At 36.5% G+C, this 576,716-nt stretch overlaps 2 protein-coding genes across 4 annotated transcripts; one reads left to right on the top strand and one right to left on the bottom strand.

Annotated features, from left to right (window-relative positions):
• The first annotated feature begins 133,277 nt into the window (after positions 1–133,277).
• Positions 133,278–135,338, top strand: LOC149797496 (uncharacterized). The gene has a single exon (XM_089960425.1). The coding sequence runs from the start codon at positions 133,483–133,485 to the stop codon at positions 134,566–134,568; it is 1,086 nt and encodes a 361-aa protein (XP_089816551.1). The 5' UTR covers positions 133,278–133,482; the 3' UTR covers positions 134,569–135,338.
• Positions 135,339–174,155: 38,817 nt separating this feature from the next.
• LOC149797495 (uncharacterized) lies at positions 174,156–535,962 on the bottom strand. 3 transcript variants are annotated; one of them, XM_089962311.1, is made up of 23 exons: positions 535,632–535,961; positions 469,879–469,952; positions 443,604–443,673; positions 367,692–367,801; positions 297,767–297,809; positions 273,058–273,780; positions 260,829–260,977; positions 258,590–258,764; positions 251,745–252,272; positions 245,116–245,236; positions 233,868–234,032; positions 232,033–232,178; positions 227,302–227,409; positions 220,755–221,166; positions 219,037–219,518; positions 203,022–203,084; positions 201,230–201,322; positions 198,639–198,811; positions 196,695–196,753; positions 194,336–194,466; positions 187,100–188,180; positions 182,779–182,943; positions 174,156–180,129 (listed from the first exon to the last, which is right to left on the bottom strand). In XM_089962311.1, exons 1-23 carry the CDS (start codon positions 535,740–535,742, stop codon positions 180,104–180,106), a joined length of 5,208 nt encoding a protein of 1,735 aa, XP_089818437.1. In that variant the 5' UTR covers positions 535,743–535,961; the 3' UTR covers positions 174,156–180,103. The 3 variants fall into 3 exon arrangements, with proteins under 3 accessions (XP_089818437.1, XP_089818436.1, XP_089818438.1); XM_089962310.1 differs by lacking the exon at positions 174,156–180,129 and having other exon boundaries at positions 182,732–182,943; positions 535,632–535,962; XM_089962312.1 differs by lacking the exon at positions 174,156–180,129 and having other exon boundaries at positions 182,732–182,943; positions 232,033–232,148; positions 535,632–535,962.
• Positions 535,963–576,716: the final 40,754 nt, after the last annotated feature.

Raw genomic sequence — 576,716 nt, 5'->3', positions numbered from 1 at the left:
TAAATATTAATGGAACTCGATAAATGGGAATCGCTATGTATTAATATGTCTTGCCATTTATATGTTTGAACATACCATCATGCCCTTACCTTTAGGAAGAGATATCTCTGCCATCTCTTGCAGATCCATGTCATTGCCTTCCACTTCCTTGATTATTTCGTGGAAAACTGGCTCCTCATGATCCAGTATAACGAGAACGTTTTCGTCTAGTTTCCTGTTCGAATTGTCAAAAAACAAGTGCTCAACAAATATTTGGAAAATAGTTTAGCATTATGGAGAACAGTTCTCAGGTGAATTTCAGATTTTTAAAGACATGCTAGTTACAAGTCCAAACAATGAACGATTGTCATTAAACATAACCTAGAATAGAATATATATTATGCAAATTAATGCACGTATCTATTTCAGTATTTATTATGTATTTCTTTATACTGCCATATTTCTTAAGCCATTACCTTCGTTTTCTCCGCATCCGCAGCATGAGAAAAACTGTGATCACAGTTATTAACACGACTACCACAGGAACAACAACACTGATTGTAAGTCTGCTTTCTGACAATTGGAGTGGCATATTTATTTCTGAAAAAAATTGAAAAATTTAAGAATAAAGAAATCAAGTTTGCGTCAGCACGTGGCAAAGTTGGAAAATGTTTATATATGAGAGAAATATACATATTTTACTACAGCAAAACTACACTATAGAGGAATTAGCGTACGATATATATAATCTACATCACCATACTATTAATACTGAAAGACGTTGCGCGACCTCTTTCGGTTTAGTCTACTCTTGTTCAAAACATAATGTTTGACAAAACGACACAATACAGTAGTACCGAATTTCAGAATAGGAAATGGTAAGACTTTGATCGTCTTACCGGAAGCAAATCTGCTGTCTGTTAGATGGAAAAGCACAATTGCAATTCATCTGAAAGTATTTGCATCAAAAGGAAAAGAGGAGAAGACCGAAGAGGAAAAGGGATTGTTTATGGTACATGTATTCAAATAATTATAATCAGATGAGCTGAGGATGCTAATTTCACTGGAATATATCAAAGTTGTGATTATTTCATTGAAAGATACCAAAGGTTTGTTAATTTCATTGGAAAGATACCAAAAGTGTGTTTCACGAATTCTCGAACGATAAACGAATCGTAAGAATTTAATATCAGCCGCTGAGCAAGAAGACAGACTAAGCAAACATTTAGAGGAGGGTGAATTTTGTTACATTTTGTTAATGACAACAGGAGAAAAGTTTCCATGATATAACAAGCTATATGACTAGAAGAACACTTGAACTCATTCATGAGATGACAGTAAAATAACAACTGCATTCCCATTCCCTCGGATTCAAACCGAGGGTTGGTAGAATACATCTTGCGGTAAGTCATTGTAACATAAGACGTGGAAAGAAGCCACATCAGTTGGTGCAGGTTGATACCAGCATGGAATGATGACAATCCGTAGAGAATAGTGATTGGTAATGGTGAGAGATAATTGTATGATGAAATAGTTGTGTAAATACTTGGACAGATTATTCTGAAGCCTATCTATCTCAGAACGACGCAAGAGGATCCAACATTATTCACCCACACGGAAAGTTATCTGATGATTTGGAGAGGACTTACATATTAAAATCTCATCAACGTGCTTGAAAACCCTATAAAAGTTTAATTCATTCATAAAATGCATTTCACACTTTTTCATTATTTAAATGTACAAATCCCTCGATCGACAGCCACAAAGTTCATTAATTTTAACCTTCATGTAAATGGCATTTTCTAATGATAATTTAATTTCTCCAAGTATTTGATTCAACAATTATTTACTTTTCAATGATTTTAGCTACATATATGTTAGATTGAGTAATATTTGTACTCTAGCCGATTTACAAATCGTGTTATTCTACGAGGAAATGATCTCACGGTCAATGGTTCTGTCAAGGGATCTTCCATTTGCGTTGGATATATGAATAAAATTCACACACCCTCTACTTGATGACGCATGACCAAGCAAAGGCAGATATATAATATGTTACGATCACATTCATTTCGCCTAATTCATACGTAGATGAACAAATGACTAATAGACTCCATACTGGTGTTTGCACTGAGTCCAGGGGTTACATTTTTTGTCTCTCTATAACCACGCGAATGGGATTTCCTTGTCTCGGTGCAAACCCCAACTCAAATTGTTTTTCTCACCCAGTAATTTCCTTTGAAGTGAAAATACATCTTCACTTTTGCAATAGAATTCACGCGCAAATGTTTACTTTCAGAGCATTACTACAAATACGTTAATATGGGCTGTACACACTTACTACGCGTGACTAAAAACATTACAATTTATTTTCTCGATAGTATGAGGCATTATCACATTTAATATATGGATGTTGAATGAAACTAACAATGAATAATTACTATTTATTACAAGAAAATGTTTCATTTTCATCAATTACAATATAGAAAAGCTATATTTTAAATAATTAAACAATACTGGTGACATAGCTTTATATAGGCCATAACGAAAAGTTGCATTCAGTATGAGTGACCGTTACTGGGTTATTCATGAATAATTAGAGACCTTTGTCACTGTTGTCTATAACTCTCATTTTCTTTTGGAGGAGGAGAAACTGTTGGTGACATATTGGTGTTGTAAATAACATTGTTAAATTATCCTCGTGTATGAAACACCCTCCAAATACAAATTCTAGCCGAAAATCATGTACTGAATTTAACAAGTTCACGATTTCTTGGAAAATGTACATTTTTCCTTCTGAATGGTAAACGCATTATTGTTTGTTAATGGTTGCAGGTACATGCGTGATTTAACTGGGGCACACTTGGTGCAGATTTACGATTTTTTTTCTCCTTCCTTTAATAGTCAAGATGTTCCCTAGCTTGTAGACCATTTTCGTTTTGTTTTTATCTTTATCGTCTTTCTTTAATCTTATTTATGTAAGTTATTTGTTTCTCTCCTCCGAAATTTATTTTGGTGAATTTCTCTAAGTATCGGCATTTCTTTGATAGGTAAACAACTTCAAAGGCCAGACAGAAGACAACAATGCTTGCATCCCTTTAAAAAGTTGTTCTAAGCGCGTTGACACCATAATTGAGATGACCGATCTGAGACGACCATACTGAGACAGGAAAAATAAGGCTAGCAAAACAGATAAATTTCTATGTCGCATGGGTGAGAATAGCTGATATCTGTGTAGAACAGAGTCAACAACGGGAAATATTCAAATTCATACAAAAATATCTTCAGGAAGGTTGTTTCTTATGATTGTTTGACCGTGTAATCGATGTTTCCGTTGTCAAATTTTGGTACAAAATCAGCCGGCGTGCTGTATTTAGTTAATAACAAGTTCTTGGATCAATAATCATGTTTTCTAATTTTTATGAGGAGTAATTAGAAATTGAGAAATGCTTATTTAAACAAATAAGCTCTCACAGCTATTATCTATATTTCCAAATGTTGTTATGTTATTATAACTATTTTCACAAGATAAAATACCAATATCAAGTTCCCAGCTTAAAATGTGTAAAATTATATCCAGCCATATAATATTCATTAACAAAGCCAAGTATAAATGGACTTTCGGTGTGAGAGGCCATACCTATTATACATTTTGCGATATGACCTGGCATACCGAGACTACATTTTTTAATGTGACCTGGCATACCTAGTATACATTTTTCATCGTTCCATCCCGCCTGACAGCCGTCTATGCACGTTCCATTTATGGTGGAACAACTGTCGTTGCCGTGCAAACAAATACCACAGGTTTCATTGCATCCATAGCCATACGTTCCTTTTTCGCATTCTAAGAAAGTAAACGACAGGAAATAGTTTTAAAATATATTGCGTCGTAAAGATTTTTTTCATTAACGTAACCATAGAAATGGAAGGTATTACTGATTAAGGATACCACAACATCAATAGAGTATACGCTGTTATATTATTACATATTTTTTCTCACGATTGTTCGATCTTCTCCCTTTATCAAGAAAACTTTGGGCTCGCATAACGCCATCAATATCTCGAATGATTAGTGCTAATTACATTTTGACAACATTTGCAAAAGAAGAAAGCTAGTGCTTGTAATCCCTTTAAAACGTTTTCTTGCACGAAATGGATAGAATCTGCTGAAATAAACTTTACTGTAGGGCATTATAACCCAGATGACGATCTTGCTGCAGTAAATCACTAAACAAACTTTTAATTTCCAATTAATAACAACCCTGAAAATTAAAACGTGGGGATTCCATTAATATTATATTAATCTTTGGTACATAATTCATTTTACTGATTATAACTACCCAAGGTAACTAACTTATCTTATATATACAGCTAACGTACCGTGTTAAATTGAGTGAGGTTTAAATGTTGCAATACCTAAGGATTAATTTTGTCTGTAAAGGGGAAAGCCACGAGAATGAGAAAGTCGAGCTTCTACACACAACACTATTTGCTGTTGGCTTGTTACATTCTTAGCTTGCACGTTCTCCCTGGAAACTGCTTCACAACGGTCAGTGTACCGTTCGCATTTCGTTTAACAAACATTTCTTGTCGCCATTTAAACATATGCTACAATAGCAGAAATGTGTATATTAAACAATTCACAAAGTGGATCGACATCAGAATTCTCTATTCAACACGAATACTAAGGAATATAAAAATCCACTGATGACAATCTACAGTTTGGTTTCTCAAATATGTTTATACATTGTTTAAAGGAATGTGGCATACCTTGCTTGCATGTTTCTCCCCGCCTTCCAGCTTCACAACCGACCTTGCAATGTCCATTAGTCGTTGAACAGCTGTTGTTACCCCTAAAACACATGCCACAAGTTTGATTGCATCCGTAGCCGTATGTTCCTTTATTACAGCCTAAATGAAAAACAAATGCATAAGAGCGTTTATGATCAGTAAAGCTGTTTTAAGTCTCTTTGAAAGAAACGCTCTAGAACAATTGCACATCTCATCCTTATATATCATTTTCTGGTGGGAAAATACTAAAATTCTGACAATATCTCTGCTAAAAATAGCTGTAGCAATATAATTCATTTTTAGCATTATGCCGTAATTCACTACAGATTTACTTCAACAATGACAAATTACAGTTTGTTGGAAATGTGACATACCTTGTTTGCACGTTCTACCCCGCCATCCAGTTTCACAACCGACCTTGCATTGTCCATCAAAAATTGAACAGCTATTGTTGCCGTTCAAGCACATTCCACACGTTTCATTGCATCCGTAGCCGTATGTTCCTTTTTCGCAGCCTAATCAGACATAAAATACAAAACACCATTTTAGGATCAGCAGAATCATATAAATTGTGCGAATTATTATCCCTTCAAAAGAGTTTCTTCAGAGAAAAAGATGTATGCATTCTGGTAACCCGTAGAATTCGTTAACGATAGCAGCTTGATAAATACAACAACGCACGTACGGTATTCTACTAGAGATTTGTACAGAATTACTTTGATAATGACAAGTTATATTAAGTTATATATTATTCAAGACTATATCTCTATTTTCTAATAGAAAGTTAAATACTATGTTGACAAGTTTCTCCACTCCATCCTGCATCACACCCGGACTTGCATTTCCCGTCAATCGTTGAACAGCTGTCGTTGCCTGTAAAACACATGCCGCAGGTTTTGTTGCATCCGTAGCCGTATGTTCCTTTATTGCAGCCTAAAAGGAAACAAAGTATGTAATGTGTTCACGATAAACTTAATTCCTAAGTTTCTTTGAAAGAAACGGTGTACTTTATAATCCCTATAAACTATATTCCTGCGCGCACAATTATGTTTATGCTATGGAAACCAATTGTCTTTTATATCAGTAACGTTACAAAGATAATGGAATCACCGCATCATACCAATATTATGTGCAGATTTACTTAATAAAGGATAACATACAGATTGTTCGAAATTGCATTTGAATTTTCTAACGGAATGTGAAGTACCTAGCTTGCATGTTCCTCCCTGCCATCCAGCTTCACACCCGACCTTGCACTTTCCATCAATCGTTGAACAGCTGTTATTGCCGCTTAAACACATGCCACAAGTTTCATTACATCCGTAGCCGAATGTTCCTTTCTCGCAACCTAAAAGGAAACAAAATGCGTAACAGCATTTTAGGATCAACAGCAAGTTTAATTTTGCTCTGAAAGAGGGTGCTAGAAACATCGTACCTTCTCATCCCTATATAGTTTTCCTTGCTTAAGAAACACTTTGTTTCCAAAGATCCAGGCTTTGTTGAAGACACTTGATGAATTCAATGCTTGTATGTCAATAATTTAGTATTTTGTGTAGATTTCAACTGTAGATGCCAACTTATTTCTTGCACAAGATTGTATTTAATATGGCTGTTCGAATGTGACATACCATGTTTACACGTTTCTCCCCACCATCCAGCATCACAACCAAACATGCACTGTCCATCAATTGTTGAACAGCTGCTGTTGCCGCTGAAACACATGCCACAAGTTTCATTGCATCCGTAGCCATACGCACCTTTACTGCAGCCTAGAATGAAATGAGATACGCAACATCATTTTCACTATATGTAATTCCTATTTTTATGTGAACGAAAAGTTCTTCAACATTGTACCTTCTTATTCTGTAGACGATTTTCGTGCACGTAAATGTATGTATATTTTATAGAAACCCATGGTCTTAGAATCACAATCTTTAGAAAGATAATGAATTCACAGCATGATACTAGCATTATGTGCAGGTTTACTTCGATAATAACAAATAACAGATTGTTGGAAATTACAACATAATCTTATAAAAGAATTGTAATACTTTGTTTGCAAATTTCTCCCCGCCATCCAGCTTTGCAGCCGACGTTGCACTTTCCATCAATAATTGAACAGCTGTTGTTGCCGCTAAAACACATGCCACAAGATTCATTGCATCCGTAGCCGTATGTTCCCTTATCACAGACTGAAACAAAACAAACCGTGGGAGAGCTTTTTCTCGATAAGCAGAAGTCTTAATTTTCTTTGAAAACAAGGTTCTTAAAACATCATATCATCTCATCCTTTCATACCATATTCTTCCGAAAATACTTAAACTCTGAAAATCAAGACACATTATTGAAGGCAGCTGTACAAATATAAATCATATATGGTACGATATGAGTATTTTGAGCAAGTTTACTTTGTTAATGACAATTTAGCCATTGTTGAAAATTATGTCTGAGCATTCGAATGGAATGTGACATACCCTGTTTACAAGTCTTTCCCCGCCATCCAGCTTCACACCCGACAACGCACTGTCCATCAATCACTGAGCAGCTGTCGTTGCCTCTAAAACACATCCCGCATGTCTCATTACATCCATATCCGTATGCTCCTTTCTTACATCCTAAAAGGAAACTATATATATATATATATATATATATATATATATATATATATATATATATATATATATATATATATATATATATATATATATATGTTGGGGTTTGGACCGAGACAAGGAAATCTCAGTCAAGGGTTTATATAATATAAACCCGCGACTGGGATTTCCTTGTCTCGGTCCAAACCCCAACGTAGATTATTTTTCTCAACCAATATTTTCCTTTAAAATAAAACGAATTATGCACTAGTGTTCACGTACAATGTTTACATGATGCGCATGAATATAAATATGTTAATGGGGGCTGTGGTGTGACTGTTGCGTCCGAGGTACACAGTTTATACGCGTGAGCTTAGAAAAATAAACATCGCATAATAATGAGGTATTATCACTTTTAATATATGGATGCTATATGAAATTGACAATAAATAATTAATATTTATTTCAGGAAAATGTTTTATTTTCCTCAGTTCCAGTTTTGAGAAGTTATATTGTAAATAATTAAACGATATTGGCTATTAAGCTCTACTGTAGTTACACTTAGTACAAGCTGTAACGAAGAGTAACATCTTTCTTTATATTAGTCATGGGTAATTAGAGATCTGTGTCACTATCGTATATAACTATTCTTGGAGGAGGTGACACTGTGTGTGACATACTTGTGTTGTCCTTAATATTGTGTGGTCTAAGGATGACATTGCCCGGGGTAGGAGTGGGAGACAAGCGCCCCAATCCTCCAAAAATGCCCTATACGGCTTGCGTCTCTGACTGCCTCTGTCAACTAAAATCCAGCTCCTGGCCTTCGCGAGTGGCTTAGATTTGGAGCCCGGCAGACCATGTTTACTACTAACAGGAGAAGGGGTGAAGGCGGCCCACTGGCGCCTTAAAACCAGTTGATTGGTTAGATGGGACTCGTAAACCTTGGATGGTAGCTCATCTAGGAGAAGGAAAACTCCGATTCCAAACCTCTGCTGCATTGTGGCTATACCCACTCATGGGAAAGGCTAACGGAGTAAATCCCGACAGAAAATCCGGAGATGGAGTCCCTAAGACGGTCTGACATTGACTTCAACGTCATTCCGGCAACTCCTGCGACACAGTTGGTGCCAAGCTGTATCGGCATTCGTCGTTCCCTTGGGCACACCAGCTGCGTGGAGGGGGGGGATCTGCTGCATGGACAACAGCTGGTTGTCCATACCACCCTGCCCAGGCTTCATAGCTCCACTGGAGAGGAGACTCCAGCGTCGTCGTACGGCGTCGGCATAACACGAGAAGTAGTAGTTTACCGGTTCTAAGTCAAAGCTCGATTAGCGTAGAGCTTGGCGCCAGGGGTTACTTCTGACGGTGGGAGAGATCACCAGGTCTCACTGGACAGCTACCGCCCGCCTCAAGCTGGGCAGCCCCCAGTCAGTAAGGTGCTGCCCGCCATCGCCTACCTGTTTCACTGGGTGCGTGGAGCTTAGAGAACAATCTCGACAAGTGGGCCACAAAACTCCGCACCAGGAAAGACTAAAAGAAATAAGAAGACTCCAACTCTTCGTTTTGCAACCTGGAACATCAGGACCATGTGTCCTGGATTGACCGCTGACCTACAGCAGATCAACGATGCCGTCATTGACGAAGAACTCTCCCGACTGAACATCGACATTGCCTGCCTCCAGGAGACCCGACTGGCTGACAGCGGCACCATCAGGGAAGCCAATTACACGTTCTTTTGGCAGGGGAAGCCCTCGGATGAACCTAGGCAGCATGGTGTAGGCTTTGCAGTAAAGGACACGCTAATCGCCTTCATTGAACCTCCATCATCAGGTACTGAGAGAATCCTTGCCCTCCGGCTGTCAACATCCTTAGACCTGGTCAACATCTTCAGTGTGTACGCCCCAACGCTCTGCTCCACCTACGAGGAGAAAGACAAGTTTTATGAGGCTCTGTATCAGGCAATATCCAGTATCCCCAACAATGAAATCCTTTACTTACTAGGAGACTTCAATGCTAGAGTGGAAGCTGACCATGAGGCCTGGTACACCTGTCTCGGCTTTTACGGAAGGGGCAAGATCAATGAGAATGGTCAGCTACTGCTGGAGATGTGCTGCTCCCACAGCCTATGTGTGACAAACACTTTCTTCAAATGCAAGGAGATCCACCAGGTGTCGTGGAGACACCCACGTTCACGCCACTGGCACCAGCTAGACCTCGTCATCACCAGGCGTACAGAACTGGCCAGAGTCCTCCTCACCCGCAGCTACCACAGTGCCGATTGTGACACGGATCATTCACTCTTGGCCAACAAGGTGCGAATATTGCCCAAGAAGCTGCACCACGCCAAGAAGAAGGGTCACCCACGCATCAACACCTGCTGTGCAAGCAACCCATAGAAAACACAGCAGTTCATCAGCAAACTGAAGGAAGCCCTCACCAAAGTGACACCTGATGACACCATTGACTCCAAGTGGTCCTATATCCGTGACTGTACAATTCAGCCATCACAGCTTACGGGAAGAGGGAGCGAAAGAATGTCGACTGGTATGAGGCAAACTGGGAGGAGATGGAGCCCGTGACTGAGGCAAAGAGGAAAGCCCTCCTGGCATACAAGGCTGCACCTAGCCCCAGAACACTACAAGCCCTCAGGATTGCAAGGAACAACGCCCAGAAGACCGCACACCGCTGTGCCAACACCTACTGGCTGAACCTTTGCAACAGTATACAGACGGCTGCTGACACTGGGGATACAAGAGGAATGTATGAGGGTACAAGACCGCCCCCCTCAAGTCCAAGACGAGCTAAGTCATCACAGACCATGGGAAACTACTGCAGCGATGGGTTGAGCACTATCTCGAACTATATGCAACCCAAAACAATGTCACTGGAACTGCCCTGGACGCCATTCCAGACCTGCCTGTCATGGAGGAGCTAGACACACAGCTCACCCTGGAAGAGCTCAAAAAAGCCATCGATTGCCTTGCCTGTGGGAAGGCTCCTGGAAGCGACGGCATTCCGCCTGAAGTCCTCAAGAGCGGAAAACCAGCACTGATACAGCCCCTACACACACTCCTCTGCCTTTGCTGGGAACAGGGATACATCCCACAGGACATGCGTGACGCCAACATCGTCACTTTGTACAAAAACAAAGGAGACCGTAGCGACTGCAACAACTATCGGGTCATCTCCCTCCTCAGCATCGTCGGAAAGGCTTTCGCACGTGTTGCCTTGGTGCGCTTACAGACCCTAGCCTCCCGCGTCTACCTAGAGTCCCAGTGTGGATTTCGAGCCGGCAGGTCAACTGTAGACATGATCTTCTCACTACGTCAGCTGCAGGAGAGGTGTCGCGAGCAGCAGATGCCCCTCTACATTGCCTTCATAGACCTGACGAAGGCGTTTGACCTGGTTAGTCGGAGTGGACTCTTCAGACTCCTGCAGAAGATCGGCTGCCCCCCACGTCTGCTTCCTGTCATCATGTCGTTCCACGAGAACATGCACAGCACAGTGTGCTTCAATGGCGCAACATCTGAAGCATTCCAAGTCATCAGCGGAGTCAAACAAGGCTGTGTCCTTGCGCCGACGCTCTTTGCCATCTTCTTCTCCATGCTTCTCCAGTACGCATTCAAGGACTGCAGCGAGGGAGTGTACATCCATACCAGGGCTGACGGCAAGCTGTTCAACATGGCCCGTCTCCGTGCTAAGACTAAAGTCACAGAGGTACTCATCCGTGAATTGCTCTTCGCCGACGATGCAGCCTTGACATCACACACGGACGATGGACTGCAGCAGCTGGTATGCCGCCTCTCCCATGCTTGTAAGGAATTTGGACTGACCATCAGTTTGAAGAAAACGAACGTCATGGCGCAGGACGCAGACTCCCCTCCCTCTGTCACCATCGATGGGTACAACTTGGAAGTTGTCGAGAACTTCACATACCTCGGGTCTAACATCTCCAGCTCACTCTCCATTGATTCTGAGGTGAACGGCAGGATTGCCAAGGCAGCAGCAGTGATGGCCAGACTTAACCAGAGAGTCTGGAACAACCCCAACCTCACAGAGAAGATCAAACTACGTGTCTACTAAGCCTGCGTACTCAGCTCACTTCTCTACGGCAGCAAAACATGGACCACCTATGCAAAACACGAGAGGAAACTCAACAGCTTCCACCTGAGATGTCTGCGGCACATTCTGCACATCCAGTGGCAGGACAAAGTACCCAACACAGAGGTTCTAGAACGCGCCAACATGAACAGCATGTTCTCCATTCTCTGCGAGAGGCGCCTTCGCTGGCTTGGCCATGTTAAGACAATGACCCCAGATCGCATTCCCAAGGACCTGTTATATAGGGAGTTAGCAGAAGGTGCACGACCAACTGGACGACCACATCTGCGCTACAAAGATGTTTGCAAGAAGGATATGAAGACGGCAAACATCAATGTCAACGACTGGGAGAGCTGTGCAAACAACCGTTCCAGCTGGCGTCTAGCTGTCAGGCAGGGAGTTCAAAACGCAAAGGAAGAGAGAAGAATAAAACAAGCTGAAAAGAGAGCTAGAAAGAAGGATAAACAAAAGCTTACTTTGGAACTACGCCATCGTCTCCCGTAGACGGACGGATGCCAAGAAGAAAAATTACCCGCGTGTATAATAGACCCTCCAGAAAAGGACTCTAGCGGACAACCATGTGCTAAACTTTCAAGTTCACGGATTCTTTGAACATTTATTTTTCTGTCCTGGAAATATGGCAAGTGCTACAGTGAAATTTGCTTTTGGATTAATGTGTTGACGGATAAATGATTCCTTGTTGCTGGTAAGTGTTTTATTTGTCATTAAATATTGTAGGTAAATTTTTTTTTCAGCCGGGGCACAATGGATATGCTTAACAAAATTAGAAAAAAGCATGTTTTATATAACATTTTTCGGGCTGGTACTAACTTTTCCGTAATTGTTAAGAGAGTTAGGAGGCTATGAAGTGCATAGGTTTATAGCCTATATGTATGGATCAGAGTTTCCCGTTATATTGTTCAATTCACACAGCATTGAAAATTTTATCCTATCTGTAGCACAGTCATTTTCAGGTCAGCGTCATTAAATGTAGCTAACAGTGTATAATTTGTTTCACACGAAGTATTTATAACTAGTTAGGTAGCTTTAGCTACATTTAATGACGCTGATTTAAAAATGTACTGAGCTAGGCCTGCATATAGGATAAAATTGCTGTGTGGAACGAACAAGCACAATACCAAAAAACTCGACATCATATGCGTTTGTCTTTGCCTCTCTCGAAACGTTTTTGTAAGGCGTATTCTCAAAGAGGGATTTAACTTAAGTTATTATGTTCTTGTTATATATTTGTTGTTGTTGTTGTTGTTTGATTTTAGTACCACTACGTCAGGCACAGCAGAAGACAACAAGGGTTTCTTTTTATAAAGTTGTTCTGAGCGCGTGGACACCATGACTGAGACGACTCGTCTGAGATGACTAGACTGAGACAGGAAAAGTAAGGTTAGCAAAACGAGTAAATTTCTCTCTCGCATGGGTGAGAAATATATATATATATATATATATATATATATATATATATATATATATATATATATATATATATATATATATATATATATATATATATATATATACGTGTGTGTGTGTGAGTATAAGTGTGTGTGTGTGTGTGTGAGTATGAGTGTGTGTGTGTGTGTGTGTGTAACGATAAGTCTAGTTCCCTATTTTCTTTGAGAGGAAAGCTTACGGAACATTGCATGTTCTTATCCTTCTAGACTATTTCTCGAGGATAAAATTATATTTATATTCTGTAAACCAGCTGCCTTATGTATCAGTAGCTTTGGCAGGATTATATTCGTATTATGTGCAGATATCATTTGATGAAAACTTTCAGACTGTCCTAAATTATACCTGAAGTTTCTAATGGAATCAAACATACCCTGTTTACACGTTTCTCCCAGCCATCCAGCTTCACAGCCGATCTTGCATAGCCCATCAATCTTTGAACAGCTATTGTTGCCTTTAAAGCACATGCCACACGTTTCGTTACATCCGTACCCGTATGTTCCTTCATTACAGCCTGACAGAAAACAATACGCAACCGCATATGAGGATAAGCACAATGTAACATTTTCTTTGAAAAACAACTTTTAAAAACATTGTACCTTCTCGTTACAGCAAAATATTTCGTTGTAGAACTGTTACTGACATTCTGTAAAGTAAAACCAGTTCTTAAAAGCTGCCGACAAAATAGTTTGCATTTCTGACATTATACTAATATTAGCTGCAGATTTACTTGAACAATAGATAATTGTAATTTGATGGAAATGATTTTAGCATTTTGCGATGGAATAGGTCACACCTTGCTTGCAAGTTCCTCCCCGCCATCCAGCATAACAACCGAACTTGCACTGTCCATCAATCGTTGAACAGCTGTTGTTTCCGTTAAAGCACATGCCACAAGTTGCGTTGCATCCGTAGCCGTATGTTCCTTTGCTGCAGCCTAAAAGGAAACAAAATTTTAACACCATTGTAAGTCAAGTTCATTTCTTAATTTTCTTTCAAAGATACACTCTGTAAACATTGCACTTTGTGATCGAATCATGCATTGGCTTGTGCTGAAATTGTGTATTCATTTATAAAAAAGCTTTACACAAAGATAAGTTACTCTGCACATTGTATTAGTATTTTGTGCATATATTCATTGGTAATGACATTTGATGTATTTTCGAGATTATATCTGACTTTTGTAATAGAATGTGTCCTACCCTGTTTACAAGTTTCTCCCAGCCATCCAGCATCACACCCGAAATTGCACTTGCCGTCAATTGGTGAACAGCTATTGTTGCCGCTAACGCACATACCACACGTTTCATTGCATCTGTAGCCGTACGTTCCATTTTTGCAGCCTAAAAATAAATTAAATGTCTAACAGCATTTTAGGATGATGAGAAGTTATATTTCTTTTGCGTGAAAATATATTTTATTTATATTCTTGTTACCATTTTCTTTTTGTCAGAAGCTTAACACAGATACAGCATTTTCGGCCATTACACTAATATTTTCTGAAAATTTACCGCTATAGTGATTACGTACAGATTGTTGAAAATTAAATCCGAATTTTCAAAAAGAATGCTACATACCCTGTTTACATGTTTCTCCCACCCATCCAGCCTCACAGCCATCCTTGCACTGTCCGTCAATGATTGAACAGCTATTGCTCCCGTTAAAGCACATGCCACATGTTCCGTTACATCCGTACCCATATGTTCCTTTATTGCATGCTAAAATGAATCGAAATACGAACCAGCATTTTAGGACGAGTATAATTCTTAATTTTCCTTGCACTAAATCTTCAAGAAACATTGTAATTCCTCGTCGTTGTATATTATTATGTTGGAGATGAAATATTTCAGGTCTGAAAATCAAAACACTTTGTTGTAAGTGGCCGAAGAAATATAATGCATGTCTGGCAATATGCTAACATTTTCTATAGCTTAATTTAACAGTGACACACTACAATTTCTTAAGAGTGAGTTCAGAATTTTCCGATGGAATCTGACATACCTTGTTTACAAGTTCCTCCCTGCCATCCAGGTTCACAACCGGCCTTGCAATGTCCATCAATCGTTGAACAGCTGTTGTTTCCGTTAAAGCACATGCCACAAGTTTCATTGCATCCGTAGCCGTATGTGCCTGTATTGCAGACTGTAAGAACACAAATTGCATAAAAAGCATTTACAATAAGCGCAATTATTAATTCTCTTTGGAAGACGAAATATAGAAACATTGTTCCTTCTCATCGCATCATACTTTCTTTTCCTGGCCAATGTTGGAATGTGACAAAGCTTGCCAGTAGCTTCTCGTGGGCAGGTGGTTCTTTCCGGGGTTTTCTCGGGTTCTTTCTCCACCATTTATACTGGCCGCCATATATAGCCTATCTTGTGCTGAAAAATGGCGTTAAGCCCTACAACAACAAGAACATTGTTTTTGCGGGTAAACAGTTGATAAAATTCTCTAAAACCAATAATTTTATTAACAATAACTTTACAAAGATACAGTATTTTCGGCATTCAACTAGTATTATGTGCAGATTTACTTTCTAAACCACATACCCTGTTTGCAAGTTTCTCCCATCCAGCCAGCTTCGCATCCGGCCTTACACCGTCCATCAACAACTGAACAGCTGTCGTTGCCGCTAAAACACATGCCACAAGTTTCATTGCATCCGTAGCCGTATGTTCCTTTATTACAGCCTATTATAAAATAAAATACGTAAAAATATGTTACGATAAGCACAATGCTTAACTGGCTTTAGAACAAACTCTAGAAACAGAATACCTTCTCATCTCTTTATGCTATGTTCTTGTGGGAAGAAATAAGTTCTGAACATCAGGCCACTTTATGGAACTTTTTCTGTACCAATATAACGTATTTCTGCTTTAAACTAGTACTATATGCAGATGCACTTTAATAGCTTACAATTTGTTGGAAATGATATCAGTAATTTCCATGGAATGTGAAATACCTCGTTTACATAGTTCTCCACTCCATCCAGCTACACAGCCGATCTTGCAATGCCCATCATTTGTTGAGCAACTGCTGTTGCCGCTGAAACACATGCCACAAGTTTCATTGCATCCGTAGCCGTAATTGCCTTCATGGCAGCCTAAAAGAAAACAAATTACATAACAGGATAGTTTGATGAGAGAAATTCGTAAATTTATTTGAAAGGATGGCTCTAGAAACTTTGTAACTTCTCATCCCGAAATTTTTTTAAAAATTAAACTCTAAAAATCAAAACACTTTTTGAAAGCAGCTGTACAGAAACACATAATGCTTGCATTATATCAGTATTTTGTGCAGAATTACTTTGATAATGGCTACTTATCGATCGTTCAAAATTATATCTGAATCCTTGAATGGAATATAACATACTCTGTTTACAAGTCTCCCCCCGCCATCCAGCTTCACACCCGACACTGCACTGTCCATCAATCGTTGAACAGCTTTCATTGCCTCTGAAACACATGCCGCAGGTTTCATTACATCCATAGCCGTATGTTCCTTTATTACAACCTAAAATGAAACAAACTGCTAAAAGCATTTTGCGATAAACACAATTCTTATTCCTCTTTGAAAAACATACTATATACAATTATAACTTCTCATCCCTCACACTTTCTTTCTTGGGTGAATCTATGTTTAAATACTAAAGACGTGACGGTTATGTTATAAATATCATTGCACTGATACTACCTTCCATGCATCATAAAAAATAATCTTATAATGACAGCTTATACGTTGATTGAAATTATGTTAGAAATTTCGAACGGAATGTAACATACCTTGTTTGCAAGTTTCTCCCGTCCATCCAGCTTCACAGGCGATCTTGCACTTTCCATCAATCGTCGAACAGCTGTTGTTGCCTCCAAAACACATGCCACAAGTTTCATTGCATCCATAGCCATATGTTCCTTTACTACAGCCTAATATGAAATAAAATACGTAAAAAGTATTAATGATAAAAGCAAAACTTAATTTCCTTTACAAAAAAAGCTCTAGATACATTGTACCTTCTCATCCCTGTACGATATTGTTTTCAGGATGAAATACATAAGTTCTAAGCATGAAGACACTTTGTTAAAAGTAACTGTTCTGAATATAACGCATTTGTTTTGTTATACTGGTCGTAAGTGTAGAATTAATTTAACAACTTACAATTTATTGGAAATTATATCAACAATTTCTTATGGAATATGACATACCTCGTTTACAATTTTCCCCCATCCATCCAGCCTCACAACCAACCATGCACTTTCCATCTAAAGTTGAACAGCTGTTGCTGCCGCCGAAACACATGCCACAAGTTTCATTGCATACTGAACCGTGTGTTCCTTTATCACAGGCTAAAAGGAAATAAAATGCGTAACAACATTTTAGGATCAAAATAAATCTTAATTTTCCTTGGAAAGAGGGCTTAAGAAAAATTGAATCTTCTCATCTCAGTAGACCTTTTTCGCAAAAGAAGTATATATGCTCTGAACCTCATGACGCTTTGTTGAAAGCACCTGTACATATACGATGAATATGTCTCATTATATTAGTTTATTTTCAGATTAACTCTCATAATGACAACTTTTATATTGTGAAAGTTTATCTCTCAATTTTCAAATCAAATTTCTCATACCCTGTTTACAAGTTTCTCCCCGCCATCCACCTGCACATCCAGCCTTGCACCGTCCATCAATCGTTGAACAGCTGTTATTGCCGCTAAAACACATCCCACAAGTTTCATTGCATTCGTAACCGTATGTTCCTTTACTACAGCCTAATAGAAAAGAAAATGTTATGATAAGCGCAATGTTTAATTGTCTTTGAAAGAAATGCTTCAAACACTTTGTACCTTTTCATCCCTGCACATATTTTTCTTGTGAATGAAATGCTTAAGTTCTGAATATGAAGACAATGTGTTTCAAGCATGCATATTTCCTTTAACACCTAACAGTGTTTGGAGATTATATCGGCAATTACCAATTCAAAGTGACCTACCTTGCTTGCACGTTTTTCCCTGCCATCCAGCTTCACAGCCGACCGTACACTGTCCATCAATCGTTGAACAGCTTTGGCTTTGGCTTAAACACATGCCACAAGTTTCGTTGCATCCATAGCCATATGTTCCTTTATTACAGCCTAGAAGGATAGAAAATGCGTAACAGCTTTGTTTGATAGGCAAACGTCTTAATTTTCTATGAATAAAAGGTTCTAGAAATAGTGTAGCTTCTCATCCCTTTAGGCCATATTCTTTCGGGAAAAGCATAAGCTCTGAAATTTAAGAGACTGTGTTGACGGCCGCTATACAATGACAACGCATGTATAGTATTTTGTGCTGATTTTCTTTGATAAAGACAACTTATAGATTGTTAAAGAGCCTATCTCAAATTTTGAATAAAATATGACATACCCAGCTTACAAGTTTCTCCCCTCCATCCAGCCTCACATCCGAGCGTACATTGTCCATCAATTGCTGAACAACTGTCGTTGCCACTGAAACACATGCCACAAGATTCATTGCATCCGTAGCCGTATGTTCCTTTGCTACAGCCTAAAAGGGGAGAAAATAGATAATATTTTTGGATAAACAAGTCTTATTATTCTTTGAAAGGAAGGTTGTAAAGTCATTGTACCGTATCTTCATCTTAAACTACTTTCTTTCCCAAAAAATATTTAAGCTCTGAAAATTATGACACTTTCTTGAAAGCAACTGTACAAAGATAAAGCATTATCGCATTATGTTAGTATTTGTGTACGGATTTACATTGAAAAGACATTTTATATCTTGTTCAAGATTGTATCTGACCTTTCTAATGTATTGTGACATACCCTGTTTACATGTTTCTCCCAGCCATCCAGCTTCACATCCGAGTATGCACTGTCCATCAGTCGGGGAACAGCTGTCGTTGCCGCTAACACACATACCACAAGTGCTATTGCATCCGTCGCCGTATGTTCCCTTATTGCAGACTGAAATGAAAGAAAATGTGTAAAAGCAGCTGACGATAAGGGCAATTCTTATTTCTCTTTGAAAGACATATTCTGTAAACAAAATTGTAAATATTCTCATGGCTGCATTATATTTGATTGTCATAAAAAGTATGCTAAAATTCTGGAAACACGACACTTTTGTTATTAATAGCTTTAAAAAGATAATTAATCCCAGACGTATCGCTTTTGACTGAAACACCTGTCACAAATTTCATTGCATCCATAGCCGTATCTTCCTTTATTACAGCCCAGACGGAGACAAACATTCAGTATTTTACGATAATCATAATTTGTAATTTCTTTCAAAAGAAGGCTGTATGAATATTATAATTTTGGATCCAAGTCTCGTATTTTCTTTCAGTCAGCCCCTCTCCCATTCTGAAACCACAGATATTATGTTGAAGCCAGCTTTTCGTTTATTGTCGGGGGTATACTAGCATGGTGCGCATATTACCTTTAAGGAAGGGGTTTCGTACAGTACAGTATCGATACATTGAAATACCTCAATTTTTTACTAACTTACTTAGCAACATATACCCAGTGAGGTCCATCTTCGTGTAGAGCTTAATCGTTGTAACACAGTACACATATTTTAAATACGTAGGAAGAGTTGTGTTTTTCTTTTCTCATCTACATAATTTGACAGATTATAGTTTGCCATCAATCTTACTAATATTAGAATATAATGCTATAAGTGTCATGGGATTTAACGAAACCTTTTCACACCGATATCAAGGCAAGAATGATGATTAAGTGTTCCAGTAAAATGCCTGGAAATAAATTAAAAGTAAGAAAATTACAACTTGTATGAATGTTTCTAGATATATTCGCAGATTGGAATGTGATGTACAGCCGTAGTGGTATTTTTGATCTATATTAATCAACTGTTGTCACTCAAATACATGTCAGAGACTTCATTGCATCCATAGTCGAATGCCCCATCATCACACTCTAATAAAGTGATTTCCTTGTGCATCTGAGATACGTTATATGTTCCTTTAACAATTTATCTGTTTATGCATGGATTAGAAAAAGCTTTTAATAACATTTCGAATACATAATACAATTTAGTAAGGTCTGTTGAAAAAAAAAATCCATCTGCAATTAATAGTTTGAGACGTCGTTGAGTTTAAATACTTTTCCTTGCATAATTTTAAAAATGCCTTTTAAATGCAAATTTTAATTTAGCAAATAAATTTGAACCAATTCATAGACTTTAAGTGTAGCCATTTTCGACATAACATGTGAAGGTTTCTTTACTGTATTTCTTTCGGGAACCGTATACAATTGTTTTAATACGGACAAAATAGATATATTAAATATGGATCGGTTGGAAATCATTTAATTTAATATGTACTTCCTGCAGCTTAGTAGAAAGGTAATAGGATAAAAGAAGATCAAATTAGTCCTTTTTGCAAAGTATGCAAGTGGTTGTTTACATTCTTAAAGGTCACTGAAAAATCATTGCCACAGTATCTAATTCCTAACACTTTTTTCATAAACATACCTGGTAATGTTTTTTTCAACTTTGATGTGCATTTATAATAGTAGTTCCACTTACGTGCATCTTTATGGGTTTTCCACTATTGCATTTCATATATCATTGACTTTTAATGTGTTTAAAACACTTTGTAATGACCGTTTTGTGCAGAGAAAACAAATCATCTTTAAAGCGATAACATAGACGTATAAATGCTTAATGTCTTGCTTTTTACAAATACGATTGTTAAAGGTATCTTGCCCATGCCCTGTCTTATTTTTCTAGTACATGTTGGGCCTTTAGGCTAATTAGAAGCAGCATGCCTATCATGCTCCAGAAACACATACCCTCTTCACACGTTGCACCCTGCCATCCTGCTTGGCACCCGTCCATGCATTGACCATTTCTTGTGTTACAGCTACTGTTGCCGGAGAAACAATTGCCACAGGTTGCATTACATTCATCGCCATATTTTCCTTCGGGGCACTCTGACAAAAAGGGTTTTTATAAAATTATATTCAGATACTAACGTATAAACAGCATTTGTTATTATTTGATGAAATTTGTAAAGCTTATTCTATGCTAAGACATCATTCAACTGATTTCCAGTGTTCCTCTCTGAAAACAGTCGTTGAACTTTATAATTTATGTAGTTCTATATTTCTAACATCTTTATAATGGAGAGTTGGTTGCATCAAGTTACATTTTAAACGATTATATATACAATTGTGAATAGACCCTTGTATGATTTATTCGACATATTTATGAACATCAAGAATCTTCATCTTGAAAACAATTACTTACAACAAAACCATAATCTTCGTCGAACATTGTTTAGCCCGAGTATCACGTCCAGTTTCTAAGTACACAGCATTATATGGAATATTTAATCTCATTCTAAACTGACCATAACTTGATATCATTGCAATCGATCCCGTGTGATATTGATATATTATCAGAACCAGAAGGAACATTGGCATACACGTGCAGAAATATTTATCTTGTTTAGAACATAATATACGACAATTTAAATGACACTTTCTACGACTCTATGTTCTTAAGCAAAGTAAATGAAAGGAACGAAAACTAACACGTTTTGTAAAATTAAACAATTTATTTCCTAGCATACAAAATAAAAATGTAAAAGAATAACTCACGGCATTGCGAATTAAATCTCAAATGAATATAGAATTTCTAGCACAAGCCATGATGACTGAAGGGTTGAAGAAACTTTAGCAGTACTCCGAAAATAAATCCAACGCTGAAAATGTTGCTGTGCCTTTAATGGCCTGGATAGTAATGATGTGCCAACACTATTTTATTGAATTGCAATAATTTTATTATCCGAGAATATACCCCTATTTGAATTTCAATACATATATCCAAGTCTCTATTTCCAAAAAAAATATTTTTGAGAACATTGTATTTCCAGAGAAGAATCACTTGAACTAAATAATTTGAATAACAACATTCCAATATAAATGAAATACTGGACACAAAAGTAAGGCAACTGATTCTGCTCAGATCTTACAACACTAACGCATAATTTCTACATAAATAAGATTATATTGTCCTCTACTTTACCTCAGGTCACAATTAGCATTGTCCAAAAATGCGACTAAGTAGAGGCAACATATTTGCCGTGGGTTGCGTCACGTGTTGGGGGAGGAAAGGTTGCTGGTAGTTGAGCAGATGCTGTCCAGTACAATTCACTACTTTGCCCTATACATCTTCAAGACGGGTGGTCGAGAGGGCATGGTCTCGACAAAACGGCTGGTCACGCCGAGCAATAGGTAATCTTAATTTCTTCGCTCGCTTTCTCTATCTTTGCCCATCTATCTATTTTGAGACCACAGTTGTCGACCCCTTTATTTTTCCTTTCTCCAGCTCTCAGAAGACTTCCTAGAAGGCGGTGTCTTAACGGGTCGATTGGGAGATATCTTGACTTGATAATTATGCTACCAATGTGTCCCCGGAACAAGAAAAGTGTCCCCTTTTTGAACTTCTCGGCGGGTGGATGAATATCAGTGATGAATATAAATCAAGATCTAATGGAAAACAACAACAAAACTAACTAAAACGATCTTAACCTTTGACAAACTTAGATGACGTGCCGTGTAGCGTGGAATCGTTCGTACACTTCATGCTTATTCAGTCAAAAGACTCAACAAAACCGATTGCTACGCTGTCACCATTTATAGTCGAAATGACTAGAAAAGGAGATCCAGAGTGTAAAATGTAAGTCCAACATCCACTTCCCAGAATCCAGAAAGGTGATCGAATCTCGAACCAATCTACATGGCCCAATCTGCTCAACTGTTTCAAAAACCAGTTTAAAAACAACTAAGGATGAACAAACTCAAACGGATCTACCCGATACAACGGCAACTACTAATATTCCACACTACAAGGCACAAACAAACACAATCTCCACGCAGACAACTTTCAACAACCCTCCTTGACCTATATTCCCCAAACATAGAGAGAAACAACAAGCAAGCAGGCAGAAAAAGGGTTCTGATGACCACATTAAGCTGCGTAATAGGTTTTGCGACTTTGATGATATGGATGAAGAAGAAACTGCTCCATGTTCTCAGTGGCTCCAAATGTACAACCAAAATATTGAACCCGATACTTCCTCCATAAACATAACCATACGGATTGTTCCCGCAAACGGTCTAAACTAGCTCCATAATATCCACTTTAAACTTATAATGAAGAACAAGATCATGCAATGGAACTGTTGAGGACTTAAAACCAATTAGAATGATATTCTTCTGCTTCTAAATGAACTTTCTATCCTGCAGTACTATGCCTGCAGGAAACATTCTTGAAACATACGGACAATATCACACATAAACTAATCCCATTTTAATATCTACTTTAGAAATGTTGACAGGGCCTCATGAAGAGTTTCTGTTGTTGTGAACAATAGGGCTCCTCATAACGTCATCCCTTTAAACGCAAATATGCAAACCATTGATTTAAGTGTCATTCGACACCGAGTGATTACAATTTGTTCTATTTATATACCACCAAACACCAACCTAGTACCAAACGAATTAGGCAATCTTGTTCAACAACTTCCAGTGCCATTATTTTTACTCGGGTATTTTAATGCGTATAACATTTTATGGGGATCAAATTGCATAAGTGACAGAGACCACAAAGTAGAAGACTTCATTTCAAGACACGATTGGACTCTATATAACACAAAATCTCCGTCGTCCTTGCACTCAGCAACGGGTTCATGCACGTGTATCGATTTGACAATTTGTTCTCCTTCGCCACTTTTGGACTGGAAGGTCACTGATGACCTTCACAGCAGTGATCACTTTCTAATCTTCCTTGAAAATATTAACTCTACAATTGATGACGCAATTCCAAAATGGATATAAAGAAGGCCGACTGGGACAAATTTGAGACACTCTGTAAAACTAGGCTGAATGAGAGCACCCTTTTCAGCGTTAATGATTATATTCATTATTTTACTTCTCTTGAAATAGAGATTGCAGAAAATATTTTTCCAAGTCCTCGCCGAACTGTACAAGAACCCGAAAACCCTCGGTCACTAAAGAATGTAAAGAAGCTATTAGACAACGTCGAGTAGCACTGAGAAAATTTAAAAACCGTCGAACGCACGAAACTTTAAGTAAGTACCGTATTCTCCGGGCCAAAGCTGGCCGCACGATGAAAGAAAGCAAGCTAGCATCATGGAAAAAATGTTTCTTCTTTAAACTCTCGTTCCTCTATTAAGAAAGTTTGGGACACTATCTGCCAAATAAATGGAAAGAGAAAACACAATTCTTTCCGACATCTGAAATTGAACAACAGCTTTAGTTCAAAACGTGACATAGCAAATATTCTTGCTGATAGTTTCTCGAAACATTCATCATCATCTAATTATTCAGAAGCCTTCCGAAGATTATAAAATCAACACAAAATAATGTCGTTTTAAAATTCACATCCACCAGCTCGGAAATTTTTGACCAACTGTTCTCACTATTGGAGCTTATGGAGGCTTTAAACAAGGCCGAAGATACATACGCTGGGCCTGCCGAAATATATTAACAATTTTTGAAATACCTTTGAGAATCATCTTTAAAATCTTTGATGATTTGTAGATTACAGCTAATGTACCTATGATCTGGAAAGATCCTACGAACTATCACCCTATTGCACTGACGAGTTGTGTGTGCAAACGAATGGAACGAATGATCAATTCTAAGCTTGCATGGTACTTGGAGACTAATAATTTGATATCACCTTTTCAAAGTTGCTTTCCATGCGGCTGCAACTCCTTCCTTTGGCATTAGAATATCATCCAGCCTTGACAAAATAAAATCTGATCTTTCTAAAATTCAGAAAACATCCATCTCTGAAACACCTCTCTGGACACTTAAGCAACCGAAAGTACTGATCTGATACAAATCCTTCCAACTTCCACAAGTATAATCATGAGATCCTCGCCATGGTTAAAAGCTACACAAGAATTTATACTGATGGATCAAAGGATGACGTAAAGGCTGCTGTAGAACAACGAAAGTTCCCTTAGCAAATAGTACATCAATATTTTTAGCCGAAATCAGAGGTCTGCAATATATCGAAAGCAAACGTATTTTAAAGAGCATCATCTTCTCCTGCTCACTATCAGTACCACAGTCACTACACAATAGAAAATCCGCCCCGGTGGCCTAGTGGTTAAAGCGTCCACCTCGACTGTGGGAGGTCGTGGGTTCGAACCCCCGCTGAGTCATACCAAAGACTTACAAATATGGTACTAACAGCTACCTCGATTGGCGCTCAGCTTTAAGAGGTTAGTGTTAGGACTGGTCGGCCCGGTATCAGGATAATATGACGGGGTTGGACATCATACTACATGTCTGCGGCATGATGCCCCAGTGCTAGACATCACTATAAACTGCCACAAAGAGACATTGTAGCGATATGACTGAAAAATTGTTAAAGCTACGTTAAAAAATCTGAATCACATCACACACAATAGAAAACTGGAAAATCCATTATTAACCAATATTCTCATCAAACATACTTAGCTGAGTACCTCCCACAATATAGTATAATGTTGGTCACCCAGCCATAATGTATTAAAGTTAATGATAAAGCAGATCGCGCTTCTAAAATGACCCTATCTGATCTTAAAATAGCGTACCCTGATTTTAAAGCTAGTGCCAACGAGTCGTTATGTCAGATGTGGCAGTTATCATGGAATTATGCAGTGGATAAGAAACTTCATGCAAACAAGCCAACCCTACCAGAATGGGCTCCTTCCTGCAGAACCATCCGTAGGGAGGAGGTAGTCATTGCAAGAATTCGAATTATATATACTTATGTAACCCACTCTCACACGCTAAAGGGCGAAAACACACCAGAGTGCAGGTCTTGCAACGAACCATTCACTGTCGAGCACTTTATTATAGAGTGTTTCGACCTAGAAATTATGCGCAATCAGTATTAGAATGTGCAGGACATGAAGGAACTTTTTGATGCAATAAACGTCTCTTGTATTTTAAAATTCCTGAAAGACCTAAACATTTATTCTAAGCTGTAACTTTTATGCTATCATTTTGAGAAATTTTATGTAATGTATATACCGTCATTCATTTTCAATACCCTTTTATCTAAATCCTCATGAACATACAACATTTACATCCCCCATTGATCGGGAAGCTTTATATATTGCTCTTATCATCCATCTTATCGTTTTACTTTTAACTGTTTGGTTTTTTTTGTCGCTGGTTGATACGAAACCTTTCATCACTTTTAATGATCCAACATATATCCTTTTGTGTGGCGCTAAATAGAATAACAATGATGGTGCGCCGTAAAAATACAGTCAATCAATCAATCCTATAGAAAAATGTTACATAATGGAATATTTAATTATGGATGGTTCCAAACATTTATAAGATAAACTCGTATTAATGATTAGAAGGTCCGTTACTAAAATTATAAAATAAAATGTGGTAGACAACAGGTAGACCGTGAATTTCATGGAAAATATCCAATGATCTGGAATCATATTAAGATAAACATGTTGTTTGCAAAACTAAACTTAGTGATTCATGAATGAATTTTGATTTTGAACAAGGTCAGGTCCAAAACGCAGTTTGTCATAGTATATAATGACTGTAAATTTAAAATAATACAAATTAAACACGCACATACACACACACACACACACACGCACGCACGCACGCACACACACACACACACACACACACATATATATACACACACATATATATATATATATATATATATATATATATATATATATATATATATATATATATATATATATATATGGAACCATTTAGCAATGCAATTTAAACATGACATTATTTAATGTAATTCAAAAGTGGTAACCTTGAAGACAAATACTGTTCTTTGATTATCCACATCAAGATTCTTAGAAATTGTATTTATTCCAAATTCTGAATATTAAAAATATCAGTATGAATATGAAAACATGACGATGCATTAGCAATCATAGGAAGAGTAAAGTATCTGAGTTTGTGACAATGATAGTTTGGAACACGGGAGTAATATTCAATTGTTCTTAAGCTACTCCTGCACAGTCTTGAATCTAGCAAATTAAATCAGTTTTCGATCCAAGAGCTTAGATAAACTAAGTTTTGATTGACACTGATTACTAGAACAGAGAGAAACATATAGTCTGTTATAGACAGATCATAATTAGTTCTTGTGTATAAAGGTATGAAAATATAATTACCTCCATCGACCACTACCTCACAGATAGTCAGAATGTAACTGTTTTGTCGTATCACTGATACAAACCGGGCTAATGAACCATGAGCTTTAAATAGGTGTTGAATGGTTCCTGGCTGTTCTTGTACAAGCGGTTGATTCACAGTCCATGGCCTTGTAATATTGCCGATGAACACTTGAAAACCCGAAAGTTGATCAGCTAAAGTAGAAACAGTATTTATAAAATACTTATTCGAATGTTGTTCAATATATCTGGTTACATTAGAACTACTGTACATACACATTTATTGCCGATTAAATGAGACAAGTTTTAGTGTTTAGAGAATTGCGTAATGCATGCAGGAACTTTTTATGTGTTTGATTTCATCTTTTGAGGCTCAGTGTTTTCTTTGTTAAAGCGCTGTTAAAATAGTTATTGAACAAGAAAAGAGGTACATGAATTGTAATAGCTGCAGAAACTTACTTCCATCACTTCTTCCATAAACTGTGATTGTCTGTACACTAATCATGAAGCCAATATCAACCTCCCAGGTATGGTTATCAAAGCGTACAGTTGTTGCACTACAGGTCCTTGACGCATCAGGATTCCTTCCATCAGTATTCCCATCTACGGCCTTATCAGCGGTCCAGTCGAAATTGTTATAATTTATTACTGAGGACTGATAAGCACGTTTGTTCAAAGCGAAATCCTGAACACCTATAACACAAATAATAACAGAACAATTGCTATTCATGTGAAAGAGGAGTCAATAAATGGTTCACATACATGAACGTACAGCCACACCCACATTTAACCCCCCCCACTCCACCACCACCACCCGCCGCACACATACATACATACATACATACATACATCCACACACACACACACACACACACACACACACACACACACATACATACATACATACATACATACATACATACATTTTCTATGTTTAATGTTGCTCTTAAGTCCCTGACCATAGGTGTCACCTCTTATATTTGTCTTGGTCCAATGAAGAATATATTTTTTGGATCGGTACATGATCGAGTTGCTTTTCGTCCAAGTGTCACATTAAGAATGTAAAAAATTGTTTTGGATAAGCGAAAAGGTTAATTAGGTTTTGTGTTTGCACATATAAGGCAGACTGGCACTAACATTTTTCTTTGTTGAATGGCATTATTATCTTTGCTGGAAATGAAAGTAACACAACTGACACTAACTGTAATGACTCGGATTATTGAAATGGAGTGTGCTATATAACGATATATAATTGGTTTTGCTGCTACTCTAGTTAGTGTTCTTGTATCAGAAGCAGAATTAGCAACAGAACAACGGGCAGTAGAGATGAAACCAAAGCTGTGTTTGTAAATAATGATCTCACATTGGATGGCCAGATTCTTTACAAATTAATGTAACCAATAATGTCCTTGAATTTATAAATTGTGTCATGTGCGTTAATTGTATAATTACATTATTTGACATTTTTGTCATCTGCCTGCCCTGATTTGTATGCCTGTCCCAATTCAGATTATACTTCGCTTTATATTATTTCTGAAAATTATGGTAGAAGCTGGTTCCATCGCTAAATGGGTACATACTATAAGGCCTGTTTTTGCCCAAAAATTCACACATTTTCAAAAATGTTGTTGATCTAATAATACCATGGCAAAACTTGTATCAACAATCGAAAAACTTAAAATTGCAATTGACTGTTTAAAAAATTAATATCACCTCACAGGCACGTGCTTATAACGTGACACTTGCTATAAAACGGTCATTTTGTTTTAAAAGTTCAGTTATTTTTCAAACATTAAGGCGGTCCTCATGGGCAACCAAATGGATATTTTTTATCAAATTAAAGGTGTGTGTCAACAACATTTTAGTTGAATATCATTGTGGTTGCTGCACGTGGACATTGTGAAAAACGATCAAATCTGAGTGTATCAGCGTTCATTGCTACCTTGCATCTCTTCATTGCTACCTTGCATCTCTACAACGATCAAGTATGAAGTACACCTAATATGACGTTTCTGCTTCAATGAACGCATACAATAATGCTGACATTTAGCCAAATTACTATATGTTGACTGTAACATCATTATAATACATACTGTGTAGTGAAACCAAGAAATAAATATTTAAATTGTTTTGTTGTCAAATTTCGCCACGGTGCTAAACGTTGCTGTTGATATTCTGTATCGCAACTGTATGGTAAAGATGAGTCAATAGAAATTGTATTGTCAAGCTTATCACTGACAAATTGAACTTCGTCATCGAATTCAGAAACAGGACATTGATACATTCTTCAGCTTCATCTATCTACTTATGAATAGTTAGCTTAGTGTAAAGTCAAATCCTCTCAGCCTTACGGTGCTCTGTTTGAGCAGTGCGAAGCTGGTCCATAACACAATTGAACTGATACTATGTACGTAGATGCTGGGGTATGATTGTCAAGAAATACACATAGGCATTTGTCAAGCTGTACTGCTGTAGGACGTAACGAAATTATTAGGTCTGCTCGGATGTCGTGCATTAGTTGGGTTCTACTGATCATACAGAGGTTACTCTTAGTATCAAACAGACTGAGTTAGGGACTGATACCTTGAGATAGCATTTGAGGCATATATCCTTGAACTTATCTTTGGTAAAGCAACTGAAATGCATTCGGTACAACCAGGTTCGAATCTCAAAACGTTATTTATTTTACTTATTTGTGATTGTCAAAAATATTACTTCTTTATAATAGCTGTCAATGTGCTTTTTTCTTGTTTGTTTTCCTTTTCTTGTTTCTGAGGGAAACTTTAAACACATTATTGGCTACATAGAACCCTTGCTGCTTGCACAGGCGACATCGAGTTTACTGCTGGGTTGTGTCTCTGTGAAGTGATTTTGACTTCTATATCCTTTATTACATCAAGAACGCTTTTCCTGGCATGACGCCACCGTCTTTAATAGGATATATACGCACTTCTGCCTGGATACAATAGGTATATTTATTAAAAAATAGGTTTTAGATCTTTACACCAGGCAAGAAAAACTCCGACATTTGTTATAATTCATAACTAAATTTCATACCCATCTAATCCGAGAAGCGCCATTCTTTTTGTCCACACACACACACACACACACAGTAAAACAAAGGTGATCTGTGCTTTTTAACACCACCAAATTTGCCATTTTGAACAAAGCATAGTGAAGCAAAATCAACTTCTAAATTCTAAATATAGATAATAACAAAAAGCCTGATTTGCGTTCTGATTATATATGTACGTTTTTAACAGTATTTTAAAAGTCAATTAATTTATTTCAACTTCTAAACATCATTTTAACTTAACGGTAAAAATATCAATTTATACTACTAATAAAGTTGCTGATGACGTCATTCGGGAACTATCTATAAAGGTTTAATCATGTTGTCAAAAACTAAGACGACGATTATTTTACTGGACAAGTTCTAAAGCTTCGTCCGCACAGTTAAGAATTTTGTAGCATGAAATGTTGGTGGGTTTGATAATATGTAAAAAATGTTTTGTACAAGGAAGATGAAATAAATCCAAACGATTCAACCCAGTCATACTCGTTCAAACGCTTATGCTTTATGTCAGGCACCCTGTTTGTCTGTAAAATATTGTTAGCACAACATCTCTGAATTTCAGGAACAAGGGAATATCAATATCTTCGTTGTAATGAAGAGCCTCTAGAATGGCCCCAACCAATAACATTAAACAGTCTTTCGAACGTGCACTGGTTCTGATTTTACCAGTGACTGCATTATGTTTGCAACAAAACTTATTACGGTTTCGTGTTCACGTGTAAGTTAAAATTATTCCTCATGGGTATTAGGGTTTATTTATGGTCCTATTCTTGCAACAAAGTAAAACCTTATGTTATTTAACTTTCTGAGATAACAAAAAAATATAGAATATCATTTTGCATTTAGTGAATAGCTCATAGTTAGACTGAAACAATGAGGAACACGTAGGAAAATGGCAAATTTGCGTTTTTATGTTTCTTCTTAACAAAATGTTTCCATAGCAACCAGCATATGAACACAAAAAGTATGTCAGAAACTAAATTAAATCAACACTTTATACATGTAATATACATCATACGAAGAAAATAAAGTGGGGCAGAAAACGGGTTATATTTCAATATAGTACGTTGACCACAAGTATTAATTGCCAGATACGAGTCAGATTGCAATTATTAATTACTGACCTGTACCCACAAATGACGTTCCAACGTAAAATATGCATGGATCTATATTATGTTTTTGCTCACGTCGATCACATGACGTGACTTACACTCAGGTCATGCATTAAACGACTACATTCTCAGAAGTACTAGTGAAAATTGTTATAATTAATTGTGTAATGTTAAGGGAGTCTACATGAGTTTGGAAATGGTTGAAGACGCGTTCATTGTAGCTATCAAGAAAACAACAAAGACTCATTGTATTTATCCATCTTTATTCATACTGATTACATGCGGTTTATGGAGTTTCACCTCACAAATAAAACTTCCTGAGCAGCATCCTCCAATGTAGTCATCATCATCTTTATTTCCCTCCATGGAAGATTACATGATATAAGAATAAATCATCTGAATACAATCAATAAATATTTAAAAATAAATGTTCTATATTAGACTACAAATTCTTACACAATATCAATCAACAAAGTGTTCGTCAACTCATAAGTTGCAAGTTTCAGTACCTTATTTACAGAAGATAGCTGCACACTGCATGACAAAGTATGCTGCATACAGGACGAATAGCTTGGAGTTTTCTTTGTCGATTACTCCTGATGGTAACCTTTTACCTAAAAGATATTGTAGTTGCAGCTCATCTTCTGCATTAAATAACGTAATGTGCAGGCTCAGGGGAAATTTATCAGTAAAGAAATCCCAGAAAGAATTTCGAAAGTTCGACATATAAGGACAACTAACACAACAATGAAGTATTAAGTCTGTATAAACATTTCCACATCTAATGCACATATCAAGCTGTGTTTGTGGAACAGCAGCCCATAGTTTAGTTACATATGTAAATACCTTAGTGTGTTGTCTGGTTTTAGCCGACTGCCACACTGAGGCAGGTCGTAAGTATTCGTGTATCGAAGAGAACCTATCAAAATCTGCTTGATTAGACATACGAACTCTCCAGAGGCTATTTTCAAGACCAACAATTTTTGACCTTACAATTTCTTTCCAATTATGTTTATCTGGAATTTCAGAATGATGTAAATAATCAGTTAAATACCCGAGCAAGTCAAACTTCTTTGAGGTATAATATAAATTTGAAATTAACCCTCAGCTTGACATGCATCCGCTCAGAATGAAGTGAAATAACGCAACGTTAAACACACGTTTAGTATGTACATTGTTAGGCATCAAACACAATCTGTGTAAAAACATCAATTTTCTTCTATCAATTTCGGACTGCGCTGATGTCTATCCTAGCATTCCCAGGGCAATGTCTGATCTTGTATGTATTGGAAAACCTTGTAAATGTTTGGCAAAATACCTCAGAGTTTTATCCAATAAAGCGAGGTCACTTTTTGAAATGTTACACCATAATTCACTTCCATAAAACATTGAAGGGAAAATTACCTTTTTAATTACATTTGCAGCAACCAAAGGGTTTAAACCATTCGGTTTAATGCCAATACCAAACAGACCGTGAAAAGATTTTTTCCTTTTCTTGCATGCATCGAGTATTGCGTCATGCGACGTCAGCTTTGAGTTAATCCGGTGACCCAGGTGTGTTGCCGAATCGGTAACCGGCAAACATGACGGGCCAAGATACCATTTCATATTGATATAATTCTTGTATTGGGGTCCGAAAATGATAATGTATGACTTTATAACACTAAGCTCGAATCGCCACTTATTACTGTAGTCGTATGCTATATCTAACAGCTTTTGTAGATTGCTAGGATATATAGCCAAAAGTGAAATATCATCAGCTAGGGTTGGATTTCCCACAGCTAAGGATCCAATCTTTGCTCCAAATCCACTATTTTCTAACTGTAGCAGCAAGTCATTTATAAATATTGTGTACATCAAGGTTGACAAAACACCTCCTTGTCTCACTCCTTGGCTAATTGAGAACCAATCTGAAAATTGCCTATTTACAAGAACTTTACTCTGTAAATTTGTATACATGTTAGAAAATATCAAAAGGGATTTACCCGTAATTCCCAACGTGAATAATTTAAAAAGCAGTCCTTCGTGCCACACGGTATCAAATGCCTTTTTTGTATCAAGAAAAGCAGCAAAAACCCGTGAACCCATGTTTACATTATATTGTACTGATTGCAACAGCACAAAACTCGCTGTTGTGCAGCCTAAACCTTTTTGGTAACCATGTTGTTGTGAACTGGGTATACTAGAATTAATATCTTCGAGATAAGTTACCAAACGTTCATGAATAATTTTCTCAAAGGTTTTGTAGATAACAGGCAGTAAAGTAACAGGCCTGTAACTTTCGAGGGAGTTCTTTGATTTTCTGTTACCTTTGTACAGTGGTATTACTAACCCTTTTTTGCAATCTACAGGTATGTAAGATTGATCAATCATCCGAGTAAATAAAATTGTCATACACTCGATGAGGTAGTCGCTGCCATAGATCAAATGTTCGTTGCAAATTTGATCATGGCCCGATGCTTTTGATTTCTTTAGACCTTTAATGATTTCTCTTACTTCGTTTAAACTGATACTGGTCTGTAAGGCCTCGATATGGCTTACTTCGTCCTGTAGACCCCGATTTAATTCTCTCTCTATAAATTCATAAAAGTTTCCGTCAAAACTATGGTTTAAATTCGGCGTGTGAATGTCCTCATAGTATCTAACAAAGCCATTTGCGATGGAATCATCATCACGGACACAAACTGCATCAGTTGATAGTTCCTGACAAAAATTTATATTGTTCCCTCTCTTAATGTTGATCGTTTTCCAACATATATTTTTCCACAGCCAGTTTTTGAACGTTTCTAAAGTCTCTCTTCTTATCTTTATATTCTCTGTAAGAATTAAATTGACTACCCCTCGGTCTTCCCTCATTCATCCAAGTATACCTAGCTTGTCTTTGAAGTTTATGTGCTTCTTTGAGTTCATTTGACCAGTATGGTTTGGCATGATAATTGAATTTAGACTTTGGAAGCGCGATGTCGCTTGACTGCTGTATTGCATTAACAATGTGCCGGTAAAAGCTATCAACATTGTCCGAAATAGTATCTATATCTAAAGTTTTCAGGCGAAGGTCAAACTCATATTGATAATTTTTCAAGATATCAGCGTTTAATTTATTCCAGGCTATGTTGTTTCTCTTCATAGACTGTCTGAAGTCTCTCCCACAGGTCACTGTACGAAGGGAAGTAAGGATAGGGAGGTGGTCAGATATCACGTGCTCTTCGTGATCTGAAACAATGTGTACACTTCGTAATCTACCTATGCTTTGATCCGACAGTACAAAATGATCAATCATCGTTCTTGCTGGGGTGAACGTATAACGGGAACCAGTGCATATTATTAAATGTCCAGCACTCACTAGATTATTATATCGCAATAACTCATGAAATACTCTATCTTTGTAATCTCTGAAAGTGTCTGGTTCAGCTACTGCATTGAAATCACCAGTAAAATACACGTCCCCAGCTGTGAGTACTGATCATAGAGATTTTGAATCAACTCAATTTGCGCTTTGTAACAATCTATGCCATATAATAGGGTCGGCATATATACACAAAAAATATATACATTTTGCATATCGGGAAATTTGAATTCTATGCCAACAACTCTGTCACTATTAACTTCATCTATAAAGTTAGCATATCTCATGAGAGAAGTTTTGCAGAAGATTGCAACTCCTCCTTTACCAAATTTTATTAACGTGCTATTAGATGAAATATCCTCTGCCTTAGCAGTGCATTTATAATCAGAACGAATAGTATCGCAAAATGGAAGTATGTGCTGTAATAGTTTATGTTCAGTTACGCAAGCTACGTCAACATTATATTTATCCAGCATTGCACTAAAGCTAAGAGCAGAGGACATAATTCCTCTAACATTCCAGGTCAGTATATTAAGATTCATATTAACTTGCAATAGAGGCATATTAATACTTATGCATCGTGAAAGCAGGACTAAAATGACAAAGATGACAAAACACATTAACTTACGACAGAACCTAATGGCAAATTTATGAACAATTAACTGTCACCCTAGTCACGGAATATCGCATCCTGCACCTTCATTTGCCTCCTGATCGCGATTGCTAAACCTGTCTCACCAAGATTGATTCCCATACCACCTTCTTACATAAACACCTTTTGACCATGTTACATCATTTTCAACAGTGTTGCAGTCTGAATTATATACAGTCAGCTTGGCCGATAGACAATTACGTCTACTGTGGATAAACTTTATGGATAACGGATCTATATCGTATTCTTTCAAGAATTTACCGAGGCCTTCAGCAGTAGATTTGACGCCAATGCCACCCACATAAAAGCGCCTTGTTCTACGTCTAACTACACCTTCAAATACAACATTCTCATTATTGTCATCAACATCCTCATGTCCAACAATACTCTCTGAACCTATTTCTAAACCTGATTTACCAAATGATCTAGGTCTTTCTACCTGACCCCCAATAACGGTAGGTATCTTGCTAGGAGGGGTTTTCAAGTCAATACCTTTCACATTACTGTTGCTAGTAATCGGATGCCTAACGTTCTCTATCCTGGTCGAAGTCGAAGTTAACAGTTTATTTTGATTCCGAATGGGTGTGCGTACAACATTTGTCACATCAGGATGAACATCGGCTTTATAAATCTGTGGGATATTTCCATCGAAGGGGGCGATATGTCTTCTATCGAAAGTCTATGAAATTATATCCGAACTTTTTGAAACCAGAGTTTGCAGAGCACTGACCCCACTCTTTTCCAAAGTTGGTTGGGCCGTTACGCCGGTTCGTGACTCCACTGCCGTTGTACCTGGTGTAGAGTCGTCAGCCTCAACCAACACGGAAGACAAACAGTTGGACACTGCAGTTCTGTTCTGAGATTCACTTGATAGGCAGCAGCGTGTATCGCAACCAGCTTTGTTAGAGTCGATCAAGACGGAAGATGAACAGTTAGACACATGAGTCTTGTTCTGAGCAGCAACTGATGGAGAGCGTTGATCACCACATCCATTGGGACTACATGATAGGTTACTTACAGCTGGACTATTCGTGCGAACGACATCCGCATAAGACATGGGTTTACTCAAAGATTTCATCAGCTCAACTCTAAGTTGCTCTGTGATGGTGTGGAGAGTTTCATTTTCTTTAATCAACACGCTTTGAGTAATTTTCAGTGACTTAATCTCATTACGGAGCAGTTCTATTGTTTGAGATTGTGCCTGTACCTTATTGTTTACATCAGCACGGAATGCATTAAGGTCATTCATAGTCACCAATGTGATTTGGGTTGCCTTCAGAGATATAATCTCTTCTCTGAGCGAAACAACAGTTTGTTGTAGATGACCGCAATCACTCTTGATTTCCGCTAGCGAGAGTCTTGCTGAATTAATCACTAGTTCTGCTTGCCCTGAGCTATGTTCATCGTCATGTTCACAATGTTCAGCTTGTACATTAGGGTTTGATTTCTTCTTGCTAAAAATAGAATCGATCTCGCAAGGATCCCCATTTATAAATATAGCTAAAGAATAACAATCCCTTGCATATTTTATTAAACTACTTACACCATTTTTGTTCTTTCTAACAACCAAATACCCAGACGGACAGCCAGGAAAACCTCGTGCTCTACTAAATAAAACTGACCTATACCAGGTTACAATATCTTCACTGTCGTGTGAAACCTCTAGCAATTTCTCAATATACATGTCTCTGGGTAGATTATCTAGTTCCTGATCAAGTCTTCTAATATAGTCCTGATTGGGAACCTGAGATGTGACATCTTGATATGTTGGGTTGTTACAACGGTGACTCGAATCTTGGGCATCTCTGTCAAAACATGTATTATCAACATTCTGTGTACTCGTGTACTGAGGTTGCGAGCATAGATCTGCCTTGTTTGCATTGTCAGGCTCATCACTTACCAAATCTGCATCATAAAAAGCATTTAAACCACAATTCCCATGTACAGTACAATCACCTTCATTTTCTGTTTCCAGTTCAGTATATTTCTTCCTGGAACGAGTCTCATAAACAGAATTATCCATGATTTGCACATAAGCACTGCAACGTCCATCTGAACAGTCTGCCATCTTGTTATTGTCCTCTTCTTGGTATTATTTCTTTGCTCTTTTTTTTCCTGTTCCTTTATTCTATTTTAATTGGTGATGGTGGTGGCCGCACTCAGTAGAACTTTTAAAATTATACACCAAGCCGGTTTTACACAGTAAACAAATCAAGCAAATTGAGAGATAGTTTTCAAACTTGACGTTAAATTATAAAATAAACAACACCAACATGTAGAATGTGTGACCGGTTTCGCTTTAATGCTTCATCAGACTCATGGTTTATGGAGTTTCACCTCACAAATATAACTTCCTGAGCAGCATCCTCCAATGTAGTCACGATCAGCTTTTAGGGCATTGTCTCTCGTTCTTTCAGATGGTGATCATTGATATAGATTTTGGCATTCGTATTACTGATTTAAATGCAAATTGCTTTATTATTTTGAATGTGAGTATTTTGGTTCAAGCGCACATACTAATCAGAGGAGGAGTGAAATCTGTAATTGATGTAACGATACTATTTTTCCAGTTCAGTCTCTCCAATAAAGTCGGACAATTGATGACAACAATTTCGCTGTACGTTTCTCTAAGAAGATACTTTTAATGACATATTATTAGTTTTTGACACACAGGAAAGTACAGAAATTACATAGATAAATTTATATATGGAAACAATTTGCACATTGAATACAAGAGGTGCACATCAAGGGAAGCTTGTTATACAAGTAGGTTGCTTTATCGAACAAGATGTAGATACACCCTTTCCTACTTAGTGCATCAAGCTTGGTGTATCGTGCCTCTCCTGCTTTAGAAAAACAATTTACATGAACGAATAACTATTTAAAATATAACCAAATAGTTACGATCCGAATTAATCAATGATTCATTCATCAGGTATCGCTACCTGTAAAAATTGCACAGGTAAGCGATAGTCAGTCTTAAATATAATAAGCCATTTTGTTTCTTTTATTGTCCAAATCTTACATTGAATATTCCTAGTATAAGCTTTCAGCCTAGTGAGTGACTGAAATGTTCAGCCTAGTGAGTGACTGAAATGTTCAGCCTTCGTGACATTCAGATCTATTTGGACTGGTCTTAAGCTTGACCACATGCTCTGAATATGGAAAGCATTTACTACGACTTCATGAACGTAATATGTAGTTGTTTTTTTTTTCGTTTTTTATGCTGAACCGGTACCCCGGTAGTTTGCGTCAGTAAGGAATATGCAGAAATTCCCAAATAATCTTGTAATGAATCAATGATATTAAAAACGTGTTTCATTTTTCATAACAAAGCAATTCAAGATATCATTCATGTTTTTACAAAATAGTACTTGTCACAAATTAATGTCGATTATTACAATATAATTATATTCATGAACATTTGCTTCTATGTTTGACATATGTCACGAATACCAACATGGTGGTCGAATTGTATATCATGAAATATATTTGGGTCAAACCCAACTTTTGGAAACGTTTCTGATAAAAGAAACGAAACAAAATATGTAATTGTTTAAATACTTTATGAACGTGTGTTAATGTGCTAAGTACATCGATTCGATTCCTTGGTAATACCGATTATCATCTTACGATTTTAATAATAGAAGTTGTTTCTGTGTGACTTTTCAAAATTTCTATAGTTCACTTAATATGTTCTCCATTTGTTGTGTGTGTGTGTGTGTGTGTGTGTGTGTGTGTGTGATAATAATTTATTAAATTTTAGTTTATGCATAACTTGATGATCTCGATTAATTTTACGTACACATTGCCCGTTTTGCAATGGGCTGCCTCTGATAATGACTATTAAGGGAGGAACTGTTGGTGTGGTAAGCTGATGTAATGTCGAATTAATAAAAGGCTTCGTCATTGATTAGCAATTGTATAGGGGCGTTTAACATGTACCTTGTCTTGAAATTGAGAGTCAGACAGGGAATGATGCAAGATACTATTATTAGCCTCTTACTTGCTGACTTCATGGGGGTTTTATGAGGATCTCGTGAGGTGGGCATAATCAGAACTTTTCCTATGGGTTAGCATTGGCAGCTGAATTCAAAGAGCCAACTGTTACAGATAATCTTACATAACATTGCACGAGCATGTAGAGTACCACGTGATTTGTCACTTCTCTGGCTTTCCCAAGGTCCAGACAATGGATTTAGTGTCTCTGCATCAAACCATACTTATAGATTTGTGATAGCCCGCTACCACCCCAGTCAGCACCGATTGATGCCTCCATGGTGGATTGTGCACTAAAATTATTCATGTCTTTGGTTTCAGTACTTTCTCATGGGGCTGCCATGGGTTTAGGGTGCGGTATTTTCCCCCAATCACATAGTCATATTCCACACTAATAACGTTATTGCTGTGATCAGTCTAGCTCTTTCCCAAAAACGTGGTATCAACCCAAAATACGCTCTTATGTGGAGATCAGACTAGCATAGATTTAGTTAGATGGAATCAGTCCAGAATACACTAGTATTCTAGGATCAGCCTAGTACATAGTCTCCTTAAGTTGGGATCAGCCCAGAATACACTTGAATTCTGGGATCAGCCTAGCACAGATTTTACTTATACTGGTATCAACCTAGAACAGTCTACGGAAGCTGTGATCAGCCCAGAATACATTTTAATGCTGGGATCAGCCTAGCCTCACTCTATTACACTATTCGGGGATCAGTCCAAATGCATATGCTATACTGATAACGTAAAGGTCATGAGAGTTAAATACATTTCTTTTACAGTTTTAAATATAAAATATATTTAAAAATACTTCTTCATGCTTCGATCAGCATAGCTCTATTCCACTAATCTGGGATCAACACATACTACACTGTAATGCAGAGATCAGCCTAGCATAGATTTAGTTAAGATTGGATAAGCCCAGAGTATACTAGTATCCTGGGATCAGCCTAGCACATAGTCTACTTAACCTGGGATCAGTCCAGAATACACGCAGGCATTTACCCCCAAACGGTTACTCATATACTATACTAAGAACGTAAAGGCCATGTCCGTTTAATACATTTATTTTGCAACTTTAGATAGAAAAAATAAGAATATTTTCTTCATCCTGGGATCAGCCTAGCTCTCATCCACTACTCTGCGATCAACCCAGAATACACACTAATGCGGGGATCAGCCTTGCATAGGGTTAGTTGATATGGGATCAGCCCATAATACACACTAGCATGCTGTGGTCAGCATAGTACATAGTCTACTTAAGCTTAGATCAGTCTATCACAGTCTAAATACATCACAGAATACCCTTTAATGCTGGGATCAACCTATCATATATTTACTTTAAGAGTGGATCAGCCCACCAGAATATACTATTATGCTGAGATATGCTATACGAAGAACTTAAAGGTCATGCCAGTTTAATGCATTTTCCCCCAGTCGGTTACACATATGCTATACTAAGAACCTAAAGGTCATGCCCGTCTAATATATTTCGTTTATATAAGAAAAAATTGCATATACTCGTGTATCCTATATTTCCTTACAATGCATGTATTAAATGTTTCTTCTTACAGTTCGGTATTTTTAGCTGTGCATATAGTTAATATTTATTGGCTCTCTCTGATTTATATCTTGCCCTGATGTTGACATCTCACTCCAGGTTCCCATGCCTATTATATCAGAAATATAGCTAATAAACTATATGATTCAAGCTAAATACTCCTGATTTTATCCACAAGCTATGTAATGTCAGAACAATTACCCTTTCAGGTTGCCTGTTTAGTGTAAGCACAGTCATTCCACTTTTATTACAGTTACACATAACAAATTAATCTGCTAATAGGTAATTATAATTTAATTTTATGGGGGCTGCAAGTTTCATTCTAGCTAGTGTATGTTCCTTTGTCTCAATGTAATTGTTGTTTCTAATAATATGGACATAATTTTGTGTTAGTTTTTTTCTAAAATCAGAGCATATTGTTCACCCATGTGAGAGGCAGACATTTTAAAAATAATCATTAGATCCCTAACCTGGAAAATTAAATTGTGTGGCTCTAATAAATTCCGCTATGCTCTGAAATACTGTAGTATACCGCAGTTCAAAATGTTTCGTGGTACCCAGTTCCATTTCAGCCAATTCGATTTGTAGCGTAGGCTTTTTCTGCGGATCATAGTAGGAAATAAAGGGATTAGCTTTGTATTTATAAACCTTTGAACTTTTGTTCCCATGCGTGACACATGTCACTATACTAACGTTGTACCCTAATGGGAGGTAATGTGTGTTATTCAGTACAAATCCAAATTTAAAATTAAAAAAAAAAACATTTCACATAAAAATAAAAGAAACAAGAATGGGCAAAAACATTGTCTAGTTATTGCTCTCTTGTAAGCATTTTGCCCCGGTGTTGACATCCCTCTTGCCTATTAAATCAATGGTGTAGTTAGAAAACTGTATGCTTTGGGATCAACACTTCTTGAGTTTACTAACAAATTGTGTCAGCTTTAGCGTATGCTCAATCATCTCACTTTAATTAGGTTTTTTTATATCACTGTGTATACAACAATTAACATACATAGTTAATTCATCTTGTATAAGTTACTGATTAATTGACTCCGTGAGGGTAATTAGCATGCGATATTTTTTCGCCCAACTATTATATTTTTCTTTATCTCAACGTTTTTATTTCATCTAATAATATCAATATAATTAGATCTAAGTTCGCTATAAATCTGAGCATGCTATATTTCCCAGCTATTCGAAGCCGGAAATAAACGAAAATCCTGTACCAAGCCCCAGACAACAAAATTACAGGTCCCTAATATAATATCTTCAGCACCTATATTTCATATCTACAATCAATGGTTCAGACATTACGAGAAAAGACATTATACTTACAGTTAATGATGTGGCAATGAACAATCAGGATAAAAGTGATGAATGCTATCCACATCATGAAGTGCATTCTTGAATACTGACCCAACGAGAGCAAACGATATACTCTCTGGTTTACCCGTATTTAATGTCAGACTTGAATTACACCTGGACAATCAGAGCTTAAAAAGGTCACGTGAGGGAAACCTCCTTGGTAGAAATGCCGCAAAACGTTCACGGTGTCTAACTCAAAATTAGCCACACCTCCATGACCTCAAGTAAACTCCAGACAGATTTTACCATATTCTCCAACATTAATGATTGGCCTGTCCTGTTCACATTGAAATAGATATGTCACTTCCATTCTACACGGGGCCCCGAGTGGCCGAGTGGTCTAAAGCGCTCTCCGTTACGGATCACTGCCATCTCACCTCTGTCTGCGTGGGTTCGAGTCTCGGATTCGGCTAATGTGGGTATGTGAGAAAGCCTGCCAGTAGCTTCTCGTGGGTCGGTGGTTCTTTCCGGGGTTTTCCCGGGTTCTTCCTCCACCATTAATACTGGCCGCCATGTATAGCCAATCGCGTGCTGAAAAATGGCGTTAAGCCCTACAACAACAACAAATCCATTCTACACACAACAAAATACATCGATACAATATTGGACAGCACTTTTTCTGTTAAGGAAACGTATCCTAAATTCATTTTTTGCTTTGGACATGAAATGTATTGACTGTGTAAAAACATTTAATGGAGCAAGATTGTACAAAAATACTAGAAATATGAATCAATAAAACAGGCACCCCCGAGCATCCCAGTTTGGACCTCCATCCCACAATTTAATCTTCTAGAATAAGTATACGGTGGGAGGGATGGCAACAAGGAAAATAATTTGTTGAGTGCAAGCGTTTGTTAGTGCTGTTATGTAAATTTGATTTAATTTATATTTGATTTAATTTAATTATTAGTTTGTTAGTTTAAATTTCTATTCCATCACATGTTATAGTAATGTAATTTTGTTTACTGGAATTTGACATTTTTCAGAAATTAGTTTGACCTGACTTTTTTTTCGTAAACACCTAATAATAGAACTTTGTATATTTATGCTGACCTTTATACAGAATTGGTAGTGTTGGAGTAAACAGTCTCTTTTATTCATTCTTAGTTTGGATATATAGGGTGGAATCAAGCCTGTACTGGGTGTACGTGACCTTACACATGTGAATAGCCCCTATTTCGAAATTCTGGTTTTACCGGAATTGAGCAGTAGTCAGGTTTACTACCGATGTTTGAGGAGAATTACTCTCAGTTGGGCTTTTAAACACTTAGATATCAAAGTGTTTTTATATTTGTTGTGACCAGTTGGAGTGATATTTTAATTTTTCTTCCAATTATTTGGATTCTAAGAGATTAATTCTTTTCCCTGGGAATATTTAAGTGCTCATACAGAATTATTGGACACAAACATTTATTGAAATTTTATTCCGAATTCAAACATCGGAATATTATTTTCTGTGGTACAACAAAGAACTGTTGACACGTCAGTGCTTTACTGACTACAGTATACGTCATCGCCTTCCATTTTGGATTTTCATCAGGACACGAACTCAAATTCAGTAGAACATTTTTAGCTATGACTTCTAATTTTTAATTCTTGGATTATGGAAATAAATTATTTATTAAATTTGTCAAAGCTTGTTGTCTTCACTTTTTTCTTGTTACTGTTTATGAGAACAAAAACGAGTAACAGTGTGTACATGAGATTTCAATAATTTATATTCTTTGCTCCAGGACCTTCGTCTCTTTCGGGATAAAGATGGACACCGTAACCTATTTCATTTGTTTTTATATAAATAAATCTGTCTTTTAGTGTCCAGCAATCTTATATATGATTATAGGATTAGGAGCCGAAATCTTTCCAATTTATAAACCAATTGTAGGGATTAACCTCTTAATCAATGCCCAGTAAGTGGGCATACAGTATAGAGTCTGTATCTCATTATTTTTCATTATGAACCAGGGTCTAAGTCATTGTGCATACGGATCGACCCAAAAGGCAATGACATTTTCATGTATACATTTGCAATGGCTCCAGTAAGTCTAGGTCTTTTTGTTAGAAAGCGCGAATCTCGATAGATTGCAGGTTAAAACCTAGGGAATAAGGCCTTGGAATTAGGTAACGTCCCGACGCATGTTCCTTAAGTCTCTGGTCTAATTCGTTTGACACTTTGGTCAGGCAAACCTATAAAATAAACAATCATGGAGTTATTTGAAATTTATATAAAATCTCTGTCGATCACTTGCTTCCTCGTTTCATCCAGAGACGATATCAAAAATGTTGCCACATTCAATGACATATGTAATTAGCCTTTGCATGGAGGAAGAGTTCAGTGTCATTACACACAAACAGTGTCATTCCCCACCAAAACAGTGTCATTACATACAAACAGTGTCAGTACACGCAAGTAGATAGATGCATTGACTGTATAACATTTCCGTCCTTTGAAAACTAGGGTTTAACAATTAAATATCTTGATCATTTTCTGAGTATATGGTCTTTATTGGTCAGTTATTCTACGATTTAATGCCATCACGGTAAAAGTCAATTCATTTCAGTTAGATTAACTTTTCTATTCCAGTGTAATTTTGAAATAGCAAGAATAGAATTTATTTTATAATGATTCCAATTTTTATAAATGAAATGAATTTTCTGCAATACGATTGTCTGTAATCGGTCACGTGATACTGATCTGAATTTTTTTACATATCGATAAATTCTGGTACTACTATAGGTTTTTGTACTCTCTGCAATATAAATAAACATTGCAGACATGTCATTGTAAAACTTTTTTTCATCTTTAAAAAATTGTAGTCAGCAAATAAATATAAAGTATACCCATTTATACTTTTTCAAATATTCTATGATTGAAATGTATAATTTACAATTTTCGTTCGTCTGCTCCATAGTCGCTCAAAATGGCCGATTACTGTGATTTTTCAATGCAATTTTCAGATTTTTCTAATAATTAGATGGCAATGAGTTAAAAGAAATAAAAGCAGCGATTGAAGCAGATGAAGATGGATTTGACTATAATGTGATGGATGTCACAAACGCTGGAAATGAAACAGAACAACAGAGATTGATAAATTCCCTCACACAGTACCCCATGACCTCAGTCACCCTAGCCATACACAACAACAATAATAATAGCGTGGGAACTGGGCCAGTCAATTTTGAGGCCGCTGATTCGAGAAATTATCTGAGGAGGACTTAAAAGCTATTGAAATAAATTAATACTCAGATGCTACTAAACAAAACACAAAATGGGGTAATGGCGTTGAAATTGTAATTTTTTTTATTTTTTTTATTTTAATTTTGTTTGCTTATTTAAAAACGTGTGTGTATGTTGGTAGTTTGGTGATTATGACCACTTACACAAAGATAAACGGTAGTACTTATGAGACCAGTATTTAAAGACTGAATAAAGTTTTTAAAAGTTAAAACTACCATCTCTACCAATGAGACTTAACACCATTGGAAACTTTATATAATAAGCCATAAAGGTGATTGTTTTGCTAATTTAAATTATTTGGATGTGTAGCTATTAATTCTTTCCAGCACTCAACTATGCAATCAAACAAAACATACGGCCGATTTTGCGAGCAGCTCTACATTTAACAACTGCATATTTAATTTCAGATTAGAAAACTGAAAGGATCTTGTTAAGATATTCACGCTGATGAAAAAGATATAAAATGTTATTCCCGTATAGGACATACTAAAATTAAAAAAAGAATGTTATTTTTTTATATGAAAATAAATGTGCTGACACCGCGGGTAGCCATTGCCTGAAATGTAAAGTATGAATTTGCCGAATTAACGTAACTGTGGCGGTAGGCCTTAGTTACATTTCGTTTGACATTAGATCACTGAACGGGTCTTCACAAGTATTAACGCTGTTGAGAATGATATAAAATGTTGTTTCTGTACACAATTTATATAAATGTTACCTTTACGTGAGTAAGGGATATCATCATCTTGTTCATATTTCCATTTGTTCATTGATAAAATCCATTATGATTTAAGGTTTGATTGGAAATTTAATCTAGTACACTTGTTCATTCCGTATCAACTGTTATTATGTAAGGTCATGGTCATCTTACGTTGAAGATGGGACTGACTAAAATTGAACAAGAATGTTGTAAATGAACTAAATGTGTTGAAACCATCGGTAGCATTGCCTAAGATGTAAAGTTTGAAGTTTCTGAATAAACGTAACTGTGACAATAGTCAATATGGTTGTGTTATTCTGTACAGGTTATTTATTATGGGTCGTTGTGAAGCGGCGAATGAAAGGAAAGTACGCGCTACTTAAATTGGAATGCATTGTTGATGGAATAAGTTGATTTGACGAAGAATGGATGAAATTGGAATTTTAAGGATTAAATGATCATGGTTGGTTATTTATCAATATGTCAATTTTACATGATCACTCACTAACTTAACATGGAGTCATTCCGACTTTATTTACTTTGTGAGTGATTAGGTAAAATTTACAGATCGATAAATACCCATCCGTGATCACTTAACTGTATACTGTGACAGGAAACAATGTATTTTTTTTGGCTATCTCTATTACAAGTGAGGTTGATATTTGTTTGCTCGTTTCTCTTATATCGCATAATAGTTGGGTAGTCGTCATTCTAAATTGCGAGAACTTGTTACCCGATCCCATGTATCAACATTTATGGCAAAGTTCATAAAGAGATGTTTGTATAAAGATTTTGTGACGTTGCTAATCGTAGTTTGTAAACGGACTTGCACTGTTTCACATGAACCTTCTGTTAACAAATCTATATATGAGTGAAGCCTAATGTTGACCGCTTGCAATGCTGCTAAACCTCTGGAGTTAAACATCAAATGACCGAATTCAAACATTTAACAAGTATGGTGAGATATGTTTCCAGCATACACAACGGAGACTGCATACACAATGTATGGTACAACACTGTTATCTTTATGTGATGAAATAAATGACAAATAGAGCAATCGTGAAATGAATTGAATTTGAGCTTTGTTGTTTCGACACGATTCCTTTATCAGATTAAAAATAAATATATTCTTTTATTATATAGTAACATAATTAGTATTTTGTTTTATGATAATATGCTATTACTGTTATTATTATTATTATTATTATTACAGTCTGATGTAAGTTGATTCATGACAAATTAATACAAAATTATAAGTGGAAAATAATATGCTTCCTTACTGAGATTAGGTGAGAGAAAAAAAAAACCTGATTTATAGTGTAGTGTTTAATTGCACATGAGGCAATTGAGTCAGTTGCCCTGCCAAATCACACACACCGCTCCTGATGCGGGAGGTCGTGGGTTAGATCCTCGGCCGAGTCATGCCAAAGACTCGGCATTAAGAGGCTAGTGTTATGACTGGTCAGCCTGGTGTCAGGGTAATGTGAATGGGTGGGACATCATGCTACATGTCTGCGGCATGATGCCCCAGTGTTAGACATCACAATAAACTGCCACACTCCAGACATCGTAGCGATATGACTGAATTTTTTTTAAAGCTACGTTAAAAATCCAAATCGCACACTCCCAATCGCACGTTACTGATTGAACTTAAAATGCATAAGCTACAGCCTACGGTGGTAAGGGAAAGTTTCGTAAATTGGCCATTGTCAAATTTCTCAACTTAAGACTATGATGTGACTTTTTTTTAGCTATTTGTGAACTAGCTGTTTCGGGCTTCTGTTGTACTTGAAATAGATGTCATATTTGTACATTTTCCGTAGTTAGTCTGCAGTATGTATATTGTGAAATACCAACAGTTGGCTAAGAAGAAGAGCTAGCCTCCCATATCGATAAACACGTGGGTACGGGGAAAGTAGAATATCTATATATGAAAAAACGGCTTGGATGACAACTATTTTCACTTGCATAAACCTATTTAGTACAGATTGTGTTGCAGAATTATCATCTACAAAAGGGGCTTGTGTTTGCACTATGAGCATGATATGGTGTCAAGAATGATCTTTTGGACGTGAAATTTGCAGAAATAAATTTTGGGCTGGGGTGCATATATTTATTTTGCTATTAACTGCCATTGACTTCTCTGGTCTAGTGGATGATATGTTTATGCTTTGTTTCAATATTGGTATCCAAGAAAGTGAACTTTTTTTTACCCCACTTGTGTATTTTTTTCTTTTTTATAATATTTTATTCCAGGCGGGTGAATGCTGCATTAAATTTGTACATAAAAACTTTTTCCTGCCACCCTAATATTTAATATCTACCAGCAAAAAAAACCCCATTATTTTCTGGAGGAGATTATAGTTTATACTACTGTGAGATGTAACACAATGCTTGTAGTAACGAAAGAAATGGCTGCTGAAATCGATAAATATGTACTATTGAGACCTTCTGCTAGCAGCACCATATTTCAGAAGGTAATGTAATGTGCTTTTATATTTAACATGTTAACTGACTCAGTGAAACACGCATGTTCCAACAAAACAGCACGGTAACTTTATAACACGTAAGTTTCCTTTCCATTGTTGGCAAGAGGATGTATTTAAGCTGAATGAATCCATTGAACTTGATCACAAACATTGTGGAATATGTCGGCAGTAGTACTTTTCCTTTGATGCTTGTTTTGATAACTTGAACACGTAATACAAAGCTGTTGAGAATCCTGACAATAGTTGTCGCTGTTGCTGTGGTTTTTGCTCCATTTTTCAACACACAATAGGCTATATTTGGTGGCCAGTGTATCTGGTGGAGGAAGAACTAAGAAAAAACTATGAGAAGAAGCACCAACCTATGTGAAGCTACTGTCAAACTTTCTCTCATGCCTACGTTGTCCTAGAATTTGACTCAGACCCACGCGGACAGAGATGACGTGTCAGTTATCCGTAAAGACGATTGCCTTAAACGACTAGGTCTGACAATAGGTTTCGCATTGATGTGGGTGAAGTTGATGTGAATTGCACCTGAAACGACATAAACGATCATGTAACGTTTTAGATGATCATTTATGGAACATGAGATTTATGAAGATACAGACTGTCATAGGAAGGTCTTTGATTCTGTAAATTTCATATGTAACGATATAACACAATGAGTAGATAAACTAATATAAATTGAAAGTTTAACTATTATACCCAATTAAGATTATGAACTTCTGGATGACATATGCACAAAGTTACATTTCTTGTAACAAAAGCTGTTTGCTAATAATAGTGAAATTTGAGGATGGATTTACGAAACAAAGGTTTCTTGCGAAAGCTTTCCAGATGTGCGTGAAAGAGGGAAGACACGTTGAGAGCACTGGGAAAGTCTATTGTGAATTCAGCAGTTTGTGTGGAAGCACAGTGCCGGAAAGAAACATGGAAGATAGTACCGGAAGACACTTCTGGAAGGACGTATCCATAAGTGCCAGGAGAGCATGTAGTCAAGAGTACCGGATGTACCAAAGGAGAAACAAGAGGCGGACAGATGAAAAACATAATCAACACAGAAGGGAAACACTCTCACCTAGGACTGTAATTTCATATGATGATAGTAATTGGCAACTGTGAAAAAGTCATTGCTTGTAGTTGTTCGAAAGAAATCGTGATTGAGAATTTTCTCAGTAAAATCGTTTAATAAATTTGAATTATCTTATTAAAATGATATGCCTTTTACCTTGAGTTATATATTCACCTAGACCGTCGGCATTGCTGACTGGGGGCTCGGTGCTATTTAAATTTTAATTATGCACCTTTTCTGGTGTTCGAAAGTATACCGTATGAGGCACGTGACACACATAATTGCATGTTTGCTTTAGTCAAAATATCATTTCTTAAATCAATATAATTTACTTAATTTATTTCTGTACATAATCTAACATATCACATTGCGCATAAAACGATTACTAATTATGTTTCAGAAATTCTTTCTCGCTTTTTGTTCTCTTCTAGCTGAAAGGAAATAGGATATTTAAATCGTTAAATATCGAAACCGAAAGGTGCGTTGCTGATTTTGTTCAAATCTTTGTTCCTATATACTTGGAAATGAAATGCGTCTTCTATCATTTAAATGAAATGTGTTCAATTATTAATACATTATGAATGGCCCGTGTTCTAACGTATTTGGCAAGACATCCATACTGGTAATAATCCTTCTTTGGGTTTTTTCTTCTCATCTAGCTAAAAGGAAATAAGATATTTCTTCTCTTCTATCCCCCTGCAGATCTGGGGTTGTAGAATTGGCCCGAAGTGTCCTCACTACGTGTCGTAAGAGGCGACTAAGTAGGTGCAACCTGTTTGCCGTGGGTGGGGTCCCTTGTCCGGGGTGGAAAGGATCCTTGTAGTTGAGTAGAGGCTTTCCAATGCAATACACTACTTTGGCCTCTGCTCCTTGTAGACGGGTGGTCGGGAGGGCACAGTCTCGACAAATCGGCTGGTCACAGCAAGTCCTGGGAGGTCTTAATTTGGAAAACAAAAACGAAAACCAACTAAAACGATCGAAACCTTTAACTGACTCAGATGACGAACCATGTAACGTGAAATCGTTTCCACGCTTCATGGTTATTCAGTCAACAGATTCAAAAAAACCGATTGCATCGCTGTAATCGTTTATAATCGAAAATACTATAATTGGCCTAGTCAGCCCAAAAGTGTGAAGTAACTCAAATCGGGTAGCTTGCTCGTTGAATGTGAGTGCAAATTGCAAACAGAAAATATGAAGGAAATTCGGACTTTTAGGATATTCCAGTTACTTCTTTCGCTTATTCGACAATTAACTCATCCAAAGTTGTCATTCGCTGCCGTCATCTCACAGGGTTCAGCGACACTGAAATCGTCAAGGGAATTAGGAATCAATAACATAAAATAACATATAATGATATGATTACAAATAAACAAACACCATGAAATTAGAAAACATAAAAATCATGCTAAAATATTTCAGTTAGGAAACATTATTAGGTCTTTAAGTTTGTAGTCATCATTACCAACCACGTTTAGATAATATACATGTTTTGATAAAATCACATCATGTATGATGGTTAAAGAATTTCTCTCACGTTCCAGGTTTCAGAGCAGGTTTCACGGGTTGAGTCTGCCAAAGCGTCAGTAGCAAGGCATTTGTAAACAAAAACATACTGCTCCTGAATTTGGTATATACAATAATTAAATATAGCAGGTATATACTAAATGCATCATACGTCTAATGTTGTATAGCGCTTAGAGCTTCTTAAGATTATGCGCTATACAAACTCCTCATTATTATTATTATTATCATTATTATCAATACTAGTAGTACTATTTGTGGTCGTTGTAGCAGTAACAATAGTAGTAACAGCAGCTATAGTTTTTGAAAGTGTATCAATAATAATAATAATAATAATAATTAGAGCTTCACAGACAAATTATCTACCGTTATTTATGATTTACCTTAGAATTAGGACTGTTGATTATATAGATAACACAAATGTAAACAGTTAAACTGATATATAAATTTACTTCTCACAGGCATTGTTTTGGTCGACTATTTAGCTATCTTGAACATTTGCCTAGTCAAATATTTAGAGATTCTTTCACGTGTTGGTAGTGCACGGCTCCTTGCTAACATATCTCCACTTGTTCGCAAGATGTGAATTTCTCCGTCTGTACGAATTCTGTCTTTTACATTCAGCAAGATGTACATGAGGCCGCACATATTCACCTGCCGTCTAGGGTACAAATTAGCAACAAATCAGTTAGAGTATATTAGCCGAAACGTAGAGTTTCGACAATTATTTATCTGTAATTATTCCTAATTGTTTTAATAAGACTCAAAGTTTCTAACTTAGATGCATTTATATCCGAATCTAGAGCATTATCATTGATATGTAGACATCCAATTTGGCAAGAAAAAATTATTATGACTAAGGCGAAAGAACAATTACATTTACGAGCAAGTAAGAAAACAATCCATTATGACAGAATTCACTTCATTCCTGAATATACATTTTAAAAAATGTCCATGTAATATTAAGGAGTGAAGCAACTTGAATAAAATAATTAAAACTCTATCCAAAAAGAGAATTGTAATTCCAAAATAATCTTCGAAAGCAAATGCTGTATTACTAACAGCTATCGGTAGCGATAAGATTTTTTTGGCATTGGACTGATTATATGTAGTGCTTTGCTTCAACTACATTGTCGGAACTGTATGTACGCCAGAATTCAACTCAGGGCCACTTCGATAGTCCAGTTCTTTAGTTTAAGAAAATAAGAACGTAGACAATGCTGTTTTTTATATTAGATCTCAACATGTGGGTGATACATGACAGTACGATATGATAGCACATTGTAAATATGCTGTACGGTGGAGACTATGTGATGAAAATAAGGTAAGCTCGCCTTTATAAAGCTATGATATTGCAACTAGATGCACGTTAAGAATAGACTTCTTTCCCATTTATGTTTCGTTTGGGTGACCAAGAATCTAAAGCGCAATGAGGTAAACGAAACTGATAAGATGCGTATAGTACTGGAGTCAAGTCTTCGAGTACAATTAATCTAAAAACACAGGAGACCTTGTATTTATTGATATATAAATATTGTGGGGATATATGCAATTACAGATAGACTTCAGGCCCTGTAAGTTTATTTTGGATGGCCAAGACGCTGAAGCATAATACGCTAAACAAAACAAATAAACAATATATAGTATCGGTTCAAGTCTACTAGTCCAACTAAATTAAATAAACACACGAGCCCATACATTTAATGAAATGGTTAGCTATTGCACTAGAATTCAATAATTGTGGACAAATATTGATGACGATTTATGCAACTGAGAAGAAATGTATATAACTATGTTTATGAGATAGCTACACCTTTGTATACACACCTGGAGTAGAGATGGATAAGACTTACAAGCACTCGGACTTGGATGCCACTGCCGACGTCCTCATTTAGTGACAGAAAAAGGTTCTAATCGGAAGGTACCGCAAGCGATTTTTCAAAAGGTTTTCACCAAGAACACGATCAGATTGAGGGACTCTGAATTTATAACAAAGATTTCTCTCATATTTTTCTATTTGCGATGATCGAATATTCGTGAAAAGAAAATAGTCGGATAAGACATGCAACACATGACGTATTATATTACAAGTTCAAAGATACCCCCTCTGAAAAACGTTCCATTTCTCAAAGCACACCTTTAATTTGTATATTTGATGAAACCAATAGTTCAATGCTCAGACAAATATAACCAGCAACACGACGATTTTACGGTTATTTTCATCTTGTATATCATGCCTTATTGAAATTAGATTTTTACTAGTAGATCCTTTTTATATTGAAATTAATGCGAACTTTCTCCTTCGTATTTAGCATTATATGATGAAGGAACGCTGTAATTTTGTATATGAATACATGATGTCAATACAATCATTACCTTACCAGTTCTAATTCAATATACATGATTTTCAGGAGGTGGCATCAGCTCTGTTCCCTTTCTTAATTCAAGAATACTATATTTCTGTTCACACTAGTCTCTGTATCGTTACAAAGTCCATTGTATCATCTGGTACTGACAAGGCCATATTATATTAGAAACTCCCCCTTATCCTTGAAAAAAGACTACAATTCTTCAATCATTATTGCAATTACGATAACAATTTGTTAAGGTAAATTAGTTGAATTGACTCATTGTTTCATCGCTTAGTGTCTCAAATGTCATACGTTTTCATAATTTATGATAGAAAACTGTTTTCTTTCTAAAGCTCCGATGTCTTCTTTTTCCTTACATGTTATTTTCAAGCCTGCAACAGTTATGGACTGGTTGACTATAACGGAAACCAAGACATCTATTGGCTAGGAATAGAAACACCAATACTTAGACACGCTGTATGTAACCATGTAGACGTGACAATTAAACCGTTTTATGACATTCCGTTTTGTCTTAAAGTGACACATAATATGTATTTCTCATCCGTAAAAACAATTGCTTAAGAAAAGCTTTATCTATCATATTCAATACAGTGATATTAAATAAAGAAGTATCTGAAATGGCGGTGTTCAAAATGTTAACACAAGCTTTGTGCCAAACTAAGAGCACTTATATTTTTGCCATAGATCCTTTTCTGCCTATTATATGGCAAGTCATTCCTAAGCTAAAGCTAATATTACCGTGTACTTCTTTCTGGGGTGTTCACTTTTTATTCCATTAACACGTGAGAATGTTCAAATAACAGAATGCAGATAGAATAGTATTTCTTTTAAATCTAGTTTGTCCCTACACTGAAATTCTAAACTAAAAATGAACGCCGAGTCTGTGGGCTGGCCATAACCTTTAGCCTGTCAAGTACTATGAGTTGTTTTTTAACAGTTCATAACATTCACAAAGTTAGTATCTGATATTGTAAGGGTCGGATTGAATGTTTTTGACAAAGTCTCACTAAAATGCAGAACATATTGGTATTGACAATTATATCAATAAAAAATAATATTTTTATGTATATTTGATAGGCATTGTTAGTTATTTGCATTTATTATATCTTCTTGGTTATATAAAATTGTATCTTGTAGCTGACCCTGTCCAAAATCAAATTTTTCTTTTACTTTAGCAGAATCATTTACTTTTTAATTCTATAATAGCTAATATATTCTATACTAGTATGCATTTATTATTAGGATCATTATCAATAAAAGTAAACATATTTATATTAGTCCACTTCAAAGACATTGTGTCACCATGTTCTTTATTATAATTTTAGTAATAGATTTTTATCTTGTAAACATCTGAATCTTCTTGAATGAAACTTCCCATTATGTAATAATTTTTATATAGAAAATGTGAATTATGACCTAGGTCAGGTAGAAGGCTTTATAATTTTGTTCACTGGGAAATTTATTTATTCTTAAAGGCCTTAAAGTAGAATCATTGCTGTGTTCAATTTACTTCAAATTATTCGTCTCTGGAAATCGAAAGTCATCTATAATATTCTTGGAAAGATGCATTACTGGGAATTATAGTAAATTCGAAAATGGAAACCTTGGATTATATTACTGTTATTTAACAAAAGAATGTTGGCACGTCGTCACAATTTTGGATATTGGTAAATTACTACATTACAGACTACAAGCCATTACAGGCACATCAACACCTTTAGCGTTGGATTTTATTTGGAATACCACTAAAGATTATTCAGAACTGTATTAATTGGGATTTTGTATTAGTCATTCTAGATTGTTCTGGACTCTAATTCGCAATACCGTATCCTAGAAAAATGTAGTATTTGTTGAATTTTACAAAACGTATTGGTTTTCGCTCTTTTCTGTAACTGTGTTTAAGACAACAGAGTCGCAGCAATATCAAAGCGTGGAATATCACGCAATTTCACGAATGGAACATACTGGTAAGTATTATACATATGTATATGTTGGTTCGCTATGGAAGTCTTACAGTCATCCAAGACGTGTCAAGTTAGCAGAAGTTCAAAACGTGTTATAAACATGAAATGAAAAAACACTGCCAATTGTGCATCTATCAGTAATTGTACATAATTCCTCCCAAATAATGAAGGGCAATTAATGATACAGCATTTTCACCCATTTGAAACACTTAAAATACATTGACTCCATATAACTGTATAGTCACTGAAAGATTTGAGACTAACATGTTTACAATTTAACCATTCTATGTCAAACAGCATTTTCTAACAAGCGAAGAATATGTCGAAGACGTGTTCATAGCGTCTGTAACTAGTCATATCTTATTATTTTTTGTTACGCCTGTCGTTCACATATACGATTTATTTCTCATTTTCAAAAAGAGAAATAAATGAATATAGTTGTTGTGTATTAGGTGCATGTATTGTGTAATTACACTTATGCTATCTAAAATGGTCAAGCATTTGATACTGCTCTGTCGAATGATGGCGAGCGGTATTTCTTCTGCAACTCATTTCAGTGCAATGTAAGCATCTCGTCCCCACAAATTCTGCAAAAGAGACTTTTTCGGTGATAAATAAACCAAAATAAAGTTTATCCTTGAACATAAGACCATATATATGGATGCTGAAAAGTCTAAATTGAGAGGCGATCTGGTTTCAGAGATAATGATTTCAGTTTCGATAAATGGTCTGATTTGGTTATTATTTTATGATGATTTGATTTCTAAAGTTGTCGGAAGAAAAGGTTTTGTATATCAAAATATGTTCCATGCAAGACACTTGATACCATCTATTATCCATGTCTTTATATACCGCTACAGTCGCTATTATATGGAACAAGAAAAAACCCACCGGAAACCTCCAAATAAATAGGCTGAAAGAGGTATAAATCTCTCTGAATCATATTTCATATCGCCTCCTTTTGGGAATTAAATAACATTGTGGAAATGATATCATCAAACGAACCTTCAAAAAGCCAACTGACAAAGACATGTTCGCAGCAACATAAATTTCTCCCCTTTCACATGCCTATTTGTAGATGGTATCCAGCGCAATTTATGTCCCTGTTCTTTCGACGCCATCACTGAATATGGATTTTGCTGTTTTGGATAATAGTATCATGGAAAGAACAGTATGTATTTACGAAATTGGATTCATTTATAAGGATATTTGCAATTTTTGTTTCCGGCAGTTATTTGCTAGTCTCTTTTGATAAAAGAATCATTTAGTAGAATTTTAACAGTCACTTCTCCATACATATCTTCATCTTCATCTGGCCAGTACTGGATACAATTTTCCTAAAAATTAAAGATGAATGTTGATATGTGCAATACTCTTGAATAGATTGATGTTCCAACAGTCTTGATGTATCACAAATATATAATCCAGAATGTCTTTGAATGAATATACAATTATTCCAAGCAACGTTGTAGTCTAAAAAGTCAACGAGCAATTTGTAATGCCAATGAATAATTTCAATAAATAATGCCTATCATAATATATCTGAACACAACAGTATATGATTTAGCATACTGATCTTAAGATAGAAATTTATAATTTTACCATGACCTTTTTAAACATTTAAGACAATAGAATGCTAAGGACATAGGTCACATGTTCGCTTTAAGAATATTAGAAGTTTGTATAAAGGAACGCCAGACCTTTAACTCAAATATCAGTATAAAAACAACATATTTATAAGTTATAAGAATGACAAAAGACAGGTGCACACATAACTCTCTTCAATCATGGACAAAGGTCATGCCACAATATAAATTAAATATGTATAGCACTGGTTAGTAACTCGTTTTATAAAACAGACGGTTCCTCATCATTTACTTCAGAACAGGATCTGAAACAAATTTTCACAACAACGAAACATGAGATGCGATGTTGCGACTTTATTGTCTCGAAATATGGTTACACAATAAAAACCTAATTGCTTGCACAGTATTATTAAAGATACAGATAAATAATTTATGACAAACCACTGATCTTCCGTTCTTAATGTATGCTATACCTGTATTATCTGATTGTGTTTTATAAGGTTAATGTACATCAGCTGGTTGTTATTGATCTCAGCATGATGATATTAAACAGTCAAAACATTATAATTCATTTACAGATTTAATAGCATTTATATTGATCATACTAGTTACCAGCATGAAAAATGTTATTTTTATCCTAAATATCAGTTAAGGATATCTATTACTGTTTTCCTTTTTGGTGCCAGAAAATTGTCTAACTAGTATCATTATTGCTGTGCTCTCCTTGTTTAATAGCGTGTGTCTATTATTACAGTACACGTTACAAGTAACTCCAGATTTAGTATCTCAGATTCCTGCCCGTAAGGGTTTTCCTTATCACGTATCCAAGAAATTGCTGATTTCAGTGTGGTTTGTTCTCCTAAATGTTTAAGAACTAACATGGTATAAAACCATCGAAAGAGTCAATTTTATCAATTAAAAACTTGTATACATTGATATATATTTTTGCATCTAAATTCACATATGCATATTCGTCATAAGGTAGACGTCCTGAAGCTCCCTACTCTTAAAACTTGCTCTCCACGGTTTAAATTTTATTTACCACGCAAACCCCTAAAACATACAAGAGCTGAAAACAAATGTTTACCACCAATCTTTAATTTGACTAAAGTTCGTCTCACCATTCCAATTTCACTAAAACTTGTCAACATGACTATGCATTCGGTTTCTTCTTGATATATCACCCACCAGAAGTCGTCTTCATTTTGATTTATTTGACCTGTGTACAGCTAGTTTACTTATCCCACTCAAACCAACGCCCATTATTTATTCACGTCATACGACTTTGGTCTTTTCTGACACCATAAAGGGTTATTGAAAATATTTAATATTAATCTAACAGATAATGCACTTAATCTAGAAGACGCATGCTCATGTGATAATGAGGCTGTCAAGTCCATTCGGATATCACGCTCATATTCACCTCATACGACGTTCGCCTAAAATGATATCATGATGTCCTTTGCGACATCATCGGATTTTAATGTACGCGTTAAATATCAAAATAAGAGATCAATTAATTGATGTAAATGTTTCAAATGTCGTGTAATGATAAGTACTGTGCATTTATGCCCCTGATTTTAAAGTAAAACGATTTCTTACACAGCTAAAGAGTTTAGCCTACAATGAACGCAGAATATATACTGGCGGTATTAAAAACATGACAAAGTCTCATTTCCAATACCTCGTATAAAATCCAAAACCCAATTTATCTTGTTGAATGAATAATCAATTTCATCGTAATGAAAGCCATAACATAATGTACGTTCAGTCGTGCTTGTATGATCTATCCATAAAAAATATCTGTAACGTTTCCATCACAACATGAGCACATTTCGAATTACTCCTTTTGTTCAATTCTCATACCTCTTACCACATGCTACTAATATTTACAATTATTTGTCATTGATCCATCAACTCTTATTGGAATGTATACATACCTTGTGCAGAAATGTAGCATTTTCTGACCTCAAAATCTTGGGGGAAAAAGTAGCATATTATGGAAATATATACCTTTCCTCGCGATCTTTATTTCTGATTCAATACTTTTTAATTTAAAATCACTAGTTTCCAACATAATGGATGCAAGTATTATAGCTACACCACTATACAGTGTACGTGTGTTACATCCTAGAAGAAACTACTGATAATGTGTTGAAATGGTTTTCTGGGATAACCTTTGTAAACCGGAATTTCATCAAGTCAAAATCATTCAAAGCGGCAGCAAAATTGAATTTCTTTCACGTGTTTTTACCGCAAAATTTTTAATTCAATATTGTCATGGTACCTTTTAGGGCATTTGCCTTTGATAAAAGAAAATTAATCCTTGACTAAACATAACTTCCTTTTAATTTCTAAGATTATCATGCCAAGGTTAATTCGGTGTTGTCTTTTACACGAAAATAACGATTGTGACTAAACTAACCCCCTAGGGGTACATTTTCGCTCTTTTATCATGATAATCATAATCGTCATCACCATCATCATCTGCTACTTTTATGAAAATTAAATCATTATTATTAGTATTAGTATTTAATATCTCCAGTTGTATCATATACCTTTATATGGTGGGCGTTCACATGGCGCGATTCGAACTCACGTTCTGAATTCCGAGTCGAAATCCTTTACAGCACTATCCTGTTAAAGACAAGATATATTAGCATTAAACACACGAGACAAGATATACTGATATTAAACACACGAGACAAGATATACTGGTATTAAACAGAGTTAGATTATATTCCATACGAAACTGATTCAGTATGTTCTCTATTATATTTAGTTTATATGGAAGAAAGAAACTTACTAAATTAATATAAATCAACTTTAATAACCCGCTTATAATAACGCATGCATGTACCTTTTGTCTTTTTTTCGACAAAATTAAATATTAAATTTATTTTTCATGGATGTTTATGGCATGCATGAAATATAAAATTACAACCAATTACGAGGTTAATATTTCTTTGAAGACGTCAATATGTGTTTCTCGCACAAACTTAGATAAAGAAGCATGCTATATGCATTCAGTGTATACAGGATGACACACGTGTGCTCATTGTTTGGCCCATGTCATATGGAAAGCAGTCTGCTAAGGTTTTGATTCAAATTGTCCATTTGCATACATTTCATAAACCACTCGACAGATTTTCATCATATTTACACATAATAACTATGCATCAAATGCAATCAATCGTATTACATGTGTTGTCACCCATTTTATATTGGGGTCAAGGTCATGGACATGGAATATTGGCTTTAAGGTAGTGGTTACAGTGCTATTTATGTGTGTATATTTTCGAAACCCTTTGCTTGAATTTGTTCACACGTTTGGATCAATAATTTTGAAATAAAGGCAATTCATTCTAACATATGCTCGCTCATCCTTTTGACCTAGGAGTTAAGATCGCACGTTTTACGGCAATATTTTGATTTTAGACTCTACACGCATGTTCTTTCCTTGTATCAATCACAACTGTAAGATCTAGCAATCACATGTACATTGCAAATTGCATTTATCATAAGAACGCTAACGAGGAATGTGCGACAACTTTGAAGTACATTTGGATACCTCTTCGATGCAACCTTTTGCATTAGTTGAAGTTCTCTCACTTAATTTTTACAAGTGAAATAAAACAAAAAAATTAACTTAATTTAAGAACTGTATCAATAATATTACGTAATAATCCTTGGTTTCGGATTCTAATAATATTACAATGTTACTCACTTGGAACTCCAATTCACATTTTTCCTCTTTACTTTCTTCTTCTCAACGTGACTCAAAAATGAGACGAATGGTATGCACTGAGTGAGGACTTCTGTATTTCTCGTTGAAGTTTGATACGCATGCTCTGGAAAATAATTCTGTATTATTTTAGCTAATTACTTTGAGAGGTTTCTTTTCACCGAAAATGAGCTAAACTGTTTGGTCACAAATTGTGAGGAAGCAGTTTCTTATCAAGAAGTGGTAAACACTGACCCATCAGTTTTGTATTTCTCTTTGTATTTTGAGAAACTCGCTTTGAACATGAACTTTGTCTCATTACTAAGTGACTACTTCCATATGTTTCTTTTACACAGATTGAGCTTGAACGTTTAGACAAAAATATCACGAAATAATTTCTTATCGTGACGCAGGGCATTGGTAATTAACTGATATTAATATGTGTTTCGTATGGTGATGTAGCCCATGCTATCGAAGTGATATTAATATTTGCTTTTAGTGTGATGTAGCTCATAATATCGAGGTGACGTTAGTATATCGTTCTTATCGCGATGCAGCCCATTGTATAGAAGTGACCTTAGTATATTTGTTTCTCTTTGCAATGTAGCACATTGCTATGGAAATGATCTAAATATGTGTTTCTTATTATGATGTAGCCAATGGTTTCGAAGCTGTATTTGTGTTTCTTAAGGTTCTTTTCACATATTGTCCTTTAGATTTTATCATTCTAAATATGTTATTACGTGTGCATATACTATTTTACGTGAGCTACTATTTTTCGTACATTCTATGGTTTCGACTAGCCACAACTTCAATGACCACTAATCTCTCTGTGCAAATGATAGGACACTTTCGGAATCACTGAAAATATCTATTCTCGCAAGACCCTGAAAATCCATGTATAGTTTCTTTATTTCGCTGTATTTTTGTCCAGTTCAAGAAATCTACTTAGAAACTATTTACGGAAGGTGACACATGTAATCTGCTTGGTATGCGATAACCCACTGATATTTATGAACATACGACCATAAACTTACCTTTCGTAAAATCCATGTATTCGATCTTTTGTAGCTCACGGTATGGCTTTCCACTTCCATGATCATCCCGCAGTAGTTATTTTGCTCCTGATTCGGCACAGAAGAAACGTCCTCCAGTGTACTATTTGAGCCACCAAAAATACCAGTTTTCAACAAATGTTTGGAACTTTTAGTAGCATCGAGAATTATTGTCAGACAAATTTGACATTTTCTAAGATATGACAGTTATAAATCCAAGAAATGAACGGTTGTCATTGAACACAGCCTAGCAAATATAGCATGCAAATTAACGTACAATATCTACTTCAGTATTTAGTGAGTATGTCTTCACACTTCCATATTACTTCTGTTATTACTTTCGTTTTCTTCTCATTTTCAGGGAAGAAAAACAGTGATCTAACGTTATGAGAACGATTACCACAAGAACAACAACACCGATTGTAATTATGTTGTCTGTCGTTCAGGGTGCATTACACATTTCTGAAAACAATGAGAATTAAAGAATAAATTAATAAAATAAATTTGTGTCAGCATTTAATAATCTTCGAAAACTATTAAAGTAATTAGGTGAAATTTTTCAAATTTAAATATTTTGTATTACCTTTATGATAATATAAGGATGAGTTAACATACAACATTGCTATATCTACGGAATAAAGTAACACTACCTCATTGAGTTTGTTTTGATACATGCTGTTCAAAACACGTTTCTAACAAACTGACACAATACAGTGAAATAAAATTACAGAAAGAGCAATTTGGATTAGTGCTTCATCATCTTATAGAAAGAAAAATATGCTGTCTCAAACTGTTGGCTTCTGAAAGAAAAGAAGTAACAACCAAACAAAACCTGGATTGGATATAGTGCCTGGAATTAAAAACATTTCAACCGATAGACGTGTCTTATTGCTACTTTCTTTGAAAGCGGTTAAATATGTGTTGCACGTATTCTCAATCGAGTAAATGAATCGTAGAAATTTAAAAGCGTCAGCTGGGGAAGGGGACTGAGAAAATTAACATTTGAATGTGTCTGAAGTTTGTTGAATGTTTCTAATAACAACAGGAGATCACGTTTTGAAAATCTTACTAACCGTATAACTGCAGGGACACTTGAACTCGTTCGTGATGGGACAGTACAGCAGCACTTGCATTCTCTAGGATTCAAACCGGTTATGGTTATGGTTATGGTTAGAATTCGTCAGCCATTAAGACAATGTAACATAAGAGGAAAAATAACATTAGCTGGTGTGGTTCGATGTCAACATATAATGTTGAATATCAGTAGGAAATAGTGATTTGTAAAGGTGATAGTTAGCTACATGATGAGATAATCGTGGCAATATTTTGACACATTCCACTAAAACCTATCTACCTCAGAACCATGCAACAGACTCCAACATTGTTCGTCCTCAGTTAAACGTGTATCTGATGTTTTGGAGGTGAGTTACATATTAACGAGTCGGAAACATTGTGGCTGTGATTTGAAATATGAACAAAGAGTTTCATTTTTCTATTATAGAAGAAAATTATTTTCCAGTAAATGCAAAAAGTTTCAGAAGACGACTGGAGTTTTTTCTCAAGGCGACGGTGTCTCGTAGTACGAGTCTCACCCGTCAAACAATTAAAAACATCGAACTGAATTAAATGTTAGTCATTGACATCACATATAATAAAACATATTAGGTACTTAAGAAAAATAACACTACACAGACAATTGTGAACAATGATGAACTCGTTGCTGCCAATAGCCACTGGACCTATACTTTACCTCAAAACCTAAATTCCAGTGAATAATTCATTAACAATTCAGTAACACAGGGACACAATCTCTTGGGATAATAATCATAACAAAGTACTGGCAAGTTTAATTACTGAGATGTATATAAATTTTGTTATACTGACACATGCTTCTTTATGTGTATAACGTCGCGTAATTTCATACAGTATGTGAGTCCCGGAGCTCTAAATGCATTTCTTTACGGATTAAAAATTAATTCAAGTATTATTTATCTTTAAGGTATGCGACATTAGTATTGATATATTGTTTAAAGTGGTATCTTTTTCAAAGCATTTAATCAGTCCCGTTTGAAAAACTGAATCATGTTTTGTTTAAAACTTTTCTTCCTCAATTAATTAACAAACCTGTTGAAGTTTCATTTCATAATTCGATGTGTAAGATAATTTCCACAATTTTTCATTATTCAAATACATTTGGTCGTTGGGGTTTAATAATGGACAGGAACAGTACGGAATAAACCAGGCTGGAAGTGTAGAAGTACACTAATTCTTTCAAATATATGACTATTTCTTGTTTCATGCTTGAGAGTGGAATGGCTCAAGGCCTTGTCTGTACAAAGATAACAGGTATGCCCAAAGCGTTTGTAAGTTTCACGGGGAATTGATGTTAGCGAGCCATCATGCACTGCAGTCCATGTTATTATAATTATTTTCATGAGATTGAAACACAAATACCAACATAACATGTATTCCAACTAAAATATGAATGAACTAATATCATGGCATATAGTATCCATTAACAATGCAAATGCCAAGCCATATAGTTATCCATAAATGCACTTTCGTTGTGGCACGACATACCTGATATACATTTCTAAATGTGACGTGGCATACTTCGTATCCCTCATGGCATACATAGTATATATTTTTAATATGACACCCCATACCTAGTATACATGTCTAGCATTGAGGCATTATGCCGCAGACATGTAGCATGATGTCCCACCCAGTCACATTATCCTGACGCCAGGCCAACCAGTCCTAACACTAATCTCTTAATGCTGAGCGCCAAGCGAGGCAGCTCTTAGTACCATTTTGATAAGTCTTTGGCATGACTCGGCCGGGGATCGAATCCACAACCTCCCGCATCCGAGGCGGACGCTCTAACCACTTGGCCACCGGAGCGGTCCATTTTTGAATGTGACTTGCCATACCTAATGTACATGTTTCATTCTTCCATCCCGCTTGACAACAATCTATGCACGTCCCATTTATGGTGGAACAAATGTCGTTGCCGTGCATATACATATCACAGGTTTCATTGCCTCTAAAACCATACTTTCTTTTTCGTATTCTTAGAAAGTTGTTGTTGTTGTTGTTCTTGTGGGGTTTAACGCCATTTTTCAGCACATAATAGGCTATACAAAAAAAGTAAAAGTCAGGTAAAAAAATTAAAATATATCGCGTCGTAGAGATTATTTTCAATAACTTAACCAATAATAACTTTCAGATGCATTTTTGTTTGACAAATATAGTTTGAATGTGTAATACTTTTGACAGTGTTTACATCAGAGAATAAATGTATGCAATTTTATACTGTTAGCAAATGTCCAGCACGGAGAAAAATAATATGATTAGGAAATATTGTTATAACCTAATGGAAACATTAAACAAATATTATTTCCGCTGAATCATTTATATATTTTATATTCCATTAGCCTTACTCTGATCATCCGTAATATGCCTGATGTAATTTTCATCATCAACATTCAAACACTCCATTGTTTACCTGTGGAATGATCCCTCAGGTTTCCATTTTGTTCATAAGAACTGAAGGTATAACTGATTGAGCATACTTCCGCACACCGATCTTGTATAAAATTTCATATTACGATATATTTTCTCGCGATTGTTTGATCTCCTGCCTTGGTCAAGAAAAAGCTGGATTCGTATGACGCCTGCAATTTACCTCCGCATGCTTTGTGTCGGCTATATTTTGCGAACACTTGCAAAAGAAGAACGGTCACACTCACTGTCACCTCAAAACACTTTTAATCGCTTTGAAACGTTTTCACGAAAATCGAAGCGAATAAATTCTGCTAAAATAACGAGGAGTAGTAGAACAAAAATGACGATTTTCATCTTGAAGAAACTAAATACAAACTATAAAATATTTTACTAGAAACTATTTTAGGTTGAGTATAACATATCGTTTCCAAGTTCGCAGTTTCGTACAGAATATTTAATCTGACTTTAAACTGTTGGTAAATTGCTACCATTGTATTAAAGTCCTGAATCGATCCCTCGAGATAATCCATATCATCAGAACCAGAAGGAATGTTAGCAAACATATACCAAAATATTAACCGTGTTATTCAGAAAACGAAGTACAATTTAAATGGCACTTTGAAACATTACAATATGATTCCTTAATATTTCCTTCATCGATGATGATCAAAAGAAACTAAAACCCATTAGTTTTAGTCGACCTTGCATATTTTTCCTAACGAACACACACACACACACACACACACACACATGTATATATATATATATATATATATATATATATATATATATATATATATATATATATATATATATATATATATATATATATACAGAACAGAAAGTGCTATCACTGCATATATATATATACAGAACAGAAAGTGCTATCACTGCATTTTGCTGGAGAATGCTTTATACTACTAACAGAATTTGTTTAAATTCGAATAAATAGCGTTATCATACGGGTTAGAGAATTTTAATTTTAATGAAATATATCTATTTCTCAAGAATGCGTAGCACATAGATATCTAAATTCAAAGAAGAAAACAGCAGATGTTCATCACATTTTCTAGAAGATATGAACACTCTCACTTTCAATAAATTTACTTTCCAGAATAGTATTAATATCAACGTCATTGCCAAGCCAAGTCAACAATAATCAGTTTACATCATTGCTTTTCCACAAGCCCTTTGGAACAAAGGGCACATATTAATTCCTTTGGGACCACGGTGCTTTTATGTTGTTCATCGTTAGCATAACCACAGATAAAACAAAAGAGTTTCAGTCACAAGACAGCACTATTATTTTTAAATAGGACGAAAACAGGAGCCTTCAAAATGAAGTCAATAATGACGTAAGCATCGGACAAGCTACCCAGTAAATAACTGATGTCTCATGACAACTGAGAGTTTTGCAATAGGTTTTGGACTGGTAAAATTCAATACAAAATATGACGATTAATGTAACCTGTATAAATATGAATATGATTTTGGATCGTGAGAATCAGACCAATATACAGCATTGATTTAATGCAGAAATGGCGATGAAAACCTTATGCTGGCTCAAATAAGTCACAATATATTCATGTAAGTTACAATCTATTTAAGTAGGTCACAATATATTCAAGTAGATTACAAGCAGAATATTGTTGTTACCACTATCAGTCGTAAATTACATGCATTACGATTTTGTCTTTAAAATGCATTATTTTCGCATGCTCTACAGTTCACAAATTAATACAAACTCGTGGCATTTGGAGAAAGGTTGCTGATAGGTCTTTTGCCAAATGTGGGACATTTAGCATGTAAGGGGGTTTCACGGTTAGTATCTCCCCTTGAAAACACCGGAGGGCATATCGGTGCAACTCACTTCCGGATAGTTCAATCAAATAAGATGGCAGATGAAGATCAATAAAATGTGACAGACCGCTCACAGCTTTCAAATAAACAGTATCTGCCCATTTCAGAACTTCATTATTTTTCCATTACTACCTTATGCTCTAGTTTGTATTATTTGATTGTGCGAAAGCTTATCGCTGCGTAAAAAGTTCTTGCAATTTATCTCGCTTGAAGAATAATGAAAATATGTTTATTTTGTACAGATTCAATCATAGCAGTTAATGGAGGTTGAACAACAACGAAACAAAAATTCTAACTTCTTAAGGGTTTTTTTATTATTGATTTAGACTGGTGTTTTTCTATTAATGTTCATTATATTATTCATGAAATAACTTGAGTTTTTTCAAAATGCACAAATGTCAACCACGCTTGAACAGACAGGCGCACATACGAGTCTCTTTGATGATTATTTTAATTTTATTTCCTTGAACGGTTGGAAATTGTAGAGTATACAATTTGGAGAAATATCGAAGTTAGACACACTATGCATGTATAGGACATTTGTGGCTCTCACCTATCTGTCTGTCTCTATGTATGTCTGTCTTCTTTCATCTGGTGCTTGGGTATGTATATCCTCGAATGAATGTGTGTTCGCATACGTATATTACATAGACATACTTCTGGTTAAAAACGAGTATAAAATGATGCTAAGTTAGAAAGAGTGACTGATAGATAAAGACAACAAATATGAATATTTGTGAGTATTCATTTATTATTGACTTGTACAGTATGTTCTTACAAGCAGTCTCTTTTTTAAATCATACTGTTTGCAATTTTACATCCAGTCACGTGGATCAATATTGATTTTAAAGGCGAACCAAAGTAATATGACGGAATCTGTGAAATAATTGGATCTTCAAAACTTGCATATTTGATGCAAGGAAAGTTAAACAGAATTAAACTAATTTTAAGAAGGCTGTTCTAGATGAATTTGCTGGTGGCAATCAAAAATGTTTTCTAAAGACCCCAGCAAATTTGAGGGTTATTACGTGTCAGCATAATCAAAGAAAAATCAAGATCAAAGTTATTGCATGTACCGTCCGATATTTGATGTTTCAAAAGTCAAAAAGACAATGAAACAACAAAGAAACGTCATTGGGCATGTTATTTAATCTGAATATTGTACGATATTTACACCCAAATATGAATAAATATTCCGTCTGCATTAATTACACTCATTTATCGTTATGATAGCTAATGTAATTATTGCTTTGTTAAGTTCCTCTGAATACATTAAAATACTGTGTTTCATTTTTTTTTAAACTTTTCTGGTTTAAATTATTCAGCATTACAAATCAGCTGATGTATCGAATTCGTGTTATAATTTTCTTATCGATCTTGTGTTATAACTTTCTTAACACGTGATATAAACGAACTATTAGCCTTGCGAAAATAACTGAGTAAGAAGGATATATCTACATATGAAAAATGCAATTTGTTGAAATTGTTTTCGTTAAAGTTATATAACCAAAAATGTGCAATAAAATCGGACAGCAGAGTGAAATGTTCCTACAAATGTATCTGAAATTATGGAGAATGAATTTATAGTATCAGGTATGGACAGTGTATTTAATTTAATTATTTGATATCATTTAAGTATGGAAAGTAAATATTATTTAATTATCTGATATAATGTAAGTATGGACACTGAATCTAATTATCTGATTTAATGTCTATAATTATTCTCCAAGTATGGACAAAAGATGTTTGGCATATATATAATTGATTCATTCGTTTAACCATAATGATCTAAGCTAAGTTACCTTCCTTTGTTGACTGTTTCGCTAACCAAGTGTAGAACGATGAACTATCCGGAACTGGAATTTTTTTGTGGCATGCGCATTGGAGGTAAGGGAGGTAATTTTAGGTGCTACGATCAGTAACTCTGTTGCAACCGTGAAACCCCCATACCTTCAGTGTGTATGATTAGAAAGTCTTTTGGTTTCTGCTATAGACAAAGTGCATCTTATTAATAAAATATAGTCTCGGTATGCCCGCTTTTACCTCATGTTACTCTAGACCCAAGAATAAATCAGAATTTCACAGTTGTTTTCTAACTGATCAGATACCTTGCTTCTATCTTGTAGATCAGGTACCTTACTTCTAGCTTGTAAATTTATATTACATAAAATTATGCTTTTGAATGATTGTTGTTGGGTTTAACGCCATTTTTTCAGCACACGATATGCTATACATGGCGGCCAGTTTTAATGGTGGAGGAAGAACCTGGGAAAACCCCGTAAAAAACATCCGTCCCACGAGAAGCTACTGGCAAGCTTTCTCACATACCCACATTGGCCGAACCCGAGACTCGAACCCACGCAGACAGAGGTGAGATGGCAATGATCCGTAACGGAGAGCGCTTTTGACCACTCGGGGCCCCGCTTTTGAATGAAATGGATTATTCTAACCACGAGGAAAAAAGTGCAGTGCATTAATCATCCAGTTAGTCTATTATTGAGAAAGATTAGCATTTAGTACTTTTGTACAAATGTATGAAAATACACTCACCTCCATAGACCACAACCTCACACTCAGGATGTATATGTTCTGTTGTATCACGGATACAAACCGGGCTAATGAAACATAAGTTCTAAATAGGTGTGGAATGGTTCCTGGCTGTGCTTCTACAAGCGGCTGATTCACAGTCCATGGCCTAGTAGTATTGCCGATGAACACTTGAAAACTGGAAAGTTGATCGGCTAAAGTAGAAACAGCCTTTATGGAATACGTATTACATGTTTTGCCATGTATCTGGTTACTTTTATAATATAGACAAACTTATTGCCTATTAAATAAGACAAATTAGTGTTTCGAATGTCGCGTAGTGCATGTAGGACGTTAATTTGTCTTGGACTTCTTTTGAGGCTTAATATTGTCTATGTTAAAACGTTGATAACATAGTTATGCAATAAGCAAATAGGCACATGCATCGTCATAACTATAGAAACTACTTCCATCATTTCTTTCATAAACAGTGATGGTTGTCATACTAATCAGGAAGCCAGTCTCGACCTCCCATGTATAGTTATCAAAGCGTACCATTGTTACACTACAGGTCCTGGACGCATCAGGATCCTTTCCATTTGTGTTGCAATCTACAGCCTTATCAGCCGTCCAGTTGAAATTGTTCCAAGTTAATAGTGACGACTGATAAGCAAATCCTCGCAAAAGAGCAGGCAGAGGAAAGAAAGACAAGTGGCCAATTGGAGAAGAAATTTGGCAAAGTGGGTTCTTGCACAGAGAGATAGCCAACGTGCGGTTTCAACGGTAGACATAAAGCTCAGGGTTCGATGTATTGCTATGGAGAAAGATAGAGTTGCTCTCAATGGCGGCTCGGGAACTAAGTTTACAAATTTATTAGACGGAACAATCTTTCCGTTCGAGCACGGACAATTGTTGGGCAACGGTTTCTTGACGAACAGGAGAAGATTGGTGATTTCAAATAGTTTGTCCGTACCTAAATGAACTTGCTGGGCCTGAATCCAGATGACGTCATTAACATGGACGCGGTGTTTCGATATGCCCACAACTCTGTCTTGCTTCAACTGGAGTGAAGACAGTCGATGTAATAACCCCAGATCATGAACATACATATATATATATATATATATATATATATATATATATATATATATATATATATATATATATATATATATATATATATATATGTATTTATGTATGTATGTATATATGTATGTATATATATATATATATATATATATATATATATATATATATATATATATATATATATATATATATATATATATATGTGTGTGTGTGTGTGTGTGTGTGTGTGTGTGTATATATATATGTGTGTATATATATATATATATATATATATATATATATATATATATATATATATATATATATATGTATATATATATATATATATATATATATATATATATATATATATATATATATATATATATATATATATATATATATAATTAAGTGAGAAATATGAAGACTTATTCGACGAAATAAATATCATTTTTTCTTTCCTATATTTCCGCATGTGAAAAATATATCCTTATATTTTTATATTTCACATGTGAAAAATATATCCTGACATTTCAAATGCGAAACATAGATCCTGATATTTCACATGAAAATATATGATTTCCCAATAATGCCATGCGACACATGTTTGCGTAAGTGAATTAAATCCCCCTCAAATCAAAGAAGCGCAGTTATCTCTCTCTCTCTCTCTCTCAAAAGTAGACAGCTAGCATAACTTACTGGACAATGAATCTATGTTATTTAATTCATTAGAATGTTTAGATGTTATGCTTTGTGTAGATGAAGGTGTGTGGGTGTGGTCACGAAGTTAAGGAAACATGTTGTATAAAGAGCATCATTCATTCCAGGAAGAAGGGGACGAGGATCTATTTTTTCCATGGATTAACAGCTATGAAGCCTCTAGAGCGACGTCATGATCAATCCTTGCAGCTAACCATGTTTAAGAACCTGTTACTTAGATTTTTAATTCTTGTTAATGTTTTAAAAGTAAATTGATTTTTATTTTGAATACGAGTATTATACTGTTACTTTAAGTATGTTTATTGGTTTGAGAACACATTGAGTAATCAGATCCGTGTGTGAAATCTGTAAATCATGTTTTATGAGAGTATTGTTTCTCAAAAACTCTCAGCAATGCTCTTTTCCATGGCCGGGAGGAGGGGGGAGGGGAGAATTCAGACTCTCTTAACAAAAGGTGTCACACATAATGGTGAAGACATGTCTATATCTTGGAAAATGGCCGAACGAGAGGTAACGCCGGGTTCGCTGTAATAATGCAAGTTGTCTTGGATTTCTGACGAAACGGACAAATTTTGACAAGCAAATCCTCTCGCTTCGTCTACACAGTTTATTAGGACACGGCCAAATATGGTCATACGTCTTAGTTCTTGGGTTTCGGCAGAAAGGAATTTGCCTATTCAGTACTGCTGCTGCAGAGTTCTAAATTTGCCAACTTAAGTATTATACAATCTGTAGGATTTCACATAGAAAAGCGCAATCTTTATTGAAATAGTATACATTTATATTACAAGAATAACATTGTTTTTAATACAATTTACTGAAAAATTCCATCCTTACACATGTAACGATACTTATTTCCCCAGTTCGGTCTCTCCAATAAAGGTGGGATAAATTAGGACAATAACTTCGCTGTATGCTTATCTAGGAATATGATTCTGATTACATTTTATTAGTTTTTAGCAAACAAGAAAATACAGAATTTACAAACAAATAAAGATATTATATATGGAAAATAATTGCATATTGGTACAAGAGACTCACATCAGGGAAAGTGTTTTACACAAGTAGGTTTGTTTCTTTAGTTAACAAGAGTCGATCTTTATTATTTAATGTATCAAGATTAGTGAACCTGTCATGATACTATCGCGTCTCTCCTGCTTTAGAAATACACTTTACACGAGTGAATAACAATTTAACACTAATAAAGAGCTGAGTGAACTAAAGAGCCCTTGATTAAGTATCACTGCCTGCAAAAGTGACACTAAAATGCAATAGTCAGTCTTAAATAAAATTAACCATTTATAACTCTTTATGTAATCCAGTTTGTTTAATGAATATGCGTTGTATAAACTGTCCACGAAATGAGTGAATGAAGTGCTGAGATTTCGTGTGATTTAAATATATTTTGACTGGTATTTTGTTTTACCATATGCTCTGAATGTGTAATGTATCGACTAAGACCTTATTACCGTTATTTTTTTCGATGGCACGTGCCAAGGTACTTATTGACTCAACTGGTACCCCTCGGTAGTTTCCGTCAGTAAGGAGTGTACTAAATTTTCCTATTTATCTTTTTACTAATTAATTATATTAAAAGCGTGTGTTCATTTTCTTAACAATGTTCGAAAAGGTATTCATGTTTTTACAAAATAGCATTTGTCACATTCATTTTCGAATATAACAAATATAATTATATTTATAAACCATTGCTCCAATGTTTGAAACATGTCACGTATACGAACATGGCAATTGAATGGGGTAGTTTGAAAGATAATCGGGTAAAATCCAACATTTGGAAACGTTTCAGATTAAAATAAAGTAACAAAAATATGATTTATCTTTTAGTCATTTACTAGCATATGTTATGTACAAAGTACGCGTATTCCTTTATAAGACAGGTAATCATCCTAATATTTTCAGGAGAGCAGTTGCTGTCGGTGTGAGTTTATATAAATCTCTTGTTCACTCGTTTGTTGAGTCGGTGTGTTTTATGTTTACTGGCCTTCTCTGATAAATATCTTGGCCTGGTGTTGACATTCCACTCCTAGTTCCCATACCTGTTATATATATAGTACAGCTCGTAAACTCTATGATTCAGGGTCGATAATTCCTGTTTTAATCAACAAACTCAGTGATGTCAAAATAATGACTTTTTCAGGATGTCAAGTCTAAGATCAATCATCCGACTTCAGCAACAGTTGTAAATGACATCCTATACAACAATAGCATACATAAATTAAACGGATATATTATATGGTAATGACCATTTAATTCATTTTGGGGGATGTGATTTTATTTCTAGCCAAACTTTTATTTTCATTTGTCTCAAGATAATTTTTTCTAATTAGACGGTTATACGATGGTGTTAATTTTCTATAAATCGATGTATTTTTCCACCTACGTGACAGCCAGAACTTAAAACAAAATACCCATGTCCGCTGCCCGATAAAATGATTTTGTTGGATCCCCAATGTAATTGCGCTAAAACGTAGCACTATCGTGGTATATACAGAAATACTGAGGTATACCGCAGTTCAAAATGTTTCGTGGTACTCGGTTCTATTTCAGCTTTATATTGGGAGAATATTGATAGGTGGAAGATTAGACACTCAGATTCTATGCGTGACTGGAATTTTTTAACGTATCTTTAACAGCTTTTTAGTCACATCGCTACGAAATTTATAGTGATGTCTAGCACTAGGGAATCATTCAGCAGATTTGTAGCATGATGTTCTACCCAGTCAAATTATCTTGAAAACAAGCCAACCAGACTTAACATTAACCACTTAATGCTGAATGCCTAACGAGGCAGCTCTATGTACAATTTTTATAAGTCTTTGATATGACTCGGATGGGTCGGAACCCGCAACCTACCGCATCCGAAACGGACTCTATAATCCCTAGGCTGTACAATCAGACTCTTCGAGCGTCGCGTTTGCTCAGCTCCAGTTCCTAAGTCGTGTATAAATTAAAGTATTATTACAAGCCATGGTTTGATGTCTAAACATTGCCGCAGGCTAGAGTCAATCTCTTATGCAAGGTTACCGTGACCAGAGAGAAGATCCGGTATCTTGAATCGGTATAGGCGTTGGATAGCGCGAATTCCCACCTATGTTACAGCTTAGTCCTAAGATCAGAGGAACCCGCGAGGGAAACGGTGCGTATTCTAAATCCATCCCCACGTGGACAGACAGCAAGAAGGACATTGTCCGCTAAGTTTGATTGGATCGGGTCAAAGCCACACCCGATAAGAACTGAAATAGAGGTTGTGATAACAATTTTGATCCGAATAATAAGTTCTAACTAGCAAGCGAAGATTTAGTCTCGCCTATGAAGAATGCTCAGCAATTTAGGGTTACTCCAAGGAAGCCACTCGTAATTTGGCGGTAAAACGTAGAGAGATGAGATGAGATTCTAAAGAAAGACAAAGCTTCGTAAAGGTCAGTAAGTTATTTGCTCTATTTTTGCAGAATATTACGGTATTGTAATTGTAATCATGTGTGGTAGGTATACTCAATTAATAGGATCGTTTAGTACGTAGAATTACCTTTGTAGTGTTTACTTTACATGCGTATTTCAGAAATGAGCTTTAGTATTATGTAGAGAATTGTGTAGATTGTTAGCTTGTGGTCAGAATTAATTATTTAATTCGCTATCAGTTTACTTCGTAGTAAGCTAGTGCATTTATTCATGTGATATGTTAGAATTTACACATGCTTGAATTGTGAATTTGGAAAATGGTGGAAGTGTGTAAGATTCGTTAATATGGATGTATGGATATATCAGAGCATGGACACTTGAATATTAATGTACTTTGTATCAGTTGTAATGTAACGAAATGCGTCTGATTGCTGTGATATTGTTTAGTATATAATGGGGTTAGGAATATGTACTGATGCAACGCAAATTATTGATGTATGTATGAGAAGTACTCGATACCGTGCTTCTATAACGACGCTGATTTACCATACAAGAACGTACTAGTATTTCAATGTGAATGAATGCGGGACCGAAGAAATTTAATAGCCGTTATCTGATGATTGGCTGGGTGTAGTACGAGATGAGAGGGCTATGGAAAATATTATACCGTCCTTGTGTTTTCACAGGAAGCTTTTTCGGGGACAAAACTTCCGGTTCAGTTGAGTCCGGAGTCTCTAAGAGGGGAGACGGAAGTGAGACTAGCAGAGCAGTCGGAGTCGACAAGTCTAGTCTGGGGAGAGGGTCGAGGAGGAGGAGGAAATGGAGTCGAGGAGAAGAAAGTGGAGAACGATGAGAATTATAGATTGGTCATGGAGGAGAAGGAATTAGGATAAAGTTGGGAGGAAGAGGAGAAGGAATTGGAGGAATACGAGAGAAGAATACATGGATGGGTAGAATACAAGGACAGGTGGAAAACTATCTCACTATCAATCAAATGATGCAATAGGCTATCACATGATCGAGAGGACGCAGAGTACTTGGGAAATTTGATGCCCTTGAGTAATGAATTATTATTAAATTGTTATTTGTTGAATTTCTTTTTTTTGTATATACTTTATATACTGAGCTTTACAAATATCTTTCACTAATTTAACTTCCAGCCAAAATCGAGCCTGGGTGGGACTTCTATAATAATTTTAAAAAATATTAGGAGCACCCCACCCCAACCATAGCATATCACACCTACCACAGTGGCGACATAACAACCGTCACGTCACATCTATGTTATTGTATTGGACTGAATTTTAGACTGGTGATCCAAATTAAGGAAACGTTTCAAATAAAAATTAAAGAAAAGAAAATGTAGCTTGTTAAGTTATCACTGTCTCGGAAATATTTTGCCCGGGTATTGACATCCCATTAAAATGTTCGCTGCTTATTATATCAATACTGTAGTTAGAAATCTGTACCGTTCATGATCATACTTCCTTTTTTACATAACCGCTCCGGTGGCCTAGTGGTTACTGCGTCGGCCTCGGATGCGGGAGGTCGTGGGTTCGATCCCCGGCCGAGTCATACCAAAGACTTACAAAAATGGTACTAACAGCTGCCTCGCTTGGCGCTCAGCATTAAGAGGTTAGTGTTAGGACTGGTCGGCATGCTGTCAGGATAATGTGACTTGGTGGGACATCATCCTAAATGTCTCCGGCATGATGCCCCAGTGCTAGACATCACTATAAACTGTAACACTGCAGCCATCGTAGCGATATGACTGAAAAATTGTTAAAGCTACGTTAAAAATCCAAACCACACACACACCTTTTTTTTACCAAGAAGCTCTGTGTCACTTTTAATATATGTTCAATCATCGCACTTTAATTACAGTTTTTGAATTACACCTTATACAGCAATAAACATACACACAGCAATTTCTCTGCTACAAGGTACTGGCCATTTGAATCTGTGTGCGTGTTGTTTTTTGGGGTGTGGGGTCTATTTCTTGCCCATCATCTCATGAATTTTTATTTCTAATAATATGGATGTATAGAGGATCTCACATGGGTAATGATTTAATATTGAATTTATGAAACGAGTTGAATAATATCCAGTTTTTGCGAACCTTGGTGAGCAAAAGCTGAACATTATTGAACGAGTTATATAAATTCAATATTAAATCATTACCCGTTTCAGATTACTTTTATCACAGTTTTTATTTCAGTGGAAATTATTTAGATAGAAAGAACAAATGATTTCGTTCATTCCGACAGACGTTGACCCTTTCATTTGTTGTGCGCCAAAACTAGCATTAACGTTTAAAAGTAGATTATACTTTCCTTACAAACTATAAGTCAAAGAGCAATCGTCCTTCAGAATAAACAATTTAACTCAGACAAAATCATTTATCAACACTGAATGTCCTATGCGTGTGATGTCTCATTGTTTGTTTTAGTTAGAGTACGGTAGACGATCCGTGTTTACCTAACCTTAAGTGTCACTTTCACAACTAAACATTACATTGTTGCGATAATCACGTGAAAGAAGGTTTACTGAATGCATTTGTGACCGGATATTTGCAGAACTTGATTTGTAACAGAAGACTGCAGAATATGTAAACAAATTTCATTTTAAGATTTTCAGTCCGAATTGTTTCATATTTACCGAGAAAATATGCAGTTGTTTGATAAACTTCGATCAGTTTGGAGACCGGTTCATGTCCACATTCTTCTGTAAACAAAGAGGTTTTCTTTTTTTAGTTTCCGTAAGTTAACATTTAAGCCACGCTTGTATATAGGGTGGATTCCATGCTACAGGTATACCGCCAACCTCCAATCCCGCCCCCACCCCACATCCTCTCTATCAACTGAGCAATACTCTTAGTTTTACTTGTTATCGTTCGTTCTTGTCTTGGGGTTTTAGCCATTTTTATATAATAATATGTTATACATGACATTACAAGACCCTGTTGTGGTAAATTTGCCATTTTCAGACAGACTGGACAAGTTTTTCCTCAATTCCTCTTGTGACTCGAATTGAAAAATGGCCGCCGCCAAAATGTTTATTTAAAACAAAAATTTGGGTGAAAGAAGTTTATCCACGATCGCAGCCAGTGAGCAAAAAGAATACTGCACAATCATTTCATGGGCTTATTTGGACTAATCAGACGCACAATGAGTGATGTGATATGTTTGCATGTTATAATATCAGAAATAGTAAACTTCACACTATATGCAAAGTTTACCGACTATGTGATAAAATATGCTGTTAGCTTGCTATAAATCAGAGCACAGTATATTTCTAGGTATCTGAAGCCGGATATTAAAGAATATCAAAGTACCATGCCCCAGAAAACTAAAATGTAGATCCCTAATAAAATGGTGCTATTCCGTTGTACGTATCTCGGTATGTTCAGAAATACTGCAGAATACCGCTATTCCAAGTTTCTTGGGGTACCCATATCTAAGTTTAACTGATTAACCACCGTAGTGTTGTTAGAAGAAATGGAAAGACTTACAGTTATCTAAACGTTTTCCCAAAATCTCTGACATATTTCACGTCTGCAACCAATGGTTCTAACATTATGATATGAGCAATTATACTTAAAGCTAGTGATGTGGCAATGAGCAATCAGGGTAAAAAATAATGAATGATATCCATGTCACAAAGTGCATCGTGGACACTGATACAATGAGAGCAGACGATATGTTCTCCGATTTACCCGGATTCATGTGAGACCTAAATCATGCTTTGACCACCAGAGCGTTAAAAAGGTCACGTGTGAAAACGTCTTGCGGTCGAAATGACATGTACAAGAAAATAATTCACACTGCCTAAACCAACATCAGCCACAACTCTATTACCTCAAATAAATCATGCAGTCCTACACACACACACATTCATACTATTCATCTGGATTATGAAAGCATAAGCGTATCTGCAAGATATAAATATAATCCATGGCCTATCTCATATAAGTTTCCACTATTAAGGATTGGCCAGTTCACATTTAAATTCCTGTCACATCAATTCTATTCACAAGCAACAAAATACATCGTTGAAATGTTTGACGGCGCTTCTTTTCTGAAATTATCTTTATAATCAAATATTTAATTTTTAAATTGACTGCACGTAAAACATTGCATATTGCTAACCACTAATTTGCTTTTTCTTCAAGCATATATTATAAACGTTATTATTGTTATTATTATTATTATTATTATTATTATATAAAGATTCTTTAAATACGGTGTTTCTCTTTATAACAGAGGCTAACAGTGAACAAAATTTTCGCAGGGAAACAATGGCAGATTATTTTGTGTAAGAAGTGAAAGAAAAAAAAACACTTAATTAACAGCTGGAAATTAATGTTTTTGCAACTTATTTTTTTTTTATATTTCTTTGCAAAATCCCATTCACTACACTTTGACCAATACAATTATTTTTTCTAAAGTTGCCAAATTTGATGCATTATTTTGAGTTAGAGTTTGCCAGCTGTTAGATTTGTGATAATGCCATGAGTCGACACGACAATGCAAGAAAGTTTATATGTTTCAATCTAGTATTATGGAACTGGTTTCCAGAAATATTTTTTTTCTTCAAATCTCTCCATGCATAAGTTTGCATTTGACAGACAGAACAGTTATTGTCCACTGCCGTACTAGTCATTTCGAGATAATGCCGGTCATTAAACATTATGTTGTTCATCTTCGAAACAGAAGCTTGATAAAGTAAGTACCAGGTACAGGCGATGTGATGGAACCGCTGCCATACGCTTCCTCGTATGGATGATTCTATTCATTTGTAGATAACCCATTTCGATTTACATGCTATGTCGATTTGTTACTTGTTTTTAAGACTTTTCATTTTTGTTGTGTCGGAGAGGGTAGAGTAGGGAGGGTAAATGACAAGTATGCTGTGTTAGCCTAGGTTGCTCGGATTCTAATAAAAGAGCTTCAAAGGCCATGCCTGTATTCATATGTGGCTGACCGGTCTACAGGCCGTTTTGTTCATTTTATTTAAATTTCTGTCGGGTCAATATTTCTACCTTTTCTAATGGAACTGAATTCTTGAATTCAAATCTTTCGAACACATTAATTTAGAACAATGCTTGTTCTAAAGACATGAATGTGTTATGCTTGTTTGTAATAATATACGGACGTATGCAATGAGATCTGATGTGCATGTGCATTGTTTGTATGCATGCGTAGATTAATTGATTAGATTTTTGTGATTTATGGGCGGGGTTACAGATCTAGTCCCCCCCCCCATTTATTAGTGTATGCATCAACATTTATAATATTGGTAGCTTTTGTAAACAGTCATCTCACCAAATTTTCATACGATAAAATAGCAATGGAAGATAGGATAAAAATATAAGGAGAAAGCATGCTAGCTATTTTCGGCATCTGAAATAGTACATACTAGTAGTGAATGGGGATGGTATAGGGTCTATGGGACTTATCATTAAAAATACCCTTGGGAACATATAGGGTCTATGTAAATTTAACATGGAGAAAAATCGTGGGAACATATAGGGTCTATGGGAATTAACATGGCCAAAAACCCTGGGACAATATAGGGTCTATGTAAATTTAACATGGCCTAAAAAACCCTGGGACTGTATAGGGTCTATGTAAAATTGAAATAGGGAGGGTCTCTATTTTTTTTTTTAAAAAAAAATAAAAAATAAAATAAAAAATAAAATAAAAAAGGGGTAGGCAATTCAAAGGCTATCTCTTTTCGAGAAATATGGGGGCCCTGAAAAGGGCCTTTGGTTTATGTTAATATGCCCTTAACATAAAGGGCATTTGCGACATCTTCTTGTCCTCAAACTTCGTCTTACAGCAGGGCCATACATCAGAGTCCTCTTGAGGCAACCTTGTCTCTCTATATAGACTCTTCTTATCCACAGGCTGCTGCTGGTCCTGTGGACAACGGTCCACTTGGATCGGACATACATCAGCATGTCCGTCCTGAACATCATTGTTGACACAAGGGTTGAAGATTCAACGTCGGTCCACATGTTGAGGCTCCGAGAATAGGTGAATCAATGCATTGAACGGCGCTTATTTATAGGTACAGGAAGGATTGAAACGGATTGAGTTAATTTACCAATCCGAACACGCGTTACAGAATTCAGTCAGCTCGCATCCAATCCGAAGATAGCAGTCTGTGACGTCACGTAGTCTATATAGATTCGCTAGCGCTTGTGTGCAGTCAATCTATGCGACAGTGATTCAACATGACGGAAACTCAGAAAACGATCCATTGGGGTGCACCAGCAGGGGAGACTGCCCAAGGGAACTCGGACTTACTTTCAGAAGAGGTGAATTGGGATTTTGTGGATTTTCTCTCCTCGCAAGAATTTGTTCCGGAACCTTCGTTACCTTCTTCATTACCGCAAGTGGAGAATTTTAGACAGAGACAGAAAGAAGAATTGGAGAAATTTATACAACGACAAAAGGAAGCGGAACAGGCTTTTCTCCTACAGCAACAGCAACAAGAAGAAGAGGTAAGAAAAAAACAACAGCAACAACAGCAAGAAGAAGTAGCAGCAAAGAAACAAGAGGGTGAAAATCAAACGGTCACGGTACTGTTGCACATTTTAGCGGAGTTAAGAAGTCTGAAACAAATGTATCAGACTTCTTTATCACGACCGAAGAGAATACGACCTTCCCGAGCTAAACACGTCAACCCTGTGACTAAGCCTACCGTACCACCCTTAGTGATTTCAACCCAATCATTATCATCATCATCATCAACATTACGCAGTCCAGAAGTAGGCCTTGGCCGTGGCAAAGGCATAAGGCAGTTAAAGTTGATTGCTTAAACTCACCCCTACATCATAAAGAGAAAAAGGCCCTTTTCAGGGCCACCCACATTTCTCGAAAAGAAATACAATTTCAATTTGCCAATAACTCAAAAATAAACCCCACCCATTTTACCCTTATAGTACGTGTCTGTGTATGAGTGCGTGAGTGTACGTTCTTATTTTAAAATCAAAACTCAAAGACACTTACCTTATATCATTAATTTATTCTTTTATCCATTTTTTACAATCCAATTCACAATTCACAACACAACACTTTAATAAAAAGTTCATTGACTTCTTCTTTCTCCTTGTTTAGTCTCTCTGTTTTTTGAATTTCTTCACCGTCTTTTCCTCATTTTCTTCCCTTCTTCTTTTCTTCTTCTCCTGTTTCTTTGCCTCTTGTAAATAGAATTGTCTTTTTTCTTCCTCTTCTTCCTCTGAAGAATCCCTCTCTTCTTCCGAAGAATCCCTCTCTTCTTCTGAAGAATCCTTCTTTTCTTCTGACTCCTCTTGTTTCTTTTTTGGGCAATCTGGAGACCAATGTCCTTTTTCTTGACAATAATAACAGGTATCTTGACTTTTGTCTTTTTTAGTCCCTGTTTTTGTTCTTTTTTGACGGTCTGGACACTCTGAAGACCAATGCCCTTTCTTCTGACAGATATAGCAAGTATCTTGACTTTTATCTCTAAAGGAAGGAGAGTAGTCCGTAGGCTGGTCTGAAGAGAATTTTCTAATGACCCCTCGCAAAGCTCTGACGAAACGTTCCATCTGGTTAGTCTCTTCCATCGTTGTACTCGGCTTGAGAGTGAAATGAATAGTGAAAGGATAAGACACACACCCTTTTATATACGCTGGTCTGCTATGACTATAAAGTAGCTCATGGTGTTTGAACTTGAGTCATTTGACTTTTTGCTTTCAAGATGAAACGATCCCATTCATTCGAGAAGAAAGAAGAAGAAGAAAGTAAGAGGCAGAAACGTGATCTATCGCCTCGAACCAGGGCTGAAATCTTGGCACAAATTCATGCCAGTGATTTTGAAGAGGACATGAGTGAACCAGAATTTGAAACCTCTAAACCAAGTTCACCACCCTTAGTCAACCCTGAAAAATACTATTCCATTCGAGAGACGGAAAAGCGCTCCTCTAGAAAATTTAGAACCACGGCTTACAAATACACGGTGAAGTTTAAAGATTTCAAGTCCGAAGTACCGTTAGAGAAAGCAGAAGGGTTCATCACCGGAGTGTGGGTTTCTCTGCTCACTGCACTCAAGTGACAATGTCAACCCAAAGAAGACGATCGCTTGAGACTTTCCATACAACACGACGGTTTGAAATCCCCTGTTTGGATCGAGTTTAGCACCCCTGCAGAATTGACCGCTTCCAAAGTCATGGACAAGATTCAACACGTGCAACAATCTAATGACCAGTTTGACATCACCGATGGAAAAGCCACATTGGACATGACCCACGTCTCTCCTCCTCAAGGGACCGGACGCAAAAAGATGTTATTGGTGAACGACCTTCGCAGCATTAAGCGTAGCCTTGTCCGAATTCACAATCCTCATGACCAGATGTGTTTAGCCCGTGCCATCGTGGTGGGACGAACCTATGCCAACAAGAAAGACACGGTAGAATGGAAAAGAGACTGGGAGAACATTCGACAATCGGACCGAGCCAAACAACGAGGTGAAGCAGAACTCCTGTTACGACAAGCTGGACTGTCCAAAGACACACCCTGTGGCATTCCTGAGATGCAAAAATTGCAAGATGCCCTAGCTTCACGATACACCTTGAAAGTGCACCCTCAAGAAGTGCGCGGGTCTTTGTTGTTTCGAGGGCAAGACTTTAAGGACGGAAAATACATTCATGTTTATCATCACGATGAACATTTCGATACCATTACCAATATCACTGGATTCCTGGGATACGGTTATTACTGTGAGAAATGTGACTATGGTTATAATAATCGAGAGCAACACAAGCATTGTGGATGGAAATGCTCAGGATGTTTGGCCTCTCCACCCTGTCTGAGCGAAGAACCAGTGCCTTGTTCAACTTGTCTGCGCACGTTTGTCAGCCCTACCTGTTACCAACAACATCTGAAAACGCAAGGTTCACAGAAGAAATGTGCTTGTCAACTCCTGAGATTGTGCCCTACGTGTGAACAAGTCATACGTACCAATAGTACCAAGGCACACGTATGTCGAGGAAAGAAAAAATGTCACATTTGTCACCACATCGTGGACTTGGAACACCAATGTTACGTGCAAAAATACCAACCCCCACCAGAGAAAGAGGACGGTCACAAGAAGAAAGGCAATTTCATCTTTTTCGATTTCGAATGCATGCAAGAGACTGGCATTCACATTCCTAATTTCTGCGTGGCTCATCGAGCGTGCGAGAAGTGCATTCAAGAACCTATCTTCAGTCATTGCCCTCACTGCAGCAAGATTCCTGGAGGGCGTGAAAAAATCTTTCGGGGACCGAACACGTTAGCCGATTTTGCCGAATGGGTCTTAGACCCCGTCGACAAGACGTGGAGCCAAGAGGACATCGAACGTTACGGAGATTGTCATCGTCATGCCACGGTGATGGCTCACAATTTCTCCGGATACGATGGACAGTTTCTTTTGAGGTACTATACGGAACAAGGCACCGAACGTCCTAAAGTCACTTTGAACGGAGCCAAAATCATTTTCATGCAAGTGGGACAAGTACAGTTTAAAGATTCGATGAGCTATTTGGCCATGCCTTTGAGTCGAATGCCTAAAACGTTTGGAATGACAGAAATGGCTAAAGGGTACTTTCCACACTTTTTCAATACGGAAGCCAATCAACACGCCGTTCTACCCCATTTACCCGAGGCTCACTATTACGACCCCGACAACATGCGTACCGAACAACGAGAAGCTTTCTACGCTTGGTACCAGGCTCACGCCTCGGACCCTTTCGACTTTCAGGAAGAAATGTTAAAGTATTGTCGTTCCGACGTGGACATTTTACGACGTTGCTGTGGAAAATTTCGAGAACTGTTCATGGAACACGGAGGGGTCGATCCTTTGAAAGAAGCTTGCACCATTGCCAAAGCGTGTTCCTTAGTGTATCGACAACGATTCAGGCCTGAAAACACCGTGGCTGTCATCAGTCCTCAAACGACCCACTTTGTCAAACGTCAATACTCGGTCAAAGCCCTACGTTGGTTACATTACTTGTGCGACAAGGAAGACAAGTGGATTCAGCATGCCCGCAACGGAGGGGGCGAAAAGACCATCGGAACGTATTCGGTCGATGGCTGGGACTTAGAAAACCCCAAGATCGTGTACGAGTTTAACGGTTGCTTATTTCACGGATGTCCCGTCTGTTACCCTGATCGTGGCACTAAAAATCAGTTTTTGCAACGAACCATGGAAGACTTGTACCAGGACACTTGTCAGCGGCGCCTAAAGTTAGAACAGCAAGGATACCAAGTGGTGGAAATGTGGGAACACGAGTACGATCACCGTATGAAAACCGATCCCGAGTTTAAACGCCTCGTGGAAAGTTACCAGTTCATGGACCCGCTGAACCCGAGGGATAGTTTGTACGGAGGAAGGACCAATGCCACCTGTTTGCTGTACCAAGCCGACGAAGAGAAAGGAGAAGAAATCAAATACTTGGACGTGTGTTCGCTGTATCCCTACGTGTGCAAATATTGTCGCTTTCCCGTAGGGCACCCGCAATTGCTGACGGAACACATCGACCTGAAAAACATTCGACAATACGAAGGCTTGATCAAGTGTAAAGTTTTGCCTCCCACGAACCTATACCATCCCGTCTTACCTCACCATTGTCAAGGCAAACTGATGTTTCCCTTGTGCCGTACTTGTGCCGAAACGTGCAACCAAGACCAACCTTGCCATCACAGCCAGGAAGAACGGGCCTTGACGGGAACCTGGGTCAGCGTAGAATTGTTCAAAGCTCTGGACATGGGATACCAACTGTTAGAAGTGTACGAAATTTGCCACTTTCCCAAGACACAACAATACCACAAGGGTGACCCCACGCAGAAAGGCATTTTCGCCGACTACGTGGATGCCTTTTTGAAACTGAAGCAAGAAGCCAGCGGCTATCCTTCCTGGTGTCACACTCCCGAAGACCAAATAAAATTCAAAGAGAAATACTACGAACAAGAAGGCATCACTTTAGACCACATCGAGAAAAACGAAGGCAGGCGATCGTTTGCCAAAGTGATGTTAAATTGCTTGTGGGGTAAAATGGCACAACGACCGTGTTTACCCAAAACGGAATATTTGACAGAACCTTCCCGCTACTTCCAGATGATTCACGACAAAACCAAATACATGAAACACGTGGACGTCGTTCGAGAGAATTTGATCTTGGTCAATTACGAAGAAGATCTGGACTTTGTACAAGACGACCCTTTTGGAAATGTCATCATTGCGGCTTACGTGACAGCCCATGCTCGCTTAAAATTGTACGAAGCTTTAGAACTGTTAGGGGAACGCGTCCTGTACTTTGACACGGACAGTTGCATTTACATCCATCACCCGATTCAACATCACCCTAACATCGAAGGAGACCGTTTAGGAGCCTGGACAGACGAGCATCCCGACGACAAGATTCTAAGTTTCGTCAGTGGCGGTCCCAAAAATTACGGCTACGAATACCGTGACAAACAAGGAGAAGTGCACACGACGTGCAAAGTGAAAGGACTGACTCTGAATTATCGTACCAGTCGTGTGGTCAACTTTGGGGTATTGAAAGAAGCCTTGCAATCGGGAGAGGATGGAAACTTTAAAGTGACCACCTATCAACCGAACAAGATTGTACGTTTACCCACTCACCACATCGTCAGTCGACCCTTGGAAAAAGTCTATCAAATTGTATACCAGAAGCGAGTGCGACTTCCCAATCATTTCACCTTACCGTACGGTCACGTCGGTATTGGTCTGTATATAAAAAAGGAACCCTAGGCAAGATCGATAGTTCATTGTGACTACCAAGACCGAGCGAACAAGATGAATACTTTGAAAGAGGCATCGTTCCAGTTTGGGGATTGTAAAAAAGTTGTATCTTCCTCTAGTGTGACTAATATTGGATGGATAAGACCCATGCATTGCGACGGAAAATGTCCGGAAGGAAACTGCGATTGTCCATGTGGTTACCATTGTAATTGCGTAACGGAGTTTGCAGACGAGTGCGATTGTGAGCCTTGCGATGGGTACGATGCTGTACGTTGTGACCTGAGCGATGCCGTAAAGCATCATGGGAACTTTGTTCTCACTACCCCTGTCATGGAAAGTGATGCTGTGCGTGTCAAACCTGAGGGATGCGAAAGCGATGCCGCTCGTCCTCTTAGACATTTTACCGGGTTTAAAGGGGAATGTTCACCTTCGCGTCTACCCCCCTACGGATGTCATCCAGCCCTGAGCAAACTCCTGTTCCTGTCACCCAACCCTCATCGAAACGAACCTGTGAAAAACGAATATTCGTTTCCTGTGCGTTTGTCGGAATACTGCGACTTTGAAAATCGTCTTCAATCGTTCAAAGGAAAATGGCCTAAATATCTGGGAGGACCGACCCCCGAAGAATTAGCCAGAGCCGGATTTTTCTACTTGGGCGAAGGAGATAAAGTCAAGTGCTTCAGTTGCGGTGTGTCACTTCACCACTGGGAACCGCAAGATTCGGCCTACGTAGAACATGCTCGATGGTCACCGAATTGTCATTACTTACCCTTAGTGGGACCGAGACATTGAAGTAACTTACCATGTCGTTGACGAAGAAGAAACCAGATTGGCTAAGAGTCAAATGTTGGACATCACCGAGACCAGTATTTAAACTTCATTTCAAAAACGATATTGAATCATTACCTAAAGAACTACAAGAGAAGATTTACAAGGAAGTTTGGCAGGGGTTTGCCAGAGTGAAATCTCAATGGGTCACTGTAGAACTTTTGTTTCGAGAAATTCATAAGAGGAAAGTGAAAAAAGTCAACCAGTGTGTTAGATTTCTTTGGGTCAAGGGTGCATTCCTCCGATTGTATCGCTTTAGACCGTTTACATCAAAAGAGTTCAGTGACATTCTTGGACGTTACCCTGAATGGCAGTGGTCAGAAATTACTCACTATGTGGATTACTTCTGTGAATTGTACGGACTGACCTATTCATGAATACTTTACAAGAGAACATTCGTGCTTTGCCTGTGGAGTTGAGAGAAAGGATTTACCGAGAGCTGGTCAAAATACAAGTGAAACGTAAAGAACAATTGTATCCGATACGTCACCAGATCTTTAACCACTGGTACCTGAATGGTATAAGAGAACTGATTCGTCAGAAATTCTTTCAATGGTCAGACATTGTTCAAAACTTTGAGGTCGCTAATGATCGACATGTTCATGATTATGGTTACTTCGAGATTCACCTAGTGCAACGCATTGAGGAAGACAAGTTAAAGGATTGCCAACATTTGTTACGTGGAATCTACTTAGCGGAAGAGGAAACTTCTAAATGAACTCTGACGTTTCGGTTACAGTATGCAAGATTTAGATGCCCTACTGGAGAACGAAGATCTCTGGCTAGAAAGTACGTGTATTGCATCCGAAAAAAAGGGAATATAAAAACAGGCTGCCATGCCACGGTTTATGTCACATGTCATCCAACAGATTCCGTGGAAGGAACTCAATGACCATATTCAAACCGTGGATCATTACCATCAATTATTACAAGAACTGTATCCATTCAATTTGGGACGACAAGTGGTGTGTCTTAGTGACTTGTTTTCTGGGATTTCGTTTACCAGCCGATTCTTTGTGGACTCTTTACGATCAGTACTTACCACCTCCATGGCCTTAAATGGTCACGAAAAACTCCTTTTGCTCAAAGCCTTGCGGTATCATCTGGATACTTCTCGACCTCAACAGGAAAAAAAGATTCGTCAACTTTTAGCTACCCAAGACGTGTATGACGATGTGTGTGTAGCTTGTGACTTACGTCCCCATTGGACAGATGTCCGTGCCTGGAAAGAATGGGGTTTTGAGGCTTGGACCCAAGAAGTGGCCCAGTATGCACGAGAGTTGTTCAAGGAAAAAAGTTACTTTTCAACCCTTGTTAGTGACGGTGCCAGAAGAACCCGTCACCCAGGACAGGACTGTCGTGGACAGGCCTGAAAGACCCTTTCGGGAGGACACTTGTGTGACCTTACCCCCTACTATAGAACTGGTTAGAACATTACCCAAAACATGTTGTACAGACACTTGTGTTTATTCCACGTTCATAGTTATCATGTGCCTTTTATTGTTGTACTTAAGCCTTTGGCTTTTATGTATTTTTGTCTTTCGTATTCATGTTTGAAAAAAAAACATTCATTAAACGTGTTCTGAAAAAGTATATAAACTCTTGTCTTGTTTGTTTTTGTGTCACAAGTGACATTTCTCACACCATGGCTACCTCTGCTGTCTCTGCTCCCTCTTCCTCTACTGTCAAAGTCATCGACGAACACTTAGATCGTGCCAGTTGGGAGGCTTTGTATCTTCGCCATCCCTTTAACATGCTCATTTCTGAACCTAGCGGTTCAGGCAAAACCGAATTCGTCAAACGTTTGATCGAACATAAACATCATTTGATCGATCGGCCACCTCAATGGATCGTGTGGTGTTACAAAGAGTGGCAATCGGCGTACAACCTCTTGCGAGAAAGTCAAGGCGATTCCATCGTGTTTGTGGAAGGCATTCCTAAAGAAGACGACGGCATCGTCTCTGACTCCCGTCAAACCCATTTGGTCATTTTCGACGACATGTTAGGAGAAGACGAAGAAGAAATTAAATTGTGGTTCACGCGCAAAGGGCATCACCGTAATGCCAGTGTCGTTTACATCACCCAAAATTTGTTTCAACAAAGTAAGGCCCATCGCACCATCAGTCTCAATGCTCATTACGTGGTCTTGTTTAAAAGCCCTCGAGATAAATCGCAAGTGCAAGTCTTAGCCAAACAGTTAGGAACGCCTTGGCTGACTCAGGCGTACGACGATGCCACTCAAACACCACACGCCTATTTACTCGTCGATTTGAAACCTACGACCCCCGAGGATTTGCGATTTCGTACCCACTTGTTTCACCACTGGTGCCAAGACGGAGGGCCTGTCCTGTACACGTCTCCGTCCTCGACTTCATTTCACTCCCCATGAAAAAATCTCTAAAAACCTCAGACCCTTTTTCGTCTGTCTCACACAGTGTGAACATGACGTCCCTTCAGTCGCATCTTCCCGTCAAATTGATTCGTGCCTTGTATGGCATCAGTCGAGAAAAAGACCCACAAACACGAGCTCGTGTCTTAGAAGCTAGTCTCAAAGAAGTCTTACGATGGTTCACGGTGACGGCACGTCAATTACTCCAAGGAATCATTCAGATTCCTCATCAAACCAAACGCCTTTTCGATCGAAACAAAGTCGCTTTGGTCCAACTGGCTGATCCCCGCATCGACACTCAAACCAAAAAACAAATCATTTTGAAACCTGGAGGGAGCGGTACTCTAGGAGGGGTCATCATTCGCTCACTCTTAAGATGGGATCCTAATGCCCCCAAAGTTATCCCCAAGACAAAAGTCCAACGAAGCCCCAAGAAGAAAAAGAAAAAGACCAGGTCCCCAAGGAGAACTTCTCCAGTGGCAGGACCCTCCTCTGACCAGACACCACCACCCCGGAAAAAGAAAAGAAGCCCCCAGAAAAAGAAACAGAGAAAAAGTCCTCAGAAAAAGAAAAGTCCACAGAAGAAAACTAGTCGCAAGAGAGGCACTTCGGCCAGGACGCAACCTTACACTCGCAAACCACGACCTGCCACAGCGGTGACTGCGTCTCCGGCAGCCTCACGTTTATCCACTTCTCCGTTGATGTCACCAGGAACTGAAGAGTACTTGGAGACGTTGATCACACCAAGAACTTCTCCGTTGATGACCCCCAAAAGAACTTCCCCAGTGGCAGGACCCTCCAATTTAGTGGCAGTGGCTGCTGCTCACAAAGTACCTTCTCCCAAAATCAAAGTCCATGAAAGATCGGGCATGTTACAAAGTTTACTGGATTTGTCCAAGCAAGAACTGGCTCGATTTAGTCCGTTACGTACCCCTGCACGACGTGTCATGCCTGTCCTCAAACTGATACGCCGTAAAGACAATCAGTGGCGACGCGTTCCAGTATAAAAAAGGCCTGTGACCGAGTAGGGTATCAGTGTTTTTTAGGTGCTCCTAAAGACTCAAAGATGTCACCCTCCAGAAAACCCCAAGGAAAGAAAAGGAAAGGACTGCCACCACGTTTAGCCAAACATGGGGACCTGTTATCTGTCCTGTCCAAAGCTTCTCCACCCCTACGAAAAAAACTCATTCAAACGGCCTCCAAAGAGGTCATCGATACCGTGTGCGAATGTTGTTTGAACGTTTTGAAAGGCACGATCCCTTTGTCCAAACACCAGAAACAATGCTTAAGCAAACATCGTCACGTTCTTCGCCAAATGGTTCGAAAGAAAATTCCCATTCGTCAAAAAAAGAAGATGTTAGTGCCACGTGGAGGCATTTTGCCTCTCTTGCTAGGCCCCATACTGAAAGGAGTCTTGGGAACCATGTTGGGAGGACTGGTGGGAGCAAGATAAAAAGGCCTTCGAAAGTCCCAAGATCTCAAAATCGACCCCTGACAACCCCATGGAAGAACGAAAACTAGCTTTAGTGCCTTACAAACGATGGATGGAATACCATCGGTGGCAAGAACAACGCACCCCGCATTTACCTCCCAATCCCAATTTGAGCGAGATGTCCCAGTTACAACACGAACTGCAGTCCTTGATGGATCGCCAAGATTTGTCCGAAACAGAAAAATCGCAAAAGTACGGTCAACTCTTGCAACGACTGCAACTCTTTCACCAGAAAGCTTTAGACGAAACAGCTCTACCCACTTTGAAAGATTTTAAGACCTTGATGAAAACTCCAGCAGCATCACCAGTACCAGCACCAGTACCCGTGACCAAGACAGAAAAAGGAGAAGAAGAGGAAGGGTTTCAAACTCCACCAGAAAAAGTACGCAAGTTAACATCACCACCTACCTCCAGAATTGGATGGATTAAAAAGATGATGGCCACCCCTTCTTCCTCACAAGAGAAAAAGAAAGTGAAGACAGAAGTGAAGACAGAAGTGAAACAAGAACCGATATCCCCCGCTCAGACATCCTTCTCCTCTTCGACACCTATTGCCGGCCGCACACGCAAAGCATTGCAATCCAAGAAAGTACCCCAAGAGAAAAAGAGTAGCATCCTCCAAGAGTGGGTGTCTTATTAACACACCAACCAACACAAAAAATGGAAAAAGTCTTAGCCAGCATTTACTACGATCCCTCCAATCCTGCAGGTTACGCAGGAGTTCAAAAATTGTATCGTGCTGCCAAAACTCGACTGAAAAGTCTCCGTTTACCTCAAGTGCAACGATGGTTACAAGAACAAGCTACCTACACTTTACACAAACCCATTCGACGCAAGTTTGCCAGAAGTCGCACCCGAGTGGAAGGCATCGATCATCAATGGCAAGCCGATTTAGCCGATGTCTCTCACTTGGCCAGCTACAATCGTGGTTACAAATATTTGTTTTGTGTCATCGACGTCTTTTCCAAATTTGCCTGGGTCGTGCCCTTGACTTCCAAATCGAGCAGCGAGTTAGTGCGAGCCCTGCAACGGGTGTTGAAACAAAGCGGTCGTCACCCTTTTCGATGGCAAACGGACAAAGGCACCGAATTTCTGAACCAAGCTTTCCAAAAAGAATTAAAGAAACGTGACATTCATTTTTTTACCATAGAGAATCCCGAAACCAAAGCCAGCATCGTGGAACGTTTTCAACGCACTTTGAAAGAACGCATGTGGAAATATTTTACGCATCACCACACTCTGAAGTACATCGACATCTTACCGCACCTGGTGCAAGCGTACAACCAATCTTACCATCGACGTGCCCCGCAAGACGTGACTCCCGACAACGAAGTGTTGGTGTTTGAGCGTCTGTTTGGTACGTCCCCGACGAGGGCTGTCCCCAAGAAAAGGGGAGTGTTGGCCGTAGGAGATTGGGTGCGCATTGGCAAAACCAAACGCACTTTCGACAAAGGTTACTTACCTAACTGGACGACCGAATTGTTTCGCGTCACTGGACGAGTGCATGGCCGTCATCCTGCCGTCTATAAATTGGAAGACATGAACGGAGAAGTGCTCAAAGGAACGTTTTATTTGCCCGAGTTACAACGTGTCACCAAAAAAGAAGACGACGTGTACGACATCGAAAGCATTCTGGAACGCAGAACCCGTAAAGTGGGCAAACGACGTGTCAAAGAAGTCAAAGTACGTTGGAAAGGATATCTACCCAGTTTCGATTCTTGGATCGACGCTTCGCAAGTCATCGACTATAAAAAGAAGAAGTGACCATCATGCCCTTTCACACAGCAGACGCAGCTACGTCGACCAGTCCTTCTTCACCCAGTTCTTCTGTGCAAGATTTACAAAAACAACCCTTGTGGGTGTGGTGTGGAGAACGTGTGCCTAAAACGCAAATCGTCTTTTTCTGCCAAATCTTCGTGGTGTATTGTGTCATCGGGGCAGCCATTGCCAATTTGAGTTTGCAACAAGGAGACAAACAATTGTGGACCATTTTATTGAGCAGTTGCATCGGTTACCTGCTTCCCAATCCCTCCCTGAAATTCTCCTCGAACGGGAACGTTGTGTCCAGTGCCAGTGCCAGTCACCACTCCAACCACAATCAGAACCCCATTTTGGGCGGAGACACGCCTCTGACGTCCATTAATAACCCCTCGGACAGCCACAGAACTCTGGAATTATGAGTCACCAAAACCAATTTTACTTAACCTTACCCAGTGACAGTTCCATGGAGGTGTTTCCCCACAACACGTTGTGCTGTTACACGGCCAAATTACCTCAGACCATCCCCTTAGATCACGAAGCCCATTGGGAAGTGGCTTTAGTGGGAATGATTCACCCGACCCAGGTCATCAATGTCCTTCCCAATCAAAATGTTTTTGATGTGGAAGTTCATGACGAACAATTGCAACAGTACTTGGATACCTATGGCAAATATGACAAGAAAACCCCTGGCACAAAAAATCAAAAGTACACTACCTATCACTTGTTCATTCCCCCAGGGTATTATTTTAGTGGTCAACATTTGGTGAGCACCATTACCTCCAGGTTTAATGTCGTGTTTCTGAAAGCTTTGGAAAGTGTCAAAAAAAGTGTCACCATGGAATACCACAAAACAGCTCGTCGCTTCTTGATGAAATTTGACGGGAGTAAAATCCTGTCCATTTTATTTTGTCCTGAATTGTTTGACATGTTGGGCGGAGACATGGACATGAGAATGGCCATGATGAAGAAAAACGAATCACCCATCGTTTACGACAACGAGTCTTTTAGCAAGTTATTTCGTGCCCCGGTAGAACTGAACCAAGGACTGAATTTGATGTTTGTGTACTCCGATGTGGTGGAGTATAACGTGGTGGGACACACCTCTGTACCGTTACTGCGTGTCATTCCTTTCAAAGTGGATTCTGCCACGAACGCTGACGAGGAAGGTGGAAACACTTATCACGTCCACCGCGAATTTGTCCATCCTCACTATTTGCCTGTCAGCAAGTCGTATTTGGACACGGTCAACATTACTATAAAAGGAGATTTGGGACAAAATATTCCATTCACCAAAGGAAAAGTCACGGTGAAACTCCATTTTCGAAAACGGTTCTTTCACAATTCGTAAGTAAGTCATGTATCCAGTGTACCGAGGGGTTGCTCGACAGCGAGGACACGGTTTAGGAGACATGCTGAAATCGGCCTTTCGTTCGGTGGCTCCGGTGTTGAAACCGATGGTGACACGCGGATTGCACGCCTTGAAAGATGCGGCACTGACGCAAGGCAAAGAATTTCTCCAAAATGTCATCATCGACAAACAAAACCCTAAAGAAACCTTCATGAGGGCAGGCAAAAATGTCTTGCTGCAAACGGGTAAAGACATTTTGGGCCGACGAGACACACCTATAAATGCCCTGCACGCTACCGAGTCAGGCATTCAGCAAGGACAAGGCAGAAAGAGACGACGAAGAAAACACCCTTTCACCAGACTTCAAGCGAGAAAGGCCAAGAAAAGAAGAACCGTTCGAGACTTAGACGTTTTCGATTATTGAGAAAGAGAAAAAAATGATGCACCGAGAGTCTTGCGCTTGTTCCAAGACGGAACTGGACCTGTTTGCCATGCCCCCCACCATGATGACCATGCAAGAATCCCAGTGGGTGGAATTTCATCCCGTCTCCTCTTTGACGGAATCAGCTCCCATCGAGTTTGAAATCAAAGGACAACCCGAAGATTACATCGATCTGAATAGCAGTTACCTGTATTTGAAAGTGAAAGTGATCAAAACGGACAACACCAATCCAGGAGGCGATGCTAGAGTAGCTCCTGTCAACAATTTCATGCATTCCTTATTTAGCGAAGTGGACTTGTACTTGAATAACAAACTGGTCAGCAGCAGCATGGATACTTACCCATATCGTGCCTACTTGGAAAATCTCTTGACGTACGGAAAAGAAGCCAAGAATACTCATCTGGATGCTTGCGTGGTATGGAAACCTGACACAGCAGGTGTAGGCACGTTTAGCGACACAGTCCTGACAGAAGATGAGAATCCTCACAATGTGGGGTTTAACGACCGTCGTAAGAAAATTCTGCAAGGGCGAAGTTTAGAACTGATGGATCGTTTGCATTTGGACATGTGGTTACAAGAAAAGTATTTGCTCAACGGGGTGGATATCCGTCTGAGACTGAATCGTAGCAGTGCCACTTTCCATTTGATGGCCCATGCCAACGAATACAAAACTATCATTCAAGAAGCCCGACTTTACGTGCGTCGTGTGGAAGTGTTACCTAAAGTGGGAAACGACGTCAGTCAGACGTTGAGCAGAATGACTGCCAAATATCCGATACGACGCGTAGAAGTGAAAACGTTCACCATTCCTGCTGGACAGCGATCTATGATCGAAGATCATCTGTTCCAAGGACAGTTACCCAAACGTTTGATTGTTGGTATCGTCAGGAATTCAGCCTTCAACGGAACCCACGATCAAAATCCTTTTGAGTTTCAACATTACAATGTGTCCAAGATCGAAGTCAGTCGCGACGGCAAGACCTTGTGCACCCGACCCTTTGAGCCCAACTTTGGTGTCGCAAAGAATTATTTGAGATCGTACTTGTCCCTGTACGAAGCCACGGGACAGTTAGGAACCAACACCAGTCACGGTATTTCGTACGACGATTATGCAGGAGGCTATGCTTTGTGGGGTTTTGATTTCACTCCAGACCAAGGCAGCGACGAGGGACATTTCCACCCTATAAAATCAGGCCAGATTCGTGTGGAACTTCAGTTTGCAAATCCACCTCCAGATCACACAGTGAACGTCATCCTGTATGCAGAATTTGACAATACCATAGAAATCAACAGTTTGAGAGAAGTCATTCTAGATTACTAGAAGTCATGGAAGATTGTTATCCCTCTTTACCTAGTGGAGAAACTTTGGACATGAAATGTGAGGAGACTGTGGAAGAAGAAGTGATCATAATGAAGTCGAGATGGCCAGAACAAGAACCCCATTTAGTCTCCTGTTTTGCCAAACACTTGGTCGATAAAATGACGGAATTGATCAAGAAAAATTGCTATGGATGTCAAAACGATCATCCCAGTCAAATTCAACACGATAAATGCCTAATGTTAAGTCAAGAAGAAAAATTGGACGAGTATCTGGACGAAGCTTGGAGTCTCATCTCGAACAAAGACGTGTTGCACCAGTGGTATAAAGACTTGCGTGAACATTCTTGTCCACCATTAACCACTCAAGAGATCCATCGTATCGAAGCTCTCCTGAATCAGAGTGAGGAAACAGAACGAATAACCGTTTATTCGTCAGACATTTTCAAGCAAAAAGTCAGGATCGAATTGACGACTTATTATTACCTGTGAAGAAGAAAACACAAAACAATGGATACCTGGGAACTTTATTACCTTTTGAACCACAGTTCGTATACGGCTTCTTGGAATCCTGTCGTCTGTGCTAAAGATGAACTCCCTCATCGCAAACCTAAAGACCATCAAGCTTACGTGATCAACACGGACGACAGTCATCTCCCAGGAACCCACTGGGTAGCCGTCTACTTTCCTCAAGAAGGATGTGTGGAATATTTCGATTCGTACGGATTGTCCCCTTTGGAAGACGATATCATCGACTTTATGAGAAGAAATGCTCAAACCACCCGATTCAATAATGTGAAATTACAAGGCACAGATTCCTTGGTGTGTGGACAGTACTGTGTGTATTTTCTGCATCATCGCAGCCTGGGCTATTCCTTAGAACATTTAGTGACTCATTTCGATCCTCGTTCTTCTGCTAGAAACGATGTGAAAGTAGATCGATGGTTTTGTGACCATTATGCTTATCTTTTGTCTCAAGCTAGGAAACGTAGTGTCCATCAATGGCCTAATGATTTCCAACAGTGGAAATCACAATTTCATTCACAACGTTGTCAGCCCTGTTTAAAGTAGGTTGTAAAATGAGAAAAAAATGTTTGTGATTTGAAAAAATTGTTTGATGTTATAGTGTTGGATTATTGTTAAAAATGTTAGAGTTGTTGTTTAGTGTTAAGTGATTTTTGAATAAAAAATGTTGTGTTTTGAAAAAATGCTTTTGTCTTTTGTTTAGCTATAAGAATGTTGGATTGATGCTCTTTCATTTCTTACTATCCCTCTCATGAACGTTGCGGCTCGAAAAACCGTGTGGGGGATGTTTTCCTTCACGTCCGCGCTTTGACTTTAAGAACCGGTTTGTTCCCAGTCTAACCATCCATTGTCGACTCATCCTCCTACGAAGATGTGCTCCAAACTAGCTAAGCTCAACGAAGCCTACGTGAATTTGCATAGGGTCAGACACAGTCTGATACCGAAGCCAGAAGAAATAGAGAATGTGAGAATGTTAAAAATCACTGAAGACCTGATAGAAGAGCTCTTCAGAGAAGAAATGAACAGGGAGAAAGAAGAATGGACAGAGAAGTACAGACTTCAGAGACAGCAGCAACAGCAGCAACCTGAAGCTGACAGAGGCTTTGTCGATTGCCGTATCGACACCAAAGAGTTCTTCTTCTCTTTCCGAAGAAGCAGACCTATCGCCAGAAAGTCTATCCTCAGAGGACATCGCATTCTTAGAAACTAAAAAAGAATGCCATAGCAAAACAAAAAAAACAGCCCTTTTCAGGGCTACCCAATACTCTAGAAAAGAAATAACGATCCATTTGCCAATGTGTGTAGGTAGAGTAGTGTGAAAATGAACACTAACTCTTTTTTAAAAAAAATGTCAGGGTATGTGTTTGTATGTTTGTGTTTGTAAGTGATTAAGTAAGTTGGTATGGATAGTAGATTAAAATAATGTCTTTTTTGGTGTTTGAGGTGTATATTTGGGGTTAAGTTGGATTGCTTTGCGTATGTAAATAGTCTATTGAAGTGATTTATAAAAAATTTTAAAATAGTGATGGGTAGCATAAAAAGTGAGTGTTTCTTTTAGGTCCGCGCGTTGTTGTTGTTTTTTTGGTCATGATCTAGGTAAGATGAATTTTATGTTTTTAGGGGGATGTTTTCCATCACGTACGCGCTTTCAGTATAAATTGAAACTCGCTCGGCAGTCCAGCTACCGTTGTTGATTGATCAACACAAGAATGAATAGCAGAATAGTGAAACTGTTAGAACTCCAGATGCACCTGGAATATGCCAGGCGCATAGTAAACGAACTATCAGCGGAGGCTATCGTAGAAGAAGCAAGAATGAAGAAAGAAGAGGAGGAGAGAAGAGAGAGGGAAGAAGAGGAAAAGAAAAGAGAAGAGAGGATGTCGTTCAATATTCCCGAGACAGAGGATTGGGGTGTTGAAGCGAATCATCCTCCCTCTGCGCTCCCCAGAAGAAAGGTGAAAGAAGACTGGGGAAGAAGATGCGTGTGTGGCGCAAGGCCAGGAAGGTGCAACCATTAGATAGGTGCATCTGGAGTTTAAAAAAAACCAACAGCCCTTTTCAGGGCTACCCAATACTCTAGAAAAGAAATAACGATCGATTTGCCAATGTGTGTAGGTAGAGTAGTGTGAAAATAAACACTAACTCTTTTTTAATAGTGAAAGTGTATGTGATTGTGTGTGTGTTTGTGTTTGTAAATGTTGAAGTAAGTTTGTGTTTGTAAATGGTGAAGTAAGTTTGTGTGAATAGTAGATTATGGGTTTATTTATTGATTCTTAGCGTATGTAGAGAGTATAGTTGTGGTTATATGAAATGAGAAAGTAGGGGGATGTTTTCCTTCACGTACGCGCGATGTTAGGTCATGATCTAGGTAAGATCAATTTTATGTTATTAGGGGGATGTTTTCCTTCACGTCCGCGCTTTCACTATAAGAACCCACAGTGTTCGTTGTTCAAACCATTCTGCAAAGAATAAAAAGAAGATGGCGTCAAACCAAATGGACAAAATACAAACCTTGCAAGACGTTTTAGACAACTTAGGAATAATGGAACAGATGCTAATAAGACTCGTTGAAGACCATTATTCCTATAGTCCCCATCGTGTAAAGATGGAAATTAATAACTTAAGAAAAGCAAAGGACAAGATTAGTGGTGTCATGAAAGAGATAAAGGAGGAGAAGGAGGATGAAGAGGAAAGAATAAGAATACGCAAATGGAACGAAAAAATTGAAAAAGAAGAAGAAAATGAAAAGAGGAAGAAAGAAGAGGAGGAAGAGAAAAAGAAAGAAGAGGAGGAGAAGAAAAAAAAGAAAGGGAAGAAGAGTGTAGGAGATAAAATAAGAACTTGGTGGAGAAAAAGAAGAAATTAGAAGAAGAAGAAGAAGAAGAAAACCCAAAGGCCCTTTTCAGGGCCCCCATATTTCTCGAAAAGAGATAGCCTTTGAATTGCCTACCCCTTTTTTTATTTTATTTTTTATTTTATTTTTTATTTTTTTTTTAAAAAAAAATAGAGACCCTCCCCATTTCAATTTTACATAGACCCTATACAGTCCCAGGGGTTTTTTGGCCATGTTAAATTTACATAGACCCTATATTGTCCCAGGGTTTTTGGCCATGTTAATTCCCATAGACGTATATGTTCCCACGATTTTTCTCCATGTTAAATTTACATAGACCCTATATGTTCCCAAGGGTATTTTTAATGATAAGTCCCATAGACCCTATACCATCCCCATTCACTACTCATACTTTATATAGGCTTTGAATAGGGAATCATGGCTTCTCAATGACCAGAACTGTTGGTTCTGACAGGAAAACTGCAAGAACTCGTGAGGGAAGATGTAATTCTAAAGTAGGCAGACAATCATCACATTCAAATCAAAACTTGAAAACATTTATGGCAATTATCATTGACTATAGTTATTTATATCAGTTTTAGAAAATATCATTCAGCTTCACTTTTGTGAATATGATAATTCTTGATTTATTTTTGAGTTCATGCAAATGTTTTTCGCAGCAGAACTTAATTGTTCTTGTATCCCTTAAGAGAGCGTTTATATCCTCTAGATTCTGTGCATCAGATAGTTTAGGGTCCAACGCTAATTATATAAGGTCCACGTGGTGTACAGTCTCGTAATATCGGAGGACTAAAGACAAAAGCTGAACTCAAGTAGACCAAAATCGATATATTGTAAATAACCCAGATGTATCATTATTATATTCTAAAGATTAAAAATAAAAGCATGCATCTTAACCTAAATTGACTTGGTTTAAAGTACCTTATACTAGGATGAAATTTATTTCTGATTGAATTGAAGGTCATACACAGCACAGGTTCATTTCATTTAAACTATTGTGAAGCATTTACTAAGCAAGCGACAAACCGAGCAAAATTCTGTTTCGGTTAGTTCTCACGCAGGTATAGGTAATATGTTGAACTAAGGCACATATTTTCCTGTTCATTCCTATTCTAAATTTTAGTACAAATGTTAATTTGACCATGCATGACACTGTAATAGAGACTTGTCATAACGTCTTTAACAAAGCAACGCAGATCTTAATGATCACGTCAGACGTTGTTGGAAACTTGCTACTTGACTTGAAACTGCAAGATTAATTATTGTAGAAATATTTTAAAAAGGGACACTGAAAACCCATCGATCAGAATTGTGCTTTTCCGTTATACAGTGTTTTATGGAAGATACGATTTACTTTCCTTTAGAATCTGTCTATACGTTTTCTTCTGGTACGTTAATGATTCGGATTCAACGAGAATTTGTACAAAAGATTTCCAATAGATCTCGTCACACAGTTCGGAGAGTAACGTCTTACTACATGGGTTTATCCCGGTAGGTAGCGAGACCAAGAACAAGTACGCGTCATTGTACGTTGCAACTTGCAAACTGCCTTGGCTGTAATTTTTCCTGCTTTCTTCCAATTGCTGTCACAACCTTGTGAATACAGTATTATGAATAACTTAAGTCATGCACACCCTTTCAACTGAATTCACAGCACAATGTTTAGCTTCATACCCGTCCGTGATGCTAATGAAGGTTTCCGGGAACGGAATTTCTTCCCAAAATGGAATTCGAACTAACGAATTCTGGTGCCCGGGAACATTGCGATAACTACTATGCCACGACCTATGACATCACCGTTTCTTTGAGCATATTGGGAGGGTATGTAGATTTTATAGCTAATTATGTTCGCATATTTAGAGGAGTTTTTTTGTTGCTACCAAATAAAGCTTATAATCATGCATATCTTGGTAACCCCCTTATTTACTATCAACTATTGATGTTTCTCCGGTATTTAACGATGTTGTGGAACCTTAGCAGATGGATTAGCATATAAATGTATTGGTCGCATCCCTTTTGCAGCGTAAACAACGTCGAAATGTGGCTTCGGCTGCTAGCATGCCACATTTCAACAAGGTTAAAAGTGGACGTGTCAGATGACTGAGGAAACGAGAACATGATAACGTATGAACAATTGCACCAAACTAATGGAAAATAGTCGAGCGCCGTTATATGATCAAGGCTGATCATGGCGATAAAATCCTAACATCAGAACACTACAGTAGATTCACATGCCAAGCAAACCGCGAGACTACCAAGAAAAATTTAGGATGAACTGCGTGCACCTCACAAAATTAAGAGCAGTACCATCTCTAGAAGTATTTTAGGTTAACAATTATGGCTGCTTACTAACAAGCTAAATTATATTAAAAGGTATAGTTTGGTATAATTTATGCTGGCAGAATATTTCCATCAATTAATGTACATGCCATTTACTTTTATGTTTCAACGAAAGAAATATTTGAAAGTCTGCAACTTAATGTCATCTTTCACTGAGGCCGTTCTTCTTATCAGTCGTAAATTTGGATACCCACAGTTATATTTGTTATGTAGTAAACTAATGAATCATTAGAATTTTAGCTGAACCATTTTAAACTAGATAATCTTTTATATTAGCATTTTGAAACATTCATATAATATTTGTAAATAATTATTTTCATGTTCGTCTTACTTCCACGTGTTCATCGTCAGCGTTAACGGACAGGCAGGAAGGCTTGTAAAGATTTTTCAAATGTTTCTTATTCTGTTTTGTGTTTTAGTGTGGTCCTGTGCCTCTGTGTAGTGACCTTAGATAAACATGACTCATGTGTTATGTTTAAAATTTTCCACCAATGATTGCTGTAAAGGCGGGGATTGTTTCCTGGTGGGTGTCTCGCTTAATATTTGGTTTTCGTTATCTAGGGGTTGACCGCCCTCGATGTTATTGCCCGGTTCGAGTAAATATATATATAAGTGGTGAAACATATGTGAAATAGATAGAGATCTGAGCAGGTATATAGAACAAACCAATACGAGCCCCCGTACATGTAAACAAACAATTTAATCAATTACATAAAACAACTGTGAAAATTCATTGCATCAGGAATATACTCTGCTTTTAGAAATTAAACCTTCACCGAATTACAAAGAAAATGCAAATAGATTTAAATAAAACAGCCGATCTGTTTACTGATAGATTTAGTTGATCATATGATCGAGTGAACAATCGAAGTCAACGTCTTGTACGATTTCATAACCTGCTCGTCCTCAGTTTGTTCTGTTTCCACTGTAGCTGTTCAGAACCTTGGATCTCAGGATGATACTTTCCACCATCCGTCTCAGGATACTCTCAGAATACGTTCAGAAATTAATACGTCGCAGGATTGCATCACAGGATTATACGTCTCACTGCACTTCTCTCTATACTTCTCAGTCTACGTCTCAGAGTAACATCACATCATACGTCCCAGAATAATGCGTCTCAGGATAATACGTCTCAGGAGCTATTTTCCCCCTTTTAAATAAATATAAATAGAGACAACCTAAATTTCCCGTTATTTATGAAACAGGAGATTCTTCATTCTTCTCCCACGTTATCAGATTTTACTATCAGTGTTAGACAGATGCTAAGGCTATCATCAATCGACTCCACATGTTCTATAATGACCCTAGTTAGTCAAATGGCTAATTCGTTACGCCTTGACCTTACACATTAACGCACCGTACGCGAGTCATGGGGTTCTGATCCATCCTCAATTTACACAGCGAATAAATAGGATACATCAATTACTAAATCATTTCAGTCAATGCACACTCTCAATAATACGTGAAATCTTATAAATTCGGTGAATTCACACGGATTCTCGTAATCATATTAACTAATGTAATGCATTAAATTCTTAGAACATAATTCTTATGCAAACACGACGACAAATTCAAACAATTCGTCAAACTTATCTAAAGAAGATTAATGTACGACTTCCTATGCATAAACTCAACACAGCTATACTTCATAAAGCAAATTATTATACGAATGTAGAAAAAAAAGATTCATGCAAATACAGGTAAATAACTTCAGTAAAGCATTATATATGGCATCAACAAATTACATGGAATTGTCACACTATCTTTGCTTTCAACGTTCCTCCCTCTAATCGGCAAATTATTTCGTCGGTTCCTTTCGACAATAGTCCCCTTTGGACAACAGTTCTTTTACGAGGAATTTCTTGCAAATCCCAAGGAGTCCAACTTTTTGGGTTTCCTCTTACAGGAAAAGCTTAGACTGATTAAAATTTCCGATGTGGGCGATATTAAAACCTAGAAAATTTTGTGTGGGAAACACGCCCCTTATTTAACGTAACCAATCAGAATCAAATATCTCTGCCGCCTTTTTTTCAGAGGCGCCAAAGTCGGGGTCAGCTTGACATGGTAGTTTGAGTAACAGAGTTTCTGCGATTTCTCAGTTGTGACAACTTTACCATGAAAATGAAGTTTTCCGTGTCCCTAATAGTCCGTCTGGCTGCTGTATAAACAAATGCTTAATTAGGAACAAAATTCTCCCTCTAAAGGACATTACCGTACACGGTAGTATGGCGATATGATACGCGCCTGTCTCAATAAATCTAATTAATGGTTCTCTGGTCTCAACTAATGTATTCTTGTTAGATCGCCACAAATTTGACCCTTCATAATTGCACACTACAGGTACGCTTTCTCTAATATGTTGTAGTGGTGTAATGGTTTACCAAGCTGGCGTGAATCCAGATTAACTTTATTTTCAATTCAACATTTCATTTGATAATGCAGTACCATTGACCCTTTGTGCATCTTTCCAAGCAGATTTCCAATGTACGAGATCTACACATTACGTCCGTTTCCATCAAATTAATAGTCCTTAAATCATATGTATATACATACAAACATAAATTATCAGTGCCTGTTATCCACTGGCATGTTTGCTCAGCCCGGTTCCTAAGTCGTATATAAACTAAGGTATTAGTACAAGCCATGTTTGATGTCTGAATATAGTGGCAGGCTAGAGTTAATGTCTTACGCAAGGCATTTTGAATCGGCACAGGCGTTAGATCGAGCGACTTCTCACCTATCTGTTACAGATTTGTCCTAAGATCAGAAGAACCGCGAGAGACCGGGGTGTGTTCTAAATCCGCCCCACATGGACAGACAGCGAGATGGACATTGCCTGCTAAGTTTAATTGGATTAAATCAAAGATATATCCAAAAGGAATTGTGACAGAGGGTGTGGTAACAATTTCGATCCGAATTGTAACTTCTAACTAGCAAGCGAAAATTTCGTCTCGCCTAGCAATATAGGGTTACTCCGAGAAAGCCACTCGTAATTTGGCAGTAACACTTAGAGAGGAGATTTTAACGAAAGAAAGCTTCGTAAAGGTCAGCAAGTTATTTGCTCGATTTTGCAGAATATTACGGCATTGTAATTTTAAATATGTGTAATATGTATACCAAATAGGATCTCTTACTGCGTAGAATTACCTATGTAGCGTTTAGTTTACACGCGTATTTGAGACACGAGCTGGAGTATTATGTATAGAATTGTGTTGATTGTTAGCTAGTGGTCAGAATTAATTTTGTTATTCGCTATTAGGTTACTTCGTAGTAAACTAGTGCATGCATTCATGTTATATGTTGGAAAATGATTGATGTGTGTAAGTTTAGTTAATATGTATGTATGTATGTATGTATCTATGTATGTATGTATGTATGTATCTATGTATGTATGTATATATCTGAACATGGATATTGGAATATTTGTACTTTGTATGAGTTGTAATAAAAATAAATGCGTCTGATTGTTGTGATATTGTTTAGTATAATGGGATTAGGAATATGTACTGATGTGAAGCAATTTATTGATGTACGTATGAGAAGTAATTGTTGCTGTGTTTTTATTATGGCGTTGTTTTACCATACTAGAACGTACGAGTATTTCGATGTGAATGAATGCGTGACCGAAATTTAATAGGCATTATCTGATGATAGACTGGGTGTAGGGTGAGATAAGAGGGCTAAGGAAAATATTGTACCGTCCTTGTGTTTTCACAAAACTCTTTGGGGGACAGAACTTCCGGTTCAGTGAGTCTAGAGTATCTGAGCGGGTGGACGGAAGTAAGACTAGCAGAGCAGTCGGATTCGACAAGTCTAGTCGGTATAGAGTCGAGGAGGAGAAAGTGGAGGAGTATCGAGAAGTCGATGGAGAGAAGGAATTTGGAGAAAGTCGGAAGGAAGAGGAGAAGGAATTGGAGAGATATGAGAGAAGAATACACAGATGAGTACAATACACGGACAGGTGGAAAGCTATCTCACACTATGAATCCAATGATGTAATAGGCTATCACATGGTCTAGCGGAAGGAGAGTACTTGGGAAATTTTAATCATTTGATTATTGAATTGTCATTAAATTGTTATTAGTTGAATTTCACTTTTTGTATAGTCAATCATCTAACCGTCGGCACTGCTAACTGGGGGCTCGGAGCTTTACATCTATCTTTCACTAATTTAACTTCCATCCAAACTGGAGCCAGGGTGGGGCTTCTATAATAATTTAAATAAATATTGGAAGGACCGCACCTCACACCTACCACAGTGACGGCATAACAACCAGTCACGCCACATCCACCTGGATAATAAACCATTCAACCAAATCTTTGGCCTTGATGAAATTTGTATTAAATCGACTATTATACTACAATGTTTAGTTCATCTTGACCTCACACTTAATATGGTCATTTTGATTTTGCAGAATGTCTCCATGATAAAAGGCATCATTAGAATCCCATGAAGTGGTGATGAGGACATGAACATCGCGGTTGTCTGCGTCATAATTGACCCAAGAAAAACGGCCATCACCCATCCATTCACAGCTACAAGTTGATACTAAGCTTGTGGGTGGCAACAAGTAAAGAGTATCTGACAGTTATCAACCATGTGTCGCAGGAAAATCAACCAGTGGTTTATTCAGTTGATATCACCACCAGTTTATCGGATAACCACCAAGCATGACCCGCCCCTTCCAGTCTATCAAAGGATCCCTCAGGAGTCCCTTTGTTGGCTGCAGACCCGGTGGGTCCGAAGCTTTGGATCCTCACGAGAAGAAAAAAAAAACCGAGTCAAAATAATACAAAACCTCATTCATTCCTACGACTTTGCATCAAAGATATCAGCTCTGCAGCCAACAATCACCTCAAAATTCACACCAATTTCAGGCAGCTGAAAACATAACGACTACAGCCGTGTAGTACAACAGATAATGGCGCGTACAAATGCAGTAATATACGTTAGGCATGAGCGCGTGTGAAGTTGCCTGTTACATATCAAATTATGGTATGGAAACTACTGTGAAGAATACTTTAATAACCAGATTCGTATGTGAATATATCAGAGAAAAATAATCTTACAGAACTATGAGAACTCATATTGTCTCATCCTTTAATACATGCAACATTTAAAATAATTCGGTTCGTCTGTTTAGTTATAAAATGGCTATCTTGAAAACAGACTATAGTCTAACCTATCATAAAAGAAATCGAACTATAGGTTTTATCTTTTATTAAGACTAATATTTTATAACAAAAATGTTCTCTTATAAAACCAGAATTAAAGCAGACAGTGAGTTAAAATAGACAATGACCGTCTGTACCAAATGATGCTTGCTGCATTGTAATTAAATTAGATCATTCATCAGAAAAGCAAGCCAAATGTTCAGCTGCTTAAAGTATGCAGCCATTGAAGAATTGAAAGAAGCCATATAGAAGTCTCTCCATTGGTTAAGTCAAATAACGTTTTAATATTAAACAATACTTTACTGGATTAGTCATCGTGTAATATCATTCATTTTAAGTAACATTTGATTTTGTTTTTCATTAAACTGATATTAGATTTTATTCTGCTCTAATTTAATTCTTCATCCATTTGCAGATAGGAACTTTCTCTAGATAAAATCCATCTTTACTTTAAGCACTAAGATTATATCTATTGACATTAATCCAAATTCCTTTCTGGGTAATGATCAATATTTTTCGTAACAGAAAGAGATTTGCAGGACGAAAATATATGTCATGTCCATCATAGCGACCTAAATTCCAGTATATCGAATTATTTGATAGAAATGGGTCATTTCATTAATTACACCAAAAGCAAAGATCATTTTCAAGGTTGATGACTAGGTTGTCCTTCAGATTGTGAAATGAAGCAAACTGTATTCCTAGGAATCTATTCTTATTTTGCATAACAAAGCAAACCTTTCAGGAATGTTCCTACGCGTATCTGATGCTAACTTTCTGCTCTGTTAGCAATCCGGTGCTGTCACTTTGAAAAATACCGCTCATGAGAATTCAAACGACTTCTTCGTAAATTTGAATGGAAATATTTAGCCCGGTTAGGTATGCATATATTGTTATTTATCTAAATCATCATATTTTGTCCAGATAAGCATACATATGTTGTTTTACCTTAATTACTCTAGACCTTGTGTAACTAAACTCCTACGTGTTCACTGTCACCAACCATATGATTTATCATTTTCTGAGATCAAGCTCCTTAAATATAGTAATTAGTACCCCACACCAACCCCCCAAAACCATGTCTTGACAGTGCTTACTGTGAGTATCGTGCTATTTGACAATGAGATGGGGATTTGTTCTGGTGAGTATTGTTCTATTTGACAATGAGATGGGGATTTGTAATGGTATTGTGCTATTTGACAATGAGATGGGGATTTGTAATGGTATTGTGCTATTTGACAATGAGATGGGGATTAGTAATGGTGACTAGTGTGCTATTTGACAATTAGATGGGGATTTGTAATGGTGAGTATTGTGCTATTTTACAATGAGACGGGGATTTGTAACGGTGAGTTTTGTGCTATTTGACAATGAGATGGGGATTTGTAATGGTATTGTGCTATTTGACAAGGAGACGGGGATTAGTAATGGTGACTATTGTGCTATTTGACAATTAGATGGGGATTTGTAATGGTGAGTATTGTGCTATTTGACAATGAGGTGGGTATTTGTCCTGAGGGATGTGACCCAGATAGGAAAGGAATATTTTGTTATACAGGTTAGTCTAAAATGGATAAGATCAGTCGAAATCGTTACTTAAGATGTTTTTGTCCATGGTTCTTTCAATAATCTGAACGTTTTTAGCTAACAATAGTATAGCTACCTCTTCAAAGTTTTAATACTATCCACATGTTTAACTTATCCTGAAGTAGATCAAATGAATTAATATAAATTCCATTGCAAACAATATATGCAATATTTTCGTGCGGTCTTAGATCAGTATGAATCATTAATACTGTATAGATTTGACCCATATTGATCATGTAAGACTCTAGCAGAATTAAAGATGCTTTGAACGATTAATAGAGACACGAATTCACAACTGAGGATTGGAAATTGTTCTAAAGAATATAACATCGCCTGCTTGTTTATAAAATACAAAGATTGAATTTCCTCGCAGAAAAGCATAATTTGCATAATGACATAGCACGCGTATGTGTCTCTCCAAGGGAAGACTTGTCAATACATGCTGCAATAATGAACACCAGAATCAATAAGAAAGAAATCCAACGGGAAGATTAATAATATAGAGGATTACAATGAGACAAACTAATATAATGTAACCCGACGGAAAATTTAACATATATATATATATATATATGTTAAATTTTCCGTCGGACCATGAGACTGTACAACATCAATGTCAACCTCATTACAGTAACAGAGCCCCTCTATGACAAGGCCACCAGTGCAGTATACTTCAACGGCAGCATAGGGGACTTGTTCAGACCGACAGTCGGAGTCAGACAAGGCTCTCTGCTCTCTCCCACACTATTCAACATCGTTCTGGAGAGAATCATGGCAGACGCGCTTGAATAGCATAAAGGGACGGTCAGCATTGGAAGCAGAACAACCAGCAACTACCGTTTTGCAGACGACATTGATGAACTAGCAGAAAATGAGCAAGAACTAGCTAGCTTAGTAGAGAGCCTCGACAAAACCTCTACAGCCTACGGCATGAAAATCAGTGCAAAGAAGACCAACATGATGACCAACAATATCAAGGGCATCAGCACTGACATCATGGTCAAAGGTACGAAGCTAGAAATAGTCCACAGCTTCAAGTATTTGGGGGCAACTGTAACATATGAAGGATCGAAGCCTGAAGTATTCTCCAAGATTGCACAGAAGTAGTGAAGGGGGGCACCCTACGGACAATGGGAATTAGCATTACAGGGACCCCTGGGTCACTCTACGGACAATGGAAATTTAACATGGCGAAAAATCGTGGGTCACTCTACGGACAAGGGGAATTAACATGGAGAAAATCGTGGGTCACTCTACGGACAAGGGGAATTTAACATGGCAATAAATCGTGGGTCACTCTACGGACAAGGGGAATTTAACATGGGATTTTTTTTTTAAAATTTTTTTAAAAAAAGGGGTAGGCAATTCAAAGACTATCTCTTTTCGAGAAATATGGCTGGCCCTGAAAAGGGCCTTTGGGTTTTATGTTAATGTATTCATTAACATAAATGGCACCGCATTGGTCTTCTTCTTGTCCTTAGGCTGCGTCTTACTGTTGGTCCGTACATCAGCACTCTTTTCAGGCATCCTTGTCTTTCGACGTAGATCCTACGTATCCACAGGCTGGTGTTGGTCCTGTGGACAACGGTCCACTTCGATCGGACATACATGAGCAAGTCTGTCCGAAACATCATGGAAGACACAAGGGTGGATGACTCAACTGTAGTCCACATCTTGAAGCGACGAGAACAGGTGAATCAATGCAGTCAACGGCGCTTATTTATAGGCGGAGGAAGGATTGAAACGGATTGAGTTCATTTACCAATCCGAACACGCGTTACAGAATTCAGTCAGCTCGCATCCAATCCGAAGAGACCAGTCTGTGACGTCACGTAGTCTATTTAGATTCGCTAGCGCTTGTGTGCAGTCAATCTATGCGACAGTGATTCAACATGACGGAAACTCAGAAAACGATCCATTGGGGTGCACCAGCAGGGGAGACTGCCCAAGGGAACTCGGACTTACTTTCAGAAGAGGTGAATTGGGATTTTGTGGATTTTCTCTCCTCGCAAGAATTTGTTCCGGAACCTTCGTTACCTTCTTCATTACCGCAAGTGGAGAATTTTAGACAGAGACAGAAAGAAGAATTGGAGAAATTTATACAACGACAAAAGGAAGCGGAACAGGCTTTTCTCCTACAGCAACAGCAACAAGAAAAAGAGGTAAGAAAAAAACAACAGCAACAACAGCAAGAAGAAGTAGTAGCAAAGAAACAAGAGGGTGAAAATCAAACGGCTACGGTACTGTTGGACATTTTAGCGGAGTTAAGAAGTCTGAAACAAATGTATCAGACTTCTTTATCACGACCGAAGAGAATACGACCTTCCCGAGCCAAACATGTCAACCCTGTGACTAAGCCTACCTTACCACCCTTAGTGATTTCAACCCAATCATTATCATCATCAACATTACGCAGTCCAGAAGTAGGCCTTGGCCGTGGCAAAGGCTTAAGGCAGTTAAAATTGATTGCTTAAACTCACCCCTACACCATGAAGAAAAAAGGCCCTTTTCAGGGCCACCCACATTTCTCGAAAAGAAATACAATTTCAATTTGCCAATAACTCAAAAAAAAAACAAAAAAAAACTCACCCATGTTACCCTTTTAGTACGTGTCTGTGTATGAGTGCGTGAGTGTAGCTTCTTATTTTAAAATCACAACTCAAAGACACTTACCTTATATCATTCATTTATTCTTTTCTCCATTTTTTACAATCCAATTCACAATTTATAACACAACACTTTAATTAAAAGTTCATTAATTTCTTCTTTTCTCCTTGTTTAGTCTCTCTGTTTTTTGAATTTCTTCACCGTCACACTCTTTTCCTCTTCTTCTTCCTCCTCGCTTTCTTCCCTTCTTCTTTTTTTCTCCTGTTTCTTTTTCTTCACCTGTCTTCTTTCTTCCTCAGAAGAATCCCTCTCTTCCTCTGAAGAATCCCTCTCTTCTTCTGAAGAATTCCTCTTTTCTTCTGACTCCTCTTGTTTCTTTTTTGGGCAATCTGGAGACCAATGTCCTTTTTCTTTACAATAATAACAGGTATCTTGACTTTTGTCTTTTTTATCCCCTGTTTTTTTTCTTTTTTGACGGTCTGGACACTCTGAAGACCAATGCCCTTTCTTCTGACAGATATAGCAAGTATCTTGACTTTTATCTCTAAAGGAAGGAGAGTAGTCCGTAGGCTGGTCTGAAGAGAATTTTCTAATGACCCCTCGCAAAGCTCTGACGAAACGTTCCATCTGGTCAGTCTCTTCCATCGTTGTGCTTGGTTTGAGAGTGAAATGAATAGTGAAAGGACAAGACACACACCCTTTTATATACGCTGGTTTGCTATGACTATAAAGTAGTTTATGGTGTTTGAACTTGAGTCATTTGACTTTTTGCTTTCAAGATGAAACGATCCCATTCATTCGAGAAGAAAGAAGAAGAAAGTAAGAGGCAGAAACGTGATCTATCGCCTCGTACCAGGGCTGAAATCTTGGCACAAATTCATGCCAGTGATTTTGAAGAGGACATGAGTGAACCAGAATCAGAACCCTCTAAACCAAGTTCACCACCCTTAGTCAACCCTGAAAAGTACTATTCCATTCGAGAGACGGAAAAGCGCTCCTCTAGAAAATTTAGAACCACGGCTTACAAATACACGGTGAAGTTTAAAGATTTCAAGGCTGAAGTGCCGTTAGAGAAAGCAGAAGGGTTCATCACCGAGGTGTGGGATTCTTTGCTCACTTCACTCAAGCAGCAATGTCAACCCAAAGAAGACGATCGCTTGAGACTTTCCATACAACACGACGGTTTGAAATCCCCTGTTTGGATCGAGTTTAGCACCCCTGCAGAATTGACTGCTTCCAAAGTCATGGACAAGATTCAACACGTACAACAATCTAACGATCAGTTTGACATCACCGATGGTAAAGCCACACTGGACATGACCCACGTCTCTCCTCCTCAAGGGACAGGACGCAAAAAGATGTTATTGGTGGACGACCTTCGCAACACCAAAACGAGTCTCGTCCGAATTAACAACCCTCATGACCAGATGTGTTTAGCCCGTGCCATCGTGGTGGGACGAACCTATGCCAACAAGAACGACACGGTAGAATGGAAAAGAACCTGGGACACTATTCAACGTTCCGACCGAGCCAAACAACGAAACGAAGCAGAACTCCTGTTACAACAAGCCGGACTGCCCAAAGACACACCCTGTGGCATTCCTGAGATGCAAAAATTGCAAGATGCCCTAGCTCCACGCTACACCTTGAAAGTGCACCCTCAAGAAGTGCGCGGACCTCTGTTGTTTCGAGGCCAAGACTTTAAGGACGGAAAATACATTCACCTTTATCATCACGATGACCATTTCGATACCATTACCAGTATCACTGGATTCCTGAGATATGTTTATTATTGTGAGAAATGTGACCATGGTTATAATAATCGAGAGCAACACAAACATTGTGGATGGAAATGCTCAGGATGTTTGGCCTCTCCACCCTGTCTGAGCGAAGAACCAGTGCCTTGTTCCACTTGTCTGCGCACGTTTGTCAGCCCTAAATGTTACCAACAACATTTGAAGACGCAAGGTTCACAGCAGAAATGTGCTTGTCAACTGCTGAGATTGTGCTCTACGTGTGAACAAGTCATACGTACCAATAATACCAAGGCACACGTATGTTCAGGAAAGAAAAAATGTCACATTTGTCACCACATCGTGGACTTGGAACACCAATGTTACGTGCAAAAATACCAACCCCCACCAGAGAAAGAGGACGGTCACAAGAAGAAAGGCAATTTCATCTTTTTCGATTTCGAATGCATGCAAGAGACTGGCATTCACATTCCTAATTTCTGCGTGGCTCATCGAGCGTGCGAGAAGTGTATTCAAGAACCTATCTTCAGTCATTGCCCTCACTGCAGCAAGATTCCTGGAGGGCGTGAAAAAATCTTTCGGGGACCAAACACGTTAGCCGATTTTGCCCAATGGGTCTTAGACCCCGTCGACAAGACGTGGAGCCAAGAGGACATCGAACGTTACGGAGATTGTCATCGTCATGCCACGGTGATGGCTCACAATTTCTCCGGATACGATGGACAGTTTCTTTTGAGGTACTATACGGAACAAGGCACCGAACGTCCTAAAGTGACTTTGAACGGGGCCAAAATCATTTTCATGCAAGTGGGACAAGTACAGTTTAAAGATTCGATGAGCTATTTGGCCATGCCTTTGAGTCGAATGCCTAAAACGTTTGGAATGACAGAAATGGCTAAAGGGTACTTTCCACACTTTTTCAATACGGAAGCCAATCAACATGCCGTTCTACCCCATTTACCTGAGGCTCACTATTACGACCCCGACAACATGCGTACCGAACAACGAGAAGCTTTCTACGCTTGGTACCAGGCTCACGCCTCGGACCCCTTCGACTTTCAGGAAGAAATGTTAAAGTATTGTCGTTCCGACGTGGACATTTTACGACGTTGCTGTGGAAAATTTCGAGAACTGTTCATGGAACACGGAGGGGTCGATCCTTTGAAAGAAGCTTGCACCATTGCCAAAGCGTGTTCCTTAGTGTATCGACAACGATTCATGCCTGAAAAGACCGTGGCTGTCATCAGTCCTCAAACGACCCACTTTGTCAAACGTCAATACTCGGTCAAAGCCCTACGTTGGTTACATTACTTGTGCGACAAGGAAGACAAGTGGATTCAGCATGCCCGCAACGGAGGGGGTGAAAAGACCATCGGAACGTATTCGGTCGATGGCTGGGACTTAGAAAACCCCAAGATCGTGTACGAGTTTAACGGTTGCTTATTTCACGGATGTCCCGTCTGTTACCCTGACCGTGGCACTAAAAATCAGTTTTTGCAACGAACCATGGAAGACTTGTACCAGGACACTTGTCAGCGACGCCTAAAGTTAGAACAGCAAGGATACCAAGTGGTGGAAATGTGGGAACACGAGTACGATCACCGTATGAAAACCGATCCCAAGTTTAAACGTGCCGTGGAAAGTTACCAGTTCGTGGACCCGCTGAATCCGAGGGATAGTTTGTACGGAGGAAGGACCAATGCCACCTGTTTGCTGTACCAAGCCGACGAAGAGAAAGGAGAAGAAATCAAATACTTGGACGTGTGTTCGCTGTATCCCTACGTGTGCAAATATTGTCGCTTTCCCGTAGGGCACCCGCAATTGCTGACGGAACACATCGACCTGAAAAACATTCGACAATACGAAGGCTTGATCAAGTGCAAAGTTTTGCCTCCCACGAACCTATACCATCCCGTCTTACCTCACCATTGTCAAGGCAAACTGATGTTTCCCTTGTGCCGTACTTGTGCCGAAACGTGCAACCAAGACCAGCCTTGTCAGCACAGCCAGGAAGAACGGGCCTTGACGGGAACCTGGGTCAGCGTGGAATTGTTCAAAGCTCTGGACATGGGATACCAACTGTTAGAAGTGTACGAAATTTGCCACTTTCCCAAGACGCAACAGTATCGCAAGGGTGACCCCACGCAGAAAGGCATTTTCGCTGACTACGTGGATGCCTTTTTGAAACTGAAGCAAGAAGCTAGCGGCTATCCTTCCTGGTGTCACACTCCCGAAGACCAAATAAAATTCAAAGAGAAATATTACGAACAAGAAGGTATCACTTTAGACCACATCGAGAAAAACGAAGGCAGGCGATCGTTTGCCAAAGTGATGTTAAATTGCTTGTGGGGTAAAATGGCACAACGACCGTGTTTACCCAAGACGGAATATTTGACAGAACCTTCCCGCTACTTCCAGATGATTCACGACAAAACCAAATACATGAAACACGTGGACGTCGTTCGAGAGAATTTGATCTTGGTCAATTACGAAGAAGATCTGGACTTTGTACAAGACGACCCTTTTGGAAATGTCATCATTGCGGCTTACGTGACAGCCCATGCTCGCTTAAAATTGTACGAAGCTTTAGAACTGTTAGAAGAACGCGTCCTGTACTTTGACACGGACAGTTGCATCTACATCCATCACCCGATTCAACATCACCCTAGCATCGAAGGAGACCGTTTAGGAGCCTGGACAGACGAGCATCCCGACGACAAGATTCTAAGTTTTGTCAGTGGTGGTCCCAAAAATTACGGCTACGAATACCGGGACAAACAAGGAGAAGTGCACACGACGTGCAAAGTGAAAGGACTGACTCTGAATTATCGTACCAGTCGAGTGGTCAACTTTGGGGTAATGAAAGAAGCCTTGCAATCGGGAGAGGATGGAAACTTTAAAGTGACCACCTATCAACCTAACAAGATTGTACGTTTACCCACTCACCACATCGTCAGTCGACCCTTGGAAAAAGTCTATCAAATTGTATACCAGAAGCGAGTTCGACTTCCCAATCATTTCACCTTACCGTATGGACACGTTGGTATAAAACATTGGTTGTAAGAGGATAGCCACCCACCAGAAAGATGACTTCGCCACAGCAAGAATCGAGTGAGAAACCCGATGAGAACTCCAAGTTCAAACCCTACCATTTTCCAGTCTTCTTACCTGACTATTGTGATTGTGCCCGTCGATTGGACACGTTTCAGAAATGGCCTACGGATAGGGAAGGATTACCTTCTTCGCATGTTTTAGCTAGAACAGGATTTGTCTACTTGGGACCTGAGTCAGGATTGGGATACGAGGTACAGTGTTTCGCTTGCGGACTGAAGTTACGAATGGATCTATGTATCTATAAAGATTCAGCTATTCTGGAGCATACTCGATGGTCTCCGAATTGCCCTTACCTTTCTATGGCCTTTCCATCCATCACACTACGGTACAATGTTGACGGTACCTTAGAGACGGTACCTTCCAGAACAGGACATAAAAAACGTAAAAAAGGAAAGATGTACAAGTTGGAGACTGCATTGAGACTAGTATAAAAAAGGGCTATGGTCAAGATCGATAGTTCATTGTGACTACCAAGACCGAGCGAACAAGATGAATACTTTGAAAAAGACATCGTTCCAGTTTGGGGATTGTAAAAAAGTTGTATCTTCCTCTAGTGTGACTAATACTGGATGGATAAGACCCATGCATTGCGACGGAAAATGTCCGGAAGGAAACTGCGATTGTCCATGTGGTTACCATTGTAATTGCGTAACGGAGTTTGCAGACGAGTGCGATTGTGAGCCTTGCGATGGGACCGATGCTGCACGTTGTGACCTGAGTGATGCCGTAAAGCATCATGGGAACTTTGTTTTCACTGCCCCTGTCATGGAAAGTGATGCTGTGCGTGTCAAACCTGAGGGATGCGAAAGCGATGCCGCTCGTCCTCTTAGACATTTTACCGGGTTTAAAGGGGAATGTTCACCTTCACGTCTACCCCCCTACGGATGTCATCCAGCCCTGAGCAAACTCCTGTTCATGTCACCCAACCCTTATCGAAACGAACCTGTGAAAGACGAATATTCGTTTCCTGTGCGTTTGTCGGAATACTGCGACTTTGAAAATCGTCTTCAATCGTTCAAAGGAAAATGGCCAAAGTATCTGGGAGGACCGACCCCCGAAGAATTAGCCAGAGCCGGATTTTTCTACTTGGGCGAAGGAGATAAAGTCAAGTGCTTCAGTTGCGGTGTGTCACTTCACCACTGGGAACCGCAAGATTCAGCCTACGTTGAACATGCTCGATGGTCACCGAATTGTCATTACTTACCCTTAGTGGGACCGAGACATTGAAGAAACTTTTTACCATAATCATCTGTTCATGGATACTTTACAAGAGAACATTCGTGCTTTGCCTGTGGAGTTGAGAGAACGCATTTATCGAGAACTGGTCAAAATACAAGTGAAACGTAAAGAACAATTGCATCCGATACGTCACCGGTGTTTGAACCACTGGTACCTTCAGGCTATACAAGGACTGATTCAATTGAAAGTGTTCCATTGGACAGACATTGATCAACGACCTCCTGGTTATAAAAAGGAATGGTTTGGTATTGACGATTCTATCTACTACATTGTAAACGTACTGCATCGAATTCCAGAGGAAGAGTTAACGAATTACCAACATCTTTCACACAATGTCAACTTGGTGAAAGAGGAAACTTCTGAACGAATTGTAATGTGTAGATTAGTGACTCAACGATTTAAATTCGACACTGAAGTGAAACCATGTTTGTGCAAAGAGTACATTTCTTGTGTCAGACCAAAGAGGATTTAGTATGACCTATTCATGGATACTTTACAAGAGAACATTCGTGCTTTGCCTGTGGAGTTGAGAGAACGCATTTACCGAGAGCTGGTCAAAATACAAGTGAAACGTAAAGAACAATTGCATCCGATACGTCACCAGATCTTTAACCACTGGTACTTGAATGGTATAAGAGAACTGATTCGTCAGAAATTCTTTCAATGGTCAGACATTGTTCAAAACTTTGAGGTCGCTAATGATCGACATGTTCATGATTATGGTTACTTCGAGATTCACCTAGTGCAACGCATTGAGGAAGACGAGTTAAAGGATTACCAACATTTGTTACATGGAATCTGCTTAGCGGAAGAGGAAACACCTAAACGAACTCTGACGTTTCGGTTACAGTATGCAAGATTTAGATTCCCTACTGGAGAACGAAGATCTCTGGCTAGAAAGTACGTGTATTGCATCCGAAAAAAAGAGAATATAAAAAGAGGCTGTCATGCCACGGTTTATGTCACATGTCATCCAACAGATTCCGTGGAAGGAACTCAATGACCATATTCAAACCGTGGATCATTACCATCAATTATTACAAGAACTATATCCATTCAATTTTGGACGACAAGTGGTGTGTGTCTTAGTGACTTGTTTTTTGGGATTTCGTTTACCAGCCGATTCTTTGTGGACTCTTTACGATCAGTACTTACCACCTCCATGGCCTTAAATGGTCACGAAAAACTCCTTTTGTTCAAAGCCTTGCGTTTTCATCTGGATACTTCTCGACCTCAACAGGAAAAAAAGATTCGTCAACTTTTAGCGACCCAAGACGTGTATGACGATGTGTGTGTAGCTTGTGACTTACACCCTCATTGGACAGATGTTCGTGATTGGAAAAAGGGGGGTTTTGAGGTTTGGACCCAAGAAGTGGCTCAGTATGCACAAGAGTTGTTCAAGGAAAAAAGTTACTTTTCAACCCGTGTTAGTGACGGTGCCAGAAGAACCCGTCACCGAGAACAACCACTCGCTTCAGGACAGGACTGTCATGGACATGCCTGAAAGGTCATTCCGGGAGGACACTTGTGTGACAATACCTCATGTAGAAACTGTAAGAACATTACACACTGTCCCTAGGACATCTTGGTTAACCAAAACATGTTGTACAGACACTTGTTTATATTTCACTTTGATCGCTTTGCTGTGTTTTATATTCCTGTACATCACTATTTGGGTTGTATTTATTTTTGTCTTTCGTATTCATGTTTGAAAAAAAACATTCAATAAACGTGTTCTGAAAAAGTATATAAACTCTTGTCTTGTTTGTTTTTCGTGTCACAAGTGACATTTCTCATACCATGGCTACCTCTGCTGTCTCTGCTCCCTCTTCCTCCACTGTCAAAGTCATCGACGAACACTTAGATCGTGCCAGTTGGGAGGCTTTGTATCTTCGCCATCCCTTTAACATGCTCATTGCTGGACCTAGCGGTTCAGGCAAAACCGAATTCGTCAAACGTTTGATCGAACATAAACATCATTTGATCGATCGACCCCCTCAACGGATCGTGTGGTGTTACAAAGAGTGGCAATCGGCGTACAACCTCTTGCGAGAAAGTCAAGGCGATTCCATCGTGTTTGTGGAAGGCATTCCTAAAGAAGACGATGGCATCGTCTCTGACTCCCGTCTAACCCATTTGGTCATTTTCGACGACATGTTAGGAGAAGACGAAGAAGAAATTAAATTGTGGTTCACGCGCAAAGGGCATCACCGTAATGCCAGTGTCGTTTACATCACCCAAAATTTGTTTCAACAAAGTAAAGCCCATCGCACCATCAGTCTCAATGCGCATTACGTGGTCTTGTTTAAAAGCCCTCGAGATAAATCGCAAGTGCAAGTCTTAGCCAAACAGTTAGGAACGCCTTGGCTGACTCAGGCGTACGACGATGCCACTCAAACGCCACACGCCTATTTACTCGTCGATTTGAAACCTACGACCCCCGAGGATTTGCGATTTCGTACCCACTTGTTTCACCACTGGTGCCAAGACGGAGGGCCTGTCCTGTACACGTCTCCGTCCTCGACTTCATTTCACTCCTCCCATGAAAAAAATCTATAAAAACCTCAGACCCTTTTTCGTCTGTCTCACACAGTGTGAACATGACGTCCCTTCAGTCGCATCTTCCCGTCAAATTGATTCGTGCCTTGTATGGCATCAGCCGAGAAAAAGATCCACAAACACGAGCTCGTGTCTTAGAAGCTAGTCTCAAAGAAGTCTTACGATGGTTCACGGTGACGGCACGTCAATTACTCCAAGGAATCATTCAGATTCCTCATCAAACCCAACGCTTTTTCGATAGAAACAAAGTCGCTTTGGTCCAACTGGCCGATCCCCGCATCGACACTCAAACCAAAAAACAAATCATTTTGAAACCTGGAGGGAGCGGTACTCTAGGAGGGGTCATCATTCGCTCACTCTTAAGATGGGATCCTAATGCCCCCAAAGTTATCCCTAAGACAAAAGTTCAACGAAGCCCCAAGAAGAAAAAGAAAAAGACCAAGTCCCCAAGAAGAACTTCTCCAGTGGCAGGACCCTCCTCTTACCAGACACCACCACCATCACCCCGGAAAAAGAAAAGAAGCCCCCAGAAAAAGAAACAGAGAAAAAGTCCCCAGAAAAAGAAAAGTCCACAGAAGAAGAAGAAAACTAGTCGCAAGAGAGGCACTTCGGCCAGGACGCAACCTTACACTCGCAAGCCACGACCTGCCACAGCGTCTCCGGCAGCCTCACGTTTGTCCACTTCTCCGTTGATGTCACCAGGAACTGAAGAGTACTTGGAGACGTTGATTACACCAAGAACTTCTCCGTTGATGACCCCCAAAAGAACTTCCCCAGTGGCAGGACCTTCCAATTTAGCGGCAGTGGCTGCTGCTCACAAAGTACCTTCTCCCAAAATCAAAGTCCAAGAAAGATCGGGCATGTTACAAAGTTTACTGGATTTGTCCAAACAAGAACTGGCTCGATTTAGTCCGTTACGTACCCCTGCACGACGTGTCATGCCTGTCCTCAAACTGATAAAACGTAAAGACAATCAGTGGCGACGCGTTCCAGTATAAAAAAGACCTGTGACCGAGTAGGGTATCAGTGTTTTTAGGTGCTCCTAAAGACTCAAAGATGTCACCCTCCAGAAAACCCCAAGGAAAGAAAAGAAAAGGACTGCCACCACGTTTAGCCAAACATGGGGACATGTTATCTGTCCTGTCCAAAGCTTCTCCACCCCTACGAAAAAAACTCATTCAAACAGCCTCCAAAGAGGTCATCGATACCGTGTGCGAATGTTGTTTGAACGTTTTGAAAGGCACGATCCCTTTGTCCAAACACCAGAAACAATGCTTAGGCAAACATCGTCACGTTCTTCGGAAAATGGTTCAAAAGAAAATTCCCATTCGTCAAAAAAAGAAGATGTTGGTCCAACGTGGAGGCATTTTACCTCTCTTGTTAGGCCCCATACTAAAAGGAGTCTTGGGAACCATGTTGGGAGGACTGATGGGAGCAAGATAAAAAGGCCTTCGGAAGTCCCAAGATCTCAGAATTCACCCCTGACAACCCCATGGAAGGACGAAAACTAGCTTTAGTGCCTTACAAACGATGGATGGAATACCATCGGTGGCAAGAACAACGCACCCCGCATTTACCTCCCAATCCCAATTTGAGCGAAATGTCCCAGTTACAACACGAATTGCAGTCCTTGATGGATCGTCAAGATTTGTCCGAAACAGAAAAATCGCAAAAGTATGGTCAACTCTTGCAAAGACTGCAACTCTTTCACCAGAAAGCTTTAGACGAAACAGCTCTACCCACTCTAAAAGATTTTAAGACCTTGATGAAATATCCAGCACCATCATTACCACCACCACTACTGTCATCCCCAACCGTCACCAGAGATGCTACCCCACAAAGACCTGAGGAAGAAGAGACGCGCGAAGTGTTTCAAACACCGTCAGCAGCTCCCATTTCGAGTAAGATTGCAGGATCCTTGTTGACCCCGTCCCCCACACCCCAACGAGAAGAAATGAAAGCTTGGGTTAAAAAGATGATGTCCACGCCTTCTTCGACAGAAGTGAAAAAGAAAGAAGAGAAACCAGAAGCGAAAAAAGAAAAGAAAACCAAAGCCATTCCATTGCCACCTCCACCACCACCACTACCTTCGACTTCTACTCCCGTAGCCCATCGGACACGTAAATCCGTTTCCAAACCACCCTTTCGACCCACCCAAAGTAGCATCACCGAAGAGTGGGTGACTTATTAACACAAAAATGGAAAAAGTCTTAGCCAGCATTTACTACGATCCCTCGCATCCTGCAGGTTACGCAGGAGTTCAAAAATTGTATCGTGCTGCCAAAACGCGACTGAAAAGTCTCCGTTTACCTCAAGTGCAACGATGGTTACAAGAACAAGCTACCTACACTTTGCACAAACCCATTCGACGCAAGTTTGCCAGAAGTCGCACCCGAGTGGAAGGCATCGATCATCAATGGCAAGCCGATTTAGCCGATGTCTCTCATTTGGCCAGCTACAATCGTGGTTACAAATATTTGTTTTGTGTCATCGACGTCTTTTCCAAATTTGCCTGGGTCGTGCCCTTGACTTCCAAATCCAGCAGCGAGTTAGTGCGAGCCCTGCAACGGGTGTTGAAACAAAGCGGTCGTCGCCCTCTTCGATGGCAAACGGACAAAGGCACCGAATTTCTGAACCAAGCTTTCCAAAAAGAATTAAAGAAACGTGACATTCATTTTTTTACCACCGAGAATCCCGAAACCAAAGCCAGCATCGTGGAACGTTTTCAACGCACTTTGAAAGAACGCATGTGGAAATATTTTACGCATCACCACACTCTGAAGTACATCGACATCTTACCACACCTGGTGCAAGCGTACAACCAATCTTACCATCGAAGCATCGGACGTGCCCCGCAAGACGTGACTCCCGACAACGAAGTGCTGGTGTTTGAGCGCCTGTTCGGTACGTCCCCGACGAGGGCTGTCCCCAAGAAAAGTGGAGAGTTGACCGTAGGAGATTGGGTGCGCATTGGCAAAACCAAACGCACTTTCGACAAAGGTTACTTACCTAACTGGACGACCGAATTGTTTCGCGTCACTGGACGAGTACATGGCCGTCATCCTGCCGTCTATAAATTGGAAGACATGAACGGAGAAGTACTCAAAGGAACGTTTTATTTGCCCGAGTTACAACGTGTCACCAAAAAAGAAGACGACGTGTACGACATCGAAAGCATTCTCGAACGCAGAACCCGTAAAGTGGGCAAACGACGTGTCAAAGAAGTCAAAGTACGTTGGAAAGGATATCCACCCAGTTTCGATTCTTGGATCGACGCTTCGCAAGTCATCGACTATAAAAAGAAGAAGTGACCATCATGCCCTTTCACACAGCAGCAGACGCAGCTACGTCGACCAGTCCTTCTTCCCCTAGTTCTTCTGTGCAAGATTTACAAAAACAACCCTTGTGGGTGTGGTGTGGAGAACGTGTGCCTAAAACGCAAATCGTCTTTTTCTGCCAAATCTTCGTGGTGTATTGTGTCATCGGGGCAGCCATCGCCAATCTGAGTTTGCAACAAGGAGACAAACAATTGTGGACCATTTTATTGAGCAGTTGCATCGGTTACCTGCTTCCCAACCCCTCCCTGAAATTCTCCTCGAACGGGAACGTTGTGTCCAGTGCCAGTGCCAGTCACCACTCCAACAACCACAACCAGAACCCCATTTTGGGCGGAGACACACCTCTGACATCCACTAATATTCCCTCGGACAGCCACAGAACTCTGGAATTATGAGTCACCAAAACCAATTTTACTTAACCTTACCCAGTGACAGTTCCATGGAGGTGTTTCCCAACAACACGTTGTGCTGTTACACGGCCAAATTACCTCAGGCCATCCCCTTAGATCACGAAGCCCATTGGGAAGTGGCTTTGGTAGAAATGATTCACCCGACCCAAGTCCTCAATGTCATTGACAATCAAAGTAAATTTACGGTGGAAGTTTATGACGAACCATTGCAAAAGTGGATGAATGACAATAACAAATATCCCCATAAAAAACAAAACACAGTCAATCCAAAGTGGACCGACTATGAGTTGTTCATTCCCTCAGGCTATTATTTTAGTGGTCAACATTTGGTCAGCGCCATAGCCTCCAAGTTTAATGGCGTGTTTGGGGAAGCTTTTAAGACTTTCAAGTCCAAAGCTGTCACCCTGGAATACCACAAAACAGCTCGTCGCTTCCTGATGAAATTTCCTGAGGAAAAAATCATGGGTTTCTATTTTAATGATGAATTGTTTGACATGTTGGGTGGTGACGTAAAGATGAGGAAGAAAGTAGAACAAACACTAAAAGAAAAAACCGTCATTTACAGCAACGAGTCTTTTGGCCAGTATTTTCGTACCCCGGTAGAACTGAACCAAGGACTGAATTTGATCTTTGTGTATTCCGATGTGGTGGAATACAACGTGGTGGGACACACCTCCGTGCCGTTACTGCGTGTCATTCCTTTCAAAGTGGACTCTGCCACAATCGCTGACGAGGAAGGTGGAAACACTTACCACGTTCACCGCGAATTTGTCCATCCTCACTATTTGCCGGTCAGCAAGTCGTATTTGGACACGGTCAACATTACTATAAAAGGAGATTTGGGACAAAATATTCCATTCACCAAAGGAAAAGTCACGGTGAAACTCCATTTTCGAAAACGGTTCTTTCACGACTCGTAAGTAAGTCAGTCATGTATCCAGTGTACCAAGGGGTGGCTCGACAGCGAGGACACGGTTTAGGAGACATGTTAAAATCGGCCTTTCGTTCGGTGGCTCCAGTCTTGAAACCGATGGTGACACGAGGATTGCACGCCTTGAAAGATGCGGCACTGACGCAAGGCAAAGAATTTCTCCAAAATGTCATCATCGACAAACAAAACCCTAAAGAAGCCTTCATGAGGGCAGGCAAAAATGTCTTGCTGCAAACGGGCAAAGACATTTTAGGCCGACGAGACACACCTATAAATGCCCTGCACGCTACCGAGTCAAGCATTCAGCAAGGACAAGGCAGAAAGAGACGACGAAGAAGAAAACACCCTTTCACCAGACTTCAAGCGAGAAAGGCCAAGAAAAGAAGAACCGTTCGAGACTTAGACGTTTTCGATTATTGAAACACAAAACAAAATGATGCACCGAGAGTCTTGCGCCTGTTCCAAGACGGAACTGGATCTGTTTGCCATGCCCCCCACCATGATGACGATGCAAGAATCCCAATGGGTGGAATTTCTTCCTATCTCCTCTTTGACCGATTCCGCTCCCATCGAGTTTGAAATCAAAGGACAACCCGAAGATTACATCGATCTGAATAGCAGTTACCTGTACTTGAAAGTCAAAGTAACCGAAGCGAACAACGATGCCATAGACAATGCTGATGCAGTAGCTCCCGTCAACAATTTCATGCATTCCTTGTTCAGCGAAGTGGACTTGTACTTGAATAACAAACTGGTCAGCAGCAGCATGGATACTTACCCTTATCGAGCGTACCTGGAAAATCTCTTGACGTATGGAATAAACGCCAAGAATACTCATCTAGATGCTTGCGTGGTATGGAAACCTGACCCAGCAACTAAGTTCAACACTATTGTACTTGCTGGGGATGCTGCACATTCAAAGGGATTTGTAGACCGACGAGCGAAAATTACTTCAAGTCGTAGTTTAGAACTGATGGATCGCTTGCATTTGGACATGTGGTTGCAAGAAAAGTATTTGCTGAACGGGGTGGATGTCCGCCTGAGACTGAATCGCAGCAGTGCCGCTTTCCATTTGATGGCTGCTGCTGATGCCACTTACAAAACCAAAATCCTAGAAGCCAGACTCTACGTGCGTCGTGTGGAAGTGTTACCTAAAGTAGGTAACGACATCAGTCAAACATTGAGCAGAACAACCGCCAAGTATCCGATCCGACGTGTGGAAGTGAAAACGTTCACCATTGCCTCTGGACTCCGATCCATGATCCAAGATCATCTGTTCCAAGGACAGTTACCCAAACGTTTGATTGTTGGTATCGTCAAGAATTCAGCCTTCAACGGAGCCTACGACGAAAATCCTTTCCTCTTTAATCATTACAATGTGTCCAAGATCGAAGTCAGTCACGACGGCAAGACCTTGTGTACCCGGCCTTTAGAACCTAAGTTTGGTGACGGGAATTATTTGAGGTCGTACTTGTCCCTGTACGAAGCTACCGGACAGTTAGGAACCAACACCAGTCACGGCATTACGTACGAAGATTATGCAGGAGGCTACGCTTTATGGGCTTTTGATTTCACTCCAGACCAAGGCAGCGACGAGGGACATTTCCACCCTATAAAATCAGGCCAGATTCGTGTGGAACTTCAGTTTACTACAAATCTAACAGAGACGGTGAACGTCCTCCTGTATGCAGAATTCGATAATACGATAGAAATCAACAGTTTGAGAGAAGTCATTCTAGACTATTAGAAAGCCATGGAAGACTGTTATCCCTCTTTACCTAGTGGAGAAACTTTGGAGATGAAATGTGAGGAGACCGTGAAAGGAGAATCCCAAGACAAAGACGAAGAAGATATCATGATGAAATCGAGATGGCCAGAACAAGAAGCCCATTTAGTCTCCTGTTTTGCCAAACACTTGGTCGACAAAATGACGGAATTGATCAAGAAAAATTGCTATGGATGTCAAAACGATCATCCCAGTCAAATTCAACACGATAAATGCCTGATGTTAAGTCAAGAAGAAAAATTGGACGAGTATCTGGACGAAGCTTGGAGTCTCATCTCGAACAAAGACGTGTTGCACCAGTGGTATAAAGACTTGCGTGAACATTCTTGTCCACCATTAACCACTCAAGAGATCCATCGTATCGAAGCTCTCCTGAATCAGAGTGAGGAAACAGAACGAATAACCGTTTATTCGTCAGACATTTTCAAGCAAAAAGTCAGAATCGAATTGACCACTTATTATTACCTGTGAAGAAGAAAAAAAACACACAAATCAATGGATACCTGGGAACTTTATTACCTTTTGAACCATAGTTCGTATACGGCTTCTTGGAATCCTGTCGTCTGTGCTAAAGATGAACTCCCTCATCGCAAACCTAAAGACCATCAAGCTTACGTGATCAACACGGACGAAAGTCATCTCCCAGGAACCCACTGGGTAGCCGTCTACTTTCCTCAAGAAGGATGTGTGGAATATTTTGATTCGTACGGATTGCCCCCTTTGGAAGACGATATCATCGACTTTATGAGAAGAAATGCTCAAACCACCCGATTCAATAACGTGAAATTACAAGGCACAGATTCCTTGGTGTGTGGAAAGTACTGTGTGTATTTTCTGCATCATCGCAGCCTGGGCTATTCCTTAGAACATTTAGTGACTCATTTTGATCCTCGTTCTTCTGCTAGAAACGATGTGAAAGTAGATCGATGGTTTTGTGACCATTATGCTTATCTTTTGTCTCAAGCTAGGAAACGTAGTGTCCATCAATGGCCTAATGATTTCCAACAGTGGAAATCACAATTTCATTCACAACGTTGTCAGCCCTGTTTAAAGTAGATCGTCCATTGAGAAAAAAAGTGTTTGTAATTTGAAAAAAATTGTTTGATGTTATCATGTTGGATTATTGTTAAAAATGTTGATGTTCAGTGTTAAGTGATTTTTTGAATAAAAAATGTTGTGTTTAGAAAAAAATGCCTTTGTGGTTTGTTTAGCTATAAGAATGTTGAATTGATGCTCTTTCATTTCTTACTATCCCTCTCATGAACGTTGCGGCTCGAAAACCGTGTGGGGGATGTTTTCCTTCACGTCCGCGCTTTCACTTTAAGAACCGGGTTGTTCCCAGTCTAGCCATCCATTGTCGACTCATCCTCCTAAGAAGATGTGCTCCAAACTAGCTAAGCTCAACGAAGCCTACGTGAATCTGCATAGGGTCAGACACAGTCTGATACCGAAACCAGAAGAAATAGAGAATGTGAGAATGTTAAAAATCACTGAAGACCTGATAGAAGAGCTCTTCAGAGAAGAAATGAACAGGGAGAAAGAAGAATGGACAGAGAAGTACAGACTTCAGAGACAGCAGCAACAGCAGCAACAGCAGCAGCAACAGCAGCAACCTGAAGCTGACAGAGGCTTTGTCGATTGTCGTATCGACACCAAAGAATTCTTCTTCTCTTTCCGAAGAAGCAGACCTATCGCCAGAAAGTCTATCCTCAGAGGACATCGCATTCTTAGAAACTAAAAAGAATGCCATAGCAAAAAAAACAGCCCTTTTAAGGGCTACCCAATACTCTAGAAAAGAAATAACTATTAATTTGCCAATGTGAGTAGGTAGAGTAGTGTGAAAATAAACACTAACTCTTTCTAAACATTTTGAGGGTATGTGTTAGTGTGATTGTGTTTATAAGTGATAAAGTAGGTTGGTGTGGATAGTAGATTAAAATGATGTTTGTTTTTTGGGCTGTTTGAGGTGTATATTTGGGGTTAGATTGGATTGTTTTGTGTATGTGGATAGTCTATTGAAGTGATTTATAAAAAAATTTATAATAGTGATGGGTAGCATAAAAAAGTGAGCGAGTGTTTCTTTTAGGTCCGCGTGTTGTTGTTTTTTAGGTCATGATCTAGGTAAGATAAATTTTATGTTTTTAGGGGGATGTTTTCCTTCACGTACGCGCTTTCAGTATAAATTGAAACTCGTTGGGCAGTCCAGCTACCCTTGTTGATTGATCAACACAGCCAGAAGAATGACTAGCAGAATAGTGAAACTGTTAGAACTCCAGATGCACCTGGAATATGCCAGGCGGATAGTAAACGAACTATCAGCGGAGGCTATAGTAGAAGAAGCAAGAATAAAGAAGGAAGAAGAGGAGAGAAGACAGAGGGAAGAAGAGGAAAAGAAAAGAGAAGAGAGGATGTCATTTAATATTCCTGAAACAGAGGATTGGGGTGCTGAAGCGAACCATCCTCCCTCTGCGCTCCCCAGAAGAAAGGTGAAAGAAGACTGGGGAAGAAGATGCGTGTGCGGCGCAAGGCCAGGAAGGTGCAACCATTAGATAGGTGCATCTGGAGTTTAAAAAAACAGCCCTTTTCAGGGCTACCCAATACTCTAGAAAAGAAATAACTATTAATTTGCCAATGTGCGTAGGTAGAGTAGTGTGAAAATAAACACTAACTCTTTATTAATAGTATAAGTGTATGTGTTTGTGTGTTAGTAAGAGCTCAGGTAAGTTTGTGTGAATAGTAGATTATGGGTTTCTTAGCAAATGTGGAGAGTATAGTTAGGGTTATATTATATGAAATGAGAAAGTAGGGGGATGTTTTCATTCACGTCCGCGCGTTGTTGGGTCATGATATAGGTAAGATCCATTTTATGTTTTTAGGGGATGTTTTCCTTCACGTTCGCGCTTTTCGTATAAGAACCCACAGTATTAGTTGTTCAAACCATTCTGCAAAGAATAAAAAGAAGATGGCATCAAACCACCTTAACAAAATGGAAAAATTGCAAAACGTGATGGACAATTTAGGAATGTTTGAGCAAATGTTGGTTAACCTAAACGAGGATCACTACTCATATAGTCCCCATAGAGTGAAGATGGAGATAAACAATTTACGAAAAATGAAGGTAATCATTAGTGATCTGTTGAAAGAAATAAAGGAGGAAAAGGAGGATGAAGAGGAAAGGATAAGGATGAGAGAATGGAATGAAAAAATTGAAAAAGAAGAGGAAAATGAGAAGAGGAAGAAAGAAGAGGAGGAAGAGAAGAAAGAAGAGAAGGAGAAAAAAAAGAAGAGAAAGAGTGTTGGAGATAAAATAAGAAGTTGGTGGAGAAAAAGAAGAAATTAGAAGAAGAAGAAAAACCAAAGGCCCTTTTCAGGGCCAGCCATATTTCTCGAAAAGAGATAGTCTTTGAATTGCCTACCCCTTTTTTTAAAAAAATTTTAAAAAAAAAATCCCATGTTAAATTCCCCTTGTCCGTAGAGTGACCCACGATTTATTGCCATGTTAAATTCCCCTTGTCCGTAGAGTGACCCACGATTTTCTCCATGTTAATTCCCCTTGTCCGTAGAGTGACCCACGATTTTTCGCCATGTTAAATTTCCATTGTCCGTAGAGTGACCCAGGGGTCCCTGTAATGCTAATTCCCATTGTCCGTAGGGTGCCCCCCTTCACTACTCACAGACAACATCAGCGCTGACAAAACCGATGTCCATCTGGAAGGTCAAGAATATCGTACTCAGTTCAAAGGTCAGACTGATGCACTCACTGGTGATCTCCATATTTCTCTACGGCTACGAATCATGGATCATAACAGCTGACTTAGAGAAAAGGATACAGGCTATAGAGATGAGATGTTTCTGAACGATCATCGACATCCCATACAAAGACCATGTCACCAACGAAGAAATAGGCCAAATGATAAGACAAGCCACTGGGCCTCACAATGACCTCTTGATCACAGTGAATAACGTAAACTGAAGTCGTATGGGCATATCTCACGATCATCAGGATTTGCCAAGACATTCCTGCAAGGCACTATATAAGGAAGAAGAAAGAGAGGCAGACAAAGAAAGAGGTGGGAAGATAACATTCGAGAGTGGACAAGCTTGACATTGAATGACTCACTGAGGAAGACGGAAAATCGAGATGAATAGAGGACGCTGGTTTTTCGGTCTTGTGCGGTGTCCCAACAGTCTACCAGACTACGGGACTGACGACGACGACGACGACGACGATGATGATGATGAGAACTTGTAACCTAGCCCCATTTGTAAACATTTTTGGCGATAAAATACGTTTAAAACAAGGACAATACAACCTTGTTTGGAAACGTAAACAGTTTGTTGTAAATATGGAATACATTGAATAAGGTAAAGCAATCTCATTTGCCTAACGAATTACCACGAGAATCTTATACCATCTGTCATGGCAAAGAGCGTAAACAGGCCAATACATTTTACCGTATATGGGCTTAATAATTTTATCGTAAGACAAACTTCCTGAAAAACCTAAAACTATACTTATGTGGTAGTCTTTTACTCCAGTCATCTTTTTGTCTTTGACAAAAATTTAATTTGCACCATTGCAAAGTATTGCATCATGGTCGATGATACGGCATCATGGATAGGGAAGAGGGTATATACTGGATGAAAATCATTTAGATCTGAACTATTTCTTAATTTTTTTAACTACAGTTTGAACTAGGCCTACACGATGATGCATACATGAAAGAAACCATTCCAGCATAAAGCGCGTTATATAAAGAGGACCGCTGTAGGTGCACATGAAGATAGAGTACTGATAAAGGACAAGCTATGTACGTGTGAACGCCTTGTCAAGTTGAGGGGCTCTGAAGGTGAACATGAGGTTACTCACTTGAGAAAACAAATTCCTTGTGAAGTATATGATAAAACGTTGGGCGCGTCCTTTTTCTTTTTTTCTTTTTTAAATGCGCTAAAATATACACAAATATACTCAAATGCGCCATATAATATATATTAAACCCTTTGAGCATAAAATAAATACGTTGTGAACTATTATTAATCTATATTAATAATAATCTGTTACATTCAGTATTGTATGGATCTATTGTATTGATCTATTGATAATGGGTGTAGCTGTCAAATGAAATCTAGTTTAAACCCACAGTAGAATTCATGTTAATTTATTTCACTATTATTTTTTTCTTTTTCTGAATGTTAATAAATAATATTTTTTGTGTTTATAAACATCTATTTCATCACACATTGACATAAATTTGCGCTTAATAGTTATGCCTGTGTGTGTTTGTATGCAGATTCGCGGACAGGGTAGGACAACTAGAACAAAATTCCGGAGGCCAACGACGGACGGTGGTGGGGGTGGGGGCCCACACCCGTCACAATTTAAATTTCATAGGGCCCACCAGAGAATTTTTCACAGGGCCCACATATCCTGTTCACGGATCTGTATAAATGTTCATCATCTACCTTTCTCATTTCTTTTTTACATTACATCAGCTTCCACCATTGCGTTTAACAAGTCACAAATAGACATTAAGGCTGGAATAAGTAAATATTTACTGATCATTACAAAAACAGTCTATGAAAGTATGAAAGTTCAGGTATTCATCAAGAAAAGTGACCCATTATCAAATAAGGTACATAAACATGTTATTGGGCACACAATGTACAGCTGTCCGAATATTGTAAGGTCAGACATTTACACCGAACTAAGACCATAAGCTTCAGTCTAATTTTCAAAGTCCAAGTGTTTTCATTTTCATTATTTCATGTTGTTGTAAACAACAATTCATTGAAAGATAGAAGAAAAGTCGATCAAAATGTTCATAAGACAGTCACTATCGTCCATGTCAATTAATTATTCACCACTTTTCATTGTTATTATCAACTAACAAAACTGTTATATTCGTTATTACCTTTATACGTTTCGAAACAAAAAACACGAAAGAAAGGGTCCGTCCATAAATCACGTTACGTACCGGATGGGAGGGTGGCGGCAACTTGTTTAAAGAAAAACAAAAAACAAAAACAAAAATCCTGACGTCAGGAAAACAATACAAGCGCCATGTACCAGGGAAAATACAAACTATGTAGCATCTCATTATCACTATGGAAGGAATAAAACATTGAGAAATAAATTGTCAACAACTATAATCCTTGGATTTGAAGTTTTCTTCCTATCCATAACTATTTTTCTTTTCAGGTTTCCAGAGGACTAAAGCCAGACTGATCAATACAATGTTATTTTTGTTATTGTTGTTTTTATATTTTGGTGTGTGTGTGTGTGTATGTGTGTGTGTGTGTGTGTGTGTGTGTGTGTACTTTTCTTGTTATTATTGGGGGGGGGGGCTATACAAAATGATTTCACGCCAATTGTATGGGGGGGGGGGGCAGATGGAGGAGGCAAAGCTTTATGTCGTCATATAGAAGTTGGATCTGAGTTTTTGTGACGAAATGTGACGAGGAGGGGGTTAAAAAAAAAAACCTCCAAAATGGCATTACGTTATATACCGATAAACCCAAAGGTAAATTAAAAATGGTACGCTTTCATATATAATTTATGAAAATAGAGCTTGTCCAGTCTATTTCGAATTTTTAATTAGGTATGTCACATGTTCGTTTTCCATAGGCTTAACAGTGGAGGCACATTATATCTGCAGTCAATACCAGAATGCAGCTTCGACTGTTTACACCTATCAATTATCCATTAAAAACTGTTCTATGTATATAAATATATACCAGTTTACATATATTTTATGGGTAGGTCTGACTATATTTAAGTAACAAAACGAGCTTCAGAGCAAATTGGTTGATGTGGAGGTATCGAGGTGCACGTTATGATGCATACAGAAGAAAAGACGTTTAAGTGTGAAATATGTGATGCAGTGTTTAGACAAAATGGAAATCGGAAGGTCCATATGAGGATCCATACTGGAGAAAAACCATTTAAGTGTGAAGTTTGTGATAAAATGTTTAGCTACAATTATTGTTTAAAGAAGCACATGAGGATACATACAGGAGAAAAACCAGTCAAATGTGATCTGTATGATGTCATGTTGAGCATGCATGCTGGGGACGCTCCATTTAGGTGTGAAGTATGTTATAAAACGTTTAGTTACATCTCTGGTCTAAATAAGCACATGATGATACATACAGGAGAAAAATCATTTAAATGCGAAGCATGTGATAAAATGTACATCCACAGTTCTGATTTAAAGAGGCACATGAGGATACATACGGGAGAAAAACCATTTAAGTGTGAAGTTTGTAATGATATGTTTACCTACAGTTATTATTTAAAGATGCACACGAGGATACATACTGGAGAAAAACCATTTAGATGTGACTCGTGTGATAAAATGTTTAGCAACAAATCTGGTTTAAATAAGCATATTAGAATACATACTGGAGAAAAACCATTCAAGTGTGAAGCTTGTGATAAACTGTTTCGCTACAGTTCTGATTTAAAAAAGCACATGAGGATACATACAGGAGAAAAACCATTTAAGTGTAAAGTATGTGATGAAATGTTTAGACAAAGTGGAGATCTCAAGGTGCACATCAGGACCCATACTGGGGAAAAACCATACAAATGTGAGGTCTGTGATGGCTTGTTTGCTCAGGGAAAAACACTGAAGATGCACATGAGGATACATACAGGAGAAAAACCATATATGTGCAAAGCATGTGATAAAATGTTTAGCCAAAGCTCAGGTCTAAGTAAACACATGAGAATGCATACTGGAGAAAAACCATTTAAGTGTGAAGCATGTGATAAAATGTTTAGCCACAGTTCTGATTTAAAGAAGCACATGAGGATACATACTGGAGAAAAGCCATTTAAGTGTGAAGTATGTAATGAAATGTTTAGTCAAAATGGAAATTTGAAAGTGCACATGAAGATACATACTGGTGAAAAATAATTCAAGTACGAAGAATGCAATACATAGTCAGAAATATGTGACTTTTGTTCAGAGTCGGTGGAAAAAATCAGTTTGGTATGGCCTGGGAATATTAAGGCTATCAGGCTGAACAAATGTTCCTATGTTATAATCAACCATTTTCATTCCACTGACTCGAACAAAAAACTGATGCAGTTGTGCATTTATTACATATCCTTTTGTTATTCACACATTCTGTTAAATATTTTTAATAGATACTTTAAGAAAAATTAATGAGGCATTTTGGCATTTTATGAAAGATATTGTAAAACCCTCTACAATCTCCATGTATGTAATCAGGGCTAGGCTTTGATGTATACAGTGTAGTTGCTGTCTGTCTGCATTGCTGATATATGGGTTTTAACACTTTAGCCTAGACTTTTTAAGAATGTTGTATGGGATGTATGAATAGATTTAATAGGTAAGTGTATTTGTTCCTTACTTTTCAAATGGAACATGGGTTTTGAACCAGTTAGTGACCTTTTATTATCTTCCTACTTACTGAATACACACTATTTCCAAGGAAATGTCGGAAAATTTTACAGGTTAAAAATGGTTAAATACATGAAATTTTATACACAATGCTCATTAATTTACAGTACTTTACTACCAGAAGTTATTGATCCTTTGAACTTAAAGATGATGATGCATATACTTTTAAGAAAATAAAGATTCTGTCTTGTTACATGTGGACTAGACTTTCAGTATTCATTTGGATATTTTTTGTAACCAAAAGTAAACAGTAAACATTATTGTTCTGTTTTCTTCTCTTTTTCTTCTACTTAAAGAGTCACAGTAACTTAAAATGAAAGCAGACATACTTTCCTGAGTGTGCCCCACTGATGAAGAAATCTCATTAACATTGTAACAAGGACTTTTATATTTGCATTAATCAAAACAGCTGCTAGTAGTTAAGTGGGGTACATTAGCGACAATGGGAATTAGCATTACAGAGACCCCTGGGTCAGATTAGCGACAATGGAAATTTAACATGGCGAAAAATCGTGGGTCAGATTAGCGACAAGGGAAATTAACATGGAACTATAGTGTGGGTCTGTCTAGCGACAAGGGGAAATTAACATGGGGAATAGAGTTTGGGCTTGTCTAGGGACAAGGGGAATGGAACAGGGGACTATAGTGTGGGTCTGTCTAGGGACAATGGGAATTTAACATGGGGAATAGATCGTGGGACTGTCTAGGGACAATGGGAAATTTAACATTACGGAAACCCCTGGGGGATATAGCCTCAAGGGAATTTAACATATGGAAATTGAACATGGTGGATCTGTATAGCGTCAAGGGGAATTGAACATGGTGGGACTATCTAGGGACAATGATGGTAGAGGGTCAAACACAACAGAGACAGAAACATACATACACTAGTACAAGCGTGGGATTTATATATAAAGCATTACCAAGACCTGAAATCTTGCTGGGGTGTTCAAAAATTTGCATAATTGTAATGATGCTATAAATAGCTATAATCAAGGAAATGCTCAACGACAAAATGGATGTGACTAAAGTAATGCTAAAATGACGAAATTGTCCCAGAATTTAAAGGAAAATAAACATATCCCTGAAAATTAAGTTACAATGGTTTAGACTAAAATGGATAAAATTAGTAACTACTTACAATATCAACTTCTGTGACGATCGTGGATAAATACCTATGTATCGATAATCAGCTGAAATTCCTATGAAATCCCACTATCTATTTATAGCTCCAACTTGTGGGTTTTTCCTTTGGAAAATCCCACTATCCTTTTATAGCCTCAGCCTGAGTGACGTTCCTGTTTATGAATTCTAGTATATATGTATAGCTACAAAATGTGGAAATCCCCAAGTCGATATTTATAGTCTCAAAACTTCCAGCGTCAGTGACGTCACTGTACTGAACACTAGGGGATAAATGGCAACAGTGTTGCAAGTGGCTGACCTGAATACGCGCTACTGTAGGTAGGTAGGTAGAGTGTATCTGATAGGGATAAAGTGAGTTTTATAGGGACAAACAGAGACCAATACACACACACACACACACAACATACGCGCGCAGACTCACACACACACACTCAAACACACACACACACACACACACACACACAGAGGGAAGAGGAAAAAACAAACCCCAAAATATACTATCCACACTCGGGAGGAAGAAAAAAAAAAAACAACCAAAAATACGATCTACACAACGTACGCGAACACACACACGCACACACACACAACATACGCGCGCAGACTCACATACACACACACACACACACACACACACACAGAGGGAAGAGGAAAAAACAAACCCCAAATATACTATCCACACTCGGGGAGGAAGAAAAAAAACAACCAAATATACGATCTACACAACGTACGCGAGCAAACACACACACACACACACACACACACACAACATACGCGCGCAGACTCACACACACACACACACACACACAGAGGGAAGAGGAAAAAACAAACCCCAAATATACTATCCACACTCGGGAGGAAGAAAAAAAACAACGAAATATACGATCTACACAACGTACGCGAACACACACACACACACACACAGATGGAAGAGGAAAAAACAAACCCCAAATATACTATCAACACAGAAGGGAGATAATACAAACCCCAAATAAACTATCCACACAAACGTACGCGAACGCATACAAACCCCAAATATACTATCAACACAGAAGGAGATAATACAAACCCCAAATAAACTATCCACACAAACGTACGCGAACGCATACAAACCCAAAATATACTATCCACACAACGTCGCTAACGCATACAAACTCCAAATATGCTATCCACACTCGGGAGGAAGAAGAAAAAACAACCAAATATACGATCTACACAACGTACGCGAACACACACACACACACACACACACAGAGGGAAGAGAAAAAAACAAGCCCCAAATATACTATCAACACAGAAGGGAGATAATACAAACCCCAAATAAACTATCCACACAAACGTACGCGAACGCATACAAACCCCAAATACACTATCAACACAGAAGGGAGATAATACAAACCCCAAATAAACTATCCACACAAACGTACGCGAACGCATACAAACCCCAAATACACTATCAACACAGAAGGGAGATAATACAAACCCCAAATAAACTATCCACACAAACGTACGCGAACGCATACAAACCCCAAATATACTATCCACACAACGTCGCTAACGCATACAAACCGCAAATATACTATCCACACTCGGGAGGAAGAAGAAAACAACCAAATATGCGATCTACACAACGTACGCGAACACACACACACACACACACACACACACGCACACCACAGAGGGAAGAAGAAGAAAACCATTATACACTATCCACACGCAGTGAAGAAATAACCCTTTATATATACTATCAACAGAGAGTGAAGAAAATAACCCATTATATTCCATCAACACAGAGTGAAGAAGAAAAAGTTTTTTGAAAGCACCTAAACCCTCACCTGCAATGACCAACTCTGCCAAACACCTACACCCCACCCACCCCCACTCCCAACACTACAAAACCCATTTAACCCGTTATTTTATGGCATCAGTGTGTGATTTAGGAAACATCAAGACACAAAATGATGGACGAATAGACTGACTATTGTTTACGGACTTGCATGCCTAAAGAGCGTGCGTGAAGGAAAACATCCTTTCATTTCAATTCTAACTAAAACATGATCCAGAGGGATAGAGAGAGGTGAAAGAGCACAATTTCATAAAGTGTGAGTAAAAACAAAACACGCCATCCTTATTATACAATGTCAAGACCAAGAGACACTTACGTTTTCTTTCTGGTCTATTCTCTTTTAGAAGGTAGTATGAAATTTCACATCAGGGCCAACGCATCGGCTCACATTGTCAATTTTTCCATTTTCATGTTTTTACTGGCACAAGTTCTTCATCATCTTCAATTTCTTCTTCTTCTGAATCCCTCTTCTCTGTTTCGTCTTGTTTTTGTTTCTTCTCTTTTCTCGTAGGGCACTCTGAATTCCAGTGTCCTTTCTCCTGACAACGATATTAGGTATCTTGACTTTTGTCTCTCTTTCTTAGACGAAGCAGGTATTCTGGAGACAAATACCCATTTACCTTTGCAGATATAGCAAACTTCATTAGCACTTACACACTTTCGTATGACTCTCATCAAATCAACGACCAAAAGAGTAAGTTTTGTTGCCACTTTCGCATGTGAATTATACTTTCGTATGACTTTTAGCAAATATTTGACCAGCAGGTCGATCTGTGCTGACTCTTCCATCTTCTTGATCGTTTGAGAGCGGAATGAATACTCTGACGCTAAGATACTCTCCTTATATACATGGACCCGCTGCGTATGAAACCTAGTCAAATGTAATTTTGCAATAAGATGAAACGATTTCATTGAGGAAGTAAAAAGCAATGATGTACGGTATCGCCTCACACAAAACCTGAAGTTTTAGTTCAAATCGGTGTCAGCGATTTCGAAGACGACATAACTGAGCTTTAATCAATGCTCTCCAATTATGACACAAAACCACGAGTCCTGATTCACGCCAAAAGAAATTTCGTTCGGTCCATAAAAAATAGTATCACATCTGAGAAACGCAAAAACGAACTTCCAGAAAACTGAGAACGACGGCTTACACCTACAACGTAAATGTGTGAGTTCAAGTAGTGCGTAAAACTTAGTCAAATTAGATTTTTATAGTCAAGACGAAACGATCTCTTTTCGAACAAGAAAGCAGACACCAAGCGACAATGGCGATCCGTGTCACACAACACTTTTCCAAATGTATATTATCAGAGGTTTGTTCTAGCGATCTGCACGGTTAAATTAAATGTTGATGTATTTTGCAATAAGACGGACACAATTTCCATGGGATCGCCCATGGTACGATTGTTCGTGCATTAGTTTAATTTTTAAAAATATTTTTTATATAAATCGCCTATAGGATAGACCCAGTAAAGCGTGGCCATACTTAAGTCAATTCGAAGCGAACGCGGTAAGAAAATAAGTATAGCCAATGAAATGGCTTACAACGGGTGATGCATTGTTTTGTTCTAGGGCTGTGTGGCATAATAATCCCTATGTTCTTGCGTTGTTACCATTACAGTGCAGACAGACTGAAATGTGAACTTACAAGCCCTCTTTGTGTGTGTTGTACCATTTCCTCTTACCACATCAAAATACTGAGCGTCACAGTATTGGTTCGCGTTTTCAAGCTGACCATTTTTTTATATCTCACTTAAACATTTCGACATAAACACTCACATCGGTAGAGTCAGAACAGACGTGTTACAGTATTGAGGGGCATGTTATCTTTTCTTTTTCAAACTAATAAATTTGGGGTTTGTATGAAGTAAAGAACCGAAAGTACAGTGAAACTCAAGGATGATGACCCAATCTGTCTGTCTATTGATGCGTGTATTTACTTAAGAAGAAATATGACCTCTAAAACACAAAGAGATACGGCAAGCATGATTAGATTAAACACAACGATGTTTTCCTTCACGCCCGTGTAATTTAGAGTTTCAATCGTCTTTGAAGACAAACTTGGTTTCCTTTTGTAGGGCTTGAAATAATAAAAAAACTGAAAAATCTTAAGCACTTTGCTATAGATAATTTCATCAACAAACCAAACAACATAAATACCGTTACAACAATAGAAAGCCTTAAATCTTCTATCAAAAAGAAATGCATGAAAAAAATTAAAGATTAACGATAACTAACCAATGAAACCGAATTTAACAAAGGCAATAACATGTGAAGAAATGCCTCTCACTTTGGAAAGGTAGGCGAATGTACTCTGTCATGCACCGTCAACTTGAAAAAAATTATAAACAGAGAGAAACCTGAATTCAAAATTCAGTTGTTTCTTTTTCTTCAAAATTATTTCGTTTCTTTTTTCTTTTTTTTTTTTTTTTTGGAACAAATCTAAGCACTAATATAGAGTGGAAAAGGGAAAATGCACATACAAGCTTTGATATTTCTGAAAAAAGGAGGGGATATTCCTAACGTTCATAACCACCTATATATGCCTGGACTTGTCTGTGACTTATCCACAAAACAAGATATACATATTTCTGGTCAAGCTGCAAGTGTGTGCGTGTTTTTGAAAATGGTAAAAATTGGATATACAATTTTCTCATGACACTTATAAAGTGAAGAGTCTGTGCAAGTGTCAAAAGCCAAAGTCATATAAGTTTTGTATTTTGTACGGCTTGTAAAGATTTCTACTTTAGAAAATGTGAAGTATCACAAGTTATTATCACAAACAGAAGTGGAACATAGGGGCTTGCAAGAAAGAAAATAACCCAGACAGTTGGTGTCATCAAGAGTGCTAGAGACGGTACCCGAACTTGCTTGCCTGCTTACTTGAATTAAAGTGATTTTCGCTCTAATGGAGCATGTATCACTGGTTTAATAACGCACCGCGTGATTTTTAATTACTCCTGGGGAAGGAAAGAGAGCCTCATCCCCCAGGCTTTTATGTACTCACAGACTATTTTTAAATTTAGCCACTCAGGTGTAGGACTAACTAGTCCTTAACAACCTGACTGAAAGACTTTAAACATGAGTGGGAATTGTCTCACCACACACTCATTTTTCTGTCCGAGCGTGGTAAAGGAGGAAAAAGGTGCTCAGCAAGACAGCCATGGATGTTAAGTACTCACCAAAACGCTAGCCCGTACTTATTTCAAATCAAGTCCCGTTTTTGCTAATGGACAATAAAAGGTACCAATAATGTGTTAACCACCTGTGCAATTAGTTCAAATCTAACGAGTCTGTTAAATTTCCTACTTCCTAACATATCTGTCTAATATTAGTACTTAGTGTACATAAAAATAGCCATACTGATCTTATTTTAAATTATTATGTCTAAGCGACATATACCAGTTTGGTCACTGTTAGGTTTAAAAAATTAAGTTTGTTGTGGTGTTCCAATGGGTCAAGTTTGTTTCGAGAATAGTTTAGTCAAGGAGGGATACCAAGCCAAATATGGCTCCCTATTTAATAAAAGCAATCTTTTGGAGCCCTAAAAAAAAGTCTGTTTTTTCTGTTAGAAGGTAACACGTCTCTCTTTTGCTTTCACGTTCTTTCCCGCACTCCTAGTCTCATGATTCTTGATATCAGGAAATGCGTAGCCATGATGGGCGGTAATGTAAGCAGCGGTTTCTACCAGTTGACTGAGGGGGTATCCAGTGTAGGCTTGTCTGTAGAATTGGGGAAGAACTCTGACCCCTAATCCCCATTGAGAAGGTCTTGGTTTAAAGGTGTCTAGAGATTTGTAGGCAACGTATTGTATGGCTGTAATAAACTGCCCTGCTATGTTGACGTCATACAATGCTTGATCTAGCCCCATTTCGGTGTACTTCTCAACGAGGGTCAGCGTCCCCCTCCTCCTCAACCGCCTCAATTTCCTCTTCTGGTTCTGATACTAATTCTTCAGTTGAGGTAGATAGTTTCAAATCCGCTGCTATGGTGTCTGTCGCTGTTATTGTTGTTGTGGTTGTTCTTTCAGCTGAGATTGCCTGTAGTATCGGAGTGAGAAAAGAACGTAGTGCCTCCGATAATTACATTTGAGTTTGCCATACCGTTTGTGTAACATAATTGGACCTTTGTTTTGCCACCACTCTTTCCGGGACGGGTTGTTTGTTAGGTATAGTCGGCTGTTGACTAGCTGTTATTTGTGTTCTCGAGGTGGGTGGAGTGCTAACTGGCTAGGTCTGCATTTCTTGCTCCCGCTGCTGTTGCGTATATTTCTTCCCTCCACACCGAGTTCTGGACCTAATTCTTTAAATTTCGTGAAGAGCAGCGGGGGGGGGGGGGGGGCGAATCGGACATTTTGTCCAATCGTTATTTTGCTTAATTATTACTTTCTGCAACTCAACGATCTAGTGTCGTCAGCGCCTGGTAAAAAAAAAACGACGACGTCGTTGGGGATCGTCCAATCGTCATTTGGTTTAATTAACACCTTCTGCGCGCCGATCCCCAGCGTCGTCAGCGTCCGGTAAGCACATCGACGACCGCGTCGATGTCGTCGCCCCCCCCCTGCTGCTTACAATGATCTTACAAACAGAGTGATCACTAACTCCTCCTCTTGTAGATCAATTAGGTTATTTGACTGATCGGTAAGTCTAAAATTAATTCTCGTTAAAAACCGATTATGGCATCGCATATAGACCGGATTAATCGGATTCTCAATGATTAAGAATCCGGGAGGGGCTGTTGGTGAAAATGAATAAAGGATATACCCCTGTTGAGCTTGATTTGATTGCTTGGTATCTACCTGGTAACTCCCTTCGATAACATCGCACACTAGATTGATTGCTATCACCGATGCGATATTTACGTTGTACGGGGCAATATGCCTACCACCATCTCCGTTATCGTGTTTGAGGAAATAAGTTGATGGACCGAGAAAATCATTAAGAGACTTTCTTAGTTCTGGCGCGTTGTATCCTGGAAACTTGAAATAGGGTAAATCGGCTTCTGTGATATTATACTCGGTTAGGAATTTTTGTTTATTATCATCGCTGTTAGTGAATATTATCCCGACGATTCGTTCATTGATATATTCCATGTCTGATATAAGTTGATTTAACACCTCAACGTGTTTTCGTTCTTTTGTTTTCCGTAGCTGTTCTAGTTGTGATTGGCAAATACGATTAATCTCGATAAAAACACTAGCGATATCATTTAAATTAACTGTGACCACGGCGGAGGATTCAGGAGTTTCCTTATACGGAAAATACCATTGCATGGTATTCCTGTTTTGAAATATAAACCTGCCGGGTAATAACGCGTTTTTTATAATAGACAAATCATCTCGATAACTGGGATTAATTTCATGATACGATTGCGCATTTGTGTGCAAGTCCGCGGGGATTTCATGAGGTGGATTCTTGGGCCATCCTAGTATGGTTCTTATTGAACTGTTATAAATATCAACCATATACCCCGGTGTGCTTATTTCAATCGTCGACGATAACGTCGGTTCATGAACTGTAATAGCGATTTTTGATTCTTTTCCTGTGATCGATTTTATCCTGCGTTGAAATTCTTTATTGATTTGTTCTATTTGGTATGACCCAGTTGGTATTGTAACCTCATTCCAGTCTGGGGTCCCATCGGGTTTATTTGTCCATGCAAAAACCAGCGAGTTATTAGGTTGTTGTCCGTTAAATGCGTCCGCTCGGATATTAGGCCAACTGTGATATACTCGCAATTTTGCCAGCGCTATTTCCTTTACTGGAACCGGCGATGGGAAGTTCACACTGAATTCTGGCTTCGTTGACGTTATCGATATCATATTTGTTTGTACCGGAGTGGTATTCTCCGCGATCCGCTGAAGTAATTGAGACCCTTCGGGGTTCAGCGACATTATTATTATTCGTTGTCTTTAGTGTCTAATTTCAACAACCAGGTGGTTCCGGCTTCCAGTTGAAAATCCTCGATTTTTGACATCGCGGAGCTATACAACTGGACCATCGTGGAGAATTCAACATCGGATACGAACAAATTATCAATTGACAACGAGATCAACCCGGATAATTTCGAGTACGCGTCGGATACTATTTGATGTTTTACTGTATACTCGTTGAGTTTTTTCTGAAAACACGATGATATCTTCCTAGTGATTGCGTTGGCGACTCCAGCAATTGTTGTCATCGCGGAGACGGCGATTGGAACAGCGATCGGGGCTATCGTGGTCACCGTGGATAAAACGACGCCGGTACCGGCCACTATACCCGACATCGAGTACACGACCGCGTCGATGGCGGTTATTTTACGACGGTATTTTTTTATTTTTGCGCGGTATTGTTCGGAAAGCGTTTTCAAGTTCGCGGAGAATTCTTTTGCGGTATCGAATCGATATTGATGTGACGTCGGTGATACCTCTGATTCAATTTCCTTGGTGGTCATTTTTATTTTAAAAGAGCTAGTGTTTTTAATTACTTAGATCCACTACAAATTCCGCATACCATGTGATGTTTGTCCTAAATAGACTGCTATCAACGGCCTTAATCACAAACCGTTCAATTGTGTCCTTGTCAATGATTGTTGACACTGTATTGTTAAACCCGGATGAACTCGACGATGATATACTAAACTGCATCGCCGAAATCAATGTCAATCGATAAATGCCCTTAACAGTTGCGGTGATATCTACTGTATTCTGTGTAGGAGTCCAATCGAATGATCCATGCTGAATTGTGTATACTGTGTTGATGATGTTCTTATGAGGGGTTTTTATTTTTTTGAATTGCTCTTCTACTCTCGGTAGTCCGTCTTTAATCGCTTCAACCTCGGTTTTGAGTGTTACTATTTCCTGTCCATACGCAGTGATATCATTTATAGTTATTGTAATTTCTTCCGGTTTGGTATTTTTTTTACCAAAGAATTTATTAATGGCGTTATCAGCCCTGTTAAAATTTTTTCGCAACGTGTGAAATTGACCCGACAGCGTTGTAAACTCCGAAATAGTATTTTTTAACGAATCCGACACGGATATATAATTGTTGCCAAGTGTACTTATTTTTCCATTTATCGTCAAGATGGATTCACCTGATTTAAGTCGTCCGTCGCCGGTATACAACGCGATAGCGTCCTCGGCGGCATCACGCTGTCGTATTAAAACGTCATCCAGCGACACATTACTGGATTTCAATTTACCCTGGCGGTCTTGAAATACAACTATTTCGCCTGGGTCAACACTTGTTAAATTCAACGTATCAGCGATTTCATCCTCAATTAGTTTTTTTATGTCATCGGTGGCGGCCGTTTCCGTGGATTCTTTCAGCGCCGAAACCGGTCGTCCCCAGATATCAATCATTATTATTGTAAATGTTATTCTCTAAAATCCGTTGAGCTTCTACGACCCCACTAGTGTATTCGTTTACAACCACATGAGGTGGTTTCCGCGATGATGAAATCGCCGCAAGTACGTTTAATACCTCACGGCCACATATCGGTGGGTCACTTAATTGCTGTGTTGGCAGCGTGGAATAAAAAACCCGGGCTGAACACGCCCGGGTTGAACACGCCCGGATATACCGCATGAACTCTTTCGGCGGGGCTAACCCGTATGAATCAAAATAGACGATCGCACGCGGATCAATCGCGTATGCAACCCAATGAGTTCCCGCTCCGGAGGATTTATCGAGGTTAATTATACCGGTCTCAATATTCCTTGGTTTTGTCGGTAATTGATCCCTCATGAAAACACCTCTGAAGTTTTTTATCGCTAACGCGTTTGCGGCATCTATTAAATCAAAATTAGACTTAGGAGTCATTGACTCCCGAGTCAATAAACGGTTCCCGGTAGTCTTAGACCCTTTCCCGAATACCATGAATACGGGGTTCCCGGTAGTCTTAGACCCTTTCCGGCCACGGGTCGTTTTTTTTTGTAGCCTTTCCCGGTTGCCTTCTTCAATGCCATTCCCGCCGCGGTACCAACGGCTCCTAACGCCGCCGCCTTAGCCACTGCTGGTGCGGCCGCGGCAATCAACGCTGGAATCGCAGCTAACAGCGGAAATATCCCACCGGTCTTTTCCATGTTTTTAATTGCTGCGGCTGAAAAATCTATTTGAACACCCTTTTTATTCTTCATCGCATCATTGAAATGTTTTATTTGACGCGCCGTCAACGATATCTTATGATTACCACCCGCCATCTGCGACGGCTTCAGCGTTATTGTGGTCCCGCATTGTTTAGCCGACTTTGATCGTAATTTCTTGACTTGACCATCAGTCAACTCTACACTGACGACACTATACGACATTTTATTGTAAACGCGTTTATGTTTTCAATTACATGTTTTCCACTGGCGCATCAACGATTCTCATTCGTCCACCAACACCTTCTAGCAGCATTGATTTATCGCTGAGAATGACAGCAACCGCTCTATAATCACCACCCGGGGTTATACGAGCTCGGAAGTGTATATCAACGACGGATTGTCTCGTTAAATCAAGATGTTCCAGCGAAAAATAATAAATCGGATACCGGTTTTTAAAATCAAGTTGTGATATTTGCAAACCAGTGTCGACGTTTTGATCACGACCCATATACGACAGCAATCGATGATACACACGTGCGATATGGTTGTCGCCGTAATTAAGCTGTATATCCTCGGATGGTTCCTGTTGTCCGTTTATTCTCAGCGAAACATCCCTGACTCCTAATTGATCAAATATCATATGGCTGTGTTCTTGATTACCCAATCGATTCCTATTCTGTAGCGCTATGAATATATGACGCGGGGCTGAAACACCCTGTTTTGATGCTAGGTGCCATGTAAACGTATCGGCGACGTTATCCTCTTTAGCATCAGTTGTTACCGCTAGCCAACTCAACAACGATTTCCCTCCCTGTTCCATAAATGCTAACAATTGTGCTTCCGTGGTAACTGATGGAGTCAACACCGGCATCCACAATGCCATTTTAGTTAAAACGACTTTACCGGCAGCGACGCCAGCAGCACGCCATATTGCATTGTTATCATCACCCCTTCGCGTCAGCGCGATTGTATGCTTAGCCCCATAGATAACCTTCCTGACATTTCTGCAGAATCCAAATATGTGATGGAGTGGAATCGCGCATGAAAACTTTCGGCGTGGTCCTTGCAACATTCCTACTCGTGCTGCGAATCCCATATTGTAATTATCGTTAAGACTTTTTATAATATTGAACTCAGCGTTTGGTCTTGCTCTGCGGTCTGGATTGGCTGCTTCAGCCTGTGGGTCAGTTGCGGTATCTCTTTCCACCAGCACGTTGATATACTGAAGATGATCAGCGCTATTAGCGGTGTCCTTTGCGAACATCATAGATGGGCCCGCCGATCTTGTATAATCATCTGAATACCTCGCTAACCCAATTATCGTCGTTGCAACATCAACCTCGCGTTCTATTGATTCAATTTCTCGCCCGTCAATAAGATATCTGGCGCTCTCAAATAACGCCATGATACCGTTGTTGACAAAACCAACTCGAACACGAGGGTCATCTGCGTATGGTGTATTATCGGCAGCATTTGTCACGAGTTCTCCCTCAATTTCGATAAACGCTTCACACGGCAGAAAGTATTTACTGGTATCTTGGACTTGAAGTTCAATTCGCGATCGTAGGTCGGGTTGCGCTGCATAATAAGAATAATATTGATAATCACGGACAGAATCATCCCTGCGCACTGGGGCATCCATATCAAACGCGGGATCAGCGGTACGCGCAAACATTCTATTATTTATCATGTTGATGTTTTCAATTGCGATTTTTTCGTTGTAGACCACTTCCCGCTATCGCGTTCATGAGCGCGTTGGTTGCCGCATCGGCGGATGGCGAAGTCGCCAACGACTCTAATTTTTCTTCCACGGCGTTATTTATTACTTTACTGACATTTGCAGGCATCACTGTCGTTGATGGCATTACCGGTGGTTTCTGTTTTCTTTTTGAGAATTTCTTAGATTTCACCAATGACATTAGTTTGTCCCGCGCGGCTGAAAGCGCCTTTCCGGCAACATCTCCAATGGCACTAATACCCTTATCACGAATAACATCAATAGCCTTCATTCCTAATTGTTTGGCTAACGGCGCTACTTTTGGAGCCATTCTTGTAAATAACCCCGCAATGGTGCTACCGAGACCATCTCCATAGTACGCGCGGTAAACAGGCAATCGCGAGTTTACCACGTAGACGAGTACTGGTTTATCATGGTTGTAGTGTATGATCATCCTTATTAAAAACACCAGTTTTCCAATTAATCATCCACGAGTTCGTCTATGAGCGTTCGATATGCATTAATGTCCATAATACCGCCTGCAAATAACCGCTTGCAAATATCAGCGGCCTCATTGATTATTTCCGTAGAGTTATTTCCGGCTCGTTTTCCTCCAATTAGTACCTCTAGCCGTGATATATCACTGAGAACACTACCAGGACAGGTAACGCCGTAGGATTCTTTACCAACAGGGTATCCTTTTCCTTTTTTTGGTGTTATACTTTTTACTTCCTTGTGGAATTCATCGTAATCGGGATCACCACGATGTGGTAATACTTCTTTATGTTTACTCGCTAAATACACTATTCTTGCCCAGTCCTTTAACGACTTTATACTTTTCTCGTAACCGCTATTGATATGCTTCTTATCTCGTATGCTCTTAGTAAAATTGTTGGCAGCAAAATTAATTAATTCTTCCCTGCTGATGAAGCCTCTAATTTGATCTATTGTGCTCTTCTTGAGTATAACACGGGGTATATTTTCCTCTTTTTCTTCCGGTTCTCTTGCGGTGGCGCCTAGTTCTTCTTCCGGTATTTCTTCTTCTGGTTCTTTCGCAGTAGCACCTAATTCTTCCTCGTCGGCCATTGTAACATAGGGTTCTTGTGGTTCCGTTATAGCGAGTGGTGGTGGCCTCCGTGTTGTAGCAGCCGCTATTTTCGCAGGAAGTGTTTCCAGAGACCTTTTTGTTTGTTCGGTCTGAGCCGCTATCTTTTCAAGCGCATCGAGGACGGGCACAGTTGCCGCCGTAACATCTTTAGTCGCTTTAGTTACCGGGGCAAAGAGTTGTTCGCTTCCAACAGTAAAATCGGTTTGTAGTTGCTGCCGCGTTTGAAGTTGTTCTCGGACCCTGTCTCGTAACGGTATGAACTTTTTAAGCGCTGCTAGCCGCTCTCTGGCTAGCCGAGTAGTAAGTGATTCGCCTACCATTATTGCAATTGCGAAGCAATTTCTAATTTCCCGCCGGAGTTTTCGTCTAATGTTTTTGATCTTACTAGAAATCTCCCGGCGTCGTTCATAAACACGTCCGAGTTTTTTTCGTATTATTTCAACGGCAGTGAATAGTCCAATGAATGCATTTGCGTCATTGTGGTACAAGTTTTCATTAATCGTATGTTGTAATCGTTTTACAAAAAAGTACTCGCGGGCCAGGGTAAAACGTCCCCGTTTTGATTGCTCGTTAATAATTTCATAATCGGATAATATTTTTTCACTGTCGAGACCATCAGATAATTCAATTCCTTGATTTTTTAATTTTGAAATCTCGGCTAATATATTATTGATGTCTTCGATATTCATTATTTCTATAAAACATCTTGTTTTTAAATAAAAAAAAAATGAAAACCCCGTGTATCAATTCCGAGGTGTTCATACTTTGTTTTCTTCCGGAACAGACAATAACGTTTCACACTGTCATGGTGGCCTTGTCACGGTGACTTCGTCACTCGCTAATTTCTGTTATATATGAAAATCGAATTCTATGCCCGGTCTTTTTTGAGATCGCTGTTTGATATACTCGTTCTGCTACTTTTCGTATTGAGGCTCTACAAATGTCAAAGTATTTTCCTGCCGCATGCATGGAGTGAAATGTTTTTTCCTCGTGTGTTGTTGTATCAAACGATTTGATGCTCTTTGCTTTTTTTGCGTGCTTCCCTGTTTTACCCTTTTTGGTGTTTTCACTCTGAGAGATGGCTTGCAGGTTTGTAAGAGAATTATCAGTCTTATTATTATTAATATGATCAATCACAAGCCCATTCTCGATTAATCCGTTAAATGCTTCAAATACCACCCTGTGAACAAGATAAATTTTCCCCCCGGCACCAAATATCAAATACCCGTGATTATTCACGGTACCAACCGGCTTCTTCAGTTTGCGGTTTCTAACAATGCCGTCGCGAGATGCCTCGTAATTGACGAGCACAGGATGCGGCTGAAATTCTTGGTTCATTTGTATAATAATACTACTTGTCTAATTCATTATTTGGTTTAATTATAAATCTTTCAATGTAGTCTTGGGGGGTTTTGATGACGAAGTCGGCGGTGGGGTCAATGACGGCGTTTTTAATTCGCTTGTCATAATAGCGTTTTAGTTCCCTGTATCGCTTTCCGCCACAATTAATACATAACTGTGATTTTCCTCTTACACCGACGTGGCAAACCAAGCACGGGAGGGGGCCAAGAGAACCATTACGAACGCTTTGTAAATGATATCCGCAGAATTCACCTCTACATGATTTATTACACGGGGTTATCGACCCAATCATCAACCATTTGCATTTATTCATTATACTATATTCTTTTATTTAAATACTTGTTTTAATTATATGGATGAGTTCGAGAGATTGGCAGCAATTAAACCCCGGAAAAATATTAAGTTCAATCTCGATAGAGTCCTCAAGGACACACCAAAAGCGTTAATAAACGATAAAACCCTATTGAGTAAAATACGCGATTGTATCAATGAATTCAAACGTGATGGTGCATCTCATAGTTGGTCAACATTTCGAATTGATGGTGTTGTTGATGCTACCATGAACGACAACCGCGCAGCAACGATAATATCACAACTTGACGGTAAAGGGTATTTCTTCAGAGTAAAATTCATTGTCCGGGTGGAATCAGGCGATTGGATCATACGTGATAAATTTGAACCAGTTCTCAGCGACAAGAAAACAGTCACTGTCAGCCGCGACTCCAAGCCGGGGTTGTTAACCGGAATTGACAGACCATACTATGAACGAGCGTATCCTGAAACAGCAGTTGTTTATGGAATATACCCGTTAAATAAGAAACCTGATATCGGAAAACTGAAACCGATGAAACAGTCAACGGGGATAAATTGTGTAGCAGAACGAATAATAGAGCATTTTACAAATGCGTGTCGAGGAAACAAATTGACTGATTTACGACGTAGCAAAATCAACCAGTGGGAACTAACCGTAAAAGAGCGTGGAGCAACCATCAGCGACATAGCGAGATTAGAAACATCGCTGAGATTTCCAATAACCGTTACAACGATAACCGGTGAAGTATTATACGAATCAAAGTATAAATCGAAGGGAGCCCCAATCAAAATTATTGATCATAACGAACACGCATGGACGCCCGCGATCACAATATTTCCACGGGATAGAACAGTAAAGTATATACCCGAAGAATTCCTGGGAGAACAATTCTCCAGGGATGGTTTTCTCGCGGAGAGGAAACTATTTGATGCTATTGCCTACTTGTGTAAAAACGACCCTGTATCAGTGTGGTTACTTCGCAGCGCTGAAAACGATGCGGATACCTTTGATCAGTTTGTAAGACCAAACGGCGAATTATATCGCACTGAAGCATTTCACAACAGGATGAAAAAAGCCGCCATGGAATTTGAAGAGCATGATGAACAACTGCTAACAAATTGTTTTACGATTCCATCGGTTGTAGCTCATGTTGCAGCAAGGAAAAATACGTGGAGACCAACGCGCAAGGAATTTCTGCCGGATGTACAATCCAGTTGTTTGGAATACTATCACGGTGGACTATGGAACACTGAATACAGCCGCGACGCTATGATTTCCGTTGATATGGTTGCCTGTTATCCAGCGAGTTTTCTCGGGTATGGATCCGCCGCTAAGTACTTTAGACGATTTGGACACCCCAGTCATGAAATGACTCGTGTTGCTATTAATGGACCACTGCCTGATTTTGATTTAACGGGATTCGCTCGCATAGTATCATTTGAATTCGCGGCAGGACTCCATCGCTGTTGCTATATTTGGATCGGTAGACACATGGCTGAAAAGAAGTGGTTGCCAATAGCGCTGCTACGGTATATGATTGATTGTAGCATGCTAGTTTCGTTGATTGTCAGTGACGCGATTATATCATACCGGGCGCAGACTGAAGTCTGGTTACCAGAACCGGAGCGTCTAGATAGCATAATTGACGAGTCCAGAAAAAACATTGATGCCGACGAGGAATATATCATCGAATGGTCCAGGAGGATATTTAACCAACGAAACCGCGAGGCAAAAGATCTCGGTAGAAGAATAATTGGTAAGTTCACACAAGGTGGAAAAAACCACGACTACAAACGATATTGCTCACGGCTGATTATAGATGACGCAGAATATGATTTCGTAATCAAGGACGCAGTGGCAAAAAATAGATACGTGAACTGCAAAACAGCTTTCTTGTCCAATGGAACAAGGTTGGGTACAGTTGTTACCTACTTTGATGGAGATAGCCCCGCGTATCCGCATTTGAGGGCGTCTATGCTGGGTTACGCCGCTATCAATTTATTCTCGATGATAAATAAATTTCCCGACACCGCGGTTAGAGTAGCCGTTGATTCATTTTATGTTGACGTAGCGTATAAGGGAAACTTAGCCGAGTTTACTAGTCCGGACGAGAGTTGGGGTACATGGAGAATTAAAAATGAAATACGACGCGATTATTCCCCGTCAGCAGATGTCACCGTTGAGAACAACTACTTACGCGGTGATAAATTGTCAGAATGGTCTAATGCACCATCGTGTTCTGATCCAATTTGTAGACACAAAACAGTTTATTTAAGCGGCTGTGGCGGGTCAGGAAAGACGACTCGGGCAATTGAATTATTTCGAACGCGGGCAAGTATAATCGTGCTTACACCGACCCATAGACTAGCGCGAGAGATAAAACAACGAAATGTTGACGCCGTTACTTATCACAGCTTTTTTCGATACAGCGGCGGTGAGTGGACTCCTGATCGAATGGGTGAAAAATTTATTCCCGACATTATCATCTGGGATGAGATATGTACTGTTTCGTTAGATACTTTACAAATGTTTCTTGAGTGGTTGCTGCGCGCGAATACAGCGGTAATCATGTGTGGCGACCATGGCCAACCACCACCATTTGTCGGCGAGGGTCCACATGATTGGTTGAGCGGGTTCGTAGACTATTATGAAGAAACCGATACTGATTACCGAGCACTTGATGAACAACTGCGCGAGGTTAAAAAACTAATCAGATTACAGCCGGATAGAATTCAGTGTGAAATAATTCGCGAGGTGATTCCGGAAACGCCGTTAAATGAATTCTGGGAAACATGGAGACCAAACGATTTGATTGTAGCGAGTAGAAAGATAGTCAGAGACACACTTCAGCGGAAGTTGTTTGCGTTGCATAAGGAAAAGTTTCCAACGCGTCCAGTGCCGTTATGTTATAGACCCGCGGACACACGGCGGCAGAACATTGAAGTTGAGATTCCAGGCCGGACAGAAAAACAAATTCTCGTGCTGAATGATATCGTGCTCGTTGATATCGGTGTCGTCGAGGACGCGCTACGTGCTGATAAATCCCCGTGGACGCTAGGATACGTAACAACAATACATTCCTCGCAGGGACTAACCATCACGGACACAATTGTTTGGATGGTTGATAATCGCATCGAATGGTCGAATCTAGTCTATCTTGCAGTGTCCCGAGTACGGAGAATAAATCAGCTTCGAAGAATTGTTGTTGACGAAGTCAGTGACGGAGTCACCAACGACAACGACATTATCGATGCAAGCGTCATTGATAGAAAACTCTCGGGTTACCGCCAACAGGATAAAAAAAAACAGCGGCGTTTTGATATTGATGCCGAATTAATAATTGCGTTACGACAACAACAGAATAATCACTGCGCGAGTTGTAATTGTGTAATGCGCTGGCGTTATTCGGATAAAGACGCTCGCCAATTTACCGTGGACAGAATCGATAACAGTCTCGGTCATGTTAAAAACAATGTGAGGTTGACATGTCTTGAGTGCAATAGACGCAACGGCGCTAGTTAAGACCACGCGGGGGTAATTGAGTATCGTCAGGTATCACTTGTAGTTGCTCGCGTGTAAATCCGCGCTGAGGAGCAGTTGAAGCCAGTCTGTAGATCGGTGGTCTACCAGTTGATCGTGTTATCGTTGATATGTTATGTGTGGTAACACTCCAAATAGGATCAGTAGCTCTTTTTTTACCGCCTTCAAGCTCTCCTGGTTCATATAGATATCTAACAGTGACATCGCCAAGAATCGGCTTGGAAACGCTATCTATTTTTGATCTTCCGGGTATATACTCGTATTTAATCGCGTCGCTGGGCTTCATGTTGATTGCTCGGGTAATCTCGTTATTTAACGCTGCAATTACGCCTGGCAACCTTTTGACCCATTCACGAGATCGTTTTTCTTGGATGAATTCCTTCGCGTATTGATATCCAAATAACCGTTCAGCGAGAGTCCGATTGAATCGTTCAACAATTGCCTGATCACGATGTAGCGCAGTATGACCTCGTCGTATCGCGACGCTATGATGTTTCAGCGTTGATAAAACAGCGCCGCGAAATTCACTACCAGGATCAACTTGTAATAGATTTGGCCAGCGTAGAGGACCCCTTCGATAAATCCGCTCAAACGCACCGGCTACTTCAGTTGCTGACTTTGTTTTCAAGGGCTCCGCTTGTTTGTATCGACTCGCAACATCAACTACAGTTAGCGCGTATTTGTAACCGTTGTCATGCGGCAGAAATAATATGTCAGCTTGATGAACTTCATTGGGTACGGTAACATCAAAGCGCGAAAAGTTGATTTGTTTAGGCGGTGGTAGATAGATTTGCCATATAGCCTGTTTGGATAACCAATTAGCCGCAGTGGTCTTTGTTACCTTTGCAGCGCTTGCAATCTTACCAATTGCGGCCTTCCCCTTCCAGTATCCTCTCGGAGAATAATAGATGGATTCCATGTTGTTATTAATTACCAGCGCCCATCATTAATTTACCTTTCATAGCCGATTTTACCAACCATGAGGCCAATTTTTCTTTGACGGATTTATCAGGAATAGCATTTAATGCGTGAATTAATTTTACATCCGCGATATGACGCTGTTGCAGATCGCTACTTTTGTAAGCAACATCATGAGCATGACACGCATTATCGATAGCGTTTATTGGATACTCACCGGGTTTGGGCTGATTTTGATCATCGAGTCTAATATCTAATCGTGTTCCGGGCCACAGTAGTTATATCCTGGGAGGTGTTTTTCTCCTGGATACTTTGCCCACGGTGTTCCGGGGAGTTTTGCCAATTTGGCTGCGATGTCACCTCCTCGCTTTTTTTTAAAACATCCCCGGGTCTAGCAGAAATAAATCTAAATTTCTTTGTACCGCATTGTACACACTTACCAGTAAGCGCCGATCTATTATTTCTTGTTGTAACGGTTGTCATATCATTTGTGCCAGTACGCACTCTACACTTCACACAATATAGATCCATAATTTATGTATAGAAATATGAATATAATTGATTTTTCGGCGACTAAAACAAGAGAACCAGTTAAGCATGTTGCAGCGTTACCAAACTCGATCCGGATGATTATCATCGGACCATCTGGATCCGGCAAGACGCAATTGTTACTCAATTTAATAATGAGATGGATGAAGTGGGATAAGTTGTATTTGGTTGCTCCTAGCGTAGATGATCAACGATGCTACGAGGTGTTGAAAGATTTCAACGAGAATGCATCAGCGATCGCTAAAAAAAATGTCATCGAGTTTATTACAGATATCAATGATGCACCGGGTATTGATGATATTGATGGCGACGTTAACAATCTAGTCGTGTACGATGATGTTATGTTAGACAATCAAAAAAACCCAGCTAGGATATTTTCCAGAGGCAGGCATAAAAACACTGACGTGATATATGTCACTCAACGATACACTCAGATTCCAAAAGTAATTAGAGACAACTGTAATATTCTTGCTGTATTCAACGGCGTTGATACACACACGCTACGAAATATTTGGCAGACATGGTGTGGCGGTGACATGGACTTTAATGGTTTTCGAAACTTTTTTAGTCATGCTCAGTCGACCCCACATGGATTTGTAACGATAAATTTACATGATCCTCGGACACGATATCGTATCGGACTTGACCAAATATTCGGTTAGTTGTAAATAATTTTCATTGTAAATAACCACTTAGCAGCAGAGGGGGCGACGACATCGACGCGGTCGTCGATGTGCTTACCGGACGCTGACGACGCTGGGGATCGGCGCGCAGAAGGTGTTAATTAAACCAAATGACGATTGGACGATCCCCAACGACGTCGTCGTTTTTTTTTTACCAGGCGCTGACGACACTAGATCGTTGAGTTGCAGAAAGTAATAATTAAGCAAAATAACGATTGGACAAAATGTCCGATTCGCCCCCCCTGCTGCTTGAAGGAAAACATCGTTGTGTTTAATCTAATCATGCTTGCCGTATCTCTTTGTGTTTTAGAGGTCATATTTCTTCTTAAGTAAATACACGCATCAATAGACAGACAGATTGGGTCATCATCCTTGAGTTTCACTGTACTTTCGGTTCTTTACTTCATACAAACCCCAAATTTATTAGTTTGAAAAAGAAAAGATAACATGCCCCTCAATACTGTAACACGTCTGTTCTGACTCTACCGATGTGAGTGTTTATGTCGAAATGTTTAAGTGAGATATAAAAAAATGGTCAGCTTGAAAACGCGAACCAATACTGTGACGCTCAGTATTTTGATGTGGTAAGAGGAAATGGTACAACACACACAAAGAGGGCTTGTAAGTTTACATTTCAGTCTGTCTGCACTGTAATGGTAACAACGCAAGAACATAGGGATTATTATGCCACACAGCCCTAGAACAAAACAATGCATCACCCGTTGTAAGCCATTTCATTGGCTATACTTATTTTCTTACCGCGTTCGCTTCGAATTGACTTAAGTATGGCCACGCTTTACTGGGTCTATCCTATAGGCGATTTATATAAAAAATATTTTTAAAAATTAAACTAATGCACGAACAATCGTACCATGGGCGATCCCATGGAAATTGTGTCCGTCTTATTGCAAAATACATCAACATTTAATTTAACCGTGCAGATCGCTAGAACAAACCTCTGATAATATACATTTGGAAAAGTGTTGTGTGACACGGATCGCCATTGTCGCTTGGTGTCTGCTTTCTTGTTCGAAAAGAGATCGTTTCGTCTTGACTATAAAAATCTAATTTGACTAAGTTTTACGCACTACTTGAACTCACACATTTACGTTGTAGGTGTAAGCCGTCGTTCTCAGTTTTCTGGAAGTTCGTTTTTGCGTTTCTCAGATGTGATACTATTTTTTATGGACCGAACGAAATTTCTTTTGGCGTGAATCAGGACTCGTGGTTTTGTGTCATAATTGGAGAGCATTGATTAAAGCTCAGTTATGTCGTCTTCGAAATCGCTGACACCGATTTGAACTAAAACTTCAGGTTTTGTGTGAGGCGATACCGTACATCATTGCTTTTTACTTCCTCAATGAAATCGTTTCATCTTATTGCAAAATTACATTTGACTAGGTTTCATACGCAGCGGGTCCATGTATATAAGGAGAGTATCTTAGCGTCAGAGTATTCATTCCGCTCTCAAACGATCAAGAAGATGGAAGAGTCAGCACAGATCGACCTGCTGGTCAAATATTTGCTAAAAGTCATACGAAAGTATAATTCACATGCGAAAGTGGCAACAAAACTTACTCTTTTGGTCGTTGATTTGATGAGAGTCATACGAAAGTGTGTAAGTGCTAATGAAGTTTGCTATATCTGCAAAGGTAAATGGGTATTTGTCTCCAGAATACCTGCTTCGTCTAAGAAAGAGAGACAAAAGTCAAGATACCTAATATCGTTGTCAGGAGAAAGGACACTGGAATTCAGAGTGCCCTACGAGAAAAGAGAAGAAACAAAAACAAGACGAAACAGAGAAGAGGGATTCAGAAGAAGAAGAAATTGAAGATGATGAAGAACTTGTGCCAGTAAAAACATGAAAATGGAAAAATTGACAATGTGAGCCGATGCGTTGGCCCTGATGTGAAATTTCATACTACCTTCTAAAAGAGAATAGACCAGAAAGAAAACGTAAGTGTCTCTTGGTCTTGACATTGTATAATAAGGATGGCGTGTTTTGTTTTTACTCACACTTTATGAAATTGTGCTCTTTCACCTCTCTCTATCCCTCTGGATCATGTTTTAGTTAGAATTGAAATGAAAGGATGTTTTCCTTCACGCACGCTCTTTAGGCATGCAAGTCCGTAAACAATAGTCAGTCTATTCGTCCATCATTTTGTGTCTTGATGTTTCCTAAATCACACACTGATGCCATAAAATAACGGGTTAAATGGGTTTTGTAGTGTTGGGAGTGGGGGTGGGTGGGGTGTAGGTGTTTGGCAGAGTTGGTCATTGCAGGTGAGGGTTTAGGTGCTTTCAAAAAACTTTTTCTTCTTCACTCTGTGTTGATGGAATATAATGGGTTATTTTCTTCACTCTCTGTTGATAGTATATATAAAGGGTTATTTCTTCACTGCGTGTGGATAGTGTATAATGGTTTTCTTCTTCTTCCCTCTGTGGTGTGCGTGTGTGTGTGTGTGTGTGTGTTCGCGTACGTTGTGTAGATCGCATATTTGGTTGTTTTTCTTCTTCCTCCCGAGTGTGGATAGTATATTTGCGGTTTGTATGCGTTAGCGACGTTGTGTGGATAGTATATTTGGGGTTTGTATGCGTTCGCGTACGTTTGTGTGGATAGTTTATTTGGGGTTTGTATTATCTCCCTTCTGTGTTGATAGTGTATTTGGGGTTTGTATGCGTTCGCGCACGTTTGTGTGGATAGTTTATTTGGGGTTTGTATTATCTCCCTTCTGTGTTGATAGTGTATTTGGGGTTTGTATGCGTTCGCGTACGTTTGTGTGGATAGTTTATTTGGGGTTTGTATTATCTCCCTTCTGTGTTGATAGTATATTTGGGGTTTGTTTTTTTCTCTTCCCTCTGTGTGTGTGTGTGTGTGTTCGCGTACGTTGTGTAGATCGTATATTTGGTTGTTTTTTCTTCTTCCTCCCGAGTGTGGATAGCATATTTGGAGTTTGTATGCGTTAGCGACGTTGTGTGGATAGTATATTTTGGGTTTGTATGCGTTCGCGTACGTTTGTGTGGATAGTTTATTTGGGGTTTGTATTATCTCCTTCTGTGTTGATAGTATATTTGGGGTTTGTATGCGTTCGCGTACGTTTGTGTGGATAGTTTATTTGGGGTTTGTATTATCTCCCTTCTGTGTTGATAGTATATTTGGGGTTTGTTTTTTCCTCTTCCATGTGTGTGTGTGTGTGTGTGTGTGTGTGTGTGTGTTCGCGTACGTTGTGTAGATCGTATATTTGGTTGTTTTTTTTCTTCCTCCCGAGTGTGGATAGTATATTTGGGGTTTGTTTTTTCCTCTTCCCTCTGTGTGTGTGTGTGTGTGTGTGTGAGTCTGCGCGCGTATGTTGTGTGTGTGTGTGTGTGTGTGTGTGTGTTTGTTCGCGTACGTTGTGTAGATCGTATATTTGGTTGTTTTTTTTTCTTCCTCCCCGAGTGTGGATAGTATATTTGGGGTTTGTTTTTTCCTCTTCCCTCTGTGTGTGTGTGTGTGTGTGTGTGTGTGTGAGTCTGCGCGCGTATGTTGTGTGTGTGTGTGTGTGTGTGTGTGTGTGTTCGCGTACGTTGTGTAGATCGTATATTTAGTTGTTTATTTTTCTTCCTCCGGAGTGTGGATAGTATATTTTGGGGTTTGTTTTTTCCTCTTCCCTCTGTGTGTGTGTGTGTGTGTGTGTGTGTGTGTGTGAGTGTGTGTGTGTGAGTCTGCGCGCGTATGTTGTGTGTGTGTGTGTGTGTATTGGTCTCCGTTTGTCCCTATAAAACTCACTTTATCCCTATCAGATACACTCTACCTACCTACCTACAGTAGCGCGTATTCAGGTCAGCCACTTGCAATACTGTTGCCATTTATCCCCTAGTGTTCAGTACAGTGACGTCACTGACGCTGGAAGTTTTGAGACTATAAATATCGACTTGGGGATTTCCACATTTTGTAGCTATACATATATACTAGAATTCATAAACAGGAACGTCACTCAGGCTGAGGCTATAAAAGGATAGTGGGATTTTCCAAAGGAAAAACCCACAAGTTGGAGCTATAAATAGATAGTGGGATTTCATAGGAATTTCAGCTGATTATCGATACATAGGTATTTATCCACGATCGTCACAGAAGTTGATATTGTAAGTAGTTACTAATTTTATCCATTTTAGTCTAAACCATTGTAACTTAATTTTCAGGGATATGTTTATTTTCCTTTAAATTCTGGGACAATTTCGTCATTTTAGCATTACTTTTAGTCACATCCATTTTGTCGTTGAGCATTTCCTTGATTATAGCTATTTATAGCATCATTACAATTATGCAAATTTTTGAACACCCCAGCAAGATTTCAGGTCTTGGTAATGCTTTATATATAAATCCCACGCTTGTACTAGTGTATGTATGTTTCTGTCTCTGTTGTGTTTGACCCTCTACCATCATTGTCCCTAGATAGTCCCACCATGTTCAATTCCCCTTGACGCTATACAGATCCACCATGTTCAATTTCCATATGTTAAATTCCCTTGAGGCTATATCCCCCAGGGGTTTCCGTAATGTTAAATTTCCCATTGTCCCTAGACAGTCCCACGATCTATTCCCCATGTTAAATTCCCATTGTCCCTAGACAGACCCACACTATAGTCCCCTGTTCCATTCCCCTTGTCCCTAGACAAGCCCAAACTCTATTCCCCATGTTAATTTCCCCTTGTCGCTAGACAGACCCACACTATAGTTCCATGTTAATTTCCCTTGTCGCTAATCTGACCCACGATTTTTCGCCATGTTAAATTTCCATTGTCGCTAATCTGACCCAGGGGTCTCTGTAATGCTAATTCCCATTGTCGCTAATGTACCCCACTTAACTACTGCTGCTGTCTGTGATACATCTGCCTTTATGTTGCTGTTGTTGTATGATTTAATGCCAATTTTCTACACAAGATAGGCTGTACATGGTGGCCAGTACAAATGGTTGAGGGAGAACCTGGGTGAACCCCAGAGAGAACCATCAACCCACGAGAAGCTACTGGCAAGCTTTCTCACATGCCCACAGTGGCCAAACCCGAGACTCAAACCCATGCAGACAGGTGAGATGGCAATGATCCGTAATGGTGAGTTCGTTCGGCCCCTTGGGGCCCCCCTTTATGTTGCTAATGTTTGTTAGTTTTGACGTCAGATTTACTACAGAAGTCTTGGAAACATGTAATTATGTGTATTTGGATGTCAATTTTTTTTTCTGGGATGAGAAAATCACTTAGGTGGGAGTCCTCCATATGCAAGTAATAGGTGGGCGGCAAAATTCAAAGACTTACCATTTCTGCTTCAGCCACCTGCTTAGTGGGAAAATGTGTTGATCAGTTAGCTGTGCTGATATTTACAATGACAGAATTCACTGGCTGAAAGACCCCCTGATGTACATGTTGCCATTATATGAGTCCCTCATAAGAACATTATACAATAGCTGGGTGGCAAGTTCGAAGACTTTGACCGGTGGCAGGTTGGGAAAGTGTAATAATATTGACATTGACAGAATTCAGTGGCAGAAAGACACGCTGATGTATATGTTGCCATTATAAGAGTACATCAAAAGGACATGATGCAATAGCTGGGAGGCAAGTTCAAAGGCTTTGACTGGTGGCTGGGTGGGAAAATGTACTGATATATACAGTGATTGAATTCAGAGGCAGAAAGACCTGGAGATGTACATGAGGGCATTTTTTATATAAGAGTACATTTAAAAAAAAAAAACTTTAGATTCCAATATTGTGTTAATTTCTGAGTGTAGTGGAATAAGCAGTGCATGTGACCTTGGAATCAAGACATGTTGAGACTTAGACAAAATGCCATTTGCAAATTTGGATAAGTATTAGTGGGTTAAACGGCAAACTGACAAAGATTGTACTGAGATTCAGAAGAGTAGTAAAGTTTCTAGAACTGATAATTTGGATAGGACAGTAGCTAAGTGTAAGAAAGTGTGTGATGCCTAGCTTAGTGCTTGGAATAAGACATTCTTTGGATTGACACAATTCAGTCTCACTATGATGGACAAACAAGAGCTATGTCAAATTTATGTCAGTATTATAAAGAATGTAGAAATTAAACTCAGTGGCAACCACTAGTTCTTCTAGTTTGCATAGTTTTTGGGAGGGGACTGTAACATTTACTGGTGGGACACCAATTTTGGCCACAATGCGAGTCCTGGACTTATAGTTTTAAAATCCTAGCGAGACCTCTGTACTAAACAAATATGATTCCTAAGTACTAATAATAGACCAGTTACAATTAGCAAATTCATTGCAATTCAAATTGTGTAACTGTAAATACTGTCCCTTAATTATATATTTATCATGATATGACTTCCAGAGTCTTTCTTACTTTGCCTGGATTTTTGTACTCTCTCATTTTATGTCACTTTGCACATGAACTTAGAACTCATTGTCAAACATTCAGTGCAAAATATTCTTGTCAGCCTCAACTAATTCAAATTTCTTGGTGGTAGATACTGTGAAAACACCATAAACTGCTCATTGCTATGGTACTCCCCTAGTTCTTAAAATTATAAATGTGTGTTGACATTGTTAAGTAATTTAAAATTTATAGCATTAAGTCATTCCTGATATTCTATAAGTTGACTATTATTAAATATTTAAAGTTGTAAAATTAGTTCCAGACACAGGGTTTTCAGTAGACAAGTATCCTCATGTTTTACATGTGAAATTTAAGTCTGAACCATTTCTGATGCATGAAAATTCCAACCTATGCTGTTTTATGATGCACATTGATTTCAGCTGGAGCCTCTCAGTCTTAATTACCTTTGATTCACTTCTAGCATTATTTCCTTCTAAGCGAACACTGTCCATCACAAATTTACTGTATGCACCAGTGATTGAAATTTCATGAATACTATTTACCCCATATTGGCCCCTATGCAAAATCAACAAAAGCAAAATAAACTGGGCAGAGCCAACAGGTCACTGCTGTCATGCTTATGTGGATATAACTGAACGAAGGTTAGACTGTTTTGAGATTATCTTTGATATTTATGATTGAGGAAGAGGAAATCAATTATGACTTGGTTGGATTAACTTTTGAATGAAATATGGTTGTTTATTTGACTGCCAATCAACATACATGTGACACTACATGCAGTAGAACAAAAATATTACATGAAAGGCTGTCTGTCGCACATACAATTTTAGTTACAATCTAACGCTTTTGAGAAGAAGAAAAAACTTAAAATTTTTAATACAGATCTGTGTATTTGTGCGTTTTATCCCCATATTACAGCAGTCTTTGAGAACCAGTCTACAAGAGGCCAGATATGTAATACCGGTGCAAATCAAATGTGTGGTAATCAAGTTATGAATGCTGACAAGTGTACCCAACAAGCTGTGAATTGTTTACTTTACTGTTTTAATTGGGAGAGTTGAGGTCCAATGTGGGATATTTCATGAGGTGTCATGAGTAATAAAGGAATCATAGTTGGTTCACTTTGGCTTTCAAGTCTTTTAGTAAAACTCAGCTGAACCCAGATTTTTGTATTGTTGAATTATTCTTGCGTTGCTGAAAATGTTTATATATGAATATGTAAGGGAAGTTGATTCATGTTTTAGTTCAGTTCATGTCAAAATGTAGAATCACATGCATTACCAAATACTAAAAAAACAACAAAATAAAACAAACAAGCACTGGAAAAGAAATATGAAATTCTGGAATACGTCTGATGTCATATCCAGCACTGAAATTGTCTTCTTAGGATGAACTTGGCTTGAAGGAATGTTGGAAAGCAGTACTCAACTTTAAAACCCCAGACACAGATAAGTTTGATGTTTCTTGTAGGCTGAGCATGGTTGTTTTGCCGTTTTCACATAGTAATGCTAATAGAGAGGACATTATCCATTCTTATCAAAATAAAATTATTAAAGGGGAAATATGGACTGGAAAACCAATGTGGGCCTGTTAATTGTGAAATTTGAGTATTAGAATTCTGTCAGTGGTCACCTATCAGTTATCATGTAAGTGAAGCTGAAAACGCTTGTCATGTGGGTTTTAACTGTAAAAATATTTTGTCAGAGAACAAGATGTGCACTCTTCCTTCCTCATCAAATTGTCATATACTAGCCCAATCACAATGGCCCAAAAAGTATATTTTCTTTCCTATCTCAGAATTGACCTGCTTGTGATGATCATTCCGATTGTCACACTCCAAAGAAATATAAATTTAGTAACAGTCAGAGGTCTCGCTAGGATTTTAAAACTAGGAGTTCAGGACTCCCATTTTGGTAAAAATAGGAGTCCCGCCATCAAAAGTTGCAGTTCCTTGTTTCCTACAGAATCAACACAGACATGAGTGCGTCTATTTTTAGATGGAGAGGTTTTCGTAATGTAATCACTCACTTTAATATAGCTTCATTACAACAGTCCATTGGCAGGATTGCACATTTATGGTTTATTTATTTGTCTACGTCCTTGTAGTAATTTTAGGCAATGGTTAAATAGTATCTAATTTGCTGTTTTTTCCCGTATTTTTGCAAATACGTGTCAAGTGGGGAAACAGCTTAGACCTTAAAGCGCATCTCGCGAATTCCACGACATAGCATTGTCCCATACGTTTCTGACCTACATAATTTGCATTTGAACGTTAAATCTTTAATACAATAATACCTTGTCTTTGCTTTCAATGATTTGTATATTTTTCTGAAAATATTTGCCCGACGATTTATGAAAACAGACAATCTAATAAACTGGTACATCCCAAACTTAGCGAAGTCCGCCATTATTTCACGTTAGGCCTATTGGTTCACTTACAGTTTCAAACTAATTTTATGACGAAATAGTGTACAAGAGGCAGTTAATATATATCCAGATCACCGATTCTGATCTTAAAACACGTGTGTATGCTTTATCATCAAAGGATATAATGCAGGAAATTTATATTTGCTACCTTACTCGAAAAAGGGTTAATGGTCAATCAGCTATCAGAACATAATGCTTGTGAATAGGAAAGAGTTTTTTTGTTAATGTAATTGATATCAAAACTAGGCCAAGTGACTGATGTCTTGATGAGTACATTTCGTAACAACACTGGAACTAACCGGGCTAAAAGTATGGTCAGTCAATGTACCTCTTAAATAGCTCTTGTTCGTCCATCAGAGTGATACTGAATTTTGTCAATCCAAGTAAGGACTTATTCCAAACATTAAGCTAGGCATCACACACTTTCTCACACTTAGCTACTGTCCTATCCGAACTATCAATTCTAGAAAGTTTTATGCTCTCTTGAATCTCGTTACAATCTTCTAAGTTTGCCGTTTAACCCAAAAATACTTATCCAAATTTAAGAATGGCATTTTGTTTAAGTCTCAAAATGTCTTGATCATGAAGTCACTTGCACTACTTATTCCGCTACATTCGGAAATGAACACAATAACGAAAGCTAAAGTTGTTTATTTGATGTACTTTTATAAATGACCGCATTTACATCTCTGGGTCTTTCTGACTCTGAATTCAATCACTGTAAATATCAGTACATTTTCGCATCCGGCCGCCAGTCAAAGCTTTTGAACTTGTCGCCCAGCTACTGCATCATGTTCTTTCTGATGTACTCTTATAATGGCAACATGTATGTACATCAAGGGGTCTTTCAGTCACTGAATACTGTCATTGTAAATATCAGAACAGATCAACACATTTTCCCACAAAGCAGGTGGCTGAAGCAGGACTGGCAAGTCTTTGAATTTTGCCGCACACCTATTACATGCGTACGGAGGACTCCCGCCTCAGTGATTTTCTGTGTCCCAGATCAAAAATTGGCGTACAAATACGCGTAATTAAGCGTTTCCGAGATAATTGTCAATTATGAGGAGAAAGAGAATAAAAATCTAAAGTTGAAAGAAATCGTAAGCATCAGTTACTAAATACTGTACAAGTGTTTTCGGGGGCCCCGAGTGGTCTAAAGCGCTCTCCGTTACGGATCACTGCTATCTCACCTCTGTGTGGGTTCGAGTCTCGGATTCGGCTAATGTGGGTATGTGAGAAAGCTTGTCACTAGCTTCTCGTAGGTCGGTGGTTCCTTCCGGGGTTTGCCCGGGTTCTTCCTCAACCATTAATACTGGCCACCATGTATAGCCTATCGTGTGCTGAAAAATGGCGTTATACCCTACAACAACAACAACAGGTGTTTTCCTTTAATCAACACGAGACAAGAAATCTTGAGCATCAGTTTGCTCCACTAATAACAAACAATCCCAGTTTCGAGATCGTGACTCAGAAGCAAATGACTCTTGCAATTTCAGTTTTGGCTTTTGGGATTTTCATTTGACTCTTGATATTTTGGTGTCAAGGGTCAAATGATTCTTCAGTTTTTAAATGTATTGCGAACCCTGAGATTGAGTGTGTACTATAGAAATTTTAGGATTGTGATACGGAATCATCATCGACCGAATATTTGTATACAATATTAGATCAGTCATATAACATTAAATGGGTATGTAATACAATATTTATCCAGATGTTTCTTTTTGAAGAAGCACATGTAAACGCATACATGAAAAACATTCAAAGGTGATAAATGTGATGTCATGTTGTTGTTGTTGTAGGGTTTAACGCCATTTTTCAGCACGCGATAGGCTATCCATGGCGGCCAGTATTAATGGTGGAGGAAGAACCCAGGAAAAACCCGGAAAGAACCACCGACCCACGAGAAGCTACTGGCAAGCTCTCTCACATACCCACATTAGCCGAATCCGAGACTCGAACCCACGCAGACAGAGGTGAGATGACAGTGATCCGTAACGGAGAGCGCTTTAGGTGATGTCATGTTGATGATGTGTGTGTGATTTTGATTTTTAACATAGCTTTAACAATTTTTAAGTCATATTGCTAGTATGTCTGCACTGTGGCAGTTTATATTGTTGCCTAGCACTGGGGCATCGTGCTGCAGAAATGTTGCATGATGTCCCACCCAGTCACATTATCCTGACACCAGGCTGACCATTCCTAACACTAACCCCTTAAAGCTGAGCGCATAGCGAGGCAGCTGTTATTACCATTTTTATGTATTTGGTTTGACTCGGCCAGGGTTCAAACCTGTGATCTCCTGCATCCAGGGCAGCGGTTCTAACCTCTAGGCAACTGGAGCGGTCCATGTTGATGGCAAATTAAAATAAAATCACATGATAAAGTCACAATTTGAGTAGGAAATAAAGTCATTGGAAAAAAAAAAAAACAAAGGCCACATTTGTATTGTTTCAATAAAGTAAATAATATGAACGTTACATTGTATACATTAATCTTACATACAAGACAGTTTATTTTAATCTTGATAAGAATCATATATATTTTAACATCATCACATTTTTGTGTCATTTGCTTTACTGTTGATATGAAAGTCTGATATTCCATGACTCGCTGTACAAATTATATGGAAGAATAGGAACCAGTCTAGAAATGCGTGCACTTAAAATAGAGCATGGTTTTAGCTATCCAGAATTGGCTGATAATTAAAGTAAAAATTTAGTACAAAGCCTCATTTGAGAGCTTATCCTAGTTATAACCAGAAACAACAGAGAAACAATAGAGACAATGTTTTATTGATGTAATTTTAGTCCCTCAAGTCCAGTGCTCAAAGATTTTTTTTTTTTTTTTTAGATACAGGCCCCGGGCTGGCGACTTAAATAAACTCACAAACCCTAACTGAAATTCCACAAACCCCGACTCCAATTTACACATGCCCAAAATTTTCCCTTTTCAAGATTGTCACACGACGTTGCAATAGCTACAGTTCGAATATAAATTAAATAGGGTTCAAAAGGGCTTGAAGGTAATGCAAGTGTCATTTGTGTTCATCGCGACACTGGCGTGCTTCTTTAAGTGGGGCCCCGAGTGGTCTAAAGCGCTCTCCGTTACGGATCACTGCCATCTCACCTCTGTCTGTGTGGGTTCGAGTCTCGGATTCGGCTAATGTGGGTATGTGAGAAAGCTTGCCGGTAGCTTCTCGTGGGTCGGTGGTTCTTTCCAGGGTTTTCCCGGGTTCTTCCTCCACTATTAATATTGGCCGCCATGTAAAGCCTATCGTGTGCTGAAAAATGGCGCTAAAGCCCACAACAACAACAACAAGAAAGCTTAACCAAGTAAAACTCCGTCAATCAAGAGTTCTAGTTTTGTTGGACTTTGCTGATAGTTAATTGCTTCATAAATCGGCTTTAAAAATGAATCACACTTGAACACTGTTCCGAGAACTGAAATGATCATGCATTAGCATTCTGTATATGCCGTAAAATCCAACTTGAAAGAAAGAAATGCTGCCGCTGTTCACAAACTTGTCAAAATTATAATACATATGGCTTATACATTCAAATTAAAGGCAATATTATATAATAATTTTTGTTCTCGTACACGCATCTAGCATCTCTTTGATTAACCTATAAAGGGTTGCTCCACTTCCTGATCCTACCTATGCAAATTAGCACAGTGGGCTCACCCACTGCAGCCTTCAAACGCTCTCTCTAATCCGCCTTTTAAGTATTACGTGAAATGGTGGTTTACACCTGACCTCTTTGCGTTTGATTGCTGCTGTTTAAATTGTCCAAGGGATAGTTTATCATCAGCATGACTGTTTACCGGTTATACATGCTACTGTGTACATGAAACAGGCATATACTGAAAGTGGTGTTTGTGGGCTTGTGTTTATTTTTGTTGTTTATTTTTGTGTGTGTGGCTATTTTAAGATTACTTAAAACTGTTTTCTAGAAACACGACCGTGTCTGGGGGTTTGAGAGTACAAAATCGTATTATTAGCATGACACGCAATGTTTCAATCTGATTAAAAGCAGATCTCAGTTTAACGCAGGATAGTGGTAAATCTGATTTAGATCGCGCCGTGTTATGGCAATTATTTCAACATCTTGAAAATACATATGAACATTTCATCAGCGCGAACAAAGTTTCCTCAGGCAAAATTAAAAAATATGTTGACAGGCCCGACGGGCACCTCACTTAGAATACATCTACAGGACGGGACCGATAAAAACATTAGATGTACTACGGGCATCGGCTTATCGGATTTTGTGAGTACTGGTTGTGACTTGAGTTTTGAAAACTCATTAATGATATTAGCATCTGATTCTTTGGTGCAGAATTGAGAACACTTGTTTTTATAATTTCAAAATCAAGAAAATGCAGCAGGATATGGGCGCAACGATACCGCCATGTCGGCCAATTCTGTGCGTCGGGTAATTCTGCGCAACGATACGTGATTTCTGTAAACATTGTATCACGTGCTATTTTGGGTAAAAAAATCCATTTTGTATCCAGAAAGAACAATCGTATATTAAGAAAAGTGATATTCATAAAGTGTACAAAAATATCCCACATTCAGACTCGAAATGCACATAAAAATGTGATTTCTAAATGGCAACGTGAAGACCCACTCCATGACCTTCTTGAACCTGTAACCCAGAAAATTCGATTTACTATGCATCTTTTAGAATAATATAAATAAATACATTATATAAAATATGAAAATGTGTACCTTAAAAAAAAAATGTATTTCAATCCAAGTTTCCAATTTTGCAAGAAGTTGTCCAACACGTACAAAATCGTCTGCTACCCAACGTGTATACTTGCTGCTGTAACATAAATTATCAACACATTCCTCGGCGTATAGTCTGTTTCTAAATTCTGTAGTAATTTTTCCCCATCAGCAAGACGTTGTAATCACATTACAGCCTATTCATTGTTGTTTCTCTTCCACGTAATAGCTTATTTTTCATAAAATGTTGAACTTTACTAACTTTTTTACAACATCGGTTTAGTTTGCTTAATACCTCTAGCCATTTATTGGCATTTTTACGTTGAATTTTGAAAAACTAGCTATAAACCTGACCTAATTACTCGACTGAACTGCTGACAGAAACGGTCCAAAGTAATATATTTCATTTCTGCAGCCCACATGGATAAACACGAACATCTTTTCAAAGCTATGCGCAGGATAGGCCGACATATCGCGAGTCAGGAAAACGGGGGGGGGGGGGGGGCGTATCCACTGTGTCCAAAATTAGTTTTATTTTGAACAGAATGTTCAGGTTACCATTGCATTTTTTCAAATGGTAAGCATTGCTGTACTTTATTTTTGTCAATCGCTCGAATTCCGTATGCGTTTTGCTTTAATATTGGAAACGAAAACCTTAGGTGTGCAGAAATGCCCAACAGCAGTGTATGCCTCAAAATGTATTGAAATATACTATATAGTACTAATACTCATACTCCTACCTTGTGGACAGGATTTCTTTTGGGCCATTACATGATATGGGATCAGTTCGTAGCCTCAACCACAACAAATCAAGTTGAGGTTACAACATCGTAGCTAGAAAAATACAACATCTCTACGTGACGTCATCTTGTAAGACTTCAAACGGTAGTCAAATGAACATAGATGTAACAAAATGACATAAGAATGAAACAGGGCTACCAACACATGAAAGCAGTTATCAGCAAATCAAAATTGCAATGCCATTTCTAGCCTGTGTTATAATTTAAACTTCACAGGAGCATTGTTTTAAAATTCTATACACATTTGAGCTATATTTAAATTTTTTTTTTTTTAGCAAGGCATGCAATCCTCATGTAAATCACCATTTTAGGAATCAGAATAATATTCACCAGTTTCTACCTATCAAGGAGCTTCAAGAACAGACTGAAAAGATTTTTATTGGTGCACCTGCCATTCGGTTGATGCATTTAATTTGAAAACATTTGATAATATCTGTAATGACTTTTTCAGATATTGTAAATTTTTTGGGGGTATCAAAGCATCTTGTCTGAAAATTTGGGAGGGAAGCATTACTAAATGTATCATGGAAATCAAAGTAAAACACTTGTTTAATATTTGTCTCAAATACTTCAGCTCTGCTGAAATGTCTTGCAGCACTTCCATCCTTCTGTCCTTTACAATTCAAAGTTTTCTTCTTCAGTTTTGTTTCTGTTTATTGTTGCAAACATTTCCCCAATTCATTTTTGCATCTCTTTTGGAAATATACACCAATGGTAATGATGGAGAATGGGGTTGAAGGTAGTACTATGGGTGGAGATGAGCATTTTTGTAGAAATGACATGAAATCAGACAGAGCGTCTGCCTCAGATGCAGGAGGTCACGGGTTTGAACCCCGGACAAGTAATACCAAAGACTTTAAAGACAGTTAAAGTCATCCCCTTCTGGAAGAAGGATCCTGGTTACAGATGCATTAGTAGTCATAGTCATGGTACTATCACCCGGAGTATATGAGGAATCTCCAGCAGTCACACCCCAATACATTGTTTTCGTGTTATCAGCCATATGTATCGTACATAAACTGTTCCTCATTGGTAAACCACAAGAACACTAGTAAACCTATAAATTGACAGGGACATCACTTGTGCTTTTTCTGATTTGAAGAGAAACCGCATATTCTGGCACTATTTTTATGTTACATTTTGATTGTAGTGTAAAGTTTTCAGGCATTATTTTGGACATGCTGTTCAACTCGGACTACCCTATGTATGACAGCATTTTGGGCCATTGCCAGTATAACAGGCCATGATGTGGAAAAGAAGAATTTAAGTGGAAAGGCAAGGGTTTCTGAAGCTGGTCTTCCTTTACAGACCCCACTTGAGATGAAGTTTGAGAAGAATAAGATCAGTGAAGTGATGTAACATGTTAACAACCTTCATTTGAGAAACTTCAGCGGTTCTTTGCAGTATCAGCCAGATTTTTAAAACAGATATACTGATTCTATTTGCCAATTATTTTGTGTCTGTATGCGTTTGTTTCTTTGTGTATGTTTATCTTGTTGTCCACTAAAATTTAAAATCCCTGTTCTTTCTGTGTGATGGTAAGGTTTTATATAAGGGTAAAGTAATGCGTCAAAAAATACTTCCTACCCTTGTGTGTGATAGTATGTTTGTGTAAAGGTATGTGTTTATAGAGACACTCATGCCTTGTTGGATGGTAGAGGTGTATGTTGGCATAGTAATCAAAAAAGCAGATGCTGGATTGAAGGAGTTGCATTTGGATAGTAATAAACAAGAGGGTGCTGGATTGTAAGGGAGGTGAATTGGGGTGGTATAGGTGGTGTTGGATTGTACAGATGTGTGTTGAATTGTAGATAACACATTTTAACATACCTTTTCCCATTGGTTACCATAAACATTCAACCCATTTTCCAGCTGCTGCGGTGACCTAATGGTTAGAGCATCTGCCTCAGATGCAGGAGGTCACGGGTTTGAACCCCGGCCAAGTAATACCAAAGACTTTAAAAAAATTGTACTAACATCTGCGTCGATTGGCGATCAGCATTAAGAGGTTAGTGTTAGGACTGGTTGGCCTAGTGTCAGGATAATGTGGCTACATGTCTGCATCATGATGCCCCAGTGCTAGACATCACTATAAACTGTCACATTGCAGACATCGTAGCAGTATGGCTGAAAAATTGTTAAAGCTATGTTAAAAATCTAAATCACACACACAATCAATTTTTCCTTAACCATTTTATCGTTATCATTCCCGCTGGTGACCATAAACATTTTAGTCTAATACTCCCATCCCGATGTTAAACCTCTTGAACATTGTAACATATGATCTCCTACTGCAGCTGTACTATCACCCACATATTCACCTATAGACCATTTTAACACGATTTCCCAATGAACCTATATTGTGTTAACTGATGGCATAAAATTAATTCCTGTATGACCCTTTATGTCCCCATGAAGTTACTTTCATGTATGGTTTTGTTGTCACATTTTGTAGAGAATATATTTTCGTAGTAGTTAATTTTGCTGAAATTGCTTGACAACTTAACTGAAACCAAGCAACATAATTATAGTGAAAGCAATCGTTACTGCTTCATGAAATTCAGGCCATATGCAAGAAAGATAGAAAAAAGTGCACATCTGATATAATACGATAAAATGGGAGGCAAATCCCCTATACCCATAAAAAACACTGGAGACTTTTAAGTATAAAATGATTCTGATTTACATAAAATCAAATGGATGAAATAACTGCAGAGATTTTGCTATTCATGGAACTTTGTATCGTAGAAAATAATCTTTGTATATAATCGTTGTTTTTTTACATTTTACTACAGAATTTACATTAATATTTGGAAATATTTTTTGAAGAAATTACTATGAAAATTTCCTTCTAATATCATTTTTGAAGATTGGTTCAAACATTACCATCAGTGAAATGATAACCAAGGGAGATTACTATGTCTCATCATTTACCAAAACTTGAGATGCCTCTCCTGATATAAAAATGGCCCGAATGATAAGCAAAAACAAGGTATATTTGGTAGAAGAGAATTGATACTACATGTATTCTATATACTAAGTGCGACTGAAATCCATCCAAGCCTAATATTGTGGTGCCACTTTTTTTTACATAATTATTGTTTTCCAATTCTTCCTAGATCCCTCATACAAGGTATACTACCAGTAAACTTATTAAAATTGCAAATACATTATTCAGCCATAAGTGCCAATGTTCCACCTTGCAAGCAGTTGTGATGATTTCATAACATTTGATATTAACACCAAGTCTGATTTTATACAACCATGTGGACTGGTCCCTCAATACAAAGATCTCTGTATCTTCATCATGGATCCCATGGCACTGACTTCTTTTAGAGTGTCAATGGAATAATTGAAATAATAATACTATTATCAGTTTTTAATAATTAAACTTTTTCCAATTTTGCTTTCCAAGATAGGTATTTACAATTTATGATAAAACATCTAAAACATAAAACAACACAAATGAACCAACATGAACAACAGTAAAAAAAATAATAAAATGACTCGTTATTATAAATAGCTTTATTACTTCAACTTATTGGTATAATCTGTTTAGATAAATATAGTTTTCAATGACATGTACTCCTCATAAAAATATACATGACATTCTTATACCGACAAAATTAACTTCACAAACAATTTAATGACTTGAAACTATAACAAGCATTACCTAAACATACACAAATACAAATGGGCCAAAAAAGCCTAAAAATGAACTTACTTTCCTTGTTAGTGGAATATACCATAATATTATCTTGTATGTATGCTTTTAAGATACAAACAAAAGGACAAACTGAACTGTGTTTCATGCTCCAAAAGTTCTGAGCATACAGGGTTTGCTTTCGCATATCAAGCCAGAAGACTGGTCATTCTGTTCAAAATGTTTAGATCTTGATATGTTTCACACAAAAAACCCAGAGTCTACACTGTAACCGTATTTACATTATATAAACATAAATATGATGATTCTGTCATCTTGAAATCATTGCATCAAAACCTGTATACTCTTTCAGAATATATTAACAAAGCAATACAACAGAAACTAAGTGCAACATTTTACATGTGAAAGGTAAATATGTCACCCCCTCTGATTTTCTGTAACTAAGGGTATCTGGAAAAATGCATGTAGATGACATTGACATAACAATCTAGTGAGATCCAAACTACTTTGCACAATGGAAACTGGTTCAGTAAATTTGTTTTGAAATATGGCTCCTATGTGACACCGTAAATTAGTTGTTCATGACAAGAGTTATGTAACAAAATTGCTCAAGCATTAGGAATGGGGTCATAAACAACAGGTGGTCTAATAAAAACCAACTGTGGTCTTTTAAATCAAATTTCTCAATGCAATTTTTACCTCTTATTTTGTAATTAAAATTTTTTCTTAAATTCCAATCAGCTATTACTTCTGACCTGGGCATTCATTTGGTATTAATTCAAGGTCACAATGAAAATGTTTGCCTATTGTACATCCTCAAAATGACATCATTTGTCTTGTTGGAGTATCAAAGCATTCTGGGTTAAATCTGGTTTATGGGTTTAATGCCTTTTTCAGTACATGATTGGTTGTATAGTGTGGCTAGTGTATTTGCTGAAGAAAGAACCTGGGAAAATCCCAGAAAGAACCAATGACCCACTGGAAGCAACTGGCATGTTTCCCACAAACCCACGATGGCCAGGCTGAGATGTGAACCCAGACAGACAAAGGTAAGATCTGTAAAGGTGAGTACCTTAGGACCACTCTGGCATACTGGGCCCCATGAACTCGGGGAAAGAAAAGAAAATGATTGACTTCTGTCTCTAATGAAAAGAAAAATACTATATTTTAAAAACTGCAATAATAACCCTAAGAAATAAAATGGTACAACCCTAGGAAAGATAATGGTATAACCCTAACAAAGAAAATGGTATAGCCCTAGAAAAGAAATCTGTAAAGTTAATACAAAGTATACAGGACCATGGGAATTCTTCTGCAATCTAGGACCTCTGTTAATTGAGTAATATTGCAAAAACACACACATAAAATGGCTTTAAACCCCAAAACAATAACAACACCCAATTATGACATTTGACCTCATTAAGTATTCTATTTTTGTGTTTTAAATACTCGTGACGCAGCCCTGTTGGAACATCCCTCAGTATAAGTGTCCCTCACTGATAATGCTGATCACGTTTATGAACACTATTATAAAGACAGCACTGCTTTCATTCAAATCACTATACAAATACAGTATAAAGAAAATGTAATCAGTCTTTAATTTTCAAAAATTTTGTGACCTGTTTTCTGACCATGTGGAATGGAATAAGCTTTCTTACTGCAGAATCATTTGAGTTAATCCTTCAAATTTTTCACAATCAGCAAGTTTCAGTGATAATGTATGCATAAATTTCAACTGAAGATGTATATATATATATATATATATATATATATATATATATATATATATTTCTCCTGACGATGTATACATAGATTTTTACTATAGGGGTTGTCCATTAATTATGTCAACAAAATGGGGGGGGAGGGGGTTTGAAGAAGCTTGACAATTGTTGATATGGGGGAGGGGGAGTTCAAGATAAATTGACATCAACAATGTTAATTTTTACAAAAAATCAGCCACTATGCCCATTATAACAATTGAGGAACATTTGGCTTCCCTATGGGAAGACGATAGAAGCTAGAATATAAACTCGAGATTTTTTCATGAATTCAAAGTGTTATAGTCAATTTGAAATCTGTTAAACAAGTAAAAAAAATGTAATAAAATTTATCTGTAGACCTTTTAATTTCCATAATTCTATTTTTAGCATATTTTTAGCATAAAAGCCAGCCATATAAAATATTGTTAGTTTGTAGGGGGGGTAAAATTTTATTAGGGGTGTCACTGAAAGTTTGACAGTTGTTGACAAGGGGGTAAGGGGGGGGGGGTAAAAAATTGCCTAAAAATTGTTGACATAATTAATGGATGTCCCCATATACCAAATTTCATTGATGATTGATGCATAGATTTTTCTGTGAACTGTTATATACTCAAGCTTCATTGATAGTGTATGCATAACCCAAAGTGAAGAACAGTATTCCAGTAGGAATATACAGTTCCTTTAATCTTTAGAAAATGAGAATATTGGTTTACTGAAAACAACGTATTGAAGGGATTAATCATCCAGTTCATTAACAAGGTTCAAGGGATAATTATAAATTGCAAGATAATGATAACCATGCTCCCTTTTTTATAATTAATTGCAAGATAATGATAACCATGCTCCCTTTTTTTGCAAAATAACAATAGCACTCTAAAATATGTTAATTGAATTGCAAATATTTCACACCTTTTCTTGTCTTATTTATAAAATGTCAAGAAATATTGTTAAAAAATTAAAAAAAGCAATTACATTTTATAAGCATTTTCTACTGAAATGATGCTGTATTGTTTTTAGTATGACATGGAACACAGATGCTAACTGCATCACTGGAGGGAACCTCACCGAGTCCAATCATTTTCACTTGGTATTAAAATGCGAATGTTGTCTCTTTCCGTAGTTTGGCAGTTGTTCAAGATCAAATGGCAAACAGAGCTATGTACATATAGTGTCTTATTACATGTATTAGAATACAGATCATTCCTAGTAACACAAGAGTACACACCATGCCATACACACTGGAGGAAAACCCATCCAAGCTAAAAACAGGTTTAATGTTTTAACCGATTATAAAACATTTTTGTACATAATTTTACCTTATTACTAATGAGCACATATAGTGAATTCTAATGAAAAAATTTGTATTTTGCAGATAGTGAATTTTTAAGATACTTATGGCATAGAATATATAATATTAATGCATAAGAACATGTTTATTTGTTGTTAAAGATGCATACTCATTTCTGTTACAATCTGACATAATACAATAAATGAATCTAGCATCAGATGTACACTTACAGTAATGAGAAGATCAGAATACTGGCAAATGATCTGATAACAAAATACACAGCATTCAAGCTTATATTTTAGCATATTTCATTAAACATTTGTGAGGGACTGATTATACTCTATCCAACACATGTCATAAACAGAACTTGTGATTACATTTGCATGTATTGCTAAGGTACAGTTTGTAATTCTGTGTAAAATTAAATATCGTATAATTAGTTCATGTCAATATAAATTCTAAACAGACACATTAACATGAGAAAAGTAGCAGTCTCTGACAATCATGCACAGTCATTCATACTAATGCACTTTAGTAATGGTTAAGTCAGACAGAAGATATTAGTACCTATGTCATGATCTGTGCAACCTCTCTTTGACTAATGATAAACAAAATGTGTACAATGAAGCTGTCATAATGCAATAATAGCAGACAGTGTACAATGAAGATGTCAATGTAATAACAGTATACACTAACACTGTCATAATGTAATAATAACAGTGTACACTGAAGATCTCAATGTAATAATAACAGGCAGTGTACACTGAACATGTCTTAATGTAATAACAGCAGACACTAAATCTGTCATAATTCAATAATAACATAGTGTACATTGAAGATGTCATAATGTAATAATAAAAGACTGAGCACTAAAGCTGTCATAATGCAATAATAAGTGTACACTGAACATGTCTTAATGCACTAATACGATTGAGTACAATGAAGCTGTCATGATGTAAAAATAACAGCGTACACTGAAGCTGTCATAATGTAATAACAGAAAAGTAATCTTCCATCTTATTCACTACACACAATGATACCAACAAATTACAAACCATCATCTTCGTTCCGTTGCCCGGCAGATAGCTTCCATGATTGTGAAGCAAAGGTCTACAGTGTAAAGCTATCTATTTACCATCTGACCACAAAATTATAATGAGGTTTCTTTGATGTTATCAAACAATTATCTTACATAATTTGGAAAAATGGTCTTAAGAAAATTGTTTCTCACATGCATCAAGTACAATGACTCCAAACATTTGGTAGTCTATAATTAAGTGTTACGAATCCTTTTGTACTCGTTCATTTATCATACAATGTCGATCCATACAAATTATATAATATTCTCTCCTCTGTATTTTTTGTTACCGAAAACTTTACTCTTAATAAAAGTTATTTAAAGATCTACATTATTATTTTTCTACAGATATTTCTACTGCAGAAAAAATAATTATCCTAATAAAAATATACAAAAAGTTACAGACAAATGAGCATACAAGAGAAAAACACTCTGAAATAATGGATGTGTGACTGCTGTATTACACGGATGACGTTATGCATTACAAGAAATTTGTAAGTTTTACCTAACTATGAGAGTAAACAATGCTGTCTATTATAAACACAACAGGCAATTCTTTATATTGTCTTACACACTATGATTTGTCACAAACTAGTTTTGCTTGGTTACCAACCATATTTAGGATTCATGCTAGAGGGTTACATGTATTTCAGAACAAAGGTCAGCCCAGTGACTGTCATTTCCCACACATATACAGAGAAAGCAAAGTTAATTTCATCCCTTCTCAAGCCAATGCCCATTCTGGCAATCAAATGCTTCTGTATCCAGAATGTAATATCAACTTCTGTGTCTTTTTTCAGTTCAAAGAGCAATATAAATCAGTCTAAACATAGTCTTTTATGATTTTGGTCAACTCATATATCTGTCTAATAATTATTTCTGTCTACCATTATATTTCAATCTCCAAGATTCATGCCAAAAATTCATACCTGATATGCATCTGTAGCCAAATGAAGACCATATTACTCAATGGAGGTTTAAAGGCAGACTGGTCAACAAATTTCTTATTTTACCCTGTCAAAGGAGGCAGAGAGAACTTGGACCTTAATAATGTCACCCGTATTGGACAGTATTCCATCTTCAAGGTTACTATCTTTCACAAAGAGCAGAATTTTGCAGAATCAAACTTACACAAGTTTAATGCTTTAATTAAACTTAAAGAATATCTATTTTGTTCGTATATTATCTGGCTCAGTGGGTTAGTAACACAGATGTTTTTGACAATGTTTGAACATTCAAAATCTTGACCTATCTACATCACTTTTCCCCATTTCCGTACCCTTCTGCCCCATTCTAAAAAGGGTATTGAGATGAGGTTTGATGTCACATCACTGTAAATTTCAAGTCCAGCATGGACCCTGACACAGCAGCTGAAAATAAGTTTTGACTTTGAGATTCACTTTCACTCTGTTATCCGACCTTTCAAATATATGTTCACGATTTTAAAAAGGTCATAATCTATCAATAATTTCATCCGCAAATATGTTTCAAAGTTTAAGTCATCACATGACTTGTTATGCAGACCATTCTAGCTGAAAGCAGCATAGCTACAATAAAGGCAATTATATATGAGATAGCAATTAGCTGTGGGTACATCTTGTATTAAGCTGAGCACAAAGTCTAGGTGGGTAGGTGGGTGGGAAGTTCTGCCAGATCATTCGTTTATCATCATACTTTGCTGAACTTCAGGCCAGCTGAAAAATAAAAAAGAATTATACATTGGAGCGTATTAGGTCAGAAACAAGATTTACATTGCAAGAGATAATGTATATATATATATATCTATATAGAGATATAGATAGGTAGATAGATAGATAGGATTAAGCTTTAAAAAATGTCTCATATGATTATTGTCAGCAACATTTTTTTAATCAAGTAAACAAAAACATGTTATCATTAGGCTAATTTTTCTAAAACAAACAACTGAAGAGACAGTGTATCATTTTGGTGTTAATCTAATTAGTGAAGCTTAAAACATGTACAAAATTAGTTCTGTTATAAACATGACATAGCACAACATGTTACATGTACTTAATATACATGTTTATATGAGATAGTATGTCTTTTACATGCATGTCCCTTATCCAGACTTACATGTACATATGATATAGTATGTCTTTTACATGTATGTCCCTTATCCAGACTTACATGTACATATGATATAGTATGTCTTTTACATGTATATCCCTTATCCAGACTTCTCACACCAACAGTCCAGACACTCCTAACCTAATTTTGCTATTTTTTATTAGTATTTGATTTGCTGAAGAAAATCACTTATCCGACAAAATCCTGACAAAAGTCTCAACAAATTGCATCCGACTGAATAATGTTTGGGGATATGAGAAACAGTATCATGGCCAATGAGCTTACGATGTGGATAGATTTGTTTAAAGGAATGAACAATATATTTATGTTTTTGAAATCCATAATCAAAAATGGATATTTCATGTTCCAAGATTAGTGCTAAATCTAATGCCTTGATCTGGTAATTCCAAGATTTTATGTAACTGTATGTCCACTGCATCTTTTCATTTGATACTTGACAAAAAAATAAAGTGAGAAGTCACATGAAATTTTTTTTTAAAAACAAATTTTAAACAGACCCCTTATTTTTTGCTGGGAAAAGAAGTTTTCAAGCATGTCTTGTGGTAGGAAAAAAGTGTATGGTGACTAATTTGCAAGCAACATATTCTGTAAATGAAATATGCACTTTCAGACAAACATTAAAACTTGATTAAAGAAAAAAGTGAATAAATTTGGCACAATACAATCAATTTATGTATGTTTCTAAATTTTGCAAAAACATACATCTAACACTGGTCACATTTACTGTCAAATTAAAACTGCATAAGTCGAAAATATTTAAATAAACTATACTTGTTAGCTCTGACATACCAAATTGGACAAGGTGACTTTAATGTACCATGCTGTATGAGTTGGATTTTGATGTACCAATATGCATGAGTTGGATTTCAATGGGACAAACTGATAAAAGCAGTAACGATTTATTAGTATTATTTAGGAACATGTCTGATATTTTAACAAAGTTCCAGTACAGAAGGTAGTTATGAATGGTATAGACTCAAATTTGGTGCTTATATGTATAGGGTTTAACCATACATCAGCACAACCCTGGCTATATACTGCATAGTTCAAGTAGCCACAACAGGTATACATACAAAAATAACTGAAAAAATAGTAGAATTCATACAGTACAGAGCAAAACTGTTGATATAAACCTAACAATTTTAACAATGTTAACGACATACAATTCAAAGAATGGCTCATTTTAAAGTATTTAAGGCCTAAATAATAAACATCATCAAAGGATGACACTATTTTAAAATGCTTAGGACATATATATGAACATCATCAATGGACACCTTCATTAGTAAACTTATACAACATGCAGTAGGACTCATCCTGCTGATTATTTACCCCAATCCCACAGGTGGATTCAAATCCTGTCCCACAAAATAAATTGTCCATGCTGTTCTTGGTCAGGAAATTATTAGAAAATCTTTTAGCATAGCTTAAAAACTGAGTAACATTGGGTAATGTTACCATCTAATTAATGTCAGATGAAAAATTGATGGTGTTAAGTGTAAAATGGGGTTGTTGGGAAAACTGGATTCCATAAATATCAACAAAGAAGGGATAAAAAAGAAAATAAGAATAGGAGACGCTGAATCTATGACACAAGCACCAAGAAATGGTTTAAAAGGGACATTATCAAAAAAGTACAAAAGCTCAAAATAAACTAAAAATAATAATACGTTTCCTGAGAACTTGTATACAAGTTGATATATTAATCTGATAAATTCCTTATTTGGTGTATTCTGTTAAAAACATGCACAACATATGTCAAAGTTATGTATTAAAAAAATCCATTAGGTGAGTTGTTTACAAGTTCAGTCCAACACACACTAGTATCACACATATCCTTCTGCCAAGTAACACAAGATATCAAATTTTAAACCCAAAATTTAAAAACAGTTTCAGTATTGACATGAATTTATTTTTCTTTGTATGCAATGCATTTTGTTCATTATTTCATTATGAGAAAGTTGCAAAAGCAATTTAGCTGGAGTGACAAATTTATCATTTTGAAAAGATAATAAAATAAGAAATTTTTTAGAAACAAATTTCACTTATATTTGAATGTATGCATTGAAGCTTCCACAAGCTGACATCCAAGCAGCTTACTTGTGTTACATTGCTTGTCATGGACATCACCCACAGCAATGTTTCGATTTTACCTCCTAAAAAATGAATACCTGGCATAGCATCAGTTATCTCCCCTGACGACTAAAAAACGCCCACAAATGAGGTGATTCTACCTTGATCATTGCTGTAGCAGTTTTGACAGTGAAGTTTATTGGCTCGCACTCGAACATCAGCTCCCTCAGATCCATTCCCAAGTGGTGTCTGACAGACACAACAGCGGAAACATTGTACATGGTAGTAAAGTCCTAAAGATTCAACTACCATAGCAGCCCCAAAGCCTGCAGAAAAAAAATGTATTCATTTAGCATGCTCTACCTGTGTTTAGTAAATCTTGCCCTAATGATATCTGCTAGAACCTTTACCTATCATTTTGAATACTTATATAAAAAAACATGATGATAAAAAGTGCTCAAGATAATTTTTGAATAATAGGAGAATGATACTCTTCAATTTGACTGCCAGGAGTTCCACCCATACTTATAAGACTGACAGACTTTTTTGCCATTATTTGACTACAGGTATTTCCATACAGGGTTTTGATTATGGTTTATGTTAATGAGACAGAGATAGTGAATGTCACCTGATTTCTTTTTAGTCTTTAAACCCATAATACATCATCAATAATCTATATAATCGACCTGAGAAGAGTCTGATGTCTGCTTTGAAAATGGACAACTACCTCCAACTGAAGTCTGATGTCTGCTTTGAAAATGGACAACTACCTCAAACTGAAGTCTGATGTCTGCTTTGAAAATGGACAACTACCTCAAACTAAAGTCTGATGTCTGCTTTGAAAATGGACAACTGCCTCACACTTAAGTCTGATGTCTGCTTAAGTCTGATGCCTGCTTTGAAAATGGACAACTGCCACAAACAGAAATCTGATCTCAGCTTTAGAAATGGAAAACTGCCTCAAACCGAAGTCTGATGTCTGCTTTTAAAATCGACAACTGTCTCAAACAGAAATCTGATGTCTGCTTTGAAAATATACAACTGCCTCAAACAGAAATCTGACCTCTGCTTTGAAAATGGACAACTGCCTCAAAAAGCTGCAAAGACTGGACTAAGTATTTGTCTGTTAACATGACAGTCTAAGCAAGTGCAAAACCTAGCATGTGAAAGTCTAGCACTACTGAAATAATAATTGTACATAGTGCAGCATTATGCACCATAAATAGTGAGGTACTGCTAATAAGATACAAGGCATATCGCAACTTTTGTAATATTTAGTATTTTTCTGAATGAAAAGTTGGGAACATTTTGAGGTTTTTTGGGTGTAATTTACATTTAACCTCTGCTTATCTGAGACACTGAAAGCCAATGAATAATGGCTTTCAAGCTGCTAGCTATCCTGAAATTATGAACTCCTCTCATACCATATGCAAGAAATTTTCAGAAACTTTGCAAGATTTCATGGTATTTTATGCAACTGGCACCTTTATATTAAATATAAAGAATAATGGATGAGCCTAACCAGCAGACTTTAATTTTTCTGAAATACATTTTCTAGGTTTGAGTCACTGTTTTTACTTTTAGTTTACAATGATGCTCTTTACTTACATCTATAATAAGACCCTTAGCTCACATTTTTTCCTAGGTTTTATCACAATGTTTGAAGGACACCATAACATAAACACAGTCGACACTTTGTGAAATGTTCCAAGGTTTGGTCATTTTCTAGTATTATCAACACTAGCATATGACACCAAGTTCCTTGAAGAGAATGATTCTCTACTGGTCAAAAATAATTTCCAGAAAATCAAGATTATTTGTCCCCTTGAAATGACTAGTGTTCATATCATTAAATTAGCTACTGTGGTAGACGTACTGGATAACACTCTTTCCATTTTATTTAGAACCATCTAGGTCTTGTAAGAAATCTTTTATCGAAAACCCTATGTTGAAATGACCATCCATTCAGGAGGAGTTGGGATAACAAGATTTTCAAGATGGCTACTGATGTTCCCATATTAGATGTGCAAGCTGCATCATTTCATTCAAGACCAACTAGAAATCATAAGATGTCTTCTGTAGAAAACCCCATGACACCATAACTTTCAATTCAGGAGGGGAAGTGAAAAGTTTTTTAAGATGGCTGTTGCAGTGTCCATCCTGGAGTATGGATCAGCACCATTTTTGTTTAGGACCAACTAGACATAAGACGTATTTCAGTGAATATGCCATGTTGATGTGGCCATACTTTCAGTGAATATGCCATGCTATGTGGCCATACTTTCAGTGAATATGCCATGTTGATGTGGCCATACTTTCAGTGAATATGCCACATTGAAGTGGCCATAATTTCAATGAATATGCCATGTTGATGTGGCCATACTTTCAGTGAATATGCCACGTTGATGTGGTCATATTTTCAGTGAATATGCCATGTTGATGTGGCCATACTTTCAGTGAATATGCCATGTTGATGTGGCCGTACTTTCAGTGAATATGCCATGTTGATGTAGCCATACTTTCAGTGAATATGCCATGTTAATGTGGCCGTACTTTCATTGAATATGCCATGTTGATGTGGCCATACTTTTGGTGAATATGCCACATTGATGTGGCTGTACTTTCAGTGAATATGCCATGTTGATGTGGCCATACTTTCAGTGAATATGCCACATTGATGTGGCCATATTTCAGTGAATATGTCACGTTGATGTGGCCATACTTTCAGAGGAAGTAGCGAATGACAAGATTTTCAGTATTGGCTACTTATGATCTTGGCCAGTTGGGTTATATGAGCATCACCATATTCAACTAAATCTTGGGATAAATAAAGTTTAAGGTTTCAATGCAATCCTTTAAAGTGGTGATAACGAGTCCTGCCAACCCTAACAAGACCTTCTCAGTAGCGCAGTTGATTTTTTTCCATAAGTTAAACCAGTTTTCAGAAAAGTTTAACAAAATATCATTTAATGCTGTTGTCACGCTGGAAAACATGCATTTACAAGTCCAGAAGAGCAAGTCAAGACTAAAACATTGCATTCAACTAGGACTAAAAAAATTGTAAAGTTAATTTGATCCTTAATTACCTCCAGTACAGTTTCACAAACTGCATTTCCAAACCCTATGGAGCTCAATTTCTTCTTGCTATCTCTCAGCTTGACATAATCCTTTAAAACAAAAACTTAAACTTCATGTGTGTCATGGTGACAAAAGTCATCTTTATCGCCACGTGCCATATCCAAATTAATGCACTGCTGTCCTTATTGATGTTTTCTCCAAGAATCTGAATATTCCCATTTATATTTCTGTAATGACTATTATAATTTTTAAAGAGGTTTATTGTCCATTTTGTTTTGATAATGTCTGAAGATGTTTTGCATTACAAAATACATGCAGTTTAAAGTATCTGAGGTGCTCCTGCAAAGTTCGTCTGGTTCACTGACTAAATCCATTGAATCTAATGTGAAACCCTGAAACGAATCAAATACAGACGAGCCAGGATCCAGATTTTAAAGAATACAGACAATGACAATTGATGACAGACAACAGACTTCCCATAAGGTCTTCTGGTCTATCTGAAGAAAAATCTTTCTAAAAATGGTGTTTTTATTTTCATCTGTAAAACAAAAACAAACCACCAAATAGCACTATATTATGCAACTGGGTTTGAACTGAAAGAAATTTAAAAAGCAGCATGCAGTACACCAAAAAATATCACTGGGTAATCCAAGTAAAAAGAGCAAATACATTTTTGGAAGGAAGATTTTTGAAGTTTTATTTAAAGATTTAGCAATAAGCTTAGAAAAAGAAACAAAAATACTCTCGAGTCCAAAACTATGGCAATTAATTGCTGACTAAGATTTTTGTCCTATGAAATAATTAGCATCTGAAGGATATTTATTGAGTAAACTTGAAATGAAATACATGGAATCCAATTAAATAATGAAGTATCTGTAAATGGTAAAATTTAATTCGAAAATCAGAATCTAATATAAAATTTTAAGACACAATGATGGAGACTGGTGAATACCATATATTTACAAAGATTAGCAATAGCCCAAAAGGTATGGTTACAAAAATTTAACATCACATGACACTTTCATGTTATTTTACAAAGTTAATAAATGGATACGTTTGCTGGAGGATTTTTGTTCCTCATTATTACACATAGATAAACAACATTTAAATAATCAAGAATTTTACAAACTTAGATTTCAAATCTGTTAACTATTTCTTTCAAATCAAATTTAACTTATTCTTCAACACTTCTGTGATTCATTTAAATAAATGTAGAGACTCTAGCAAGTGAAATAAAATACCATACATATAAAGACATTGCAGCTGAATATTTCTTTTTACCTAATGCAACTTTCTGTATAGCATTTTAACATTAACTAACATACTTGTACTTTACACAAGGAATAATGACAATGTCGGTGTATATATAAATTTATTGCATCTACTAAAATTTCTGCTACATACCTAATTCTTCCCCACAGTATGAACAAGGCTGTTTGCCACTTACTGCCATAACCTGATCTGTCTGACTGCGATCAGTGTTGGGTGCTCGTGCGGGTTTTGCGGGAGGGACAGGAGGATCTTTTCCCCTCCTACTGCTGGGCATGCTTGCATTAAAGCTGAAATTTGCAGGAAGTGTTTGTGACAGTGAGACATTGCTAGACTGGGGTCGTGCACTGAATTGAGTGTCCCTTTCAGGGTTTCGGTCCATCACAGATTTTGCCACTAAGGGCTGTGAAGCTGAAAAACGTGACTCAGAACTGACACCACTCTGATATGTAGGTCTATTGTTTGTGGCTACCATATCATCACGCCATCTGTTTACACCCATACTTGAGACAGGTTTGACTGGTCCTGTGGGAACTGTATGCACAGAATGTCGAATGGGTGGTGCCTTGGTGCCAGAGTGTCCTGCTAATCTTCGCCTCTCGGCCTCCTGCACCAACCAGTGATCATTTTGGTTGGAATAGTCTCTGTCCTTAATTACTGATACACGACCTGGTCGCTTAATTTCTGAATCATCCACATTGTCCTTGATCCATGCTGCGCTTTGTGTGAAACGTGGTTTTGGAACTACATTCAGTGAATGTAATTGAGCCTTTGATGGGATTTCTCTTGTCATTGGCTCATTTTGTGCTTTATCGGTCTCTGACCCCTCAGGTCGATCCTGAAGGGGTGTGGCTTTCCTGTTCATTGCCAAAAGATCCTCTCGTGTCAATCGACTCTTTTCACGTGCAGTTGTGTCTGGTTTAGGATTAACTGAAGGAGGGGACCATGATGAACGTGATGGAGAGGAACTCCCCATATGTCGAGGTTCCAGGGCAGGTGGGGGAGACCTCGGAGAACTGCTACTGGAAGATGAATGTTGAGCACCAAGTTGAACATGTATTGAATGAGGTCGAATGGGAACTGGTTCGGACCTCTCATTACTAGACTGTAACCTTGATAAAGTTTCACGGTTTCGCTCCGCTTCTAGCTGAGCCTTCTCTCGTTCCATTTCTTCTTGTTGCTTTTTTAACCTTTCCTGTTCTCTCTGAATTCTTTCCTGAAAAAAATAAACAGATCATCCTTTCAATTTTTGGTAATTATTTTCTTCCTTTCTGGACCACATTCATGTGGGCTTCACATGCCTCCTAAGTATAGGGGCAAGTATAGGTATATAGAAATATATACATATATTTCTAGAATGAAGCTATTACAATCTAGAATTATAACAAAAAAAATTATTATAATTACAGAAATGATGCTATCAGAAGAAGAAGAACTCATCTACAGATAAATACGTTCAGACAATAGATATTCCTTTGATTCTGGGCTCCCCAAATTTTTTTAAACAAACATTTCCAGGTCTTTCCAGTTTTATTTCCAGGAATTGACTTTTTTTAAGGTTCACTTATTACAATTACTAAATGGAATCATAAACAGCTTGCTTTAGAAAACATGCATTTTTTAAATCAAGTGCAGCTTTTTTTCTGACTCTCCCATAACATCTGATTTAGACATATAACCATGTACTAAACCACATGATGTATCATTGGAACATGCATAATAACTGAAATTCATACAAATGTGCACATAAATCATTTAAATTTATGGAATAAAAAATGGCAACTTTCCTTCACTTAACTGCATGCGCTAGCATGAAGAAAGCGTCTGAGAAAAGGGTCATTTTAAAATCTGGACAAAAAGCCCTTAAAATTGTATAACTTTTTGTATAAAAAGGACTAAATTATTTTGTTCTTAATTGACTTAAAGCTGATTGGTACCCTAATATATATTTTCAATGTAATCCAACTATTAACTGTATATTTAAGCTTTATCAAGAATGCCCAGAACACTAGACTCTGCATTTAAAACTGCCCCAGCAGTTGGCCAATTTCTACATACAGTGTATTTAGCAAGATTCACTATAAATATGAGATGGTTGTGAGAATGCTGGTGATGGTACCAAATAACAAGCACAAAGATTAATCACACTGCAATAATTTATATATCAAAAAGGGAAATAGGGAAGATGAGCTTTATTGTATTTCTCTTAAATATACAGAGATCAAATGTCGCAGACAACATGATAGTACAATGTGATGCTCAACTGGTCTTCATCTCTTCTGCATAATAAAAGATATTAATATGGAGCTGACTATGGGGTAAGCAGTCTACCTGACCAATCCAAAGTGCTTGGATTGACTTTGCAATGTTCAGAGTCCACACTCAAATGATCCATACAGCAAGTGTACCGTGACCAAAGAGTTTTGGAGCCTTCTAAAAAATACTAAATTCCAGTAAGAATTAAATAAATTGAACTCACAATTAGTTCAATTAAGACTCATTTGTATATTCCTTCTGTGATCCAGTGGCAGTTGATAATTCCTAGTTTCTCAATGACATTGACCAGCATTTGCAAAATGAAAGGGATTTTTATTGTAGGAAGCAAACCCATTCTTTTGCCAGATTTATTCCTCTATCTTTCGGTAGTGTAGGAACCCTGCTAACTATTGATTCTGTACAACCAAGAGATCCATGGAACTTGTTTAACCATCAAAGATGTACGTAATCAATGAAGTGTATACTGAAGGTCACTATGACGTATATTTGATATCGCTGTGTAATATTTATCTCCATTATGCATATGTCATGTTTCTGACTGTACAAGAAAGTGTCAGAAACCGATTTAAATTCAAAAAGTGTACTGTAATGACTATAAATCTTGGAACAGTGTAAATCTTGGGACACAAAATTACAACAACTGATTCATGTATTATAAGTCTTGGGACACCTTCAACATATTTTTCCAGTAATCATTTGTTGTACTTTATATCAATCGTACTTTGTTTGAAATTCAATAAATTGACTTAATTTTCCTATTTTCTTAATATTTCTACCTAATTCAGTTATGTATAATTTGATCTAATGATAACAAGAATTTATCATTTGCAGGTTCATGCATTTATGTCGGCAACCTCTTCTAACATGCATTATTGCATCTGAATCTTTTATCAATGCACCAGCAGTAATGTTTTTATTTTGCCTTGAAAGTGTAAACATCCTAACTTGTTAAACTATGTTTCCAGTATGACAACAATGAATAACAACATCATTTGGTTCATTATGCTCTCATTCAGTGACCAATTTATAAATGAATGAGATGCTGAAATAATCGTCTTGCCAACATGTGTGAAATTATTTTGTTAAGCCAAAACACAAAACTAAAATTGACTAAGGACAATCTTAGTCAATCTATATTCAGATTTTTAGCCTTTATTATAATTATTCTTTCAAGAACATATGGCAGTTATGTAAATAAATGCTGGTTTGTGCCTTTTACAAATTAAACACGTGTGCCTTCTCATAAAAATTTAATTTTAAAAAGATTGCTTACATACCTGAAACAAAGTAACTTGTGAGCGCGTGGATCAAAGTAAATGAAACGGCTATGTATGTCAAGCTGAAATTTCATCTAAAATAAGGTTGAACATTTAAATTTTTGTATAAGAAATATTTGTCTTCTTTTAGTGACAGTGACCTAGGCATTTGACCCCTCTGAACCCCCAAATCAATAGGTCTCTTCCATACATCAAGTGCAAGCCCTCCACAAACGTTGGTCAAGGTGTGTAGTCTAGAGCCAAATTTAATATACAAAAATTATTTTGCTTCATTCAGTCATAGTGACCTTAACTGTTGAACTTTTGACCCCAAATTCAAAAGGCTTGATGTCTAACCAATGTGCAGGTCACAATAAGCTTTGATGAAAGGACAGGGTAAATAAATGAAATTTTCATCAATTTATGTTATTCTTGCAGTGAGTGACCTTGACCTTTTATTCCAAATGAATTTGTCTAATGCGCTCTCCGTTATGGATCACTGCCATCTCACCTCTGTCTGCGCCGGTTCGAGTCTCTGATTCAGCCAATGTGGGTATGTGAGAAAGCATGCCAGTAGCTTCTCGTGGGTCGGTGGTTCTTTCCGGGATTTCCCGGGTTCTTCCTCCACCATTAATACTGGCTGCCATGTATAGCCTATCCTGTGCTGAAAAATGGTGTTAATCCCCACAATAACAATAACAATAACCAAATGAATTTGCTTCTTATTTACCCCATGTGTAAGCCATCCACAAACTTTGACACCTCTAATTTGTGGAGAACCCCCATTATTTTGGGAAACCATTGTGATCTAAATTCAGTATAACAGAAAAACACCTCTCATATGCAGCCTTACTGTGAGGAATTATCAATATTCCCAGCATGACATATTGTAAATACTTGTACTTGAGGTTTCCATTTGAGTCATTCTTTTTAATTAACTTATTCCATTGTTCATCTATTCTTTCAGTTTCTAATTTTTATAATTTGGACAAGTCATCAACCTGGTATTCAGTTAATTAAACTTCATTTGAATCTGTTTTTCACTTGTGTGGCGTAAGTGATGGATATCTTTCAATAAAGTACTGAACTGACTGAAATTTTGCTTGCTCTCTCTTCTCAATATCACAAACCCCAGCATATTATTGAAAACTTGTTTTTGGTATAAGTACCAGCAGTAATGAAATAACTTCTTACAGTGCTGTAACATCTTTTAAGTGTGCCCTCTATCAATCAACTTTTATTTATATATATGTAATCCCTTGTTTCAGAACCAATAACCAGCCCAGAATCATCTTTTTGCTGTGTGCTATCACTCAATAGAACCTGAAGTACAGTCTTATCCTTCATGGAAGCTGGCTTCATAAATCTAATTAATAAATTTCTCACCAAATCATGCAAAATGATTTTTGATTGATGACTCAATGCTCGGTCTTGCTGAAGCAGTTTGTTAACTTTGTCAAATACTGGAATTGTATGTTTTAAGAACATTATCATCCACAACTTGCCTGTCACACTTTTTTATTATGCTCCACAATGAATTCACTAAAGAGAGTTTCTGCATTCATAACAGCAACATATATTTTGGAGAATTCCTTTTGGGGCTCAAAGAATGATGAAATTTTCTTTGACAAACTTTGCAAGGCAGCTAAATTCTACTGTTTCCTTGTGGAAACATGTTTTTTCACAATTGTCCTCCCCTTCATGTGCTACACTCTATATATTACAAAAGGCAAAGGTTCCACCTTTCTCCAATCTTTGGATAACAGGGAAAAGTTGTGTTTTCTGGATTGAACTTCTGTGCCCATTGTTTTTGTGTAATCTTTCTTGGTGGATCCTTATCAACATCAGTTTCATGAGCATGTGGTTTTCTTTGGCACCATATTTGGTTACACTTATAACAGCAGTCGGAGCATCTCTCGGCCTGTTCCGTCAAGTCGAGAATGAAACCTCAGATGTAATTCATCGCCAGTGAGTACCATGAGCTATTTTCATTCATATCATGATACAGTATGGTGGCAGATGTACAAGGTCACAATCAGAACAACTTCGGTCTTTGATGTAACATATGTGGTGCACTGCACCAGAGAGATATCACCAAACACATAAATACATGTGTATTCCTCCAATGTCTTCTGAGGCTATTTCACAACATCATGGAAGTGGCTGAGTGATGTTTCCACAGTAGTACTGGATCTGAACAAAACAACTAATTCTGGAATGGAATTTATGATATTTACTGAAATTTGTAAGGGAAGAAGGAAAATCATAATGGTGTTAAGTTACCCCTGAAAATCATGAGGCTTACGCCAATACCGTGAGGGTATGCAACTCTGCAATAGGGTTCTTTCTTACCCCAAGTGCAAACTATCAACAAAGTTTGGTATCACTGTGTACAAAGGAAATTACTGAATGGAAACAAAATTGACAGCAGACAGTCAAATTGACAGACATCATAACATAATATGCTCCACTTTTTGGTGAGCATATACGAATTGATACCTACAAACTATTTTCAAGATGGCTGATCTGGTAACAAAACTGGATGTCAGATTGGCACCATATTTGTTTCTGACCATGTAGACATAATATATGTCTTTTAGTGAAAACCCAATGTCGATATGACCATCCATTCAGGAGAAGTAGTGAAAAGATTTTCAAGATGCGAGCTGAACCATTTTCAACTATGACCAGCTAGACCATGAGATGAATGTGTGTGAACTGTTTCATGGCAATCCTCCAAGTAGCTTAGCTGAAGTAATGGATGCACAGACGATGGACAACAGACCATACTAAAAAGCAGTGGTTTTCAATCATTTTTGGCTGTGACCCTAAAGAATATTTTTTCTAAGCCTCATGACCTCTGTTTCCACATTTCAACAGGTTTTGCCAACCGAAACAAAAAATCCTAGCAACCCTCTGCTTCCCTCCAGAATGTCCTTGTGACAGGGGTTGGGAACCACTGCTATATCATCTTCTGGTCATTGACCAGTAGAGCTAATAAACAAGATTTGAATTTTCAGAGTAATAAATTTGTCAACAGGAATGATATAGAGCAGAAACTTGTGGGTTTAACATATTTGGCAGAAATATCTACAAACGTTCAAACTTTGCTAAAATATTTATAATCAATCTTTTAATTTCACTTATTCAAACTACCAATCTATGCAAAATGATTCACCTGGTCTCGTGAAGGTGTGATCTAAATAAACTCCACTATACTTGGCAAAAATACATTTCAAGTCAAGATACGTCAATCCATCAAGAAGAATTATATTACTTTTTATGAAAAGTTCTCTTTTCTGTCCACAAAGAAGGCAGTAGTATACAGCGAAACATGCCTTGTCCAAAAAGAAGGCAATAGTATATAGCGAAACATGTCCCAACATCCACTACATATAATGGATACTATTCTGTAAAACACTGCATATAATGGACATAAATCTGTAAAACACACTGCCCATAATGGAAACTATTCTGTAAAACATGTTACATATAATTAACAATGTTCTGTTAAACACAATGTAAACAGATCTCATGATCTACATGATGACCACATAACTACTTTTGAAAATCTCATTTTTAATAAATTCTATTTAAATGTCCGAATATCAGACAATCTTCATTAAAAATTCTATCTGGAAAATGTTCTGCAAATAAACTATATGCATATATAGACATATACATTTTTAGAATATCTGAAACTCTTCAATATGGACAAAATTTTCTTATAAACAGGTATCAGTGTAGTCTGAAAAAATTGTTTTCCTGATTACTTTTGAATTAAATCCCCTTAACTCAATGACCATCAATACTCAGAGTGACCACCAAAAAGTCATACCTCTTGTGCTCTAAGCTCCGCCTCTTTCTGTAGAATCCTTCTTTTCTCTTCCTCCTCCCATTGCCGTCTCTCCTCCTCCAGACGAAGCTTTTCTTCTTTTCGTATTCGCTCCCGCTCCCTCTCCAAGTCACCTATAACATTGATAAGTAACAATTAAAAGTGTTATCTAAGATATGATATTTTGAAATTTTCTTGTACCTTTCTTCTGTCATTTCTTACTTGGAAATGATTATAAAGACACAACCTTTCTCAAAATTATATTGTAATAAACCACTCTATATATAAGACTTGTATGTAAACCAATTATCTTCAAACCAATATTTTAATTACTTATACATGGCAATGGATTATGACTCTTCTATGTATCATCTATAATTTATAAGAGTACAAGTACAGACAAAACATGATATTATTTTTATCAAAATAGGTCAAAGAAGCCTATATACTTCTATTTTGCTTTATATTATCAATTAGTGAGATAGACAATAATGAAATGTTTGTGTGAACTAATCATAAAAGAATTTAACCGTACATCATTGAATGAACATATTGGCAAATGAAATGTCAAGCCAAAAAGTGCCTGAGATCAAGGACATCATAAAGTTTGAGTCATATGGGCAAATGCCTTGGGTGCCAAATGGGGTGGGGGTGTACCATTTCGTAAAGTTTGTGGTACTTTGTTTAAAGAGTGGCACTGAAGGCAACTCTTCCAGGGCACCACTTCATCCAGCGCAAAACTTGTGAGCACCCTGCCCGAGATTGTGCACTTTGATGACAGATGCCTAAAAGATAAATGCAACAGAAGTTAAAGAAATCATGGTCAGTGGGATGCTTACTTTTGGGGCTTCTAACAATGCAGCTGATGGCATAAGTTAGGAAAACAGCTATTACAAGATTTCTCTAGTTTTAGCATTTTTGTCAACATCTTAAGACATGCATGTGTTATTTGTCCCATATTTAAGATCTTTAAGCCAGGATGCAGACAAAGTTAGTCACATTCTATTGAGTGGTTGTTTGCAATAAAGTTGCTTACATGTTTTTTTTTAATTATGAGTAATAATGACCATATAATGATGGTTTATCACTATATGAATAAACTATACTGTATCACCTAAGGCCAACACCAAGACCTCAAATGCACTTGACATCTATAAAGTAGCTAGACATCAACATTGTACAATGAATGCAGCTGACATCTATAATGTAGCTGGACATTAACACTGTACAATGAATGTATTTGATATCTATAATGTAGTTAGACATTAACACTGTACAATGAATGCGGCTGACATCTATAATGTAGCTGGACATCAACACTGTACAATGAATGCAATTGACATCTATAATGTAGCTGGACATTAACACCGTACAATGAATGCAATTGACATCCATAACGTAGCTGGACATTAACACCGTACAATGAATGCAATTGACATTTATAATGTAGCTGTACAATGAGTGCAATTGACATCTATAATGTAGCTGGACATCAACACTGTACAATGAATGCAGCTGACATCTATAATGTAGCTGGACATTAACACCATACAATGAATGCAGCTGACATCTATAATGTAGCTATACAATGAGCGCAATTGACATCTGTAATGTAGTTGGACATCAACACTGTACAATGAATGCAGCTGACATCTATAATGTAGCTGGACATTAACACTGTACAATGAATGTATTTGATATCTATAATGTAGTTAGACATTAACACTGTACAATGAATGCGGCTGACATCTATAATGTAGCTGGACATCAACACTGTACAATGAATGCAATTGACATCTATAATGTAGCTGGACATTAACACCATACAATGAATGCAATTGACATCCATAATGTAGCTGGACATTAACACCGTACAATGAATGCAATTGACGTTTATAATGTAGCTGTACAATGAGTGCAATTGACATCTATAATGTAGCTGGACATCAACACTCTACAATGAATGCAGCTGACATCTATAATGTAGCTGGATATTAACACCGTACAATGAATGCAGCTGACATCTATAATGTAGCTATACAATGAGCGCAATTGACATCTGTAATGTAGTTGGACATCAACACTGTACAATGAATGCAGCTGACATCTATAATGTAGCTGGACATCAACACTGTACAATGAATGCAATTGACATCTGTAATGTAGCTGGACATTAACACCATACAATGAATGCAAATGATATCTATAATGTAGCTCGACATTAACACTGTACAATGAATGCAATTGACATCTATAATGTAGCTGGACATAACACTGTACAATGAATGCAACTGACATCTATAATGTACCTAGATATTAACAGTTTACAATGAATGCAAAATAAATAGTTTTAATCACTAACCAGACTCTTGCTTCCCTCGAAGATCTACATGAAAGCTGTACTGTGGTAATGATTCCTCTCTGAAAAATAGTTTCAATAAATTCTCATCTCTATATGGCAGATATTTATATAAGAGGAAGAATCCATTATATTTATATATTTACATGGGGAAGTTATTGGAAATAAACACACAGAATGCTGTATAATAGGGTGAGCCAACATCTTCAACAACATGGACTACATGAATCAAAAATGTAAACTTATGCTATAATTATACTTATTTTCTGCATCAGCACAGGCCACAAAAAATGACCAGCAGGCCTGTATATAGATGGAGCAGTCTGCTGAATAAGTTTTAAAGAAATGGTTGTGTGTTTATTAAACAAGTAAGCTGCCACAAAAAAGTCCAAGTCTCAAACATTCAAAACTAGAAAAGTTTGACACAAAGTTATATATATATATATATATATATATATATATACATATATATATATATATATAAAATCCGTAATTAATTCTATATACCTTGATTTCTTTCATAGGAATCCAGAACGACTGTGTAGAATACATGAGAATTAATTACTAGGTCATCATGCAAGTGTGTCTGCTAGACACGAGTGCATATAACACCGATTGAGTAACACATTTTTTTGGCGATGTGTGCTTAGTTGTGAGGGAACATGAGCTCATGTGTGCAGGCAAGGCGATGGGTGCCATTTAACTGCAGGCCGGAGTTCGAATCTCCATAGAGTATGAAATAAAAATTCTCTAACCTGTATAATAGTATTATTTGTTTTAATACATATTATGCTGTATGGAAATCTAATAAGGTCATCTGCATATGCATACAAACATACATATTGTACCAAATTTTATTTGTCTAGTGGGTTTTTCTTAAACATACCAAAAGAAATGTCAAAGTTATAAAAGTTCTAAACTGTGTAAATTGTTGAAATACTTTTGGCTGTTGTAATGGCCTGAAAATTTACTTAGGAGGTCATCTTCTTACAATCGAGCCTACAAAATTTCATGCATGCCAATTCCAAAATTCCGAAATATGTATTAAAAAAAATATTTTAACTGCTTGAAAATCCAACCTGATCATCAACATATGAGTACAAATTTGCCTACCGAATTTAATTTGTCTACATCAACTGGTGTTTGTCTCAATTGCACTACAAACTTTTTTGTCAAAATATTAAGCCTAAAAAGTTCAAAAATGTAAAAATGATTTTAAAAACCTAAGGCATATTCTAAATATGACCATAATAAAGTGTACAATATTTCATGGTTCAAAAAAAAAACCATCTACTGAATGCATAGCTAACCATGCCTGAGAAACAAAGCTAAAAACTTTGTGTAAATATTAAAATTATGGCCTATATCTTTGTGCAGCTAGTAGTACAGCTCAAGAAAAATGTACTTCTCAAAATTCATGACACTACAGCCAACTTGAATTAATTACTATTACATGTGAGCTCATGTATATTGCACAGATGCCATGCACCCCCCCCAAGAAACCCGCCCCAAACAAACCCCACCATAGCATAACTAAAGATCAAAAAGAAGCCAAAAGTCCATTAATTTGATTCAATAAAAAAAATTGGAAATCAAACTTGACATGAAAAATCTCACACTGAATTTGGTTTCCATTGATAAAGTCCTTCAAATGTATGGAAAGAAAATATAAATTTCTAGCAGATGGCACACAGCAGTACAAAGTATGGGATATAATGGGATGGACAGGATGCATTATGGGATATAATGGGATGGACAGGATGCATTATGGGATATAATGGGATGGACAGGATGTGCATCACTATATGATACCTCCATAAAAATGGCAGCCGTTTAAGAATTGTTGGTTTCACACAAACAAAAAGAAAACCAATGCTGCTAGAAAAGTAACAACTATGTCATAAAACATGCAAACTACACCGTGATTCTTGATGGAAATATTATTACCTATTGTCTGTTTGATTTCTTGGGTCAATCATGAGTGGTCTCCCTTGAGATGAGTCCAGTCTGAATGACATAGTCTGCTGCTGGTCTGGCTTTCCATTCATTTGTGATGACAGTGAAGGCACTGTAGATCTCTGCATCAATTGTTCCATCTGAGACTTCAATAACTTCTCTTCCTGTTCATGGTGAAAACAATGAAATAAACGATCAACAAACTAGTACAAGATAGTTGTCTAATCTTCCACTGGGACTCTTAATATCAATGCAGACTTAAAACTTCATTGGGACACATTATACAGTAAATTCTGCAAGTGACTACATTTTTTTCAGCAGAGCTGTCAGAACGCTGATTCATTTTTACCTTATATCTGAAAGTATCACTCCTATATGCCCATGGGGTCTACCTTATCAATTTCTCAGCAGTGGAGGTTTTATCATAACAAGACTCCCTTGATGGGACAAATGCTCTATAGGGCAAAAATAATTTACAGGAATTTAAGATAAGACCATTTTAGCTGCTGTGGTGGATATAATGGATGTCAGCCTTGCACCATTTTCATTTAGGACAAAGCAGACATTATGATGTGATGAAAACCCCATTCCATATTGATCACCCATTCAGGAGGAGTAGTGAAAACAAAGAATTTTAAAACCGTCATTGTGGCTGCCATATTTGATGTATAATTGGCACCATTTTCTTTAGTTCCAGATATGAATCATAAAGCCACTGGTGAAAACCCCATGTTGATATATACATCCATTTGGAAATTGTGGAGATAACAAGATTTTCAAGATACGGCTTTCCATTCAAGAGTAGCAATAACAGGATTTTCAAGATAGCTGCTGTTGTGGCCATAATAGATTTCATTTAAGACCACTGGTCATCATAAAATGTCTTTAATGAAAAACCTCATATTCATATAACTATCCCTTCAAGAAGGAGCGACAATATTTTCAAGATAGTTGATGCATGGCGGCCATACTGGATGTTAGATTGGCATATAGGACCAATTGAATATCATAATAAGTCCCCATATCAATATGATTTTTAGATGGCTGCTGAGAACCAACAAGTCATTATAAGAAACAGGGTTCTTACAGTCTTTGAAAGTTTGTGAAAAATGCGATAGCGTTTTCAAGGCCTTGAAAGTTTGGGAAAATCAAGCAGATTTACCTTGAGGTCTTTAAAAGTCTTTGAAAATGGAAATAAACCCAAACATTTTAATTTCTTTCCATAATCACAAATAAAATTGTCCAGGTTGTTAGATTCTGATGTAGTCGAGTTTTCCTGGTTTCTTTCTTTTGATCAATTATAGTTTGAATGTCATCATTAAACAATTTTGTAGTATTTTGCATTTGTTGTTTTCTCATATAACAGAACTTGTAAACAAAATGTTAGCGAAAATAGGTCTTGGAAATCTATGTTTGTGGTCTCTGAAAGTTTCGGAAAAGTCTCTGAATTTATCATTCAGAATTCTGTATGAACCCTGAGAAATTCTTTAGTAAAAACCTTGTGTTGATAAGACAATCCATGTAGAAGAAGAAGCGATAAATTTCCAGATTGATGTTATGGCATCCATACTGCTTTTGCATACTGCTCTTGCCTCTGTGAGTAGACCCATCAAATTTTATGCTTATGTATGAGTGTCAAAATGTGAAACTTAAAATAATCACTGAAGCATGCATGATAGGTCACCGATTTCCCTTGACCAAAAGTGATTTGTCTCTCCAAGACAAATATACCCAACAAGTTTCATGACTGTAACACAAAAGTGTCAGAGAAACAGAGCCAAATATGAAAACTTACCATATTCACTGGAGTATGAAAAGTTGGTCACTGTAACCTACCTTTGCCTGTGGTGATTAATATCTTCTAAAATGAATACATGCATCAAGTTTCATGACTTCACATACTAGTATCAGAGAAAGTGAGCAAAATACAAAAAGCTAACATTCTCAATTAAGTGCAAAAGGTTGATCACTGTGACCTAGTTTTTCCTTGGTGGTTAGTTGATTGATTGATTCTTTGGATTAAAGAGGCATCTGCATGGAGTGCATGTGCTTCTAGTTTATGTCTGCACAGCGGACTGATAATTATTCCTGGAAGAAGGAGTTAGAGCCACATCCCCCCAGAGGTTTATGTGCTCACAGAGCACTGCTAATTTAGCCATCAGGTCGTGGGACTAGGTGTCCCTAACGACCTGAATGATGGGCTTTCATAAGTGGGAATGGACCCAACACACACTCATGATATCATAAAGTTGGAATTCAGTCATTTGTGGACTGCACTAGGTGTCGACCCAAGCAGTTTGTAACGTCTGCTGCGATTGGTCGCAGCAATGACGTCACAACAGGACACCTAGCTTTAGATGGGTTAGGTGGTTAGTGCTCTCAAACTCTGAGAATAATACACCTATCAAGTTTCAGGGCAAATGAACTAAACGCAACAACTAAATGCAACAACAATGATGCTGATAACAACAACAATTATGTCAGAAAACTGATCCTTTTATCTTACCTATGTGTTGCTCTTAACACAAAAAAAGAAAGAGGGGCCTATCATCAAGCATGGCCAAATGAAAGAAGTCAAATACCTCTTCCTTTTTCCGTTTCTCTTCTTCTGCTGCTTTCCTCTTTTCCTCTTCATACTGCTGGTTAATCCTCTGTTGATCCCTCTCAAATCTCTCCTGCAAAATTAGCATGGGACATCTAACGGAATTATAAGCTTATACACTGATCAACATATGTTGTTTAGTCAATTCTTCAAAATCTATCCTTGAACAATCCCACTATTTTCACAATTCTGTAGTATTATTGTCTTCAAGAAACATTTTGGGCTGAATAACTTACATCAAATTGATTTAAAATTTACTATCAATTTTAAAATGATTAAGTATACATAGATTGATTCAACTAACTGATATTAAAAGCCCAGAAAATCGATGATGTATCCTGTAATACCTTTCAGATACTGTGAATGAGGCACTTAATCAAGAACTCATGCTATTTGCATATACATGTTTCCCTAACTAAAGAGCAACTGGGTTCATAAATATCAACTACAGCATAAGTAAGGAAAGAAATTTTGGATAACGTTGACAGTTGTGGTGGTGGGGTCAGCTGTGCTATTACCAACTTTCTTAGATGTAAGAGAATTAAAGTTTGTTTGGTCCTATAAAGATATCTGCATAATGAATTTAATATTAATGGAGTTTAGACCATATGAAATCAGATAAAGTTAATACAGATACTAAAGTCATATGACAGAACTTTAATAAAAATTTGTGCATAATAAATTTATTAAACTTTGTGTATCCAAAGAAGTTGCCTACAGAGTAATTTGAATAAGAAATAAGGCAATCTACACCCAGGTGTTACAGGGATGTTGGCACCTTTCATGGTGCTTTCATCTGCTGAAGACAAGCAATCTGTTAATTAGTTTGAGTCATCATGTTGAAGGAATATGAAGTTTTCAACTGTTGTCAAAATATAGCCATCTTTGCCATTAAGTAGGTATTTAGTTATGCTCTCATAAAAGTGCACATGGGCATTACCTAGACAGCTGATTGACACATTTACACTGAAATAGACATGGGAATATCATATTCAAGATAATTATATTGAAACCCAATTAAAATATAAAAATTAAAACATGGGTTTAAATTAAGAAGATATGTTTAAATAGTGTTTGTTTCATAAAGTGTTGCCAGTTGTAGACATTTATCCAAAATTTTGCCATTTGATATTTCGTTGTATATTGTGCTGTTTATTGAGATTTTTGTTCAAGAAAGTCTTATAAAATACATAAATTCTCTCAACAGTTTGCAAATTTCATGTTGATTACACATTAACCACATTTGATCACCAACTTTGATAAAAGATTTTTGACTGTTAAGCAAACAGAAACCTAACTTTGGCCTTTTCCATAAGAAAATGGGATCCAAACTTGCTTCCATGTTATAAGCAGTTTGGTAAGTTATCCAAGTGTGCTAACATGAACAAATGAGTATAAACCATGTAAACACCTGTCACTCAAAATACTGCAAAGTTTATTGTATTTGTCTTCTTTACTTAGTTTCTTACCCTTAATTTTTTCCAGACTTAGAATTAATGCTGTTATGAGTTTTTATTTTTATTAATACTATTTAAGATCTTACCTCTAATTAAATATAGACGTCATAATTTATGCATATGAAGGTATGTGGCTTAATCAAAATTGCATTTAAAATTCTTGTTTATGTTAATAGTCATTGCTAGTTTTCTTGAGGTAAAACTACCACATATATTACTACTAACAATATGGTAGCTAAAAATGTGAAATAAAGTTATAATTTAATCAATTTAGTCAGTATGTACTTATTTCACCTCTAATTAACATCAGCTTACCTGTGCAGTTAAATATTCTTCATCTTGCTTCCTATCATTGACAGTAGGTGTAGTAGGGGAGGGCTGCAGACAGAAGCAAATACACAAGTCGAAATAACATGCACAAACCATGCTTGTAATTATACATTTTTTAAGCAAATATATTTATAAAGTACATATGAGGGTATGTCACTGCATGTGTATAATGTACATCCAACTTCAAACAGCACAGATCCACATATCTGCTGTTGCATAATACACCAGAATTGCCAACACTCACCAGACTTGCCAACACTCAATCACACAAAAGTATGATCAACAACACCAAACTCTCAAATTTTAGACCACAATCTTAATTTTCAAGATGAAAATCTTTAATTAAATCTGCAACTATCCTATTCAAAAATTAAAAGTTGTATGCATACCTTGGTGCGCGCACTAGACCTTTAGATAAGCATGAGAAAGGAGAATTTACTATGAAATGATGGTCAATTTATTCTGCATAGACCCAATGTATGTGCATGATTCATATCTTGCCCTGTGGATAATGTTAATGTCAGGGCCATATATCTTCCAACATGAAATGAATCATCTCTTGTGGATGATATATTATATGGCTCTTCTTGGGTGTGGCTGGTTTTTAACTTCTGAAAGCTTTTTTTTACCCAATGCCTATTCCTGCCAAAAAAAATTGTATACATGCACACTGCAGAAGGAGCATGATAGGCACAAGCTGATTGGTTAATACACAGTATAGATGCAGCATTATGAATGTGGCTAAGATGAATCCTTGGTTCAGTTTTTAATCAATAGAAACATCCCAAAAGACCACCTGACTTGGTCTATTTTTGGAAGGGGGCAATCTGTGTACCAACTGAAAGAATGTTACCAATACTAAGCATGTTTAAATTTTTCTTGAAATTTGTTATTATGACTTGATTTGTAATATATCAGTAAAAGCGTAAAAAATAAATGAAATTATGGAAATTCCTACACGTTTGCAATTCTGATATACCATCATTTGAAGCATCAAACTTTGAATCATATTTATCATTTCAAATACACAGCCAGATCCAATCCTGCATTATCAGATGTATGCTGTAATTCACAGTTGGGTGTGCATTATACAGTACTAGGGGTTAAATGATTCAACAATGCACTGATAAATTTGCCATTGTGATGCATAAATAAAGTGGACAATCGATATAAAATTTTCCTTACCTTGTAAAAGCTATTTTTAATCCTCAATGACCATGAAATTATTATTAGTTGTTAACCTCTTTATTCTCTATTAAACATGTATTGATATTAATCATAAGTTGTGTATTGTGATTATTATCGATACATGGCATAAGCATTTCATTTCACACCTACACTGTACATAGGTATTTGTAAAAAATCATAGGTCAAGTGCATGCTAGTTACACTAGACGAAACAATAACAGACATCAGAAAATCCATACCTATTTCAATATTCCACATCTTAAGTCAGTGCTGTCCAATCTGTGGCTTGGGGGCTGATTTTAAATGGCCCGCCAGAGCTTGAGCAGCTATATAGTCATTGCTTTTCAGTTTTCTGCTGCTGCCCTCGGCTTCAAGAAAAACATTTGTCAGTGGCTGATGGTGTCAAAAAGGTTGGACAGCACTGTCTTAAGTCTAAAGAGGCTGTACTAATACTCTGTGTCTGTTAGCCCCTTTATTTAGTGCTTGAGCACACGAATCTCTATTAAATGTAACAAAGCCCACCTTAAAAATAGTAACATTCATGCTCAATTTGCCTCGAGTCGAACACAAGCCCGAAATCTATTATTTCTAGATCAGTTGCCAAAATCAAGCAATTACTAAGTGAGCATCTGAGCTAAGATATGCTTACATTGATTATGACAAGCATTTTACCAACTGTACATGCCAAGGTTGACAAGCTGTCAAAATTAGCTAAGATATGCTTACATTGATTACAACAAGCATTTTACCAACTGTACATGCCAAGGTTGACAAGCTGTCAAAATTAGCTAAGATATGCTTACATTGATTACAACAAGCATTTTACCAACTGTACATGCCAAAGTTGACAAACTGCCAAAATTAGCTAAGAGATGCTTACATTGATTATGACAAGCATTTGACCAACTGTACATGCCAAGGTTGACAAACTGCCAAAATTAGCTATTGGTTCTAACATCTTCCCTATCTGATGTGGTTCTAATTCATATGACTTACTGACAGAATTCACAATCCTCTGTGCTGATAATGAAGATGGCGGTAAGTACCAATTACAGGTTATTTATCACACAAGTTTGTCAAAACATAAGTATTCTATTCATATCTGGTGGCAGTTTTAATATAAAAACTACTAACCCACTCCACTCTTTAACAAGAGTTCACTGAAATGAGATGATGCTCTACTGTCCAACAAGAATTTCCATGAATTCAATATAAGACCATTTCATTTTATAACTGCTAGGTTTTGAAAACACCTCTGATATTCTTGAGTGACAATATTTCAAATCAGCAGCTGTGGAGCCATACCAGACTTTAATAGAAGTAGTGATAACAAGATTTCCAAGATGACTGTCCTGTCCTGGCAACCATATCTGAAGTAAGGTTGGCACCATTTACATTTAGGACCAACCAGATATCATAAGAAGTCTTTTGGTGAAAACCTTCTGTAAATATGACCATCAATTCTGGAGGAATAGCAACAAGAAGAATGCTATCATGGCAGGCATATATGGATGTCAGATCAGCTTGATTTTGGATCAAGGTCAACCAGATACCCAAACAAATATTTTCTGATGAAAACCTCATGTTAAGGAAGAGCACTAATAGCCACATTTTAATAATGGCTGCCATTGTGACAACATTTGAGGTCAGATCAGCCCTATTTTCAGCAGGACATACTAAATATCACATTCTTCTGGTGAAAATTCTATGCTGACATAACTTTCCATCTAGGAGGAGTGGTGATAACAAGATCTCAAGATCTACATGTCCTACTGTCACAATTTTCTTTTAAGATGAACGAGACACAAGAAGTATCCTGGTGAAAACCCCAAGTTGATAAAACTTTTCATTAGCTGGAGTGGCAATAATATGATTTTTAAGATGACTACATTTGTGGCCATTACTTGGCATCAGATCAGCAGCATTTTCAACAACAATAATAAGATTTCACAGCCAGTATTCTGGTGAAAAGCCTGTGTCAATATGACCTACCATGTAGGAGAAGTAGCTAAAACAAGACTTTAAAAATGGTGAAATATTGGCAGCCAGATTGTCATCAAGATCACTACCATTTTCACTTCAGACCAACTAGACATTAAAAGGAAGATTTTCAGTGAAAATCCCATATGACCTCCTTTCAGGAGGCTTAGTGACAACAAAATTTTCAGGAAAACTGCATATGTGGCCAGACTAGATAGCACCACTTCATGCAGGGCTAACTTTACATTATAACAAGTCTTCTGGTGAAACCCCTATTTCAATGTGATTTTCCTTTCCAAAGGAGTAGCAACAATATGATTCTGAAGATGGCTGCTGTGGTGACCATACTGGACATCCAAGCAGCTCCATTTTCATTTCGAATCAACTTGACCTTGCAATGAACATGTGTGTCAAATCTCATAGCAATCCGCCAAGATCAGACACTGGATGATGAACAACAGACCAACCTACATGCTCTACAACAACAGACCAACCCATATGCTCTACAACAACAGACCAACCCATATGCTCAACAACAACAGACCAACCCATATGCTCTACAACAGACCAACCCACATGCTCTACAACAACAGACCAACCCACATGCTCTACAACAACAGACCAACCCATATGCTCTACAACAACAGACCAACCCATATGCTCTACAACAACAGACCAACCCATATGCTCTACAACAACAGACCAACCCATATGCTCTACAACAACAGACCAACCCATATGCTCAACAACAACAGACCAACCCATATGCTCTACAACAACAGACCAACCCATATGCTTTACAACAACAGACCAACCCACATGCTCTACAACAACAGAACCCATATGCTCTACAACAACAGACCAACCCATATGCTCAACAACAACAGACCAACCCATATGCTCTATAACAACAGACCAACCCATACGCTCTACTGGTTCATGACCAGTAAATCTAAAAAGTGAAAATCCCTCCTTACAAATATACCAGAAGATGAATCACTTTGTGAAAATCCTGGAGAAACCACTGTTTAGATACCAGTATTATAGTAAGTTCTAATAAATAATGTGCTGTGTATTTGTACATGTTAAAATGGTAATTACACATCTGTTGCTTTATCTGTACTAATTAAGACTTAATTTCAAATTTGACACTCTTATTTGTAATCATTGTTACTGGTAATGTCATGCAATACTTAGCAACTTAAATGGGTCAATTTGGTCCACAAATAAATCTGCTTTGCTTTTTAAAATTGTTGTCTTTATTGTAAATATTATACAAAAATAACAGCCTTATTTTACCCCATCCATATACAAAACTATTAATCTATGAAAACTCATTTTCTATGTCCAACAGATTAGCAGCAAATTTCTGATTAAATCAATCATCGACTACTAAATATAAATGTTAATAAATTAAAATGTCATAGAAAAATGAAAGAAGAAAAAAATGACTAAACCATTTCAAGGAGAAACAAGAGCATAAAGGTATTAATTTCACACTGTAAACCACCTGCTAACCCATTTATTTGATGCTACAACAAGTATATACTTACACCGTCTACCTCATGATAAAATTAACCCTTTCTGCTTCTACTTTATGTGAAATATATTATAAGGATGCAGACACTGTTTATGGACTTAATAAACTGCAACAACTTTTATTTTGGTACATTAAAAACAATACTCTATTACCTGATGTACTTGATTACATGTCAAGTCAAAACTACACAAAAAAACCACAAAGATCCTGGTCTTATGAGGGTCTTATAATGATATTTTCCTACTGATTACCCTTAACGGACTCCACAGACCCAGATCTGCTGAAGCATTATGTGATGACAGATTTGGGTCTGTGTGGTTTGTAACTGGACTAGTCTCATAAGCAAGTATATACGATTTATAAATTGAAAGAGTAAGCCGCCAAGTTTGTAGGTTATAAATTACTTGTTTTGTCCTGAGAACTCTTCATGTTGTTTTCATGTACAGTCCTTATTGAAATACAACAAAAGCTGTTGTTGGATGAGATTTATACAAGTCAATTAGCTGCTTTTTAAGGTTATGGCTGCATTACTGAAGTCTGAAATATTTTAGAGATTGTTAATGAGCTTCATGCGCTAACAAGTTTTGAGTGATTTTGTTTTTCGGTGTTATACTGATCTTCATTTCCAGTGTTCAATCAATCTAGGTTTTCAGTATTATATTAATCTTGGTTTTCAGTGTTATACTGATCTTGGTTTCCAGTGTTAAACTGATCTTGGTTTCAGTGTTAAATCAATCTAGGTTTTCAGTCTTATACTAATCTTGGTTTTCAGTGTTATAAAAGATCTTATTTTCAGTGTCATACCGATCTAGGCTGTCAGTGTCAAACTAATCTTGGTTTTCAGTGTTATAAATGATCTTGCTTTCAGTGTTATAATGATCTAGGTTTTCATTGTTACACTAATCTTGATTTTCAGTGTTATAAATGATCTAGTTTTCAGTGTTACACTAATCTTGATTTTCAGTATTATAAATGATCTAGTTTTCAGTGTTATACTGACCTAGGTTTTCATTGTTACACTAATCTTGGTTTTCAGTGTTATAAATGATCTTGTTTTCAGTGTTATACTGACCTAGGTTTTCATTGTTACACTAATCTTGGTTTTCAGTGTTATAAATGATCTTGTTTTCAGTGTTATACTGATCGAGATTTTCATTGTTACACTAATCTTGGTTTTCAGTGTTATAATGATCTTGTTTTCAGTGTTATACTGACATAGGTTTTCATTGTTACACTAATCTTGGTTTTCAGTGTTATAAATGATCTTGTTTTCAGTGTTATACTGATCGAGATTTTCATTGTTACACTAATCTTGGTTTTCAGTGTTATAAATGATCTTGTTTTCAGTGTTATAATGATCTAGGTTTTCATTGTTACACTAATCTTGATTTTCAGTGTTATAAATGATCTTGTTTTCAGTGTTATACTGACCTAGGTTTTCATTGTTACACTAATCTTGGTTTTCAGTGTTATAAATGATCTTGTTTTCAGTGTTATACTGATCGAGATTTTCATTGTTACACTAATCTTTGTTTTCAGTGTTATAATGATCTATGTTTATAAGGTTATATCAAGTTCAGTTTCCATGGGTTAACTGATCTAGGTTTTAAGAATGATACTTATCTAGCTTTTCAGAGTTATATCAATTTAGGTTTACATGGGCAAACTGATTTAGGTTTTCAGTGCAGTTATCTTGATAGGAAAGTGTTCTTATTTTTGAGACTGGTATGTAGGAGTTGCACTGGATAACACATTCCTGCACAAGAATGCTTTTTTGTATACCAGTCAGATCAATGCATAAGATGTTACACATATGTATATGATAAACAAATGTGTGAGGTTTAATATGGGTAAAATTCCTTCACAAATACTGTTGTGCTTGCTTTCTTAATCAGAGTGTACATAGTTGCCAACAAAAAAACGATACTTAAGAATTAAAACGATAAAAGCTCAGATGAACAGGGATCTAGTTTCTTCACATCACATTGGGTATCAGACATACTTGCCACTATCAATGCTTTGCATAATCCCATTTGTTATTGCTAAACTATTTTAATGTCAGCATGGAAGAGTCATGAGTATGCAAGAGGCCTTACAAAGTTATTTAAAGACAATGGTGTATCAGTTACAACTTATCCAACAAGTAAAATGCTGAAGATTTGCTTAAAAATGCTGGAAATGAGAGACAATAGGGGCTGGTGTTTTTCTTCAAATGTAATTTTAGCATATTTGTCTCTAAGCTGATGTTTATGTACAAGAGAAAAAGAAATGAATGAAGAGCCATACATTTAAAGCATAAATATTTCCAAGTTAAAACATGTCAGTGTTTGAAAAAAAATCTAATAATCATTAACAAAACATATTTTGACCATTTTTTGTGCAATAATCTAGTTATTTGTGTCTCTCCCATCATTCAACATCACTTCTGTCAAATACTTTTTGTAATATATATATATATATATATATATATATATATATATATATATATATATATATATATATATATATATATATATATATATATATATTTACACATACATACATATAAACTTTCAATGTGACCTTTTCTTTAAAATACAGCATGGTTGCTTATCAATGCATAATACCCAGCAAATAAAAATACTGTAATAATAATAATAATAATTATTCTGAACATCTGTGAAAAGTGAGCATGAAAATAAATTTTCAGACTCATGGTAAGATCCCCAAAATCATATTTTTTTCTGTAGAAAATCATTTAGATATCTTAAATCACTGTTACTGTAAAGTGATACCTACATTATACATATTACCACTGTTACTGTGAAGTAATTACCTACATTACACATACTAACAGTCATCGTTAAGTAATTACCTACATTACACATATCAAAAACTGAAAACATGGGATTTCTGAAGAGATCTTCAATATGAGTCTGGCAAGTTTAAACAAAATAACCTGATTACAGTGGAATATCAAAGTTTATATCACATGCTGTACAAGTATTTTAGTATTTTTGGGTTTCAAATATGGACGTTATTATTGACGAAATATGCATTATAAGAACAACAACCTGTCTCAGCCTGAGATAAAGACTTCTTAGAAATTTAACTACTTGTTTGTTTATACAATTTTGTCATGCTTTATTCAATTATTTTTTTTGTTTTAAGTTCTAAAATTTTGTTTTTCCTTTCTTCCATAAATTGCAGGAGACATTTCCTCACTTTCTGCAAGACTTGAGGGAAACCAAAATTGTGGAAGGTTCTTTCCAATGCAGGAGATATATGTATGTGGTTGTAACATACATCATTGAAAGTGGATCCTGGCACTGAGAAAAGCCCCCAATACTTGGGTTAAATTGTGGTAAATATTTTTTCATTTGTACTAATAACAAATTCATTTAAAAATCTATTACATGCTCTATCTGGTGATAAATTCACATGTAAATCACTGTGATCAAGCCTTTGAGAATCCAGATGTACTTTGGCATAAAATCAAAACCTCAAATGTTTACAAAATGTACTGTGCATGCAGTGTGCAAACTAGACTGTTAAATTATTTACAATATAGCAACAGAAGTACATTATTTAGCACCAAGGCAATTAGAATGAAAGGTCATGGCCAAGGACACAGCATGGTAGCTAAGCAGGATCGACTGATCCAGTGATGTGATTATAACCTGCACCCTTTCAATCTCTTTATGATTTCATTACAGGAAACAGATTCTGTAAAAATATTTACCTCCGATCAAGCCAACATTTTATGTGTAAATTATATTTACTTAAAACTGAGTACATATGACAGACTTTACTCCTTGTTAGTATCCATCTTCGATGAAATTATTGCACACCTTGTTTTGTATACAAGAGACATGAAAATGCTGTATAAAAATTTAAGTTCTCATGCAATAGTTAAAGCTTGTTATATCCAATACACAGATTTAAAGGAATCAACATCTTCTGACAACTGCAATATTTATGCATAACCTTTGTTTACTTGTCAGTGTTTAGAAAGAAAAGGGAGTTTTTAACTTTGCAAAATCAGTCAAAGAAAAGACTAAATGCAACAATGAAAATGATTCCTATTTTATAACTGTGTATATACACTAAAAAAGTTTTGCAAATTTTGGTATATACCATGTAAATACTTATATGAATCAAACCTAAGGACTACAAGTAATTTGTATAACTATAAAATATTTGTTTGTACTGCAACAGAAACAACTGATTAAATTCCATCATCATAAGCCAAAGGCATAGATCTTATAGCTCCTTTTTTTTACCTGTGCCTGCCTGAGACAATATTTCCCTGTTTGTATAAATATACATAAACAAAACTCAACAAAACAATGAAAGATAACTGAAAATACACAACCAACAACACAATGAATCAAGCTCTTACAAATGAACTGAAATGCCCTTTGAATCAACTGATAAGTGAATGTGTTTAGTTCATTCAAACAGCATAAAAGGTTAAGTTGGGTCAATTCTGAGTAAATTTTACTCAGGCTCATGTCATCTTACGTATATTCACTCTGAATGAAATTTTATCACAGGTAACCACAGGTGAAAATGAAAATGAAGCATAGTATGTTTTCACCTATGGCTTGTGATGATATGGATACCCTAAAATTTATGTAAGTTATTTAAATTTGTAAATCTAATATCCAAGAATTGTCGATCTAATGAAAACTCTATTCCAAACATGCTAAATACTAATTCCATAACTCATTTCACATCTACTTTAAAAAAAAAACCAGTGGCATTACTTACATTTCACTAACTACTTTTCAACAAACTGATAAATCAGCTCCCAATCTACATATTCTGACTCAGTGCCCCTGATTACGACTTGACTTGAAATGTTGACTATAAATTCAGTGTAACGAGTTTATGAATGCTATTATACACATGCATTTAATTATTTTTAAACATCTGCTGACACGTTTCTTTGCTCTTTTCAAATTATACAATGAGACATCATGTAATGTAAAGAAGAACACTAGAAAATCCTGGAAAGGTTTAGTAAACAACTTTAATAGAGTTTTCTGAATATAAAAGTGCCATTTATCCAAAGCAGCTGAATAGAAGATAACAAATGACTGGAAAATTTGGGCTGGCAATCCGAATAAGAATGTAACAATATATTAAGAAATATTGCCTCCTGTTTTTCAGAGTATTTTCTTTTTAAGCCAGGAATGAATTTAACTGTCCAACCTGTGATGTGTTCACTATGACTTTGAATGGTTTAGTTCTGAGGGTCCTTGGGGTATTCAATCCAATTTTATCTTTAAACAGTTTGTGAAATCATATTTTAATAAAATGATCAATGCAATACACAAATATGGCTGATATATGTACAAAAGTATTGAGAATTCTGTAATAATAGCCTAGAGCATTAAGGCAAAAAGGTGTATTCCACAGGATTCAAAGGGATGAACACTGACTGTGAAATACTGACAAACATGGTCCTTTTTAGGATCAGAAGCAAGTACTAATGTCCATCTAAAAACATGAAACCTAAATAATAAATATTAAAGTCTCTAACTCATTAGCAAAGAACAGATTTAAAAAATTCAAATTTAAAGACAAAATATACAAGCATTTACTTTTTATGAGCATTTTGTATTGAAGTGATTCTGCATAAACCCTGTCAGAAAATATCAAAAGCGGTAACAACCAAGTACAGGGTTCAGGAAAAATGTTCCCAAGCAATCATCCATGAGACGATTGATACTCATTCCTGTCCTAATTTATGATACTCATCACAGTACACGTCTCCACCATAGGCCTTTTTGTTAACTAAAGAACCAAAAGTACCTGATTCAAGTTTGACACTGAAATGGGTCAAAATCAAGAAAATATGTTGTATACATGGCTCCTTAGATAAACTTACAAGACACATGAATTGTAACTCAGAGAAATTGCAGTTGCACATACAGCCCTTAATTTCTTCACGGTGTTTACATTTACAATGAAACCTTTCAATATTCTGGATGACATGATGTTCCTTTCAATGAGACATAACATTTGTGAATGAATTAGACATAGGAGTTAGAAAATGTCAATATGGTATGATTTTCGTCTGGTAAGACCCTGTTAAACTTACCCACATTTTCAATACTGTGTGTGATTTTATTAATACAATGTCCCGTTAAAGTAAAGATGCCAGCATATAAATATGCTATTACTTTTCATAAGATAAATTTCAGTAACTTTCACTTGAAAAAAGAATTCCAACCCTCTCATTTTTCACAAAGTATTGCACTAATTATTCATTTTGGTCAAACCTCCATTCTAGACATTTAAAGATGAATGGCATTAAACCTGCTGACTGACCAAAAGAACTGGAATATTTTTTGGTCATTACTGCAACTAAATTTCAACCATTTTGTTTTTGTCCTGACATGAACTTTAAAATAAGATTATAACAGCTTACATTAAGTGACACTGGTAATCAGAAGAGACCGTTGAATTACCCATCTTGAAAGTTTGGAACAATATGTCTTCTGAAAATTAATTACATGCATATCAAAAATATCTGATGGCATCTTGCCTGTGTCATGACAATGTATCAATATTGCCTGTGTCATGACAATGTATCAATATTGCCCGTGTCATGACAATGTATCAATATTTATAAAGCTTTGAAAATAATGAAGACCTGCAGCAACCAAAACATTGCTCGATTGCCAGATGAAAAATCAGACACATTTAGTCAGACACTATCTCTTAAATTCTCAGAGGTCTGAACCATAAACATATTTAACAGCTCATTGAAAGGGGATCTTTCTGCATATCAAAATGTCTGAATTATTGAAAAGTGTCACTGAAATGCAAACACTATTCAGGGGCTAGTTATTAAACATCAACGTAATGTGCCCATAAAATGTATCTATTTTTAAAATCAAAGTTACATCATGTACCTATGTAGAAAAAGTAAAAAAGTAATTTTTTAGTAGTTTGTTCTAGACTGACATCAAGTAGGCAGATATAACTGACCCATGTCAAATGTTAATCGATGTTGAACTTTGTCTTTTGTTAAGGGTAGAAAATGCCCTCAGATTTATTTAAAATGTGTGATTCTGCATCTACTTGACTCAGGGACATGTAGGCAGTAATATTTTATCCAGCCCAGCCAATTTTTAACCTGCCTCGGTGAATGAATGAGTGCCTTTCCTGAGCCCTGTGGTCTAATCATTTCCTCTAAGATTTTAAATTAGAGTTGTCTACCTTTATAAAGCCTCATGTTTTTAAAGATTTAAAGGTCAATACGACTAAATATAGAAAGTGACTTGTTTTAAAAGTACAATCTATCTTAATAACTGAAAGTAGACGTCATGCCATATAGTGTGATTGCAAGATTAAAATATTTGGAATGTTCATCATCACAGGTTTGACAACATGGACATCATAATAATAATAATAATAATAATAATAATAATAATAATAATAATAATAAAGGTCAGAGGTCATGCAGGAGCACTGTAATTGATTAGCAATATACTGCTCAGAAAGATCTATTGGAGAAAACTTCCCAGCAAATGAATTAACTCACTGTGAAATTCACTTTGTGATGTGTGATTGGACGATTCATGTTAAACCCCAGATGAGTAAGTGCAGGCCACAGAAGCTGTTCATAGAAGCGTTCAAATGAATATTTCTACGCTTAATTGTTGTCAATTCATTATCATTTATTTTAAAAAATATTTCACTTGGAGGAAAGTAAAATTTTTAGGGGTCCAACTGACTGCACACAAGGAAAATTATTTGTTGTGTCTTTAGCCTGTGGCTTGTAACAGGTATGAAACCCATGAACAATGACACTCAATGAAAAGTAATGAATTCATTATCTTTAGTTTGATGCCATGTAACTTGGATATATATTAACTATCACACAGTATAAAAAATTACTGTTGAAAGCAAGAATATTGTCAAAGGACTAATAAATGTCCAAAACCATACTTGTGTTAGACAATATTTGGACAAAACAAAAACTAGGACATATTTGGGCAAAACACAAACACACATGCATGTTTTATTAATTTAATCAAATGAGATATCTTTAATTATTTTGACAAGTATTTTGTCGTATGGGTGATAAATATAAAAAATGAATAGAACATTTTTGAAGACAAATTTAAAGAAGATATGTCCCAAAACTAAATTTTCCAAGTATTCTATATCAATCTGGAGACAAAGGAAAATAGCAAAATTATGTTATCAATTTAAACCATGTCTATGCAAAGTAAAGTATTTGAGTGTGTGTGTGTGTGTGTGTGTGACTTGGATTTTTAACGTAGCTTTAACAATTTGTTAGTCATATCACTATGATGTCTGCAGTGTGGTAGTTTATAGTGATGTCTAGCACTGGGGCACCATGCTGCAGACATGTAGCTTCATGTCCCACCCAGTCACATTATCCTGATACCAGGCCGACCAGTCCTAAGACTAACCTCTTAATGCTGAGTGCCAAGCAAAGCAGCTGTTGGTACCATATTTGTAAACCTTTGGTATGATTCGACCGGGGATCGAACCATCGACCTCCCGCATCCGAGGTGGACACTCTAACCACTAGGCCACTGGTGCAGTCCAGTAAAGTATTTGACATTGACACAAAAATATCAAATCACATATAGTTAACGAGAGAATATCAACTATATACACTTAAAAGAAGAGTCCAATTGCAAACTGTAGTGACACAGATCTGATGGCAAGTAACGCGTTGGCAGATCAGAATCTTTGTTGCCTGCAGATTGACTTGACTTATAAGCATGTATATATATGGTACATTTTTCTAAACAATTCACAACTTGAAAATAAAATGACTGAGGTTTGTATGGCACAGTTTCACGTTTTTTAATAATGATAACTGACACACTACCGGGTGAAAAGGTTTTCCTGGAATGCAATTTAATACTATTTCTTTCTTTTAATGGTTAAGTGTACAATGAAAACCTCAGATAATTTTGATAACAAGATTTTCAAATTAGCTGCTGTGGTGCACATACTGAAAATCAGCTTGGCACCATTTTCATTTAGGACAAAGTAGACATTATCTGAAAGTTTTTGGTGAAAACCCCATATCATAATGATCAAGCATTCAGAGGAAGTAGTGACAAAATTTTTTTAAGACTGTCATTGTGGTATCCATATTGAATTACATGTACAACCAAGACCATATTTGTTTAGGACTTTGGGTGAAAAACCTGTCTTAATGACAATTCATATAGGTTGAGTAGTGGCTGTTGTGTTGGCCATATTGGACATCAGAAAGGCACAATTTGCATTTTAGACCAACAGGACTTTATAAGAAGCATTCTCATGAAAAGCTCACATCAATATGACTTTCTGTGCAAGTAGAGTTGTGATAACATGATTTTTAAAGATGGCTGCCATGGTGGCCATATTGGATGTCAGATTGGCATCAGTTTTATTTAGGACAAACATGACATAACTAGAAACCTTTCTGTAAAATTGCCATCTTGATATGAGCATCCCTCTCTTCTGAGCAGTAGTAACATGATTTTCAAGAAGGCTGCCATGGCAGCGATACGGGATGTCAGCTCGGTACCATTTTTATTTAGAAGCAGCTAACATCATAAGAAGTCTTTAAGTGAAAACACCATACCAACAGGACCATTCATTTTGAAGGAGTGGTAATAACAAGATTGTAAAGATAGCCACTGTGGGATCCATAAGGATATCCTAGCAACACCATTTTCATTCTGGACAACACACAGTGTGTAAAGTTTCAAGGCAATTCTCGAACTAGTTTATAAGCTTGTGCTAATAGACAGATGGAGGACAGACAGACAGACAGACAACAGACCATCCCATAAGCTCTTCTAACCAGTAGATCCAATAATAATAATAAAAATAATAATCTTTCCTAACAGAAAAATACCAGTACTAATCAACTAGAAATATATAACATCTATAATAATTAAATTTAGGTGACCATGGCAATGAAAGTTAAATTTGTTGATGCTTTCTTTGCTTTTCAATGAAAGAGAGTTCAATTTGTTGATGCTTTCTTTGCTTTTCAATAAAAGAGAGTTAAATTTGTTAATGCTTTCTTTGCTTTTCTATCTGAATCATTGTCTTGTTCATAAACATATTTACAACTGACCAAGCCATAATATTACATAAGTAACAGACACTAGCTATCATGGATCTTTTTCTTCACACTGCAAATATCAAGATCGAAAATTCACCACAACTCCAAAGATACATGCATAAGTGTAAAAAGAGAAAATCTTAAAATCATGCATTTGATGTAAGTACATGTCTCTCCTGCAAACTAAACTATGATGCAACAATTCTGCATTCCATCCAGCACTTTGCAAAAGATGGTGAGCTGCCTCTCCCATTTTGTAAAGATGGGGGGGGGAGCAGTAACCAGTTAAAGGTGATACATAGACCTAATTTCAAACTTACTACTTATGCTTTTGCAGAAAAGGTCATGCTCCTCATGTTATGTGGTTGTGAAATATCACTTGCAAACACCTGTGCTCTATTTGACTTGATATTTATTCAACTTGTCTTTTCCTGATGATCTTTACAGACAATGTGAAAAAGGATATGTATTTTTGCATGATTTCTCCCACTATTCCTGCATTTTTTTTTCAGGAGCAATTTATAGAAGCTGGTGAATCACAGTACTGCAGCCTGGAAGCAACAATGATGTACCCACTCAGGATCTGACTTTCACAAATTTCATCAAATATCTGAATGTAAAAAGTTATATTCATGCTTCCCAATACGCTAATGTAGACAAAAGAGTTACTCAAAGGGAAAATCACTATAAAAAACAGAATTGCCAAAAATTCAAGATCAATTCTTCCCTTTTGGTGCTGACTGTTGAAAGTTGTAGCAGCCATGTTGGATGACAGATTGGCGCCATTTTCACTGCTGATCAACTAGATATCACAAGAAGTATTTTGGTGAAAATGATATGATGACCATCCATTCAGAAGTGGCAAGAACAAAAATTTCAAGATGACCACTGTGGGGGTCATATTGGATTTCTGAGCAGCAGCATTTTCATTTAGGACCAACTAGACCATGGGAAGAATGTGTGCATAAAGTTTCAGGGCAATCTTCCAATAGTTTTGGTGGAGTAGTAACAACAATGTTGTGTTAATGAATAGACAGACAAATGAAAAAACAAACCATCCCATAAGCTTTCCTGGTCTATGACCAGTATTAAAAACAAATGTTATAATAATTTTCATTGACTTCATAACTGCAGAAGAATGGTTCAAATTTATTAAAAAAAATTTTAAAATAAGTATAATTTTGCAGGCATACCTGTCTAGCCGTTTCTTGCTGTCGATTCCATTCATCAATCTTTTTCCTCTCTGCATTTGTTGAGAAGGAGCTAGTGGCTTTCCACTCTAAAGGCTTCTGCTGGGAAACAGTGGCTTCAAAATCTTTGGTAGCTTTGTCAAGTACAAAGTCATCTTTAGTGCTCCCCCCTGAGCCCTTGGTAACTGCATCATCAGATCTTAATGAAAATGAGAAGCTATATCGACTGTCCTTGGTTGCAGGCTGGTCAAATGATGATTCAGACGAAAGCTTATTTTCCATCTTAGATGTTTTTTGCCAACGTTTAAGGATTGCCGGTGGTCCAAAGCCAGCAGAATCATTTGTATCCTCATTGCTAATTCTACGCAGTAAAGGAGGAGGTTCATCTTTTGGAGGCGGTGGAGGGGGTGGAGAATCCATTGTATCCACATCACTTGACTGCTTTAATGGGGATGACCATGAAAGAGGCTCAACTTTACTGGACTCTGAGACAAAAGAAAATATTGAATATACCAAAATTGTTCTGTTAAAGCCAATTCAGCAGACTTAGATTATCTGCCATAAATATATTATTTATCTCAAAATTATGTTTTTTAACATTTCTTATCAGACTTTTAAACCAAAATTGACTTTATACATTCTATCCAATAGAAATGTAATTAATGCAGTTGTACATTTACCACATAAACCCAACTGCATATATAGACAATATGTGCCATCACATACTGCACAAATAGTCCAGAGTTATGCTAATTATGCATTATTCTAATTATAGACTTGTGTCAGTGCCATGTAACATGCCAAGCAATCAGGATCTATGCTATTCATGCTGTCACATATTGCACCAAGAGCTCAGGATCTATGCTTTTTGTGCATTATTCTAAAATACTCTTGTATGGTGTTATGTAGCATGCCAGGCAATCAGGATCTATTCTATTCATTCATGGTTCTAATTGTCAACCCATGTTTGGTGTCACATAACACACCAAGAATTCAAGATCTATGATGTTTGTGGTTGGTTTCATGCAGAATGGCTAGGTGAATAGCTGCCTATACACAGAAATGCAGCTGCATACGAACATTTTGACAAGAATTTTTAAAAAATGCATTTCAAACCAATTATTTTACTGATTTTGTTGTTAGTTTTGCAATCAACCTTTATATGAGAAAAGTCATTCAATGATTTCATGACCAGTGTTAACACTGAATATATCTAACCACTTTCTTTGTTGTTTACTATACACCTGAAGACTCAACTTATTTTATGCTGGTACACTGTCAGCAAATCTACGTGTAAGATGTTTGCAATTCATCTTGCCAAGCCAAGCCATGACACAACTAACACAATTTCAAACTGACAAGATGAAGACAAGATCATGATTTGCAAAAACAGGAATCCCCAAATATTGAATAAACTGAGAGGGTGTGTTATCAAACACTGCTGAAAAAATAATCACCTTTGAAAAAATATCCTAATTCATGAAAGCTTTTGGGGCCTATTAATGCCTTTGTCAAAGTTATATACTTCAAGCAACAATTAACATCCTTTCTTGCAAACTGCATACAGCTGAATGCCCAGTAGCTGCTATTGAAAGCACATCCAGTCAGGAAACAAGTACAATTTTTTAAGAGAAATTAACTATATTATGGTTCAGAAAACTGACTAAAATTGAGTATCAACTTAATTACATTTTTCAAGACAATACAACTGTTCTTGTTACCTGTGACTTTAGCATTTTTGAAATCAGGCTTGTTCCTCCTAATTATAGTTGATCTTTCCTCTGTAATAGTATCACTTTTGCTGACTCCCTGTGTCTGACATTCCAAGCCTGGTGCTGATTGTTGCCTGGAAACAGTCTGAATTGTGATTGGTTCCTCAAGTGTCACAGAGTCTCCCTCACTATGATCATTAGCTGTAGACATGGAACTAGTGCCGTCTTCCTCACTTCCACCTCCACTTTCTGGCTCCTTGTCTTCCTTGCTAGACATCACAGTGTTTGGTTTAAGAACTAAAGCAGAGAAGGTGATTGGTTCACTTAATGTGCGACTAGGTGCTGTAACAGATTGCATCACATTTTCCTGAGCCATGACTGGACTCTCTGCTCGTTTCCATGTTCTTTGCTGAGGTTTTGACTATAAATAATAAAATGAATAGATAAAATAAGCATATAAAAATACTCTTTCTTTCAAATGTACTGTCATCTTCCCTAGCCAAGGTTCTGATAACTACATCCAATCAAAATTAAGTCATTCAAATTTGAACACTGTTTATTTGTGATCAAGACAATGGGAGCTCGCAACCTTAATGGACTGACAGTGCTGGTCCATGCTTGAACAAATACCTCTCACTCAAATAGACCTGTCATGGCTTCCTTCAGGTACATAGTCATACTTTCGATGTTAAAACTTAAAAAGTATCTGTTTTTAGGTCAATTGCTACAGCTGTTTTCGGCTGATTAACATGCACCAGGCAATTGGTTGATTGGCATTACATACTAAGGGAGGCAACACATGAAATCAAAAAGAGGTCATAGTGACAAAGCACTGATACACCTGTTCGATCTGCCAAGGTATACATAGGGATATCGGAACCTTGGCTAGCAAAGATGATGTACTGTGAATTCACTGTTTTTGATGGCACCAATTTTCATGAATTTAATACTTGTATAAACTATGGACTTGAAAATACAATAAATAATATCAATCTGTAAAAACAATATGAATCCTTCACATTCCAAACTTGAGACAAGGACAAAAATGCCCTTTTTCCAAACCCATGAAAGTTTATACCCTTTAAAATAAAATAATTTCTAGCATTACCTGACCACAAAATGAGTTTATTGACGAGTCAGTTGACCAAAAGCATGACTAAATACAAAAGTAATCTATGAGATTAGCCTCTGTACAACATATCAAAACACATGGGTTGAATCCTAATAAGGAAATGTCCTAATGGGAAGGTCTAATAAGAAGAAAAATCTGTGCAAAAATAATTTGCAGCTGCAAATAAATTCATAACCTTGCTGTGATTATGCAACAGAGAGAAAATATTTGTCATGTCTTTTTCTTAAGTTGAAATTTTGGAGGATTTTATTTTTGAAACAATCTCATTTTTCTTTATAAAAAAAAAAAACAACAACAACAACAATAATAATAATAATAATAATAATGTTCTTGTGACATTAACATCATTTTTCATCACATGGCAGGCTATACATCACCGCCAGTATATCTGGTAGAGGAAGAACCCAGAAAAAAAACCCAGGAAGAACCATTGATCAAAGGAAACTATTGGCAAGCTTTCTCACATACCCTCACTGGCTGAGTCCCAGACTCAAACCAACTCAGAGGTGAGATATCAGTGATCTGTAAAGGCAAGCCACCTAAGACCACTGGCCACCCAGGGCCCCAATGATAATAATAACAATAATAATAAAATAATAGCAATATTCTTTGTAACCTGTAGAATAAGCTGTTATAAAGCTATTTTTCCACAAACAACAGACCACAGAAGCTAAGATGAGGCAGGGTAACTTGCTTAAGGGTACTTGAAACAATCCATTGGTAGAGAAGTTTTGTTTAAACAGTATTCATTTACATAAGTCATTGTGTAAAGTACATACAAATGAACAAGAGATAACTGAGCAACAAGCATTAGCTGAGTTTGAGCTCTCTCTTCATTAACAGTAATATTTACTTATATTATGTGGATGATGTTATTAATGAAGGCATAATATTGCAAACAATGAAACACAGTAATGAGACATTAAAAGAAAATTATTCATACAATGTTGCAATAATGTCAGACAGTGACTTAAAACATTTACAGTGGAAACAGCTTCCTGTATTATATGAAGATGTTGGCATTGATTGGGGGTGGGAATAAAGGACTTTTGACTTCGGTATGTACTAGTGAGATAACAGCTTAAAGCAGTGATCAAGCAAATGTCTTCGTTGTAATTATTTATATATTTATGGACTGGCTTAAAGATGTTGTCATTGACCTCAACCATTTCAAGAGATTACCCGTTAATAACAAAGTTTTATTATATGCTCATTTTTACCTAGTTAACTTTACATTGCCAGAATCATTCAATATTACCCAATACTGAACTCGCGCGACAATACACATATAGCATTCACGTGCATAAAGGAACTACTTTCTATTGTAAACAAACAATGGACGCAGACGCCAGCACTTTTGATTTTGTACACAAATCATGTACACTCGCGTAAGAGGCTCTTTATGTTGTGGTTGTTTAAATTTGTTTCTGAATGAACTAAAACAGATTTTTCATGGACTGCCACATACCAGCTGCTTTGGCACATTCTGCGATGATGCAATGTTACGAATTTAGGCTAGCTACATTATATAACAGACGCAAAATAATGTCCTTACAAATAACATACAAGTGACAAGTCATATTACTCTCTTCTTTAGCTGGTGATAAGAATGGCAAAAATAAAATATACTTACAGTTTTACATCCTGAATTTCTTCAAAATGTATTTTCTTAATTCTGCAAATCTGAATTACATGAGCCATGTCATAGGTTTTCAATCTGGATTACACATTTCAAAATTGTGTTGTAATTTCGATGATAAGTGCAACTGCATCCTCCTTACTGCACTCAAAATGAAATAAGCATTAAATTCCATAGCGTCTTTTTGATAATTGCAACTGAAAGACTTCATATTTTTCCCACATTATGATTTCAAACATGCAATGACAAACAGAAACACATTTGCAGATGTCAACATGCCTCTCCCTAGCTTATTAAATCTCATGTATTTCATGTGGAATCGTCACATACAAATCCAGTCAATAATCACGAAATTTCCAAGAATCGAGAAAAATACCAAAATCTATTCATTCCAGATCAAATGGAAAAGTTGTTCCAATGCACATTCATTCACAATATGACTCCAAATTTCAATTTTTAATAGACACGCCATTTTCTTCCGAAAGTTATGTCGAGTGCACGACTAAGTTCAAATTTATCTGGGTGGAGTTATGTGCACAGTAATAATGTTGTTGTGTAATGATGAATATGCGCTTGTGTATTTATTTTGGAATGCGGCATACATTCATTTACATTGTTTCTTGTAGTGTATTGTGTTTATATAATTAAACATTAGGTATAATTAAAAAAATGAGCATATAATAAAAAGGTTACTGCTTTTGTATGGGAAAATATGAACTTGTTTTGTCGGAAGGATATACTGCACTCCCAAGGTCGTGCAGTATTCCATCCCAAAACTCGTTCATATTTTCCCATACAAATGCAGTAACCTATAAATATCTGTGATATGTGGCAATATTCCTGTTCTGTTTCTGAGAGTTTTACAGGCTAAGAGAAAATGCTTTGTAGGTTCTGGTTTGCCGTATGAACATCTATTGCTAAGTGACAAATGGTTTTTGAAAATATCTTTGTTTAGTAAACTACATCCAAGTCAAAGTCTTGTGTGCATAATTTGTGCTCATCTTTCTCCTTGATAATAATAGATGGGATTTTTATTTTTTCCCATTTTGTGTCCTACAAAGGTCAAGCATGCAATGTAGAACTTGTTGCCCCACGTGATTCTGCCTACTTCAACTTGTATTTTTTCTATATCATCTTTTTCATACGGTGTGTAGTTATCCAAAATAATATTCCGTACTCCAAAAGAGGCCTTAAAAAGGTGTAAAAAAAAAGCGCTAATGATTTTCTATCACACTGGAATTTCCAACTCCACAGAATGTCTAACCTTTTCCATGATTTGTAGCTTTTTCCTGTACAAGTATCTGCCAAAATAAGGATTCTTTGAAAGTTAGGCCCAAGTATTTATTGACACTTTCTTGACTAAAATCAACTATACATTGATTAGCCCGCATATTGATTTTAAGTACGTCTTTGTTCAAAATACCAGCAGTCAGGGTTGGGTCCTCAACAATAATTGACAACAATGTAGGGTTGGGTCCTCAACAATAATTGACAACAATGTAGGGTTGGGTCCTCAACAGTAATTGACAAAAATGTAGGATTGGGTCCTCAACATTAATTGACAGCAATGTTTCATTAGCAAACAGTCTCATACTGGACTAAATATAAGTGACAATATCATTAATGCAAATTACAAATAACAATGGTCCAAGTACAGATCCCTAGGCATGGCTCAGGAAAAAAACAACTTGCAAGCATTCCTCACTGGGTGACAGAGTTGCAAGAGTTACTCAACCTTGTCATCCTATATACCCAACTGAGTCCACTTCTCTACTACAATGCGTAAGCTTTACTAAAGAACAATGGGTACCTGATGCAAGTTTGTTACTAAAAATCATGAAAATATTATACTCTAATACATGACACCTTAGACAAATATTTGTAACTTGAGAAATTGGAGTTGCACATATAACCTTCGATTCCTTAGTAAAATTCACATCTGCAGGGAAACCTTTCAGCATTCTAAGCATCATTTCCTTTTCAATGATCTATTACATATCTTTATGAGTTAGCAGAAGTTAAGAGACAGAGACGGTCAACATTTTATGATTTTCATCTGATTTTCATCTGGTTGCCTACACTTGCCCATATCACCCTTATTTTCTTAAGCTGAGTGGATTTATTTATACACTGCCATGTCAAACTAAAGCTGAGTGGATTTATTTATATACTTCCAGGTCAAACTAAAGCTGAGTGGTTTTATTTATACACTGCCAAGTCAAACTAAAGCTGAGTGGATTTATTTATACACTGCCATGTCAAACTAAAGCTGAGTGGATTTATTTATACACTGCCATGTCAAACTAAAGCTGAGTGGATTTATTTATATACTTCCAGGTCAAACTAAAGCTGAGTGAATTTATTTATACACTGCCATGTCAAACTAAAGCTGAGTGGATTTATTTATACACTGCCATGTCAAACTAAAGCTGAGTGGATTTATTTATATACTTTCATGTCCAACTAAAGTTGAGTGGATTTATTTATACACTGCCATGTCAAACTAAAGCTGAGTGGATTTATTTATACACTGCCATGTCAAACTAAAGCTGAGTGGATTTATTTATACACTGCCATGTCAAACTAAAGCTGAGTGGATTTATTTATACACTGCCATGTCAAACTAAAGCTGAGTGGATTTATTTATACACTGCTATGTCAAACTAAAGCTGAGTGGATTTATTTATACACTGCCAAGTCAAACTAAAGCTGAGTGGATTTATTTATACACTGCCATGTCAAACAAAAGATGAGTGGATTTATTTATACACTGCCATGTCAAACTAAAGCTGAGTGGATTTATTTATACACTGCCATGTCAAACTAAAGATGAGTGGATTTATTTATACACAGCCATGTCAAACAAAAGATGCCAACTGTAACATTGCTTGACAAGGTGAAAAAAATCACATAAATTCTGACATTCTGTTTCTCTTAAATTCTCAGAGGTCAGAGACATGTGACAGATTATTTAAAGCAAATCTTTCGTTGCATAAAAATAATGATTAACTTACAGAAAAGTATTACTGTAAATACAAACACAATTAAATAATTGAGGGTTAAGAGAGAAACTGCAATTCCTAATATTGTGCCAATATAAACTTTATATCTGCTAACAAGGTATACAAAAAAGTTAAGTTGTTTCCTGTGCAACATGTTTTAGACTGACAAATAGGCAGATTACGTAAAGGTTATTTATAAATGATGCATGCTAATGTTAAGCAATGTTGAACTTCCACATTTGTAGGCAAAAAATGCACTCAGATTTATTCTCAATGTGCAATTCTGCATCTTTTTGGCCCAGGGTCAAGTATGCAATATTGTTTTACTTAGCAAAGCCTAGTTTTACCCACTTGAGACAAGTGGACAAGTGCTTGTCCTGAGTTCTGCCATGTGCACACCAGCCATGCCATTTTGTTGGTCTGAAATACAAACTTCTGTAACAACATACTGTGTCCTGTTTGTGAGATAATTTTCAAACCATTTCAAATATTTGTCACCAGTCCAATATCTTAGCTTACAAAATAAACTCTATGTCAATGAGGTCTGAACTCATGATGCAACAGCTCTGAGTAGAATGCAACCAACTGAACCATCAATTTCTCATGAAATATCAAGCTACTGTTTCTTTTAAAATAGTGGCCAACAAAAAAAATCAACACTGAAGGTGCTTATTATTGCAAGAAGAGATTAAACAATCCCTTTCGCATCAAAAACTCTTCTACGATTGTAAGGACTGTTATATCACATTGTATGCATACTACAAACTGTTTATAATCTATTACCTGACTGTCCAACTGTCGGAGCTCATTATTGTACGTCTCATGCCGATTTTCAGCCAGTAGCTTGTCCATGATACTGGAAGACTCATTGCTCGTGCTTCTGTTGAAGTCCTGTATCAATGAAAGAAAGAAATATGCATATAATAAACTGACAAAGAACAGTTCAAAACTAGTTCTTAAGTAGCCAAGTTAGAAACTAGTTTTGTCCTGTACATTGTCAGTTTATTGCATTTATCTGAATCAGTCGCTGACATACATGATCCCTAGCTGGATCCAGTGCATTTGAAAGGACTGTTATTTGCCATATGATCTGTATTCTTTATATATATATATATATATATATATATATATATATATATATATATATATATATACACAGAAAGAGAGAGAGAGAGAGATTGAAATCTGTGATTGCAAAATATACATCCCCACACACCCCTTTTAAGACCATATGAATATAGACGGACTGTGAGATCAACGTCTGTTGCTTGTACACTTTTGTCAGTTTATATCTTGTATGTGCTATATACAGTTATATAATGATGTGGATCTCAATAGTTTCTAGTTAAAATCCGAAGTTAATGTGGGGCAGAGATGAACCACAGGGTCAAAGTTAGTTGTATGTATAAATTTGTCCTTTTCAAGTCCAGTACGTTTATGTGATTATAAGGAGCAGATCTCTGTAGTTTTTATATTATGACACAGGGATCATTTCTCTTGAGGAACGGATAGACCACTGGGGGCCTAGTCTAAAATGTGTTGGCATTTGGGTCATCGATCACACATGTAGATTCTCAAACATGTAACACAAACAACTCTGGAGGTATCTGAAATGTATGTAAAATCTCTCTCTCCCCATCTCCACAACTCGGGAGAGTGATCAAAGCTCCAAATGTACTGACCCAATCGTACACCCAATGGGCTATCACTGACCCAATCGTGCACCCATTGGGCTATCACTGACCCAATCTACACCCATTGGGCTATCACTGACCCAATCTACACCCATTGGACTATCACTGACTCAATCTACACCCAATGGGCTATCACTGACCCAATCGTACACCCATTGGGCTATCACTGACCCAATCTACACCCAATGGGCTATCACTGACCCAGTCTACACCCACTGGGCTATCACTGACCCAATCTACACCCAATGGGCTATCACTGACCCAATCGTACACCCATTGGGCTATCACTGACCCAATCTACACCCAATGGGCTATCACTGACCCAATCTACACCCATTGGGCTATCACTGACCCAATCTACACCCAATGGGCTATCACTGACCCAATCTACACCCAATGGGCTATCACTGACCCAATCTACACCCAATGGGCTATCACTGACCCAATCTACACCCACTGGGCTATCACTGACCCAATCTACACCCACTGGGCTATCACTGACCAAAATGTTCCTAAACAGCACTAATGATTATGAAGGAATTCAGAAACATTACACATATGTGCATATGTATGCACTGTATCACAATATCCATATGCTTCTTTATAAACACTGGGAAAATACTGCCCAATTGTGTTATGACTATGTCATGTCAGCCATTACAAAATCCCCATACTTCTTTATAAACACTGGGAAAATACTGCCCAATTGTGTTGTGACTATGTCATGTCAGCCATTACAAAATCCCCATACTTCTTTATAAACACTGGGAAAATACTGCCCAATTGTATTATGACCATGTCATGTCAGCCATTACAAAATCCCCATACTTCTTTATAAAGACTGGGGAAATATTGCCTAATTGTGTTATGACTATGTCATGTCAGCTATTACAAAATCCCCATACTTCTTTATAAACACTGGGAAAATACTGCCCAATTGTATTATGACCATGTCATGTCAGCCATTACAAAATCCCCATACTTCTTTATAAAGACTGGGGAAATATTGCCTAATTGTGTTATGACTATGTCATGTCAGCTATTACAAAATCCCCATACTTCTTTATAAACACTGGAAAAATATTGCCCAATTGTGTAATAACTATGTCATGTCAGCCAATACAACAGCTGCAGTAAAACAAGATATCGTACTTGTGATAAATTGATAATAAGTCCAAGAATCTTGATGAATACAAGCAGCAATATGAGAACTTTGTGGGATTTGACATGATTCAACTTGTTTCACATATTTTATATCAAAGGTGTCACCCTGTAAGCAGATCAATACCCATTCCTCTAGGAACATTAGAGATCCAGTTTTATTTCAATAAATAATGTCAAAGAATGGACTGATATCAATGCTCCCAGCAGACAATTGGTAAGGTCAATGATTCCAGAAGACAATAGGTAAGGTTAATGCTTCCAGCAGACAATAGGTAAGGGCAGGAAAAGTATTACTTAAATGTTCAATACTTTCTTAGTAAAAGTAGATAATTTTTGCAAAAATGACAAGCTGATCTTTTGATCATTTTGGTTAGTACATACACATATCAATAATTTTCCCTTCACTCTTGAATAGTAATCATTGGTCAGCTAAAACTAGAGGAATGAAGATAAATTTGCTCAAGTAAATCTCTCGAGATCCCCTACCTCAATGATGGAGATGAGTCTATATGGTCAACAAAAGTGGATGATTCTTCTTAAAATAATCAAGTAAAATGACTGGTCAATAAGCATATCTTCAATTCTTGACCAGGATATATGCTATGTTTCACAGCAATAAACTTAAACCTTAAAAAGAATGTGCATTCACAAAATTCTCTCATATAATGTATCTAGTTTCAAGTAACAAAAAAGAGCACCAACTCTTACAAAAATCTTGTGAGCTAAAAGATTTGTCAATATCATGAGAGCACAAAGGTTTGTCATTATTATGACAGCACAAAGATTTGTTAATATCACAAGTGCACAATAATTTGTCATGACATCACAAAGACAGCACAAAGATTTGTCAATATCACAAGTGCACAATAATTTGTCATTATTATGACATCATAAAGATTTGTCATTATTATGACAGCACAATTTGTAATTGCTATGACATCACAAGAGTTGTCAATATTCTGACAGAACAAAGATTTGCCATTATTATGACAGAACAAAGATCTGTCATATTGTAAAAGCACAGAGAGTTGTCAATATGATCATCTCATCTTGAGATGATGGCTATGATATGTACCAAGGATCACAGTGATTCATAAAAACTGAGGGACTAGCTACATTAAAAAAATGTCATTGTATACTACATTCAGCTATAAGACAAAATGATAAACAGGTGCACAGTAATTTGTTCATATTAAATGATGGCTACTAATATGTGCAAAGTTTCATTGTGATTCACTGAAAACTAAAACACCAGTTATGTTCATGAGATTCTGTAACACACCATATCTGACTCCAAGTCAAGAAGGATAACTCCATATCAAGGGCATTAACTTGAATTAAAACTGCCCTGATCTCTTGATATGCACATCATCAGCTGATAATTGTAACATATTCCAAGTTTCATGGAGATCTAATAAAACCTGTGACACAAATTTCATTCACAAAATTCTACATACAGTTGCAAGTTATAAACGGCAATAACTCCAACAAAAATCAAAGGTACAGTGATTTGTTGATGTGTACATCTTCTGATGTTGACCACAATATGCAACAAAGTGATCCATTAAGAACTCTGATTCTAGCTGCATTACCTGTCTATAACATTTACCAAGTTAAGATGATCCATTAACAAATATGAGACTTAAGATGTGTTGATAAGATTTTGTCAAATTTCATGCAGTTCGCAACTGAACAAGGGCAGTAACTCTAATAAAAGTTTTGAGGGTTCAAAGATCTGTCAATATGCACATCTTCAGCCGATCACAATAATGCTTACAAAGCAATCCATGAAATATGGCATTAGTAGTTGTGCTAAGATGAGTGTGCACCTGATGGAAAGATGAATGGACAGAAGGACTAAAATAAAAGCAACATATCCAAGAAGATTATGGTCAATACTATGAACTTTTATTCCCCTTGTTATTTTGTTTTAGTGGTTACCATATATACTTGCTTGTAAGTCAAGTCCAACTGCAAACTCAGATCTGCCATCCTATATGGTGCCAGCAGATCTGGGTCTCTACAGTTTTTTAAAGGTAATCAGTAGAACAAACACAGACCCTGACTTGACAGTGCCTTGTGTCTATGTTGTTTGCAGCTAGACTCAACTTATAAGCAAGTATATACAGTCTGCAAAGATAAGAATTTATTGGTGATTAAATTTGAGGAAGGGATCCTATTTCCTCCAAAGATGAATCCTTGTTTGTAAGGGGTTTATCTTACAAACATGAAGCCCACAAAAATCAATATGCCTCTAATGTAGGTTAGAATTTACAGTATCATTGCATATAAGCACCTTAAATTTTATCTGTGTCTGCTTCCAGTGAAATTTAACATGTGCAATTATATACAAAAATTCATACAAAAATAAAAACTAGTTTAAATTAAAAACTTTATAATATATCAGCCTGAAAGACAGCCTACAATGTTTCCTATGCATTTTTAAATCCTGAATTTGATTTTATATTCTGTACTACAAATATGGATTTTAAAAACTGGCCTTAAACTTGACTTGACTTGCCTAATACAGCAAGGCAAATGTTCTGACAATATTAAATAGTCCTGACAATGTGGAAACTTAATTTTAGATATAAATGATTTGTACCTATGTATTTATCTATATATTAAATAGAAAAATAAAAAATTGAAGTGGTACCTGCAAACTTGAGTCAAATGAAGGGCTGCTGGTGTCAGATTGCATTTTTGTCTTATCTCTCTTGAATGGACTGCTTCTGTCTTCAGACAGCATCTCATCCTCATTTGGACTGTTTACTGAATCAGAGTTGAATGCATCACTATTGTCTGTGGAATGAGAGGAATCCAGTCCATGGGCATTAAGAAACATAAGCTGATTACCATAACAACAGACCTAATCAGTATAAACAAGGAACTGGCTTGATAAAAAGCCAATGGATAGGTGATGAGAGAGATTGTTGACCATACAATTTCAGTGGAGTTGTTTAAAGCTCTCAGAAGCAAACTGAACAACCTGCCAGTGTGAATTAGTTAGGTCAAAGGATCACCAGTTTCACATACAAAACACCTGTTTGATTTAAACAAGAAGATAAAAATGATGGTACTGCAGAGAACTTTATCCATTTTAGTGTGTAATAAATAAAATGTTAACTGGAAAATTTAGTGTAAACAATAAAAATGAAATGTTAATAATGATGATGGAATCCAAAACTTTCAACTTGTGTCATGCAGTTCCAGAAAGATGGATGTCTTGTTAAAACTTCACTGTTAAGTGTAATTAACTGCAAACATTTCGCAAACCACCAACCTGACATTAGGTGAGAATTTGGCCTGGCATTTTGCCAGAAAAAAGGATTGAATCAGACACTGCAGAAGTTCAAAGCAACTAGGTTAAAAAATGCAAAAAAGTGGATTACAAAAACCTATCTCATTACCTCTTTTAAAAGGAACTTCACATCAGCAATATTACTGACATGTAAAGGTTTAAAATCTGACCCTTGTACAATAGAGCTACATCTTTCAAATTTTATTTTCACTTCTTTGAGCAACATAATAATAATAATAATAATAATAATAACAATAATAATAATCATCATTATCATCATAATAATAATAATAATGTAGTACTGAAGGAAGTAGTATTGTCCTTGTCATTTTTTAAATACTTATTTATGCATACAAGGCCAAAAGTCCTGTACACAATACATAAAGCCACCATTTAAATAGGTACCAGTAGGGTACTGTTCACTCTGGTGACTTCTGACCAATGTGTCTCAATAACCTGGATCTTTGGTATGAGTATGCCATCTTGAACTAAACTTTCTGTGCAGAAACCATTATGTACATATTAGACTCACTATGACCTTGACATTTGACCTTTAGATGCAAAATTTCTATGTTTCTTTATTACCCAAAGTACAAGCCATCCAAAACTTCGGTCAAGGAACTCCCTCTAAAACAAAAGATTTTGTTCACAATCAATTTTTTTGCAAACCACAATGATCTTGACCTTTCACCTTTTGGCCCCCAAACCAACAGGCCACTTCCATGCCTTATGTGCAAGTCCTCCACAAGTTGTAGTCACTGCACATGGTTTAGGAACAAAGTTATTACATGAAAACCACTGAATGCAACTATGACCTTGATCCTGACCCCCAAATCAATATTTTTCTATCTTACTTTAAGTCATCTAATAACTTTGGTAAAGGGACCTTGTCAAAAACTGATTTTTTTTACAGAAATTATTTGTCTTCTTTTAGCCACAATCACCTTGACCTTTGATCTTTTGACTCTGAAATCGATAGATTTCTTGCAATTATGTAAGATTTGATGGTGGCAGAACTGGAACACAACCAACTGTTTATTCATTTAAAAGTATGTCCTTGGTTCTCATTGTAGCTTAGCTCCTATATCCCAATTTGGAGCCCAAGAGAGCCCATGACCCCATCTTATTATGGATCCATCTATGCCAGGCCACTGCACACAGATTGCACTAATCCTGGATCCAGGACCTACCTCTGTCATCCATGTAACGCCTGATCTTAAGCTCCAGCTGTCCTGTTTTGACAGCTTTATCGATGATAGCTTGTGCCTGGCTATGGGTCAGATGATGTACTTCAAGCTTGTTCATAGTGATAATTTCATCATTCATTTGTAACTCACACACATCTGCAGCGCCACCTGGTGAGCAAATCATGACAAAAGCAAACATCAATTATTGTGAATCACAAAACTTTACTAGACAATATTCATTTACCAATGCTAATTACAAAATCATCCTGAGATAATTAAAATCAAGTATATAGTATTACCATGAAATAATACCATGGGGAGTATTAAAAAAATTTCAAGGATTCCCACACATTATGTATTTTTTTTTGTTGGTTTAGGCAATTTATTTGGTAATATTATATTGCCAGTTTTCAACAGACTTTTTCCAACTTTTGAAATTTCTGTGTTTAATTCTCACAATAGTACATGGCTGAAAATGATAACTGGTGATGCAACGCTAATTTTCAATGTCTGTGACATATGCAGTGTAAAGAAAATGCTTTCAATGTCTGTGACATTTGCAGTGGAAAGAAAACACTTTCAGTGTCTGTGACATATACAGTGTAAAAAAGTGTTCATTTGAGCATATGAAACAAAATGTTTGGCTTAAGTCCAAAATTAATATTGTAAATTCATTCAGTTTTGTGAATTTGTTTTCATGTTTTATAAGAAATTATGGTTTAAATGGTATTTAATATCATGGTCTGTGACAGTGGTCCTCTTTTTTTTAAATATAAGGAATGCAGTCTTTATATTCATCAAAAAAGCAGCAAGCACAAAGTCAACAACCATTGGTAGCATACAAAATATAGTGAATTCACAATATAAACTTCACAGCTAAAAAGAAACCAGTGAAGATGTCACACAAAATATCAGCTGGTGTACTTCCTGAACATGCACAGAAATCAAACAGCCAGTCAGCCAGACAGACAGACAGAAAACACAACTACTGATTTGGTCATCTGAGATCAACTATAGCATTAATGTATTTTCAGAACAATGGTAGGAATTTTAAATTCACAACGAATGACAGTAGATAAAGTGATTAAAACTAGAGTGATGCTAAGCTAGGTCACAGAAGAAGTAACATGCAGTAAATATCAGCAATTCTTTTACTACTGGGATTCTCAACTTAAACAATAAATCCCTAAAACTAACACAAAATACTATTAAAATACAGTTTATATTTGTATGTTTGCTCATATATGCCTTGATTAATTCCTCTCTTTCAAATTTTGATAATGACCAAATTTAAGGATTGATTGAATACAAGTTTGTTGTTGTTGTTCTAAGGTTTAATTCCATTTTTCAGCACAAGATAGGCTATCCATGGCGGCCAGTATAACTGGTGGCGGAAGAACCCTGGAAAACCCAGGGAAGAACCATCAACCCACAAGAAACTACTGGCAGGCTTTCCCACATACCCACACTAGCCGAGCCTGAGACTCGAACTCACACAGACAGAGGTGAGATGGCAGTGGTCCGGAACGGTGAGTGCTTTAGACCACACGGCCACTTGGGCGCCCGATTACAAGTTTAACCTCTTCTATCACAACGCGATCTTGCGTTGTTGAATTCAAGCTATCTTCAGTTTCACATTTACAAACTTTACCTTGTCTCCTCACTTCCACAAGGACAATATTTAGTGACAATGATACAAGTATACGGCCTAGTGATAATGATATGAATATATGGCCTAGTGATAATGATACAAGTATATGACCTAGTGATAATGATACAAGTATATGGCCTAGTGATAATGATATGAGTATATGGCCTAGTGATAATGATATGTGTATATGGCCTCAGAGCTCAAGATGAGGTCTGGGAAAATGTTTTTTTTTCACCCCAACAATTTTCATCACCTGAGTAAATTTATCAGGTATTTATTTATGTAATTGCACATTTTTTGGGGACAAACTGAACAAAATGTCTGTGCATGCACTTAACTTGTATGGCATTTATACAATTCAGTATTTTAGGCATTCTTGTGGAGTATATCTACTTCCACCATGTAAGACAAAAACTTTTCATGTCAATTAAATTTTGAAGCTATTCATCATGTTCCACCACAGAAAACTTTTAAGGGGTGGGGGGAATGAATGCTGTTATTATAATAAATATTACTTTGCATTTTATGGATAGTAACTTCATTTTTATTTCATCTCTTTTGAAGAATTTTACATTTTTACACTTCTCTTTTATTTTGAAGTTCATATTATTAAGAAGGGTTTATCATACTAAATATTTTAGCAAGTTTTTTACATTTACCATTTGCAGTACCGTATTTACTCAGTTATAAGTTGAGTCAAAGTGCAAGCAACAACAATTCTGTTCTGCCATAGCATAATGTACCTGCAGATTAGGGTCTATGTTGTTTGTTCAATTGATTATTTCTAACAAACTGCACATACCAAAATCTGCCAGCACATTATGTGACAGCAGATCTGGGTCTGTGCAGTCTGCAGTTGGACTCCACTTATAAGCAAGTATATACAGTACCTAACCTTAGCTTGGGACTATTCCATAACATATACATAGCCAGTAAATCTGCAATGCTCTGATTTTAAAAAGCTCACCATAAAAGAACATTTGTTTAAAATTACTTGAGTATGTAATGCTCCCTAACTTTTCAAATAATTCGAATTTGGGGAAAAGTAATTCAATAAACAGAAACACAATTTAGCAAAATCTTACCGTATCTAGTGCTCTATATGTTAAATGTTTGTTCCTAAAATTCGTAGAGTAAGAAATTATTTACCAAAGTTACTAACACAAAACTGATGCTAATGCCATAAACTTCTATACAATATATCACACACATGATATCTGAAAAGATTTTCATAAAAATTTGAGGTGAAAAATTTGAAAGGTATGAGTATATTTAGTTAAATGCAATGACTGTTAAACCTGTTAATAGATTTCAAAACAGCAATCCTATGTATAAATCCAAAATATTAGAATGGTCAGCTTGTTATACAAGAGTAACAGTATATTCAGGTACATATGAAGAAAATAAATAAACTGAACAAGAATACTTTAATTCACATTTATTCACTGGGAATCAATTTTCTTGAATTCTGTTATTGTCACAACTTTAAAGAGCAAAGGAGCAATAATCCCAACAGTAGAATTTCTTCTGATCAAAGGCACTCCAGAAGATTAAAGACCCAATGGACAATGATCCAGGACAGTAGAATTTCTTTCCACCTCAAAGGCATTTCTATAAATTAAAGACCCAATGAACAATGATCTAGGACAGTAGAATTTCTCCCCATCGAATGCATTTCTATAAATTAAAGACCCAATCAACAATGATCTAGGACAGTAGAATTTCTTTCTAATCAAAGGCATTTCTATATAGACCCAATGAACAATGATCTAGGGCAGTAGAATTTCTGCCCACGTCAAAGGCATTTATACAGGAACTAAAGACCAAATAAAAAATGATAAAGACAGCAGACTTTGTCCCCAATCAAAAGCACTCCAATAAATTAAAGACCCGATTTAATGAAAAATGATCCAGAGAGTAGATTTTCTTTCCCCAAAGGGGTTTCTACAAATTAAAGACCCAACGAACAATGGTCCAAACTGTAGAACTTTTTGCTTCTCAAAGTTATCTCTACAAATTAAAGACCTGCTGAACAATCACCCAGACAGAATTTCTTTCCGATAAATTTTCCTGGATTACATTGCTGCCATAACTTTAAAGGATCAAGGACCCAGACAGAATATTTTCTTTTCCTATAAAAGGCATTTCTACAAATTAAAAACCCAGTGAACAACGATCTAGACAGTAGAGATACTGTCCCATCAATTTTCTTGAACCCTGTTACTGTCATAATTTTAAAAACCCAAGGAACAATGATCCAGATACTAGATTTTCTTCCCCCATCAAAGGAATTCCTACAAATTAAAGTTCCAATGATTTTTGGTGCGGACAGTATAATATCTTTCTCAAAGGGATTTCTTCAAATGACAGTAGTTGTCATGTTTACACGTTTACTAAGCACCCAGCTAAAGTCATGTATAAGCTATAATATACCTGTCTTGGGAATATTACAGTCTTGTGTTTGATCTCTAAAGATTGCCGCGGGGTTAGTGTTGAACTCTTACACAAGGCTAGCATGACCAGCCAGAGACCGGAAGCTTGAGTCGGCAAAGATGACCGATCACATCACTTAACAAAGGCTTGCTGTTATCACATCTATATATTAAATGCTAGTTCAAGGATCAAAAGAAAAGTGAATGAGGCATGTTCTTATCCATCCCCATGTTGACAGACAGCAAGAGGGACAGTGTTTGATTGGATCGGTCCACAGCGATATCCAATCAAAACTGAGATAGACCCAAATGATACCTTCCAAAATTGTCAGAATAATTTAGTATTTGCCTGGAAGGATTGCAGATCAATAGGGATTGCTCCAAGAAAGAAGCCACTTGTAATCTGGTGGCAGAACTTAGAGGTAGTTCTAAGGAAAAGCATTGAAAAGGTCATTAAGTTATTTGCTTGATTTTTGCAGAATATTACGGCATCATAATTGTAATTATCTGTAGTATGTACACTTAATTACTAGGATCGTTTATTATAAACAATTACCTTTGCAGTGCTTCATTTACATTCATATTTGAGAAATGGGCTTAAGTCTTATGCAGAAAATTATTAGATGCAAGGGGGATTTATGTAGATTGTTAGCTTGTGGTCAGAATTAATTCTGTAATTTGCTATTAGGTTACTTCATAGTAAACCAGTGCATTTATTAATGTAATAGAATTTACACATGCATGAACTGTGAATTTGAAAAATGGTTGAAGTGTGTAAGAATAGTCACTATGGACGTATGCATATACCAGAACATGGATATTTGAATATTTGCGTACTTTATATGAGTTGTAAGGTAAAGAAATGTGTCTGATTATTGTGATATTGTTTAGTATAATGGGATTAGGAATATGTACTGATGTGACAGAATTTATTGATGTATGTATAAGAAGTAATTGATACCATACTGTATTATGATGTATGTTTTACCATACAAGAATGTATTGGTATCTCAATGTGAATGAATGTGTGACTGAAGAAATTTAATAGCTGTTATCTGATGATAGGCTGTGTCTAGTGTGAAATGAATGGGCTACGGAGAAAGATTGTACCATCCTTGTGTGTTCACAAGAAGCTTTTTAGGGGACAGAGAACTTCAGGTTCCATTGGGTCCCAAGTCTTCAAGAGTTGGAGATGGAATTGAGACTGTAGCCGAGACAGTCAAAGTCAACAGAAGTGTAGTCATGAGAAAGTGGAGGAGGAGGAGCCTAGAGAAAGCCGAGGAGGAGGATAAGGAATTTGGAGAAAGGTCAGGTAGGAAGAGGAGAAGGAATTGTGAGAAATATGAGAGAGAAGCATACCACAGATGAGTAGAAACACAAGGACATGTTGAAATGAATCACACACTGCTAATCAAGTGATGCAATAGGCTTATAAAAGAGTTGAGTGGAAGGAGTGTAATTGGAAATTTGAGTCATTTGATTATTGAATTGTTATTAAATTGTTATTCATTGAATTTCAACCATTTTTGTAAATTTAACCATCTAACCATCGGCACTACAGATGGGAGGCTTGGAGTTTCACATCTGTCTTTAATTCACTTAATTTAACTTCCAACAAAACTGCGCCTGGGTAGAACTTCTATAACAGTTCAAATAAAATATTTGGAGCACCCCACCCTAACCATATAGTTCATCACAGTAGTAATGAAAACGTCATTATTTTGAAAGCCAAATAATACTGATCCACATGAAATTTAATGAACAAGATTTTTATTTTTTAATGCATAAAATTTTGAGAAATTTGTATTTAATTTGTTTGTTTTGTTTTCTAAGATTCTCAAAAGATCTTTAAACATCATTTCATTTCATAAATGAACTGAGATACATAGACATAAGATAGCAAGATTTGAAATTCAGAAGTACATCTGTTACCTCAAAAGGGACATAAATCTGGGAAACTGATAACCATTGAAGATTACGTGATTCTGCAGATAACATCTACCAAGTTTCAACAGAATCTTACAGATCCAACTTTAAGCTAAATGAACTGAGAAATCAACCATGTGAATGCTAACCTAGATTCCCAGATTCATATTTCAAGTAAAATGTAGTTCTGTTTCACCATGGTATGAAAATTTACAGTTAATGAAAAGGTAAGAAAATGCTTGAGTGAATATTACAGTGTATAACAGGAGGAAAAAAAAGTGTGCAATCCTTTTCATTTTGTTGACCTTTAACCTGGATGTTAGTACTAGGGTAACAGAACATGTATATACTCACTCTCCTCAACGAATACATCATCATCTTCTGTTTATATCAAACAAAAATATTGCTTTCAAAGAAAATCACTAAATTAAAATTTAAAATATCAAAATACTTTTATCAAAGAAAATAATATTTAACACAGACCATAGTTACACCAGAAAAAAAAAAACTATTTCCCCTAAATTGTAACAATAGATCAGATTTGCACTGGACTAAAATTACATGTCAAAATGACTGCTCTCCCCCTGCCACAATAAAGTAAACAGGGGTGAAAAAAGGGAAGAATGTAGAGAGATTAAAGGACAGAATGGTCAAAACAGTTAATTTAATAAACAGCTGAGCTAAATATTGTAAAACAAACTCAATACTTAAAGAATCTTATCAATGCTTCCTGGTTTGAGTCAACAAAATTGTTGTATGACTTCACTATTGCAAAACGCAGTAATTTTGAAAAGACGTTACTATCAAAGATGGGTGACTTAAAGAAGTAAATGGCCATTCTTCTTACTGATATACGAAATTAATTTGTTTTTATAAACATCCAATGAGTAATAATTTTACTTGTGACTTGGTCACAAATGCATAAAATTTCACTCATTTCTTCAAGCATCATCTGTGAATTTTTGGCAAAAACTCAAAGATTAAAAACATAATTGCCAATATAAATATCCATTAAATCAAAACCAAATTTTTTAAGCATGAAAATACTAAATTTTAACTGTTTTACACAGGCATTTGAAAATAAAAATGACATAATAATTAACAGAGTGATCTGAAAGCAATCAATGGTCAAAAAGGGGTCAGTTGGGTGAATACATGGACTCGAGAAAAGGCAACTTTTTCCTTGAATTGCCTTATAGCAAGGACCCTGAACAGCATGTTCCCTATGAGTCCTTTGAGCTCTTATAATTTCAATAACTTTGTGGAACTTTTAGACTTGTCAAATAATGTTTTTCAATATCTGAGGACAAAATATATTTGAAATGTTAAACAGTGAGTACCGTATATTGTCTGAGAAAATGGCAATTAAGAACAAAGATTTTGAGAAGATCATTGTTTACAACCTAATTGTCTCCGCTCTATGCAAGAGATAAACTGTGCATTCATATGATTAGTTGATTAGCATTTGTACCATTAATATCTAATCTTGTACCAACTTTTTCTGTCCTTGCCAGTACAAGGTACCAGTAGTACCATAATCCAACATTAGCAATGCTTTATCAAACAAGTTACTAAAAATATGTGGATCTGGAATTCTAAACGTCAGCAGAACTTTTCTTGGTACCTGTCAGATCTGCTTATTATTTTACTAATAGACTGGACACTGGCTAACTCCAAATATTCATTTGTCAAGTTCTGAACTTGAATCTTCCACATCAGATAATAATGAAACCCAATTATATACTGTGACGACATGCTGTAATTTCTGTTTTAATTATAAGTAAATAATTCTTTACATATTATACAACAATGGGAGATAAATCTGTCTTTTCATATATCATGTCTGTGATGTATACAATTTTCACACAGAACCTTGCATCTGGATCTGTGTGAAGCCTGCATCCAAATTTTCCATATATGCCAATGTGATTTTTGCAGAAATAATCAGTATGGAAGTCATACAATATTCCATCTACTTCCTTATCTCTGTTTTCTTGCAGAAATAATTTCACACATTTCTGCATATTTTTTTTCACACAGTATAAATTGTTAAAGCTACATTAAAAATCCAAATCACATAAAATTCAAACCTTTGAAAATTTATGGATACAAGACAATGAAAAAAAAATATGATTCAGACCAAAATCTGATTAATGACATTACACATGGTTAAAAAACAATTTTTATGGCACCTGGCACTGCATAATACTTAGACATTCAACAAACAATAATTGTTCCTGAGTTTTCTAAATTATTATTTGGATAAAATTATTTGTTGAAATGCAAATGCATTTTTCTCATTCACATTAATCTTTGCTCATGCATAGTTTATGTTATTAGAACAAATGGTGTTACAGGTGTAGTCATTACAGTATGTGTTATATGGGATGATTATTTTCATTTCAGACTGTGCCATTTTCTATACGCATACCTTATTAATAGCTGCACACAATTAAAACATGAAACAAAAGCAGATAATCAATAAAGTAAAAACGCCATGGTGATATAATCAATCATTCAGGAGAAGAAGTGATAAAAAGATATTAAAGATAACCACTGTGTTGGTCACATTGGATGTATGAGGAGCACCATTTTCATCTAGCACCAACTAGACATTACAAGATTTTCAGCAAACCCCACATGTTGATATAAACATCCAATCAGGATGATTAACAATAACAAAAGTCTCAAGAGGCATCAGCCATACTGGATTTGTGAATGATACCATTTTCATGTAGGACAAACCAGACATCATTAAGAAGTCATCTCACGGAAAACCAATACCAATAAGACATTCCATTACGTTGGAAAAACAATAATCAGATTTTCAACTTGGCTACCACTGTGGTAATAAGCACCCATTTTCATTCAAGACCAACTATATGTTAAGAAGTCTTTCAATGAAAAACCCATGATGATATGACCATCCATTTATGAAGAGAAGCGATAACAAAATATTCAACATAGCAACTTCATATCAGACATCATTAAGAACCAACCTGACAACATAAGAAATATTGAGTGAAAAACATGTTTTGATGTAGGGGTACCAATAACAAGATGCTCAAGATGGCTACCGTCGTGGCCATACTGGATGTCCAAGCAACACCATTTTACTTAGGACTAACTAGACCAAAGGATGAATGTGTTTGTACAGTTTCCTAGCAATCCTCCCAATAGTACCATTTTTATTTAGGATGAGCTAGACCATGGGATGAATGTATTTGTCAAGTTTCACAGCAATCCTCAAAATGAAGTTTAGAAAGACGAGCAATAAAAATAAATATGTGCTAATGACAGGAATGATGATAGACAAAAATGCATTCCATATGCTGTTCTGGACGACTACAAACAGAACTAAAAAGTAATGTTGGGTGAAAAAAGTGTTATAAAATTGTAATTATCAACTATAGATTTTCACACAGACACATTTTAACATAGACACATTCTCTTTTGTAAACATTCTACCTAACACCATGTTTCTAACTCTGTCATGATTAAGGACAATACTGCAACACTTGGGTTCTTCCAGACTGTCAAAATACAGTTTTCTATTTCTGGACGGTTTATTGCAAATTGATGTTTTAATCCAAATTTATTAAAATCTGTCTAGATGTTTTAATCAAAATTTATTAAAATCTGTGGATGTTTTAATCAAAATGTATTAAAATCTGTCAAGATGGGCTTGTCAGTTGAAATTAAATAATGCATTTATACTGCAATTATATGACATATAATAAACAATTAAGACATTTCTTTTTCAGAACAATTATAAGACAATATTGTATAGTAAAAAAAAATAATCACAACTATTTTTCTGTGAGCAATTAAATAATATATTTACAGTGCAATTATAACATGCCATAAACATTTAACACACATTTTTCTGAAAACCTATAAGACAATATGGAATAGATTGTACAAAACAATCACAATTAAATTCTGTGAAGATTTTTTCAAAAAACTACGGAACTGTGGAGATTTGCAAAAAAAAACATGGAACTCAGTAGAAATGTGCAAAAACTGTTGAATTCCATGGTGATGCATAAAAAAACTCTATGGAACACCATGGAATTGTGCAAAAACTTTGTGAAATTATGTGGAGATGTGCAAAACCTCTATGAAAATCCATGCAGCTTTGAAAAAACTAAGCAACTCTATTGGTTTTTGAAAAATCCCTATGGAACTCCATGGGGATTTTGCAAAGAAAAACCATGGAACTCTAAGGAGCTTTGCAAGAACTATATGGAACTCGGTGGTTGTTGTTGTTGTAGGGTTTAATGCCATTTTTCAGCACATGATAGGCTATACATGGCGGCCAGTATTAATGGTGGAGAAAGAACCTGGGAAACAACCACTGACCCATGAGAAGCTACCAGCGAGCTTTCTCACATACCCACATTGGCAGAATCTGAGACTCGAACCCATGCAGACAGGTGAGATGGCAGTGATCCATAACGGAGAGCATTTTAGACCACTTGGCCTAATGTCATACCTAATGACACTTTATGAACTGTAATGGGCTGTTTCTGGTCATGAAGGTGGTCTGGTTGTTTAAGACTTTATACAGTATAACAAAAACATCCCTAATGACGTACCTAATGACACTTTATGAACTGTAATGGGCTGTTTCTGGTCATGAAGGTGGTCTGGCTGTTTAAGGCTTTATACAGTATAACAGAAAACATACCTAATGACATACCTAATTACATACCTAATGACATACCTAATGACACTTTATGAACTGTAATGGGCTGTTTCTGGTCGTGAAGATGGTCTGGTTGTTTAAGGCTTTATACAGTATAACAAAAACATACCTAATGAAATTCCTAGTTACACACCTAATGTCATACCTAATGACATACCTAATGACACTATGAACTGCAGTGGGCTGTTTCTGGTCATGAAGTTGGTCTGGTTGTTTAAGGCTTTATACAGTATAACAAAAACATACCTAATGACACTTTATGAACTGTAATGGGCTGTTTCTGGTCATGAAGTTGGTCTGGTTGTTAAAGGCTTTATATAGTGTAACAAAAACATTTAATGACATGCCTTATGACATACCTAATGTCATACCTAATGACATATCTAATGTCATACCTAATGACATACCTAATGACACTTTATAAACTGTAATGGGCTGTTTCTGGTCATGAAGTTGGTCTGGTTGTTTAAGGCTTTATACAGTATAACAAAAACATACCTAATGACATACCTAACATCATACCTAATGACATACCTAATGACACTTTATGAACTGTAATGGGCTGTTTTTGGTCAGATCCTCCAGATATTGCAAATCCAAATCCTCTAGAATGATTTGGCTTCTGGTTCATTTTTATTGTTTTCTCTATGAATTCCTGGAAAAGATTATAAATTTAATAAGTCCAAGAAAATCAACTGAGAGAAATGTATATTTTATAATAAGACACACTTTAAGCTGTAATGACCACCCAGGGATAATCACAACATGCAATAAATATAAATCGTTCACAACACACAGTGACATAGTGATTATATGTTATGCAACAATCACACAAGTTCATGTTTGTGAAGCATTATGCACTGATTTATGCACCCAATATACCTTTCGATCGATAACACAACAATTCTGGCATTTAATAATATTCATAAAAATATGGAACCAAACAGTAAACAAAGACATACATCAGCTGACACAAGTTTGACCAATCAATCATTTCCTTGAAGCATAGTTACAGGAAATCAGCTTGGCTAACATCAAGGCTCTTTAATGACTTTTAAATCAGCCATGAACAGGTGTTTCAGATGATAGATTCAACAATTACATGTATTATAGGCATCATAACACTAAACTGAAAATGTAACACTAAACTGAAAATGTAACACTAAAATGAAAATGTAAAACTAAACTGAAAATATAACACTAAACTGAAAATGTAACACTAAAATGAAAATGTAAAACTAAACTGAAAATGTAACACTAAACTGAAAATGTAACACTAAACTGAAAATGTAAAACTAAACTGAAAATGTAACACTAAACTGAAAATGTAACACTAAAATGAAAATGTAAAACTAAACTGAAAATGTAACACTAAACTGACAATGTAAAACTAAACTGAAAATATAACACTAAACTGAAAATATAACACTAAACTGAAAATATAACACTAAACTGAAAATATGAAACTAAACTGAAAATGTAAAACTAAACTGAAAATATAAAACTAAACTGAAAATATAACACTAAACTGAAAATGTAAAACTAAACTGAAAATATAACACTAAACTGAAAATATAAAACTAAACTGAAAATATAAAACTAAACTGAAAATATAACACTAAACTGAAAATATAAAACTAAACTGAAAATATAAAACTAAACTGAAAATGTAAAACTAAACTCTCATCAAATTATAATTGTTACCAGTACAATTTGGTTTAGTTTGGTTTGGTGTTTTATGGCCCACGAATGCAACTGTTTTTTAAATGCTGTGTAAACTGGAGTGAGCAGTGAGACCTTGACACCAAAACAATTAATATCAGGTCGAGGTAGGACTAATGGTCTATGGGGGAAAAATATAAATATGAAATAATGAGACCATGATAAATCCAAAGAAGTTAATATTACACCCTGAAAATTCGTTTTTCAAAATACCTTGAATGTATCTGTTTTTTATTAGTAGTGACACTTTCATTTATGAGTTGTTCCAAACCTGGATCATGAAGCACTCAAAGATGAGTTTGAGGATTATTGCATGCTGCATGATGAGTGTGTGCACGTATTAACATACAATCACCAGGCTTTTATTGGTCTGGCGTACAGGTTTCCATCTCAAGGGGTTGACAGGTATGGTGATGATAATTTTGCTTTCAAATTTATGAAAAAATATGAAGATGAAGACAGTACAATAAAATTGCTAAAGCATTCCTACAGATTTCATCCTCAAAGAACATATAAAAAATGTTCTGCTAAGATAAAAATATAGACCAGCGCTTTTATGCAGAAAAAAAACCATTAATCTATAAAGTCAAGTAGTGCATCTCAATCTATTTGCAAGCAAATCACCTGAAGACATGAATTTGTAAACAATCGATGACTGTTGCTGATCAAAAGGGTCTTGTTTTAGAAGTTAATAAAATAAGTATAATATGTCAGGTGTTTCACTTCACTTTCATAAAAACAATAATGCCACAATACAGACAAAACTTAAACAAATGCATCCTTCTTAAAACAAAGGCTGACCTTCGATAGCCCGAACTAAACGAACCATCACTCAATTCTATCAACAGCCAAAATAAATGTTCACTTATTGATCCAGTCCAACTGTAAACTGCACAGACTCAAATCTGCCATCACATGATGAGCCAGCCAATCTGGGTCGACTCAGTTTCATAGGAGTAATCAGTAGAATAAAATAACAAATTACCGGATCTGATGGCACATTATACAATGGTAGATATGGGTCTATGTTGTTTGCAGCTTGACCGGCCTTATATGTGCATACATATGGTAAATACCATATTCAAAGTATGTTTAAGAATTGTTCGGGGAGTGTGTTTGTGTGTATGATTTGGATATTTAACATAGCTTTAAAAACATTTCAGTCATATCACTAAGATGTCTGCAATGTGGCAGTTGATAGTGATGTCTAGCACTTAGAGCATCATGCTGCAGACATGTAGCATCATGTCCCACCCAGTTCATTATCCTGACATCAGGCTGACTAGTCCTAACACTAACCTCTTAATGCTAAGCACCTAGTGAAGCAGCTGTTAGTACCCATTTTATAAGTCTTTGGTGAGCCTCTGTCAGAGTTTGAACCTGTGACCTGCTGCATCCGAGGCAGACACTTGAACCACTAGGCCACCTGAGCGGTTCCAGGGAGTGTGTAAATTTCATGAAATTAAATCTCGTCATAAAAAATGCACACTGATTTACATCCCTCTAAGTTGGGAGCCTGCATCTTTGCAAGTGCAACATACATGTATCTGCCAACATGGTCATGCTAAACAAAGCACATTTTTGACACCGATTTAACTTGCAAATTTAATTTGTAACTTGACACCAGGAATCAAGGTGGTAAGTTTTGTAAATTTAGCATGCTGCTGCATCTCAGCTTTTTTCCTTCAGCACTAATGTGACAGATTTTTTTTTCTAAAAAAAGGACATTGGATGGGGGGAGGGCACAAAAAGATAGGTGTGTGCTTATGAGGACATGTGTAATTTTTATATTAAACAATGTTAATTATGCATATATAATAAAAGAATGATACATAGTTTGATGTGTGTAAGTAGAAGCTGAACAAAACCAAGGGTTTAAAGCTTTTCCTGAGCCCTAACAAACATATCCACAGATTAAACTGTGATTCTTATTTGTACATAATCAAACACTTAAATAAAATAGAAACTAAAAATCCATATAAATTCAAATAACTGATTCACTTGCAGACACAAGTCAAAAGATACTGTTATGTTGAAATTATACAATGCTGTGATTACAGAAATGTCCAAGCAAGACTTTATAGCTAAAATGAATCCTCCTCCATATACACCTCATGTATTATGATAGCTGATGTGAACATTATGCCAAGACATCAGAGCAGGGTGTGAGGAGGGCATTCAGCAATACAGAAGTAGTGATAAGAAGATATTCTTGATGGCATTGTAGCAGTTATATTAGAAGTTACAATAGTACCAATCTATTTATGACCAACTAGACATCGTAAGAAGTTTTACGTGAAAACCCAATGCTGGTATGACCTTCATTCAGAAGAAATAGTGAGAAGATTTTCAAGATGGCCATCATGGCAGGCATACTGACAGTATTGCACCATTGGGACCAACTAGACATTACATGTTCTTGTTTAGTAAAAACTTGTTTGATATGACTGTCCATTAAAATGGAGTAGTGATACAAATGTTTTCAAGATGGCCACTGTGGTGGCAATATTGGACATCAGATCAACACCATTTAAATTTTGGACCAAACGTACATCATAACAGATCTTCTGATGAAATGCCATGGCAATATTACTATTCAGGTGAAAAGTTATAACAAAATTTAGTGCCATATAGGACATTAGATTGTAACCATCTGCATTTAGTACCAACTATAAATCATTTGAAGTCCTTTAGTGAAAACACTGTGTTGATAATGTTTGTTCATTCAAGAGGTGCAGCGATAACAAGATTTTCAAAATATCAACTGTGGCACTATACTGGACATCAGATTGGCACCATTTTCGTTTAGGACAAACCAGATATTACCAGAAGTCTTCCAAGAAATCCACTGTGATGGCCACATTGGTTGTCCAAGTGAAGCCATTTTCATTTAAGATAACTAGACCATGCAGTAAATATAGGTTAAGTTTTATAGCAATCCTCAAGGAGTAGTGTTAACAAACTTCTTAATCTTATTTAATGTTGACCTTATAATATGATCAGATGGATGGCTAAGAACAAACATCAGATGGATGACTAACAACAGACATCAGATGGATGACTAACAACAGACATCAGATGGATGGCTAACAACAGACATCAGATGGATGACTAACAACAGACATAAGATGGATGGCTAACAACAGACATCAGATGGATGACTAACAACAGACATCAGATGGATGGCTAACAACAGACATCAGATGGATGACTAGCAACAGACATCAGATGGATGACTAACAACATACATCAGATGGATGACTAACAACAGACATAAGATTGATGGCTAACAACAGACATCAGATGGATGACTAACAAAAGACATCAGATGGATGGCTAACAACAGACATCAGATGGATGGCTAGCAACAGACATCAGATGGATGACTAACAACAGACATAAGATGGATGGCTAACAACAGACATCAGATGGATGACTAACAACAGACATAAGATGGATGGCTAACAACAGACATCAGATGGATGACTAACAACAAACATCAGATGGATGGCTAACAACAGACATCAGATGGATGACTAACAACAGACATCAGATGGATGACTAACAACAGGGGGCGCTCACCGGTTATTATGAACTTTTGAGAGAGTGACATATGTCAGGTGAAGCTGTTTGCATTTAAAACAGGCACAATGGAGAGAATGGTGGCATACCTCTTTGCTACATTAATGTAATGTGGATGATAATTCTTTGGCTATTGTACTTTTGGAAATTGTACATGATTTAAACACACTGCTAACTATAATGAATGCTCCCTTGTGCTTAAAAATCAGCCTGAATTAGTCTAAAGTATACTATCCATAGCAGTTATTAAAATAGGAAAAATGAATTTTGCCAGACTAGACAATACCAGCTTCTGAAAGTGCAATGAATGAATTACCAAATATATAAATGTAAAAAAAGTTATCGGCTTTTTTTATACAATTTACCTCTGAAGTTCAGGAAGTGAAAATGACCAAGTGAAGCTAGCATTTTTTTGAAAGGTGCACATGATCTAGGGTTTCTGGTAACTGTTTAACAGTAACAGTAAAACAGCTGTTTTTCGTCCAAAATCAAAAAACAGTAAACAGCTGTTTTTTTTTTCTAACTGTTTTACTGTTTCTAACGGACATTGAGACATTGGATTTTGACGCTCTCAAAACTCTTCTAAAGGCAATGGAACCTGTGAAACTTGCTGCTGAGAATCTAAGTCATGAAGACACGACGTTGATGAGTGCTGACACAATTTTAGAATTCATGTTCAACAAGCTCTCTAACCTGAATAATGACACTAGTACCAAGCTCATGGAAAATTTGAAGTGTCACGTTGAAGAGTGATTGAACAATGATGTCATGAACCTCCTGCGCAATCTCAAAGATCCATCTGTCGTCCCGTCAAAAACTACGCTAAATTTCGCAGGAAATCTAGCGTCTCGTCTATTTGAAGTCAACGATGTAGAAGATGTCGTCGAACAGTCATCAAATGATGCTGAAAGTGTGAACTTGTCTCTTCAAGATGAATTGAATTTGTTGCTTCAAAAAGATGGATCATCAATTGCAGTTGGAGGGCAAGACAGTTTCAAATGGCTCAAGTCCGAATTCACGCTCTTCAGGAACTCTGGCCAGCGCACTGAAAATCTCCAGAAATTGTACAACACAATTCTATCCATTAAACCGACATCAACGGACGTTGAAAGAGTTTTTTCGGTCTGTACGAATTTCTGTACAAAATTAAGATCGCGTCTCTCAGACAAGTCGCTTAAAGCACTTGTATTCTTGAAATATTTTTATAAGAAGTAAAAATGTATTGATTTAGAACTTATCACGAAAGATATATAATAAAACGGTGTTCATCACAAAAATAAGCTACTGACTGTGAAATTAGTGAAAATATGGAAAAAACAGTAAAAACAGCTGTTAACAGCCGTTTTTCGAAAATTGAAATTAGTAAACAGCTGTTTTTCAAAAAGGACTGTTTTTCAGAAACCCTATGCACATCTGAAGTAAGGCCAAGCTGTATACTCTATAACCTATATTACACCCATCAATCATATACCAATCTAAAGGGAATTAAAGGTTCTTTGAATTATACCTAAGATATACAAGGTCTTTTTAAATAGCCAGTATAACCAGTGAGGAAAGCCGTGGAAATTCTTTTTCTTTAAAATCCTACCCTATGCAAAATACAAAACTGTAGAGCACCACCACAGGCATCAGGTGGATGACTAACAACAGACATCAGATGGATGACTAACAACAGACATCAGATGGATGACTAACAACAGACATCATATGGATAACTAATAACAGACATCAGATGGATGACTAACAACAGACATCAGATGGATGACTAACAACAGACCATCCCATAAGCTCTTCTGGTCTATGACTAGCAGAGCTAAAAAAAATGTGATATTAGTAAATGACAATAAAATTACCCTTACCGGCTGGCTTCCTCTGACTGAGGTGCCCATAATTTGTGCATTTGCTTTTCCCAGCCTAGATGGCCTCTGTGACAATGGAACCAGAGCTTTAGGTGTACTTATCCGTTCTGAAGTTAAATCCAAGGATTTACTAGGCCTCCCAAAGTCTGAAGGTCTTCTCTGAACACTGATATCTTGTGTATTGCTATTCTCCTGTTCAAATGTTTTGCGAATATCATCAATACTTTTAGCATTTGAAATACCAACTGGCTTTTTATCACTAGGCTTTTTACTTGGAGAGTCATGCACATTTCTTTCCCACAATTGCTTACTTTTGTGAACACTAATTTCCATGTTGACTGGCATTGAATATCTTTTTGTAATATCTGCATCCTTCTTCCATGATGGACCATGTGATCGCATCTTGACTGGTTCACTGTTTAAAACATTATTGCTCTCCTTCGATTGGTCTTTAACAATCTTATCCCCAGAATCTACTTGATCATCATCTTTTGCCCAAGGTGCTACATCCTCTGGTTCAAGGCTTTTCTGTAAAGTTAAGCAATGAATCAAACAAATAAATCAAAATCAAAGTATTGAGAATACAGATGACCTACACTAAAAAGATCCAAAAGGATGATAACAAAGAGATACATTTAGGTATTTTTAATTTATACTGTTTGCTAGTTAGTTGTTTTTTAATTATTTGTTTTATTTCATTACATGCCATTGTAATATAACAGTGTATGTTGGACTTTACCTTGTCCAAAATTGAGTTCATTTCTGCTTGGCCCAAATTAACTTTTTTTATCTTATTCTGTGTAAACAACTAATACATAGCTAAATTATTCTCTATGTGTATGGGTTTAAAATCAGAGTTTGTTTGTTTTTTTTGGAAATGCTAATTGTGACATGAGGTCAAGTAAAGAACTATATAATCTTGTAACTGAGGATTTTTTCGGTTGTGCTTTAAGATCTAGCACTTTGAAGTTGTATTATATATTGTATCCAGTTGGGCTGAAATTTATTTCTAAAAATTCTTGAATTTGCGTGATTATTTTCTCTGGAAATACAAAAGTGCTCTGATAAAATTCTTGGGAAGAAACATTCACTGGAATTTATAGTCAATTCAAACCTGGAATTATATTACTGTGATTCAACAAAATACTGTTGACACACCAGCACTGTATACACTACCACAGACACATCATCACCTTCAGTTTTTGGATTTATTCAAGACTTCTAATGAATTTTTTTCAGGACATGAAATTATTAGGACTTGTGTCAGTAATTCTTGGAATATTTTAGGATTTTGTTTGGAATACCGTAAGTTCTTTTTTCTCATTTTGACTTTGCATTCTAGGGATATAAGTTATTTGTTGGATTTTACAAAGCTTGCTGCTTTTCACTCTTTTCCCTTAATTATCTACAGAGCATAGACTTGTAACAATACCGATAATCATATTCCTTGTTTTCAAGCATAAGCAAATAGAAATGAACACCTAAATACATGTACATGTAATCTTACCTTCCAAATTTTTTTGGGTCTTTCATATAATCTCTAAATAAAAAGCTGATTCAAAGATTTAAAAAAACACAATTTACATGAAGATATTCAGGCGATAACCTCCTATTGAAATAATTATGAATCTGCAGAGCTGATGGCCAAACCTTCAAGGGAATTAACAACTCTATTCAACTGCTCTATTCTGCAGATTAGAATTTGAGTTATGTCCCTATAAAAATACTAGCTGGCCTTTTAAGATCAAAAGTATGCCTGATAATAGTAGGCAGAATTAATATTTAATACAAATAATACTATCATACAGGTTAGAGAATTTTTAATTAGTACTCTATGGAGATTTGAACCCAGGTCCACAGGTAAATGGTACCTATCACCTTGCCTGCACGCACCAGCCCATATTCCATCACGACTAAGCACACATTACCAATAAATGATGGAACTGAGTCATTTGTATGCAGCAGTCACACTCACATGATGACCTAGTAGTTAATTCTCATCTATCTACACAGTCATTCCGGATTCCTATGAAAGGAATCAAGGTACACAAGATTAATCATAGAGAATTATAAATATACACCACACAGAACGGAAAGTGCTATCCTAGGATTCTATAGGAGAATGCTTGATAATACACCACTCCCTCGATAACTTGCGCCCTGATAACTCTCAAACCTGCTTATAACGCGGGGTCAGGTGTGGATCCTATTTTTTAAACCAGAAAATACCCAAAAAATGATCCCTTTTTGTTGAACTTGAAGAAAGTCACGATCAAAATTGGTAACGTAAACTTTGATGTATCGCTCGTTTTATCGTCGAAAATGGTAGATAGGACCTGGAAATTTTAATTAACACTATTTAAAAATAGCTCATACATTTTTTTACATTTTCTTTCCAAACGACATTTCTAGTACACTGCAATTAACGATAAGTAAATAAATTTTGATCAATGAAAATGTTACTCACGCTGGGTGGAGGCAGTTCTTTAATAAATACAAATTAAATAATTGTTTAATCAACTGAAATTTGTGTTCTAGTTCTATCTTTTAGTTCCTTTTAAGTATAATCATCATAAATGCAATGTGTTCTCTTGTAATTAAATTTAAAATGTGTCAATCTACAGTAACAGCTATGTCAGCGAGTGTTTCTCTGAGAACCTAATTAAGTGCTGACTGTGTTTTGATAACTGACTTCCAGAAGTATTTGTTTTATTGTTGCACTGAAGTAAAAGCTGGCCTCTATTGTATTATCACATTAATTATGTCTTTTGAATCAAATAAAGGAGGTGGAATAAAAGAAAAGTTAAAAGGCACGAAAATCCTACAAACTTAACCTCTAGAGGCCCAGGTTGTATGTCGGGTGAACTCACTTCATTTGATCAATCGAACACTTATAAATGTTATTGTGTATGTAACATAAACTACCTTAAATTAACTGACTCTTTCATAACTGTGATCAAAGATAACAAGGCAGCCAAGCGAAATGAATACTTCGTAAAATAAAGAGCTTGATTTCACAGATACGGACCATTGTGGGCAAGCGAGTTTCAGAGAATTCTTGAACTGGCACTTAGAGATATCCTCAAGGATGATAAGAAGTTTCATTATTAATTCCAATCAATATTGTACTAAATGAACAATACAAAAATTGAGTTTCAACGTAGATGATTTTCTCATGAAATAAATGTTGCATGTTTTTAAAAAAACAGGATCTTGTTTGGTGGTGTATCAACAGTTAGTCTAGTTCCCTGCTCTGTGGATTCCCAGTTTGGCAGGATAATATTAAACACCTCTATGGGAACCAGACTCATCAAGAAAACAAAAAGCAGTGACTTAATACACAATTTTTTTATGTACACGTGATGGTTGTTGAAACCAGTTGGAATGATCTTTCACATGTTGGACATTTTGAAAATAAATGTTATTTAAACAGAATAACGAACAACTTCATTTGAAAAGGCGTGTTATTAAAAAATATTATCGACATGATTGTAAAATGAGGATTAGTTAATAAACAGCCCAGTTCCATAACGCCACCCTCCCCCACGGTTTTCTTGATGTCCAAGCAATTTTTTGAATTTTTGGAGGTCCCTTGGTAACTCGCGCTTCGCTTATGGTGCAGTCTATGTTTGTGGACCCCGTTGTGTGCAAGTTATCAAGGGAGAGGTGTAGTAGGCAGAATTAACATTTAATACAAATAATACTATCATACAAGTCAGAGAATTTTTAATTCGTACTCGCTATATATATATATAAACAACTTTTTGAAGAGATTGATTGATGCTGTGTTTTTCTTCAGTAAATTAGTGGCCATGGTGTATACACTAGACATCAGCATGCCACTAATTTCATTTAGGACAAAACAGACATTATTGGAAGGTTTTTGGTGAAAATCTCCATCACATAATACTAATCTATTCAGGGACAGTAGCTGCAGCAAGATTTTTAAGAAAGTCGTCATAGCAGCCATACTGAAGGTACCACAGACATCATTTTCATTTAGGACCACGTAGGTATAATAAGAATTATTTCATGTTTATATCTGATTTATTTGGAAGAAATAAAGATAACAATAATTTCCAGATATAACTTTCCATTTTGGAGGAATAGCAATACCAAGATTTTCAAGATGGCTGCTGCTGTTGTGGCAATAGCAGACTTCAGACTGACACCATTTTCATTTAACACCAACTAGTTATCATGAGATGTTTTTTTTAGTGAAAATCTTATGTTGCTATGACCATCCATTTAGAAGCAGCTATAACAAGATTTTCAAGATGATGTTTGGCAGCCGTATGGGATGTCTGATCACCACCATTTTTATTGAAGACAACTAGACTTTATAAAAAGTCCACATCAACTGGACTTTCTATTCTGTTAATATTGTAATAAGAGTTTTTAAGGTGGCTGCTGCTGCTGTGGCCATATTGGATCCATAACAGAACCATTTTTATTTTGCACTAACAAAACGTCAAAGTAAAAACATGATGATATAATCATCAGTTCAGGAGGTGCAGTGATCACAAGGTTTTCATGATAGCTGCCATGGTGGTCATAATGAACATCAGATCAGCATCATTTTCATTCAGGACATTTGTGAAACCATATGTTGATATGACCATCCATGTACAAGTAACAACAAGAAGCTTTTAGACTGCTCAACAGTTCAATATCATTTTTATTTAGAACCAACTAGAGATCATAAGAAGTTATTTAGTAAAACACTCATATTGATATTGCCATCCATTTATGAGGAGGAACAATAACAAGGTTTTTAAGATGGCTACCACTGCAGCCAAACTGGATATCAGATCGGTACCATTTTCACTTAGGACCAACCAGACTTCATATGAAGTCTTCGAGTGTAGACCAAATGCTGATATGATCAAATAATCATTATAAGTAGCAATAACAATAGTTTCAAGGTGGATGCTGTGTCAGCCATATTGGGCAACAGATCAGCACCAATTTCATTTAAGACCAACTAGGCATCATAAGAAGTCTTGGTGAAAACCCCATGTAGATAAAACCATCCATTTGGAGAGAAGAGATAATATATTAAAATATGACTTTCCATCGAGGAGTAAGAGTTTTAAGATGGATGCTATGGCAGCCATACTGGACATCAGATTGGAACCATTTATATTTAAGATCAATTGGACATCATAAGAAGTCTTCTGGTGAAAATCTCATTATTAATATGACTTTTTGTTCAAGGTGATAACACGACTTTTAAGATTTATGAACATCTATTCAAGTGGAGTAGCAATAACAAGATTTCAAGATGCCACATTTTCATTTAGGACCAGGCATACATCATACGAAGTGTTGCAGAGAAAACCCCATCTTGATATGACCATTGACACAAGATGAGTAATGATAATAAAAATTTCAAGATAGCTGCTCTGTTGGTAAAATAAAGGTCAGATCAGCCATTTTTTTATTTTGGACCAATACAAATCATTAGATGTTCTTCGGTGATAACTCCATGTGAAGATGATGATCCATTCAAAAGGAGTAGCAATAACAAGATTTTCAAGATGGCTGTGTGGCAAGAACTGGATATCTGAGAAGCAGCATTTTTACATAGGACCAATTAGGCCTTGAGACGAATGTGAAATTTAAGTTTCATGGCAATCCTCCAAGCAGTTTATGAGAAGCGGAGATAACAAACTTATGCTAATTAATGGACTTATGCTAATTAGCTCTCCTGACCTATGAATCCTTTATACACATCAAAGTAGAATAGGAAAATTCCACCAAACATTTTTTTTACCATAAACTCAAGCACAATGAGGTATTTTTGTTTTGTATTTCTGAAAAAAAATTGAGGACTGAAATTTTCCATACCATTTAATAGAGTATGAAATGTTAGGTTTACATTTAATAATCCAGCGTAAACTTTAATTGACATTAAAAAAAACACATTAGCTTTTAAAGAATTTAGCTTTCTTAATGATACAAATGTGAATAGGTCAAAAAGTAAAGTCCACTCTTATCCTCAAGATTCATCGAGATGGACAAAAAAATTAATGAAATAGTTCACAAGCCGGATTTGATGTAGATTTACCATTCAAAAATTATGGAGACTGTGAATTATAAAATGTTTTACCTGCAACTGGACTGAAGAAGCTTTATATACATGTATCTGGGTCAATCAGTGTTAAATGGCTTGTTTGTATGACTGTTTTAGTACATGTATCTGGGTCAATCAGTGTTAAATGGCTTGTTTGTATGTCTGTTTTTAGTACATGTATCTGGGTCAATCAGTGTTAAATGGCTTGTTCGTATGACTGTTTTAGTACATGTATCTGGGTCAATCAGTGTTAAATGGCTTGTTTGTATGACTGTCTGTTTTAGTACATGTATCTAGGTCAATCAGTGCTAAATGGCTTGTTTGTATGACGATCTGTTTTAGTACATGAATTACTGGTAGTTGAAATGAATGTTTATCTTAATCATTGCAAAATATTGCTCATGTAATGATGGAAATTAGGACCACATTTTGTTCACTATTTTTGCAGCACATGTCAAAATAGTTCAAGAATCAGGGCAAAAGTCACGTGTATGGTAGGATCCAGCAAGACTACACTGGTATTCTACACTGAAAAATGTGGATCACACACATAAAAGAATTTGAGAAAACAACAATTCTTCGGACACTGGGTCTCACTTAACTGTACCAATATTAAGCTGTACATGCAAATTCTGAGAATTGCTGGTGACACCAATGATGTAACTAATGCATTGGCTATCAAATACATGTAGTGATAAATTTCTGTCACTGGCATCAAGACTCGACAAAAATATTACATACATACAAATGAAAACTGATCATTATGTACCTTGAGTCTAGACATTGGAGCCGTTTTTGTCATTGGTGCCTCCTCCTTTACAAACACAGAATCGTCATTTTGATCAGCATCTTTATCTGAAGAAGTGGATTTTGTAGAAATGCTGAGGTTGTCATCTTCCACTGGGTAGAAACTAGTCAGTTTGCCCAAACTTTTGCGTTTCTCACTGAATAAAAGCAAAGACTGTGATTTTGGGAATTCATGAAGAATCAATTTAAATGCATAGTTGCCAACCATCCAGACTAGCACATAGTGAAAAGATGATAAAAATTAGTGAATTTTAAAAATCATTGCTAAAAAATACCTTTATTATCTCACAAACTCCTACATTTATTCCAAAAATAGCCAACAATGTTTGCTGTTAAAATAGCCTTCTTTTTTTAAAGTGCTAAACTGGGATCGACTGGCAAGTCATGTTTCTTCAATAAACCAACCTATATGTTAAAAAACCAATTTCGATCTTGGTTTCTGGCACAAAAAATTTCATTGGTACTTGTAACAACATTTACCCATATAATAATCACCTCTTAATCAAATTCTTTCAAAACACTGTCTTCATTGAATGTTTGTTTAAAGAATTTACAGTTGATATGTCAATGCTCCAGTTTTTTAAAATAAAAAATTCCAGTTGGACCCCCATTTTTTTGGCGAGTATTTGTAAAATTTCTCTTATAAATATAGAGTAAAATACATCAAATGTTTGCTACAGGGCAAACTGTAACAGTTGGATACAGTTCTACTAATATTGCAACTAGCAGTATGCGACCATTACCAGCACCATTGTTGATATCACAACTAACACTTAACGGGATAAAGGTTATTTTATTTCTTAACGGGATAAAGGTTATTTTATTTCTGATTTAAGCCAATTGAGAATATGGGAATTTGTGCTTTTTTTGTAATGTGGCATGAATCGATGAATCACTATTGAGTGTGATTTTTTGTAATGTGGCATGAATCCATGAATCACTATCGAGTGTGATTTTTTGTAATGTGGCATGAATCCATGAATCACTATTGAGAGCCATGAAATTCATGCTAAAATCATGAAGGCGGTTGGCAGCTCTGTAATAGGCATGTTTTCAAGTTCATGCTCATGGTACTAATTCAGGTTATTCAAATGGTCAGGCTTTATTTTATTTTTTCCAATCACTCAACAACAGATTGAAGTCTTTGACTTCAGAGGCAATTCAGACTAAAAGTAGTCTCTGTTTACAAGAGATTTTATCAATTACATGCAGAAATTATGCAGATTTTTTATACACAATATTCAAGTATATATCAGCTTTAAAATCCGACTAAATTTTAGCATGTTTCTGCTTGAAATTATTCTGACGAATTGGAATGATTGTCCCATTATGTAATTTAGCCTAAATTACTTCTGAGCTTATGCAAAGTGATATTACTCATATCTGCCTTATAAGAAAGTACTGATTGGTGTATTCAGTCATGCAAATGTTCATTACTCCATCAGAAAAAGTACTGACTGCTACACATTCAGTGATACAAGAAAATGACACTCATTTAATATGCCTAAAGAGAAAGTATTTATTGGTGTAGTCAGTAATGGACAATATAATATTCAGCTATGCATATTACGGGCATAACGACAAACTATTAACCTCATGTTCCATACATTTCACTTACTGCACCAGTATATCATGGTACATTAGAAGACATTTATTCATTAGCTTCACTAAAAACTTCGGAAACTAAAAATCATTGTTGGGCAAGTTAAATGTCATGAAAGTAATTAAATTTTTATATAGAAGAAAGAACACATATTTGAAGTTTGAAAACATTTTCCCTGAATCATCCTTGCCAAGCAAGCCTATCAAATTTGGAGTTATTGCCCTATCTTCTAGCTTGCAGCTAAAATGGGCATTGTAGACCACGATTTGCTCGCACAATATTCAGTCCCAGATCTGGGTTGGCTCAGCTCACATTTGTTTATACATTACATATGAAAAAAAAGAGTATTTTACATGGATTATATATCCCATCCTAATTACAAATTTCTGAAAACAGGAAACCATAGGAGCCCAGTGGTTAGCAAGCCAGACTTGCAACCAGCAAGGCACAGACTCCATTCCTGCTGAGACCGGTCTGGGTTGGCTGCCATGTGTCTCAGGGTATGGAACTGTACCCTAGTTGTCTTGGAATGATTAACCTTTCAATGTATTTCTTCATCATCAAACATCATTAAACAATTTCAAAGTTCAGAACCAACCTGGCTTCCTTTATCTCACTATATGGTTTGATCTTTGGCCCATCTTCTACTTCACTTGGGTCTTTCCCCGTTGAAGCCTCTATTTCTTCAACACGAGCATACATATCCCTAGACTGACTCTTTCTTCGATTCTTCCAACTGCTCAGGTTCTGCAATAAATAAAGAAAGATAGCATACAATTATTATATTATTCATTTTAATCAGTATAATATTATGTCATGTAATGCATATTACAGTGTAGCATAACACCTACTGGCTATATTATAATATAATACCCACTCAGGCTGGCTAAAAGTTTTGCTACAGTGCAGTTTGACACTTAGTTCTGAAATTACCAATTAAGCACACTACACATGTGCTTAAAGGCACCAGCCCAACTGGGGTACCAGAAAAAATTCAAATAATGGTTGATGATAAAACTGAATGTTGTTGTCTTTGTTGTTGTAAGGTTTAACACCATTTTTCAGCACATGATAGGCTATACATGGCAGCCAGTATTGATGGTGGAGGAAGAACTTGGGAAATCCCCGGAAAGAACCACCGACCCTCGAGAAGCTACTGGCAAGCTTTCTCACATACCCACATTGGCTGAATCCGAGATTTGAACCCACGCAGACAGAGGTGAGATGGCAGTGATCCGTAACAGAGAGCACTTTAGACCACTCGGCCACTCGGGACCCCAAAACTGAATGTATTATGTATGACCAATCTAATCTGCATACATGAGTATTTTAATTTGGAATGACGGTAACACTGATATTTTCCCACCATTTTAGCTTCTTTTTTTAAAAAATCTTTTTTTTAAATTTAAATTTCACATGGGGGGGGGGGCATCATAATACTCTCAGTGCTTATGACCCTGAAAGACCTTAATCAAGCATTTATAACACCTACTGGCTGAATATCAGTTATCATCATTTTGTAAAAGATAAATCACTAAATGTATATTAAGTAAAAGAGGTTATCAAACTTTGGCTAAACACTGTTATTTTTATTTCTTTGTAAGGAGTCTGACAATAGATGTCTGCTAAACTGACCTAATTTTCACAACCTAAATTGTAGTCACTGTCAGTTCCTATTATTATGATTTGAAATTAAGTTTTTAATGAATTCTTAGGTCATTACTTATTTTGGTAAATGGATTTTATTTAAATAGCACAAAAATTATCACAACATAATTGGAAAATTACTAATTTACTATGAACCATACATTAATGTAACTCAGCAGAAATTCCAGTCACATGTTCAAAGTTCAACACAGGCAAAACTTCTAGGTGCAAGGGAGACAAAATTGTACAGCTCAGTTAAGCCAATCTGCTGTTTGCACTTATTGTTCCTTCTACTGAAATTCCACATCAAGGTTAAAAATAAGATTATATCTATGGACCAAAAAGGCATAATAAATGCTGCATTCTCTGATTTTATGGGTGAAAATGCATCGTTTTCCTGCTGCAGTCAGCTGCCCCCCCCTTTCATTATTAAAAGTAATAAATTGAGTTTGGAAGACTTTATGTTGACAATAAATACATGTAAGTTATACCAAATAAAGAGGTACAGCTACAAACTGTTCTTGTTCCTGTAGTAGATGTTCACATGAAAAAATCTATGTGCAATGCCATAACTGTCTTATGTGGTGCTTCCTAATAATAATGGGTGGATTATTCTTTACATACAGTCTGTTATCATGATATGATGTGGTTTGCTTATTATGTGAGGTACTTTTGACATTTTTTGTGGTGGCTTCAATTATATATCCCATATTTTTAACATTATATGTCATGGTTTGTTAATTTATCTGGTATTTTGACATTACATGCAGTGGTTTCATTATTATATCTGGTACTTTTGACATTACATGCAATGGTTTCATTGTTATACATGGTACATTTGACATTACATTGGCTGAATTTTGCTGATATTGGATTATTTTTGTCGGTTTCAAACACTTGTAAATGCTTCTGTAATTTCCAACTGTACTTTTACAAGCTTTAGAAAGATGCAAAAGAAAAATGCAGCACATCTTTTAATGTTTCAACTTATATTATTGACATTTTTTCAGGACAGGGATTTTTTTAAGTAAACTTTACAAGTATGATACGATCTAACTGTGTGTTACAGATCTGACATGAAGAATTTGCAGACAACATGCAATACTTGGGACCACTCTGATGTCCTAGTGGTTAGAGCATCTGCCTTGGATGCGGGAGATTGTGGGTTCGATCCCCGGCAGTCATAGTAAAGACTTATAAAAATCGTACTAACAGCAGCCTCGCTTGGTGTTCAGCATTAAGAGGTTAGTGTTAGGACTGGTCGGACTGGTATCAGGATAATGTGACTGGGTGTGACATCATGCTACATGTCTGTGGCATGATGCCCCAGTGCTAGACATCACTATAAACTGCCACAATGCAAACATTGTTGCGACATGACTGAAAAATTGTTAAAGCTACCTTAAAAATCCAAATCACACACACACTCACACACATGCACACACACACACGCACACGCACACAATACTTTGGGATCAAGTCAACCTGTTAAAGTCAAGCAGGTTTGTATGTATAACTATGTTTCAGTTACTTTCCACATTCAATTAAACAAACGTATTTCATCAAGACATTGTCTTGATTATTCACTACTACCTACAATGTTGAATGAGATGGAGGTCAGGATCAGGTTCATATTAAACTGATGTGGGTCAAGATCAGGTTCATATTAAACTGGAAGTGGATCAGGATCAGGTTCATATTAAACTGGAAGTGGGTTAGGATCAGGTTCATATTAAACTGAAAGTGGGTCAGGATCAGGTTCATATTAAACTGGAAGTGGGTCAGGATCAGGTTCATATTAAACTGGAAGTGGGTCAGGATCAGGTTCATATTAAACTGGAATTGGGTCAGGATCAGGTTCATATTAAACTGGAAGTGGGTCAGGATCAGGTTCATATTAAACTTGAAGTGGGTCAGGATCAGGTTCATATTAAACTGGAAGTGGGTCAGGATCAGGTTCATATTAAACTTGAAGTGGGTCAGGATCAATCAATAAGTAATATTTCCCTATCTCACAAGAAGCTTCATGGGAAGGGGGAGAGACTGAAATTTATAATTTTGTCTAAAAATGCATGTTTCTTGAAAATCATCACAAAGTTGGAATCCTATGCATTTGTAAAGCAAGTTCAGAATGTGAAGTCATGTTGACCAAGCCCTTATACATTGATAATGCAACAGAAAACAAAAAGATTATAAAAAAAATGCAGATGCTGAGTGCAAAGACAAAAAGAAATGTAATGCACCGTGTATTCTCAAATGACAAACTTGAGTTACTGCTTCAACTTCAATAAAATATATACAAAACTCTTGTTGCAATTGCAGCCTTTCCCTCAATCAGACGTCAATAAAATACTATATAAAACTATTGTTGCAATTGCAGCCTTTCCCTCAATCAGATGTCAGTAAAATACTATTTAAAACTCTTTTCATAATTGCAGCCTTTTCCTCAATCAGATGTGGTCACCAATAGTTTTGACTAACCATTTCCACGTTATAATTCTTTGCTCTGAAAATCATCCATAAAGCATTGCAAGGCCTATCTCCTCCAACAAGCCTTTCCAACTTTCTCTGGCATACAATATTTTTCCCATCTATTCATCTGTATCTTCTAAAATCCTGTCAAATTTTTCAATGGAAATTAAATTGGCACCAAAAACACTAAAACATGGTGACAAAATGCTTTGAAATAACAAATAACATCAAATAAATCTACTGTGCTATGCAAAGTGTGCATGCATGTAACTACTTGACCCCTAAAACTGCCTTAACTTTGCATAAAACTAGGTAATCCCTGTAACCAATGAGATGTCTTGTGGGTAAAAGTAGAAGAAAATGACTGAAACTTTTATGTATTTAATAAATGAGCATGTTATATTTTCTGCATAAGTATATACACCATGACAGTTATCATCAGATGACCTTCATATGACCTACACACCAGGACAGTTATCATCAGATGACCTTCATATGACCTACACACCATGACAGTTATCATCAGATGACCTTCATATGACCTACACACCATGAGAGTTAATATGAGATCACACTCACTAATCTCCTTCATAGTTTGGTAATATCAACTTGCAGGATAATGGTTGGAAAAACTAATGAACTATTAATTAATTTAATAAATTAACATGTCATATTTTATGTGTAATTGCCTACAGACCATGACAGTTATCATCCGATCACCATCATATGACCTTTACTTTATACTACGTTATCTGTTTTACTCCATCTTTGAGTTCATGATATTTATTGAGTTAAACTAGGTAATAATATCTATCACTGAACATTCCCATATATGACCACAATAATATGAAGTCACAAACACCATGTCATAATTACTGACACCAGTTAGCGATTAATTGCAACCTGAGACTAACACACTGTCATTAGCATTACAGGATAAACAGTTTTGGTTTGATCTGAACATGCAAACTTTATTTAATGGGTCATGTGTGTGTGTGATTAGGATTTTTAATGTAGCTTTAACAATTTTTCACTCATATTGCTATGATATCTGTAGTGTGGCAGTTTGTAGTGATGTCTAGCACTGGGGCATCATGCGGCAGACAACTGTAGCATGATGTCCCACCCAGTCACATTATCCTGACACCAGACCGACCGTCCTAACACTAGCCTCTTAATCTTAATGCTGAGAGCCTAGCGAGGCAGGTGTTAGTACCATTTTTGTAATTCTTTGGTATGACTTGGCCAGGGTTCAAACATGCAACCTCCCACTTCAGAGGCAGATGCTCTAACCACTAGGCCACCGGAGCGGTCCATTTAATGGTTTGAATAATTATATTAGCAGGAAGCAGTTCATGACATTTAATTAGTTTAATAATTTTGATATTAAATGAGCACGTACTCGTGTAAAAATCCTCTATTTACCACATACTGCTTACATTAGCTTTACAATTTCTTCATAACAGTGCTATGGTGCAAGGTACCAACTACTGAATCTTGTTTGGGTGGGGTCCTGGAAGCTAGACTTTTCTTTTTTAATCTGTTTGGTGTTTTTTTCCTGAACAAGGCAGAAGGACATTAAAGGATAAGGCAAGAACTGTTTATAACTGACAATTCATGTTTTTTATGCAGATGAAAGCAAAACTTTTTGTTACAAGAAATGGAACATTGGATTAATTTTTTTAAAATCCCAGTCATCCCCCCCAATAAATGGTTGTTGCCTAAGTTTGAAACAAATTTCTATCAATGCAGACCAAATAATCCACTACTTTCAATCAGAGTAGTTACTGTTTTTAAAGAATTCACTTTTATCTATCTATTAGTAATTTTGTACACATACATCATGCCATATGCTGAATCTCTGAAGCAGGTGTAATTGAATTGAGCAAAGTTACTTCCATTGCACTGACAACTAGACCAACATGTTATTCTTTTTCTCTGAAGACTAGTGTAACTGTATACAAGACCAAAATTGTAAACATTCAAATCAAAGAATGTTATTTGCATACTCACTATGGTACCCAAAATATTTCCATCAAAATCTGTATTAATCTTAAAAACTTGGTATTCTTTCAAGCAACATTTTGCCCCATATCTTCTCGAGCAATGGAGTGTTTATATTCTGAATGTCATCTCCTTCAGCTCATTTTGTCTGACCCAAAAAAATCCATTTGATATACTTAAAGAAACCTGTTTGGCTACTTCATTACAGTGTGTGTATTAGATTTTTTTAAAAATAGAAAATAGCAAATGACTTCTGGGTTATGAATAGAGCTATTCTTTTCAGTGAGGTTGGGTGGGAATGAAGGCTGGCTTGATAATCATAACTGGGTCATCAGAGTTTTCTAACAACACTGTATGTCTTGTCGCCATTGTATAAACTGTAACCTACCCAGTAAACATTTGTGCAAGACACGCACATTTTAAGCCATTGACTATCCAAAAAGAAAACATAATATAATCCTGGGAAATATAACATACTTGCTCATAAATTAAGTCCAACATGCAAACAACACACACCCTGATCTTCTAAATAATGTATTTGTAAATAAGGTTTTACACTTGACACAATTTTTTAACTTTTCAACCACATACACAAACAATTTATTGAAAATTAACCTGAGGCTTTTGTACTCATGATAAGGACTTCACTGGCTGACTGATTTAATCTCTACTGACTGTTAATATCACCTGATGGAATAGTGAGATGTTAACAGATTGTCCCAGATGTCACATGCAGCAGGTTGTAACGGCCACCAATTTCTGTTCAGCATTGGTTTGTGCACATGGATCTAGACTGATTCCTTAAGCCTCAAACCAGGCTTGTTCTGGATCTAGGATTTTTACAGAGTTTCAAGTTACAGTATGGTCAGGGCAAACATTTTGGATGTGCCGTGATACTTCAGATTCATGATGGCAATGAGTCGTGATTGCACTGACTTTCATCATGTCCTTCACACTTAATGTGATAGATAGGTCCACCAATATCTCTCTTTATCAGACTTATCCTTAGGGTGAACTAGCATCTGTTTTAGGGTCTAGTGTGGTTTGAAATTTTGTGTCACTGGAAAATGCACTTCAGGCACTTGGAGGTCCCTTTTACATTTGGTAGGATGATGTTACATTCTGAAACTATTCTCCAAGTTAGTCTATTTTCCCTGATATTGTCATTCAGACTTGAGATTTGAGCCTGTTGGAAACCTTTCTTAATTGGCCATTCTGAATAATGATAACTCTTGAGGGCAGCAATGACACAGTGTAGTCCTTGTTTTAAATCTTTTGAGTCAGATGAAACAACTTTGGCTCCGTGATGTAATGTTCTCACCACCCTAAGTTTCTGATCTAATGGATGGTACAAGTCAAAATCAAGGTACTGGTTGGTATGTGTAGGTTTATGATAAACCATAATTTTCAAAATGCTGTCATTGTTTCTGATGATGTTTATGTCCAAAAAAGATAATCCACCATTTTGTTCCTTTTCAGAGGTGAATTTAATATCTAGATTGATGCTATTTATGTGATTTGTGAATTCTGTTACATATTCTACCTTAATTTGTGCTTAGAGTATGTGTCGTCAACATATCTGTACCACCAACATGGGGGCTGGGGAGCAGTGGTGAGTACTAACAATCCTCCGAGCAATGTTAACAGCCAGTAGAGATTGAATCAGTCTGCTGATGAAGTCCTTTAGTATAAGGATGAAAGCTTCAGGTCAGCTTTCTTTGTATTGTTTGTGTATGTGGTTGAAAATTTAAAAATATTGTCAATTATGAATAATATTACAAGACAGTTAAGTTTTCACCAAAGGTTCTATACTGTTTGTTCTACTGATTACTTCTAACAGGCTGCAGAGACCCTCATCTGCTTATACATTATACACAGGCATGCGCAGTTGGATTCGACTTGAAAGGAATTACATACGTTATCCATCTTTGCATACCATGCATTCATGTTGTCTTTTGAGAGTCTGTAAATGTGATGTTTTAAGATTTAGAGGCTGACACCACCAAGATAAAATGTTGCAGAAAAATGAGCAGTAGTTTTTAACTTATTGTAATGGGTATAAAATGTTACGTTTGGCCAAAAATGAAATTTGTCTTATCTGTACTTCAACTTGTGAATACAACTGTAAGAGAAGCAACCAAACAATACTAGAGAATTAGAACCCCCAATAATATACTTTCTTAATTATTAATGTTTAGGGTTCATTTCAGGCTATGCCACTAAACTAGTGGCCCTTATTTTTCATCTTTGAAGCAAGAAATTTTCCTCTGTGATGCCTATAGAGAGAAAAAAATCCTAGAAAATAAAGATAAAAAAATCTTAGATTGACTGAATCAAGCACATTCTAAAGCTGGCTTACTGAATACAGTACACAAGCACTAAATGATTATTTTCAATGGCTAGCAGAAATGTCTGATTTTACGTAGCTTATGCACCAAACAAAACCACATGATCAATGATCATGGATAGAAAATGTAATGAAGAGAAAATGAAATCTTTAAGTAGCTGATGGGAATGAAATAATGTGGAGTTCAAAATAAATTCTAGAGGCAAATGTTTCTCAAGTCAGAGTAACAAAAATCACTGTGCAGCAACTGGAGAGGCTGATTTGTGTTTCAATTTTCTAGAATAAACATGAAATCAGAATGGATATTCATACCCCTCCTCCATTTTCTTTAAATGATGCCACTATGGAGCTAATGAGAAGTGCCAGATAGTTTTGCAGTGTGAGTGATTTTGTAATGATATTAAACTACCAACCATTTAATCAGTGTTTTATCTACAAATAGCTTCATGTAAGTCATTTGAAACATCAAGGCAAAAAACAGTGAGTCAAAATCCAAACCTATGAGTCCTATTCAAGCCTATGATCAGTCTTCAGTAGTTTTTAAAAATAATTACATTGTTTAAATATACAACAAAAATATAATGTGACTAAAGCCAATAAGGCAATTCCCTTGCCAGAAGCATCTGAACATTCTGCATTTGTTAAAAATCTTGTTGATGGTTTCATGTCATCAGAAATAATCTGAGCATATATGACAAGCCCCTTATTGTTGTATGTCAGTGCTTTCATCTGCCATTGCTGTCACAAATGATGAATTTTGCAGGTCACATATAAGACTATCCTCAACAGCATTTGACAGGCTCTCCAGCAACTCTGAACAGGAAGTAGCCGAGTCATACTGATCGGCAGAATTCTTCAAAATGCCAATGGAATCAATTTCTTCAGCCGCAAAGTCATGTATTAAATTAAGAAGAGATTTGTATTTTAAAAAAGGGATGTCTTCTACACTCAGCCAATGTACACACTTAAGTAGCACTGTCACTGCTATGTCTTGCTTGTAAAACTGTACTGAAATCTGTCTGGTGTTGACTGGACCTTCAATCGGCAGTTTTTGTTATGATTACAAAGCATGCTTGCCAGTGTACTGTTCTTAAAGTATGCACATTTAGTCATGGAGTTTTTTTTAAGTCTCTGTACATATATAGCAAAACATAAAGATGTCCTCACTGCCACATTCTTCACTCGACTTTTTTTAAAAACATTGCCATAGTATGTTTTCAAATTTTGCTGCACAAACTTTTACGTTTTCTCGTACGAGTAGCCGGTACATCATCTTTAGATGATGAAGTCTCCACTGGTTCGATAACAATACTATTATCAACAGTCGGTTCTACAAACACGGTCCAAATGATAATTTCATTTGCTTCAGATCTATTTTAATTTTTTTGCCTTTGATGCCATTTTCAGTCGAATGCTGACAGAATCTTGGAACAACACAAGGCATACACTTGAGCAAATGTAAATTGTTGCTTCACTGCGTGACAAGGATACAGATAAAATAATAGTTTCTCATGAGACTCACTTTAAAATCACATGTTTATTTTCCGCCTCTTTCTTGTGTGTGGTGATATATATGGTTCTAACATCCTGTTGCCACAAATGATGTGACAGTTACTGGTCACGTAAGTTCAGCTCCTGAGGCTCCACACTCACTTGTATATTATAACATCAGCATAAGAAACTGATGTGCACATGTTTTCCCTGTTTGGGAGAGTTGTAATCTAGATAATAAATTAGTTATAGCAAACCTTTATTTTGTGTTAATCAGCAAAAAATAATATTTGGGTCTGTGAAATTATATACCAGTGATGTTTTTTAGACCAAACATTTGTTTGGTGTTTATCAGCAAAATATAACATTGGGGTGTGTCAGTTTATGTAGTCTTGATGACTTTTGTTTATCAAATCAGAGAGGTCTGCATATTTGACATATGATGCATGGATAGATAAAACACTGTTTAATTTGGGAAGGAGGGATACGCGAAACCCTGGTATTTTCTTTGGAGCCACATTATTTTTATACAGAAAGAAAACTTTTTTTCAACTATTATAATGGATATAACAAGGTGCTTTAGGCTATAAATCACAGCAATAATACTTTTTTGAAGCTTTTGGAGAAAAAATATATTTTCAAAAAAATCCCAGCTCATCCCCTCCCCCACCATTAAATAGTATGTCCTTTACTGCACAAAGATACTGATTTGTTATTACTGGGCTTTACCACTATTATTGGCACCTATTATGCTATAAATATACAAAAAATCTGTATAAAAATCAAATGCAAGAGCTGATGTCCAGATGGAAAGATCCCAGGAAGAACCACTGACCCATAGATAGCTACATGCAGGTTTTCTCACTTATGGACACTGGTCAGCCAAGACTTAAATCCATGTGGGGAGAGGTGAGATGTGACTGATCTGTGAAGGCAAATGCCTTTGACCACTCAACCACCTGCATAAAGATAGTGAAATCTGCTTATAAAGGACACTAAAGGAATTATAAAAGGATGTACTTTAAAATGAGATGAGACATAAAATTGAATTTTTTGAAAAGCAATCATTTATAAATTTTGTCTTCAATAACAGTTCCCAGACTGGCCTAGTGAACTAAATTAAGTGCTCGCCTTTAACTTATAATCACTACCATCTCACCACTGTCTGCATGGGTTCGAGTCTCCAACTTGGCCAATGTGGGTATGTGAGAAAGATACCAGTAGCTTCCTGTGCATTGGTGGTTCTTCCCATGATTTTCCCAGGTTTTTCCTCCACCAATTATACTGGTCACCATGTTTAGCCTATCCTACACTAAGAAATGGTGTTAAACCCTAAAACAACAACAGCAACATTATCTTCAGTAACTGTCCAACCAATGGAGATAACTGCTATGGATCATTGTCCAATGTGAGTATGAGTTTAGTATATGGAGGTGACGGCTAAAGCAGGCTGTTTTGTGTAAGCAAGTGGTGAGTCTATGGAGGTGACAACCGTGTAAGCAAGTATACAGTCTTATAATGGAGGTGTCAGCTAAAGCAGGTTGCTTTGTGGAAGCAAGTATCCAGTCTATGGAGTACACAGCTAAGGCAGGTTGACTTATGTGAATGTGTCCAGTCTGTGGAAGTAACATACAGCTTAATACAGTTGCTTTGTGTAAGCAAGTGTCCAGTCAGTGAAGGTGACAGCTAAGTTACACATGATATTTTACCATTTGTGGTTTCAATTTTTGAATATTTTTCTTTTATTTCTTCATGATTTCCTCAGTAACTTGATTTTTGTCCTCCAATAAACAACCTTCACAAGTAAATAATTTTCCCCTCTCCATTTTTGTATAGTGGACAAATTGGTAATTACAAGGCCACACAACAACCTTGCTGTGTGATATATGACCAAAGGTTCGACATAAAACAGCCTGTCAACTCCCCCACTGCCAACCGAATTATGAAGCACTCTGCCAAAAAACGGCAACATTGTAAGAATGTTCAAGTCAAATAACTGATGAAAATAGAACAAGGTATGGGTGACAGACATAACAAGTCAGCATTGTCCACGTGTCAGTGATTAAACCACTTAAATGAACATCAGGCCATTGAGGCCAGGAAAAGACAAGTCAATTTTCTAAGACCCATTCGGGAAATTAGTTTTAAAAGCAGCTATTCTTCCTAAGAGAATTTCTGCTTTAGGTAAGCTCAAAAAGATACATGTACTGAATCACCAAGTGAGCAATATGTGTAATGTGCATTTGATTCCATTGCAGTTTCTCTTCATTGGATAAACGGGAGAAATGTCAGCAAGGTATGTATCATGCATATCTATCCAAGGACCTACCTGGAATTAGATTTTTTTATCAAAATTGTATTCATCAAGGACATTTTACCTGTTATACCACCTACCTGGAATCTAAAATTTTTTAATTTACAAAATCATATTCATCAAGGACTGTTTACCTGCTACACTACCTACCTGGAATCTAAAATTTTTAATTTACAAAATCATATTCATTAAGGGCTGTTTACCTGTTACACAACCTACCTGGAATCTAAATTTTTTAATTTACAAAATCATATTAATCAAGGACAGTTTACCTGCTACACTACCTACCTGGAATCTAGATTTTTTAATTTACAAAGTTGTATTCATCTGCCATACTAGATACATGTACATCATGATGGAGAACATACACTTTTTTCTTGCTGATACTCCAAGTGATTTTAGCCTTTTCTGAATCTCTCTGGGCTTCTGGACATACTGAAAGAGCAGCCATGAAAAATAAACCTCTTTATCTTTGAGGCACAATAATAAGTTTGTCAGAATTCTACTCTTGTATGAGAAAACTAACTTAGATATGAATATTTTTTCTCTTACCGACTGCCAGTCATCACCACTGTCCTTATCAACCACCTTCACCCTCATTTTGCTGATCTCCTTTGCCATCTCTATCTGAGTTTTAGCCACCTTGGCTAGATCTTTGGCACCACTTGTTTTAATGAACTGCAGAGGATCTTGTGATGCTGCACTCTGCCGCCTTGTTGCATGATTTGATCGTGAATGTCCATCAGCACTGCCTGATGACTGTCTTGAATGGTTGCCATGGTAACTACCATCCATACTGTCTGAGGAGAGAGACCTTCCATGTGACCCCTGGGATAAGTCTGGAGAGCTTTGGTACATGCTATCTTGTCGGTCATCTGAGTAGATTGGAGTAGTTGTGGAAAATCCACTACCACTGGGATAGAGGGAACCTGTGCTTGGGTAACGACGCATTTCAGACCTCACCGGCATATTATCAGTATCATCTAAACTTGACTCTGAGCCTCTCTCATAAGAACCAAAAGAGTCATAAGAACTATCACGAGTGTGCCTGTTTTCAAAAGCAGGCTGTTTCACACCATTTCCAGAATTTTGATCATGTAATCCATATGAATTAGACTGTTCAGTGGGCTCCCAAGAGTCATGGTGAAAAGATTCATTTGAAATAATATCCTTGTCGTGATGGTTAATCAAAGCACTGAAAGCACTGAAGTCTAAATGAGGACCATTAAAACTGTGAACTACAGCTTTCCCAAGCCAGTAGATTGTTATGGAAACCTGCAAAATAAGAAACAACCGTATGCTCATCTATATTACAATAAACAGAGTAATTAATGTGCCATTTATTTCTCTAATGACATGGGTAAAGGCATCTAGAAAGTTCAATGGATGAGACTTCAAGTGTTAATCTCTTTCTTTGCCAAAAATTACTTAAACCAACATATTTTAAGCATCCTCACTTGTGACATGTTGGAGCACTGGACTTTCACATTTTCACATAGCTAAGAGCAACACAATAAAAATAACTTAAAAATGACTATAGATTCGCACACATTTTCTTGTACTGCAAAATCACTTCAAAGTATATACATTGGTGCGCATTTTCTTCTACTAGAAAATCACTTACAAATGTACAGATTGGTACACATTTTCTCACACAATAGAATCACTTAAAAATGTATAGAGTGGCACAAATTTTCTTGTACAACAAAATTACTTAAAAATGTACAGATTGGTCCACATTTTCTCATACTAGAAAGTCATATAAACATGTTTAGATTGGCATATATTTTCTCACACCACAAAATCACATAAAAATGTATAGATTGGTACACATTTTCTTGCACCACTCTTAGCTGAACATCTATTCCCAAGTAAAGACAATTACACAGAAAAGTATGGATAAATTGAACCTTAATTGTCTTTAAAATAATAACTGCACAAGTCTTTCACAAGAGACTCAAGTCAGGGTGAAACAAATTACACAACACTGTTGCGTATCAAAACAATTCACAATACACTGCCTACAATATGACACATTATTGATATAAATATCATCTTGATGGTCTTTTCATCTTTATAAGGTCTCTCAGTTGTTGTTGTTGTAGGGTTTAACACCTTTTTTCAACACACGATAGGCTATACATGACAGCCAGTATTAATGGTGGAGGAAGAACCCAGGAAATCCCCAGAAAGAACCACCGACCCATGAGAAGCTACTGGCAAGCTTTCTCACATACCCACACTGGCTGAATCCGAGACTCGAACCCACGCAGAGGTGAGATGGCAGTGATTTGTAATGGAGAGCGCTTTAGACCACTCAGCCACTCGGGGCCCCAGGTCTCTCAGTAGTAGTGATGCACTGTTTAATATGTGTTGACATTTTGGTTATATTTTCTGAAGGAAAATCTTATCTAGAACAAGTCTTAATGTGGAGCCGAGATTTATAGAAACATGATCTGTTCATGATATCTAGAAAAGATATTATATACTGTTGGCTATTCTGTATGTGTGTGATAATAATGTCACTATATCTACTACCAATCTTTGCAACCCAAGGGTTTTTATAATCAAATGCCCAAAAAGTCTTGGACCTTTTGAAGGAATAAAGTATACAAGAAATTATGACTTTAAACATATTACCATTATCCCTTTTTCAAATAAATTTTACACAGTTATAAGATCTTTATCTTGTAGAACATTATTTTGATGTTTATTTGGAATTGTTCATCTCTAAATATTTTTATACAATTTCTTTTACTATTACATTATTTTAATTTTACTTTCAATGGCACTATAAAACCACTATTATTCTTATATGTTGCTAACATACATATCCCCTATAATCGAACTCTATTTCCTCTTTCATTCCAAAGAGAGGGGAGAATTTCCCTTTCAAGTTTCTGAATCCCTGACATAAAAGACTTCTAAAACGGCCAAATCAGTCACACCAATGATAACCACATTAACTATATTCATATATCAGAGCTGGGTACCATTTTCTACTGCAGTATACCTCGGTATTTCTCAATATGCCACGATACATACCAAGGAATACCAAAATAATTATCTGAGACCAACACTTTAATTTTCGGGGGCAAAGCCAGACACTTTTTCTCAAAATTCCCATTTGTCAAAGGATAAAAAGATATCTTTCTGTGTGAAATAACACCATATAATATCCATTATATTATTTGAAAAAATTTTTTACTATCTTGAGATTAAAATGAGTAAATTATATCACAACAAAAGAAAAGCACATCCCCTCTTGACAATTAAATAGTCAATTCTTTATAATATATCAATCTACTATGTTCATGTTAATTGCTGTGTAAGAAAGTTGTCATCTTGTAACTGCAGCTGAAGTGGGATGATTACACTATAGTTAACACCCTGTACAAGACATTATACTGAAATCAGAGAATATTCTGATAATAATAGGAAGCATTCACACTGAAGCCTACAATTTACTAGTTACAATACTGATATAATAGGCAGGGAAACTCGCAGTGGCACGCTAACAGCTGGGTAAGATAAGTCATCAGAGAGGGCCAGTAAACATAAAACACAACCAAGAAAATATATCATATACTTGAGATATTAAGTAAAACTCAAAAAGAAAACATTACTACTCCTACAAGTGTTCAGATGATTTGCAGTCTTGCAACCCAATAAATGTATTTAATACATTACCATATTTGAGTAAAAGTTACTAAAACATGACATTTTTTAAAAATCCAACATTTTTCCAAAACATGTCATTTGGCCACCAAGCTGACATATGTGACTCATGTCAAATAGGTTTAAAGGATTGTTGTTGTTGTAGTTGTTGTATGTTTTAACGCCATTTTTAAGCACAAGATAGGCTATATATGGCGGCCAGTATTAATGGTGAAGGAAGAACCCAGGAAATTCCCGGAAAGAACCACCGACCCTCGAGAAGCTACTGGCAAGCTTTCTCACATACCACATTGGCCGAATCCGAGACTTGAACCTACGCAGACAGAGGTGATATGGCAGTGATCTGTAACGGAGAGTGCTTTAGACCACTCGGCCACTCGGGGCCCCGGATTAAAGGATTGTAACTATAATTATATTTGTAATAGTCAATATCAATCTTAGTCAAATACAACTAATTTGCAAAAATATAATAATTTTTTTGATTGTTTTGTCAGGAAAAATTAAAAAATGCTGTTCATATATTAAATTCATAACAAGATTACTTGTGAATTGGCATACATTACATATGGATAGAAACTAATGAAGCACTGATAAAGAAAAAGTACTGTTGTAGATACCACTGGAAAAATATACTGTGGTAAACCAGTAATACCACACACCTTATATATATATATATATATATATATATATATATATATATATATGTGTGTGTGTGTGTGTAAAAAGGGAGAGAGAGAGAGAGATAGAGAAAGAGAGAGAGAAAGAAAGAGAGAGAGAAAGAAAGAGAGAGAGATATAGACAGAGAGAGATAGAGAGAGAGAAAGAGAGAGATAGAGAAAGAGAGAAAGAAAGAGAGAGAGATAGAGAGAGAGAAAGAAAGAGATAGAGAGAGAGAAAGAAAGAGAGATAGAGAAAGAAAGAGAGAAAGAGAGAGAGAGAGATAACGAGAGAAAGAAAGAGAGAGAGATAAAGAGAGAGAGAAAGAGAGAGAGAGAGAGAGAGAGAGAGAGAGAAAGAAAGAGAGAGAGATAGAGAAAGAGAGAGAAAAAGAAAGAGAGAGAGAGAAAGAGAGAGAGAGAGAGAAGATGCACATCATTGCAATACTGGCCATGTTTCGTTGATAAAAAGTGTAACTTCTCGTAATGTAACATAAAAAAATGGCTCCCTTTTTGCTGAGTCCACCTTTTATTTAGTGAGGAAGTAATAATTTTAACACTGACATTAATGCACAAATTGTTGTCACTGACCTTAATATACAATGTGGAAGGAAGGACAGATGGGCATGCAGACGAATCCCCCAAATGAACAAATCGATTAACTTCACAGGGACATGAATCCCTGGCACAAAAAGGTATGAACATGTAATCTGATTAAAGACTTGACTGGTTTTGAAATGTCCTGGATGGCTCTCTTTGATGTCCAGGGGCAAATACCTTGTGACCAGTCAATGCTAGCATGGTAGACAGTTTTTATTGTAGGTAGTAGAACAACAAACAATAAAATTGGACTATTATGACACTATACATTAACTCCTGTACTGGAAAAGATAGTTTGTCATGCAAAGTCCTCATTTATTTTGGTACTTCAGAGCACACTGCTGAAGTCAAATTAACCTTAAAGCAGGAAATGTTATTCTGTGCTAAATATGTGCCAAATCAATGGTAATTTTGCAATCAAATTTGGTTTTGAATACAGTCTCTAAAGAATTATCTATCATGATAAATGGTTTTCCTATTACCAAAGGTGAACAATGTTTTTCCTATCACCAAATTAACAAAAGGGTCAAGTCGAGACATGCATAGCTAGTTATTATGTCCATTTTATTATGACCCTGCCTGATAATAACCAGGTCCAGCTTTTACTGGTACTTCTTTTGATAACTGGACTTCCTTGATAATGACATTTCATACATCCATTTATATGTGTAAATGATTCCATGCTGTAAGGCCCTTCCTTCATTATAACATGGTTACAAGACAAATAAGGTCACAGATCTCATTACACTGACAGGTATGTAATAACATTTTATTTGTCACATACTATATCTAATGCAGTATATCCTATCAGTGATCTTATTTAATACTCGCTTATAAGTCAAGTCAAATTGCAAACAACAAAGATCCTGATCTGCCATAGCATAATGCACCTACAGATCAGGATCTATTTTGTTTGCTCTACTTATCACTACTAACAAACTGCACAGACCCAGATCTGCCACCATATTATGCGATGGCAGATCTGGGTCTGTGCAGTTTGTAGTCATTTTAAAGCAAGTGCATATGGTAAGAAGAGTATTGTGAAGAAACTGACTGAAAAGAACTTCCAGGAATCCCATAAAAGTAATGATTTATTAACATTAACATTCATTTTTATCTGACCGCTTAAAACGTGTAGTTGTAAAGTTTAGTTGACTCACCTATAACATCGTTATGTTTTGAATATTTTGACCACCCTACATTTGTTTTGCTGTACTGTGAAGACATCCTACATGTGGTTTATTGTACTGTGAAGAGATCCTACATGTGTTCTACTGTACTGTAAAGAAATCCTACACGTGCTCTAATGTACTGTGAAGACATCCTACACGTGCTCTACTGCACTGTGAAGAGATCCTACATGTGTTCTACTGTACTGTGAAAACATCCTACATGTGCTCTACTGTACTGTGAAGACATCCTACATGTGTTCTACTGTACTGTGAAGACATCCTACATGTGTTCTACTGTACTGTGAAGACATCCTACATGTGCTCTACTGTACTGCGAAGACATCCTACATGTATTCTACTGTATTGTGAAGACATCCTACATGTGTTCTACTGTACTGCGAAGACATCCTACATGTGTTCTACTGTACTGTGAAGACATCCTACATGTGTTCTACTGTACTGTGAAGACATCCTACATGTGTTCTACTGTACTGTGAAGACATCCTACATGTGCTCTACTGTACTGTGAAGACATCCTACATGTATTCTACTGTACTGTGAAGACATCCTACATGTGTTCTACTGTACTGTGAAGACATCCTACATGTGTTCTACTGTACTGTGAAGACATCCTACATGTGCTCTACTGTACTGTGAAAACATCCTACATGTGTTCTACTGTACTGTGAAGACATCCTACATGTGCTCTACTGTACATTTATTTTGTTTCAAAAGCAATATTATTTTTTTTCAACCACTGGAAAGTTTTGTTGAAAGTTTGAAAAGTAAACTAAGTTAAATTATTTTAGTGACAGGTGATTAGACACTTTAAACTATTTGTAATTACATCATTTGTGCTGAGCTTGATTACATAATATTACCCAAATAAAGGATAAGTAGTTAATGAACTAATTAAATTAACAGAGGAAAGATCATCCCATAAGCTCACCTGGTCAATGAGAAGTGGAGCTAAAAATGACCGGTGTAATGGTCTTATGTTTTGTTTTCTAATTCTCCCTTGAAATATTTACTTGAATCTGCATTCCATCCATACTTACATATCATACATGACCAGGCAAACCTCTCAACAACACCCACTGTAAATTCATCACAGGTAAAACTGATCATATGATTAAAATAATCTGAATGATACTTTAAAAAAACTTCACTTATCATTTCAAACAATCACAGACATATAAATGTCAGAAAGAATTTTAAGACACACCCACTGAACTTCCTCTTTCATAGGTTAAACCAAAACAAACAGAGATAATTCAGTATCCACCCTCAAAGAGCTGGGAAACTACATGATTTAAGGCACCTAAATATGCATTTGCCAATTCACCTAGTTGGTACATGGCACTTTCAAAGTAAAAAATAACTAGTTTTTATGTTGCTGGATTAAAACCAAGAACAACTGAAACATTACAAAGGACAAAGCAAAGCACAGTAAAATGAAAACGCTTGATAAGAAGCTGCGCACAAGTCCAATTTCTAACAGCAATTTACGTTTAGCTATATAACTGTTTTAAACGCAAAATACCTAGTTTCCTGACACTGAATTTCAACAAGAGTTTCTCAGTGGGATTGATACCCTACTGGGTAAAAAGAATTTCCCTGAATTCAAGATAACACCGTTTCTTCCTTTAACTGATGACTGTTGAAACCATCTCTGATATTCCTCAGTGATGACAAGATTTTCCAATTAGCTGCTGTGGTACACATCTTGGTTGTCAAACTGCTACCAAATTTATTTAGGACAAAGTAGACCTTATCAGAAGTCGTTTAGTAAAACCTGTTGTCCTAATGACCATCCATTTGCAAGGACTAGCAACAAGAAGGTTTTTTAAGAAAGTCATGAGGCAGACATACTGGATGCACAACTGGCACCAAATTTTCATTTAGTACTTAGTGAAAAATTCATCAAATGGAGAGTGACAAGATTGTTTTTAAGACAGTAGTTATGGAACCCATATTGGATGTACAAATATCACCATTTTCTTTTATGACAAACTGGGTATCAAAAGAAGTCTATTGGTGAAAACCCATGTTGATATATGCATCCATTTGGAGTGGTGTAGAGATGACAAACTTCTCAAGATATAACCATACAATTAGGCTGTTTATGCAATATTAGATTTTCAAGATGGCTGCTGTGGCAGCCACACTATATGTCAGATTGGCATCCTTTTCATGTAAAAGGCAAAGATCTTTCAAAGGTTGTAAAAACACAAAGCTTAGCAAGAGTTCATCCAAAGGAATGATGTTCCATTCTGATTTTCAAATTAACCCATGTGGCAGCCATAATGGATAATAGATGGGCACCATTTTCATTCAGGACAAAAAGACACTATTAGAAGATTTTGTGTGAAAACTTCACGTTGATATGAACATCTATTTATTCAGATGAATTAATGAAAAAATTCTATATGTTCATTGTGGCAATCAAATTTGATGCCAGAATCACACAATTTTCATTCAAGATCAACCAGATAGTGTATCAAACTTCCGGTGAAAATCCTATATTGATATTACTTTCCATTTAGAAGGAGTAGCAATAGCAAGATTTTCAGATGGCTGCTGTGGTGGCCATATTGGATGTCATCAGCACCACTTTTTTAAGGGCCAGCAATGACATCATAAGAAGCCTTTCATGATAAACCCATGATAATATGACCATTAAAGATGACTGCTGTGGTGTCCATATTGCTTGGATATCAGATTGGCACCATTTTCATTTAGGGACAAACTGGACATCATACTAAGTATTTAAAACCCCTTTTATTTGTTTGACCATCCATTTAGTAGTTTTCTAAGAGTAGTAGATTGATAACAAATAAGTGGTACTGGATGGACAAAAACATGAGAAGACAAATATTGGCTGAGAGATGATCGACAACAGGCCATCCCATAAGATGGTTTATAAGCAGCAGAAATAAAAATGGCTAAAAATGTCTTCAGAAAGACAAATCATAACAAACAAAAGCAAAAATTATCTCTTACAAAACAAAGGTAAAAGATGTCAATGTTCTCTACAGGGTGTAAAAAAAGAATAAAAAAGGCTAAAGGAGTATGGTCTATAAAAATACAGGAGTGAATTTTTTAAAATAAAATCCAGGCATTTTTTCTGTAATTCAAAGATTTTGTGTCTTGAAGTTTGAAAGTCAATAAGACTGTGCTGCAATGTCATGGCATGCTTTTTTATTCGAGATTCAACCTTCATAATGGATGGGTCATTTTTTTTCTTCTTCTACATGTTAGCTAAACACCAACAACACATCTCTATGATTCCAATTATATCAACGATGCCATTTTCCAATGACAAGTCTAATATACTGAAGCTTGCTTGTGGAATTTTAATTCTATTTTGCCATGTATCCAAGATAAAACCCCAAAATGGGATCTTCCATTTAGAAATGGGTGACTGCAGAATAGGTTTGGCTGTTTTATATGCTCTCTCATTGCAATGTAGAAACAATAACAATCCAATATACATGTGTGTGTGTGTGATTTGGATTTTTAATGTAGCTTTAACAATTTTTCAGTCATAAAAATGTTACGATGTCTGCAGCGTGGCATTTTATAGTGATGTCTAGCACTGGGGCATCATGCCACAGACATGTAGCATGATGTCCCACCCAGTCACATTATCCTGACACCAGTCCGACCAAACCTAACACTAACCTCTTAATGCTGAACGCCAAGTGAGGCAGCTGTTAGTACCATTTTTGTAAGTCTTTGGTATGACTCGGCCAGGGATTGAACCCACGACCTCCCGCATCCGATGCTCTAACCACTAGGCCCAATATACATGTACTTGAGTGTACATGGATGTACACACAGAAAGTGGGCTGAACAATTTAGCTTCTGCCAAGACTGGCCAAACAAAAATGGCTGCTTGAGGCAGGTGTAACTGTTTTACTGTTAATGTAACCATACTGAAGTATGATCAATTAAATGAGTACAGTGCTTTCTATCCACAAATATGTTCATGGAAGTCATACATGTAACCCACATTACATCAGGGAGGCTTAAATATTGAGGGATGTTCCAAAAGTCTGTCATGTTAGTACTGTCAGTTGTTATTTTGGGTCTAATGCCATTTTTCAGTGCAAACATGGTGGCCTGTACAACTGGTGGAGAAAGAAACCCAGAAAACCAGTAAAAACAACCACTGACCCACGTGAAGTTACTGGTAAGCTTTCTCGCATACATACTGGCTGAGATGGCAGTGATCGGTAAAGGTCACAAAGCACTTTACACCACTTGGCTGCTGGGGACCCCTCATGCTAGTGCACAGAAACAGAAAAGTTTTGAACTTAATGTGAAATAACATTAAAATTGGATAGCCAAGAAATTAAATAAAAGTTGAATAATTCAAGCAGGAATGATAAATCAAAATTACAAAAACATAATGGGATACATGATAATATCAGCATTATAAGGGACGATGTGGTATGCTGGAGGCAGCCTTTATTAAGAGACAATTCTATGTACAATACCGTATAAATTGTCTTAGCAAGAAAAGGGCTCTCACATAGCATTAAAAACCCGATAACAAATCTTTACATCATCTCTCAAGCATCTGACCAAGAGCCCTTTATGGTGTGTACTATGCCCAAGCACCAACAGGAGACCTACTTCTTGCTGATAAATATCAACATAAGCATGCCTACATATCCAGCTGCAGCTAGACTTAACAAAAAGGACTGCAATGTCTCTTCAATACATATTCCTAGATCCCACACACATTTACCTCCACCCCAGCCATCCAAAACAGTAACCTAGGGGTCATAATGCAAAATAATCCATACATATGAGATTGTTTTCTTGCTGTGCTTGCAGTAATATGAAGATAGGTCAAAAAATATTTGAAAATGTCACCGCAATAGAAATTAATGTACATTTGTCACCTCTGGCCCACTTCCAGGTTTTCTAGGCATAGAAGTCAATAATGCCCCCCCCTCCATGTTTAATTAATGATACTTCCATAGCTCAGCATGGCAAATCCCCAGGTTTTTTATTATATGTTTGGTCCCCCATCGCCACCTAACAGACAACCTGGATTGACTGCAGGGATGTATCTCAAAACATATTACATGTATATATTATGCATCTTCCTTGAATGAATTCATGTACAAAGCGAGGTACAAAATTGTCAAGAAAATGTTACTGTAATTGCAATATTTGTATATTTAGATTTTACCTTTGACCCTCTCCTAGGAACTGCTGAGATTGGGGGGGGGCAAAAGTTTTACCTCTCTTGACCACATTGGCAACCTAAGAACCAAATCTGGTGAATTTCCACTGTCTGTTTAGGAGCTGTTACTGATGGATGGATGTATGGAATAAGGATGGATACACTATTCCTGTGATGCTTTTTTTAATTAAGCATAAGGTGATTCATTATAAATGGGAGTTTAAAAATATTTTTTACACATTTTATAAGAAATCTCAAGGAATTTCAATCTTTACTCTTTTCATATCAAGGTTAGGTTACTTTGGGTTGACTATCTCAGTTGAATTATCCTTTGAATTATTATGAGCTCTAATGTCAGAAGGACAATGAATAAAATTCATTGACTGATTAACAAATGGGTGAGAAATATAATAACTGTAGGGGTTGGCATGACAACAAGAAAATCCCAATCTTGGTATTACATTACATTTCCTGCTCAGCAATGTCATACAAAAGTCAAGTTACGTAAAACTTGACTGGAATTTCTTTGTCTCAGCAGCAACCCAACACAGTCTATATTGGCCCCAAATGTCTTCATCACAAATGTTTGAATGATACAGAGCATGCAGGCAGGTTTTCATAAAACTAGTAAGACATACAAGAGTACACAGAAGTCAAAATAGACATAGAAATGATGTTGATGTGGGATTTAACATCAGTTTTAAGCTCATGATAGACTATATATGGTGGCTAATATAATTCTTGCAGGAAGAAGCCACCAAGTCATGGGAATCTACTGAGAAGCTCTCTCTCATACCCACATTGGCTGCATCTGAGACTCAAACCCACATGGACGGAGGTAAGACGTCAGTGATCAGAAAGGTGAGCTCTTAACCAGGTGGTCCCCTCAGGGTCCATACTTATATCCAGTGAGTTACGAAGTGAGTCTATTATTAGCCTATTATTAGCCTTTTCCACATATGACTTAAAAGGGGGAAAGTTATGAAGTTTGCAACAATGAACAGCTGTGATCATGGCTTTATCAGCCAAGTTAAGGTCAAACTAATTCTTCTGCAAGGGAAATTCACAGATCACATCTGGATGGGATCCATGCAATGGCCGTTTTAAATTACTTGCAGCTGGAAACTAAAATTATTTTCTTTGACCATTTGATCCAAACTCTATTCCAAAGCAAATGACATATTGAAATTCTAATCAATCCTATGACTTGCAGCCATTTTCAGGACAGCTCCAAATCTTGAGGACAGGGGAAGGGGGGGCTTTTGTCTCAAATCCAAGTGACTCTGTTAGCTGCTTCTAACGTACTTATATTTCCTTCTTATTACCTTTGCTACAAAATTTAATCCAAGATAAAGAATAAAATATTTATAGCTGTGCTAACCTGAAGTCTACAACAAGATAACCTCATAAAAAAGAAATGCTAAAGTTTTACTTTGCACTTCCTCTCACCTGTAGAAATAACATCTCACCTGTATCGAGTCAGCTTTGTTTGCCACAGGTACAAGCCTGGCAGGTGGCTACACAGTAGTACTGGTTACATTCAGCAAAACTTGGCAACAGATTTATGATAGACCAGAGTACGAATTCAATGTTGATGGATTATTTTTAAAAAATGCATCTACACCGATTAATCCCATCCTTCACCCAAAATAAGAGCACTCCATAATGATTTCAGCAAGAAATTAAATGTGTTCTGGTAAGATAAACTATGTACAAATAATTCATACCAAAAGAAAATTGTATCTGCTATCTGGCAGAATTCTAAATGCTCCTTAGAGAAGTTGGGAAGGGCAAAATTTAAGTAAAGAGAAAATCTTTCATTATTTGGACCTTTGAAATGTTTACATTTATTTGGAAGGTTTTGTCTTCATACATATTTTAGAAATTTGTTTTATATTTTTCAACCTTTACCTTCACTGTACAAACACAACTGTGTTAAGGTGCTGTAAAACACTCCTATATACAATCATATCCCTCAAATTGAAATTTTAAAACAATCTTTCTTATTACTAAGTATGAAAGAAAAAAATGATCACTACATATTCAGTTTTCACCAAAGATTATGACATTTACAGTATCTTAAATCCTAATTAAAAAAAACATCTTGTTTTGTTACTTAGGAAAAATTCAGGATTTCTTCATTTTTGCAAATCTCTAGGAATACTCAACTTAAAAAACAGACACCATGTGTAAATTTTTTAGAAATAAAGTTATTGTTTATCAATACTACTGATTCTATCTCTCATGCCATTTTCTAGTATTGACAGATTAAAAATGACAATAACAAATCTTTGAGTACAAATTTGTGTGTGTGTGTGTGTGTGTGTGTGTGTGTGTGTGTGTTCTGGATTTTTAATGTAGCTTTAACAATTTTTCAGTTATACTGCTATAATGTCTGCATTGTGGCAGTTTATAGTGATGTCTAGCACTGGGGCATCATGCCACAGACATGTAGCATGATGTCCCACCCAGTCACATTATCATGACACCAGGCTGACCAGTCCTAATACTAATCTCTTAATGCTAAGCCCGTAGTGAGGCAGCTTACCATTTTTATAAGTCTTTGGTATGACTCAGCTGGGTTTTCAATCCGCAACCTCCAGCATCTAAGGCAGATAATCTTACCACTTTGCCACCAGAGCAGTTAGTATAAATTTTGAGAAATTTGTTTAAAAAACTTGGTCCTGATTACCTGGCAGTCAGATTTGTTCTTTCCCACAGGTGGCAGATGAAAAATGTACCATATACTGCAAACTGAATTAGACCTTGATCTGCCATCACATATAATGTACCAACAGATTTAGGTCTATGTTAGGTCTAATCGGTAGAGCCAACAAACTGGTCCCTGATTTACTGGCAAATTATGCAACAGCAGATCAGGGTCTATGCTCTTTACAGTCAACCTGATTTCTATCCATCAGAACTCATGGATCGTGAAACTTAAAATCGGTTTCGCATGATGCATGAATGGCTAAGGCAACTCTTCACGCTTCATGATTTTATGAATCTAGTAAAATATTAAGTTCAATTCTTGTAATCACAAAATACCTTAAGAATATAATTACAAATCTCAAGAAATATTTAACAGGACCTATCTTAATCATTGCTTGTAAATATTGCCAAAGCAAGCATGAAGGACTCGTGTATACACCAGTTGCAAAGTTCCCTTAAAGTGTTATGAACAAATAACTTCTAGTTTCCTACATCAAATGACATTATTTTAAAAAATCTGAACGCTTGTTACAAAAGATTGGTAAACATTTTGTAATTATAATACAACAACATGAAGCATCTAAATTTTTTTCAAACCAAAAAAGTTTTCTTGTTTTGTTTTTGTTTGGCAGAGAAAACATTTTCCTAAGTAAAACTAGGCAACATTATGCAATTATGAATGAGGTAACAATTACATTTTTAATTTATTTTTTACTCAAAATTATTTGTTCAAAATGAATCAAACATTTATGAAATATTGCATGCCATCTGATGGGGGAAATCAATTTAAATTAAATATACAACAATCTTGCAATCATCTGAGAATAGATAATGACTTGCACAAAATTACCAACAAGAACTAAGAAAGAAGTTGCCAATGTTTCCTATTGTCTGCTACAGTGCAAACTTTAAACCAAAACTGAAATTCATTTACTTGCTTAAACAACTTGTATTGTCAATGCTTGTTGTTATGGCTTTTACTTTGGTGCAAATTTTTTCCCAGCAACTTTAAAGTATGTGTCTACCTGATCTTTTTGTTAATGTAGGTAAACACAAATTATAAATACACAACACTGCAAATCTGAGAAATAGATCAGGTACATCTTTATTTTGAATCAATAGCATTCTGCAGTAAATGTCTGTTCTAGCTTGCTTTTAATTGAAATACCTAGCAGTGACTCTGTACAGGTCAGACTTTGTGAATTCAGACCCTAAAACCATGCATAAAACATGTATGCATACACAAGCTGATGAAATTATTATGACAAGGTAAAAGGTTACGAATATGCATGACATAATTAAAATAATTATACAGGTGTGTTTACTTCAAATTTTAACCTCTTCTAAAATATGTGAACTTGAGCAAAAAATCTTCAGAACACCTGGAAACTCAAAAGTGGTCCAATTAAATAATTCTAATTAATGCACACCTTTTCATGAACAAATTAGTATGGTTTGCATATTACATCTATCACCTGTCTTTTCCTGCAGCACTTCATTCAAAGTAAAACAAAATTATTCATGGGGGTTGGGGTAATGATAAGCCTAGGGTGCCTGCTTTGTATATTTATTGAAAATGAACGGGGGGGGGGGGAATTATTGCTGGAGGAAAGCTTTTTTAAATAAAATTTACCAAACATTTACCTCAGAAAATAAAAGTTCAGAACAGTTCTATCATTAGGCATAACCAATGGAGTAATACTGTTTGATTTTTTTACATACATGCAACTGTCCAATCAAATGCAGTAATGCAACACCTCATCTTTATGATTATCATTTTGGGTGTGCGCAATATATGAAACTATGCATGGAGTAAGAAGTCTAGCCCACTTTAAGTATTTACCAAAACAACGAGTCTGTTCAAACCACACCTCATGTTGGCTATTAATAACTACATGACACTTGCCACATAAATGTCTCATGACTGCCATGTTATCGTGTAAATGCATTAAAAAAAATTCCTTTATCCAAAATGAAGGACAGGGACTTCATTTAACGTTTTCTTGAGCTTGATAATTAGAATTGGGACTGAAACTTTCAGTAAGTCAGATATAGGCTTAGATATTGACATAAGCAACAATGATTTCTATAATGTATTAAATTCAAATCAGTTAGTGATGATACAGGCACAGACAATGAACTGGTAGATTCAGAAGTTAGGTCAACTATGGTTAGTCAAACAGATTCAATGACTTGATGGTGAATGAATTCTCAGGATTTGTAAACATATAAAAAATATTTAAGTTAAAAATAATTATAAGCCATAAAGATCAAATGTAACTCATAAACCTATTTAAATTACATATACAAAAAATGTAAAATGGTTCAAATGTATGCTGACTGTAAGATATGTTACACTGCTCTAAATTATCCAAACAGGTTGTTAGTTGCATAGATTTAGATCAGTGGTCCCCACCCCTTTAGAATATAATGAACCCTTCTTAACATAAAAAATGTCTGCATGGACACCCACATACTAATAGCTGGACTCTTAGGCTCCCTTGGAATATCACCCCATCCTACCTCACCCAACCCAACCCTGGCCCACAGATTGGGGGGAACCACTGATGTAGGCAATGTTTTATTTACAGTACACTGCAATGTGGACTTGGCACATGTATATTGATAACCTACACAGTAAAAGATGCAATGAAGTAAAAAATTAAGTCTGAAAATATGCACAAGATTACATTGAAATTTTGAAAAATTCAAAAGCTTCCAAGAGATATTTTTGTGAACACCACAAAGCACAAACTTACAAAAAATAATAAAATCTTAATCCAAGTGTTAATGGTTTAGTAAGCTAGACTTGTACATCCAGTCCCGATAGTAAGCAAGACTTGCACATCCAGTCATGATAGTAAGCAAGACTTGCACATCCAGTCCTGATAGTAAGCAAGACTTGCACATCCAGTCCTGATAGTAAGCAAGACTATCACATCCAGTCCTGAAGTAAGCAAGACTTGTACATCCAATCCTGATAGTAAGCAAGACTTGCACATCCAGTCCTGATAGTAAGCAAGACTTGCACATCCAGTCCTGATAGTAAGCAAGACTTGCACATTCAGTCCTGATAGCAAGCATGATAACATACATATAGCTTATACTGACTGCAGAGAACACCATGATAAAACATATCCATGCTTACAGCAGGATAAATACAGTAACAACTTTGGGTTAAACCTTAAATTTAAGTTGTATTGCATAAGTGGAATACCCATTTAAAAAATGTATCCACTTTCAGTCCGTCTTTCTGCATAATATCTACAAATACACTGCCTTTCAGAGATCTGTCATTTATAATCACACCCATCAGAGGCTGTAGCGATATAAGCCTATTCACCAAGTTTAATCAAAATTCAGTCAACAATGCAGATTGGCAAAAGAGTCAATATGCACAGGTCTTGTTCAAAATAAAACTATCAAACAGCCTCATGATATTAACCTATTTAACAAGTTTGATCAAAAGTAAGTCAGAAATAACAGTTCTTGAGTTGCAAGAAACTCAGTTATCAAGGTGAAAATAACCTCATTAAACATGAGTAGATCCCACACATAAGTACATGTACTAGACACCATGATGATCCATTAAGTCTGATTACACAGACTCCATCAGAAATAAAGCTAATACAGTTTTGATGTTACATGTTTAGGCTCGAATAAACAGTAACACAAGAAAGAGTGAAAATAACAAGCTTTTAAAATATAATAATTCATTTCCCTGGAAAAATTCTGTAAAAATGAAAAAATATATGAACTTATGGTTTAACAATCAAATCCAAAAATAATCCAAGAATAATCCATGAATCAAATTTGAAGTCCTAATGACAAAATGTTCTGCTGATTTCAAGTTCGAGTCCCGACAAAGAATCCAAGATGGAAGACGATAACGTATGCTGTAACCTGTAGTGTTGATGTCTACAGTTCCTAGTAGAAACAAGAAATATCACTCCGGTTTTGGAAATCTGAGAACATTTTTATAAGAGCTGTATTTGCTCAGGAATTTCAAATGAGCACATGTATTTTCCAGGAATTTTTTAAAAATCCTTTTGAATCCAAGTAATCTGAAATAACTCCAAACGACACAACACCTTCCAGTATAAAGAAAAAGCCCAACTATGAGAATATCTCTCCAAAACAAATGTTATATCATATTCTAAAATGCAAAAGAAGGATCACGTGATCATGTTCCAGAACCTCATCAAAATTATTTACTTGTTAAAAAAATCATACACCCAGTGTGACCCTGATGAAAACCAATCATTTTACTCTAAGAAATAACCAAAAAAAATTGTTTACATCTTAAATCACGAAGTCCCATCATGACCTTGACAACAACAAATCATTTTAAAATAAAAATAGAACTTATTTACATGGTTGTTGCTAATTTTAAATCAAGGTCAGGATCTAGGTCAACACCTGGTATTTACTAAAACAAAACAGTCATGGTCAAACTATTTTCTGGAAAATGTATCATCTCTAGTGAATAAATTTACATTACAATAGAATACATAACACAGTGCTCACAAGTTCAGCCAATCTGACCCCTGATTACTCATTATTATCTGTGTATCTCACTCACAACTGTGATCATCCAAAAGATTTTTATGATACAAGTCAATTTACCAAGTCCATTCAAAATGGAATCAGCCTCTAGAGTGGTAAAAAGTTCAGCCAATCCGATGAAAGATCACCTCATCAACATTAAGATCTAACTCATTACCAGTCTCATCCAAGATCTTAAATATAAAAATGTAATATTTAACAAAACTGGATGAGAAATATGGCCTCCATAGTGATAACAAGCACGGACAATCAGATGCATGATCACCTCATTAATATGCACTGATCTTGATCATTAATCATTACTGAATTTGTTGAGAGGTCCCAAAGATATTAGAAAAAAAATCAAATTTGATTAAAAAGTGCATGAAAATATGGTTTTAAGACCGTTAAGACATCCAGCCACCCAGAAGTTTGTTCACCTCATTAATATGCATTGATCCCATTCATTATCAAACTCATCCAAGGGCTTGATAATATAAACTGATATTCCAAGCCTTGAGCATAAATGGATCAGAAATATGGTTTCCAGAGTGTCAACAGGCAGTTATTGATGCATGGGTTACACATGATGGATGACAAATGTTGGATGTGGGGCTGTAACATAAAATCTCATTGTCTTACTGCAAGATGAGCTAAAAAGTTTACAAAACCAGTCTGGGATTCATATATCATTCAACATTACATACACCAGGTCTCAACAAACTTGTAATTTTCATACTACTATTATATATCAAACAATAGGATGGTAATGCAAGGTAAGATCCCAATTTTTTTAAAAGTATGTTATTTACTAAAAGACAGCTTTTTATTTTACTTAAAACAGCCATCTTGCCTTTCTGTTTTTCAGTGAAAGATACTATCATAACTGAAAAAGAGGAATTCAAATGAACTCTCGAAATCTCCCTTTAATTTTAACACCTATAATAACATCAATTCTACATCCTGAAAATATCTCAAATGATTGATGAAAAGTCAAAATACAGCTTCAGGCTATCCCTATCAATCAAAGCTTGCTGGCCAAAAATATGGATTTCTTAAATTTGAATGTTTTGCAAAAAATATAGCTTGTAATTTATCAATTGGGTGGAGAATTTCCTGAGAAACAAAGTTTTCTTGACAAAGGTTCTGACTTCATGAGGAAACCTGAAAAGCCATACAATTTCCCAAATCCATAATTAGACTAAAGAGCAACTTTGTTTCAAAGTGACTATTTGCTGCTAATGAGTTTTCCTCAATGCATTTTCTCAATGTTTTGCAATATAGTATTTTTTAAAAGCAAAGTAATGAAAATTTCAACTGATAAATTTTTGTAAAAGAATCCAACTCAAGGTTCCATTATTAGTAATTCTATCTTAAAGCTTGGAGATATAATATTCATTTAGAGTCAGTCAGGAGTAGAATAGATATAAATATTTACTGCTCTCAGCAGGTGGTAGAGGAAACAAAAAGCATTCAGGACATGAGAATGCATTTGAATTCTTGACAACTATGGCCCAGATACATGCTGGCTACTGCCTACCAATGTACTGGGATATTAATGGTACTACTGCCTACCAGTGTACTCAGGACTATTAAAGGTTCTGCCTACCAGTGTACTCAGGGCTATTACAAATACTACTACCTACCCGTGTACTCAGGGCTATTAAAGGTACTACTGCCTACCAGTGTACTGGGCTATCAAAGGTACTACTGCCTACCAGCGTACTCAGGACTATTAAAGGTACTACTGCCTACCAGTGGACTCAGGGCTATTACAAGTAATACTACCTACCCATGTACTCAGGGCTATTAAAGGCACTACTGCTTACCAGTGTACTGGGCTATTAAAGGTACTACTGCCTACCAGTGTACTCAGGGCTATTAATGGTACTACTGCCTACCAGTGTACTCAGGACTATTAAAGGTAGAACTGCCTACCAGTGTACTCAGGGCTATTAATAGTACTACAGCCTACCAGTGTACTCAGGACTATTAAAGGTACTACTACCTACCAGTGTACTGGGCTATTAAAGGTACTACTGCCTACCAGTGTACTGGGCTATTAAAATTACTACTGCCCACCACTGTACTAAGGGCTATTAAAAGTACTACTGGTGAAACAGATAACCAGTCCACACACATACCATGCATAGCTACTATAATCAGTCTATGAGGAAGACATTTCCAAGCTCTTACTTGCTGATTAATTTTAAGAGATTTCTCCCAATCTGTAGTATTTTAGTTGCTTTCAAATCCAAATATTGGGATCCAGTATGACATTTAACTTGACTGATTGGGATCCAGTATGCCAATTAACTTGACTGATCGGGATTCAGTGTGCCAATTAATTTGATTGATCTTCAGATAAATCCATTTGTTTCCATAATAATTGCCAAGTAACCCTTCTGAGTAATAATTATTTATTTTTCCATGATATTTTTGACTGCCTATTTGATTGGGATTGCTAGTAACAATAAGCATGCTTACCATGAGCTTAAAATATGTTGTTGTTGTTGTAGGGTTTAACACCATTTTTCAGCACAAGATAGGCTATACATGGTGGCCAGTATAATTGGCTGAGGAAGAACCCTGGAAAACCCCGTGAAGAACCACTGACCCATGAGAAGGTACTGGCAGGTTTTCCCATGTACCCACATTAGCCGAGCCTGAGACTTGAACCCTAGCAGACTGAGGTGAGGTGGCTGTGATCCGGAATATTGAGCGCTTTAGACCACTCGGGGTCCCGCTTAAAATATGTCCCTAGGGGCTATATATCACACAACCCCATCTGTATCATTCATTCCAATTTAAAAATAAATGATTTGGTATTTCAGTACTGGGTGGGTGGGGTGTCATCCATTGTATCATCTATTCCAATATAAAAATAACATTGGTTTGGTGTTTTATTTAACTTTAAGGCCACTGGAGTAACAAGCTTGCTTAATACAACACAGGTTGACAGGATGATAGGATTCAAACCTGCACCTGTTTATGTCATGAGTGACTGGCAAAGTAACTACTGAGTCACCGTGACTCGTGACTCCATTCAACAGCCCAAAGAGTGCATCAGGCCTACTCTACATTCTTGTACATGTTGTGGGATTAAAAATAAGAACTGGCATAATATGATCATTCCATTCCACTACTATGAAACCTGCCTTAAAAAGCCCTCTCATAGGACCAGGTAAGAAACCTGCCTAAAAAGGCCACTCATGGGACCATGTATGAGAACCTGTCTTAAAAGGCAGCTCATAAGACCATGTGCTTTTTGTGGATAGGGCAAATATGTAGGTAAAATCAATAAAAGGGGTTTGTAAATGTTGTTTTTTGTGAGGTGTCCCTAACAAAGTCATTACTGTTCACAAAAACAAGTTTCACCCTAATATTATATCTCCAAATATTAAATCTGCATAACTTGACAGTATGTAGTGTCTACTAAAACAAGTTTCATCATAATACCATATCAGTAACTTGACTGCGTGTAGTGTCCACCTAAACAAATTTCATCCTAATATGCTCTGAACAGGAATATACCTCACTCTGATCATGGGTTACCTGTATTGGTGACAGTGATTCAGAGTAGTGTAATCCATTCTTTTGACAAAAGTGTATGCTAGGGTTACCAAACATTCACTAAAAACAAGATGGTGAACAAAGGGGATATAGCAATATTCAGTGACTAAGATGATAATCAATATACTCTACATACTATGTGAAGCAAACAATGTAATTGTTTGACATATTCTTGGTCAGACTGACACCTCTGGTCAGAGCCCCATAACATCACCCATTTTAGAAGACACTTGCAGACCACACATTCTGAAATGACACTGTTCCACCGACAATATTTATCAAAATGAACAATTTTCCAATCATATGTCAAGATTTTTTAAACTTCTTAAATGATGGGCTTCTAAAGTAGGACTGCTCTGGTTAGAGTGTCTGCCTAGGATGCGAGAGGTCATGGGTTTGAACCCTGGCAGAGTCATACCAAAGACTTATAAAAATGGTTATTTACAGCTGCCTCACTAGGCGCTCATCATTAAGAGGTTAGTGTTAAGACTGGTTGGCCTGGTGCCAGGATAACATGATTGGGTGGGACATGATTGATATCGATGCTACATGTCTGTGGCATGATGCCCCAGTGCTAGACATCACTATAAGCTGTCATACTGCAGACATTGTAGCGATATGACTCATTTGTTTTTCAAGATACGTTAAAAATCCAAATCACACACACATTTCTCTTCTCCAAAACTAAGAAGCAAAATATTCTTCCCTATTTTGAAGGATTTTTCAGAAATATGAAACTCAAGAAATTTGCAACAGGCCAATGGAGGCCAAAAAACATGTATTCTGTATTCCAATTATGTGAATTTATTATTTGTCATGGTGAACCAATATTTGTTGATTTTGTGTTTGTTAATAATGAATATGCAAACCCATAACATATTGTTCATCCTGTGGCAACAACAGGACTCTAAATTTTGAGAGCAAATACACAAAATAACACCAACAAGGAAGACAAGTATATCGAGTTTTATCCCTTTATCTTAATTAGGTGCCAAGTTAGACAGCACAAAGGTAAATGTAAAACTAACAAACTAACAATACTAGCCAGTGACCCTGACTTTAAAGGATATGCAATTTGACATGTTTTAGTGATGATATATACATTCCAAGTTATGGAGTACAAGGGGAAGAATGACGGTCCATCATGGAAAACAATGAGCCAGGACTTTGACCTGAGATGAAAGTGGAAGTGATGAGACAGATGACAATAAGAATAGATGCTACGACTTATGGCTCAGGATAACGAAACAGTAGTTGTTTTAAAATAAAGCACAGAAAGGGCAAAATTAGATATAAATCTGAAATCAACCAAATATTTTGAAATAATCAATAAAATGTATCAAATTATTGAAAACAGAAGTTTTGCTGTAAATGAATGTTGGGTTGGCTTCCTGATATCACCTGATGACCAGCAGTGTTTCAACATAAGACAGTAAATAAAATCTCTCAATGGCAGCCTATTTTAATGCATATCTGCATTCAAATAATCATATCATTATAATAATTATTATTAATATTACTATTAATATATTCCTTATAAATCAGAATGAATAGCTGCCTGAAGGTGAAAAAAACTTTCTGAATTTTCTTTAAAATAACAAATTGTCTTTATCATATTTATGGATTCCTATCATGGCTGACAATAGGCAAAACACCTAATAAATGGCAAATATGGAGACATGCTTTGGAATCAGTGAGATTCTAAGCTTGCGTTTGTATAGTGGATCTGTGTGCTAAACCAATACAAAGGAAACTGTCAATTATACTGCATGAAAATGATAAAATCTTACTACTCTAAGTGGACAAAGTTGCTGATTTTCAAAATGGCAGACAATGCAACTATACTCCATATCAGATCAGCACCATTTTCGATTGGAACCAACTAGACATCATTAGAAGAAGTCGTTTAGTGAAACCCCATGTCTATATAATCTTCTGTTCAAGAGGCATAGCTATCAAAAGGTTTTCAATATGGCTACTCTGGCTGCCATTTTGAATTTAAGATCAGCATCACCATGATTTGGGATGAACCAGACATCATAAGGACATAACCACTCATTCATGATTTGTACTGTTAACAAGGTTTTCAAGATGAATGCTGTTATGGCAATATTGGATGTCTGGCATTGACCATTTTCATTTGTGATCCACACCTTGGGATGAATGTGTGTTTCAAATTTTATAGCAATCTTCCTAGTAGTTTTGGAGAAGTAGTAATAAGAAAATGTGCTAACAGATGGAAAAGATGTATAATGGGCAACAGTCCATCCCATGAACTCATCTTGCCTATTACAAGTAGAGGTAAAAATAACATTTTTTTTTCTGGTAAATTATTTCAGCCAGTTAGCAAACTACAGTACACTCTTTTGAACACATATACTCGTTTTATAGTTTATAGTTGTCTATCACCTAATGAAAAAAATAATGTTTAACACTGGAAACTACAGTGAAATATTGATTTTTGCTGCAGCTCAAAGCAGTAAATCTTTTACTCCTAAGTGGCATGATCTGAAGGGAATATATAATATGTATTTACCTGTAAAAATCCAAGCCGAGTGACTTCACTTGTAAATATGCATGGTCTACAGACAATTTAAACAGACTAAAATATGATTAGTTTGGTTTGCACACATCTACACTACTGAGACAGAAGGCTGACTGGAAGAAAGAGATTGTGATATATATTCCCTCTCAATAAAGTCCCTCAGTCATCTCCTGATCCTCTTATAATGCATGTACTACTATGGAAACATTTCATTTTATAACTGCTAATTAATTTATGTCATTTAATTTTAATTACTGGCTAATGATAATCATTTCTAAAGTGGTTTCTAAATACCCACTTTTATTTTTAGTTTTTTTATGCACTATTATGATACAACCTTGTCTGAACAACCCTGAGTATAAAAAACCCTCACTTATAACACGTTACCACTCTTATGGCTCCCATGAACCATGTTATAAAGTGGGAGTACTGCATGACAAAGCCAAGTTCACATGACAATCCCACCAGGATTTTCATCAGTCATCACTATAATCGTACTAATTTGGACTTTATAAGGTTTCACAAAATTTATAAAAAATTTAAAAGCAGGAACCCAGAGATTATTTTTGAACATACTTACGTTTCTTGCACGTCTATCTACTTCTTGCTTTAAATATTCAGTTCTGAAATAAAAGGAAAACTCCTTGAAATATATTTTGCATCTATCAAAGAATTAGAGGTTCTAAAATTCCATGGATCACAAGAAAACTCTGATTATAAATATTTAACAGGAATACCAACAATTGTGGTAATGGCATGATTACAAAGTTTTGTTTTCTCTAATTCGTTCAGTTATCTACTCTTAATGACGAGCCACTGTGGCCTAGTTAGCAGAGCATGAGGCTTGTAACAAAAAGGTCAGATGTTTGATCCCTCCCCTGTCCAGCCCAGATTGGCTGCCTTGTGAGTGTTTGGGAATGGTGCTTGGATCCCATTCAATATGATGCTGAAAATGGAAGAAAAATGGCAACAAAACAACCTAATGATGAAAACATGTAATGTTATATTACTGTACAAGAAATAAAGTCAAAGAAATGGAGCTTAATGAACAAGTTAATGCAGGTCACAGCAGGATGGAACATTGGTTACAGTGACCTAATTTTGAGCTATAGATGTAGTACTCCTCAAGATGCATTAACTGATCAACTCATGACCCAGCAGGCAAACATGTCTGAGAAAATGAGTGAAAATAAAGGTCAATACTGGTAAATGGAACATAAATACATGTCTGTGACCTAGTTTTGACTACTGGGTGTAATAACCAAAACAACACATTCACATACAAAGCAGGCAACAGTTTGAGAAACTAAGCCTAATACACAGGTTCTCAACCCATGGCGCATTACCCATAACTGGGTTGCCATGCTGTTTTGAGTGGGTTGCCAGATCAGCTTTAATAATTAGAAATTTCCCTCTGAAGTTTTTTTTATAGCATTTTATAGGTGGCAAGGCTAATATCAAAAACCTGATCTAGGCTGTCACCTAAAAAAGTTAAGAACTACTGGCTTAATGCAAACACCACACCCAAGCCTAAATGCTGATACCAGGCCTAAATGCTGATACCAAGCCTAAATGCTGATACCAAGTCTAAATGCTGATACCAAGCCTAAAAGCTGATACCAAGCCTAAATGTGACCAAGTCTAAATGCTGATACCAGGTGGACAGATGCATTAACATACAGGTGGCCAAACAGACATCACCAATAGGCTTGAACTGCATTTCAATACAGTAAAATCGTGCTCAACATTTTTATGAGTGGTTTAATGTTAATATATTTTTACAAACAAAAGAGTGTTTAAATATTGGGATGGGGTTACACATAAAAGAGTGTTTAAATACTGGGATGGGGCTACACACACAAAAGAGTGTTTAAATACTGGGATGGGGGTTACACACACAAGTGTTTAGATACTAGGATGGAGTTACAAACGAGAGTGTTTAAATACTGGGATGGGGGTTACACACAAGAGTGTTTAAATACTGGAACATTGAGGTTACACACAAAAGAGTGATTAATACTGTGATGGGGTAAACCAGGAGGATCAACTCAGTTGTATCATTCCAGTTATGACAGTGGAGGTGAACAGACCTCGGACTACTGGTATTAATTCAGTTCCCACAGTATTACGGAAATATCATAACATAACAAATTCAATAACCTAAAATTTCTGAATTTTCATGATTAAACATACATTCATCAGCACAAACATACACTTGATGCCAGCTACTGTGTTGAGAAAACCATACAAACCATATGAGCTGCTGCATTTTTTATCATTATACCGGTACATGTGTTTGAAATGTGTTTTAAATTGTGCACCAAAGGGTCAGATGCTAATTTCAGTAACTCAAATCTATAAAAGTACTGTATATCCATAAACAGAATACTATTTTTGTTTCAACTACAACTAGGGTTAGCTCTCAAAAGATTCTTATTACCAAAATCTTACTTTAATCGTCATGCCGTCCTGGCCGGCCAAACCTAAATATACTCTGTTTTGTTTACCCCTATCTAGACTGGTTCCCATATTCATTAGTATCACATGTCCTGAATAGGTGTCTGATTAGTGAATTAGGTAACTGATAGTTTTGATAATAGGATCTCTCCTGCTACCTGTAATGGTAAAAAACACCCAATATCACACCCCCTTTCAAAATAGCACATTTAAAGAAACATCTATGCCCTTGAGAAGAACCAGTTAGGTTAAAGGCATAACACTTAACCCCAATGACCCCATCAAGAGGTATGAAAACGATGGTAACAGTTCATGGAAAAAGGTGTGTATAACACAATGTTACAATGTGAAGAAAAACTGAATAAGAGGTGATTAAAATGAAGAAGATGACAAAATTTTAATTTTAGCAGATGTCCTACTTTCTTACTCCATGGCTCCACCCTCGATCAAGAACCATATGAAAGAAAGGAAGTATCTAACTTTATTTCCCATGTGATGTGAATTAAACAAGGAGGTATTACAAAGCAAACTTGTGATGACAACCACCTTCACCTAATAGCATCTATGCACCTCCCAGACACCAGTCTTCATACATAATAAATCTGAATTAATTAAATGTAGTGGGGGAAAAAATTAATAACAGGTAAAAAAGCTAAGAAGATAAGATTATGTGCACTACCTTGATTATATGAAAATGAACATGCTACAATAATTATTTACTGAGTGTAATGTAGATGATTTTTTATTTCTGCAACTGTCCTGGTAATTTTTTGTAGCTTACACAATTTACTGCACATTGACCATTCTGTTGAAATATTTACTCCAACTAAACTGCCAAGGTGGGAAACAAAAAAAGAAAGGAATTTTCTGTGTATTGTATGACATATGGTTCTTAGTTAACCTGATTATGGGCTGGTGACTGGGTGATGAAGATCAATAGAATCAGCTGTACATAAAACAATATTTACCAAGGAACTTCACATGAAAACAATACAATATTTGCCAAGGAACTTCACACAAAAATAATACAATATCTGAGAAGGAACTTCACATGAACATGATACATTAAGAAATCCCACCTTACATAACCACGTATGAAGTTCTTCTGCTACTTTGTGCTTTATAAGAAAGCAATTTAAACAACCTAACAAACATGTCTTTCTTTCAAAAAAGGAACTTACCTGGGCACGGTGAAATGTACCTATAAAATCCTTTCCTTCGGCCCTGATATCATGAATCATGATATAAAAAATTACCATAATCAATAAAGGCGAGGTTAAGCATACATGATTTCAAGGACCATATGTGATACCCAGTAGACTGAGTGGGTGTTAACTACATTATTGGTAGCCTCCATTCCACTGTAATGCACAGACTGGTATTCAATCTTTTGAAATCCAAACATGAAGGCTGATAAAAGCCAAGAAAATTATACTCCAAAACCAATATTCAGCAAGCCACTTCATGTCACATAAACTGATATTACTAGTCCAAAATCAGGCCCTCACAAGCATAAGGAAATTTCAGTGGCCTTGAAAATGCAAATTCCAATTTGCCTTCCAAATGTCACTCAAGGAATTTAAATTTAAGCTGCTTAAATTCTCCACTGCTAACAAATATGATCTTTGTACTTACAAATCAAATTCACTCCATCAAGCTCTAATTTTGTGTTTCACATCCCTTGCAAGGTTTACAGCTTTATCAAACTCATTCTCCACCACTCAATCATTAAGTGGTGATAACTGTTGTGTCTTTAAGTTTAAGCAGACGACAACTTAACTGCATTATACCTGTATGTCTTAATGTAGTTATGGCACGAGCCCAAATGTCTACAATTCTTGCTACCTGTACATTCCATACAGGGCATACCAACCGTTTGACAATTACAGTCCCACTTACAAGCAATAACCCTTCTCCAACCGATATGCTTTATTGAAAATTCCATTTATAGCTATAACCTTTCTTGCGTGTCGAACCAAACAATGAATAATAAGTATCATGAAGTAGTCATCTTTACTTACCATGTTCTGTATAAAAAAAGGCACTCATGCAGTGAGGGCAACATAATGATATGTTTACCAAGTGAGAAGAAAAGCTTACCGTGTATAATACATGCGAAACTTAACACTATGACTATATACAACTATATTGATACTTTAAGGATTTCCAAGTTGAATCTTTATCTTAAAACGTTATTTTAAGCCTGTTATTGAAGAATGATAGAAGTTTAAAATCCTGTAAGCTCTAACAATAAATCTTTAGAGCAAGCATCACTATGATGACATATCTAGGTCTTTATGTTACTTGGTAGCTGGGTGCAAATTTACGGCAAACCATCTGTGTCAGTATTGGGCTTTACATTACACATCAAATTGATGGCAAACCATCTGTGTCAGTATTGGGCTTTACATTACACATCAAATTGATGGCAAACCATCTGTTGTCAGTATTGGGCTTTACATTACACATCAAATTTATGGCAAGCCATCCATGTCAGTATTGGGGTTTACATGCACATTACATTTACGGCAAGCCATCCATGTCAGTATTGAGGTTTACATGCACATTACATTTACGGCAAGCCATCCATGTCAGTATTGAGGTTTACATACACATTAAATTTATGGCAAACCATCCATGTCAGTACTGGGGTTTACATACACATTACATTTATGGCAAGCCATCCGTGTCAGTACTTGGGTTTACATACACATTACATTTATGGCAAGCCATCTGTGTCAGTACTGGGGTTTACATACACATTACATTTACGGCAAGCCATCCGTGTCAGTTACAATTGGGGTTTACATACACATTACAATTATGGCAAGCCATCCGTGTCAGTACTTGGGTTTACATACACATTACATTTACGGCAAGCCATCCGTGTCAGTACTGGGGTTTACATACACATTACATTTACGGCAAGCCATCCGTGTCAGTACTGTGGTTTACATACACATTACATTTAAGGCAAGCCATCCGTGTCAGTACTGGGGTTTACATATACATTACATTTATGGCAAGCCATCCGTGTCAGTACTGGGGTTTACATGCACATTACATTATGGCAAGCCATCCGTGTCAGTTACAATTGGGGTTTACATACACATTACATTTATGGCAAGCCATCCGTGTCAGTATTGGGGTTTACATACACATTACATTTACGGCAAGCCATCTGTGTCAGTTACAATTGGGGTTTACATACACATTACATTTACGGCAAGCCATCCGTGTCAGTTACAATTGGGGTTTACATACCCCATATATAATACTGAAGACCATTATATAAAACTATTTGTTTCATGGTATATATCATTTAATGCCTTAGTATATATCCTGATATTTCAGGTACATCTGGTCATCTGTCTCAGTATCTCTTGTTAATATTCCTGTATTAACTTATATGTATTGTTGAGATTAATATAAAATGATATACAGTCCCAGATGCAAGTTTAATCAATAATGCTATAACCAGTAACATTTAAAAGTAGATTTTCTTTTTTACAAATTATAACTCTAAGATCAACTGTCTTTCCAAATGAATAGAAAATCTGAAACAGACAACATTATTTTCATCAATGATCATCTCCATTTAAATTTCTGTGTGATGTCACAAATTTCACTCAGGCAGACATGCCATATACATCCACTTCCATGTCAACATTTACAATGTTTCCACCTAAAGTATGAAAATTCCATTGGAAAAGTAGTATTCCAGTTGTTGGATATTCATGTGAAGCGTTGCAGATTACTGGATGCAGAAGTTCTTCTTGAAACATAAGTTGGTTTATTTATTCTTACAGGTTAACATTCAAGCTATGATTGTCAAAGTGGTGGTATGTCTGTATGTCTGTTACCAGCCCCCCCCCCCCATGACTGATACCCTGGTATGAATATCAGGTATGTGTTATTTTAAAATGTGATGTTCAATTATAAATACCATGGTATGAATTATTTTATTGTGTGATGTTCAATTATAAATAACCATGGTATGAATTATTTTATACCATCATGTTCAATTATAAATACCATGGTAAGAATTATTTTATACTGTGATGTTCAATTATAAATACCATGGTATATATTATATAGTAACATGCTTTAGATCAATAAATGATGAATAAATACTTAATACAGACAGGACTAACCTTATAACATAATACCACAGGACTAACCTTATAACATAATACCATGGTACACCCTTTGAAACAAATTACCACTCTCCAAGATTCTCAACATATGCTACCCTCTCTGGGTTTTGTTCTAGCAATTTAAATGTGACCCATTTCTGCTGGATGGAATTTTTTAATCCTGTGCATTTTTGTGTGTGTCAGTGTATGTGTGTGTAATTTGGATTTTTAATGTAGCTTTAACAATTGTTCAGTCATATCACCATGATGTCTGCAGTGTGGCAGTTTAAAGTGATGTCTAGCACTGGATGCCCCACCCAGTCAAATTATCCTTACACCAGGACGACTAGTCCTAACACTAACCTCTTAATGCTGAGCACCTAGTGAGGCAGCTGTTAGTACCATTTTTACAAGTCTTTGGTATGACTTCGCCAGGTTTGAATCTGTGACCTCCTGCATCTGAGGTGGATGCTCTAACTACTAGGCCACCAGAGTGGTCTGTGCATTTTTATGATGCATATTGATTGGGCTGGAGCAACTGTCTTAATTACCCTTGATCTGTTTCCAGTGTAACTGCTGTATGCACATTTGCTTGAATACTTTTTACACCTCATCCACGAAGTGTGCAATCAATGTTAGAGTGTTTTTGCGATTATCTTGGTTGTTTAATATAGAAAGAGGGAGAGGGAATCAATTATGACTTGATTGGATTAGCTTTTGAACAAATATTTCATGGAAAGTACAGCAACTTGTACCCATAAAATTAAATATTAATTATACAAAACCATGGAAAATACAGCAACTTGTGAAGCCAGTTGTCAAAGGTATGTGGAAAAATGTTAATTCTGTTTTATGGCAATTAGTTTGCTTCAGTTGGCAAAATGTTTAATTCTTTGGAATCATTTATGACTTAACTGGATTCATTTTTTATCAAATATCAGTTTTTGTTTACATGTTTCCTGGTTACTGTGTATTGGCCATATATGTTCTGACAGCACCTCTTGTGGGTCTGGCTATTTTAGCATCTGATGACAAAGGCAAGGTCAAGAACTGATAATAGGAACTTAACAAAGCTATCAGCACATGTAATGAAGGTCCATCATACGAAAATGTTGATGCAGAAAGCTAGGTTGTTAAGTTTTTCAAGGGATATAAATTGGAAGGAAATAATAACCAACATCAGTATTACACCTAGAATCACAAGGACATTGTTGTATGAGTATACTTTGGCATTTCAAATGAGATAATGTTAAAAATAAAATATCTTAAAGTTAGAAAAAGATTAAAGTGAAAAATAATCCTTTTTCTGTTTATTATATCATTATATGAATGCAGACATACAAATAAGAAAGGCAAACACTTATACAAAAATCAACAATGGTCTTGTGTTTTACTGTCGGATTGTTCCTACAAAACACTGTACACGTTTCGTTTTATTCCACAGGACCAATCTTAAACACCATTCTGCTCTAACAATAATGAATAATCCCAGCTATGAGTTTAAAAAATTAATAATTATTGAGACTTAAATGACTCTTGAGACTATGGGCTCAAGAATCAAATGGGAAAAGTAACGAAATCTACAGAGAAGTTGTCTCCATTATACATGCAAATGCAGTATAGATACATTGATAAAAACTATTTGGAATGTGTCCTCATGTGTTTGGAGGGTGGGTGGGTAAAAGAATGGCAAATGTAGTGTACCACTAGTAATTTTAGCTTCTGTAATTTAAATACACGGTGTACATAGTTAAAATGCAGTATACATTATTATATACATAGGTAGCAATGATTTAATACCATGGCATATGTAATATGATTTAATACCATGGAATATGTAATATGATTTAATACCATGGCATATGTAATATGATTTAATACCATGGCATATGTAATATGATTTAATACCATGGCATATGTAATATGATTTAATACCGTGGCACATGTAATATGATTTAATACCGTGGCATATGTAATATGATTTAATACCATGGCATATATAATATGATTTAATGCTATGGCATATGTAATATGATTTAATACCATGGCATATGTAATATGATTTAATACCGTGGCATATGTAATATGATTTAATACCATGGCATATGTAATATGATTTAATGCCATGGCATATGTAATATGATTTAATACCATGGCATATATAATATGATTTAATACCATGGCATATGTAATATGATTTAATACCATGGCATATGTAATATGATTTAATACCATGGCATATGTAATATGATTTAATACCATGGCATATGTAATATGATTTAATACCATGGCATATGTAATATGATTTAATACCATGGCATATGTAATAAGATTTAATACCATGGCATATGTAATATGATTTAATGCCATGGCATATGTAATATGATTTAATACCGTGGCATATGTAATATGATTTAATACCATGGCATATGTAATATGATTTAATACCGTGGCATATGTAATATGATTTAATACCATGGCATATGTAATATGATTTAATGCCATGGCATATGTAATATGATTTAATACCATGGCATATGTAATATGATCTATTACCATGGCATATGTAATGTGATTTAATACTGTGGCATGAACTAATACCACCCATGGTACATAATCCCAGATACTGAAATCAATGGGTTGCTATACACGGTATACAAAAGTAAAAAGAGAAATTTTAACTTACTTTGGAAAGACTGAAAAATTTGTACTAAAGAAGCAAGTTTTCTTTAATACTGCATTATAACCAGGTGATGATTCACCACAGTAAGGAGCATGTGACAGAAGGAACCAATCAAATCAATTTACATGCTGGGTACAAAAGAGGTGCTAAATTTGTAATACAAACCCTGAATTGCTTCCGTTAACTTGAGTGTGTGCTGGGTCTATCCCCACTCGAGTATAGCCTTACATCCAGGTTGCTATGGTCTATGAAGCCAGTCATATTGACCCAAGACCTGATTGCTCAATTAAATATTGCCTTTTACGCACAGTAATGACTGGGGGATGAGGCTCTAATTCCTTCCCCCAGGATCAATTAAATAGACATTAACCAGACATACATGCCCGTATGGGTGACAACGTTTATAATTTAAATTATGATGATGATGTAATAAAAACCAGAAGTGCCCATCAGAAAAATACTGACATTGTCATGCCTGCCTGGTACTAATCTGCCAGTGTGAAATGGAATACTTTTACATTTAAACATTAATGCAAAATAGTCAATATACTGTATGTAGTTAACTCCTTTTGGAAAACAGTAGGCAGGAAAAGAAAAGAGACTCAGACTAGATATGCAAAAAGGATGTTAAAGGCATGTGATCAGTAGACTATTTGGACTGTATAATATGAATCTAAACCGACTTGCATGCATGCCTACTGTATGAAATGTTTCATACCAGTAATTCCAATACTTGGTGCTTTTCTAAAATGAAAATGCTGGTTATGTTTTTAACGGGCAAATATTTAGACACAACACTGAATACTGCTTGTGGTACATTACTTGAATATTGTTTAGCATAGTAATTTTGATGTTGATTTTCAGTCAATATAACCAAAGTCAAACTGCCTGCCTAACATTTGCCAACCTATTTTCCTAGTGACTGAGTCACTTTAACCCCACACTCACTGTACATCAATTATCCCATCAATTATCATAATAAGTCATGACTTCCTTCACTATACCTACAATTTATTCTCTAATTAATTGTAATATACACCCAATTAAGACAATTTACTGGAAGAAGAAAAAAAATCTATTTCTCAACATTTATAATGCTCAAGTGGGTCTCCGCCCTCACCTAGATCACAATGTGTCAAATACAAAGGGCAGTTGGCCAAGATCTCTCGGTTAATTTGGATGTTGTCTGCAGAAATTTCTTTTGATCCCTTGATTTGCTTCCAGCATAATTCCTTACTGAGCATTTGCTGCCTGTAACATATTTGCTATATGCACATTTGCTAGACTACTTTTTACACCTTATCAGCCAATATCACAACACACCAGACGTTACACCATACAATTAGCTCAATTGGCCTTAACAGTCAGGTAAGGCAAAAAAACAGTATGTTTCCTGTGGCACTGGTTTTACAATTAGGGTAGGTAGTATAGATATAGATGTGTGTGTGTGTGTGTGTGTGTGTGTGTGTATTATAATAATTAGTGTATATAATGTACTAAACATTTCAAGTGCTGGGCAAAACTGGCTCAATTACATGCACAAATCAATTACAGCAATTTAAACAAAAGATTTTTTACCCTGGGGGAAAAAGCGCTAGGTTCACCAATAAAAAGCAGGGACTGCTGGCTGATCAGAAACACCCATTTTTATATTTTGGCCTATGCTCTATAAATGTATATCCCTGCAGTTCAGTTGCATATATTGATGGTCTTGACAAATAAAATTCTATTCCAATGACTTTTCTCATTTTGAATTTTGTAAATACTTAAAAAGACCCAGTAACTAGCTAATTAAATTTAGAAGCCCCCACATAAAAACCCACTACATATCATTCAATTTTACAAAAATATTAATAAATAATTCACTTACGAAGCACCTATCAAAAACTAAGGAAACCGCAAAATCGGATGTCCTAGAAGTCCTTAACGAACCGAGTAATCAGCTAGGACTCCGGTCCTAGATGTCCTTAACGAACCGTGTAATCGGCTAGGACTCCAGTCTCTTGCTAAATAAAGTATAAATAACATTCAATCTCTAAAAACATTGATAAATAAATAACTTAAAGAGGCAATATCTAAAAACTTATAAATAACATAACGTAGGAAGCATACCCTAAACACCTCGACTAGTAATACCATAATAACCTTGAAAATCTCTCTTCATACACGATTTCTACTAACAACCTCCATAAACAGCATAGAACACCCCCCTTTTTAGAACATTTTGAAGAAAAAAAACACAGAAAAAAAGCAAGAAACACCAGCTGAATGCAACAAGAAACCAGTGATGTGAAGCAACCAGGACCATTCCCGAGCTCTCCTTCCCACTAATGACAGCCAACCATTCAACTGTAAGGGACTTTTATGGACCCACAGATTGAGGCCAAACTCATGGTTCCTTGAACCCTAAAAGCCTGGGGGAGGTGGCACCATTCCCTTCCCCAGGAACAACTAGCAGGCTGCAGTGCAGTCAGAAAAAAGTGGCACATGCACAATTGTGCGCACGCCACTGTAATTAAACTCAACAACAACAACTTAACCGAATGTCTACCTGGCATTAGGCCAAGTCAATATCCTTAGATAATTCAAAAGAACTGACCCCCTCAGTGTGCAAGGTCTCAAGTTAAAGACTAGAAAGGGCAAAATCATTCTTATTATTACTGAGTTACAAACAGCATAATTGGAAGGGATGATGCTCAACTGCAGTGAACACACTACACTATAAGGTTTGCATGTAATAATTTCAACAAAAGGAACAAATCTGTTTGCAAAACATGACACAAACCACAAGTTACATATCACATGGACATGACACAAACCACAAGCTACATATGACATAGACATGACACAAACCACAAGCTACATATCACATGGACATGACACAAACCACAAGCTACACATCACATGGACATAACACAAACCAAAAGCTACATACCACATGGACATGACACAAACCAAAAGCTACGTACCACATGGACATGCACAAACTAAAAGCTACATACCACATGGACATGACACAAACCAAAAGCTACATACCACATGGACATGACACAAACCACAAGTTACATATCACATGGACATGACACAAACCACAAGCTACATATGACATAGACATGACACAAACCACAAGCTACATATCACATGGACATGACACAAACCACAAGCTACACATCACATGGGCATAACACAAACCAAAAGCTACATACCACATGGACATAACACAAACCAAAAGCTACATACCACATGGACATGACACAAACCAAAAGCTACATACCACATGGACATGCACAAACCAAAAGCTACATACCACATGGACATGACACAAACCACAAGTTACATATCACATGGACATGACACAAACCACAAGTTACATATCATATGGACATGACACAAACCACAAGTTACATATCACATGGACACGACACAAACCACAAGTTACATATCATATGGACATGACACAAACCACAAGTTACATATCACATGGACATGACACAAACCACAAGCTACATACAACATAGAGATGACACAAACCACAAGTTACATATCATATGGACATGACACAAACCACAAGTTACATATCACATGGACATGACACAAACCACAAGCTACATACGACATAGAGATGACACAAACCACAAGCTTCATATCACATGGACATGACACAAACCACAACCTACATATCACAATTGACCTTTTGGAGACCAGATTTTGTAGCTTCACCCTTTTTACAAAGTATACAGCTTAGAAAAGAAAATATGTAAAACTTACCGCCAACAAGAATTAAGCAATGTGTTTAGAATGTATTCTAGTTATCACTGGTGAAATGTAGTGAAATGCTCACTAAAATATGCATGTATGATACTTCAGAACTGCATGAGACTGCTTCAGTAACCTAGTGGTTAGAGCATGTGTCTCAGGTGCAGGAGGTCATAGGTTTGAACCCAGGCTGAGTCATAACAAAGACTTACAAAAATGGTACTAACAGCTGCCTCACTAGGCACGCAGCATTAAGAGGTTAGTATTAGGACTGGTCGGCCTGGTGTCAGGATAATGTGACTGGGTGGGACATCATGTTACATGTCTGCGGCATGGTGCCCCAGTGCTAGACATCACTATGAACTGCCACACTGCAGACATCATGGCGATATGACTGAACACCTTTTAAAGCTACAATAAAATCCAAAATCACATAAACACACACACACACTTAGAACTGCATGCTAGTGGCACATAGATAACTTCCTTAAAAATCTTGCTTGAATTTTACTCTTGGTTTTTCAACCTTTTGATCACAATTTTCAATCTCTTTATCTAAAAGACTCATTCATCCTCATTACGAAATTAGAATAGGTTGGATCTAAAATTCAATCATTCTTGAGCAAAGGAACATGATGACATTGTTATCAAGATCTACTGGAGTTTGGAGATTCTTCAATGTGTTGGCATTAAGTGTAATGCTATGTTACAGAATAAGATAGTGCAGTTCACTGCCTCCATTCTTCTTTTAAATCTCATTCTTCTTAGGCATGATTTAAAGTTGAAAGTTGAACAAAGAATACTTTGTTTTTTTTTTCTGAACCATAAAATATTAAACAAATTTATTTTTAAAAAACCCACTGACTTAGTAAACATGTTTCCTGTTTTGTGTTTTTATGGGCACATCAACACAAATAGATTATTTAATGCCAAAGCAATAGGAATAAGGTACCTTGACCAAGGACACACCATGGTAGCCAACCTGGTCTGATCCAATTGTAGGAATTGAACTAGAATCCATTTGGTCATGAAACCAGCATGCTAACCACTGAGCGAGTGAGCTCCCTGGAGCATGTAAAGCGCGTAAGTAAAATGAGAGACTTTATATAAAAAAGGGGCACTGACAGGGAGGTATTTCATATAATTAGAGACCATTATTATTCTCTCTAAGCTTGTGCCTAATAATAAGACAGCCAGCCAACCACTTTTCAAAAACATTTACAAAGCTAGTCCATTGGTTTATTATATAATAGATACAGAACTAGTTTTGATGACTGAAAAAAACACTTAAGAGAGGTTACCCTGTCATTATCCAATACCTAAATTTAATCAACCAAGCCAGTGAGGCATCAACTTTTTGTCAAGTCATCTGTTACATGAGGCTTGGGTCTAAAGGTTAAGGTAAAATACAGTTTGGTCGGACAATCAGTAGAAAAGATCAAAGTGTCACAAATCAGTTTATCTATAAAGAAAAAAAAAATCTGTGCCTCTGGTTTTCAATATAGTTGTCAACAATGTCACGCCAAGGCAAGGAACCAAGCAACCTTTCATGCTTTTTTACTCTAAAGACTTTGCGTGTGAGTAGATTTTAATGGCACTGGTTACACAATGTCCTACTATGATACTGTGGCAAGGAAATTAATGATTGTGTATGATCTGAATACATTATCTATGCAAGGCTTACATCAGAATTTATTTTACCAGACTTTGTAATATAATCAGCATTCCAGGAATGTCTCAAGAGATACAAACAAAACAAAGATGAACCCTACCAAATTTATCACTATGCTAATTGGCTTAATATGCAAGGAGTGGAAAGTACAATATACCTGTAATAATCTATCAGTATCTCACCTGACAGGTTAATTTAGGAATACAGAAATAAATCAGTAAGATAAAATGAGACACAAGTTGAACATCTATCACTTTAAAGGCAACACAGTTAGCTATCAATATCTTCTGTGACAGTTTAATTAGGTAAGACTGAAAAATACATACCATTTTTACCTGTGAAAGCAAGTCCACCTAAATGTACACAATACAGACCCAGACCTGATGTTGCATAATATTAAGTATAATGAACAGCATATACCCAGATGTTGCTGCATCATGTTATCTACAATGAACAGCATCATAGACCCTGACCTGCTGCTGCATCATGTTATCTACAATGAACAGCACAGACCCAGATGTTGTTGTATCATGTTATCTACAATGAAGAGCACAGACCCAGACCTGCTGTTGCATCATGTTAATTACAATGAACAGCATGGACCCTGACCTGCTGTTGCATCATGTTATCTACAATGAAGAGCACAGACCCAGACCTGCTGTTGCATCACATTAAGTACAATGAACAACATGGACCCTGACCGGCTGTTGCATCATGTTAAGTACAATGAACAGCATGGACCCTGACCTGCTGTTGCATCATGTTAAGTACAATGAACAGCATGGACCCTGACCTGCTGTTGCATACAATAAAAGATTTAAGTCTGGTTTTGGTATCTTTTTATTTTTGGTATTTATAACATAATGTACAAATTTTGTTTACATACCATTCTCAAATTATATGTATCTAAAAATGGACATACATGATGTGACACCCTGATATGCCCAGGGTTCTCAATCATCAGTTTTTATGTCCCAACACAACAGTCCTGTAGTAGAGATTATTTGTCCACACAGTCAGCCTGCCAGTATACAATGGTTAAGTCATTTTATAATCACTACGGTGGAGCATCCATGTTCCATGAATACATTTCTTGTTCTTTCTTTTTTATTACTTTTCGCTTGGAAAAAAATTGTGCAGTCTATTAATGTTGTACGAACTATATGGAACTTCAGATTTCCCACAACTTTCTGTCTGATGTGTCCCATAATCTTAACCCAGCTGATCCTTTTTAAGTCAGGTAAAAAAAAAACTGAAAAATATCCTTCAACTTTTCTTCAGTGGATGCCGATCCAAGTCTATTTTTATGCTAAAGTTGGTAATGGTGGTACTAATGAGAATGAGCACATGATAAAACTTACACTGCAATATTATAAATGTCCAAGAAAAATATGATAGTTCAGTGCAGACGACAAAATTGGCAAAACTTTTCAGTGCAAATAAGATTACCTCATCTATGTTAGCACAACTGATGCATTGTTTACTATAATTTTCCTTTGTCCCTTTAAAATGTTGTTGTGCCCCCAGGATAAGAAATGTTGTGGTCACAGTGTCATCCGCCCATGGGATCCTAGATGCAACAATGTGTCTATTCTGTTGATGCACAATTACAAGTCTGACAATAATTTCTTAATAATCACTCCAAAAAATCCATCATGAAAAACTATTTGAAGTCCTACAATCATTTTTTAACTTCTCAATTATTTAGAAAATTACCTCTATCTTTTTTAATTGGAGGTTGAGATTAATATTCACTTCTTGAAATGACCCTGATAATGCAGCCATCATGGATTCCGATAACCAGAACCATTGCTAAAACATGTGGTTGCCATCCAAGATGCTTAGCAACTGGCAATTTAATGTTGAAACTGGGTTTCAGTCCAACCAGGACATTTTTCTCTCTTTTATCACAAGGCATTGTTTTCTTCAACTAAAGTGATGGATTTCTTTCATCAAGGTAAAAGGTGACATGTAATATAATGATGGACACAAATTCTGCCTGCTTCAGTAAAAAGTAATTTTTCCTGATGCTACACATAAAACATATGAAGCATGAACTTCTATATTTGCAATGGGAATAAAATAGGCAACTTTATGTTGTTGTTGTTGTTGTTGTAGGGTTTAACGCCATTTTTCAGCACACGATAGCTTATACATGGTGGCCAGTATTAATGGTGGAGGAAGAACCCGGGAAAACCCCGGAAAGAACCACCGACCCACGAGAAACTACTGGCAAGCTTTCTCACATACCCACATTAGCCAAATCTGAGACTCGAACCCACACAGACAGAGGTGAGATGGCAGCAATCCATAACGGAAGCACTTTAGACCACTCGGCCACTTGGTACCCACAACTTTATGTAATATGTGATTAAATTATATTTTCTCATTTTCCTACACACATATGGTCACTGTTGTCCTTGTGGGTTTAACACTATTTATCAGCACACAAGGGCTATACATGGCAGCCAGTTCAGGAAGAACCAGGGGAACCCTGGTAAGAACCTCTGACCCCCAGGAAGCTACAAGTAAGCTTTCTCACATCCCCACACTGACTGAACTAGAGAATAGAGATTTTAACCCACATAAGCAGAGGTGAGATGGCAGCGATCAGTGAGTGCTTCAGAATACTCAACCACCCAGGGCCATTTGTTTTCCTGGGTAGAATTAGAGAATGAGGTCAAATAATGACTTGGTTGGTGAATCACTTGTTTATAAGACATCACCATATACACCATGTCATGACTGTCTTACTTTATTACTTTATTCTCAATCTATCTGCATTTTAACCTTATTTAAAATTTTACACTTAATTCTTTGGAGTAAAACATACATTATACCCTTTCTCTATACATGCAAAAAATAATAATACATATTTGGTCTTGTGTACCACATGGTGGCATTTTAATTATAATGTACTCTTTATGGTGAGGAATGTGAGGAAATATTTTTTCATTACACAGTGATAGAAAAAAAATTCATCTTCAGAATCAGAATTTTGCATCAGACATTTTTCAGAGCCTTATGTTGCATGTGAAATTGTAACCTTCAGGTTTAATTTTTCTGTATTACACTGATCCCTCAGGTGTAAATTTCCTGTACTACACTGATCCCTCAGGTGTAATTTTTCAATCCCATTACCTAATATCTGTACTGCTGTGGAATATTTTTATGCTCAACAGCCAATATTGATACTGCTGTGGAATATTTATATGCCCATTACCTAATATCTATACTGCTGTGGAATATTTATATGCCCATTACCTAATATCTATGCTGATGTGGAATATTCCTATGCTCAATTGGCTACATTGATACTGCTGTGGAATATTTATATGCCTATTACCTAATACCTATACTGCTGTGGAATATTTATATGCCCATTACCTAATATCTATGCTGATGTGGAATATTCCTATGCTCAACTGGCTACATTGATACTGCTGTGGAATATTTATATGACTATTACCAAATATCTATACTGCTGTGGAATATTCCTCTGCCCATTTAACACCCACAACAGCAGAAAAATCTCTTCCTAATGAATTCTCCTGTAGTGTTAATCAATAGCCACAGGGCAACAGAACCACATGAGTACTTACTGGTATGTCTTCCAAAGCATGGAATTTCCAGGCAGTGGCTGCTGCATCAACCATGACTTCAGACAGACAAAACTAATTAAACTTGGTCAACATGTATGGAATGCAGGAAAATCAATATAATCTGATTAGGATAATGACATTGCTTATTTATCACTTAAAAGGTTATCATTATCACCTGGACAATGTCTGACTTGATCACCTGGACAATGTCTGACTTGATCACCTGGACAATGTCTGACTTGACAAGGAATACATATTTACCAGCATTACAATAATTGGGTAATATTCAGCTTTTAACCCTTTAAGGGATGGACAAGAAATTAATTTCCCACAAAATGTAATGTTAATATATTACAAAATAAAAATAATTTATGTATCAGGCTGCCATACCAACCACACACATTTCCATTCAACCTCATCTTACTGAATGGAGGAACGCCCTGGTCTGCACCAAATAACATAGCCTCACACTAAGAGCCCTTATGCAGCATAATCAGTAGGAAATTAAATACAGGATATCAAAATAAAACTAAATATTTTGTTGTTTACTACAGAACATTGACCGAAGTTTATGAAATGTATAATGAAACAAATTAAATCCATTTACTAGTTAATGGATGCATCTTGCAATATTTAGTAATCTCAGTTTTATTCCCGCATACAGTAAAATGGTTACCAGGATGTAAAATAATCAGTGGTCCCATAACCTGAATGACTGTGTCAAAAGTTCATGCATGAATAAAGCTGCAAAACCAATAATTTCAAGCCATGTACGGTTTTCTTGGAAGGTTAGTACAACATGAATTTCTTCCTCCAAACACAGTCACTTCTAGACTGATACAATTTTGCTTCCAATTACAAGTGATGCTCAATTTATGCCAAATGAAATTCTATGCTTTCATTTTAATGCCATTTATAATGGAAAAAACATTCAAACTGTGCCATTGTGCTTGTTTTTATACCATCACTGGTACCACGTGCTTGATTGATGTGCAGAGTGACTGACATACATGAATTTACGTTGAACTGATTTATACCAATCTCAATTTAGGCCATACGTTTTTGGAACATACTTACAGCATATTAATTGAGTGTTACCTATATGTATAACACTATTAGTATAATGATATATGTATAACACTATATGTATAATGCTATATGTATAACACTATATGTATAATGCTATATGGATAATACTATATGTATAACACTATATGTATAACACTATATGTATAATGCTATATTATAATGCTATATGTAAAACTCTATATGTATAATGCTATATGTAAAACTCTATATGTATAATGCTATATGGATAATACTATAACACTATATGTATAATGCTATATGTATAATGATATATGTATAACACTATATGTACAAAGCTATATGTATAACACTATATGTATAACGTTCATCTCACTGGTTTATTGAATTTTCACTGGTGGCTTTCAAGAATGACATTTATATAACTTGGGAGAAAATCACATTTATTGCTGACAAAATCTAAGGGCCAAACCACTAACAACCATTTTGTTTTGCTTAAATTAATTATGCATCTATTTAGTAGCAAATTATACAGTGGAACTGTTTGATTTTTAAATTCATACAGCTTGACATTTGTCTAGCAATTGAATCAATACATGATGTTGGCACATTGTCAATAAATGGAAAACTGCACCAACATGAACCAGCTACTACAAACTCTTTTGCAAGCAATGTATTGATTTTCATTTGAATCTCATTTCACAGGTAATAAAACGGAAACATGGAACAAGGTCTTGCAGAATTCCTTCTCATCCTGTAAGTGAAATTAGTAATGTTTGCACAGGTGTTAATTTTAATAAGATGCATGTTCCTGCCACCATACCTAACAAAACTTTCACTACTTAAATTCATATTTATGATTCATATACAACCCAGTTAGTATAATGGCGCATTAATTTCACAAAATATATAAAACCTTACACAAGGGAAATATAATGGACACTATCAGCTAATGGCTTGTCAAACATTAATTGTAAAGATAAAACGTGGGTCATATGTGATACTATAAATATTTCAATACAGCCACACTATTCTACTTCCAATGCCTACAAAAATCAGCAACTATACACACTGCCAAACAGATTATTGAGAATCAAGAGTTAGCTGCTCTTGATGTCACAGAGGATCTTAGAACTCAATTTTTCGCAGAGACACAGCATACTAAAAATGTGTTCATGGAACACTGATGCCCTGCCTAAAATGATCTAAATATACCTTAACCAAGATTCAATGGCTGGACAGATGATAAGGTGGATAGACAAGGGTAAGATAGTACACTCACTGTATGCCTCTGCAACTGTTCTGCCAGGAGCATATAAAAAAAACCATCACTGCTATGTAGGTTCCAACCCATGACCATTGAATTCAGAAATGTTCCATCTAAACCAACCTTTGAACCCACTTGATTGCCAGTACACAATATGACTGCTAATGAATTGTTTTCTCCGGACATTGCAGCTTTTTTGACTTCCAAATTCAAATAGGTGCATATAAACACCAGCAACAAGACATAAAAGGTAAATAATAAATAGCTATTGATATCATTTCCATGCTGATGCTCTGTGCCTTGATTATTTAACAAACCACTAAGTCATCAAGTGCTTGATTTTATCCCCTAGGCCATGTAGAAAATTTCTAATTAAGATTACCTTGTGATGTTATACCAATCGTATCAAAAAGAATGAAAGAAAAATTTGTTGAATACTCAACAAAGTGTCACTGACTGATTGTCTGATACAGATTCAAGTACATGTATTTAGAGACCACTGGGATCAATTCAATTAAAATTAATGACGATGACACTTGGGACATTCCTCTGATGCCAATACCAGAAGTAAGAGCTTATGCAAGCAAGTGTAAAGAATGCACAAGAAAATGGAATAATCATACTGCTTATATCCCAAATAAAAAAGATGGTTTCCAAAATAATATTCCAATTTTATTGACAACTGTGACAAATATTTGAAAAAAGCACCCATGCTAGACTTGCCTGTACATGTACCATTTTTACTTGCTTATAAGTCAAGACCATCTTCAAACTGTAACACAAATCCAGATCTGCGGTCACTTAATGCACTCGCTGATCCGAGTCAAAGCAGTATGTTAATTAAAAGCAATCAGCAAAACAAACAACACAGACTCTTATCAATTAGCACACTACATAACAGAAGATCAGGGTCGATGTAGTCAGGGTCGATGTAGTCAGGGTCAATGTAGTCAGGCTTATAAGCGAGTATATATGGTAGTCACTGCAACCTATTAACTGATTTTTAATGCATCTGTAGAAATTATTACATTGAACACGACTAAAGGACAATAAATGAACAATACTTTAGTATCAAAGAGAACTATGAGGATGAATATGTGGAGTGAAACTTCATGAAACTGTTCATATCTGTGGTGATGTTGCTGCTTGGAGTTTAATGCCATTTCTTACCACAAGATGGACATATATGGCCTGTATAACTGGTAGAGGAAGAACCAAGAAAACACCAGTAAGAACCACCAACCCACTGGAAACTACTGGCAAGCTTTCTGACATAAAGTAACCCACAATGAGCATTCTTGAGACCGAGGTGAGATGGCAGTGATCGGTAAGGTCTAGACACAGTGGCCACCTGGGTCCCCTCTGTGTTGATGTAATAAGAAAGAGTAAATATAGAAATAATATGCACTGCACTTTAGAAATTAGAAGAGACCAATAATTTCAACTTAAAGGGCCCTTATTGAAAAGCCTTTTGTTTGAAGAATTTTTCAAATAATCACTAAATACCAGTCATGTCAAGCATGGCTTGCAAAATGTGGCCCTTATAATTTGAAAAGTTTTCTTGTACTTAAACATCTACAACATATTTTCCAACTCAAAATTATATTTTAGTTTCTTGCCTCCACTGCCCTTAGACAAAATGAAAGCATCTTCCTGGTATCAAGGTCAGCAAATAATGTATTTGATCTCATGAAGTATTTTCATCAGAAAATTGGTGATGCATCATGAAGACGATTATGACCCTTCACTTAAGTGCAATTCAAAGAACAACAGAACATAATTTTGATGTAATTATCTACACAAATGGCCAAATATCACTTTAAATATTCTTAAGTAATTAAATTATTGTAATTTAAAGGGATAAAATTATTTAAATAGTCTTTACAGCCTTTTTAAATGAACCTGCTACAATTAAGATACATTACACATTTCCTGTAAAGTATATATTTTACAGGTAAGTTCATTCAAATCTGTCAGTCCAGTATGGATCCTCTCTGAAGACAGGCAAGTACCTGTTATGCAATGTATACTATATTTTCTCCAACCAGTACAATCTATAAGTAGCATAAGCATGCACTGACATGGCTGTCAAAGGGGAGGGGAGTATTATAAATCTTTTGTAAGCTTTGAGACAGACTGAATACACGAACAAATGAATGTTTGTTTCATGTTACCAGCCATTCAAAAATCTAATATAAGGCAAGGTTAAAATAGTGTTGAGGTCATCAGGTCGCATAAATTTGCTCTTTGTGCCAAGCAAGACTGAGAACATTCAATCAAACAACTGTTCCAAAGTGATCTTTGAAGCTTTTCCATAAGTCTGATCTATAGACTGTCTGGAGATTTTATGAATTACTGACAATTAGGAGTGGTTGTTTCACCTGTTAATTAATATGTAAAGTAGAAAAGTACTTGCCAACTACCTTATCTGTCTGTATACAATATATAGCCAACTGCAAAAACTGTGGAGACAGACCTGTTAAAAAATTATGGAGACAGATCTGTTGTAATATAATGTGCCAACAAAGCCAGGTTCACGGTGACATTCTACATGTGTCAATACTTGGACTTGAGAGGAATAACTATGAACATCATCTGGTGATACATTATGTAATGATCCAAAATCAGTGGAGACATAATAAAAATAAGAATAATAATCCTTCACAATAAGAAGGGTGTGCATTCAAATAGTGTCACTGCATCAAATCATGTCACTGCATCAAATCATGTCACTGCATCAAATCATGTCACTGCATCAATTCATGTCACTGCATCAAATCATGTCACTGCATCAATTCCTGTCACTACATCAATTCATGTCACTGCATCAAATCATGTCACTGCATCAATTCATGTCACATACCATGTACTCTGATTGCAAATAACCTTCATGAGTTGCTGTGCCCTAAACTGAATCAATAACCATAGACTATTCTGTCAGCTGTTGGGTTTGCATTATATATCAATGATGTTATCATCATCATTGGATTCGGCATGATGAAGATATTGACCACACCCTAAGGAATGATTGGCAATGCTGTATTGATTTTTTTTTATACTCCCACCCTACCTCCTCCACCCAACCCTCCCCTTACAATTTGCTGCAATTGTGAGCACTAATAAAGGGTACCATATTTACAATAATTGACTGTTCTTAGAATCAGCACATTCCAATCAATACAGATGTATAAAATATAAATAGCATTAATCTATAGGCAAGGATCAATGGTACCCTGCCCAACAGAAGTTTCTGCAAGCTGTAACCTTGGCCTTGACACTTAGTCAGGCCTGTGCCTTCAGTACATTTTGTAACATTTATAACATAAAGATCATAATACAACCTTGTTGATACTGTAACACAGCATTAATTATCATGATACAACCTTGTTGATACTGCAACACAGCATTAATTATCATGATACAACTTTTTTGATACTGTAACACAGCATTAATTATCATGATACAACCTTGTTGATACTGTAACACAGTGTTAATTATCATGATACAAAATTTGGTTCATGATACATCACTAATACATGCAGGCAGTATGTTTCACTGAAGAGACAAAGGATATGTGTAGGTACAAGACTAGGTACCATCATCAGTCTAAATATCTGGGCATCTACTTTTTTCGACACCATATTTTCGTAAATGGTAATAATTTTCAGTAGTATTGGTATATGAATTAGGCAGAAGCAATGTAATCTTTTAAATGCATATTTAAAAAAATCAAACTGGAACACAAATTATCACATAGCTGGTAGACTTTATATGCAGTGTGTACAGTTTAATATTTTGTATATGGTACCTTATCACTCTTTGTGAATCTGATTGGTCTAAATAAATCCATGATTTTTTTTTGCAGTATTCTCATTAATGACTAGGAAGTTTTTTTTAGCCCTCACCTTCTGGAACCTTTCAACAATGGGTGTATGTATTTTTACTGAATTGCCCTACTCGCATTTGGCAAAAAAAGAATATGTTTACTGAAATAAAGTCAATTTATCCCACACAGGGTCTTGTTTTACAGCTGCAAATAAAACTACGAGTATCAGTCAATGGATAGAGCGCTGGGGGTCCAAAGCATGTAACTAGTACCCCACCCTAAATAGAAGTGTAATTAAAATGACTATTAGAGTAAATAAAGTCACCTTTCTTTCATATATAATGTTCACAATCTTTTTTTTTAAAAATAGAGTTGGTTCCAAATTGACAGAGTTATCAATGCACAGCATTTTTCTAAATCATATAAAGCAAATATTCAATCACAAAACATTCAATCTTACATCACATAGGAATACCACTGAAGAGTTCATAAACTTTCTGCATCCAGTGATAATCCTTTCACACGAACATCCAACAATGGAAATGCATGTGTGTGAGTGTGATTTGGATTTTTAACATAGCTTTAATAATTTTTCAGTCATATTTCAATGATGTCCACAGTGTGGCAGTTTATAGTGATGTCTCTAAGCACTGGGGCAACATGCTGCAGACATGTAGCATAATGTCCCACCCAGTCACATTATCCTGACACCAGGCTGACCAGTCCCAACACTAACATCTTAATGCTGAGTGCCAAGTGAGGCAGCTGTTAGTACCATTTTTGTAAGTCTTTGCTATGACTTGGCTAGGGATCGAACCCACGACCTCCTGCATCCGAGGCAGATGCTCTAACCACTAGACCACCAGAGAGGTCAACAACGGGAATTAAACTTAAGTGTTATCAACACTATTTAGATGGAAACACTGTAAACAGTCTCACTGAAATTCATGTATATGGTACATCAAGTACTTAAAATAATGTCACATGGAATTTCCATTGGAGATTTGGTGTGCTGAAAAATGGTGTTCACAATGGCAAATTTTTCTATTAATCTGGAAGCATAGTTCCTCACTGGATTATAATTTGTAAAAATAAATCTATTTCTTAATATCACTGGTTATCTAACTGTACATTATAAATTCAACTTATCTCTGGAACAATTTTTTCATGTGCAAGAATTGAAAGGTTAAGTGTCTGTGCCAGAATTTAATGATACCAAATAACATTTGTTCTTCTTTCTATCCAAACACTTTTTGTTAAGAAAAAACAATGTGATAAACAGAATTTCAAATGGGTAATGATTTATTATTAAATTAATGAAACTCACATAATAATTTTCAATATGAAATCATTACCCACTTGAGATCTGATGTATATGTCCTTACCCATGTCCAACCATAGGTGATTTACTATGGAACTTGTTAACTTAATAATAGCCTTAGTTCCTCTTGCCCATAAAGCATGTTGTTAACCTTTCAACTGTCTGGGGGAGCCATAGATTGACAGATAACAAATCTAAAAAAAATTATTTCTAACAGAGTTCACCACATTCTAGCCATTTTTTCACCTTATCTAATTTCTAGTCATGAACTAGTAGCAACGAGGGTCAGAATAATTATACATTAAATATGTACTACATTAAGAATAAAAATATAGTTCTTTTCAGATGACGAGTCCATCAACCTTTCAAGACAGGTGTTTACCGCTGCCATTGTTTTGACTTGATGGCTCATTCTCATAATGGAGGATGCACTTGCTTAAAACAGGGCATATCATTCCTACTGATAAAGAAATTTTAGTTGGAAACATGCATCTCATACCGCTACGTCTTTTATCACATGATCTCCAATGACATGAGCAGTAAGAAAAGGAAATGCCACAACAGCAACCAATATTCCTTATTTGTATAAAAATAACACCAAGACATTAACATACAAGTGGTCTCCATTGCAATCATATATAATACAACCTATTTTACCCATCCCACATCAAACCAGTGCTGAGTGTGCTGGATTCATCAGAGATATTAACATGGATATTCATTTTCTAAATAAAATATTGTGTTAAAACAAGCAATTTTCATCATTTTCATCTGCACACAAATAAACTGGACAGCAAAAAAGGTAATTATTTTTAATGTCTAAAAACTGGATAAATGGCATTAATCAAAATATAGTCTTCAAAAATGAAGGATATGGAAAGAATGGGAAAAAATAAAGCTTTATTAACGCTGATTCCATTTATCTGAACTTTTCAGTATCTGAACAACACTGTATGAAAACAACCATTCAATAAACTCATAATTCATCAATCCATATTCCACACTGATCTAGACAAGAGATGTGGAAAGAAAAGTGTTTGGATTAATGAAACTTGACTTTATACAGAATGGATGGCATAATGAATACTGGACTTTATAAAGAATGGATGGCATAATGAATACTAGACTTTATACAGAATGGATGGCATTATGAATACTGGACCAGAACATTTATCACACAAAAATATGAGGAAACCAAATCCATGTTGGCTGACATTTTCATGTCCTATTTCTTCAAGTATTCCATGAAGCTTGAAGGAAACACCTGACCAAAGGCCAGGAAGCAAAGCTTTCTTTTGTCTCATTGGGTGTGTGTCTTGTCATGTATCCAAAGTATCAAATGACATGAATATATACTAATAGTTTAATATCCAAGATACTGAAATAAATAAAAAGTTTCATGCAGATCAACAGAGAACAATATTCAGGTCATAGTGACTTGGTTTTGATTGAAGAGTGAAGTATTTATGTAACATATTCATACTGAGTTAAGTAACTGTCAGCAATATTGCTTGATAAACTGAACTAATAAAAACATAAATGCAGGTCATCTGAGATAAACAGAAAATACTGTTGGCCACTGTGGTGGGGAATATAGGTCAAAATAACTTAATTTTCACTGAAAGATGTAGCAGACCAAATGACACATCATTATACCAAAATATGTGACATTACAAGCAGTGTCAGAGAAACTGATGTTAATACAAACACTACCCTATTGTAATCTAGATTAAACACAAAGGTTAACATTAAACCAATTGTTAAATATAGGTTACATTGACCTAATATTTACTAAAAAGTGTGATACTTCTGATCACATGTCTCCATAGCAGCATATGCAACTCTACAACCAATAGTCTGAGAAAATTACCTCAATGCAAACCTTAACTTTGTTGCTGATGCCTGCTGGAGAGATGCACAGATATACATCATCAATTTGGAATCACTATGGAAACCAAAATTTCATCTTTTAGCATTATTATACCAAAATTTATCATTGGTAGTAAAAGATCTAATCAATTATGCTTTACCAATTACAACAAAGCAAAGATATGAAACAGTAATTATCAATCAAATGCTCACTATGTTTTTAAACAAGTTTTCAAAGTTCATGATATGGTGTCTTTATAACTGGATAGTGAATAGTTCACAAGATAATTGTGATGTAAAGCTATTCTATCAACAACAAACAACAACAAAAAAAACTCTATTAGACAAAGAGATGGAAGCAGTAAAACCATCATTGTAGTCATAATATTTTGTGCAGTACCAGTACTAGCTGTAGTAGTATAGTTGTAGTAGTGGTAGCAGTAGTACGTAATGGTGCAAAATGTTTTAGAGATAATTTCGCAGTAATTCTGCCTTGGTCAGCTTGATACCTATCCATTAAAACTGATATATGGGTAAGGCTCATAATAAATTGCTCTCTGTGAAGGACATCGTTATGTTCTGTTTTGGGCAAGAAATAAATTTTAATTAGAGTCTGTTCAATAATGGTCAGAGAGTTGACAGAGTAAGGTCAATAGCTGAAATGAGACCAACCAGAGCAAAAAATATTTGGGAAAGTTTGGGCCATTTGAAACAGGTGTCATAAAATGATCTTTTCCAGAATAGTTATTAAAAACAGTAGACTAGAGAGGATTATTCTGACTTCGATGGGAGTGTGAAAATTTCTTGGTGGTTAGGGAAACTAATCCTGATTGGCTAAGCGAAACAAGGGTGAGTGTGTGTCCTGATGGAATTCAAGGTTTCACATAATCTCATTCACAAAATTAGACAACCTAAGTTTCTGAGGCAAGCCTGAATTTAGCTCTGGTAAATAATAATTATTTCTAATTAGACTATCCAATGGACCTTTGTCCAAAAGGTGAGGACATGAAAGCAAGAGATTCAGCTGCATAGTAAGATATAGTCTCTGTAATGCACATGGTTAGTCTCAATTGCACATAATATGTTCATTGACAAGTTTATAATTATTTATTGAATTTATTTATTTTAAATTCATACATAAATTTTTCAGCGAGTTCAGAAGCTAACTGTATGCATGCCTTTGTCTCAAACATTATATTACTCACGTATTGTATGGATGTGTTCAGATTTAGTGGTTTGTATGTAATAGAAGTTATTTAGTGTAAATGGGGAGATTGAAAATAGTGAGTGAAAATAAGAATGATTACTTGTCACAAATTAAAATACAACTGTAATAGAAAAAAAAATTAAATAAAAGCTACAGAGTTTTGAAGTAGCCATAACCTGAGAAGACTTAATAATTTTGCATTGCAGACAAATACATCTTTTCCAAACAGAGTGGTTGGTTCAAAGGAATTTGATAACCTAATAAAAACTCAGTGAGAAGTAACATGATAGGAGTGTAAGCAGTACAAAAACATTTGTTATCAGGACAGTAAAATGTACAGTTTTTATTTCAATATTTTATGAACAATTCATTATGTTAGAAAAACTGTCTAGATTTATGGCCTGCTTGCGTTAGGAACTGCCCATGACACAAATCAGAGTCTTGAAGGTGGTTACATGTATCATGAATCTTAGTCAGTTTGAATGGTTTATGTCTCACACAAAACATATTTTTATGCAGTGAAATATATGACAAGTTTATGATCTGTTCAGTACAGAATTCTTATTATTTTGGGGAACTATTTAGCATTGGGATATAAGACATCACTTTGATATCTCAACAAACTTTAAACACTGAAAAGCTGAACTGACCCAGATTGAGTTATTTTATCCATGCATAATCGATTAATCACTTTAATCCTTTTCACACTACTTTTGATCGCGCATACTTTAATCCATGTCAACAAGCTTCAAACATTGAAGCCAACCAACCCTGCTGACAGAATCAAAGGGGTACTGTTTTACGCAGACCTGAAATTAACAACTAAATTATTTTGCCATGCTTACACCAGTTCGCAGTCATGTGATCGCTGGCAATATAACCATAAATATATTACACTGAAAGCAAGGTGTGAAAAAATTTAAATAATAATTTTTCTGTAAATGGGACACTTGAGGGATGAGAGACACCTCTCAAATCAGGAGGAAAGCCCTCCCATCTGTGACATTTTTTATGTTTGCCAAGTGTAAGCCATCCAGAAAGTCTAGTTCTGGTATGTGATGCAGAAGCGCTATTACTGTACAGTGACTTTGCTTCAACCTTGACCTTTTGACCGCAAAACTGACAGGCTTCATCTTTACCCAAAGTGCAAGCTATTAGTAAGGTTTGGCCCAGGTATGCAATGTAGAATAAATGTCTGTGTGGAGAAACCATTTTTATTATTTCAGTCATACTGGCCATAACCTTTTGGTCCCAACATTGACAGTGTACTTCCTTGCCCAAATTGCAACCCATCCACAATGCTTGGTAGCTGTAGATGGTGTAGAACTCAAGCCTGGAAGCTGTTGTTTTTATCTTTCAGTTACACCGAGTTATAGTGCCATTTATGTTACAGACCTATCAATATGGCTTTACTTGTACCCTAAGCACTAGCCATCCACAAACTTTGGTAACTTTATATGGTGGACAACTAAAGTTATTGTACAGAAATGAAATTGATAAAACACAAACAGATAGACAGATAAACATTATATCACAATACCCTCCACCTTATGGTAGATGTATCCAAATAATTTAATGTGCAAATCTTTGCAGAGGTGGATCAGTTAGATAATAAACTGCCTTATCTAAACAAGATGAAATCATCCATCCTATAATTTATCCAAGATTTTCATACTGTGTGATTTCCCACTCTAACATTTTCATACCTGGGGGGGGGGGTGTCACAATTTTGACAGAGGGACCAGAACAACATGTATGAATAGTATGAATAGACCTATTACAGTATGTTACAACAAATGTACATGTCTGATAAATAACTTAAAACAAATAAAGTCAAACTAACATTTGCTTATCATAATTTACTGGCATGGTAGAAGTGATCATTTGTTATGACAGTAGCTCTAAGTTACAACATTAGAAATGCATGAAATTGAAAGGACATTAGCATACCATTCCTGTGAGACTGCCTTGATCTCCCTAACTGATAAATGGCTTCAAGCACTTGACCAAGGTAGAATAATAGGAACTGTATTTGTAGATTTCAGGAAAGCTTTTGACATGGTGGATCATGAAATCCTTTTGAAGAAACTGAAAATCTACCAGTGTGATGAAAGAACAATTAGATGGTTTACTTCATACTTAAATGAGAGAACAGAACATGTTTACATAAATAATGTTCTGTCTGAACCTGAAACAATTAGATATGGAATACCACAAGGCTCAATTCTAGGTCCACTACTATTCATTTTATTTATTAATGACCTACCACTTTTACTAAGAGACTCAATATCATCTACAGATCTCTATGCAGATGACACAACATTGTCACACATCCAAAACACAAAGCATGAGCTCGAAATTTCTTTACAGAATGCACTAAACAAACTGGAAAACTGGTGCACATGTAATGGCATGGTGGTAAATACTGGTAAAACTAAAATATTACTTATCTCAACATGGCAAAGAGGGACAAATCTTGATAGTGATGAACTATGTCTGACAAGGAAGGATACAAATCTGCAAATAGTCTGTCATGATAGGCTACTTGGTGTTCTGGTAGATAATAACCTATCATGGACTGAACATATCAAACATACCAGTAAAAAAGTCAATTCAAGTTTATGGCTTCTCAGTAGGATAAGACATTTTCTACCTGAAAGGCACAGGAAACTATTTTATAACAGTTACATACAACCCTATTTGGACCACTGTAGTACAGTATGGGGTAATTCAAATGATAAAAACATAGCAAAGCTGGCACATCTTCAAAAAAGAGCATTTGGGCTAATATCAATCCAGAAAGAAAGCAAGGAAAGTTTAGCTGGTAGGTTAAAAATATTACCTATTAAAGACCGAATCTGTTTGAGAAAAGCCAAATTAATGTACAGGATATCTCAGAATAGTGCTCCTGAATATTTACAATCACTATTCCAGTATAGGCTACCTGGTAATACTCCCCACCTGCGATCCATGTCTACCAAACAGTATAAAATTCCCAAACCAAATAAGGAGTTATTTAAAAAAAGTTTCCAATACTCTGGAACTCTGCTCTGGAATAGTATTCCAGCTGAGATTAGAAATGCCCACTCTATTTCCTTCTTCCAAACCCAATATATCCAGTGGCTTCAGAGATGCAGCTTAAATAAATAAATTCCTTTGTATGAGGGCCTCAAGGTAGATTAGTTTTTAGCTAATTGTGTTACCCTCTTTAAATAAGGTCATTATTATTATTATTATTATTATTTTATAAAAGACAGAAAACTACGTCTGCCATTGTACAACCTCAAAACTGTACTTAATGACTAACCAGAGGATTTTTGGGGCTGGCATGATACCTGCGACATTCTGAGAAAAAAAAATTAAAAAACAAAATACTTTTGCTCTGATTTCAAAGAAAAATTTTATGGTCATTATATTCCTTGACAAAATATCTTGAAATAAAAGAAAAATAATTCTTTGACACCCCTCCTCTCTAAATATTAAACAGCTGGTTCCTTAGTACAACAATGTACATGGAATATATACATACCGTATATACATGCTTACAAGTCAAGTCAAACTGCAAATAACAAAGATTCTGATCTGCCAAGAAATAATGCACTTGCAGACATTGAGAGTAAAATAAACAACATAAAGAGTATTTTGGTTTTTTTTGTGGTTTATTTTACTCTCAACAAACTGCACAGATCAAATCTTCCAGTGCACATTATGTGATGGTAGATCTGGATATATACAGTTTGCAGTTGGTGGTGGTTGTTGTTGTTGTTGTGGGGTATACTGCCATTTTTCAGCACACGATAGGCGGCCAGTATTAATGGTGGAGGAAGAACCTGGGAAAACCCCGGGAAGAACCACCGACCCATGGGAAGCTACTGGCAGTTTGCCGTTGGAGTCATGTCATAAGCATGTATATATGGTAAAACAAAGATCTGGCATTGAAAAATATTCATTACTAGAAAATAATCCAGATTCCATGAGGGCATTTACTTCAGTTTAGGATACTCTTTGTCATTTTGGATAACCTTATTCTTTGGTCAGTTACTGCCTTTTTGTAGGGCCAAGTTGGAAGATAACATTCTTGTATCACTAGATAATTAATACAAGGTGTCCCACTGCTTCAGTGCAAAATGTGACTCATTGTGTGCATGATTTGTGGCAACTGAGTTAGAAATCTAGCTCTTATATATTTTAAAGGGGCACTGAAAATTGAGGGAGGAAATCACCACCCCTCTGGACAAAAAGGGGCAAATTTTCTGGAAATAGGAGGTATAATGAAATGATAAAGATAGAGCTGAAAACAATGATGGATGATATTTGTATGTTGTATTCATTTTTGGCAAGATATTTCAGAAATAATCTCACAATCTTTCATCTTAGAATAGACTATGAAAGGGGATTCATTACATTTTTATGAGAATTGGTGCAACTGTACACACACTGGAGAAATCACTGCCTGTCATGGATGGGCAAGAACATATCCCCTACAATAATAATGCATTAAGTGCTTGTTTTGTGGTCTTCTCACTTGTTTTGATTCACAAATTTACTAAGTGGATGGTGTTTACCTCCAGGTTGGTTGGTGTCCTTTATCACTTCAAGTAAAATGCTTTGTCATCAATACTATCTGATGAAAGAAATAGTTTTAAAAAATTGTCTGCTAAAAAAATAATGCAAAACCGGTCAAAAGTGAGGAACTTTGGCCTACAAACTGCACTATACAGACCTTATAACACCTGTAAGTCTTCCAAAATTATTATTTTGCCCAAATTCTCTATTCATATAATACAACAAAAATACTCCATTTGACTTCTGACAAAACTTGCACTCCTGCATTATGTATGGTTAAAAAAAGCCTAAGAAAATTGTGCATGCTCGTGATAAATGCAAGAACCTGCTTGCTTACATTGAGAAACAAAGGCCACTTATCTTACATAATGAAATATGCAGAACAAATAGATTTTATTAAACTGCCTGTACCTATGTAAAATGTTAGGTCATGCATGTACATTACTGTATTGACACCTTTTATGATAAACTTACAGTAATAATGTTATGATCTAATATTACATGTACAATTGCAATACCTTTAAGTTTTGGTGTTAATGAACTAACATTGTTGAATAAAACTAAATTATTTCAAAAGAAATCTTTAACACAGATTGACACTGTGCGACTACAGCAAATGTCCTAATGCTTCAAACAAATGAACTGCACAATCAAAGTATAAACGTACTGGGTAATGACTGAAATTTGAACACTGATAAGTAATGTATGATTTACAAAGTCACAATGCTTTAAATAAATAAAGAACTACACAATCAAAGCATAAGGTACTAAACTGCTTAATGACTGATAGACAATGTGTGATTACAGTCCAAATCCAAATGCTTCAAACAAATAGTGAACTGTGCAATCAAGGCATCAAGGTACTGGGTAATGACTGAAAATTGAACAGTGACAATACTGTGTGATTACAGTTGAAGTCCAAATGCTTCAAAAACAAATAATGAACTGCACAATCAAAATATCAAGGTACTAATTAATAACTGAAATTTTAGGCCAGATTGTAACTATGTTATTATAACCAACGTCGTAACGTTTCAAACAAATAATAAACTGTACAATCAACATATCAAGACATTGGCTAATTAATACGAATTGTTCACTATATACATTACCTTACCACTGAAACAAGCTGACCATCAGCAAAAAAATTCTCTCTAATTTGAACTATTTTTGACCCTACTGAATGAACAGAGAAGTATAGAGTTTTAATTTTCCTTTTCAATATTATGTTCACTCCTAAATCTAGATATATGAGATTTAAGTTGATGATCTCAGTAGATTAAGAGCTAGCTCACTTGCCATTTAGTACAGACTATAGCTTTTGTAGGACACACAATACTAATGGTATGGAAAAATGGGAACCAGCCTGTATAGAGCTTACTGGCATATATGAAGTTGGATTTTACTCTACGTATAGAATGCAAAGCATGACTACCGGTATTTCAGTTGGAATAGGCTTAAGTGAGATTCATTTTTTAAGGTGATTCAGGAAGCAATAAGCTAAAATTAAAGCAACCAAAGCTCATCAAAAATAAATTTTAAAAATCCAGTTTGACTGAGTTTTACTTTGTGAAGCACAGTAGATGTGGAGGTGGGAGGTTTTTAATTAACTGCACCTGCTGCAAAACAACATATCAACATAAGCCAATATGGAGAATATGGTACCTGTCAAATTAGGAACACAACCTATATGTAACATAGCATGCTAAACTGAACATTAAGATTAATTCTCATTATCTTAATCTTGTTTAAATGCTAACTATTAATTGACACATTTTTTCAGGATGATTTTAGCCAGGAAATGGATTGTTTGAAGGACAATCGTAATCAGACCCTCACAGCTGCTTTGTTCTGATAAAGCGTTAACACCTGATCTGGATTGAGATGTTTATGTATAACTGCTGTATTACCTATAAATCCCCCATTAAACTTTACAATATTATATCCCTCCTTTCCATATGAAATAGACTAACATATCTCGTGCTCAAACTATAAACTACTTGGTTCTGACCAGAATTCTTGAGAAATAAGGAAAACATCGTGCAGATAATGAGAACTAAAGAGGACAAACTTAAAAATCTCAAAAACGTATAACAGAAAAAAAATAGAACTGTTGAGAAAATACCTGAAAAGAACTCAAGAGCGAGGAAGAATGCTGCATGTGAAATAACACAAAATGGCTAAGAACAAAGAACTGACGGAGTTGGAAAAATATTTAAGGACCAGAAGAATCAAGCCAGAAGAAGGATGTTTTCTTGAATGTACATACAAGGTAATGCACACAAGAAACTGAAATGATAGAAATACCCTTAGAAAGAAAACCAAGTATGGCTACAGTACTGATAGTTCTACAAATCATGAATAAGGAAGGACTTCATTAGTCTGAATGAATCACTTAACAGGAAGGGTTTCAAAGGATAAATACTGTTACAAGCCAGAGGACTTTACTTGACCGAGCAGTGTCAAAACCCTGATGCATATCCCACTAGAAGTCATAAGTTTACCCCAAATTTCCAAAGGCTTCCATACAACTTCAGTTGTAAATTAGAAAGCCAGATGTGTCCATTCTATAATTTTACTCCAATCAGTGCAAGACCACGGATCCCACAACCTGCCAGATATCTATCAACCACACATCTGCATGTTTTCTCTTTATTAGGTTTCTGTACCGCCAGCAGTTCACGCTGTAGAAACTATACAACTAACCCTTAACACAAGGAACTATTTTAACACCGCCACTCTAGGCCAGTCAACCCATGGTTTCCAGGCACATTTCGCCAGTATAACTGCACTACATTTGCCACCATGGTGACATAAATGGTATCTGCCGAGTCCCTTCTTAAATACTGCCATTGCAGTCACACCACCAATGTACAAAACTAGATTTTAGTAGGGATTTTATTATTCCATGGACACTCATTCGGTTTGGACCTGATACCACTACTAGTGAACCATGGCATCATGGAAACTCACTAACACTTTACTGCATGATGTTTGCTCCTAGTACAGTGTAATTGGCTAGCTAATTATTTTGGGCAAAGGAATATCTCTATTGCACTGAATTGCAATAATAAGACAAATAATCCAAAAGTCTAAGAATTCCTTAAAATGGGTCGCTATAACCAAATGTGCATACTCCAGATTTATTACAATGCTAAGACCAAAGGTAACCAACCCAATATTACCACCTGGAGAAATAAATATTGGAAGAGAAGTTTTTATCAAGCAACCTTCACCTTTATTACAGAAAATAAAGAAGAAAACTGCATAACTGCACCTATTGGACATAACTTTAGAGACACCACCACAGGCAAAAGTGGAAAAGTTTGATGAAAAATTTAACATCAAAGTGACAAAAGTACAAATAGTCACTCACCCCCTAGCTCCTATCAAAAATGAGATAAGGCTACTTGAAACAGAGAAAATGGAAATAAGGAAAATAAAATGCCTGCCTTCAACATGGTGTTTTAGCTAAATTTTGGTATTAAGATTGCATCCATCATAAAAAGTGTATGAAATGTGGGAATACTGGAAATACCCCACAAAAATGTCCAATAATCCAAGAGGAGAGTAAACTATGTCTTGGAAATGACAATTTTCCCTAACCAAAAGAGCAACAATGGCAGCAAGAACAACAGGATAAACTGATAAAACTAATAGTGCAGAACACCAAACAGAGACAGAATAGGCAGGAGCAACAACAGAATCAAAAGCAACAGGAAATAATACATTTTCCTAATCAAAAGGAACACCATCGAACAGGAACAACAGAAACAAAAAAAAAATGGAAATGCAGACTTGACAACAGAAACATAAACACCAACAGCAACAACAAGAACAATGCAAGGACCAACATCAGCAACAATGGAAACAGGCTGAGATAACCCAACAGATAGACGGCACAGATGAAACAACAATGACAACAATGAATAATAAACAAGAAGTATTAGCAGAATGGAATAAGGAGAAAGAAAGGAAGATGAAAAGACCTAAAATGAGAACTAGAAGGAAGCAGTCAAGTCTGAAAATGGAAACACAAGAAATAAATTGAACAGGAAGGATTACAACCTACTGTTACTTTCACCAACAATTAAGATAAAGCCTTTAGGTAACATACCATTAGGGCAGGGGGCCAACTTGAAGTGGTCTGAAAAGATCAAAATAGGGAGATACCCCCAAAAAAAGAATTCACCCAAAGAATCCAGCAGGGATGTTTGAACAATAGTACAATCTAGCCTCTACTCTTTACTGAGTGCAAAGATGAACACTAATGACCTTCACAGAACTACTGAAAGCAGCAAAGATTACTTCTAATTAAGCATATGTTTTGCCATTCAATGAATTTTAAAGACAAAAACCTGGTTTATGTTTTCATTTAATGTCAGTGTGGCGGTGATTATGCTAGTGTACATAAGTGTACGGTGATGATAACTGACAATGCAAAGTCTACCAACTATTTCTTTGTACGTATATGAAATACTTCAAGAAAACAGAAAAGTTATTTTCTTTTATTCAGATTTGAATTTCCAATCATGTTCTATAGATAGCTTATTCTCAATTGGACAACATTACTTTTTGGATCATATGCACTGATCCCCTTGGGACCTCAAAACACACTTTTTGCATCTCAACCCTCCCCCAAACTGTCTTAGAATATGGCACGTATTTAGGCTTCATATCAAAACTCACCCAAAAAGGTGATGCTATACTGAAGTGCTTTAGAGTGTGGGATAACTATACCATGTCATGTCACAGCCTAGATGTCACATAATGTTCTTCAGAGTAATGTATAACTATGCCACATCATGTCCGAGCCGTGATCTCACATGTCCTTTAGAGTGATGGACAACTGTGCCACATCATGTCAGAGCCGTGATGTCACATAATGTTCTTTATATTGAGGGATAATTGTGCCACATCATGTCAGAGTCTAGATGTCATTTGTTCAGATAACTGTGCCATGTCATGTCAGAGCCTAGATGTCACAAAATGTTCTATAGAGTGAGGGATAACTGAATCATCATATCAAAAACTAGAGTCATATACTGGTAATGTTCTTTATAGTGTGGGATAAATGTGCCATGTCATCTCAAAACCTAGATGTAACATAACTGTGCCATGTCATATCAGAGCCTAGATGTAACATGTTCTTTAGAGTGAGGAATAACTGTGCCATGTCATATCAGAGCCTAGATGTAAAATATTGTTCTTTAGAGTGAGGGATAAATATGCTATGTCATGCCAAAGCCTAGATGTCAAATAATGTTCTTTATAGTAAAGGATGACTGTGCCATGTCATGTCAGAGCCTAGATGTCACATGAACTTTAAAGTGAGGAATAATTGTAGCACTTCATGTCAGAGCCTAGATGCTACATAATGTTCTGTGTATGCTAATGATCAATCCCAGAGACAACATCTGGTATCACATTTCCCATACAAGATCTAGAGGCGAAATTCATATGTAATGCTTCAACAAAAACCAAATATGACAGCTCATCCTATATGTAGACGTACTTATCAATGATAATGCAGCCGTATGGTCAGTAACCTCATAATAAAGGACTTTTTTGAAAGAAAATCTTTACTTTAAGTGTCCATTAACAGCATGTGATCAGCCTCAGGAAATAACAATGGCCATTTCAAAAGAAATTTAATGTAGCCTCACACGTTAAAGGTGATCCTTTGCATAGAAGAATATTAATTAAATCATTGCCTTGTATCAAATATATAGATAAATCTTTATTTTGCAAGGGTCTCATATTTATATTGATGGTCACCACAGATCAAAATTATTTATGATCGTCTCCAAGACCCTTTAGACATTTTTAATTTCTGAACCAAACTGGTGCATCTCAATGAAATCACTATTGTACATGTTTTCACTTGAAGCAAGAAGCTTTCCTCATGAAACCCATGCCATATGACAGACATAGATTGGAATTTTATATGCTTCTTGGTTATTATGACTAACTTTATCCAAATGCATGCTGGGTTGCTGAACAAAATAGGAAATATGCTATCATTTTAATGGTTGATAAGTGTTCCAACAGAATGAAATAGCTCTTTTCTGCAAGCACACACTGATTCAAATGTTTAAAAAAGAGTAAGGGTCACATGCTGTATATACTTATAGGTCAAGTCAAACAACAAACATCCTAATCTGCCATAGCATAATGTACCTGCAGACCAGATCAGGGTCTATGCTGTTTATTCTACTGATTACTCCTAGCAAACTGCACAGACCCAGATCTGCCAGTGCATTATGCAATGACAGATCAGTCTGTGCAGCTGGAATTGACTTACAAGTGAATATATGTAGTAATGAAAAGAAGGCACCATATTCTCAAACAATTTTAAGCATGAAACTCAAGTTCTAGTTCAAAGTATGACAAATTTGAAAAAATTATAAATTTAATTAGAATAAAATTCTAGTAATTGAACTTGTTTGATTTTCTTACATTTATTACATCTACTTTCACGCCAAATTTCAATGATGCAGATTTAGCACAAGTATTGCAACTAAATATTTGGTTTTGAGCTTGAGCTTTGAGAATATGGGACCTGATTAAGAAGGACTATAATAATTGACATAAAGATTGATTTTAAAAAATTTCATATTTGTCATGGAGTCCAGAGTGGTACTGCATTATATCCAGAACTGAGATATAATGAAGGAGACCCGTATAATCCTTTTGATGCCACAGTACTTACAGATGCCAAAAAAAGTTAAATACAAAATTAGTAAGATCACCACGTTACAAAATTATCGTGACAAGCCTTTGTTGAATTGCCATGACATTACACTGTTACACACTACTGTTCTTGTTCATTTAATTATTTTTATGTATATATTTTGTATGTATATATTTTGTGACTTATCTAACATGAAAATTAAAATAAAGTTACATAAAAGCTGCTTAGTCCATTGACCATATGGCGATACAAGTTTAAAATAGATCTAATCTACAGTAATTACCCTATCTTCTTGCTTACTTAAAGTCATGTCCAACTACAAAAAACATGGATATTGCAAATGTAGGAAGTGGGTTGTGCATTTTATGGGCACTTTTAATACATCATTGGCTATACCATGATGAATAAATGGAAGTCAAGTGTCTTCCCAAAGGATGCATCAAGGCAGCTGACCCGAGTTGGCCTGGGTGGGTATCCAGCCTGTAATCTTTGGATTACATGTCAGACAATCTATCATATATATGATACTCAGTACATAGCATGCTTTGAGTCACATGTCTCTTCCCGTTTATTCTTTAAATATTTTAAGCAGATTTTGACGGCTTAACAGTATTTTTGTTTTAGTTTATCTCATTTTCAAGACTGTATTTTAGCCATATATCCATTGCTATTTTACTTAAAACAGGTGACTCCATTACTTTAGATTTAATATAAGCAATCCTACGAAGTGTTATACTCCTATAATTACATAACCAAGATATATTCACTAAAGAATGTAGTACAATGCTGAATAACAATTCTAATAGATCATAACTGATTGGGGCCCCGAGTGGCCGAGTGGTCTAAAGCGCTCTTCGTTACGGATCACTGCCATCTCACCTCTGTCTGCGGCGGTTCGAGTCTAAGATTCAGCCAATGTGGGCATGTGAGAAAGCCTGCCAGTAGCTTCTCGTGGGTCGGTGGTTCTTTCCGGGGTTTTCCGGGTTCTTCCTCCACCATTAATACTGGCCGCCATGTATAGCCTATCGTGCTGAAAAATGGCGTTAAACCCCACAACAACAACAACAACATCATAACTGATTCATTATATTGTTGTTGTTTGGGTCATCAAAAATCATAATTTCAAAACATTCTTTATTCTCCTGTTAATTTCAGAAAGTTCTTTTTTTTAGTATGTCCCACTGATTATAGTTTGTGGATTTCTCAGGCAGTAATACAGCTTTCATTTTGCAACAACAATTCAAAACCAATGAATACTTAGTAAACCCTGAAAATGACTTGGATGAGGAAGGGATTTTGCCAGGCCATATTACCCCTATTTGCAACAACACAAATTCAATTAACTATTTTACAATTTGAAGTTGATTTCGAAGGAAACGATATGGTTCCTGATTACAGAACTAAACTGGCCAAAAAAATGGTATCATATGGACTACTCAGGCAATCGAGTTTTGGCATGAGCACTTGATCAGTCAAATGGAAATATGTAAAACTTAACAGATATTCCGTACTGGTAAATCTCTCAAGGAATGTTCAATACTAAGCTGTAGATTTTATTCTTAGCAATTTTCTTTTGTTTCTTTAGTATTTACTAAACAAAGCTGTCATCCAACCATACGATATTAGAAATCTGATATAAAAACCATTCAACCGTATGATATTAGAAATCCGATATAAAAACCAGTGCAATTATTAGACGCTTTGTTATGGGCAGGTTAATAGCATGGTTTCGGATTATTGAGAAGGTTTTGCCTCATTCATGAAAAGAAATTCCAGCACCAACATTGAAACCACAATCATCTGTTCATTGACAAGGAAATAACTCTGGTATGATGAGAAAGAAGATCTGACTAAATTACAGAGGAAAAAAACTATCTGGAATATCGATCACTGGTGCTTCTTATCTAAGCCTAATACATTTATATATTTTACAAGTAATTCATATTTATGTTGCAAGATAACACAATCCTGTTCTACAGGAAACTCACCTTGTGTGCCACAAGCAAGAGTTATCTGCCCTTAGAAATCCACACTATGGTGCAATTTGGGGACTTATTAAATCCAGAGAGACAAATGACTGTGTGAATAGAAAATACAAGTAATCATATTTGTTCTTTCTGTGAAGACAAGTACTGATAAGACATCAGTTCTTAATTCACAATTGTACCACTGACATCATCCCTTGTATTGTAAAATTATAAATATCTGTGGGATACAATTTTTGACATCACTCTGGTGGAAATGGAAGATTTCACTGACACAAAATTTTGTGCGATCAAACTGCTCATCTTAACACGCAATACAGCAATACTTTGTTTTGTGGATTGGTTTTCATAAATAGACATCTCCCACCTAAAAGCTAATTAACATTATAATCCAATTAGTGTGTGATTAGGATTTTTAATGTAGCTTTTACAATTTTTCAGTCATATCGCTACGATGTCTGCAGTGTGGCAGTTTATAGTGGTGTCAAGCACTGGAGGATCAAACAGCAGACCTGTAGCATGATGTCCCACCCAGTTACACTATCCTGACACCTGGCTGACCAGTCCTAATACTAACCTCTTAATGCTGAGCACCTAAGTGAGGCTGCACTGTTAGTACCATTTTTATAAGTCATTGGTATGACTCAGCCAGGGTTCAAACCTACAACCTCCCACATCTGAGGTGGATGCTCTAACCATTAGGCCACCAGAGTGGTCATCCAGTTTGATATAGTTATTTCTTTTGATTTACTTATTATTTATCCTCACAGTTCTTTTAACTTTCATAATAAATGTAATTTAAAACTTGACTCCAAGGAACAGTAACTTTGGGAGAACAAATGTTGCTCAGGATCAGTTTCTTAATGCAACAATCCTTTGTATTTAAAAGTATGATTACCTCTATAAAGAAACCACCTGTCCATGATGCCCTGTTTCACTGGCAGCCTAATTGTCATGCAGACTGATTTGGCTTTCATTGCAATGCAAATCATGACTAAGATAAATAGAATTACTAATAAAGACAAAACATGCCAACGAAAAGTAAAATTAATATCAGGAAGAATGTTTTAAAAACAATGATTTGGCTACATCCAAACCGTGCCTCTTGTTTGATGTCATGCATATTATGATAAATTATGCAGGATGTAAAAATTTCTCAAGTACTGGGATAAAAATGTATGCACTTACTGTAACACACTACAAGGGGAATTAGTATTTCCAACTGTTATTCTCTACACAGGTATACAGCCTGGACATGATGAGACTATTTATAGCAGCACAAGGGTGGTCTCCCAATAGAAATTTTACTTAAACTTTTCCTTTCTTTTTATTACTTCTGTATAAATACTGTACGTACTCACTTATAAGTCGATTACCACAGAACCAGATCAGCCATCACATAACAGCAAATCTGGGTCTATGTTGCTTTTTTATTGAATATTCCTAACAAACTTCATATACCCAAATATGGAAGTATATTGTGCAATGGCAGATTTGGGTCAGTGCAGTTTGCAGTTGCACTCGACTTTTAAGCAAGTATCGATGACAACTTTTGAGTGTTTTTCAATCATTATCAAGACAATGGATATTCAAGTCTGTATAATCCAAATATTTTGATTTGCTGGAAATGGGGACCTAACTCCAACGTTAAACTTATTAAGATTTGTCTGGTACAAAAGACCTGAAGAGTCTATAATTTACTAGTACGACATTTAGCATGTACGCCCAAGCCATATAAAGGATCAATAAGCTCACTACAGGTACGTTTCAAAAGACTCACGAAGGTGTACATCACAAAACAAACATGACTCACTGCACACTCAACAGTTTGAGGCAGATAGGTGTCTTGTGGACATATGTAAAAAGAAGTGTCATTACATATGTAGGAATGGCCACCCCTACTGAGAAATTTCAAATGGATTTATTTTTTAAATGAATCTTCTGCCAATAAAACTTTTACATATGGACAGAAAGTCTTTATTTTTGCTTCCAATTACATGTGAGAATATGCAGTTCACATCACGATTTTGCTTAATTATTCATGATATATATATATATATATATATATATATATATATATATATATATATATATATATATATATATATATATATATATATATATATATATACACAGAGTGAGAGAGAGAGAGCTATGCACTGCATGCATAAAGTTGAACAGACAACCAATAGGAGTAATTTGTTGGAGTCATTTATAAGGAGCCATTTATTGGAGTCATTTATAAGGAGTCATTTATTGCATGGCATGGCATGGCATGGCATGTCATTCATCAGTAAGTAGAACAAAAGCTTTCAACTATTAACCACAAAGTAAAAAAATCCATGGAAAAAGAGTGCATTATCCTGTTTGCCTTGTAAGATGTTATCTGAGAAATGTCACATCACTTGTATTTTACATGTCAATGGTTAACTGCCAACAGTTCGTGAGCTAATTAGCTGCCTGCATTTATTTATTTTTGCTGTTGAAAAGAGGGAGATTGTAATTTTCTTTTTTCATTTTTCTGCGTAAATGCTTTTTAAAGAGGCTTCTAAATTTCCAGGATTCTTCAACTTTTCAAAGGAAGCACTATATTTACACTTCCTTCAATTACACTCCCTTCAAACTGACAACTCAAATGATTTGAAACTGTTTTTTCCCAAAATGTTTTATCATTTATATGAAATTCTTTTCTTCTAATCGTTTTTTTTTGTCAATTTTAAAAAAACCCAACTATATTTGTTTTATTTATCCAGATGAAATGTGGCCAATTAAAATCAATTTAGGATTCAGTCTATGACGTTTCTAACATTTGTGCCTTAACTTGGGGTAATAATACTGGCATTGATGTAAAGTGCTATCATTTATCAAATTATTTTGACATTAAAAATAATTCTCATTCTCATTGTGTAGTATTTGCACAGAGGATATCTTTTATGTGCTGAGGATATCGTATAAAAACCGAATATTTCTGCTTTGAACTGACGTTGCATGTTCAATGTCAGTCACAAATGGGCTTAAGGATGACTAGGCTGCATTATAGCCTTGCTTGCAAATAAAGAACATCATAAAGACAATACTGGCTGCATTTCTGGTGATTATTTTACTTTTGGTTCATGTAGATATATTGCCATTGGAGATCAGTGCATAAGTCTAATTGTGTTTGGTAGATGTTTTAAACAAATTGTCTTTATTGACAAGAGTAGGCTGCTGGAGTCCAATCAAAGGCAACAATGAACCCAATCAAACTATATTGGTACTTTCTTTTTTCTGTTTTTAGGCACATGGGAAAGGAAGTATAATTTGATATTTAATGCAGTATGCTTTGAAGTAAAATTATTTTGGTACAGACTCTGCAAAGTATTTCACAACTAGAAATTCTCGGGTGGGGACAGTGGCAGTAGAATGTTGATTCTGCAGAGAAATAAAGATCTTCAGATTTGATTTAAAACATTACTCTCTTGCCCTCTTGGTCCAGACTATGCAAGAAGTAACATTGGGGGGCCAATGGAACTCTGGCTGTAATTATAGTAATCAGTGGTTTCAAAGTCTTGCAGTCATTTATTCAATCACCTCTTTTTCATTATAAATAATACATTCCTTCGGTTATGTTCAAAATTAATTTTTTTAAACTGCCTCAAGAAAATAACTTGGTGTCCATAAATTTTATGTACTATTAAAATCTGGAAAATATCGTGTGTGGAAAACTGGAAGATGTGGGTATCAAGCTTAACGATGTTATTCAAAATAACGTGCTACAGAATTGAAATGTTACTGATATACTTTGGAGTTTAACGATGTTATTCAAAATAATGTGCTACAGAATTGAAATATTACTGATATACTTTTGGAGTTTTTGTTTATCCAAGTTTCCCACATGCCATAAAACTATAAATATTTTTTTTTCAACAATAATGTCTACAAAATGAAACCCACCATGAAAAATTGATTTCTTAATTGGGTGTTACATTAAAAACAGAGTTCTAAATAATTAGACATTCTACTCAAAGGAATGGAATTAAGTGTGTTTTATGGAATTGTATGTGGTATGCTGTAAACACTATAAGACACAAACTAACAATACCAGAATTAGCCGAAATCATCAAAACAACTTACAATAGCAGAATTAGTCTAAATCATAAAAACAACTTACAATACTGGAATTAGTCTAAATCATAAAAACAACTTACAATAGCAGAATTAGTCGAAATCATCAAAACAACTTACAACAGCAGAATTAGTCTAAATCATCAAAACAACTTACAATACCATAATTAGTCTAAAATCATAAAAACAACTTACAATAGCAGAATTAGTCTAAATCATAAAAACAACTTACAATAGCAGAATTAGTCTAAAATCATCAAAACAACTTACAACACCATAATTAGTCTAAAATCATAAAAACAATTTACAATACCATAATTAGTCTAAAATCATCAAAGCATAAATTAACAATACCAGACTGAGTCTAAATAACCAAGAGTTTAATCACACCTTTAAAACATATCAAACAGTTTTGTAACCAGTACTAATACAGGGTGCATTTATATGGACCTATTTAAGTGAGTGAGCCAGTACTATCATTTCAAATACACAAAGAACATCCAGAACTAGTCCTGATGGCAGAGTTTATACTGATCACATGCACATTATCAACAAAAGGTCTTGGTGGGTGTGGTTGCATAGCTTATATATGTCAGCTTGAGAATGCAAAGTCACACATCTTGAAAATGTTGATAGGCAAGGTTGGAGAACATATTTCCTACATTGTCTATTAACATTGGTTAAATGAAAACAAAGACCAGAAGAGGTCATGGGAATGGTCATTGGTTCATCATCCAACATCTACTGTCTGTCATCTGTCCAACTGTTAGCACAAGTTTGTTATTGTTACTCCTCTTATAGGATTGTCATGAAACTCTACACACCCCATCAAAGTGGTTCTTATTCCTAATCCAACATGGCTACCAGAGGCCATCATGAAGATCTTACTATTGCTACTCCCATGGTTAGAAGTGAAATTTAATTTCAAAATTTTAGGTTTTAAGTTTTAGTTTTTTTTTTTTAAGGTTTAAAAATATTTTGTGATTTAAGACACATAACAGTTACAAGATTACAAATCTGTCCAAGTATGCTTTGAGTTTGTTCCTAAATATAATGAAAATAAAATAAAGCTAAATTTAATAAATAATTAAAATGAACTGATGCCTTTAATTTGCATACTTCATGCACTTTCTGTACTGATAGGCTAACCTAATGAAAAACTGTATGCAACAAAAACACTTTCTGTGGAGTTGGGAAAGAACCATCCACCATTTAAAATATTTTTTTTAGGTTTTTATTATTTATTTAGGTTTCCTTCAGTTTTTTAAGGCTTTTTTAAGTTTCTTAGGTCAAAATAAAATGTAAGGTTTAGAAAGGCTTTTGTGGTCCTCTTCTAACCCTGTACTCCTCCTGAATGGATGGCCATACCAACAATGTGTTTTCATGAAAGACATCTTACGATGTCTAGTTGCTCTACATTGTGCCAATCTAATGTCCAATATGGCTGCTATGGCAATCATCATGAAAACATGTTTATTGCTACTCCTCCTGAATGGATGGTAATATCAACATAGGCTTTTCACAAAAAAAAACTTATATTTAGCTGGGCTTAAATAAGAATGGTGCCAATCTGACATCCAGTATGGCTGCCATAACAGCAACCTTCAAAATCTTGTCATCACTACTCCTCCTGTATTATATGGATGGTTAAATCAACAAGAGATTTTCACTAAATGGCTTCTTTTCATGCCTTGATTGTCTTAAATGAAAATGGTGTCAATCTTATGTCCAATATGGCCACCACAGCAGCCATCTTGAAAATCTGTTTACCACTCTTCCTGAATGATTCATACTGACATTGTTTTTCACAAAATGACTTCTCATGATATCTGTTTGGTCTTAAATTATAAATGGTGCTCATCTGATTTTAATATGGCTGCAACAATGGACAGCTTCAAAATAGTATTATGCCTAATAATAGCATATCATAAAAAAATATTTAGTTTCATTGCTACTAAATTAAAATGGTGCTGATTGAGTTGCCAAAATGTAGTCATCTTGAAAATCTTGTTTTCACTACTCTTCTTAAGGTGAAATTAGTTGTGACGTACAGTTTTCATTATTAGAGTTTTGCTGTGTCTTGTTGGTTCTAAATGAAAATGACTCAATATGGCCACCACAATGGCTACCGTGAAAATATTATCTTTATTTCTCCCATATGCATGGCTATATCAACATAGGGTTTTCACCGATAGATGTCTTATGATACATAGTTAGTCCTAATTGAAAATGGTGCCAGTCATCTATCAATTATAGCTGCCATGACAAGTGTAAAAAAAAAAAATCCTGTTGTCACAACACCCACTAAATGAATAATCACTATGACATGGGGCTTTCGTCAAGACTTTTCATGATGTCTACTTTGTCCACAATGAAAATGGTGATGATCTGATATCCAATACTGTATGTGTATCCCAGCAGATAATTTGAAAATCACGTTAATGCCGAAGAATATCAAAGACCTTTTCAACGTTCATCAGCTAAAATGAAAAAATGATCCTATCTTGAACTCCTCAAATCTCTTTTTGCCCATTATAGGCAACTCTCGCTTAATATGAGTATTGTACTAGTTACCTTTTCGAGAAGATTTTTCAAAACTTAAGGAATCTTTTAATTTAACATACCTATATGGCTACAATTACAAATAATTAAAACAATTTCATCAAACTATTTCAATCACATAATAACCACTAAGATATATGTTATCATCAAGTGTCATTTCGTGGTTACCCCCAGTTAAGCCCTCTAAGTGGAAATCAAAGGTGAAATACCACAATAAGGTGTGAAAAACTTCATAGTCTGCTAATCTTACCTGTGTTCTACCAACAGCTCCTCTTCATTACCTCACATGTAGATAAATCCTATCTCTCTATTAAAGTTACCTGAACTCCTGGCAAGTTCAAATCTGGCTATCAGATCTGACAAATAATTATATCCTCAGTTTCTTTTTTGAAAGTGATTTGATCTGAAGAAGACCATCTGTGATGCCAAGCTTAACAATCTGTGTTGGGCAACAGCTGACTTCAATATAAATTTTGGCCTCACCAGCAGTGCAAGGTCCATGCACCATCTCAGTGGCTTGTGTTTGTATTGACCCATTACCCAATACGAAAACAGTTATTTTATAGACTACACATCTGGACATAAATTATGAAGGCTTGCTAATTCAGAACATCAATATGCAAAAGAAAACAAGGAATGTAAATTAATACAATTTATATATCATATTGCTTACTAGAGAAGGACACCTGATCAATATGCCAATCAATATTGGCTGTATTCTTTCATATACATCTTTATGATTGTAGCTGACAATATCGTCAAACATAGGTGTAATGTATATGGAATCAGACAAGGTAACCATGACCAAACCATTATGATATATATGAACAGAAAGAATATAAACTATAAAAGAACTAAACATTTAGGCAGGAAAATTAAAGGGAGGCAATCTGTTGTTGTTGTTGTTGGGTTTAACGCCATTTTTCAGCACATGATAGGCTATACATGGTGGCCAGTATTAATGGTAGAGGAAAAACCTGGGAAAACCCTGGATAGAACCACTGACCCACGAGAAGCTACCAGCAAGCTTTATCATATACCACACTGGCTGAATCCGAGACTCGAACCAGCGCAGACATAGGTGAGATGATCCGTAATGGACAGCGCTTTAGATCACTTGGCCACTTGGGGCCCCGAGGCAGTCTGTTAATAATAGGATTGATTTAATGATAAAATAAAGCTTGGGCTTAAAAATGTGCATTTTTTTGGCAAATTCTGCAAATTTTTGGCACGAGTTTGGCCATTTTAGAATGAATTCTGAATTACACATACCGGAATAGACAGTGACCACAGCATATAAACTTCATACAGCAGTATAATGCATTCCTTTAAATAAGGTATCTCCCATCACTGATATCTTATTTTTTGCCAAGAACTGACCTACCCACATATAATCTGATTGCATTTTGGTGTATTATATGATTCATAAATACAGAAGATCATATTATTTAACAGGTTTCATCAAGAAAATATAACAGGTAAATTTGAAATTTGATTCCCATGGACTGAAAATGCCTTGTTTACCTTGTACGCTAGCTACTTCATGCTATGCATTTCAATGCAATCAGTAATGGTATTTCCACAATGATTAGCCCTGAAGAAGGCCCCCCTTGTCAATTTTACGTAATCTGTGGGATAAACAACAAACAAACCACCAATTTTTTCTGTCAAAAATTATATATAAGCAGAGTGTCAGCTCATCATCAGTTAATGGTCTCATTAAGGAAAACAAAAAGTAACAGATCCTGCGTGGATATAGTAACTTTCAATAATGACAGTTTGTTACAGTAGGTTATAATAATAATAATATTAATAATAATGACTTTATTTAAAGAAACAAATTTGGTTAAATCCACAATTATTAATATATGGAAGAAAGAAAACAACTGGTACCATTTAAGGTAGTCTTTTAATATATCCACAAACTGTGTTTGATACAAATCTAGTCCTAATGCTTAGTATTATCATGTGTACATGCTATCACAGAGAAAAACATGATTTAAGACCCTTAATCAATGCCAAGACCATCAGCATGTTTTTAGGAATAAATAAAACTGTAATACAAAGACTTGCCAGAATTCTTTTGCATATGTGAAAGTCATTATTTTAAAAGACTAAGAAAGTAAAATAAAAAAACATATACAAGCTGTGACTTCCACTTGACCCCAAGATCAAGTAGGTCTGGTTTTCAAATTCACTCACAATACCACCAACATGGTGGTGGTCAAAACATTTTATTCAGAACTGTAACACCTTTACAAAATTAAGTCATATTTTAATTTTTTTTGTACTTGATTTTTGCATTTATATGCAACCGTTCATCTTCCTAAAGTTTTGTGTCAATCATGTTTAACATATTTTTAACTTTACCTTAAGTTGGTGCCATGTAGATATGCAGAGGTACCATCAACTGCTACAACATGCATACATACACTACAACATGCACACATAGACAGAGCCACCGTCAATCTGCCTAGAGGATAAGACTAATATTGTAACTAATGCAGTACAGTGTGAAAAAAAACAACATGCCACCACCATCATCACCATCATTGTTGACATCATGATAATAATACAATGTACCTATATCTTGTGTTGGTGAGATGTTTTGGGGGGAAAAACAATTCTGGTGTGCTTCTCATCTTGATGTGCAATTTAGGCCATTATGGGTGGATTTCAGGATGTGGCCATATGTATGCAAAATCTGTTGGCTGTAAAAAATACATCATACCATGATGTGTGCTTAATGTTATAAAAACAAACAAAACAAATGTTGCCTGTACTAATTTACAATTATCTGTACAAAGGAAATGAAGGTAGTATTACTTCTCATGTTTGAATGTAGAATTTGTCTAAAATTTCCACGACAGGTACACACTGTCTAGCGAACCTTTGCCCACCTGTACAAAGGTAATATTCCAGGTACATTATAATCAATACAACTACCCTGGAATGTAGGGGACTCCCCCAAACATATGCAATTGCTGATTGGCTAAAGCCAACAGAGAACTCTAAATTGGCACACAAGAATTAGCATTTTAGTCTTAGTTCTAGCGGGGCCTGTTCACTAAAAACGCATTCAATCATGAACATTAGGAATGAGGATAGAAAGTAAGCTGATAACACACCTGATCTTAAGTAAACATGGCCTGCATTATAAGGTTACATGCAGAGCTTATTACACAAAAGCCTGACAGATACCCTAATATAACGGAGAATTTTAAAAACAAAAAGTATACATATGCTGTGATAGTGTACTATGACTAAAATACTGATCCAATACAAATCAACTACAAAATACTAACTTTAAAAAGACTACATATATGTTATCTCTCCCCCTCCCCCATGGGTTTAGTAGAATAGGAAGCTGAATATGCAGTCATGCATGCTGTATGAGGCAACTGATGGAGGCAAAGCCATGGTGGCTTAATGGTTAGCTAACTGGATTTATGATCAAAAGAACACTGGTTGAAATCTTACCACTGCATTAGCCTGAAGCTACTGTGGTATGCCCTTGATCAGTAGGCATGGTATGTTACTCAGTTGCCCATAACTAACTTTTGTTGCTGTGCCATAAACACCATGCTTGGAACTGACCATTTAATGATTTGGGTGCCAGCTGTTGTTATTGTCAAAGAAGGGGCAGGCCTATGATTTTTTTAAACAAAATGTCCCTCCCCAAACAGAACGAACAATTTTTTTGCCCTCTGATTTGTAAAGAAACAAGAACCAATTATATTTATAACATTAGTTTTAAAAAGATGTCATCCTGAGGTAAGAGAAAGAAAACATATATACTGGTTAGAAAGAAAAATTAAATCCCTGCCAGCCAACATCGTTCCTCCCCCCCCCCAATTAAATGGTTGGTTCCTTATATCATTGTTTTAATTATTTCTAACCACAGCAATCTCTACAGGAGACTAGATCTCCAGCAATTTATACAAACTGTAGCAAAACTATTACTTTCAAGAAGACTTCATAAACCTCATTTCATTTTATTAACTTTCAGAATTAAAAAAAATGGAATGACCCAATATCAGCAATATGTCTTTTGTCATTAGATATAGACAAATTCCTTTTGGTTGTATCTGATTATATCTAAAATTTCTAATGATGTCAACTAATAGAGATGATTGTAAGTGACATAAAAGTTATTGAAAAAAATCTCCAGAATTTCTGTCCAAATACCACTACAATTATGTCCCCAAAACCTCAAAATTAATACTGTACTGATCAAATCACTGCAAATGGATTTGTTTTAATTGACATCAATTTTCATGACTTAAAAAAAAATATCCACAGGTACTTATATTTTTGGACTGGCAACATGTACTATTGTGGACTGCAGAAAGGGTACTATCATGAATTGGGGAATGGGTACTGTTGCTTCTAGTGGAGTACTATCATGAATTGGGGAATGGGTACTGTTGCTTCCAGTGGAGTACTATCATGAATTAGGGAATGGGTACTGTTGCTTCCATGGAGGGCCATTAATTCTAATGAGTAACTTGTTGCTATTGCACAGAATACCTTTCTGCGATGGAAATTTCCCTTGAGTGTGTGTGTGATTTGGATTTTTATTGTAGCTTTAACAATTTTTCAGTCATATCATTACGATGTCTGCAGTGTGGTAGTTTATAGTGATGACCTATAATATTAAAAAAAAAGCATACGAATACCATCCACTAGACCAGAGAAGTCAATGGCAGTTCATAGCAAAAGAAGTTTATGCACCCCAGCCTAAAATTACTTCTGCAATTTTCACGTCTAAAAATCATTCTTGACACTATATCATGCTCACAGTGCAAACACAAGCCCATTTTCTTGATGATAATTCTGCAAAACAATCTGTACTAAACAGGATTATGCAAGTGAAAATAGTTGTCATCCAAGCCATTTTTTAGATATTCTACTTTCCCCAAACCCACTTGTTTACTGATATGGGAGGCTATCTCGTCTTCCTAGCCAACTGTTGGTATATCACTATCTACATACTGCAGACTAACTATGGAAAGTGTACATACATGACATCTATTTCAAGAACAACAGAAGCCTGAAACACCTAGTTCACAAATATATCCATATCTTTAATTCGTAAAGAAAATAGCTGAAAAGTCACATGATAGCCTTAAGATGAGAAATATCACATGGGCCAATTTACAAACTTTCCCTTGCCACCGTAAGCTGTAGCTCATGCATTTTAAGTTCAATCAGTAACGTGCAATTGGAAGTGTGTGATTTGGATTTTTAACGTAGCTTTAACATATTGCTGCGATGTCCACAGTGTGGCAGTCTACAGTAATGTCAAGCACTGGGGCATCATGATGCAGATATGTAGCATGATGTCCCACCCAGTCACATTATCCTGACACAAGGCTGACCACTCCTAACACTAACCAGGCCAGGGATCGAACCCACCACCTCCCGCATCCGAGGCAGATGCTCTAACCACTACCTTGAGTGAGTAATACAAATTTCCAAAAGATGGAAAGTTGTGAATAGTCAAAACTAAAAGAGCACAGACCCAGTCTGTTTCCTATGTCATAGGCCCATGTGCAATAGTCACCATCCTATTTCAGGCACAGACTACTCATGGGAACTCACAAGTGAAGTGAGGGTCGGGAATCAGGCAATACTCATAGAAAAATATTACATCATTACAATCAGTGTTATCCCCAAGAAACTACATTTTAATATCAAGTAATACATTACTTGTGGCTATTGCATTGCTGAATTTGACAGTGTGGAGGAATGTTGATGGCTTCAAAAACTGAATATTCTCACCTTTATAACAGGAATGTCCACTACTGCAAGTTGGCATCTACTTGGGCTACTTATGTGCCATAACTATTGGCCCTAAAGAAACTATACCTTTGCTCATGTGCACCAAAGAACAAATGTAAATCGTGAAGGTAGGGTGTGACTGCCAAAACATAGCTTCAGAACACCCTACAGAAATCAGTAATGCCCTGGGACAGGTTGTCAATGGATTCTGGACATAAACTGCCCCATAAATTTAAAGTTTATCTTCCCTTTGAACCAGCACTTTTTCCATTAATGGTAGCATGAATACTGTGTTAGTGTACCTCTGAAGACATGTGGTTCATACAACCACAGAGTGCCGAGTCGTCTTTTCACAATTTCAGAGACAACCAACAATTTTGAAGGAGTCTATTTTCTTAAGGAAACTGAACGTTTGTCCATATGTTTTTTGCTCCATAAATAAGTACAAAAGGAAGAGAAAACAAACATGTAAATAATTAGTGCTTCACTAAGATACACTATTCCATCTGGTTACAACCCATGTCATTTATAATTTGAGCCCCACCATTTTAGCCTGTTATATGTATTTATTTTTTAAATTTTATTATGGGGAATAAAATTTCAAAAAAATCTTAATATAAAAAGTTTTATACTTTATTATGTCTGAACATTTTCTATTTCCTATGATAAATTATAAGAGTGCTAGTAAAAACTTTTCTCAAGAAATTCAAAGAATAAAACAAACTTTTTTTCAAAATTCAGGGAGTTTTCAAAGCAACCCTTTAATTCAAGGATGTTTTAAGGTTGTACAAACCATGAACAAGTAACTCCATATATTCCATTACATGATCAAGAACTTACAACACAGCAAAATCTATCTGCTGTTGCATTCATCTTCTCTCCAACCAAGTTAAATTGGGGTCAACTGAGCTGATTGAAGAAATATAAAGAATGACTGCCAAGGGCTTTCACCTACAATTATTTACAACACAATTAAATTAGGAGCTGGATTCAACTGGTAGAGTACTACATACCTTAAACTAAATAAACCATGTGAAAAATAATTTATCCAGAAGTTAAAAGAAGGGTCCAAATCAGTCTGAATTGAAAGCCACCTCTTTCACCACTGCCACAATTTAGCTATTATTGGTCCTGTTTGCCAAACCACTTGACTAAGTAGATAATGATGGACCATGCAGGTCTTAGAGTTAAAAGGATACAATAGGAAGCTATATTAAAGAGATACCATGATCCAGAGTTCTTACATAAGATGGTCATTGAGATACCCTCTCACACTTGTGGGAACATATTTAATGGATAATGTGGTTTGTATTTTGGTCTGGAAAAAATACTGCTGATATCATTTTTCACTGAATTAAACATTAAACTAAACTGCATTCCAATTGTAAGTTAACAAAGAGAAGTTTAACACGCCCGTCCCTGTACTGCAAATGTCAGCTGAAAAAGTGAATAGCGTAATTTTTGTGCCTAACAAACCAATGATGAAAGTCCTACATTTCATGTCAATAAATGTTGAAATTGGGAGAGATTATCAGTTTGGGAAAACTTTGACACACTGGAAATACAATTTTCAGGAGTAAATTGTGGAATTCTAAAAAAAATCACTGTGATATTGACAAATTATTAGCCCCTTAGGATTCATAAAATTCCTGAAATTATCCAATTACATGAAAAAGCCAACAAATTTAATGCAAGTAAAAAGTGAAATTCTTTACTACTCTGCCGACATGCCTCAATCAGTGCATCTGAAAGTCAAGATTGTTAACTACCAGAAACCCAATATAGCAAAATACTGCCAAAATATACAAATGACAAAATCTGTTCCAAATAAAGATTGCTGGGCAATGAAAGTTCCATGTCAATATGATTTTTCATTTCTTTCGGATGAGTAGCAATAACACAATTTTCAAGAAGGCTGTGATGATGATATACTGGATTTCAGATCAGCACCATTATAATTATAAGGAACTAGACATTGTAAGAACTCTACTGAAGAAATCCAATGATGATGACTTTCCATCTAGAAGGTGTAGCAATAAGATTTTCAAGATGGCCACTAGCTTGGCCATATTAAAAATCATATCACAACACAATTTTATTAAGTCAAACTATACCCCATAAAAAGTCTTTGGGTGAAAACTGCGTGCTGTTATGAGATGGAGTAGCACTAACAAGATTTTCAGGATGACTACCATCGTGACCATTTTGGATATCAGACAGCACAATGTTCATTTGGACCAAGTAGACACCATAAGAAGTCTTTTAGTTACACCCCAATGCTGATACGACTATTCCTTTAGGTAGATAATAGTGATCTTCAAAATGGCCACTGTGGTGGCCATATTGGATGTCCAGGTTTAACCATTTCCATTTATTAATTAGTAGTACTGAAGTAGTTGTTGTTGTTGTAGGGTTTAATGCCATTTTTCAGCACAAGATAGGCTGTGCATGGCAGCCAGTATAAATGGTGAAGGAAGAACTGGGAAAACCCCAGAAAGAACCACCAACCCAAGAGAAGCTACTGACAAGGTTTCTCATATACCCACATTGGCCAAACCCGTGATTTGAACCCACACAGACAGAGATGAGATGGCAGTGATCAGAAAAAGTGAGCACTTAAGACCACCAGGGGCCCTTATTGTAGTAGTAGTAGTAGTAGTAATAGTAGAAGTAGCAGCAGCAGAACTTTATTTGCAAATGCACATTCCTCTCTCAACTTTCTGATCTGTAATCAACATGGCATTGCTATTTTTGTCAGTGAGGAAATACAATTATGATAGGAATACACAGTAAAACTCAGCTGGAAAAAAAGGTCACCTATACATCAAGCATAAATGAAGGCATTTCTCACATTTTTTCTTGACCGTTATAATTTTCCTCAGGCTAAAGCAGTGGGTTAGGACAAGGGTAAAATGTACATTTACATTTTGTAAATATACACCTACATGTAAATATACACCTACATGTATATATGCACCTACATGTAGATATGCACCTACATGTAAATATGCACCTACATGTAAATATGCACCTGCATGTATATATGCACCTACATGTAAATATGCACCTACATGTATATATGCACCTACATGTATAGATGCACCTACATGTAAATATGCACCTACATGTATATATGCACCTAAATGTAAATATGCACCTACTTGTATATATGCACCTACATGTAAATATGTGCCTACATGTAAATATGCACCTACATGCAACCAACTGTGATCTTTAAAGAGTCCCAAGAATCAAGCCAATCAGTTCTAGTTTGTATTTCAGAAAGGGGAAAGATTTTTTCTCCAAAACTTTCTGCAAATCATTATCCTTCATGAAAAGTTCATTGAAAATGGAGTTTGGACCCAATAACTTAAGGAAACATTTGAAATCTGAAAGTGGACAATGTACCTGTTACACTGGAATCATGCTACACTGTGATCAGGGCCAATTTGTTATCCCCTGAGGATCACTTGAATAAGTCCATGCAATCAAGGGTGTTGTTGGAAAATGCCTACCATTATGTCCTAACCCAAAAACACAATTCTCTCCATCTGATTTCTCACAAAATATCAATTCACAAGATATTTTTATGTTACACATATATGCACAATTCAAAAAGTTTAATCCCAAAACACAAGTAAATGCTCACTGACATGACCGAATCTCAAAACACAAGTAAATGCTCACTGACATGACCAAATCTCAAAACACAAGTAAATGCTCACTGACATGACCGAATCTCAAAACACAAGTAAATGCTCACTGACATGACCAAATCTCAAAACACAAGTAAATGCTCATTGAAATGTTGTTGTAGTGTTTTATGCTATTTTTCAGCATACAATAGGCTATACGTGGCTGCCAGTATTAATGGTGGAGGAAGAATCTGAGAAAACCCCCGGAAAGAACCACCGACCCATGAGAAACTACTGGCAAGCTTTCTCACATACCCACATTGGCCAAATCTGAGACTCGAACCCACGCAGACAGAGGTAAGATGGCAGTGATCCGTAATGGAGAGCGCTTTAGACCACTTGGCCACTCGGGCCCGCCTCACTGACATGACCTAATCTCAAAACAAATGCTCAATGACATGACCTCTTCATTAAGATCTCAGGCCATAACAACATCCTCTTTTTTAATAAATAATAAATTGAAAATACGAATTCTCTCAATTACATAATTTCATACTAAGTACCTAGGTAATTTAATATACCTTTAAAATAAATACTTCCTGTTGACAACAAACAGTAAATATAATTTGTACTTTACCTGAAGACTGTTTTGATGGCAAATATATTCCGTGAAAATAAACAAACCAAATTTTCCAGGCAAAAATAAGTCTTGAATACAAATTCTTCTTCACTCCCTTCCCAGCAAAATGATAGGTTTAATCTAATTAAACGAAATAAAGACTGTGGTATACTGTTATCTGTCTTGACTGCCACAGTACATATTATGTGCCAAGTAATATCCTACCAAAGGAATGTGCCTGTAGTTGTCCCTGCCAAGCCGCAAGAAAGACGTCCACTGCTAAATGGTTTAAATGCTGGTCTCACTTTGTTATTGTTTGTCATCTACAGCTCACTGAGCACACATAATTACAAGTCTGTATTCATGAGCTCTCCAACAGGTAAACCTATGTGAATTTTCCACCGAATTACATACTAAATTGCCTCTCTATGCAATTTTCAAACCTTTCTTGTTCATAAATTCTAATTATATCTTTCATTGGCTCCAATTTGTCACCTCATAAGTCTAAAAGTAAGAAAATCCTGATGAAAGCATGAAGAGCCAATATATCTTGAGTACATATTGTACACACCAATAACAAAGTTACATTATGTAAACATATTCAGATATTTTTGTGCCCTCAATATTGCATATAGTTGTATCAAAGTGTTGTCTTAACAAAAAAATGCAGCCATAACCCACACCAGTGCATTGTATAAGATTATGTGGATAATACTTTAAAAATGTCACTGCTTACGGTTAAAAATTTTTTTAATTCTAATTCAAGAATAACATTCTGTTGCATACATATCATAGAAAGAAGTAAATGAAGTCCATTTATCTAGATTCTTTGGGTACATGAAAATGACCTGGACAATGTGAAGGTTGGTGTTTGATGACACAGCAAAATAGTTAGGTTATTTAGTGCTGAGAAACTTAGAGAAAAGTGTGATGTCAGCAGACCCAGTCCAATCCAGCTGTAAGATTAAAACCCAGACTATTCAGTCAGTTTTAGTTTACTAACCAGTCTCAATGAAAAAGTGAAGGTTCATAAATCAGGAATTTTAAATTGCAAGGGAAAGTCGATTAATTTTAATGATGTAATATTTACCTCTTGCTATAGCATAGCTAGTACATTTCCAGGAGGAAAATACCCTGACAAAGTTCGAAAATTTTGTCTTCCTATTTGGGTGAACCAGAAACATGCAGAACACTGAATCATAACATCATTTAAGTTAGCTTCCCCCAATTTAATAACAGTAAGATCATACTTGTTGCTATTGCACAGCTGAATCTACATGTGATATATCTGAGTGTTAGCTACTGGGTCCAGTGAGAAAATGACTTCACATCATCAGTGTGGCTAACAAACAAAGGTAAAAGGAGGAAAAAGTAGTGTGACAATGTGGTATTTATCTAAAATGAACAAGTTAGACAGACCCATGAGGAGGCACAAATGGCTCAAAAATACTTCATGGTCTTTAATTTCCATGAAAGAAAGGTCCCCATAAGTGAGGGACTGGTAAGTGCTCTTAAGAGTTAATGCAACCCACCTAGAAATGGTGGAAGATGAAATGTCAGCTGAACTTTAATGGGGAGGAAAAGAGACTGCCTACCCTTCTTTCTCACCTTAAATGCCACCAAGAAAAATATAGAGCCCTAACTGGACATAAAAGTCTATCTTGATAATCCCCAGCACAGAGACTGGGAATCTCAATCAGGACTAGAGCAACCTCCCCCCCCCCCCCCCCGGGAGTATCTTTGGCAGAAAAAACCTCATTGGCAAAAGATAGATTCTAACTCTTAATGCCCACTGAACCTCATTCAGCTCTGTTCTATGGATAGTGTATGAAGCCTAGTCCTTGATCTCACAGATGCTAAGGTAAACAAGAAAACTGTAGGAGTTATTTAGAGACCACAAGGCACAAGGGAGATTCCATTTAGACATTAGAAAAGCAAGACACTTGCCTTTTCAAATCAAAATGCCTGATGAGGTATGCTAAGTGAGAATCTGTCCCAATGGCAGGCTTTTTGAAAATTTTATGTTGGAAGGGCTGCTTGACAGCCCTTAATAGCAAAAACTGAACACTGTTTCTCTTCAAAAAGGGAACACTGGGTCACAGATGGAGAGCTAGGATTGATATATTTTCTATACAGATCACAAAACATTCTCCATTTGGCATCAGACACCTTAGATGTGAGTCTTCTCAGTGGACAGAATGATGCTAATTTGCTATTTTTATTGAAAACCTGTCTTTGAAGAAAGATCATTTGAGATGAACCAAGCATAAAGGTAGGAAACCTTTGGGCTGTAATGAAGGAGAAAGCCTTTGTATTACGACGGGAAGTCTCTTTCCTGAGGTAAGGTTGTGGGATGGTAAACCATGAGATCAAGGTTCTGGGATGGAAAAACATGAGATCAAGGTTATGGGATGGTAAACCATGAGATCAAGAAGATCACTGACGCATAATCACTGGGACCACAGATGGACAATCTGACTGAGTTAAGCCATGGAGTGCCTGACTTTGTGTAGGACGTTGTGGGATCATTCTGAAGGCATAAGCAAGCAGATGATTCCTTTATAGCCTGAAAAAGGCCACAGCCATAGCCCTCTGATCAGGGACTGGAGAACTGGAATGGGTAGTCTGTTGTTCAACTTAGATGCAAATAAATCCACAATGGAGTTTACAAAAAGTTGGAACAATTAGTCTGCCATGGATTCTGTAGTGAACAATCCATAAAGAGAACTATCTTCCTTTCCTTGACAGATCATCTACTAAAATGTTTTTCCTGCCATGAATGTAGCAAATATCCATTTTGGAGTTGCCCAGCAAAGGAGGTCCCAAATCTTGATGCAGATAGAAGGTGTATGTGTGCCTCCTTTTCTCCTGAACCATGAACCCTGAAGGATCAGGCCTTCCAACTCTAGATGAGCAACACACCTTGAATCTGATGCAAACAGGTAAGAGTAGGGTTTTGGGGAAGGAATGCATGGAGACTCCAGCCAGACACTGGACCCAACTGGTCCATCAATTCAGATGATGTTGGAAATCCTGACATAGAGAAAGTGGTGCACTCAAGGGGTCTCTGTGCAGTTTCCAAGCAACTACAAGGAGAAAGGACACAAGTGCAGTCTGCCTAAGGAACCAAGTCCACTTCAGAGTTCATGTTCCCCAGAAAGGATTGAAACAATGAGCTGACAACATGCTCTTTACTCTCAGCATCTTCAGCATGGACTGGATCTTGTTTGCTTTGTTGAGAGTGACATGGACTAATCATCTGTGAGGTAATTCATCCCCACATAAACAATATCTTGAGATGAACTGAGCTCTGAAAGTTTGGTAGAAGTCCCAGCCTAGTCACTATGGACTAATGGTGAGAAACCCAAACAATCTGGAAGTAGAAGGCTGGAGATTGGTCCTTTAACACTTGTCTACTGCATGCTCCCAAATAACGGAATTAACTTCTTCCTTGAGTGTGCATTTTCAACTGGTGGAAGAAAATGGTGGACCTTACTATAAGAGAGATATATTGGGGAAAAAAAGACTGGAAGTCAGATCTTATAATAAAGGACCAGGCTACTGACCATTACACCTGACCAAGCTTGTGAAAAGAAGTTTAGCCTGGCACTAACAGGAACCAAAGGCAGAAGTATGCTCTGTGGGATATCTCTGAATTGGGCTTGTTGCTTTGACTGGGGCTGTATGACTTTAAAGAATTTAGTCAACTGGAACAGTAAGGCAGTAAAGATGACTTAACTCGCTGGTTAGTTTAGAAGATCAAGAATTTGATGCAATTTTCAGTGTTCATAGTCTCTCAAATCCTGAGTACTTATGTAGGGAATGAACCCTCCAAAGAAAGTCTCTGCATATAGGTTGAAGGGTTGTGGGGGAAAACCCTTTAAAAAGGAAGTGTTATCCATGCATAGGTAAAGAACCTCCACTGATAAGGCTATGAACAAGGACATTACATGCCTAGAGGTTTTGCCACTGTTTCCAACTAATAATGGCAAGCCATTGGTGACAGAGATTCCACCTTAAACAGGGAATACAAGGTTGCTGAAAAGGAGGTAAGCATGCAAGGTTATGGTTACTAGTGACACAGTCTTTTGTTCTAAGGATAATAGTGGTTTCACTGCAATGAAAACTGAAGTCCCCATATAAATATCTACTTGAGCAACTTCAGCATCTAAACTGGAGGTTTACTGGGCCAAGAACAGGTATGAACCTTGCAGCAAAAAGCAATCAAGAGTCAACACATGGCGAGGGGCAGCCCACCTGCATTGTCTAGCAATGGCCTGACCCTTGCAATCAAGAGTCAACACATGGCGAGGGGCAGCCCACCTGCATTGTCTAGCAATGGCCTGACCCTTGCAATCAAGAGTCAACACATGGCGAGGGGCAGCCCACCTGCATTGTCTAGCAATGGCCTGACCCTTGCAATCAAGAGTCAACACATGGCGAGGGGCAGCCCACCTGCATTGTCTAGCAATGCCCTGACCCTTGCAATCAAGAGTCAACACATGGCGAGGGGCAGCCCACCTGCATTGTCTAGCAATGGCCTGACCCTTGCAATCAAGAGTCAACACATGGCGAGGGGCAGCCCACCTGCATTGTCTAGCAATGGCCTGACCCTTGCAATCAAGAGTCAACACATGGTGAGGTACAGCCCACCTGCATTGTCTAGCAATGGCCTGACCCTTGCAATCAAGAGTCAACACATGGTGAGGGGCAGCCCACCTGCATTGTCTAGCAATGGCCTGACCCTTGCAATCAAGAGTCAACACATGGTGAGAGGCAGCCCACCTGCATTGTCTAGCAGTGTCCTGACCCTTGCAATCAAGAGTCAACACATTGTGATGGGCAGCCCACCTGCATTGTCTAGCACTGGCCTGACCCTTGCAATCAAGAGTCAACACATGGTGAGGGGCAGCCCATCTGCATTGTCCAGCAGTGTCCTGAACCATGCAATCAAGAGTCAACACATGGTGAGGGGCAGCCCACCTGCATTGTCTAGCAGTGTCCTGGACCTTGCAATCAAGAGTCAACACACGGTGAGGGGCAGCCCACCTGCATTGTCTATTGTCTAGCAATGGCCTGACCCTTGCTAAATCTTTGAGAGAGTTCATTTAATCATAAATGAATGAAGAACAAGAAATCTGGTTGAGAGTTAATTGCCCAAGAAGGTTTTCCCAACTGGAAAGAATTTTTGAGTCACCAGAACCTTAAGGCTTGTGACACAGGCTGCTGGACATGAGACAGCAAACCTCAACTACCACTTTATTTTCATCATTTTGGAGTATTTTCCTCCCAGAAAAATACTAGCTATGCAACAGCAACATGTATGGTATTAATGTTGTTAAATGTAGTTTAAGGGATATGCATTTTGCTTGGAGAAACTAATACATTCAAACTGCTCTTTTGCCAGTATCTTCTGGTAAGTAAAAAAATGGCCTTGCAAAATGATGGACATTAAAAAGGAGTTAACCTTTTCGTATGTCTCAAGTAATAACCTTGGAAAAGTATTTGCTGAAGACATGTCTCTGAGTCAGTTTCAATAGTAATTTACATTTAAAGGATCTAAATTATAAAATTCTACAGTTTGACATTGCTTTATCAAAACTGTGCAACCTATATGATTTAAAAAAAATTAATCGAGGCCTTAATAGTGCAGAGGTATTAGCACACTCTCTTTACATAGGGCTGGATAGCGCAGAGGTATTAACATATTTTCTTTACACAGAGATGGATAGTACAGAGGTATTAACACATTCTCTTAACACAGGGCTGGATAGTGCAGAGGTATTAACACATTCTCTTTAGATAGGCTGGATAGTACAGAGGTATTAACACATTCTCTTTAGATAGGGCTGGATAGTACAGAGGTATTAACACATTCTCTTTAGATAGGGCTGGATAGTACAGAGGTATTAACACATTCTCTTTAGATAGGGCTGGATAGTACAGAGGTATTAACACATTCTCTTTAGATAGGGCTGGATAGTACAGAGGTATTAACACTTCTCTTTATATAGGGCCAGATAGTGCAGAGGTATTAACACATTCTCTTTACATAGGGCTGGATAGTACAGAGGTATTAAAATATTCTCTTTACACAGGGATGGATAGTACAGAGGTATTAACACTTCTCTTTAGATAGGGCTGGATAGCGTAGAGGTTTTGACACATTCTCTTTATACAGGGCCAGATAGTGCAGAGGTATTAACACATTCTCTTTACATAGGGCTGGATAGTGCAGAGGTATTAACACATTCTATTTACACAGGGTTGGATAGTACAGAGGTATTAACACATTTTCTTAACACAGAGCTTGATAGTACAGATGTATTAACACATTCTCTTTACATAGGGCTAGATAGCGCAGAGGCATTAAAAAATTCTCTTTAAACAGGGCTGGATAGTACAGAGGTATTAACACATTCACTTAACACAGGGCTTGATAGTACAGATGTATTAACACATTCTCTTGACACAGGGCTGGATAGTACAGATGTATTAACACATTCTCTTGACACAGGGCTGGATATACAGATGTGTTAACACATTTTCTTGACACAGGGCTGGATAGTACAGGTGTATTAACACATTCTCTTTACACAGGACTGGATAGTACAGATGTATTAACACATTCTCTTGACACAGGGCTGGATAGTACAGATGTATTAACACATTCTCTTGACACAGGGCTGGATAGTGAAGAGGTACTGACATATTCATTTAAGTAAATAGATGTGCTGAGAAGATATTATAAAGAATATAAAAGAAACGATTTGGTTAGAGCAAAATTAGGAGGAAGAGCATACACAGTTAGGATCATCCAAAATTCTATCAAGTATCTTGGTAATTTCTGACTATTTCAGTGGAATTTATAAGATTATTTTATATTGGATTTTATATATCATTATATTAGTTGTAACTAAACTAACAGGTAGTAATTTTTTTCAGACCCAATTCAGAGTTCTTTTTTTTTTTTGCAAATCGCTAAGCATTACTTGATTTCCTACTCATTCTATATCACAGCACCCCTTTCAACCTCAACATATGGCACGGTACTGCATCTACTATAGGAATATATGTTTGGTATCATGTTCGGTTTCAAAAGATTGGTGTTAAGCAACCACTTTGCAATTGTTCTAACATGTTAAGTCAATGGCAAATCAAAAAATGATAACGTCCATAAATCCATTACTTATAATCTTTTCAAAACTCTCATACTGTTATTTTCTGGGAAGATCTGAAACAGATTCCATGGAATACAGTCCAAATCTTTGAAGATATTGATGATGTTTTAAATACAGATCGTTCATCAGTATAATGAACAAACATGCCCCTTTAAAAACACACAGGATTAAGAAAGACCACCTGCCATGCTGGATCTCCCCAGAAATTTTAGAAGCAATAAAGCAAAGAGACCAACTAAAATCAGTAGGAAATCAAGTTGAATATAGAGTTTGGAGGAATAATGTTAAGCCAATATAAAAGTGCTGGATGAAAACCAAAATAACCCAAATGCTATCTGGAAAGTGTTTACAGAAATTGGTGCAGGGAAATATCAGAGTAAAACTGAAATTTTATCCCAATTATGAGGGCATTTATACTAATAATCCAAGTGCCTTCTTAAATATTTTTAATGACTTTTTCATTCAAATTGCTGAAAAACTTGAAGAACCCAGAACTTCATCTGATCATCTGGAACTCAAACATTTTTGTGCTAAAAAAACAACCAAACAATATAAAGTTTGAAATTCCTGAAATGAGTCCAGAATTTGTATTAAAATATATTTAAAAAATGGATGATTGTAAAGCTACAAGATTTGATATGACTGGACCAAGGCTACTGAAGGTAGCTGCACCTGCAATTGTAGAGAGTATAGCTTTCATTTGCAATGAAAGTATTAGGTCTAATAAATTTCCACAAACATGGAAAACTGCCAAGGTTATATCATTGCAAAAAGAGTGAACAAACGATGATGTAAATAACTACAGTCACATCTCTATCCTTCCTTGTATCTTCAAATTCCTAGAAAAACTTGTACATGATTCTTTTCTCAACTATTTGAACACTTATGATCTTATTCAAGATAATCAGTCTGGCTTTTGCCAGAATCAATCCTGTGAAACTGCACTTGTATCTTTGATTGATAAATGGATGAAAGCAATAGATCAAGGAGAAATGGTAGGCACTATTATGGTTGAATTTCATAAAGCTTTTGATCTTGTAGACCATGAAATTTTGCTTGAAAAACTAAAAACTATCAATGCAGTGAAAACTCCCTAAATTGGTTTACTTCTTACTTAACCGATACAGTGCAAAAGGTATCTTTAAATAATCAAACTTCTCAAAGTAAAAATATTTGTGGAACACAACAGGGCTCTATTCATGGACCTCTGCTATTCAAATTATAGACAGCAACAAACTCCAGGTTCTATACCAAGGCCAATGAAGGGATTGTTTAAGAAAGTTTTCAATATACTGGTCCACTGGTATGAAACAACATTCCCAGTGACATAAGGCAGGCTCCTAGCATTTCTTCTTTTCATAATCGTTGTCTCAAATGGATGAAATCTTTAGACAATTGAACAGTTCTAGTACAATAAATACTGACTGCTTTTCTGTAATTTTGTATCATTTTCACAGGGTTTTTTTCAATGCAGGATGATATTTCATTTTTTATATATGTTATGTTTTCACAGATGCTTGTGCATGTGTTCCAGGCTTGATACTTTGATTTTTAAAATCAATTATTTATTTAGCATCAAGCCAGATTCTTCACATCATGTTGTATATACTGCATAAATTGTACATAACAGATAGAAGGCCTCAGGGCAGATTAGTTTTGTGACTAACTGATTTACCTTCTCTAAATAAAGTCATTATTATTATTATTATTATTATAAAACAACACTGATGTACATCTGATGTAATTTGGTAAATTAAAAATGATAATGCGTATAATAGGATAAAAATAATGTGTCAAACTGTACACACGAACACAGATGCAAATAGTGACCCAATGAAAAACAGAAGCAATACGCAACATGCGGAGTGTCAGAGTGGATGAATTAGTGACAATGCACCACATAGTTATGTTTTATCAATACAATATGACAAAAATGTGTGACAACATTTAAAAAAACTTGTCTGTACTATAAATATGTACATAGACATATTTGGTGTAATGGTATTGTTGTATTTTATTGATAAAACATCAGAGTCCTGAAACTACACCTATGGCTAATAGGTAGGGCTGTCAACGGGTACTCGGGTACCCGGGTACCCGACCGTATTGAAAAACCCGGGTATTGAAACGTAAACGCGGGTACCCATAAAAAAAAAATCGCCACACTCGCCAACCACTTCAAACAGGTGTGACAGCTATGGCTTTAATTAGAAACCAGATCCCTGCTTAATATAAATAAACAATACATCAGAGAGTCTGTTTGGATTAATAAAATTCATTGGCATTGTGCAACAGGACAAACCGTTATCCCCGAGGCATTATATACCAAGGTTAAAACATAGCATTGTTCTACAGGTAATAAACCTCTTTGTAGATGATAACTATTGATTGTGGGTGCTAAATGATCGGTACATTGCGTGCTCTTTTAATGAAATCCAGATGGATACCTTTGATTTCCGAACACACATGTCGAAGAAATCCCACAATTTATATTATGAACAATTATCACCTAGACACCTTGAAATCTTCGTACACACACACACACACACACACACACAAAGACGGTTTTAACGCATTACTCTTGACATGTGGTAAAGCTGCTTTACACGCCGATGAATAAACGTGGTCTGTTCTAACAAGGACTTATACTTAAAAAAAAGGTGAGTGTTCTAAAGGATTTAACGCGGCTGATCACAGTGATCATTAAAAGTTGGATTATACCTACCATCTGTGTACAAAGGTCATTCTAAATAAATTTATTAATTAATAGCGTGCGGTCAGATCATTCGCAGCTACATCGGTGCGGACGCATCAGACCGAGTAGTGCATTACATGGTTAGCCTCTATTGCCATATAAAATATTAAAGAAATGGGGATAACAATTAGTTGGTCTACGGTTGTACATGTCATTCATGTGCTAACGGGTACCCGGGTACCCGTTAAATTTTGCAACGGGTACCCGGTTTGGTTTTTCGTGATTTTTGACAGCCCTACTAATAGGCTACAGTTAAAATAAATGGGCAATGACAAAATTCTCCAAATAATATAGATGCCCAGTAAATTGAGTATTGAATTTTTTAAAATCATTTTTGAAAGTGTAAGGGGTTTTTATTGATAATTTTATTTAGATCATAACTGTTTCAGGTAAATAAATTAGTGTACAATAATAATGTGTTAAAAGATGAAGACAATGTTGATCAGAGGTTACCTGTACCTATAAACTAACTTTATCTTTCTTTCAGATCAGAGAGCAGAAAAGTAAACTAATTAGATGGTGAAGTTGGTAGGTTAGGGAAAAAAAATTGAAAACTAAAGAATCCTATGGCCAAGATGAGAGACATTAAGCAGACTGCTGCAGCCATGTGAAAGATTCAAACAATAATCAGACGGAATAGCTCAAGTCACAGATGGAGTCATTCAGTAGTGATAATAGGTGGGATGTGATTAAATTGTTGGCCCTGAAAATCTTCACAAAAGAAAAGTTATCTGATAGGTCAATTTCTGGGAAAAAGATTGGTTAAATCTGGAGAAACCCCCAAAACAGCCCCTCGACGTGTGAAAATTAAATAAGCTTGAACAACTAGCTATACACAAATGAACTGGGTTCATGAATAATTCTTGAAGAGTTCATGAACTATTTATGATCAATTAACTGGGGTTTCCTTATGCAGGTTGAATTCCCCGAGCTGGAATGCACATCTAAAACAAATATTCTCTAGATACCAAAGTTTTCTTAAAAGAACACAAAAGTTAACATAGGTATCACTGATGATGCATTATAAGCTGTAGCATCAGTGACACTAACAGGCTGTAACATCACTGAGGATTTGCTATAGGCTGTAGCATCATCAGTGACACTAACAGGCTGTAGCATCACTGATGATTCACTATTGGCTGTAGCATCATCAGTGATTCTACACTGTAGCATCAGTGAGGATTCACTATTGGCTGTAACATCATCAGTGACACAAAAGGTTACAGCATCACTGATGATTCACAATTGGCTGTAACACATCAGTGATAATGGCTGTAGCATCACAGATGATTCACTATTGGCTGTAACATCATCAGTAACATTCACAGGCTGTAGCATAACTGATGATTCACTATAGGCTGTACACTAACAGGAAAAACTCAATATATCAGCATGCTTTGATCTCATCACTAGAATTATCGATTCCACCAAATGAACCATGTGCCCTATGTTACAAAAGTCAAAATTCCTGATAGTACAAATTTTCTAAACCAGTTTTGTATCCCTCAAAAGTTAAGATTATGGAGTGATAGACTGCTTACTCCTACATTGTTCAGTGGCAAAAATGTACTGCAAATATAGTGAGGTAGGTTAAAAACAACAAAACTACATTTATCTCAACAATGAAATCCTTGACCTGTCTCAAGTAATATGAAGGGCTGTGCTAATACAGAGGTACTTTATAGTAAGGGACCACTTTACAACTCGTTTGTACATCTACCATGTACAGCCCCATTTTTGGTGTTTTATGTGGGTTAAGGTTGTTGAGAAAACTTACTCTGATATGGCCCTTTGGGACAGATCTTCAAGGTCACAGGGGTCAAACAGATGGGTTTCAGTTAGTCCAAAGTGTTGCTGGCAGGCATTAAGAAAGACCGTGATATTATCCTGAAACAAAATTTAAAAAATAGTTTAACATTTCAGAATGTGAATGCTGTGTAGTAGTTTAACCATTTGCAGGACTTAGACCCACGATAAACTGTCTGCAATACTGACACATGACATTTGTAAATTACACAATGGTCCATTTTACTATTACTAACAGGAATGGCACTTGTACTGAATTAAACTTTTTGCTAAAAATAGACCATGACATCACTGTGCCCAGCTGCTGCCATATTGTTTTTGAACAAAGCACAGAGAGATGCTTAGAAACATGTAATTAATGACATACAGGCGAACATAAAGTTGTTTTTATTCGCTTTTCCATCATTATGTAAAGTTTTGATATATTCTGCTATAATATATGAGTGTGTATAGTAACAATTTTGTACATTTTATTTCTTTGTCATCTTCTGTATTGCTTTCAAATCTACACTGAGTAAAGATATTGTATGTACACATTAAAGGAATATACATGTGTGTGTGTGTATATGCATGTGTGTGTGTGTGTGTGTGTGTATGCACACACGTATGTGTCCCAAATGAAGATGTTGAAATCAGTAATATTCATTTATGTCTACTTTGTTTCCTTTTCAGTTAGTTTTTGTGTGTAAAATGTGTATCATTTTAAGGATGGCTGTCATCATTAGGGACAGCAGTTTTTGTATTGCTGTTTCCATCAATACATGCATACAATTATATTTCCCGACAAAATGTAATTGTATATATCTTTTAATTAAGGAAACGAATTATCCATGTAGTATAAATATAATCAACCAGTGCTGCTCTTTTCAACACCATAACTCTAATGAACATAATGCATTCTTTTATGTTCTAAACTGTCATTCAAAATTATGATTTGTTTGTAAAACAGACATTGAAATAAACATATAAATTTTCTCTCCTTTTCTTAACTTTGTTACCGATTAACACATCAGAATCAGAAAAGGTTAATAAAATCACTAATGCATAATACAATAAGAAAAAGAAAAAAATAAAGAAAAATAAATAAATAATATACTGATACATTGTTTTTAAACTTGTGGAATATATATGCAACATTTCTACATTCTACATACATAATATCACATCAACTAAGCAGAACGTAATTTTATGCGCTAAACAAAATATAAGAAATACCAGTAGTCACTTTCCTACATACATCCCTCACTATTTATATGTTAAAATATGAATCACATCTAAGAATACTTCATCGGCATGATTCTATGGGGGTGGGGGCCTGGCAGTTCCCTTGGAATTTTCATCTCAGAATATTCAGGGTATATATACCGGTGATGAAATACATGGAATTTGTGTATTATACTGTTCTAGAAGATTCATCAGATTTGACAATATGATTTAGCATCGACACTGTAACTAAATACTGGAATGCACATCTATATTCAGATGAACAAGTTTAATGCCTGGTATATGGTATTCAGTAAGAACAATAATACAAATAATAAAAAAAAAAAAAGACTGAACGCCATTGCGCCGGTTCACCTTGTCCAAATGGCTACTTTTAAAAACTGATATCACTGCTTGTGACATTTCCCAGAGGTAAAAAGTACAAGTACCATTACAGTTCTACAAGTTTCAACATCATTCCCCCAGTTGGATTACATCTGGTAAAACAAATACAGGCATTCTGTCATTATAAAATCAGTTTCTGTTACGAGAGAATGATCATGAATCCCATGTATTAAATGGGACTAAAATTAGATATATTATGCACTGCCTTAAAAGGGCATCTCCCGCCACTGATATCCTAAAATTTCCAAATACTATAATAAAGGGCCCCCTAAAGAAGGGTTCTAATAACTTACTTGTATAATGAATAAGCCATGAAAATTTAATCTTAATTTTCCAAAAAGAATAATGTGAGGCCAAACTGTATGAGCCATGATGCTGATGATATCTGGAGCATGTGATGATGATATCTGGAGCATGTAATAATGATAATGGTCAATATTATCCATTCAAACTAACCAGGATCTCAAACCCAGTTTGCAAAAAGATAACATTCATCTTTATTAATTCAAAATAACATTTCCACTTTCAGCTCAAGTGTAACTAAATAATCTTGAATTAATCACCATTACTGCTGAGTGTCAAGAAAAGTCATACATTAAAGGAAGAACAAAGATTCAATCAAACAATTACTTCATTGTGTTACAATGCAACATTTAAACATGCAAATGGCTTATTTTACTTTACTGCCTGTAAACTATTACAAAATTGATAAATGTTACAATAAACATATGCTTATGCAAGAACTTCAATTAAATTATATATTTTGACAGCTTTGTTAAAGAGGATTGTTTATTAAGACTTTTATGTTTTTTCTTTTTTTTATTTACCATGATTTTCATGTCGAATGTGACACTGCTTTATGGAAGACAAGAGTCCCTCAAAGGGACTGATGTTCTACAGAGCAAAAAGAATTTCCAGGAATTTAAGCTGCTTAAAAAATCTCTGATATTGTTCAGAAATAACACAATTTTCAAATTAACTGGTCTGATATATACATTGTCTGTCAGCTTGGCACCATTTTCATTTATGACAAAGCTAACATTATAAGTCTTTTGGTGAAAATCCCACTGTCATAATGATCATTCATTCGAGGAAGGGGGTTTGTGACAACAAGATTTTAATAAGACAGTCGTCATGGTAGCAGTATTGGCACCATTTTCTTTCAAGACCAATTAGGTATAATATGAAATCTGCTGGTGAAAATCCCATCTTGATATAGCCATCCATGTTGGAGAAACTATAAGGCAAAAATACAATATTTGCATTTACCACACATTTGGTTTGAAAATTAAGGTAGGAGGTTGTTTGTTTTTTAAAACAACACATGTGTTATAATGATTATTATATCTAATATACCATATATACTCATGTATAAGCTGAATAATTTAGGAAAAAATAAAGCTCTGGAAGAAGGGGGTCGGCTTATTCACGGGCCAACGTGTAAACTTAAGTTTTTAGGTCTTTTTGTTGACTGAGCATATTTTTTTATTTTTCCATCACGAAGTTAAATAAAGGTAAATATAGCCTTCATAATTCGTGGGCCAGTTGGGTTTACCAGGGAGCTAGACCATGCTGAACAAGAATGTACAGTACTTACACAGTGAAAAGCGTGCAATTATAGCATCACTTAATTCCTTACTTATTCCCAAACAAAGATGCAGATTTTGCTTTATTCTTTATTTCGAACAAATTGCATTCTTCCAGATAACATTTCAGCTAGTTCTTAATAGCTGCTTCATTTACGCTGAATCACGCGCTCACGAGTTATTCATTTTAAATGATATACGCCATCCTATGAATTGAGGTAATATTTATAAAAAGGTATGCACATTTATTTGTACAAGGCACATAGCCATCCTAATTTACATGTTTACGAAAAGTGGTAATAATAAAAGCTATAATTCTCATATAGATCAACTAAGATCAACATCAATCAATTTTAGTTTTGTGTTTTAGCTGAATAAACATAACTTTCCACACAATGGAAAGCTTGATGTCTCGGTGTCTCCTATGATGATAGTCAGCGAATTTGTCTTTCATTTTGCAACAGCAGTACAGGCCACTTAATCATTAAAACCCTGAAACTGGCTTGTGATAAGAGGGTCTTCTGACCGGTAAATATACCAGTTCAACATTGGTATATACGGTATAAAAATGTCAGGTGTTTACTCATGTAAGTTTCGTTCATGAGAAATGGAGCTACAGCATATGGAGTTAATACAGCATTCGTAGTGATCATTCTTGAAATTGAAATTAATTGTGGACGATTTTATTGTTGTGGTTTATCTTTTTGTTCTGGTTTATTTTTTATTTTTGTATTATCGTAGAAGTAAAAATAATCATTCATTTGCGTGAATAATGTTTCAACTTAACATTCTATTTAGTGAAGAAGCAAATGTTTTATACCAAAATAATTATTTCATCACAACAATAATTCACAGGTGATACAAAAGAACATGTAGGACTTTTCTTGTTTAGAAGATATGAAATCGAAGACAATGTAATAATCAGTTCTTTACAAAAATCGGAAGACATTTTTTTCCCTCCTGGAGTGAAAGTTGACAGGTATGGTGTAAAGTCACTTACATCAAAGCAAACTACAACTCAGCTTTAATGGTACTAGCATAATTTTCGAAGCATTATTTCAGAAACTTTATAAGAACACAGAAAATTAAATAAATTACTTTTCTTAAATATACAAGTTTGCCTAAATAAATGCATTTACAACTTAACTTGTGCATCTTGAGATGCCTCGGAGTTGTAAGTCAGCTTATATGCAGGTCATGCACTTTTTAGTGTTTATAGCTGTTCAGTTTGGGGGTTGGCTTATACGCGAATGGGCTTATATGTGAGTATATACGGGTAAGTATTGGAAGTACTGGTATAAACCAGCTCAGTTAGATGCACAAATCAATTTTGGGAATTTAAAAAAAAATTAAATATTTTTATTTCTTTATTTTTATTCTTGAAACATTATATTTACATAACAATGATTAGTATATATAATGTACAAAGTGCTTCAAGTACTGGACTAAACCAGATGCACAAATCAATTTTGGATTATTTTTTTAACCCTGTGGGGAAAAAAGTGCTAGGGTCAGCAACAAAAAGCAGGGACAATTGGCTGACTTGAAACACACATTTTTTATTTTTGACTAACAAGATTTGATTTTTAAGATGGCCATATTGGACACCATATCTGTACCATTTTCGTCTAGGACTAACTAGATATCATAAAAAGCCTTTTAGTGGTGCATTTTGATATGACCCCCATTCAAGGAGTGATAACAAAATGTTCAAAATGGCTGTCCTTGTGGCCATACATGATTTCCATTCCGCACTGTTTTCATCTAGGCCAAACTAGACTTCATAGAAAGTCATTTAGTGAAAAACCCATGTTGATATGACCATCCATTTAGAAGGAGCAACAATAAGACAATTTTCAAGATGGTTGCTGTGTTCTCATACTGGATGTCAAATTGACTCCATTTTCATTAAGGATCAACTAAGATATCATAATACATGTAAGTCTGTTAGTACAACACCATGTCGATATGACCATCCATTCTTGGCAGCAGTGATAGCAAGATTCAAGATGGCACCTGGGGTAGCATACTGGATGTATAAACCATCATTTTCATCGAGGACCAACTAGACCAGGGGGTGAATGTGTGTTTACTTTTCACGGCAATCCTCCAAGTACTTTAGAAGCAGCAATAATAAACTTGTGCTAATGGACAGACAGATGGATGTCAGATGACAGACAACACACCATCACATAAGCTCTACTGGTCTAGGACCAGTAAGGTAATAAAATACTGAAGTTGGTCATAATGCACATTACACAAGTTCATCTGTTGATAATGGTAATGTCTCCAACCTACAATATGTATCTTGTATGTGTCAACAGAACCTTTTAATATTTTGTTTTAAAGAAACACCATTTCATGTCTGTAAGAAACCGCAGAGTTTCTAAGTCATGGTACAAGTGAGAAAGCATCCCATGTCCAGGCAATGCTTAAAGTTTCATTGTTGATTTTTTCATCATAAATATGGGTAAAAGAAGTAAGGACTATCACTCCAATCCTATATATATTTTATAGAAACTGTCAGATATATTCAAGAAAGACATGTCATAAAATGCTTGGTCATAATAAGCGGTAAATGACATACCGAAAATGAAACAATCACAAACTGAGCGAGGAATGACATTCACATAGTAATAGCTGCCAGCTGTTCAGTAAGTCTAGTGGGTAAGCTTGGTCATAAGTTTGTATTTATTAAATGGCATCATTTCAGTTATTGTAAACGATGCACATGTTTAAGCATTCTGGCAAATATTGCAGCATGATCACTGTGATGTCTCATGTGCTAGCAACTCCAAAGATGAGGAACTAATGGGGCCCCGAGTGGCCGAGTGGTCTAAAATGCTCTCCGTTACGGATCACTGCCATCTCACCTCTGTCTGCGTGGGTTCGAGTCTCAAATTCGGCAAATGTGGGTATGTGAGAAAGCTTGCCAGTAGCTTCTTGTGGGTCGTTGGTTCTTCCCAGGGTTCTCCCGGGTTCTTCCTCCACCATTAATACTGGCTGCCTTGCATAGCCTATTATGTGGTAAAAAATGGCATTAAACCCCACAACAACAACAACAACAATGAGGAACAAAACAAAATCCAGCTGAGCCTGGTCACTGTATCAGATTAAAGTGACCTCCATATCTGGGAATTTACTTCAGTGGAAAAAGGTCTTCCAGAACAGCATTAAGCTCAGCCAAATCACATGCAAGATCAACTAATAATTAGGCATAGGTCTCAATCATTTTTAAAATTGTCCAAGATCTTAACAATACAAGCATATATTCCATTTCTGATCAAAATCAGATAACCAGTATGACTTCCACAGTGGTAACGAGCCAATCAGATGTCAGATCGCATCTTTAACATGCATGGATCTTCCTCATTTTGAAACCAAACCTTGAACTTAATGAAAGAAGGTCATATTTCAATTATGATCAAATTCAAATCATAAATATGGCATCCAGAATCGAAAGAGGCTGAACCAATCTGATGTAAGATAACCTCATTAGTATGTATTGGATCATGCTCATCACAGAACTCAAATTACAATTTAGATTACTGGTATAATATGCTCCGAAATACAGCCTCAAGGATGGAGTAGAAAGAAACTCAGCCAGTTAGATGCAAGATCATCATCTCATTAATATGCATGGCTCTCACTCCTTTGTGAACTTGTATCAGCTTATAATGATGTAAGCATATGTTCCAAGTCTAACCAAAACCAGCTAAGAAATGATGGCCTTCATGCAGTAAACAAGTTAGCCAATCAGGTACAAGATCACCTCATTAATATGCATGGATCTCGCTCCTTAGTGAACTTGTATCAGCTTATAATGATGTAACCATATGTTCCAAGTCTAACCAAAACCAGCTTAGAAACATGGCCTCCATGCAGTAAACAGGTTAGCCAATCAGGTACAAGATCACCTCATTAATATGCATAGATCCTGCTCATTCTTGAGCCAATCTAAGATCTGGATAATATAAAACCTGACTGAAATGAGATCAGAAAGATGGACTTCAGAGTGGCAACAAGCAACTGTTGACAGATGGACGTCACTTGATGGCTAAAGGGGCATATCATAACCTCACTTAGCCTTATGGCCATGTCACCTAAAATGCAGACATTTCTCCTGAGAACACGTCAGTTCAAGTCATAGGTACTGATGAAATGAAATTTACAAGAATTCTCCATTTTAGCACAATTTAGGTGTGGTGTTTTCATACAAGAGAAGACAAATCTGTATAATATGGAATGATAATGTCATTGGAGATGGGTCATATTTTATAATAATTACTAGCATTTAGATTTTGATGTGAAAAACTACTTAAAACTACTGATTTAAGTTTGATACATTATCCTGAGTTTTAAGTGACACATTTACTAATGCAGTAATATCCAAGACAGAAATCTCAGTTTAATTCCTAATGGACAAATTTACTGTTCAGCTAAGCTAATGATGCATTTTTTTTCTAATGTTGCTATGCATCATTCATTGTTACCTTGTTTATATATTTAAAGTGATTTGCATTTCTGCTGGTCCCAATGTTTATTACTGTATTGATGAAAAGCTTTTGTAGCACTGTCCTGTATAAAATATATATAACATTAACAAATCATTGCTGTTATGCATCCCAAATTTGGTAAAACTGGTGGCAGAGGTAAGAAGCATGAAGCATGGGCTTATTACTTGATTATTGAGTTATATGAAAACAATACCCACTGCAATGAAAACAATACCCACTGCAATGAAAATAATACCAACTGCAATGCAAACAATACCCACTGCAATGAAAATAATACCAACTGCAATGAAAACAATACTCACTGCAATGCAAACAATATCCACTGCAATGAAAACAATACCAACTGCAATGACAACAATACCCACTGCAATGAAAACAATACCCACTGCAATGGAAACAATACTCACTGCAATGACAACAATACCCACTGCAATGAAAACAATACCCACTGCAATACCCACTGCAATATAAACAAAAGGTGGATATAATTGTGTTTTTCTTACTCTGTACAATACGAAAATTAAGTCAACCAAACTTTTACATTGGGATTTTTTTCTTACATTCAGAGATATAATTTAAAAAAAAATATGAATGTTCATTCCATGATCATTGACAGTTATTGCAATATGAATGGACATAGGTCAGAGATCACACATCCACATTACAGTGTCACCATATTGTGTGCCATCATGTTTCACTGTTCCATTGTTTGACAAGTTGTACATTTCATGTACTTGACATGCAAAATATCATGATTCTCATTACCTGTCTGAAATGAACAAATAATGCATTTGTTTGCTGAATGCAGCATCGTAAACAAGCGAATCTGCATACCACATGCCAGCATAGGAAAACAGTCATTTTAAAATTAGCCTTTTCTCTTCAGCTGTCACAGGTAACATTTTTGTTTCTCAAAATAAAACACAAGACCATGTCTTGTTATTAAAGCAATTTTAAACATCAGCATGATCTGTCAGCTTCAAATTAATTTGTGGAGCAGAGTGCAGATCTGACATTATGCAATGTTCTGTATTGATTTACTGAAGATGGGGGGGGGGGCAAAATATTTGAAATACTTTGTACTTTTGTTTCTTTTACCTTGAGTGTGACTCAAACTCAACTAAAGTCCTTTGGCTAAAGACACACCAAGATACGATATGATGGTTAAGATTCAAATCTATAACCTTTCATTTGCATAGCCAGCTCTCTAACCACTATGTAACTGCAGCTCCTTCCTTTCATAGCTAGGTAGATTAGTTTTTAGCTAATTGTGTTACCCTCTTTAAATAAGGTCATTATTATTATTATTATTATTATTATTATGGGCAATCAATAAACACAGGAAATTTTTACAAAAGAGTGTATCAAATATTAACCTGCTTGGGATTGAACTTTCTGTCTATTTTTGAAAGGTGATCAAGTGAAACAGAACTGTGAGGTATGTTCCTCTACCTACTTGATGTTGTTATTGTTGTTGTAGGATTTAACGCCATTTTTCAGCACAAGATAGGCTATACATGGCCGCCAGTATTAATTGTGGAGGAAGAATCCGGGAAAACCCCGGAAAGAACCACTAACCCATGACAAGCTACTGGCAAGCTTTCTCACACATCCACATTGATCGAACCCGAGACTCGAACCCATGCAAAGATGAGATGGCAGTGATCCGTAATGGTAAGGGCTTTAGACTACTTACTTGTATAAATCTGAATGTTCTTATCTGTTCAAAAGTCATTGAAATTTTAGCGACTTCATTCAAATTTAGGTGATCCATTAATTACGATTATTGATTTGCTATAAAAATGAATCCAATAGATTAATGCTGAAAATAAATAATTAAAGCAACTAAACACAATAAAAATAATACATACACATACAGCCAACTCATCCTAATGGTCACATTTACTCCGCAGTTATCTGTTTATAGTGGCCCGTCTAACTGGTGTGGAGCTTAAGATGGTGATGATTTCTTTATACAATGGGTACAAGTGTTAAGGATATAGTAATTTTGTGTGGAATGTACATTTGGAAAAGAAAAACACAGATGCGTGATTTATGATTTTGCTGTACAGTGCACACAAGACAACCTTGATGATGTAATAACAATAATAATAATAAGAAGAAGAAGAAGAAGAAGAAGAAGAAGAATATTTTTATGTTACTATTATTATTATTATTCTGTAAATGGCATTTGATCAAAAACCAATTTTAAAAGGTGAACATGTCTGTAAGGGCCAGTTTTGCCTTTCCCCCCCAAGTGACAGAGTTTAGTGGCTGAGGGGAGAAGAAGGGTATACGACAAATGTAAAATGTGGTATCTTGATTTGTTCTACATTATGGATGTACATTTGTACATTACTAACTAAGCCACCAGATTTAATTATGCCCTATTGATGCTACCATATTTAATTACTTTTAAAAGCGTTGCTGACGCCTACAATAGGACTTTAACCCAGAACTATAGGGATGTGATGCAAATAGTATAATCAAAATGCTCTCCAAGCCATAATCTTTTATCACGATGTCAGTACAACATGGGAAACTTTCTTTGTTACTCCACTATCCCACCAAAGTCTACTGCCAACACAGTCATTAAATATTACCCAGCAATAACTTCTACAAAGCTTTAACTTGTATGTGTAGATCCTCGCTCTTTACAAACTGGATCCCAAATATTCCAACAACAAAAAAAAAGCAATCTTGTTTACAACAGAGCTGGATAAAGAGAGAGAGTCAGTGGAGTGTCTCAAATCAAGTCCCTCTTTATTAAACCCAATCAAATAATTTCATCATAATCCCAGTCCTTTATCAGTCATCCAGCAAAACATTCACTACACAAACTTTTCATCCTCTATCCTCCCTGCCAAGGATGCACTGAACCAGTCTAATTCTCTGATCAAAATTCATATCAGGACCTTTATATTCCATAAATTTATTACATGAAACTTTTATCTGTGATGAGGTATGCCATATGCAGATATTCAAGGCAATTCACTGCCAGACACCATGATCTTTCTTTTGTGTGGGTCAATATCCAAAGAATGCATCACCCTCATACAGTATATCTCCCATGCTAAGCCCCATGGCTTGTACACTTTTATAGAAATGGAGACGGGATTATTATTAGAAAAGAAAAGACTTCATTATGTTAAAAAATTTCTGAAAGCCTGATATAAGAAAAAGCTGGCCATCAGCTGAATGTCAAGCCCACAAGCAAGTATTCGGTATTCAGGTGTTGTTGCATCAAAATGTATCTGTACATGTGCGCATACAAACATACTGGGATAATCAAATCACTATCTCAAGTTTCTGCCAGGGTGGGTTTGACATTATGGGAATGGGTTATCAATAAACATCAACTTTTCATAGGAGAAATACAGTGTTTGTACTTGACTGTCTTTCAATTCTACTCCTCATATGAAACTAGTGAGTTAGAAAATTAGATTATCATTCCATCTCATATTTGTCACATGAATGGTTACTCTTTGACAGCTAAAACAGATTATGCAGTTAGAACTGGCTATGTAAGTTATGCAATTTAACCCTGTCATATTTAACGTAATAAAATCACATGCTGTGATTAATGCACACCTCTCTGTCTTGGTACATCTAAGTGATCCACTGACAAGACATTCCTTCCATGACACATGTCAATGATCCACTAACTAGGAATCCATTCCATGACATGTAAATGATCCATTGACAAGAAATCAATTCTATGACATGTCAGTGACCCACTGCCATGAAATCTCTTCTATGAGATGTATCAATGATCAGCTGACAAAAAATCCCTTCTATGACATATGTAAATGACCCACTAACAAGAAATCCCTTCTATGGCATGTTAATGATTAAAGAACAAGAAATCCCTTCTATGACACTTGTCAATGATCCACTGACTAGAAATCCCTTTTATGACATGGCAATGACCCACTTACAAGAAATGTTTTCTATGATACATGTCTATGATCCACAAACAAAAAATCCATTCTATTACATATGTCAATGTTCCACTGACAAACACTTTTGGCAGATAACATTTTTTCCTTCTTTAAGTCACTGACTTTAACCTTTAACCTATAACTTGTTGACTCCATAATCTATAGCTCATGATTATCCTAAAAGCAAGTCATCCACAAAGTTCTGTTCAGGTATCTAAATTAAGTACTAATGTTATTAAGCAGAATTTATTTTTCTTCTTTTAGAGTGACCTTAATCATTGACCTTTTTTATCCTCAGAATCAATAGGCTTCTTCCTTACTCCAAGTGCAAGTCATTCAGAAGGTTTGGTTCAGGTATATGGCATAGAGCTAATGTTCTTGTATAGAATTTTTTTAAAGACACACTAACCTTGATCTTTGACTTCAAATTCATGAGCTTCTTCTTTATACCAAATGCAAGCTATCAATATTGCTTGGTAACTGTAAATTAGTTTATAGTGTGTGTGTGTGTGTGTGTGTGTGTGTGTGTGTGATTTTGATGTTTTAACACAGCTTTAACAATTTTACAGTCATATCACTATGATTTCTTAAGTATGACAATCTGTAGTGATGTCTGGCACTGGGGCATCATGCTGCAGACATGTAGCATCATCTCCAACCCAGTCACATTATTCTGACCCCAGGCTGACCTGACAGTCCTAACATTAACCTCTCAATGCTGAGCACCTAGCAAGGCAGCCGTTAGTACCATTTTTATAATTCTTTGGTATGACTCATCTGGGGTTCAAACCCATGACCTCCTGCATCCATGGCTGACGTTCTAACCACTTTGGCCACTGAAGCGGTCTAGTTTCATGTATGGAAACAATTTTTCTTTTTTCAATCAAAATGACCTTGAACCCTGACCTTCATTCCCCCAAACCAATAGCCTTCTTCCTGACCCAAAATGCAAGCCATCCACAAAGCTTGGTAACTGATGATGGAGTGCTTTGTTTGTTGAGTGGAAATCATTTTTCTTTATTCAGTTGCAGTAACCTTAACCTCTGACCCCAAATGCAAAGCAATCCAGTTCAGTAAGTGTATGATAGACAATTCTAGTTGTGTGTGCAGAAACATAATTGGTAACAGACAGACAATTTTTTAGCACAATATGTTGTCTTTTGGCAGGTGTATAAGAAATTTCTTGTAGCTATTAGGTGTGCTCTCATCCTGGTTGCCAAGACTCTAATGCCCTTGTAACATATTTATGAGACTCAATGAGTCAAAATATTCCCTCACATAAACAGCAAGAAATGGTGATGAATTCAGCCATACATAAAATACACATAAATCACATAATACATGCATACTTAGTTGAAATTATCTTTGGAATATTGCTCTGGACAGAGTTCAGGCAAGCATGACCAAATAAACACATCTAAATTGAATACTTAATATTTATATCCCTGGCACTAGGTTCTTTTAGCTACTTCATTTAAATGAAAAGGTGTCATTACACTGTCTTTACCTGGGTGTGTACCTAAGGACCATGAAAACAGTAGGGTGGATTGAGCCAAGCATATAATTTGTGTCTCTGACACTAATTGATCAAAGTGAATCTGATTAATTACTATGGACTGTTAAAGCTAGTGTAAAGTAAGTTTATGGTTAGAATTCTATAATGCTGAACTACAGTCATGCAAGAAATTTTTAAAAATTTAATTCTATATATTTATTTCTAGCAATGAAATAACTCTACTTACTATGACGATATATATTTTGTTGAGAAGAAAATCTTGGTATTGATTTGCCTACAAGGTGGTGAATGTGCCCCAGCCTGTATGTATGTATGTATGTATGTATGCATGCATGCATGCATGCATGCATGCATGTATGTATGTATGTATGTATGTATGTATGTATGTACGTGAGTGTGTGTGTGTATGTATGTCTGTATGTATGTATGTATGTCTGTCTGTCTGTCTGTCTGTCTGTATGTATGTATGTATGTATGTATGTATGTATGTATGTATCATATCAGTACAATCCTGGCTATAGTTACAGTGCTACATAACTTTTGACATCAATAGAAAAGGTATAAAAATGGATAAAGCAGAATAAGATATAATTGTTTTTAAAAAATGTCAAATATTTATATAACACTAGTTCTTTTATGAAGTCAAAGACTTTTAATACATCAAAACGGGTAAGAAAGACTTTATCCATTGTTGCCTCCAATTATATGCCTAAGGATTCTAGATCCACAGGTAAACAAAACCGATGAGTATCATGTAACAGTTGGGTACTACATCCATAAGCCTGACAAGCTACAAAATTGATCCAAAACCACTGATTGTTTAATTGCACCTGCCTGCTGGTGAAATTCTGCATTATCTTTTTTTAAACTTTATTTTGAAAAGGCATATTTTTATTGCTTAAAATATTGTACAGAACCTAGGTTCTGGCATATGTTAATGTTTGATCATGTAGTACACTTCTAGCAGTAAGAATTAGTGTGACAAACCTGTACAAATTTTTTTAAATTTATGGGGTATTTTAAAAGTTCTGAATATTAGCATTGTACAACAAAGTTTTTCTTTTTACACCAGTATGCACCTCGACTCTGATTAATCAATTATTTAATGCAGACATGGCAACTTCCTCCAGGGTGCGGACTGGACAAGTGATTTTTTTAAGGCTACACCCTAGGATGTATATTAACAGAAAAAAAACATGTTGTGGGTCAGGCCTGACTCATGGGCCATACTTTGCCCACACTTGATTTAATGCCATTTTGTATTCACTTTTTTGGTATGTTGTACACACACTGGAAAATAGCACTTCGAACTACCTGACAGCTTTTTAAAATCTGTCCCTCAGTGAATACTTGATGACAGGATTATTAAACAAAATCACTTGAAGCTTTATACGGCTGTATGGAGGATGAGACAAAGTCTGGATGCTGTGCTCATTTTGAATGTCTGTCACGATGGCTGGGTCATGATGGCCAATTTATGTGTCATTATATCACTAAAGAGTATGTGGATATTTAGGGTTTTGTGTATGATATTTATGGCATGTTGTTTTTGTTGTTGTAGGTTTAACGCCATTTTTCAGCACAAGATAAGACCATACATGGTTGCCATAATAAATGGTGGAGAAAGAACCAGAGGAAACCCCAGAAAGAACCACTGATCCATAAGAAGCTACTGTACTGGCAAGCATTCTCACATTCCCACACTCAGCCAAACCTGAGACTTAAACCCACGAATAGGTGAGATGGTAGTGATCCGTAATGGTGAGTGCTTTAGACCACTCTGTCATATTTAGGGCATGTACGATAAGTATATGGATATCTATGATATCGGCGAGCAGATGGATGTTTCTATTGTGTTTCACAACTTTCTGCAATATGTTGGAGGAATACAAATGTTCTGTTACATTCAAAATAATGCATATAAAAATCTCTTGACAGCCCGACTAAGTCTAGTAATTTGAGGCAAATCAAAACTCTTATTTTCTCTTGAATTGGGTTAAAGAAAAGTAAATGCATCTTTCATCACTCGTGATAATCTCATTTAAATGTTTCTGGTCAATGGTCACTCTTTTCATATTCGGCTTGAGAGTAACTGCTTGACAGTTCCAACCAGTCTGATCAGCCATCAATAAATACAGAACCCATCTTACCCCGTCTTTTTTTGGTTGCAATGATTAATTATGGAACCCATCTTATCCAGTCCTTTTTTTGCTTGCAATGATTAATTATGGAACCCATCTTACCCAGTCCTTTTTTGGCTTGCAATGATTAATTATGGAACCCATCTTACCCAGTCCTTTTTTGCTTGCAATGATTAATTACGGAACCCATCTTACCCAGTCCTTTTTTGCTTGCAATGATTAATTAAGGAACCCATCTTACCCAGTCCTTTTTTGCTTGCAATGATTAATTACGGAACCCATCTTACCCAGTCCTTTTTTGCTTGCAATGATTAATTACGGAACCCATCTTACCCAGTCCTTTTTTTGCTTGCAATGATTAATTACGGAACCCATCTTACCCAGTCCTTTTTTGTTTGCAATGATTAATTACGGAACCCATCTTACCCAGTCCTTTTTTGCTTGCAATGATTAATTACGGAACCCATCTTACCCAGTCCTTTTTTGTTTGCAATGATTAATTATGGAACCCATCTTACCCAGTCCTTTTTTGCTTGCAATGGTTAATTACGGAACCCATCTTACCCAGTCCTTTTTTGCTTGCAATGATTAATTACGGAACCCATCTTACCCAGTCCTTTTTTGCTTGCAATGATTAATTACGGAACCCATCTTACCCAGTCCATTTTTGTTTGCAATGATTCTTCAATAAAGAGCAAACAAATTAATGCACATGATAATATAAATATCTTCTACTCTGTATCGAGCGTCTTTATCAACTGAACTGCCCCCTTCTGCAGCAGCCACTTCACAATTACCAATCTCTTACAACAGACTTCCAGAACATGGGTCATCTTCCATGGACTGATGACAATCCTTAAAATGATGAAACAATGAAAACCTCAAAGCTGGGGGATAGGACGGAGAATTAGATCCAGAAACTTTATCCAACTTGGCCTTGGTATTGGTCAGAGGGTACTCTAAGAGTACCTAGATTGCTCTTTCATCAGTGGCATTATTGTTCTTCCCAACATTTGTATGTCACTGTCATTTATTTATGTTACATGCATAGGTGTCTGGCATGCAGCATGTACAGCTGCAGATCCTTTTATATGTTATTGTATCTATTAATCGGAATTACATTTACTTACAAGTTTAAAGAAACCAAAAAGTTTAACAATTCAGAACTTTTCAAATATCCTTTACACTTGTGGCATTTTGGTGTTGCAGCAATCCTTGCCACAAACTCTGCAACAGCATTTTCATTTCTGGAAATGATCCTTAGAGATTCCAGTTTAATCTTTAGTTACAATAAAACAATTGTGCTATATCTTACAACCCTAAGGTTAAAGACCAAAATTCAAAACTAGTCCATTACTTGTAAAAGGTAGGTACCACATACTATACATGTGAATTGTAATTGGTTGAGTAGGTGTAACTCAGTTATCAGACCATACCAAACAAGATGTAATAAGAAAACAAAAGATTGGTCAGTCAAGGAGAATTAATAGTAGGTATATTAGTATTTTTTACGGACAACACAGACATTCAGTCAATTATGTGTCAGACACTGTCAGGTAGTTTTCTATGCCTTGCAGCCACCCAGATCATGTTTCTGGTAGAAATCCTAATTCAAACTGAAAGGAATGGTATAACATTCTCCCTTCCCATGTGACCCTTAATGTATTCACAGCAGCCTTAAAGTGTTTGAGATCCTTCAGATGTATTTACATTGCAGTTCATCGATGTCCAACTTGAATTTTGATGCAAATGTCAAGCGGACTACCCAGGTTTATCAATGAGGTTCTTTCATGCAATCACGTGAAAACAATATCATATTTCTTAGAAAACTGCAAGACACATTGATATTGATGTCAGCTACCTCAAGGCTAACTCATTAAAAATGTTGTGCAAGCCTGTACCTCATTTTAACGAATCAACAGAAGGTGAGAACTACATGAGCAAAAAAGGGCAGCATCATGTGGAAACCTTGTTTAAGGGAAATGTACACCTTTGCTAATTTTACCCGTAACTGTGATCCAATAAACATAAACTGCTTACTTCATTTTAAATAAGTAGGCAAAAAAATTCAATGCCATTGGCCTTGAGACCAAAATCATGGGACAAGTATTTCTTTTAGATAAATGCACTTTATAAATTATATACAGGAATGAAAATAGGGACAAAAGCATTTACTACATGTTTGACCTAAATAATCAACATGCATGGCATAGTTTTAAAGATCAATTTAATAGATAACACAATTTATACAATAAAAAAAAGACAAGATGTTGGACTTGTGTCAACAAGTAGATTACATCTACTGATATTTATCTGTAAAACTTTAGACAAGTGGCCAGGTGTAAGGCAGTCAATGTACAACCCTAATGATTCAATCTCTGTTCCATCCTCCATTATCCAAAGGTGTTCAGAGGAACCAGATCTACAAGCACAACTTTATATCTGATGCCCTTTTTGTAACAATTTAAATGATGACATAGGCTGCATCTAAGAACATTAGTCACTCAAAAGGACTGATACTCCTCTGCAATTTTTCAGAAATAACAAAAGTTTCAAATTAGCTGCTGTGGTACACATACTGGATGTCAGACTGGCACCATTTTAATTTACAACAAAGAGGACACCATTAGAAGTCTTTTTAACTAACTAGATATCGTAAGTATTTTAGTGAAAACCCAGTTCCGATATGAGCAGTCGGCATCCATTCATGAGGAGTGGTGATAAGATTTCCAAGATGACCATTGACTGTTGGCCATACTGGATGTCAGATCAGCACCATTTTCATTTAGGACCAACTTGATATCAAAAGAAGTCTTTTACATGACGTTGACATGCCCACTGACAACAAAACTGGGACGAATGTGTGTGCAAAATTTCATGGTAATTCTCCAAGTAGTTTAGGATGAGTAGCGTTATAAAATTTGTGCTAAAAGCTGATCGGATATTGGGTGATCGAAAATGGATGACGGACAACAGACCATTCCATATGCTCTTCTTATCTATGATTAATAGAGCTAAATATGTCATAACCACCAATGGAGGCCACACTGGCTCAGCTTGATGAGCGTATGATTGATAATCTAAGGGTTGTGGGTTAAATACATATCCAGTTCATCATCTCTCTGCCAGATGACTGCCAAATAAAATGGCCTAAGTGAGTCAGGGTTAGTCAAACAAATTACCAATAGTTAATGGCCAAAGTGTGTCAGGGTTAGTCAAAATATGCCTACCAATACTTTATGGCCAAAGTGTGCCAGGGTTAAGCAAAACATGCCTACCAATACTTTATGGCCAAAGTGTGCCAGGGTTAAGCAAAACATGCTTACCAATACTTTATGGCCAAAGTGTGCCAGGGTTAAGCAAAACATACTTACCAATACATATTGGCCAAAGTGTGTCTTGGTTAGTAAAACATGCCTACCAATACTTAATGGCCAATGTGAGTCAGGGTTAGCCAAACAAACTACCAATATTGAATGGCCAAAGTGTGACATGGTTAGCAAAACGTGCCTACCAATACTTAATGGCCAAAGGGGTGAATAAAAATGCATAAATACATTATGGCCAAAGTGTGTCAGAGTTAATAAACATGCTTGCCAATACTTTATGGCTGAAGTGTGTCATGATTAGCAGAACATGCCTACCAATACAAAATGGCCAAAGTGTGCCAAGGTTAATAAAACATGCCTAGCAATACTTAATGGCCAAAGTGTGTCAGGCTTAATAAAACATGCCTACCAATACTGTATGGCCAAAGTGTGTCAGGGTTAGCCAAAACATGTCTACCAATACTTTATGGCCAAAGTGTGTCAGGGTTAATAAAATATGCTTACCAATACTTAATGGCCAAAGCGTGTCAGGGTTAGCCAAAACATGCCTACCAATACTTTATGGCCAAAGTGTGTCAGGGTTAGTCAAAATATGCTTACCAATATTTAATGGCCAATGTGTGTCAAGGTTAATAAAACATGGCTACCAATACTTAAGGCCCAAAGTGTCTCATGGTTAGCAAAACATGCCTACTAATACTTAAGGCCCAAAGTGTCTCATGGTTAGCAAAACATGCCTACCAATACTTAAGGCCCAAAGTGTCTCATGGTTAGCAAAACATGCCTACTAATCAGAACTTCTGCTACACCTGTATATGCTGGTTTTACCAATAAAATTTCTACAGGAAAAGATGAGGCTCTAGGTATTCATGTACTGACAAACTGAAAATGTGTTTTAAGTCTTGAAAGCTAACATCATAAACATCAAAGTCTGTAAGAGGCCAACTTAGTCTTGTCATACAGTTATAGTCCCATATCCCTGTTGACTTTGATCAGTGAATGTTAGCAACAAAACAGCACAAGAAGGAAGTTGGCTTATTTCTATGATGGGTTGCAAGGGTTTCATATTTGATTCAAGATGAAACATAATTAAATAAAGCAATTCTCTTTCTGTTTCACAAATGTTAATCGAAGGAGCCACTTTCTGCTTCAAACCATTTGCACTGAAGAATCTTGAATATTGAAATATTTCTTTGTTATGGAGTTTAATTTTTTGTGTACCATTGGTGCTTTTATTTACTCTTGCCCAAATCAAATTATTAACCATGTCTTTGTTTGCTGGAGGACTGGCATTGTTTGGATTTTGCCAGTTTCTATTTATAGATGACTAAGTCATGTGATCTAGCCATGATGAAGTTGAAGGCTTACACCCACACCAAGAAAAAAAACATAACATTTTATGCTGTGCATGGAAACATTTAACTGTTTACTTTATAAGTGAACTCTGAACCAAAGTTGTTAGCTTTGTGTGGATTAAGTTGGTGACTGACAGAGATAATGGAATGGGATTACACCATAGTTTGTTCCACACAGCACTGCGAATTTTATTCTCTCTTTAACTCTGTATAGTTTCATGTTAGAATCCTTAAATCTATCTATAGGTTACTAATTTGTTTTAAATACCTTGTGTGAAATGAATTAGGTATGTTTAGCTACAATTTACTGAGTTACAGATAGGATAAAATTCACTATGCTGTGTTAAATGAACTATATTGTCATGGTGTTGACTTATGATGCTGTTTATTATGTATGCAGCTCCTGTAAAGGTCAGTAACTCATTCATTTAATTTTCTTATTCAAAACTATTGTTTACAATATATTTTCACCTCTCTATGCAAGAGATAAACCATGCATCAATAAAATTGGTTTATTAGCATTTGTAAGAGTAAAATTTGCTCTTAAACTGACTTTTTCCATCTTTGTCAGTAGGAGGTATTTGTAGTAGTACACCCCTAGTGGAAATACTGCCAATAGTTAAAGGCCAATGTGTGTCAAGGTTAACAAAACATGCCTACCAACACTTAATGGCCAAAGTGTGTTATGGTTAGCAAAATATTCCTACTGGTATATAATGGTCCAATTGTGGCAGGGTTAGCAAAACATACCTACATAGGTACTTAGTGGTCAAAGTGTTTTAAGGTTAGCAAAACATGCCTATTGAGGTACTTAATGGTCAAAGTGTCTTAAGGTTAGCAAAGCATGCCTACCAGTACTTCTTGGCTTTCATTAATAAGTGTTTCAATCAAAACCCAAGGCTATATTTCAATATAATGTTTATAATGTTCTTGTATTCTGAATCTGAGGGGAAGCCTGGACTAAAATTGCATACAATTATATTTGTATGTCCTAAAAGTAAACATTATGGGGTTTTCTGTACGAAAATTAACAGTTTTTGTATTCTTTTAGGTAAGCTTTGCATCAAACTTCAACCGTGTTGGAGTAATAGTCATCATACACATGCCAAACTATAAAGATGACCTATCTGTCCTCAACTGAAGCAGCCGATAATGAAAGCTCTATTTGGACAATACAAGGACTTTTAGTTAGACTTACCTTTTGGCCTTGGAAACAAAAGTAGTATAAAAATTATTTTTGCAAAGGTTCAGTTTTTTTTTTGTGTAAAATAATGTTCAATTAAACATCAGATGCAGTCAGTACTAAGTTGTTGTTTTGGGTTTAACGCCATTCTTCAATGTAGGATAGGATATAGATGGCAACTATTATACCTGGTGGAGGAAGAACCCAGGAGAACCCTGCTAAGAAACACTGACCACAGGAAGCTACTGGCAACTCTGTCACATACATGCACTGGCCAAGCCCAAGATTCGAATCAACACAGAAGTAAGGTGCCAGTGATCCGTACAGGCAAGCACTTTAGACCACTTGGCCAGCTGGGGCCATTAAATGCAACAGAAGTACGGTGAACAGCACATTATATGCTCACTCTGTGTTTAACACTCCTTCATGTATGCACTCGGAAAGCATGACTTGCTTTAATCTAAACTTACCATCCAGACACCACTGATTTCTTATCAGACCATGTCAATGACAATTTTACCCCAGAATCTAAAGGTTTCTTATTGCCCTAAGTGCAAGTCAGCAACAGATTTTTATCAAGGAATTTACTGTAGAATACAAGTTAGTTTGCAAAGGCAATTTTTCCCTTAGCCACAATGACCCTGACCTTAGACCTTATGACTCAAATATCAATTTTCTTCCATCAGTGACCTTGACCTTTGCACTTTGGACCCTAAAATTAATAGGCTTCGTTTTACCTAATATGTAAGTTATCCACAACATTTTGTGAATAAACTAACGTTTTTCTTTTTGCAATCACATCCACTATATATCAAACATAAAGGTGCATATAAATAAAGTTCTCAGCCCAGCTGGCCGAATATATCAAAATATGTAGTGTACATTAGAGACAATTAATCCGACATCACATTTTTCCAGACACTGGATTTACAATTTTGTAGTCCTAAATTGAATTAGAACAGGATTTTGAAAAGATGCAGACAAGGTCTCAAAACATTCTCAACATCTGATTTCCTTTTTGAATACTGAACAGATTTTCATTTAGAACTTTCCTGCCAAAAGAACAAAAGATAAGCTGCAATTATTAAACTTATTCATATATAACTCGACAGTGGTAATACAAGGTTTGTAAACAGCAAATATTATTGTAAACAGACATTAACAATACCTTTTACTGGGGTCCCTGAGTAGTTATAGTGTTGCAGGTGTTATTTTATGGGTCACTGTTATCTACAAGGGGCATTTAAAAAGTTCTCAATGTCGGGCGTTGTATAACAAAGTTTTTTATTAGCCAAGAGTACTCTGTTGCCTCCTTTCAAAGTATTCTACATGCACCTTTCGAAGTCAGAGTCTAATTATTCACTCATGAAATGCAATTTAAATTTCCACAAACAGATTAATGAATTAATAATAATGACTTTATTTAAAGAGGGTAACACAATTAGCTAAGAACTAATCTACCTTGAGGCCCTCATACAAAGGAATTTATTTATTTTAGCTGCATCTCTGAAGCCACTGGATATACTGGGTTTGGATGAAGGAAACAGAGTGGGCATTTCTAATCTCAACTGGAATACTATTCCAGAGAAAAGTTCCAGAGGAAACTTTTTTTAAAAAAAATTCCTTATTTGGTTTGGGAATTTTATACTGTTTGGTAGACATGGATTGCAGGTGGGGAGTATTGTCAGGTAGCCTATACTGGAATAGTGATTGTAAACATTCAGGAGCACTATTATTGGATACCCTGTACATTAATTTGGCTTTTCTCAAATGGATTTGGTCTTTAATAGGAAATATTTTTAACTTACCAGATAAATTTTCCTTGCTTTCTTTCTGGATTGATAGCCCAAATGCTCTTTTTTGAAGATGTGCCAGTTTTGCTATGTTTTTATCATCTGAATCACCCCATACTGTATTACAGTAGTCTAAATAGGTTGTATGTAACTTATAAAATATTGTTCTGAGCCTTTCAGGGAGAAAGTGTTATCCTACTGAGAAACCATAAACTTGAATTGACTCATTTACTGATATGTTTGATATGTTCATCCATGATAGGTTATTATCTAATAAAACATGAAGTAGCCTATCATGACAGACCACTTGCAAATTTTTATCCTTCCATGTCAGACATAATTCATCACTATCAAGATTTGTCCTTTTTTGCCATGATGAGATAAGTAATATTTTAGTTTTACTAGTATTTACCACCATCCCATTACATGTGCACCAGTTGTCCAGTTTGTTTGGGTCATTCTGTAAAGACATTTTGAGTTCATGCTTTGTGTTTTGGATGTGTGACAATGTTGTGTCATCTGCATAGAGATCTGTAGATGATATTGAGTCCCTTAGTAAAAGTGGTAGGTCATTAATAAATAAAATAAATAGTAATGGACCTAGAACTGAGCCTTGTGGTACTCCATATCTAACTGTTCCAGGTTCAGGCAGAACATTATTTATATAAACATGTTGTTTTCTCTCACTTAAGTATGAAGTAAACCATCTAACTGTGCTTTCGTCTCATTGGTATATTTTCAGTTTCTTCAAAAGGATTTCATGATCCACTATGCCAAAAGCTTTCCTCAAATCTACAAATACAGATCCTATTATTCTACCTTGGTCAAGTGCTTGAAGCCATTTATCATTTTGGGAGATCATTGGGTAATTTCACATGAATGTTTCTGTCTAAAGCCTGATTAGGGTTTAACAGCAAGTGTTTGGTTAAATATGACATGAATGAGTCAAGGACCTGTTTTTCAATCAATTTTGCCAAGTTTGGTAGTACATGTACTGAGATTGGCTGGTAGTTATCAGCATCATCCTTATAACCAGATTTATGAATAGGATTTACTTTTGCAGTTTTCCATATTTTGGGGACAGATGAGGATGCAATATTTAAATTGATTATGAATGTTGTTATATCTAAAATAGCACAGGCTGAAGATTTAATGAGTCATGGACCAATCTGATCAAGTCCTGTAGCTTTCTTGGTATCAAGTTCACTGAGACATTATTTAACAAAGGTTTTGATACTGGTGGGATAGAGAAGCATACCTCCTTAGAGATTGTGCTGCTGCAGCCCTTTTTCAGTTCATTAAAGTTGTTTTCTATAACTGGTTCTTTTAACTTTGTGGTTATGTTAGTGAAATAATCATTGAAAACATTTGCCATGTCAGTGTCATCAGTGACTATGGTGTCATTCACCAGAAGTGAATGAATTTTATTTGATCTTTGTTTGTTTCTCCAGTGACTTCATTGAAGATTTTTCAAATGGAGTTTGTATTTCTCTTTTTGTTTTCAAGCAATGATTGATAATAAGCTGATTTAGCTTTTTTAACCATACTTGTTAGTTTATTTCTCCATAGTTTATATTGTGCATGGTTTCCCATAGCCTTGAATTGGTATCATGTTTTCATAGCATCTAGGATTTCAATAATAAGCCAATTAGGTTGGATTTCTTTCTTTACTCAATGTACTTTCATTACTCAATGTACTTTCAGTGGTACATGCTTAGAGACTACACCCATAAATAAGTCAGTCCACATCCTAAGAACTTCATCTATGTCATCAAAGTTTAGAATCATATTCCATGGAACTTTATATAGGTCATTGAGAAATTGTTCTCTATTTTAAAAAAATAACGATCTGTAAGTGATAGTTTTGTGTGTATTTTTCTTATTTCTCTTGCATTTAACCTTTCTTATAAAAAAAAGTAGGATAGTGGTTACCAAGACCAACATTCGGTACATTAACACAAGCCACATTGTTTGGTAGGTTGGTATAAATGTGATCAATAAGAGTGCTTGATATTTCTGTTACCCTTGTGGGCTCATTTACCAGCTGGACTAGGCCTAATGATTCAATAAATTCCATCCAGTTGTTCCTTATTTGAGTAGTGAGAATGTCCTTATTTATATTGCCAAGTATATATGTTTCTTTCTCCTGTGCAAGAACATTTTCCATTTCTTTCAAAATGTTATCATTCCAAATTGCTTTGGAAGAAGGTGTCCAATAAAAGAAACCAACTAGAAATGATTCTGCATCATTTTGAGAAATTTCCACCCAGATACTCTCAATTTTATGTGACTCCAAGTCATTTTGCCTTTCTGCATTTACATCTTCCCTAGTGTATACAACAATTAATACTTGTTATAATAAAAATATCTTCCAATGTGTATCAAACATCTTCATCAATTACCAATTCACAGCAGCAACTGTCCACTCACCAACTGCACACAGCGATCTTCTACAATTAATGTGGGTCATTTTCCATCAGGATTCATGACCATATTTAACACATTACCCCCTGGTGACGAGTTTAAGTGGCAGGAGGCAGTAGCCTACTACTGAGCTCTGTAGCATCAAGGTCATATAAGATACACTAAAGTGGGTGGTATTATAGAAAGGTAGACAGATGTAGCTCTACAATGATACCAAAAAATCTGTAATTTTGAGTTGCACTACAAAATACAAAGGGAAAAACCTCATTTTTTGGACCCGATTTTTTTCTACCCAAAATTCGCCTGTGGTCAGAATCTGATTTTGTGTCCGGATTTTATACTTTTTGGTCTCACATCTAAGACAGACCAGTATCAACTGCAAACAAACAGATAAACCATTGCAAAAAGTAGAATAAGATGGGCATTTGGAATAAAGTGTGGTCTCAATACGAAAATAATGGGATCGTTAAGCAAAAAAAAAAAGAACTCCAACTTTTACCCTTCTGTTCATGTGTAAGCCAAATAGCCAATGAAAAAAGATTGTTTCTAACACATCTAGGCAGTATGTTATTGGAAGATCACCTGGAAGTTGGTGTTTTAGGATCTATTCATAAATAGCCTTCAAAATATGTTTCCTACTTGAATTTCAGACGAAAACAACAAAAACCTCCAGGGGTTAATGCGTTAAAACAGTGAAATTGTAGGATATGACAAACAATTGCATACACCAACATTATCAAAGTCATCCCTGATTTCTGAGAGTGCTCAGATTTTATAGTATTCTCTTTGTAGTATACATTTTATAGTACATGTATTCTCTTTGTAGTATAGATTTTATAGTATTCTCCTCCACCCTCATTTATACATGTCATGTACCTTGGTTACATTAAATGCATATATCTGAAAGTATCTGGTATGCTTCACATGTGGCCACAGACTATTTTATAGACTGGTATTCAGTCCGTTGATCAGCATTAAATTGACTGATGGGTTCAAAGAAAAAAAAAGTGACAATAAAATATTCAGAACTTTTTAAATACCCTTCATATATCTGCATGCAGACAGTGTACCTGTTTACTTTCCAACATGATTACCATTGTTTATTTTTGTGAAGACTTAGTTTTAAACAGCTTTTTATACATTCTTAAGGGTGCATGCACAACAAAAACATTTTACAAAAATGCATCCATCATGGTGCATTAAACTGTAAACTAGTTACCACTAATTATAAATATGGGAACTAAAGTAGCTTAGTTGGTAGAGTCTTGGACTCTAATCCAGTTGGCTGATGCAAGGTGTCCTTTGACAATAATCTTAGCTTCCAATTTCTTGGCATGACATAGTCAGTGCTGAAAATGTCATTAGAAACTGACCAACAAAACCAACCCTTACAAAAACAATTACTGTTTGATGTAATTATGGGCCAGAACAAATTACCAATAACACCAACATCACGAATGTCTATTTTTAACAACAGAAATTTAGAGATTCATCAGTCCACAACATACCTATGGTAATTTGATCTGATTGATAATAAGAAGGCATTCATTGAGTATGGACTATTACTTGAAAGAAAACAAGCACTTGGGTCTGTGACACAAGTCATATAAATGTCATTGGCATGGAATGGAAGTCATGACATCTTCAATAATGAGTTTTCCAGTCAGCAAATAGTTCTAGAAGATGTGTAACTTTCTGCAACCTCATAAAGCAATAGCCAAAATTGGCAAGTTGAGTTGCTTATAGTTTCTAACCATGTTTTACATGGGTTGAGCTGTAGATGGGTTGGTGGGTGGGTGAATTCTGTACCCCATGCTCGTCTATAAAATGACCAAAATATAGAATGCATCATGTTAATACTAATCAAGACGTGTCCAATTTGGCAGGACATTATCAATTTTAGGAAGGAGAATGTTTTCTGGACTAAGTGCAGCTACAAATCTATGTATCTACTCATATTAATCCTACATTGAAATGTCCCTAATCTGTCACCAACCCACCTCTACCACTTCAAGTTGTGACAATCAACATATGTACCAACACATATGCTTAATGCAGGAAACCCCAAAAATCATGTTTTGATGTTGAGAAGGAATCCCCTATCCCAACTCCAACTACTTATAGTCTGTACATAAGAAAATTTCCTGGCTGCACCATATGCCCTCATCCTCTGTAAATTGGCCAAATTTTTTGGTCACCATAACATTTAAGAACAAATCAGATTTCTTTACACTGCTAATGTCTATAAAAGGACAAAATATTTGGTTCAGCCTGTCCAATTTAAGAACATTTTTTTCCACACACAAAAATACAAGTTTATTTGTCATAATTAAGTCTTAAAATTCACCAAAAGATGTCTTATGAAACCACACAGCTTACCCCACATTACTGATCACTCTGACAAGTTGAATCCCCCATGTTTATTATATGATAAATATTGTGTGTGTGTGTGTGTGATCTGGATTTTCAACATAGCTTTAACAATTTTTCAGCACTATTGCAATGATGTCTGCAGTGTAACAGTTTATAGTGATGTCTAGCACTGGGGCATCATGCCGCAGACATGTAGCATGATGTCTCACGCAGTCACATTATCCTGACACCAGGCCGACCAGTCCCAACATTAACCTCTTAATTCTTAATGCTGAGTGCCAAGCAAGGAAGGTGTTAGTACCATTTTTGTTAAAATATTGGAACCATGGATAATGACGATGATACAATTACAAACCAAAATGAAAACCAAGAATACCTAGAAGGGAATGATGGTCTACTGCAGGGGTGCACAACCTTTTTTGGCCCAGGGCCAGATTGCATTTTCTAAGACCACTTGATGGCTGCATACACTAACTTCTTTAATATAATTACTGTTCATGGGCTAGATTTCTGTGTTGCTTTAATTTGTCCTGATGACCGAACAGAACACATTTACAGGCCAGATCCAGTCCATGGGCCAGGGGTTGTGCACACCTGGTCTTGTTGTTGTTGTGGGGTTAAACACCACTTTTCAGCACATGATAGGCTATGCATGGTGGCCAGTATTGATGGTGGAGGAAGAACCCGGGAAAACCCCAGGAAGAACCATCGACCTATGAAGAGCTACTGGCAAGCTTTCTCACATACCCACATTGGCTGAATCTTAGACTCGAACCCACTCTGGCAGTGGTGAGATGGCAGTGATCCATAATGGAAAGCCACTCAGCCACTCGGAGCCCCTACACTCCTGGTCTAAAGGCTTTGAGGTATCCCAGGAATTCAAGATATCTTCTCTTTAACTGCTGAGTGCTGAAACCATCTCTGAGATTCTTTAGTAATAATATAATTTTCAAATAAGCTGATGTGGAGGGCATACTGGATGTCAGATTGGCAACATTTTCATTTAAGTCCAACATCCCAAAAAGTTTTCTGGCGGAAAATGCATGCTGACAGAATTTTCCCGTTTGTAGGAGGACTGATAGCACGATTTTCCAGATGGATGACATGATGGCCATACTGGATATAAGATCAACACAATTTCCATTAAGTACCAACTAGACATCATAAACAGTCTTTCAGTGAAAAACCTATGCTGACATGACCATTCATTCAGTATGAATAGGGATGACAACATTTTCAAGCTGGTCACTGTGGTCATATTGGATATCTTTATGGCACCATTTTCATTTAGGAACAGTGTGTGTGTGTGATTTGGATTTATAATGTAGCTTTAACAATTTTTCAGTCATATCACTATGATGTCTGCAGTGTGGCCACCCAGTCACATTATCCTGATACCAGACCGACCAGTCCTAACACTAACCTCTTAATGCAAAGTGCCAAGTGAGGTAGCTGTTAATTTACTACCATTTTCATAAGTCTTTGGTATGACCCAGCCGGGGATCGAACACATGACCTCCCACATCTGAGGCAGATGCTCTAACCACTAGGCCATCGGAGCAGTCATTTAGGAACAACTAAATAAGAAGTTGTTTAGTAAAACACCATACTGATATGACCACTCATTCTTCTGGAGTAGTGATAACAGTATTGGATATCAGACTGCAATAACTCTTCATGTGAAAACCCTATGGCAAAATATTACATTTTATTTACAACCAACTTGGCTTTCTAGGAATTCCTTATGATGGACATGGTGGCAGCCGTATTTGCCATCAGCTCTGCACTCTTCTCATTTAGGACTAAATAGACATAAGAATTTTTTTTGGTGAAAATCCCACATCAATATAACCATCACTGATAACAATGTTTTCAAGATGGCCACTGTGGCACTCATAGTGGACACAAGTTTGGCACTATTTTCCTTTAGGACCAACTAGAAATCATAAGTCTTCTGGTGAAAACCCCATGTCAATATGACTTTTCAAGATGAACACTGTAGTGACCATACTGAACTTCAGATCAGCACCATTTTCATTACGACCAACATTAAAAGCCTTTTAGTGAAAACCCCATATTGATATTACCATCAATTCAGAAGGAATAGCAATAAAAAGATTTTCAAGTTTTGGTGGTATAATGGATGTGCAAGCACCTGCTAGACCATGGGATGAATGCACGTGTAAAGTTTCGTGGCAATCCATCAAGTTAAGTTTGAGAGATATAACAATAAAAAAACTTATGCTAACATATGGATGGAAGATGGAAAAAAAACCTTTTGGTCTATTACCAGACCTGCCACCTTGAGTGGAATGAAAATCAGGAGGCCAATGGTAAAAAAAAATCAGGAATTGAAGAAGAAAAAAAACAAGATCAGTGTTTGCAACCATATATTTACAAAAATGTTCAATATAATTGATACTTTCACTGTCTTATGCCATTTGCTTAATGCAAAAAATGTATGTTACAGTCTTACCATGAAAAGCCAACATTCTTCCATTTTCTTCTTTTATGTTGATATTTAGTGTTATAAGATGTTTTGATTGCCACATTGCTTACCAGGAATAATTCCTATGCAAATTAATTCAGTTCAGCTTTCAAAAACTTACACAATTTACTGATGTTCATCTACTACTACTACTATTATTAGTTTTAATATTATTATTATTATTATTATTATTATTATTATTATTATTATTATTATTTAGATTTTCTTGTTGATTAATGGAAAGAAGATCTAACATTCTATGATAGTGAAACATTTTTTTTCTTCATTTTTATGTATGAATGGATAGTTTTATTATATATGTAAGAAGTCATACACATACTTATTGCTGACCACTCTGTACAAGCATTCTTAATTTGTGCCACAGGTAGACAGATGCATTGTGGATTAGTGCCTTCCTGACACCAGAAATGGCTATTTCAAAAACCAAGATGCACAAAGTTGGTGCAGGACACTTTAGCAACCATCACAGTATCGATGAATTTGCCCTTAGTTTAAAATAATATCACTTGCTGAATTGTGAAGCACATTCTACCCATTATGTAGCTTCGCATTTCTCATACTGCAATTTCTTTTCCATTAATGGTAAGTTCTTAAGAGTTCAGTAGAGATTCTCATCAAGCAAGTGTCTTGCATCCTCCCCTCCATGCCCACCCATTGCCAGATCACTCATGCACACATATTCTCTATGCCATATACAGTATGCAAAAATCTATTTCTACTAAAATGCAAACAGCATTTATTCTATGTAAACAGAGAGTACATTATAGAAACCAGAAATTTACTATAATATTTTTAGAAGTGGGGAAAACGGGAACACAAGTTTTACAACACTGACAGGAGGAACTGGGTGAGGTTCACATGACCCAAAAAGGAGCTGGCCCAAGTGAACAATCCCTCCTATCCTCTGATACATGACTTTAAAAACAGTAAATACCTTGGAAAATAAACTATTTCTATGTTGAAACATTTCACAAGCTCAGTAAGAAAATCCTGTCAAGATATGACAGACCTGCCAATGTTAACATATTTACTGATACTAAACTGCCCTGTTGGCCCAGTAGAGCATCTGCCTTGGAAGCTGGAGGTTGCAGGTTCAAACACCAACCGAGTCCTACCAAAGATTTAAAAAAAATTAACTAACAGCTGCCTCACTAGGTGCTCAGCATTAAGAGGTTAGTGTTTGTACTGGTTGGCCTGGTGTCAGGATAATGTGACTGGGTGGGACATCATGCTAAATGTCTGAGGCATGATGTCCCAGTGCTAGACATCACTATAAGCTGTGATATGACTGAAAAATTGTTAAAGCTATGTTAACAATCCAAATGACAAACACATGGTGATACTAAAGAATGTGATAAATTAAACTGATCCACCAAAATAACAGCCAAAAGGGAACAATTATGAAAACTTCATTTTTCAATAGCTGTAATTCGAGTTTTCAAGGCACACCTTACCTGTACAAGTAAATACAGGTATCTGACATGAATTTTTCTGACAACCTACTTGTCTGTTGTTGCTTATCTTTGTGACTGCACAGACTTTTTTGTTTTACCTGTACTTTACCATGTACTTGCCTATAATTAATATTACGATTTTTCCTGATGGCTTATAAACTACACCACTTACCTACTGTAAGATACAACTGCAAACAGCATATACCCCTATCTGCCGTCACATAATGCCCCAGCAGATCTGAGTCTATGCAGTTTGTCTGGACTAACCAACAGAACAAACAAAGGAGTCCATTATCTGCCAGAACATTATTAATTTCAGATTAGGGTATATGCATATTTGCTGTTATATCTGAATTGGGCTGTATTTGACTTTCAAGCAAATATATATGGTATTTAAGAAATGGTGGCTACTTTATAATGTCAATATATGTGTACTTTTTGTGTAATTACTTGCCTAGTTTAGGTGAGAGAGTGCAAGTAAAATGCATCCTTGCACTCTGCATACAAAATAATATTCATGACACAATTTCAACATATATGAGTACTGCACACATCTACAACAATAATCTTTTAGTTTTTAAGTCAATGAAAGTAAGTTCTAGGCTTATTTGTTGGAATATGAAGGTTTTAATTATGCAGCATGAATCCTCACCCCCACTATGTAATATATATGCTAACAGATCACATGGGCAATTTATACTAGCAAGTACATGTCAAAAGACCCAATGAATAGAGTCAAGGCCACTAATGATCCTTTTTAATGTATTTGAAAATCTGGTCTTCATAGACATAATACCTTGAATAGAATTGCAATGGCACTGCTATCAAATATACCATGTTAAGGTTAGATTTCCATTTTATGATAAAACACTGCAAGACTTTTATTTATTCTGTGAGATTTGATTTTTTTCCTTTGGCTATCCATGTGTGTCCATGTGACATGTGAATAAACTGACCTTTATCTGTCCTCACACATACACACACAAGACTTCTGGCCATATTTGTCGGATGGGTGTTTATCAATTAAGTAGCTACTTAACGTAGTATGTTGTTTTATACTTCACAGTAGTAAAATGTCTTCCTTTTAAGTGATGAGTGTTGAAACTATAAACTTGGACAGTCTTTGATTATAACAAGATCTGATTTTAAAATTAGCTGCTATGGTGGACATATTATATGTCAAGTTGGCACCATTTTCATTCAGAATTAAGCTGTTGTTGTTGTTGTTGTTGTTGTTGTAAGGTTTAATGCCATTTTTCAGCAAAAGATAGGCTATACATGGCAGCCAGTATTAATGGTGGAGGAAGAACCCGAGAAAACCCTGGAAAGAACCACCGACCCACGAGAAGCTACTGGCAAGCTTTCTCACATACCCACATAGGCCGAACCCGAGACGCGAACCCATGGAGACAGAGATGAGATGGCAGTGATCCGTAACGGTGAGTGCTTTAGACCACTCGGCCACTTGGGGCCCCCTCAGAATAAAGTAAACATTAGACATCTTTTGTGAAAACACCAAGAACATAATGATCATCCATTCTGAGTGAGTTGTCATAACAAGATTTTCATGACAGCCATCATTGCAGCCATAATAGTTGTACGACTGGTACCATTTTCATTTAGGACCAACTAGGTATCATAAGAAGTTTACTGATGAAAACCTCATATCAAAACGACTTTATCTTTAAGTGGAACAGCGAACACAAGATTTTCAAGATGGGCACATTTAGGATCAATAAAACAGTTTAAGAATTTTTTTTATTCTAAGAACTGCATGATGATATGACCATTCATTCAGGAGGTGAAGTAGCTATACCAAGATTTTCAAGTGTAGATCCCATTTTTAAAACCAGAAAATACCTATTTTTTGAACCTGAACAAAATCGCAATCAAAATTGGTAACGGAAACTCTGATGCATTGCTCGTTTTATTGTCGAAAACACTAGATAGGACCTTGAAATTTTAATCAACACCATGAAATATGAAATTTAAAAATAGGTCATACAATTTTTTACATTTTCTTTCCAAATGACATTCCTAGTACACCACAATTAACAATATGTAAGGAAATTTTGATCAATGAAAATGTCACTCACTCCAAGTGGAGGCAGTACTTTAATAAATACAAATTAAATAATTTTTATATCAATTGAAATTTGTGTTCTAGTTCTATCTTTTAGTTCCTTTTAAGTGTAATCATCATAAATGCAATGTGTCCTCCTGTAATTAAATGTAAGTGCTGACTGTTTTGATAACTGACTTCTGGAAGTTTTTGCCCTATTGTTGCACTGAATTAAAAGCTGGCCTCCTTTGCATTATCACATTAATTATGTCTCTTGAATCAAATAAAAGAAAAGTTAAAAGGCACGAAAATCCTACAAACTTAAAATCTAGCGGCCCCGGTTGTATGTTTGGTGATCTCACTTAATTTGATCAATCAAACACTTATAAATGTTATTGTGTATGTAAAATAAACTACCTTAAATTAACTGACTCTTTCATAACTATGATCAATGATAACAAGGCAGCCAAGCGAAACGAATACTTCGTAAAATAAAGAGCTTGATTTCACAGATACAGACCATTGTGGGCAAGCGAGTTTCAGAGAATTCTTGAACTGGCACTTAGGGATATCCTCAAGGATTACAAGAAGTTTTATTATTAATTCCAGTGGCCGAGTGGTCTAAAGCGCTCACCGTTACGTATCACTGCCATCTCACCTCTGTCTGCGTGAGTTCGAGTCTCAGGCTCGGCTAACGTGGGTACGTGAGAAAGCCTGCCAGTAGCTTCTTGTGGGTCGGTGGTTCTTCCCGGGGTTTTCCAGGGTTCTTCCTCCACCAATTATACTGGCCGCCATGTATAGCCTATCTTGTGCTGAAAAATGGCGTTAAACCCTACAACAACAACAACAATCATTATTAATTCCAATTAATTTATTTCACAACATCAATATTGTACTAATTATGCAATAAAAAAAATTGAGTTTCAAGGTAGACAATTGTCTCATGAAATAAATGTCGGTGTTTTTGATAAAAAAGGAATCTTGTTTGGTGGTGTATCAACAGTTATTCTAGTTCCCTGCCATGTGGACTCCCGATTTGGCATGATAATATTAAACACCTCTACGGGAACCAGACTCATCAAGAAAATGAAAAGCAGTGACGTAATACACAGATTTTTTTGCGTGCATGTGATGGTCGTTGAAATATGATATGTTTGAAATTTTGAAAATAAATGTTATTTAAACAGAATAACGAACAACTTCATTAGAAAAATTATATATTATCAATGTGATTGTAAAATGAGGATTCAGTCAATAAACAGCCCAGTTCCTTAACGTTTCACCCCCCCCCCAATGGTTTTCTCTATGTCAAAGTGATTCTTTTAAAGTACAATACTTGGGCCTCATTTCCATCACAAATTACATGTTACCCCAGTACAATACTTGGGCCTCATTTCCATAATAAATTACATGTTACCCCAGTACAATACTTGGGCCTCATTTCCATGATAAATTACATGTTACCCCAGTACAATACTTGGGCCTCATTTCCATGATAAATTACATGTTACCCCATTTCAATACTTGGGCCTCATTTCCATAATAAATTACATGTTACCCCAGTACAATACTTGGGCCTCATTTCCATGATAAATTACATGTTACCCCAGTACAATACTTGGGCCTTATTATGGAAGTACTGGGCCTCATTTCCATAATAAATTACATGTTACCCCAGTACAATACTTGGGCCTCATTTCCATGATAAATTACATGTTACCCCAGTACAATACTTGGGCCTCATTTCCATGATAAATTACATGTTACCCCAGTACAATACCTGGCCTCATTTCCATAATAAATTATATGTTAAATAATCATAGATAGCATTTATGATTAATGATTTAAATAAAAAAAATAAAAAAACAATCTGCACCCCTATATGTGACCTAATTGACTCTGCATGCAGTAAATGTTTAAATATGTGTTGATTCATTTTGTGGAATTATTTGTTTCTTGTGCAAACCATTGTATCACTATGGAAAGCACTAACAACATTTTTCTGGTATTCTCTATAATCCATCTCTTGCTTTCCAAAACTTGCAAACTGTCCTATATATCATGGAAACACGTTAAGCAGCAGGAATTCAATGGAAATCCACATTTCAGTATGTAATTTTGGTCATAAAATTTAAATCTGTTGGAGCATGCATTTGTTTTTCTGCAACTGAAATAAAAAAAATTTATATCATGCAGAAAAATCCATACAAGTGGTCAACCTGCAATTCTATTTCTTATGATTTTTTTCCTCAGCCATGAAGAGACCAAAGTAAGCCTCATATTGCTCACGTAGTACCGTGATGAAGTTAATGAGACCAAACTATACAAGTTTATCCTATTTCTCATCAATGATCATGTAAATACAATTAAGCTTTACAAAAACTGATAAACTGATATTGTACTGATAGCAACGGCTGATATTTTATAGACCATAAAAATGAATCATGCATAAGAAAACCTGCCACAATGGTCACCTCTGTATCAAGGACACATGCTCATATTGGACAATATGTGTTTAAGCTTAAAATGGACAAATATCCATTGGCATCCAAAGGAACTTGGGGGGGGGGATTGCAACTTTTGAGCACGTGGTACCTGGAAAAAATTAAAATGGCTGACACTGAATATGGTGGCGATTTCTTGCAATAAATACTGGCTTTTGATAGTGATGATGATAATGATTTTGAAGGATTTGAGGAGGATGAAATTATTGGAGCTGGCAAAGTGTTGATGGAAATATCCATGAGTGATTTTGAGCCAGGAATTGACATGGAAATGGAGTCTGATGTACATGCTGGCTGGATGAGAAAAGATGGCATGCCTGTCAACCCCCTCATTCACTGGTAATTCAAAATTAAATGTCGATATGGCGAATACTGAACCAATGGACTATTTCAGACTTCTTTTTTTTTTGATGATGAGTTATTGCATCTGATAGTAGATCAAACATATTACCATGTAAATTAGAGAGTTCATGGGGCAGACTTGAAGAACAGTCACATGAAGAAATGGCAGCCTGTCACACCTGAGTAGTTAAAACTCTTTTTCGCATTGATTATAGCAATGAGTTTGGTACATAAATCTGATCTTGATTCCTGATGTGATATCAACCCCATACTTCAGCAAAAAAAATGAGTATAGGATAGATTTCTAGTTATTCTAACCAATTAACACCTGGCAGACAACGAGAACAATCAAGGTGACCCTTTACCCAAGATCCACCCAATGAATGAAAAAAATGAAGCATTTGCTGAGGTTTATTCACCAGATATGAACCTCAGTTTTGATGATATTAGAATAAATAACAAGTGAAAATTTTTCATGAACATTTATTACTGACTCTGGGGATCTAAACTTACCTCTGACATTCATGGAATGGATGTTCACAAAACTGTTACCTTTCTTTACCTGTGATTTTTACAATTTAGATATAACATTATGACAGACATTACATGTACATGGTTGAACTACTAAAGAATATAATATTTCTTTGACATATTTGAACTTTTCCATTAAAAATCAAACAAAAATACAGATGAAATATAATCAGAACTTGTCATTTTACCTGTATTTGCACCTGTACATGCAAATATGTTAAACTTACACATGTGCCTTGATTCTAATCTTAAAGTTTAGACATGCACCATCATTTTTCATTTAGGGTTTGTGTATCTATTGTGTATATTTATTGAAATACATGTAATTTAAAAACTGTGCAGTTTTTTCTTTTTTTTTCTTCAAACAATTCAGCACTGAGGGATCTTGTAGTGCAAAACAATATAGCACTTTAATGTTTAAGACTCGGAAACACTCTGACAGAGAAAATAATGCAAGATATTATATTATATAATTTTCAGCATCACTGACTTTTAAGGAGCATGGAATCAGACATGGCTACAAACCCCTAACATCTAGCAAAATCACCAAGCTATCATGTAACTATTTAAAGGTTCAAATGTTATTAACACATCATGTAAACAACCTAAGGTATTTTACATTAATGATGATGGAGAAAGAAAGCAGTGGTACACAGAGGCTTCAATCATATCTCATTCATGCATCATTTAACTTTAGTAAAAGAACAACTCCATTAGACCTCAGTCTTGTTCTAGTTTTTACTGCTGTCAAGCATTCCAAATATTTAGAATGCTTTACTGTATTTCACAATCAAGGCTGAAGAATATTGGTGGGGGGGGGGGTTGTATCTCCTGCACTACAGTATAAAATTTTACCCAACTTTTTCAAGTGAGTGTACATATTTGTTTGTGTATGATACACCTAAGTGCGAAATACTGGAGACCTGGATTTGATATCCCACTGTGTGCCAGCACATAATGGTCCTGCTATCCCACTGTGTGCCAGCACATCATGGTCCTGCTATCCCACTGTATGCCAGCACATCATGGTCCTGCTATCCCACTGTGTGCCAGCACAACATGGTCATGCTTCACACCAGGTGCCAGCACAGCATGGTCCTGCTATCCCACTGTGTGCCAGCACAACATGGTCCTGCTATCCCACTGTGTGCCAGCACAGCATGGTCATGCTTCACACCAGGTGCCAGCACAGAATGGTCCTGATTCACACCGGATGCCAACACAGCATAGACCTGCTTCATAGTGTGTGCTATTTTGCTTCACATTGTGTGCCAACACAGAATGGTCCTGCTTCACACTGTGTGCCAAAACAGCATGGTCCTGCATCACATTCTGTGAAAACACAGCATAGTCCTGCTTCACACTGTATGCCATCACAAAATGGTCATGCTTCACATTCTGTGCCAACACAGCATGATCCTGCTTCACATTCTGTGCCAACACAGCATGATCCTGCTTCACATTCTGTGCCAGAGCATTGTCCTTCTATTGCAGTGTGTGCGAAAACATCATGGTCTTTGCTATTTGCTTATAACTTTATGTAGAAATAGATCTGACATGATGCGAGTGATTATAAAATAACACCACCACCCCTGCCACCACCCTTTCAAGATATGAGGTGTAGGACTCATAGTACTAATTCAACTCCAATGGTCAACCCAATTCTTTGATGCAGTCGTCTCCATGGACCATATGAGCCATGCAAATTTTATCTGCATGTGTTTAAATCACATTTTTAATTTCACACTTACATAATCTGGTGCTAATTTCAGGTACTAAGTGTTCAAAAATCAAGTTTGAAAAAGGAATGAAATGACAAAAATAAAACGTCTCTATTTTGTCACATATAAACTTTCTATATATGATTTTTGCTTAAGGTTTATTTTTCACTATCAGTCAATCATTGTCCTCCAATCCCATATATACTCTATTTTATGTTCTCAAATTTTTAGACTGGTTCCGCTTTTTGGAAAATAATATACAAAAAAATGGTGAGACAATTCTAACATATTGCATTTTACAAGTCAATATTATATGGGACACAAACTTTTGTCATCATACAAATTCATACATGTTTTATAAGGTTATTTCGAACAGTTCTGAAGCTACTATGCAGCAAAGATCAGGATGGGTGGACAAACAAATATGTATTAAATATGGAATAACTCAAAACTGACTCAATCTACATACATATTCACAAAGTAAACGAAAAGCATGCCAAGTTTCATGATTATATCTCAAAGGTTTTTGGAGATAAATGTATGAACTCGCTTATATGTGAAGTTCAAATGCAAACTGCACAGACCATGATCTACCATCATATTATGAGCTGGCATATCTGGGTACGTGCAGTTTGTTAGGAATCATGAGAAGAACAACCAACACAGACCCAAATCTACTGGCACATTATGCAATAGAAGATCAGGATTATTGTTGTTTGCAGTTTGACTTGACTTATAAGAGTGTAGATAATATAGTAAGTATATATATAGTATAAATATAGTAAGTATATATATATATACATATGCATATATATATATATATATATATATATATATATATATATATATATATATATATATATATATATATTGACAGTCAAGTTGACTATCATATACTTTTATTCATTTGTTTATGTGTGATGGGGAAGTTATAACAAATTCAAAGCCACAGATCTACAAGTACATTATATCATGACAAATATGGGTCTATGCTTATGACAGCTGTGCAAGCACAAATATACTGGCGAAGTACCAGGTACAAAGTGTCATGTCAGTCACAGTAACACCTGATAATATACTGCTGACTGTCAATACCTCTCTGTAAAGAATTTGGTAATTAAACTTATCACATTTCGTAAGGCGTTAACACACAGATGTAATACAGGTAAATCTTTCAATATGAATGCAGATAAGTTCATTCCATTAAATCAATTGCAGCTGTGTGGAATGGTCTCAGCATGTGATTACAAAAACAAATCCCATCAAAATTTTCCACCACTAATACCGTAAACTGTCTAGATCCGCAAAGGCTAAAATATAACTAGTAACAACAGTTTAAACAAAATCTTATAACATTTTACATCTGCTGAAAAACACAACATTACACACACATGCACATATTGACAGAGACAACATTCTTCATCGTGTGAGAGAAACTTGTAAAGATTTACACATACCAAAAAAACTACAAAAAAAAAAAACAACATTTGTACACATATAGGTTGTAATCTAATACAATTTTAAGAAACTTGTTTCTTTGCTCTGATTTTTCCCATCCTTAAAATTTAGCCTGGTGTTCTGGAGTTGAGTCAGGAGCCCATGGAAATAATACTAACAAAAATAATAATAATAACAGTTGCATTTTAAAAAGCCGTCCATTGACATACAAAGTATATTAAAAAAATGCAGACGTAATAGATCATTATAACAATTTTATCACATGACAAGTCACAACTTTGCAACATGCAATAAAACACAATTTGGAGTTTTCAAATGAAAATAAACAAAGACTTAACCTGCATCTCAAATGTGATTTTGTGTAAAACTGTTTTTTGTCTGATTTTGTTTTATCTCTGAATACGTTGGCATGCTGAAACAATCTCCAATATTCTTTAGTGATAACAAGATTTTCAAATAGCTGCTGTGATGCACATACTGGATGACAGCAATGCACTATTTTTGTTTAGGACAAAGTATACATCACATTTTGAAGCGTTTTGGTGAAAACAGTATATATGATCATCCATTCAGGGGAGTAGTGACAACAAGATTTTTAAGAGAGTTACTTTATCATGGCAGCCATATTAGATGCATGACTGGCACCATTTTCATTTAGGACTAAGTAAGTTTCATTTTAAGTCTTAGTTGCTGATAACCCAATATTGATATCACCATTCATTTTGGAGAGGGAAAGAAATAACACATTTTCAAGATATACATTTCCATTCAGCAAGAACAAGATTTTCAAGATGGCTGCTATAGGGTGATAAATGATGTCAGATCATTATCATTTTCATTTAAGACTAAAATAAGAAGTCTTCTACTCAAAAGCCCACATGAATGTGAATTTCTCTTCAAGTTGTGATAAGAAGTCTTTTAAGGTAACTGCCAGATGCCCGATTGGCACCACTTTTACTTAGAACTAGCTAGACAAGATCAGAAGTCTGTTAGTGAAAACCCCATGCTGATATAACCATCTATAGAGGAGGAATAGTAAAAACAAGATTTTTAAGATGGCTGCTCTGTTGGCCATATTGGATTATCACAATTTCTATTTAGCATCAACTAGACATCAAAGAAGTCTTTTAGTGATTCCCCATGCTGATATGACCATTCATTCAGGTAGACTAGCAGCAAGAAGACTTTCAAGATGGCAATCTCAGATGCCCTAATGTTCATCTGATTGGCACCACTTTTATTCATAATAAAGTAGATCTCACTGGACATCTTTTAGTGAAAACTCCATGTTGATACAACCATCCATTTAGAATTACTAATAATAACCAGATTTTCAAGATGGCATCTGTAGCAGTTATTTTTTTATGTCTAGGTACTACCATTTTCAATTAGGACCAAGTAGACCTTGCAAAGAATGTGGTTGTAAAATTTCATGACAATCCTCAAGCAGTTTCGAAGTAACAGTGACCACAAACATCTGCTAATGGACAGGCAGACGACATAAGATGGACAACAGAACATCCCATAAGTCTGTATGGTCTATGACCAGTAGAGCTAAAAAGTGTTACTTCTTTTGCTAACAACTTAGGTTTCCTAAAATCAGCCTGCAATCTAATTTTTTCACATAGATATAATTATTGACTATTTATCAGAAATAAAAACAATATTCAGTAAAATGACATTGCCTATCGTATCTTCAAGTGCCACTCTAACTGATAAATCTAGGTCTCCCCCCTCATCTCTCTTTCCCCCCCCCAAAGACACACCCACACACCCCCCCCCCCCACAACACACACCAGTTGACATTTCCTATGCCAAAATTGTCCTGGAAATTAAACATCCATGTTGGGCAGGTAAACTTAAATCCCCCCCACAAAAACAATCTTATAAAGAAAGATGAAGAAAAGTAATGAGTTTTTTTAAACAATGACATTATTGGCTTGGTAGAGCAACATTGGCTTGCCCCACCCACATACACACCCCAAAGAAGGAGGAAATCTCTGCACTATGCAAAATACATACAAGATAGCATATATGGTAGATGACAATGAACTCTCAGTCCAACTTGACTGCCAACATTCCAGTGCTGAATGGTAACCATAGTGAGTTAGGTAGAGAAAGTTACAGCAAGCACCATACATACCCAATTGACCTTTACCTATCCATTGCATTATCCTTTTGAGTGCCAAAACTGAAGTTTCTTCTTTATGGGTTTTTTAATTTGTTTTTTTTTCTTTTTCCAAAGATGAAGTATTATGAAAAATCCATACAATATACATACAAACATACATGTACACAAGTACATAATAAATTCTCCAAAAGCAAAAATTTGTTTTCCCTGTAACCATTTTTATTTTTACAAGAATCAATGGACAAACAGCATTGATCACGGGTATATGTTATACCCATGTCAATGTATTTTATTGTTTTGTTTTTGCTTTATTTCTCATTTGCTATTTATCTTAGGGCAATCATGGCCCAGAAAACAATGAACTGTGGTTCAATATGTAACATAAGTTCACTGAGGTACAAAACTCTTTGCATATTTGCATTAATGCCCCATTCCACACCCCTAATTCCTAATTTCATACCACTTCCATTAACTAGACCCATGGATCCTTGCAATGAATATCCATCCATTCCCCCAAGCACATTGGTTCTAATGTACTTGATATTCTCAGAAACATACCAAAAATGCTTTTGCTCTGAGGGCATTCCAAGATGCAGAGGGAGATATTAAGACATATCATGTCCAAATGTTGGCAATTTAGTTTTCTTGGTATTCAGAATCATTCCAAGTCTTAATATCTGTACGTAGTTTTCTGGGCATTTCAGGCCAGTTCAAGTCCTAATAACTGCACAGTTCTCATGGTATTTATGACCATTTCCAGCGAAAATATATTTGCAGCTAGTTTTCTGGGCATTTGGGATCATTTCAGCCCTAATATTTGCAGTTTTCTGGGCATTCACGAGCATTTCCAGTCCTAATGTTGGCATCAAGTTTTCTGCACATTTGTGTCCATTTTAAGTCCTAATGTTGGCAACAAGTTTTCTGGGCATTTGTGTCCATTTTAGGTCTTAATGTTGGCAATAAGTTTTCTGGGCATTTGTGTCCATTTTAAGTCCAAGTGTTGGTAGCAAGTTTTCTGGGCATTTGTGTCCATTTTAAGTCCTAATGTTGGCACCAAGTTTTCTGGATATTTGTGTCCATTTTAAGTCCAAGTGTTGGTAGCAAGTTTTCTGGGCATTTGTGTCCATTTTAAGTCCTAATGTTGGCACCAAGTTTTCTAGATATTTGTGTCCATTTTAAGTCCTAATGTTGGCAACAAGTTTTCTGGGCATTTGTGTCCATTTTAAGTCCTAATGTTGGCAACAAGTTTTCTGGGCATTTGTGTCCATTTTAAGTGCTAGTGTTGGCAACAAGTTTTCTGGGCATTTGTGTCCATTTTAGGTCCTAATGTTGGCAACAAGTTTTCTGGGCATTTGTGTCCATTTTAAGTCCTAATGCTGGCACCAAGTTTTCTGGACATTTGTGTCCATTTTAAGTCCTAATGTTGGCAGCAAGTTTTCTGGGCATTTGTGTCCATTTTAAGTCCTAATGTTGGCAACAAGTTTTCTGGACATTTGTGTCCATTTTAAGTCCTAGTGTTGGCAACAAGTTTTCTGGGCATTTGTGTCCATCTTAAGTCCTAATGTTGGCAACAAGTTTTTGGGACATTTAGAAGCATATTAAGTCCTAACACTGGCACCAAATGTTGTAAGTAACACTATTCTGACCATTGTTAACATGCTATAGTTAATTCAGAATCAATTAACAATGATATTCCAATTGAAAAGGGCAAGATTATTACCTGTGCCAAATCCCTGGGGATACCTTCTTTTTAAGAACAAGAAATCACCAGGTTCAGAGATCAGTCCTCTCTGGCTTTAACTATCTCCCCTTGACTGACACACATTCCTAACATTTTTCAACCAATGTGCTATCTGTCTATAGTTACGAACTTTTACACTGGGAATTTTTAGTAGTGGTGTTTTATTAATATAAACTACATTCTTGTGTAAATAATTATAGATACTGACCCTTTACTAATGTCACATAATTAATTATTACATAGAGATACCATCAGATGATAGTGAAATCATTACTCATCATTCCTAGTCAAAATATGTAATAAACAAAAACTATAAAACCAAACACAGGCAATAAATAAATAAATAGTAACACTAAAAAAACACAACTTTGCCTGTCAACTTGATTTAATCTATGAGTTTAAAAAACTAACATGGAAAGACACAAAGGACACTAAAGAAAACACTCTAACCTGTAGAAAGGTGAAATACATGTATTGGTATCTTTCATACAGAGGGATCAAGTATATTGTTCAAATTTCTAAAGTTGTCCCAAACTTATAAAGCCCCTTTTCAAGAAAGGACAACTTTATGAAACCCATCACATGATTTACCAAAGTAGAATAGTAAATTTTCTCAACGGAAATTGCTGCAAAACAAATACTTTTGGAATCTTCAGTTATTTTGAGAATTTCGAAAGAAGTTCATGAATTAACATGGGTTCAGCAACCAGAAGGTGTGGGTTCAGGTCCTGCCCATGCCAGGTCAGGTTGGCCACCATGATGTGTCACTGGACTAGCCACATTACTCCAAATGTACTGATATAAATCTGTTTAACATATGGATGTGCCATTCAGTATTATTCAAACACTTAGTTTAGGCAGGGATCAGATAGTAATTGAGCTTTGAATGGTTTAGGCAGGCATCAGATAGTCATTGAGCTTTGAATAGTTTAGGCAGGAATCAGATAGTCATTGAGCTTTGAGTAGTTTAGGCAGGGATCAGATAGTCATTGAGCTTTGAATAGTTTAGGCAGGGATCAGATAGTCATTGAGCTTTGAATAGTTTAGGCAGGAATCAAATAGTCATTGAGCTTTGAATAGTTTAGGCAGGAATCAGATAGTCATTGAGCTTTGAATAGTTTAGGCAGGGATCAGATAGTCATTGAGCTTTGAATAGTTTAGGCAGGAATCAGATAGTCATTGAGCTTTGAATAGTTTAGGCAGGAATCAGATAGTCATTGAGCTTTGAATAGTTTAGGCAGGGATCAGATAGTCATCAAGCTTTGAATGGTTTAGGCAGAGATCAGATAGTCATTGAGCTTTGAATGGTTTAGGCAGGGATCAGAGTCATCAAGCTTTGAATGGTTTAGGCAGGGATCAGATAGCCATCGAGCTTTGAATGGTTTAGGCAGGGATCAGATAGCCATTGAGCTTTGAATGGTTTAGGCAGGGATCAGATAGTCATTAAGCTTTGATTGGTTTAGGCAGGGATCAGATAGTCATTGAGCTTTGAATGGTTTAGGCAAAGATCAGATAGCCATTGAGCTTTGAATGGTTTAGGCAGGGATCAGATAGTCATTGAGCTTTGAATGGTTTAGGCAAAGATCAGATAGCCATCGAGCTTTGAATGGTTTAGGCAGGGCTCAGATAGTCATTAAGCTTTGAATGGTTTAGGCAAAGATCAGATAGCCATTGAGCTTTGAATGGTTAGGCAGGGATCAGATAGTCATTGAGCTTTGAATGGTTTAGGCAGGGATCAGATAGTCATCTAGCTTTGAATGGTTTAGGCAAAGATCAGATAGCCATCGAGCTTTGAATGGTTTAGGCAGGGCTCAGATAGTCATCAAGCTTTGAATGGTTTAGGCAGGGATCAGATAGTCATTGAGCTTTGAATGGTTTAGGTAGGGATCAGATAGTCATTGAGCTTTGAATGGTTTAGGCAAAGATCAGATAGCCATTGTGCTTTGAATGGTTTACGCAGGGATCAGATAGTCATTGAGCTTTGAATGGTTTAGGCAGGGATCAGAGTCATCAAGCTTAGAATGGTTTAGGCACGGATCAGAGTCATCAAGCTTTGAATGGTTTAGGCAGGGATCAGATAGCCATCGAGCTTTGAATGGTTTAGGCAGGGATCAGATAGTCATTGAGCTTTGAATGGTTTAGGCAGGGATCAGATAGTCATTAAGCTTTGAATGGTTTAGGCAAAGATCAGATAGCCATCAAGTTTGAATGGTTTAGGCACGAATCAGATAGTCATTGAGCTTTGAATGGTTTAGGCAGGGATCAGATAGTCATTGAGCTTTGAATGGTTTAGGCAGGGATCAGATAGTCATTAAGCTTTGAATGGTTTAGGCAAAGATCAGATAGCCATCAAGCTTTGAATGGTTTAGGCAGGGCTTAGATAGTCATCAAGCTTTGAATGGTTTAGGCAGAGATCAGATAGCCATCGAGCTTTGAATGGTTTAGGTAGAGATCAGATAGTCATCAAGTTTGAATTAGTCACTGAATTTTGGAATGCTTTAGGCAGTGATCAATCAATTAGTCATTGAATTTTGGAATGCTTTAGGCATTTAATTAGTCATTTAATTTTGGAATGTTTTAGGTAGTGATCAATCAATAAGTCACTGAATTTTGGAATGCTTTAGGCAGTGATCAATCAATTAGTCATTGAATTTTGGAATGCTTTAGGCAGTGATCAATCAATTAGTCACTGAATCTGGGAATGTTTTAGGCAGTCAATTCGTCACTGAATTTTGAAATGCATCAGGCAACTTAACTGAGGAAATCAAATAGTTCCTGAACTTCTGAAATGATTCAGGCTGAGGGACTGAGTAAATTGATTAAGCTTTGAGTTTTGGAATGATTTAGGAAGGGACTGAGCAATCATTTAGGCATTGTCTTTTTTGGAATGTTTCAGGCAGGGAATGAGTAATCAGTTAGGCATTGCCTTTTGGAATGCTTCAGGCAGGGAGTGAGTAAATAATTTCAGTTATGGCAGGTGTCCAAGTTATTAATGTTTTACTGCATAAATACAAGAATCACTGTGGCTCAATGGTCCTGCAATTAGTAGCTGTATTTATTTTGAAAAGATGATGACACATGTATGCATTCATTTACATGTCACCATGCACATAATATTGCCATTACATGTCACCATGCAAATATGCATGCATTTACATGTCACTATGCACATAATATTGCCTTTACATGTCACCATGCAAATATGCATGCATTTACATGTCACCATGCACATAATATTGCCTTTACATGTCATCATGTAAATATGCATGCATTTCCATGTCACCATGTAAATATGCATGAAATTATATATCACCATGCACATATGCATGCCTTTACATTCTTCAGATTTACATTTTCAGACCTTCACATTTTTGCCATATACCATACTACTGTGCCATTAAATACTTATACATACATATTAATGGGCTTAACATATAGAATCTATGTTGGGGTTTGCATCGAGACAAGGAAATCCCAGTCAAGGGGTTACATTATTTATCTAGCCATGAGGCTTGCCGAGGGAGGAGACATATAATGTAACCCCACGACTGGTATTTCCTTGTCTCAGTCCAAACCCAACATATTCTTTTTCTCACCCAATAATTTCCTTTAAAATAAAAAAGAACTTCTCACTTTTGCAATATAGTTCACGTGCAAATGTTAACATGCAGTGCATTAATACAAATATGTTTATGAGGACTGTGGCATGACCATTTCATCTGAAGTACACAGTTTTTACAAGTAAGCCAAAAAAATAACAACATAAAATATTGCACAGTAATGAGGTATTATCACATTTAATATATGGTTGTTATATGAAATTAAGAATAAATAGCTAATATTTATTACAAGAAAATGTTTCATTTTCATCAGTTCCAATTCAGAAAATTATATTGTAAATAATGGAACAACACTGGGCCAACACCTCTGTTGTAATAGTACAGGCTATTATTGTAACGAAAAGTTACATGTAGCATGAGTGTCCATGCTTGGGTTATTCACGGGTAATTAGTGATCTGTGTCACTATCATATATAACTATTCTTTTCTTTGGAGGAGGTGAAATTGTTTGTGACATACTTGTGTTGTCCTTAATATTGTTTTTAAAATTACCCCCCATGTATAAAAGACCCTCCAAATATGGACCCTAGTGGATAATTATGTGCGAAACTTTCAAGTTCACGGATTCTTTGAAAATTTATTTTTCGGTCTTGAAAATATGGCAAGTGCTACAGTAAAATTTGCTTATGGATTAACGTGTTGACAGATAAATGATTCCTTCTGGCAGTTAAGTGCATTATTTGTCATTAAATATTGTAAGTATATTTTTGATTCAACTGGGACACAATGGATATGCTTAATAAAATTAGAATAAAGCATGCTTGACAACACATTTCTGGCTGTTACTAAGTTTTCTGTAGTTGTTAAGAGAGTTGGGAGGCTATGAAGTGTATAGGTCAATAGTCTGTGTGCATGGATCAGTGTTTTCTGTCATAGTTCATTTCACATAGCATTGAGAATTTTATCCTACCTGCACATGTAGCACAGTCAATTTTCAGGTCAATGTCATTATATCTAGCAAACAGTATAATTGTTTCACACTAATTATTTAAAACTAGTTAGTTAGCTTTTTTTACATTTAATGACACTGACCTGAAAATGTACTGAGCAATGACTGCATATAGGATAAAATTTACTATGCTGTGTGGAACGAACTAGCATAATATCAAAAAGCTCGACATCGTATGCATGTCTTTGTCTCTCTCGAAATCTTTTCGTATGGTGTGTTCTGAAAGATGGATTGACCTTAAGTTACTATGTTTTTGTTATATATTTGTTGTTGTTGTTGTTTGATTTTAGAACAACTACATCAGACACAGCAGAAGACAACAAGGGTTTCTTTTTTTAGAAAGAAGTTCTGAGCGTGAGGACACCTTGACTGAAACGACTGGTCTGATATGACTAGACTGAGATAAGAAAAGTAAGGTTAGTAAAACAATTAGATTTTTCTGTCGCATGGGTGAGAAAACTGTCATTACTGTTTTGGAGAAATTATGAAATTACAACTACTATCCACCCATCTGCACACAACTGACAAGCAAATGTATGCTATATGCTTGCTTGTATTACAGGTTCAACTGCACAGACCAAGATCTGCAAAAAGATAATAAACAGCTGATCTGGGTCTATGCAGTTTGTTACAAGTAATCATTAGAATAAACAACACAGACTCTAATCTGTCAGCACATTATGTGATGGCAATAAGGGCCTATATTATTTGCAGCTAGACTTGCCTTATACATGAGTACACACGGTGTGTTGCTAAGGATGTATGCTAGTGTGAAGTCAATGCTGACTTCACAGCTCAAAATAAGACATCATCTACATGACAATATTTTGCCTAGGTGTATCATAGCAACAGAACACTTGGAGAGACTGTACTTTATATATATATATATATATATATATATATATATATATATATGTGTGTGTGTGTGTGTGTGTGATTTTTTAACAAAATAACCTGCCTACTCTAATTTTAAAATCAGTGCAACAGGAAACATGTTTTCTCTTGGCCTAATAACACTGTCATGACTTAAGTTTTTCATTAAATTATTAAGACAAATTCATATACAACTGTAATAATAGTCCATGAGAAAAAATCAAAAGTCAGCAAAAGGTATAAAACCTTGAATTTTTTTGTCACAATCTTCCATACATCTGCTGCACATCATTCTGCTGCAGAAAATCAATGCAATTTTTACAGCTCTTAAATACGAAAAATTTTGTACTGTGGTATTTCTGAACATATCAAGGGGTTACCATCGCATACCACAATTATATTAGGGACCGAAGAATTCAGCGTTCTGGGGCAGGGGCCTGATAATTTTTTGTTTCATTTCCGTATGTCACTAGCTCAAACAAATATCATACTGATTTATAGCAAAAACACACCATATTTTATCCAATATATTATCTGGAGAAAAAAATATTAATTATCTTGAAAGAAAATAAAATAAAACATTTAAGATGAAAACAAAATCATAACCCACCACCAAAGTAAATGACCAGTACCTCAAAGATGCTAATGTATGTGTTATATTAACTGTTGCACAAGTTGTAATCTAAAATCTGTAACTAAACTGTAACTGGGGAATGATTAAGTTTACACTAAGATACTGTAAAAGACATTGTGCTGACATTAGAGAACCTATTGATAAAAACAGGAAATGCCCATACTGAATTTACAATTTACTAGCTACAATATTGATATAATAGGCAGGGAAACTTTCGAGTGGGATGCCATCACCCGGGCAAGACATTTATCAAAGCGGGCCAAGTAAACACAAAACACACTTACTCAACAATAGGAGAAAATATTTAGTGTACTTGAGGAATTATATAAAGTACAGACTGAAAACAATTGCATTCCTTTAATCCTGAGATGATTTGCAGTCTTACAAAGGAATGCATGTACTAACTAAACACATGACTTACATATACTTGTAAATAACTAAAACAAAAGACTTGTGTTTTCTTTTTGTCTGGTTTCAAGTTGCATTATCCTGACACCAGGCCCACCAATCCTAACACTAACCTCTTAATGCTGAGCGCCAAGCAAGACACATGTCAGTACCATTTTTAAATGACTTTGGTATGACTTGGCCAGGATCGAAAACCATGACGTCCTGCATCTGAGGCTGAAGTTCTTAACACTTAAGCCAACAAAGTGGTCAAAAGAGAAATGCACTTTTTTCATTTTGAAGCCTTGTGAGTTATGACAGCATCAGTTTTGAAGTTGTCAATTCCTCTGTCATTGGTGAGAGTTCATCAGTGGTTGAATTTGTGTAACTGAAAGTAATGTGTGTGTGTCTGTGATTTAAATTTTTAACATAGCTTTTAACAATTTCTCAGTCATATTAATATGATGTCTGCAGTGTGACAGTTTATAGTGATCTCTAGCACTGAGGCATCATGCCACAGACATGTAACATGATGTCCCACCCAATCACATTATCCTGACACCAGGCTGACCAGTCAACACTAACCTCTTAATGCTGGTTAAAGAAAGTAAAGCACATGATTTGTTTCTCTTTGTCATACCTCAGTCATTCAAATTCTTTCAATCTTTTGGGACTGCTCCAGTGATCCAAATGGTTGGAGCATATGCCTTGGATGTGTGAGGTCGCAAATTCAAAGCCTGGATGAGTCATACCAAAGACATAAAAATGCTACTAACAGCATAAAGTATTAGTGTTAGGACTGGTTGGCCTAGTATCTGGATAATGTAACTGGTTGGTACATCACAACATGTCTCTGGCATTATGCCCCCATGTTAGACATTATTATAAACTGCCACACTGCAGAAAAGGTAGTGATATGACTGAAAAATTGTTAAAGCTATGTTAAAAATTCAAATCACATACACACACACTCTCAATCATTTGGGTTGAAAGGAATGTAATTGCCCAGTTTGTTCATATAATCATTTAGCTTGCTGAGCTGGAGATAAATCTGGCATGAATGTTGGCCTTTTGCCAGGCTTGACTCCCTCAAATTGTCCTAAAAATTCATTTAATGGTAACACATTGAACTTTATGCTTGTTAATACCGAAACCGGAACAAATTGTGATGTCACAAAGTCATATACACATGGGAATCTAATTACTCCTACTTCCATTTATCCTACAATGATATTTATAATTGATATTAATTGGGATGAACCTAATGAAGATCAATTAAATTAATCCAATGGTCATGGTTGACTGATAATTGGAAAGATTTTAATTATATCTGCACTTTTGCAGAGATAATAATAATAATAATAATGACCTTATTTAAAGAGGGTAACACAATTAGCTAAAAACTAATCTACCTTGAGGCCCTCATACAAAGGAATTTATTTATTTAAGCTGCATCTCTGAAGCCACTGGATGTATTGGGTTTGGAAGAAGGAAATAGAGTGGGCATTTCTAATCTCAGCTGGAATACTATTCCAGAGCAGAGTTCCAGAGTATTGGAAACTTTTTTTAAATAACTCCTTATTTGGTTTGGGAATTTTATACTGTTTGGTAGACATGGATCGCAGGTGGGGAGTATTACCAGGTAGCCTATACTGGAATAGTGATTGTAAATATTCAGGAGCACTATTCTGAGATATCCTGTACATTAATTTGGCTTTTCTCAAACAGATTCGGTCTTTAATAGGTAATATTTTTAACCTACCAGCTAAACTTTCCTTGCTTTCTTTCTGGATTGATATTAGCCCAAATGCTCTTTTTTGAAGATGTGCCAGCTTTGCTATGTTTTTATCATTTGAATTACCCCATACTGTACTACAGTAGTCCAAATAGGGTTGTATGTAACTGTTATAAAATAGTTTCCTGTGCCTTTCAGGGAGAAAATGTCTTATCCTACTGAGAAGCCATAAACTTGAATTGATTTTTTACTGGTATGTTTGATATGTTCAGTCCATGATAGGTTATTATCTACCAGAACACCAAGTAGCCTATCATGACAGACTATTTGCAGATTTGTATCCTTCCATGTCAGACATAGTTCATCACTATCAAGATTTGTCCTTCTTTGCCGTGTTGAGATAAGTAATATTTTAGTTTTACCAGTATTTATCACCATGCCATTACATGTGCACCAGTTTTCCAGTTTGTTTAGTGCATTCTGTAAAGAAATTTCGAGCTCATGCTTTGTGTTTTGGATGTGTGACAATGTTGTGTCATCTGCATAGAGATCTGTAGATGATATTGAGTCTCTTAGTAAAAGTGGTAGGTCATTAATAAATAAAATGAATAGTAGTGGACCTAGAATTGAGCCTTGCGGTACTCCATATCTAATTGTTTCAGGTTCAGACAGAACATTATTTATGTAAACATGTTGTGTTCTCTCATTTAAGTATGAAGTAAACCACCTAATTGTTCTTTCATCACACTGGTAGATTTTCAGTTTCTTCAAAAGGATTTCATGATCCACCATGTCAAAAGCTTTCCTGAAATCTACAAATACAGTTCCTATTATTCTACCTTGGTCAAGTGCTTGAAGCCATTTATCAGTTAGGGAGATCAAGGCAGTCTCACAGGAATGGTTCTGTCTAAAGCCTGATTGATTAGGGTGTAACAGCAAGTGTTTGGTTAAATATGACATGAATGAGTCATGGACATGTTTTTCAATCAATTTTGACAAGTTTGGTAGTATTGAAATTGGTCGGTAGTTATCAGCATCATCCTTAGAACCAGATTTGTGAATAGGAGTTACTTTTGCAGTTTTCCATATTTTGGGGACAGATGAGGTTGCAATACTTAAATTAATTATGAATGTTATGCTATCTACAATAGCAAAGGCAGAAGATTTAATGAGTCGTGGACCAATCTGATCAAGTCCTGTAGCTTTCTTGGTATCAAGTTCACTGAGACATTTTTTAACAAAGTTTTTTGACACTGGTGGGATAGAGAAACATACCTCCTTTGAGATTTTACTGCTGCAGAACTTTTTCAGTTCATTAAAGTTGTTTTCTATCACTGGCTCTTTTAACTTTGTGGTAATGTTGATGAAAAAAATCATTGAAAACATTTGCAATGTCAGTTTCATCAGTGACTATGATGTCATTTACCAGAAGTGAGTGAATTTTATTTGTCTGTTTTTTGTGCGTTCCTCCAGTGAGTTCATTGAAGACTTTCCAAATGGAGTTTGTGTTGCTCTTTTTGTTTTCAAGCAATGATTGATAATACGTTTTTTTTAGCTTTTTTGATCATACTTGTTATTTTATTTCTCCATACTTTATACTGTGCATGGTTTTCCATAGCCTTGAATTTGTCTCGTGTTTTCATAGCATCTAGGATTTCAGTAGTAAGCCAATTAGGTTGAATATCAGTCTTTACTCAATGTACTTTCAGTGGTGCATGCTTAGATACTACATCCATAAATAAGTCAGTCCACACCCTCATGGCTTCATCTATGTCATCCAAATTTTGGATCATACTCCATGGAACTTTATATAGGTCATTGAGAAATTGTTCTTCATTAAAAGTTTTGAACGATCTGTAAGTGATCATTTTATGTGTATTTTTCTTATTTTTCTTGCATTTAACCTTTCTTGTCAAAAAAGTAGGATAGTGGTCACTAAGACCAACATTTGGTACATTAACACAAGCCACATTGTCTGGTAGGTTAGTATAAATGTGATCAATAAGAGTGCTTGATTTTTCTGTTACCCTTGTAGGCTCATTTACCAGCTGGTCTAGGCCTAATGATTCAATAAATTCCATCCAGTTGTTCCTTATTTGAGTATTGAGAAGGTCCTTATTTATATCTCCGAGTATATATGTTTCTTTCTCCTGTGCTAGAACATTTTCTATTTGTTTCAAAAAGTTATCATTCCAAAATGCTTTGGAGGAAGGTGGTCTATAAATGAAACCAGCTAGGAAAGATTTTGCATTATTTTGAAAAATTTCCACCCAGATACTCTCAATTTCATGTGACTCCAAGTCAAGTCGCCTTTTTACATTTACATCTTCCCTAATGTATACAACAAGACCCCCCCCCCCCCCCCCCGCTGTCTCTCTGTCCCTACGAAATGGTTTATTGTAGCCTTGACAGTGAAATAGATCATCACTGTGGTTAGCATTTAATTTGGTTTCAGTGAGTCCTAAAACATGTATATTATTTTCCATGGAAGACAACGTTAACTTAATCTGGTCTATCTTTCCCACTATATCTTGTACATTTAAGTGACCTATGTTAAAACCTTTTGTATTTAGTTTCATATCAATTACATGTATGTCATCATGCAATGGGGTACTCACTGAGATTGTCAACATACTACTTTTATCATTCTGACATCCTATTTCTATATTTAAATGTTCATATATATTAGCATCTTCAAAGTCACATACAAACCCTGAAAATCCATTTACATTTGCATCTACAATAGTGTCCATTGAATAGTTAGAGTCAAGAGTCCCACTGGATACATTTAGTTTTTTTGTAAATGAAGCGTTGGCATTCTCCTCTTTGCCAGCTTCCTAATATGTATACATTGATGGACAAAGTCTTTGTTTGTGTCCATATTTATGGCACCTAAAACACTCGATCTGTTTGCCATGATGGCATACCTGTGTCATGTGTCCAGTTTCTCCACAGTTAAGACAACACTCTTCATTAAAGTGCTTGAAAATAGGGGCATACATGTTAATATTTCTCAGTAGCTGAGAGGTTCATTTTCTGCTTAGATGAATTTTGTCTCTGTGGTAGAGACTAAGGTTGACATCCTGATTCTGAATGAAGAAAGATTTGTATTGTGGAATGTACTGTAGGTTGAAATCTTCACATAAGTCAATTATCAGATCATTTATTTCTTTGGCCTTGGTGTCCACACGAGGAGGTAGTCCCGATATCATTAATTTACATGTATTTGGGCTGCAATATCTAGCAGCATACAATAAACTTTCAAAATCTGTTTTGAGTTGATTTAGTGACCTTCCCTCACAGGCATCATTTCCACCTACTAAAATAATAATTTGTTTGTATTTGGTTAGGTCACTGTTCATTATTCTGTCAGTGATGTTGTTGATATTTGCACCTCTTAAAGTCTGTACATCTGTTTTAAAAAGTCTCCTTGGTATTATACTTTTCAAAATTGAGGAGCCAATTATTAGAGTCCTATCTTTTCTGGCTTGTGATGTCGTGTGTTGGACTCTGGATTGTATTTCAGACACATATCTTGGAGGAAGGGGTGGTGAAATTGGTGTTTCAGTTGTGTGAACTACTGTTGTTGATTCTGACACATTTGTCTGAGCACTGGGAAATGCAGTTGTTGGTGAAGGTAACAGACTTGTTTGAACTGCGGGACATGGATGTACACTTATTGCTGTTGCAGGTGTGTCACATGACTGAGAGGGGGATACTGTTGTCTGCAATGCAGGATTACTTTGGGCATCAGTTTTTATTTGCATGGTCATTTTACATTTTCTTTTGGCTGGTACTGGGTTTGTCTGTGTCTGAGCATCTGATACTGTTGATATTTGGGAGTCTGTCTGAATTGCTGTTTCACATGAGGTTACTTGCTCATTAACCTTTCCCTGTGCTGATTTAATAGCATGTAACTGTAGTTTTAATTCTTCGATTTGGGTCTCCAATTTCCTAATTGTTTTTTGATGTACACACATGAAGAAATCATTAAGGCTTAAGCCATCACTGCTGTGGTCATGATTTATGGAGCGTGTAATTGCCTGACACTCTGGAGGGGTGTTAATTTTATTGCCTGAGTCATTTAGGTCAAAGACTTTAGGAACTGTTTCATGTTTGGTACTGCATCTAGTTACTGGTGTAGATGTCAGCATATAAATGCCTTTAGCATGGGTATTCTCATCCTATCTAGATAATATGATCTAACCATGTGAGACTGTTCAGCCCCTGTATATGTAAGACACATGTTGTTTTATACAATGTAGCTGTCACAGTGTTTTTCTCTTGTGTTCTGTAGATAATACCATTTTGTACACTTGAACTGCATGAAGTCATGCAAGGTTCTGAATCCAATATCTGTTTTACAAACTCAAACTTTTGTGAATCTATATTCACAGTGATACTGTATTTATTATGTTTGACCCTCAAGAATTCTGGAGTGTCAGCCATAATGGATAATTCCAAATCATCATCTGCACCATTGTTTTCATTTTTATTCTGAACATGACTTTCCTGCACGGGATTATCTGTGTGGCTCTGATCTTCAGGTATATCAGACATACTAAATCCAGAGAATGATGCAGAAAAGGCTGAGCTGAGTGTGTTGAGTAAGGAACCTACAAGGCTGGTATTTAAATATGTTTCCATGATTCTGATATTTTCAGCTTGTTCATAGCAGTGATAGCAAAAGTATATCAGATCCTTATTTATGACTAGCACATATCCATAAACTTTTGAATGAAACTTGCATAATGTGTTTGAGTTGGTATCAACTGAAGTTCAGATATGGTAGGTGTAGTTCAATTTCAAGTATATCCACTTCGGTAGCCATCTTGGATAGCCAAAAATCCTTTGTTCTGAACAGGTTTCCAAATTCACTTGAATACATGAACATGTGCACATAAAATTTCACTTACACTAACTTAATATTGTCATAAATCCACAGTATAAGTGATGGCTACAGGTATTAGCATATTTAACACCAGTTTTTACACCAAGTTCATGGAGTTGAGTGGAGCTGTGTTAAGACCATATATACATGGCAGCCATCTTGTCTCATATCAAAAGATGTTCTGATTGGTCATGTCCATACATTTATATGTCCATCTTTCACATGGTCTGTCCATTTGTCACTAAGTTTTTCTTGTAACCTGAACTCCATCTACAATGACTGAGGAAGAGTTATCATAGGTAATTTGATTTTGCACAAACATAATCAGAGGACAACAATGATTTCAAAGCCTAGGACCCATCCCTCTGTGGAGGAGGAGAAGGATTAGGTCAAAAGTCAACTTTTCATGGTCTCAGCTCATTCAACAGATATGGAAGCATCATACCAGGTATGATTTTTTTTTTTATTAGTCGGTACTTGACAATAAAAGTTTAAGATCCTGGAAGAAAAAATTAGGATGGGGGTAGTGGATACGAAAATAATTTTCATTATGGCTTCAATCTTATATATACATATATATATATACTGATGAAAAATTGGCAATGGCACAATTACACTGCAGTTTCCTGACAGTTCAAGCTAATCAAGTTCATTGTCTGGTTAAGAAACAGCTTATATCTACAATATCCACAAGTGGTTAAAGCATCTGCCTCAGATGCGGGAGGTCATGGGTTTGATCCCCAGCCGAGTCATACCAAAGACTTACAAAAATGATACTAACAACTGCCTTGCTTGGCACTCAGCATTAAGAGGTTAGTGTTAGGACTGGTCATCCTGGTGTCAGGATAATGTGACTGGGTGGGACATCATGCTACATGTCTGCAGCATGATGTCCCAGTGCTAGACATCACTATAAACTGTCAAACTGCAGACATATAGTGATGTGACTGAAAAATTGTTAAAGATACATTTTTAAAAAATCCAAATCCAATATCCACAAAAGAAACACTCAACACAAAATCAAACAGAATACCTGGACTGTTGCATGTTTGATTGACAGGAAATCTATAAACAAGATTTAAATTATTGATAATAGCAAAAGTAAACCAGTGCAAAATGGTCTAAAATTAGTAAACTGCAAGTCTATTTTGTGTTCTTGTCAGATTAGCAAGCTTTTATAACAATAATCAAAGTTGGGGATGATTGACGTAATTATGTATGAGGCAAAAAATGAGATTATAAACATGTACGCTGTTGGGTACATTTGTTTTCAAGTCCACTTTTTTTTAAAGGCAACTTGTTCAAAATCTGCAAAATTGTTTTCATAAACAGAACTGCCCCTGTACAATCATCCACCTTTAGTGGAATGAAAACAGGACAAAGATTCCCCTTTATGCAATAAGGGTGAACTATTTTATCAAGATGAATCCACTTACCAAGTTTCAAGGTTCTAGGATGGATAACAAACATACATACAAACATACATTCCTTTATTCTTGTACATAATTCCTGACTTAACAGCAAACAATGCCCATAAAATGACCTCATTGCAAAACTTGAGTGGAAGTATTAACAGAAATACATGTATGTACATGTGGACTGATGGAGAGTCAAGGGGTAAAGCTATATTCCCATGCAACATTCATAGTAGGGTATACCAATGTTAATCTCTCTATGACCCTTTTTTAAATTGGGGTGTATTTTGTCCTTAAATTTACCCGTTACTGTCAATATCATCAGTTAAAGTGCAGCTTCAATGACATACAACCAAAAATAATCAACCATCACACAGCTTGCCTACACCATGTTTTCAGTCTGGTCTCCATGAGCCACTTTAAAGATTTATTATCTGGCACAAAATAAATTCAGACTAATATGATAACGACCAAAAAATGGTGGTCCCTGTTCTTTTTTATTTTTTTTTGCAATTTATTTTCTTTACATTTTTAAAATTGAAATGTTAATGAAAGATATGTTGCCAGAATTCTGCTGATGTTCCATCAATACAAACCTTTCTAACAACCCAACTGTCTACATATATACTTGGGCGCCCACTACCCTAAGCACACTAATGGGTCACGACCAATTGCCAAAAACTTGACCAAAGCCATTGAAAAATGAAATATAGGTAATGATCAGCCACTACAAGGATTGGGTAGTAACAGACATAGTTACATTCAAGTCAGTATATGCACACAGTATATAAAAAAAATGTATGTTCCTGGAGTTAAAGTCAAACCTAACCCTCCAAGTACAGTGTAAAAGGTACTAAGTCATAATGCCCATTTTCTGTGCAGGTGTGGTACTGAAAAAGATGTATATAATCAGCTAGTTCATGAAATAAGGGTCACATGAACCTACTTTTGTAAAGAGGGTGTAGATGCATCCCTCATCAACAGGGTTTGTAAATCTAGATATAACAGTATGTATACAGGTGTTTCAAAATGGAGATATACATGTATAAACACCATTACAATAAATCTCTTCTACTGCCATATTTTATTCATAAGAGTGCATATGTAGGTAGGTTGAGCAAGTAAAATAAGATTCTGAAGATGGTCACAATGGCTGTCAATTGGAAGTTCGATTTGTGTCAGTTTCAGTAAGGACTAACTTGACATCATATGAAGTCTTTCAGTGGCAAACTTTGAGTCTATATGATCTTATAATCAGGAGAAGCAGCAATACTGGATCGACACCATTTTCATTAAAGATTAACATGACCCCATCTTTCAATAAAAACTTCAAGTCAGTAAAACCATACATTAAGGTAGGTTGATTGGTTTTTTTGTTTAATGCCATTTTTCAGCATGTGATACTGGCTATACATGGCAGCCAGCATATTTGGTGGAGGAATTAAGAACCAGCAACCCCCCTGGAAGCTACTGGCAAGTTTTCTCATACCAATGCTGGCTGAGCTGAGACTTGAACTCAGGCTGACAGAGGTGATATGTCTGTGATCTGTAAAAGGCAAGTGCCTTAGACCTCTTGGCCACCTGCTGCCCCTCATGCAAATGGAGTAATCATAACAAAATTTTAAAATGGCTACAATAGTGGCTATTTTGGATATTTGAAGAAGAAAAAAACAGGAGTAACTAGACGTAATATGGCATTTTTCAATAAAACCCCATACGACGATCAATTAGGAAAAGAGAGCAATAACAAGATATGGTGGCCATATTGGATGTCATTTTCATTTGAGACTAACTAAACATTACAAGAAGTCTTTTGGCAAAAACCCATGTTACTATTGACCATTCATTCAGAAGGAACAGCAACAAAATTTTGAAAATGTTGGATGTTCCAGCAGCAGCATTTTCGTTCAGAACCAACCAGACCTTGAGATGAATATGTGTGTAAAGTTTCATGACAATTCTCCAAGTAGCTTAGAAGGAGGCATCATAACAAATTTGCTACTGGATGAATTATAGACAAGGTTCAAAAGACCATATGTTTTGGGGGTGCTATGAGTCTAGAAGAACTAAGAAATGTCATAGTAATGCTGAAAAACTTACAATCTAGCCATATTCTGAACAAAGTCTGAATTAGTGACTTGATGTATGCTTTTATACTGAACACAAAGGCAATATGCACTGAACAAAGTCTGAATTAGTGACTTGATGTATGCTTTTATACTGAACACAAAGGCAATATGCACTAAAGATAAATTTTAAAATACTTGATTAATATGTTTACCTTTTTATTACTCAAAAGTGTTCATTTTATGTTTTCAATGCATCCAGAGCTGAATTACAGAAAAGACTATATCCATCAGCACACTGACCTGACCCTGCCTGTTGTATGTAAGGTACCAGGTTATAATCATTTGTATTTAAGTCAGTGTCCACCATAATGCTGGTAATATTATACCATCCTAGAAAGTTCATTTAGGTCACTGACCCACATTATTATAATAAATTTTATTAGCATCATTTAGGCTATTATTTCCATAATCCTTTGGCACTAATCCCCATTAAGCATTTGGCATTAGCCTTCCTCTGTCATTTTTATCAAAAGATATCTAAAGAAGTTGGTCAAATGTTCAGGTATAAGCCTGTAGTAACCTTGAAATTCACATCAAACTTAAAGATTCTATCTTAAATTCAAGTACCCAACAACGATGAACAGGGGTATCTTAAGAACAAGTATGCAGGCCAGAGTCCAGTTAGCTATTTATCTCCAAATAAAATTACTTATTTTTCCCATTATGTCAGTCAACCTAACAAATGTGTTAACAATTATGGGTTGGGCTTATTATCAGATATTCTTCTCAAATATTTTGCCAAAATGTAATTAATTGACATTTCTACAAATACAGTATCAACATAAAACATAATTTAATGGTCTTATTTTAATTATCACTCTCTGGGTTTATTTCTTCATTTTAAGGTCTTTACCCTTTAACACGAGACCTAAAAGGAGTTGTAGAAATATCTCACTAAAATTAAGTGGGCATTCTTCGGCTGTTAAAAATTTTCCCTAAATACATATACACCTGGATTCATATGCTTCCTTATATTCATGGAGTCATACTCAGAAGGTTGGAAGCAGAATTGTATTTGGAACACTACTTCATGACTTCACAGGGATATTTGGTGAGATAGTAGAGCTGGGTACTGTGAACAATTTCGTACCATGGTATTTCTCAACGTATCACAATTATATAAGGGACCAACAATTCAATGTTCTGGGGCAGTAGCCAGACACTTTTTGGGTATTATTTCTGTCTGTCAATAACTGGAAAAACATACCTTGCTCTGATTTGTAACAAAATAACACCAAATTTTATCTATTATACAATATGAAAAATATTTGTTATCTTGTGATAAAAGAAAAGAAAATATTTCAGTTCAAAATAAAATTAGAGCCTTCCCCCCACCCCCGATAATTAAATTGTCAGTGCCTTACAGTAGATGAATTTTCTATGTGTATGTTAATTGTTGTACAAGTTGCAATGTAAAAGCTGTAACTAAAGCGAGATGATTAAGTTATGACTATAGGTGATACTGTGAAAGACCGCGTGCTGACATTAGGGAGCCTATTGAACAAAATATGAAGTGTTGATACTGAAGTCTACAATCTTCTAGCTACAGGAGTCATATAATAGGCAGAGAAACTAAGAGTGGGATGCCAACACCCAGGCAAGATATTTATAAGTATGGGATGCCAACACCCAGGTAAGATATTTATAAGTGTGGGATGCCAACACCCTGGCAAGATATTTATCAGAGAGGGCCAGGAATTATTAAACACACTTAAATATTTCATGGACTTGAGAAATTATGTACATTTCAGACAGACTCCTGAGAGTTGTAGGGTGATACGCAGTCTTACAGGGATACATGTACATGTACTTAATGCATTCACATATGCTAATAAATAACTACAACATGACATGTTCATTTTTGTCTTGTTTTTGTTTAATCAGAATTTTGTCTGAAAGCTGGGTTTTGCCTTTTTCAAAATTCAACTGGCCGTCTCATTGAAACATGTGACAGGTGTCAAATATTTGATTAAAGGAACATACATGTAGACAAAATTATATATGTAGCTATTAATTTTAAAAAATTGGGCTGAGCAGAAAAATTTTGTTATGAATAATGAAAACATGCTGTTTATATAATTCAAGTCATAACAAGATTCATTGCAACAGAAAATTACAGACATATTGGAACAGTGAAAAAGTACAATGGTACATACTACTGGAAAACAATACTGGTGTATACTGGTAATACAGAGAATGTATGTATGTGTGTGATTTAGATTTTTAATGTAGCTTTAAAAAATTTTCAGTCATATCGCCATGATGTCTGCAGTGTGACAGTTTATAGCGATGTCTAGCACTGGGGCATCATGCCACAGACATGTAGCATGATGTCTCACCCAGTCATATTATCCTGACACAAGGCCGACCAGTTCTAACACTAACCTCTTAATGTTGAGCGCCAAGCGAGGCAGCTGTTAGTACCATTTTTTGTAAGTCTTTGGTATGACTTGGTTGGGGTTTGAACCTGCAACCTCCAGCTTCCATGGTAGATGCTCTAAATACTAGGACACCAGAGAATACAGAGAAAGACATTACCTTCCATCACATCATATAGATTAACTTAACAGAAACACTACTTAACATTCGAAAATAAGAAATTTATAAATATTACTGAGTAAAGGAAATACTAAATCAATGATCCAATCATTTAAAACTGCATATTTGCATATTTTCTCATGTATGAACATCAACAGTAAACAGTACAGACTCAGCTCTATTACTACAAAATGCTATAGGTGATACAGTCTACCCTTTCATTGACATTAAAACATATTTTATCATAAAGGGTAATATACAAAAACAGAAATAGTTGTCATAAAATAATATTACATACCTTCAAATTATTCACTCTCTATTAGAAAAAAATAATTTTCAAACTTTTTTGAATAGTTTATGAAAGCTGTTTGGTGGTGTGATTTAGGTCAACCCACTAGACACTGAAACATGGAAGATCAAAGGTCAAGTCAGAGTTATACCAGCAACCAGCAATTCTTATATAGTTCAGGAATGTCATATGTTTTATGGGAATTGTGTAAAAGAACAATAAATCCTCATTATTTGTTTATTTTGTCCTTCCTTGGCTCTGAGATATAGGCAAATACACAAATACTAATGCTTTCATACCTAACTTCGGTCCCCTTTGATTTTGATTTTTTTAAAACCCTTTTACATCATGCAAGCACTTTTGGATGCCTCTTGGATTCTCATGGACACCATCTGATCTGCATACAAGCATGTTTGAATGAGTCTGCACAACCTGCATGGAAGCATGTATGGATGCCTAGAGTAAACATCAGTCATTTTGAGCTAGTGTTCATAACGCCACTTTTGGGGAAAATCCCCTATTAGAAACTACAGGTAATGAGGTCAATTGGAAAATCATCAGTTTTGTCAAGAAAGAAAACTTAAATTTAATTTGCTGCCAATGGCAACTATATAATGAAAATTCTTTCACTGACATCACACAACATGACAACAGAAAGAGGAGTCACAATCAAATCAAATTTGGACTGATGTGGTGCACTGCACAAGATGTGAAACTCCAAACACAACAAACTTACGTGTAGTCCAACAAATGCTTCTAAAGTTATTTTATGACCTTATGGAAATGGTCATTATATTTTGATCAGCACTGAGGCAAGGGACCATCACATCACATGGTTGCTATTTAATATTTAGTCATAATCTGCTATTTAAAGTAACTGTGTCAGATTCTCCACTATCCAAAATGGAGGCTGATTTTGTTCGGCACTTTCTGGACTCTGGATGATTAGAATTATGACAATGAAAGCTTCAAAACGTTAGATACAGACTCAGCTGTCAATTTAGGCAACACTGATTTTTGATAATCTATCATATTCTCTGATGATTTTACGATGCAGACACAGTCAACACACTGGCAAATTTTGAAGTTAAGAAAAGCCAGCTATGCTTGCTCACACAGACTTGATAGTGAAAGAGTTCGCTCAAGATTCGAAAACATAAAATAATTATCCAATAAAAAATAATTAAACAGTTATAAAGATCAGATTTTAATCTTAAACCTATCTAGAAATAACAGATATATACAAAAATGGTAACATGGTTCACATTTATGTTGAACTTAACCTGTACTACATTTCTATCAATTTAGCAGGCAGGCCTATGCATACAAGGTAAGAGGCGTTCTATTTACAGCACACCATACTGTAACTAAGGCAGGTGTATATGGACAAGTATACATCTACTGACTCAGCAGGTAAAGGGTTAATAGCCATGTACAGGAAGAATTAACATCAATGCAAACATATTCTGCTTCAATCCAAGTGACATAGCTGGCATTTTATTATATTTTCAGAGTCTTTAATAATAATTTTCCCACATTATTTTGACACACATCAAAATATTTTAGACATCAAACATCATGATTCTATTTATTCCCACAGAAAAGTTCTTCTAAGTCTTTTATAAATCTCAAAATAGAAAAGCTGTGCTCTCATTTTATCACAATGCTTACACATGTCTGCAGCTCTTTCAAGTTTCTTAAAGATTTGTGTTGCTTATCATGAATTTTGCCAAAGCCAATTAACAATTTAGAACAAACCGATCTATCACCAAGCAAAAATAACCACACCTATTCATTAGCATAACACATACAAAAATAAAAATACATCATGCTGACACATACCACACATTAATTAATATTTGTTTCTAAATGTAGACTGAATATTTCATGAAAAATATGATCACTGAATTAATATATGATATAATGGCCATTAGCATTAAGCCTAAATGTCAGAAAAAACTTCAGTACACCTGAAAATCACAATATTCCAGTAATAGCATTTCTTGCTGGTTCATAGAAATTTACGTATGTATTAAGGGTTGACAACCACATAATTACATGTTAATTATTTGTTCCAAATTGACATTATATTTTGTTTTGAATTGCTGCCAGTGCCATGCACTTTAAGCACATCTGGTTTGTTTCAGCACCTCACACAATATTGAATGAACAAGCATCTCTGAAAAGGATTGATGCTTTACTGGCTAAAAAGAATTTCCATGAATTCAAGATAAAACAATTTCTTTCTTTTGACTGCAGAGTGTTCTTCAGCAAAACAAGATCAAACTGGCTGCAGTGGTGGACATGCTGGATGACAACTTGGCACCGTATTCAGATAGGACCCACAAAGCACCACAAGGAGTCCTGGTGGAAACCCCATGTTGATATGACTTTCTGTCTTGGAAGAGGAATGATTTTCATGACGGATGCCATGGTGCCCATATTCAATACCAGACTGCCACCATTCCTATTCAGTACCACTAGACATAAGAACTCTTTTAGTGAAAATGTGTTTGTGTGTGTTGTGATTTGGATTTTTAACGTAGCTATAACAATTTTCCAGTCATATCACTACAATGTCTGCAGTGTGACAGTTTATAGTGATGTCTAGAACTGGGGCATCATGCTGCAGACATGTGGCATGATGTCCCACCTAGTCACATTATCCTGACACCAAGCCGACCAGTCCTAACACTAACCTCTTAATGCTGAATGCCAAGTAAGGAAGCTGTTAGTACCATTTTTGTAAGTCTTTGGTATGACTTGGCCGGGGATCAAACCCACAACCTCCCGCATCTGATGAGGATGCTCTAACTACTAGGCCACCAGAGCGGTCAGTGAAAACATGATGTCAACATTACCAACCATCTCGAAGTATATGTAGTGACAGCATGATTTTTAAGATGGCCAGTGTGGCAGTTATTTTAGAAGTCAGATCAGTACCATTTTTATTTATGACCACCAAAAATAATGACCTGAATAAGAAGTCATGCTGATATGAAGAAGAAATATTGATAATTAGATTTTCAAGATGGCCACTGTGGCAAGCATGTTGAATGTCTAAATGGCACCATTAGACATCATAAGAACACTTTTAGCAAAAGCCCCATGTTCATATGACAATCCATTCAGGAGGGATAGTGACAATATTTTCAAGATGGCTACTATGGTGACCAAACTGGACATAAGACTGACACCATTCTTCATTCTGGACCAAGTAGACAAAATAAGAAGTCTTCTGGTGAGGACCCCATGTCAGTATGACTTTTCACTCAGTAGCATTAACAAGATTTTCAAGATAGCCACTGATGTAAGATCAGCACAAGTATCATTTAGGACAGATAAGAGACCATTAAAAGTCTTTTGGCAAAAACTCCATGTTGATATGACCTCTGAGTACAATTTAAGACAAGATTTTGAATTTGTGTTTATTGTGACAGCTATTAACTGAGGTCACTATTTTCATTTGGGTCATGCTAGATACCATATTTAGTTTTCTGGTGAATGACAAGATTTTCAAGAAAGCTGGAATTGTGATGATGCGGTCCTCTGGTGAACAGTAACAAGATTTTGAAGATGGTTGACATTAGATAGCACCATTTTTATTTGGACCAACTACAGCAAAAACCACGCTGATGCGATATCAAGATTTTCAAGACGGCTGTTGTGGCAGCCATATTAGTTATTTGTGCAGCACCATTTTCTATTTTTAGTGTGTGTGTGTGTATGTGTGTGTGTGTGCGTGCGTGCGTGCAAGCAATGTTTCATGGTAATCCCCAAGTACTTTAGGAGGAATAGCAATAAGAAATTTACTAATGGATGGATCAACAGACATTGGAAGACAGATGGACAATAGGCAACATGCCATCCCATACTGGTCCTTCTGGTCTATGATCAAGAGAGCTAACAATAAAATAAATTGTTGAAATTAATTTTTAAGTCACTTGGCTCACATGTGTATACAATATTAGTCTCTCGCTTTCACACACACACACACACATGCAGTCCAGATGACCACATGTTCAAATTTTCCACCTTATATGTAATGTTGTATGTATTTGCTTACAAGTCAAGCCCAACTGAAAACTGAATGATGCATCAGCTGGTCTGGGTCGATGCATTTCATTAGGAGTAATCCATGCAGGTATCCGCTGACTTAGGTGATTTCATTTTAACGTGATTTCATATGAATTTTCTTTATATGTTTTCTGTAGCTGGACCTGACTTGCAAGTATCTACAATAACACAAAAGTGCTGATGACATCAAAAGGACATTTTTAAGTTTATGGTTTCTTTCTGCATCTGCTGCTTAATTATTCTTCAAAAACTTAATTGATAATTAAATGACGCAAGAGGAGGAATGAACTTTGGCAAACACCATTAAAATACTGTATACACTCCCAACAATTTTGTTTTATTGCACCCAGTTTTTCACTGATTTTATGTAGTTGTGAATTGTCTTGAAAAATGTAAAGAAACTTAAAATTTCTCTCAGAATCTGAAGACATGCATTTGTTTCCAACCAATGCAATCATGTTCTGAGAAATTTTCATATACTGCCACTCCAAATAATACCTTGTATCAATGCATATAAAAACAAATTTTTTATACCTATTAGCAGCAAGTAACAATACATAACTTGAATCTAATGGGCTCTGTCAGTTCAATGTCAGTTTTCTTTTTAACACATTAACCGCTGGATGTTTTTGCCGTTTTTGTCTGAAATTCAAGTAGGAAACACATTTTGAAAGCTATTTCTGAATCATCCAAAAACACCAACTTCCAGGTGATCTTCCAAAAACATACTGCTTAGTTGTGTTAGAAACCTCGTTTTTCATTTGGTTATTTGGCTCGCACATGATCAGAAGGGTAAAAGTTGGAGTTCTTTATTTATTTTTTTTGCTTAATGGAGACATTATTTTCATATCGAGACCACACTTTATTCCAAATGCCCAACTTATCCTATTTTTTGCAATGGTTCATCTGTCTGTTTGCAGTTCATACCGGTCTGCCTTAGATCTGAGACCAAAAAGTCTAAAATCCAGACACAAAATCGGATCCAACCACGGGCGAATTTTGGGTAGAAAAAAATCGGGTTCAAAAAATGAGGTTTTTTCCACTGTATTTTGTAGTACAACTAGAAATTCCATATTATTTGTTATCATTGTAGAGCTACATCTGTCTACCTTTCTATAATACCCCCACTTTGGTGTATCATGCATGACCATGATGCTACAGAGCTTGGCAGTAGGCTACTACCTCCTGCCACTTAAAATCGTCACCAGGGGTTAATGTGTTAAGACACCATGAGCCCAAGATATGAGCTGTAAGCAATTAAAGTGCATAATATTCATGGCAACTAGTAACAAATTATGCAATGACTTTGGATTGGAGATGTTCAACCTAAATGCATACAACTCAATGCAACAACCATATCACAAACTCACCTTGGGTAGTTTTTAACATCTTATTTCTTCAAACTTTTTTTCAAAGACAACAATGAATATTTGATACATTTAGTCCCACCAGATGGAGGGAATTTTTAAAAATGTCTGTTTTCCTTGGAAACATCTTCCTCTTAAGGTATAGTAATCAATGAAGAATAGCCTGAATTTGCTGTATGTAGTCACTGTACGTAATCACTATGGAATTAATCACTGTATGTAATCACTGTATGTAATTAATCACTGTATGTAATCACTGTATGTAATCACTATGTAATCACTGTATGTAATCACTGTACGTAATCACCATGTAATCACTGTATGTAATTAATCAATGAATGTAATCACTGTATGTAATTAATAAAAATCTACTTTAAGTCATATTTTGCAAACTATTTTAGACCAATATTGCAATTGCAAGATCTGCATTACTGTCTAAAACATCACACTAATAATTTGAATGCACAAAATTATTTTCAGATCCGAGGCTTTTTTCTTCATTAAATCCATCCTATTTTCAGCAAAAATGCCCCCCACCTTCTTTTCAAAATGAAAGGAGCAATTTCCCTTTCACTTTTTAAGGTCTAAAATTGATCCCATTTTAGTATATTTCTGTGGAAATACTATGATTTGTGTACAATTGTATCATTCAATGGAAATACAGTAAAACCTGTCTTGAAAGACCACTGCTATGTGAAACTACCTGTCTTGAGAAACCATATTCATAATGCACGAATGTATAGATTATATGGCATAGTGACCTGTTGAGATACCACCTTTTCTTGAGACCATAATTTCTGGCAAAAAAGGGGTGGTTTTTCAAGACAGATTCTACTGTGGTATGCTGATCCAAATAAGTCTATTATTGTCAATATGGGATGATTTAACATGTTAAATCCTTCCTGACAAACACAGGGAACATATATAACCGTCTCATCAAAAGTCATTTTATCAATAAGTTGTTGCTGTTGTTGTGGGGTTTAAAGCCATTTTTAAGCACACAATAGGCAACACATGGCGGCCAGTATTAATGGTGGAGGAAGAACCCAGGAAAACCCAGGAAAGAACCACCGACCCATGAGAAGCTACTGGCAAGCTTTCTCAAATACCCACATTGGCCAAATCTGAGACTCGAACCCACACAGAGAGAGGTGAGATGGTAGTGATCTGTAATGGACAGTGCTTTAGACCACTCGGCCACTCTGGGCCACTTATCAATAAGAATGTAAGAAATATGTTGCAGCTCATCAGTGATAGAAATATTGCAATACCCCTAATATTCTTCCTATTTATGACTTCAAATAAACACCCACATCAATACAATGAGCGCATCCTGTAATGTGAGACTGCAGGCCAGGGACCATCCTGTAATGTGGGATTGTAGACCAGGGACCATCCTGTAATGTGGGATTGTAGACCAGGGACCATCCTGTAATGTGAGACTGCAGGCCAGGGACAATCCTGTAATGTGGGATTGTAGACCAGGGACCATCCTGTATGCAGCTGGGTGTTTATTAAATGCAAGTCAATGATATCAGTAAAATCTCTATAAAAACTAAATTTAAATGACCTATGTGTAAACCTTTGCTAGAAACTCCTAAATTCATGAGATTAATATCAATGCTATTTGAGGCACTCAAGAAGACGTTAAAAGTATTAAAACTATGTTCACAGTGATCATTATTACAACTATGTATAAAAAATTAGTTTTTCTACAACTGCATTTTCTACTTTTATAATCATTGTATAAATCTGAACTATAAGCCCTTCCTGATTTTTAAGCTGGTCATATGAACTGAACCTTTGTTTTATCTTTTCAGTATTATGTCTAGAAATTTGTTTGTGCGTGTAATGTGATTTTTAATGTAGCTTTAACAATTTTTCAGACATATGTCTGCAGTGTGACAGTTTATAGTGATGTTTCACACTGGGGTATCATGCCGCAGACATGTAGCATGATGTCCCACCCAGTCACATTATCCTGACACCAGGCCAACCAGTCCTAACACTATCCTCTTAATGCTGAGCACCAATCGAGGCAGCTGTCAGTACCATTTTTTGAAAGTCTTTGGTATGACTCGGCCAGGGTTCGAACCCATGACCTCCCGCATCCGAGGCGGACACACTACCACTAGGCCACTGGTCTAGAAATTTGATATGCCCTCTGATACAGTTACTGGCAAAGCCTAAAATCTCAACACTGCAAAAAAGGTAATTTCACTATAAAAATGTGATACAAGGCAGACTGGAGAAAAAGACAGTGAGACTGCTTTGTGTCACCTTTGTCACATTCCAGCCAGAAGAGACAATTTTTCATTCTAATAATGACTGCCTCCTTAAGAAGACAGTTGCACTTTCATTGCCTCAGGTTTCAGGAAATTTCATTCCAACACACACAAATTTTCACTTGTTATTATATAGTAGGGATACCTAGATATGCAGTCATTTAAGTCAAATGTTAAACACACAACTTTTCACAAGCTTACATCTTTCTGGAGGAAGTTTATGTCAAAGTTAAACACAAAACAAGTCTATACTCATAGGCTATATAACCTTAAACATATACAAAGTCAAATACATTGGACCTGTTTTTTGCATCTAATCACAGGTTTCTCAATCTCTAAGACAGAGGGTCAACAATGGCATCTAAAACAAGGGTTAGCTGCTTGTCATCTGTCTAAACTGGAACAAAACACAACATGGCTCTGGGGTGTGTGTTGACTTTCAAAGTGAAATGTGACCCCAGCAAATTCCTGAAGTTCCATGCCTCTGAGAGCAAACTCTCATTTGTCTGTACTTGGGTAAATATATGGTCTCTAGAAGTATATAACAACCATAACAAGATAAACACAGACTCATTAAGGAAGTCATGTACTCCATCATCTACAGACTTTTGAAGACCACATATCTGGCTCAAGTAATCAGAGGAATTTAGGATAAGTTCATAATGAATTTAATACAATTTGCAATTACTTAGGGACACTATTTGAATTGTATCCTAGTGACCTTGTACAATACATCATTAACGAAAGACCAATGATGGTGATATTCATTAGTATAAAAATAATCAGGTTATTCTATTAATAAAAGCCGTTTATAATAATAATAATAATAATAATAATAATAATAATAATAATAAAACTTATAATAATAATAAAACTTATAATAATAATAACAATAATAATAATAAAAATAATAATTATTAAAATAATAAAAATAATAATAATAAAAAATTATAACAATAAAAAATAAATAATAATAATAATATAAAACTTTACTTGACATCCATGAATCTGCTCTAGCAGCATGAATGAATCTAATTTGTACAGTCATTCTCACTCAAATGACAAGATTTATTATTTGCTTGAGGCAAATTCAACTGCGACCATTTTAAATTTGTTGGTCTAAAATTTCAAGAGAATACTATTACATATCTTGATGAATTTGATCCTGGCGTCAAGTAGCTGTGAAACAGCTAAAAGAAGTCTATGAAGCACAGTATGTACTTTACTGTGTCATTTGTGTCATGATATGTGTCATATCACAACTAAATTGGTAATACAAACCCCTAATTTAAAGTCTGGGTCTATGTTGAATGCAGTGACAAATATCACACAAGAAAATGAAGTGGATATAATTGTGGCACAACAGAAGCACAAGTATTAGTGTGCTTAAAATTAGGACATTTTTTTTAGGCTTTAATGTTGCTGCAGAGACAATTCATTTCTCAGGAGAAAGTTTCATTCCCTGAAATTACTGTCAGTCTAAGTGTGACACACTCACTTACAAAGTTCTTACTATGTCTAAAGACATGCTAATGTATATGACTTTTAAGACACAAAACTGTATATAATATGACTTTTAAGACACAAAACTGTATATAATGACTTTTAAGACACAAAACTGTATATAATGACTTTTAAGACATGCAACTGTATATAATGACTTTTAAGACATACAACCATACACAATATGACTTTTAAGAAATACAACTATACAAAATATGACTTTTAAGACATACAACCATACACAATATGACTTTTAAGACATATAACCATACACAGTATGACTTTTAAGACATACAACTACACACAATATGACTTTTAAGACATACAACCATACACAATATGACTTTTAAGAAATACAACTATACAAAATATGACTTTTAAGACATACAACCATACAACCATACACAATATGACTTTTAAGACATACAACTATACACAATATGACTTTTAAGACAAACAACCATAAACAATATGACTTTTAAAACATAACATTATTTACAATATGAATTTTAAGACATTCAACTGTATATAATATGACTTTTAAGACACAAAACTGAATATAATGACTTTTAAGACATGCAACTGTATATAATGACTTTTAAGACATACAACTACACACAATATGACTTTTAAGACATACAACCATACACAATATGACTTTTAAGACATACAACCATACACAATATGACTTTTAAGACATACAACTACACACAATATGACTTTTAAGACATACAACCATACACAATATGACTTTTAAGAAATACAACTATACAAAATATGACTTTTAAGACATACAACCATACACAATATGACTTTTAAGACATACAACTATACACAATATGACTTTTAACACATACAACTATACACAATATGACTTTTAAGACATACAACTATACACAATATGACTTTTAAGACAAACAACCATAAACAATATGACTTTTAAAACATAACATTATTTACAATATGAATTTTAAGACATTCAACTGTATATAATATGACTTTTAAGACACAAAACTGTATATGACTTTTAAGACATGCGACTGTATATAATGACTTTTAAGACAAAACTGTATATAATGACTTTTAAGACACAAAACTGTATATAATATGACTTTTAAGACACAAAACTGTATATAATGACTTTTAAGACACAAAACTGTATATAATATGACTTTTAAGACATGCAACTGTATATAATATGACTTTTAAGACATGCAACTGTATATAATATGACTTTTAAGACATAAAACTGTATATGACTTTTAAGACACAAAACTGTATATATAATGACTTTTAAGACACAAAACTGTATATAATGACTTATAAGACACAAAACTGTATATAATGACTTTTAAGACACAAAACTGTATGTAATGACTTTTAAGACACAAAACTGTATATAATGACTTTTAAGACACAAAACTGTATATAATATGACTTTTAAGACACAAAACTGTATATAATGACTTTTAAGACACAAAACTGTATATAATATGACTTTTAAGACATGCAACTGTATATAATATGACTTTTAAGACATAAAACTGTATATGACTTTTAAGACACAAAACTGTATATATAATGACTTTTAAGACACAAAGCTGTATATAATGACTTTTAATACACAAAACTGTATATAATGACTTTTAAGACACAAAACTGTACATAATGACTTTTAAGACACAAAACTGTATATAATGACTTTTAAGACACAAAACTGTATATAATATGACTTTTAAGACACAAAACTGTATATAATATGACTTTTAAGACACAAAACTGTATATAATATGACTTTTAAGACACAAAACTGTATATAATATGACTTTTAAGACATGCAACTGTATATAATATGACTTTTAAGACATAAAACTGTATATAATATGACTTTTAAGACACAAAACTGTATAGATAATGACTTTTAAGACACAAAACTCTATATAATGACTTTTAAGACACAAAACTCTATATAATGACTTTTAAGACACAAAACTGTATATAATGACTTTTAAGACACAAAACTGTATATAAGGACTTTTAAGACATAAAACTGTATATAATATGACTTTTAAGACACAAAACTGTACATAATATGACTTTTAAGACATGCAACTGTATATAATGACCTGTATGACATACAACCATACACAATATGACTTTTAAGACATACAACTACACACAATATGACTTTTAAGACATACAACTATACACAATATGACTTTTAAGACATACAACTACACACAATATGACTTTTAAGACATACAACTATACACAATATGACTTTTAAGACATACAACTATACACAATATGACTTTTAAGACAAACAACCATACACAATGACTTTTAAGACATAACATTATTTACAATATGAGTTTTAAGACATTCAACTGTATACAATAACTTTTAAGACACAAAACTGTATCCAATATGACTTCTAAGACATAAAACTGTATGCATTATGACTTTTAAGACATACAACTTCATGCAATATGACTTTTAAGACACAGAACTGTAAACAATGACTTAAGTCATACAACTGTATGCAATATGACTTCTAAGACAAATTACTGTATACAATGAGTTTAAGACATGCAACTGTATGCAACATTACTATTAAGACATAAAATTGAATACAAGATGCTTTTTAAGACATAAAACTATACAACATGACTTCTAAAACATAAAACTGTATATAATATGACTTTTGAGACATAAAAACTATATATAATGACTTTTAAGACATAGAACTATACAATATGACTTCTAAGACATAAAACTGTATAACATATGACTTATAAGACATAAAGCTGTATATAATATGACTTTTCATTCTGTAAACTTTTTAAACATCCATCATTTAATCTTCTGCAGATGATGGGCCTAACAACATAAATCTGCACCAAGAAATTACTCAAAAAACATTTTGCTCTGGTACCCTACCCACCACCCCTTTTTCTATCCATAGTACTTACAAGGCCTGCTATTGGTGTAGGGAGTTTGTTGATTCTCTTCACAGAACCTGGCTTGATTGCATTTAGCAGCCTACAACATTAATAAACATCATTTAATGGAATTTAAATAAAATCAGAATATTATAAGAATGTTTCATTAATAGCATGAGGTCTATAATCAAAGTATTTATAATACTGATAGCTTAGAGGGCTACAGTTTTACTATATTAAACAAGATCAAACGGATGAGCATAAACTGCATGACAATGACAATAATTTTACTTTTTGTAATCAATATCAAATATCAATATCCCTCTAATACCAAACATCCCTCAATCCCTCAAAATACCAACATCCCTCTAAATACATATATTCTTTTGTCTCCTTACCTCTTACAAGAGAAGTGATTACAAAAAGTTATAAAATGTTTTTAGATAAAATTTCAGCAGTTACCTTTCATTAGTAATTTTCTACTGAGATAATGTATCATACATACATATATCTTATAAGTTGGGTCCAAATGCAAAACAATATAGACCCTGATCTGCCATCACATATTGCACTGGCAGATTAGAGTCTATGTGGTTTGTTCTACTGATTACACCGAGCAAACTACATAGACCTAGAGCTGCTTGCACATTATGTGATAGCACATCTGGGTGAAAGCAGTTTGCAGTTGGACACACCTTATAAGCAAGCACGTTTTTGTAATGCTACAAGCTATCATGCTATATCAAGGAAGGTAACTACTTAGAGTCTAAGGATTTCAGCTTAAACTTATAATTAAAGTTATGTCCCTTCATAGAGTTGGATGTTATGTTTACAAGGGCTAAAAGCTCTAAATACAGAAACATGCCCATTATAAGAAATACAAACTATTCTTTGTAAAAGAAGAGTATATAGTATGCTGAAGGTTCATGAGGGACCAAAATTCCTCCAAGCTAAACATAATTCAATGAGTGCGTGCTTTGGAGGGAAAAACATCTTGAGGAAGATAATACCTTCCAAATAAAAATAAGCATAGCAATTGTTTCTTTAAAGTCACTGGGGCTGAACTGAAGAGTTCACTAAATCAGTAAAAGGAATGCATAAATACTACATTTAATGAGCAGGCATTCTGTATGCCAAGGTGTCCATTAGGGTTGTTTTCACTGTAATATGTATGATGGATACAAACTGCAAGGTAAATATAATTGTGTCATTCAAGAGTTAATAAAGGTGGTTCTTTAAGTCCCATGTTTGGTATCAAAATAAATTACAGATTTATTCATGTCTGACTACCAATTGACACCACTAATTGACACCACCAATTGACACCACTATTTGGCACTTTTACAAGCAAGGGTAGAACAATTTTGAAAATCCATAGTTGTCCCTGCCAACTTTTTAGACAGTACTTGGAGATTTTTGAGACTCCAAAAGTGAGCTTTACGTTTTGTAGGGGGATTAGTGCAAGTAACAAAAACAACAGCAATATCATGGAGTTGAGATTAAGTAATATATTCATTTTAAGCCAATGGCTGGAAATTCAAATTTGAATAAAAGAAAATAGCATGTTTTCTTTGAGTCATTTAGTACACTTAAAACAAAAGATTCAACATTGTAAATTATCATCACCACTCACACCGCCACAACCACAAAATCATCATATAGAAAAAAAAGAGATTTAGTCTTTAAAATACAATGGGTAGTGGAATATGTTAATTTTAATGAAGTCTTTGCTGATCTCATTAGTTCAGTAGGGGATTTGGTGGTAATGTCATATACTCCAGACTAACTAATGTAAATATGGTGTTTGCAGTATAAAATGATCTTCCATGTTGATGTGCTCCACATAAAGTCAAACTCTGCCAAACTGGAATTCCAAAATTTAGTCTGCTACCAGAATTCCAAAATTTAGTCTGTTAGTCTTTGCTCACTGTGCAGATGACTCATCCATGAATGACAGCTGCATTTTTACATTTTGTCTTAAAATCTGCATCATACATATGCAATGTTTAGACCTCCCCAAAAATCACTGTATGCATTTTATATATGGAGTAAAATCTGACTTCAAAGAAACATTGCTGCTGATCATGAACTTGCTAATAATGTTTAATAATGGCTTAAACATTCCCATTCAATTAAATGATGTGTTACCCTCTGTCTGTCTCTCTGTCTGTCTCTGTCTGTCTCTCTCTCTGTCTGTCTCTATCCCTCCTTAACTTCATTATGTCAATCAATTAAAGTCATTTGTGAAATGGTGCTTGTTTCTTGCCTTTTAATTGCTTATACAACAATCAAGTGTGTGTATGAACTATCCTGAAGATGCCTTTACACAAACAACTAAAAAGGACTGTTTACTCATTACATCAGCTACAGGTTGCATATTTCTGGGTGGTCAAAAAAGGTCTCTATCTCTTGCTCTTGTGATTACTGAAAACTTTGTTTAATGAAACATGATTATGTCCAGGCATTGGGAGTGAAAAATCATGTTTTTAATAACAAACACATGTTATGGCAGGCATGATATTTCATGTTGACCTGACTTTTCCTCAGTATGGTTCAGCTTATCATACCTGTCAACCCTTATTCAAGTGGTTTTGAAGCATGTATTTTGTGATCTAATACCGCTTGTCAGTGTCAAGGGCATGTAAAACATTGGGGTGTCTGGGGGCATATCTACCCTTAAAAAAAATGTTTTAAAAAAACATATACAAAATGGTGCAATTAGGTGCATTTTTAAAGATACTGTTAGAAGGAAAAACATTCTTATCTGCAATTTAAAGCATGTTTTGGAGACTTTTATTGTTATGATCAGAAAAAAAATGGCATTTCTTGTCACTTGTCAATTACACAAAAAGATCATGTTTCTCAATATAGGGTTGCTCAAACCATCTAAGACAACATTAAAAATCTAATTATGAATTTTTTTTATCTAAAAGTGTTCATTCATTGGTTTGAATGTTTTAGTGTTCAAAACATGCTATTTATGGCTGGCTGTTCTGAAATGCATCTTAATTTTGTAGAAGCCTGACGCTGCAACTTTCATGCTTTTGCATCATATTACACAGTACATGTATTCAAGGCCTTTGCATGATAGTTAAATGAGTCCCAGGTACTTGTCCCCAATTCATAACTATGTGAAATAAGTCCCAGGTACTTGTCCCCAATTCATAACTATGTTAAATAAGTCCCACATACTTATCCCCAGTTCATAACTAGAGTCAAGCTGAACAGGGTCTTCTTTCCCCGCCGTTTGTGCCACGCCCAATTCATAACTATGTTTAATGAGTCCCAGGTACTTATCCCCAATTCATAACTATGTAAAATAATAATAATAATGAGGACTTTGTATAGCGCCTAAGTTTTAGAAGCTCTAAGCACTTTACAAAATTAGACAACACCTATAAGATAAAAAACATATAATATTATTACAAAAACAAACACCATGAAATTAGAAAAACATTAAAAAATACAAAACATGCTGAGAATATTTCAGGTAGGAATGAATCCCAGGCGCATTTCCCCAATTCATAACTATGTCAAATGAATCCCAGGTACTTTTCCCCAATTCTATAATATGTTAAATGAGTCCTGGGTACTTTTCCTGAATTCCATACTATGTTAAATGAGTCCTGGTTACTTTACACCAATTCCATACAACATGTATGTTAAATGAGTCCTGGTTACTTTACACCAATTCCATACTACATATATGTTAAATGAGTCCTAGGTACCTTTCCCCAATTCTATACTATGTTAAATGAGTCCTTGGTACTCTTCTTCCAATTCCATGCTATGTTAAATGTGTACTGGTTACTTTACACCAATTCCATACTACATGTATGTTAAATGAGTCCTGGGTACCTTTCCGCAATTCCATAGTATGTTAAATGAGTCCTTGGTACTTTTTTCCAATACCATACTATGTTAAATGAGTACATATACTTCTCCCCAATTCCATACTCTGTTAAATGAGTCCTGGGTACTTTCCTTCCAATTCCATACTCTGTTAAATGAGTCCTGGGTACTTCTTCCAATTCCATAATATGTTAGATGAGTCCAGATACTTCTCTCCAATTCCATTATCTGTTAAATGAGTCCTGGGTCCTTTTTCCCAATTCCATACTATGTTAAAGGAGTCCTGGGTATTTTCCCCCAATCCATACTATGCTAAATGAGTCCTGGATACTTTTCCCCAATTCCATTCTATGTTGAATGAGTCCTGAGTACTTTTCCCCAATTCCATACTATGTTAAATGAGTCCTGGTTATTTTTCCCCTAATCCATACTATGTCAAACAAGTCCTAGGTACCTTTCCCTGATTCCATACTATGTTAAATGAGTCCTGGATACTTTTAGCCAGTTCCATATTATGTTAAATACTGTGTTAATTCAGTCTAGGGTACTTTTCTTCCAATACCATACTATGTTAAATGATTCCTGGGTACTTTTCCCCAATTCCAGACTATGTTAAATGATTCCTGGGTACTTTTTCACTATTCCATACTATGTTAAATGAGCCCTGGGTACTTTTCTCCAATTCCATAATTTGTTAAATAAGTCCTGGATACTCTTCCACAAGTCAATACCATGTTAAATACTATGTTAACTCAGTCTAGGGTACTTTTCACCCAATTCCAAACTATGTTAAATGAGTCCTGAGTACTTTTCCCCAATTCCATACTATGTTAAATGAGTCCTCTGTACTTTTCTTCCAATTCCATACTATGCTAAAGGAGTCCTGGGTACTTTTCCCCAATTCCATACTACGTTAAATGAGTCCTGGGTATTTTTCCCCTAATCCATACTATGTCAAACAAGTCCTGGGTACTGTTCCCCAATTCCATACTATGTTAAATGAGTCCTGGGTGCTTTTAGCCAGTTCCATATTATGTTAAATACTGTTAAATCAGTCTAGGGTAGTTTTCACCCAATTCCATACTATGTTACATGATTCCTGGGTACTTTTCCCCTAATCCATACTATGTTAAATCAGTCTAGGGTACTTTTCTCCTATTCCATACTACTATGAACAGTTACCTTTTTCTGTTTCTTTGCTGGAATCGACAGCATCTTGGTACCAGAACAACAGTTTTCACTTAGAAAATGTCCGCATTATCCATCATTGGATTCCCACATGGAAGTAGTATGTCTGTTCTGCATTCATGCACATCATCAAAATCTCATTCTACATGACAGCATGAGCCATTTATCTAGCTTGCTTTCAAACAGAATCAGATATGTGGCATTTGAAATGATTTCTTTTCCTGTTATAATTTCATCTGCCCATACAAATTTTATGAAATGACTGTATTACTTGAAAACATAAGAAAAACTGTACAAAATACTGTTAACCCATACAGGGTTGACAGATCTGCCTTACTGTTAATACAATGATATTATTAATCCCATGTCTAATCAGGAAGTCTAAACAATCATTTTGGGAACTTTGATTAGCCATGACACAGAAAAGCCATAATAACTAAATTGAAAATGGTTTATGTACACTTGTCATACTGCTTTAACTTAAGTTATGCAACAGAAGCAACTGTCACATGCCCTACAGCGGGCCTAGGACTTTCTTTTGAGTCAGGATATTTTATTTTCTTCTATCTCAAGATAATTTAACTTTTTAATCTAAAAAAATGGATATTATAGTTGTTCAAGCTATTTGACAGCCAAACAGGTTTCAAAATAAAAATCCCAAGACCCCTCCAACATGATGATTAGATGCATAATCAATAACACTAGATCACAAGCATTTCAAGGCAAAGATGAAAGATACTGCTACTACATGTATATGCTACTGAGTTGACAAATGATGAAAATTCACGAGACTTGATTCTTTAAGGCTTCACCCTGAGGGTCTGGTAGTATGGACTCTGATCAGTATGGACTCTGATTAGTATGGACTGTGATTAGTTCATCTGATAATGAATTGCAAACATGAGGAAAAGTGTGACCTCTTACTGACATCAATCACCCAGCACTCAAATATGGAATTATATAACGATAATTTGGGTACCCTGCTGTAGGTACTTGGAAGGGCAATTAAATTATCTTGTTTGTTATTGGAAAATCTTATAAATTCCATTGTAATTTTTAACATGATCATATTGTACAATACCTTTGGTCGCTCTGGGCTTTGAAATGGGGACATATGGTTGCCAAATATTAAATTTTGGTTTTCCCAGGCTCCCAGACAGTTGATTTTCTACCCCAGTAAATGGCACAACAAAGCCTGGTGTATATTTGTGTAACGTTACTGCGGTATGTGATATTTATGACATGAAGTCATAAAATAAACATCAAGAATCTGTATGTCGTAATAATATAATAATGGCAATATAGGCCATAAAGGAAATCCATAAAAATCACACAGCATATAAGAACTGAAGTAGCAAATAGATATCAAGCCTTTATGGCTAAAACTCAAAGCTGAAAGGTATACACACAAATCATATGGTCACATGCAATTAAGAATGAGCTGCATATAGATCAAAATGTTACATTTCATTTTCGCATGAATTTCAACCTTTCATCCATCATCTTGGCATACCAAGCTTAATACTTGTAATTAAAGCTTCACACTGCCTTAAAGGGAAAAAATTGACCAAAATGCTTCCAACTACTGCCAGAACTATTCAATTTATTAAGTTTAATGCAAATGACAAAATACCCCCGCATTATTAATATGTACATTTATGCTGGAGACCAATGTGCTGGAAAAGAATGCCATTACTGCAGCTTATATAGTATTTACACCTGTATTTCATGAATCCAAAAAGAATAGATCCAGATTTACTATCACATAATGTGCTAGTAGATCAGTGTTGCTGCTGTTGTAGGATTTAATGCCATTTTTCAGCACAAGGTAGGCTATACATGGCAGTCAGAATAATTGGTGGAGGAAGAACCCTGGAAAACCCCAAGAAGAACCAATGACCCATGAGAAGCTACAGGCAAACTTTCTCATGTACCCACGTTAGCCGAGCCTGAGACTTGAACCCAAGCAGGCAGAGGTGAAATGGCAGTGATCCGGTGTTTAGTGTCAATAATAATAGCACAGACCATCTAAAGATATAGTCCCAGGTTACCCTTACATGATGTGCCAGTAGATTAGTAGATCATTGCAAAAGTAGAATAGTACAGACCTGGATATACCATCCCCATCTAAACCAGTAGATCAGTATCAATATCTGCTTCATGCCAAAATGTATAACAGAATAGGTCCTGATCTACCCTCAACTATTACTGTCAATGATATTTTACCAACTGCATAACAGAACAGACCCTGATTTAAATCACCTAATAACTCAGTATATCAGTGTCAATGATACTTGCTTCATATCAAAATGTAGAACAGAAAAGACCCAACTCTACCATCACCTATTACTGTCAATGATATTTACCTAACTGTAAAATATAACAGTCCCAGATCTACCCATCAACTATTACTGTCAATGATATTTTACCAACTGTAGAACAGAACAGACCCAGATCTACCATCACCTAATGTATCAGTTAGATTAGTGTCAATGATATTTGCTTCATATCAAAATGTAGAACAGAATAGACCCAACTCTACTATCACCTACTGGGGGCCCAGAGTGTCCAAGTGGTCTAAAGCACTATCTGTTACAGATCACTGCCATCTCACCTCTGTCTGCATGGGTTCGAGTCTCGGATTCTCGTGGGACAGTGGTTCTTTTCGGGATTTTCCCGGGTTCTTCCTCCACAATTAATACTGGCTGCCATGTATGGCCTATCGTGTGCTGAAAAATGGCATTAAACCCCGCAACAACAACAACAACAACTATCACCTATTACTGTCAATGCTATTTTACCAACTGTAGAACAGAACACCCAGATCAACCATCACCTAATGTATCAGTTAGATTAGTGTCAATGATATTTGATTTATATCAAATATAGAACACACAGCAAAAACCCAGATTTGCCTGCACATTAAAGGACTGATGTGGGTCTTTCAGCTGGGTAGCAATGTGCATGTGGGTTTGGTTTGGTACATTACAGAACAGCACCATTCAGTTATTCACCAAGGCAAATGGAGTAAAGTGCTTGCCCAGGGACACACTATGATAACCAACCTGCCAACTACTAAGCAAAACAGTTCTCATCATTCACAAGCATAGTTCATAATGAATACTTCAGAAAGAATCTATTCTAGAACTGAAAATGGAGAGGGCAAGTAGAGTGGAATTCCTTTATGCATTTATCTGAGAAAAAGGGCAGAATTTTCTCAAATGTGGGAGGCATTTTTTTATGTAAATAGATCTGGTGCTTGCATAATGATGCCCAATGTTCATGCATTTGGTTGATTTTTGGGGGTGGATTTTTGAAAATGTGCATAAATTCCACAACATTTTGTCCTACAATGTACCCTAACAAAATAACAAATCATTAATATCTTCAAATACCAAGTCAAACAACAATGCAATCTTAAATTAGGTGTGTCCTGTATTTTTCTTAGGATTACCAAGATATGCATGTACTTGTAAAGTACCAAAAGGTGCATTCAAGAAGGTGTAATCAATATTAACAAGAGTCCCTCTAGAAGGACTAATCAATATTAGCAAGAGTCTCTCAAGAAGGACTAATCAATATTAACAATAGTCCTTCAAGGACTAATCAATATTAACAAGATTCCTGCAAGAAGGACTAATCAATATTAACAAGAGTCCTTCAAGAAGGACAAATCAATGTTAACAAGAGTCCTTCAAGAATTACTAATCAATATTAACCAGAGTCCTTCAAGAAGGACTAATTAATAGTAACAAGAGTCCCTCAAGAAAGACTTACAATATTAACAAGAGTCCCTCAAAGAGACTGATGCCCTACTTGGCCAAAATGATTTCCTGAATTCAAGATGAGAGCATTTCTTCCATTTAACTGATGAATGCTGAAACCATCTCCGATATTCTTCAGCTATAACAAGGTTTTCAAAAAATTCGCTCCAGTCACCTAGTGGATGCAGCATCCACCTTGGATGCGGTGGGTCACAGGTCTGAAACCCAGCCAAGTTATACCAAAGAATTATAAAAATGGTACTGACAGCTGCCTAGCTAGGTGCTTAGCATTAAGAGGTTAGTATTAGGACTGGTCAGCCTGATATCAGGATAATGGGACTGGGTGGGACATCATGCTACATGTCTGCGCCATGATGCCCCAGTGCTAGACAATACTATAAACTGTCACACTGCAGACATCGTAGCAATATGACTATTAAAAAAATTAACGCTACATTAAAAATCCAAAACATGTACACATATTTTCAAATTAACTACTGTGGATCATATCTTGTATGTCAGATTGGCATAATTTTCATTTAGGGCAAAGCAGACATCAGAAATCTTTTGGTGCCAACCCCATGCCATAACGATTGTCCATTCTGGGGGAGTAGTGACACGATTTTCAGGACAACTGTCATGGCAGCTATACTGACACTATTGTCACTTAGGATTAACAACGCACATGTACAATATATCATAAGAAATCACTTGGTAAAAAACCCCATGTTGATACAACCATCCATTTGGGAGGAGAAGATATAGCAATATTTCAATTTGGCCACCATGGTGGCCATGTTGAGGGTTAGCCCTTGTCATTTAGGATCAAATGGACACCATAAAACCTTTCTGAAGAAAACCCTATGTCAAATTGAATTTCAGTTTATGAGAAGTAGTGAAAAGAATATTTTCAGCATGGCCACATTTGGATGTTTAATCAACACCATTTTAATTTAGGGTCAACAAAATATTATTACAAGTCTATTAGAGAAAACACATGCTGATAGGACCATTCATTCAGGAAAGAGTGTGAAAACAAGATTTTCAAACTGCCACTGCAGCAGCTATATTAGACTTCACATTGGCACCATTTTCATTTAAGACAAAATGGACACCATAAGAAGTCCTCAGTTGAAAGCGCCAACTCAATACAACTTTACATTCAGGAGGAGCAGTGATAAAAAAATTCAAGATGGCCATCATCATCATTTTCAACTAGGACCAACTAGACATCATAAGAAGATTTTTCATAAACCCCAAGTCAATATGACTTCCCATTTAGGAGAAGTGAAAACAAGATGTTCAAGATGGCTGCTATGGCAGTTTAAATGAATGTCCAACACCATTTTTCATTTAGGTTCAGCTAGACAACATCCTAAGAAGTATCTTTGGGAAAAATTCATGCTGATACAACTATCTATTAAAAAGGAATAGGAATAAAGAGATTTTCAAAATGGACACTGTGGTGGCCATATTGGATGTTGGATATCAGGAACGTTTTCGTTTAAGACTAATCTTTTGGTGACAACTCGTGTCAGAAGGAGTTGCAATAACAAGATGACTGCCGTTGTGGCATCAGATTGGTGCCAATTTCTTTTAGGAAAACTAGACATCATACGTCTTTTAGTGAAAACCTAATGTTGGTATGACCGTCAATTCAGCAATAACAATAATGTCAAGATGTACACTAAGGAATCTATGCTGGATGTCTAGCTACAGCATTTTCACTCAGAACCAAATGGACTTCATAATAAGTCTTTTAGTGAAAAGCCCATGTCAATATGGCCATCCAGGTAAAATTAGAGATAACAAGATTTTCAAGATGGCTAAGGTGGACATTAGATCACCATTTCCATTTAGAACCAGCCAGACATCGTTGTTGTTGTTGTTGTAGGGTTTAATGCCATTTTTCAGCACACGATAGGCTGTACATGGTGGTCAGTATTAATGGTGGAGGAAGAACCCAGGAAAACCCCGGAAAGAACCAAGAACCCAAGAGAAGCTACTGGCAAGCTTTCTCACATACCCACATTGGCTGAATCCGAGACTTGAACCCACGCAGACAGAGGTGAGATGGCAGTGATCTGTAACACAGAGCACTTAAGACCACTCGGCCACTCAGGGCGCCCCCCCTCCAGACATCGTAAGAAGCCTATTAGTGAAAACCACCATCCATTCAGAAGCAGCGATAACATGATTTTCAACAAGGATACTGTGGCACCTATATTGGATGTCCAAACAGCACGGTATTAGATGTCTGCACAGCAACATTTTCATTTAGAATCAAACTAGACCATAAGATGAATGTGATTGTAAAGTTTCATGGCAATTCTCTAAGTAGTTTAAGAGAAGCAATAATAAACTTCTGCAAAAAGACAGAAGGTGGACAACAGATATATATATATATATATATATATATATATATATATATATATATATATATATATATATACTGTAGAGAGAGAGAGAGAGATAATTATATACACCAGACAGCTAGCTAGAATGGAAAGTGCTATCCCTGGAGTCCTATAGAAGAATGCTTGATAATAGTAGGCAGAATTAATATTTAATACAAATAATATTATCATACAGGTTAGAGAATTTTTAATTCATACTCTATGGAGATTTGAACCCAGGTCTGCAGGTAAACTGCACCCATCGCCTTGCCTGCACACACAAGCCCATATTCCCTCATGACTAAGCACATATTACCAAAAAATGATAATACTCAATCGGTGTTATATGCACTCGTGTGTAGCAGACACACTTGCATGATAACCTAGTAATATATATAATGTGCTCCTGACTTAATACTAGTACATGCAGACTTATTAAATTTATTCTTGTTAAAGTCACATGACTACTGTGATGGATGGCAAAAGATAAGGAAGCAGTGAAGAATGGAATTGAAATTAACTTTCAAGTCCCACAACAGATTAAATTTTGCTGGATATGCAATGGCACAGCAACACATAGCAGGTTGGAGTAAAGTGCCTTGCCCAAGAATACCACTTTAGTGGATGACCAAACCAACTCTGAGCAGTATTTAAAACTTAACACTCTTCTGGTCATGAGTTGAGCATGCTAACCACCAAAAACAGGGTACAGAGAAAGTGAAGTCACTAAGGAATGAATGTAAAGATACACAGGGAGTGCAGTCACTATGGAATGAATGTATGGATACACATGGAGTGCAGTGCAATCACTATGGGATGAATGTATGGATACACCTTTATGGAGTGATAAGGTGGGAGTGCAGTCAATAAGGAATGATTGAGCTTTGGGAAAATAATCAAGAACCTTTTCCAAAACAAACTGAGAGTATGTCCAAGATGACAAAGAAAACATAGATTAACTTTTTATGGAAAAGAACATCAGGTCTAAATTGTGAGCCTCGGTAACAACTAGAGGTGTGCAGTATTACCAGTGTACTGGCTTACTGCCGTATATTTTCAGTTGGTACATACTACCATGGTACCCTTTCACTGTACTGGCACTTCGCTTCAGTTGTTTCCATCAGAAAGGTGTGTGCGGAAATTCCTGAGTTATGTTGTTGTGAATGTAATGATATGTACATGTTTCCATTCTTCATGTCAAAATAATTCAAATTTTTTTAATTTATTTTCTTACAAAACAGTAGCATTTGTCACAAATCAAATTATGCATTTTATAGACAGAATTAAATTGATGATCTTTTGATCACGTCTGACGTGTCACAAAGGCTAACATCATGGCCAAATGGTATGTTGTGAAGATATTCGGGACAAATCTAAATTTTGGAATACGCGCTGTTGTTGTTGTTGTATGGTCTAATGCCATTTATTCATCAAAAGATAGGCTATACAAGCCAGCAAGTATAAATGGTGGAGGAAAAACTCTGGAAAACCCCAGAAAGAACCACCGACCCACAAGAAACTACTGGCAAGCTTTCTCACATACCCATATTGGCCGATTCCGAGACTCGAACCCACATAGACAGAGGTGAGGATTTGTTGCAGATTAATAAAACATGTAATGCTATTTACAAGCGTATGTTGATATATTAAGCACACGTATTCCTTTGTAACACTACAAATCGTTCTAAAATTTCTAGGAATACAGTGCCTTCTGTTTGAAATTTATGTAATTTCTCAAGTCCACTAGATATTTTCTCTTTTGATGAGTAAGTGCATTTTATCTTTACCCGCCCTCTCTGCTGCATGTTGGCATCCAACTAAAATATTCTCTGCTTATAATCTTAATAGCGTAAATAGTAAATTGTGGCTTCATTGTCAACACTTCCTCTTTTTATCTCTCTAATGTCAGCAAGATGTCTTTCACTTGATGTCAGTTGCAGTTTAAGCTTTATCATCCCACTTTGGTTGAGGGGACACATTGCAGTTTTAGTTCAAACTGCGATTTTATTTTTTAACTTCTTCTATCTCAAGCAAATCATTTTTATTTCTTAGATAATACAATTGATAAGATAGTTTGTTATGAATCAAAGCAAGATATTTTTTCAGGTTATTGACAGATGGTAATTAAAAAAGGTATCAGGACCATACCCCAGAACATTAAATTGTTGGTCCCTAATATAACTGCTGTATACTGTGGTACATATGGTGGTATATTCAGAAATACCATGGTACAAAATTTCTGTGGTACCCAGCTCTAGTAACTTCCACTGCAATAGTACACTGAAAGGGAAGTAACTCTTACAAGTATTTTCTTTGGCTACCATAAGGAAACAAAACAAACAGGATAACCCAGGATACTGGATTAGTCAAGAAAATTATCCTGTCTGGTAACCAGAATATGATGAGACTACTAATAAATGTGAGAACATTTTTATACCAAACTATGTACTGTAGTGCAGTTTCTTTCGTTCAAACCAACACAGACTAAAATACAAAATGAACGAGCAAAAAACAGGTTTTTGTTTTAATAACAGGCCATGATAAGCTACTGTATGGATAAATAACATATGCCGCACTATATGTCAATACGTCAATAATGACTGCCAAGTTTCAAGGCATTTCATCAAAAGATGTTGGACTAAATAAGCAAGATTCTTTATAAACAGTACATATAGCAAACACCTGAAACGCATTACTGTCGAAATATGCACCTGAGTATGATAACAAAATGATATGATTGATTGATCACCTGAACTCAATAGTATCTGCCAAGTTTCTGTGGAACTCAAATTGCAAAATACTGGTCTTGCTATGTAAAGTATTAACATTTAATAACAATAACTGCAGAAAAAAGCATAAGATTTTGATAACAAATTGGTATGCTCATGTTCACTGCATGATAATAAAGTTTACCAATAACAATTTGGTGCAATTTATTCAAAGCCATGGAATTATTTACACAAACAAGAATAACTGGAAGCAACATCAGATCTCCACTGTCTGATGTAAGATCTGACAGCAAGTGCTTAGAGGTCATGTCAGTGCTGATAACCCACTAAGCATGCTAAGCAAGTGCTTAGGGGTCATGTCAGTGCTGATTACCCACTAAGCATGCTAAGCAAGTGCTTAGGGGTCATGTCAGTGCTGATTACCCACTAAGCATGCTAAGCAAGTGCCTAGTGGTCATGTCAGTGCTGATTAACCATTAAGCATGCTAAGCAAGTGCTTAGGGGTCATGTCAGTGCTGATTACCCACTAAGTTTGCTAAGCAAGTGCTGAGGGGTCATGTCAGTGCTAATTACACACTAAGCATGCTAAGCAAGTACTGAGGGGTCATGTCAGTGCTAATTACACACTAGGCATGCTAAGCAAGTGCTTAGGGGTTATGTCAGTGCTGATTACCCATTAAGCATGCTAAGCAAGTGCTTAGGGGTCATGTCAGTGCTGATTACCCACTAAGCATGCTAAGCAAGTGCCTAGGGGTCATGTCAGTGCTGATTACCCACTAAGCATGCTAAGCAAGTGCTTAGGGGTCATGTCAGTGCTGATTAACCATTAAGCATGCTAAGCAAGTGCTTAGGGGTCATGTCAGTGCTGATTACCCACTAAGTTTGCTAAGCAAGTGCTGAGGGGTCATGTCAGTGCTAATTACACACTAAGCATGCTAAGCAAGTACTGAGGGGTCATGTCAGTGCTAATTACACACTAGGCATGCTAAGCAAGTGCTTAGGGGTTATGTCAGTGCTGATTACCCATTAAGCATGCTAAGCAAGTGCTTAGGGGTCATGTCAGTGCTGATTACCCACTAAGCATGCTAAGCAAGTGCCTAGGGGTCATGTCAGTGCTGATTACCCACTAAGCATGCTAAGCAAGTGCCTAGGGGTTATGTCAGTGCTGATTACCCATTAAGCATGCTAAGCAAGTGCTTAGGGGTCATGTCAGTGCTGATCCATTAAGCCTGCTAAGCAAGTTTTAAATCTGTTCACTTGGGAGACTAAGTAATATAGCTGAAGGGCATCAATGTGTGCCAAATGATCTGATTTACTTTCAGATTTCTGAAAGCTGCATTTCCATTGGCTGATTCAAAAGTCACCTGAACATGACATAAACAGTCACTGTCAGAACTTCATGCAAAACGATGGAAATCTGATTTTAATTGGATTGCAAAAGCATGATAAATAATCACATGTAATTTAAAATCTGTAAATTACAATGGCTTAATAAAGGTATCAGGTAATATAGCCATGATAATCACACATCATTCATAAATCAGTAATTCGGAATCACAGATCACTGGTATTTCAGAATCACAGGTTGCTACCTGAATCAGTATTTCATACAAATCACAAGTTGCTTGTTAAAGCAGCACTTCATGATCACAAGCTGCTTCTTAAATCAGCACTTCATAATCACAAGTTGCTTCTTAAATCAGCATTTCATAATCACAGGTTGCTGGTTACACCAGCACTTCATAATCACAGGTTGCTGGTTACATCAGCACTTCATAATCACAGGTTGCTTGTTAAAGCAGCACTTCATGATCACAAGTTGCTTCTTAAATCAGCACTTCATAATCACAAGTTGCTTCTTAAATCAGCATTTCATAATCACAGGTTGCTGGTTACATCAGCACTTCATAATCACAGGTTGCTGGTTACATCAGCACTTTACAATCACAAGTTGCTGGTTCAATGCAGTTAAAGCATAAAAAGAAATGTTTTTACATTGTACTTTTTTGACTAAGTAACTTAGAATATCCTTTAGTTATCGTTCTATACCTTTAGGTTGACTAAATGAGTACAGTGTGGAAATGGCTAAAAATGCACTAGTTAGGAACACAAAAACTGTCTCTTTAGACATAAAGCTACAAATAATATGAGGGACTGAAGATGGACTTTCATGAAAGGATATGACTGATTTCTTTCAGCTGCTACTTTCAACTATTGGAACTCTTTGGAATAATCATGAAAAACTCATTAAGTGTGACTGTTTTTGGAGAGAAGTCCAGCTAAGATTAATTAGCTTCAAGCATGCTAATCCCAAAGTAGAGGAGGGTCTATGACATTGTTGTTGTTGTTGTTGTTATAGGGTTTAATGCCATTTTTCAGCACAAGATAGGCCATACATGGCGGCCAGTATTAATGGTGGAGGAAGAACCGAGAAAACCCCGGAAAGAACCACCGACCCATGAGAAGTTACTGGCAAGCTTTCTCACATATCCACATTTGCCGAGCCTTGGACTCGAACCCACGCAGACAGAGGTGAGATGGCAGTGATCCGTGACGGACAGCGCTTTAGACCACTCGGCCACTCGGGGCCCCCTGGGTCTATGACATAGTCTGAAGCCAAAATATACTTGACAATCAACTGGTAAATGGGCCAATCCTTCAAAAGAAAGCAGGCAAAATCACTTCAAATCTAGCTGGACAAATTACTACGCAGATAAAGTAGGACTGACAGATTTAAATAAAGATTAAACATCATGAACCAAGTAGTTAGAGTGCAATGGTTTGTGAAACTACTGCAGCTGACCAGAAAAATAAACTTCTACCAGAACTACTGAAATTGTATGAACCAAAATAGGTGTTAACACTGACGAAACAAGCCTTTTTTCAAGTGCTCGTTGACAAGGACAAATCCAAAAATATTTTGAAAACTAAATAATGACTTTGGATATAACGTTTCTCAGTCACAACCTTCTAAAAATCCCAGTCCTGTGAAACATTATAACAATCTTTGATGTACATTTAACACAAACAAATGTGCATTACTCTGAATAAATAAGTCAGATCATTGCAGAAAGCTATATGCATATGTTCATAAGTTTTGGACATGATACTGTACATTTAATACTACATGTCTGCAGCATGATGCCCCAGTGCTAGACATCACTATAAAACTGCCACACTGCAGAAATCATAGCGATATGACTGAAAATTTGTTAAAGCTATGTTAAAAATCCTGATCACACACACACACACACACACAGTCACACATTTAAAACTAAAAAGGTGCATAACTCTACAAAGAAAAACACATTTGAATATGACCATAAAAGAAACTGTATGCTTACGTCATGTCTATAATATCTGCCAAGTTTCAACCAAGTTCAGTGACAAATACGGAGATAATTGCACAAAGAAGAATTTCAGGTCATACATTCACATACATACCATAACAACATGTGTCCAGAAAGAAAAAAATTGTTACTTACAAACCGCCAACAGGATCATGTTTAAAAAAAACGATTTTTAGTAGTCTTAGTAAAAATTAAAATATAATGATAGGGACAGAAATCTTTCTTGACACCATGATATATGCCCATACCGTATACAAACAAAAAACAGCTGTGCTTAATGGTTATGGAAAATTATCACCTCTGGGCTGTTTAATACAGTTGATTATCAAAAGATTAGAGATAAACAACCATCACTGCAAAGATTAGGCCAACCTAAATGACTGACAATTTTGGAAAGATTACAGTCCTCACCCTCTTTGAAATTTATGCAGCACCTGACACAGTAAACCAAGATATATTACTTCACGCTCTCCTGCATGTATTCGGTATTCATGATACAGCCTTACAATGGTTTAAGTCCTACTTAGTCAACAGGACATAAATTGAGTCTATAAATGGAAAACATTCCAGCCCAGTTGATCTGTTTTCTTGTTCCACAAGCCTCTGTTCTTGGAGCTGTTCTCTTTCTTCTATACAGGCAGCTGCTCTCAAGTATCATAGAGAGGTATGCAGTGTCTTACCAATTGTTCACTGAAGACACTCACACATATAAACCAAGCTGCCAAATGAAGTTGGAGCTATCATTGTGCAGATGAATGACGATAAAACTGAAGCCATCCTGATCACCACAAAAATACTTTCTCATTAGCATCCTTTACCTCAAACAATATAAGTATCAGCTATACCAACATTAAATTTACAGTCAGCATGAAACCTAGGTATCACTCTATAATACTCTCATTACACTTGAATGTGTCATGAACATATGCAAAGCCGTATATCTGGAACTGAGATGCATCAGTTCCATTTGCCATATTCTTTTGTGTGATGCCACTAAAATACCTGTGTGTTCCTTAGTACTTTCAATATCTGACTACATGTATTGTAATTCACTTCTGTCTGGTTCATCTCAGTATCTACTACAAAAGTTTCAAAAAGTACAGAACACAGATGCTTGGATCGTCCTTAGAGGACTCATGGTACTAATTCAGTTCCCATAGTAAACCTATGCAAACACCATGGTATTAAAAATTCAATAACTTAAAATTTTTGAGTGCTCATGATCTAACCTATATTTATCAGTATAGATGAAACCTGGATGTCAGCTTCTGTGTAGAGGAAAGGATATGTGCCTCAGCATTTTCTGGACCTGCATGTGTTTGAAACATGTGCTTTCAATTCCACACCAAAGAGTCAGGTGCTAATTTTAGTAATGAGTGTTCCAAACTCAAGATTGTTAAAGGACTGAAATTCCATCAATAAAACAATGTCTCTATTTTTTTCACTTACAACTAGGATAAGCTCTAAAAAGATTCTTTTTCCTACAATATAACTTACATTATTCACCAATCCTGGTCTGCCTATATGCTCTATTTTAGGTTCACTCATTTCCAGGCTGGTTCCCATTTTTCCATACCATTAGTACCATGTGTCCTAGAGTATGAAGAACCATACACCCACCCCCGCAATTTAACTTCTACTGGCTACCCGTTCAATCCAGAATCAAAAACAAAATCTATTCACTATATTACATTTCGTTGACTGGCTCAGGTCTGATAATACCAGTGCTGCCAACCCTCCAGACTCACAATTAATGAAAAGAGGGATATAAATTAGCGAATTTTGAACACAATTAATGAAAAGAGGGATACAAATTAGCGAATTTTGAACACAATTAATGAAAAGAGGGATACAAATTAGCAAATTCTGAACAGAATTAGTGAAAAGAGGGATACAAATTAGTGAATTTTGAACATAATTAGTGAAAAGAGGGATACAAATTAGCAAATTTTGAACACAATTAGCGAAAAGATGGATACAAATTAGCGAATTTTTTAACACAATTGGCGAAAAATTATACCATGAAACTAGCTCCTTCCACTTTGTTGGTCAGTAGTGAATTATATGAAAATCCAAAAAATAAAACCAAAGCTTATTATTGAAGCTAATTACAAGTACATATTTATCTGCAGCTGTATTTACTGATATACATAAAACTTCACAGCTTCACACTATTTGTCACGATATGATGCTGTGGCAGTCTTGAACTTCCTTAATTGGGCTATGGTAAATTTGTTTTCAAAACATTTCAGGTATTTTGCCAGCTATTTAATCTTGGTCACTAAAATTGTGGAAAATTTTCAGCACCTAAGGAGGCACTAATTTTGTCTTATTTTTCCTTACAATAAATAGGAAATACTCTTTCACCGTCACTGTTGTTGATTTCCAACTGACAAAGCCTGGTTATGTTCAACAAGAAAACTCACAAACAATGTTTCATGTGTGACAGGTGAATTGTAAGCAACGATATGAGCCTCTGTGCACATTCATAATTCTTAAATTTGCGGCATACTACTGTACAAAAGGCATAATGTACATCGATGTTTGATGGCTGAATGCAAGGCCTATTTTGGTGTACTCCAAAGGCCTATTTTGGTGTACTCCAATCTGTAATTCACTTTTCATGGAATACATATCTTTTTTTCATGGAAACAAAAACATTTTAACTGTTGTGAAGCTTGATTATGAAATGGTATTAATCCAGAAGATGAAAAATCGAATGATTAATTAGTGGTGTCAGCACATACACAGAAAAATACGAACTTGAGCAAATTACAATACATGTTAATCTTTCAATATCTGAAAAATTCCTCACTCGAAAAAGCTGTCTTCACTTGGTCTTTTTTTAATAAAAAAATTACAGTTGCTATGAATATGTACATGTGCCATTTATAAAAAAAATCAGCTGGGTCCTGGATTTCTTTCAGAGCATTTGTAAAACTTCTGTTCTAAATATAGATTACATACTTGACAGTGCTTGCTACAGGGCAGACTGTAACAAATGGATATAGTTCTATTAACATCCCAACTAACAATGCAGGACCGTTAATGGGTGTTACCGCTGCTGCTATTTAGACTAACACTTAATGGGAATTTTTTTATTTTATTCATGATTTAAGCTGATTGAGAATTTGGGAATTCATGGGTTGTTTTGCATGTGGTGTGAATCTGTGAATCGCAATCAAGAGTCGGGAATTTCATGCAGCCAAATAATGGAGATTTCTAACTATAAGACACTGACACTTGCTGAAACATACTGATAAAATACCTAATATCATCCATACAAAGCGTAAGCAATCTAATTATCATTAATCTAATTATCATTTCTGCTTTGTGTTCAGTGGCTGTTAGGCTTTGTCATTTGATTATTGTCTATTATTACCAACAATAATTATAAAGTTGATAAATGCAATCCACTGAAAAATAGATTACTATTCAGTTCAAGTCAGCTGGACAGCCAGTGATTATAAAGGTGGTACTATTCAGTTCAAGTCAGATGGACAGCCAGTGATTATAAAGGTGGTACTATTCAGTTCAAGTCAGCTGGACAGCCAGTGATTATAAAGGTGGTATTCTACAAATATTATGGACTTCGGAGGGAGTGGAGGGTATAAGGTGATGAAGTTCTTTACATTTGCAACATACACATTGGAGAGAATGTTGGTATACCGCTATGTTACTTACATGTACTGTGGCTGAAATTTCTTTGGATATTGTACTTATGGAAATTATACATGATCTAAGCACACAACTAATTAAAATGACTGTTCCCTTGTGCTAATAAAAATCAGCCTAAATTAGTCTAAACTACACTCTATTTAGCAGTTATTAAAATAGGAAAAGAGAATTTTTCCAGACTAGACAATTCCAACTTCTAAAACTGTAATGAATGCATTACCAGATATATAAAATGTAAAATAAGTTATCGACTCTTTGTTTTTACAATTTACCTCTGAAGTCCACAAAGTGAAAATGACTAGAGAGCTAGGAGTTTTTTGAGGTGAGCATCTGAAGTAAGGCCAAGTTGAATATTCTATAACCCATAATATACCAATCAATCATACACCAAAATAAAGGAAATTAAGTTCTGTGAACAATACCTAAGATATGTAAGGTCTTTTTTAAATAACTAGTATAACCAGCAAGGAAACCCAGGGAAATTCTTTTTCTTTAAACTTCTAACCTGACACAAACTACAAAACTGTAGAGTGCCACCAAAGTAAAGATAATATGTGAACAGTTGTGGCTTCTCTGGCATAGTTTATAAAAGGTAACTGAAAGGGAACCAGACTAAAATCAATCGATCACATGACAAGCTCAGCACCTTCATAAACACTGTCACGTAAGAAATGAAACTGAAAAGTCAGGAATAAGAGCACAATGTGATCAGACAGACAGTTCTTTGATCACTGCTAAGAAACTTTGTGTCAGAACAATTCAAGTAAACACTATCAGATATATATTCCAAAGCAATGGGAAAATGGACTATGATATAACCTGACATTTGTACTCCAAGTTAACTGACAACCACTGTTTTACACCATAACTGATGATTACTGAAAATTATTTTAAATAACAGTAATAAAGTTTTATCATATTGATTCTATCACATGACTGACTTTTAAATGAGAAATACTTAAATATTAGTTATATACTATATGCAGTAATTACCCACATCTGTGAGATTCCCCACTAGAAAGGCCACCATCTTATATTACTACTTTACTACCGTAGAATGGGTGACTTTATAAGAGGGGGACCATGCACTGTACCTTAGGTCAGTAAATAAAAGACGAGTGTGAAGAAACAAATGTTGTTACTCTCCAATGCTTTGAATGATAATGTTTAAGACATATTTTTTAAAGATTAATGGCTAGCTCTCATGATCAGCAGCAATGTTTCTTTGAGATCACATTTTACTCGATATACTATTATATTAGCTGGAATAGTGTTGAATTGTGGTTAATTTTTTAAGGAAAATGTCTGAATGCAGCAGTGTTTCAAGAAACATGAGAAACAGAACAGCAAGCAAAGCCCAGCTCAGAAAAAATAATAATTTCATAACTCATGGTAGATGGATTCTAATTTTATAAAGAGAAGCAGCAAGGGGGAGCAAATTGCTCTTTCTACATACTGCAAACACCATACCAATATTATTAATTCTGGAGTGTACAACATCTGTCAATATAGTAACACCACACAGCATCAGGACAATGTGCAAATGCAGAGCAAAATCCCAAAAGTAACTAACATGCTTTAATATTCTAACCAGCATGGACATTGCCTGTTGGACAAATACTTACACAAGGTCACAGGATGGACACCGCCTGTTGGACAAACACTTACACAAGATCACAGGATGGACACTGCTTGTTGGACAAATACTTACACAAGGTCACAGGATGGACACCGCCTGTTGGACACATACTTACACAAGGTCACAGCATTCATAGATCAATGGATTACCAAACCATGAACACTGCCTATTGGGCATACTTACACAAGGTCACAGCATTCATATATCAATGGATTACCAAACCATGAACACTGCCTATTGGACATACTTACACAAGGTCACAGCATTCATATATCAATGGATTACCAAACCATGAACACTGCCTATTGGACATACTTACACAAGGTCACAGCATTCATATATCAATGGATTACCAAACCATGAACACTGCCTATTGGGCATACTTACACAAGGTCACAGCATTCATAGATCAATGGATTACCTAACCATGAACACTGCCTATTGGGCATACTTACACAAGGTCACAGCATTCATAGATCAATGGATTACCTAACCATGAACACTGCCTATTGGGCATACTTACACAAAGTCACAGGATTCATGGATCAATGGATTACCTAACCAACCTAGAAGTGGCTGCATATTAAATACTATATTAAAAAGAATAAAGGTTGTTCACTGACTGATAATAATTGCTTGGATTTTTTCATCAGAAGTCTGCAAACAGCTTACCAGCTTGCATTAGTTGGCTTAAACATAATATTAATCATTTTAATTTTATCAATGTTGCCACACAGATACTACTGGATGTTTACGGGAATATCTCACTAGGCTGGATTGTTTATAGCAGGCATCTACAAGGGAATTTTTATCAAAAACAAGGCAAAAAGCACATTATTTTCATTGTTGTTAAAGTTTACTATTGGACAGATCATTCATAAGATGTAAGCATGATTTGTTTACATTAACACAAAAGAATAGTAATTTGGCTAAATATTAACTTTATTGTCAAAGGGAACTGACTTAATTGTCTGTGCAACAGATACACACTGAGGAAAAGGATCCAGACAAAGTATGCAACAACCTTTTCTCACTGACTTATCAGCCAGAATGGCTGAATTCATTTTTAATTTTAGGAATAAGTTATCTGTTGTGCAAAGTTTTAGACATTTTACTTAGTTTTAGACATTTTACTTACAGCACCAGTTAATAGTCACAGTTGATTTTAAAAACAGGTATACAGGTATGGAATATTAAAATGCTGTGTAATGCGTTTTTCAGCAGCACTATTAATAATATCCAGTGTGTCATGCATTCAAGCATATCAAAGTTTAATTAAAAATTCTTGGCTTTTCAAAAGTAGAGCTATAAGACTGCAATTATTCAAATTTAGGGATAAAAAGTACACGGTTTTTATAGTAAACTTTGTATAAAAATATTGCATTTTTTTATATTTTATCATTCCAGGTACATCTACCTGGACAAAACCCAAACAATAAACGAGACTCCATGGTCACTAGCTATTATGTGTCATATCTTCTAATATTATCATCATCTATTTTTTTGCTTTTTTTCATTGTCATTTATTTTTTCAAATGTTTGATTTGTTATGGGTGATCTCTGCCTCAGGTACAAATGACACAAATGGTCGACAAAATATGTTCCTTTGACAATCAACAAAATATTTAACTTGGGATTGCATTAGCACAGAAGGGGACCTCTTGATTTCTTAAATGTGGTAAAACTGAAGTCAGTGAAGAAAGAGCTGGTTCCAAAAATGTAATTCCTGATCTCTAGTAATCACTGCACACACATACTTTCACATAAATGCTTGCCAGAAACTGCCTTCTAAAGGAATAAAGGCAAATGATTTTATGTAGGCACATTCAAAGACTCTGATCAGTGTTTTAAGAAATGCAAAATTGTTCGATATTCTATATCTTATTGGAGTTTATGTAACAATCCTGAATTATCTCCCTTGTCAGCATAGTCCTGCAATGTGTTGGAATTCTGCATTATATATCCATACAGATACCAAAATACTTTTACTTAGGATATATTAATCAGTTCCAGAGGAAAACTGATTCTTTTTGTTATCAATTTATCATTTCAGCAGTGTCCCAAACTGAAATAATTGCCTCTATATTTTCAAAATGCTAATTTCGAAACATTTGAAGGCGGCCTCAAAGAAAATCAATTTTGACAATTATTAATTATTACGAAACTAAAATTTGATTATCAGTCGCAGGCAACTCATTATTTTATGAGCTGTGGAACCAGCATGAGTGTGTTGGCATGTTAAATACTGCATTTAAAAGAATGAAGGTGGCTCATTGGTTAAAAATAAATACCTGAACAAATTAACAGAATTTTTCCGAGGAAGCCTGTACATTGGTACATTATATGCACTTGAACCAAAAATGACTTTTATGTTATGCTGTCACCGATCAGGTACTATTGGATGTAAAGTAAGAGAGCTCACCAAGTTGGATATTTATAGCAGGCACTTACACGGAAATTTGTGTCGAAAACCAGACATACTGCATATCATTTTCATCCTTTAAAAATATTTCTTCTTGGATAGATAAGCATGATCTGCTACCGAAACATTTACAGTTATCTGGCTAAATATTAACTATGGTTTGTTGTACAAAACTTATCAGCCATGCTACCCACCAAACATCAAATCTGATGAAGGGACAATATAAATGTGTGGTAATCAATCAATCAAATGTCAGGATGGTATACTCAGTGTTAGAAATAATGTTAACTCTTATCTCAGTCTCTGCCTGATTGACCTGTAAGTCACCACCATCTAACACTATCTTTGCTTGATTGACCCATCAGCCACTGCCTTCTAGCATTAGGTATTCCTGACACATAAGCCACTGCTTTCTAGCACTATGTCTGCCTGATTGACCTGTAAGCCACTGCCTACTAGCACTATGCCTGACTGACCCATACACCACTGCCTTATAGCACTATGCCTGCCTGACTGACCCATACACCACTGCCTTATAGCACTATGTCTTCCTGACTGACCCATACACCACTGTCTTATAGCACTATGTCTTCCTGACTGACCCATAAGCCACTGCCTTATAGCACTATGTCTTCCTGACTGACCCATAAGCACATATGTATGTTGTCAGTGAGAAGTGAAAATTAAATTTAAAGACACTGACCCAAATCCTAAATGGGGATACATTCTATGGAATTTAATTCATTGTCTGTGTCCAGCAACACTGATGCAAAAAATATCACTTTCTAAGCTATGAAAAATTAAACAAGATCTTCATGGAAGTTTCAATAACAGTACCATCCAGCCTCAACTCAAAACACTTGCATGACCTTTAACCCCCCTCCTCAAAGAACTGCTGATAACAAATAATACTGCACAGTTAAGACTTTATGCTACTGTCCAATGAATTTTAAAGACAGAGACTCAGTGTATATTTTTTTCTTATTTAATATCTGTGTGGCTGTGAATATGAGTGCTTTATTCTCCATTGTACAACATCTCTTTTTGGGGGGTCAAAAGCACAGCCCCTCTGCTAATCTGGTTCCACAAAACACATATTTAGAGGCATAAAACCCCCTAATACTCTCTAACAGGTAATGGCAGGTATGCATACAGGACAAACAGACAAGCCTAACACAGTACGTGCTTGCCATACACATAACAAGGGGCATAAAATCAGATGACAATGAAGCTTGTAAATAATGCCAGGAAAATTTTAACATAAATTTACTGTATCTTCAAACTTACTCGCACAGGAGGATCCCATTACTCAGTGATTTCCTGAAGTCATCTGGATACTCAAACTTCTTGCGTGTTACGGCCTGCAACAGAAAATATACATTGAAACACAAATTATTAAATGTAAACTAATTTTAAGCTAATTTATACCACTGATCCATCCAAAATATTTCATGGATGTTGTGGTATATATGACCAGTAAAATCCTATTAATCTGCACATTTTTGTTCCCAAACCACTCACATGGTTCGCAAACCTCTCACAGGGCTCCCAAACCACGCATATGGTTCTCAAACCTCTCACAGGGCTCCCAATCCACTCATATGGTTCCCAAACCTCTCACAGGGATCCCAGACAATCAAATGGTTCCCAAACCTCTCACAGGGCTCCCAGACAATCAAATGGTTCCCAAACCTCTCACAGGGTTCCCAGACAATCATATGGTTCCCAAACCTCTCACATGGCTCCCAGACCAATCGCATGGTTTCCAAACCTCTCACAGTGCTCCCAGACTACTCATATGGTTCCCAAACCTCTCACAGGACTCCCAGACCACTATTATGGTTTCCAAACCTATCTTATTTTTCCCAAACCTCTCATATGGTTCCCAAGCTTCTTGTATGGTTCCCAAACCACTCATATGGTCCCAAACCTCTCAGGAGTCCCAAACCTCTCACATAGTTCCCAAATTTCTCACATGCTTATCCATCACCAAGGAAATAAATTTTAACATAACTCTTCAAAAGTTAATAGAAGAACAAGTACAGTGTATATGGAAATTGTCATTTGAAACAAATTAATCAAAATTATTAAGGCTGCATAATACATTTTACATCATAATAATCAGTCATCCAGATGTGACCAATTAGCAGGACTTAATCTTTGTCTTACTGTGCTATAGATTTTAGTTTCATGCATAAAATTGACATTGGTGCCACTCTAATCTGATTTTCTAACCATAACTCAATTAGCATGGTGCCACTCCAATCTGATTTTCTAACCATACCCCCATTAGCATGGTGCCACTCCAATCTAATTTTCTAACCATACCCCAGTTAGCATGGTGCCACTCCAATATGATTTTCTAACCATACCCCCATTAGCATGGTGCCACTCCAATCTGATTTTTTAACCATACCCCAATTAGCATGGTGCCACTCCAATCTGATTTTTTAACCATACCCCAATTAGCATGGTGCCACTCCAATCTGATTTTCTAACCATACCCCCATTAGCATGGTGCCACTCCAATCTGATTTTCTAACCATACCCCAATTAGCATGGTGCCACTCCAATTCAATTTTCTAACTATACCCTAATTAGCATGGTGCCACTCCAATCCAATTTTCTAACCATACCCCAATTAGCATGGTGCCACTCCAATCTGATTTTCTAACCATACCCAAATTAGCATGGTGCCACTCCAATCCAATTTTCTAACCATACCCCAATTAGCATGGTGCCACTCCAATCTGATTTTTTAACCATACTCACATTAGGCCATGACCATCATGCAAATATCTATTATTAAAATATGATCGTTGGTGAAATGTTGCATTATTTACATTTTAAACAACAACTGAAGTTGTCAGAAGCTACCGATAATCATAATACATGTATTTTGATATTGTGGTTCAGTACAACTCATGATGCATACACAAATATTATGGCAGCACAATCAGAACTGTCTGAGACACTATCCTGGATAATGAAAAGAAGGTCATGATGACCTACTAACCATCTAGGAGTGAAGTATTCTTCAAGATACATGCACATTTCTGTTTACATGACTCAACAAGTAAATGCATCCCACAAACAGACTTAAAATAAAGTCCACATGATCACTGGAGTGCATAAAGTAGGTCCCAGTGACCAACATTTATTATGGTGTGTTAACATATATCCTGATATATGCCAGTATTAAATTCATGACTGCATAAAAAACTGTATCCAAGAAAATGACTCAAAAACAATGACATGCATTTGTCGACTCCTGTAACACCTAAGATGGGCAGCTGTTTCCAAAGAAGAAACATTGTTTTATGTGTCTTAAAATTCCTGGAATCAGAAAGGGGACATTGGTTCCAAAGAAGAAACATTGTTTTATGTGTCTTAAAATTCCTGGATTCAGAAAGGGGACCTTGGTTCTGAAGAAGAATTATTGTTGGGTCTTTCTTTAAATTCTAGACTGGGAAATGCAGCCTTAGTTCCAAAAATACACAGTTTGCAAGGAATGTTGGGTCCTGAAATTCCAGGATTGGGAAAGGGAATCTTGGTTCCAAAGAACAAACATTGTTGGGTCTTTTAATTCCAGGATTGGAAAAGGCGACCTTGGTTCCAAAAATGTGTTGTTTCAAGGGTCTTTAAGTTCATGGATTGCAAGACTATGAAATAAAAAACAAACTGGTAAAATATTAAAAGCAATGAAATCACATTATTTACAAAGACATCAAATTTGTACTGTGTAAAATCATATAATACTTTTATGACATACACTTAGAAAAGTCGATTGCTGATTTATTCTTATTCTCTATGACAATTCCTGAGGTTGGAAATGAATACAGGACCATGAATGTGCAAAGTGTCTCACCACAAAGCTATCTTATGGCTCCAATTACCATGGTAACAAGTGACCACAAAATGATTACATAATAATGTCCTGATCATATCATTTAGAGCTGCACAGTAAATGATGACATCACACCATAATCATATATGAACAGAGATATCATGTATTCTTTATCAAAGACCCCAATGGACAGTGGTTTCAAACCTACAGGTACTACCTGACCATGATTTGACCCAAAGTCAAAAGTATGATAGATGAGGTCTGTCTATATAGGTCTATGTAGATTTACAATGTTGAACTTTACACATTCAAATTCCTATATTTTGTATTACCTGCATACCCAATTTATGGTATTTAGGTAAACTTACACATTCAAATTCCTATATTTTGTATTACCTGTATACCCAATTTATGGTATTTAGGTAAACTTATCAGCTAATCATGTAATGACATTTTCTACTTGATTATACATTTCAGCTATGTACTCAAGGACCCACAAATTCTCTCTGCAAAGCTAAATGTATATATGTATATGTATGTATGTATGTATGTATGTATATATATATATATATATATATATATATATATATATATATATATATATATATATATATATATATATATATATAGGGTCTAATAATTCACTCAAACTTTGACCTCATAATCACATCATAGTGAACAGTGCATTTGGCATAACGTGATCAAAGTTCACTAGCACCTGCTTTCAGTGTGAAGCCTGTTAATTTCACAGGTGTGCATTCTTTATAATTTCTAAAAAATTTTATTTCCCAGGTGCTGGAAATTATATTATGAAAAGTACTTAAGCTGCTATTCCTGTCATGTGCTGCAAACCAGAATTCTAAGCTTAAATATCATATGCACTATGTAATTGGAAAATGTCACTTTATAATAGTAAAACCTGATTAGCAAGCTATCACACACATGCATGCATGCACATGCACACACACACACACAAATATGTATATACTGTATATTGGTGCTCCAGCCATGATGTAAAAAGGGCATTGTGGTATCTGCATTGAAAGTCACTTCATGATTCAGGTACTAATTAAAAGGCAATCTGAGTTCATTAACACATGTAAAAAGAAAAGATATTCCATTTTCTTTTTTAAGTTCCTACTTTAGCATGGTACATAGATTTATGAATTTAGTTTTATGGTGTCCTAAAATGGGTCAGGGTACAATTAAAAAGGCACAGCGCAATTTAATTTGCCAAAATGGAGGATGGGCACAATGCTCCATTGATCTATGCTAGTTGGAACATTGATATATCACCATGCTTTATACTCCAACCTCTCTTATTATACATCACCATGCTTTATACTCCTACCTCACTTATTATACATCACCATGCTTTGTTCTCCTACCTCACTTATTATAGGGGCCCCAAGTGGCCGAGTGGTCTAAAGTGCTCTCCATTACGGATCACTGCCATCTCATCTATCTGCGTGGGTTCGAGTCTAGCATTTGGCTAATGTGGGAATGTGAGAAAGCTTGTCAGTAGCTTCTCGTGGGTCAGTGGTTCTTCCCGGGGTTTTCCCGGGTTCTTCCTCCACCACTGATACTGGCCGCCATGCATAGCTTATCGTGTGCTGAAAAATGGCATTAAACCCCACAACAACAACAATACTTATTATATATTACCATGCTTTATACTCCAACCTCACTTACACATCACCAAGCTTTGTACTCCTACCTCACTTATTATACATTACCATGCTTTATACTCCTACCTCACTTACTATACATCACCATGCTTTATACTCCAACATCTCTTATTACCAACTAATTGCCTAAAATGGATGTCCCAACTCTTGCACACTGCTTCGGTGGCCTAGTGGTTAGAGCATCTGCCTCGGATGTGGGAGGTCGTGGGTTCGATCCCCGGCCGAGTCATACCAAAGACTTACAAAAATGGTACTAACAGCTGCCTTGCTAGGCTCTCAGCATTCATGGGTTAGTGTTAGGACTGGTCGGCCTGGTGTCAGGATAATGTGACTGGGTGGAACATCATGTTACATGTCTGCGGCATGATGCCCTAGTACTAGACATAACTATAAACTGTCACACTGCAGACATCGTAGCGATATAACTGAAAAATTGTTAAAACTACGTTAAAAATCCAAATCAAACACACACACACACAACTCTTGTACATTATTCTCCCATAATAAGGAACAGAGGTGCAAGCCAAATGCATTTGCCAAATAGTATAGGATGGTCTTATTATCAAACATATTCTTAAAAAATATTTGCCAACAGTTTGAAAACTCTGGAGGTGTGCTTTTCATCAATCATGGACTTTAGTAACAAAAACAGGGCAATTTCTGAACTATTCTGCCATCCTTAATACCACAATTGGCCAGCCTAAAGATCAGGCAAAAAGCCTTTATATTTTAAAAGTAACTGCTTTGTTACAAAGCGAAGTGAGTCTGCCAGGTAATAGTCTTTACTGAAACTCTACCTTAATAAATCTTCACAACGAATACACTTAAAAAATCTAATCACTGATTTTAAGATAAAAAAAAATAAGCGAGTGAGTGATTAATTTTAGATTTTTAATGTACCTTTAACAATTGTAGTCACATTGCTATCATGTCTGCAGTGTGGCAGTTTATAGTTACCGGTATGCCTAGCACTGGGGCATCATGTTGCAGACATGTAGCATGATGTCTCACCCAGTCACATTATCCTGATACAAGGCCAACCATTCCTAACACTAATCTCTTAAAGCTAAGCACCAAATGAGGCAGCTGCTAGTACCATTTTTATAAATTTTTGGTATGACTTGGCCGGGGTTCAAACCCATGACCTCACACATCCAAAGTGTCTGCTCTTACCACTTAGGCCACCAGAGTGGTCGCAGTCAAAAAATAAGGCCTTCATTCTGGGGGTTCTCACCAGTTAGTATGTACTGTTGAGAGAGTGACTTACGTAAGGTGAAGTTGTTTGCACTTAAAACATTCACAATGGAGCGAATGTTGGCATACCTCTATGCTACATTAATGTAATGTGGATGATATTTCTTTGGATCTTGTACTTTTGGAAATTGTACATGATCTAAGCACACTGCTAACTAAAATGACTGCTCCTTTGTGCTAAAAAATCAGTCTGAATTAGTCTAAAGTACACTATCCATAGCAGCTATTAAAATAGGGAAAATGAATTTTGCCAGACTTGACAATACCAGCTTCTGAAACTGCAATGAATTAATTACTAAACATATATAACGTAAAAAAAGTTATCTGCTCTTTTTTTATACAATTTACCTCTGAAGTTCAGAGTCTATTAGCTGTACGCAATGGAGATTGGTATATTAGCTATTCACGATGGAGATAGGTCTATCAGCTGTACACAAAGGAGATAGGTCTATTAGCTGTACATAATGGAGATAGGTCTATTAGCTGTACATAACGGAGATAGGTCTATCAGCTGTACACAATGGAGATATGTCTATTAGCTGTACATAATGGAGATAGGTCTATTAGCTGTACATAATGGAGATAGGTCTATTAGCTGTACATAATGGAGATAGGTCTATTAGCTGTACATAATGGAGATATGTCTATCAGCTGTACACAATGGAGATAGGTCTATCAGCTGTACGCAATGGAGATATGTCTATCAGCTGTACACAATGGAGATATGTCTATTAGCTGTACATAATGGAGATAGGTCTATTAGCTGTACACAATGGAGACAGGTCTATTAGCTTTACATAATGGAGATATGTCTATTAGCTGCATTTAAACCTAATCATCTATAATTTATTTTGTAAATAACAGAGATAATCTGACCTGTTGGCTATACTTCAATCATAATTATCTATGATTTAGTTTGTAAATAACAGAGATAATGTGACCTGTTGGCTGTACTTCAATTGAAATTATCTATGATTTATTTTGTAAATAACAGAGATAATGTGACATGTTGGCTGTACTTTAATCATAATTGACTATGATTTATTTTGCAAATAACAGAGATAATCAGACCTGCTGGCTGTACTTCAATCATTATAACATGGAAGTGTTTATTTGCAATGCTGCCATGTACCAGCTTTTTGTGCCCGTATATCCACAATAGAAAAGACTATCTGCAATGTGATCAGTCATTGCATTAGGGATGGGTCCAACATATTCTGGATTATGTAAAGTTAGCTAACATAATATACACACATCAATACTATTACACTATTATGGCAATTTATCAGACTATGAAACACAATATGTGTAAATGATTTCACAATTAAACAGTAATCAATAAACATGTTTTGATGTCTCTGAAGGAACTCTTGTACAAATAAATACCAATGGGAGCTAAAACATAATTATACCCAAAAGGCTAACCAGATATGTTTGATCTTCAGTAGCTGTTGGATTTTATTTATATATCACTGAAAGAACTGCCTTAAAATAGTGCTTTATGCAGAAGAGAAATTGTCATCTAAATTGGCTTTCATTCCAATTATGAAGAATCAAAACTATGTGCTATTTCCAATGAGAATTTTCATACTAAAACCATTTTTTCCCTTTAAAATACTTTCCTCAGAGCACACATAGACTATTTCCAGTTAGTTCCCTGGTATAAAAAACAATCATATTATGGCCTGCAAAAAATAACCAAAATGTTGAAGATAAAAAGAGGTGTGTCTGTGTGTGTGTGACAGACCTATGGTCTTAAACAAAGCAAGAAAAAAGAATAAAAACCAAAAAGTTTTGTAAAAATCAACAAATAATTTATTTCCCAACAATACAAAGGAAACAAATTGAAAAAAGAACTTACAGTATTGTGAATTAAATGTGGTGATGTGTTAAGTCTTGTGATGCATCACATTAATATAATCCAACATGTCCTTGTACGAATTCATTGTAATTCCAAATTAATGTTTTAGTCTAAGAATATTACTGAACATTGGTAATTCCGGTGATAGATCCAACCAAATTAAAAACAACAAAAACAATAAGCCCAATTCAACTTTGGATGTCAAGACAAGAATGAATAATTTTCCAAGTAAACAATATTAATATAATAAGCCGAGGCACAATAACAGAGCCAGTATGTAGGTCACTCTCTTCCCTAAAACATTTAAAGTTGTCAAAATGTTAAGGAATTTCCAATTGGAAAACTGATGTACTTTTAAGACTCAGACTCAAATAAACATGTTTACCTCCATTAACAATGAACTAGATATTTAATCAATGATCTTAAAGCAATATTAGCTATGTATTATGTTCTTTACAGAATAAATGTCACTGGTTTGGTATGCCATAATTACAAAAATACAGATATATGTAACATCAAGTATTAAGAAAGGCCAACAATGCAAATTAAATATACATAACAGTGTGTGTGTGTGTGTGTGTGTGTGTGTGAATAAAGGCTTAAAATAAGTCTTTGAGATACTATGAGGCTTCAGCAACATACAAGCTATCATGATAAATAATAATCTGCATCAAAAATATCATGCCTGAAAAGCTGATACTCTTGATCAAAAAAGTAATAAAGTTACAGTGACCTGTTTTATAGTTATACAGAACATCAACCCAATCAAAACCATTCAATGTGGAACATCAACCCAATCAAAACCATTCAATGTGGAACATCAACCCAATCAAAACCATTCAATGTGGAACATCAACCCAATCAAAACCATTCAATGTGGAACATCAACCCAATCAAAACCATTCAATGTGGAACATCAACCCAATCAAAACCATTCAATGCTCAACATCATTCCATGATGAATCAAAACCATTCAATGCTCAACATCATTCCATGATGAATCAAAACCATTCAATGCTCAACATCAACCCATGATGAATCAAAACCATTCAATGTGGAACATCAACCCATGATGAATCAAAACCATTCAATGTGGAACATCAACCCATGATGAATCAAAACCATTCAATGTGGAACATCAACCCATGATGAATCAAAACCATTCAATGTGGAACATCAACCCATGATGAATCAAAACCATTCAATGTGGAACATATTCTATGATGTATCGAAACCATTCAACAATTGTTATCTGCTTAATTCTCATCACAGAACAAATGTAGTGCATTGCAAGGACAGATGTACTGACATATATCAGTATATGAATGCCATCAAAAGTCTGTGACTGCAGTTTCTTGCATTTTCACTAAACTGGGTCTGAAAAGACATCTTTTAAAAGAGATAAAACTTCAAAATGTCAGAATTAATCTTAATCCCTGTGACCCTGTCAACCTGAAACAGTAACAGCACTTGAAATGACTAGTGTAAGGGATGTAACTCCTTTAGCCTTGACAAGATGAAATAACTACATTACCTAACCTAAACAGAATGAGTACTAACAAGATGTTTCTTCCCATCAACTTCTAAATTTTTTATTTAAAACAAAATTATACTTTTTGAATTACTGAGATATAGCAGATAATAACCAGCAGTGATTTTGCAAGATTAAAGAATATTTTAAGTAAAGAAAATTTAGAAAGACATTTTATCCCACAATATGAGACTACATACAATATCTGAATGGATTGGTGGGGTGGAAATAAAGGCAGCTCTAGAAAAAAAAAACAACAAAGCAGCCACTTTACCCTCCACTTTACCACCAATCCCTCCTAACATGCCCCAAATCCCTGTGGATAAAATGGGGGTGGTGAGAATGATTCTTTTGTTCTAAATGACCACCCAAATTATTCAACTATAACTGGAAACATTTTTTTAACCTCCAGTGGCATCAAAATCTAATAAGACAATCTATAAAGAGACTGTGTATCATGCAAACCTGATTACCGAATTCACAATGCCACAAATGTTATTAACAAAGACACAATGATCACATTTAAGAGTACTCTCAAAACTCACTTATTTCGACTGCAAGAACAAACTTAAAGACCTAATAATGTTTCCTACCTTAAATATTCTCAGTATGTTTTTAATGTTTTCTAATTTCATGGTGTTTGTTTTTTGTAATCATATCATTATACGTTTTTTATCTTACAGGTGTTGTCTAATGTAAAGCACTTAGAGCTTCTAAAGATTAGGCACAATACAAAGTCCTCATTATTATTATTATTGCCCATCATGATAAGCTTCATGGATGGATGGATGGATGAATGGACAGATGGACAGATGGATGGATGGATGGATGGATGGTCATACAACAGCAAATCAAAATACATGTTCTAAGTAGTGGGGGCATAAAATAAATATATAAAATGAATAATTTCCCTTAACAGGCATTTTGCTTGATGGCTACCTTCAACGCTAGGTCATTAACATACAGTTTTATTATAGACTATCATAATATTTAAAAACAGACGATCAAATTCAGCTAGTAGATATAACAGGTGGCTATTATAAGGTCAGTGTTTTGCACTTGAGCTTACACATATATTAGTAAATTACTCCTGAGAATCTAGTTTCAATAAAGTGGAGACAACAAGCATGAGGGTTACAAACACTTCATTGGTCTGCTATATTTAATTTGCTATTTGGTATTGAAAGAAACATTGAAAACTTGAGTGGCGGGTTTTGGGTAATATATTTAAGATTTGATGGGTGGCTAATAAAATATTTACAATTTTTCAAATATTAGGTAGGTCATAGAATTAAAAAATGCATCTTTCTTTGAAAAGTTAATGCAATAGAGATTTAATGTTGAACATTTGACAAAAATTAATCAACACATTTTCAATATATATCTGATTCAAATTTGTTATTAAAGGAACTGCTTATACCTAGATAGCTTCTCAATCAGTTTGGTCATTATCGCTTTCTTGACTAGCCCCACTGGAGGTATAACGGTACCAATTGCGCAAGTCCAGGTGGGCGGGGCTTAAGGTATAGGGAAGATTCCATTCAGAAAAAAGAAGAACACTAGCTGTGATTGGTGCATTTTGAAAGAGTTGTACTTTCTGTTAGGTTTAAAAATAAGGTAAGCCTCTTGGCAACATGTGAGATTATGTTAATTTCGATCTATTTTATGATTTTTTAAAAATGTGGTACACATGGCTGAAACTGTCTGTTGTGACTAGATAACTCTTACCCCTGTCTAGTCCCACTAGAGTTATCTCTTAAATGCAATGGAGTACCTGGTTTTGTCCTTGTCAAGTTGACTATCTAACATTATTCTCTATGACAGTGTGTGACATGCATTCTAAGGTAGGATAGAAAGTATATTTATTTCACAAAACATTAGCATTGAGGTATATGGAAAAACAATTGGCACCGTGATACCTGGAGACACAAATTGAGGACTGATGTAAAGGAACTGCAAGCACAGACAGTAGAAAGGGCTTCAATTCTCTGGAGTACTTATAATAACTGGGACAAACTTCTAAATAATAATAATAATAATAATAAGAAAAAGAAGAAGAAGAAAAAATATGCATGTGTAATTTGGATTTTAAACATAGCTTTAACAATTTTTCAGTTATATTACTACGATTTATGCAGTGTGGCAGTTTATAGTGATGTCTAGCACTGAGGCATCATGCCGCAGACATGTAGCATGATGTCCCACCCAGTCAAAATGTCCTGACACCAGGCCAACCAGTCCTAACACTAACCTCTTAAAGCTGAGCACCTAACGACGCTGCTGTCAGTACCATTTTTATAAGTCTTTGGTATGACTTGACCAGCGTTCAAAACAGCAACCTGCCGCATCCAAGGCAGATGGTCTAACCACTTGGCCACTGGAGTTTTCAGACAGAAGTAGTGGAGTGCAAAGAATCATCATTCTTGTAATTGGAAAAATGTCATTTCAAACAATCAAAATTAAACAGGACTTTATGTCATGTTCCGGGGGCCCCGAGTGGCCGAGTGGTCTAAAGCGCTCACCGTTCCGGATCACTGCCATCTCACCTCTGTCTGCGTATGTTCGAGTCCAAGGCTCGGCTAGCGTGGGTACGTGGGAAAGCCTGCCAGTAGCTTCTCGTGGGTCGGTGGTTCTTTCCTGGGTTTTCCAGGGTTCTTCCTCCACCAGTTATACTGGCTGCCATATATGGCCTATCTTGTGCTGAAAAATGGCGTTAAACCCTAGAACAACAACAACAACATGTCATGTTCCACATATACATTATTTAACAGTACCTGTACATGCTATATATACCTTACAATAAGGCCATAATTAATGATAAGCAAAGTCGTCACTTTAAAAAAAAAATTCAATTATTTTCTAAAGATAAGTGTGAATATTAATAAACCCATTGCCCCACTGCCTTTTGAAAAGCCATGTATAGCATATCGTGTACTGAATAATGGCATTAAACCCTACAACAACAACAACAACAACAACAACAACTTCCTACTAACAAAAGGTTTGAGATGTATGGCAAAGAAAATATGTAGGAGATAACCTTGCTTTCCTAAAGTCTATGATAGAGACATATACCACATTATATTTAACATGAAATTCGTGTGTGTGTGTGTGTGTGTGCTGAATGATGAATGGATGGATGGGGTAATGACAACAGCATAATCCTTGCTATATAATGCAGAGTTAGTTTGAAGAAAAAAGCACACAAAAGAAAGAAATAGAAACTGGTAAGATCCTCAAAATTGAAAGTAAATTTTGTTACATAAACTACACTCCTAAGTGCAAGATTTCATCTAGACACATTCTTTCATTAGTCATCTCTTAGGAGGAGAAGCATATTTGGCCTATCCTACAGCCCTACGTCAACCAACAATATAGTAAATTAAAATTACCAGATACAAGTATCAAATTTTAATAAACAAACCTGAAACACATTCATTAGCATAGTTCATTCCAATGTGAAGGTAATGAACAATTACTTGGTTGCAAGACCCCAAAAATACACAAAAACATATATATTCAAAGCCTAATGAAGGTGTTCCAGATGACCTGAATTGTGTTCATGTGTTAACCAAAGTGTCTTAAAACTGACCGAAACATAAAATGTAAGGTGTTCCAGATAACTTGAATTGTGTTCATGTGTTAACCAAAGTGTCTTAAAACTGACCCAAACACAAAATGTAAGGTGTTCCAGATAACCTGAATTATGTGTTCATGTGTTAACCAAAGTGTCTTAAAACTGACCCAAACACAAAATGTAAGGTGTTCCAGATAACCTGAATTGTTTTCATGTGTTAACCAAAGTGTCTTAAAACTGACCTAAACACAAAATGTAAGGTGTTCCAGATAACCTGAATTATGTGTTCATGTGTTAACCAAAGTGTCTTAAAACTGACCCAAACACAAAATGTAAGGTGTTCCAGATAACCTGAATTGTTTTCATGTGTTAACCAAAGTGTCTTAAAACTGATCCAAACACAAAATGTAAGGTGTGACTCATAGCCGAGGGCAGCACTATGCCCCACCACAGTGTATGAAAAATTACCTTTACACAAAACCTAGTGACATGGGTACACAAAATCCAAAGTGAAGGATGGATAGACAAGTGTAGCACTATGCCCTACCACAGTGTATGAAAAAGGACCTATACACAAAACATAAAGTGACAGATGGATATACAAAACCTAATGTGACAGATGGATAGATATGGGTAGCACTATGGCCCACCACAATTTATGAAAAATGACCTCTACACAAAACCTAAAGTGACAGATTGATAGACAAAGCCTAAAGTGACAGACAGATAGACAAGGGAAGCACTATGCCCCACCATAGTGTATGAAAATTGACATAAATGCAAAATCTAATGAGATTTGGATGGCACTATGACCTATCACAGTTTATGAAAAATGACCTAAACACAAAATCTAATGTGACAGATGGATAGAGTTGGATAGCACTATGACCCACCACAGTGTATAAAAAATAACCAATACACAAAACCTAAAGTGACAGATGGATAGACACTGGTAGCACTATAACCCATCAGTGTATGAAAAATTACCAATACACAAAACCTAATGCAACAGATGGTTAGACAAGGGTACCACTATGGCCCACCAGTGTCCAAAAACTGACATAAAAACACAAAATGTAATATGGTGTGACAGATGAATGGACAGGGGTCACAGCCACAGTGAGACATACATCTGGAGGTGGGGAGAGACAACTTTCAATCATTACACTGGGGGATATTTGCAACAATGGTGAATTATGTTTACCTTTCTCTTGTAGAAAACTATAGTAGGCACAGCTCAGTCACTTTGGTATAAAATCACCATCATAATTTTGGGTATTATCTTTCTCTTGTAGAAAACTATAGTAGGCACAACTCAGCCACTTTGGTATAAAATACACTATCACAATTTTGGGTATTATCTTTCTCTTGTAGAAAACTATAGTAGGCACAACTCAGTCACTTTGGTATAAAATCACTATCACAATTTTGGGTATTATCTTTCTCTTGTAGAAAACTATAGTAGGCACAACTCAGTCACTTTGGTATAAAATCACTATCATAATTTTGAATTGATACAATAAAACATTGCTTACAGGAAAGTATGGGTCATATTATAGCATCTTTCTCTTCATGTCATATAGCAATATTAAAATTTTTGGAGGTCTGACAACTGAGGGATATTCTATCCATTGTGGGAGTACTGATTTTAGGAACCATTGGTAATGAGTGTATGATACATCACAACATTGAGCTTCTATGCTCCAGCAAGCATAAAATAGACATAGTTTTTAAAAAAAGGATGAGCAGTGCAACACGCCCAGTGATAAGCAACATTCTTGTGTTAATGTAATGAATACCAACAACAAATATTTTACATTATTTGTCTTCAGTCACAATAATTTAGAACAAGTAAAGTCTCAGCTGAATCTGAGTCCTCACTCTAGTACTACAAATGAGCTTCAGCCACTTTCTGAGTCCTCACTCTAGTATGACAAATGAGCTTCATCCACTTTCTGAGTCCTCACTCTAGTATGGCAAATGAGCTTCATCCACTTTCTGAGTCTTCACTCTAGTACTACAAATGAGCTTCAGCCACTTTCTGAGTCCTCACTCTAGTACTACAAATGAGCTTAGCCACTTTCTAAAAATTATGAAGTGTCATGGTGAATAGTCTCTACATAACAATGTCAAAAAAGGATTTGATGAGAGGGCTTTTACCTCTTCTTCTTCAATAGTACCAATAAATGGCTTAATTTACACTGTCTACATAGTGTGTGTGTGTGTGCGTGTATGTGTGTGTGATTTGGAATTTTAATGTAGCATTAAAAAATTTTCAGTCATAATCGCTACGATGTCTGCAGTGTGGCAATTTATAGTGATGTCTAACACTGGGACATCATGTCACAGACATGTAGCATGATGCCCCACCCAGTCATATTATCCTGACACCAGGCCAACCAGTCCTAACCCTAACCTCTTAATGCTGAGCACCAAGTGAGGCAGCTGTTAGTACCACTTTTGTAAATCTTTGGTACAACTTGGCCGGGCATTGACCCCACGACCTCCTGCATCCGAGGCGGATGCTCTAACCACTAGGCCACCGGAGCAGTCTTCTACATAGTAGTTTGCCATGTAATTTCTGATCATAACAGAACATGTGAGAGCATAAAAGTTACCAAAACACTTTTGTATTAAAAACATTGCATCCTTTATAATGGAATACAATTGCTGCAGGAGTGACCTAGTTCTAATGAATATTCTAATCCTCTTTTCCATTTAGTTCTGTGTCATATGGCACAGCATCATTTTGAAGATTATAATGCACCAAATGCAAGTTATGTTTTGTCCAATCACACACCTCATCCGATAGTGAGAATCAAACCCACACCTTCTAATGCCTTAAATAGATATAACCATGGCTCCCTCCTCTGTTTGGAAATATGTATATTTTTCTAATCAACCAGCATATTTGCTTGTGTAAACAAGCATTCCTTGAAGGGACTAAATCCTCTACTGGGCGAAACGAATTTCCAGGAATTCTAGAATCAGTATTTGTTCCTTTTAACTACTGAGGGTTGAAAACATCTCTTATATCCTTCACTGATAACAAGATAAATTAGCTGCTGTGGTAGACATATTAAATGCCAGACTGGCACCATTCTTGTTTAGTACTAGGTATAGACATCATTAGAAGTGTTTTGTGGTGAAAATGGCATATCATAATCATCATTCGTTTATGTGGTGTAGTGACAACAAGATTTTTAAGACAACTGTCATGGCAGCCCTATTGGACAAGCCACTGTCACCATTCTCATTTAGAACCAATAAGGTATCATAAGAAGTCTAATAGTGAAATTCCATGTTCATACTGCCATTCATTTGGGAGAAACAGAGATAACAATATAATGCATTCCATTCAAGAGGAGTTGCAATAACAATATTTTCAACATGGCCACTGCGTGGTGGCCATATTGGATGTCAGAATGGCATATTTTTCATTCAAGACCAACTGGACATCATAAGAAGTGTTCTGGTTGAAACCCCAAGTCAGCATGATTTTCTGCACCGGTAGCTGGTTTGTTGTGGGTTTCATACGATTTTTCAGCACATGATAGGGTATAATTGATGATCAGTACCATTATATCTGGTGGAGGAAGAACCTGGGGAAAAATAAAGGAAGAACCACCAAGCATCAGAAAGCTATTGGCAAGTTTTATCACATATTCATGAGACTCTAGATGTCATTGATCTGCAGTGGTGAGTACCTCTGATCCACTGTAAAAATCAGAGCTTCTTTGCTCAGAGTTGTGATTAATTTTCTAAGGTGTCTGCCATAGCAGCCATTATGGATGTCCAATCATCAACATTTATATTTAGGACCTGAGCCTTTTGTGATTAAATGACCAACAATGTTGGGGAAGTACCAATACAAAATTTGAAGTTGGCTGGTGTGGTAGCCATAATGGCTGTCCAATTGGTACCATTTTCATTTTGTCCCAACCACCGTAGTCAACAAAAAGTCTTTTACCGAAAATCTCATGTTAATATGACCATCCATTCAGAAGGAGTAGCAATAAAAAGATTTTCAAGATGGCTAGTGTGGTGGCTGTGTTTGATGTCAGATCAGTTCCATTCAGGAGGAGTAGCAATAAAAAGATTTTCCAGATGGCTACCATGGCAGCCATATAGAACATCATTTTATACATAGAACCAGCAAGACATTATAAGAAGACTTTTAGTGGAAACCCATTGTTGATATGCCATCTATGCAGGAGGCAATTAGTAAAAACAAGATTTGCAAGAGGACTGCTACACTGGACCTAACATCAGCAACATTCTCATTAGGACCAACTACATTATAAGAAGTATTTTTGTGAAAACCCAATGTTGATTTGACACAGAGGAGTAGCAATAACAACATTTTCAAGATAGTCACTGCGGTGGCTATATTGGATGTCCAATCAGCACCATTTTAATTTAGCACCACCTAAACCATGGGAAGAATGTGTGTGTAAAGTTTCAGTGCAATCCTCAAAGTAGTTTACAACAAGTAGCAATAACAGACATCAACCATGGACAACAGACCATGACCAGTAGAGCTAAAATGCAAATATACTTCCAACAGCATACTGCACTGACTCAGGTTGTCTGAAAGCCACAACATCTGCCTTGGTGTGTCCTTGGGAAAGTCACTTAGCTCCTATTTGCATATTTGACCTAAATTGCATATTTGAGGCAAGGGTAATAGATCTTTTATTTTGAAGATGAAAAATAAAATTACACAATTTTCCAAGGATAAAAACAATTCAATTTATCATGTCACTTTCAAATGGCCAATGCCTTACAGCACCAGGAATGTTTCTTGGGTAAAGTGCAAATGGGTCTTGGATCAATCATTGTGATTAAAAAATTAAACCAATCAGCAAGAAAATTATGGGAAGCAAATTACTAACATTATGAATTCTGGATAATTTTAACATCTTTCTCACTGGGACAGGGACCCTTTTTCAGCCCCTGAGAATACAGAAAACATTCCAAGTGTACTTCCAGTGCTTCAATTTATGCTGGCTCTTTTGTCACCATTTTGCATCTATTGCCTATAAGCCAATGTTTGTGGAGTCTTTATGTCCATTTAAATAAAGAAAAACAAACTACACTTGACATTTTCTCCATTAATCTCCTGAGGGCATGGATATTGGCATTGTTAACTTGACCCATATAATATCCTTAATCCTGTCACAAGTCTGGTTTAGTTTGACAACACCACACACCTCTCTCTGTGTGACCACTGGTAAGTACAGCCTTCTTACAGGTACAAGTGAGACAAATTAATCCTCTCTTGGAGCACTGTGGTCACTCACCAATCAATCAATGTCAACATTCCTTGAAGCACAATGGTAAGCCTAATGGTACCTGACACTCAATATCATGTATGACATTCCTGTTTGACAATCAAACTGTTAGTCTGAAAATTTTCTATCATAGTAAATGAAAGCTGGATCAAACATTCTTTTCCCTCTCATACTGTCAATCCAAATAGGTAAAGAGTACATTTTATTCAAAAAATTAGAAAAACCTAACTTAAAATATTTTTTTCTCATTTTTGAAAAAACAATTAAAGTTATTTGTTTTACATCTTCCTAAAGTGCTGGGTGGTAATGCATACAAAGGTTGTGTATATGGTAACCATAAATGAGAGGGGTATGATTTTTAGCCCCTCCACTGAGGCCCCTGTCTGAGGGTAAAATGTCTAATATACAACAAAAAGGTCAGGGCCTGCATGTCCAGCCTACAGTCTCAGCACTGCTGTAAAACTTATGACCTTGACCCTAATATCCAAACATCAAAGTAAGCATACCACAGAATAGTTTTAGCTTTATAACAACTAACTCCAAGTATGATGAAAATCAATCAAGGACAAATGAAATACATGCAAATAAAAGAGCTTTAACCAAACCTTTACCTCAAATTTTCAATGACTGTGACCCTGAGCCTAAGGTCAAGTACAAGTAAGCATGCCACAGAATGAGTTGTCTTGTTGTTCAGATTGATTCAACCCATGTATGAAGAAAATCCATATAAGTTGTTAAGGAATTATAAACAAATGGAATATTTTAGTCAAAACCGAAACACACATTTGTTATGCCTGTCACTGCCAGCTCAATGCCTAAGGAGCAAGCATGCATGTCATAGAACAAATTGTCTTAGATTTATAATGATTCATCCCAAGTATGAAGAATATTCATCAAGGGTTTAGAAATTATAAGCCAAGGTAAAAACTTTCATCAAGGCTTTAATGTACTATGATTGTGACCTTGACACACAGGTCAAAGGAATACAGCATGTGGTAGAATAAATTATTTTAGCTACATAATGATTCCTCATGTATATAAAGAAAATCTATCATGGAATTATTGATGATGATGCTACCATCAGACAAGTGATTCCTATGCCTCACTTACCACTAACATGGGCTTGAAAAATTTGCAATTACATTTTTTTTTATATGAACTCATAGGGGGAGAAATATGTATTCATTGCAGTGGCAAGCCATGAAAGAAGTTCCAGTTTTTGTTATTATCATATATGTTCAGTCATTTACATGCATCTACCTGTTTAAAAAAACAACTATATGATTCTAATGCCAAGCAAAAAATCATATGCATATTTTTTCATATTTTATATTCTGAAACAGTGGCAAATATATTGCATTTAATCTGCACAATGTAAACAACCACCCGTCCCCAACTTTTCTTTTTGATACATTGTAACTTGTGAAACTACTTCCAAAATGAGGCCAACATGGGCTTCATATTTCTCACCTTTATTTATATATGTACTGAACTCAGCTATTATATTCATATCCACACTGAACAAAACTGTGATCTCACGAAAACGGTTGAACAAGTGTCTACTTACAAAAGGTTTACTGCTAATCTCATATGGCTAGAAATAACCTGAGCCACTATAACTGATCCTGGAAGCAGTGTATTTTATTTTTTGTGCAAGCTTTGTTCTGGTTTTTTAATTCCCTGCAGTACATTAGTCTGAAAGGTTGTATAAGTTATTGAAATTTAAAACTACTGTTATAAATGTATGAAACAAGGAGGTCAAGGCATGCATACACCACAAGCTCACAATGAAAGCATTACTGAATACTATATCCAAAACCTAACAATCCTTTTACCGATGATGGTGACATCAATGACAAGAGAAATGAGACTACTTTGGCTGACTTCCCACTTATGTGGTCTCAACAAGAAAACACAGACTCATGCTTTATGTATACATCCATTTTCCAGGTACTTTTTCCAAATAATACACAAAATCCTACAATGTAATATTCAGGTAAGTGAAAGATCAAAGGTACATCCTGCATATTATCACCTGATACAGGTAAGAAGAGACACAGACCAGGTATGACAATTACCTGACTGCATTACTTACTATTACCCAAATTAAAGAGCTAGGTTGAAGTGCCAAGGGAACCCTTGTACATCTATACAGTTTCTAGGTTTATGTCCTTTTTCCTTATCCTTTTTCAGAAAGAATGATTTGGTCATGAAATATAGTATCTTTACATAATCTTATTCTTTACATTTGTTCTTTGAATAAATAAAAAAAATTCAGTCAATATGACCATAAGTTTTGTTTTAATGTTCAAAATGTAAAATCAAATCATTTATAACGCTGATTACAAGGTACTTCCATCACATGACAATACTGGGTCCAAGCTTGCAAAGGTACAGATGAGGCCCTCATACAGGGCCCTCTTTGAGCATGTTTGATGGGTTCAGACCTAAACTGACAACAAATTCCCCATTAATTAAACATGCTTATATTCCTCTGTAAAATATAAATTGCTAAGAAATTTGACCATGATCAGAACTGCAATAATCAGCAGAAAAGACAAGTAAGTAATCTCTGAATCCTTCAACCATGGCAGTTGTAACCACATTATAACAGTTTGATATTGTCACTTGTAACCACATTATAACAATTTGACATTGTCACTTGTAACCACATTATAACAGTTTGATATTGTCACTTGTAACCACATTATAACAGTTTGACATTGTCACTTGTAACCACATTATAACAGTTTGATATTGTCACTTGTAACCACATTATAACAGTTTGGCATTGTCACTTGTAACCACATTATAACAGTTTGATATTGTCACTTGTAACCACATTATAACAGTTTGACATTGTCACTTGTAGCCACATTATAACAGCTTGATATTGTCACTTGTAACCACATCATAACAGTTTGCTATTGTCAATCATAACCAAATTATAACATTCTGATATTGTCACTTGTAACCACACTATAACACCTTGATTTTGTCACTTGTAACCATATAACAGTCTGATATTGTCACTTGTAACCACATTAGTTTGATATTGTTACTTGTAACCTCACTATAACACCTTGATACTGTCACTTGTAACCACACTATAACACCTTGACATTGTTACTAGTAACCAACACCTTGATATTGTCACTTGTAACCACACCATAACACCTTGACATTGTCACTTGTAACCACACTATAACACCTTGATATTGTCACTTGTAACCATATAAAAGTTTGATACTGTCACTTGTAATCACATTAAAACAGTTTAATGTGATTACCACATTATAACAGTTTGATTAAAACAAAACTAATCACATTGAAATGGAAATACATTAAAGAGTTGTTGTTGTTGTTGTTGTGGGGTTTAACGCCATTTTTCAGCACACGGTAGGCTATGTATGGCGGCCAGTATTAATGGTGGAGGAAGAACCCGGGAAAACACCGGGAAGAACCACCGACCCACGAGAGGCTACTGGCAAGCTTTCTCACATACCCACATTGGTCGAATCCTAGACTCGAACCCACACAGACAGAGGTGAGATGGCAGTGATCCGTAACGGAAAGCGCTTTAGACCACTCGGCCACTCGGGGCCCCCCATTAAAGAGTACCTATACATGTAGAATTATCACAATAGATATAGGAATGTACTATCTGCACGTAAATAAAACTATATTAAAAAATCGAGTTGACTTGTCATGCCCACACACACACACATACACACACACACACACACACACATATATATATATATATATATATATATATATATATATATATATATATATATATATATATATTCAAACTAAAACAAATGGATCAGATGTCTGCAATCTCACATTTTCAAAAATGCAACATATATTTAATTAAAATTCTTTTCAAGCTTGTTTGTATTTGATTTTATCTAATTCAGACTAGGTTTTAACTCTACTGCCCTCTGTCATATTTTGTATTCTTTCACTTCACATGGTCCATTATCAATATACCAGTTCATGTTGACATTATCAATATACCAGTTTATGTTGACATTATTGTCAATAAGTTTATGTTGAAATTGTAAATATACCAGTTCATGTTGACATTGTCAATAAATTTATGTTGACATTGTCAATATACCAGTTTATGAGCAAAGGTAAAGGAGTAAATCCAAGAATCTGTGTCCTATCATTTATTGTCTCTGTTTGTTGCTCCCTTCTGATCCAATGAAGCCCCAGAGTGCAGTGTTTACCTGTCTATACAAACAAGCTATAATCATCTCAAAATCTGTACCTTCCCTGATCAATGAAGATTTGTCATCCAAGCCTTTGATCCCAGTAACAGTATCCTCAAATTTAAATCTACTGTACCTACCTGTTTATAAGTTGTGTCCAACTGAAATCTGTACAGACCCAAATTGGCCATCACATAATGCACTGGCAGATTTATATATATGCAGTTTGTCAGGAGTAATCAGTAGAACAAGCATAGACCCTGATTATTATTCAGTAATTTTCATATGGTAACACTTGTTTTCACATAATTTAAATTATGCTTATTTGTGTGTGTGTGTGCGTGTGTATGTGATTTTGATTTTTAATGTAGCTTGAACAATTTTTCAGTCATATCACTACGAGTTCTGCAGTTTGGCAGTTTATAGTGATGTCTAGCACTAGGGCATCATGCCACAGACATGTAGCATGATGTCCCACCCAGTCACATTATCCTGACACCAGACTGACCAGTTCTAAGACTAACCTCTTAATGCTGAGCACCAAGCGAGGCAGCTGTTAGTACCATTTTCATAAGTCTTTGGTACAACTCGGCCTGGGATCAAACCCACGACCTCCTGCATATGAGGTGGATGTTCTAACCACTATGACACTGGAGCAGTTATGCTAACGTGTAAGGAATGTATGGCAAACAAACAAACAAAAAAAGAAATAAATTCAACTGCAACTAATTATTTGTATATAACTCATTTTCAAGCATAGTATAAAATCAACTGATGAAAAAAGGGATTGAAAAAACACAAGAAATACATAGCCAAATAAATTACTTTAAATACAAGTGAATCAAAATTAGCCTACTTTATATTTAGGCCAATCACTTCCATTGACTACTTCAAAAACAACAAAGAAGACAACAACATCAATAAAGAAACTAATGTCAAGTGTTGGCAAATGTTTAAGAAACTTGAGCCTTGAATAGAAAAAGTTCTGAGCTACAAGTAGAAGTTCCTAATCAACTGATGAAAAACAATCACTCTAATAATTCTCAACAAGTTAACAAATTACATCATAATGACAACAAGATGATGATGATATTACTTTTGTTTATTTACTAAATCCATGCCAAATTTGTACTTGTCCCTTTATTCTTCTTGTGGGCCCCTCCTATTCTCTGCACAGTAACCAAATACTGGTCTTAGCAAGGTGTCATAATGGAAACTGTTCTTACTCATTTGTTGTTGAATAATACTAATATCAAGTCACGGAGAAATAACATACATTACCTGCCATGCTGTAGAACAACCATACTGTTCAAATTTTGTATGTTTGTACATGTTTAAATAGACCATACTCTGCACAAAAACGTCTTAGTGCTAGTGAAAGACAGCACTAACAACAGCAGACTTAATTTTGGACAGCGGTAGCACTTGATAACTTTATGCAGTGATGTGCATAAAAGCCAAACCAAACAAATAACCTCATACATAGGCCATGGCTATACATATGACTGGTTATCTGGAGGATTGTTCTTTTCATTTCTGAGATAATTTTACCTGCTTTGCATTTCTGCTGTTCTGTTCTAAATTCCACTCCCAACAAATGCCATATTTCAGTTTTGCACATCAATGAGTTGTTGTTGTTATTGTGGGGTTTAATGCCATTTTTCAGCACATGATAGGCTATGCATGGCTGCCAGTATTAATGGTGGAGGAAGAACCCGGGAAAAACCCCGGAAAGAACCACCAACCCACGAGAAGCTACTGGCATGCTTTCTCACATAACCACATTGGCTGAAACCGAGACTCGAACCGCCACAGACAGAGGTGAGATGGCAGTGATCCGTAATGGAGAGCACTTTAGACCACTCGGACACTCAGGGCCATATATCAGTGGGTAGTTTTCTTAGTTAATCCATTAACATATAGATCATACATTTGTTGTTGTTGTTGTTGTTGTTGAAGGGTTTAATGCCATTTTTCAGCACAAGATAGGGGATGAATAGAGGAAGAACCCAGGAAATTACAGAAAGAATCACCAACCCATGAGAAGCTACTGGCAAGCTTTCTGACATATCCTCAATGGCCAAACCCAAGACTCAAACTCATGCTGACAGAAGTGAGATGGCAGTTGTCTGTAAGAATGAGCGCCTTATACAACTAGGCCACCTTGGGCCCCACAGATCATGTAAATCTGCCACCCAGGCCTGTGAAACTACTGCAGTATCTGTGCATTTCAAATACTTTTAGATAAGTTGTAATAGTATACAGAGATCTGCTTCTCTGATTTAAAGACTTGGGTGAAGATGGCACCTAAAGTCAGAAGTTCAAAGGTCAAGGTCACTGAGCTTTTTATTTAAGTTTCTGCAAAATTAACCAAGTTTCCTGTGGCGATTTTGCAACAAATATTCTTGATGAGTTACACTTGGGAAATGGCATAACTGTACTGGCTGAGCAAAGAGATTGTGGTGATGTCAAAAGGTTATAGGTCGCTCTATTTGTAACAGCTATTTACAACCGCAAGCTTGGTTACGAGTAATCAACCACTCTTCTTTTAACTTTGTTACTGTATTATTTGTACTTTTTTATCCACTTTAAATACTTTCTCAGGCTTGCAAATAATTATTGTTAAATATGTGCATACAAATTTTCATAGTACCAATAATAATGTGTGTGTGTGTGTGTGATTTGGATTTTTAATGTAGCTTCTAACAATTTTTTAGTCATATCGCTACGATGTCTGCAGTGTGGCAGTTTATAGTGATGTCTAGCACTGGGGCATTATGCCACAGACACTTAGCATTATGTCCCACCCAGTCACATTATCCTGACATCAGGCCGACCAGTCCTAACACTAACCTCTTAATGCTGAGCACCAAGCGAGGCAGCTGTTAGTACCATTTTTGTAAGTCTTTGGTATTACTTGGCCAAGGATCAAACCCACATCCTACCGTATCTGAGAGCAGATGCTCTAACCACTAGGCCACCAGAGCAGTTGACAGCTGTGTGTATATATATATATATATATATATATATATATATATATATATATATATATATATATATATATATATAAAATAATCTTTTATGTAATGAGGGTCACACACATAGCAAAAATCTACTCTCTAATAATCCAACAGAAGGTACATGTAGAGATGTCTGGAGTAGCATAATGCCAACACATTCATGAAACACCAATTTATATAAATCTTCAAGAACAGACAGGAAACTAAAGACAAAATCAAGCAATAATTACCTCTTTATGGCATAAAGAGGAAACTACAGACAGTATCAAGCAAAAATTACTTTTTTGGCATACAGAGTAAACTACAAACAAAATCAAGCAATAATTACCTCTTTTTGGCATACAGAGGAAACTAAAGACAAAATCAAGCAACAATTACCTCTTTTTGGCATACAGAGGAAACTAAAGACAAAATGAAGCAGTAATTACCGATTTTTGGCATACAGAGGAAACAACAGACAAAACCAAGCAACAATTACCTCTTTCTGACATACAGAGGAAACTAAAGACAAAATCAAGCAGTAATTACCTCTTTTTGACATACAGAGGAAACTAAAGACAAAATCAAGCAGTAATTACCTCTTTTTGGCATACAGAGGAAACTAAAGACAAAATCAAGCAATAATTACCTCTTTTTGGCATATCTGTATTTAGATTTAAATTCCAGCCAACTGTTTACATAACATATAATGCTAAAAGAGTTCCTGACAAAGGCACCAAAAAATAACCTTCTGAATAATCTTGTAAATGGTTTTGAAATTAATTATGTTTGTGTTTGCATACTTTGAATAGTTTCTGGAGATAAATAAGTACCATTCCATGAATGTATTTGTAAATATAAACAGTTATTAAATAGTTTATTTTATCATAATAGATATCCAGTGTGACTGGTAATTTACAACTCTAATATGGATTATTAAATGTTACATCAATATTGATAAACATAGCTCATTTCTGAAACTTTAAGACTATGTATGTTTAGCTGTGTTATAGATAGGTTTCCTCAAAGAACTTTGCGACAGTCCATATTAAGTAAAATAAATGCAATGAAGTACTTGGGTCTCATGGGGAAAAGTGCAGCTTAGCTGCGATATTTTAGCAGATATGGACCTGCACAAATAGTCAAATGTGTGTTCCATTCATCTTATAATCAATATATACATCCAATAGTTTTCTGTTTATACATTTTCAAATGGAACATTGTTGGCAAAAAAGCTTAAGTTCTGTACATTTGTATCTTGTAATCTGGTTAAGCACTGCCTGGAACCAATCAACATACATTTATTTGTGCTTTTCATTTGATTATCCATTTACTTGATTTGCACCAATCAGTTCTACTGTGAAGGTCATTAGTCAGTTTTGTCTGGATCTATCAAGATTTTGATCTCATATGACTAGGATAGTATAATCAACAACGAGTTCTGATGGAGCAAGGGCTGCATGCAGATGTAAAATTATTTATAAACATGAGAAATAACAGTGGCTGTTAAATAATATTTTATAGTAAACCTGACGTAAGAAGTAAAGACTCAGAATTTATCTTCACAATGCAAACTTGCCAGAACCCGTTACTTAGGTAGAATTCAACCAATTTATTACCCAAGCGGAAAGCTTGTATATTTATATTATATGGCAATTCATGAAATCAAAAGCCTTTCTGAAAATCTAATAAGAGTATTCCATCATCGTGTCTTTCAGACATTTTAGTCATTTCTGTTAAGGCAGTAAGACAGAATTATGAAACATGAAAGCCTGATTGCCCTTAAATAAAAGATTGTCATGAATGATACTGATAAAGGTGCTTGGCAACATGCTAGAAAGTGGTCAACAATATCCTGCAATCTGATTAAAATCAGATCTCCGCTTTCCAGCATGAAGATCTGATAACCATTAGGGGTCATGCTCTGGTGACCTTTGAATTAGCCAATGGAAATGCAGCTACTTTCAAAAATCTGAAAGTGAAACAAATCGTTTGGTACACATTCATACTTTTCATCCACACTGCTCAGTCTCCAAATACACTGCTCAGTCTCCAAATACAAAGATATGACTTCATCTGACTGGCTGATAAAATTAGCAATTATGGTAACAACATAGGTTGCCAGAACATAAACCCTAAGCAGTCACCATCAGATCTTCATATATAACAGTGGAGATCCCATTTTAATCAGATTGCAATTTCCTGGTCATCTTTTGCACCACCCTTGTGTTATAGGGCATACATTTTCTACCTTTACAAAGTCCAGAAAGACATTTGTACTGACTCAGTGATTTTGATAATTTGTGGACACAAAGTTTCCTGGATCTTGGGTTCATTTCCATCTAATCTGATTGATTTTTGGATTTTGGATGTGTTGAAGATACAAAGAATGTCATATATTTCTTTCTGATTAGCTTTTCAAGCAGATAATCATGCATTTAGATGCTAATTATTTACATGTTTCTGGAGACTTACCGTGATACACCAATTTAATCAGCAGCATCAGTGAAAACTTGACTGAAATGAACAAGCCACATTATCATACTCAATTTGAGCTGGGAATGCACATTTCCTTTTTTAAGTAAAGTTCACTGAGGTGCATGAAATTTATATCATATATATGTTCACTGCCTTTATTCTCCTGAATTAATGGCTTGAACGTAATAATTATTCTTATTACAGTCAATTAGATATGTGGCCCTCTTTATCCAAACTCTGTGTTTTTAGGAGTCGTTCTTCTTGATAATATTCATTCCTCTCAGGTGTCTTGTCTTATATATGTTCCATATGTTAGCCACTGGATCGAGTTTACTATCTTTGATCCTTTATGTTGTAAGTGATATATGCTTTCACAACAGCAAGAAAACTGTACCACAGGATTAAACCCATATCAACATCATGTATAGTTTAATTTATTTCAAAAGAACCACTTTTAGCTAAGAATTTTTATTGAAACTGTTGAAATCATGGTACTGTACTTTGTTTCAATGTGTTGGCCTTTCTTGCCCTTTTAGGCAGATGCCTAACAGACTGGACAATGGTCACTCTAAACTGCATATAAGGGAACAAGTATACTGGACAGTTTGTGTAAAGATGATCAATAAGTGTTGAAATGGTTTCAGTCACTATTGTTGGTAGATTTAAAATTTGTACCAAATTATTAGTTTCTGTGACATCCAACCATGCTTTTGTTGAAATTACCCATTAGTATTACCTTAATTGACTTTGTTCCAACCTTTTCAACTTCAAATTATCAAATGGTTCCACATTAGTTTGGTGGCCTATAAACAGAACATACTGAGACAGTGGCAAAGTTAGGTGAATAGACATCTATAATTGTTTCAACGATATCAGTTTCAATATCTTTTGAATTTTAATGTTAGGTTAAATAATGAATAATACCTCCATCTCATTTATCTGAACACTCCTAATAATACATCCACCTCATTTATCTCAGCACTCCTAATAATACCTCCACCTCATTTATCTGAGCACTCCTAATAATACCTCAACCTCATTTATCTGAGCATTCCTAATAATACCACAGCCTCATTTATCTGAGCATTCCTAATAATACCTCCACCTCATTTATCTGAGCACTCCTAATAATACCTCCACCTGACTCCTAATAATACCTCCACATCATTTGTCTGAGCACTTCTTTTTTCTATTTCAAAGTTGTCAGTTTCTAATTATAAGCCATCTACTTAATTTCTTAGGGAGGTTTCACATACCTGAAGAATGTCAAGTGAACTTATTTGTTGAAAAGTGAGCCTAATATCGCCTGAGTTTGGAAGAAGTCTTTACCTATTTAAGTTACCTATCCTTATACTCTTCCACACCAGCTCAAATGATATCCCATCATGACTGCAGTTAAATGTATTTCACTTGCAGTCACAAGTGACTGAAATGTCATGTTTTGAAGTGCTGTAATTTTCTATTTTAACACTTATGCCACAGTAAGTTTTTTTTATCACAGAAATATTTTTATGTGTTGGTAAATCTGTGTGGATTGTCCCATCATCACTGAATAACAAAAACTTGTCAGACTGTGGACATGTTTTACAGCTCAATACGTATGTATTTAACTATCATTGCTTAATTACACCATTAATACATGTACCAGAAGTGTTGAAAAGAGGACTTCTGTAATATTCTTTGATGTCATCCAGGCTAAAGAGTATCATTTTTACCTATCTAATCTACTAATGTTTTGTAAGGAGTTAGTCCATGTTCAATCCTGTATCTGATACATTTTTTATATTGCCACTGTGTTTTTACCTTCTATAGGTAAAGAAATCAGAATGAGTAGGTTAACCAAGACTGATGTAAAAACACTTACAGTGGCAAAATAAAAGTCATTAAAGTCCTGTTATTTTCTGCACCTGGTTGGGTTTACTTGATAATCTTTTGTTCTTTTCATGTCTTTGTCCTTTCTCAGTTGTGATGGATCTTATGATATCTTCTTTGATGCGATCCTGTGATGATCAGACATGATGATCTTCATGTGTACTGGTCTAAGTGCTGACTGAAAACTTCCTGTTGACTTTTATCGAAGACTATATACCTTTGCCATTTCCGGACCCTCTGTTTGTATAGCCATATCACAGGTTAAGGTCTTTCCCTCAGTAGCCCCAAACTGCTGCTTCAGTTATTCTATTTGTACCTTCTGATTAGTAATAATCATTAAGTGTTTATCAGTACTGCTGATGATGTAGCCCATGAGTGACTCCTTTCTAAGTTAGACCAATTTTTGGCATCGTGTTTATGATCTGAAATTGATGACAGATTTTTGGACTGATTCCAGAGATTTATCACAGATGGAGCAACATCAAGCCATGGCATCTGCTGCCAGTGGAGTGCCTCAAGTTACCATTTTGGGACACATTCTCTTTTTGATATTCATCAATGACCTGCCATTGAGTTTCAAATCCAACACAAGGCTATTTGCAGACAATTGTATAGTCTGCCAGGAAATCAATGTCCACAAGGACTGCAAGATCCTACATGAAGACCTGGATCAACTGGCCGTTTTGGAAAGAACCTAATATCATTCCATGCCAAGAAATGAAGCATCCTTAGAGTTTTATTGAAAGAAGTTTCAAGTCCTGTCTGACTACACATTCAAAGGGCACAAGCTTAAGCCACTAATAACGTAACAAAGGATTGTGGGTTGCAACTGTCTAAAGACCTTGCTTTGAAATGCCACATAAACCAAATGGTGAAAAAAGGGAACATCATCTTGGTTTTCTGCAGCACAAACTTTAAGACAGAAATAAGGATGCTAAAAGTTAAACATATATCTCACTTATGCAATCTGGCCTTGAGTATTGCTCAGCCATGTGGAATCTGCATAACCAGTACTAGATAAACCAGATAGGGATGGTTCAGAGAAGGGCTGCCAGATACAGTACTGTCAGATATAGAAACATAAGCATAATAAGAGACATTGCTGTATCAACTCAAGCTGTAGTTGACAAAGTCCAGGCAAAGCAAGGCCCAGTTGACCATGATGTTCACTATCATCAGAAAATTAACAGTGGTGATGGGAATCGGTCAGAAATTCATAATCGATCATCGGTTCCACTTAACCAACTGATAATCGATTATAATTGGTTACTAAGAGCAAGTTTTAATTTTCGTTTGTTATGCAGTTATATCTTTGACCAAAAGTTCAAAATGTTAATAAACGTACAGGAGTAATCTCTTTCAATGACATGTATACTTTAACCTGATAAAAATATTACATTTTTGTCTAATGTGTTGTGTGTTATTTTTGTTCTACAACTTTGTTAAATGAATGCAACTCTTTATGGCTGATAAGTCATATGTAACTGAAATACTGCTACAATCCCCCAAATCCTTTCAGTCATATGTGATGTGTCTATAATTTTAAGTGCAGAAGGACATGGTATTCTTGTTTATCATTGTTTACAAATACTACAAATGATGTTGCATTTAAACTAAAACAAATCATCAAAATGTGTTTAAATTTATTAACTCAACAATTTAACAACTTTATCATGTAATAATGACTAAATGTTCCTAATTATGAAATTTTGCACCAATAAAATATCCTATGGTTTTATATTTGTAGTTGTGAAGGGAATTAATAAATTTCAGGTCAGCCCCTTAGTGGCTGGGTTTTTTACTAACCTTTGTGCTTTGTATACAACTAAAAATTAGTCTCCCATTACACACAATCGATTATGGAGTTCACAATCAATTATCTTATTGGTTCGCTCAACCAAATGATGATTGATTGTAATCGATAATCGGAACAACACTACCTAACAGAAATAACTGCTAACAAATATCTGACCACCACAGCATATAGCTCAACCAGGTCTAAAGAAAGCAAGAAATTCAGACACAGCTCTGCAGCTTCAAAGTCTTGCAAATTTAGCTCTATTTTTCTGACCACAATTGGGACATGGAACAATTTACGGGCCAATGTTGTAGAAGCCCCCGATGTAGTATCCTTCAAGCAGGAGCTATTAGTCTTCACATTCTAAATGTGGTCATCCGTTATAGATAACACCTAATGATTCTCTGGGCTATACCAGTTGAGACACAATTACCACTTCATTGCCATGGTAGCCACACTGGTATGAGTATGAAAGGATGAAAATGTAGCATGACCCGCTCTTTCAATTTCTTCCTTTTCTCCTACGATCAGTCTTCTACCTGCCTTATCGCTACCATCTTTACTATTATCTTGTTATCACGACTCAGCACCAACTCTTGTTTAATAGTCAAGCATGACCATGTCAACAGATAATGTAGATCATGTGATTCTTGATATTTGACAACTTCTAGACTTTAATAACAAATCTGCATGTTGGATTCTTCTGTATGGCCTTTGTTTGGCAGACAGAAATGTAAGGAATTTAGGCATTGTTGGGCTTGTATCTATTCATGCATGTAGAGGCATGAAAAACTGGTATATTGCTTGCCTGTTACATCATGGGGTAGAGTTTATGGTTCTAGTTGGAGATAGCTGTGCTGATTCAGTGCTGGTGATATTATTTGTTGTGTCCCATAACTAAATCAAACCATTATAGGCCCAAGGTAACGTTTTTATTGGTTGTTTTTAACAGCACATTCAACACATTACTGGCTGAGGAAATGGGAGCTAAGTGTACTTTTCCCAAGGGCACACCTTTGATTGGCTTAGAGGAAATGGGAGCTAAGTGCAATTTTTCCAAGGGCACACCTTTGATTGGCTTAGAGGAAATGGAAGCTAAGTGCAATTTTTCCAAGGGTACACATCTTTTGGATTATAAGTCCAATGCTGTATCAACTGAGTTATCACATGTTTACTGTTCTAAAATGTTCAGAACTGATTTTATGAAGTCATCCTTATTGTTCGGAGCACATTTTGAGTAAAAATTTGGTCATCATTAGATTACTGATTTACTGGAGAGTTAAGGCATTGTCATCATTAGTTTGTTGTTGTTGTTGTGTCTTGGAATTTTAACGTAGTTTTAACAATTTTTCAGTCATATCGCTATGATGTCTGCAATGTGGCAGTGAATAGTGATGTCTAGCACTGGAGCATCATGCCGCAGACATGTAACATAATGTCCCAGCTGCAGCCAGTCACATTATCCTGACACCAGGCCGACCAGTCCTAACACTAACCTCTTAACGCTGAGTGCAAAGTGAGGCAGCTGTTAGTACCATTTTTGTAAGTCTTTGGCATGACTTGGCTGGGGATCGAACCCACGACCTCATGCACATTATTAGATTACTGATCTACTGGAGAGTTAAGGCATTGTTATCATTAGATTACTGATCTACTGGAGAGTTAAGGCATTGTTATCATTAGATTACTGATCTACTGGAGAGTTAAGGCATTGTTATCATTAGATTACTGATCTACTGGAGAGTTAAGGCATTGTTATCATTAGATTACTGATCTACTGGAGAGTTAAGGCATTGTTATCATTAGATTACTGATCTACTGGAGAGTTAAGGCATTGTTATCATTAGATTACTGATCTACTGGAGAGTTAAGGCATTGTTATCATTAGATTACTGATCTACTGGAGAGTTAAGGCATTGTCGACATTAACTGTCTTGATATCTTTTATTATGTACGAAGTCAGGAATTACATTTCTTTTACATAAATTGAACCAAAAAATCCTGAATAATATCATCTGGATTGAATCCAGAAAATTCAACAAGACTAAGTACAATAAATATTCCTGGGGAATATTGACCATGTACAATTTCCCACCACTTTCTTTGTGAGTTCAGGTATGAATTTGTATTTAAAAAAAGACCACTTTTTCTACATCCGTGTAATCATGCTTCATCTTAAAATGTAACTTCTTTTATTTAGAATTATCCCTGATAAATTACCCCTAGTTGGTTGGATCAGAATGAGTTCATGACACAGGTTACATAACACTGACCTCTCAAAGGTGTTCATTACATGCTGTGTATCATTGTTACCCTTTCCAGCCTTCTTTCAATTAAAACTTAGATCTAGGACACTCTTGGGGGAGCTGCCTGGTCTCCTTTGTGTCCTGAATAAATCAATAAATCAATACCAAAAAGTAATTTAAAGGTCTACTCATAAACCCAAGTGTGAAAATGGCCACAAAGGATAATGAATATAAAAATTGGTTAACTTTAGAGAGTTAGGCCATCAGTTGAACTCTCTAGGAGCTGCCTTGGGCTAAAAGCTACATGTCTTTAATAGATAAATCTAGTATATGTAAAGGTAAAACAAACTGAATCATTTACCTTAGTGAAAAGAGGGCCATAAAGGCCAAACTATCATGTCAATGTCTGGCATTGAACATGTACTAAGCTGATAAAAAGGGCGATATGGTTTTGTTCCCTTTCAATGGTGACAAGATAATCTTCCATTTACTGAAACCTTGGTTAGTTTGTCTAAAGCTCTATTGAACAATACAGTATCAATTAGGGTTGATTTCGCAGGATGAAAGGCAGTAAAGACATGAGTTACCAAATATTGTAATTTGATGGCCACCCAAATGTTCACTGCCTCTAGGTTTTGCCACAAAATATGAGAAACAATCTTACATATTTTACAGACATACAGTGTGACAGTGAAATGGAAAACTTGAGTGCTTTGTATAGAAAATTTTGGGGTCCAAATCCTTATTAAGGAACTTTAAAGCAGTGTCTCAGACACTTCTGAACTGCCTTGAGAAAGGTTATGCCCCTAAGTGAACAAATCTGGCAAAAGTAAAGTTAAGCTGTGTTCCAAAATGTGTGAACATGATTGTAGAAGACATATTTAAATCTGGCAAAAGCACATGTACAAGCAGCCTGCCTGAAGATGTTCATGTGTTGAAATGATCTTCCTCTTTCATAGACATTTTGGTGTACAGTAAATATATCTCTTACATTGTTTCTTTCTTTTCGCTTTTGCCAGTTTTAACTGCACTTTTGAGAGACTATGGCTATATCACACCAAGGAAATGGGAGCAAAGTGCTTTTTGCAAGGACTTTGTAACCTAGCTAGCCTACACAGGCTGGCATGAGTATTGAACCCAGGAACCTTGGATTAGGAGTCTGAATCTCTACCAACTAATCTACTACAACTCTACTCTTTTACATTAATAAATGAAAAAAAAGCTTAAGGTATACTATACACCAAAGTGTGAGAATGGTCATTATGATATATATTAACAATGTGACTGAAAAACAGTTTGAACATATGATAAGACAAAGAAAAATGCCTTATTCTGTGAGAGTATTTACCTGATAATAAAACCTATTTGAAATTGGGGCTAGCTTGTTGCCATTCATCAAGGCTTTCTTCAACACAGTATCACCTGGGGGATTTTGTAAGAGTAAGAAACCACTGTTATTTAATGACTGACACTCCCATTTAGACTTTGCCATGAAATCTCTGATTAGATTTCAAATGATATAAATACTTGGAAAAATACTGATCCTCTCAAACAGCTGACATCTTCCACATACTAAAACCATTGGGTTGCTATGCCAGGCTGGTATGTCATCACAAACAACTGCCACATACAAAACCAAGGTTGCTATATGCCAGTCAGATTTGTTATCAGTGACAAATGATGAATGACAACCAGATACAGATCTTGATACTATAAATTGTATAATTTTCTGCAGCATATCATGCTTTTTGCATGACAGCAAAATTTATTTTTAAAAATTTCAAGCCGATTTTAAAATATTTATGAACTGGATATTATGCAGGATAGGGTTAAAGGTGTTTGCTACATGTCTTGTGACAGACAGCCTTAGCACAAGACATACCCGTATCAGACATTAAATATGGAGACCACCAATTAAATACATCAATCAGCATATGTTCACTAATGCAAATGCAACACACCAAGTTTTCAAGTACTAAACACTGTGACTGCATAGCCTCCCAGGACAATTATAAAGCCTGCATGGCCTCCCAGGACAATTATAAAGCCTGCATGGCCTCCCAGGACAATTATAAAGCCTGCATAGCCTCCCAGGACAATTATAAAGCCTGCATAGCCTCCCAGGACAATTATAAAGCCTGCATAGCCTCCCAGGACAATTTGAAAGCCTGCATAGCCTCCCAGGACAATTATAAAGCCTGTTCAATTTTGGATTTTGATTTCACTATTACATAATGTCTATACTCACTTATAAGCCCTGTCCAACTGCAAATGACAGACTTAGATCTGCTGTTGCATAATGTACTGACAGATATGAATTTATACAGTTTGTCTGGAGTAATCAGAAGAACAAACAACACAAACCCTGATCTGCCAGTGCATTAAGTGATTGCAGATAAGGATCTCTGCTGTCTGCAGTTAGACCAGACTTACAATCGGTACAGTAATCATAACTTTAATTCCACACAAGTACTGACGACAATGCTAATCGTTTCCAGTCTTCTTTCTGAATAAATGTAAGCCAGTATTCAAAATTACCAGCCATCAAAAAAGTGGCAGGAGGAACTTAAAAGTTCTCCTTTTATGTACAGCACAACAAATAGTGTTAGATCTAGGAAATATATAATAATCTGAAGTACAGTGAGCTACAAAAAAAAAAATGACAAGCAATATAACAGCCAGATCTGTTCGCAGTTATATAAATATACCTCACATCTAACACCATGTAAACTATTTAAATAGCATTATAAAAAATAGTAATTGAACCCAAGTTCGCAACACCTCAAAGGCTGATTTGGGTTTAGAAATGTTATCGGTAATATCTGAACTAATATCATGGTAATTTTGATGGATGTTTCTGCTCTACATAACCTACTTGATCCCCTGAGGTATTTTTTTTAAAAATATGTCACCATATAGTGTGATGTATCGTCATTAACCACTACATAATAACTGTCAAACCAGTCAATATTGGCCATCCATGGCAGCTGAAACTGTTTTTTCTTGAGCAAATATCATGCACTGAATACTGTTGCTATTCTCAGTATTAACACTCGTAGCATTACATGCAGTAGTAGCAGCAGCAGTAGTAGTAGTAAATGTAGTTGTCATAGCAGTAGTACATGTAGTAGTACATGTAATAGTAGTAGCAGTAGTAAATGTAGTAGTCGTAGCAGTATAGTACATGTAGAATTAGTAGTAGTATTACATGTAGAAGTAGTAGTAGTACATGTAGTAGTACATGTAGAAGTAGTAGTAGTACATGTAGAAGTAGTAGTAGTAGTACATGTAGAAGTAGTAGTAGTAGTACATGTAGAAGTAGTAGTAGTAGTACATGTAGAAGTAGTAGTAGTACATGTAGAAGTAGCAGTAGTACATGTAGAAGTAGTAGTAGTAGTACATGTAGAAGTAGCAGTAGTACATGTAGAAGTAGTAGTAGTACATGTAGAGGTAGTAGTAGTACATGTAGAAGTAGTAGTAGTAGTACATGTAGAAGTAGTAGTAGTAGTACATGTAGAAGTAGCAGTAGTAGTACATGTAGAAGTAGTAGTAGTACATGTAGAAGTAGTAGTAGTAGTACATGTAGAAGTAGCAGTAGTAGTACATGTAGAAGCAGTAGTAGTACATGTAGAAGTAGCAGTAGTATTACATGTAGAAGTAGCAGTAGTACATGCAGAAGTAGTAGTAGTACATGTAGAAGTAGTACTAGTAGTACATGTATTAGTAGTAGTAGTAGTACATGTAGAAGTAGTAGTAGTACATGTAGAAGTAGCAGTAGTACATGTAGAAGTAGTAGTAGTACATGTAGAAGTAGTAGTAGTAGTACATGTAGAAGTAGCAGTAGTAGTACATGTAGAAGTAGCAGTAGTAGTACATGTAGAAGTAGTAGTAGTACATGTAGAAGTAGTAGTACTAGTACATGTAGAAGTAGCAGTAGTAGTACATGTAGAAGTAGCAGTAGTAGTACATGTAGAAGCAGCAGTAGTAGTACATGTAGAAGTAGCAGTAGTAGTACATGTAGAAGTAGCAGTAGTAGTACATGTAGAAGCAGTAGTAGTAGTACATGTAGAAGTAGCAGTAGTAGTACATGTAGAAGCAGTAGTAGTAGTACATGTAGAAGTAGTAGTAGTACATGTAGAAGTAGTAGTAGTAGTACATGTATTAGTAGTAGTAGTAGTACATGTAGAAGTAGTAGTAGTACATGTAGAAGTAGTAGTAGTACATGTAGAAGTAGTAGTAGTAGTACATGTGGAAGTAGTAGTAGTAGTACATGTAGAAGTAGTAGTAGTACATGTAGAAGTAGTAGTAGTACATGTAGAAGTAGTAGTAGTACATGTAGAAGTAGTAGTAGTAGTACATGTAGAAGTAGTAGTAGTACATCTAGAAGTAGTAGTAGTACATGTAGAAGTAGCAGTAGTAGTACATGTATTAGTAGTAGTAGTAGTACATGTAGAAGTAGTAGTAGTACATGTAGAAGTAGTAGTAGTACATGTAGAAGTAGTAGTAGCAGTACATGTAGAAGTAGCAGTAGTAGTACATGTAGAAGTAGTAGCAGTAGTACATGTAGAAGTAGTAGTAGTAGTACATGTGGAAGTAATAGTAGTAGTACATGTAGAAGTAGTAGTAGTACATGTAGAGGTAGTAGTAGTAGTACATGTAGAAGTAGCAGTAGTAGTACATGTAGAAGTAGCAGTAGTAGTACATGTAGAAGTAGTAGTAGTACATGTAGAAGTAGCAGTAGTAGTACATGTAGAAGTAGTAGTAGTAGTACATGTAGAAGTAGTAGTAGTACATGTAGAAGTAGCAGTAGTAGTACATGTAGAAGTAGTAGTAGTAGTACATGTAGAAGTAGCAGTAGTAGTACATGTAGAAGTAGCAGTAGTAGTACATGTAGAAGTAGTAGTAGTACATGTAGAAGTAGTAGTAGTAGTACATGTAGAAGTAGCAGTAGTAGTACATGTAGAAGTAGCAGTAGTAGTACATGTAGAAGCAGCAGTAGTAGTACATGTAGAAGTAGCAGTAGTAGTACATGTAGAAGCAGTAGTAGTAGTACATGTAGAAGTAGTAGTAGTAGTACATGTAGAAGTAGTAGTAGTACATGTAGAAGTAGTAGTAGTACATGTAGAAGTAGTAGTAGTAGTACATGTATTAGTAGTAGTAGTAGTACATGTAGAAGTAGTAGTAGTACATGTAGAAGTAGTAGTAGTACATGTAGAAGTAGTAGTAGTAGTACATGTATTAGTAGTAGTAGTAGTACATGTAGAAGTAGTAGTAGTAGTACATGTAGAAGTAGTAGTAGTACATCTAGAAGTAGTAGTAGTACATGTAGAAGTAGTAGTAGTACATGTAGAAGTAGCAGTAGTAGTACATGTAGAAGTAGTAGTAGTACATGTAGAAGTAGTAGTAGTAGTACATGTAGAAGTAGTAGTAGTAGTACATGTAGAAGTAGCAGTAGTAGTACATGTAGAAGTAGTAGTAGTACATGTAGAAGTAGTAGTAGTACATGTAGAAGTAGTAGCAGTACATGTAGTAGTAGTAGTAGTACATGTAGAAGTATTAGTAGTAGTACATATAGAAGTAGTAGCAGTACATGTAGTAGTAGTAGCAGTAGCAGTAGTAAACGTAGTAGTCGTAGCAATAGTACATGTAGAATTAGTAGTAGCAGTACATGTAGAAGTAGTAGTAGTACAAGTAGAAGTAGTAGTAGCTAAGCACATGCAGAAGTAGTAGTAGTACATGTAGAAGTAGTAGTAGTACATGTAGAAGTAGTAGTAGTATTACATGTAGAAGTAGTAGTAGTACATGTAGAATTAGTAGTAGTAGTACATGTAGAAGTAGTAGTAGTAGTACATGTAGAAGTAGCAGTAGTAGTACATGTAGAAGTAGTAGTAGTACATGTAGAATTAGTAGTAGTAGTACATGTAGAATTAGTAGTAGTAGTACATGTAGAAGTAGCAGTAGTAGTACATGTAGAAGTAGGAGTAGTATTACATGTAGAAGTAGTAGTAGTAGTACATGTAGAAGTAGTAGTAGTACATGTAGAATTAGTAGTAGTAGTACATGTAGAAGAAGTAGTAGTACATGTAGTAGTAGTAGTATTACATGTAGAAGTAGTAGTAGTACATGTAGAAGTAGTAGTAGTGCATGTAGAAGTAGTAGTACATATAGAAGTAGTAGTACATGTAGAAGTAGTAGTAGTACATGTAGTAGTAGTAGTATTACATGTAGAAGTAGTAGTAGTACATGTAGAAGTAGTAGTAGTGCATGTAGAAGTAGTAGTACATATAGAAGTAGTAGTACATGTAGAAGTAGTAGCAGTAGTACATGTAGAAGTAGTAGTAGTGCATGTAGAAGTAGTAGTACATGTAGAAGTAGTAGTAGTACATGTAGTAGTACATGTAGAATTAGTAGTAGTACATGTAGTAGTAGTAGTACATGTAGAAGTAGTAGTAGTACATGTAGAAGTAGTAGTACATGTAGAAGTAGTAGTACATGTAGAAGTAGTAGTAGTACATGTAGAAGTAGTAGCAGTAGTACATGTAGTAGTAGTAGTACATGTAGTAGTACATGTAGAAGTAGTAGTAGTACATGTAGAAGTAGTAGTAGTACATGTAGAAGTAGTAGTAGTAGTACATGTAGTAGTAGTAGTAGTACATGTAGAAGTAGTAGTAGTAGTACATGTAGAAGTAGTAGTACATGTAGAAGTAGTAGTACATGTAGAAGTAGTAGTAGTACATGTAGAAGTAGTAGTACATGTAGAAGTAGTAGTAGTACATGTAGAAGTAGTAGCAGTAGTACATGTAGTAGTAGTAGTAGTAGTACATGTAGTAGTACATGTAGAAGTAGTAGTAGTACATGTAGTAGTACATGTAGAAGTAGTAGTAGTACATGTAGTAGTAGTAGTAGTACATGTAGTAGTACATGTAGAAGTAGTAGTACATGTAGAAGTAGTAGTAGTACATGTAGAAGTAGTAGCAGTAGTACATGTAGTAGTAGTAGTAGTAGTAGTACATGTAGTAGTACATGTAGAAGTAGTAGTAGTACATGTAGTAGTACATGTAGAAGTAGTAGTAGTACATGTAGTAGTAGTACATGTAGTAGTACATGTAGAAGTAGTAGTACATGTAGAAGTAGTAGTAGTACATGTAGAAGTAGTAGCAGTAGTACATGTAGTAGTAGTAGTAGTAGTACATGTAGTAGTACATGTAGAAGTAGTAGTAGTACATGTAGTAGTACATGTAGAAGTAGTAGTAGTACATGTAGTAGTAGTAGTAGTACATGTAGTAGTACATGTAGAAGTAGTAGTACATGTAGAAGTAGTAGTAGTAGTACATGTAGTAGTAGTAGTAGTACATGTAGAAGTAGTAGTAGTACATGTAGAAGTAGTAGTAGTACATGTAGTAGCACATGTAGTAGTACATGTAGAAGTAGTAGTAGTACATGTAGAAGTAGTAGTAGTAGTACATGTAGTAGTAGTAGTAGTAGTACATGTAGAAGTAGTAGTAGTACATGTAGAAGTAGTAGTAGTACATGTAGAAGTGGTAGCAGTACATGTAGAAGTGGTAGCAGTACATGTAGTAGTAGTAGCAGTACATGTAGTAGTACATGTAGAAGTAGTAGTAGTACATGTAGTAGTACATGTAGAAGTAGTAGTAGTACATGTAGAAATAGTAGTAGTACATGTAGAAGTAGTAGTAGTACAAGTAGAAGTAGTAGTAGCTAAGCACATGCAGAAGTAGTAGTAGTACATGTAGAAGTAGTAGTAGTACATGTAGAAGTAGTAGTAGTATTACATGTAGAAGTAGTAGTAGTACATGTAGAATTAGTAGTAGTAGTACATGTAGAAGTAGTAGTAGTAGTACATGTAGAAGTAGCAGTAGTAGTACATGTAGAAGTAGTAGTAGTACATGTAGAATTAGTAGTAGTAGTACATGTAGAATTAGTAGTAGTAGTACATGTAGAAGTAGCAGTAGTAGTACATGTAGAAGTAGGAGTAGTATTACATGTAGAAGTAGTAGTAGTAGTACATGTAGAAGTAGTAGTAGTACATGTAGAATTAGTAGTAGTAGTACATGTAGAAGAAGTAGTAGTACATGTAGTAGTAGTAGTATTACATGTAGAAGTAGTAGTAGTACATGTAGAAGTAGTAGTAGTGCATGTAGAAGTAGTAGTACATATAGAAGTAGTAGTACATGTAGAAGTAGTAGTAGTACATGTAGTAGTAGTAGTATTACATGTAGAAGTAGTAGTAGTACATGTAGAAGTAGTAGTAGTGCATGTAGAAGTAGTAGTACATATAGAAGTAGTAGTACATGTAGAAGTAGTAGCAGTAGTACATGTAGAAGTAGTAGTAGTGCATGTAGAAGTAGTAGTACATGTAGAAGTAGTAGTAGTACATGTAGTAGTACATGTAGAATTAGTAGTAGTACATGTAGTAGTAGTAGTACATGTAGAAGTAGTAGTAGTACATGTAGAAGTAGTAGTACATGTAGAAGTAGTAGTACATGTAGAAGTAGTAGTAGTACATGTAGAAGTAGTAGCAGTAGTACATGTAGTAGTAGTAGTACATGTAGTAGTACATGTAGAAGTAGTAGTAGTACATGTAGAAGTAGTAGTAGTACATGTAGAAGTAGTAGTAGTAGTACATGTAGTAGTAGTAGTAGTACATGTAGAAGTAGTAGTAGTAGTACATGTAGAAGTAGTAGTACATGTAGAAGTAGTAGTACATGTAGAAGTAGTAGTAGTACATGTAGAAGTAGTAGTACATGTAGAAGTAGTAGTAGTACATGTAGAAGTAGTAGCAGTAGTACATGTAGTAGTAGTAGTAGTAGTACATGTAGTAGTACATGTAGAAGTAGTAGTAGTACATGTAGTAGTACATGTAGAAGTAGTAGTAGTACATGTAGTAGTAGTAGTAGTACATGTAGTAGTACATGTAGAAGTAGTAGTACATGTAGAAGTAGTAGTAGTACATGTAGAAGTAGTAGCAGTAGTACATGTAGTAGTAGTAGTAGTAGTAGTACATGTAGTAGTACATGTAGAAGTAGTAGTAGTACATGTAGTAGTACATGTAGAAGTAGTAGTAGTACATGTAGTAGTAGTACATGTAGTAGTACATGTAGAAGTAGTAGTACATGTAGAAGTAGTAGTAGTACATGTAGAAGTAGTAGCAGTAGTACATGTAGTAGTAGTAGTAGTAGTACATGTAGTAGTACATGTAGAAGTAGTAGTAGTACATGTAGTAGTACATGTAGAAGTAGTAGTAGTACATGTAGTAGTAGTAGTAGTACATGTAGTAGTACATGTAGAAGTAGTAGTACATGTAGAAGTAGTAGTAGTAGTACATGTAGTAGTAGTAGTAGTACATGTAGAAGTAGTAGTAGTACATGTAAAAGTAGTAGTAGTACATGTAGTAGCACATGTAGTAGTACATGTAGAAGTAGTAGTAGTACATGTAGAAGTAGTAGTAGTAGTACATGTAGTAGTAGTAGTAGTAGTACATGTAGAAGTAGTAGTAGTACATGTAGAAGTAGTAGTAGTACATGTAGAAGTGGTAGCAGTACATGTAGAAGTGGTAGCAGTACATGTAGTAGTAGTAGCAGTACATGTAGTAGTACATGTAGAAGTAGTAGTAGTACATGTAGTAGTACATGTAGAAGTAGTAGTAGTACATGTAGAAATAGTAGTAGTACATGTAGAAGTAGTAGTAGTACATGTAGTAGCAGTAGCAGTAGTATTAGTAAATGTAGCAATCATAGCAGTGGTAGTAGTAGTAGTAGTAGTACATGTAGAAGTAGTAGTAGTACATGTAGAAGTAGTAGTAGTACATGTAGCAGTAGTAGTAGTACATGTAGAAGTAGTAGTAGTACATGTAGTAGTAGTAGTAGTACATGTAGTAGTACATGTAGAAGTAGTAGTAGTACATGCAGAAGTAGTAGTAGTAGTACATGTAGTAGTAGTAGTAGTACATGTAGAAGTAGTAGTAGTACATGTAGAAGTAGTAGTACATGTAGAAGTAGTAGTAGTAGTACATGTAGTAGTAGTAGTAGTACATGTAGAAGTAGTAGTAGTACATGTAGAAGTAGTAGTAGTACATGTAGTAGCACATGTAGTAGTACATGTAGAAGTAGTAGTAGTACATGTAGAAGTAGTAGTAGTAGTACATGTAGTAGTAGTAGTAGTAGTACATGTAGAAGTAGTAGTAGTACATGTAGAAGTAGTAGTAGTACATGTAGAAGTGGTAGCAGTACATGTAGAAGTGGTAGCAGTACATGTAGTAGTAGTAGCAGTACATGTAGTAGTACATGTAGAAGTAGTAGTAGTACATGTAGTAGTACATGTAGAAGTAGTAGTAGTACATGTAGAAATAGTAGTAGTACATGTAGAAGTAGTAGTAGTACAAGTAGAAGTAGTAGTAGCTAAGCACATGCAGAAGTAGTAGTAGTACATGTAGAAGTAGTAGTAGTACATGTAGAAGTAGTAGTAGTATTACATGTAGAAGTAGTAGTAGTACATGTAGAATTAGTAGTAGTAGTACATGTAGAAGTAGTAGTAGTAGTACATGTAGAAGTAGCAGTAGTAGTACATGTAGAAGTAGTAGTAGTACATGTAGAATTAGTAGTAGTAGTACATGTAGAATTAGTAGTAGTAGTACATGTAGAAGTAGCAGTAGTAGTACATGTAGAAGTAGGAGTAGTATTACATGTAGAAGTAGTAGTAGTAGTACATGTAGAAGTAGTAGTAGTACATGTAGAATTAGTAGTAGTAGTACATGTAGAAGAAGTAGTAGTACATGTAGTAGTAGTAGTATTACATGTAGAAGTAGTAGTAGTACATGTAGAAGTAGTAGTAGTGCATGTAGAAGTAGTAGTACATATAGAAGTAGTAGTACATGTAGAAGTAGTAGTAGTACATGTAGTAGTAGTAGTATTACATGTAGAAGTAGTAGTAGTACATGTAGAAGTAGTAGTAGTGCATGTAGAAGTAGTAGTACATATAGAAGTAGTAGTACATGTAGAAGTAGTAGCAGTAGTACATGTAGAAGTAGTAGTAGTGCATGTAGAAGTAGTAGTACATGTAGAAGTAGTAGTAGTACATGTAGTAGTACATGTAGAATTAGTAGTAGTACATGTAGTAGTAGTAGTACATGTAGAAGTAGTAGTAGTACATGTAGAAGTAGTAGTACATGTAGAAGTAGTAGTACATGTAGAAGTAGTAGTAGTACATGTAGAAGTAGTAGCAGTAGTACATGTAGTAGTAGTAGTACATGTAGTAGTACATGTAGAAGTAGTAGTAGTACATGTAGAAGTAGTAGTAGTACATGTAGAAGTAGTAGTAGTAGTACATGTAGTAGTAGTAGTAGTACATGTAGAAGTAGTAGTAGTAGTACATGTAGAAGTAGTAGTACATGTAGAAGTAGTAGTACATGTAGAAGTAGTAGTAGTACATGTAGAAGTAGTAGTACATGTAGAAGTAGTAGTAGTACATGTAGAAGTAGTAGCAGTAGTACATGTAGTAGTAGTAGTAGTAGTACATGTAGTAGTACATGTAGAAGTAGTAGTAGTACATGTAGTAGTACATGTAGAAGTAGTAGTAGTACATGTAGTAGTAGTAGTAGTACATGTAGTAGTACATGTAGAAGTAGTAGTACATGTAGAAGTAGTAGTAGTACATGTAGAAGTAGTAGCAGTAGTACATGTAGTAGTAGTAGTAGTAGTAGTACATGTAGTAGTACATGTAGAAGTAGTAGTAGTACATGTAGTAGTACATGTAGAAGTAGTAGTAGTACATGTAGTAGTAGTACATGTAGTAGTACATGTAGAAGTAGTAGTACATGTAGAAGTAGTAGTAGTACATGTAGAAGTAGTAGCAGTAGTACATGTAGTAGTAGTAGTAGTAGTACATGTAGTAGTACATGTAGAAGTAGTAGTAGTACATGTAGTAGTACATGTAGAAGTAGTAGTAGTACATGTAGTAGTAGTAGTAGTACATGTAGTAGTACATGTAGAAGTAGTAGTACATGTAGAAGTAGTAGTAGTAGTACATGTAGTAGTAGTAGTAGTACATGTAGAAGTAGTAGTAGTACATGTAAAAGTAGTAGTAGTACATGTAGTAGCACATGTAGTAGTACATGTAGAAGTAGTAGTAGTACATGTAGAAGTAGTAGTAGTAGTACATGTAGTAGTAGTAGTAGTAGTACATGTAGAAGTAGTAGTAGTACATGTAGAAGTAGTAGTAGTACATGTAGAAGTGGTAGCAGTACATGTAGAAGTGGTAGCAGTACATGTAGTAGTAGTAGCAGTACATGTAGTAGTACATGTAGAAGTAGTAGTAGTACATGTAGTAGTACATGTAGAAGTAGTAGTAGTACATGTAGAAATAGTAGTAGTACATGTAGAAGTAGTAGTAGTACATGTAGTAGCAGTAGCAGTAGTATTAGTAAATGTAGCAATCATAGCAGTGGTAGTAGTAGTAGTAGTAGTACATGTAGAAGTAGTAGTAGTACATGTAGAAGTAGTAGTAGTACATGTAGCAGTAGTAGTAGTACATGTAGAAGTAGTAGTAGTACATGTAGTAGTAGTAGTAGTACATGTAGTAGTACATGTAGAAGTAGTAGTAGTACATGCAGAAGTAGTAGTAGTAGTACATGTAGTAGTAGTAGTAGTACATGTAGAAGTAGTAGTAGTACATGTAGAAGTAGTAGTAGTACATGTAGAAGTGGTAGCAGTACATGTAGTAGTAGTAGCAGTACATGTAGTAGTACATGTAGAAGTAGTAGTAGTACATGTAGAAGTAGTAGTAGTACATGTAGTAGTACATGTAGAAGTAGTAGTAGTACATGTAGAAATAGTAGTAGTACATGTAGAAGTAGTAGTAGTACATGTAGTAGCAGTAGCAGTAGTATTAGTAAATGTAGCAATCATAGCAGTGGTAGTAGTAGTAGTAGTAGTAGTAGTAGTAGTATGTTACATATAGTCAAGTACATGTATATTTTATTTTCCCCCAAATTTATGTTCCACACAAATGTATCCTGCTGACTTTAATCCATCCCATAAATTAAATCATCTCTGACTCTTATAAAACATCACTGATCTAAGTTTTCCTTTTCTGGACCATGGCAAAGCACTCTTTCACTATTACTAACAGCTTATATTTGACTATTAAACAGAGGAAGGACTCTTCTGTTTGGTCAGCTTGAATAATAAGACTCAGAAACAATTGTCCATACTTCAAAAATGTGTGAATGTCAAATTCCAAGATTCATTTCATGAATCTCGTTGTTGTTGTAGGGTTTAATGCCATTTTTCAGCACATGATAAGCTGTACATGGCGGTCACTATTAATGGTGGAGGAAGAACCCGGGAAAACCCCCAAAAGAAACACCGACCCACGAGAAGCTACTGGCAAATTAGCTTTCTCACATACCCACATTGGCTGAATCCGAGACTCGAACCGCCGCAGACAGAGGTGAGATGGCAGTGATCCGTAATGGAGAGCACTTTAGACCACTCGGCCACTCGGGGCCACTCATGAATCTCATAGATTTTAACTGTTCTGTTGGGTTTATTTTTTTATCAGAATTAGATTCAAGACCTAATTTTTCCTGGCAGTCTCACAAGAATATGTCCATCTGTAGGTCTTGCACTTGGTTCCAAAGTAATGAATGTAAGGAAAAGCAACCAAAAATAATCAATGTAAGGAAAAGCAACCAAAAGTAATCAATGTAAGGAAAAGCAACCAAAAGTAATCAATGTAAGGAAAAGCAACCAAAGTAATCAATGTAAGGAAAAGCAACCAAAAGTAATGAATGTAAGGAAAAGCAACCAAAAGTAATCAATGTAAGGAAAAGCAACCATCTGATATTGTTCAAAAAATGAAAGCATATCTGGACAAGAAACAGCTGATAAGAGCACTATTCCATGGAGTTTTTAATTTCTCCATATATAAAAAATCAAGCCCATTATAGTGAAGAATACAGATAATGCTGTCTCCATATTGAAGCAAGGTTTTAAAGCAGATATGCCTGTTACTACCCAACTGATCACAGCTTAAAGACCATTCCAGTCAAATCGGCCTTTTTCACTCCTATACCCTGGGACACAATGATGTTTTTAATTTTAAAAGTTTTCATTCAATATATAATCTTATAAACTGACAGAGACGGATCTTTCATGACATTACACACAATACCTATTATCTGTAGCCTGTACAAACAGTATGCAGTCATGCTTAATGATCACTGAAAATAATCATCACAAAGCAACTTAGTTAATTGTGGTAAGTAATCAGAAGATAACGATTTTCAGATATAAAAAAAATACTACTGCACAGACTACTTAATTGTCCGATAATATCATGCTGATATTGTGTTGACAGCACATTGCAAATAACCGTCTGAGAGTTTAACAGCTGAATTTACATTAAGTACACAAAGTCAAACAACCCAATTCGGTTGAAGTTAGGTAAGTCAAACGACCCAATTCGGTTGAAGTTAGGTAAATCAAAGAAATGCACATTGAAGAAGGAAGCAAAATTCATTACACTTTGTTGCCGTTACTGTGAATGTTTAAGCCCCCTTTATTAAAGATTATTGGCTAGTTTGTAATTAGTGATAACATTTCTTTAAAGTTGGATTTTACATTCTAGATAAAATATATAAGATAATTATTTCACTGGTCAGAACAGTGCAGGCAGCAGATTCCTTTCTGAAAGAAATATGTTGAAATCCAGTAGTAATTAATGGAAAGATCTGCCATCTGCAAAGAAAGCAATAGCTGGTACCTTTCATAACTACTGGTTGACATCTGACATCATAAAGAGCAGCAGCAAGAAGCATTGTATTCCATACACATATTGCAGACATCATAACAACATTAGTCAATCTGGAGGGTATGCCATCAGTCAATACAGTAACTCCACTAAAGAGTGGAATAACAATACCACCTGGTCTATAACAACTGTACCAACCAGCCTTTAAAAACAATACAATCCAGTCTCTAACAGTACCATCTTGTCTCTAACAATAATACCACAGTCTTAAACAACAATACCATCTAGTCTTTAACAACAATACCATCAAGTCTTTAACAACAATACCATCTGGTCTCTAACAACAGTACCATTTAGTCTGTAATGAATGCAAAGATGGACACTATTGACACTTTCATCAGCTTCAAACCTCAAACCTGCACTGAACTATTAAGCCTGCACCTGATTAGGTACTGAAAATGTAATATTTCGGGGAGGAATGGGATTATCTGGTTAGGGAGGAAATGGGGGGGGGGTGCAATTAAGATCTCTAGTGAGATTTTTTTTTAGACCACTAAAATGCTGGAAAAAATAATCTGATAAAAGAAACGAAATCAGATCAATGTTAAGTTCTGACAGCGACCACTTAGGAGTCATGTTCTGGTGGCCATAATTACTAATTTTATCAACCAATTGGATGAAGTCTTATAGATTCATGTTTGGGAGACTAAGTAATATAGAAGAAAAGCATCAATTTGTGTTGAATGATCTGACTCACTTTCAGACTTTTGAAAGTTGCATTTCCATTAGCTAATTCAAAGGTCACCAGAACATGACCCCTAAGTGATCACTGTCAGATCTTCATGTAGTACAGTGGAGATTGGACTTTAAACAGACTGATCCATCAATTATTAGTCAGAAAAAATAAAAATATTATATGAAAGAAAAAATATCATTGCACAGACAATCCTGCCCCCCCACCCTTAAATTAACACTGTGCGTGTGGTAAACTTCATGTACATTTTCAGTTGCAAATATTGTATTGTATATATAGTAGGTGAAGACAACATTGACACAAAATATCAAATATTTGCTATATTTGTTACTGAACTTAAATGGCAGTGCTAACTCTAATAGGTGATATAATAGGCAGGAAGCTTGACATTTTTAGTGGAGAACTGAACAAGACACAACTTAAATGGTGACTCCAAGTTAAATTCCTATGTGAGCAGACTACTGCATGGAATGTACAGAAAGTCATTTGGAAGTCAGTAAGATGAGTTATCCAAATGATACTTTAATTATAGCCAGAAGTCATAATTAGTCAATTAGTGAATGCAGAAATCTTAATAAGTCAATCAGTGAATGCAAAAGTTTTATAAAGTCAGTGAATGCAGAAGTCTTGACAAGTCAATCAGTGAATGCAGAATTCCTAATTGGTCAATCAGTGAATGCTGAAGTTGTAATAATTCAATCTGTAAATAAATGCTGAAGTTGTAATAGTTCAATCAGTGTGAGTGTGTGATTTGGATCTTTAATGTAGCTTTAACAATTTTTTAGTCATATTGCTACGATGCCTGCAGTGTGACAGTTTATAGTGATGCCTAGCACTGGGGTATCATGTCACAGACATGTAGCATGATTTCCCACCCAGTCACATTATCCTGACACCAGGCCAACCAGTCCTAACTGAAAATGTAATATTTCGGGAAGGAATGGGATTATCTGGTTAGGGAGGAAATGGGGGGGGGGGTGCAATTAAGATCTCTAGTGAGATTGATGCTGAGCACCAAGCGATACAGCTGTTCGTACCATTTTTGTAAGTCTTTGGTATGACTTGGCCGGAGATCGAACCCATGACCTCCCACATCCAAGGTGGATGCTCTGACCACTAGGCTACTGAAGCGGTCAATTCAATCAGTGAAGGTTCAATATAAAAATTTAAGTTACAAGGCCATAAAGGACTGTATCAATCCTATGTCCAGGAAGAGGTTTGTTAAGTTGGAACTGTAATTTTAGCTCAGTCTGAGTGCTGGATTGAGTTCTGGAATCAAAACCATAAATGAAGTCTTTGCTCTACAAAATATATCTAAAACAATTTTAATAAAGAACAAAATGGATAAATTTTCAAATCCTCTGAAATATAACATATGGGATACTGAAATAATATGATATTTCCATTCAGAAAACACAAGGTGGACCATGTAATAAAAATATAAGAATGAATATTCAGATATCTGCCCAAGAAATATTTAATTAACTAAACTACTAAGTATGATCTATTTCCGTAGCTCACACAAAATCAATGTATCAATGCTTTGCTGATTTTGCTGCTTCAATACACATATCAATACAAAAATGGAGAAACAGTTAAAAACCATAGTTTGCCTCTAATTCTTTAAGTGAATCAATACATATCACAACATAGTTTATCATTATACATGTTCATACATAATAAAGGGATATTGCTGCACCCCCAGCACCTTTCAGTGTGATAAAAAGTTAGATGTGTCATTTTTTTATTTTATTGCCTGTTTCAAATATTTTGCACTTTGTTCAAACTCATGATGAAAACACTGAACTGGTCACAAAAAAGCAGACCAAAAAGAGAATGAACTGACACACACACATCATTTCAAATGAATAGTCTAATTTCACTGCCTACAGTCAAGCTTCAAGCGTGGACAAAATTGTGACCCCCAGTGCCTTATTGTACAGCCACAATCATGAATATCTACGACCTTCAGTGACAGTTTGGAAAACAGCTTACAAAAGACAGGCTGAATACCTTTCTGTTCGAAGTAATGGCAATTTTACAGTTTGCTAGTCCGCCACAAACAGGACTTGTTAAAAACCAGTTGTGTATTCTTTCAGACACACCCAGCTGTGTAATAAATTTCTGTCCCTAAGAATACAATTAAAACACTGTTACGATTTGAACCATGTACAACCCATGTTCTCCATCAAACTTCAACTCCTTAACTCGCCTGAAAAAATATATCTTGCAAAGAAATGCAGCAATGTATTCTCATCACAGTAAAGCATATATTACTGCATGCCTAATGGTCATGGGGTCAATAAATTTGTCACATTACAAAAGTTTATGCTTTAAAGTTCTCAAGTTCACACTTTAAGTTCCCTCTCAAGTTTATACTAAAAAGTACTCTCTCAAGTTCATACTATAAAGTCCTATCTCAAGTTCATACTATAAAGTTCTATCTCAAGTTCACACTATAAAGTTCTCTCTAAAATTTTCAGTACAACGTCTTTTCTCACACTGTACTAAAATATAGTGTTCAAACGTAGGCCAGGCACTCTTCATCACGTTTACCAGTTTCCTCAGAACTGTTGACACTGCTGATCTTGCTTCCTTCAAACAGCAGCTATGATAATACCTTTTTGCTAATAATTTCATAGTTGCATTAATTTTAATTAATTCTTTAAACTGTTATTTAATTTATAAAGTTAAAATTTACCTTGTGAAATCTAGTTTAAAGTTAGTGTGACTTGCACAATCTAGACAAAACATTTTACTTGGAGACATGGAGCCCATTTCTTGCACTAAATACATCTACGGTAATGCGCTAAAAACTTCAGATAAACCAGTGGTTCCCAACCTTTTTAAGTATAAGAACCCCTTCATAACTTTAAGGCATTTTTGCAGACCCCATATGCTAATAGCTGTCTTTTTAGGCTTCCTTGTAATAACCCTGCAACCCCTGGGGGTCCATGACCCACAGGTTGGGAACCTCATTAATATATGAGATAAACCAATCATTCTCAAATTATTAAAAGAAACAAATTATGGCAGGTTTTTCACAAAAATTGAGGATAGGAGAGTGTGGTCCAGGGTTTGTTATCACACAAATGTGGATAGGTGGGCGTGTGGCCATATTGGGGGGGGGGGGTTAAATTATTTTTATCATGGAGGGAAATGTATTGTCTGAAGAAGACAAAAATTATACAAAAAAAGTCAAATGCATGAGCCAGGGCCTATCATATATACAATAAGATTTTACTTGACAGTATATCCCGGTACTTAAGGTACATGCATATTAATATTTACTTTTATTTTTCTATCTAAACACACCAACCAGATAATTATAAGAAGAACACTACAGGTAAGGCAAATACCCCTTCGCTTTAACAGCCAGGATTTGTTTGTGTACAGAAGGCTTACTAGAGCTGATAAATAATGGTTTTCAAGCTTGGGTTGTACATTTTTCTCTTAATGATGTGTGTGGCATCTATCAGATCTCAATTCTAACACAAAATTTTATTAATCTGCACCTCCCCAGTCTCTGAGTAACTTTTGACAAGTGTCTGCTCAATGAATGTCAACATCACAAAATACAAGAGAAATACATCTTTAAGGAATTTAACAGTGCCTTTTTGGTACCTAAGTTTTTTGGTCATTTTTTATTCACAAATTAGATGTGACTTAATTTAAAATATTTATTGCCACCATGTCCCACATCATGCTGACCAAGTGGTGTATACAGTGCTAAATTGAGTCCTATTTACTAGTGTACATATATCACATCATGCTAACCAAGTGGTGTAATTATTCAATGCTAAACTGAGTCCTATTTACTAGTGTACATATATCACATCATGCTGACCAAGTGGTGTATACAATGCTAAATTGAGTCCTATTTACTAGTGTACATATATCACATCATGCTGACCAAATGGTGTATACAATGCTAAATTGAGTCCTATTTACTAGTGTACATATATCACATCATGCTGACCAAGTGGTGTATACAATGCTAAATTGAGTTCTATTTACTAAGTGTACATATATCACATCATGCTAACCAAGTAGTGTATTCAATGCTAAACTGAGTCCTATTTACTAGTGTATATATATCACATCATGCTGACCAAGTGGTGCATACAATGCTAAATTAAGTCATATTTACTAGTGCATATATATCACATCATGCTGACCAAGTGGTGTATACAATGCTAAATAGAGTCCTATTTACTAGTGTATATATATCACATCATGCTGACCAAGTGGTGCATACAATGCTAAATCACGTCATATTTACTAGTGCATATATATCACATCATGCTGACCAAGTGGTGTATACAATGCTAAATTGAGTTCTATTTACTAAGTGTACATATATCACATCATGCTGACCAAGTGGTGTATACAATGCTAAATTGAGTCCTATTTACTAGTGTATATATATATCACATCATGCTGACCAAGTGGTGCATACAATGCTAAATCAAGTCATATTTACTAGTGCATATATATCACATCATGCTGACCAAGTGGTTTATACAAAGCTAAATAGAGTCCTATTTACTAGTGTACATACATCACATCATGCTGACCAAGTGGTTTATACAAAGCTAAATTGAGTCCTATTTACTAGTGTATATATATCACATCATGCTGACCAAGTGGTGCATACAATGCTAAATCAAGTCTCATTTACTAGTGCATATATATCACATCATGCTGACCAAGTGGTTTATACAAAGCTAAATAGAGTCCTATTTACTAGTGTACATACATCACATCATTCTACACCTAAACCTGCCATTGCAATAATGGACCATCTGGGCCTATGCCATTTGTTAAGACTAATCAATAAAGCAAAAACAACATACACCCTTGGCTGTCAGTGCTTTATGTGACAGCAGATTATGGTCTATGTTGTCTGCATTTGGACCCTACTTAAACAGAAGTATATATATAGTACAGCAACTTGACTAGCCAAGGTTCCGATATGTTAACCCTATCTACACCATAGCGGACTGAGCAGACATGTATGTGCTTTGGGTCTGATTATTTCATTAGATGTGGCAGCAAGCCACTGCATCCAATCAAACTTAAGTTGTTCAAATTTGAACACTGCTCCTACATGGTCAAGACAAGGGGAGCACATAACTTGAATGGACTAAATAAGCAATTACACCTGTAATGGCTTCTCTCTGCAGGTACGTAGTCATACTTTCAATGTTAAAACTTACAAAGTATCCATTCAAAGTTAATTGCCTCTGCCATTTTTGGCCAATATGCAATGCACCACTGTTACACGCTATTGGTTAGTTGGCATTGCATACTATGGGAGGCAACTCATGAAATTCAATAGATGTCACTGGGACAAAGCACTAAAATATCTGCTTGATCTGCCAAGGTGTAGATAGGGTTAACATATCATAACCTTGGCTAGCGAAGTACAGAGACCACATCTAGGTTGACACAAGTTTGTAGAGAATAATCTTGATGAACCAATTATCATTTGATCCCATGACCCATGATGTAATTTAACAGTGACCTCAGTGCAAAAGTAGGTATAATCTTGAAATAATGATTGACAATAAAATTACCAGTACAAATCAAATCAAGGCTGTGATGTATAAGTGATTCTAATACATATCATGCAGTCAGAACACTGTCATTCATTTTTAGCTTTTCTTTAATATTTTATGAATACTGTTTTTAAACATTACCTGGCAACAATTGGTAAATGTAGCTAAATTATGTTCAATGTAAATGTATATATGTATTTTAAAATTGTAATTTTTCACTGAATTTGTAGATATGTTTTGCTCATTACATTGTTCTTTAACTGAGTTAATTATGATGGATAAATCTGAGAAATTTTTATGTACTGTACAAAAATTTGTCGATTCCAAATAAAATTGGTTACAAAACACTATTTATATCAAAGTTTGACAGTTACAGCAACCTAGTTTTTTAATTTCTTAAGAAACATAAATACATGCACAGCTGTAATACAATTATTCACTTGGTTATTCTTATGTCTGTCTGTATCTTTTTTTTCCCACTAGCCAAGTACTATACTCATTTTCCCCCACTAGTCTAGTGCTATATACTCATTTTTCCCCACGAGTCTAGTTGTTGTTGTTGTAGTGTTTAATGCCATTTTTCAGCACACAATAGGCAAGACATGGCAGCCAGTATTAATGGTGGAGGAAGAACATGGGAAAACCCTGGAAAGAACCACCGACCCACGAGAAGCTACTGGCAAGCTTTCTCACATACTGACATTGGCTGAATCCGAGACTTGAACCCACGCAGGCAGAGGTGAGATGGCAGTGATCTGTAATGGAGAGCGCTTTAGACCACTCTGCTACTCGGGGTCCCAACCCCACTAGTCTAGTGCTATATACTCATCTTTACCCACTAGCCTTAAGTGCTATATACTCATTTTCCCCACTAGCCTTAAGTGCTATATACTCATTTTCCCCACTAGCCTAGTGCTATATACTCATTTTTCACCACTAGCCTAGGTCTATGTACTTATACTCATATTTTCCTACTAGCCTAGGGCTAAATATTCATTTTTTCCCCACTTGCCGAGGGCTATATACTTATTTTCCCCCACTAGTGTAGGACTGTATACTCATGCTACTAGGGTTGTTTACTAATGGCAAGCTTAAAGCTGAACTTGCACACTGTTTTCAGACTGCATGATATACTAATTATTTATTTTCATAAGTTTCTCATAAAAAATAACTTTCAGGCACAATTTTTCGGGTCAAGAATTTTTCTCAAAATAAGGGAACTGTTTCCATATTAACTCATTAATCCCTGGCTCCACATTTACGCGGCAGGAGGTAGTAGCCTACTGCTGAGCTTCGTAACTTCAAGGTCATGTAAGATACACCAAAGTGTGTGGTATTACAAAAAAGCAGAGAGATTCTGCTCTACAATGATACCAAATAATCTGGATGTTATAGTTACACTACAAAATATAGATGGAAAATCCTAATTTTTTTGACCCAATTTTTATACACCCAAAATTCACCCGTGGTCAGAATCAGATTTTGTAGTCCAGATTTTATACTTTTTGGCTTCAGGAGAACCTTTGCAAAAAGTAGGATAAGATGGGCATTTGGAATAAAAAGTGATCTCAATACAAAAATGATGGGTACATTAAGCAAAAAAATAAAATAACAGAACTCCAACTTTTACCCTTCTGCTCATGTGCGAGCAAAATAGCCACGAAAAACGATGTTTCAAACACAACTAGGCATTAGGCTAATGGGAAATTTCTTGGAAGTCGATGTATTGGGAATTGTATTAAGAAATAGCCCCCAAAATATGATTTTTTGCTTGCATTTCAGGCAAATATGACAAAAACCTCCAGGCAATAATGAGTTAATGCATGCCTAATGCTGAAACAATTGAAACAGCTTAAAGACCCAATCTGCCAAGATATTTTGTGATGGTAATGGACTTCCCACATGTACAGTAGCAAGTAGCAAATTTGCTCTTCTTGTAGTTTTGGGTTAAGTGCCATTTTTCAGCACTTACATGGCAGCCATTATAACTGTGTCACATTGTGGAAGATTTGCCGATGCCTCCATGTATACACATATCTTCTATAGTTAATTTGTCAAGCATCTATGTTAGACTGCCATCAAAGAGCTAGTGTACATAGCCAGGATGTTTGTTGCAAATTACCTGTGAGTCCCTGTAACTGACATGAAACAACACAAACTGTGAGAAAATGACAAACAGAGTGATCCGCTAGTGTTTGATTAATTAAAACAGTTTTGAAGAGACCAGACAGTATCCAACCAACACTAAGATATTCAAATTTAGGGTGGATTTTGTACGCAAGCAAGCTGTTATTTCTGGACTAAATTCTTTTCAAAATTAGGACATGGGTGAAACCATGCAGCCAAGGGAGGATCACAGAAAGTTTAGTTGTTGTTGTTGTAGGGTTTAACGCCATATTTCAGCACACGATAGGCTATACATGGCGGCCAGTAATTAATGGTGGAGGAAGAACCCAAAAAGAATCACCGACCCTCAAGAAGCTACTGGCAAGCTTTCTCACATACCCACATTGGCTGAATCTGAGACTTGAACCCACGCAGACAGAAGTGAGATGCCAGTGATCAATAACAGACAGCACTTTAGACCACTCGGTCACTCAGGGCCCCCAGAAAGTTTAGATTGTACTCTGAGTAGAAAAATTGCCACTCATAAATGGGGAGAAGAATTATCATGGAATCTGAGGTTGCGATCTATGAACAAAGGCTTGTTAAGGAAGCTTTCCAGGTGGAAGTGGATGTTAGATGACCAAAGTGACGGAACATGTAAAAGGTGCAAACAGTGCAAGGGAGAATGCCACAGTGATGTCACAGGCAGTGCTTGGAAGGAGCATGTGACTGTGAGCATTGGGTGCCAGGAGAACACAGTAGCAAGGGTACCAGAGTACCAAAGACAACAGGAAGAGAGACACATGAGTAACTAGGTCAAACAGCAACACACTCTCTCTCTTAGGACCATTAAATCTATGTGATGACATCTGGCAACTTGTTATAGGTCATCAATTGTAATAGTTTGAAAGAGCTGAGTTTGAGAAATTGTCACGGAAATTACTGAAATCATTTATTATGTTTTATTAAACTGTTATACTTTCCACCTTGAGTTATTTATATACTTAGACCAATGGCAATGCTGACTTGGGGCTCAGAGCTATTTAAAATTTTAATTGTCCATCTTTCTCCAGTATTAGAAATAATACCATGGGGGCATGTGACAAACTGGTTAAGGAAGAACCCTGGTAAAAACCACTGACCCTGGGATACTACTGGCAAGGTTTCTCACAACCACACAACGCTGAGCCCGAAACTCAAACCCACATAGACACAGCTGTGATGTCAGTAACTGTTAAAGGCAAATTTGCTATCAAAGCATTTTCTTAAATGTGGAAGTAGCTGGTGAAGATTTTAAAGTAAATGGGGAGTTTGTGGGTACAGGGAGCAAAAAAAGAATCGTCACTTGCGCTGATGGCTCTAGAGATAAAATACAAGGGTACTGGTGCTTAAGGAATGCCCTGACTTCCTTTATAATGTTTATCTACCTGGTGAAAAATGAAGATGAAAATGGTTGTAGCCAATATTTTTAAAAGAACAAACATCCATGTGACACAAGGTTAGAATGTTATAGATGAAAAGGTCAAACACCCTTATGATGAGGTGAATAGCTGTCAAATTTGTGTATGTATGGTCTGAGCACAGAATAAAAATGGCACTTTACAACAATGCAAGTGAACAGATGGAATTGAGCCCAGATATAAACAGTCGTACTGAACAATGGTGTCTTCAGTACTTTCATTCACTTGTCCAGTACAATTAGTTATTGAAAATTGGCTTGTTCCACATACATTTTCATTTATCCCAAAAGGTCAATGACTTACCTACTAGGGATGTATGATGTTCCACCCACACACATTATCCTGACATCAGGCCAGCCAGTGCTAACACTAACCTCTTAATGCCAAGCAAGGCATCTGTTAATACAACTTTTATAAATAAGTCTTTGGTATGACTCAGTAGGGGTTCAAACCTGTGACCTTCTGCATTTGAGGCGGACACTCTAACCACTAGGCCACCTACTAGTGATGACTCTGTCAATAAAATCTTGGTGTTTCCATCCAAAGAATTAGAGTTTGCTTTTTTATAAATTGCAAAATAAGAACAATTGGAAATTTTTAATACATGGTCTTCCAGTGCTTCTAACATCACATCCAACAGGCTCCTGCATTTGTTCCTAATTATTTTTTTTCCACCTTATAGCAATTTATAAAGTTATTAGTAAATGTTGATGTGTTCTTCGATATTAAAAAGCTTTTTCTTCCAGAACAAATCCGTAACACAAGACTGGGGATCTCCAGCCAACAAATCTGTTTATTTATGAATAAAAGCATAAATTTATGCTACATTTTAATACTTATTTGTCTTATTGGGAAAAAAATGCTCTATAATTCTATGGTACCTTTAGTTTGCTTTCAATCTAACTAAAGTTATGTTCTTCTAGGAATCTTCTGTAGTATATTACAAAGAAGATTCAAATTGTTTAAAAAAATAAAATATCAAACACTATTTTAAGGAACTGATATTCTGCTGGACAAAATGAATTTCCAGGAATTAAAGATAAGACCATTTCTGCCTCTTAACTGTCAAAGGTTGAAATGATCTCTGATGTTCATGAGCAATAACAAGATTGTCCCATTAGTTGCTGTGGCACATATACTGATGTCAGCTTAGCACGATTTTCATTTAGATAAATAAATATTATGATAAGTCTTATGGTGAAAACTCATGTCATAATGATCATCCATTCTAGGACAATTCTGACAAAAAGATTTTTAAGAATGTCATCAAGCAAATAAATATGTTTCCTATTGCATTTATTAGGGTAGGTATCTATTTCTTTTTAATCACATAATATATATATATATATATATATATATATATATATATATATATATATTATTAGTATATATATATATATATTGTACTAAGCTCTTCAAGTACTGTGGACAACCTGATCAATTAGATGCACTAATCAGTTTGGGGAATTTTTATTTTATTTTTTTAGGAGGGGGCTGCTTGGGTTGGAAACGACGGAAAACAGCACCTGTCCAGCAAACCGAAAACACATAATTTTTCTGGTTTCATGGAAGCCATATTGGATGTATGAGCGGCACTTTTTTCCTTTACAATTAGAGCTTGGCGAAAAACGACGGACATAATGATCATTCATTCAGAGTGTGTAGTCAGACAATAAGACTTTTAAGAAAGTCATTCAAGCAGCCATATTGGATGTAAAACTGGCAAAATTTTCATTTACAACCATTAATGTATCATAAGAAGTCTACTAGTGACAAACCCTTATTGATACAGCCATCCATTTGACAGTCCATGTTTAAAGTTAGACATGAAATTGGTAATAATACATTTCCAAAGCATTCACGCAGTGAAAAACAAAGGCCCTGGTGGCAAAAGTGAATTAAATGGAGCCACCATTAAATGATGAATAAATTGACACTAACAACCAACAGGTAGTCTGTTTGAAAGTTTTCTTGTCATCGATGAGAATTGCATATAAATATATGGTAACTATATCTGCATCTGCATACTGGAAATACAACCATTATGTCAATTTACACAAAGCGGCACCATCTACCTTTCAAAGATGGAAAGACCATCAAGTGTATCGATATGTATCATATCACAGCGTGAATTGTATCAATACGCTGCACAGGTGTTATCGTTTCACCCCTAGTTTGATTAGATTAACTGCAGACATTTAGCTAAAATGTACAAAAGCACTTGCAAATTTTAGTAAGACTTAATGTTTACCTGAATTTCCAAAAATAATATATTAATTGGGAAATTACTTGTAAATTATTTCCTTGTAAGCTAGTTAATTCCAAATTACAAACTGAAGTACTTTAAACCTACTAAAAGAACTACAAAAGTCTGCAACAAATGATCACAGATCTAAATGTTTAGCTATAACTGGAAACTTTCCATCAATGATTACAGCAAGTCTACAAACACACCTTCCCAGTAAATAATTACTGGGTTTCTTTGTTACACTGGCCTGACAACCTGAATGTGACCCCATCTGCTGGCCATGATTAGTACAGTTTAACAGGAATTTCTACTACTATATTTAACAGTGATTACAGCTGTACCCCTCTAACATAACAAAACAATAATTAATTTTATCAAGAGAAATTAACAGAATAATATGACCTGAAATATTTAAATCTGGCACTAGAAAAGCCGTCTGCTTGCTTGTCAGTTCTTCAAATGCTGCAAAGATGTTGCAGAATCGGATTCCTTATTATTTTTAAGTACACCTTAAATTATTTGGCAAGCTTCTGTATGATTAAGATGGTTTCTGGTAGGGAAAAATAAAAAATTAAACAGTTATGATCATGTAGCAAATGTTAAAGACAAAAGTCAACTAAGGAAGAAATTCTGGCAAGCACAATTTCTAACATTCCAATTGCGATATTTAAAAATAAAAAAAAAACAGGGGCCACCAGCTGAGATGAGGACAACCAGGTGGCTCTAGTTAACAGAACAAAATCATCCCTGTCTAGATATGTGCACTTTAACAGAAAGAACAAACTGAATACATTTACAACATATTTATGTCTTCAAAAGTCTTACTTTTGCAGAAGAATTGGTTGATACCATACACTTCAGTCCTACTTGTGTTGGAAAAAAGATCTGAAAGAATGTCCATATATACTTTCTGCCACCTTGACCAGCCATCAGCCAGCCGTTGATGGTTAGGTCTAGGATACTGTTTGCAATAACTGCAAATCTCTATCCTTCCGTGTCTCTACATTCATGCCATGAGTAATTTTTACCCCAATTTAGTTTTGTCATATTTGATACTATTTGCTGCCAGTGTCTGACTTTTATGTCTCTTTGTAGAAATAGCTGCCATTGAATCTACAGCAATCTAACATTTTATCCTGCCTGGACTTTCACATGAAATTTCCCTATATGAATCTTCCCAAGTAACTTTCTTTCAAAAATAATTCAATAAACTCAAATTGTCCATAAAGTAAAGATCGGTCCACTTGCCAAATACTTCTAAAGTGACACATTTTGTCATTTAAACACAAACACAGAAAACTCTTTAATTAGCTTATCTGTGTCACTTTAAATGCAATGCTGCACATAGTTTCATCTATGAATAATCAATTACAAATTAAAGAATCATTATAGTCATTAATAAAAGAAACTGACACTAATGGCAGTAAAGCACTTTTCATTAAATTAATTGCACTGACTCATGCAGCAGGGTGCACATACACATTTTGCATTATACAAACAAACATGGTTCCAATCCTGGTTTTTAGGCAAAACAGCTTCGCCATGAGGGCAGCGAAATTCACCTACCATGGTTTTTCATGTGTGAGCATCTCAGCCAAGTAAACACAATAACAAAGCTGTTTTAAACAAAGCTGCCTAATCACAATAGTTTTGCGTGAAGTGTTCTGAATGACCAACGATTCCATCATTCAGCTGTATCTGGGTTTAGAAAACACAATATAACAAGGCCATTTTAAATACTGCTATCCAATCATGTTAGTTGAATTTGAAATGTTGTGATTGCCCGATGACGGTCACTTTGCTCAATATGCAGTCAAGTGGAAATATTAGAACACATGCGAAAATTATGAGGACAAATATTTTATTCCTGAGCCGTGGGTCCCTGACACTTGAGCTCAATATGTGCTGGGTCCCATCATTTCACTGAATTAAAACAAAGCATGAAAGGCATATAATACTGGTATTCTTAGAAGCATTTAGTCAAAATTTTTCTGTTAGCTCCAACTTTCACTTCTAATTTCTGTCAATATATTCAAGTTTTAATACCCCTTTCGTGATTCAACTGAGACCTAATCGTGCTGACAAAGGGGAATTTTTAAAAAACTGACTGCAAAGGTTACAGCTGTCACACCCCAAGCTAAGCTTAAGAATGTTTCAGCCCCTACAGCTACCAACGACCACTCACTATAGACATGATTGTTTTGATGTGATTGAATAAATGGAGAAAGGTTGAATCATTTATTCAGTATGCCTTGAAGGCTTAAATTGCCATATAAAGGTAGATAAATTGAATGTTGTGTTATCAATAGATCTGGTAAAACATGTCAAATAGTAGGAAAACCCATCAGACGATACCTAATTTTAATCTGCAACCTATTCCTGCATTGGAGAACCATTTAGTAGAATAATGGTAGATCGTGCTGGTCCATTACCTAACTTGAAGTCAGGCAATCAATGTTTGTTGACTGCATTGTGCATATCCACAGGATTAACGGTGGCAATTCTTTTGTGACTTTAAAACTAAAACCATTGTAAAATTATTTTAACAATTGTTGTTGTATGTATGACTGGACATATGTGATTTTGTTCAAATTTTACCCCGCTTCATTCGCCTGATAAATGTCAGTAACTTTTGGAGAAAATAAAATTTAAGTGGTACTTACAAGTGCACGAGTTCATTCAGCATCAAATTTCGGTCAATTATTTAAAATGTATGTTGCTGCAAGTGATGTATGGGTTCATGGAGTATTTATTGAAAAAAGATAAAAAAAATTATGTGAATCATCCAGTGTTTTATATTTCTAAATAATTAAACGAGCAACAGAAATATCTTTTCACAACTGAGAAAGAATATCTGACTTTGCAACATATTTTAGTTCTGCTGGTTTTCCACTTATTTTGTTCAATGGTCAAAATCCCCTTGCTTTCATTAACAAAATGAAAAACAAAATGCAGATTGTCGTGGTGGAGTTTGATACTGCAAGAATACAAAATTGATATTTGAAACATCAAAGGAAAATAAAACTTGACTGCAGATGCACTCTCACATGTACAGAAGTACTTTATTGCTTTATGCTGTGTATACTTTGTGCATTTAAGCTTAGTGTCATTCATTTTAATTATTAAAGTATTATGTGCTTATCTGACAAAGCTTCATTCTTTTTCTCCATGAGGGAAGGTGTTATGTATTTTTAATTTACAATGCGTGCTTAACTTTTGCCCATGGTTTTATGTTGTAAATAGAATGTTTACATAGCTATAGTCCAGGGTCATCCTTGTTTACAGCTAGGCTACATTATTACATTGGAAATCTTCACATTAATGTATGATATACATCAAGTGAAAATGTGTATAAATAGGGATTTGATAAACAAATAATTCATTCCCGTTTTATATCAGTCTGTGGAAATCCGTGATTTTAGGGGAATAATTTATTTAAAATATTCATTGGAATTACTAAAGTACTCATGCATTGACTTTGGATTTATACACACTGCTTGATTGTTATGATTATTATGAACTCATCTGAAGAGATTCTGTATTGCATCACTGTGTTACACCTGAACATTCAAGACTACTGGAATTAATTCAGAACATTTGATACTATGATACTGTTGGACTTGTGATAGGACATTTAGGAACATTTGATACTATGATACTGTTGGACATGTGATAGGACATTTAGGAACATTTGATACTATGATACTGTTGGACATGTGATAGGACATTTAGGAACATTTGATACTATGATACTGTTGGACATGTGATAGGACATTTAGGAATATTTGATACTATGATACTGTTGGACATGTGATAGGACATTTAGGAATATTTGATACTATGATACTGTTGGACTTGTGATAGGACATTTAGGAACATTTGATACTATGATACTGTTGGACTTGTGATAGGACATTTAGGAATATTTGATACTATGATACTGTTGGACTTGTGATAGGACATTTAGGAACATTTGATACTATGATACTGTTGGACTTGTGATAGGACATTTAGGAATATTTGGGATTTAATTTGCAATACTCTAAGCTTCTCTTGAATTTGTGACTGACTTTACTTAAATTTATAATTTCACTTCTTTCTGTTACATATTTTAAAATCTTGAGCTTAAACAATTACATGAAAAACAGCCCTAACCAGACCTGGTTTAAAATAGGAAGAAAGTAACTGTCATGGACTAGCACTATGGAAAATGTCAGCGTACAAATGAATGGTCAAGGACAGTGATCAGCCCAGGTCATTATGCTTATCAAGAGAAAGCATTTTATTTATGTTGTTTAGGGTGTCAGGATAAGATAAATTTGAAACATTAAATCAATGGCCTATCCTCAAGTACATCTAAATATGTTAGCTACTATAAATAACATCATGATATGATGTCAATATTTGAGATTTACAATGCTAATCTAATTATGCTTCTAGGCATTTCATTTTTTTTGTATTGTGTATACTGTTTACTTTGAAGTTTTCTGATCAAATATAACAATGTCTGCAGTGAACTATTACATTTATCTATCTCCCCACTCCCACTTTATATTTCAAAGAAACTTAATGGCTTTCTTTGGGGTTGTTTTTAATGTAAAATCAAATTTACTACAAATATATGATTCAAGACAACAATTTTTTGTTAATAGAAAACATGGCCATGATAGTCTCACCCACTAAAAAGGGTGGGATTTTGGGCATAAACTTGAAAACATTCACAAATGCAACATTACATACATAATAAACAGAAGTTAGGTGCTACATTAAGTTTCACGAACTGAGGAAGCCCTGAAGATGAGACTGTAAAATGAAATCTCTAGCCTGCAAAACTTTCACTATTTACAATCACACTGTTTGCACGTATGTGATGTTAGATCTACTGTTGTAAAATGGGTGCATAAAAACTTCGTTTACTACCTACTCGTAAGCTGTTATATATATATATATATATATATATATATATATATATATATATATATATATATATATATATATATATATAAACGTGACTTGAGGACTACACATCAGGAGCTACTGTGTATCGCCCTCAGCACAACTATGTTAATTACACCGTAAAATGACTGGAATTTTACGTGTCAGTTCGACCTACTCAACTAATGCACAAAAGCAACGACTGCATTATGCCTGTATAATATGAAACACTATTATTTGTCATATTTCAAAACTAAAACGTAGATTATCAAGTACATCTCCGATAGCACCTGTCCGTTCAGATGCTCAAAAGAATTTGCACCTGTTATGCCTACTCCGTAAGGCGCTTAAAGACAACGCAAACTTGTATGTAGATCAATTAATATTAGCACAGTCAAACGGAAATATCTATTAAATTAACTTAAAAGAGAACCAAATACAGCTAACGAATTGATACATCACTGCAGCTTGCCGAGAGAAAAAAAAAAGACCACGTCAAATGGACGGTTCAAGCAATACAGTACTTTTCATTAAAGTTGTACCTGAATCCATCTCTCTGTTTCATGCAAAGCAAGCTCCTGAAAAAACTCCATTTCGGCATCTTCTCGAAACTTTACATCCCATGTCTCGTCCTCTTCTCCGGTGTCAGCCATTTTTTTAGTAACAGTCCAGATGTAATCCGTAAATATTCCGAGTGGTCAGTTTATTGGGATAGCTAAACACTGAAGGCTTGACAAGCCAAAAGTTCCAAGTGATGTATGTACGACACTCCACGCTTGGTTAAGCACAGGGCAGTTAAATCTACGGTCCACTTCACCTAGGGTAATACAAGTCACCGCCCAATTTCCCTCATTGTGTTTCATCAATAGTTAGCTTGTTCAACTAGTTTCTATCTACATCCCCCCTGTTATCTTCAGCATTAATTGAAAAGTGACACCAAATGATAACCTAATTTACATGTGCCATTACACGCTTTTAAATGCCCGTCCCGACGATAGTGGTGAGTAAACAGAAGATAGTAAATATTTGACAAACACAGGGCCATGTGGATTACGTTGATTATCACACTGTCAGGGTGTTGCTTTAGTTACAACGTTGCAGGTGAATTATAACTGAACAATTACTTTATTTAATCTTTTTTTAATTTTTTTTTCGGGGGTCTTTGTTTTTTTTTTTAAAAAATCTTTTAGCGGTGACATCTGTGCATTCAGAATTTTAAATACATACATTAAATACATACATATGAAACTGTAATTTTAAATGAAAAATAATATAATCAAGAATATTTAACAAAAACGTACAGTTTTCACTTTCTTGCTTTGAAGAATTCACTGTTATAAACAAGTAAATTAAACATGCATGTATGCACAAGTACCCGTCTTATCCATGGGCACCCGAATAGGAACAAGTGGGGTGTGGATTTCACCACAGGTGCTCGACGCGAGCTTGATGTTAAGAAAAAAAAAACAATCATCTAAAGGAAAAAAAAATCATACAGAGTGACAAAAATACATTAGATTACCCCGACGAACCGTTCTGACATAGGACCCTCCCTATCATAATATATCGATTATATATTATGATAGAGAGGGTCCTATGTCAGAAACGGTCATCGGGGTAATCTTAGGTATTTTTGTCACTCTGTATGATTTTTTTCCTTTAGATTATTGTTTTTTTTTTTTTCTTAACATATATATATATATATATATACGAGACTCCTTGGTTCCTTTCACCCTTCCACTTCCTCAACATAAAAACGTAAATGCTAAATATCAAAATATCAAACTGAGGCAAACGGGTCAAGGCAACTCAATATATATATATATATATATATATATATATATATATATATATATATATATATATATATATATATATATATGTGTGTGTGTGTGTGTGTGTGTGTGTGTGTGTGTGTGTGTGTGTGGTATGCACTTTTACTACAAGATGCGAAATTTTTGTAATTCCTGTATATCAGCAATCGATGGACCGAAAAATGATAGTTACATCTGACACCGTTTTTGTTTTTTATTTTGTTAAATACTACCTTTTGGGTTGCTGTCGTTATCTGTTTATCTAGATACGTGTACATACTCTGCGGTCTCTTGTTTACAAATAGCAAACCTATTGACCCGAGAGCTATGGAGGCAAATCAGCATCATAATTCCAGGTATATAATCTATCACCATTAAATTACAAACACCTTCAGATTTGTAACTGAGCAGTATCGTCCATATCGACGAGCGGAAGATACGAGCGCAGGATCCGCAAGGGGGGGGGGGGCAAATTTTGGAATTTATTTAAAAAGGAAAACAGACCATTATTTCCTATGAACATTTCAAAAAATGACTTCACTGATATAGAAATTATATTTTTGAGACACATGATCCCCATTTCGTGCCGGTCCCGCCTTTAAACCAACACTTATCATGTATATGTGTTTTTGAATGTTTGGCATGGTCTTGTCCTTGTCCATAAGCAGCAGCAAGGGCGAACAACCTCGAATTGATTCACACTCCATTTCGCAAAATAAGCCTTCCTCTCAAATCGCAATAAAACCCACAAAAAAAATCGCGATTGTCTCAGTACCTGGTATGAGACGACCCTGTCAACGAACTTAATAAACTCTAATTGACTTACCCAGCCTATCGCTGATAAGTTTTTCTGATCGCGAAAAATCGCAGGAAAAGTCAGCGATCGCGTCGGTGCCAATTTATAGACAGCGCCCTTTCTGCTGCTATTATCCAAAAATTTTATCAAGACCAATTCAACAACGTGTTCGAGGATCATGTAAATTTATTGTTATAAATCCATGTCGAGATAACTGAGCCTGACTAAATAAATTTCTAAACTTGGTTATATCCATGTCACCATCGCACCAGGTCCGATGAATATTTTGCAACGTGTGAGTATCAACTCCGTTAAACACAACAAGAATATTACAGTTATCACTGATCACTTTTGGTATTTGTGTATACCGCTGAGTAACATAAATCACATCTGTGTTTTTATGCCTACGTCTAGAAAATATTCTAGCAGGGTTTGTCTATCTATTCAACATTACATCATTGTACACCACTAATTATTAACGAATCTGTCAAGATCATCCACAGATGGCGCATCTTTGATATCAGTGATAAACTCGATAACATCATCCCGTGTTTATTTATCAATTTTGCGCTCTCGTTCAAGTCTTTTAATAATTCGTAACACCGCTGATTATCAACTGACGAGGCAACTAAATACACCTTATCCCATTTCAATCATCTCATTATCAGATTAAGTAACAGTTGCGTTTTACCAGATCCGAATGGACCTATAATAATCATTCGGATAGAATTTGGTAGCGCAGCATGATGCTTGAACGGCTCCCGCGCTCGTGTTGCAGAAAATTCAATTACATTCATGTTATAGAAAAGATAAATAAATATGGATTTATATTGTGTGAAATGCAGGACTCGTACCCCCACAGGTACACTAACAACTATTACAACAAAAAATAACAGGTTAGCACTTACAGGTAAGTGTGAACAACGTGGTACAAAGAAATTTAAATTTATTCCCCTAACACAGTCAGGTGACAAGTCAGTGCCAGACAATATTAAAAGAAACGAGGAGGTGATATTGCAGCAACGTTAATAAAGTTACCCGGGACTCCGTGGGCTAAATGCCCAGGAGAAAAACACCTCCCAGGATATCATTATTGTGGCCCTGGAACCAAACTTGATATTCGACTTGATAATCAAGATCAACCAAGACCTGGTGAATATCCAATAAATGAAATTGATCGAGCTTGTCATGCTCATGATGTAGCTTATAAAAGTAAAGATCTACAGCATAGACATATCGCAGATGTAAAATTAATTCATGCGCTAAATTCCATTGCGAATAAATCTTTCAAGGAATCATTAGCTAAATGGTTAGTAAGATCCGCGATGAAAAGTAAGCTTGTATTAGGAGCTGGTAATTAACCAACCGATTATTATTATAATGGAATCGATTTATTATTCTCCAAGAGGATACTGGAAAGGTAGAGCAGCGATTAGTAAACTCGCCGAATCAGCAGGTGTCGAACGTGTTACTGCTGAAGCGTGATTAGCACGAAAGGCAATATGGCAAATTTATTTACCACCGCCTAAACGAATTCACTTTGCACATTTTGATGTCAGCGTGCCAAATAAAATTCATCAGGCTGATATATTATTTCTACCACACGATGCTATTAAAGCACGTAGACGTCAAATAGCATACAAATACGCGTTAACTGTCGTTGATGTTGCAAGTAGATACAAGGAAGCAGAACCGTTATCAACAAAGACAGCTGCTGAAGTTGCTTCTGCGTTTGAACGAATTTATCAACATGGTGGTCTAAGATTGCCACAGCTGCTACAGGTTGATCCTGGCAAAGAATTTCAGGGTGCAGTATCATCGTTGATGAAAAAACATAACGTCACCATCAGACGAGGACATACTGCAATTCATCGTGATCAGGCAATTGTTGAACGATTTAATCGAACACTTGCTGAGCGGTTATTTGGATATCAATACGCGAAGGAATTCATTCAAGACAAGAGATCTCATGAATGGGTTGCAAGATTACCAAGTGTGATAGCTGCGTTAAATAATGAAATAACTCGAACTGCGTTGAAACCCGTTAATGCAATCACAAGCGCGCGTATATCAATACAACGACGTAATTTTTGAGCGCAGCCAGTATTGGGTAATGTCACTGTCAGATTCTTATATGAACCTGGTGAATTTGAAGGTGGTAAAAAAAAAGAGCAACTGATCCTATTTGGAGTGTAACGACACATACAATTTTCAGCGTTTAAGATCTACTGGTAGACCTGTAATCTACAGATTAGATTCAACTGCTTCTCAACGTGGATTTACACGTGAACAATTACAAGTAATTCCCGAGGATACACAATTACCACCCCAATCACTTAACTAGCGCCGTTACGTCGATTACATTCAAGACAGGTCAGCATCGTATTTTCGCGTGTATGACCGCGACTACTATATTTTCTATCCACGGTAAATTGTATTGGATTATTACTCGAGTACTGCCACAACATTGTACGATTACAACTTGCACAATGATTATTATGCTGTTGTTTCAGCGCTATGATAAATTCAGCGTCAAGATCAAAGTCGCGTTATTTTTTCTCACATTGTTTATAACCAGCTAATTTTTTCTTATTATGTCGCTGTCAGTATCATTATTGATGGTTTCTGATGCGTCCATGACAATTCTCCGCAGCTGAGAAATTCTTCTGACTCGAGAGACTACAAGATAAGCTAAATTCGACCATTCGATACGATCATCAACAATCCAAACAACTGTATCAGTAATAGATAATCCTTGAGAAGAATGTATTGTCATTACGTATCCTAGATTCCAAGGAGATTTGTCCATAAATAACGCTTCTTCGTCAACATTAATATTAACTGCGACAACATCATTTAATACGAGATTCTGTTTCTCAGTCTGTCCTGGTATATCAACGTCGATATTCTGTCGTCGTGTATCAGCTGGTCTATAACACAACGGTACACGTAACGCTAAGAATTTGTTTATGCGTTTCAAATAACCGTCGTTGAAGTGTATATCGAACTATCGCCCTCCTGAGCCTTCTAGACTGCTGTTTGACAGGTTAGGGGTTCACATGGGGGGTTGTGTTTCCGTGTCCCTGAGCGTGCTAGGATGTCATACGGCAATCTAGGAGTTCATATGGAATTGGGTCGTTTTGGTGTAAAATATTTTTCTTATATATATATATATATATATATATATTCACTGTATAATGAATTACGAAAATATCAATTAACGCTGTAATTTCTGCTACTAAAAAATTAGAGCGCGACGGTATAAATATATATGATGAATTAAATCCTGAAAAAAATTATTTCTGATTTTGAGACATTGCAAGAAGGTAAGGACGAGGGTAGATAAATGTTACCATCCGAATACAGATTTTAAAAAAAATTCAAATGGCGATGCATCAATCGTTGGCTACAGTAAAAGAAACTGAAGTGGAGGAATTCGTCTCGTTGTCTCGTGCAATTGAAAAAATTACATCGGAATTATCTTGTGAATATAAGGCAGAAAAGACAATTAGTTCTCGCATAAGACAATTAAGAAAAAATATGTCTAATGAAAATGAAAGTTAGACTTCTTGAGAGTCAAGGATAGTGAAAGTGAAAATATGTCAAGTAAAAATAAAATATCCACGTTTGATTTATCAAAGACTACGTGAAGAATTTTTTTGTGTGCTGTTTTTAAAATATGTACTGTTTCCTTGATAAAACACTACGAGAAATCATATATTTTCACGATTTTACATATAAAATCAGACTCAGCGTGTCTTTACGAATGTCAATAAGATCTCCGGACTGGTCAGTTAGTTTGAAATTTATTCTTGATAGCAGTGAATTATGACACCGTAGATAGACGGGATTGGTTGGCTCTTGCGTGATGAGAAACCCAGGTGGGACTTGTGGGGTAAACGAATACAAAATATATCCTTGCTATGCTTAATTTTGATATTGTTGTGCCTGTGTTATAACTTCCATCAACTATATCACAGACGAGGTTGACCGCGACCACCGGGGTTATATTTACGATTTCCGGAGATATATGGCGGCCTTCTCCGTGTGGATTATTGTTGTATCGGAGAATAGTTGCCGGTGATGTTATCTTTCTCCATGCAGCGAGTATTTTAGGGAAGTTTTCATTGATTAGATCATTGAGAGTTTTCTTTATTTCATCGGTTGCAAGTGCTGGTATTACAAATGTCGGTAATTGTTGTTCGGTTATTTTATAATGATCAAGAAACGCTTTTCGAAACACACCAGGGATTCCATCTACCTCTGCTTCTAATATTATATCACGAATTCGGCGATTAATAAACTTAATATCGTTGTTGATATGATTTATATGGCGTATTGTTTTGATAATTTGTTGTTTTAGGTCATCATAATACTACTGCGTAATACTTGCAAATAAATTATTTAAATTACCAAATACGTAAGTTCAGGAGTAATTTTTTCTGAAAATGTATTGATATATTTTTCGTTTATAATTTGGTTTAGGACCGTACCATCTATATTCTTAAATAAGGGAAGTTGTGCTGTAAAGATTGAGTTACTACCAGAAGAAACAGAAAATAATGGTCCCCCATCCTTCCAAATATCCTTTCTGTACTCTGGACTATTTATAAATTTCATTTCGTTGGTGATAAAATCAGCCCGTGTTGGTTCTGGCGACTCTTGATAAACAGGTGGAATTTCATGCCATCCTAACACTGTTCTGATCGATGACTGATATATACCCACGGCGTTGTCGGCGGAGTTTATCTCTATCGCGGCAGACAGCGTTGAATCATGGACTGTTAGTGCTATCTTGGATTCTATTCCCGTTATATTTTTTATTCGACGTTGGAATCCTCATTGATCTTTTCGATTTGATAACTTCCGGTTGGTATTCCAACAATGTTTCAGGCGGGAACACCATCTGGTTTAATTTTATACGCGAATACTAACGAATTATTCGATTGTAGTCTACCAAATGATTTCGATCTGATATTTGGCCAACTGTGGTATACTCGCAACTGCGCTAACGCGATCTCGCATACCGGAATCGCAGTTGGAAAATTAATACTAAATTTAGATTTAGTGGAGCTTACTGATATCATTGTGGTTTTGCGCGGAGTTGTATTTGTGGCTATCTGCTGAAGTAGTTCCATCATTATTGTTTTCATTTTCCTTCAAATGGAGGTTTTCTTCGTCGACATGTTTACCAAGGACTTCATTGTATGTCTTCACCATGTTGCTGAATTCGGAATCTGATATCGTTGTATCTTCGAGGCATGATGATATCAGCAACGATAATTTAGAATATGCTGTTGTTGCCCTGTTTAATATTACAACGTAGTCGTTGAGTTTTGTGCTCGTGCACGTGGATATATTTTTGCGATAATATTAAAAACACCTGCAAACGCCGCTGATGATGAAACGCATATTGTAACTGCTATTGCAGTTGTTACTGGCGTTAGCGCTGATAATACTACCCCGGTGGACGTAACTAACGCAGATACTGAATAAACCACAACATCGATGGCAACTGCACGCCGCTTGTATTTTTTTACTTTCACGGTGTACATGTCAATGATGGTTTTTAACGCTGTTTGCCATTCACGTACCTCATCATATCTATATTGTTGAACATTTAATGTTGTTGTTGACGCTGTGTTTGTCAACGTCATTATTATTTTACGCAGTAACCATTTGAGGTGTTTCAGCAACAAATTCCAGACACCACCAGTAAGATGTTGTGGTTAATTTCTTATCAGCTGCGTCCAGTATAAATATCTCTTCGCTTCCTCTATTCAACCCAACAGTCACAACCCCGGAAAACTTGTCGGTGTTATGTCGCCAGGGATACGTCGTGTAGATACTAAATTTTGCAGCGCTCAGCACAGACAGCCTGTACACACCAGTAACTGCTGCGGTATGTTTGATAGTATTATTCTGCTGTGACCATGTTGCGAACCCGGATGACACCGTGTATACGTTATTGATGATCTGTTTCGGAGTTACTCCTGAGGAGATTTTAATCAGATTAATTTTGTTAACGATCTCTGGAATTCCACTTACGATGTCTTCGAGTGCTTTCTTAATTGTATCCAATGTTTTTTTTTATATCAGAGAGTTTCATGTCAGCGGTGAACGGAGTACCAAAGAAAACATCTACGATTTCATCAATTTTTCTAAAATTTCTGCAAAGATTTGTAAACATGTTTACATGAACGTCATACTCGGCCCGCAACGTGGACAATTTACCATCAACGGTGCTGTAGTTAACGTCAACATATTTTTTTGTTGCCACGTCTTCATCAGATGTTGGATCTGTTACGGCTACTATTTTATTTCCGTTCATGCGGAGTTCACCTGTCATTGTATCGCCAGTTGATTTTAAACGATTAACAACACTTTTTGTGATTTCATCTCTAATGGTTGCAAATGATATACTTGAGTCTCTGATTTTTCCGCTGTCATTAAACACAGGGATGTTGTCGGTGGTAGCACCAAGAACACGTCTAACTATGTCATTCCACTTAACGTTACTCGTTTTTAAAACACCATATCGGTCCTGAAAAACAACAACTTCATCTTGGTCAACCCCAGATAGGTTCGTAATATCGCCGATTTCATCTTTAGTTGCGTATTTTGATAAATCAATATCACCTTGCTTTTTACTAATATCACTACCAAGTCTTCCGTAAATATCCACCATTATTCATTTCTTCGTTTTCAAATCATAGATTTCCAACGCTGACTTGTATAATCGTGCACAACTTTGTAAGGTGGTAATGATGATTTCGATATAGACTCGAGCACAGTAACTGCTTCACGGCCGCATATTGGCGGATCGGTTAACTTTATGTGTTGGTAGCGTTGAGTACCAAACCGCTGAGTGAAGTGGTGACACATATTTGATAAATTCCTGCGGTGGAGCTAACCAGTACGATTCAGAATAAACAATTCCACGAAGGTCAATCGCGTATGATACCCAATGAGTTTCTGGACCAACGCTGTCATCGAGATTAATAATACCGGTTTCAGCGTTGTTTGGTCGTTGTGGTAATTGATCTCGCATAAAAACACCTCTTAAGTTTTTTATATTTAGCTGTTTAGCAGCATCAAGTAAATCAAAATTTGACATTGGTGTAAAACTCCATTGTGAGTTCAACGTAGATAAGTACCTGGAAGTCTCAGACCTTTTCCTAGATAAGTTCCTGGAAGTCTCAGCCCTGCTCACTTTTTATGTCCTTGCCCTGTCGCTTTCTTTAATGCCATTCCAGCAGCGGTTCCAAAAGCACCTAATGCGGCTGCTTTTGCAACAGCTTGTGCAGCAGCGGCAATTAATGCTGGTATTGCTGCGAGAAGTGGAAATATAGCACCGGTTTTAACCATGTCTTTGATGGCACTTGGAGCGAAATCAAGTTGAACTCCGGTTTTTGCTTCTAGCGCCTTATTGAAATGTTTTAGTTGAGTTTTAGTCAACAATAACTTATTTGGACCACTAGCAATTTGATTTCACTTCAATGTTATTTTTGTCCCACATGTGCTCGCGTTTTTTGATCGTAATTTTTTCACTTGACCGGGAGTCAGAGTGACATTAACGTGACTATATAACATTTTTATCATTCACGCGGTTGGTCTAATTGTCTACATATTTTCCACTGGGGCATCAATAACTCTCATTCGTCCACCAACACATTCAAGGAACATTGCTTTATCACTGAGTATGACCGCGATTGCTCTACCACCACCAGGAATAGCCGGTGGACCAGCTACTGCTGCTGGTACTCGAGCTAAACGAGCTCGAAAGGTTATATCAACGACATATTTTGTGAATAAATCCAAGTGTTCCAACGAAAAGTAATAGATCGGATACAACGTTGTAATATCGCGCTGAGATATCTGCATCCCAGTGTCAATGTTTTGATCACGCCCCAAATAAGACATCAATCGATGACATGCACATGCAAAATCATTGTGTTCAAAATCCAGCAATATGTCTTCAGCGGGTTCTTGATGTCCGTTTATCCTCAAAGAGACTTCAGAAGCCCCAAACGAGTCAAATACCATTGGATTTTTTTCTTATCTGGTATAACGGTACCAATTGCGCAAGTCCAGGTGGGCGGAGCTTAAGGTGTATGGAACATTGTATTCAGAATTAAAGAACAACACTAGCTGTGATTGGTGCATTATGTAAGAGTTGTACTTTCTGTTTGGCTTAAAAAAATGTTGAGCCTCTTGGCAACATGTGAGTTTGTGTTAATTTCTAACTAGATCATATTTTGTATTTTTTATGATTTTTTTTAAATATGGTACACATGGCTGAAAATGTGCTTGTTGTGACTAGATAACTCTTACCCCTGTCTAGTTCCAGTAGAGTTATCTCTCTTAAATGCAATGGAGTACCTGGTTATGTCATTGTCAAATTGACAATCTAGCATTGTTCTATATGACAGTGTGTGACATGCATGCCCAAGTAGGACAGAAAGTATATTTATTTCACAAAACATTAGCATTGAGGTATATGGAAAAACAATTGGTACCGTGATACCTAAAGGAAAGAATAGCCTCACAGTGTATCCATAGAAACACATACATGTGGGCGGCATTTATGAACTATACTAGTTTGATGTAGGAAAACAAATGTGTACTGAACAGTTTTGGTCAAATATTGAAAGTTCTTTAAGAATAAAATGTATGAAATCTTCAGAAAATAGCACAAGTTGGCTTTGGATGGGGACTTTTGATAACTATAGCTATGATAGATATAGGCTTGTGTTACCTGATGCCTTTAGGTATGTGCTGTTACCTCCTAGATTGGAATGCATGCAACAAAATAAGTTATGTAAACATAATATAATTGATTTTGGCCAAATATTGGCTATTTTACCTGCAAAAGATGAAAAATCATGTGTACAAAAACAGCTATCTTGTTCTTGCAAGGCATGCCATAAACCAGGATAGAGAACACTCTAAGTACACTTGTAGATAGATCACTTGTACCATGTGGGATGTTCTGGCATGAGTAATTTTTAGGTAATTTATTAAGGATATGGTATTTCTTCCCACTTTGATTTGAATTGTCCTGCTCTAATTGTCCTTTTTTTTTTTTACACTTTCCTGCTTTGAAATTGTTCATGTAGTTAGTCCAGTTCTCTTGCATTCCCTTTTGTTGAAGTAGCAGTGAATACCAACAAACAAGAACAGTTTCCTTAAGTCAGCATTTCCCATTGGCACTTGTATAAGCCCAATTATAATCTACTATTGACTTTCAATTAATCCTATTTCTTTGTGTCAAGCTGCTCTTGTGGAATTTCCATGTTTAGTCCAACATTACAGAATGATAACCATTTTAGTCACACAGTGCGTATTCATTCCATTCAAATCCACACTGTTCTTGAAACTTTGCATCTCATCGCAAGAATCCAAATTGGCATGAGATGATATCTGCATGGTTATGGAAGGCTGCACTCTACATGGCTGGCATTGTAGAAAATATGAACTATGTGATATGAAAGAGCTGCGTCATCTTAGACATTAAAATTACATGACTCTTGAGGTCTCCACTAAATATAGGAGTCTAAATGTTAGGTTCTCACTTTATCAGTAATGTATTTTGAGATAATTAAATTGCAATGAAGTTAATACAGGTTGTTGATGAACTCATCTATATTACATGGATACTGTATTAGAGGTTACCACACCTTATGTATATCATTCAGTTATCTCCCTTACACCAGTCATAACATTTCAAGGAAATAAAATCTCATATTTTCAGTGACTGGTTATGAAAATAAAGAGAAGATTTGTGAAGTATTATATTAGCCCTCTATCTTGATGCAAATGTAAGTAGAAGCAATTTAATAATTTCTCACAGTAAAGTTTACAAGTTTGAAAACTGATAAGGTATGTTCTGTTTGGATCTGAGATAAGTTTCTCTCTATCTTATGCCAATTATTATTAAATTCTTATGTAGAAGATATATACTTTATATGTATCTATATTATCTAAATTATTCACCCTTTCATATTAGATGGAAATGAACACAACTTCACTTGAAATTTGGATACCTGTAAGGGATGTTATAGCACAGTTGTCATTGGGCTGTCCTTGGACCTGTTGGGCCCTGCCCCATATATTTGTCCAAGGTAAGGTCATCAAACTTTCACTTCTCATTTTCAGCATTGCTGATTTTGCCTCCTTTAATTCCTTTATCATAAGCTACCTCTCCCTTTTAGATAAACACTTTCCTCCTGTTTTTAACTCCATTTGATGTGCTATACTTAGTGTTTATATTTGGCATTTTTCTGTATTTTATTCCCCTAAGTTCACCCCCCAATCCAACATAACCACTTAGAAGCTGTGATTTACTATATTTGGTGACTGATTGGCTTATTGAAACAATTTTATTCACATTACAAAGGAGGAAAGCTTACTATTTGTGTTACAAAGAGGATGGGTAGGTGGACCTTTGTGTGAGGACTGGTGGTTAGTGACCTCTTGTATCTGCAGATAGTGTAAAGTGGTCAAAGCTTATACTTTATTATAAGATTGGGTCATGTCCACCTGTCTCTGATGTTAAGTTCTGCACCTACCAAACAAATATAAATTCCTTTCTTTTAGGTGAATTGTACATTTTGAAATAGGACAGGTACATACTATTTGGTACATTGACCTTTGACCTAGTTATTGCATAATATGACATAATGTGATTTATCCCATATCACCTATGTGAAGTTCAATAAGTGCTGATAGGAGTAAGATACAAGTCATAGTTGAAAGAATTCATTTTATTTCAAAAGATGATTTTGATGGTGAAGCAAAAGTATGAAAACAATAGTTCAAACAGCTCAATGACATTTCTATACACATTCATATAAGACATAGGTTAGTACCTCATCAAATTGTTTTTCACAAGTGAGACTAAGTATATTTGTTACTTATACAGTCCCGAACTATTTCACAGATTATTGGAAAAATTAAGGTTTGCTATAGGTATAACGGTACCAATTGCGCAAGTCCAGGTGGGCGGAGCTTAAGGTGTATGGAACATTGTATTCAGAATTAAAGAACAACACTAGCTGTGATTGGTGCATTATGTAAGAGTTGTACTTTCTGTTTGGCTTAAAAAAATGTTGAGCCTCTTGGCAACATGTGAGTTTGTGTTAATTTCTATCTAGATCATATTTTGTATTTTTTATGATTTTTTTTAAATATGGTACACATGGCTGAAAATGTGCTTGTTGTGACTAGATAACTCTTACCCCTGTCTAGTTCCAGTAGAGTTATCTCTCTTAAATGCAATGGAGTACCTGGTTATGTCATTGTCAAATTGACAATCTAGCATTGTTCTATATGACAGTGTGTGACATGCATGCCCAAGTAGGACAGAAAGTATATTTATTTCACAAAACATTAGCATTGAGGTATATGGAAAAACAATTGGTACCGTGATACCATCTATCTACTCTGGAATGTGCCTGAAGCGCAACGAATATATGTCGTGGTGCTGACACTCCCTGTTGTGATGCTATTTGCAACGTGAACAACCCAGCGGCGTTAATTGGGGAGCTATCTGTGGTCATTGCAAACCATGGTAACATCGATTTACCACCTTGATCCATATAAGAAAATAATCGCCCTTCTTCAGCGATCGATGGAGTCATTGTTGGCATCCACAAGGATAGTTTTGTTGTTACTACTTTACCAGGATCAACTGCATCATCTCGACATATTGCATCGTTGTCAGTGGCTTTTCTAACAAGTACTACTGTGTGCTTAGCGCCAAATATAACCTTTCTGATATCTCTGCAAAATCCAAAAATATGAGATAACTGAATCGCGCATGAAAACTCTTCATCACCATTTAACATTGCTCGACGTGCAGCAAAACCTAAGTTAAAATTTTCATTCATTGATATTACTACAGGTGTTTCTACGGTTCCAGCCGCGTTTCTCACATTACCTAAGGTCACATTTCTGTGTTCTGGATGATCAGATGTGTCTTTTGCAAACATCATCGTTGGACCAGCCGATCTTGTGTAGTCATCGGAATATCTTGCAAGACCAAGTATCGTCGTGGCAACGTCGACGTTTTCCAGACACGATTCAATATTTTTTCCGTCAATGCTGTATATAGCGCTATTAAATAACGCCATTACGCCGTTGTTAACAAAACCAACACGATAACCAATTCTGTTTGCGGTACCATCTGCTTTTACGAGTCTACCTACGATTTCAATAAATGCTTCAGCGGGTAGGAAATATCTACTTGTATCCTGAACTTGTAATTCAATTCTTCCACGTGCGTCAGGTACACGATGTAATTAAAGGATACTACTGATAATCACGCACGGACTCATCCTTGTTGACTGGTGCGTCCATATCAAATGCTGTGTCGGATGTACGCTTGAATATTTTTTATTATAATTGCCATGGTCTAAATTATGGTCTAACACGAAGACCACTTCCTGCTATCAAATTCGAAGTTATATTTTTTTTCTATTTCTTTGGCGGAAGGTACACCAGCCAGCGTTGCTAATTTTTGATTTGAGGCCTGATTTATTTCTTTACTGACATTCGCGGGCATAGCGTCAGTGCTTGGTAATTTTACTATTTTGTCTTTGATTGCCGTAAACGCATCACCGATTGCACCAGGAGTTTTTTTCACGAATAACTTCAATGGCTTTCATTGATAATTGTTTTGCAATTAGACCTACCTTTGGAGCTATCCTTGTAAATAAAGCCCGAACAACATTGCCGAGTCCATCCCCGTAATACGCGCTGTAAACGGGTAATCGTGAGTTTACTATTCTAACCCTCTGGGGTTTGCGGTGAGAGTCATGTATGGTCGTCTTATTTGTTAGTTATTTGTTTAATCGCTATGACAATTAGTCACTATGGTATCCATCCACGATTTCATCAATAAATTCCCTGTAAACATTAATATCCATGAAACGGCCTTTAATCAATCATCGACAGATATCAGAGATTTCATTAATTATTTCTAGTGAATTATTTCCAGCACGCGCTCCTCCAATCAGACTTTCTGACCGTTGCACGTCATCGAGAACGTTGCTGGGGAATGGAGTAACAAGACCACTTCCTGTAGAAAAACCACTTCCGGTTACACCTTCAGGTGATGGTTGTCTCCGTGGTCGAAATCACTCCTTTGTTGGTGTTGAAAAACCATTTTTTATTTCATTAACTTTTTCAACAAAATCTTCATATTCGCGCTTATAATTTTTTTTACTGATTTGTGAAATATCCTTGCGCTCACGAAATACTCTAGCAGTCCACTCGTGTTCTGGAGTGTTATAAAATTCTGGCTTTAGAAGCTGATGCCGCATTTGATATCCCACCTCAGCAACAGCAGCAGGATCGTCCATAACTTTTGTATAACCCTGCTGAGTAAAATATCTAGTTTTTAATTCTGGTTTAGATAGATCCTCGACAATATTTTTAACATCCTCGATTTCAGCACGTGTTTTGTCAGCAGACTCCATAGCTTCGGTAATTTGTTTTGGTAATTCCGCGATAACCTGCTGTGATGCTATTGTATCCTCAGCGATCTTTTTGGTTGGTTCGACAATTGGTTTAAATAATTGTTCTGTAGCTGTAGCAAATTCAGCTTGAGATTTTTGACGCGCTTGTAATTTTTGTCCGACAGAATCTAGCACCGGAAGATATTTCTTTATTGCCTCTAATCGCTCTCGAGCTAATCTAGCGGTATATGCTTCTCCGATGTTTACCATTATTGATATAATAATGATTTAATTTATAGCAGCAGAAAGGGCGATGTCTCAAACTTGGCACCGACGCGATCGCTGACTTTTCCTGCGATTTTTCGCGATCAGAAAAACTCATCAGCGATAGGCTGGGTAAGTCAATTAGAGTTTATTAAGTTCGTTGACAGGGTTGTCTCATATCAGGTACTGAGTCAATCGCGATTTTAAAAAAAAATGCGATTTCGAGGAAGGCTTATTTTGCGAAACGGAGTATGAATCAATTAGATGTTGTTCGCCCTTGCTGCTGCTCCACATACAATCGGTTTGCATGTAAATGGTATTTAAAGGATGTATTGACCTGCCATTATTTTAACCAGATTATTTTAGCACTGCACGTGATTATATTCTATTCATGTAATTTTACTTCTCTGAGTCCAATTTTTAAACAGAATTTATAAATTGAGTGAGGGAAATAATTTTCGAGTATATATATGGAGGGGGATTACCGCCATAATTATATACGTGTATTTCCCAATCTTCCTTGATGTATTATTGTAAATTGTAAATGGCTGCTTGCAAGTGCTACTTTCATAATTCTATCAATGTATATTTTATTTTCATTGATGCAAATTGGACGTGACAATTTGCAAGTGCTACTTTCCTTCTGCATTATTGTAAATGACGGCTTGCAAGTGCTACATTCATAATTCTAGTCATGATTTTTTTTCTTCATTGATCCAATCTGTAAATGGTTGCTTTCAAGTTTTTCGACCTACTTTCATTTTGCGTCATTGTATCTTGCGATTTGCCAACTAATGAATTGATTCTGTAGTTTGTCGTATGACAAACGTTATGTCAGTTATTACAAATTTTGTATATTCTGTTTATAAACTTTACAATTACATCATTCCAACTACTGTTTTCATACAGATTTGGCCTTGCAACAATGTAAATGCTAAATTTTATTGGTATCGTCTTTGTTGTCCAACTCGTGTCGCCATCTGTTGTCATAATGGCATACTAGAGTTTAGCATGGCATTATGACAACAGAAGGCGCTCTAAATTTCTAAAGTTTTTCCTTTACCAGAAACAATGAATGCCCCCCTCCCCCACGGAGCTTTACGACATTCATTTTGTGTCGATAACGCTTTCAGTTCCATTTTTAAGATGTACGTTAGCAACAAAGTTTTAATCATCTCTAAAACCATATGCTTTGTCGAAGACACTGGTCAACAGTGAAATCATTACTGACTTGAAAAGGCCCTAATCTGTAGTATTTTGGTGTGCCGAACACGAATATAACCGTGAAAAATTTGTATTGGCTCTCGTTTTGAAGATATCACTGGACAACAAATTTTTACAAAAGTCATGTTACTGAAATAAAATTAGTCAATTCTTATCAATTTTTATGTGCTGAACACGAATATGACAGTCAAATTGCAAAATTGGCTCTAGTTTTTTTGTAATCTGCAAGAAATTAATGTTTACATAACGAAATGCATTCCAATAGTAAAAGGTCAACTGTAATAGCCTACCTATAAAAAATCAAGTCATTGACTACATCTTAGATTTCTTCGCCTGTCTCTTGTACAGCTGTTCGGGAGCATCTCTGAGGAGTGTCCAGCAGTAGTCAGCCAGCATTGTAGTGGACCATTTTCCCTGGTATCTTTGTTCCATTGTTGCGATATCTTGATGAAAACGTTCGCCGTGTTCATCACTAACAATACCACAGTTGCTAGGAAAGAAATCCAAATGGGAATGAAGGAAGTGAATCTTTAGAGACATATTGCAGCCAAGTTTCTTATACTTCATCATCATGTCTTCTACTAGTTCCTTATAGTTTTCTGCCCTAACATTTCCGAGGAAGTTTGTAGAAACTAGGCGAAAAGCATTCCATGCTTGTTTCGCGTCACCTTCCAGCAAGTTGTTGAACCGGTCATCTTTGAAAAGCTCTCGAATCTGAGGACCCACAAAAACTCCCTCTTTAATCTTTGCTTCGCTGAGTCGAGGGAATTTTTCATGCAGGTATCGGAATGCTGGCAAAGTCCGGTCAATGGCTTTCACGAAGTTCTTCATCAAACCTAGTTTGATGTGAAGGGGTGGTAGCAAGATTTTCTGAGCCTCAACCAGAGCTGGGTGTTGGATATTCTTCTCTCCAATGGCTACATTCTGCCTGTGAGTCCATTCCTTCCTCATGTAGTGCATTTCCCTTGCTCGGCTATCCCACTCGCATAAGAAACACATGTATTTTGTATATCCTTACGTACAATAAAGAACAGTAATGCCTCGAAAGTGTGTTAATACCGCGGACAATTTTTGCTATATTTGTGGGGAAGTGACATTTGCCAACCAGAAGAAAAGTATCAATTCTCAAGTGAAGAAGGCATATCATCTTTACTTCGGATGCAAGGTTGGTGACCAAGACAAGCCTTGGGCTCCGCATATATGCTGTGCTACATGTACAACACAGCTTTCACAGTGGTTGAATTGCAAAAGGTCATCAATGCCGTTTGCAGTCCCAATGGTGTGGAGAGAGCCAAGCAACCACCTAAATGACTGTTACTTCTGCTTGGTTCCTCCTCTTTCCGGCGGAATAACGAAGCGAAAGAAGTCGAGAATAGTCTACCCAAACATTCCGTCTGCATTGAGACCAGTTCCACATGGTGAGGGACTTCCTATTCCAGAACCTCCAGCAGAATATTCTCTTGATTCATCTGACGAAGACAAAGGTGAGTCGACCTGTTCTTCTCCTGGTCCATCAGCATGCAGTGATCCAGATTTTCACTGTGGTGCATCATCAACCCCACACAGAATAACACAGGAAGAACTAAATGACCTGATTCGTGATTTGGACTTATCAAAGAACAAGGCAGAAATGCTAGGATCAAGACTCCAACAATGGAATCTTCTAGAAGAAGATGTCACAATTACTGCATATCGAAAGCGCCACCAGCAATTGGAGCCTTTCTTCAGAAAGGAAAGTAATCTGATATTCTGTTCCGATATTGAGGGCCTCATGAATGCTTTAAAAATCACTCATGACCCACAAGAATGGAGACTATTTGTGGACTCTTCGAAACTGAGTCTCAAGGCTGTGCTTTTGCACAATGGAAACATTCTTCCATCTATTCCAGTAGCGTATGCTGTCCACATGAAAGAGACATACGATAACTTAAGGCAGCTACTGAATTCCATTGAGTATAACAAGTACAGCTGGCACCTCTGTGGTGATTTGAAGGTAGTTGCCCTTTTAATGGGACTGCAGCAAGGATATACAAAATACATGTGTTTCTTATGCGAGTGGGATAGCCGAGCAAGGGAAATGCACTACATGAGGAAGGAATGGACTCACAGGCAGAATGTAGCCATTGGAGAGAAGAATATCCAACACCCAGCTCTGGTTGAGGCTCAGAAAATCTTGCTACCACCCCTTCACATCAAACTAGGTTTGATGAAGAACTTCGTGAAAGCCATTGACCGGACTTTGCCAGCATTCCGATACCTGCATGAAAAATTCCCTCGACTCAGCGAAGCAAAGATTAAAGAGGGAGTTTTTGTGGGTCCTCAGATTCGAGAGCTTTTCAAAGATGACCGGTTCAACAACTTGCTGGAAGGTGACGCGAAACAAGCATGGAATGCTTTTCGCCTAGTTTCTACAAACTTCCTCGGAAATGTTAGGGCAGAAAACTATAAGGAACTAGTAGAAGACATGATGATGAAGTATAAGAAACTTGGCTGCAATATGTCTCTAAAGATTCACTTCCTTCATTCCCATTTGGATTTCTTTCCTAGCAACTGTGGTATTGTTAGTGATGAACACGGCGAACGTTTTCATCAAGATATCGCAACAATGGAACAAAGATACCAGGGAAAATGGTCCACTACAATGCTGGCTGACTACTGCTGGACACTCCTCAGAGATGCTCCCGAACAGCTGTACAAGAGACAGGCGAAGAAATCTAAGATGTAGTCAATGACTTGATTTTTTATAGGTAGGCTATTACAGTTGACCTTTTACTATTGGAATGCATTTCGTTATGTAAACATTAATTTCTTGCAGATTACAAAAAAACTAGAGCCAATTTTGCAATTTGACTGTCATATTCGTGTTCAGCACATAAAAATTGATAAGAATTGACTAATTTTATTTCAGTAACATGACTTTTGTAAAAATTTGTTGTCCAGTGAGATCAAAGTGATTTATAGCAACTTACGAAAACAAAAACGCACACAGTACAGCAAGGTGGTACATCTTTTTCACCCCCAGTTTTGACGCACTTAAGTATTTACCTTCACCGTTTAATAAATCTACTTTTTAGTGATATCTCTTATTACTTTGGAAACATGTTATTATAGTAAGGATCAGAAATGACAATGATATATTCTCTCGTACTCTTGTTAACGAGCTTTCATCAGACGAACCCTGGTTGATAGGATTGTTTTGTACGTCACGCATTTTGACGCACCTTAAAGACGTCTATCTTTTCCTGTGATACTCTTGTACATAAACTCCCGCGAAAATAAAATATTTCAGATCAACATCAATAGCACATTAAAAAAATGTTTACAGGTAAAAAAAAGGTGTTCTTATTCCTATTACGATCTTCATTTTGGAACATATTTTGCCGCAAAAAGCGAAATAATCAAACAGGAAAATCTTGATCGTATCATGATAAAAATGTTTACTTGCGGTTAGAAATATTAGATTTAGTGTACATTTGTTTTCCAATACTAAATTTGCATTGTTAATGTCCAGAACCTCAACATTTGAATGTATTTTATAAAACAACCAAAAAACCAGCTTTAAAACTGGTTTGCATCCTTTAAAACTTTTGTCCCTAAAAGTGTAAATAATCAAAGACAAAAGATGTTACAGGAGATTTATCTATTGCAATTCTTACCATTATCAAACCAATTAAAATTACTAATTTGGTTCAAGAATTTTAAAAATATAAATATAGGACCCTTGGGTTCTAATTATTCAGCTGCTCTTTGTCACATTAAAGATTTAAAAAAAAGCTTTAAAGAATTTTTGCAATAGGAATGTAGTGACTCATGATTCTGACTTTTTAACTGTGCTGCTCTTTTGCAATATGAAAGTAGTTTAGTGAACTATCTATGATCCAAAAAAGAGAGAGAGAGAGAATGCACCAAAACTGCATATTTCATTAAGTCATTGTAATTGTATACATGTATCCTGGGTTGATGAGTGTGTTTTGGGACAGTCTTCAGCAAGTATCAACAAAAGAATAAACTCTACTGATCTTACTCGATAATTATACAGGGTAGAATTTTATAGATCACTGTCTTTTTATTTGGTTTTATTCTATTTAATTATCTACACGTATCCTGGGAAGTTGAGGGTGTTTTGGGACAGTCTTTTGTTGTTTTAGGGTAGTCATGGGGTCTTTCTTTTGGTGATAAATACCAATATGGGGAAGAAAAAAACTCTCCTGATCTTACTCGATAATTATACAATGCAGGGTTTTACTGATCACTGTCCTTTTTAAGGTTTGATTTAATATAATGGTATACATGTATCCTGGGTAGGTGAGAGTGTTTTCAGACAGTCTTGAGCTAGCCCCAATACTTTCAGGGTGACAGATAGAAAAATTAAACTGTTGGATGTCTAATTCATGCATAAGTTGTTGGAAATAATCAAACATAAAATTTTCTGGACAGATTTGGGAAGGCAAACAAGTGTTAAAAACATTGCCTAAACTTTTAGAAGTTTTGCTTTAATATTATTCAAAGGAATAGACTCTGGAAATATTGAGGACGCATACATTATGGTCAATAAGTATTGGTTGCTTCAGTAAGGTATTAGGTAAACAACCGACAGTTTACCATTGTTCTGTTAAATGGCTGGTCAGATGGTCAAATGCAGGAATAGGTTACAGATGTGCCTTAGATATCTTCTGATTAGGATTTCTGACCATTTGACAAGTGTAACAAGATCTATGGTACTTATAAACATCACTTTTAATTTTCGGCAAATAAAAATGATTCAGGATCTTGTGATAAGTCTTATTGACACCAAAATGACCAGCTTATGGAGCTTTATGGGCTAGACTATGCATTTCCTGTCTATATGACTTAGGAACAACAATTTGATTGCTCACTGACCACTCATCACCAGCAGGCACATCACATATCTCCATTTTCTCATAAAGACCCCATTTTTCACAAAGTAACAAACTGGTACTTGTGTGGCTTTACTTTCTAAAACCCAGTCTTGTCTTCTCTGAGGAATAATAGTACTTGGGAGCCTATAACTCACATTAAAATGACTTGCATGCTGATAAAGTAGCTGTTACTTTCTGCTCAGCTATCTTACAACTGCAGTCAGAAATTGGCTAGTGGTTTCTATTATTCTGTGAAGAAACTAACTCATCAATCTCTCTCTCTCTCTCTCTCTCTCTCTCTCTCTCTCTCTCTCTCTGCTGAGTGATTTAAATTATGGAATTTACCTTATCCATTGTTCCAAGGCACATACATTAGGGATAAGAGGCCACATTTACAGTTTCTTCTCAGGTTCATAAATATAATAGTTTTGTGAAGGTCAAAGTATCAGAAATAACAAATTATTAAATAAAATACAATCCTTTTCATGTGTTTTTTTTGTGCTCATAGGAAGTGCAAACAACTTGTTTTTATTGCCCACAAAATAAATTCATCAAAAAGTGAGCATTTTTTACAGTGTATATATGGAATAAAGATCCAGTAATGGAATGTTTTGGGGATTAATTCTTGACACAGACACTAGGAAATATAACCTGACTGTTCTTGAGTCATAATTCACAAATGTACATGGTACATGAAAGATAATGTGTCTTGGCTAATTCAGAATTTACAGTTTTAATTCCTCAGAATTTGCAATGATGAGTGTTATATCCAATCCAAAAGCCAGCCTGTGTGAATAGCTTGTTTTCATTCATGTTTTATTTATGTGAAAGTGAAAAACAAAAGGGATTGGTAAATAAGTCTATAAGAACATTGTAATAAGACAATCCAGGTATTTGTTCCTTATAATTGCCTTCATGTTTGATAATTTTTGTTTCAGACTAATTCATCTAACAATATTGTTTTTACGAACGCCGGTTTAAACTAAACTTTTTTTCTCTTATGTTTCCTATGAAAAGTTAAACATAGGACTGTATATTGTTTTTATTTATTTATTTTGCTTTATTGCATAGTTGTATTGTACTGATGTTTTTTTCTGTCATGACAGTATTAGCTAATGGTTTAAACAGGATAAAATAATGATAAAATCACAGACAAATGAAGATGTTTATGTGGGGTGGTGGGGATGAATGCTACAACAGCCTGAGCTTTGACTAGTCTTAAAAACTTTACAAGTGTTTTCGAAAATTATGTGGGGTGTATGTCTTATTCTTCTAACAAAAAACAATAACATCTGTAAGTAGTGAATAGGGGCGATTCAGCATCAGTGGGAATTAGCATTAAAAACCACCCTGGGCCTGTTTAGCGTCAAGGGAATTTAACATGGGAAAAAAAATCTTGGGCCTGTTTAGCATCAAGGGAAATTTAACAGGGTGGGTCTGTATAGCGTCAAGGGAAATTGAACAGGGTCGGGACCCTATTTTAATACGGTCCCGACCTTATGGGTCTATGGAAATGGAACATGGGAGAGGGATAGAACACACACACACACACACACACACACACAATAGACATTTTTTTTAAAAAATGGGGTAGGCAATGAAAGTCAAGGTCTTTTCGAGGCATATGAAGGGGCCCTGAAAAGGACCTTTCGTTTTATGTTAATATACCCTTAATATTAACATAAAGGGCATCTGTGAGATCTTCTTCTTCTCAAGCTGCGCCTGACTGCAGGGCCATATACTAATACTCTCTTTAGGCATCCTTGCCTCTCCACATATATCCTTCTTATCCACAGGCTGGTGTCTGGCCTGTGGACAACTGTCCACTTGGATCGGACATACATCGGTATGTCCGTCCGGAACATCATGGATGAAATGATAGTTGATGACTCCACGGTAGTCCACATGTTGGGGTGCCGAGAACAGGTGAAGGAATGCAGTGAACTGCGTTTATTTATAGGGAAAGGGAGGATCGAAACGGATTGAGTTAGTTCACCAATCCAAGCACGCGTTACAAAATTCAGTCACCCCACTTCCAATCCGAAGAGAGTCGTCCGTGACGTCACGTGGCCTATATAGATTCGCTAGCGCCTGTGCGCAGTCAATCCATTCGGCGGTTTTTTCAACATGACGGAAACTCAGAAAACGATAAATTGGGGTGCACCAGCTGTGGAGACTACCCAAGGGAACCCGAACTTACTTTTCAGAAGAGGTGAACTGGGATTTTGTGGATTTTCTTACTTCGCAAGAATTTGTTCCGGAACCTTCGCCACCTTCTCCTTCTTTACCACACGTCGAAAATTTTAGACAGAGACAGAAAGAAGAATTGGAGAAATGTATACAACAGCAAAAGGAAGCGGAACAAGCTTTTCTCCTACAGCAACAGCAGCAAGAAGAAGAGGTAAGAAAGAAACAACAAGAAGAAGCAGCAGCAGCAAAGAAACAAGGGTGTGAGAGTCAAACGGTCACGGTACTGTTAGACATTTTAGCAGAGTTAAGAAGACTGAAACAAATATATCAGACTTCTTTATTACGACCGAAGAGAATACGACCTTCCCGAGCTAAACACTCCAACCCTGTGACTAAGCCTACCGTACTACCCTTAGTGATTTCAACCACATCATCATCATCATCAACATTACGCAGTCCAGAAGTAGGCCTTGGCCGTGGCAAAGGCTTAAGACAGTTAAAGTTGATTGCTTAAACTCACCCCTACCCCCAAAGGCCCTTTTCAGGGCCACCCATGTCTCTCGAAAAGAGATAGACTTTCAATTGCCAATAACTAAAAAAAAACCCATTTTACCCCTATAGTACGTGTGTGTGTGTATGAGTGCGTGAGTATAGCTTCTTATTTTAAAATCAAAACCCAAAGACACTTACCTTATATCTAATTTATTCTTTTATAAATATTTACAATCCAATTCACAATTCACAACATAGCACTTTAAAAAGTTCATAGACTTCTTCTGTCTCATTGTTCACTCTCTCTGTTTTTTCAATTTCTTCACAGTTACAGTCTTTTCCTCCTCTTCCTCCTAACTTTCTTCCCTTCTTCTTTTCTTCTCCTGTTTCTTTTTCTTCACCTGTCTGCTTTTTTCCTCTTCTTCCTCTCTATCACTCTCCTCTTCTTCTTCTTGCTCCTCTTGTTTCTCAGGGCAATCTGGAGACCAGTGTCCTTTTACTTGACAATGATAACAGGTATCTTGACTTTTGTCTCTTTTAACCCCTGTTTTGCTTTTTTGATGGCCTGGACACTCTGAAGACCAATGCCCTTTCTTCTGACAGATATAGCAAGTATCTTGACTTTTATCTCGATAGGAGGGTGAGTAGTCCCTCGGCTAGTCTGAAAAGAATTTTCGGATGACCCCTCGCAAAACTGATGAAAAGTTCGATCTGTGTAGTCTCTTCCATCGTTCTGCTCGGTTTGAGAGTGAAATGAATAGTGAAAGGACAAGACACATACCCTTTATATACGCTGGTCTGCCATGACTATAAAGTAACCCATGGTGTTTAAACTTTAGTCATTTGACTTTTTGCTATCAAAATGAAACGATCCAATTCATTTGAGAAGAAAGAAGAAGAAAGTAAGAGGCAGAAACGTGATCTATCGCCTCGTACCAGGGCTGAAGTCTTGGCACAGATTCAAGCCAGTGATTTTGAAGAGGACATGAGTGAACCAGAATCCAACCCCAGAGACTTTTCCTCTAAACAAAGTTCTCCACCCTTAGTCAACCCTGAAAAATACTATTCTTTCGAGAGACGGAAAAGCGTCCCTCTAGAAAATTTAGAACCACGGCTTACAAATACACGGTGAAGTTTAAAGATTTCAAGTCCGAAGTACCGTTAGAGAAAGCAGAAGGGTTCATCACCGAGATGTGGGATTCTTTGCTCACATCACTCAAGCTACAATGTCAACCCAAAGAAGATGATAAATTGAGACTTTCCATACAACACGACGGTTTGAAATCCCCTGTTTGGATCGAGTTTAGCAGCCCTGTAGAATTGACCGCTTCCAAAGTCATGGACAAGATTCAACACGTGCAACAATCTAATGACCAGTTTGACATCACCGATGGAAAAGCCACACTGGACATAACCCACGTCTCTCCTCCTCAAGGGACCGGACAACGCAATAAGGTGTTATTGTTGAACGGTCTTCGCAGCACCAAAAAGAGCCTCGTCCAAATTCACAATTCTCAAGACCAGATGTGTTTAGCCAGGGCCATCGTGGTGGGACGAACCTATGCCAACAAAAACGAGACGACAGAATGGAAAAGAGCCTGGAAAACTATTCAACAATCGGACCGAGCCAAACAACGAAACGAAGCAGAACTCCTGTTACAACAAGCCGGCTTGTCCAAAGACAAACCCTGCGGCATTCCGGAGATGCAAAAATTGCAAGATATCCTAGCTCCACGCTACACCTTGAAAGTGCACCCTCAAGAAGTGCGCGGGCCTCTGTTGTTTCGAGGGAAAGACTTTAAGGATGGAAAATTCATTCACCTCTATCATCACGATGAACATTTCGATACCATTGCCAGTATCACCGCATTCCTAGGATACAGTTATTACTGTGAGAAATGTGACTATGGCTATAACAATCGAGAGCAACACAAGCGTTGTGGATCGAAATGCTCAGGATGTTTGGCCTTTCAACCCTGTCTGAACGAAGGGCAAGAACGAGTGCATTGTCCTGCTTGTCTGCGCACGTTTGTCAGCCCTGCCTGTTACCAACAACATCTGAAGACGCAAGGTCCACAGCAGAAATGTGCTTGTCAACTCCTGAGATTGTGCCCTACGTGTGGACAAGGCATATGTACCAATACTGCCAAGGCACACGTATGTCGAGGAAAGAAAAAATGTCACATTTGTCACCACATCGTGGACTTGGAACACCAATGCTACGTGCAAAAATACCAACCCCAACCAGTGAAAGAGGACGGTCACAAGAAGAAAGGCAATTTCATCTTTCTCGATTTCGAATGCATGCAAGAGACTGGCATTCACATTCCTAATTTCTGCGTGGCTCATCGAGCGTGCGAGAAGTGCACTCAAGAACCTATTTTCAGTCATTGCCCTCACTGCAGTAAGATTGCTGGAGGGCATGAAAAAATCTTTCCAGGACTGAACAAGCTAGCCGATTTCGCTCAATGGGCCTTAGACCCCATCGACAAGACGTGGAGCCAAGAGGACATCGAACGTTACGGAGATTGTCATCGTGATGGCTCACAATTTCTCCGGATATGATGGACAGTTTCTTTTGAGATACTATACGAAACATGGTACCGAGAGTCCTAAAGTCACTTTGAACGGAGCCAAAATCATTTTCATGCAGGTGGGACAAGTGCAGTTTAAAGATTCGATGAGTTATTTGGCCATCCCTTTGAGTCGAATGCCTAAAACGTTTGGAATGACAGAAATGGCTAAAGGGTACTTTCCACACTTTTTCAGTACGGAAGCCAATCAACATGCCGTTCTACCCCATTTGCCTGAGGCTCACTATTACGACCCCGACAACATGCGTACCGAACAACGAGAAGCTTTCTACTCTTGGTACCAGGTCCATGCCTCCGACCCTTTCGACTTTCAGGAAGAAATGTTCAAGTATTGTCGTTCCGACGTGGACATTTAACGTCGATGCTGTGGAAAATTTCGAGAACTGTTCATGGAACATGGAGGGGTCGATCCTTTGAAAGAAGCTTGCACCATTGCCAAAGCGTGTTCCTTAGTGTACCGGCAACGATTCATGCCTGAAAACACCGTGGCTGTCATCAGTCCTCAAACGACCAACTATGTCAAACGTCAATACTCGGTCAAAGCCCTACGCTGGTTACATTACTTGTGCGACAAGGAAGACAAATGGATTCAGCATGCCCGCAACGGAGGGGGCGAAAAGACCATCGGAACGCATTCGGTCGATGGCTGGGACTTAGAAAACCCCAAGATCGTGTACGAGTTTAACGGTTGCTTATTTCACGGATGCCCCGTCTGTTACCCTGACCGTGGTACTAAAAATCAGTTTTTACAACGAACCATGGAAGACTTGTACCAGGACACTTGTCAGCGACGCCTAAAGTTAGAACAGGAAGGATACCAAGTAGTGGAAATGTGGGAACACGAGTACGATCACGTTTGAAAACCGATCCCGAGTTTAAACGCATCGTGGAAAGTTACCAGTTCATGGACCCCCTGAACCCGAGGGATAGTTTGTACGGAGGAAGGACCAATGCCACCTTTTTGCTGTACCAAGCCGACGAAGAGAAAGGAGAAGAAATCAAATACTTGGACGTGTGTTCGCTGTATCCCTACGGGTGCAAATATTGTCGCTTTCCTGCAGGGCACCCACAATTGTTAACGGAACACATCGACCCGAAAAACATTTGACAATACGAAGGTTTGATCAAGTGCAAAGTTTTGCCTCCCACCGACTTGTACCATCCCGTCTTACCTCACCATTGCCAAGACAAACTGATGTTTCCTTTGTGCCGTACTTGTGCTGAAACGCGCAACCAAGACCAACCTTGTCAGCACACCCAGGAAGAACGGGCCTTGACGGGGACGTGGGTCAGCGTAGAATTGTTCAAAGCTCTGGACATGGGATACCAACTGTTAGAAGTGTATGAAATTTGTCACTTTCCCAAGACACAACAATACCACAAGGGTGACCCCAGTCAGAAAGGCATTTTCGTACACGATGTGGATGCCTTTTTGAAACTAAAGCAAGAAGCCAGCGGCTATCCTTCCTGGTGTCACACTCCCGAAGAAAAAATACAATTCAAAGAGAAATACTGGGCACAAGAAGGCATCATTTTAGATCACATCGAGAAAAACGAAGGCAGGCGATCGTTTGCCAAAGTGATGTTAATTGCTTGTGGGGTAAAATGGCACAACAGTCGTGTTTACCCAAGACGGAATATTTGACAGAACATTCCCGCTACCTTCAGATGATTCACGACAAAACTAAATTCATGAAACACGTGGACGTCGTTCGCGAGGATTTGACCTTAGTGAATTACGAAGAAGATCTGGACTTTGTAGAAGCCGATCCCTTTGGAAATGTCATCATTGCGGCTTACGTGACAGCTCATGCTCGCTTAAAATTGTACGAAGCTTTAGAACTGTTAGGGGAACGGATCCTGTACTTTGACACGGACAGTTGCATTTACATCCATCACCCGAGTCAACAGCACCCTGACATCGAAGGAGACCGTTTAGGAGCCTGGACAGACGAGCACCCCGACGACAAGATTCTAAGTTTCGCGAGTGGCGGTCCTAAAAAGTACGGCTACGAATACCGGGACAAACAAGGAGAAGTGCACACGAAGTGTAAAGTGAAAGGATTGACTCTGAATTATCGTACCAGTCGAGTGGTGAACTTTGGCGTATTGAAAGAAGCCTTGCAGTCTAGAAAAGATGAACACTTTAAAGTGACCACCTATCAGTCAAACAAGATTGTACGTTTACCCAATCACCACATCGTCAGTCGACCCTTGAAAAAAGTCTATCAAATCTTGTACCAGAAGCGAGTGCGGCTTCCCAACTACTTTACTTTGCCGTATGGACATGTCGGTATGAAACATTGGTTGTAAGAGGATAGCCACCCACCAGAAGTATGACTTCGCCACAGCAAGAATCGAGTGAGAAATCCAGTGAGAACTCCAAGTTCAAACCCTACCATTTTCCGGTCTTCTTACCTGACTATTGTGATTGTGCCCGTCGATTGGAAACGTTTCAAGCATGGCCTACGGATAGGAAAGGATTACCTTCTTCGAATGTTTTGGCTAAACAGGATTTGCCTACTTGGGACCTGAGTCTGGATTGGGATACGAAGTACAGTGTTTCGCTTGCGGACTGAAGTTACGAATGGATCTATATATCTATAAAGATTCAGCTATTCTGGAACATACTCGATGGTCTCCGCACTGCCCTTACCTTTCTATGGCCTTTCCACCCATTACACTATGGTACAATTATGACGGTACCTTAGAGACGGTACAATCCAAAACTAGACATAAAAAAGGAACGATGTACAAGCTTGAGACTGCATTGCGACTAGTATAAAAAGGGGCTATGGTCAAGATCGATAGTTCATTGTGACTACCAAGGCCAAGCGAACAAGATGAATACTTTTAGAGAAACACAAAACAAGTTCAGACAGGCACAATTCAAGTTTGGGGCCTCTGAAGTGGAATGCGATTGTGAGCCTTGCGATGGGAACGATGCTGTACGCTGTGACCTTAGCGATGCCGTAAAGCATCATGGGAACTCAGTTCTCACTGCCCCTATCATGGAAAGTGATGCTGTGCGTGTCAAACCTGAGGGATGCGAAAGCGATTCCGCTCGTCCTCTTGGACACTTAATTCGGGTTCGTTTTAAATGTGGATGTCCACCTTCACGTCTATCCCCCTACGGATGTCATCCAGCCCTGAGCAAACTCCTGTCCATGTCACCCAACCCTCATCGAAACGAACCTGTGAAAGACGAATATTCGTTTCCTGTGCGTTTGTCGGAATACTGCGACTTTGAAACTCGTCTTCAATCGTTCAAAGGAAAATGGCCTAAGTATCTGGGAGGACCGACCCCCGAAGAATTAGCCAGAGCCGGATTTTTCTACTTGGGTGAAGGGGATAAAGTCAAGTGCTTCAGTTGCGGTGTGTCACTTCACCACTGGGAACCACAAGATTCGGCCTACCTAGAACATGCTCGTTGGTCACCGAATTGTCATTACTTACCCTTAGTGGGACCGAGACATTGAAGTAACTTACCATGTCGTTGAAGAAGAAACCAGATTGGTTAGGAGTCAAATGTTGGACATCACCGAGACCAGTATTTAAACTTCATTTCAAAAACGATATTGAATCATTACCTAAGGAACTGCAAGAGAAGATTTGCAAGGAAGTTTGGCAGGGACTTACCAGAGTGAAATCTCAATGGGTAACTGAAGAACGTTTATGCCGAGAAATTCACAAGAGGAAAGTGAAAAAAATTAATCAATGTGTTAGATTTCTCTGGGTCAAGTGTGCATTCGTCCTATTATATCACTCTAGACCGTTTACATCAAAAGAGTTCAATGAGATTCTTGGACGTTACCCTGAGTGGCAGTGGTCAGAAATTACTTACTATGTGGATTACTTTTGCTCTAGGAGAAGATTGTGAATTGTACTGACTGACCTATTCATGGATACTTTACAAGAGAACATTCGTGCTTTGCCTGTGGAGTTGAGAGAACGCATTTACCGAGAACTGGTCAAAATACAAGTGAAACGTAAAGAACAATTGCATCCGTTACGTCACCAGATGTTTAACCAATGGTACCTGAATGGTATAAAAGAACTGATTCGTCAGAAATTGTTTCAGTGGTCAGACCTTGTTCAACACTTTGAGTTAGTGAATGAACGAAATGTTCATCATTTTGTTTCCTTCGTGATTCACCTAGAGCAACGCATTGAGGAAGACGAGTTAAAGGATTACCAACATATTTTACGTGGAATCTGCTTAGCGGAAGAGGAAACTTCTAAACGAACTCTGAAGTGTAGGTTACAGTATGCAAGATTTAGTTTCCCAACTGGAGAACGAAGATCTCTAGTTAGAAAGTACCTTTATTGCTTCCGAAATAAAGAGACAATAAAACAGGAATCCATGCCACGGCTTATGTCACAAGTGATTGAACAGATTCCGTGCAAGGAACTCAATGACCATATTCAAACCGTGGATCATTACCATCAATTATTACAAGAACTGTATCCAATCAATTTGGGACGACGCATAGTGTGTGTCTTAGTGACTTGTTTTCTGGGATTTCGTTTACCAGCCGATTCCTTGTGGACTCTTTACGAACAGTATTTACCACCCCATTCAACATGAAAGTGGTGCCTTTAAATGTTCACGAGAGACTCATTTTGCTCAAAGCCTTACGTTTTCATCTGGATACTTCTCGACCTCTACGGGAAAAAAAGATTCGTCAACTTTTAGCTACCCATGACGTGTATGACGATGTGTGTGTAGCTTGTGACTTACACCCCCATTGGACAGATGTCCGTGCCTGGAAAAAATGGGATTTTGAGGCTTCAGTCTGTGTTAGTGACGGTACCAGAAGAAGAATTCGTCACCCAGGACAGGACTGTCGTGGACATGCCTGAAAGACCCTTTCGGGAGGACACTTGTGTGACCTTACCCGCTATAGAACTGGTCAGAACATTACCCAAAACATGTTGTACAGACACTTGTTTCTATTCCACGTTGATGGTTTTTATGTGCCTTTTATCGTTGTACTTAAGCCTTTGGCTTTTATGCATTTTTGTCTTTCGTATTCATGTTTAAAACATTCAATAAACGTGTCCTGAAAAAGTATATAAACTCTTGTCTTCTCTGTTTTCGTGTCACAAGTGACATTCCTCACACTATGGCTACCTCTGCTGTCTCTGCTCCCTCTTCCTCTACTGTCAAAGTCATCGACGAACACTTAGATCGTGCCAGTTGGGAGGCTTTGTATCTTCGCCATCCCTTTAACATGCTCATTACTGGACCTAGCGGTTCAGGCAAAACCGAATTCGTCAAACGTTTGATCGAACACAAACATCATTTCATCGATCGTCCACCTCATCGCATCGTGTGGTGTTACAAAGAGTGGCAATCAGCGTACAGTCTCTTGCGAGAAAGTCAAGGCGATTCCATCGTGTTTGTGGAAGGCATTCCTAAAGAAGACGACGGAATCGTCTCTGACTCCCGTCAAACCCATTTGGTCATTTTCGACGACATGTTAGGAGAAGACGAAGAAGAAATTAAACTTTGGTTCACGCGCGAAGGGCATCATCGTAATGCCAGTGTCATATACATCACCCAAAATTTGTTTCAACAAAGTAAAGCCCATCGCACCATCAGTCTCAATGCGCATTAAGTGGTCTTGTTTAAAAGCCCTCGAGATAAATCGCAAGTGCAAGTCTTAGCTAAACAGTTAGGAACGCCTTGGCTGACTCAGGCGTACGACGATGCCACTCAAACTCCACACGCCTATTTACTCGTCGATTTGAAACCTACTACCCCCAATGATTTGCGATTTCGTACCCAATTGTTTCACCACTGGTGCCAAGACGGAGGGCCTGTCCTGTACACGTCTCCGTTCTCGACTTAATTTCACTAAAAAAAAATCTATAAAAACCTCAGACACTTTTCGTCTGTCTCACACAGTTTGAACATGATGTCCCTTCAGTCGCATCTTCCTGTCAAATTGATTCGTGCCTTCTATGGCATCAGTCGAGAAAAAAATCCACAAATACGAGCTCGTGTCTTAGAAGCTAGTCTCAAAGAAGTCTTACGATGGTTCACGGTGGAACACGTCAATTACTACAAGGGATCATTCAGATTCCTCATCAAACCAAACGCTTTTTTGATCGAAACAAAGTCGCTTTGACCCAAATGGCCGATCTCCCAATCGACACTCAAACCAAAAAACAAATCATTTTGAAACCTGGAGGGAGCGGTACTCTAGGAGGGGTCATCATTCGCTCTCTCTTAAGATGGGATCCTAATGCTCCCAAAGTTCTCCCCAAGAAAAAAGTCAAACGAAGCTCCAACAAGAAGAAAAAGAGACACGGTGTCAAGACCAGGTCCCCAAGGAGACCCGTGTCTCCAAGAACTTCTCCAGTGGCGGGACCTTCCTCTTTCCAGTCACCACCCCGGAAAAAGAAAAGTCCCCAGAAAAAGAAGCAGAGAAAAAGTCCACAGAAAAAGAAAAGCCCACAGAAAACTAATCGCAAGAGAGGCACTTCGGCCAGGACGCAACCTTACACTCGCAAACCACTACCTGCAACGGCGGTGACTGCGTCTCCGGTAGCCTCAGGTTCATCCACTTCTCCGTTGATGACACCAATAACTGAAAAGTACTTGGAGATGTTGATCACACCAAGAACTTCTCCGTTGATGACCCCAAGAACTTCCACAGTGGCACGACCCTCCAATTTAGCGGCAGTGGCCGCTGCTCACCAAGTACCTGCTCCCAAAATCAAAGTTCAAGAAAGATCGGGCATGTTACAAAGTTTACTGGATTTGTCCAAGCAAGAACTGGCTCGATTTAGTCCGTTGCGTTCTCCTGCACGACGTGTCATGCCTGTCCTCAAGTTGATACGACGTAAAGACAATCAGTGGCGACGCGTTCCAGTATAAAAAAGGCATGCGACAAAGTAGGGGTATCAGTGAACTTCCAAAAGATATCACCTCCAAGAAGTGCACACCGTCACTATCGTCAAAAAAGAAAGATACAAAGGCAGACTCGTCATCCGACAAAGCGCTTAGTCAAGCATCGACGTTACCCTAAGAAAAGACACAGTCGTTCAAAGAAAAAGAGGCGTCAACAAAGGGGAGGATTCCTTGGCGATTTTGGAAAAAAATTGTCACCTTTATGACAAAGCGATAGTCCCGAAAAAAAGATAAAAGGGCGTGTGTTAAGTCATCGACGTTAGTGTATGTTTGGTGAATGTCCCGGAACCCACAAGCAAAGATGTCACCCTCCAGAAAACATTCCTCTTCTAAATCCCAAGGAAAGAAAAGGAAGGGACTGCCTCCACGTTTAGTCAAACATGGGGACATGTTATCTGTCCTGTCCAAAGCTTCTCCACCCCTGCGAAAAAAACTCATTCACACAGCCTCCAAAGAGGTCGTCGATACCGTGTGCGAATGTTGTTTGAACGTGTTGAAAGGCACGATCCCTTTGTCCAAACACCAGAAACAATGCTTAGGCAAACGTCGTCACGTTCTTCGCCAAATGGTTCAAAAGAAAATCCCCATCGGACAAAAGAAGAAGATGTTGGTCCAACGTGGAGGAATTTTACCCCTCTTGCTAGGCCCATTACTAAAAGGAGTCTTGGGAACCGTGTTGGAAGGACTGATGGGAGCAAGATAAATAAAGCCCTCTGAAGTCCCAAGATCTCAGAATCGACCCCTGACAACCCCATGGAAAGACGAAAACTAGCTTTAGTGCCTTACAAACGATGGATGGAATACCATCGTTGGCAAGAACAACGCACCCCGCATTTACCTCCCAGTCCCAATTTGAGCGAGATGTCCCAGCTACAACATGAATTGCAGTCCTTGATGGATCGCCAAGATTTGTCCGAAACAGAAAAATCGCAAAAGTACGGTCAACTCTTGCAACGACTGCAACTCTTTCACCAGAAAGCCTCAGACGAAACAACTCTTCCCACTCTGAAAGATTTTAAGACCTTGATGAAAAGTCCAGCACCATCACCACTACCACCACCACTGCCAGTGACCAAGACAGAAAAAGGAGAAGAAGAAGAAGGGTTTCAAACTCCACCAGAAAAAGTACGCAAGTTAACAACACCACCTACCTCCAGAATTGGATGGATTAAAAAGATGACGACCACTCCTTCTTCATCAGAAGAGAAAAAGAAGGTGAAGACAGAAGTGAAACAAGAAAAGATATCCCCTGTTCAGTCATCCTCCTCTGCGACACCTATTGCCGGTCGCACACGCAAAGCATTGCAATCCAAGAAAATACCCCAAGAGAAAAAGAGTAGCATCCTCCAAGAGTGGGTGCCTTATAATCAAACAAAAACTGGAAAAAGTGTTAGCCAGCATTTACTACGATCCCTCCCATCCTGCAGGTTATGCAGGAGTTCAAAAATTGTATCGTGCTGCCAAAACTCGACTGAAAAGTCTCCGTTTACCTCAAGTGCAATGATGGTTACAAGAACAAGCTACCTACACTTTACACAAACCCATTCAACGCAAGTTTTCCAGAAGTCGCACCCGAGTGGAATGCATCGATCATCAATGGCAAGCCGATTTAGCCGATGTCTCTCATTTGGCCAGCTACAATCATGGCTTCAAATATTTGTTTTGTGTCATCGACGTCTTTTCCAAATTTGTCTGGGTCGTGCCCTTGACTTCCAAATCAAGCAGTGAGTTAGTGCGAGTCCTGCAACAGGTGTTGAAACAAAGTGGTCGTCACCCTCTTCGATGGCAAACGGACAAAGGCACCGAATTTCTGAACCAAGCTTTCCAAAAAGAATTGAAGAAACGTGACATTCATTTTTTTACCACCGAGAATCCTGAAGCCAAAGCCAGCATCGTGGAACGTTTTCAACGCACTTTGAAAGAACGCATGTGGAAATATTTTACGCATCACCGCACTCTGAAGTACATCGACATCTTACCGCACCTGGTGCAAGCGTACAACCAATCTTACCATCGAAGCATTGGACGTGCCCCACAAGAGGTGACTCCCGAGAACGAAGTGCTGGTGTCTAATCGCCTATTTGGTACGTCCCCGACGGGGGCTGTCCCTAAGAAAAGTGGAGTGTTGGCCGTAGGAGATTGGGTGCGCGTTGGCAAAACCAAACGCACTTTCGACAACGGACTTACCTAACTGGACCACCGAATTGTTTCGTGTCACTGGACGAGTGCATGGCCGTCATCCTGCCGTCTATAAATTGGAAGACATGAACGGAGAAGTGTTAAAAGGAACATTTTATTTGCCCGAGTTACAACGTGTCACCAAAAAAGAAGACGACGTGTACGACATCGAAAGCATTCTCGAACGCAGAACCCGTAAAGTGGGCAAACGACGTGTCAGAGAAGTCAAAGTACGTTGGAAAGGATATCCACCCAGTTTTGATTCTTGGATCGACGCTTCGCAAGTCATCGACTATAAAAAGAAGCGACCATCATGCCCTTTCACACAGACTCAGCTAGTGCGACCACTCCTTCACCCAGTTCTTCCCTGCAAGATTTACAGAAACAGCCCTTGTGGGTGTGGTGTGGAGAACGTGTGCCTAAAACGCAAATCGTCTTTTTCTGTCAAATCTTCGTGGTGTATTGTGTGATCGGTGCAGCCATTGCCAATTTGAGTTTCCAACAAGGAGACAAACAATTGTGGACCATTTTATTGAGCAGTTGCATCGGTTACCTGCTTCCCAATCCCTCCCTGAAATTCTCCTCGAACGGGAACAACGGGAACCTTGTGTCCAGTGCCAGTGCCAGCCACCACTCCAACAACAATAACAATCCCATTTTGAGCGGAGACACTCCTCTGACTTCTAGTAACCCCTCCGACAGCCACAGAACTCTGTAATTATGAGTCACACTAACCAATTTTATTTAACCTTACCCAGTAACAGTTCCATGGAGGTGTTTCCCAAGAACACGTTGTGCTGTTACACGGCCAAATTGCCCCAGGCCATCCAATTAGATCACAAAGCCCATTTGGAAGTGGCTTTGGTAGAAATCATTCACCCGACCCAAGTCCTCAGTGTCCTTCCGAATCAAAATTTTTTTACGGTGGAAGTTCATGACGAACAATTGCAACAGTACTTCGATACCAACGTCAAATATGATAAGAAAACCCCTAGTACAAAAACTCAAAAGTGGACCACCTATCACTTGTTCATTCCTCCAGGCTATTATTTTAGTGGTCAACATTTGGTCAGCACCATTGCCTCCAGGTTTAATGTCGTGTTTCTTAAAGCTCTGGAGAGTGTCAGAAAAAGTGTCACCCTGGAGTACCACAAAGTAGCTCGTCGCTTCCTGATGAAATCTGACGGGGGTAAAATCATGTCTTTTTTATTTTGTCCTGAATTGTTTCACATGTTGGGCGGGGATATGGAGATGAGGAAGAAAGTAGAACAAAAAGGCGAAATAGCAGTCATTTCCGACAACGATTCTTTTGCCAAGTTCTTTCGTGCCCCGGTAGAACTAAACCAATGACTGAATTTGATCTTTGTGTACTCCGATGTGGTGGAGTACAATGTGGTGGGACACACCTCCGTACCGTTACTGGGTGTCATTCCTTTCAAAGTGGATTCTGCCGCGGTCGCTGACGAGGAAGGTGGAAACCCTTATTACGTACACCGCGAATTTGTACATCCTCATTATTTACCCGTCAGCAAGTCTTATTTTGACACGGTCAACATTGCTATAAAAGGAGATCTGGGACAAAATATTTCATTCACCAAAGGGAAAGTCACGGTGAAACTCCATTTTCGAAAACGGTTCTCTAACGACTCGTAAGTCATGTATAAAGTGTACCGAGGGTTGCTCGACAGCCAGGACACGGTTTAGGAGATATGTTGAAATCGGCCTTTCGTTCGGTGGCTCCGGTGTTGAAACCGATGGTGACACGCGGATTGCACACCTTGAAAGATGCGGCATTGACACACGGTAAAGAATTTCTCCAAAATGTCATCATCGACAAACAAAACCTTAAAGAAACCTTCTTGAGGGCAGGCAAAAACGTCTTGCTGCAAACAGGTAAAGACCTTTTAGGCCGACGAGAAACACCTATAAATGCCCTGCAAGCTACTGAGTCAGGCATTCCTACTTCCCTGAAGCCACAACAAGGACAAGGTAGAAAGAGACGACGAAGAAAACACCCTTTCACCAGTCTTCACCCTTCTAAAGCTAGAAAGACAAAGAAAAGAAGAACCGTTCGAGACTTAGACGTTTTCGATTATTAAATTATTGAGAAACAGAAAAATGATGCACCGAGAATCTTGCGCTTGTTCCAAGTCTGAACTGGATCTGTTTGCCATGCCACCCACCATGATGACCATGCAAGAATCCCATTGGGTGGAATTTCATCCCGTCTCCTCTTTGACGGATTCAGCCCCCATCGAGTTTGAAATCAAAGGATAACCCGAAGATTACATCGATCTGAACAGCAGTTACTTGCACCTCAAAGTCAAAGTTCTAGATAAGACTGGAGGTCCTATAGACACTGAAGCAGTAGCTCCCGTCAACAATTTCATGCATTCCTTGTTCAATGGAGTGGACTTGTACTTGAATAACAAACTAGTCAGTAGCAGCATGGATACTTACCCTTACCGTGCCTACCTGGAAAATCTCTTGACGTACGGAATAGACGCCAAGAACACCCGTCTCAATGCCTGTGTGGTATGGGAACCTGACGATGCGGGCGAATTTGAAAAATTGGAAATTGATACAAAGAAAGACCACAATGAGGGATTTGTAGAACGAAGAGACAAAATGAAAGACGGACATTGTTTAGAACTGATGGATCGTTTGCATTTGGACATGTGGTTGGAAGAGAAATATTTGCTGAACGGTGTGGATGAGACTGAATCGTAGCAGTACCGCTTTCCATTTAATGGCTGATAGTGCCGATTACAAAACCAAAATCCAAGAAGCCAGGCTCTACGTGCGACGCGTGGAAGTGTTACCTAAAGTGGGAAACGACATTAGTCACACGTTGAATAGAACGACCGCCAAGTATCCGATACGACGCGTGGAAGTGAAAACCTTCACCATTCCCAAGGGTCAGCGATCCATGATCGAAGATCATTTGTTCCAAGGACAGTTACCCAAACGTTTGATCGTTGGTATCGTCGAGAATACAGCCTTCAACGGAGCTGTCGATAAAAATCCTTTCTACTTTCATCACTTTGGCGTGTCCAAGATCGAAGTCAGTCGCGATGGCAAGACCTTGTGTACCCGACCTTTCGAGCCTGACTTTGACAAGAAGAATTACTTGAGATCGTACTTGTCCCTGTATTAAGCCACCGGTCAGTTAGGAACCAACAGCAGTCATGGCATTACATACGAAGATTATGCAGGAGTCTATGCTTTATGGGCTTTTGGTTTTACTCTAGACCAAAGCAGAGACGAGGGACATTTCCACCCTATAAAATCAGGCCAGATTCGTGTGGAAATTCAGTTTGCAAACCGAGACCCTGATGAAACGGTGAACGTCATCCTGTATGCAGAATTTGATAATACGATAGAAATCAACAGTTTGAGAAAAGTCATTCTAGATTATTAGAAGTCATCGAAGACTGTTATCCCTCTTTACCTAGTGGAGAAACTTTGGACATGGAATGTGAGGAGACCGTGGAAGAAGAAGAAGAATCCCAAGACGAAGAAGTTATCGTGATGAATTCAAGATGGCCAGAACAAGAAGCCCATTTAGTCTCCTGTTTTACTACAGTCCTGGCAGATAAAATGAAAAAATTGATCAAGGAAGAGTGCTATGGATGTCACAACGATCATCCCAGTCAAATTCAACACGACAAATGTCTGATGTTAAGTCAAGAAGAAAAGTTGGACGAATATCTGGACAAAGCTTGGAGTCTCATCGAGATAGAATTCGTGTTGAATGGGTGGTATAAAGGCTTGGATAAACATTCTTCTCCTCCATTAACGTCTCTGGAGTGCCGTCGCATCGAATCTCTCTTTGACCAGAATAAGAAGTCGGAACTAAACGCCTTTTACTTGTCAGACACTTTCAAGCAAAAAGTCAGGATCGAATTGATCACTTACCATTACCTGTGAAGAAAAAAAATCACACAAATAAATGGATACCTGGGAATTTTATTACCTTTTGAACCACAGTTCGTACACTGCTTCTTGGAATCCTGTCGTCTGTGCTAAAGATGAACTCCCTCATCGCAAACCTCAAGACCATCAAGCTTATGTGATCAACACGGACGACAGTCATCTCCCAGGAACCCACTGGGTAGCCGTCTACTTTCCTCAAGAAGGATGTGTGGAATATTTCGATTCGTATGGATTACCCCCTTTGGAAGACGATATCATTGACTTTATGAGAAGAAATGCTCAGACCACACGATTCAATAATGTGAAATTACAAGGCACAGATTCCTTGGTGTGTGGACAATAGTGTGTGTATTTTCTGCATCATCGCAGCCTGGGCTATTCCTTAGAACATTTAGTGACTCATTTTGATCCTCGTTCTTCTTTTAGAAACGATGTGAAAGTAGATCGATGGTTTTGTGACCATTATGCTTATCTTTTGTCTCAAGCTAGTAAACGTAGTGTCCATCAATGGCCTAATGACTTCCAACAGTGGAAATCACAATTTCATTCACAACGTTGTCAGCCCTGTCCAAAATAATGTGCTAGTTGAAAAAAAATGTTTGTGATTTAAAAAAATGTTTGTGATTTGAAAAAATGTTTGATGTTAACTTGAATAGTTATTGTTAAAATGTTATGGTTACTTGTTAGTGTTAAGTGATTTTGAATAAAAATGTTGTGTTTTGAAGAAAGAAAAAATGCCTTTGTGGTTTGTTTGGCTATAGGTATCCTGATTCATGCTCTTTGACTTCTTACTATCCCTCTCATGACACTCATTGAACGTTCCGACTCGAAAACCGTAGAGGGATGTTTTCCTTCACGTCCGCGCTTTGACAATAAAACC

This window comes from Sinohyriopsis cumingii, chromosome 6 (assembly GCF_028554795.1).
Source record: "Sinohyriopsis cumingii isolate HCF-2022 chromosome 6, ASM2855479v2, whole genome shotgun sequence".
Classification (NCBI taxonomy): domain Eukaryota; kingdom Metazoa; phylum Mollusca; class Bivalvia; order Unionida; family Unionidae; genus Sinohyriopsis; species Sinohyriopsis cumingii.
Note: the sequence above shows the minus strand (reverse complement) of the source record. Positions and strands in the feature narration are given on the sequence as shown.

What these genes read in the sequence shown, in the direction of transcription:
- LOC149797496 (XM_089960425.1), top strand. Translation starts at nt 133,483, where the DNA reads ATGATGCATACAGAAGAAAAGACGTTTAAGTGTGAAATATGTGATGCA.
- LOC149797495 (XM_089962310.1), bottom strand. Translation starts at nt 535,742, where the DNA reads ATGGCTGACACCGGAGAAGAGGACGAGACATGGGATGTAAAGTTTCGA. An exon ending in AGAAACGGAAAAAGGAAGAG is followed by an intron (nt 198,812 to 201,229) that starts GTATTTGACTTC and finishes CACCATGAACAG; the next exon opens with GAAGAGAAGTTATTGAAGTC. An exon ending in CGGAGCTTAGAGCACAAGAG is followed by an intron (nt 188,181 to 194,335) that starts GTATGACTTTTT and finishes TATTTTTTTCAG; the next exon opens with GAAAGAATTCAGAGAGAACA.